The sequence below is a fragment of the Scyliorhinus torazame genome, chromosome 3 (assembly GCF_047496885.1).
Source record: "Scyliorhinus torazame isolate Kashiwa2021f chromosome 3, sScyTor2.1, whole genome shotgun sequence".
Classification (NCBI taxonomy): domain Eukaryota; kingdom Metazoa; phylum Chordata; class Chondrichthyes; order Carcharhiniformes; family Scyliorhinidae; genus Scyliorhinus; species Scyliorhinus torazame.
The window spans coordinates 355,374,797-355,951,512 of record NC_092709.1 but is presented as its reverse complement, the minus strand read 5'-3'; the positions used below and the strand labels follow the sequence as shown (position 1 = coordinate 355,951,512).

The following is a 576,716-nucleotide window of genomic DNA, read 5'->3' as shown; positions in this document are numbered from 1 at the left end:
CACCCCCACACCACCCTCACACCGTCCCACCCCCTCAACAGCACTCCCACCCCCACACCACCCTCACACCGTCCCACCCCCTCAACAGCTCTCCCACCCCCACACCGTCCCAGCCCCTCAACAGCACTCTCACCCCCTCACCAACCTCACACCGTCCCACCTCCTCAACAGCACTCCCCCCCCCCACACCACCCTCACACCGTCCCACCACCTCAACAGCACTCCCACCCCCACACCACCCTCACACCGTCCCACACCCTCAACAGCACTCCCACCCCCTCACCACCCTCACACCGTCCCCCCCCTCAACAGCACTCTCACCCCCACACCACCCTCACACCGTCCCACCTCCTCAACAGCACTCCCCCCCCCCACACCACCCTCACACCGTCCCACCCCCTCAACAGCACTCCCACCCCCACACCACACTCACACCGTCCCACCCCCTCAACAGCACTCCCACCCCCACACCACCCTCACACCGTCCCACCCCCTCAACAGCACTCCCACCCCCACACCACCCTCACACCGTCCCACCCCCTCAACAGCACTCCCACCCCCACACCACCCTCACACTGTGCCCCCCTCAACAGCACTCCCACCCCCGCACCACCCTCACACCGTCCCACCCCCTCAACAGCCTCTCACCCCCGCACCACCCTCACTCCGTCCCACCCCCTCACCAGCACTCCCACCCCCGCACCACCCTCACACCGTCCCACCCCCTCAACAGCACTCCCACCCCCACACCACCCTCACACCGTCCCACCCCCTCACCAGCACTCCCACCCCCGCACCACCCTCACACCGTCCCACCCCCTCAACAGCACTCCCACCCCCACACCACCCTCACACCGTCCCACCCCCTCAACAGCAGTCCCACCCCCACACCGTCCCACCCCCTCAACAGCACTCCCACCCCCGCACCACCCCCACACCGTCCCACCCCCTCAACAGCCTCTCACCCCCGCACCACCCTCACTCCGTCCCACCCCCTCACCAGCACTCCCACCCCCGCACCACCCTCACACCGTCCCACCCCCTCAACAGCACTCCCACCCCCACACCACCCTCACACCGTCCCACCCCCTCACCAGCACTCCCACCCCCACACCACGCTTACACCGTCCCACCCCGTCAACAGCCTCTAACCCCCGCACCACCCTCACACCGTCCCACCCCCTCAACAGCACTCCCACCCCCACACCACCCTCACACCGTCCCACCCCCTCAACAGCAGTCCCACCCCCACACCGTCCCACCCCCTCAACAGCACTCCCACCCCCGCACCACCCCCACACCGTCCCACCCCCTCAACAGCCTCTCACCCCCGCACCACCCTCACTCCGTCCCACCCCCTCACCAGCACTCCCACCCCCGCACCACCCTCACACCGTCCCACCCCCTCAACAGCACTCCCACCCCCACACCACCCTCACACCGTCCCACCCCCTCACCAGCACTCCCACCCCCACACCACGCTTACACCGTCCCACCCCGTCAACAGCCTCTAACCCCCGCACCACCCTCACACCGTCCCACCCCCTCAACAGCACTCCCACCCCCACACCACCCTCATACCGTCCCACCCCCTCAACAGCCTCTCACCCCCACTCCACCCTCACACCGTCCCACCCCCTCAACAGTCTCTCACCCCCACACCACCCTCACACCGTCCCACCCCCTCACCAGCACTCCCACCCCAGCACCACCCTCCCACCGTACAACCCCTCAACTGCACTCCCACCCCCACACCACCCTCACACCGTCCCACCCCCTCAACAGCACTCTCACCCCCACACCACCCTCACACCGTCCCACCCCTCAACAGGACTCCCACACCCGCACCACCCTCACACCGTCCCACCCTCTCAACAGCACTCCCACCCCCACACCACCCTCACACCGTCCCACACCACTCCCACCCCCACACCATCCTCACACCGTCCCACCCCCTCAACAGCACTCCCACCCCCACACCACCCTCACACCGTGTCAAACACCCCCTCAACAGCACTCCCACCCCCACACCACCCTCACACCGTCCCACCCCCTCAACAGCACTCCCACCCCCACACCACCCTCACACCGTCCCACCCCCTCAACAGCACTCCCACCCCCTAACCACCCTCACACCGTCCCACCCCCTCAACAGCTCTCCCACCCCCACACACCCTCACACCGTCCCACCCCCTCAACAGCACTCCCACACCCACACCACCCTCACAACGTCCCACCCCCTCAACAGCACTCCCACCCCCACATCACCCTCACACTGTGCCCCCCTCAACAGCACTCCCACCCCCGCACCACCCTCACACCATCCCACCCCCTCAACAGCCTCTCACCCCCGCACCACCCTCACTCCGTCCCACCCCCTCACCAGCACTCCCATCCCCGCACCCCCCTCACACCGTCCCACCCCCTCAACAGCACTCCCACCCCCACACCACCCTCACACCGTCCCACCCCCTCACCAGCACTCCCACCCCCGCACCACCCTCACATCGTCCCACCCCCTCAACAGCACTCCCACCCCCACACCACCCTCACACCGTCCCACCCCCTCAACAGCAGTCCCACCCCCACACCGTCCCACCCCCTCAACAGCACTCCCACCCCCGCACCACCCCCACACCGTCCCACCCCCTCAACAGCCTCTCACCCCCGCACCACCCTCACTCCGTCCCACCCCCCTCACCAGCACTCCCACCCCCGCACCACCCTCACACCGTCCCACCCCCTCAACAGCACTCCCACCCCCACACCACCCTCACACCGTCCCACCCCCTCACCAGCACTCCCACCCCCACACCACCCTCACACCGTCCCACCCCCTCAACAGCCTCTAACCCCCGCACCACCCTCACACCGTCCCACCCCCTCAACAGTCTCTCACCCCCACACCACCCTCACACCGCCCGCCCCTCAACAGCGCTCCCACCCCCACACCACCGTCACACCGTCCCACCCCCTCAACAGCACTCCCACCCCCACACCACCCTCACACCGTCCCACCCCCTCAACAGTCTCTCACCCCCACACCACCCTCACACCGTCCCACCCCCTCACCAGCACTCCCACCCCAGCACCACCCTCCCACCGTACAACCCCTCAACTGCACTCCCACCCCCACACCACCCTCACACCGTCCCACCCCCTCAACAGCACTCCTACCTCCGCACCACCCTCACACCGTCCCACCCCTCAACAGGACTCCCACACCCGCACCACCCTCACACCGTCCCACCCTCTCAACAGCACTCCCACCCCCACACCACCCTCACACCGTCCCACACCACTCCCACCCCCACACCATCCTCACACCGTCCCACCCCCTCAACAGCACTCCCACCCCCACACCACCCTCACACCGTCCCACACCACTCCCACCCCCACACCATCCTCACAACGTCCCACCCCCTCAACAGCACTCCCACCCCCACACCACCCTCACACCGTGTCAAACACCCCCTCAACAGCACTCCCACCCCCACACCACCCTCACACCGTCCCACCCCCTCAACAGCACTCCCACCCCCACACCACCCTCACACCGTCCCCACCCCCTCAACTGCACTCCCACCCCCACACCACCCTCTCACCGTCCCCACCCCCTCAACAGCACTCGCACCCCCCGCACCACCCTCACACCGTCCCACTCCCTCAACAGCACTCCCACCCCCACACCACCCTCACACCGTCCCACCCCCTCAACAGCACTCCCCACCCCCGCACCACCTTCACACCGTCCCACCCCCTCAACAGCACTCCCACCCCCGCACCACCCTCACACCGTCCCACCCCCTCACAGCCTCTCACCCCCGCACCACCCTCACTCTGTCCCACCCCCCTCACCAGCACTCCCACCCCCCGCAGCACCCTCACACCGTCCCACCACCTCAACAGCACTCCCCACCCCCACACCACCCTCACACCGTCCCACCCCCTCACCAGCACTCCCACCCCCGCACCACACCCTCACACCGTCCCACCCCCCTCAACAGCAGTCCCACCCCCACACCACCCTCACACCGTCCCACCCCCTCAACAGCAGTCCCACCCCCACACCGTCCCACCCCCTCAACAGCACACCCACCCCCCGCACCACCCCCACACCGTCCCACCCCCTCAACAGCCTCTCACCCCCGCACCACCCTCACTCCGTCCCACCCCCTCACCAGCACTCCCACCCCCGCACCACCCTCACAACCGTCCCACCCCCTCAACAGCACTCCCACCCCCACACCACCCTCACACCGTCCCACCCCCTCACCAGCACTCCCACCCCCACACCACGCTCACACCGTCCCACCCCTCAACTGCACTCCCACCCCCACACCACCCTCGCACCGTCCCACCCCCTCAACAGCCTCTCACCCCCACACCACCCTCACACCGTCCCACCCCCTCAACAGCACTCCCACCCCCGCACCACCCTCACAACGTGTCAAACACCCCCTCAACAGCACTCCCACCCCCGCACCACCCTCTCACCGTCCCACCCCCTCAACAGCACTCCCACCCCCGCACCCCACCCCCGCACCACCCTCTCACCGTCCCACCCCCTCAACAGCTCTCCCCACCCCCACACCACCCTCACACCGTCCCACCCCCTCAACAGCACTCCCACCCTCACACCACCCTCACACCGTCCCACCCCCTCAACAGCACTCCCACCCCCACACCACCCTCACACCGTCCTACCCCCTCAACAGCACTCCCACCCCCGCCCACCACCTTCACACCGTCCCACTCCCTCAACAGCACTCCCACCCCCACACCACCCTCACACCGTCCCACCCCCTCAACAGCACTCCCACCCTCACACCACCCTCACACCGTCCCACCCCCTCAACAGCACTCCCCACCCCCACACCACCCTCACACCGTCCTACCCCCTCAACAGCACTCCCACCCCCCGCACCACCTTCACACCGTCCCACCCCCTCAACAGCACTCCCACCCCCGCACCACCTTCACACCGTCCCACCCCCTCAACAGCTCTCCCACCCCCGCACCTCCCTCACACCGTCCCCCCCCCCCTCAGCAGCACTCCCACCCCCACACAACCCTCACACCGTCCCAGCCCCTCACCAGCACTCCCACCCCCGCACCACCCTCACACCGTCCCCCCCCTCAACAGCACTCTCACCCCCACACCACCCTCACACCGTCCCACCCCCCTCAACAGCACTCCCACCCCCACACCACCCTCACACCGTCCCACCCCCTCAACAGCTCTCCCACCCCCACACCGTCCCACCCCCTCAACAGCACTCTCACCCCCTCACCAACCTCACACCGTCCCACCTCCTCAACAGCACTCCCCCCCCCCCACACCACCCTCACACCGTCCCACCCCCTCAACAGCACTCCCACCCCCTCACCACCCTCACACCGTCCCCCCCCTCAACAGCACTCTCACCCCCACACCACCCTCACACCGTCCCACCTCCTCAACAGCACTCCCGCCCCCACACCACCCTCACACCGTTCCACCCCCCTCAACAGCACTCCCACCCCCACACCACACTCACACCGTCCCACCCCCTCAACAGCACTCCCCACCCCCACACCACCCTCACACCGTCCCACCTCCTCAACAGCACTCCCGCCCCCACACCACCCTCACACCGTTCCACCCCCCTCAACAGCACTCCCACCCCCGCACCACCCTCACTCCGTCCCACCCCCCTCACCAGCACTCCCACCCCCGCACCACCCTCACACCGTCCCACCCCCTCAACAGCACTCCCACCCCCACACCACCCTCACACCGTCCCACCCCCTCAACAGCACTCCCACCCCCACACCACACTCACACCGTCCCACCCCCTCAACAGCACTCCCACCCCCACACCACCCTCACACCGTCCCACCCCCTCAACAGCACTCCCACCCCCACACCACCCTCACACCGTCCCACCCCCTCAAAAGCACTCCCACCCCCACACCACACTCACACCGTCCCACCCCCTCAACAGCACTCCCACCCCCGCACCACCCTCACACCGTCCCACACCACTCCCACCCCCAAACCATCCTCACACCGTCCCACCCCCTCAACAGCACTACCACCCCCACACCACCCTCACACCGTCCCACACCACTCCCACCCCCACACCACCCTCACACCGTCCCACCCCCTCAACAGCACTCCCACCCCCACACCACCCTCACACCGTGTCAAACACCCCCTCAAAAGCACTCCCACCCCCACACCACCCTCACACCGTCCCACCCCCTCAACAGCACTCCCACCCCCACACCACCCTCACACCGTCCCACCCCCTCAACTGCACTCCCACCCCCACACCACCCTCGCACCGTCCCACCCCTCAACAGCCTCTCACCCCCCACACCACCCTCACACCGTCCCACCCACTCAACAGCACTCCCACCCACGCACCACCCTCACAACGTGTCAAACACCCCCTCAACAGCACTCCCACCCCCGCACCACCCTCTCACCGTCCCACCCCCTCAACAGCACTCCCACCCCCGCACCACCCTCTCACCGTCCCACCCCCTCAACAGCTCTCCCACCCCCACACCACCCTCACACCGTCCCCACCCCCTCAACAGCACTCCCACCCCCGCACCACCTTCACACCGTCCCACTCCCTCAACAGCACTCCCACCCCCACACCACCCTCACACCGTCCCACCCCCTCAACAGCACGCCCACCCCCGCACCACCTTCACACCGTCCACCTCCTCAACAGCTCTCCCACCCCCCGCACCTCCCTCACACCGTCCCCCCCCTCAGCAGCTCTCCCACCCCCCACACGACCCTCACACCGTCCCACCCCCTCACCAGCACTCCCACCCCCGCACCACCCTCACACCGTCCCCCCCCCTCAACAGCACTCTCACCCCCACACCACCCTCACACCGTCCCACCCCCTCAACAGCACTCACACCCCCCACACCACCCTCACACCGTCCCACCCCCTCAACAGCTCTCCCACCCCCACACCGTCCCACCCCCTCAACAGCACTCTCACCCCCTCACCAACCTCACACCGTCCCACCTCCTCAACAGCACTCCCCCCCCCCACACCACCCTCACACCGTCCCACCCCCTCAACAGCACTCCCACCCCCACACCACCCTCACACCGTCCCACACCCTCAACAGCACTCCCACCCCCTCACCACCCTCACACCGTCCCCCCCCTCAACAGCACTCTCACCCCCACACCACCCTCACACCGTCCCACCTCCTCAACAGCACTCCCCCTCCCACACCACCCTCACACCGTCCCACCCCCTCAACAGCACTCCCACCCCCACACCACCCTCACCACCGTCCCACCCCCTCAACAGCACTCCCACCCCCACACCACACTCACACCGTCCCACCCCCTCAACAGCACTCCCACCCCCACACCACTCTCACACACGTCCCACCCCCTCAACAGCACTCCCACCCCCACACCACCCTCACACCGTCCCACCCCCTCAACAGCACTCCCACCCCCACACCACCCTCACACTGTGCCCCCCTCAACAGCACTCCCACCCCCGCACCACCTCACACCGTCCCACCCCCTCAACAGCCTCTCACCCCCGCACCACCCTCACTCCGTCCCACCCCCTCACCAGCACTCCCACCCCCCGCACCACCCTCACACCGTCCCACCCCCTCAACAGCACTCCCACCCCCACACCACCCTCACACCGTCCCACCCCCTCACCAGCACTCCCACCCCCCGCACCACCCTCACACCGTCCCACCCCCTCAACAGCACTCCCACCCCCACACCACCCTCACACCGTCCCACCCCCTCAACAGCAGTCCCACCCCCACACCCGTCCACCCCCTCAACAGCACTCCCACCCCCGCACCACCCCCACCACCGTCCCACCCCCTCAACAGCCTCTCACCCCCCGCACCACCCTCACTCCGTCCCACCCCCTCACCAGCACTCCCACCCCCCGCACCACCCTCACACCGTCCCACCCCCTCAACAGCACTCCCACCCCCACACCACCCTCACACCGTCCCACCCCCTCACCAGCACTCCCACCCCCACACCACCCTCACACCGTCCCACCCCCTCAACAGCCTCTAACCCCCGCACCACCCTCACACCGTCCCACCCCCTCAACAGTCTCTCACCCCCACACCACCCTCACACCGCCCGCCCCTCAACAGCGCTCCCACCCCCACACCACCGTCACACCGTCCCACCCCCTCAACAGCACTCCCACCCCCACACCACCCTCACACCGTCCCACCCCCTCAACAGTCTCTCACCCCCACACCACCCTCACACCGTCCCACCCCCTCACCAGCACTCCCACCCCAGCACCACCCTCCCACCGTACAACCCCTCAACTGCACTCCCACCCCCACACCACCCTCACACCGTCCCACCCCCTCAACAGCACTCCTACCTCCGCACCACCCTCACACCGTCCCACCCCTCAACAGGACTCCCACACCCGCACCACCCTCACACCGTCCCACCCTCTCAACAGCACTCCCACCCCCACACCACCCTCACACCGTCCCACACCACTCCCACCCCCACACCATCCTCACACCGTCCCACCCCCTCAACAGCACTCCCACCCCCACACCACCCTCACACCGTCCCACACCACTCCCACCCCCACACCATCCTCACAACGTCCCACCCCCTCAACAGCACTCCCACCCCCCACACCACCCTCACACCGTGTCAAACACCCCCTCAACAGCACTCCCACCCCCACACCACCCTCACACCGTCCCACCCCCTCAACAGCACTCCCACCCCCACACCACCCTCACACCGTCCCACCCCCTCAACTGCACTCCCACCCCCACACCACCCTCTCACCGTCCCACCCCCTCAACAGCACTCGCACCCCCGCACCACCCTCACACCGTCCCACTCCCTCAACAGCACTCCCACCCCCACACCACCCTCACACCGTCCCACCCCCTCAACAGCACTCCCACCCCCGCACCACCTTCACACCGTCCCACCCCCTCAACAGCACTCCCACCCCCGCACCACCCTCACACCGTCCCACCCCCTCAAAAGCCTCTCACCCCCGCACCACCCTCACTCTGTCCCACCCCCTCACCAGCACTCCCACCCCCCGCAGCACCCTCACACCGTCCCACCACCTCAACAGCACTCCCACCCCCACACCACCCTCACACCGTCCCACCCCCTCACCAGCACTCCCACCCCCGCACCACCCTCACACCGTCCCACCCCCTCAACAGCAGTCCCACCCCCACACCACCCTCACACCGTCCCACCCCCTCAACAGCAGTCCCACCCCCACACCGTCCCACCCCCTCAACAGCACACCCACCCCCGCACCACCCCCACACCGTCCCACCCCCTCAACAGCCTCTCACCCCCGCACCACCCTCACTCCGTCCCACCCCCTCACCAGCACTCCCACCCCCGCACCACCCTCACACCGTCCCACCCCCTCAACAGCACTCCCACCCCCACACCACCCTCACACCGTCCCACCCCCTCACCAGCACTCCCACCCCCACACCACGCTCACACCGTCCCAACCCCTCAACTGCACTCCCACCCCCACACCACCCTCGCACCGTCCCACCCCCTCAACAGCCTCTCACCCCCACACCACCCTCACACCGTCCCACCCCCTCAACAGCACTCCCACCCCCGCACCACCCTCACAACGTGTCAAACACCCCCTCAACAGCACTCCCACCCCCGCACCACCCTCTCACCGTCCCACCCCCTCAACAGCACTCCCACCCCCGCACCACCCTCTCACCGTCCCACCCCCTCAACAGCTCTCCCACCCCCACACCACCCTCACACCGTCCCACCCCCTCAACAGCACTCCCACCCTCACACCACCCTCACACCGTCCCACCCCCTCAACAGCACTCCCACCCCCACACCACCCTCACACCGTCCTACCCCCTCAACAGCACTCCCACCCCCGCACCACCTTCACACCGTCCCACTCCCTCAACAGCACTCCCACCCCCACACCACCCTCACACCGTCCCACCCCCTCAACAGCACTCCCACCCTCACACCACCCTCACACCGTCCCACCCCCTCAACAGCTCTCCCACCCCCACACCACCCTCACACCGTCCTACCCCCTCAACAGCACTCCCACCCCCGCACCACCTTCACACCGTCCCACCCCCTCAACAGCACTCCCACCCCCGCACCACCTTCACACCGTCCCACCCCCTCAACAGCTCTCCCACCCCCGCACCTCCCTCACACCGTCCCCCCCCCCCTCAGCAGCACTCCCACCCCCACACAACCCTCACACCGTCCCAGCCCCTCACCAGCACTCCCACCCCCGCACCACCCTCACACCGTCCCCCCCCTCAACAGCACTCTCACCCCCACACCACCCTCACACCGTCCCACCCCCTCAACAGCTCTCCCACCCCCACACCGTCCCACCCCCTCAACAGCACTCTCACCCCCCTCACCAACCTCACACCGTCCCACCTCCTCAACAGCACTCCCCCCCCCCACACCACCCTCACACCGTCCCACCCCCTCAACAGCACTCCCACCCCCTCACCACCCTCACACCGTCCCCCCCCTCAACAGCACTCTCACCCCCACACCACCCTCACACCGTCCCACCTCCTCAACAGCACTCCCGCCCCCACACCACCCTCACACCGTTCCACCCCCTCAACAGCACTCCCACCCCCCACACCACACTCACACCGTCCCACCCGCTCAACAGCCTCTCACCCCCGCACCACCCTCACTCCGTCCCACCCCCTCACCAGCACTCCCACCCCCGCACCACCCTCACACCGTCCCACCCCCTCAACAGCACTCCCACCCCCACACCACCCTCACACCGTCCCACCCCCTCAACAGCACTCCCACCCCCACACCACACTCACACCGTCCCACCCCCTCAACAGCACTCCCACCCCCACACCACCCTCACACCGTCCCACCCCCTCAACAGCACTCCCACCCCCACACCACCCTCACACCGTCCCACCCCCTCAAAAGCACTCCCACCCCCACACCACACTCACACCGTCCCACCCCCTCAACAGCACTCCCACCCCCGCACCACCCTCACACCGTCCCACACCACTCCCACCCCCAAACCATCCTCACACCGTCCCACCCCCTCAACAGCACTACCACCCCCACACCACCCTCACACCGTCCCACACCACTCCCACCCCCACACCACCCTCACACCGTCCCACCCCCTCAACAGCACTCCCACCCCCACACCACCCTCACACCGTGTCAAACACCCCCTCAAAAGCACTCCCACCCCCACACCACCCTCACACCGTCCCACCCCCTCAACAGCACTCCCACCCCCACACCACCCTCACACCGTCCCACCCCCTCAACTGCACTCCCACCCCCACACCACCCTCGCACCGTCCCACCCCCTCAACAGCCTCTCACCCCCACACCACCCTCACACCGTCCCACCCACTCAACAGCACTCCCACCCACGCACCACCCTCACAACGTGTCAAACACCCCCTCAACAGCACTCCCACCCCCGCACCACCCTCTCACCGTCCCACCCCCTCAACAGCACTCCCACCCCCGCACCACCCTCTCACCGTCCCACCCCCTCAACAGCTCTCCCACCCCCACACCACCCTCACACCGTCCCACCCCCTCAACAGCACTCCCACCCCCGCACCACCTTCACACCGTCCCACTCCCTCAACAGCACTCCCACCCCCACACCACCCTCACACCGTCCCACCCCCTCAACAGCACGCCCACCCCCGCACCACCTTCACACCGTCCCACCTCCTCAACAGCTCTCCCACCCCCGCACCTCCCTCACACCGTCCCCCCCCTCAGCAGCTCTCCCACCCCCACACGACCCTCACACCGTCCCACCCCCTCACCAGCACTCCCACCCCCGCACCACCCTCACACCGTCCCCCCCCTCAACAGCACTCTCACCCCCACACCACCCTCACACCGTCCCACCCCCTCAACAGCACTCACACCCCCACACCACCCTCACACCGTCCCACCCCCTCAACAGCTCTCCCACCCCCACACCGTCCCACCCCCTCAACAGCACTCTCACCCCCTCACCAACCTCACACCGTCCCACCTCCTCAACAGCACTCCCCCCCCCCACACCACCCTCACACCGTCCCACCCCCTCAACAGCACTCCCACCCCCACACCACCCTCACACCGTCCCACACCCTCAACAGCACTCCCACCCCCTCACCACCCTCACACCGTCCCCCCCCTCAACAGCACACTCACCCCCACACCACCCTCACACCGTCCCATCTCCTCAACAGCACTCCCCCTCCCACACCACCCTCACACCGTCCCACCCCCTCAACAGCACTCCCACCCCCACACCACCCTCACACCGTCCCACCCCCTCAACAGCACTCCCACCCCCACACCACACTCACACCGTCCCACCCCCTCAACAGCGCTCCCACCCCCACACCACTCTCACACCGTCCCACCCCCTCAACAGCACTCCCACCCCCACACCACCCTCACACCGTCCCACCCCCTCAACAGCACTCCCACCCCCACACCACCCTCACACTGTGCCCCCCTCAACAGCACTCCCACCCCCGCACCACCTTCACACCGTCCCACCCCCTCAACAGCCTCTCACCCCCGCACCACCCTCACTCCGTCCCACCCCCTCACCAGCACTCCCACCCCCGCACCACCCTCACACCGTCCCACCCCCTCAACAGCACTCCCACCCCCACACCACCCTCACACCGTCCCACCCCCTCACCAGCACTCCCACCCCCGCACCACCCTCACACCGTCCCACCCCCTCAACAGCACTCCCACCCCCACACCACCCTCACACCGTCCCACCCCCTCAACAGCAGTCCCACCCCCACACCGTCCCACCCCCTCAACAGCACTCCCACCCCCGCACCACCCCCACACCGTCCCACCCCCTCAACAGCCTCTCACCCCCGCACCACCCTCACTCCGTCCCACCCCCTCACCAGCACTCCCACCCCCGCACCACCCTCACACCGTCCCACCCCCTCAACAGCACTCCCACCCCCACACCACCCTCACACCGTCCCACCCCCTCACCAGCACTCCCACCCCCACACCACGCTCACACCGTCCAACCCCGTCAACAGCCTCTAACCCTCGCACCACCCTCACACCGTCCCACCCCCTCAACTGCACTCCCACCCCCACACCACCCTCACACCGTGTCAAACACCCCCTCAACAGCACTCCCACCCCCACACCACCCTCACACCGTCCCACCCCCTCAACAGCACTCCCACCCCCACACCACTCTCACACCGTCCCACCCCCTCAACAGCCTCTCACCCCCACACCACCCTCACACCGTCCCACCCCCTCAACAGTCTCTCACCCCCACACCACCCTCACACCGTCCCACCCCCTCACCAGCACTCCCACCCCAGCACCACCCTCCCACCGTACAACCCCTCAACTGCACTCCCACCCCCACACCACCCTCACACCGTCCCACCCCCTCAACAGCACTCCTACCTCCGCACCACCCTCACACCGTCCCACCCCTCAACAGGACTCCCACACCCGCACCACCCTCACACCGTCCCACCCTCTCAACAGCACTCCCACCCCCACACCACCCTCACACCGTCCCACACCACTCCCACCCCAACACCATCCTCACACCGTCCCACCCCCTCAACAGCACTCCCACCACCACACCACCCTCACACCGTGTCAAACACCCCCTCAACAGCACTCCCACCCCCACACCACCCTCACACCGTCCCACCCCCTCAACAGCACTCCCACCCCCACACCACCCTCACACCGTCCCACCCCCTCAACTGCACTCCCACCCCCACACCACCCTCACACCGTCCCACCCCCTCAACAGCACTCCCACCCCCTAACCACCCTCACACCGTCCCACCCCCTCAACAGCACTACCACCCCCACACCACCCTCACACCGTCCCACACCACTCCCACCCCCACACCACCCTCACACCGTCCCACCCCCTCAACAGCACTCCCACCCCCACACCACCCTCACACCGTGTCAAACACCCCCTCAAAAGCACTCCCACCCCCACACCACCCTCACACCGTCCCACCCCCTCAACAGCACTCCCACCCCCACACCACCCTCACACCGTCCCACCCCCTCAACTGCACTCCCACCCCCACACCACCCTCGCACCGTCCCACCCCCTCAACAGCCTCTCACCCCCACACCACCCTCACACCGTCCCACCCACTCAACAGCACTCCCACCCACGCACCACCCTCACAACGTGTCAAACACCCCCTCAACAGCACTCCCACCCCCGCACCACCCTCTCACCGTCCCACCCCCTCAACAGCACTCCCACCCCCGCACCACCCTCTCACCGTCCCACCCCCTCAACAGCTCTCCCACCCCCACACCACCCTCACACCGTCCCACCCCCTCAACAGCACTCCCACCCCCGCACCACCTTCACACCGTCCCACTCCCTCAACAGCACTCCCACCCCCACACCACCCTCACACCGTCCCACCCCCTCAACAGCACGCCCACCCCCGCACCACCTTCACACCGTCCCACCTCCTCAACAGCTCTCCCACCCCCGCACCTCCCTCACACCGTCCCCCCCCTCAGCAGCTCTCCCACCCCCACACGACCCTCACACCGTCCCACCCCCTCACCAGCACTCCCACCCCCGCACCACCCTCACACCGTCCCCCCCCTCAACAGCACTCTCACCCCCACACCACCCTCACACCGTCCCACCCCCTCAACAGCACTCACACCCCCCACACCACCCTCACACCGTCCCACCCCCTCAACAGCTCTCCCACCCCCACACCGTCCCACCCCCTCAACAGCACTCTCACCCCCTCACCAACCTCACACCGTCCCACCTCCTCAACAGCACTCCCCCCCCCCACACCACCCTCACACCGTCCCACCCCCTCAACAGCACTCCCACCCCCACACCACCCTCACACCGTCCCACACCCTCAACAGCACTCCCACCCCCTCACCACCCTCACACCGTCCCCCCCCTCAACAGCACTCTCACCCCCACACCACCCTCACACCGTCCCACCTCCTCAACAGCACTCCCCCTCCCACACCACCCTCACACCGTCCCACCCCCTCAACAGCACTCCCACCCCCACACCACCCTCACACCGTCCCACCCCCTCAACAGCACTCCCACCCCCACACCACACTCACACCGTCCCACCCCCTCAACAGCACTCCCACCCCCACACCACTCTCACACCGTCCCACCCCCTCAACAGCACTCCCACCCCCACACCACCCTCACACCGTCCCACCCCCTCAACAGCACTCCCACCCCCACACCACCCTCACACTGTGCCCCCCTCAACAGCACTCCCACCCCCGCACCACCTTCACACCGTCCCACCCCCTCAACAGCCTCTCACCCCCGCACCACCCTCACTCCGTCCCACCCCCTCACCAGCACTCCCACCCCCGCACCACCCTCACACCGTCCCACCCCCTCAACAGCACTCCCACCCCCACACCACCCTCACACCGTCCCACCCCCTCACCAGCACTCCCACCCCCGCACCACCCTCACACCGTCCCACCCCCTCAACAGCACTCCCACCCCCACACCACCCTCACACCGTCCCACCCCCTCAACAGCAGTCCCACCCCCACACCGTCCCACCCCCTCAACAGCACTCCCACCCCCGCACCACCCCCACACCGTCCCACCCCCTCAACAGCCTCTCACCCCCGCACCACCCTCACTCCGTCCCACCCCCTCACCAGCACTCCCACCCCCGCACCACCCTCACACCGTCCCACCCCCTCAACAGCACTCCCACCCCCACACCACCCTCACACCGTCCCACCCCCTCACCAGCACTCCCACCCCCACACCACGCTCACACCGTCCAACCCCGTCAACAGCCTCTAACCCTCGCACCACCCTCACACCGTCCCACCCCCTCAACTGCACTCCCACCCCCACACCACCCTCACACCGTGTCAAACACCCCCTCAACAGCACTCCCACCCCCACACCACCCTCACACCGTCCCACCCCCTCAACAGCACTCCCACCCCCACACCACTCTCACACCGTCCCACCCCCTCAACAGCCTCTCACCCCCACACCACCCTCACACCGTCCCACCCCCTCAACAGTCTCTCACCCCCACACCACCCTCACACCGTCCCACCCCCTCACCAGCACTCCCACCCCAGCACCACCCTCCCACCGTACAACCCCTCAACTGCACTCCCACCCCCACACCACCCTCACACCGTCCCACCCCCTCAACAGCACTCCTACCTCCGCACCACCCTCACACCGTCCCACCCCTCAACAGGACTCCCACACCCGCACCACCCTCACACCGTCCCACCCTCTCAACAGCACTCCCACCCCACACCACCCTCACACCGTCCCACACCACTCCCACCCCAACACCATCCTCACACCGTCCCACCCCCTCAACAGCACTCCCACCACCACACCACCCTCACACCGTGTCAAACACCCCCTCAACAGCACTCCCACCCCCACACCACCCTCACACCGTCCCACCCCCTCAACAGCACTCCCACCCCCACACCACCCTCACACCGTCCCACCCCCTCAACTGCACTCCCACCCCCACACCACCCTCACACCGTCCCACCCCCTCAACAGCACTCCCACCCCCTAACCACCCTCACACCGTCCCACCCCCTCAACAGCTCTCCCACCCCCACACACCCTCACACCGTCCCACCCCCTCAACAGCACTCCCACCCCCACACCACCCTCACACCGTCCCACCCCCTCAACAGCACTCCCACCCCCACACGACCCTCACACTGTGCCCCCCTCAACAGCACTCCCACCCCCGCACCACCCTCACACCATCCCACCCCCTCAACAGCCTCTCACCCCCGCACCACCCTCACTCCGTCCCACCTCCTCAACAGCACTCCCACCCCCACACCACCCTCACACCGTCCCACCCCCTCACCAGCACTCCCACACCCGCACCACCCTCACACCGTCCCACCCCCTCAACAGCACTCCCACCCCCACACCACCCTCACACCGTCCCACCCACTCAACAGCAGTCCCACCCCCACACCGTCCCACCCCCTCAACAGCACTCCCACCCCCGCACCACCCCCACACCGTCCCACCCCCTCAACAGCCTCTCACCCCCGCACCACCCTCACTCCGTCCCACCCCCTCACCAGCACTCCCACCCCCGCATCACCCTCACACCGTCCCACCCCCTCAACAGCACTCCCACCCCCACACCACCCTCACACCGTCCCACCCCCTCACCAGCACTCCCACCCCCACACCACGCTCACACCGTCCCACCCCCTCAACAGCCTCTAACCCCCGCACCACCCTCACACCGTCCCACCCCCTCAACAGTCTCTCACCCCCACACCACCCTCACACCGCCCGCCCCTCAACAGCGCTCCCACCCCCACACCACCGTCACACCGTCCCACCCCCTCAACAGCACTCCCACCCCCACACCACCCTCACACCGTCCCACCCCCTCAACAGTCTCTCACCCCCACACCACCCTCACACCGTCCCACCCCCTCACCAGCACTCCCACCCCAGCACCACCCTCCCACCGTACAACCCCTCAACTGCACTCCCACCCCCACACCACCCTCACACCGTCCCACACCTCAACAGGACTCCCACACCCGCACCACCCTCACACCGTCCCACCCTCTCAACAGCACTCCCACCCCCACACCACCCTCACACCGTCCCACACCACTCCCACCCCCACACCATCCTCACACCGTCCCACCCCCTCAAGAGCACTCCCACCCCCACACCATCCTCACACCGTCCCACCCCCTCAACAGCACTCCCACCCCCACACCACCCTCACACCGTGTCAAACACCCCCTCAACAGCACTCCCACCCCCACACCACCCTCACACCGTCCCACCCCCTCAACAGCACTCACACCCCCACACCACCCTCACACCGTCCCACCCCCTCACCAGCACTCCCACCCCCGCACCACCCTCACACCGTCCCACCCCCTCAACAGCACTCCCACCCCCACACCACCCTCACACCGTCCCACCCCCTCAACAGCACTCCCACCCCCACACCACACTCACACCGTCCCACCCCCTCAACAGCACTCCCACCCCCACACCACCCTCACACCGTCCCACCCCCTCAACAGCACTCCCACCCCCACACCACCCTCACACCGTCCCACCCCCTCAACAGCACTCCCACCCCCACACCACCCTCACACTGTGCCCCCCTCAACAGCACTCCCACCCCCGCACCACCCTCACACCGTCCCACCCCCTCAACAGCCTCTCACCCCCGCACCACCCTCACTCCGTCCCACCCCCTCACCAGCACTCCCACCCCCGCACCACCCTCACACCGTCCCACCCCCTCAACAGCACTCCCACCCCCACACCACCCTCACACCGTCCCACCCCCTCACCAGCCCTCCCACCCCCGCACCACCCTCACACCGTCCCACCCCCTCAACAGCACTCCCACCCCCACACCACCCTCACACCGTCCCACCCCCTCAACAGCAGTCCCACCCCCACACCGTCCCACCCCCTCAACAGCACTCCCACCCCCGCACCACCCCCACACCGTCCCACCCCCTCAACAGCCTCTCACCCCCGCACCACCCTCACTCCGTCCCACCCCCTCACCAGCACTCCCACCCCCGCACCACCCTCACACCGTCCCACCCCCTCACCAGCACTCCCACCCCCACAACACGCTCACACCGTCCCACCCCGTCAACAGCCTCTAACCCCCGCACCACCCTCACACCGTCCCACCCCCTCAACTGCACTCCCACCCCCACACCACCCTCACACCGTGTCAAACACCCCCTCAACAGCACTCCCACCCCCACACCACCCTCAAACCGTCCCACCCCCTCAACAGCACTCCCACCCCCACACCACTCTCACACCGTCCCACCCCCTCAACAGCCTCTCACCCCCACACCACCCTCACACCGTCCCACCCCCTCAACAGTCTCTCACCCCCACACCACCCTCACACCGTCCCACCCCCTCACCAGCACTCCCACCCCAGCACCACCCTCCCACCGTACAACCCCTCAACTGCACTCCCACCCCCACACCACCCTCACACCGTCCCACCCCCTCAACAGCACTCCTACCTCCGCACCACCCTCACACCGTCCCACCCCTCAACAGGACTCCCACACCCGCACCACCCTCACACCGTCCCACCCTCTCAACAGCACTCCCACCCCCACGCCACCCTCACACCGTCCCACACCACTCCCACCCCCACACCATCCTCACACCATCCCACCCCCTCAACAGCACTCCCACCACCACACCACCCTCACACCGTGTCAAACACCCCCTCAACAGCACTACCACCCCCACACCACCCTCACACCGTCCCACCCCCTCAACAGCACTCCCACCCCCACACCACCCTCACACCGTCCCACCCCCTCAACTGCACTCCCACCCCCACACCACCCTCACACCGTCCCACCCCCTCAACAGCACTCCCACCCCCTAACCACCCTCACACCGTCCCACCCCCTCAACAGCTCTCCCACCCCCACACACCCTCACACCGTCCCACCCCCTCAACAGCACTCCCACCCCCACACCACCCTCACACCGTCCCACCCCCTCAACAGCACTCCCACCCCCACACCACCCTCACACTGTGCCCCCCTCAACAGCACTCCCACCCCCGCACCACCCTCACACCATCCCACCCCCTCAACAGCCTCTCACCCCCGCACCACCCTCACTCCGTCCCACCCCCTCACCAGCACTCCCACCCCCGCACCACCCTCACACCGTCCCACCTCCTCAACAGCACTCCCACCCCCACACCACCCTCACACCGTCCCACCCCCTCACCAGCACTCCCACCCCCGCACCACCCTCACACCGTCCCACCCCCTCAACAGCACTCCCACCCCCACACCACCCTCACACCGTCCCACCCCCTCAACAGCAGTCCCACCCCCACACCGTCCCACCCCCTCAACAGCACTCCCACCCCCGCACCACCCCCACACCGTCCCACCCCCTCAACAGCCTCTCACCCCCGCACCACCCTCACTCCGTCCCACCCCCTCACCAGCACTCCCACCCCCGCACCACCCTCACACCGTCCCACCCCCTCAACAGCACTCCCACCCCCACACCACCCTCACACCGTCCCACCCCCTCATCAGCACTCCCACCCCCACACCACGCTCACACCGTCCCACCCCCTCAACAGCCTCTAACCCCCGCACCACCCTCACACCGTCCCACCCCCTCAACAGTCTCTCACCCCCACACCACCCTCACACCGTCCCACCCCCTCAACAGCACTCCCACCCCCACACCACCCTCACACTGTGCCCCCCTCAACAGCACTCCCACCCCCGCACCACCCTCACACCATCCCACCCCCTCAACAGCCTCTCACCCCCGCACCACCCTCACTCCGTCCCACCCCCTCACCAGCACTCCCACCCCCGCACCACCCTCACACCGTCCCACCTCCTCAACAGCACTCCCACCCCCACACCACCCTCACACCGTCCCACCCCCTCAACAGCACTCACACCCCCGCACCACCGTCAAACCGTCCCACCCCCTCAACAGCACACCCACCCCCACACCACCCTCACACCGTCCCACCCCCTCAACAGCACTCCCACCCCCACACCACCCTCACACTGTGCCCCCCTCAACAGCACTCCCACCCCCGCACCACCCTCACACCATCCCACCCCCTCAACAGCCTCTCACCCCCGCACCACCCTCACTCCGTCCCACCCCCTCACCAGCACTCCCACCCCCGCATCACCCTCACACCGTCCCACCCCCTCAACAGCACTCCCACCCCCACACCACCCTCACACCGTCCCACCCCCTCACCAGCACTCCCACCCCCACACCACGCTCACACCGTCCCACCCCCTCAACAGCCTCTAACCCCCGCACCACCCTCACACCGTCCCACCCCCTCAACAGTCTCTCACCCCCACACCACCCTCACACCGCCCGCCCCTCAACAGCGCTCCCACCCCCACACCACCGTCACACCGTCCCACCCCCTCAACAGCACTCCCACCCCCACACCACCCTCACACCGTCCCACCCCCTCAACAGTCTCTCACCCCCACACCACCCTCACACCGTCCCACCCCCTCACCAGCACTCCCACCCCAGCACCACCCTCCCACCGTACAACCCCTCAACTGCACTCCCACCCCCACACCACCCTCACACCGTCCCACACCTCAACAGGACTCCCACACCCGCACCACCCTCACACCGTCCCACCCTCTCAACAGCACTCCCACCCCCACACCACCCTCACACCGTCCCACACCACTCCCACCCCCACACCATCCTCACACCGTCCCACCCACTCAAGAGCACTCCCACCCCCACACCATCCTCACACCGTCCCACCCCCTCAACAGCACTCCCACCCCCACACCACCCTCACACCGTGTCAAACACCCCCTCAACAGCACTCCCACCCCCACACCACCCTCACACCGTCCCACCCCCTCAACAGCACTCACACCCCCACACCACCCTCACACCGTCCCACCCCCTCACCAGCACTCCCACCCCCGCACCACCCTCACACCGTCCCACCCCCTCAACAGCACTCCCACCCCCACACCACCCTCACACCGTCCCACCCCCTCAACAGCACTCCCACCCCCACACCACACTCACACCGTCCCACCCCCTCAACAGCACTCCCACCCCCACACCACCCTCACACCGTCCCACCCCCTCAACAGCACTCCCACCCCCACACCACCCTCACACCGTCCCACCCCCTCAACAGCACTCCCACCCCCACACCACCCTCACACTGTGCCCCCCTCAACAGCACTCCCACCCCCGCACCACCCTCACACCGTCCCACCCCCTCAACAGCCTCTCACCCCCGCACCACCCTCACTCCGTCCCACCCCCTCACCAGCACTCCCACCCCCGCACCACCCTCACACCGTCCCACCCCCTCAACAGCACTCCCACCCCCACACCACCCTCACACCGTCCCACCCCCTCACCAGCCCTCCCACCCCCGCACCACCCTCACACCGTCCCACCCCCTCAACAGCACTCCCACCCCCACACCACCCTCACACCGTCCCACCCCCTCAACAGCAGTCCCACCCCCACACCGTCCCACCCCCTCAACAGCACTCCCACCCCCGCACCACCCCCCACACCGTCCCACCCCCTCAACAGCCTCTCACCCCCGCACCACCCTCACTCCGTCCCACCCCCTCACCAGCACTCCCACCCCCGCACCACCCTCACACCGTCCCACCCCCTCACCAGCACTCCCACCCCCACAACACGCTCACACCGTCCCACCCCGTCAACAGCCTCTAACCCCCGCACCACCCTCACACCGTCCCACCCCCTCAACTGCACTCCCACCCCCACACCACCCTCACACCGTGTCAAACACCCCCTCAACAGCACTCCCACCCCCACACCACCCTCAAACCGTCCCACCCCCTCAACAGCACTCCCACCCCCACACCACTCTCACACCGTCCCACCCCCTCAACAGCCTCTCACCCCCACACCACCCTCACACCGTCCCACCCCCTCAACAGTCTCTCACCCCCACACCACCCTCACACCGTCCCACCCCCTCACCAGCACTCCCACCCCAGCACCACCCTCCCACCGTACAACCCCTCAACTGCACTCCCACCCCCACACCACCCTCACACCGTCCCACCCCCTCAACAGCACTCCTACCTCCGCACCACCCTCACACCGTCCCACCCCTCAACAGGACTCCCACACCCGCACCACCCTCACACCGTCCCACCCTCTCAACAGCACTCCCACCCCCACGCCACCCTCACACCGTCCCACACCACTCCCACCCCCACACCATCCTCACACCATCCCACCCCCTCAACAGCACTCCCACCACCACACCACCCTCACACCGTGTCAAACACCCCCTCAACAGCACTACCACCCCCACACCACCCTCACACCGTCCCACCCCCTCAACAGCACTCCCACCCCCACACCACCCTCACACCGTCCCACCCCCTCAACTGCACTCCCACCCCCACACCACCCTCACACCGTCCCACCCCCTCAACAGCACTCCCACCCCCTAACCACCCTCACACCGTCCCACCCCCTCAACAGCTCTCCCACCCCCACACACCCTCACACCGTCCCACCCCCTCAACAGCACTCCCACCCCCACACCACCCTCACACCGTCCCACCCCCTCAACAGCACTCCCACCCCCACACCACCCTCACACTGTGCCCCCCTCAACAGCACTCCCACCCCCGCACCACCCTCACACCATCCCACCCCCTCAACAGCCTCTCACCCCCGCACCACCCTCACTCCGTCCCACCCCCTCACCAGCACTCCCACCCCCGCACCACCCTCACACCGTCCCACCTCCTCAACAGCACTCCCACCCCCACACCACCCTCACACCGTCCCACCCCCTCACCAGCACTCCCACCCCCGCACCACCCTCACACCGTCCCACCCCCTCAACAGCACTCCCACCCCCACACCACCCTCACACCGTCCCACCCCCTCAACAGCAGTCCCACCCCCACACCGTCCCACCCCCTCAACAGCACTCCCACCCCCGCACCACCCCCACACCGTCCCACCCCCTCAACAGCCTCTCACCCCCGCACCACCCTCACTCCGTCCCACCCCCTCACCAGCACTCCCACCCCCGCACCACCCTCACACCGTCCCACCCCCTCAACAGCACTCCCACCCCCACACCACCCTCACACCGTCCCACCCCCTCATCAGCACTCCCACCCCCACACCACGCTCACACCGTCCCACCCCCTCAACAGCCTCTAACCCCCGCACCACCCTCACACCGTCCCACCCCCTCAACAGTCTCTCACCCCCACACCACCCTCACACCGCCCGCCCCTCAACAGCGCTCCCACCCCCACACCACGCTCACACCGTCCCACCCCCTCAACAGCCTCTAACCCCCGCACCACCCTCACACCGTCCCACCCCCTCAACAGTCTCTCACCCCCACACCACCCTCACACCGCCCGCCCCTCAACAGCGCTCCCACCCCCACACAACCCTCACACCGTCCCACCCCCTCAACAGTCTCTCACCCCCACACCACCCTCACACCGTCCCACCCCCTCACCAGCACTCCCACCCCAGCACCACCCTCCCACCGTACAACCCCTCAACTGCACTCCCACCCCCACACCACCCTCACACCGTCCCACCCCCTCAACAGCACTCCTACCTCCGCACCACCCTCACACCGTCCCACCCCTCAACAGGACTCCCACACCCGCACCACCCTCACACCGTCCCACCCTCTCAACACCACTCCCACCCCCACACCACCCTCACACCGTCCCACACCACTCCCACCCCCACACCATCCTCACACCGTCCCACCCCCTCAACAGCACTTCCACCCCCACACCACCCTCACACCGTGTCAAACACCCCCTCAACAGCACTCCCACCCCCACACCACCCTCACACCGTCCCACCCCCTCAACAGCACTCCCACCCCCACACCACCCTCACACCGTCCCACCCCCTCAACTGCACTCCCACCCCCACACCACCCTCGCACCGTCCCACCCCCTCAACAGCACACCCACCCCCGCACCACCCTCTCACCGTCCCACCCCCTCAACAGCACTCGCACCCCCGCACCACCCTCACACCGTCCCACCCCCTCAACAGCACTCCCACCCCCTAACCACCCTCACACCGTCCCACCCCCTCAACAGCTCTCCCACCCCCACACCACCCTCACACCGTCCCACTCCCTCAACAGCACTCCCACCCCCACACCACCCTCACACCGTCCCACCCCCTCAACAGCACTCCCACCCCCGCACCACCTTCACACCGTCCCACCCCCTCAACAGCACTCCCACCCCCGCACCACCCTCACACCGTCCCACCCCCTCAACAGCCTCTCACCCCCGCACCACCCTCACTCTGTCCCACCCCCTCACCAGCACTCCCACCCCCGCACCACCCTCACACCGTCCCACCACCTCAACAGCACTCCCACCCCCACACCACCCTCACACCGTCCCACCCCCTCACCAGCACTCCCACCCCCGCACCACCCTCACACCGTCCCACCCCCTCAACAGCAGTCCCACCCCCACACCACCCTCACACCGTCCCACCCCCTCAACAGCAGTCCCACCCCCACACCGTCCCACCCCCTCAACAGCACTCCCACCCCCGCACCACCCCCACACCGTCCCACCCCCTCAACAGCCTCTCACCCCCGCACCACCCTCACTCCGTCCCACCCCCTCACCAGCACTCCCACCCCCGCACCACTCTCACACCGTCCCACCCCCTCAACAGCACTCCCACCCCCACACCACCCTCACACCGTCCCACCCCCTCACCAGCACTCCCACCCCCACACCACGCTCACACCGTCCCACCCCCTCAACAGCCTCTAACCCCCGCACCACCCTCACACCGTCCCACCCCCTCAACAGCGCTCCCACCCCCACACCACCGTCACACCGTCCCACCCCCTCAACAGCACTCCCACCCCCACACCACTCTCACACCGTTCCACCCCCTCAACAGCCTCTCACCCCCACACCACCCTCACACCGTCCCACCCCCTCAACAGTCTCTCACCCCCACACCACCCTCACACCGTCCCACCCCCTCACCAGCACTCCCACCCCAGCACCACCCTCCCACCGTACAACCCCTCAACTGCACTCCCACCCCCACACCACCCTCACACCGTCCCACCCCCTCAACAGCACTCCTACCTCCGCACCACCCTCACACCGTCCCACCCCTCAACAGGACTCCCACACCCGCACCACCCTCACACCGTCCCACCCTCTCAACAGCACTCCCACCCCCACACCACCCTCACACCGTCCCACACCACTCCCACCCCCACACCACCCTCACACCGTCCCACCCCCTCAACAGCACTCCCACCCCCACACCACCCTCACACCGTGTCAAACACCCCCTCAACAGCACTCCCACCCCCACACCACCCTCACACCGTCCCACCCCCTCAACAGCACTCCCACCCCCACACCACCCTCACACCGTCCCACCCCCTCAACTGCACTCCCACCCCCACACCACCCTCGCACCGTCCCACCCCCTCAACAGCACTCGCACCCCCGCACCACCCCCACACCGTCCCACCCCCTCAACAGCACTCCCACCCCCTAACCACCCTCACACCGTCCCACCCCCTCAACAGCTCTCCCACCTCCACACCACCCTCACACCGTCCCACCCCCTCAACAGCACTCCCACCCCCGCACCACCCTCACACCGTCCCACCCCCTCAACAGCTCTCCCACCCCCGCACCACCCTCACACCGTCCCACCCCCTCAACAGCTCTCCCACCCCCGCACCACCCTCACACCGTCCCACCCCCTCAACAGCACTCCCACCCCAACACCACCCTCACACCATCCCACCCCCTCAACAGCCTCTCACCCCCGCACCACCCTCACTCCGTCCCACCCCCTCACCAGCACTCCCACCCCCGCACCACCCTCACACCGTCCCACCCCCTCAACAGCACTCCCAACCCCGCACCACCCTGACACCGTCCCACCCCCTCAACAGCACTCCCACCCCCACACCACCCTCACACCGTCCCACCCCCTCAACAGCAGTCCCACCCCCACACCGTCCCACCCCCTCAACAGCACTCCCACCCCCGCACCACCCCCACACCGTCCCACCCCCTCAACAGCCTCTCACCCCCGCACCACCCTCACTCCGTCCCACCCCCTCACCAACACTCCCACCCCCGCACCACCCTCACACCGTCCCACCCCCTCAACAGCACTCCCACCCCCACACCACCCTCACACCGTCCCACCCCCTCACCAGCACTCCCACCCCCACACCACGCTCACACCGTCCCACCCCCTCAACAGCACTCCCACACCCACACCACCCTCACACCGTCCCACCCCCTCAACAGTCTCTCACCCCCACACCACCCTCACACCGTCCCACCCCCTCACCAGCACTCCCACCCCAGCACCACCCTCCCACCGTACAACCCCTCAACTGCACTCCCACCCCCACACCACCCTCACACCGTCCCACCCCCTCAACAGCACTCCTACCTCCGCACCACCCTCACACCGTCCCACCCCTCAACAGGACTCCCACACCCGCACCACCCTCACACTGTCCCACCCTCTCAACAGCACTCCCACCCCCACACCACCCTCACACCGTCCCACACCACTCCCACCCCCACACCATCCTCACACCGTCCCACCCCCTCAACAGCACTCCCACCCCCACACCACCCTCACACCGTCCCACACCACTCCCACCCCCACACCATCCTCACACCGTCCCACCCCCTCAACAGCACTCCCACCCCCACACCACCCTCACACCGTGTCAAACACCCCCTCAACAGCACTCCCACCCCTACACCACCCTCACACCGTCCCACCCCCTCAACAGCACTCCCACCCCCACACCACCCTCACACCGTCCCACCCCCTCAACTGCACTCCCACCCCCACACCACCCTCGCACCGTCCCACCCCCTCAACAGCACACCCACCCCCGCGCCACCCTCTCACCGTCCCACCCCCTCAACAGCACTCCCACCCCCGCACCACCCTCACACCGTCCCACCCCCTCAACAGCACTCCCACCCCCACACCACCCTCACACCGTCCCACCCCCTCAACAGCACTCCCACCCCCACACCACCCTCACACCGTCCCACCCCCTCAACTGCACTCCCACCCCCACACCACCCTCGCACCGTCCCACCCCCTCAACAGCACACCCACCCCCGCGCCACCCTCTCACCGTCCCACCCCCTCAACAGCACTCCCACTCCCGCACCACCCTCACACCGTCCCACCCCCTCAACAGCACTCCCACCTCCACACCACCCTCGCACCGTCCCACCCTCTCAACAGCACACCCACCCCCGCGCCACCCTCTCACCGTCCCACCCCCTCAACAGCACTCCCACCCCCGCACCACCCTCACACCGTCCCACCCCCTCAACAGCACTCCCACCCCCACACCACCCTCACACCGTCCCACCCCCTCAACAGCACACCCACCCCCGCGCCACCCTCTCACCGTCCCACCCCCTCAACAGCACTCCCACCCCCACACCACGCTCACACCGTCCCACCCCCTCAACAGCCTCTAACCCCCGCACCACCCTCACACCGTCCCACCCCCTCAACAGTCTCTCACCCCCACACCACCCTCACACCGCCCGCCCCTCAACAGCGCTCCCACCCCCACACAACCGTCACACCGTCCCACCCCCTCAACAGCACTCCCACCCCCACACCACCCTCACACCGTCCCACCCCCTCAACAGTCTCTCACCCCCACACCACCCTCACACCGTCCCACCCCCTCAACAGCGCTCCCACCCCCACACCACCGTCACACCGTCCCACCCCCTCAACAGCACTCCCACCCCCACACCACCCTGACACCGTCCCACCCCCTCAACAGCCTCTCACCCCCACACCACCCTCACACCGTCCCACCCCCTCAACAGTCTCTCACCCCCACACCACCCTCACACCGTCCCACCCCCTCACCAGCACTCCCACCCCAGCACCACCCTCCCACCGTACAACCCCTCAACTGCACTCCCACCCCCACACCACCCTCACACCGTCCCACCCCCTCAACAGCACTCCTACCTCCGCACCACCCTCACACCGTCCCACCCTCTCAACAGCACTCCCACCCCCACACCACCCTCACACCGTCCCACCCCCTCAACAGCACTCCCACCCCCACACCACCCTCACACCGTGTCAAACACCCCCTCAACAGCACTCCCACCCCCACACCACCCTCACACCGTCCCACCCCCTCAACAGCACTCCCACCCCCACACCACCCTCACACCGTCCCACCCCCTCAACTGCACTCCCACCCCCACACCACCCTCGCACCGTCCCACCCCCTCAACAGCACTCGCACCCCCGCACCACCCTCACACCGTCCCACCCCCTCAACAGCACTCCCACCCCCTAACCACCCTCACACCGTCCCACCCCCTCAACAGCTCTCCCACCTCCACACCACCCTCACACCGTCCCACCCCCTCAACAGCACTCCCACCCCCGCACCACCCTCACACCGTCCCACCCCCTCAACAGCTCTCCCACCCCCGCACCACCCTCACACCGTCCCACCCCCTCAACAGCTCTCCCACCCCCGCACCACCCTCACACCGTCCCACCCCCTCAACAGCACTCCCACCCCAACACCACCCTCACACCATCCCACCCCCTCAACAGCCTCTCACCCCCGCACCACCCTCACTCCGTCCCACCCCCTCACCAGCACTCCCACCCCCGCACCACCCTCACACCGTCCCACCCCCTCAACAGCACTCCCAACCCCGCACCACCCTGACACCGTCCCACCCCCTCAACAGCACTCCCACCCCCACACCACCCTCACACCGTCCCACCCCCTCAACAGCAGTCCCACCCCCACACCGTCCCACCCCCTCAACAGCACTCCCACCCCCGCACCACCCCCACACCGTCCCACCCCCTCAACAGCCTCTCACCCCCGCAACACCCTCACTCCGTCCCACCCCCTCACCAGCACTCCCACCCCCGCACCACCCTCACACCGTCCCACCCCCTCAACAGCACTCCCACCCCCACACCACCCTCACACCGTCCCACCCCCTCACCAGCACTCCCACCCCCACACCACGCTCACACCGTCCCACCCCCTCAACAGCACTCCCACACCCACACCACCCTCACACCGTCCCACCCCCTCAACAGTCTCTCACCCCCACACCACCCTCACACCGTCCCACCCCCTCACCAGCACTCCCACCCCAGCACCACCCTCCCACCGTACAACCCCTCAACTGCACTCCCACCCCCACACCACCCTCACACCGTCCCACCCCCTCAACAGCACTCCTACCTCCGCACCACCCTCACACCGTCCCACCCCTCAACAGGACTCCCACACCCGCACCACCCTCACACCGTCCCACCCTCTCAACAGCACTCCCACCCCCACACCACCCTCACACCGTCCCACACCACTCCCACCCCCACACCATCCTCACACCGTCCCACCCCCTCAACAGCACTCCCACCCCCACACCACCCTCACACCGTCCCACACCACTCCCACCCCCACACCATCCTCACACCGTCCCACCCCCTCAACAGCACTCCCACCCCCACACCACCCTCACACCGTGTCAAACACCCCCTCAACAGCACTCCCACCCCTACACCACCCTCACACCGTCCCACCCCCTCAACAGCACTCCCACCCCCACACCACCCTCACACCGTCCCACCCCCTCAACTGCACTCCCACCCCCACACCACCCTCGCACCGTCCCACCCCCTCAACAGCACACCCACCCCCGCGCCACCCTCTCACCGTCCCACCCCCTCAACAGCACTCCCACCCCCGCACCACCCTCACACCGTCCCACCCCCTCAACAGCACTCCCACCCCCACACCACCCTCACACCGTCCCACCCCCTCAACAGCACTCCCACCCCCACACCACCCTCACACCGTCCCACCCCCTCAACTGCACTCCCACCCCCACACCACCCTCGCACCGTCCCACCCCCTCAACAGCACACCCACCCCCGCGCCACCCTCTCACCGTCCCACCCCCTCAACAGCACTCCCACTCCCGCACCACCCTCACACCGTCCCACCCCCTCAACAGCACTCCCACCCCCACACCACCCTCGCACCGTCCCACCCCCTCAACAGCACACCCACCCCCGCGCCACCCTCTCACCGTCCCACCCCCTCAACAGCACTCCCACCCCCGCACCACCCTCACACCGTCCCACCCCCTCAACAGCACTCCCACCCCCACACCACCCTCACACCGTCCCACCCCCTCAACAGCACACCCACCCCCGCGCCACCCTCTCACCGTCCCACCCCCTCAACAGCACTCCCACCCCCACACCACGCTCACACCGTCCCACCCCCTCAACAGCCTCTAACCCCCGCACCACCCTCACACCGTCCCACCCCCTCAACAGTCTCTCACCCCCACACCACCCTCACACCGCCCGCCCCTCAACAGCGCTCCCACCCCCACACAACCGTCACACCGTCCCACCCCCTCAACAGCACTCCCACCCCCACACCACCCTCACACCGTCCCACCCCCTCAACAGTCTCTCACCCCCACACCACCCTCACACCGTCCCACCCCCTCACCAGCACTCCCACCCCAGCACCACCCTCCCACCGTACAACCCCTCAACTGCACTCCCACCCCCACACCACCCTCACACCGTCCCACCCCCTCAACAGCACTCCTACCTCCGCACCACCCTCACACCGTCCCACCCCTCAACAGGACTCCCACACCCGCACCACCCTCACACCGTCCCACCCTCTCAACAGCACTCCCACCCCCACAACACCCTCACACCGTCCCACACCACTCCCAACACACACCATCCTCACACCGTCCCACCCCCTCAACAGCACTCCCACCCCCACACCACCCTCACACCGTCCCACACCACTCCCACCCCCACACCATCCTCACACCGTCCCACCCCCTCAACAGCACTCCCACCCCCACACCACCCTCACACCGTGTCAAACACCCCCTCAACATCACTCCCACCCCCACACCACCCTCACACCGTCCCACCCCCTCAACAGCACTCCCACCCCCACACCACCCTCACACCGTCCCACCCCCTCAACTGCACTCCCACCCCCACACCACCCTCGCACCGTCCCACCCCCTCAACAGCACACCCACCCCCGCACCACCCTCTCACCGTCCCACCCCCTCAACAGCACTCGCACCCCCGCACCACCCTCACACCGTCCCACCCCCTCAACAGCACTCCTACCCCCTAACCACCCTCACACCGTCCCACCCCCTCAACAGCTCTCCCACCCCCACACCACCCTCACACCGTCCCACTCCCTCAACAGCACTCCCACCCCCACACCACCCTCACACCGTCCCACCCCTCAACAGCACTCCCACCCCCGCACCACCTTCACACCGTCCCACCCCCTCAACAGCACTCCCACCACCGCACCACCCTCACACCGTCCCACCCCCTCAACAGCCTCTCACCCCCGCACCACCCTCACTCTGTCCCACCCCCTCACCAGCACTCCCACCCCCGCACCACCCTCACACCGTCCCACCACCTCAACAGCACTCCCACCCCCACACCACCCTCACACCGTCCCACCCCCTCACCAGCACTCCCACCCCCGCACCACCCTCACACCGTCCCACCCCCTCAACAGCAGTCCCACCCCCACACCACCCTCACACCGTCCCACCCCCTCAACAGCAGTCCCACCCCCACACCGTCCCACCCCCTCAACAGCACTCCCACCCCCGCACCACCCCCACACCGTCCCACCCCCTCAACAGCCTCTCACCCCCGCACCACCCTCACTCCGTCCCACCCCCTCACCAGCACTCCCACCCCCGCACCACTCTCACACCGTCCCACCCCCTCAACAGCACTCCCACCCCCACACCACCCTCACACCGTCCCACCCCCTCACCAGCACTCCCACCCCCACACCACGCTCACACCGTCCCACCCCCTCAACAGCCTCTAACCCCCGCACCACCCTCACACCGTCCCACCCCCTCAACAGCGCTCCCACCCCCACACCACCGTCACACCGTCCCACCCCCTCAACAGCACTCCCACCCCCACACCACCCTCACACCGTCCCACCCCCTCAACAGCCTCTCACCCCCACACCACCCTCACACCGTCCCACCCCCTCAACAGTCTCTCACCCCCACACCACCCTCACAACGTCCCACCCCCTCACCAGCACTCCCACCCCAGCACCACCCTCCCACCGTACAACCCCTCAACTGCACTCCCACCCCCACACCACCCTCACACCGTCCCACCCCCTCAACAGCACTCCTACCTCCGCACCACCCTCACACCGTCCCACCCCTCAACAGGACTCCCACACCCGCACCACCCTCACACCGTCCCACCCTCTCAACAGCACTCCCACCCCCACACCACCCTCACACCGTCCCACACCACTCCCACCCCCACACCACCCTCACACCGTCCCACCCCCTCAACAGCACTCCCACCCCCACACCACCCTCACACCGTGTCAAACACCCCCTCAACAGCACTCCCACCCCCACACCACCCTCACACCGTCCCACCCCCTCAACAGCACTCCCACCCCCACACCACCCTCACACCGTCCCACCCCCTCAACTGCACTCCCACCCCCACACCACCCTCGCACCGTCCCACCCCCTCAACAGCACTCGCACCCCCGCACCACCCTCACACCGTCCCACCCCCTCAACAGCACTCCCACCCCCTAACCACCCTCACACCGTCCCACCCCCTCAACAGCTCTCCCACCTCCACACCACCCTCACACCGTCCCACCCCCTCAACAGCACTCCCACCCCCGCACCACCCTCACACAGTCCCACCCCCTCAACAGCTCTCCCACCCCCGCACCACCCTCACACCGTCCCACCCCCTCAACAGCTCTCCCACCCCCGCACCACCCTCACACCGTCCCACCCCCTCAACAGCACTCCCACCCCAACACCACCCTCACACCATCCCACCCCCTCAACAGCCTCTCACCCCCGCACCACCCTCACTCCGTCCCACCCCCTCACCAGCACTCCCACCCCCGCACCACCCTCACACCGTCCCACCCCCTCAACAGCCTCTCACCCCCGCACCACCCTCACACCGTCCCACCCCCTCAACAGCACTCCCACCCCCACACCACCCTCACACCGTCCCACCCCCTCACCAGCACTCCCACCCCCACACCACCCTGACACCGTCCCACCCCCTCAACAGCACTCCCACCCCCACACCACCCTCACACCGTCCCACCCCCTCAACAGCAGTCCCACCCCCACACCGTCCCACCCCCTCAACAGCACTCCCACCCCCGCACCACCCCCACACCGTCCCACCCCCTCAACAGCCTCTCACCCCCGCACCACCCTCACTCCGTCCCACCCCCTCACCAGCACTCCCACCCCCGCACCACCCTCACACCGTCCCACCCCTTCAACAGCACTCCCACCCCCACACCACCCTCACACCGTCCCACCCCCTCACCAGCACTCCCACCCCCACACCACGCTCACACCGTCCCACCCCCTCAACAGCACTCCCACACCCACACCACCCTCACACCGTCCCACCCCCTCAACAGTCTCTCACCCCCACACCACCCTCACACCGTCCCACCCCCTCACCAGCACTCCCACCCCAGCACCACCCTCCCACCGTACAACCCCTCAACTGCACTCCCACCCCCACACCACCCTCACACCGTCCCACCCCCTCAACAGCACTCCTACCTCCGCACCACCCTCACACCGTCCCACCCCTCAACAGGACTCCCACACCCGCACCACCCTCACACCGTCCCACCCTCTCAACAGCACTCCCACCCCCACACCACCCTCACACCGTCCCACACCACTCCCACCCCCACACCATCCTCACACCGTCCCACCCCCTCAACAGCACTCCCACCCCCACACCACCCTCACACCGTCCCACACCACTCCCACCCCGACACCATCCTCACACCGTCCCACCCCCTCAACAGCACTCCCACCCCCACACCACCCTCACACCGTGTCAAACACCCCCTCAACAGCACTCCCACCCCTACACCACCCTCACACCGTCCCACCCCCTCAACAGCACTCCCACCCCCACACCACCCTCACACCGTCCCACCCCCTCAACTGCACTCCCACCCCCACACCACCCTCGCACCGTCCCACCCCCTCAACAGCACACCCACCCCCGCGCCACCCTCTCACCGTCCCACCCCCTCAACAGCACTCGCACCCCCGCACCACCCTCACACCGTCCCACCCCCTCAACAGCACTCCCACCCCCTAACCACCCTCACACCGTCCCACCCCCTCAACAGCTCTCCCAGCCCCACACCACCCTCACACCGTCCCACCCCCTCAACAGCACTCCCACCCCCACACCACCCTCACACCGTCCCACCCCCTCAACAGCACTCCCACCCCCGCACCACCTTCACACCGTCCCACCCCCTCAACAGCACTCCCACCCCCACACCACCCTCACACCGTCCTACCCCCTCAACAGCACTCCCACCCCCGCACCACCTTCACACCGTCCCACCCCCTCAACAGCTCTCCCACCCCCGCACCTCCCTCACACCGTCCCACCCCCTCAACAGCACTCGCACCCCCGCACCACCTTCACACCGTCCCACCCCCTCAACAGCTCTCCCACCCCCGCACCTCCCTCACACCGTCCCACCCCCTCAACAGCACTCCCACCCCCGCACCACCTTCACACCGTCCCACCCCCTCAACAGCACTCCCACCCCCACACCACACACCGTCCTACCCCCTCAACAGCACTCCCACCCCCCGCACCACCTTCACACCGTCCCACCCCCTCAACAGCTCTCCCACCCCCACACCACCCTCACACCGTCCCCCCCCTCAAAAGCACTCTCACCCCCACACCACCCTCACACCGTCCCACCGTCTCAACAGCACTCCCACCCCCACACCACCCTCACACCGTCCCACCCCCTCAACAGCTCTCCCACCCCCACACCGTCCCACCCCCTCAACAGCACTCCCACCCCCACACCACCCTCACACCGTCCCACCCCCTCAACAGCACTCCCACCAACACACCTCCCTCACACCGTCCCACCCCCTCAACAGCACTCCCACCCCCACACCACCCTCAGACCGTCCCACCCCCTCAACAGCACTCCCACCCCCACACCACCCTCACACCGTCCCACCCTCTCAACAGCACTCCCACCCCCACACCACGCTCACACCGTGCCACCCCCTCAACAGCCTCTCACCCCCGCACCACCCTCACTCCGTCCCACCCCCTCACCAGCACTCCCACCCCCGCCCCACCCTCACACCGTCCCACCCCCTAAACAGCACTCTCACCCCCGCACCACCCTCACTCCGTCCCACCCCCTCAACAGCACTCCCACCCCCACACCACCCTCACACCGTCCCACCCCCTCAACAGCACTCCCACCCCCACACCACCCTCACACCGTCCCACCCCCTCAACAGCACTCCCACCCCCACACCACCCTCACACTGTGCCCCCCTCAACAGCACTCCCACCCCCGCACCACCCTCACTCCGTCCCACCCCCTCACCAGTACTCCCACCCCCGCACCACCCTCACACCGTCCCACCCCCTCAACAGCACTCCCACCCCCACACCACCCTCACACCGTCCCACCCCCTCACCAGCACTCCCACCCCCGCACCACCCTCACACCGTCCCACCCCCTCAACAGCACTCCCACCCCCACACCACCCTCACACCGTCCCACACCCTCAACAGCCTCTAACCCCCGCACCACCCTCACTCCGTCCCACCCCCTCACCAGCACTCCCACCCCGCACCACCCTCACACCGTCCCACCCCCTCTCAGCACTCCCACCCCCGCACCACCCTCACACCGTCCCACCCCCTCAACAGCCTCTAACCCCCGCACCACCCTCACTCCGTCCCACCCCCTCACCAGCACCCACCCCCACAGCACGCTCACACCGTCCCACCCCCTCAACAGCCTCTAACCCCCGCACCACCCTCACACCGTCCCACCCCCTCAACAGTCTTTCACCCCCACACCACCCTCACACCGTCCGCCCCTCAACAGCGCTCCCACCCCCACACCACCCTCACACCGTCCCACCCCCTCAACAGCACTCCCACCCCCACACCACCCTCACACCGTCCCACCCCCTCAACAGCTCTCCCACCCCCGCACCTCCCTCACACCGTCCCACCCCCTCAACAGCACTCCCACCCCCGCACCACCTTCTCACCGTCCCACCCCCTCAACAGCTCTCCCACCCCCGCACCTCCCCCACACAGTCCCACCCCCTCAACAGCCTCTCACCCCCGCACCACCCTCACTCCGTCCCACCCCCTCACCAGCACTCCCACCCCCGCACCACTCTCACACCGTCCCACCCCCTCAACAGCACTCCCACCCCCACACCACCCTCACACCGTCCCACCCCCTCACCAGCACTCCCACCCCCACACCACGCTCACACCGTCCCACCCCCTCAACAGTCTCTAACCCCCGCACCACCCTCACACCGTCCCACCCCCTCAACAGCGCTCCCACCCCCACACCACCGTCACACCGTCCCACCCCCTCAACAGCACTCCCACCCCCACACCACCCTCACACCGTCCCACCCCCTCAACAGCCTCTCACCCCCACACCACCCTCACACCGTCCCACCCCCTCAACAGTCTCTCACCCCCACACCACCCTCACACCGTCCCACCCCCTCACCAGCACTCCCACCCCAGCACCACCCTCCCACCGTACAACCCCTCAACTGCACTCCCACCCCCACACCACCCTCACACCGTCCCACCCCCTCAACAGCTCTCCTACCTCCGCACCACCCTCACACCGTCCCACCCCTCAACAGGACTCCCACACCCGCACCACCCTCACACCGTCCCACCCTCTCAACAGCACTCCCACCCCCACACCACCCTCACACCGTCCCACACCACTCCCACCCCCACACCACCCTCACACCGTCCCACCCCCTCAACAGCACTCCCACCCCCACACCACCCTCACACCGTCCCACCCCCTCAACAGCACTCCCACCCCCACACCACCCTCACACCGTCCCACCCCCTCAACTGCACTCCCACCCCCACACCACCCTCGCACCGTCCCACCCCCTCAACAGCACTCGCACCCCCGCACCACCCTCACACCGTCCCACCCCCTCAACAGCACTCCCACCCCCTAACCACCCTCACACCGTCCCACCCCCTCAACAGCTCTCCCACCTCCACACCACCCTCACACCGTCCCACCCCCTCAACAGCACTCCCACCCCCGCACCACCCTCACACCGTCCCACCCCCTCAACAGCTCTCCCACCCCCGCACCACCCTCACACCGTCCCACACCCTCAACAGCTCTCCCACCCCCGCACCACCCTCACACCGTCCCACCCCCTCAACAGCACTCCCACCCCAACACCACCCTCACACCATCCCACCCCCTCAACAGCCTCTCACCCCCGCACCACCCTCACTCCGTCCCACCCCCTCACCAGCACTCCCACCCCCGCACCACCCTCACACCGTCCCACCCCCTCAACAGCACTCCCACCCCCACACCACCCTCACACCGTCCCACCCCCTCACCAGCACTCCCACCCCCGCACCACCCTGACACCGTCCCACCCCCTCAACAGCACTCCCACCCCCACACCACCCTCACACCGTCCCACCCCCTCAACAGCAGTCCCACCCCCACACCGTCCCACCCCCTCAACAGCACTCCCACCCCCGCACCACCCCCACACCGTCCCACCCCCTCAACAGCCTCTCACCCCCGCACCACCCTCACTCCGTCCCACCCCCTCACCAGCACTCCCACCCCCGCACCACCCTCACACCGTCCCACCCCCTCAACAGCACTCCCACCCCCACACCACCCTCACACCGTCCCACCCCCTCACCAGCACTCCCACCCCCACACCACGCTCACACCGTCCCACCCCCTCAACAGCACTCCCACACCCACACCACCCTCACACCGTCCCACCCCCTCAACAGTCTCTCACCCCCACACCACCCTCACACCGTCCCACCCCCTCACCAGCACTCCCACCCCAGCACCACCCTCCCACCGTACAACCCCTCAACTGCACTCCCACCCCCACACCACCCTCACACCGTCCCACCCCCTCAACAGCACTCCTACCTCCGCACCACCCTCACACCGTCCCACCCCTCAACAGGACTCCCACACCCGCACCACCCTCACACCGTCCCACCCTCTCAACAGCACTCCCACCCCCACACCACCCTCACACCGTCCCACACCACTCCCACCCCCACACCATCCTCACACCGTCCCACCCCCTCAACAGCACTCCCACCCCCACACCACCCTCACACCGTCCCACACCACTCCCACCCCCACACCATCCTCACACCGTCCCACCCCCTCAACAGCACTCCCACCCCCACACCACCCTCACACCGTGTCAAACACCCCCTCAACAGCACTCCCACCCCTACACCACCCTCACACCGTCCCACCCCCTCAACAGCACTCCCACCCCCACACCACCCTCACACCGTCCCACCCCCTCAACTGCACTCCCACCCCCACACCACCCTCGCACCGTCCCACCCCCTCAACAGCACACCCACCCCCGCGCCACCCTCTCACCGTCCCACCCCCTCAACAGCACTCGCACCCCCGCACCACCCTCACACCGTCCCACCCCCTCAACAGCACTCCCACCCCCTAACCACCCTCACACCGTCCCACCCCCTCAACAGCTCTCCCACCCCCACACCACCCTCACACCGTCCCACCCCCTCAACAGCACTCCCACCCCCACACCACCCTCACACCGTCCCACCCCCTCAACAGCACTCCCACCCCTGCACCACCTTCACACCGTCCCACCCCCTCAACAGCACTCCCACCCCCACACCACCCTCACACCGTCCCACCCCCTCAACAGCACTCCCACCCCCGCACCACCTTCACACCGTCCCACCCCCTCAACAGCTCTCCCACCCCCGCACCTCCCTCACACCCTCCCACCCCCTCAACAGCACTCGCACCCCCGCACCACCTTCACACCGTCCCACCCCCTCAACAGCTCTCCCACCCCCGCACCTCCCTCACACCGTCCCACCCCCTCAACAGCACTCCCACCCCCGCACCACCTTCACACCGTCCCACCCCCTCAACAGCACTCCCACCCCCACACCACACACCGTCCTACCCCCTCAACAGCATTCCCACCCCCGCACCACCTTCACACCGTCCCACCCCCTCAACAGCTCTCCCACCCCCACACCACCCTCACACCGTCCCCCCCCCTCAACAGCACTCTCACCCCCACACCACCCTCACACCGTCCCACCGTCTCAACAGCACTCCCACCCCCACACCACCCTCACACCGTCCCACCCCCTCAACAGCTCTCCCACCCCTACACCGTCCCACCCCCTCAACAGCACTCCCACCCCCACACCACCCTCACACCGTCCCACCCCCTCAACAGCACTCCCACCAACACACCTCCCTCACACCGTCCCACCCCCTCAACAGCACTCCCACCCCCACACCACCCTCAGACCGTCCCACCCCCTCAACAGCACTCCCACCCCCACACCACCCTCACACCGTCCCTCCCTCTCAACAGCACTCCCACCCCCACACCACGCTCACACCGTGCCACCCCCTCAACAGCCTCTCACCCCCGCACCACCCTCACTCCGTCCCACCCCCTCACCAGCACTAACACCCCCGCCCCACCCTCACACCGTCCCACCCCCTAAACAGCACTCTCACCCCCGCACCACCCTCACTCCGTCCCACCCCCTCAACAGCACTCCCACCCCCACACCACCCTCACACCGTCCCACCCCCTCAACAGCACTCCCACCCCCACACCACCCTCACACCGTCCCACCCCCTCAACAGCACTCCCACCCCCACACCACCCTCACACTGTGCCCCCCTCAACAGCACTCCCACCCCCGCACCACCCTCACTCCGTCCCACCCCCTCACCAGCACTCCCACCCCCGCACCACCCTCACTCCGTCCCACCCCCTCACCAGCACTCCCACCCCCGCACCACCCTCACACCGTCCCACCCCCTCAACAGCACTCCCACCCCCACACCACCGTCACACCGTCCCACCCCCTCACCAGCACTCCCACCCCCGCACCACCCTCACACCGTCCCACCCCCTCAACATCACTCCCACCCCCACACCACCCTCACACCGTCCCACACCCTCAACAGCCTCTAACCCCCGCACCACCCTCACTCCGTCCCACCCCCTCACCAGCACTCCCACCCCGCACCACCCTCACACCGTCCCACCCCCTCTCAGCACTCCCACCCCCGCACCACCCTCACACCGTCCCACCCCCTCAACAGCCTCTAACCCCCGCACCACCCTCACTCCGTCCCACCCCCTCACCAGCACCCACCCCCACAGCACGCTCACACCGTCCCACCCCCTCAACAGCCTCTAACCCCCGCACCACCCTCACACCGTCCCACCCCCTCAACAGTCTTTCACCCCCACACCACCCTCACACCGTCCGCCCCTCAACAGCGCTCCCACCCCCACACCACCCTCACACCGTCCCACCCCCTCAACAGCACTCCCACCCCCGCACCACCCTCACACCGTCCCACCCCCTCAACAGCACTCCCACCCCCACACCACCCTCACACCGTCCCACCCCCTCAACAGCACTCCTACCCCCGCACCACCCTCACACCGTCCCACCCCCTCAACAGCACTCCCACCCCCACACCGTCCCACCCCCTCAACAGCACTCCCACCCCCACACCACCCTCACACCGTCCCACCCCCTCAACAGCACTCCCACCCCCACACCGTCCCACCCCCTCAACAGCACTCCCACCCCCACACCACCCTCACACCGTCCCACCCCCTCAACAGCACTCCCACCCTCACACCACCCTCACACCGTCCCACCCCCTCAACAGCTCGCCCACCCCCACACCACCCTCACACCGTCCCACCCCCTCAATAGCACTCCCACCCCCACACCACCCTCACACCGTCCCACCCCCTCAACAGCACTCCCACCCCCACACCACCCTCACACCGTCCCACCCCCTCAACAGCACTCTCACCCCCGCACCACCCTCACACCGTCCCACCCCCCCAACAGCACTCCGAGCCCCCACACCACCCTCACACCGTCCCACCCCCTCAACAGCTCTCCCACCCCCACACCACCCTCACTCCGTCCCACCCCCTCAACAGCACTCCCACCCTCACACTACCTTCACACCGTCCCACCCCCTCAACAGCACTCCCACCCCCACACCACCCTCACACCGTCCCACCCCTCAACAGCTCTCCCACCCCCACACCACCCTCACACCGTCCCACCCCCTCACCAGCACTCCCACCCCCACACCACGCTCACACCGTCCCACCCCCTCAACAGCACTCTCACCCCCACACCATCCTCACACCGTCCCACCCCCTCAACAGCTCTCCCACCCCCACACCACCCTCACACCGTCCCACCCCCTCAACTGCACTCCCACCCCCGCACCACCCTCACACCGTCCCACCCCCTCAACAGCACTCCCACCCCCACATCTCCCACACACCGTCCCACCCCCTCAACAGCACTCCCACCCCCACATCACCCACACACCGTCCCACCCCCTCAACAGCACTCCCACCCCCACATCTCCCACACACCGTCTCACCCCCTCAACAGCACTCCCACCCCCACACGACCCTCACACCGTCCCACCCCCTCAACAGCACTCCCACCCCCACACCACCCTCACACCGTCCCACCCCCTCAACAGCACTCCCACCCCCGCACCACCCTCACACCGTCCCACCCCTTCAACAGCACTCCCACCCTCACACTACCCTCACACCGTCCCACCCCCTCAACAGCACTCCCACCCCCACACCACCCTCACACCGTCCCACCCCCTCAACAGCTCTCCCACCCCCTCACCAACCTCACACCGTCCCCCCCTCAACAGCACTCCCACCCCCACACCACCCTCACACCGTCCCATCCCCTCAACAGCAGTCCCACCCCCACACCACCCTCACACCGTCCCACCCCCTCAACAGCCTCTCACCCCCGCACCACCCTCACACCGTCCCATCCCCTCACCAGCACTCCCACCCCCGCACCACCCTCACTCCGTCCAAACCCCTCACCAGCACTCCCACCCCCGCAGCACCCTCACACCGTCCCACCCCCTCAACAGCACTCCCACCCCCACACCACCCTCACACCGTCCCACCCCCTCAACAGCACTCCCACCCGCACACCGTCCCCCCCTCAACAGCACTCCCACCCCCGCACCACCCTCACACCGTCCCACCCCCTCAACAGCACTCCCACCCCCGCACCACCATCACACCGTCCCCCTCTCAACAGCATTCCCACCCCCACACCACCCTCACACCGTCCCACCCCCTCACCAGCACTCCCACCCCGGCACCACCCTCACACCGTCCCACCCCCTCAACAGCACTCCCACCCCCGCACCACCCTCACACCGTCCCACCCCCTCAACAGCTCTCCCACCCCCACACCACCCTCACACCGTCCCACCCCCTCAACAGCACTCCCACCCCCACACCACCCTCACACCGTGTCAAACACTCCCTCAACAGCACTCCCACCCCCACAGCACCCTCACACCTTCCCACCCCCTCAACAGCACTCCCACCCCCGCACCACCCTCACACCGTCCCACCCCCTCAACAGCACTCCCACCCCCGCACCACCCTCACACCGTCCCACCCCCTCAACAGCACTCCTACCCCCGCACCACCCTCACACCGTCCCACCGCCTCAACAGCACTCCCACCCCCACACCGTCCCACCCCCTCAACAGCACTCCCACCCCCACACCACCCTCACACCGTCCCACCCCCTCAACAGCACTCCCACCCCCACACCGTCCCACCCCCTCAACAGCACTCCCACCCCCACACCACCCTCACACCGTCCCACCCCCTCAACAGCACTCCCACCCTCACACCACCCTCACACCGTCCCACCCCCTCAACAGCTCGCCCACCCCCACACCACCCTCACACCGTCCCACCCCCTCAATAGCACTCCCACCCCCACACCACCCTCACACCGTCCCACCCCCTCAACAGCACGCCCACCCCCACACCACCCTCACACCGTCCCACCCCCTCAACAGCACTCTCACCCCCGCACCACCCTCACACCGTCCCACCACCTCAACAGCACTCCGAGCCCCCACACCACCCTCACACCGTCCCACCCCCTCAACAGCTCTCCCACCCCCACACCACCCTCACTCCGTCCCACCCCCTCAACAGCACTCCCACCCTCACACTACCCTCACACCGTCCCACCCCCTCAACAGCACTCCCACCCCCACACCACCCTCACACCGTCTCACCCCCTCAACAGCTCTCCCACCCCCACACCACCCTCACACCGTCCCACGCCCTCACCAGCACTCCCACCCCCACACCACGCTCACACCGTCCCACCCCCTCAACAGCACTCTCACCCCCACACCATCCTCACACCGTCCCACCCCCTCAACAGCTCTCCCACCCCCACACCACCCTCACACCGTCCCACCCCCTCAACAGCACTCCCACCCCCGCACCACTCTCACACCGTCCCACCCCCTCAACAGCACTCCCACCCCCACATCTCCCACACACCGTCCCACCCCCTCAACAGCACTCCCACCCCCACATCACCCACACACCGTCCCACCCCCTCAACAGCACTCCCACCCCCACATCTCCCACACACCGTCCCACCCCCTCAACAGCACTCCCACCCCCACACGACCCTCACACCGTCCCACCCCCTCAACAGCACTCCCACCCCCACACCACCCTCACACCGTCCCACCCCCTCAACAGCACTCCCACCCCCGCACCACCCTCACACCGTCCCACCCCTTCAACAGCACTCCCACCCTCACACCGTCCCACCCTCTCAACAGCACTCCCACCCCCACACCACCCTCACGCCGTCCCACCCCCTCAACAGCACTCCCACCCCCGCACCACCCTCACACCGTCCCACCCCCTCAACAGCACTCCCACCCGCACACCACCCGCACACCGTCCCACCCCCTCAACAGCCTCTCAGCCCCGCACCACCCTCACACCGTCCCACCCCCTCAACAGCCTCTCACCCCCGCACCACCCTCACACCGTCCCCCCCTTAACAGCACTCCCACCCCCACACCACCCTCACACCGTCCCACCCCCTCAACAGCACTCCCACCCCCACACCACCCTCACACCGTCTCACCCCCTCAACAGCTCTCCCACCCCCACACCACCCTCACACCGTCCCACGCCCTCACCAGCACTCCCACCCCCACACCACGCTCACACCGTCCCACCCCCTCAACAGCACTCTCACCCCCACACCATCCTCACACCGTCCCACCCCCTCAACAGCTCTCCCACCCCCACACCACCCTCACACCGTCCCACCCCCTCAACAGCACTCCCACCCCCGCACCACCCTCACACCGTCCCACCCCCTCAACAGCACTCCCACCCCCACATCTCCCACACACCGTCCCACCCCCTCAACAGCACTCCCACCCCCACATCACCCACACACCGTCCCACCCCCTCAACAGCACTCCCACCCCCACATCTCCCACACACCGTCCCACCCCCTCAACAGCACTCCCACCCCCACACGACCCTCACACCGTCCCACCCCCTCAACAGCACTCCCACCCCCACACCACCCTCACACCGTCCCACCCCCTCAACAGCACTCCCACCCCCGCACCACCCTCACGCCGTCCCACCCCCTCAACAGCACTCCCACCCCCGCACCACCCTCACACCGTCCCACCCCCTCAACAGCACTCCCACCCGCACACCACCCGCACACCGTCCCACCCCCTCAACAGCCTCTCAGCCCCGCACCACCCTCACACCGTCCCACCCCCTCAACAGCCTCTCACCCCCGCACCACCCTCACGCCGTCCCACCCCCTCAACAGCACTCCCACCCCCGCACCACCCTCACACCGTCCCACCCCCTCAACAGCACTCCCACCCGCACACCACCCGCACACCGTCCCACCCCCTCAACAGCCTCTCAGCCCCGCACCACCCTCACACCGTCCCACCCTCTCAACAGCACTCCCACCCCCACACCACCCTCACGCCGTCCCACCCCCTCAACAGCACTCCCACCCCCGCACCACCCTCACGCCGTCCCACCCCCTCAACAGCACTCCCACCCGCACACCACCCGCACACCGTCCCACCCCCTCAACAGCCTCTCAGCCCCGCACCACCCTCACACCGTCCCACCCCCTCAACAGCCTCTCACCCCCGCACCACCCTCACACCGTCCCCCCCTTAACAGCACTCCCACCCCCACACCACCCTCACACCGTCCCACCCCCTCAACAGCACTCCCACCCCGGCACCACCCTCACACCGTCCCACCCCTTCAACAGCACTCCCACCCCCACACCACCCTCACACCATCCCACCCTCTCAACAGCACTCCCACCCCCACACCACCCTCACACCGTCCCACCCTCTCAACAGCACTCTCACCCCCACACCATCCTCACACCGTCCCACCCCCTCAACAGCTCTCCCACCCCCACACCACCCTCACACCGTCCCACCCCCTCAACAGCACTCCCACCCCCGCACCACCCTCACACCGTCCCACCCCCTCAACAGCACTCCCACCCCCACATCTCCCACACACCGTCCCACCCCCTCAACAGCACTCCCACCCCCACATCACCCACACACCGTCCCACCCCCTCAACAGCACTCCCACCCCCGCACCACCCTCACACCGTCCCTCCCCCTCAACAGCACTCCCACCCCCACACCACCCTCACACCGTCCCACCCCCTCAACAGCACTCCCACCCCCACACCACCCTCACACCGTGTCAAACACTCCCTCAACAGCACTCCCACCCCCACACCACCCTCACACCGTCCCACCCCCTCAACAGCACTCCCACCCCCACACCACCCTCACACCGTCCCACCCCCTCAACAGCCTCTCACCCCCGCACCACCCTCACACCGTCCCATCCCCTCACCAGCACTCCCACCCCCGCACCACCCTCACTCCGTCCAACCCCCTCACCAGCACTCCCACCCCCGCAGCACCCTCACACCGTCCCACCCCCTCAACAGCACTCCCACCCCCACACCACCCTCACACCGTCCCACCCCCTCAACAGCACTCCCACCCGCACATCGTCCCCCCTCAAAAGCACTCCCAACCCCGCACCACCCTCACACCGTCCCACCCCCTCAACAGCACTCCCACCCCCGCACCACCATCACACCGTCCCCCTCTCAACAGCATTCCCACCCCCACACCACCCTCACACCGTCCCACCCCCTCACCAGCACTCCCACCCCGGTACCACCCTCACACCGTCCCACCCCCTCAACAGCACCACCACCCCTGCACCACCCTCACACCATCCCACCCCCTCAACAGCACTCCCACCCCCACACCACCCTCACACCGTCCCACCCCCTCAACAGCACTCCCACCCCCACACCACCCTCACACCGTGTCAAACACTCCCTCAACAGCACTCCCACCCCCACAGCACCCTCACACCGTCCCACCCCCTCAACAGCACTCCCACCCCCGCACCACCCTCACACCGTCCCACCCCCTCAACAGCACTCCCACCCCCGCACCACCCTCACACCGTCCCACCCCCTCAACAGCACTCCTACCCCCGCACCACCCTCACACCGTCCCACCCCCTCAACAGCACTCCCACCCCCACACCGTCCCACCCCCTCAACAGCACTCCCACCCCCACACCACCCTCACACCGTACCACCCCCTCAACAGCACTCCCTCCCCCACACCGTCCCACCCCCTCAACAGCACTCCCACCCCCACACCACCCGCACACCGTCCCACCCCCTCAACAGCACTCCCACCCTCACACCACCCTCACACCGTCCCACCCCCTCAACAGCTCGCCCACCCCCACACCACCCTCACACCGTCCCACCCCCTCAATAGCACTCCCACCCCCACACCACCCTCACACCGTCCCACCCCCTCAACAGCACTCCCACCCCCACACCACCCTCACACCGTCCCACCCCCTCAACAGCACTCTCACCCCCGCACCACCCTCACACCGTCCCACCCCCTCAACAGCACTCCGAGCCCCCACACCACCCTCACACCGTCCCACCCCCTCAACAGCTCTCCCACCCCCACACCACCCTCACTCCGTCCCACCCCCTCAACAGCACTCCCACCCTCACACTACCTTCACACCGTCCCACCCCCTCAACAGCACTCCCACCCCCACACCACCCTCACACCGTCCCACCCCCTCAACAGCTCTCCCACCCCCACACCACCCTCACACCGTCCCACCCCCTCACCAGCACTCCCACCCCCACACCACGCTCACACCGTCCCACCCCCTCAACAGCACTCTCACCCCCACACCATCCTCACACCGTCCCACCCCCTCAACAGCTCTCCCACCCCCACACCACCCTCACACCGTCCCACCCCCTCAACTGCACTCCCACCCCCGCACCACCCTCACACCGTCCCACCCCCTCAACAGCACTCCCACCCCCACATCTCCCACACACCGTCCCACCCCCTCAACAGCACTCCCACCCCCACATCACCCACACACCGTCCCACCCCCTCAACAGCACTCCCACCCCCACATCTCCCACACACCGTCTCACCCCCTCAACAGCACTCCCACCCCCACACGACCCTCACACCGTCCCACCCCCTCAACAGCACTCCCACCCCCACACCACCCTCACACCGTCCCACCCCCTCAACAGCACTCCCACCCCCGCACCACCCTCACACCGTCCCACCCCTTCAACAGCACTCCCACCCTCACACTACCCTCACACCGTCCCACCCCCTCAACAGCACTCCCACCCCCACACCACCCTCACACCGTCCCACCCCCTCAACAGCTCTCCCACCCCCTCACCAACCTCACACCGTCCCCCCCTCAACAGCACTCCCACCCCCACACCACCCTCACACCGTCCCATCCCCTCAACAGCAGTCCCACCCCCACACCACCCTCACACCGTCCCACCCCCTCAACAGCCTCTCACCCCCGCACCACCCTCACACCATCCCATCCCCTCACCAGCACTCCCACCCCCGCACCACCCTCACTCCGTCCAACCCCCTCACCAGCACTCCCACCCCCGCAGCACCCTCACACCGTCCCACCCCCTCAACAGCACTCCCACCCCCACACCACCCTCACACCGTCCCACCCCCTCAACAGCACTCCCACCCGCACACCGTCCCCCCCTCAACAGCACTCCCACCCCCGCACCACCCTCACACCGTCCCACCCCCTCAACAGCACTCCCACCCCCGCACCACCATCACACCGTCCCCCTCTCAACAGCATTCCCACCCCCACACCACCCTCACACCGTCCCACCCCCTCACCAGCACTCCCACCCCGGCACCACCCTCACACCGTCCCACCCCCTCAACAGCACTCCCACCCCCGCACCACCCTCACACCGTCCCACCCCCTCAACAGCTCTCCCACCCCCACACCACCCTCACACCGTCCCACCCCCTCAACAGCACTCCCACCCCCACACCACCCTCACACCGTGTCAAACACTCCCTCAACAGCACTCCCACCCCCACAGCACCCTCACACCTTCCCACCCCCTCAACAGCACTCCCACCCCCGCACCACCCTCACACCGTCCCACCCCCTCAACAGCACTCCCACCCCCGCACCGCCCTCACACCGTCCCACCCCCTCAACAGCACTCCTACCCCCGCACCACCCTCACACCGTCCCACCGCCTCAACAGCACTCCCACCCCCACACCGTCCCACCCCCTCAACAGCACTCCCACCCCCACACCACCCTCACACCGTCCCACCCCCTCAACAGCACTCCCACCCCCACACCGTCCCACCCCCTCAACAGCACTCCCACCCCCACACCACCCTCACACCGTCCCACCCCCTCAACAGCACTCCCACCCTCACACCACCCTCACACCGTCCCACCCCCTCAACAGCTCGCCCACCCCCACACCACCCTCACACCGTCCCACCCCCTCAATAGCACTCCCACCCCCACACCACCCTCACACCGTCCCACCCCCTCAACAGCACTCCCACCCCCACACCACCCTCACACCGTCCCACCCCCTCAACAGCACTCTCACCCCCGCACCACCCTCACACCGTCCCACCACCTCAACAGCACTCCGAGCCCCCACACCACCCTCACACCGTCCCACCCCCTCAACAGCTCTCCCACCCCCACACCACCCTCACTCCGTCCCACCCCCTCAACAGCACTCCCACCCTCACACTACCCTCACACCGTCCCACCCCCTCAACAGCACTCCCACCCCCACACCACCCTCACACCGTCTCACCCCCTCAACAGCTCTCCCACCCCCACACCACCCTCACACCGTCCCACGCCCTCACCAGCACTCCCACCCCCACACCACGCTCACACCGTCCCACCCCCTCAACAGCACTCTCACCCCCACACCATCCTCACACCGTCCCACCCCCTCAACAGCTCTCCCACCCCCACACCACCCTCACACCGTCCCACCCCCTCAACAGCACTCCCACCCCCGCACCACCCTCACACCGTCCCACCCCCTCAACAGCACTCCCACCCCCACATCTCCCACACACCGTCCCACCCCCTCAACAGCACTCCCACCCCCACATCACCCACACACCGTCCCACCCCCTCAACAGCACTCCCACCCCCACATCTCCCACACACCGTCCCACCCCCTCAACAGCACTCCCACCCCCACACGACCCTCACACCGTCCCACCCCCTCAACAGCACTCCCACCCCCACACCACCCTCACACCGTCCCACCCCCTCAACAGCACTCCCACCCCCGCACCACCCTCACACCGTCCCACCCCCTCAACAGCACTCTCACCCCCGCACCACCCTCACACCGTCCCACCCACTCAACAGCACTCCCACCCCCACACCACCCTCACACCGTCCCACCCTCTCAACAGCACTCCCACCCCCACACCACCCTCACGCCGTCCCACCCCCTCAACAGCTCTCCCACCCTCACACCACCCGCACACCGTCCCACCCCCTCAACAGCCTCTCAGCCCCGCACCACCCTCACACCGTCCCACCCCCTCAACAGCCTCTCACCCCCGCACCACCCTCACACCGTCCCCCCCTTAACAGCACTCCCACCCCCACAACACCCTCACACCGTCCCACCCCCTCAACAGCACTCCCACCCCGGCACCACCCTCACACCGTCCCACCCCTTCAACAGCACTCCCACCCCCACACCACCCTCACACCATCCCACCCTCTCAACAGCACTCCCACCCCCACACCACCCTCACACCGTCCCACCCTCTCAACAGCACTCCCACCCCCACACCACCCTCACACCGTCCCACCCTCTCAACAGCACTCTCACCCCCACACCATCCTCACACCGTCCCACCCCCTCAACAGCTCTCCCACCCCCACACCACCCTCACACCGTCCCACCCCCTCAACAGCACTCCCACCCCCGCACCACCCTCACACCGTACCACCCCCTCAACAGCACTCCCACCCCCACATCTCCCACACACCGTCCCACCCCCTCAACAGCACTCCCACCCCCACATCACCCACACACCGTCCCACCCCCTCAACAGCACTCCCACCCCCGCACCACCCTCACACCGTCCCTCCCCCTCAACAGCACTCCCACCCCCACACCACCCTCACACCGTCCCACCCCCTCAACAGCACTCCCACCCCCACACCACCCTCACACCGTGTCAAACACTCCCTCAACAGCACTCCCACCCCCACACCACCCTCACACCGTCCCACCCCCTCAACAGCACTCCCACCCCCACACCACCCTCACACCGTGTCAAACACTCCCTCAACAGCACTCCCACCCCCACACCACCCTCACACCGTCCCACCCCCTCAACAGCACTCCCACCCCCGCACCACCCTCACACCGTCCCTCCCCCTCAACAGCACTCCCACCCCCACACCACCCTCACACCGTGTCAAACACTCCCTCAACAGCACTCCCACCCCCACACCACCCCCACACCGTCCCTCCCCCTCAACAGCACTCCTACCCCCGCACCACCCTCACACCGTCCCACCCACTCAACAGCACTCCCACCCCCACACCGTCCCACCCCCTCAACAGCACTCCCACCCCCACACCACCCTCACACCGTCCCACCCCCTCAACAGCACTCCCACCCCCACACCGTCCCTCCCCCTCAACAGCACTCCCACCCCCACACCACCCTCACACCGTCCCACCCCCTCAACAGCTCGCCCACCCCCACACCACCCTCACACCGTCCCACCCCCTCAACAGCACTCCCACCCCCACACCACCCTCACACCGTCCCACCCCCTCAACAGCACTCTCACCCCCGCACCACCCTCACACCGTCCCACCCCCTCAACAGCTCTCCCACCCCCACACCACCCTCACACCGTCCCACCCCCTCAACAGCACTCTCACCCCTGCACCACCCTCACACCGTCCCACCCCCTCAACAGCTCTCCCACCCCCACACCACCCTCACTCCGTCCCACCCCCTCAACAGCACTCCCACCCTCACACCACCCTCACACCGTCCCACCCCCTCAACAGCACTCCCACCCCCACACCACCCTCACACCGTCCCACCCCCTCAACAGCACTCCCACCCCCACACCAACCTCACACCGTCCCACCCCCTCAACAGCAGTCCGACCCCCGCACCACCCTCACACCGTCCCACCCCCTCAACAGCACTCCCACCCCCACACCAACCTCACACCGTCCCACCCCCTCAACAGCAGTCCGACCCCCGCACCACCATCACACCGTCCCACCCCCTCAACAGCACTCCCACCCCCACATCTCCCACACACCGTCCCACCCCCACAACAGCACTCCCACCCCCACATCACCCACACACCGTCCCACCCCCTCAACAGCACTCTCACCCCCACACCATCCTCACACCGTCCCACCCCCTCAACAGCTCTCCCACCCCCACACCACCCTCACACCGTCCCACCCCCTCAACAGCACTCCCACCCCCGCACCACCCTCACACCGTCCCACCCCCTCAACAGCACTCCCACCCCCACATCTCCCACACACCGTCCCACCCCCTCAACAGCACTCCCACCCCCACATCACCCACACACCGTCCCACCCCCTCAACAGCACTCCCACCCCCACATCTCCCACACACCGTCCCACCCCCTCAACAGCACTCCCACCCCCACACGACCCTCACACCGTCCCACCCCCTCAACAGCACTCCCACCCCCACACCACCCTCACACCGTCCCACCCCCTCAACAGCACTCCCACCCCCACACCACCCTCACACCGTCCCACCCCCTCAACAGCACTCCCACCCCCACACCACCCTCACACCGTCCCACCCCCTCAACAGCTCTCCCACCCCCACACCACCCTCACACCGTCCCACCCCCTCAACAGCACTCCCACCCCCACACCACCCTCACACCGTCCCACCCCTTCAACAGCACTCCCACCCTCACACCGTCCCACCCTCTCAACAGCACTCCCACCCCCACACCACCCTCACGCCGTCCCCCCCCTCAACAGCACTCCCACCCTCACACCGTCCCACCCCCTCAACAGCACTCCCACCCCCGCACCACCCTCACACCGTCCCACCCCCTCAACAGCACTCCCACCCCCACACCACCCGCACACCATCCCACCCCCTCAACAGCCTCTCAGCCCCGCACCACCCTCACACCGTCCCACCCCCTCAACAGCCTCTCACCCCCGCACCACCCTCACACCGTCCCCCCCTCAACAGCACTCCCACCCCCACACCACCCTCACACCGTCCCCCCCTCAACAGCACTCCCTCCCCCGCACCACCCTCACACCGTCCCACCCCCTCAACAGCACTCCCACCCCGGCACCACCCTCACACCGTCCCACCCCCTCAACAGGACCCCCACCCCCGCAACACCCTCACACCATCCCACGCCCTCAACAGCACTCCCATCCCCACACCACCCTCACACCGTCCCACCCCCTCAACAGCTCTCCCACCCCCGCACCACTCTCACACCGTGACAAACAGCCCCTCAACAGCACTCCCACCCCCACATCTCCCACACACCGTCCCACCCCCTCAACAGCACTCCCACCCCCACATCACCCACACACCGTCCCACCCCCTCAACAGCACTCCCACCCCCACATCTCCCACACACCGTCCCACCCCCTCAACAGCACTCCCACCCCCACACGACCCTCACACCGTCCCACCCCCTCAACAGCACTCCCACCCCCACACCACCCTCACACCGTCCCACCCCCTCAACAGCACTCCCACCCCCGCACCACCCTCACACCGTCCCACCCCCTCAACAGCACTCTCACCCCCGCACCACCCTCACACCGTCCCACCCACTCAACAGCACTCCCACCCCCACACCACCCTCACACCGTCCCACCCTCTCAACAGCACTCCCACCCCCACACCACCCTCACGCCGTCCCACCCCCTCAACAGCTCTCCCACCCTCACACCACCCGCACACCGTCCCACCCCCTCAACAGCCTCTCAGCCCCGCACCACCCTCACACCGTCCCACCCCCTCAACAGCCTCTCACCCCCGCACCACCCTCACACCGTCCCCCCCCTTAACAGCACTCCCACCCCCACACCACCCTCACACCGTCCCACCCCCTCAACAGCACTCCCACCCCGGCACCACCCTCACACCGTCCCACCCCTTCAACAGCACTCCCACCCCCACACCACCCTCACACCATCCCACCCTCTCAACAGCACTCCCACCCCCACACCACCCTCACACCGTCCCACCCTCTCAACAGCACTCCCACCCCCACACCACCCTCACACCGTCCCACCCTCTCAACAGCACTCTCACCCCCACACCATCCTCACACCGTCCCACCCCCTCAACAGCTCTCCCACCCCCACACCACCCTCACACCGTCCCACCCCCTCAACAGCACTCCCACCCCCGCACCACCCTCACACCGTACCACCCCCTCAACAGCACTCCCACCCCCACATCTCCCACACACCGTCCCACCCCCTCAACAGCACTCCCACCCCCACATCACCCACACACCGTCCCACCCCCTCAACAGCACTCCCACCCCCGCACCACCCTCACACCGTCCCTCCCCCTCAACAGCACTCCCACCCCCACACCACCCTCACACCGTCCCACCCCCTCAACAGCACTCCCACCCCCACACCACCCTCACACCGTGTCAAACACTCCCTCAACAGCACTCCCACCCCCACACCACCCTCACACCGTCCCACCCCCTCAACAGCACTCCCACCCCCACACCACCCTCACACCGTGTCAAACACTCCCTCAACAGCACTCCCACCCCCACACCACCCTCACACCGTCCCACCCCCTCAACAGCACTCCCACCCCCGCACCACCCTCACACCGTCCCTCCCCCTCAACAGCACTCCCACCCCCACACCACCCTCACACCGTGTCAAACACTCCCTCAACAGCACTCCCACCCCCACACCACCCCCACACCGTCCCTCCCCCTCAACAGCACTCCTACCCCCGCACCACCCTCACACCGTCCCACCCACTCAACAGCACTCCCACCCCCACACCGTCCCACCCCCTCAACAGCACTCCCACCCCCACACCACCCTCACACCGTCCCACCCCCTCAACAGCACTCCCACCCCCACACCGTCCCTCCCCCTCAACAGCACTCCCACCCCCACACCACCCTCACACCGTCCCACCCCCTCAACAGCTCGCCCACCCCCACACCACCCTCACACCGTCCCACCCCCTCAACAGCACTCCCACCCCCACACCACCCTCACACCGTCCCACCCCCTCAACAGCACTCTCACCCCCGCACCACCCTCACACCGTCCCACCCCCTCAACAGCTCTCCCACCCCCACACCACCTTCACACCGTCCCACCCCCTCAACAGCACTCTCACCCCTGCACCACCCTCACACCGTCCCACCCCCTCAACAGCTCTCCCACCCCCACACCACCCTCACTCCGTCCCACCCCCTCAACAGCACTCCCACCCTCACACCACCCTCACACCGTCCCACCCCCTCAACAGCACTCCCACCCCCACACCACCCTCACACCGTCCCACCCCCTCAACAGCACTCCCACCCCCACACCAACCTCACACCGTCCCACCCCCTCAACAGCAGTCCGACCCCCGCACCACCCTCACACCGTCCCACCCCCTCAACAGCACTCCCACCCCCACACCAACCTCACACCGTCCCACCCCCTCAACAGCAGTCCGACCCCCGCACCACCATCACACCGTCCCACCCCCTCAACAGCACTCCCACCCCCACATCTCCCACACACCGTCCCACCCCCACAACAGCACTCCCACCCCCACATCACCCACACACCGTCCCACCCCCTCAACAGCACTCTCACCCCCACACCATCCTCACACCGTCCCACCCCCTCAACAGCTCTCCCACCCCCACACCACCCTCACACCGTCCCACCCCCTCAACAGCACTCCCACCCCCGCACCACCCTCACACCGTCCCACCCCCTCAACAGCACTCCCACCCCCACATCTCCCACACACCGTCCCACCCCCTCAACAGCACTCCCACCCCCACATCACCCACACACCGTCCCACCCCCTCAACAGCACTCCCACCCCCACATCTCCCACACACCGTCCCACCCCCTCAACAGCACTCCCACCCCCACACGACCCTCACACCGTCCCACCCCCTCAACAGCACTCCCACCCCCACACCACCCTCACACCGTCCCACCCCCTCAACAGCACTCCCACCCCCACACCACCCTCACACCGTCCCACCCCCTCAACAGCACTCCCACCCCCACACCACCCTCACACCGTCCCACCCCCTCAACAGCTCTCCCACCCCCACACCACCCTCACACCGTCCCACCCCCTCAACAGCACTCCCACCCCCACACCACCCTCACACCGTCCCACCCCTTCAACAGCACTCCCACCCTCACACCGTCCCACCCTCTCAACAGCACTCCCACCCCCACACCACCCTCACGCCGTCCCCCCCCTCAACAGCACTCCCACCCTCACACCGTCCCACCCCCTCAACAGCACTCCCACCCCCGCACCACCCTCACACCGTCCCACCCCCTCAACAGCACTCCCACCCCCACACCACCCGCACACCATCCCACCCCCTCAACAGCCTCTCAGCCCCGCACCACCCTCACACCGTCCCACCCCCTCAACAGCCTCTCACCCCCGCACCACCCTCACACCGTCCCCCCCTCAACAGCACTCCCACCCCCACACCACCCTCACACCGTCCCCCCCTCAACAGCACTCCCTCCCCCGCACCACCCTCACACCGTCCCACCCCCTCAACAGCACTCCCACCCCGGCACCACCCTCACACCGTCCCACCCCCTCAACAGGACCCCCACCCCCGCAACACCCTCACACCATCCCACGCCCTCAACAGCACTCCCATCCCCACACCACCCTCACACCGTCCCACCCCCTCAACAGCTCTCCCACCCCCGCACCACTCTCACACCGTGACAAACAGCCCCTCAACAGCACTCCCACCCCCACACCACCCTCACACTGTCCCACCCCCTCAACAGCACTCCCACCCCCACACCACCCTCACACCGTGTCAAACACTCCCTCAACAGCACTCCCACCCCCACACCACCCTCACACCGTCCCTCCCCCTCAACTGCACTCTCACCCCCGCACCACCCTCACACCGTCCCACCCCCTCAACAGCACTCCCACCCCCACACCACCCTCACACCGTCCCACCCCCTCAACAGAACTCACACCCCCACACCACCCTCACACCGTCCCACCCCCTCAACAGCACACCCACCCCCGCACCACCCTCACACCGTGACAAACACCCCCTCAACAGCACTCCCACCCCCGCACCACCCTCACACCGTGACAAACACCCCCACAACAGCACTCCCACCCCCGCACCACCCTCACACCGTCCCTCCCCCTCAACAGCACACCCACCCCCGCACCACCCTCACACCGTCCCACCCCCTCAACAGCACTCCCACCCCCACACCACCCTCACACCGTCCCACCCCCTCAACAGCACTCCCATCCCCCGCACCACCCTCACACCGTCCCACCCTCTCAACAGCACTCCCACCCCCGCACCACCCTCACACCGTGACAAACAGCCCCTCAACAGCACTCCCACCCCCACAACACCCTCACACCGTCCCACCCCCTCAACAGCACTCCCACCCCCTCACCAACCTCACACCGTCCCACCCCCTCAAAAGCACTCCCACCCTCACACCGTCCCACCCCCTCAACAGCACTCCCACCCCCACACCACCCTCACACCGTCCCACCCCCTCAGCAGCACTCCCACCCTCACACCGTCCCACCCTCTCAACAGCACTCCCACCCCCACACGACCCTCACGCCGTCCCCCCCCTCAACAGCACTCCCAACCCCACACCACCATCACACCGTCCCACCCCCTCAACAGCACTCTCACCCCCACACCACCCTCACACCGTTCCCCCCCCTCAACAGCACTCCCACCCCCACACCACCCTCACGCCGTCCCCCCCCTCAACAGCACTCCCACCCCCACACCAACCTCACACCGTCCCACCCCCTCAACAGCACTCCCACCCCCACACCACCCTCACACCGTCCCACCCCCTCAACAGCACACCCACCCCTACACCACCCTCACACCGTCCCACCCCCTCAACAGCACTCCCACCCCCACACCACCCCCACACCGTCCCACCCCCTCAACAGCACTCCCACCCCCACACCACCCTCACACCGTCCCACCCCCTCAACAGCACTCCCACCCCCGCACCACCGTCACACCGTCCCACCCCCTCAACAGCACACCCACCCCTACACCACCCTCACACCGTCCCACCCCCTCAACAGCACTCCCACCCCCACACCACCCTCACACCGTCCCACCCCCTCAACAGCAATCCCACCCCCACACCACCCTCACACCGTCCCACCCCCTCAACAGCAATCCCACCCCCACACCACCCTCACGCCGTCCCCCCCCTCAACAGCACTCCCACCCCACACCACCCTCACACCGTCCCACCCCCTCAACAGCAATCCCACCCCCACACCACCCTCACGCCGTCCCCCCCCTCAACAGCACTCCCACCCCACACCACCCTCACACCGTCCCACCCCCTCAACAGCACTCTCACCCCCACACCACCCTCACACCGTCCCACCCCCTCAACAGCAATCCCACCCCCACACCACCCTCACACCGTCCCACCCCCTCAACAGCAATCCCACCCCCACACCACGCTCACGCCGTCCCCCCCCTCAACAGCAATCCCACCCCCACACCACCCTCACGCCGTCCCCCCCCTCAACAGCACTCCCACCCCCACACCACCCTCACACCGTCCCACCCCCTCAACAGCACTCCCACCCCCACACCACCCTCACACCGTCCCACCCCCTCAACAGCACTCCCACCCCCGCACCACCCTCACTCCGTCCCACACCCTCAACAGCACTCTCACCCCCGCACCACCCTCACACCGTCCCACCCCCTCAACAGCACTCCCACCCCCACACCACCCTCACACCGTCTCACCCCCTCAACAGCACTCCCACCCTCACACCGTCCCACCCCCTCAACAGCACTCCCACCCCCACACCACCCTCACACCGTGTCACCCCCTCAACAGCACACCCACCCCCGCACCACCCTCACACCGTCTCACCCCCTCAACAGCACTCCCACCCCCGCACCACCCCCGCACCGTCCCACCCCCTCAACAGCACACCCTCCCCCGCACCACCCTCACACCGTCCCACCCCCTCAACAGCACTCCCACCCCCACACCACCCTCACACCGTCCCACCCTCTCAACAGCACTCCCACCCCCACACCACCCTCACACCGTCCCACCCCCTCAACAGCACTCCCACCCCCACACCACCCTCACACCGTCCCACCCCCTCAACAGCACTCTCACCCCCACACCACCCTCACACCGTCCCACCCCCTCAACAGCACTCCCACCCCCACACGACCGTCCCACCGTCCCACCCCCTCAACAGCACTCCCACCCCCACACCACCCTCACACCGTCCCACACCCTCAACAGCACTCCCACCCCCACACGACCCTCCCACCATCCCACCCCCTCAACAGCATTCTCACCCACGCACCACCCTCACACCGTCCCACCCCCTCAACAGCCTCTCACCCCCACACCGCCCTCACACCGTCCCACCCCCTCAACAGTCTCTCACCCCCACACCACCCTCACACCGTCCCACCCCCTCACCAGCGCTCCCACCCCCACACCACCCTCACACCGTACAACCCATCAACTGCACTCCCACCCCCGCACCACTCTCACACCGTCCCACCCCCTCAACAGCACTCCCACCCCCACACCCCCCTCACACCGTGTCAAACACCCCCTCAACAGTACTCCCACCCCCACACCCCCCTCACACCGTGTCAAACACCCCCTCAACAGCACTCCCACCCCCGCACCACCCTCACACCGTGACAAACACCCCCTCAACAGTACTCCCACCCCCACACCACCCTCACACCGTGCCCCCCTCAACAGCACTCCCACCCCCGCACCACCCTCACACCGTCCCCCCCTCAACAGCACTCCCACCCCCACACCACCCTCACCCCGTGCCCCCCTCAACAGCACTCCCACCCCCGCACCAAGCTCACACCGTCCCCCCCTCAACAGCACTCCCACCCCCACACCACCCTCACACCGTCCCACACCCTCAACAGCACTCCCACCCCCACACGACCCTCCCACCGTCCCACCCCCTCAACAGCATTCTCACCCCCGCACCACCCTCACACCGTCCCACCCCCTCAACAGCCTTTCACCCCCACACCGCCCTCACACCGTCCCACCCCCTCAACAGTCTCTCACCCCCACACCACCCTCACACCGTCCCACCCCCTCACCAGCGCTCCCACCCCCACACCACCCTCACACCGTACAACCCATCAACTGCACTCCCACCCCCGCACCACTCTCACACCGTCCCACCCCCTCAACAGCACTCCCACCCCCACACCACCCTCACACCGTGTCAAACACCCCCTCAACAGTACTCCCACCCCCACACCCCCCTCACAACGTGTCAAACACCCCCTCAACAGTACTCCCACCCCCACACCACCCTCACACCGTGCCCCCCTCAACAGCACTCCCTCCCCCGCACCACCCTCACACCGTCCCCCCCTCAACAGCACTCCCACCCCCGCACCACCCTCACATCTTCCCACCCCATCAACAGCACTCCGACCCCCCACACCACCCTCACCCCGTGCCCCCCTCAACAGCACTCCCACCCCCGCACCAACCTCACACCGTCCCCCCCTCAACAGCACTCCCACTCCCACACCACCCTCACACCGTCCCACCCCTTCAACAGCAGTCCCACCCCCACACCACCCTCACACCGTCCCATCCCCTCAACAGCCTCTCACCCCCGCACCACCCTCACACCGTCCCATCCCCTCAACAGCACTCCCACCCCCGCACCACCCTCACACCGTCCCACCCCCTCAACAGCACTCCCACCCCCGCACCACCCTCACACCGTCCCACCCCCTCAACAGCACTCCCACCCCCGCACCACCCTCACACCGTCCCACCCCCTCAACAGCACTCCCACCCCCGCACCACCCTCACACCGTCCCACCCCCTCAACAGCACTCCCACCCCCGCACCACCCTCACACCGTCCCACCCCCTCAACAGCACTCCCACCCCCACACCACCCTCACAGCGTCCCACCCCCTCAACAGCCTCTCACCCCCGCACCACCCTCACACCGTCCCACCCCCTCAACAGCACTCCCACCCCCGCACCACCCTCACACCGTCCCACCCCCTCAACAGCATTCCCACCCCCACACCACCCTCACACCGTCCCACCCCCTCACCAGCACTCCCACCCCGGCACCACCCTCACACCGTCCCACCCCCTCAACAGCACTCCCACCCCCGCACCACCATCACACCGTCCCACCACCTCAACAGCACTCCCACCCCCACACCACCCTCACACCGTCCCACCCCCTCAACAGCACTCCCACCCCCACACCGTCCCACCCCCTCAACAGCACTCCCACCCCCACACCACCCTCACACCGTCCCACCCCCTCAACAGCACTCCCACCCCCACACCGTCCCACCCCCTCAACAGCACTCCCACCCCCACACCACCCTCACACCGTCCCACCCCCTCAATAGCACTCCCACCCCCGCACCACCCTCACACCGTCCCACCCCCTCAACAGCACTCCCACCCCCACACCACCCTCACACCGTCCCACCCCCTCAACAGCACTCTCACCCCCGCACCACCCTCACACCGTCCCACCCCCTCAACAGCACTCCCACCCCCACACCACCCTCACACCGTCCCACCCCCTCAACAGCACTCCCACCCCCACACCACCCTCACACCGTCCCACCCCCTCAACAGCACTCCGACCCCCGCACCACCCTCACTCCGTCCCACCCCCTCAACAGCACTCCCACCCCCCACCACCCTCACACCGTCCCACCCCCTCAACAGCACTCCCACCCCCACACCACCCTCACACCGTCCCACCCCCTCAACAGCACTCCCACCCCCGCACCACCCTCACACCGTCCCACCCCCTCAACAGCACTCCCACCCCCACATCTCCCACACACCGTCCCACCCCCTCAACAGCACTCCCACCCCCACATCACCCACACACCGTCCCACCCCCTCAATAGCACTCCCACCCCCACAGCTCCCACACACCGTCCCACCCCCTCAACAGCACTCCCACCCCCACACGACCCTCACACCGTCCCACCCCCTCAACAGCACTCCCACCCCCACACCACCCTCACACCGTCCCACCCCCTCAACAGCACTCCCACCCCCGCACCACCCTCACACCGTCCCACCCCTTCAACAGCACTCCCACCCTCACACCGTCCCACCCATTCAACAGCACTCCCACCCCCACACCACCCTCACGCCGTCCCACCCCCTCAACAGCACTCCCACCCCCGCACCACCCTCACACCGTCCCACCCCCTCAACAGCACTCCCACCCGCACACCACCCGCACACCGTCCCACCCCCTCAACAGCCTCTCAGCCCCGCACCACCCTGACGCCGTCCCACCCCCTCAACAGCCTCTCACCCCCGCACCACCCTCACACCGTCCCCCCCTCAACAGCACTCCCACCCACACACCACCCTCACACCGTCCCACGCCCTCAACAGCACTCCCACCCCCGCACCACCCTCACACCGTCCCACCCCCTCAACAGCACTCCCACCCCCACACCACCCTCACACCGTCCCACCCCCTCAACAGCACTCCCACCCCCGCACCACCCTCACACCGTCCCACCCCCTCAACAGCACTCCCACCCCCACATCACCCACACACCGTGTCAAACACTCCCTCAACAGCACTCCCACCCCCACACCACCCTCACACCGTCCCACCCCCCTCAACAGCACTCCCACCCCCGCACCACCCTCACACCGTGTCAAACACTCCCTCAACAGCACTCCCACCCCCACACCACCCTCACACCGTCCCACCCCCTCAACAGCACTCCCACCCCCGCACCACCCTCACACCGTCCCACCCCCTCAACAGCACTCCCACCCCCGCACCACCCTCACACCGTCCCACCCCCTCAACAGCACTCCTACCCCCGCACCACCCTCACACCGTCCCACCCACTCAACAGCACTCCCACCCCCACACCGTCCCACCCCCTCAACAGCACTCCCACCCCCACACCACCTTCACACCGTCCCACCCCCTCAACAGCACTCCCACCCCCACACCGTCCCTCCCCCTCAACAGCACTCCCACCCCCACACCACCCTCACACCGTCCCAGCCCCTCAACAGCACTCCCACCCTCACACCACCCTCACACCGTCCCACCCCCTCAACAGCTCGCCCACCCCCACACCACCCTCACACCGTCCCACCCCCTCAACAGCACTCCCACCCCCACACCACCCTCACACCGTCCCACCCCCTCAACAGCACTCTCACCCCCGCACCACCCTCACACCGTCCCACCCCCTCAACTGCTCTCCCACCCCCACACCACCCTCACACCGTCCCACCCCCTCAACAGCACTCTCACCCCCGCACCACCCTCACACCGTCCCACCCCCTCAACAGCTCTCCCACCCCCACACCACCCTCACTCCGTCCCACCCCCTCAACAGCACTCCCACCCTCACACCACCCTCACACCGTCCCACCCCCTCAACAGCACTCCCACCCCCACACCACCCTCACACCGTCCCACCCCCTCAACAGCACTCCCACCCCCACACCACCCTCACACCGTCCCACCCCCTCAACAGCAGTCCGACCCCCGCACCACCCTCACACCGTCCCACCCCCTCAACAGCACTCCCACCCCCGCACCACCCTCACACCGTCCCACCCCCTCAACAGCACTCCCACCCCCACATCTCCCACACACCGTCCCACCCCCACAACAGCACTCCCACCCCCACATCACCCACACACCGTCCCACCCCCTCAACAGCACTCCCACCCCCACACCACCCTCACACCGTCCCACCCCCTCAACAGCAGTCCGACCCCCGCACCACCCTCACACCGTCCCACCCCCTCAACAGCACTACCACCCCCGCACCACCCTCACACCGTCCCACCCCCTCAACAGCACTCCCACCCCCACATCTCCCACACACCGTCCCACCCCCACAACAGCACTCCCACCCCCACACCATCCTCACACCGTCCCACCCCCTCAACAGCTCTCCCACCCCCACACCACCCTCACACCGTCCCACCCCCTCAACAGCACTCCCACCCCCGCACCACCCTCACACCGTCCCACCCCCTCAACAGCACTCCCACCCCCATATCTCCCACACACCGTCCCACCCCCTCAACAGCACTCCCACATCACCCACACACCGTCCCACCCCTTCAACAGCACTCCCACCCTCACACCGTCCCACCCCCTCAACAGCACTCCCACCCCCACACCACCCTCACACCGTCCCACCCCCTCAACAGCTCTCCCACCCCCACACCACCCTCACACCGTCCCACCCCCTCAACAGCACTCCCACCCCCGCACCACCCTCACACCGTCCCACCCCCTCAACAGCACTCCCACCCCCGCACCACCCTCACACCGTCCCACCCCCTCAACAGCACTCCCACCCTCACACCGTCCCACCCCCTCAACAGCACTCCCACCCCCGCACCACCCGCACACCGTCCCACCCCCTCAACAGCCTCTCACCCCCGCACCACCCTCACACCGTCCCCCCCTCAACTGCACTCCCACCCCCACACCACCCTCACACCGTCCCCCCCTCAACAGCACTCCCACCCCGGCACCACCCACACACCTTCCCACCCCCTCAACAGCACCCCCACCCCCGCACCACCCTCACACCATCCCACCCCCTCAACAGCCTCTCACCCCCGCACCACCCTCACACCGTCCCTCCCCCTCAACAGCACTCCCACCCCCACACCACCCTCACACCGTCCCACCCCCTCAACAGCACTCCCACCCCCACACCACCCTCACACCGTCCCTCCCCCTCAGCAGCACTCCCACCCCCACACCACCCTCACACCGTCCCTCCCCCTCAACAGCACTCCCACCCCCACACCACACTCACACCGTCCCACCCCCTCAACAGCACTCCCACCCCCACACCACCCTCACACCGTCCCTCCCCCTCAACAGCACTCCCACCCCCGCACCACCCTCACACCGTGACAAACACCCCCTCAACAGCACTCCCACCCCCGCATCACCCTCACACCGTCCCTCCCCCTCAACAGCACACCCACCCCCACACCACCCTCACACCGTCCCACCCCCTCAACAGCACTCCCACCCCCACACCACCCTCACACCGTCCCACCCCCTCAACAGCACTCCCACCCCCACACCACCCTCACACCGTCCCACCCCCTCAACAGCACTCCCACCCCCACACCACCCTCACACCGTCCCACCCCCTCAACAGCACTCCCACCCCCACACCACCCTCACACCGTCCCACCCCCTCAACAGCACTCCCACCCCCACAACACCCTCACACCGTCCCACCCCCTCAACAGCACTCCCACCCCCGCACCACCCTCACACCGTCCCACCCCCTCAGCAGCACTCCCACCCTCACACCGTCCCACACCCTCAACAGCACTCCCACCCCCACACCACCCTCACACCGTCCCACCCCCTCAGCAGCACTCCCACCCTCACACCGTCCCACCCCCTCAACTGCAATCCCACCCCCACACCACCCTCACACCGTCCCACCCCCTCAGCAGCACTCCCACCCTCACGCCCCCCCCCTCAACAGCACTCCCACCCCCACACCACCCTCACACCGTCCCACCCCCTCAGCAGCACTCCCACCCTCACACCGTCCCACCCTCTCAACAGCACTCCCACCCCCACACGACCCTCACGCCCCCCCCCCCTCAACAGCACTCCCACCCCCACACCACCCTCACACCGTCCCACCCCCTCAACAGCACTCCCACCCCCGCACCACCCTCACACCGTCCCACCCCCTCAACAGCACTCCCACCCCCACACCACCCTCACACCGTCCCAACCCCTCAACAGCACTCCTACCCCCGCACCACCCTCACACCGTCCCACCCCCTCAACAGCACTCCCACCCCCGCACCACCCTCACACCGTCCCACCCCCTCAACAGCACTCCCACCCCCACACCACCCTCACACCGTCCCAACCCCTCAACAGCACTCCCACCCCCACACCACCCTCACACCGTCCCACCCCCTCAACAGCACTCCCACCCCCAAACCACCCTCACACCGTCCCCCCCCTCAACAGCACTCCCACCCCCAAACCACCCTCACACCGTCCCACCCCCTCAACAGCACTCCCACCCCCAAACCACCCTCACACCGTCCCCCCCCTCAACAGCACTCCCACCCCCACACCACCCTCACACCGTCCCACCCCCTCAACAGCACTCCCACCCCCAAACCACCCTCACACCGTCCCCCCCCTCAACAGCACTCCCACCCCCACACCACCCTCACACCGTCCCACCCCCTCAACAGCACTCACACCCCCGCACCACCGTCAAACCGTCCCACCCCCTCAACAGCACACCCACCCCCACACCACCCTCACACCGTCCCACCCCCTCAACAGCACTCCCACCCCCACACCACCCTCACACCGTCCCACCCCCTCAACAGCAATCCCACCCCCACACCACCCTCACACCGTCCCACCACCTCAACAGCAATCCCACCCCCACACCACCCTCACACCGTCCCACCCCCTCAACAGCAATCCCACCCCCACACCACCCTCACGCCGCCCCCCCCCTCAACAGCACTCCCACCCCCACACCACCCTCACACCGTCCCACCCCCTCAACAGCACTCTCACCCCCACACCACCCTCACACCGTCCCACCCCCTCAACAGCAATCCCACCCCCACACCACCCTCACACCGTCCCACCCCCTCAACAGCAATCCCACCCCCACACCACCCTCACGCCGTCCCCCCCTCAACAGCAATCCCACCCCCACACCACCCTCACGCCGTCCCCCCCCTCAACAGCACTCCCACCCCCACACCACCCTCACACCGTCCCACCCCCTCAACAGCACTCCCACCCCCACACCACCCTCACACCGTCCCACCCCCTCAACAGCACTCCCACCCCCACACCACCCTCACACCGTCCCACCCCCTCAACAGCACTCCCACCCCCACACCACCCTCACGCCGTCCCCCCCCTCAACAGCACTCCCACCCCCACACCACCCTCACACCGTCCCACCCCCTCAACAGCACTCCCACCCCCACACCACCCTCACGGCGTCCCCCCCCTCAACAGCACTCCCACCCCCACACCACCCTCACACCATCCCACCCCCTCAACATCACTCCCACCCCCGCACCACCCTCACACCGTCTAACCCCCTCAACAGCACTCCCACCCTCACACCGTCCCACCCCCTCAACAGCACTCCCACCCCCACACCACCCTCACACCGTGTCACCCCCTCAACAGCACACCCACCCCCGCACCACCCTCACACCGTCTCACCCCCTCAACAGCACTCCCAGCCCCCCACCACCCCCGCACCGTCCCACCCCCTCAACAGCACACCCTCCCCCACACTACCCTCGCACCGTCCCACCCCTTCAACAGCACACCCACCCCCGCACCACCCTCACACCGTCCCACCCCCTCAACAGCACTCCCACCCCCGCACCACCCTCACACCGTCCCACCCCCTCAACAGCACTCCCACCCCCACACCACCCTCACACCGTCCCACCCCCTCAACAGCACTCTCACCCCCACACCACCCTCACACCGTCCCACCCCCTCAACAGCACTCGCACCCCCACACCACCCTCACACCGTCCCACCCCCTCAACAGCACTGCCACCCCCACACGACCCTCCCACCGTCCCACCCCCTCAACAGCACTCTCACCCCCGCACCACCCTCAAACTGTCCCCCCCCTCAACAGCACTCCCACCCCCACACCACCCTCACACCGTCCCACCCCCTCAACAGCACTCCCACCCCCACACCACCCTCACACCGTCCCACCCCCTCAACAGCACTCCCACCCCCACACCACCCTCACACTGTCCCCCCCCTCAACAGCACTCCCACCCCCACACCACCCTCACACCGTCCCACCCCCTCAACAGCACTCCCACCCCCACACCACCCTCACACCGCCCCCCCCCTCAACAGCACTTCCACCCCCACACCACTCTCACACCGTCCCACCCCCTCAACAGCACTCCCACCCCCACACCACCCTCACACCGTCCCACCCCCTCAACAGCACTCCCACCCCCACACCACCCTCACACCGTCCCACCCCCTCAACAGCACTCCCACCCCCACACCACCCTCACACCGTCCCACCCCCTCAACAGCACTCCCACCCCCACACCACCCTCACACCGTCCCACCCCCTCAACAGCACTCCCACCCCCACAACACCCTCACACCGTCCCACCCCCTCAACAGCACTCCCACCCCCGCACCACCCTCACACCGTCCCACCCCCTCAGCAGCACTCCCACCCTCACACCGTCCCACACCCTCAACAGCACTCCCACCCCCACACCACCCTCACACCGTCCCACCCCCTCAGCAGCACTCCCACCCTCACACCGTCCCACCCCCTCAACTGCAATCCCACCCCCACACCACCCTCACACCGTCCCACCCCCTCAGCAGCACTCCCACCCTCACGCCCCCCCCCTCAACAGCACTCCCACCCCCACACCACCCTCACACCGTCCCACCCCCTCAGCAGCACTCCCACCCTCACACCGTCCCACCCTCTCAACAGCACTCCCACCCCCACACGACCCTCACGCCCCCCCCCCCTCAACAGCACTCCCACCCCCACACCACCCTCACACCGTCCCACCCCCTCAACAGCACTCCCACCCCCGCACCACCCTCACACCGTCCCACCCCCTCAACAGCACTCCCACCCCCACACCACCCTCACACCGTCCCAACCCCTCAACAGCACTCCTACCCCCGCACCACCCTCACACCGTCCCACCCCCTCAACAGCACTCCCACCCCCGCACCACCCTCACACCGTCCCACCCCCTCAACAGCACTCCCACCCCCACACCACCCTCACACCGTCCCAACCCCTCAACAGCACTCCCACCCCCACACCACCCTCACACCGTCCCACCCCCTCAACAGCACTCCCACCCCCAAACCACCCTCACACCGTCCCCCCCCTCAACAGCACTCCCACCCCCAAACCACCCTCACACCGTCCCACCCCCTCAACAGCACTCCCACCCCCAAACCACCCTCACACCGTCCCCCCCCTCAACAGCACTCCCACCCCCACACCACCCTCACACCGTCCCACCCCCTCAACAGCACTCCCACCCCCAAACCACCCTCACACCGTCCCCCCCCTCAACAGCACTCCCACCCCCACACCACCCTCACACCGTCCCACCCCCTCAACAGCACTCACACCCCCGCACCACCGTCAAACCGTCCCACCCCCTCAACAGCACACCCACCCCCACACCACCCTCACACCGTCCCACCCCCTCAACAGCACTCCCACCCCCACACCACCCTCACACCGTCCCACCCCCTCAACAGCAATCCCACCCCCACACCACCCTCACACCGTCCCACCACCTCAACAGCAATCCCACCCCCACACCACCCTCACACCGTCCCACCCCCTCAACAGCAATCCCACCCCCACACCACCCTCACGCCGCCCCCCCCCTCAACAGCACTCCCACCCCCACACCACCCTCACACCGTCCCACCCCCTCAACAGCACTCTCACCCCCACACCACCCTCACACCGTCCCACCCCCTCAACAGCAATCCCACCCCCACACCACCCTCACACCGTCCCACCCCCTCAACAGCAATCCCACCCCCACACCACCCTCACGCCGTCCCCCCCTCAACAGCAATCCCACCCCCACACCACCCTCACGCCGTCCCCCCCCTCAACAGCACTCCCACCCCCACACCACCCTCACACCGTCCCACCCCCTCAACAGCACTCCCACCCCCACACCACCCTCACACCGTCCCACCCCCTCAACAGCACTCCCACCCCCACACCACCCTCACACCGTCCCACCCCCTCAACAGCACTCCCACCCCCACACCACCCTCACGCCGTCCCCCCCCTCAACAGCACTCCCACCCCCACACCACCCTCACACCGTCCCACCCCCTCAACAGCACTCCCACCCCCACACCACCCTCACGGCGTCCCCCCCCTCAACAGCACTCCCACCCCCACACCACCCTCACACCATCCCACCCCCTCAACATCACTCCCACCCCCGCACCACCCTCACACCGTCTAACCCCCTCAACAGCACTCCCACCCTCACACCGTCCCACCCCCTCAACAGCACTCCCACCCCCACACCACCCTCACACCGTGTCACCCCCTCAACAGCACACCCACCCCCGCACCACCCTCACACCGTCTCACCCCCTCAACAGCACTCCCAGCCCCCCACCACCCCCGCACCGTCCCACCCCCTCAACAGCACACCCTCCCCCACACTACCCTCGCACCGTCCCACCCCTTCAACAGCACACCCACCCCCGCACCACCCTCACACCGTCCCACCCCCTCAACAGCACTCCCACCCCCGCACCACCCTCACACCGTCCCACCCCCTCAACAGCACTCCCACCCCCACACCACCCTCACACCGTCCCACCCCCTCAACAGCACTCTCACCCCCACACCACCCTCACACCGTCCCACCCCCTCAACAGCACTCGCACCCCCACACCACCCTCACACCGTCCCACCCCCTCAACAGCACTGCCACCCCCACACGACCCTCCCACCGTCCCACCCCCTCAACAGCACTCTCACCCCCGCACCACCCTCAAACTGTCCCCCCCCTCAACAGCACTCCCACCCCCACACCACCCTCACACCGTCCCACCCCCTCAACAGCACTCCCACCCCCACACCACCCTCACACCGTCCCACCCCCTCAACAGCACTCCCACCCCCACACCACCCTCACACTGTCCCCCCCCTCAACAGCACTCCCACCCCCACACCACCCTCACACCGTCCCACCCCCTCAACAGCACTCCCACCCCCACACCACCCTCACACCGCCCCCCCCCTCAACAGCACTTCCACCCCCACACCACTCTCACACCGTCCCACCCCCTCAACAGCACTCTCACCCCCACACCACCCTCACACCGTCCCACCCCCTCAACAGCACTCCCACCCCCACACCACCCTCACACCGTCCCACCCCCTCAACAGCACTCACACCCCCACACCACCCTCACACCGTCCCACCCCCTCAACAGCACTCTCACCCCCACACCACCCTCACACCGTCCCACCCCCTCAACAGCACTCCCACCCCCACACGACCCTCCCACCGTCCCACCCCCTCAACAGCACTCTCACCCCCGCACCACCCTCACACTGTCCCCCCCCTCAACAGCACTCCCACCCCCACACCACCCTCACACCGTCCCACCCCCTCAACATCACTCCCACCCCCACACCACCCTCACACCGTCCCCCCCTCAACAGCACTCCCACCCCCACACCACCCTCACACCGTCCCACCCCCTCAACAACACTCCCACCCCCACACCACCCTCACACCGTCCCCCCCTCAACAGCACTCCCACCCCCACACCACCCTCACACTGTCCCCCCCCTCAACAGCACTCCCACCCCCACACCACCCTCACACCGTCCCACCCCCTCAACAGCACTCCCACCCCCACACCACCCTCACACCGTCCCACCCTCTCAACAGCACTCCCACCCCCACACCACCCTCACACCGTCCCCCCCTCAACAGCACTCCCACCCCCACACCACCCTCACACCGTCCCACCCCCTCAACAGCACTCCCACCCCCACACCACCCTCACACCGTCCCACCCTCTCAACAGCACTCCCACCCCCACACCACCCTCACACCGTCCCACCCCCTCAACAGCACTCCCACCCCCACACCACCCTCACACCGCCCCACCCAGGACAGGGCTGTCACTCACAGGCAGCCAGGTGTCAGAGTCACCTGGAGATTGCGGCGCCGCTCCTCAGCGTGGCCCCGTCACAGCTGGGAATGTCGACAGCATTGCCCAGGCGATGGCCGGCATGGCACAAACGCAGAGGGACATGGTGCAATCTCTGGGTTATGTGACACAGTCCGAGGTGCAGGTGGACCACTCCCTATGCTCCCTGGCCCCAAGCATACAGACCCTGTGATGAGTGTCGCATGCAGGACTGGCAGCGCCAGGTGGCGAGGGAGACTCCGGGCATTTCTCCGCTTGCACCCCCGTCCCATGGAGTAGCCCGATGACCATTGGGCACCCCGAGGGAGTGATGGGGCCCATGCCGGTGACTCCCACAGAGGAGGTGCCGGCACTCCCCACCCACCCCCACTGCTCCCTGGCGCAACTGGTGGGCAGCAGGCAGAACAGGGCGGCACCAACCAGGCCCGGTCGCCCCAGAAGACAGCCGTCAAAGCGGACCCCCCCCACCCCCCGGTCAGCGGGCGGGAAACACAGCAGGCCACCTCCGCTCCTGAAGTACCATCTGGCGATCCACCAAGACGTAGCGTTAGGGCCTGTAAGGCCAGTAGATAGCAGGTATGTTGACAGGCTGCAGGGCACAATTCAGTGATTGGGGCTAGGGCACAGACCTGTATGTTTTCACATTGTACCCCTGTTCACAATGTTACAGCCGGCCTTGGTGCTGTGTCCGATGGATGCGAGGGCTGGGCTGGCCGCAGAGGGGCGTGGATGGGGTGGGGGGAATAGTGGACATTATGGTGGTCGTGGCTCAGGGACGGCACTTCAGCCAGCGCTCACCGCTCCGGCGTCCCACCCCCGTCCCACCGCCCCCACCCCAGGGATTCAAGGGCACCGTGAGATGGGATGGCCAGCCCGAATGCAGAGTTCACCCAGCTGGCCGGTGGAAAGTGCCATCGTGGGCAGGAGTCATATGATGCGGAGCACTGGAGCTCATCACAGAGCAGGCTGTCATCATTCTCTATCCCGTAGACAGTCCCGTGATACTGCCAACCCAAGGCCCACACCCCATAATGCAGCAGGTATGTATCAGGAGGGAGTGGCAGGTCGGTGGCGGTGTGGGGGGTGGGATGCTTTGTCCGCCCCTCCACACAGTCGGTCAACCTGGAGGCGATCAGGGTATCCCCTGTGTGTTGGACCTGGCGCACACGATGAGGGGCCTTCCGTGCCTGCCTGGGCCCCATGTCCTGCCCATTTTCCCCTTCCCCCACACCCTCCTCGTCGGACAAGGACTGGCGTTCATCCTCTGCTGAGCGATGTGTTGGGGGATGCAGCACGATGCGGGTGACCCTCCCTGCCCCATACCGGAGTGCCCCCCCAGAGAGCACTGCCTTAAAGGGTGGTCGAGACTGACTCCCCTCAACTCATTGCAAAGGTGTCTGGATCGGCACTTCAGGTTTCACAACCTGCAGGACTATGGACCAATGCTGGAAAGTGGGATACAGATGGGTGGTTCGTTTTTCAGCTGACACTGGCACGGTGGCCAAGTGGACATTACGTTCTATGATTTCTTTGATTCGACTCATCCAGAGGCCCTTAAAAGGACTCCTGGAATTTAATTTTTAAAAGAGCCTAATATAGAGCCAGGAGTTTTCCTCTACAACCACGGCCTACTGGAGTTTGCCCCTTCTCATTGCTTCCTCCTTCCCACCAGTGGCCTGGACTCGTGCCCAGGCAGTTAATTGCTCTCTCGCCCCCTCAAACGTGCAAGCTGTCTCTGGGGCGATGACTGGTGTCCGCAGCTCCTTGGTTATGTACTAATCAGACCAGCAGGACTTCCGGTGGTGGCCATGGAGTGAGTGGTTGCATATTTGGTCGCTCTCGCTTGTGGTGACCTTTTGCATCTTTTTCCCCGATTTATGGTGGATTTGATTGTCAAAGCAGGAAGTAGAGGAGTAGGGGTAGGAGTAGGAGTGAAGTAGAGGAGAAGGGTTTCCCACCAGTGTGTGGATTCGTGGACCAGAGTGGGGTCTGAAAAGGAGAGATTGTTGGCCAAATATGGCGGATAGTCAGGAACCGAAAACTGCCGGCCCAGTGGTCAATGGAGCAGCTGGTGGACTTTCTTCTGGAGAGATTCGCTCAGCAAAGAATGGAATACCTGGATCCGATTAAGACAGGGATTGATCATGAGGAGTAGACTGGAAACCCAGGGCCAGGCGATCCAGAAGGTGGAAGAGGCCGGTCAAGAGGACCCACGTCTTCCGCGCGTTTGAAGAGCTTAAAGGCGGACATGGCAATGTTACAGGAGACACACCCGAGGGTAGTGGATCAGACTAGGCTGAGCGAGGGGTGGGTTGGCAGGTATTTTGGGGCTCGACTACAACTAGGGAATAGCAATTTTGATCAATAAGCGGGTGTTATTTGAGGTCGAGAGCATAGTGGCAGACTCGGGGGGTACGTGCGTTATGGTGAGTGGGAAGTTGGAGGGGATGCCGGTGGTATTAGTGAATATTTATGCATCAAACTGGGACGACGCGGAGTTTATGAGGCGGGTGTTGGGGACGATCCCGGACCTGGACTCACCTAGGCTGATCATGGGGAGGGGGACTTTAATACGGTTATAGATCCGAGGATGGATCGATCAAGTTCAAGGACAGGGAGGGTGCCAGCCGCGGCGAAGGAGCTAGAGGGGTTTATGGAGCAGATAGGAGGGGCAGTTCCACGGAGGTTTGGACGGCCAAGAGCGAAGGAGTTTTCTTTTTTCTCCCATGTACCCCCGGATCGATTTTTTCCGTTTTGGACAGGGCTTTGCTGGCGGGGGTGGTAGATGCCGGGTATTCGGCAATTGTTGCGTCGGGCCATGCCCCACACTGGGTGAATTTACGGGTGAGAAAGGAAGGGGAACCAGCGTCCGCATGGATGTAGGACTGTTAGCGGATGGGGAGGCGTGCGGGTGGGTGAGGGAGGCCATCCAGAATTATTTGGAGATAAATGACACCGGGGAGATTTCGGCAGCAACAGTACGGGAGGCACTGAAGGCAGTAGTTAGGGGGAGCTGATTTCGATACGGGCTCATAGGGAGAAGGTGGAGCGGGCAGAGGTGGATAGGCTGGTTAGGGAGATACTCCAGGTGGATAGAAGATACTAGGACGCCTCGGAGGCGGGGCTGTTGAAGGAGCAGCAGAAGCTGCAGATGGAGTTTGGTCTGATATCCGCAGAGAAGGTGGTGGGGCATTTGAGGAAGGCGAGATTGGCGGTGTCTGAGTATGTGGAGAAGGCCAGTAGGATGTCAGCGCACCAGCTCAGGAAGCGGGAGGCGGCCAGGTAGACAGGAAGAGTGAAGGATAGAGGTGGAAACACGGTCTTGGCACCAGTGGGGGTGAACAGGATGTTCAAGGAGTTTTACAGTCGGCTGTATGAGTCGGAGCCCCCAGCTGGGGTGGTGGGGGGTGAGGCAATTCTTGGAAGGTTTGGAGTTTCCGAAGGTGGAGGAAGAGTTGGTGGAGGGGCTGGGAGCCCCGATCGGGATTGGGGAAGTAGTGAAGGGATTGGAGCCAATCGGGCAAGGCCCCGGGACCCGACGGATAATCAGTGAAATTTTATAAGAAGCTTTCTGGGGTGCTGGGTCCGCTGCTGGTGAGGGCATTTAATGATGCTAGGGAGTGGGGCGTTCTTCCCCCAACAATGCCACAGGCCTACATTTCATTGATCCTGAAGCGGGAGAAGGACCAGAACAATGAGGATCAGACAGACCAATCTCCCGACTAAATGTAGACGCCAAATTGCTGGCCATGATTTTGGCCTTGAGAATAGAGGATTGTGTTCCGGGGTGATAGAGGAGGACCAGACAGGATTTGTCAAAGGAAGGCAGTTAACAGCGAACATTAGAAGTCTCTTGAATGTCATCATGATGGCCTCCGAGGGGAGGGAGGTGGAGGTGGTGTTCGCTATGGACGCGGAGAAGGCCTTCGACCGGGTGGAGTGGAAATATTTGTGGGAGTTCCTGGGGCTGCTTGGGTTTGGCAGGGTTTTGTAGACTGGGTCCGGTTGCTGTGTCAGGCGCCGGTGACAATTGTGTGGACCAAACAGACTGAGCTTGGACTATTTTAGACTAAGCCGGGGGATGAGGCAAGGATGTCCACACTCCCCACTGTTGTTTGCCTTGGCTATGGAGCCATTGGCGATGACGCTGAGAGCATCAAAGGATTGGAAGGGGCTAGTCCAGGGGGGTTGGAATACAGGGTCTCGTTGTATGCGGACGATCTACCTACTCCTGTATATTTCTGACCCGTTAGGGGGATGGGAGAGATTATGCAGATCTTAGGGGAATTTTGCCGGCTCTAAGGCGATGTGACCATCAATTCACACGAGACGGAGAGTTGAAGTGAACAGTGGTTTTAATCAGCTAGAACTGTGCCTGCCTGCGACTGCTCAGTACTGAGTGCCGCCTACAGGCTGCAGCTCTATATACCTCCCCGAGGGGGCGGAGCCACAGGCAGAGCCCACAAGGGCACCAACATAATACAATAATGTAATGTAATACAATGGTGGACCATAGGTGGAGCCCACAAGGGCATCAACATAATACAATGTAATGTAACGTAATACAATGGTGAATGGTAGCAGTAATACATTCACCACATTCACCCCCTGTTAAAAATTGAAGTCCAGCGGGGGTGAAGTGGGCTCACAGATTGAGTCTGTCCGGCGCCTTGATCGTTTGCTGTGATCGCCTGAGCTCTGGTTTCGCAGCGGGCACGGGTGTTGAACTCGTTGCTACGGGCACGGGTGTTGGGCTCGTCGATGCAGGCACGGGTGTTGAACTTGCCGCTGCGGGCACAGGTGTTGGGCTCGTCGATGCAGGCACGGGTGTTGAACTTGTCGCTGCGGGCACAGGTGTTGGGCTCGTCGATGCAGGCACGGGTGTTGAACTTGTCGCTGCGGGCACAGGTGTTGGGCTCGTCGATGCAGGCACGGGTGTTGAACTTGTCGCTGCGGGCACGGGTGTTGACTCCGGGAGCGTGTCTTCTGGAGCTTCATCCCTGTAGGTCGGCGATGGGGGGAGGGGGTGTAGGAGTGGGGGTGTAGGCCATGTAGGGGCGGTGTTCGGTGTAGGGTGGTGATGGTCGCAGGGGAACCGGTGGGTGCCAGGACCCGGAGGGAGACTGTATCTTGTCGGCCGTCGCGGTGCGCCACCGTAGGCGTACTGGGGGTTGGCGTGAAGGAGCTGGACCCTCTCGACCAGGGATTCGGACTTATGGCTCCTCACGTGTTTTCGGAGGAGGACGTTCGGAGGTGGCATCCCTTTATTGACTTCTTTGGGGAAACCAAAATTGTTAGCAGATACGATAGGAGGGGGGAGGATCAGGGGATGGGGGGCGTGCAGTTTACTTCAGGTGGGATCAGTGAGAGGAGGTGGAGGGACTGGGGAATTGTGTATATAAGCAAGGTTGGTGGGGTATGGTTGTTGGCTGGGAGGGGATGTTTTGTACTGAATTATGTTTACATTTGTTTTTGTATTTTCAAGTATAAAATCATAAATGCCTCAATAACATTTTTTTTTAATAATGAGACCAGCAGGCCGATGTTCCCTGTTCCTGCATTTGGCCTCCACAGGCATATGTAGAATCACACCTAAGTTCAGATGCAGTTCTCCTTTAAGACCATGGGTGGGATTCTCCAGTCGGCGACAGCAAAATCGCGTTCGGTGATCAGCCGGAGAACCCCCGTTTACGCTGGAATCGGGGGCGGCGCCGTTTTTTCCGATTCTCCGCCCCCTCGGCACAGTCGGGTACGCCACAGGCCGTCTGGACGGCCTCAGGGCGTCACCTGAGGCCCTCCCCTGATGCTCCGCCCCCGGTGGGCCAAGTCCCCGACGGCGTCGCTCGCGTGTGCTCACACCATTCGGGGACCTCGCGTGGCGGCTGCGGACTGTGTCCAGTGCCGCCAAAGTCGGGGGGGGGGGGGGGGAGCTAGCAGGGGGGGGGGGGCTTCGGCAGGGGCTGGGGGGACTGGTGGGGGGGTGGCGAGGGGGGTTACAGGGTGGTACTGTCTGGCAGGGCGGGTCTGCATGCGCCCGCCGTGCGCATGCCCGCCCACGGACCCAGCCATTCTGCAGCCGCTTTTGACGCGGGAGCCGGGAGTTGTACCCGGCGCGGCTGCTAGCCCCTCGTCGATCCTGGAATCGGTGAGGGTTTGGTGCCGATTTTGGTAAAACGCCACAGTGTCGACGCCGGCACTTAGCCGCAAAATTGGAGAATCCAGCCCCATGAATTTTCCTCGTGGTTTTTACGCATTTATATCGTGGTAAAGATTAGTTTCTGTTATTTCAATGTCAAGTGATGACACTGTAAAAATGAGTGAAATATTTATTTTTTCAATCCTACCAGGGATCAAATTGGATTAGAAAAGATAACCCAGTCTGTGCAGGACTTTGTCAAAAGGTTTCCTGGGTGGAAAAGTCGGATAGACGGACGTATCCGTGAACTACAGGAGATTGCAAAGTCCATTGACACGTTTCACAGAGGCTCAACAATTGCAAATGTCACAGCATCTTCTGTGAGTGCTGGAGGAGGCGTGCTAGCTGTAGTAGGAATAATTGCTGCACCTTTCACAGCAGGTACGTCCTTGGTGCTCACTGTTGCAGGAGCGACCATGGGTGCAGCTGGTGCTGCTACTAATTTGACAGCTGACATCAGTGAATATGCTACACGGTCAGCGAGACAGAAAAAAGTAGATGAGATAATCGAACAAAATACAAGTGACATGAAAGAAATGTCACAATGTTTGAAAAATGCATTGAGTGAACTCGAACGCTTGGATCAATGTAATGATGTTGAGGTAACAGAATTGGATTATAGTGAAGGGCATTTGTCTAAGGTTTTAGGTGCAGGGTCTAAGATTCCAGCTGCACAGTCCATCATTAACAAAACCGTTGGTGTGAAAAATGCAGTGGTGGCGAAACAAATGATAAAGAAATGTCCCGAGATAAAAGAACTAGCCAAGAAACTGACGGCATTGAGTCGTAAAGTTCGAAATACAAAGTATGCAACACAAACGAAATCTGTGACACAAATGCTGAGCGGAACTCCTCTGGCAGTGTCTAAAACCACTCGAGTTGCGACAGGAGTTCTCTCAGCAGCCTTTGTTGTATGGGATATCTATAGTATAACAACGAGTTCCATTGATCTGCACAAAGGATGTAAAACTGAAGTTGCTAAAAAGATAGAAGATAAAGCTCATGAGATAGAGAATGCATTATCTGCGTACGAGGATATGTATCAGGAATTTAAAACGATTTTGAAGGGAGACTGAGTCGGGGCCAGATTTCACAAAGGTACAACTGCAGCAGCCAAGGATTTTCCCGACGTCATGCTGCAGGCTCCATTCCAGCAGTGGCTAGGAGTTGGAGAGGGAGCTGTTGCCAAAGCACTCAGGTTAAAAGGCTCCCCTGTCTGATTTAGGTTTAAATTTATTGTCACATAGAGGTACAGAGAAAAGTACTGTTCTGTGTACAGTCCAGGCAGATCGTTCCATACATGAAAAACATAGGATATACGATAAATACACAATGTAAATACATAGACATCAAATCTCCTGTGCCACCAGGGCCGCCAACATCCTTGGCCACTGCCACACAAACACCAAGGACACCTCCCTATCCATCCCCCGGCCGCACTTCAGAAAATTGGATCATAAGACGGTGCTCCTTCTCCCCTATACAAGCGGAAAGTTAAACGGGAGAATCTGGTTGAGAAGGTCTGCAGAGCTGATCCGAGGCAACAGAAGAGCTCCTAGGTGACTGCTTGGAGTCAATGGACTGGTCCATATTCAAGTACTCAGTGACCAACCTAAACGAGTGTGCCACCACCGTCACAGACTTCATCAGCAAATGTGCAGAAGACTGCGCGCCAAAGAAGGCAGTACGTGCGTTCCCCAACCGGAAACCATGGATTAATCGGGAGGTTCACTCGGAAGGCCAGGTCTGAGGCGTTGAAGTCAGGCGACCCTGATCTGTACAAGAAATCCAGGTCCGATCTCCACAAAGCCATCAGGGATGCCAAGAGACAGTGCCAGACTAAACTAGAGTCACAGACCAACGACATCGATTCTTGTCAGTTGTGGTAAGGCTTAAACAACATAACACTGCCAGAGAAGAATCAGGCAACGTGCCTCAACAACTACCGTCACCGGCCTTGACTTCGATCATTACAAAGTGCTTCGAGAGGTTGGTCATGAGACACATCAACTCCATACTCCCAGAATGCCTTGATCCACTGCAATTCGCATTCTTTCCACAACCGGTCCACAGCAGACGCCATTTCTCTGCCCTACACTCATCCCTGGAGCATCTCGACAAGGACTCCTACGTCAGAGTCGTATTCATTGACGACAGCTCCGCCTTCAACACCAATAATCCCAGCCAAGCTCATATCCAAACCCACGCAGACACGGGGAGGATGTGCAGACTCCGCACAGACAGTGACCCAAGCCGGGAATCGAACCTGGGACCCTGGAGCTGTGCAGCAACTGTGCTAACCACTGTGCTACCGTGCCGCCCTTGTTTGGAATGATCGACCTGGACTGTACGGAGAACATCACTTTTCACTGTACCTCGGTAGATCTGACAATAAATCAAATCAAAGCACACAGAATATAGTGATGTGCTGGATCAGTTGACCTCTATTAACAAAGATTTTGACTGCTAACTGTTTGACTGTTAGCAGAACGAGGGGCATAGCCTCAAAATAAGGGGAAGTAGATTTAGGACTGAGTTTAGGAGGAACTTCTTCCCCCAAAGGGTTGTGAATCTATGGAATTCCTTGCCCAGTGAAGCAGTAGAGGCTCCTTCATTAAATGTTTTTAAGATAAAGATAGATAGTTTTTTGAAGAATAAAAGGATTAAGGGTTATGGTGTTCGGGCCGGAAAGTGGAGCTGAGTCCACAAAAGATCAGCCATGATCTCATTGAATAGCGGAGCAGGCTCGAGGGGCCAGATGGCCGACTCCTGCTCCTAGTTCTTATGTTCTTAACTATCCTAACACTGCAATCCAATATAATTCGGCCTTGATGGATAGATTTTAGTTTAGCTTGACCATTCTCAGAACATTTTTACATTGTATCCACTGTGAAAGGGTTAAAAGTCATACAGGTTTAAATAAAACCTAACAGGCTCACAGACTGCTTCCCGTAACAGCCTCACTGAACAGGCGCCGGAATGTGGCGACTAGGGGCTTTTCACAGCAACTTCATTTGAAGCCTACTTGTGACAATAAGCGATTTTCATTTCATTTTCATTTTTCATTCACGAGTTGGTAAATTGCCACAGACAGAAACAAGTGATGAGAAACTAATTGCTTCAGCTCAGAGTCAACAGATACGAATCCAAGGACCTTTATGGGATGATAGGTAGCCTATCATCTGAATATAATACGAGTAGTTCATCATAATCGGCATGTGTATTATAAGTCATATGTTTTACTGTTGTAGTTCTAGCATCTGGCCAGCAGGTCCCGGGACCCAGATGTTGTAGTTCTAGCATCTGGCCAGCAGGTCCCGGGACCCAGATGTTGTAGTTCTAGCATCTGGCCAGCAGGTCCCGGGACCCAGATGTTGTAGTTCTAGCATCTGGCCAGCAGGTCCCGGGACCCAGATGTTGTAGTTCTAGCATCTGGCCAGCAGGTCCCGGGACCCAGATGTTGTAGTTCTAGCATCTGGCCAGCAGGTCCCGGGACCCAGATGTTGTAGTTCTAGCATCTGGCCAGCAGGTCCCGGGACCCAGATGCATCATGAGCCGGATTCTCCGAGACATCCCGCCAAAATCACGAAACGTGATCGGTCAGAGAATCGGCTCCGACGCCGAAATCAGGTTTGACGCTGGTTTCGCACCGATTTGGAATTCTCTGGAACACCCAACTCGCCGATATCGCGGCGCCAGCCGTGCGGCCCGGAAGTACAGTACGCATCTCATTATCCTCCCCTCCCCCACCACCGAACACACGCCCCTCCCACACCACGGAACACACGCCCCTCCCACACCACCGAACACACTCCCCTCCCACACCACCGAACACACTCCCCTCCCACACCACCGAACACACTCCCCTCCCTCACCACCGAACACACTCTCCTCCCTCACCACCGAACACACTCCCCTCCCACACCACCGAACACACTCCCCTCCCCCACCACCGAACACACTCCCCTCCCACACCACCGAACACACTCCCCTCCCACACCACCGAACACACTCCCCTCCCACACCACCGAACACACGCCCCTCCCACACCACCGAACACCCTCCCCTCCCTCACCACCGAACACACTCCCCTCCCACACCACCGAACACACTCCCCTCCCACACCACCGAACACACTCCCCTCCCTCACCACCGAACACACGCCCCTCCCACACCACCGAACACACTCCCCTCCCTCACCACCGAACACACTTCACTCCCACACCACCGAACACACTCCCCTCCCTCACCACCGAACACACTCCCCTCCCACACCACCGAACACACTCCCCTCCCACACCACCGAACACACTCCCCTCCCTCACCACCGAACACAGTCCCCTCCCACACCACCGAACACACTTCCCTCCCACACCACCGAACACACTCCCCTCCCTCACCACCAAACACACGCCCCTCCCACACCACCGAACACACTCCCCTCCCACACCACCGAACACACTCCCCTCCCACACCACCGAACACACTCCCCTCCCGCACCACCGAACACACTCCCCTCCCACACCACCGAACACACTCCCCTCCCACACCACAGAACACAAGCCCCTCCCTCACCACCGAACACACTCCCCTCCCACACCACAGAACACACGCCCCTCCCACACCACCGAACACACTCCCTCCCTCACCACCGAACACACTCCCCTCCCACACCACCGAACACCCCCACCCCCCACACCACCGAACACCCTCCCCTCCCACACCACCAAACACACTCCCCTCCCACACCACGGAACACACTCCCCTCCCTCACCACCGAACACCCCCACCTCCCACACCACCGAACACCCCCACCTCCCACACCACCGAACACACTCCCCTCCCTCACCACCGAACACACTTCCCTCCCACACCACGGAACACACTCCCCTCCCTCACCACCGAACACCCCCACCTCCCTCACCACCGAACACACTCCCCTCCTACACCACCGAACACACTCCCCTCCCTCACCACCGAACACACTTCCCTCCCACACCACAGAACACACGCCCCTCCCACACCACCGAACACACTCCCTCCCTCACCACCGAACACACTCCCCTCCCACACCACCGAACACCCCCACCTCCCACACCACCGAACACCCTCCCCTCCCACACCACCGAACACCCCCACCTCCCACACCACCGAACACACTCCCCTCCCACACCACGGAACACACTCCCCTCCCTCACCACCGAACACACTCCCCTCCCACACCACGGAACACACTCCCCTCCCACACCACCGAACACACTCCCCTCCCACACCACCGAACACACTCCCCTCCCTCACCACCGAACACCCCCACCTCCCACACCACCGAACACACGCCCCTCCCACACCACCGAACACACGCCCCTCCCACACCACCGAACACACTCCCCTCCCACACCACCGAACACACTCCCCTCCCACACCACCGAACACACTCCCCTCCCACACCACCGAACACACTCCCCTCCCGCACCACCGAACACACTCCCCTCCCACACCACCGAACACACTCCCCTCCCACACCACAGAACACAAGCCCCTCCCTCACCACCGAACACACTCCCCTCCCACACCACAGAACACACGCCCCTCCCACACCACCGAACACACTCCCTCCCTCACCACCGAACACACTCCCCTCCCACACCACCGAACACCCCCACCTCCCACACCACCGAACACCCTCCCCTCCCACACCACCAAACACACTCCCCTCCCACACCACGGAACACACTCCCCTCCCTCACCACCGAACACCCCCACCTCCCACACCACCGAACACACGCCCCTCCCACACCACCGAACACACTCCCCTCCCACACCACCGAACACACTCCCCTCCCTCACCACCGAACACCCCCACCTCCCACACCACCGAACACACTCCCCTCCCTCACCACCGAACACACTTCCCTCCCACACCACGGAACACACTCCCCTCCCTCACCACCGAACACCCCCACCTCCCTCACCACCGAACACACTCCCCTCCTACACCACCGAACACACTCCCCTCCCTCACCACCGAACACACTTCCCTCCCACACCACGGAACACACTCCCCTCCCTCACCACCGAACACCCCCACCTCCCTCACCACCGAACACACGCCCCTCCCACACCACCGAACACACTCCCTCCCTCACCACCGAACACACTCCCCTCCCACACCACCGAACACCCCCACCTCCCACACCACCGAACACCCTCCCCTCCCACACCACCAAACACACTCCCCTCCCACACCACCGAACACACTCCCCTCCCTCACCACCGAACACACTCCCCTCCCACACCACGGAACACACTCCCCTCCCTCACCACCGAACACACTCCCCTCCCACACCACGGAACACACTCCCCTCCCACACCACCGAACACACTCCCCTCCCACACCACCGAACACACTCCCCTCCCTCACCACCGAACACCCCCACCTCCCACACCACCGAACACACGCCCCTCCCACACCACCGAACACACTCCCCTCCCACACCACCGAACACACTCCCCTCCCTCACCACCGAACACCCCCACCTCCCACACCATCGAACACACGCCCCTCCCACACCACCGAACACACTCCCCTCCCTCACCACCGAACACCCCCACCTACCACACCACCGAACACACGCCCCTCCCTCACCACCGAACACACGCCCCTCCCACACCACCGAACACACTCCCCTCCCTCACCACCGAACACACTTCCCTCCCACACCACCGAACACACTCCCCTCCCACACCACCGAACACACTCCACTCCCACACCACCGAACACACTCCCCTCCCTCACCACCGAACACCCCCACCTCCCACACCACCGAACACACTCGCCTCCCACACCACCGAACACACTCCCCTCCCTCACCACCGAACACCCCCACCTCCCACACCACCGAACACACTCCCCTCCCACACCACCGAACACACTCCGCTCCCTCACCACCGAACACCCCCACCTCCCACACCACCGAACACACGCCCCTCCCTCACCACCGAACACACACCCCTCCCACACCACCGAACACACTCCCCTCCCTCACCACCGAACACACTCCCCTCCCTCACCACCGAACACACGCCCGTCCTATGCCACGGAACACCCCCCCCCCCACACCACGGAACACACTCCCCTCCCACACCACCGAACACACTCCCCTCCCACACCACCGAACACACTCCCCTCCCACACCACCGAACACACTCCCCTCCCACACCACCGAACACCCTCCCCTCCCACACCGCCGAACACCCTCCCCTCCCACACCGCCGAACACCCCCACCTCCCACACCACCGAACACCCTCCCCTCCCACACCACCGAACACACTCCCCTCCCACACCACCGAACACACTCCCCTCCCACACCACCGAACACCCCCACCTCCCACACCACCGAACACCCTCCCCTCCCACACCACCGAACACACTCCCCTCCCACACCACCGATCACACTCCTCTCCCACACCACAGAACACACTCCCCTCCCACACCACCGAACACACTCCCCTCCCTCACCACCGAACACCCTCACCTCCAACACCACCGAACACACTCCCCTCCCACACCACAGAACACACTCCTCTCCCACACCACCGAACACACTCCCCTCCCTCACCACCGAACACCCTCCCCTCCCACACCACAGAACACACGCCCCTCCCACACCACCGAACACCCTCCCCTCCCACACCACCGAACACCCTCCCCTCCCACACCACAGAACACACGCCCCTCCCACACCACCGAACACACTCCTCTCCCACACCACCGAACACCCTCCCCTCCCACACCACCGAACACACTCCCCTCCCACACCACCGAACACCCTCCCCTCCCACACCACTGAACACACGCCCCTCCCACACCACCGAACACACTCCCTCCCTCACCACCGAACACACTCCCCTCCCACACCACCGAACACCCCCACCTCCCACACCACCTCCCACACTCCCCTCCCACACCACCGAACACACTCCCCTCCCTCACCACCGAACACACTCCCCTCCCACACCACCGAACACACTCCCCTCCCACACCACCGAACACACTCCCCTCCCACACCACCGAACACCCTCCCCTCCCTCACCACCGAACACACTCCCCTCCCACACCACCGAACACCCCCACCTCCCACACCACCTCCCACACTCCCCTCCCACACCACCGAACACACTCCCCTCCCTCACCACCGAACACACTCCCCTCCCACACCACCGAACACACTCCCCTCCCTCACCACCGAACACACTCCCCTCCCACACCACCGAACACGCTCCCCTCCCTCACCACGGAACACACTCCCCTCCCTCACCACCGAACACACTCCCCTCCCACACCACCGAACACCCTCCCCTCCCTCACCACGGAACACACTCCCCTCCCACACCACCGAACATCCTCCCCTCCCTCACCACCGAACACACTCACCTCCCACACCACCAAACATCCTCCCCTCCCTCACCACCGAACACACTCCCCTCCCACACCACCGAACACACTCCCCTCCCTCACCACCGAACACCCTCCCCTCCCTCACCACCGAACACACTCCCCTCCCACACCACCGAACACCCTCCCCTCCCTCACCACGGAACACACTCCCCTCCCTCACCACCGAACATCCTCCCCTCCCTCACCACCGAACACACTCACCTCCCACACCACCGAACACACTCCCCTCCCTCACCACCGAACACACTCCCCTCCCACACCACCGAACACACTCCCCTCCCTCACCACCGAACACCCTCCCCTCCCTCACCACCGAACACACTCCCCTCCCACACCACCGAACACACTCCCCTCCCACACCACCAAACACCCTCCCGTCCCACACCACCGAACACCCTCCCCTCCCACACCACCGAACACACTCCCCTCCCTCACCACCGAACACACTTCCCTCCCTCACCACGGAACACACTCACCTCCCACACCACCAAACATCCTCCCCTCCCACACCACCGAACATCCTCCCCTCCCTCACCACCGAACACACTCACCTCCCACACCACCGAACACACTCCCCTCCCTCACCACCGAACACACTCCCCTCCCACACCACCGAACACACTCCCCTCCCTCACCACCGAACACCCTCCCCTCCCTCACCACCGAACACACTCCCCTCCCACACCACCGAACACACTCCCCTCCCACACCACCAAACACCCTCCCCTCCCACACCACCGAACACACTCCCCTCCCCCAGCACGGAACTCACTCCCCCCCTCACCACCGAACACACTCCCCTCCCACACCACCGAACACACTCCCCTCCCACACCACCAAACACCCTCCCGTCCCACACCACCGAACACCCTCCCCTCCCACACCACCGAACACAGTCCCCTCCCTCACCACCGAACACACTTCCCTCCCTCACCACGGAACACACTCCCCTCCCTCACCACCGAACACACTCCTCTCCCTCACCACGGAACACACTCCCCTCCCACACCACCGAACACCCCCACCTCCCACACCACCGAACACCCTCCCCTCCCACACCACCGAACACCCTCCCACACCACCGAACACACTCCCCTCCCACACCACCAAACCACCCGCATGCACACCCCCTCCGTTTTATATGTAACACTGGGTTGGCATTGACAGTGGGTCTGGTCCATGGGATGGAGGATGATGGCAACACACTGTGCGATGTGCTCCGAGCTCCAAATCGTTAGACAATGTCTGATTCATGGCCACAGTCGTACCCCCAGCTGGGTGATCCCTGCATGCAAGCTTGTGGCCAATCCATCACATGGCCCAGTCGAGCAGCTGGGGACGGAGTATGGGCACGGTCAGGGAAGGGGGTGCTGCACGGTCCACCCACTGGGCCTCAGTCGTCCACCAGCCCTCACCCCCAGGGGCGCACTGAGGAGGTTGTGTAGTTTCTTCCTGCACTAGCCTGCAGTCCAGCCCACCGTGCTGACGGTGCTGCCGGCAGCTGCCACCTCTGCCCAGGTGAACGATGGCGCTTGCTGACCTCCGTCCCGGCCTGGGGTACAGAACCAGCCTCCACGGAGTCCAGGAGAGTCTCCAGTTCGGCGTCCCGGAATCGCGGCGTTGCTCTCCTCACGGCCAGCTTCCCTGCGACGCTTGTTTGTGGGAGGGGGAGAATCCATCATGTGCAGCCGTGGCGTCAGTCACGGGACCAGCGAATCAGCCGCCAGTCCGTTCATATCGTGATGCGTTTCCTGATCCGCTCGTGCTAGCCCCTGGGAGCAGTTGAATCGCTGCAGCGGGGGACCCGATGATGTTGTGGTGAAACTCCACCATTTTAGGCTCAGGAACGGAGAATCCAGCCCCATGGGTTCCATCAGAAGGTGCGTGTAAGGAGTTGAGAGCTGTTGCATATTAGAGCAGCTCTGTAGTATCTTAGTGTAAGTTAGTGCTAAACATTGATTTCCAACTGAATTCAGCTTCGACTTTTAGTTATTCGTTAGTGTAGTGTTGGTAATAAATAACTTTGTTTATAAAACAAAGTCGAATGTTCTTTGTTCACATGGCAGTATCAAGATTCCACATCAGCCCAATCAAAGAACATTCCACCTTTATATATTAATTCTAGAGAGGCTGGAGTCACGCAGCTCACACACAAGAATTCAATTCATCCTTACGCAGCTGCCGCCCATCTCTGTCTTCCAGAGCACTGGACAATGGGCTGGGAGTATAGGTACCACAGCACAGGCAGATCTTTACCTAACTCATGTCGAACAGATAAGTAGAGACAAATATGTGCTTGGCGATATTATAATAATCTGTTCGTGATTTGATTACGATTGGTAATTATACTCATATGTAATACATTATGTAATCCGAATTGTTAGTTGTGAATGATCATAGATAACTTAAATAAATGTATTCTTTTGATTGGCCTATGTTAATTACTTGGGAAATACACAAAGGTACAATTACTATGCATTTTCTATGACCGGGGAGCTGGCAAGCCACCTAGTGGATGCTCAGCTCCCCTGCTATAGCTGGAATAAAGTTCTTGAACTGAAACCCTAAGTGTCGTCTGGTCTCTCATGAAATGAAAATAAATGAACGAAAAATGAAAATCGCTTATTATCACAAGTAGGCATCAAATGAAGTTACTGTGAAAAGCCCCTAGTCGCCACATTCCGGCGCCTGTTCGGGGAGACTGGTACGGGAATTGAACCCGCGCTGCTGGCCTGCCTTGGTCTGCTTTAAAAGCCAGTTATTTAGCCCACTGTGCTAAACCAGCCCCTGAGCGTGAGGGGAAGTACACCATAGTCAAATAGCTGTACAATATTCCCCACTACATACTGCAACAACCAACAAGGTCAAGGATGTCATTTTGATACTAACACTAATCTAAAAAGCCATTCTGTATTTTGTATCAGCCACACGTATTACTCTGAATTGCTGTATTGAGATGGTCACCAGTCAAGCAGATGATGAAGTTGGTTATGATTAAGTTATAATTAATGAACCAATGAAGTAAGGGGAGGCAGTGACATCGTCACTGGACCAGTGATCCAGAGACCCAATGCTCTGGGAACCCGGGTTCAAATTCAATAAACATTTGGAATTAAAAGTCTAAATATGACCCATGACCATTTCACTGATATCCTTTAGGGAAGGAAATCTGCCGTTCTTATCTGGTCTGGCCAACATACAACTCCAGACCCACAGCAATGTGGTTGACTCTTAAATGCCCTTTGAAATGGCTTTGCAAGCCACTCAGCCCAAGGGCAATTAGGGATGGCATTTGCCCTCGCCTGAGGTGTGGTGATCCTCAGGTTAAATCACCACCAGTCAGCTCTCCCCCTCAAAGGGGAAAGCAGCCCATGATCATCCGGGACTATGGTGACTTTATTTTTACATCACGCTATATTTTCTTTTAAATGAATACTTAAATTCATGAGGCTGTATTTAAAGATTCATTTCCCGCAGTACTGAGATCTCATGTGGACGAGCAAAGGGTTAAAACTACTGGACAAGCAGCAGAAATGGCAGACGATATTAAATTAGTTCACAAAACAAAGTATGATTTTCAACATCGATTTCAACCTGTGAAGGATAGAAACTGGGGAAATGAGAAATTCACAGGTAGTCAAGGCAAAGGAGGTTGAGTTGGTGATTTAAATAAAAAGTATTAAAATATTTTGATAACAAACAAAATCATGCAAAACAGCTAACTGAAGCTACACAAGAGCAAGACTAACAAGCAAAAACACCTATTAACCGCAAAAAAAATAAACTAAACCCCCTAACACCTGACGGCAACTAGCTCCTTAAAATAGGAAATGATTGGCTGCCATCTTCGGTAGAGCCCTTCTACCCACCCCCTAATGGTGTACTTAACCTTCTCCAAATGTAAAAGGGACATGAGGTCACCCAACCAAGCAGAGGCACTGGGTGGAGTGGGCGCTCTCCCCCCAAGCAGAACTCCTCTCCAGGCAAATTCCAACTGCCTGGATCCAGTCTTTTCAGATTGGTGGTTTTTCACGCAAGGCATTTCCCTCCTTTCCCTTGGCACAACCCTCTTCCTTGTTGATGAGGATTTTGTCTTTGACAGGCTCTGAGGAATGTCTATTCAGACATATCTGGCCATATCCTCTCAGTGGGGTCAGCTCTGCTGAGTGAGGTGAGGATGAAATGGGAGGATGAATTGGGTCCCATTCTGGATGGTGAGATATGGAGTGCGGCCCTTCACAGGGTCAACTTCACATCTTCGGTTAAGTCTGATACAATTCAAGATGGCACACCTGACTAAAGCGAGGATGAGCGGAATTTCTCTGGGGTGGAGGACAGGTGCGAGCGTTGCTCTGGGGGGCCGGCTAACCACACTCATATATTCTGGTCTTGTCCCAAGTTGGTACTGTTTTGCACCTCTTTCGTCATGTCGGAAATACTCAATGTTGATTTGGAGCCATGTCCCCTGGTGGCCATTTTTGGGACAGGGGTGAAGGCAGTTAAATTTCTTGCCAGCTCCTTAAAACTGACAAACGTTTCCTCCACGAAAAGGTCTCCAAACCTCTCCAGACCCTTCCCCGTCCATGACTTAAACGTCAAGTCCAAACCCGTAGGCAGAAAAAGGTGGTTGGTGCAGATGGGGCTCATTGAAGACGGGGAACAGAGATTGAAATGCTGCCTGAACTGCTTTCAAATTCTCAGGATGGACGTTAAGACTCCAAGGAGTCTTTGCCTTTCTCTCGAGTGAGATTTTCCACCACTGGATTCATGGAAAGCCGCACTGGAGAGAAAGGCAATGATGTAGTAACCATTGCACGAAGGCTGGAAACAGTGCAGGAGATCGCGTCCATTTGTCCCCATATAGAACCGGGCTCACTGGACCACAACAATATCTTCTGAATATTGGCTGCCCATTAGCAAGACAATAAATTGGGTGCAGCCAAGCCCCTGATTGTCACTTTGGAGCAAAGACCCACTGATCCTTGGAGTCTTACCGTCCAAATAGAGCAGGACGTTATTTCATTGACTTTGACGATAAAGAACTTGGGGAGAAAAGTGGGGAGACATTGAAAAAGAAATAAAAAATCTCAGGAGTGCGCTCATTTTGATCATCTGAACCCTGCCCACCAAGGAGAGGGGAGGTAATCCCAGTTTTGCAAGACTGACTTGACACCATTAACCAGATTAGTGTAATTTAATTCATGAAGTGAGGCCCAATTGTGGGCCATCTGGATTCCCACACAACGAAAGCTAGTCTCCGCAACGGGAAAGGTGTAGACCCCAGTTGGGCTCTCCTCCCCAAGGGGCTGACTGGGAAACATTCACTGTTGTCCAAGTTTAACTTGCCAGCAGAGAAGAAGCCAAAAATACTGAGCAGCTTCATGGGTTACGGGGGTAGGGTGGAGGTTTGGGCTTAGGTAGGGTGCTCTTTCCAAGGGCATGTCTGACTCAATGGGTCGAATGGCCTCCACCTGCACTGTAGGGGTTCTATGATTCTATCAAGTTCAACTCCTCCCTAATTTATCCACCTCCACTTAGCAGAGGACCTCGGTGCTATATAGCAAGTGGTTCTATTGCCAAAGCAAACAGGAGTGGAGACAATGGACACAACCGTCTCATGCCCCCATTCAATGGGACACAGCCAGCGTTCGGAGCATTTGTACGACTATCAGCAGTGGGGGCCCTATACAGTAATCGAATCCAGGAGTCCAAAACCAAACTTCCCAAGAATCGCAAACATATCCCCACTCTATCAAACGCCTTTTCGGAATCTGGGGAAAGAATCGCCTCCAGTTTGGGCTCCGAGGAGGGGGAAAAGGACAACTTTCAGCAGGCGACGTATAAAGGCAGCACGGTAGCACAGTGGTTAGCACTGTGGCTTCACAGCACCAGGGTCCCAGGTTCGATTCCCGCTTGGGTCACTGTCTGTGCGGAGTCTGCACGTTCTCCCCGTGTCTGCGTGGGTTTCCTCTGGGCGCTCCGGTTTCCTCCCACAAGTCCCGAAAGACGTGCTGTTAGGTGAATTGGACATTCTGAATTCTCACTCTGTGTACCCGAACAGGCGCCGGAATGTGGCGACTCGGGGCTTTTCACAGGAACTTCATTGCAATGTAAGCATACTTGTGACAATAAAAGATTATTATTATATTGGCTGACAATTGTCGACCCTTAACGAAGCCGGCTGATCCTCCGAGATGACCACTGGGTGGCAGGTCTCCAGCCACAGTGCCATCACCTTGGCAACTAACTTAACATCCATATTTAAGAGTGATATAGTTCAATACAACCCACACTTTGTTTGGTTCTTTGTCCTTCTTAAGAAATAAGGAGATAGAGGTATGTGTGCGGGTAGAGGGCAACGAACCCCGGGTTGAGTAATCATTAAACATGTCCAGAATTAAAGGCACCAACTGCTCCCCAAACTTCTTAATGGGGAAGCCATCCGGGCCAGGGGCTTTCCCAGTCTGCATCAACTCAATGCATTGCAGAGCTTCCTCTGGGTCCAACGGGGATTCCAACTCGCTCCTCTTCCCCCTCCACAGCTGGGATGGATAAGTTATCCAAAAGGTCAGTCATGACCGATCCCTGAGCCAGAGACTCTGATCTATAAAGACCCCGATAGCACGATTCAAAAGCCACATTAACCTGAAGAGGGGCGGAAACCAGGCTGCCACTCGAGTTACGTGCCTGTACCATCTCCCGGGAAACCGCCTGTCGCTGGTGGGCTAAGAGGCGACTGGCTGTCTCTCCATATTCACAAAACACACCCTTCAAACACCGCAGCTGGTCCCCTGCTCAGCGTCACAGTAATCCAAATTGTGTTTGCAGTTTTTCCTACTTGTCAACAACTCTGGGGCAGGGGCAAGTGAACACTGGTGGTCCTCCTCAAGAATGAAGTCCACCAGCCTCTGCCGCTCCACCCTCGCTGTCTTCACCATGTACACTTTGTAGGAGATAACCTCCCCCTTGAGGACCACCTGATGGGCTTCCCACAGCGTGGAAAGTGAGATTGACTCACTTGTATTAAACTTTATATATTCCCCAATGGCAGTGGACATGCGTTCACAAAATTTATTGTCCGCTAATAATGTTGTGTCCAACCTCCATGGTGGGCGTTGGGAGGTACGTGACACGAGTGCCAAATCGACAAAATGTGGGGCATGGTCCCAAATCACAATCACTGAGTAACCAGCCCCTCCTCTGAAGGCAGGAGAGTCCAATTCACCACAAAGAAATCGATCCTCGCGTATACCTGATGCACATGTGATTAAAAATGAAAATTCTTTATCACCTGGGCGCAAAAGGTGCCAAGGATCCACCCCCCAACCCTCTATCAGTTCCATGAAAAACAACAAAGCTCTGCCCACCCCTGATGGAGTCAGAGATTTGGGCTTGGACCGATCCAGAACACAGTTTAAGTCCCCACTGTAAGCTGATGCAAATCTAAATCGAGGAGGGAGACCAGCAGATCATTAATAAAATTCATATTGTCCCTTTTGGAGCATAGATATTAACCAGGTCCACCAGAAGGCAACACAGAGCCGACAGACAATGACGTGGCTGCCATTGGGGTCAGCAAAGACCTTAGCAGCAGAAAACTGAACCCTTTTGTTAATTAATATTGCCATGCCTGGGCCCTACCACCAAAGCCCGAATGAAAGTCTTATCCCACCTGCCCCTTCTGCAGCCTTGTCTGGTTCCTGACTCACAAAAGAGTCTCTTGCAAAAGCACCACGTCGGAATTTAAAGTCCGAATACTCTCGACCTTTTTACTGGGCCATTCAACCCCCTAAAGTTCCAGGTGATCAAATGAATCCCCCCCCCCCCCCCCCCCTTCGCCCCCTCAACCCCGAGTCAGCCATTCCTACCAAGACACAACAGATACAGCAACCAGGCCCAGCCAGGAATGGCCGGCAAACCAAATCACAAGGCTAGTCAAAGGAAAATCTGTAGCCACCGTGAGCAAACTACCCCCACCCCCTAACCACCCCCCCCCCCCTCCCCAACCTCTCCCTCACCCTCGGGTACCACCACACCCAAATTCACCTACAGATAGCAGTAAGGTGAGCATAAACAACTAAAATCTACTTCGAACAAACCAAAACAAAACTGGAACTCTAAGCTCATTGTCTAAAAAACTACAATACTGAGCCACAGGCAACACTTCAACACCGCACCTGTTACCTACCTCTTCGGTTAGCTCACCTTCAGGGAGCAGCAGACCTGCGAGGGACACTCTTCTCGGAACAGAGGCTGGAGGGAACGCGAGACCTGGGGCCTTTCTGCTGGTTAAGCAGCGCGCTGGGGTGGAGAATAAAATCAACAGTGGCATCGCAGGAAGGCGCTAAGCTGATTGGTTTGGGAGTGATATTAAGCACTGTGTCTAAATAGATGAAAACTTAAACTGATGAAGATATTAGTTAGGGAACCAAGTTTGGAGGATAAAGGAGAAGGTAATCTGAAAGCGGACTCAGGAAATCAAAAGATCTGATTGGTGAGTACTTTTATATATTTTATAATAACAAGGAGCAGAGAAGAAGGGTCCTAATTAATATTTGTTTATGCTAGTTACTATTATTTGATAGTAAAAGGATAAATTTAATTTAAAAGATAAGACATGGGAGTAGAGCTCCAAGCCGTGGGCTGCTCTTCTTGCTCTACGTGGGAGACCAGGAACTTTTCCAATTCCCGGGAACAGACTCCAGCTGCAGATCCTGGAAGCCAGAGTTCCAGAGCTGGAGTGGCAGCTGGGGACACTATGGAGCATCCGCGAGGCGGAGAGTATCGTAGACATCACAAATAGAGAGGTGGTCACACCGCAGGCTCAGACGCCACAGGCAGGAAGGGAATGGGTGACCACTAGACAGAGCAAGAGAGCTGGGCAGGCAGGCATCTGTAGCCGTTCCCCTGCAAAATAGATATCCCGCTTTGGATACGGTTGAGGGGAATGACCTCTCAGGGGAAAACAGCAACAGCCAAACTCGCACCATGGTTAGTTCTGCAACAGAGGGGAGGAGCAAAACATGTGGGAATGCAATAGTTAAAGGGGATTCAATTGTAAGGGGAATAGACAGGCGTTTCTGTGACCGTAAACGAGATCCCAGGATGGTATGCTAGCTCCCTGGTGCCAGGGTCAAGGATGACTCGGAGCAGGTACAGGACATTCTGGAGGGGGAGGGTGAACAGCCAGTGGACGTGGTACACATCGGTACACATCGGTACCAACAATATAGGCAAAAAAGTGGGATGAGGTTCTGAAAGCTGAATATAGGAAGTTAGGAAGGAATTTAAGAAATCGGACCTCAAAGGTAGTGATCTCAGGATTACTACCAGTGCCACGAGCTAGTCAGAGGACAAATAGCAGGATAAGAACATAAGAACTAGGAACAGGAGTAGGCCATCTGGCCCCTCGAGCCTGATCCGCCATTCAATGAGATCATGGCTGATCTTTGTGGACTCAGCTCCACTCTCCGGCCTGTACACCATATCCCCGAATCCCTTTATTCTTTAGAAAGGCATCTATCTTTTTCTTAAAAACGTTTAAAGAAGGAGCCTCAACTGCTTCACTGGGCAAGGAATTCCAGAGATTCACAAATCTTTGGGTGAAGAAATTCCCCCTACACTCCGTCCTAAATCTACCTCCCCTTATTTTGAGGCTATGCCCCCTAGTTCTGCTTTTCCCGACCAGTGGAAACAACATGCCCGCATCTATCCTATCTATTCCCTTCATAATTTTATATGTCTCAATAACATCCCCCCGCATCCTTCTAAAAGGATATAGCGGATGAAAATGTTGCTGAAGAGATGGTGTGAGATTCTTGGAGCATCGGGACCGGTTCTGGGGGAGGTGGGACCTGTATAAACTGGACGGGTTACACTTGGGCAGGACCGGGACTGATGTCCTTGGAGGGGTACTTGCTAGAGCGGCTGTGGAGGGTTTAAACTAAAATGGCAGGGGGATGGGAACCTATGTAAGGATTCAGAGCAGGGGAATCAAGAACAAGAGAAAAAGACAGCAAGGAGAATATGAAAAGTGATAAGCAGAGGAGCCAGGATCAGATAACGACACTGTAATAAATAGTAAGGAGCAGTCAAGGAATGTTAAAAGGATTAGGCTTAAAGTTTTGTACCTGAATGCTCGGAGCATTGAAGATAATATGGATGAATTAGTTGTGCAGATAGATGTAAAGGGATATGATACAGTTGGTGTTACGGAGACAAGGCTCAAAGGTGACCAAGGATGGGAAATAAACATTGAGGCTATTCAGTTTTTATGAAGGACAGACAGAAAGGAAAAGGTGGTGGAGTTGTTTTGTTGATTAAAGAAGATATTGGTACAATATTGAGGGAAAATATTAGCACAGACAATGTGGAATCTGTCTAGGGCGAGTTAAGAAACACAAACGGCAAAAAAGCATTCAAAGGAATGGTATATAGACCGCCAAACTGCAGCGGTAATGTTGGGAATAGCATTAGCAGGAAATCAGAGATCCATGTGATAAAGGAACATCTGTGATTATGGATGACTTTAATCTGCATATAGATTGGGTGGGTCAAATTCCCCCAACAAGGGAACAGGCCACCTTGGACTGGGTGTTGTGCAATGAGAAAGGATTAGTTGGCAACCTAAAATGAAAGAGGAAATGCTGGTAAATCTCAGCAGGTCTGGCAGCATCTGTCGGGAGAGAAAAGAGCTAACGTTTCGAGTCCGATGACTCTTTGTCAAAGCTAACCTGGTTGGCAACCTAGTTGTGAGAGAACCCTTGGGGATGAGTGACCATAATATGGTAGAATTCTTTATCACGCTGGATAGTGAGGTAGTTGATTCTGAGACCAGTGTCCTGAATCTCAATAAAGGTAACTATGATGGTATGAGGCATGAGCTGGCTATGACGGACTGGGAAACATTACTGAAAGGAAGGACACTGGACAGGCAATGGCAGCATTCAAGGAACAAATTTGATTTGATTTGATTTATTATTGTCACATGTATTAGTATACAGTGAAAAGTATTGTTTCTTGCATGCTGTACAGACAATGCATACCGTACATAGGGAAGGAAGGAGAGACTGCAGAATATAATGTTACAGTCATAGCAAGGTGTAGAGAAAAGATCAACTTAATACGAGGTAGGTCCATTCACAAGTCTGATGACAGTAGGGAAGAAGCTGTTCTTGAGTCGGTTGGTACGTGACCTCAAACTTTGGTATCTTTTTCCTGACGGAAGAAGGCCGCTGGTTTCGGGGGGGGTGGGAGAATCGCGTGCGGGGGGTCGGGGCAGCATGGCGTGATTCACGCGGCGCCCCGGCGATTCTCCCACCCGCCGTGGGGGGTGAGAATCCCGTCCAGTAGTCCGGGGTGCGTGGGGTCCTTAATTATGCTGGCTGCCTTTCCGAGGCAGCGGGGATTATAGACAGAGTCGATGGACGGGAGGCTGGTTTACGGGATGGACTGGGCTACATTCACAACCTTTTGTAGTTTCCTGCGGTCTTGGGCAGAGCAGGCTCCATACCAAGCTGTGATACAACCAGAAAGAATGCTTTCTATGGTGCATCTGTAGAAGTTGGTGAGAGTCGTAGCTGACATGTCAAATTTCCTGTCTTCTGAGAAAGTAGAGTCGTTGGTGGGCTTTCTTAACTATAGTGTCGGCATAGGGGGGCCAGGACAGGCTGTTGGTGATCTGGACACCTAAAAACTTGAAGCTCTCGACCCTTTCTACTTCGTTCCCATTGATGTCGACAGGGGCATGTTCTCCACTACCCTTCCTGAAGTCGATGACAATCTCCTTCATTTTGTTGACATTGAGGGAGAGATTATTATCGTTGCACCAGTTAACCAGATTCTCTATGTCATTCCTGTACTCTGTCTCGTCATTGTTTGAAAGCCAATGAATAGGTGAACTCCAACAGTTGTTAATTCCTATTTGGCGCAAGAGTAGAAAGGGAACTGTGGCCAAACCATGACTTACAAGGGAAATTGGAGATAATATTAGATTCAAAGAAGAGGCTATAAGTATGTTTGTATGAGTGGGGAGGAGGGTGGGGAGGGAACAATAGGTGGGAGACTATCCGGCGCTAGGGATGGGGGCCACCAAGCTAGCTGGACGGGCTAGCTCACGGAAACGCAGTGGGGGTGTGTGCATATATTTGGTTTATTAAAGGAGTTGGGTTACAGAGTGTTGTTACTAGGGGGGGGGGGGGAGAGGGGGTAAATGATTTGCTGATGAGGGAGGGGCTAAGGGACAAAAAGGAGGTTGGGGGCAGAGGCTGACTGGAGGCGGACCGGTGGAGGCGCGGAGCATGGGCTGGAGGCGGGCCCAAAAAAGGGGATGGCTGATCGGCGAAGGGGTGGGGGCAATGAGCCCCCTGATGCACGATCAATGACCACTAAAGCGAGGTTGTAGTCCAACTGAAGGCTTTAATAAGCTAGATGTTTCCCCCAGCAGCACAGGTACAGAATGAAGGCTGCTGGGGCGGCACAGATTCTTATACCCCGCCTAGCAGGGCAGAGCTACCATACAGCTTGACCAATAGGAAGCATACAATTTCTACCAATGGTGTTCCAGCATTACCAGGTACCGTAATACCTCTACACAGACTACCACATTCACTCCCTGTTAAAAAAGGAGTCTGGCAGGGGTGGTGGCCTGATACTACAAACATGGCAACGTGGTAGAATTAATTATGGAGGTACTGTAATACTCCGTACAACATTTTGTAACTATTTACAATTCTAGTAACTATTTACAATTTATGATTTAAATTTAAAATGAAGCAATCAGTCGATCGGGGGCCCTGGTCGTCCTCTGTGATCGTCTGAGCTTCGGTGGTGACTCCGGTGGAGGCTCGGGCGTCTGTGACTCCGGGAGCGTGTCCTCGATCTCTGTGACAGCTTCAACACCCCTTGACGGCGCTGGTGGGGAAAACGGTTGACCTGGGAAGGGAGCGTCTGCGGGGTGCGTCGGCGGGTGGGGGGGCCTAGACGGGGCCGGCGGAAGGATCGATCCTCCTGTAAGGTGCCCAGGTGGAGGGGAGGGTAGGACTGGTGGCTGGGGTGTGCGTGGGGCTCTGGCAGGCGCCAGGCCTCGTAGGGAGACCGTATCTTGTCGGCAGTCAGGGTACTGGGGGTTAGCGTGGAGAAGATGGACCCTCTCAACCAACGGGTCTGACTTGTGCGCCCGCACGTGTTTTCGGAGCAGGATGGGTCCGGGAGCTGCCAGCCAGGTCGGGAGCGAGGTCCAAGAGGAGGACTTCCTGGGGAAGACAAGGAGACGTTCATGAGGTGTCTGGTTCGTTGTGGTACAAAGTAGTGACCGGATGGCGTGGAGGGCCTCTGGGAGGACTTCCTGCCAGCGGGAGACTGGGAGATTCCTGGACCGTAGGGCCAGTTGGACGGTCTTCCAGACCATTCCGTTCTCCCTCTCTACCTGTCCATTACCCCGGGGGTTGTAACTGGTCGTCCTGCTCGAGGTGATGCCCTTGCTGAGCAGGAATTGACGCAGTTCGTCGCTCATCAAGGAGGACCCCTGTGGTAGTAAGCATTAGGGGTCATGTGGGACTGTGAAGCCGTGATGTCATTGGCTGACAGATCCCGGGTCTTGGTTGGCTGTTGACCTCTAGCTCCGCCCTGAAGGCGGAGTATAAGAACCAGGAGTTCTTCCCCGCAGGCCAGTCTGCTACTGAACTGCGGGGAACAAGTCACGCTTAATAAAGCCTCATCGACTTCATCTCTATTCGTCTCTCGTGAGTCTTTGTGCGCTACAATTTATTAAGCGTGCTTAAAAGAACTATGGAGCTCAGGATCATCCCGGAATGCCTGAGGATCAGCCCCAACGCAGTGAACTCAGCAGCAGTTTTCAAACACTGGCAGACTTGTTTCGGGGCCTACCTCAGAACGGCCCCCGGCCGGGTCACAGAAGACCAGAAACTACAGGTCCTGCACTCGAGGGTAAGCCCGGAAATTTTCCCTCTCATCGAAGACGCAGAGGATTTCCAGACGGCGTTCGCAGCACTAAAAAGCATCTATGTTCGCCCAGTGAACCAGATCTACGCACGCTACCAACTCGCAACGAGACGGCAAAGTCCCGGAGAATCGATAGATGAATTCTACGCCGCGCTACTAATTTTGGGACGGGCCTGCAGCTGCCCGCCGGTAAACGCGATGGAACACACGGACATGTTGATGCGTGATGCTTTTGTGGCTGGTATGAACTCTTCCCAAATCCGCCAAAGACTTTTAGAAAAAGAGTCGCTAGGACTCTCAGAGGCACGGGCCATTGCAGCTTCCCTAGATGTGGCCTCGCAAAACGCCCGCGCCTACGGCCCCGACCGCGCGGCAGCCCCTTGGGCTCCGTGGACCCCCGTCGCGACAAACCCCCCTCCCCCCCACCCCACAGGCTTGCGCGGTTCAGACGCCAAGTCGTCCCGGGGGAGCCCGCTGCTATTTCTGCGGCCAGGCGAAACACCCCCGGCAGCGCTGCCCGGCCCGTGCAGCGATTTGTAAGAGCTGCGGGAAAAAGGGCCATTTCGTGGCTGTGTGCCGGTCCCGGGAGGTCGCCGCTGTCCCCGGCGAACAAGGATTCCTGCGCGCTTCTAACGCTCCCCAACCCCCCCAGCGCCCCATGTACGACCCGCAGGCGCAACCAGTTTGGGTCCCGGCCACCGCTGTCCAGCGCCCCATGTACGACCCGCAGGTGCAACCAGTTTGGGTCCCGGCCACCGCTGTCCCCAGAGAACAAGGCGATCTGCGTGTTTCTGATGCTCCCCAACCCCCCCAGCGCCCCATGTGCGACCCGCAGGTGCCGCCATTTTGGGACCCGGCCACCACGAGGGGAGGAGGGGCGCCGCCATCTTGGGACCCCCCCAGACCTGTGCGACGCATGGGGACGGCCATTTTGTCCACCCCGCTGCCATCTTGTGACCCCCCAGCCATGTGCGATGCATGGGGGCGGCCATTTTGTTCACCCCCGCCGCCATCTTGGACGGCAACAACGGACCCCAGTGTCGACGGCTCCACGGGGTTCGAGGAAGACGCTCAAGCACTACGATCACGTCTGGCCTCAATGACGCTGGACCAAGCACGGCCCCGGACGCTCCAGACGACGACAACAACGATGCTGATAAACGGGCACGAGACACCATGCCTGGTCGACTCCGGGAGCACAGAAAGCTTCATCCACCCCGACACGGTAAGACGCTGTTTTTTGACCATCCGTCCCAGTGCGCAAAAGATTTCCCTAGCTGCAGGATCCCACTCCGTACAGATTAAAGGCTTCTGCATAGTGACCCTAACGGTGCAAGGGAGGGAGTTTAAAAACGACAGGCTCTACGTCCTTCCCCAACTCTGCGCGCCCACATTACTGGGATTAGATTTCCAGTGCAACCTGCAGAGCCTAACGTTTCAATTCAGCGGCCCAATACCCCCACTCACTATCTGCGGCCTCGCAACCCTCAAGGTTGAGCCCCCATCCTTGTTTGCAAACCTCACCCCGGATTGCAAACCCGTCGCCACAAGGAGCAGACGGTACAGCGCCCAGGACCGGACATTCATTCGGACCGAAGTCCAGCGGCTACTGAAGGAAGGCATAATCCAGGCCAGCAACAGTCCCTGGAGAGCCCATGTGGTAGTAGTAAAGACAGGGGAGAAGCAAAGGATGGTCATAGACTATAGCCAGACCATCAACAGGTACACACAGCTAGATGCGTACCCTCTCCCCTGCATATCCGACATGGTCAATCGGATTGCCCAATATAAGGTCTTCTCAACCGTGGACCTCAAGTCCGCCTACCATCAGCTCCCCATCCGCCCAAGTGACCGCAAGTACACAGCCTTCGAGGCAGACGGGCGATTATACCACTTCCTAAGGGTCCCATTTGGCGTCACAAACAGGGTCTCGGTCTTCCAACGAGAGATGGACCGAATGGTTGATCAACACGGGTTGCAGGCCACGTTCCCATACCTCGACAATGTAACCGTGGGCCACGATCAGCAGGACCACGACGCCAACCTCCAAAAATTCCTCCAGACCGCTAAAGCCTTGAACCTCACATACAACGAGGACAAGTGCGTGTTTAGCACAAACCGGCTAGCCATCTTGGGATATGTAGTGCCAATGGGATAATAGGCCCCGACCCCGAACGTATGCGCGCCCTCATGGAATTTCCCCTCCCCCACTGCTCCAAAGCCCTAAAACGTTGCCTGGGGTTCTTTTCATATTACGCCCAGTGGGTCCCCCAGTACGCAGACAAGGCCCGCCCCCTAATACAGACCACGACCTTCCCTCTGTCGACAGAGGCTTGCCAGGCCTTCAGCCGCATCAAAGCGGATATCGCAAAGGCCACGATGCGCGCCATCGACGAGTCCCTCCCCTTCCAGGTCGAGAGCGACGCCTCCGATGTAGCTCTAGCGGCCACCCTTAACCAAGCGGGCAGGCCCGTGGCCTTTTTCTCCCGAACCCTCCACGCTTCAGAAATCCGCCACTCCTCAGTGGAAAAGGAAGCCCAAGCCATAGTGGAAGCTGTGCGACATTGGAGGCATTACCTGGCCGGCAGGAGATTCACTCTCCTCACGGACCAACGGTCGGTAGCCTTCATGTTCGATAATGCACAACGGGGCAAAATTAAGAACGACAAGATCTTAAGGTGGAGGATCGAGCTCTCCACCTTCAACTATGAGATCATGTACCGTCCCGGAAAGCTGAACGAGCCGTCCGATGCCCTATCCCGCGGCACATGTGCCAACGCACAAATTAACCGCCTCCAAACCCTCCACGAGGACCTCTGCCACCCGGGGGTCACTCGGTTCTACCACTTTATAAAGTCCCGCAACCTCCCCTACTCTGTGGAGGAGGTCCGTACAGTCACAAGGAACTGCCACATCTGCGCAGAGTGCAAGCCGCACTTTTTCAGGCCGGATGGTGCGCACCTGATCAAGGCTTCCCGTCCCTTTGAACGCCTTAGTCTGGATTTCAAAGGGCCCCTCCCCTCCACCGACCGCAATATATACTTCCTGAACGTGGTGGACGAGAACTCCCGTTTCCCCTTCGCCATCCCCTGCTCCGACATGACAGCGGCCACAGTCATTAAAGCCCTTAACACCATATTCACACTGTTCGGTTGCCCCGCATACGTCCACAGCGACAGGGGGTCCTCTTTCATGAGTGATGAGCTGCGCCAGTTCCTGCTCAGCAACGGGATAGCCTCGAGCAGGACGACCAGCTACAACCCCCGGGGGAACGGGCAAGTAGAGAGGGAGAACGGCACGGTCTGAAAGACCGTCCTACTGGCCCTACGGTCCAGGGACCTCCCAGTTTCACGGTGGCAGGAGGTCCTCCCGGACGCTCTCCACTCCATCCGGTCGCTACTGTGTACTAGCACTAACCAAACGCCTCATGAGCGCCTCCTTGTCTTCCCCAGGAAGTCCTCCTCTGGAACGTCGCTGCCGACCTGGCTGGCGGTCCCAGGACCCATCCTGCTCCAAAAACATGTGCGGGCGCACAAGTCGGACCCGTTGGTCGAGAGGGTTCGCCTCCTCCACGCGAACCCGCAGTACGCTTACGTGGAGTACCACGACGGCCGACAGGACACGGTCTCCCTGCGAGATCTGGCGCCCGTCGGCAACACGCACACCCCCCCGACACCAATCACCCCCTCCCTGCCACCGGCGCACCCCGCGAGCGCCCCCTTCCCGGGAGGATCGGTCCTCCTCCCAGGTCCGACCAGAAGTGAAGCTGAAGCAGAAACCGTAAAGCTCCCGGAGGCGACAACACTGGAACAAGCACCACCACCGGTGCCGAGACGATCGACGAGGGCGACCAGACCGCCCGACCGACTCGTGGCATCGATGTAACACTACAATGTTGTGGACTTTAACGAGAACTCTTTCCTTTTCCCCCTTTTACAGTAAATAGTTCAAAACAAAAAAAAACCTCTGTACATGCTGTGATGACATGCAAAAGTTTTCCTCCCAGGACCAGCCTTGTAAACCCTTACCACCATACGAAGCACCACCCCGCCGGGTTCATTTTTAACAAGGGGTGAATGTGGTAGTATGCATTAGGGGTCATGTGGGACTGTGAAGCCGTGATGTCATTGGCTGACAGATCCCGGGTCCTGGTTGGCTGTTGACCTCTAGCTCCGCCCTGAAGGCGGAGTATAAGAACCAGCCAGTCTGCTACTGAACTGCGGGGAACAAGTCACACTTAATAAAGCCTCATCGACTTCATCTCTATTCGTCTCTCGTGAGTCTTTGTGCGCTACAACCCCCTATCACTATGTATGTAAGCGGGGAACCCGAACAGTGCAAAGATGCTATGGAGGGCCTTGATGATGGTGGTTGCGGTCAGGTCGGGGCAGGGGATGGCGAATGGGAACCGGGAGTACTCTTCAATCACGTTCAGGAAGTACGTGTTGCGGTTGGTGGAGGGGAGGGGGGCCTTTGAAGTCCATACTGAGGCGTTCAAAGGGACGGGAAGCCTTTATCAGGTGCGCTTTCTCTGGTCGGTAGAAGTGCGGTTTGCACTCCGCACAGATTCAGCAGTCCCTGGTGGCTGTCCTGACCTCCTCGATGGAGTCGGGCAGGTTGCGGGTCTTGGTAAAGTGGAAAAAGCGAGTGACCCCCGGGTGGCAGAGGTCCTCGTGGAGGGCTCGGAGGCGGTCCACTTGTGCGGTGGCACATGTGCCGCGGGACAGGGCATCAGGAGGCTCATTTAGTTTCCCGGGACGATACAAGATCTCGTAATTATAGGTGGAGAGTTCGATCCTCCACCGCAAGATCTTGTCGTTTTTTTATCTTGCCCCGCTGTGCATTATCGAACATAAAGGCAACCGACCGTTGGTCAGTGAGGAGCGTGAATCTCCTGCCGGCCAGGTAATGCCTCCAATGTCGCACAGCTTCTACTGTGATGTGGAGATGCCGGCGTTGGACTGGGATGAGCACAGGTGAATGAAGAGGTCTGTTCCAGAAACACATATATAGACAGATTCAAAGATGCCAGACAATGCTTGGAATGCGAGCATTAGCAGGTGATTAAATCTTTACAGATCCAGAGATGGGGTAACCTCAGGTTAATATGTTTCTGGAACAGACCTCTTCATTCACCTGAGGAAGGAAAAACTGGGGCTCAACATTTATGCTTAAACAGCTATCTTTTACCTATACTAGTTGTATTTGAAATACTTGGCTTCTACACCATGCTCCGCACTGGGTTGACCTGCAGGTTAGTAAAGACAGTAACCAGCGCCCACACTGGAGGTTCGATGTAGGACTTTTGGCTGACGAAGGGGTGTGCGAGCGGCTAAGGAAATGTATTCCGAACTACCTGCAGGTCAACGACACGGGGGAAATTTCAGCAGCGATAGTCTGGGAAGCACTGAAGGCGGTGGTCAGAGAAGAGCTGATCTCGATCCGGGCCCATAGGGAGAAGCTGGACAGGGCAGAGACGGACCGACTGGTAAAGGAGATTCTACAGATCAATAGGAGGTATGCGGAGACCCCAGAGGCAGGGCTTTTAAGGGGACGGCGGAGGCTATAGGTGGAGTTCGGCTTGTTAACCTGTGGTAAACCACTGTGTTCTGATATTGGAGGTTGTACGGTAGAACCTGCACTACAGGTTCACCTGGGCCCCTGCATGCTAGCTCCGCCCAGGAGGCGGGGTATAAATATGCGTGGCCTCCAGCTCGCAGCCATTTCGCCAGCTGCTGTAGGAGGCCACACTTCAGATACTAATAAAGCCTCAGTTTGGATTCAACTTCGTCTCCAGTCAAATTGATCGTGCCTCAATTTATTAGTATCTGATTCAGAAGATGGACTTCCGGATTAAACCAGATCGCCTGCAGCTGGATCCACACGCAAGCGACGCCAGAAAGGACTTCCAGCACTGGCGAGCTTGTTTTGAAGCGTATGTCAACGCGGCGCCGACCCCTGTTCCAGAGGCTCAGAAGATTCAAATCTTGTACTTCAGACTCAACTCTGAAATCTTCCCGCTGATCCAGGATGCGCCCAATTACGCTGATGCCATGGCTCGACTCAAAGAAAATTATGAGCAGAAGACGAACAAGCTCTCCGCCAGGCACGCGCTCGCAACGCGTACTCAACTACCTGGTGAGTTAATCGAGGACTTCTGGAGGGCCCTGATCCCACTAGTTCGGGACTGTGACTGCCAGGACGTTACAGCTAAGGAGCACTCAGATCTCCTTGTGAGGGACGTTCTTGTAACTGGGATTGGGTCTGATGTTATCAGGCAGCGGCTCCTAGAAGGGGCCACGCGCGACCTCGCAGAGACTAAAACACTAGCGCTTTCCATGACGGACGCCCTGCGCAATGTCCAGTCCTACGCCCCCAACAGCGCGGCCCACTCCTCCTACGCTTCATGGGCCCCACAGGCAGCCGCCCCAACGGGGGGGCTACCCACCCAGTACGCCTGCGCTACGCGCCAGCCAGTGATCTCCGGGGGGCCCCAATGCTATTTTTGCAGCCAGTAAAAACACCCCCGCCAACGCTGCCCGGCCCGCGCTGCCCTTTGTAAGGCCTGCGGGAAGAAGGGCCACTTCGCAGCGGGTGTGCCAGGCCCGCGGTCGCCCCCCCCCGCCCCCCCCCCCCCGGCCACGGACAATGGGCGCCGCTATCCTCCCCTCCTCCCCAGGCCATGTGCGACCAATGGGTGCCGCCATCTTCTTCCCCGCACAACACATGCGTTTCATGGGCTCCGCAATCTTTCTCCACCCCCGCAATGTGCGTTCCATGGACGCCGCCATTTTGTAATCCCAGGACCTCCGGGCGCCGCCATCTTGTTAACCCCGCAGCACATGGAGACCAACGGTGTTTCAGGACCCCAACTCAACAGCCGACTCACTACCCGACGATCAACCCCGACTCGCCTCCATGGCAATCGACCAGTCTCGACCACGCACTCTGACCAACGCATCCACCAGCGTGAAAGTCACCGGCCATGTGACCTCCTGCCAACTGGACTCCGGGAGCACCAAGAGCTTTATACACCCAAATACAGTAAGGCGCTGCTCCCTTAAGGTACACCCTACCAATCAAAGTATCTCCCTGATCTCCGGATCCCATCATGTAGTGATCCGGGGCTACTGCACGGTCACGCTCACAGTCCAAGGCGTAGAGTTCCACGGTTTTCGCCTCTATGTCCTCCCTAACCTCTGCGCTGCACTTATCCTCGGCCTGGACTTCCAGTGCAATCTCCAGAGCCTGACCCTTAAATTCGGCGGACCCTTACCACTCCTCACTGTGTGCGGCCTCGTGACTCTAAAGTCGATCCTCCTTCCCTCTTTGCCAATCTAACTCCAGATTGCAAACACATCGCCACCAGGAGCAGACGGTACAGCACCCAGGATAAGGCCTTCATCAGGTCCGAGGTCCAGCGGTTGCTTCGGGAAGGCATCATCGGGGCCAGAAACAGCCCCTGGAGAGCTCAAGTGGTAGTGGTTAAATCTGGGGAGAAAAACCGAATGGTTGTGGACTACAGCCAGACCATCAACAGGTACACGCAGCTCGACGCCTACCCCCTCCCACGCATATCTGACATGGTTAACCAGATTGCACTGTACCGGGTCTTCTCAACGGTGGACTTGAAATCCGCTTACCACCAGCTCCCCATCCGTAAATCGGACCGGCCACACACCGCCTTCGAGGCAGATGGCCAGCTATATCACTTCCTTAGGGTCCCCTTCGGCGTCACCAATGGGGTTTTGGTCTTCCAAAGGGAGATGGACCGACTGGTCGACCGGTACGGTTTGCGGGCCACGTTTCCGTACCTAGACAATGTGACCATCTGCGGCCATGACCAGCAGGACCACGACGCCAACCTCGCTAAATTTCTCCGCACCGCCACTCTCCTCAACCTCACCTATAACAAGGAGGAGTGTGTGTTCCGTACAAACAGCTTAGCCATCCCTGGCTACGTGGTCCAGAACGGAGCTCTGGGGCCCGATCCTGACTGCATGCACCCCCTGATGGAGATTCCCCTCCCCCACTGCCCCAAGGCCCTCAAACGCTGCCTGGGGTTCTTCTCGTATTACGCTCAGTGGGTGCCAAACTATGTGGACAAGGTCCGCCCACTCATACAGTCCACTCATTTCCCCCTGACGCAGAGGCCCAACAGGCCTTCGCCCGGATCAGAGCTGATATTGCCAAAGCGGAATGCACGTTGTAGACAAAACACTTCCTTTCCAAGTAAAAACCGACGCATCGAACGTCGCCCTAGCCGCCACCCTCAACCAGGCAGGCAGGCCCGTGGCATTCTTTTCCCGCACCATCCATGCCTCCGAAATTCGGCACTGATCCGTCGTAAAGGAGGCCCAGGCTATCGTTGAAGCTGTGCGGCATTGGAGGCATTACCTGGCCAGCAGGAGATTCACCCTCCTCTCTGACCAACGGTCGGCAGCCTTCATGTTCAACAACACGCAGCGGGACAAGATCAAAAATGACAAAATCTTGCGGTGGAGAATCGAGCTCTCCACCTATAACTACGAGATTAAGTATCGCCCTGGCAAACTCAACGAGCCCCCAGACGCCCTATCCCGAGGTACATGTGCCAGCGCACAGGTAGACCGACTCCGGGCCCTGTACGACAGCCTTTGTCACCCAGGGGTCACTCGGTTGTACCACTTCATTAAGGCACAAAATTTGCCTTACTCCGTCGAGGAAGTAAGGACGATCACCAAGGACTGCCAGGTCTGTGCGGAGTGCAGGCCGCACTTCTACCGGCCGGACCGCACGCACCTGGTGAAGGCCTCCCGCCCCTTTGAACGCCTCAGCGTGGATTTCAAAGGCCCCCTCCCCTCCTCCGATCGACACACATATTTCCTCAGTGTGATCGATGAATACTCCCGGTTTCCCTTCGACATCCCATGCCCCGACATGACGGCTGCCACCGTCAGAAAAGCTCTTAATTCTATCTTCACTCTGTTCGGCTTCCCCGCCTACATCCACAGTGACAAGGAATCCTCATCCATGAGTGATGAGCTACGCCAGTTCCTGCTCAGCAGGGGTATCGCCTCCAGCAGAACGACCAGCTATAACCCCCGGGGAAACAGACAGGTAGAAAGGGAGAATGGGGCGGGATGGAGGGCCGTCCAGCTGGCCCTGCGGTCCAGAAATCTCCCGGCCTCCCGCTGGCAAGAGGTCCTCCCTGATGGTGATGTCTAGCACGAGGGGACATACCTTTAAATTGAGGGGAAATAGATATAAGACAGATGTCAGAGGTAGGTTCTTGACTCAGAGAGTAGTCAGGGCGTGGAATGCCCTGCCTGCAACAGTAGTGGACTCGCCAACACTCAGGACATTCAAATGGTCATTGGATAGACATATGGACAATAAGGGAATAGTGTAGATGGGCTTTAGAGTGGTTTCACAGGTCGGCGCAACACCGAGGGCAGAAGGGCCTGTACTGAACTGTAATGTTCTATGTTCTATGATGCACTACATTCCATTCGCTCATTACTCTGCACTGCTACTAACAGTACACCGCATGAACGTCTTTTTGCCTTCCCCAGGAAGTCCACATCCGGAGTATCGCTCCCAACTTGGCTCACAGCTCCGGGAACCGTGCTTCTCCGTAAACATGCGCGGCTCCACAAGGCGGATCCATTGGTGGAAAGGTGCACCTGCTCCACGCAAACCCACAGTACGCCCACGTGGCGTTCCCCAACGGCCGCCAGGATACGGTCTCCGTCAGGGACCTGGCACCAGCAGGTTCCGCCCCCACACCACCCTCCCCTCCCCCGCCGCCCCCATCACCCCCCCCTAGGACTGTCCGTCCTCCCCCTGCCCACCCCTGTTGATGAAGAGGATTTCGGCACGTTCCCGGAGTCATTTTCGACCACGACAGCACCAATACCGCCGTCACCACTTCGTCGATCCCAGAGGACGATCAAGGCGCCGGAACGGCTGAACCTCTGACCGGCCCACCGGATGACCAGAGACATTTTTTTACTGCTCTGTAAATATTAAAAATTTCTAATTGTATATAGTTATCGACCACCCCCGCCGGACTCAATTTTAACAGGGGGTGAATGTGGTGAACCACTGTGTTCTGATATTAGAGGTAGTACGGTAGAACCTGCACTACAGGTTCACCTGGGGCCCCTGCATGCTAGCTCCGCCCAGGAGCCGGGTTATAAATATGCGTGGCCTCCAGCTCACAGCCATTTCGTCAGCTGCTGTGGGAGGCCACACATCTGATAATAATAAAGCCTCAGTTTGGATTCAACTTCGTCTCCAGCCCAATTGATCGTGCCTCATAACCACAGGGAGGGCGGTGGAGCAGCTGCGAAAGGCGATCTATGAGTATGGAGAGAAGGCCAGCAGAATGATTGCACAGCAGCTTAGAAAGAGGGAGGCAGCCAGGGAGACAGGGAAAGTACATGACAGGGATCGTAACCTGGTTGGAGATTCAGCAGGGGTGAATAAGGCATTTAGGAATTTCTACAGTAGGCTGTACAGGTCGGAACCCCGTACGGGCCAGAGGGGATGAGGCACTTCTTGGGGGGGCTGAATTTCCCAAAGGTGGATGGGGAGCTGGTAGAAGGGCTGGGGCTCACGATCGGGTCGGAAGAAATAGTGGTGAGTCTGAAGGCCGTACTGTTGCCCCGGGGCCGGACGGGTACCCAGTGGAGTTTTATAAAACGTTCTCTGGGATATTGGGGCCGGTGTTGTTGAGGATGTTCAATGAGGCAAGGGAAAGAGGGGTGCTGCCCCCGACAATGTCACAGGCCACGATTTCGCTGATTCTGAAGCGGGACAAGAACCCGGAGCTGTGTGGGTCCTACAGGCCGATATCCCTGTTGAATGTGGATGCTAAATTGCTGGCCAAAATTTTGTCCTCCAGGATTGACGATTGCGTTCCGGGCGTTATTGGGGAGGACCAGACAGGGTTTGTTAAGGGTAGGCAGTTGGTGGCCAATGTAAGAAGTTTGTTAAACGTGATCATGATGCCCCGGAAGGTAGGGAGGTGGAGGTAGTGATTGCAATGGATGCAGAAAAGGCTTTTGATCGGGTAGAATGGGATTATCTGAGAGTACTGAGAATGTTAGGATTTGGGGGGGGCTTTATTGACTGGGTCAGGTTGCTGTATCAGGCTCCTGTGGCAAGTGTATGGACGAATAAGACAACATCGGACTATTTTAGACTGCACCGGGGGACGAGACAGGGATGCCCCCTCTCCCCACTGTTGTTCGCGCTAGTTATGGAGCCGTTGGCAATTGCTCTGAGAGCCTCAAGGGGCTGGTCTGGGGGTGGGGGGTGGGGTGGGGGGGGGGGGGGGGGGGTGGGGGTGAGCACAGAGTCTCGCTCTATGCAGCCGACCTGCATCTGTATGTATCGGACCCGATAGAGGGGACAGAAGAAATCATGAGGATTCTAGGGGAATTTGGCCGGTTTTCAGGGTATAAGCTGATTATGAGATGTTTGCGGTCCAGGCGAGGGGACAGGAGAGGCGATTGTGGGGGGGCTGCCGTTTAGATTAGTAGGGGAAAGCTTTAGGTACCTAGGCATCCAAGTGGCGCGGGAATGGGACCGGCTGCATAAATTAAATCTGGCCCGACTAGTAGACCAAATGAAGGACGATTTTCGGAGATGGGACGCGCTTCCGTTGTCACTGGGAGGGTGCAGACGGTGAAGATGACGGTTCTCTCGAGATTCCTGTTTGTATTTCAGTGTCTCTCCATCTTTATTCCGCGGTCCTTTTTTAAACGGATCAACAAAGTGATCACTGGCTTCGTTTGGACGGGCAAGATCCCGTGGGTAAGGAAGGTAATGCTTCAGCGGAGTCGGGGAGAGGGCAGGCTGGCGCTGCCAAATTTTAGTAACTATTACTGGGTGGCGAATATAGCCATGATCAGGAAGTGGGTGGTGGGGGAGGGGTCGGCATGGGAGCGTATGGAGGAGGCTTCATGCAAGGGCACCAGTTTGGGGGTGTTGGTAACTGCGCCTCTGCCGTTCCCGTTGACACGGTACTCCACCAGCCCCGTGGTGGTGGCGGCTCAGAGAGTCTGTGGCAATGGAGGAGACATGTGAGAGCAGAGGGAACATCGGTCTGGTCCCCAAACTGTAATAATCACTGGTTTTTCCCGGGATCCGGATATGGCGGAGAGCAGGGATTGAGAGGATGGGGGAAAAGTTTACAGAGGGGATCTTTCCGAGTATGAGGGCGCTGGATGAGAAGTTAGGGTTGGCGAGGGGAAACAAATTCAGGTATCTTCAGGTGCGGGACTTCCTACGTAAACAGGTGTCAACCTTCCCGCTCCTACCGCTAAGGAGGATTCAGGACAGGGTAGTTTCCAGAGGGTGGGTAGGAGAAGGGAGCGTCTCTGACATTTACAAGGAACTTATGGGGTCAGAGGAGACGCAGAACGAGGAGCTGAAGCACAAGTGGGAGGAGGAGCTGGGAGGAGAGATAGAGGATGGTCTATGGACGGACGCGTTGAGTAGAGTCAACACGTCCGCAACATGTGCCAGGCTCAGCCTGATACAATTTAAGGTCGTTCACTGGGCTCACATGACAGTGGCCCGGATGAGCAGATTCTTTGGGGTGGAAGACAGGTGTGCAAAATGTGCGGGAGGACCAGCGAACCATGTCCACATGTTCTGGACATGTCCGAAGCTTAGGGGATTTTGACAGGGGTTTGCAGATGTCATGTCCACGGTGTTAAAAACAAGGGTGGCGCTGAGTCCAGAGGTGGCGATTTTCGGGGTGTCGTAAGACCCGGGAATCCAGGAGGAGAAAGAGGCAGACGTTCTAGCCTTTGCTTCCCTGGTAGCCCCGAGACGGATACTATTAGCTTGGAGGGACTCAAAGCCCCCGAAGTCGGAGACCTGGCTATCGGACATGGCTAGCTTTCTCTGTTTGGAGAAAATCAAGTTTGTCTTGAGAGGGTCACTGTTAGTGTTCGCCCGGAGGTGGCAGCCATTCGTCGACTTCTTAGCGGGAAATTAATCGTCAGCAGAAGGGAAGGGGGTGGGGTTAGTTTAGCTTAGAGAAGGGGGTTAATAAAGGTGGGACCTGTAAGGGAGGGAGACGGCTTTTGCACTATGTTTATAGTTTCATGTACATTGTTTGTTTTGTTGTTGTGAAAATACCAAAAATACCTCAATAAAATATTTATTAAATAAAAAGAAGAGGCTACAAGTTAGCAAGAAAAAGCAATAGACCTGGGGATTGAGAACAGTTTAAAATTCAGCAGAGGCAGACCAAGGGATTGATTAAGAATAGGAAAATACAATTTGAAAGTAAACTAGCGGGGAACATAGAAACTGACTGTAAAAGTTTCCATGGGTGTGTAAAGAGAAAAAGATTCATAAAAACTAATATAGGCCCCTTACAGTCAGAAACAGGAGAATTCTTTTTTGTTAATAATTCTACAGAACCCAATTCTTTTTTTTTCAAATTCAGGGGCAATTTAGCGCGGCCAATCCACCTACCCTACACATTTTTTTGGGTTGTGGGGGTGAGATCCACTCAGACACGGGGAGAATGTGCAAACTCCACACGGACAGTGACCCGGGGCCGGGATCGAACACGGGACCTCGGCGCCGTGAGGCAACAGTGCTAACCACTGCACCACCGTGCTGCCCACAAAACAAGGGAATTCATAACAGGGAACAAAGAAATGGCTGAGGAACTAAATTTGTACTTTGCTTCTGCCTTCACAAAGGGAGACAGGAATAATGTACCGGGAGTTCTGACAAACACAAGTTTCAGCGAGGAGCTGAAAAAAATTCGTGAAATTAAACTGAAAATCACTTATTGTCACAAGTAGGCTTCAATGAAGTTACTGTGAAAAGCCCCTAGCCGCCACATTCCGGCGCCTGTTTGGGGAGGCTGGTACGGGAATTGACTCGTGCTGCTGGCCTGCCTTGGTCTGCTTTAAAAGCCAGCTATTTAGCCCAGCGTGCTAAACCAGCCCCAAGTATTAGTATTAGTAAAGAAATGGTTTTAAGGAAATTACTGGGATTGAATGCAGATAAATCTCCAGGGCCTGATAATCTTCATCCCAGAATACTTAAGGAATTGGCCCGAGAAATAGTAGATGCATTGGTGGGCATTTTCCAAAGTTCTTTGGATTCTGGAATGGTTCCTACAGATTGGAGGGTAGCGAATGCAACCCCACTATTCAAAAAAGGAGGTAGAGAGAAAACAGGGAACTACAGACCAGTGAGCCTTATGTCGGTAGTAGGGAAATTGCCGGAGTCCATTATCAACGGTTGCATAGCACAGTATTTGGAAAGCAGCGGTGTAAACAGACAAAGTCAGCATGGATTTATAAAGGGGAAATCATGCTATTGGAATTCTTTGAAGATGTAACCAGTAGAGTTGACCAGGGAGACCTCATAGATGTGGGTTATTTAGACTTTCAGAAAGCTTTCGACAAGGTCTCACATAGCAGATTACGATGCAAAGTTAAAGCACATGGGATTACGGGTAGTGTCTTGAGAGGGAGAGAAAGCCGGTTAGCAGACAGGAAGCAAACCGTTGGAATAAATGGGCCTTTTACCGATTGGCAGGCAGTGACTAGTGGGGTAGGCAGGGACCCCAACGGGTTCACATTATCTTTCAATGATTTGAACAAAGGAACTAAATTTGCAGATGATACAAAGTTGGGTGGGAGGGTGAGCTGTGAGGAGGATGCAGAGATGCTTCAGCGGGAGTTGGACAGGCTGAGTGAGTGGGTGCATACATGGCAGATGCAATATAATGTGGATAAATGTGAGGTTATCCGCTTTGGTAGCTAAAATAGGAAGGCAGATTATTATTTGAATGGGTGTAAATTGAGAGAGATGGATACTCAGCGAGACCTTGGTATCCTCGTGCATCGGTCGCTGAAAATAAGCGTGCAGGTACAGCAGGCAGTAAAGAAGGCAAATTGGCCTTCATAGTGAGAGGATTGGAGTATAGGAATAGAGATGTTTTACTGCAATTGTATCGGGTATTGGTGAGGCCACACCTGGAGTATTGTGTTCAGTTTTGGTGTCCCTATCTGAGGAAGGATGTTCTTGCTATGGAGGGAGTGCAGTGAAGGTTTACCAGGATGATTCTAACAGGATCTACAGGGTAGATTCAGAAAGAATGTTCTCGATGGTGGGGGGGGTCTAGAACCAGGGGTCATAGTTTGAGGATAAGGGGTAAACCTTTTAGGACTGAGGTGAGGAGAAATTTCTTCTGCCAGGGAGCGGTGAATCTGTGGAATTCTCTACCACAGAAAGTAGTTGAGGCCAAAACGTATAATTACAAGAAGGAATTAGATACAGCTCTTGGGCTAAAGGAATTGAGGGATATGGGGGCAAGGCAGGATCAGGGTATTGAACGTGACAATCAGCCATGATCATAATGAATGGTGGAGCAGGTTCGAAGGACCGAATGGCCTCCTCCTGCTTCTATTTTCTATGGATGTTTCTATGTAATGTGGCAGGACTACAGCTCTTATAGACCTGGTCTATTGGTTGTGGGATCACATTGTTATGTCTAAAATGAGCTGCTTCCAATGTCTTTATTACTGGTTTTATCACTTTCTCGGGGACTCTATAGTCAGGGGCACAGGTAGACATTTCTGTGGACTTGAAAGAGACTTCAGGATGCTATGTTGCCTCCCTGGTGCCAGGGCTCAGGATGTCTCTGAATGGGCAGCGGGCAATGTGAAGGGAGAGGGCAAGCAGCCAGAGGTTGTGGTACATATTGGTACAAACAATATAGGCAGGAAGAGTGACGAGGTCCTGCAGCAGGAATTGAGGGAGTTAGGTTGAAAGTTAAAAAGCATGGCCCCTAGGGTTGTAATCTCAGGATTACTCCCTGTGCCACGTGCCAGTGGGGCTAGAAATAGGACCATAGTGCAGCTAAACACGTGGTAAACTGGTGGTGTAGGAGGGAGGGTTTCAGATATCTGGACCACTGGGATCTCTTCTGGGGCAAGTGGGACCTGTACAAGGAGGACGGGTGGCACCTAAACTGGAAAGGCATGAATATCCTGGCCGCGAGGTTTGCTAGTGTCACACGGGAGGGTTTAAACTATTATGGGTGGGGGATGGGAACCGGAGCAATAGGTCAGAAGGTGAAATAACTGAAGGGGAACTAGGGAATAGGGCCAGTATGGCTCTGAGGAAGAGCAGACAGAGAGATGTTGCTGAAAACAGTGGGACTGGTGGCCTGTAGTGCATTTGTTTCAATGCAAGAAGTATAACAGGTAAGTAGATGAATTTAGAGCTTGGATTAGTACTTGGAACTATGATGTTGTTACCATAACAGAGACCTAGTTGAGGGAAGGACAGGATTGGCAGCTAAACGTTCCAGGATTTGGATGTTTCAGGCGGGATAGAGGGGATGTAAAAGGGGTGGGGGTGTTGCGCTCCTGGTTAAGGAGAATATGACAGCTGTACTATGGGAGGACACCTCAGAGGGTTCATACAGTGAGGCAATATGGGTAGAGCTCAGGAATAGGAAGGGTGCAGTCACAATGTTGGGGGTTTACTACAGGCCTCTCAAAAGCCAGCGGGAGATAGAGGAGCAGATAGGTAGACAGATTTTGGAAAGGTGTAAAAGCAACAGGGTTGTTGTGATGAAAGACTTTAACTTTCCCAATATTGACTGGGACTCACTTAGTGCCAGGGGCTTGTACAGGGCAGAGTTTGTAAGGAGCAGCCAGGATTCTTGAAACAATATTCTTGAAACAATATGTAGATAGTCCAACAAGGAATTGATTGATTCATTGTCACATGCTCCGAAGTACAATGTAAAGTATGTTTCTGCGGCCAAGGGAACGTACACGGTGTGTACACAGTAGACAAAAGGAACAATCAACAAAGTACATCGACAAACAGTCATTGGTTACAGTGCGGAACAAGGGGCCAAACAAAGCAAATACATGAGCAAGAGCAGCATAGGGCGTCATGAATAGTGTTCTTACAGGGATCAGTCTGGGGGAGAGTTGTTGAGGAGTCAAGTAACTGTGGGGAAGAAGCTATTCCTATGTCTGGACAGCACGGTAGCACAGTGATTAGCACTGTTGCTTCACAGCTCCAGGGTCCCAGGTTCGACTCCCGGCTTGGGGATCAGAGGTGAGCTGGCAAGATGGATATGTAACTGGCTCGGTCATAGAAGACAGAGGGGAGTAGTGGAAGAGTGCTTTCCTGAATGGAGGGCTGTAACTAGTGGTGTTCCGCAGGGATTAGTGCTGGGACGTTTCTAATATATATAAATGATTTGGAGGACAACGCAAAGGTTGGTGGAATTGCGGATAGCGATGAAGACTGTTAGAGGATACAGCAGGATATAGATTGGTTAGAGACTTGAGCGGAGAGATGGCAGATGGAGCTTTCCATGATAATGCATTTTGGAAGGTCTAATACACGTGGGAAATATACGGTAAATGGCAGGACCCTTAAGAGCATTGACAGGCAGAGGGATCTGGGTGTACTGGTCCACAGGTGGTCAAGGAGGTTTACGGCATGCTTACCTTCATTGGCCGGGGCATTGAGTATAAGAATTGGCAAGTCATGTTGCAGCTGTATAGAACCTTAGTTAGGCCACACTTGGAGTATAGTGTTCAATTCTGGTCGCCACACTACCAGAAGGATGTGGAGGCTTTAGAGAGGGTGCAGAAGAGATTTACCAGGATGTTGCCTGGTATGGAGGGCATTAGCTATGAAGAGAGGTTGGAGAAACTTGGTTTGTTCTCACTGGAACGACGGAGGTTGAGGGGCGACCTGATAGACGTCTACAAGATTATGAGGGGCACAGACAGAGTGGATCGTCAGAAGCTTTTTCCCAGGATGGAAGAGTCAATTACTAGGGGACATAGGTTTAAGGTGCGGGGTGCAAAGTTTAGAAGAGATGTGCGAGGCAAGTTTTTTATACAGAGGGTGGTGGGTGCTTGGAACTCGTTACCGGAGGAGGTGGTGGAAACAGGTATGATAGTGACGATTGAGGGGCGTCTTGACGTGAATAGGATGGGAATAGAGGGATACGGACCCTGGAAGTATAGAATGTTTTGGGTTAGACGGGCAGCATGGTCGGTGCAGGCTTGGAGGGCCGAAGGGCCTGTTCCTGTGTTTCTTTTTTCTTTGTTTATCATTCAATTTGGATATTACGACAATAGCACAGCAGACTAATTTGGCTGTCATGAAACATTTATTAAACAGGTAAATAGAACCATTGCACAAATGAAAAAAGTAAAAGTTCTGACTGCTGCGTTAAAAGCTTACAATGTGGAAAATCCACAGGCTTACTGTCCATCTCCTGCTCTAACTCTAAAGCCTAAAATCATTTAGGCAAAAGCTTAAAATCATTTAAGGGCACCGTGGATAGATGGGTTAACACCTATTGATGTCTCTCATCTATAATTAGCTTATGCCAGGACCATCCTTGAGTTATTTTCTTGAAATGAAATGAAAATCGCTTATTGTCACAAGTAGGCTTCAATGAAGTTACTGTGAAAAGCCCCTAGTCGCCACATTCCGGCACCTGTTCGGGGAGGCTGGTACGGGAATTGAACCGTGCTGCTGGCCTGCCTTGGTCTGCTTTAAAAGCCCAGCTCCTTAGCCCTGTGCTAAACCAGACCCTCGTCCTTTGGGGGAATGGAGAGGGGGGGGGAGGGTGTCAACTTTCTCGAAGCTTTGAGATGGCTTTTATTTGTGAGGTTAGCACCTTCAGTGTGAGGGATCCTTATGTGACTGTAAATTGGAATAACTGAACCTGGATTCAGTTCCTCTCGGTGGCAGCGCCTTTCCCATTCTTGTCAGATACTAAATTGTTGAAATTAACTCGCAGTCGGAAAATGTGCCCAATTACCCCATTGTGATAACTGATCAAAATCAATATGCCTCAAAACCCCCAACCCTTTCGCACATTGACATCGATGTTCGACAGGGGGTTCAACCAATCCCTTGCGATCACTTCAGCGGGACGGTCTCAGGAAGCGGCTGATTCGCAAAAGTTACAACCACAGTGGTAGAGCCCTTCCCCCCACCCCCCCCCCCCCCCACCCCCCCCCCCACCCCCCCACCCCCACCCCCACACCCCCGGTCTGTGGAATTACAGGCCCAGTCATTCAATCGATCTCTAACATGACCTTCAGAAATTCATTGATGTCTTCGTAGGCGGTTAATTCATCTTCCATCTTCACAGCCGTAACCCGTATGTTCATCGCAACTTCAGTCTTGCTCCCCTTGCTAAGATCGATGGAATTCTTTGTTATGCCGTAGATATTTGTCACCATGAGGATGGCTGAAAGAATCCCTGAGATAACTTTGAAGGCCGTATATAGCAGGGGAGCCGATCCAGGGAAAAGCTGTTGAAGGATTTCCGTTTTCTGGCCCGCCGCGGTTGCTTGCCTGGCTTTTCTCGACACTGGAACGGACCTCGGTTCTCCTGCATCTCCGCCGCCTGCCTGCCTGCAATTAGTCGCCCCACAGGCTCCATTCAGATAGTCGGAAAGTCCTTCACTAGACTTATATTTCATGATTTCTGCCCGTAGCTTATGGCTCCACGATTCAATTGCACCACAAATCCCGAGTAAATACGTCGACATACGTTTACAATATTCGTTGTATTGATTTACGATTTCATCGACTCTCTTCTGCTTTTGCGACTGTCGGACAGATTCAGTGACACCAGCGGTCAAGTTGGTGGTGGCACCAGTTGCACTCAGACCAGCTCCGAGAGCACTGAGGCCCAACGATGTGCCTGATGTAAAAGGACTGGCAATGATTCCTGAAATGGACAGAATGCCCCCCAAAACCCCTGCTGAAGCCCCTGTGACACTTGCAATGGTGGCTCCCCTGTGATACTCGTCTATGCTGTCTGCAATCTCTTGCAGTTCCTTCACGTATCCTTGCGTCTGGTCCCTCCAATGTGGGAATTGTTTCACAAACGATTGGCAATCCGCGGCCCTCTGTTCCAGTTCAGTTTTCAGCTCTTGCCTGTTAAAATTGGAAACATTGCTTCAAGCCATTGCAGTTACTGAAATAGCAAAAACTGCTCTTCATGAACAATAATAATAACAATCTTTATTATTGTCACAGGTAGGCTTACATTAACACTGCATGAAGTTACTGTGAAAAGCCCCTAGTCGCCACACTCCGGCGCCTGTTCACAGAGTGAGAATTCAGAATGTCCAATTCACCCAACAGCACGTCTTTTGGGGCTTGTGGGAGGAAACCGGAGCACCCGGAGGAAACCCACGCAGGCATGGGGAGAACGTGCAGACTCCGCACAGACAGTGACCCAAGCCGGGATCCTGACGCTGTGATGAACAGTGCTAACCACTGTGCTGCCGTGCCATCCAATGGTACAGAAAGAACAACAGCCCTCTTTGTTAGCACTGGGGTTGAATGAATGGATAGAAATTGAAGAGGAACAAGGAATGGTATTAGCCGAGAGAATTAGGTGATAATAGGGCAATGGGGCTTTGATGCCTCTGATTTCAAACGTTTTGTACAAAGTCTATGTGGGGTTTAGTGGTAATGTCACTGGACTCGTAATCCAGAGGTCGATAATAATAATAATCTTTATTAGTGTCACAAGTAGGCTTACATTAACACTGCAATGACGTTACTGTGAAAATCCCCTCATCGCCACATTCCGGCGCCTGTTCGGGTACACAGAGGGAGAATTCAGAATGTCCAATTCACCCAACAAGCACGTCTTTCGGGACTTGTGGGAGGAAACCGGAGCACCCGGAGGAAACCCACGCAGCCACGGGGACGCGACCCAGGTCGAGACTAACATTCTGCCACCATGAGTACAAATCTGGTGCCCACAATGGGAAACTCCGCCAGCTGCCAGGACGGAGAATCCCGCTGCCGGCGCGGGGGCCGCGCCACACTGGACAATGGGTGCGGTGGGACGGAGAATCCTGCCCCATGGGGGTCACAAGCAGAGAACATGCAGAGTAGGATCATTAAGAATTCCATGGAGGCAGGGGTGAGGATGGTGCTTTTTGCCTCTAATACCTGTAATGGTTTGTGTTAACGGTCAATAATTCATTTAACCAACTTATAATTTAAACTAGAGCAAGTAACTGGATAAGAGGCTAATAACTATACGTTAATGCATTGACTAATTAACTGGAGGGCCAGTCAGCTGTGGTATGCTGCAATCCCAGTTTCAGGAGAACATTGTGATCCCAGGCAACCACATCCGCAGTGATTGCAACTCAGAGAACTTCAGCCCAAACCTACTAAAGCTGGAGCCCAAAGTACCAACATTGTGGAGATCATGGAGGGGGAGAGATCCCTGGGTGCTTTGTGACCCCTTATGTGAGAAAGTAGTACAGACCTGCTAATGATCAGGAGGGTTCGACTAGGCGAGGCCAGTAAGGAAACCCCAGGCCTAATGCTGGAGGAGTCTGCCCCTTTCCCCTTTTCCAACAGGTACAACGTTCTTTTGGTCTTGCTGGTCTAAGTCAGCAAGGTGAACGAATAAACTGACAGTGGCACCATGGGACAGAACGTTATCCAAGTGGGAAGTATTGTGGAGAATTGTGTTCAGTTTTGGTCTCCTTACCTGAGAAAGGACATGTTGGCACTGGAGGGAGTGCAGAGGAGATTCACTAGGTTGATCCCAGAGTTGAGGGGATTAGATTATGACGAGAGGTTGAGTAGACTGGGACTGTACTCGTTGGAATTTAGAAGGATGCGGGGGGATCTTATTGAAACATATAACATTATGAAGGGAATCGATAGGATAGATGTGGGCAGGTTGTTTCCACTGGCGGGTGAAAGCAGAACTAGGGGGCATAGCCTCAAAATAAGGGGAAGTAGATTTAGGACGGAGTTTAGGAGGAACTTCTTCACCCAAAGGGTTGTGAATCTCTGGAATTCCTTGCCCAGTGAAGCAGTTGAGGCTCCTTCTTTAAACGTTTTTAAGAAAAAGATAGATACCTTTCGAAAGAATAAAGGGATTCGGTGATATGGTGTACGGGCCGGAGAGTGGAGCTGAGTCCACAAAGATCAGCCATGATCTCATTAAATGGCGGAGCAGGCTCGAGGGGCCAGATGGCCGACTCCTGCTCCTAGTTCTTATGTTCTTATGAAGTGAACTGGAATTTGTTTATGAAATTAATTTACGGGATACGGGCGGTCGCTGGTCAGGCCAGCATTTATTGCCCATCCCTAGTTGCCCTTGAGAAGGTGGTGGTGAGCGGCCTTCTTGAACCACTGCATTCCTTGAGGTGTAGGTACACCCACTGTGCTGTCAGGGAGGGACTTCCAGCTAGTAATGTGGTAGCAATCGGGACAATATTCTCGGAGGGGAGGAACTGTTCTCTGTAGCTACAATCGGGAGTTTCGGAGATTGTGCTGCCTGCCCAGTATCAAGGTTAAGGACACCCCCTTATGGCAGAGGAAGGGGAGGAGCCAGTTGTTGCGTTCCGTGTTAGAACCAATGGCATTGGTGGAGCAAGTAATGATGAGTTGAGGGAGGTTCTCAATATATTCCTTTCACGGGATGTGGGAGTTGCTGGGTAGGTCAGCAATCACTAATTGCCCTTGAAAAACCCTTGGTGAGAAACCTTATTAAACTGCTCCAGTGCATGTGATGTGGATAACAGCATCAGCGCTGCTCGGGAGGGAGTTTCAGGAATTTGTCCAGGCAAAGTGAAGGAACATTAAATCATTCAAAGTCAGGAAGGTTTGTGGGTAGCAGGGGACCTTGCAGATATAATACCATAATAATAAGCTTTATTAGTGCCACGAGTAGGCTTACATTAACACTGCAGTGAAGTTACTGTGAAAAGCCCCTCGTCGCCACATTCCGGCGCCTGTTCGGGTACACAGAGGGAGAATTCCGAATGTCCAATTCACCTAACAGCACGTCTTTCGGGATTTGTGGGAGGAAACCGGAGCAAACCCACGCAGACACAGGGAGAGCGTGCAGACTCCTCACAGGCAGTGACCCAAGCCGGGGACCCTGGCTCTGTGAGGCAACAGTGCTAACCACTGTACTACCGTGCTGCCCTTGGTGCTTGAGCAGATCGAGTCCAAATTAATAAGAACAGCATCCTGGCAAATTGTGCAACCAGGAAAGTGATCGTAATATAATACACAGTGAGGTTGAGAGTGATAAACCCAAGCCCAAACGTCTACATTCCCATTCTGAACACATCATTTGTCCCTGTTACTGCAACTATTAACTCTCCCCTTGTCGTTTCAACTGAGATCTTCTGTCAGCTGGTCTCTCCTCCCCCCCCCTCCCCCCCACCCCCCCCTCCTCCCATTCTCCCCCCCCTCCTCCCACTCTTCCCCCCCTCCCCCCCTCCCCTCCACCCCCCCTCCTCCCACTCTCCCCCCCTCCTCCCACTCTTCCTCCCCCCCCACCCTCCCCCCCTCCCCCCATCACACACTTTCCCTTTTGTTCTTCCCTTTCACTTGCTCAAAGGCGACCATATTTAATAATAATAATATTAATTGCTTATTGTCACAAATAGGCTTCAATGAAGTTACTGTGAAAAGCCCCTAGTCACCACATTCCGGCACCTGTTCGGGGAGACTGGAACGGGTCCAATCTTCCTCCAGATCTGAAGAAAAGGCCTTGACCAGAAACCTGCATGGATGCTGCCAGGCAAATTCTGTATTTCCAACAGTTTTACTCCAAAATTATAGTATTGAACATGGATGAAAAAAAGAGACCTATTATCAAAGCTTTCCATCTTGCACTCATCAGGACAATGATACAAGATCAACCAACCAGAAAGTGTTCGGATACCAGGGGCGGGATTCTCCGACCCCCCCGCCGGGTCAGAGAATCGCCGGGGGCTGGCGTGAATCCTGCCCCCGCTGGTTGCCGAATTCTCCGGCACCGGATATTCGGCGGGGGCGAGAATCGCGCAGCGCCGGTTGGCGGGACCCCCCCCCGGCGATTCTCCGGCCCGCGCTGGACCAAAGTCCCGCCGCTGTCAACCGACGCCAGCCAGTGTGGATTGAACCATCTTTGGGACGGCGGCGCGGGCAGGCTCCGGGGTCCTGGGGGGGGCGCGGGGCGATCTGGCCCCGGGGGGTGCCCCCACGGTGGCCTGGCCCGCGATCGGGGCCTACCGATCCGCAGGCGGGCCTGTGCCGTGGGGGCACTCTTTTCCTTCCGCCTTCGTCATGGTCTCCACCATGGCGGAGGCGGAAGAGACCCCCTCCACTGTGCATGCGCGGGGATGCCGTGAGTGGCCGCTGACGCTCCCGCGCATGCGCTGCCCGGCAATGTCAGTCTCGCGCCAGCTGGCGGGGCACCAAAGGCCTTTCCCACCAGCTGGCGGGGCAGAAATCAGTCCGGCGCGGGCCTAGCCCCTCAAGGTGAGGGCTCGGCCGCTCAAGATGCGGAGACTTCCGCACCTTTGGGGCGGCGCGATGCCGGACTGATTCGCGCCGTTTTTGGCGCCGGTCGGCGGACATCGCGCCCCAGATATCAGACGGGTTTCTCTGGCCTCCCAGGTGTGTGTCACAGCAATGGGAGGCAGCACGCTGTTCGCTGGCGGCAGGATTGGCTGCTCCCGCCTCTATCAATGGGAATTGCAATTGAAGCCACCCCACACCGCGGGGAATATCCTACCACCAGCGAACATCTGTATTTATGGGTGTTATGGACAATTAGATTAAATTGTTTAATTTGTGCGCTGAGGAAAGTGAAACCTTTGTTTAGTTTCATTTGAGAAGATCTCTTTAATGGAGTCTCTCGGCCCTTTCTGTGTGTATGCATTTTTAATGAGGCTTTATGACCCTTGAAGCGAAGAGGGCGAGTAGATGAGGGAAGTTAAAATAAACACAAAGTAGAAAAAGAACTGCTGTTGTCTGGCAACGGGATCAGAGAAAGGAGCCACACAGAGACAGGGACATACGAATTAGGAGCAGGAGAAGGCCACTCAGCCCCTCGAGCCTGCTCCCCCATTCAATAAGACCATGGCTGATCTGATTGTGACCTCAACCCCAAATTCCTGGTGACCCCCGGTAACCTTTCACCCCCCTTGTTAATCAAGAGTCGATCCAGCTCTGCAGTAAAACTATTCAAAGATTCTGCTTCTGCTGCCTTTTGTTGAAGTGTTCCAGAGACTCCTGACCCTCTGAGAGAGACAGATTCTCCACATCTCTGTCTTAAATGAACAACCCCTTATTTTTAAACAGTGACCCCTGGTTCTAGATTCTCCCACCAGAGGAAACATCCTCTCCACATCCACCCTGTCAATACCCATCAGGGTCTGAAAAGTTTTAATCAAGCTGCCTCTTATTCTTCTAAACTCCAGTGGATACAAACCTAACCACTCCAACCTTTCCTCATGCTTCTTAATTGTTTCCAACGCATTTCTTTGGATAAGGAGAGCAGCACTGTACACAATACTCCAGATGTGCAATGTCCTGCACAACTAAAATATAACCTCCCTACTTCCCCTCACAATAAGGGATTACATTCCCTTAACTTGCTGTACTTGTATGCTAGCCTTTTGTGATTCATGCACTCAGACACCCAGATCCCTCTGCATTTCAGAGCTCTGCAGTCTCTCACCGTTTAAATAATAGCTTATTTTTTATTCTTCCTGCCAAAATGGACAATTTCACATTTGCCCACATTATACTCCATCTACCAGATTTGTGCCCACCCACGTAACATACTCTATGACTCTATCTACGTCCCTTTCTAGCCTCCTTATGTCCTCTTCATAACTTGCGTTCCTACCTATCTTTATGCCATTAGCAAATTTAGCAATCATACCTTCATCCACTACATTAATATAAATAACTGGATAAAAGCAAATTACTGTGGATATTGGAATCTGAAACGAAAGGGAAAATGCTGGAAAATCCCAGCAAGTCTGGATTACAACATTAATATAAATTGTAAGAAGTACAGACCCCAGCACTAATCCCTGCGGCACCCCACTCGTCACATCCTGCTATCCAGAAAAAAAACATTTCTGCCACGGGAGAGATAATAATAATAATCTCTTATTGTCACAAGTGGGCTTCAATGAAGTTACTGTGAAAAGCCCCTAGTCGCCACATTCCGGCGCCTGTTCGGGGAGGCCGGTACGGGAATTGAACCCGCGCTGCTGGCCTTGTTCTGCATTACAAGCCAGCTATTTAGCCCAAGAAAAGCAGTTTTAGTTTCATTTGGTGGATATACCATTGAGCAAAGTCAGAAAGGTCCAAGGCTCTCTCTCTAGTTGAAAATTATACCAGACTGCTGGAGAACTTAGTTTAAGGAACTTGCCTGTATTGCTCGAAAGTCATCGTGAATTTGGAGTGAGTTTTCTGGATCTCAAGGGAGACACCAATTGTGGAAGGACTTCTAGTGAATGTCCAGAGACACCTCTTTACAACTGGACGAGCTCTACCCTTGGTGTGGGAGTAGTGCTACCCCTTCACTAGAGTCTTGGGTAAGGGTATTGCTGGGATAAACGGGATGGTGTGTGTGCGCGAATGTTTTCTTTCTTGATGTCCATAAGATCATAAGACATAGGAGCAGAATTAGGCCACTCGGCCCATCGAGTCTGCTCCGCCGTTCAATCAGGTCTGTAACTGTGTTGAAAAAAAGAAGATCGATCAAAGTCCGGTTCCATTCTGGGACCTGACTTATCCAATGATAACATCAGCTTAGTTAATAACAGAATGAAACAAATGCATGAGAGGAGATTGCTGATTGGTTGGCAAGGGTAGCAAGGTAGCACAGTGATTAGCACAGTTGCTCACAGCTCCAGGGTCCCAGGTTCGATTCCTGGCTTGGGTCACTGTCTGTGCGGAGTCTGCACGTTCTCCCCGTGTGTGCGTGGGTTTCCTCCGGGTGCTCCGGTTTCCTCCCACAGTCCAAAGATGTGCAGGTTAGGTGGATTGGCCGTGATAAATTGCCCTTAGTGTCCAAAAAGGTTAGGTGGCGTTACTGGGTTATGGGATAGGGTGGAGGCATGGGCTTAAGTAGGGTGCTCTTTCCAAGGGCTGGTGCAGACTCGATGGGCCGAATGGCCTCGTTCTGCATTGTAAATTGTATTCTATGACTCTGATAGAGGTAATGCAATGGTGAATGCAGCAGAGAACAGTTAACTGCTAAACTTTTGTTTCAAATTCAAATCAGACAGGTTGAGCCTGGTCAAGGCGTTGCCATGGGAATGAACCACAGAATGGTTCCCCAAGATTTTGGGGGACTGCCACACCATGGTTCATCCCCGCACCCCCCCGCCCCCCCCCCCCCACCCCCCCGGGCAGTATTTGGACAATCAGAGTTGATTTTCCTGGATTTAATTCTTGGCAGTTAACTGATCTCTGCTGCATTCACCATGACAACGCCTCAACCATTTTGGAGTCTCCTTGCCAACCAACCAGCATTCTCTTCTTGGGCATTATAAATTGTTGTTCCCATTACTGTTGATTTATCTTGTCTAGTTATCTTGATGAGTGCAAGACTTTGATACTATGTCTCCTTTCAGTAATACTCAAGTTCTGTCATACCATGACGATAGTATTAAACTTAATACCAATCACATAGGTTTCAGGAACAAGTTGGCCATGGTGGATTGGAAGATTGAACTAAAAGGTAGTTTAACAAAAAATTTAGAGTACCCAATTATTTTTTCCCAATTCCCCGGGTTCGATCCCGGCTCTGGGTCACTGTCCGTGTGGAGTTTGCACATTCTCCCCGTGTTTGCGTGGGTTTCGCCCCCACAACCCCAAAGATGTGCAGGGTCGGTGGATTGGCCGCGCTAAATTGCCCCTTCATTGGAAAAAATTAATTGGGTAGTCTAAAAAATTTTTTTTAAAAAGAGGCTTCAAATATTGCTAGAATGCGTCAGCCTGAGGATTGGGAGATTTTTAGATACTAGCAAAGGATGGACAGAAGGTTGATAAATGAAGAGAGTAAACTAGCCAGAAGAACGAAAACAGACTGTGTCTGCACGTACTCTCCAAACGAGCGCCATGGCTTTGTGAAATTCCGCTGCCTTTCCCCGTACCCCTGCACATTGCTTCGACACAAGTAACCTTTGAATGCCCTCCTGGATGCCTCGATTGAACTAAAGCGAAGGTTAAGTTCCTTAAGGGCCGAGATATTAATTAACCAGTTGGGTTTTTAATAACAATCCAACAGTATCGTGGTCACTTTGACTGATATCTATTTATTATATAGCCAGATTCCTTTTAACACGAATTAAGATTTGAAAACTGCTGTGACAGGGATGAACTCATGTTTAACTGCATTATTAATGCAGGCCTCTGGATTAGTCGTTTAGTAATACAACCGCTATGTCTCTGAACCTTAGTTTTATATATCCATTAGATGGATTAGTCGTTTAGTAATACAACCGCTATGTCTCTGAACCTTAGTTTTATATATCCATTAGATGTCATTAAACTAACTCACCAGACTGGTGATGCTAAGGCAAAGGCAACAAAATGCTCTCTGTTTTCATCCCTCGGTGGCCTCCTAGCAACATTGACCCCACCCCCCTCTCTGACCTCGCTTGAGATTGGGTTCAACCAGCTTCAGGGTAAAAGGCAAGACTGTTGGTATTGGATCTTTTCCATTTGTGGTAGTCACCACTGTTGTATTGTATATACCGCATACGAGAGGTATTACGGTAAGGCCCCTGTACTACAGGTACGGGGGTAGATCCCTGCCTGCTGGCTCCGCCCAGTAGGCGGAGTATAAATGTGTGTGCTCCCCGAGCTGCAGCCTCGATTACACTCTACTCTTGTCTCGTCGTAATTGATAGTGCATCAATTTATTACGCAGAGATTTTACAACGATGGACCTCCGCATCAAGCCTGATCGCCTGCAGCTGCACCCTCAAGCAGACCACGCCACGTCGGCCTTCGCACATTGGCTAGCTTGCTTTGAAGCCTAATCAGATCTGCGACAGAACCACCGTCAGAGGCACAGAAGCTCCAGATCCTGTGTACGCGGCTGAACTCCAATATCTTTACCCTCATCCGGGACGCGCCGACCTCCGCTGAGGCCATGGCACTACTGAAAGAGAACTACTCCCAGCAGACCAACAAGCTCCACGCCAGGCACCTCCTGTCCACGCGGCATCAACTCCCCGGTGAGTCTGTGGAAGAATTCCGGCGTGCCCTGCACACCCTGGCGAGGGACTGCGGTTGCCAGGCCGTTTCAGCCGTTGAACATTCCGAACTCCTAATCAGGGACGCTTTCGTTACGGGCATTGGGTCAGCCTACATCCGCCAGCGCCTCTTAGAAGGGGCTACCCTCGACCTCGCGGCGACCAATAAACTAGCGCTCTCGCTCACAGTCGCCTCACGCAATGTACAGGTGTATGCCCCCGACCGCACGGCCCACCCCTCCTGGGCATCGTGGATCCCGCCAGCAAACACCCCATAGTGGACCCATCAGCGACCTCCCCCAGCCAACCCCAGGCCTCCGCCGCGTGGCTGCCAACCAACCCCGGGGGATACGAGTGCTACTTCTGCGGACAGCGGTGCCCGGCGCGGAGCGCGCTCTGCAAGGTCTGCGGGAAGAAAGGACATTTCGCTGCTGTGTGCCAGGCCCGCTCGATCGCCGCTATTGTCCCTGCACCCCCCATGTGCGACCCGTGGGCGCCGCCATCTTGCCTGCCTCAGGACACGTGCGACCCGTGGCCACCGCCATCTTGCCTGCCTCAGGACACGTGCGACCCGTGGCCACCGCCATCTTGCCTGCCTCAGGACACGTGCGACCCGTGGCCACCGCCATCTTGCCTGCCTCAGGACACGTGTGGCTCGTGGGCGTCGCCATCTTGCCCGCCTCAGGACACGTGTGGCACGTGGGCGCCGCCATCTTGCCTGCCCCAGAACACGTGCGGCCCGTGGGCGCCGCCACCTTGCCTGCCTCAGAACACGTGTGGACCGTGGGCGCCGCCATCTTGCCTGCCTCAGAACACGTGCGGCCCGTGGGCGCCGCCATCTTGCCTGCCTCAGAACACGTGTGGAACGTGGGCGCCGCCATCTTGCCTGCCTCAGAACACGTGTGGACCGTGGGAGCCGCCATCTTGCCTGCCTCAGAACACGTGCGGCCCGTGGGCGCCGCCACCTTGCCTGCCTCAGAACACGTGTGGACCGTGGGCGCCGCCATCTTCCCTGCCTCAGAACACGTGCGACCCGTGGGCGCCGCCATCTTGCCTGCCTCAGAACACGTGTGGACCGTGGGCGCCGCCACCTTGCCTGCCCAGGACACGTGTGGCCCGCGGGCGCCGCCATCTTGCCTGCCTCAGAACACGTGTGGCCCGTGGGCGCCGCCACCTTGCCTGCCTCAGGACACGTGCGGCCCGTGGGCGCCGCCATCTTGCCTGCCTCAGAACACGTGCGGCCCGTGGGCGCCGCCACCTTGCCTGCCTCAGAACACGTGCGGCCCGTGGGCGCCGCCACCTTGCCTGCCTCAGAACACGTGTGGACCGTGGGCGCCGCCATCTTGCCTGCCTCAGAACACGTGCGGCCCGTGGGCGCCGCCATCTTGCCTGCCTCAGAACACGTGTGGACCGTGGGCGCCGCCATCTTGCCTGCCTCAGAACACGTGAGGCCCGTGGGCGCCGCCACCTTGCCTGCCTCAGAACACGTGTGGACCGTGGGCGTCGCCATCTTGCCTGCCTCAGAACACGTGCGGCCCATGGGCGCCGCCATCTTGCCTGCCTCAGAACACGTGTGGACCGTGGGCGCCGCCATCTTGCCTGCCTCAGAACACGTTCGGCCCCTGGGCGCCGCCATCTTGCCTGCCTCAGAACACGTGTGGACCGTGGGCGCCGCCATCTTGCCTGCCTCAGAACACGTGCGGCCCGTGGGCGCCGCCACCTTGCCTGCCTCAGAACACGTGTGGCCCGTGGGCGCCGCCACCTTGCCTGCCTCAGGACACGTGTGGCCCGTGGGCGCCGCCATCTTGCCTGCCCCAGAACACGTGTGGCCCGTGGGCGCCGCCACCTTGCCTGCCTCAGAACACGTGTGGCCCGTGGGCGCCACCATCTTGCCTGCCTCAGAACACGTGCGGCCCGTGGGCGCCGCCACCTTGCCTGCCCCAGGACACGTGTGGCCCATGGGCACCGCCACCTTGCCTGCCTCAGAACACGTGCGGCCCGTGGGCGCCGCCACCTTGCCTGCCTCAGAACACGTGCGGTCCGTGGGCGCCGCCACCTTGCCTGCCTCAGAACACGTGCGGCCCGTGGGCGCCGCCACCTTGCCTGCCCCAGGACACGTGTGGCCCGTGGGCGCCGCCACCTTGCCTGCCCCAGGACACGTGTGGCCCGTGGGCGCCGCCACCTTGCCTGCCTCAGGACACGTGTGGCCCGTGGGCGCCGCCACCTTGCCTGCCTCACAACACGTGCGGCCCGTGGGCGCCGCCACCTTGCCAGCCTCAGGACATGTGTGGCCCGTGGGCGCCGCCACCTTGCCTGCCTCAGGACACGTGTGGCCCGTGGGCGCCGCCACCTTGCCTGCCTCAGAACACGTGTGGACCGTGGGCGTCGCCATCTTGCCTGCCTCACAACACGTGTGGCCCGTGGGCGCCACCACCTTCCCTGCCTCAGAACACGTGTGACCCGTGGGCGCCGCCATCTTGCCTGCCTCAGAACACGTGTGGACCGTGGGCGCCGCCACCTTGCCTGCCTCAGAACACGTGTGGCCCGTGGGCGCCGCCACCTTGCCTGCCTCAGAACACGTGTGGCCCGTGGGCGCCGCCACCTTGCCTGCCTCAGAACACGTGTGGCCCGTGGGCGCCGCCACCTTGCCTGCCTCAGAACACGTGCGGCCCGTGGGCGCCGCCACCTTGCCTGCCTCAGAACACGTGCAGCCCGTGGGCGCCGCCACCTTGCCTGCCCCAGAACACCTGCGGCCCGTGGGCGCCGCCACCTTGCCTGCCCCAGGACACGTGTGGCCCGTGGGCGCCGCCACCTTGCCTGCCTCAGAACACGTGCGGCCCGTGGGCGCTTCCACCTTGCCTGCCTCAGAACACGTGCGGCCCGTGGGCGCCGCCACCTTGCCTGCCCCAGGACACGTGTGGCCCGTGGGCGCCGCCACCTTGCCTGCCTCAGAACACGTGTGGTCTGTGGGCGCCGCCACCTTGCCTGCCTCAGAACACATGCGGCCCGTGGGCGCCGCCACCTTGCCTGCCCCAGGACACGTGTGGCCCGTGGGCGCCGCCACCTTGCCTGCCTCAGAACGCGTGCGGCCCGTGGGCGCCGCCACCTTGCCTGCCCCAGAACACGTGCAGTCTGTGGGCGCCGCCACCTTGCCTGCCTCAGAACGCGTGCGGCCCGTGGGCGCCGCCATCTTGCCTGCCTCAGGACACGTGCGGCCGGGGGGCGCCGCCACCTTGCCTGCCTCAGAACACGTGTGGCCCGTGGGCGCCGCCACCTTGCCTGCCTCAGAACACGTGTGGCCCGTGGGCGCCGCCACCTTGCCTGCCTCAGAACGCGTGCGGCCCGTGAGCGCCGCCACCTTGCCTGCCTCAGAACACGTGCGGCCCGTGGGCGCCGCCACCTTGCCTGCCTCAGAACACGTGTGGACCGTGGGCGCCGCCATCTTGCCTGCCTCAGAACACGTGCGGCCCGTGGGCGCCGCCATCTTGCCTGCCTCAGAACACGTGTGGACCGTGGGCGCCGCCATCTTGCCTGCCTCAGAACACGTGTGGCCCGTGGGCGCCGCCACCTTGCCTGCCTCAGAACACGTGTGGACCGTGGGCGTCGCCATCTTGCCTGCCTCAGAACACGTGCGGCCCATGGGCGCCGCCATCTTGCCTGCCTCAGAACACGTGTGGACCGTGGGCGCCGCCATCTTGCCTGCCTCAGAACACGTGCGGCCCGTGGGCGCCGCCATCTTGCCTGCCTCAGAACACGTGCGGCCCGTGGGCGCCGCCATCTTGCCTGCCTCAGAACACGTGTGGACCGTGGGCGCCGCCATCTTGCCTGCCTCAGAACACGTGCGGCCCGTGGGCGCCGCCACCTTGCCTGCCTCAGAACACGTGTGGACCGTGGGTGCCGCCATCTTGCCTGCCTCAGAACACGTGCGACCCGTGGGCGCCGCCATCTTGCCTGCCTCAGAACACGTGTGACCGTGGGCGCCGCCATCTTGCCTGCCCCAGGACACGTGCGGCCCGTGGGCGCCGCCATCTTGCCTGCCTCAGAACACGTGCGGCCCGTGGGCGCCGCCATCTTGCCTGCCCCAGGACATGTGTGCCCCGTGGGCGCCGCCATCATCCCTGCCCCAGGACACGTGCGGCCCGTGGGCGCCGCCATCTTGCCTGCCTCAGAACACGTGCGGCCCGTGGGCGCCGCCATCATGCCTGCCCCAGGACACGTGTGGCCCGTGGGCGCCGCCACCTTGCCTGCCCCAGGACACGTGTGGCCCGTGGGCGCCGCCACCTTGCCTGCCTCAGAACACGTGCGGCCCCTGGGCGCCGCCATCTTGCCTGCCTCAGAACACGTGCGGCCCCAGGGCGCCGCCATCTTGCCTGCCTCAGAACACGTGTGGCCCGTGGGCGCCGCCACCTTGCCTGCCATAGAACACGTGCGGCCCGTGGGCGCCGCCACCTTGCCTGCCCCAGGACACGTGTGGCCCGTGGGCGCCGCCATCTTGCCTGCCCCAGGACACGTGTGGCCCGCGGGCGCCGCCACCTTGCCTGCCATAGAACATGTGCGGCCCGTGGGCGCCGCCACCTTGCCTGCCCCAGGACACGTGTGGCCCGTGGGCGCCGCCATCTTGCCTGCCCAGGACACGTGCGGCACGTGGGCGCCGCCATCTTGCCTGCCTCAGAACACGTGTGGCCCGTGGGCGCCACCATCTTGCCTGCCTCAGGACACGTGCGGCCCGTGGGCACCGCCACCTTGCCTGCCTCAGAACACGTGCGGCCCGTGGGCGCCGCCACCTTGCCTGCCTCAGGACACGTGCGGTCCGTGGGCGCCGCCACCTTGCCTGCCCCAGGACACGTGCGGTCCGTGGCCGCCGCCACCTTGCCTGCCCCAGGACACGTGTGGCCCGTGGGCGCCGCCACCTTGCCTGCCTCAGGACACGTGTGGCCCGTGGGCGCCGCCACCTTGCCTGCCCCAGGACACGTGTGGCCCGTGGGCGCCGCCACCTTGCCTGCCCCAGGACACGTGTGGCCCGTGGGCGCCGCCACCTTGCCTGCCCCAGGACACGTGTGGCCCGTGGGCGCCGCCATCTTGCCTGCCTCAGAACACGTGCGGCCCGCGGGCGCCGCCACCTTGCCTGCCTCAGAACACGTGTGGCCCGTGGGCGCCGCCACCTTGCCTGCCTCAGGACACGTGTGGCCCGTGGGCGCCGCCATCTTGCCTGCCTCAGAACACGTGTGGCCCGTGGGCGCCGCCACCTTGCCTGCCTCACAACACGTGCGGCCCGTGGGCGCCGCCACCTTGCCTGCCTCAGAACACGTGTGGCCCGTGGGCGCCGCCATCTTGCCTGCCTCAGGACCCCAGCTCATCGGGCTGCTCATCGCCTGCCACCGCCGCCGACCAGCCGCATCTCGCCTCCATCGCGATCGACCAGTCCCGACCGCGTCGACGACAGTGAAGTTCGACGGGCACAAGATATCCTACCTTCTGGACTCCGGGAGCACTGAGAGCTTCATCCACCCCGATACGGTAAGGCGCTGCTCCCTCACGGTACACCCCATTAACCAGAAATTCTCCCTGGCCTCCGGATCCCATTCCGTGGTGATCCGGGGGTACTGCACCGCCACCCTCACCATCCAGGGTGTAGAGTTCAGCGGCTTCTGCCTCTACGTCCTCCCCGACCTCTGCGCTGCCTTGCTACTCGGCCTGGACTTCCAGTGCAACCTCCAGAGCCTAACCCTGAAATTTGGCGGGACCGTACCACCCCTTACTGTCTGCGGTCTCACGACCCTGAAGGTCAACCCACCTTTTCTGTTTGCAAACCTCACCCCGGATTGCAAACCCGTCGCCACCAGGAGCAGATGGTACAGCGCCCAGGACAGGACCTTCATCAGGTCCGAGGTCCAGCGTTGCTTCAGGAGGGAGTCATCGAGGCCAGAAACAGCCCCTGGAGAGCCCAAGTGGTAGTTGTGAAAACTAGGGAGAAAAACAGGATGGTCGTTGACTACAGTCGGACCATCAATCGGTACACGCAGCTCGACGCGTACCCCCTCCCACGCATATCTGATATGGTCAATCAGATTGCGCAGTACTGGGTCTCCTCGACAGTGGACCTAAAATCTGCCTACCACCAGCTCCCCATTCGTAAGGCGGACCGACAGTACACGGCATTCGAAGCAGACGGCCGCCTTTACTATTTCCTTAGGGTTCCCTTTGGCGTCACTAACGGGGTCTCGGTCTTCCAGCGGGAGATGGACCGAATGGTTGATCGGTACGGACTGCGGGCCATCTTCCCGTACCTGGATAACGTCACCATCTGCGGCCACGACCAGCAGGACCACGACGCTAACCGTTCCAAATTCCTCCACACCGCCACACTCTTCAACCTAACCTACAACAAGGAGAAGTGTGTGTTCAGCACGAACCGATTAGCCATCCTCGGCTATGTGGTTCAGACCGGAGTTCTAAGGCCCGACACCGATCGCATGAAACACCCCCTTCCCCACTGCCCCAAGGCCCTCAAATGATACCTGGGCTTCTTCTCGTACTAAGCCCAGTGGGTCCCTAACTATGCGGACAAGGCCCGCCCACTCATTCACTCCACAGTTTCCCCCCTGACGGCCAAGGCTCACCAGGCCTTCAACCGTATCAAGGCCGACATCGCCAAGGCCGCGATGCACGCGGTCGACGAGACGCTCCCCTTCCAAGTTGAGAGCGATGCATCAGACGCGCTCTAGCCGCCACCCTCAACCAGGCTGGCAGACCCGTGGCATTCTTTTCCCGCACCCTCCATGACTCCGAAATTTGGCACACCTCCGTCGAAAAGGAGGCCCAGGCTATCGTTGAAGCTATGCGGCATTGAAGGCATTACCTGGCCGGCACAAGATTCACTCTCCTCACTGACCAACGGTCAGTTGCCTTCATGTTCAACCACACACAGCGGGGTAAGATCAAAAATGAATGAAAATCTGCGACTAACGACACTCCCCATGAACGTCTCCTTGCCTGCCCCAGGAAGTCCACCTCCGGGGTTTTGCTCCCAACGTGGCTGGCAGCTCTAGGACCTGTCCCCCTCCGCAAGCACGTGCGGCTACACAAGGCGGACGCATTGATTGAGAGGGTACAGCTACTTCACGCGCGAACCCACAGTACGCCTACGTAGCGTATCCCGACGGCCGCCAAGACACAGTCTCCCTCAGGGACCTGGCACCAGCTGGGTCCCCCCCCCCCTTTCTGCCCCGGCGCCACCCTCCCTCCCCCCAGCGCACCCCACTACAGCCCCCGCTCCAGGACGATCCGTCCTCCCCTTGGTCCCACCCGGGATTGAAGACGAGGTCGACACGCTCTCGGAGTCACCGACGACCAAACCGACACCGAAATCGCCACCAGAACTGCAGCGCTCGCAGCGACGGGTCAAGGCGCCCGGTCGTCTGAATTTGTAAACGTTTCCTTAAAATGTTAACCATGATGTGGAGATGCCAGCGTTGGACTGGGGTGAGCACAGTACGAAGTCTTACAACACCAGGTTAAAGTCCAACAGGTTTGTTTCGATGTCACTAGCTTTCGGAGCGCTGCTCCTTCCTCAGGTGAATGAAGAGGTCTGTTCCAGAAACACATATATAGACAAATTCAAAGATGCCAAACAATGCTTGGAATGCGACCATTAGCAGGTGATTAAATCTTTACAGATCCAGAGATGGGGTAACCCCAGGTTAAAGAGGTGTGAATTGTATCAAGCCAGGACAGTTGGTAGGATTTCGCAGGCCAGATGGTGGGGGATGAATGTAATGCGACATGAATCCCAGGTCCCGGTTGAGGCCGCACTCATGTGTGCGGAACTTGGCTATAAGTTTCTGCTCGGCGATTCTGCGTTGTCGCGAGTCCTGAAGGCCGCCTTGGAGAACGCTTACCCGGAGATCAGAAGCTGAATGCCCTTGACTGCTGAAGTGTTCCCCGACTGGAAGGGAACATTCCTGCCTGGTGATTGTTGCGCGATGTCCGTTCATTCGTTGTCGCAGCGTCTGCATGGTCTCGCCAATGTACCACGCTTCGGGACATCCTTTCCTGCAGTGTATGAGGTAGACAGCGTTGGCCGAGTCGCACGAGTACGTACCGCGTACCTGGTGGGTGGTGTTCTCACGTGTAATACTGGTATCCATGTCGATGATCTGGCACGTCTTGCAGAGATTGCCATGACAGGGTTGTGTGGTGTCGTGGTCACTGTTCTGAAGACTGGGTAGTTTGCTGCAAACAATGGTTCGTTTGAGGTTGCGCGGTTGTTTGAAGGCAAGTAGTGGGGGTGTGGGGATGACCTTGGCAAGATGTTCATCGTCATCAATGACGTGTTGAAGGCTGTGAAGAAGATGACGTAGTTTCTCCGCTCCGGGGAAGTACTGGACGACGAAGGGTATTCTGTCGGTTGTGTTCCATGTTTGTCTTCTGAGGAGGTCGGTGCGGTTTTTCGCTGTGGCGCGTTGGAACTGTCGATCGATGAGTCGAGTGCCATATCCCGTTCGTACGAGGGCATCTTTCAACGTCTGTAGATGTCTGTTACGCTCCTCCTCGTCTGAGCAGATCCTGTGTATACGGAGCGCTTGTCCATAGGGGATGGCTTCTTTAATGTGTTTAGGGTGGAAGCTGGAGAAGTGGAGCATCATGAGGTTATCCGTGGGTTTGCGGTAAAGCGAAGTGCTGAGGTGACCGTCCTTGATGGAGACGAGTGTGTCCAAGAATGCAACTGATTTTGGAGAGTAGTCCATGGTGAGTCTGATGGTTGGATGGAACTTATTAATGTCATCGTGTAGTCGTTTCAGTGATTCTTCGCCGTGGGTCCAAAGGAAAAAAATGTCATCGATGTATCTGGTGTATAATGTCGGTTGAAGGTCCTTTGCGGTGAGTAGGTCCTGTTCAAACTTGTGCATGAAGATGTTGGCGTATTGAGGTGCGAATTTGGTCCCCATGGCTGTTCCGTGCGTCTGGATGAAGAACTTGTTGTCGAAGGTGAAGACGTTGTGATCCAGAATGAAGCGGATGAGTTGCAGAATTGCGTCTGGAGATTGGCAGTTGTCGGTGTTGAGTACTGAGGCTGTTGCAGCAATGCCGTCGTCATGGGGGATGCTGGTGTAGAGTGCCGAGACGTCCATTGTGACGAGGAATGTTCCTGGTTCAACTGCTCCATGGGTGCTGAGTTTCTGTAGGAAGTCCGTCGTGTCACGACAGAAGCTGGGTGTACCTTGTACGATGGGTTTCAAGATGCCCTCGATGTAGCCAGAGAGAGTCGCACACAGGGTCCCATTGCCTGAAACGATAGGGCGGCCTGGTGTGTTGGCCTTATGTATTTTTGGGAGGCAGTAGAGATCTCCAATGCGGGGAGTACGTGGGATGAGAGCACGTAGGGTGCTCTGAATATCTGGATCCAAGGTCTTGATCAGTCTGTTAAGTTGGCGGATGTGTTCCTTGGTCGGATCTGCGGGTAACTGTCTGTAGTGTAACAGACATCTGGAGCGTAACAGACATCTACAGACGTTGAAAGATGCCCTCGTACGAACGGGATATGGCACTCGACTCATCGATCGACAGTTCCAACGCGCCACAGCGAAAAACCGCACCGACCTCCTCAGAAGACAAACATGGGACACAACCGACAGAATACCCTTCGTCGTCCAGTACTTCGCCGGAGCGGAGAAACTACGTCATCTTCTTCACAGCCTTCAACACGTCATTGATGACGATGAACATCTTGCCAAGGTCATCCCCACACCCCCACTACTTGCCTTCAAACAACCACGCAACCTCAAACGAACCATTGTTTGCAGCAAACTACCCAGTCTTCAGAACAGTGACCACGACACCACACAACCCTGCCATGGCAATCTCTGCAAGACATGCCAGATCATCGACATGGATACCACCATTACACGTGAGAACACCACCCACCAGGTACGCGGTACGTACTCGTGCGACTCGGCCAACGTTGTCTACCTCATACGCTGCAGGAAAGGATGTCCCGAAGCGTGGTACATTGGCGAGACCATGCAGACGCTGCAACAACGAATGAACGGACATCGCGCAACAATCACCAGGCAGGAATGTTCCCTTCCAGTCGGGGAACACTTCAGCAGTCAAGGGCATTCAGCCTCTGATCTCCGGGTAAGCGTTCTCCAAGGCGGCCTTCAGGACGCGCAACAACGCAGAATCGCCGAGCAGAAACTTATAGCCAAGTTCCGCACACATGAGTGCTGCCTCAACCGGGACCTGGGATTCATGTCGCATTACATTCATCCCCCACCATCTGGCCTGCGAAATCCTACCAACTGTCCTGGCTTGATACAATTCACACCTCTTTAACCTGGGGTTACCCCATCTCTGGATCTGTAAAGATTTAATCCCCTGCTAATGCTCGCATTCCAAGCATTGTTTGGCATCTTTGAATTTGTCTATATATGTGTTTCTGGAACATACCTCTTCATTCACCTGAGGAAGGAGCAGCGCTCCGAAAGCTAGTGACATCGAAACAAACCTGTTGGACTTTAACCTGGTGTTAAAATGTTAAACACCTGACTGTAAATAGTTTTCCACCACCCCCGCTGGACTCTTTTTTAACAGGGGATGAATGTGGTAGTCAGCACTGTTGTATTGTATGTACCGCATACGAGGGGTATTACGGTAAGGCCCCTGTACTATAGGTACGAGGGTAGATCCCTGCCTGCTGGCTCCGCCCAGTAGGCGGAGTATAAATGTGTGTGCTCTCTGAGCTGCAGCCATTTCGGCAGCAGCTGTAGGAGGCCACACATCTCTGTGTAATAAAGCCTCGATTACTCTCTACTCTCGTCTCGTCGTAATTGATAGTGCATCAGCATTGTTCAAAATTGACTAAATTAACCCTCACCAAGTTGTGTTACAAATGGTCAGTGGCGATGTACTGTCCTCCCTGAGCTGCAGGCAAAGAGTGAATCTATTGTCTGGGTTAACTTGGAGGCAGGAGCGAGTTTAGAAAGAATGGCTTGGGTAGCATGCTAATTGAGGCAGAATGTTTTACTCAAAATTTGGATCACTCAGCAGCTACTATATAAATATGTCAGTACCTACCATAGCTCATCTGGAATGGGCTCACCAACTGTGAAAGGAATCAGATAAATATTAACACATCTTAACAATATCACATCCCCCCCCGCCGAGCTCCCTATTAATAGGATATACTAGCCTTTCCATGGAGCTCGCGACAGAATTACGGCATTAATCTGCTGGAACAGACTAGCAGCTACAGAGACAGTGCCCAAAATATGTTCGATCACAGATCATAGAATTTACAGTGCAGAAGGAGGCCATTCGGCCCATCGAGTCTGCACCAGCTCTTGGAAAGAGCACCCTACTTAAGTCCCACACCTCCACCCTATCCCCGTAACCCAGCAACCCCATCTAACCTAAGGGCAATTTGTCATGGCCAATCCACCTAACCTGCACATCTTTGGACTGTGGGAGGAAACCGGAGCACCCGGAGGAAACCCACGCACACACGGGGAACCTTGGTTTCTTGGACCCGGAATCCTGTTTATTTTACGGGCCCAGACAACTTGCTGGTACTGACGTTGAGATCAGTCAGTTCAAAAAAGACTTGCATTTATGTCGCGTTTTCACAACTACTTGCCGTCTCAAAGCACTTTATAGCCAATTAAATACTTTTTGAAAAGTAGTAACCGTTGTTAAGTGCAGGAAACACAGCAGATATTTCTCGCCCAGCCAACTCCCACACGCAGTAATGTGATATTGACCAGGAAAAATATCGGCCAGGACACCAGGGGTGACACCAAAATAAAAGTCAAATACTGCTGATGCTGGAGACCTGACACAAAAACAGAAACTGCTGGGAAAACTCAGCAGGTCTGGCAGCATCTGTGGAGAGGGAAACAGAGTTAACGTTATTTAACTCTGTTTCCCTCTCTACAGATGCTGCCTGACCTGCTGAGCTTTCCCAGCAGTTTCTGATTTTACACCAGGGATAACTTCCCTGGCTCGCCCAGTGCCAGGGGATTTTTCAGATCCACCTGAGCAGGGAGGTAGGCCTCAATTTAACAGCTCACCCAAATGGGACAGCGCCCCGGAAGTGCAGCACTCCCTCGGTACTGCAGTGTGAACCTTAATTTTTGTGCTTGAACCCAGAACCTTGGACGGGATTCTCCGACCCCCCCCCCCCGCCGGGTCGGAGAATCGCCGGGGGCTGGCGTGAATCCCGCCCCCGTCCGTTGCCGAGTTCTCCGGCACCGGATATTCGGCGGGGGCGGGAATCGCGCCGGTTGGCGCCCCTCCCCCCCCCGGCGATTCTCCGGCCCGTGATGGGCCGAAGTCCCGCCGCTGTCAACCCACGCCAGCTGGCGTGGATTGAACCATCTTTGGGACGGCGGCGCGGGCGGGCTCCGGGGTCCTGGGGGGGGGCGCGGGGCGATCTGGCCCCGGGGGGTGCCCCCACGGTGGCCCAGCCCGCAATCGGGGCCCACCGATCCGCGGGCGGGCCTGTGTCGTGGGGGCACTCTTTTCCTTCCGCCTTCGCCACGGTCTCCACCATGGCGGAGGCGGAAGAGACTCCCTCCACTGCGCATGCGCGGGGATGCCGTGAGCGGCCGCTGACGCTCCCGCGCATGCGCCGCCCAGCAAAGTCAGTTTTGCGCCAGCTGGCGGGGCACCAAAGGCCTTTCCCGCCAGCTGGCGGGGTGAAAATCAGTCCGGCGCGGGCCTAGCCCCTCAAGGTGAGGGCTCGGCTGCTCAAGAGACTTCCGCACCTTTGGGGCGGCGCGATGCCGGACTGATTGGCAACGTTTTTGGCGCCGGTCGGCGGACATCGCGCCGATATCGGAGAAGCCCGCCCCGTATGACTCAAAGGGGAGTGTGTTACTTGTGCTGAAATATCTATGCTGACCTGAGGTATTACTGTCTTTTCAATGAGACACAAACCCGAGACCCTGTCTGCTCTTCCAAGTGCGCCTGAAAGACCCATTGGCACTTTTTAAAATTGCAAAATGAAATAAAGGTAATAATTTTGAAGGGGGTTCAGGAACAGAGGGACCTCCATATATGCGGACAAATTGCTGAAGGTGGCAAGATAGATCGGAAATAACAGTTAATAAGGTGTAAAGCAACCTGAGCTTTCTAAATCGAGAAATACAAAACGGGGTTAAGTTGAACCTTTTTATAAAGCACTGTTTCAGCCTCATTGAGTTCAGTTCCCCGCACCACACTTCCAGAAGGACGTGAATTGGAAAGAATGCTGGAAAGGTTTACGAGGTGTGAAAGACTCCTGTCACGAGGAGAAACTAGCAAAGCCGTGGCTGCTGCCTTGAGAGAACGTACGGAGGAGCTAAAAGTCATGAGGGACCTGCCCGAGGTGGATTGGGAGGAACTGTTCCCATTGGCGGCTGCATTGAGGAGCAGAGGTCCCAGAGTTAGGGTGATGGACGGAAGAAGCAAAGGGAGCGTGGCAACCAGTGTTTGGGACCTCGAATGCGCTCCATGAGGTGAAAAGAGATTGGAACTCCATGGCTTTCGAAAGGAATTGGCCGGTTAGCTGAAGCAGGGCTGTGGGGAAAAGGTGGGAGAGTGGGACGAGCTGAGCGGCTCTGTCTGAGGGACGCCAATCGCGTGACTGACCACAAAGGAGATTCACGTCGGCCAAATGGGCTGCATGACCTCCTTCGTGCTGTCAGCATTTTATGTTTCTGAGGCCAGGGAGTTATCCCTAGTGTCCAGGCCAACATGTCACAGGCAGCTGGGATCGAGGATGACTTGTTTCTGCTCCGACAAGTCCAGTGCTCAGTTTGCAGACTCCATGCGGGCCAGGTGGTGCTTGGCGGGTAGGTAGACGGGTTGTTTGGAGGTTTGTGCGCGGTCTCTGACACCTCGTCTCTCTCTCTCTCTGTTTTCCTGACAAGGCCTCTCGATAACCCTGACGTCTTCCTGAATGAACCCTCGTTTTGCTCAGCAATGGCTCCCACCGGCGACATTGCCATCCGTGCTGAGACCACTAACGTTTAGCGATTTGAATTCCCACTGACCCACTTAAAGGAATTGCGCGACAGGATTTCAGGCTTTAAGGCTTTTACTGCAACAAACAAACTAAAGATTACTTGGTGAGGAACTAATACTCGGTAGAACAGGTATTCCTTATTAGTTTCAGAAATCCCCAGGCCGTATTTACATGTTACTCTGCGCTCTTTGCAGACTCTGGGTTTTACAGGAACCAGTCAAAAGGCAGGATTTGCTTGTCGTGGTTCCCACACAGTGAGCTCCCCACCTACCTCGGCGTCGGGGTGAGGCCCTGGGAATTCTGTTTTATTCATTCGTGACATGTGGGAGTCACTGGCTAGGCCAGTATTTATTGCCCATCCCTAGTTGCCCTTCGGAAGGTGGCGGTGAGCTGCCTTCTTGAGCCGCTGCAGTCCCTGTGGTGTAGGTACACCCACTGTGCTGTTAGGGAGGGAGTTTCAGGATGTTGCCCCAGCGACAGTGAAGGAACGGCAATATATTTCCAAGTCAGGGTGGTGAGTGACTTGGAGGGGAACCTCCAGGTGGTGACATTAATTAGTAGCAGGACAGGAAACCCGTCCACAGGCATGACAGGATGTGGTGGAGCCCGCCATCACTCTCCCTCCAGATTAAATGTCCTCCTCTACCCCCCCCCCCCCCACCCCAACCCCCAGCACCAAATTCGACACAGGCATAAGATCCCATGCCCCGTCTCTTTCTCTGGAACTCAGTCACTCTCCCAAAGTCAGTGAGTCAGTAACTCTGCACAAAACCAAGCCAGCTCCTCCTGCCTTAGTGTTCAGTTCTGAATATTGGCGCCAAGGTTTCAATATGACTTTACGCGAGTCTCCATCCACTCCCCATGGCAACAGATCCCATCTCTAAAGAGGGGACGGTCTCGTGCTCCATTTTCCCTTGAATTTAGAGAGTTTCAAACAGAACGGGCGAGACCTTCTGGCTGCTCCCGCCGGCAGGATCCTCTGTTCCCACCCAGGGCACACCCTCGACACGGGCTTTCCGGTGACCGGCGATGGCAATCTCATCGACAGTGGTGGGGCCAGAAGATCCCGCTGCCGAGAAACACGAGTAGGCCAGAGAATCTCGCCCAACGTATTAGAAAACCTCACACTTCTAACAGCAAGGATATTTGTCCACTTCTGGGATGCTTTGAGACCACCCCAAAAGTGTTTCCGTTGTTCTCCTACGTGTGTTAATCTACGTGTCGATTGGTCAAACCAGGTCGGTCAAGGTAGTCTTGAGGAAAAGTTTATAGAATGTATCTGCGATAGTTTCCTAGAACAGTATGTAATGGAACCTACGTGGGAACAAGCGGTCCTAGATCTGGTCCTGTGTAATGAGACAGGAATAATTAATGGTCTCATAGTTAGGGATCCTCTCGGAAGGAGCGATCACAATATGATGGATTTTAAAATACAGATGGAGGGTGAGAAGGGAAAGTCCAATGTCAGTATCTTGTGCTTAAACAAAGAAGGCTACAATGGGATGAGGGAGGAGTTGGCAAGGGAAGATTGGGAGCAAAGACTTTATGGTGGGACAATTGAGGAACAGTGGAGGACTTTTGAAGTGATTTTTCACAGGTGAGGACCTAAAAACGATCATTCTCGCTAAGGAGGTAGTGTTGGGCAAGCTAATGGGTCTATGGTAGACAAGTCTCCTGGCCCTGATGGAATGCATCCCAGAGTACTAAAAGAGTGGGGGGAAATAGCAAATGCGCTCGTGGTAATTTACCAAAATTCGCTGGACTCGGAGGTGGTTCCAGCAGATTGGAAAACAGCAAATGTGGACATCACTGTTTAAAAAAGGAGGTTGACAAAAGGCAGTTAACTATAGGTTGGTTAGATTAACTTCTGTAGTGGGGAAATTGCTTGAATTTATCATCAAGAAGAAAATAGCGAAACATCTGGATAGAAATTGTCCCATTGGGTAGACACAGCATGGGTTCATGAAAGGCTAATTTATTGGAATTCTTTGAGGACATTGTGAGCAGACTGGACAACAGCGTACCGGTATATATAGAGATGCACACAGAACCACTGGTGACTTACCGAGAATGATGCTTTATTGATTAAAATGTGGAAAGGTGACTTCCGGTCGCGGCGATGACCAGCTAAGCCGCACGTTTCGGCGGCTCCAGCTGAGACGGACCTTCGGGCTCTTTTAAGAGCCCCAACGGGTAATATTTTTGCGATGAAACCCGGTGTGGGGTGAAGCAACAGGGAGTCCCCCCCCCCCCCCCCCCCCCCTGTGGGAAAGAAAGAGATCGGCGGCGACGGCCAGATCACGGAGGATCCTCGAGGGCAGCGGCAGAGGAAAGAAAGGAACAAGGTGGCGTCGGAGGGAGCCCAGGCGACATGGGGACCCGACCAGGGTGAATTTTTAAGACGGTGTGTGGAGCTGCTTAAAAAGGAGGTGCTGGCCCCGATGCTACAGGCAATCGAGGGGCTTAAAGAGACACAAAAGGCCCAGGAGATAGAGCTCCGTGTGATGGAGCAGAAGGTAACGGACAACGAGGACGAGATCCTGGGCCTAGTGGTCAAAATGGAGACGCACGAGGCGCTCCATAAGAAGTGCACCGAAAGGACTGAAGTCCTGGAAAACAGATCACGGAGAAAGAACCTCCGGATCCTGGGTCTCCCCGAGGGAGTGGAAGGAGCGGACGGCGGGGCTTACGCGAGCACGATGCTACGCTCGCTAATGGGAGCTGAGGCCCCCTCGGGCCCCTTGGAAGTGGAAGGGGCCCATCGGGTCCCTGCGAGGAGACCAAAGGCTGGAGAACCACCTAGGGCGATGGTCGTGCGATTTCATCGCTTCAACGACAGAGAGGTGGTTCTGAGATGGGCCAAGAAGGTACGAAGTAGCAGATGGGAGAATGCGGTGATACGAGTGTACCAGGATTGGAGTGCGGAGGTGGCGAGAAGGAGGGCGAGTTTCAATCGAGCCAAGGAGGTGCTGCATAAGAAGAAAGTGAAGTTTTGGGATGTTGCAGCCGGCGCGATTGTGGGTCACGCACCAGGATAGACATTACTATTTTGAAACGTCGGAAGAAGCATGGACCTTCATTCAAAAAGAGAAACTGGACCAGAACTGAGGGACTGATGTTGGAGGGGAAACGACAATGCTGATGTATAGAGGTGTAAATTGGGGAGGGGGGGACACTAAGAAATGTGGGCGCCGGTGGGGGGGACAAAGAGACACAGGCGGGGGATGGGAATGGGGCTGTAGGGGGAGCTGCGCCATGGGGGGGCGGGATGGTTCTAGAAAGCACGGGGTTCCTTTTTCTTTTCCCAGGCCAGAGAGATGATGGCGGGAAGATAGGCACAAGGAGGATGGGAGTTCCTCACACGGGGGGTCAAGGAGAGAGCGGGAGAAGCCGGGGTCAGTTGAAGTCAGCTGACTTTCGGAAGCAATATGGGGGGAGTAACCATGCTAGATGGGGATCTAGTGGGGGGGAGGGGGGAGGGAGGGAGGGCGAGGGGGACAACTGGGTTGCTGCTGCTGAGATCGAAAGTGAGCTGGTAAGAGAAAAGGTGGCCGAGGCGGGAATACGCCGCCTGGGGGATGGGTGGGTGCGCGGGACCGGGACGTGGGACTGGCCCAGTGAGGGTGATGGCTAGTCGACAGGGGAGGGGGGCGGGCAGCCCCCCAGTCCGGCTGATCATGTGGAACGTGAGAGGCGTAAATGGACCGATTAAGAGGGCCCGAGTGTTCGCGCACTTAAAAGAACTGAAGGCAGACGTGGCCATGCTTCAAGAGATGCATCTGAAGGTGGCAGATCAGGTTAGGTTAAGGAAAGGATGGGTGGGACAGGTGTTCCACTCAGGGCTGGACGCAAAGAATAGAGGGGTGGCCATACTGGTGGGGAAACGGGTGTCGTTCGAAGTTAGGAACATTGTAGCAGACAGCGGGGGCAGATATGTGATAGTGAGTGGCAGACTGCAGGGAATGGAGGTCGTGCTGGTCAACGTATATGCCCCGAACTGGGATGATGCGGGATTTATGAAGCGGATGCTGGGACGTATCCCGGACCTGGAGGTAGGAAATTTGATAATGGGGGGGACTTCAACACCGTGCTGGACCCAGGGTTAGACAGATCTAGATCCAGGACGGAAGAAGGCCGGCAGCGGCCAAGGTGCTCAGGGGGTTTATGGACCAAATGGGGGGAGTGGATCCGTGGAGATTTGCTAGGCCGCTGGCCAAAGAGTTCTCCTTTTTCTCCCATGTCCATAAGGTATACTCCCGGATAGATTTCTTCGTTTTGGGAAGGTCACTGATTTCGAGGGTGGAAGGAACGGAGTACTCGGCCAGAGCTGTTTCAGACCATGCCCCACATTGGGTGGATCTGGAACTAGGAGAGGAGAGGGAACAGCGTCCACTCTGGCGACTGGATGTGGGATTATTGGCGGATGAGGGAGTCTGCGGAAGGGTGCGGGATGTATTGAAAGGTACCTGGAGGCCAATGATGATGGGGAGGTCCGAGTGGGGGTAGTATGGGAAGCGCTGAAGGTGGTGGTCAGGGAGAGTTGATCTCCATCAGGGCTCACAAGGGGAAAACAGAGGCCAAAGAGAGGGAAAGATTACTGGGGGAGATTTTGAGTGTGGCTAAAAAATATGTGGAGGCCCCGAACGAAGGACTATATAAGAAGAGGCGACGACTCCAGACGGAGTTCGACCTGCTGACTACAGGGAGGGAAGAGGCACAGTGGAGGAAGGCACAGGGGATGAGATATGAATATGGGGAAAAGGCGAGTCGCCTGTTGGCCTACCAGCTTCGTAAGAGGACAGCGGCGAGGGAAATAGGGGGAGTTAGGGATGAAACGGGAACCATGCTGCGGAGAGCAGGGAAGGTAAATGAGGTGTTCAAGACCTTTTATCAGAGGTTATATAGGTCCCAACCCCCGGAGGGAAAAGAGGGGATGCAGCAGTTTCTGGACCAACTCAGGTTCCCGAGGGTGGAGGAGCAGGAGGTGGCAGGCCTGGGGGCACCAATTGGGGTGAACAAGGTGACCAAAGGGCTGGGGAACATGCAGGCAGGGAAGGCCCCGGGACCTGACGGGTTCTCGGTGGAATTTTACAGGAAATACATGGACTTGTTAAAGGCCCCGCTGCTGGTAAGAACCTTTAACGAGGCCAGAGAAGGGGGGACCCTACCCCCAACAATGTCGGAGGCGACGATATCACTAATCCTGAAGCGAGATAAAGACCCGCTGCAATGCGGGTCATGTAGGCCTATCTCGCTCCTGAATGTGGACGCCAAGTTGTTGGCAAAAGTGCTGACAACGAGGATGGAGGATTGTGTCCCGGGGGTGGTGCACGAAGATCAGACAGGGTTCGTAAAGGGGAGACAATTGAATGTCAACGTGCGACGGCTATTGGGGGTGATAATGATGCCCCCAGCAGAGGGGGAGGCAGAGATAGTGGCGGCAATGGATGCAGAGAAGGCATTTGATAGGGTAGAGTGGGAGTATCTATGGGAGGTGCTGAGGAGGTTCGGGTTCGGGGACGGGTTTGTCAGCTGGGTTAAACTCCTCTATGGGGCCCCAATGGCAAGTGTAGTCACAGGTCGGCAAAGATTGGAGTATTTTCGACTACATTGGGGAACAAGACAGGGGTGCCCTCTGTCCCCATTACTGTTCGCGCTGGCAATTGAACCACTGGCCATAGCGCTGAGAGACACCAGGAAATGGAGAGGGGTGGTTAGAGGGGGAGAGTAACACCGAGTGTCACTCTACTCAGATGACCTACTGCTGTATGTGACGGATCCAGTGGGGGGGATGACAGAGGTTATGCAGATATTGAGGGAGTTTGGAGATTTCTCAGGATATAGGCTTAACATGGGAAAGAGTGAGCTTTTCGTAATGCACCCTGGGGACCAGAGTAGAGGGATAGATGGCCTACCGCTAAGGAGAGTGGAAAGAAACTTCCGATACCTGGGGATTCAGATAGCCAGGAGCTGGGGAACCTTACACAGACTCAATCTGACTCGGCTGGTGGAACAAATGGAAGAGGATTTCAAAAGGTGGGATATGCAGCCGCTGTCACTGGCGGGCAGAGTGCAGGCGATTAAGATGATGGTCCTCCCGAGGTTCTTATTTGTGTTTCAATGTCTCCCTATATTGATCACTAAGGCCTTTTTCAGGAAAATAGATAGGAGCATCATGAGCTTCGTGTGGGCCCCGAGGGTAAGGAGGGGGTTCCTGCAACGTAGCAGGGACAGAGGGGGACTGGCGTTGCCGAATTTGGGCGACTATTACTGGGCCGCCAATGTGGCGATGATCGAGGGAGAGGGGGCGGAGTGGAAAAGGCTGGAGATGGCGTCCTGTAAAGGAGCGAGCTTAAAAGCGCTGGTGACGGCGCCACTACCGCTCTCCCCGAAAAGGTTTACCACGAACCCAGTGGTGGCGGCAACACTAAGTATCTGGGGGCAATGGAGGCGACAGAGGGGTGTGTTGGGAACCTCGGTGTGGTCCCCAATCAGGAACAACCATAGGTTTGCCCCAGGGAGGTTGGACGGAGGGTTCCAGAGCTGGCACCGGGCAGGAATTAGGAGAGTGGGAGACTTATTTATAGATGGGACGTTTGCGAGCTTGGGAGCGCTAGAGGAAAAGTATGAGCTGCCTCCGGGGAACATCTTTAGGTATATGCAGCTGAGGGCGTTTACGAGACAGCAGGTGAGGGAATTTCCGCTGCTCCCGACACAGGGGATCCAGGATAGAGTGCTTTCGGGGGGGTGGGTCGGGGAGGGCAAAGTGTCCGAAATATACCGGGAGATGAGAGAAGAGGGGGAGGAACTAATAGAAGAGCTGAAAGGAAAATGGGAAGAAGAGCTCGGGGAGGAGATTGAGGAGGGTTTGTGGGCTGATGCCCTAAGTAGGGTAAATTCCTCTTCCTCGTGTGCCAGGCTTAGCCTGATCCAATTTAAGGTGCTACATAGAGCACATATAACGGGAGCGAGGTTGAGCAGGTTCTTCGGAGTGGAGGACAGGTGCGGGAGGTGCGGGGGAAGCCCGGCGAACCACACACATATGTTTTGGTCGTGTCCGGCACTGGAGGGAAGTGACGGGAGTGATCTCGAAGGTGGTGAAGGTCCGGGTCAGGCCAAGCTGGGGGGTTAGCTATATTTGGGGTAGCGGATGAGCCGGGAGTGCAGGAGGCGAAAGAGGCCGATATTGTGGCCTTTGCATCCCTGATAGCCCGGAGAAGGATTTCACTCATGTGGAAGGAAGCGAAACCCCCCGGCATGGAGGCCTGGATAAATGATATGGCGGGGTTCATAAAACTGGAGCGGATGAAGTTTGCGCTGAGAGGATCGGCTCAGGGGTTCACCAGGCGGTGGCAACCGTTCCTCGACTATCCAGCGGAACGTTAGGGGGAAAATAGATAGCCAGCAGCAGCAGCCCGGGGGGGGGGGGGGGGGGGGGGGGAGGGGGCGGGGGGTAAATTGTTTGTGTTCTAGATGGGGTGAAGGGGCAGGGGGGAGCACTATTTCGTGTTATTTTGTTAGTTCACTATTTTATTTAAACAATGTTATCTATCAGTTATCATGTTACCGTTTTTGTTGATTTGTAAGGGGGAAAAATTGTGTTTGAAAACTTTAATAAAATATATATATTTTTTTAAATGTGGAAAGATAACAAACAGAATACTATACAGACTAACTTACTATCTGAGTTTCGTGAACTCTCACAGAACTATCCTTAGTGCGACTGTCCTGTTGTACACCTTACTACCAACTGCCGAGAGTCTGATGTCACATGACAGCTGTCTGACGCCACCAGCTGGTTGGAGGTCGCACTACTAACTATATGCAATATTATTCACAGGCATATCACCACAGATGCCGCACAAAAGGCTGCTGCATAAGATAAAGGCGCATGGCGTTACAAGTAATGTATTAGCATGGGTGGAGGGCTGGTTAACTGGCAGGGAGCAAAGAGTGGGGATAAATGAATGTTTTTCTGGTTGCCGATCAGTGGCTAAAGTAAAATATTGGGGTTTCTGTCCAGTAGGGGCTGGTTTAGCACAGTGGGATAAACGGCTGTCTTGTAATGCAGAACAAGGCCAGCAGCGCGGGGTTCAATTCCCGTACCGGCCTCCCCGAACAGGCGCCGGAATGTGGCAACTCGGGGCTTTTCACAGTAACTTAATTGAAGCCTACTTGTGGCAATGAGCGATTATTATTATTAATAATGGGGTGTCTCAGGGATCAATTTTGGGACTGCAATTGTTTACAATTTACATAGATGACCTGGATTGGGGACGAAGTGAAATGTGTCAAAGTTTGTGTATGGCACAAAGATGAGTGGTAGAGCCAGGTTTGCAGAGGACACTGAAAGTCTGCAGAGGGATAGAGACAGTTTAAGTGAGTGGGAAAGGGCCTGGCAGATGGAGTACAATGTTGGTAAATGTGAGGTCATCTATTTTGGTCGGAATAACAGCAAAATGGACTATTATTTAAATGGCAGAAAATGGCAGCATGCTGCTGTGCAGAGGGACCTGGGTGTCCTTGTGCATGAATCGCAAAAAGTTGGTTTGCAGGTGCAGCGGGTAATTAAGAAGGCAAATGGGATTTTGTCCTTCATTGCTCGAGGGATGGAGTTTAAAAGCAGGGAGGTTATGTTGCAGCTGTATAGGGTGCTGGTGGGGCCACACCAGGAGTACTGTGTACAGTTTTGGTCGCCTTACTTAAGGAAGGATGTACTGGCACTGGAGTGGGTGCAGAGGAGATTCACTAGGTTGATTGCGGAGTTGAGAGGATTAGCTTATGAGGAGAGACTAAGTAGACTGGAACTATACTCATTTGAATTTTGAAGAATGAGAAGGGATCTTATAGAAACATATAGAATTATGAAGGGAACAGTTAAGATAGAAGCAGGCAGGTTGCTTCCACTGGGGGGTGAAACTAGAACTAGGGGACATAGCCTTAAAATAAGGGGGAGCAGATTTAGGACTGAGATTGACTGCTGCAATCATGTTTTAAAAGATTCTTAGGTTGAAAGAGAACAAAGCTTTTAGGAGCCAGAGGTGCAATTAGCCATAGTACAAGGTTTGGGCTAATGCAATTTTGTTTTGACTAAGGGGATTCCCTGGGGAGTTAATTAATTTTCAGTTTGGTGAGATGATGTCATTGTTGGGTGGAGCTAAGGCATCAGGCTTTTTGAGAAATAATTTTCAGTTCCGTTCTGTCCTGGACGAGGTCAGGTTTTGCTCTCCGCAGATCAGTTAAAGAGAGATTAACAGTTTTCAAAGCAGTGCAGACTTGTCTGAGGACAAGGGGAGCTGAAAGAAGCCAATTGAAACAGCTTTTGAAGATACAGCCAGAATTTGTGACAGAAGTCAGATGTTTTCCTCAAAGCAGTGTCAAGAGATCTCTCTTTCGCAAAGAATATCTCTGTAAAGCAAGTATTCCTCTGTGCCGTTGGCATTTAAGGTGGATTGGGAGCTGAGATGGTTTACTTTTTTGTTTGTTTAAGTGTGAACACAGATAGCAGTTGAGGGTATTGTATTCACTGTATTAAGTAGTATTGTTTTAGCGGTAATTGTAATTAATTTTTGGATGTGATGTTAAAGATATTTAATACTGAGTTAGTAATAAAGTTTGTTTTAATATACCATATCCCTATTTCTTCCTGCAATCACTCCTGGAGCAAGATATCCTTTCCCCACAGTCTTACACAATTAAAATAAAATATTGGGGTTTCTGCCCAGAACACCAGTCACCCATGGGGTCTGGTTTGGGATCGTATTCGGGTGCATTGTGGCAGCACCTACCATCTCTGTGGTGCCACTGCTGAGTAATGCAAGCTGCTGGTCTCTGATTGGCCAACAGCTCTTGACATGTGAGATGTCTACCCTATTTCCCTTGATCCCGGGGAAGGTCCATCACTGTCAGTTAAATGCTGTTGATCTAAAAGCAGGGAGTTCGTCCCAGTGCTCTGGCCAATATTTGTCCTTCAATCAACGTCACAAAAATTGATTGTCATCGCATTTCTATTTGCTTCAAGCAAATTGGCTGCCAAGTGTCCTGTTTGGGCTACAGTGGTGTTTGTGACTGTTGCCCTTTGCTGGTTGGTTTTCTGGCTCGATGAGGTTTCTCTTGCTCCAGAAGTGACTTTGAGATGGTCAGCATTTAGATTTTTCTTAAAACTATCTGTTTGGAATTAATTGCATCCAAGACGTCCTGATAAGTACATTGTTCTCGAGACAGTCTGGTGTGTGCCTTGCTCCCTTGGCGTCTGTTGGTCATCTGACCCTGATGTCATGCATACATCATCAACATTGATCTAATTAGCATAAATGTTAACCCTTTACTTTACATCTCCCATTCTCCCTTAATATAATCTCAAAACTGTTACATTATTTTGTTAAGCTAGTTACACTAGCAAAGTAAGCAAAGCCGCCATAATCCCAGATGACCACAGGCTGCTTTTCCCTTTGAGCGGGAGAGCTGACTATTGGTGGTTTAACTTGATGGTCACCACACCTCAGGCGAGGGGCAAGGTTGTAAAGGTTGTAAATTCATGAATAACTTCAGCCGGTACAGGAATTGAACCCACGCTGCTGGCCTCGCTCTGTGTCACACACTAGCTGTCCATCCAAGTGACCGCCTGTTAACCTGATGGACGGTTTACATTTTCCATCCAACACAACCCTGCCCCCCCCCCACCAAGTCACCTTCTGTCAACTGCCAGCAGTGTTCTCAGCTCTCATTAGGATGTGTGTGTTCTGCTATTGTGTATGTGTTCCTCTATTGTGTATGTGTTCCTCTATTGTGTATGTGTTCCTCTATTGGGCATGTGTTCCTTTATTGGGTATGTGTTCCTCTATTGTGTATGTGTTCCTCTATTGGGTATGTGTTTCTCTATTGGGTATGTGTTCCGATATCATGTATGTGTTCTGCTATATCTTGTGTATATGTTCCACTATTGTGTATGTGTTCCGCTATTGTGTATGTGTTCCGCTATTGTGTATGTGCTCCTCTATTGTGTATGTGTTCTGCTATTGTGTATGTGTTCCGCTAGTGTGTATGTGTTCTGCTATTGTGTATGTGTTCCTCTATTGTGTATGTGTTCTGTGTTTGTGTATGTGTTCTGCTATTGTGTGTGTGTTCTGCTATTGTGTGTGTGTTCTGCTATTGTGTATGTGTTCCGCTATTGTGTATGTGTTCCGCTATTGTGGATGTGCTCCTCTATTGTGCTGTGTTCTGCTATTGTGTATGTGTTCCTCTATTGTGTATGTGGTCTGCTATTGTGTATGTGTTCCTCTATTGTGTATTTGTTCCGCGATTGTGTATGTGTTCCGCTATTGTGTATGTGCTCCCCTATTGTGCATGTGTTCTGCTATTGTGTATGTGTTCCTCTATTGTGTATGTGGTCTGCTATTGTGTATGTGTTCCTCTATTGTGTATTTGTTCCGCGATTGTGTATGTGATCTGCTATTGTGTATGTGTTCCTCTATTGGGTATGTGTTCTGCTTTGTATATCTGTTCCTCTATTGTGTATGTGTTCCGCTATTGTGTATGTGTTCCTCTATTGTGTATGTGTTCTGCTATTGTATATCTGTTCCTCTATTGTGTATGTGTTCCGCTATTGTGTATGTATTCCGCTATTGTGTATGTGTTCGGCTATTGTGCATGTGTTCCTCTATTGTGTATGTGTTCCGCTATTGTGCATGTGTTCCGCTATTGTGTATGTGTTCCGCTATTGTGTGTGTGTTCTGCTATTGTGTATATGTTCTGCTATTGTGTATGTGTTCCGCTATTGTGTATGTGTTCCGCTATTGTGTCTGTGTTCCTCTATTGTGTATGTGTTCCGCTATTATGTATATGTTCCACTATTGTGTATGTGTTCCGCTATTGTGTGTGTGTTCCGCTATTGTTTGTGTGTTTCTCTATAGTGTATGTGTTCCGCTATTGTGTATGTGTTCCGCTATTGTGAAAGTGAAAGTGAAAATCGCTTATTGTCACAAGTAGGCTTCAAATGAAGTTACTGTGAAAAGCCCCTAGTCACCACATTCTGGCGCCTGTTCGGGGAGGCTGATACGTGTGTGTGTTCCGCTATTGTTTGTGTGTTCCTCTATTGTGTATGTGTTCCACTATTTATTGTGTATGTGTTCCACTATTGTATATGTGCTCCTCTATTGTGTATGTGTTCTGCTATTGTATATCTGTTCCTCTATTGTGTATGTGTTCCGCTATTGTGTATGTGTTCCTCTATTGTGTATGTGTTCTGCTATTGTATATCTGTTCCTCTATTGTGTATGTGTTCCGCTATTGTGTGTGTGTTCTGCTATCTTGTATGTGTTCCACTATTGTGTATGTGTTCCGCTATTGTGTATGTGTTCTGCTATTGTGCATGTGTTCCTCGATTGTTTATGTGTTCCGCTATTGTGTATGTGTTCCGCTATTGTGTGTGTGTTCTGCTATTGTGTTTGTGTTCTGCTATTGTGTATGTGTTCTGCTATTGCGTATATGTTCCGCTATTGTGTGTGTGTTCCTCTATTGTGTATGTGTTCTGCTATTGCGTGTGAGTTCTGCTATTGTGTATGTGTTCCTCTATTCTGTATGTGATCCGCTATTATGTATGTGTTCCATTATTGTGTATGTGTTCCGCTATTGTGTGTGTGTGCTCCGCTATTGCGTATGTGTTCCGCTATTGTGTGTGTGTTCTGCTATCTTGTATGTGTTCCACTATTGTGTGTGTGTTCCGCTATTGATATGTGTTCTGCTATTGTGCATGTGTTCCTCGATTGTTTATGTGTTCCGCTATTGTGTTTGTGTTCCGCTATTGTGTATGCGTTCTGCTATTGTGTGTGTGTTCTGCTATTGTGTTTGTGTTCTGCTATTCTGTATGTGTTCTGCTATTGCGTATGTGTTCCGCTATTGTGTATGTGTTCCGCTATTGTGTATGTGTTCCGCTATTGTGTGTGTGTTCCGCTATTGTCTGTGTGTTCCTCTATTGTGTGTGTGTTCCTCTATTGTGTATGTGTTCCGCTATTGTGTGTATGTTCCTCTATTGTGTATGTGTTCCTCTATTGTGTGTGTGTTCCTCTATTGTGTATGTGTTTCTCTATAGTGTGTGTGTTCCGCTATTGTGTATGTGTTCCGCTATTGTTTATGTGTTCCGCTTTTGTGTTTGTGTTCCTCTATTGTGTGTGTGTTTCTTTATAGTGTGTGTGTTCCGCTATTGTGTATGTGTTCTGCTATTGTGTATGTGTTTCTCTATTGTGTGTGTGTTCCTCTATTGTGTATGTGTTCTGCTATTGTGTATGTGTTTCTCTATTGTGTGTGTGTTCCTCTATTGTTTATGTGTTCCGCTTTTGTGTGTGTGTTCCGCTATTGTGTGTGTGTTCCTCTATTGTGTATGTGTTCTGCTATTGTGTATGTGTTTCTCTATTGTGTGTGTGTTCCTCTATTGTTTATGTGTTCCGCTATTGTGTGTGTGTTCCGCTATTGTGTGTGTGTTCCGCTATTGTGTGTGTGTTCCTCTATTGTGTGTGTGTTCCGCTATTGTGTATGTGTTTCTCTATTGTGGGTGTGTTCCTCTATTGTTTATGTGTTCTGCTATTGTGTATGTGTTTCTCTATTGTGTATGTGTTCCTCTATTGTTTATGTGTTCCGCTTTTGTGTATGTGTTTCTCTATTGTGTATGTGTTCCGCTATTGTGTATGTGTTTCTCTATTGTGGGTGTGTTCCTCTATTGTGTATGTGTTCCGCTATTGTGTATGTGTTTCTCTATTGTGGGTGTGTTCCTCTATTGTTTATGTGTTCTGCTATTGTGTATGTGTTTCTCTATTGTGTATGTGTTCCTCTATTGTTTATGTGTTCCGCTTTTGTGTGTGTGTTCCTCTATTGTGTGTGTGTTCTGCTATTGTGTATGTGTTTCTCTATTGTGGGTGTGTTCCTCTATTTTGTATGTGTTCTGCTGTTGCCTCAGTGGAAGGTAAACACATTGGTGGAACTTCTCATGACAGCTGCCGATTGGGCTGTGACTCTTACAATGATCTAAATGTAAAAGCAGTGAAGATCAATCAATAAAAACTGATTTAAGAGTGAAATCTTCAGGACTTGAACAATCTCAACCCCTTGACAATGAAGTCACAAACCAGCATCCTCTCTGTAATCTTCTGTATTGCCCTCTGGGGAAGGTGAAAGCTCAATGTTTAGGAAATGAAGCACTTTCAGCTTCTATGAAGAATAGCTGAATAGCTGCTGTGGCGATTTGGATTGGATTGGGTTTGTTTATTGTCACGTGTACCGAGGTACAGTGAAAAGTATTGTTCTGCGAGCAGCTCAAACAGACCATTTAGTATGAAACAGATCATTGAGCACATGAAAAGAAAAGAAAAGAAAAAGAAAACACATAATAGGGCAACACAAGGTCCACAATGTAAATACATAGACACCAGCATCGGGTGAAGCATTGAGGAGTGTAGTATTAATCAGGTCAGTCCATAAGAGGGTCATTTAGGAGTCTGGTAACAGTGGGGAAGAAGCTGTTTTTGAGTCTGTTCGTGCGTGTTCTCAGACTTTTATATCTCCTGCCCGAGGGAAGAAGTTGGAAGAGTGAGTAAGCCGGGTGGGAGGGATCTTTGATTATGCTGCCCGCTTTCCCCAGGCAGCGGGAGGTGTAGATGGAGTCAATGGATGGGAGGCAGGTTCGTGTGATGGACTGGGCGGTGTTCACGACTCTCTGAAGTTTCTTGCGGTCCTGGGCCGAGCAGTTGCCATACCAGGCTGTGATGCAGCCCGATAGGATGCTTTCTATGGTGCATCTGTAAAAGTTGGTAAGAGTCAATGTGGACATGCCGAATTTCCTTAGTTTCCTGAGGAAGTATAGGCGCTGTTGTGCTTTCTTGGTGGTAGCGTCGACGTGGGTGGACCAGGACAGATTTTTGGATATGTGTACCCCTAGGAATATGAAGCTGTTAACCATCTCCACCTCATGAGACATGAACGAATTTGGTAGACAAAAAGAAGAACAAAGAACATCCTAACGGAGCTGCAGGATACGGGGTATGGAAGTCTTTGGACTGTGGGAGGAAACCGGAGCACCCGGAGGAAACCCACGCAGACGTGGGGAGAACGTGCAGACTCCGCACAGACAGTGACCCAAGCTGGAAATCGAACCTGGGACCCTGGAGCTGTGAAGCAACAGTGCTAACCACTAAGCTACCGTGCTGCCCTGGGTGTTATTAATATAACAAGGGGTCCTTGAATGCTTATCTGTTGCTGCAGCAACTAGTTTCATTCTGTGGGAATTCTATCGCAAGCAGCAGCCCGTGATAATCCTTCAGGTTTCTTTCAAATTTATCTGATTTTTAACCCTTTAATCTCCCGTTCAGCTCCCCCCTTTTGGCCTTTGGCTTACCTAAACAGGCCAATTTTATGTTGGAATTTCCTCTCCCCTGACGTCTTCCTTCTGAACAGCAGGCGCGACAGACAACAGTTCAGTTCCATAATATAGAAGTCGATAAACGTCTGCCACATCCGGGCAAACCCTAACATCGATCCCCTCAGGGCGAACTTAGACTTCTCGAGCCGGAGAAATCCAGCCTTGTGACTGACCCACACCCCCGACTTCGGGGGCTCCGAGTCCCTCCATGCCAATAAAATCCGTCTCCAGGCTACCAGGGAGGCAAAGGTCAAAACATCAGCCTCTCTCACCCCCTGGACCCCCGGGTCTTCAGATCGCCACCTCCGGATTCCTGCCAGAAGCGTCAGACATATGGACATGATTCGCGGGGCCCTCCTGCACATCGCCCATACCTGTCCGCCACCCCTTCGAAGAGCCCACTCATCCACGCCACAGTCATGTGCGCCGGTGGTCATCACATATTGGTGCCCACACTGACCCACACAGTCCCAGGTGCTGCCGCCACTGTCCCCACACCCTCAGGGCTGTCACTACTACCGGACTTGTGGAGTACCGAGCCGGCGAGAACGGCAGAGGTGCCATTAAAACAGTGCCCCCAAACACGTGTCTCTACATGAGGCTGCCTCCATCCGCTCCCATACCGACCCCTCCCCGTCTGTCCACGTCCTGACCATCGCTATGTTTGCCGCCGAGTAATAATTTATAAAGTTGGGGAGAGCCAGCCCCCACCCCCGACCCCCGTACCCACCCGCACCCCACTCCACCGGCACCTTCCTTACCCGCGGGGTTTCACCCACCCACACAAACCCTGAAATCACCACATTCACCTTCTTGAAAAACGCCCAGGGATAAAAATTGGAAGGCTCTGGAAGACAAACAAAAACCTCGGGAAAACCGTCATCTTCACCATCTGCACCCTCCCCGCCAATGAGAACGGGAGTGCATCCCCCCTTCTAAAGTCCCCCTTCACCTGCTCCACTAACCAAGCCAGATTCAGCTTGTGTAGCTGCTCGCTCCCATTCCCGCGCCACCGGAATGCCCAAATACCGAAAACTCCCTCCCACCACCGTGAACGGCATCCCCCCCCCCCCCCCCAATCTCCTCTCCTGCCCCCTCGCCTGGATCGGAAAGACCTTGCTTTTGCCCATATTCAGTTTATACCCCGAAAACCGGCCAGATTCCCCGAGGATCCCAATAATCCTTCCAATCCCCCCCAGTGGGTCCGAAATGTACAAAAGCAGATTGTCCGCGTAAAGCGAGACGTTGTGCACCCCCCCCCCCCCCACCCCGTACTATCCTCTGTCCTTCAACACCCTCAGCGCCATTGCCAGTGACTCTATAGCCAAGGCAAACAGTGAGGAGAGTGGACATCCCTGCCTCGTCCCCCGGTGCAGCCTAAAGTTGTCCAAGCTCACCTGTTTCGTCCGCACACTCGCCACCGGTGCCCAATACAGCAACGGACCCAGTCCACAAAACCCTGCCCAAACCCAAAGTGCCCCAGGACCTCCCACAAATAGTCCCACTCCACCCGATCGAAGTCCTTCACCGCATCCATGGCGACCACCACCTCCCTCGGCGGGCATCATTATGACATTTAGCAACCTTCTGATATTCACCGCCAGATGCCTCCCTTTCACAAACGCCATCTGGCCCTCCCCTATCACACCTGCACTCAATTCAGTCCTCAATTCTCGAGGCCAAGATCCTGGCCAATAACACCTCTTCCAGCAGCCCAATCGGGGTCTCCAGACCCTCCACCAGCTCCTCTCCCACCCTCAGGAACTCCAACCCCTCTAAAGACCACCTCACCCCCTCCACCCCGGTTGGGGGTTCTGACTCATAGAGCCTACTCCCTAAACTCCCCGTTCACCCCCACTGGGTCCAAGAATGTGTTCCTCTCTTTGTCCTTCACTTTCCCCATCTCTCTCGCTGCCTCCTGCTCCCTCAACTGGTGCGCCAGCATCCTGCTCATCTTCTCTTTTTTTTAAATTTATTTTATTACAATAATGTATTAAAACAGGTTACAGCGAATAAACCCCCCGGGAAACAAATGTAAAAACTTCCCCCGCATATCTCCACTGAACCTACCCCCCTCACCTTGAATTTGTGCCCCCTTGTAATTGTCATTTGCGCCCTGGGAAAAAGCCTCCAACTGTTCGCCCTGTCTATATCCCTCAGAATTTTATAAACTTCGATCAGTTCGCCCCTCAGCCTCCGTCTCTCTCGGGAGAACAATCCCAGTTTATTCAATCAACTACCAGCATTAAGTGCAGTGTATCCCACCTTTTAAGATCCTTCCTAGCCTTCTCCACCAGCTTCGTTAAGTTCCACTTATGGAGCCCCGTCCATTCCCTCGCTACCTGAATCCCCAAATACCTAAAACTATTCCTCACTACCTTAGTGGCATCCCCCCTTAATTAGCCCGCTGTGCCAGCTCATTCACCAGGAATACCTCACTTTTTCCTACATTCAGCTTGTACCCTGAGAATGCTCCAAACCTCCCCAACACGCCCATAATCCTTCCCATACTCTCCAGCGGATCCGAAACATGCAACAAGAGGTTATCGGCATAGAGCGACACCCGATGTTCCCTCTGTCCCCTCATAATCCCCCGCCACTCTGCCGATCCCCTGAGAGCCATCGCCAACGGCTCTATGGCCAGCGCAGACAGCAACGGTGACAGCGGGCACCCCTACTTCGTACCCGTGTAAGTCAAAGCTTCGTGAGCTCATATCATTTGTCCTCGCCCTTTGTGCCACATTCAGCAACCGTACCCATGCCACAAATCTCGGCCCAAACCCAAATCTTCCCAAAACCTCGAACAAGTGCTGTCATTCCATCCAATCAAATGCCTGCTCCGCGCCACGGACACCACCACCTCCGGTACCAGAGCCCCCGACCCCCCACTCACAATCACACATCTCCCACCTAGATCCCTCCGCTCCTTCGCGCTCACAAATCCCATTTCTTTGCTCATTAAAATAGCCACAACCCTCGATTTCGAATCAAACCCAGAGTGAAAAACCTGCCGGACCCACCCCTTCTTTAACCTAACCTGGTCCTTCACACGGAGGTGTGTCCCCTGCAGAAAGACCACCCCCGCTTACAAGCTCCTGAGGTGCATGGACACCCGCGACCTTCTAACCGGCCCATTCAGTCCCCGGACATTCCACGTTACCAGCCTTACCGGCTTTCACCTCCAATCCCCTCTACCCTCCGTCATCTTCCCCACTTAACCCCCGCCCCCTTAATTCCACCCTGTACCTAGCCCACCCCAGATGGCCCCCTTCTTCGCCCCTGACCATGTGAACTCACCCCCTGCCACGTCGCAACAACCCCCCCCCCTTCCCCCGCCCCCCCTGCCCCCGCCCCATAACCGGCCGATGCGAGTCCAGATCAGGTATCCTCCCCAACACCTGCCTGATAAACCCTACAACGTTCCAGTTCGGAGCATAAATATTCACCGGCATCCGTTCCAATTTCCCTCTCACCATAACATACCTCCCCGCCGAGTCCGCCACTATACCCCCCACTTCGAATGCCACCCGCTTATTGATCAAAATCGCCTCCCCCCTCGTTAGTGAATCGAACCCCGGATGAAATACCTGTCCTCCTCACCCTTTCCTCAGCCTAGTCTCAGGTGTGTCTCCTGCATCATTGCCACACCCGCCTTCAAGTTATTCAAATGCGTCAACACGCGGGCCCTCTTGACTGGCCCATTCAACCCTCGCACGTTCCACCTGATCAGCTTGCCGGGGGCCCCCCCCCACCACCCCCTCGCCGATCAACCATAGCCCCTCCCGGACCAGCCTCCAGCCCGCGTCCCGCACATCCTCAGGGCCGCCCTCGGGCAGCCATCGTCATCGACCCTCCCCATGTCACCTTTTACAAAGCCTGTCAGCAGTTCCCCCCCTCCCCCCACCACAAAATAACAACCCCAACCCCCATCAACACACTAACCACCTGCTCACTCCCCACTGCGCTTCCGTGAACTAGCCCGCCCAGCTAGCCGAGTAACCCCCGCCCATGGTGCCTGCCATCCAACCACCCCCCTCCACCCACCGATTCCCCCCTCCCCCGGGGGCTCAGCCACCCTCCCATGTGGAAACTATTTTTCCTTTCTTAAAATAAATTTAAAGTACCCAATTATTGTTTTTTTTCCAATTAGGGGGCAATTTGGCGTGGCCAATCCACCTACCCTGTTTGGGTTGCGGGGGTGAAACCCGCGCAAACACATGGAGAATGTGCAAACTCCACACAGACAGTGACCCAGGGCCCGGATCCGACCCCCCCCCCCCCCGAGTTCCCGGCCTGTATAGGTCACCCACAGGCGTGCCGGGTACATCATTCCAAATTTCACCCGCCTTGACCTTATTAAAGCTCGCTCTCCTCTTGGCCAGCTCCGCACCCAGGTCCTGACACACGCGAAGTTCATTGCCCTCCCAGGGGCAGCGCCTCGTCTGCCTGGCACCTGGCACGCCTCAAAATCCGCTCTTTATCCAGAAATCGGTGCAGACGCACCACCATCGCCCTCGGCGGCTCGTTCACCTGTGGCTTCCGGTCCACTTCCAAGGGTCAATCAAATGCCCCCTCGCCCAGCAGCTTCACAAACACCCGCGCAACATACGCTCCGGCATCCGCTCCCTCACCGCCCTGCGGCAAGCCCACGATCCTTAAACTCTGCCTGCACGATCAATTCTCCAGGTCCTCCTGCAGCCACCTCTGTTGAACTCCCATCAACCCCATCTCCGCTGCCCTCGAGGTAAGCTGTTCCTCATGTGCCCACCGTGTCCTCCACCTTCTGGGTTGCCTGGCTCTGGGCCTTGAGCCTCGTCTCCAGGCCTTGATCGAGTCCACCCACCCTGGCCAGGTCCTCCAAGTTCTCCTTCCTCTGCTGGGCGAACTTCTCGTTCAAGAAGCCCTCCACCTGCTCCGTTGGCCACTGATTGGGTATGAGTGGTCCCTGGCCCTCCGCCATCTTCACCAGTGTCGCAGGCACCACACGAACTTTCACCGCCTGTTCCTTTCTTTTTCGACCACTTCTGGTCCACGAATCCATGCACCGGTGGGACACTCTCTCCTCCACCCCTCCTGCACCTTTGCCAATCACACAATCCACCTGTCAGCCGGTGAAAAGATCCGAAATGTCTACCACGAGCGGGAGCCACCAAAGTACAACCACTCACACCATGGCCGCCACCGGAAGTGCTAAAACTTGGGAATTTGAAGCAGGGTGGGAATTTGGTGCAGGGCGGGAAGAGGTACTTTTTGCTTTTTCTCCTTGCTTTATAACTTTTAAATCTTCAGAGAGCTGTCTTGCCTGCTGCAGCGGAGGCTACAAGGGAGAGAGTTGATTGGTAAGTAATGGGTAAGGTCGGTAAGTCTTCACAATCTTTGTACTGGTAGTTTGAAAATGTGGTTTATAATCTGTAAGGGCTACTGCTCTCAGATCGAGGTAATAAGGAGAGATATAAAAAAAGTTATAAAGGAAAAATTACAATTTAAAACCTAATTAAATAAAATAGAGATTGAGGGTCAAGTGATGTACTCTTCCTGCATGATGTGGGAGCAAGCGGACCCCATTGTGGTTCCCAGTGAGCACTAGTAAGTGTTGTAGTAAGTGTTGGTTGCTTGAAGAGCTCCGGCTCAGAGTTGATGAGCTGGATTCCGAGCTTTGGACACTGTGACACATCCGGAAGGGGGAGAGGTACCTGGGCACTGTGTTCCAGGAGGCAGTCACACCCCTTTGATTAAATATCTTAAATTCAGCCAGTGGTCAGGGACAGGAGGGCGTGGCTGCATGTGAGGTAGGTAGAGGGATCCGGAGGTAGGGTTGCCGGAACCTCAGCCCTTGTCCTTGTCCAACAGGTTTGAGATTCTTGCTCCCCGTGTGGACGGGAATGAGGACTGCAGGGAGGATGGGCAAACTGACCACAGCACCGTGGTACAGGGAGCCGTTCAAGTGGGGGAGGGAAAAGAAATGTAGTCGGAATTGAGGATAGTAGAGTTAGGGGCCTTGACACTGTTGCCTGTGACCAGGTTCGAGAATCCCGGAGGTTGTGTTGCCAGCCTGGTACCAGGGTTCAGGATATATCATCTGGGCTGCAAAGGAACTTGGAATGGGAGGGTAAAGATCCAGTTGGTGTGGTCCACGTAGGTACCAACAACGTAGGTACAACAGGAACAGAGGTTCTGCCAAGGGGGTATGAACAGTTGGAGCTAAATTAAAAAGCAGAACCAAAAAGGTAATAATCTCTGGATTACTACCTGAGCCACGAGCTAATTGGCACAGGGTCAGTAAGATTAAGGGGGTAAATGCATGGCTCAAAGTTTGGTGTGGGAGGAATGGGTTTGAATTCATGGGTCATTGGCAGCAGTACTGGGGAAGGAGGGAGCTGTTCTGCTGGGACGGTCTTCACCTGAATCAAGCTGGGACCAGAGTCCTGGCGAATCGCAAAACTAAGGCTGTAGATAGGGTGTTCAACTAAATAGTGGGGGGGAGGGAGGATTCAGTTGTATGGAGAATTAGAAAATCAAGGTTAAAGGAGAAGGTAGAAGGGCAGGTTAGTGATGAGGACTTTAAACGAGTTAAAGGGGCCGAGTGCTCAGGAGAGGTTGGTAAAGTTTCGAGAACACATAATAGAGCAGAGAGTATAGAAGGTGGCAGGAATCTAACTTCAGGTACAGTAAAAAAGAGGACAAATATGAGAAGGGGTCGGGCAATGCAGGATTGAGGGTGTTGTACCTAAATGCGCGCAGTATACGGAACAAGGTAACTGAGCTTGTTGCGCACATTGAAATTGGCCGGTACGATGTTGTGGGCATCACAGAGATTTGATCAGGGCTAGGATCTAAATATCTGAGGATATGTGTCCTATCGAAAAGTCAGCGAGATAGGCAGAGGGGGCGGGGTTGCATTGTTAATAAGGAATGAAATTAAATCACTAGCAAAAAGTAATATAGGACCAGAAGGCTTGGATCTCAGTGGGTAGAGTTGAGGAATCGCAAAGGAAAAAAGACCCTGATGGGAGTTATGTACAGGCCGCCCCGCAGTAGTCAGGATGGGGGGCAGAGGGCAGCACAGTGGCGCAGTGGGTTAGCCCTGTTGCCGCACGGCGGCGAGGTCCCAGGTTCGATCCCGGCTCTGGGTCACTGTCCGTGTGGAGACCCCTTCTCCCTGTGTCTGCGTGGGTTTCGCCCCCGCAACCCAAAGATGTGCAGGGTAGGTGGATTGGCTACGCTAAATTGCCCCTTAATTGGAAAAAGTGAATTGGGTAGTCTAAATTAATTTTAAAAAGGATGGGGGGCAGAAAATAAATCAGGAGATAGAAAAGGCAGATAAGAAAGAACAAAGAACAATACAGCACTGGAACAGGCCCCTCAGCCCTCCACGGCTGTACCGGTCACATATCCTATCGAGACCAACCGCCTGTCTCCTCCTATACCCGGTCTGTTCATGTGCCTATCCAGATAAGTCTTAAAGGTCGCTAACGTATCTGCCTCAACCTCCTCACTTGGCAGCGCATTCCAGGCAACCACCACCCTTTATGTAAAAACTTCCCCCGCACATCTCCACTGAACCTACCCCCCTCACCTTGAATTTGTGCCCCCTTGTAATTGTCATTTGCGCCCTGGGAAAAAGCCTCCAACTGTTCGCCCTGTCTATATCCCTCAGAATTTCATAAACTTCTATCAGGTCGCCCCTCAGCCTCCGTCTCTCTCGGGAGAACAATCCCAGTTTATTCAATCTCTCGTCATAGCTCATACCCTCCATACCAGGCAACATCCTGGTAAACCTTTTCTGTACTCTCTCCAAAGCCTCCACGTCCTTCTGGCAGTGCGGTGACCAGAATTGGACACAGTATTCCAAATGTGGCCGAACCAACGTTCTGTATAATTGTCACATAATATTCGAGCTTTTATATTCGATACCCCGTCCTATGAAGGCAAGCATGCCATCTGCTTTCTTTACCACCATTTCCACCTGTGCTGCCACTTTTAAGGATCTGTGGACCTGCGCACCCAGATCTCTCTGTGTCTCTCTGCTCCTGATGGTTCTGCCATTTATTTTATAGCTCCCATCTGAATTGGATCGACCAAAATGCATCACCTCGCATTTGTCTGGGTTAAATTCCATCTGCCATTTCTCTGCCCAATTTTGCAGCCTATCTATATCCTGTTGTATTCTCTGACAATCTTCATCACTATCCGCAACTCCTGCAATCTTAGTATCATCCACAAACTTGCTAATCAGACCCGCTACGTTTCCTTCCAAGCCATTTATATATATTACAAAGAGCAGAGGTCCCAGAACTGATCCCTGCGGAACACCACTAGTTACAGACCTCCATTTGGAAAAACACCCTTCCACTGCTACCCTCTGTCTTCTATGGCCCAGCCAGTTCTGGATCCATCCAGCTAGTTCACCCCTGACCCCATGTGACCTAATCTCTAGCACCAGCCTGCCATGAGGGACCTTGTCAAATGCTTTACTAAAGTCCGTGTAGACAACATCCACAGCCCTTCCCTCATCAATCATTTTTGTCACCTCCTCAAAAAACTCAATTAAATTAGTGAGACATGACCTCCCTCGTACAAAACCATCCTGCCTGTCGCTAATAAGACCATTCACTTCCAAATGCGCATAGATCCTATCTCTGAGAACCTTTTCCAACAATTTCACTATCACTGACGTCAAGCTCACTGGCTTATAATTACCCGGATTATCCTTGCAATCTTTCTTAAATAACGGTGCAACATTGGCTATCCTCCAATCCTCTGGGATCTCACCTGTGGCCAATGAGGACACAAAGGTTTCTGTCAGAGGCCCAGTGATTTCATCTCTTGTCTCCCTCAGTAATCTGGGAGATGCCATCTGGCCCTGGGGATTTGTCTATCTTAATGCTTTTTAACACACCTAATACTTCCTCCCTCGTAATAACAACCTGATCTAAAGTGTTTACACATCCCTCTGAAACACCACCAATCAACGTGTCCCTCTCCTTTGTGAATACCAATGCAAAATGCTCATAAAGGACCTTTCTCTGGTTCAACACATTATTTCCCTCCGTTGTCCTTGAGTGGACCAACTCTTTCTCTAGCTACCCTCTTGTTCCTAATATACGTATAAAATGCCTTGAGCTTCTCCTTAATCCTGTCTGCCAAGGACATTTTGTGACCCCTTTTTGTCCTCCTAACTCCCTGCTTGAGCTCTTTTCGACTTTCCTTGTATTCCTCAAGTGCTTCATCTGTTTTTAGTTGCCTGTACCTCACATATGCATCTTTTTTCTTTTTGACAAGAATCTCAATTTCCCTGGTTATCCATGGTTCCCGAATCCTGCCTTTCCTGGCCTTCCTTTTTAACGGCACATGCCTGTCCTGCATTCCCATCAACTGCTCCTTAAACGACTCCCACATGCCAAATGTGGATTTACCCTCGAACAGCCTATCCCGAACAACAGCCTCCAAATCCTGCCTAATCTGGTTGTAGTTAGCCTTCCCCCAATTTAGCACCTTAACCCGAGGACAACACTTGTCCTTTTCCATGAGTATCCGAAAGCTTATGGAATTGTGGTCACTGCTCGCCACATGTTCTCCCACTGCAACTTTGATAACCTGGCCGGCTCGTTCTCTAGTACTAGGTCCAATATCCCCCCCCCCCCCCCTCTAGTCGGACTATCCACATATTGTTCCAAAAAACCTTCTTGGACACACTTAACAAATTCCTCAGCATCCAGACCCCTAGCCCTAAGGGATTTCCAGTCAATATGAGGAAAATTAAAGTCTCCCATTACAACAACCCTATTATTTCTGCATCTATCCAGAATCTGCTTACATATTTGTTCTTCAACCTCCTGTGGGCTGTTGGGAGGGCTGTAGTACACCCCCATCATAGTGACTAAGGGCAGCACGGTAGCAATGTGGATAGCACAATTGCTTCACAGCTCCAGGGTCCCAGGTTCGATTCCGGCTTGGGTCACTGTCTGTGTGGAGTCTGCACATCCTCCCCGTGTGTGCGTGGGTTTCCTCCGGGTGCTCCGGTTTCCTCCCACAGTCCAAAGATGTGCAGGTTAGGTGGATTGGCCATGATAAATTGCCCTTAGTGTCCAAAATTGCCCTTAGTGTTGGGTGGGGTTATTGGGTTATGGGGATAGGGTGGAGGTGTGGACCTTGGGTAGGGTGCTCTTTCCAAGAGCCGGTGTAGACTCGATGGGCCGAATGGCCTCCTTCTGCATTGTAAATTCTATGATAATCTATGATAATCTATGACTGCCCCCTTCCTGTTTCTGAGTTCTACCAACAGTGCCTCGTTACTTGATTCTTCCATGGTGTCCTCCCTCTGTACAGCTGTAATATGTTCTCTAACCAGTTTTGCAACTGCCCCACCTCTGTCACCTTCCTCCCTGTCTCACCTAAAACACCTCTATCCTGGAATATTTAGCTGCCAGCCCTGTCCCTTTTTTAACCAAGTCTCCATTACAGCAACTACATCCGTCCATGAATCAAGGCTTAGGTTCATCTTTCTTACCTGTTATACTCCGTGCATTGAAGCAGATACACTCCAGACCTCCAGGCCCACTGAGCTCAACCTCCCCCAGCCTACCCTTCCTCTGAGCCAGCCTGACCCTGGTACCATGCTCATCCCCAGTCTCTACACTTGCTGGCTTACTGTCCTGATTCCCACCCCCCTGCCAATATTACAATAATCATGGGGGACTTCAATGTGCAGGTGGACTGAGAAAATCAGGTGGGTCGTGGATCCCAAGGAAAGGAATTTGTGGAATGTCTAAGAGATGGTTTTTTGGAGCAGCTTGTGACAGAGCCTACTAGGGAACAGGCAATTCTGGATTTGGGGATGTGTAATGATGCAGACCTGATTAGGGAATTTAAGGTAAAGGAACCCTTTGGAGATGTTATGTTCTGTGTTATGGCCATAGTACAGATGCACACAAAACACCTAGCTCTTTGACTAGTAAGATGATTTATTAACAAGATTAACGGTGCGGTTGCGGCTATGCCTAGGTAGGTCGCACGTTCGGCAGCTCCCGCCAAGAACGGACTTTTGGGCTCTTTTGAGGAGCCCCAGCGGCACCTGTACGACGGTTCCCAGTGTGGGAAGGTGATAGTAAGGTTCCCCCAGCACTGTATGGAGTGGACCAGGAGTGGAGCGATCAAAAAAGTGGTTTTGGAGCAGGGCAGAGAGTGGGGTAGGAAAAGCAAGACGCCGGCGGGTGGAGATCAAGCAGCGTGGGCGCAGTGGTCGCGGGAGCAGCAAGAGTTCCTTAAAAACTGCTTTGCAGAGCTGAGAGCAGAAATGCTGGCGCCAATGAAGGCGTCGATCGAAACGCTGGTGGAGACCCAGAAGGCCCAAGGGGCGGCGATTCAAGAGGTGTGGCAGAAGGCCTCTGGGAACGAGGACGAGATTTTGGGCCTGGCGGTGAAGGTGGAGGCGCACGAGGCGCTGCACAAGAAGTGGCAGGAGACGTTTGAGGACCTGGACAACAGGTCGAGGAGGAAGAACCTTCGGATTCTGGGTCTCCCTGAAGGAGTGGAGGGGTCCGCGCTGGGGCATATGTAGCTACAATGCTCAACATGCTGATGGGCGCGGGAGCGTTCCCGAGGCCCCTGGAGCTGGATGGGGCTCATTGAGTCCTGGCAAGGAGGCCTAAAGCCAATGAGCCGCCAAGGGCTGTAGTGGTGAGATTCCACCGCTTTATGGACAGAGAGTGTGTCCTGAGATGGGCGAAGAAAGAACGGAGCAGCAGGTGGGAGAATACGGAGATCTGTGTCTACCAGGACTGGAGTGCGGAGGTGGCCAAGAAGAGGCCTGGTTTTAATCGGGCCAAGGCGGTTCTCCATCGGAAGGGGGTGAAGTTCGGGATGCTGCAGCCAGCGCGATTGTGGGTCACGTTTCAGGACCGTCACCACTATTGTGAGACGCCAGATGAGGCATGGAACTTTATCCAGACTGAAAAGCTGGACTCGAACTGAGGGTTTGTTGTAGGGGGGTGTTTACTGTATTTTGGGGGTGTTCTTCTTCTGGTTTCAGGTTGGGAAGAGGGTAAAGGGGAAGGGCACGTGGCTGGCCTAAAAAAGGGGATGGCTTGTCGACGGGGGCGGGGGGGAGGGGGGGGGGTGTAGCCCCCTGATCCGGCTGATAACTTGGAATGTGAGGGGCCTGAACGGGCCGGTCAGGAGGGCCCGGGTGTTCGCGCACTTAAAGGGACTGAAGGCAGACGTGGTCATGCTCCAGGAGACACATCTGAAGGTGGCAGATCAGGTTCGGCTGAGAAAGGGATGGGTAGGGCAGGTCTTTCATTCAGGGCTGGATGCAAAGAATCGAGGGGTTGCAATACTGGTGGGGAAGCGGGTGTCGTTCGAGGCACTGAATATTGTAGTGGATAATGGAGGTCGATATGTGATGGTGAGCGGTAGGTTGCAGGGGACGCGGGTGGTACTGGTGAATTTTTATATCCCGAATTGGGACGATGCCGGATTTATGAAACGTATGTTGGGGCGGATCCCGGATCTAGAGGCAGGGAGCTTGATAATGAGGGGGGGACTTCAACACGGTGCTGGACCCAGCACTGGACCGTTCTAGGTCCAGGACGGGTAAGAGGCCGGCTGCGGCCAGGGTGCTCAGGGGGTTTATGGACCAGGTGGGGGGAGTGGATCCATGGAGGTTTGCCAGGCCGGTGGCCAGAGAATTTTCTTTTTTCTCCCACATCCATAAAGCCTATTCCCGGATAGATTTCTTTATAATGAGTAGGGCACTGATCCCGAAAGTGGAGGGAACGGAATATTCGGCCATAACTATCTCGGACCACGCCCCGCATTGGTGGAGCTGGAGTTGGGGAGGAGAGGGACCAGCGCCCGCTGTGGCGCCTCGATGTGGGACTGTTGGCAGATGAGGAGGTGTGCGGGCGGATCCGGGGGTGTATTCAAAGATACATGGAGGCCAACGACAATGGGGAGGTGCAGGCGGGGGTAGTCTGGGAGGCTCTGAAGGTGGTGGTTAGGGGAGAGCTAATTTCCATTAGGGCCCATAGAAAGAAGAGAGAGAGGAGGGAGAGGGAGAGATCGGTGGGGGAGATATGAAGGGTGGACAGGAGCTATGCAGATGAGATCGGTGGGGGAGATATGAAGGGTGGACAGGAGCTATGCAGATGAGATCGGTGGGGGAGATATGAAGGGTGGACAGGAGCTATGCAGATGAGATCGGTGGGGGAGATATGAAGGGTGGACAGGAGCTATGCAGATGCCCCCGAGGAGGGGCTGCTTCGGGAGCGACAAACCTCCAAATGAAATTTGATCTATTGACCACGGGAAAAGCAGAGGCGCAGTGGAGGAAAATGCAGGGGGCAGTATATGAGTATGGGGAGAAGGCGAGCCGGATGCTGGCACATCAGCTTCGTAAGAGGGAGGCAGCGAGGGAGATTGGTGGAATTAGAGATAGAGGGAGGAGTGCGGTGAGAATAAACGAGGTATTTAGGGACTTCGATGGGGATCTGTACAGGTCTGAGCCACCAGAGGTGGGGGGAGGGGATGCGGTGATTCTTGGACCAACTGAAGTTCTCGAGGGTGGAGGAGGAGCAGGTGGCTGGTTTTGGGGCGCCGATTGGGCTGGAGGAGCTGGTTAAAGGATTGGGGAGCATGCAGGCGGGGAAGGCCCCGGGACCGGACGGGTTCCCGGTTGAATTTTACAGAAAGTATGTGGACCTGCTGGGCCCGTTGCTGGTGAGAACTTTTAATGAGGCGAGGGAGGAGGGGACCCTGCCCCCGACAATGTCCCGGGTGCTGATCACGTTGATTTTGAAGCGGGATAAGGATCCTTTGCAATGTGGATCGTTGATGCGACCATCAACTCACTCGAAGACACGTGGAGAAGTAAATCGTGGTTTTAATCAGCTTAGAACTGAGCCTGCCTGCGACCGGTACAACACTGAAGGCGGCCCCGCAGGTCAGCAGCTCTTATACTTCCTGTAAAGGGGGTGGAGCCATGGGCGGAGCCCGTACATGCCCCGACATATCCCCTGTGGGTGAAGCCACACAATGGCCCATAGGTAGAGCCCACAGGGTTAATAACATAACACAGTGCACTGGTGAATTATCAGTAATTATACATTCACCACAATCGTATAGGCCGGTTTTGTTCCTCAATGTTGACGCAAAGTTGTTGCCGAAGGTTCTGGCTACGAGGATTGAGGACTGTGTCCCGGGGGTGATCCACGAGGACCAGACGGGGTTTGTGAAGGGCAGGCAGTTAAACACGAATGTGCGGAGGCTCTTAAATGTGATCATGATGCCCTCGGTGGAGGGGGAAGCGGAGGTAGTGGCGGCTATGGATGCGGAGAAGGCCTTTGATCGGGTGGAGTGGGAGTATCTCTGGAAAGTGCTTGGGAGGTTTGGGTTCGGGGAAGGGTTCATAAGATGGGTCAGGCTGCTGTATAGGGCCCCAGTGGCGAGTGTGGCTACGAACCGGCGGAGGTCGGAGTACTTTGGGCTGTGCCGCGCGACGAGGCAGGGGTGCCCCTTATCGCCCTTGTTGTTCGCACTGCCAATTGAGCCGCTGGCCATGGCACTGAGGGAGTCCAGGAACTGGAGGGGATTGGTCCGGGGGGGGAAGGAACACCGGGTGTAGTTATATGCTGATGACCTGTTGATATTTGTCGCAGACCCAGTGGAGAGGATGGCGGAGGTTATGCGGATCCTTAGGGAGTTTGGGGGCTTCTCGGGCTATCAGCACAATGTGGGGAAGAGTGAGCTCTTTGTAGTGCATGCGGGGGACCAGGGAAGGGGGATAGACGAGCTACCGCTGAAGAGGGCGGAGAGGAGCTTCCGATACCTGGGGATCCAGGTAGCTAGGAGCTGGGGAGCCCTGCACAAGCTCAATTTGACACGGTTGGTGGAACAGATGGAGGAAGACTTCAAGAGATGGGATATGCTGCCACTCCCCCTGGCGGGTAGGGTGCAGTCGGTCAAGATGACGATTCCTGTTTGTGTTCCAGTGCCTGCCCAGCCTAATCCCCAAGGCTTTTTGTAAACGGGTAAGCAGGAGTATTATGGGATTCGTATGGATGAATAAGACCCCGAGGGTGAAGAGGGTGTTTTTGGAGCGTAGCAGGGACAGGGGGTGGGGGGGGGGGGGGGGGGGGGGGGCTGCCGCTGCCGAATCTATGTGGCTATTATTGGGCAGCTAATGTGGCAATGATCCGTAAGTGGGTAATGGAGGGAGAGGGGGCGGCGTGGAAGAGGCTAGAGGTGGCGTCTTGTGGGTACGAATCTGGGGGCGCTGGTGACGGCACCGTTGCCGTTTCCGCCAACAAGGTACACGACGAGTCCGGTGGTGGCGGCGACTCTGAAGACCTGGCGGCAGTGGAGGCGACATAGGGACGAGGTGGGAGCCTCGGTCTGGTCCCCGATACGAGAGAACCACAGGTTCGCTCCGGGTAGGATGGATGGGGGGTTTCTGAGCTGGCATCGGGCAGGGATTAAAAGAATGGGGGGCCTATTCATCGATGGGAGGTTTGCGAGCCTCGGGGCGCTGGAGGAGAAGTTTGGGTTACCTCCCGGGAATGCTTTTAGGTACATGCAAGTGAGGGCGTTTGTGAGACGGCAGGTGAGGGAATTTCCGCTGCTCCCAGACGAAGGATTCAGGACAGGGTGATTTCGGGTGTATGGGTTGGAGAAGGCAAGGTCTCGGCGATTTATCAGGAGCTGCAGGAGACGGAGGGGGCCTCGGTGGAGGAGTTAAAGGGTAAGTGGAAGGAGGAGCTGGGGGAGGGGCTGGATGAAGATCTGTGGGCTGATGCCCTGAGTAGGGTTAATTCTTTCTCCACTTGCGCCAGGCTCAGCCTAATACAGTTCAAAGTTGTCCATAGGGCGCATATGACAGGGGCGAGGATGAGTAGGTTTTTTGGGGTGGAGGACAGATGTGGGAGGTGCTCGGGGAGCCCGGCAAATCACGGCCATATGGTCTGGTCGTGCCCGGCGCTGGATGGGTTTTGGAGGGGTTTTGCGAGGACTATGTTCAAGGCGGTGAACACCCGGGTCAAGCCGAGCTGGGGATTAGCATTATTTGGGGTATCGGACGAGCCGGGAGTGCAGGAGGCGAAAGAGGCCGTGGTTCTGGTCTTTTCGTCCCTGCTAGCCCGGCGGAGGATTCTACTAATGTGGAGGGATGCAAAAGCCCCCAAGCGTGGAAGCTTGGATCAATGACATGGCAGGGTTCATCAAGCTGGAGAGGATAAAGTTTGCCTTGCGAGGGTCTGTGCAGGGGTTCCTCAGGCGGTGGAAACCGTTCCTAGACTTTCTCGCGGAACGTTAGGTGGAGCCCGGGGGGGGGGGGGGGGCGTTTGGATTTTCAGTTTTGTTTAGGTTAGAGTGGGCCGTTCTCCTTACTGGCGTGTTTATTTGTTAAATGGGGGTTGTTGTATTTTGTTGGAAATCTCATGTATAATTTTTGCTTGTTTTGTGCTTTATTCTATTTTTTCTGGTTGGAGTGTTTTGTTGAAAATCACTGAAAATTTGAATAAATATTTTTTTTTTTTTAAAGATTAACATGTGGAAAGATAACTAACGAATTGTGATACAGGTTGAATGAATTCAGTGAATTCTCCTGGAGCTAATTCTATGTGTGACTAGCCTCATGTACGTCTTACTGCCAACTGGTGGGTACCTCAAGTCACATGATAGATCTCTATTGCCACCAGCTGATTGGAGGTGGCATCGCTAACTATACACAGAACTGTGCACAGGCATATCACCACAGGGAGCAGTGACCACAATATGGTAAAACTTACCCTGCAGTTTGAGAGGGAGAAGCTAGAATCAGATGTAATGGTGTTACGATTGAATAAAGGTAACTACAATGACATGAGGGAGGAGATGGCCAGATTTGATTGGAGGGGAGCCTAGCAGGGAAGACAGTGGAACAGCAAAGGCAAGGGTTTTTGGGAGTTATTCGGGAGGCACAACACAAATTCATCCCAAAGAGCAGGAAACATGCTAAGGGGAGGAACGAGGCATCCATGGCTGACGAGGGAAGTCAAGGTCAGCATAAAAGCAAAAGAAAAGGCATACAAAGTGGCGAGAATTAGTGGAAAGCCAGAGGATTGGGAAGCATTTAAAAGCGAGCAGAGGACAACTAAAAAAGCAATAAGGGGGGAAAAGATGAAGTATGAGTGCAAGCTAGCTAGTAATATAAAGGAAGATAGGAAGAGTTTTTTAATATACAAAAGGTAAGAGAGAGGCAAGAATAGACATTGGCCCACTGGAAAATGAGGCTGGAGAGGTAATAATAGGAAACAAAGAAATGGCAGACAAACTAAATAGTTACTTTGCATCAGTCTTCATGGTGGAAGGCACCAGTGGGATGCCAGAGCTCCAGGAGAACCAGGGGGCAGAGGTGAGTGCAGTGACCATCACTAAGGAGAAGGTTCTGGGGAAACTGAAAGGTCTGAAGGTGGATAAGTCACCTGGACCGGATGGACTACAACCCAGGGTCCTAAAAGAGATAACTGAGGAGATTGTGGAGGCATTAGTGGTGATCTTTCGGGAATCACTGGAGGCAGGAAGGGCCCCAGAGGACTGGAAAGTGGCTAATGTAACACCGCTGTTTAAGAAGGGAGAGAGGCAGAAAACAGGAAATTATAGGCCGGGTAGCCTGACTTCGGTCATTGGTAAGATTTTAGAGTCAGATGAGATTGCGAGGTACTTGGAAGTGCATGGCAAAATAGGACTGAGTCAGCACGGCTTCATCAAAGGGAGGTCGTGTCTGACAAATCTGTCAGAGTCTTTGAGGACATGACAAATAAGTTAGACAAAGGAGAACCAGTGGACTTGATCTAATTAGATTTCCAGAAGGCCTTTGACAAGGTGCCGCACAGGAGACTGTTAAATAAGTTAAGAGCCCATGGTGTTAAGGGTAAGATCCTGGCATGGATAGAGGATTGGCTGACTGGCAGGAGCCAGAGAGTGGGGATAAAGGGGTCTTTTTCAGGATGACAGACGGTGACTAGTGGTGTGCCTCAGGGGTCTGTGCTGGGACCACAACTTTTCACAATATACATTAACGATCTGCAGTATTAATGTGGTTAGGCCAGTTCAGTTTCTGACCAATGGTAACACCCAAGGGCAGCACGGTGGCGCAGTGGTTAGCACTGGGACCACAGCGCTGAGGACCCGGGTTCGAATCCCAGCCCTGGGTCACTGTCCGTGCGGAGTTTGAACATTCCCCCCCCCCCCCCGTGTCTGCGGGGGTCTCACCCCCACAACCCAAAGATGTGCTGGTTAGGCGGATTGGTCATGCTAAATTGCCCCTTAATTGGAAAAAAACAATTGGGTAGTCTAAATTTATTTTTATTTAAATGGTAACCCCCAGGATGTTGATTGTGGGGGACTCAGCGATGGGGGTAATGCCATTGAATGTCAAGGGGCGGTGGTTAGATCCTCTCTTGTAGGAGATGGTCATTGCCTGGCACTTGTGTGGCGTGAATGTAACTTGCCCCTTGTCAGCCCGAGCCTGGATATTGTCCAGGTCTTGCTGCATTTGGACAGGGACTGCTTCATTATCTGAGGAGTCGCGAATGGGGCTGAACATTATGCCAAAACACGGAGTATCTTTAAGATAGAGATGGATAGGTTCTTGCTTAATAAGGGGATCAGGGGTTATGGGGAGAAGGCAGGAGAATGGGGATGAGAAAAATATCAGCCATGATTGAATGGCGGAGCAGACTCGATGGGCCGAATGGCCTAATTCTGCTCCTATGTCTCAAGGTCTTATGGGAGTATAGGTACCATAGCTCAGGCATACACTAACTTATGTATGACTTGAAGTAGAGACTAATCCATGCTTGGCGATATTATAATTAATTTGTACATGCCTTAATTATGATTGGTAATTATATTAATTTAAGAGGCATCTTGGCGAATACATGAATAGGATGGGAATAGAGGGAAGTGCTGAAGGTTTTAGTTTAAACAGGCATCATGATTGGTTCAGCCTTGGAGGGCCGAAGGGCCTGTTCCTGTGCTGCACAGTTCTTTGTTCATGTGAAATGCATTGCGTAATCCTAATTATTAGTTGTGAATGGTCATAGATAATTTCTAAACAAATGTATTCTTGTGATTGGTGTATGTTTATTACTTGGGAAATACACAAAGATATAATTATTGTGTTTTCTGTGATCAGGGAGCTGGCCCGCCACCTAGTGGCTACTTGCCTCCCCTGCGATAGCTGGAATAAAGTTTGTGAATTGAAATTCCAAGTGTTGTCTGGTTAGTTGGGGAGTGAGGGATACTGTCGGTGTGAAGCTCCCGCAGCATCTGTGGTGGGGAAATTGCTGGAGTCTATAATCAGGGTAACTGGACAGCTCAAAATTTTGATCGATCAGGGAGAGCCAGCATAGATTCACGAAGGGAAGGTCAGGCCTGACTAATCTTACTGAATTTTCTGAAGAGCGGACTAAGGTAGTGGGCAGGGGAATGTCTATGGATGTTATTTATATGGACTAACAAAAGGCATTTGGTAAACTCCCATATAACAGACTGTTGAGGTGGAATCATGGATAAATACTCTAATAATAATCTTTATTGTCACAAGTAGGCTTACAGTAACACTGCAATGAAGTTACTGGACTTGTGGGAGGAAACCGGAGCACCCGGAGGAAGCCCAAGCCCATGGGGAGAACGTGCAGACTCCACACAGACAGTGACCCAGCGGGGAATCGAACCTGGGACCCTGGGGCTGTGAAGCAACTGTGCTAACCACTGTGCCGCCCACATTGGCAGGGGGTGACTAGTGAACCACAGGGATCTGTGTTAGGGCCTCCGTTATTCACATGATTCATTAATGACTTGGGTGATGACATAGAAAGCCATACATCCAAATTTGCTGATGATACAAAGTTAGGTGGCATTGTAGGCAGTCCAGGTGACAGCATAAAATTGCCAGGAGGTATTGACAGACTAGGTAAATGGGCAAAAGGAAATTACTGCAGGTGCTGGAATCTGAAACGAAAGAGGAAATGCTGGAAAATCTCAGCGGGTCTGGCAGCATCTGTAGGGAGAGAAAAGAGCGAACGTTTCGAGTCCAATGACTCTTTGTCAAAGCTAACAGACAGAGAAAGTGGGAAATATTTATTCTGTGGAGTGAGAATGAAAGATGAGTCAAAGTCACAGAAACCCAGGGAAACGGGGTGCGAATTGCCACAGAAACCAAGGGGAAAGAGAGCTAATGGCAGTCCCCAGATAGGTCAAAAGGTGTGAGAGGTCAAACAGCAGGGTAACTAACATCAGAGGCTAAACTGTGACAGATGGAGATGTAGGGGGAGGGGAAGGGGGAAGCAAAGGGGAGAAGGGGTAAGGACAGGGGGGGGTTAAATATATATAAAGAAAGACAAGAGAGAAAGAAATGGTAAAAAAACAGTTGAAATGAAATGGGATGAAAACAAAGGGGTCGAGGTGGGGTAGAGCCGATCATCTGAAGTTGTTGAATTCGACGTTGAGACCGGAAGGCTGTAGTGTGCTTAACCGGAAGATGAGATGTTGTTGCTCCAGTTTGCGTTGAGCTTCACTGGAACATTGCAGCAGGCCAAGAACAGACATGTGGGCCTGGGAGCAGGGTCTTTTGTTAAAATGGCAAGCAACAGGAAGGTCAGGGTCCTGAATGCGCACAGACCGAAGATGCTCAGCAAAGCAATCACCCAGTCTGCGTTTGGTCTCTCCGATATAGAGACCACATTGGGAGCAGCGAATGCAGTAGACCAAATTGGAAGAGATGCAAGTGAAACGCTGCTTAACCTGGAATGAGTGTTTTGGGCCTGGGATGTTAAGCATGGAAGAGGTAAAGGGGCAGGTGTTACACCTTCTGCGATTGCATGGGAAGGTGCCATGGGTGATGGGAGAGGTACTGGGTATGGTGGAGAAGTGGACTAGATTATCTCGGAGGGAATGGTCTCTGCAGAATGCTGACAGAGTGAGTGATGGGAAGATGTGTTTGGTGGTGGCATCACGCTGGAGTTGGCGAAAATGGCGGAGGATTATGCTTTGCATACGGAGGCTGGTGGGATGAAATGTGAGGACGAGGGGGACTCTATCCTTGTTCTGGGAGGGAGGGGAGGGGGCGAGGATAGTGGCGCGGGAGAGGACCGCACACTGTTGAGGGTCCTGTCAACAAAAATCACAGTTGAGGAAGAAGGAACACATTTTCACTGCACCATTTTGGAAAGTGGCATCTCTGCAACAAATGCGACGGAGGCGAAGGAGTTGAGAGAAAGGGACGGAGTCCTTGTAGGGTGCGAATAGCTGTAGTCCAGATAGCTGTGGGAGTCAGTGGGCTTGTAGTGGATATTAATGGATAGTCTATTGCCGGAAATGGAGCCAGAAAGATCAAGGAAGGGAAGGGAAGTGTCTGAAATGGACCAGGTGAAAGTGATGGAGGGCTGGAAACTGGAAGCGAAGTTGATGAATTTTTCCAGGTCCGGGCGAGAGCATGAAGCAGCACCAAAATAGTCATCAATGTATTGGTAAAGGAGTTGTGGAAGGGGGCCCGGATAGGCCTGGAACAAGGAATGTTCCACATACCTCATAAAAAGGCAAGCGTAGCTAGGACCCATGCGGGTACCCATTGCTACACCTTTGATTTGGAGAAAGTGGGATGAGTTAAAGGAGAAGTTGTTGAGGGATAGAACGAGTTCAGCCAGGCAGAGGAGAGTGGTGGTGTTTGGGAATTGTCCGGGCCTCTTTTCGAGAAAGAAGCGAAGAGCTCTCAGGCCTTCCTGGTGTGGGATGGAGGTGTAGCGGGATTGCACATCCATGGTGAATAGAATGAAATTAGGGCCCGCGGACTGGGAGCTGTAAATATGACGCACCAGAGGAATCCCGGGTGTAGGTGGGGAGGGAATGGACCAGAGGAGTGAGGGTGGAGTCAAGATAAGAGGAAATAAGTTCGGTGGGGCAGGAGCATGCTGACACAATGGGCCTGCCGGACAGTCCTTTGTGTGGATTTTGGGAAGTCGGTAAAAGCGGGCTGTCTGGGGTTGGGAGACTGAGGTTGGAAGCCGTAGGGGGAAGGCATCCGGAGGAAATGAGGTCACTAACGCTGTTGGAGATAATGGCCTGATGTTCAGTGGTCTGGTCATGGTCCAGGGGGAGGTAAGAGGAAGTATCTGCGAGGTAGACGTCAGTGCGTCAGACGACAACAGCACCCACTTTGTCGGCAGGTTTGACGACCAAGTCGGGGTTAGGCCTGACCGAGTGAAGAGCAGAAAGTTCGGGAGGAGAGAGGTTGGAATGGATGAAAGGGGCAGAAAAATTAAGACGGCCAATGTCCCGTCGACAGTTCTCAATGAAAAGATCAAGGGCAGGTAATTGTCCCGGACTACTGCGTGTCCTTGATAAGTATGTACCTGTCACGCAGGGAGGAAGTGGTCGAGCGAGGGAACCGTGGTTTACTAAAGCAGTTGAAACACTTGTCAAGAGGAAGAAGGAGGCTTATGTAAAGATGAGACATGAAGGTTCAGTTAGGGCGCTCGAGAGTTACAAGTTAGCTAGGAAGGACCTAAAGTGGGAGCTAAGAAGAGCCAGGAGGGGACATGAGAAGTCTTTGGCAGGTAGGATCAAGGATAACCCTAAAGCTTTCTATAGATATGTCAGGAATAAACGAATGACTAGAGTAAGAGTAGGGCCAGTCAAGGACATAGTGGGAAGTTGTGCTTGGAGTCCGAGGGGATAGGAGAGGTGCTAAATGAATATTTTTCGTCAGTATTCACACAGGAAAAAGACAATGTTGTCGAGGAGAATACTGAGATTCAGGCTACTAGACTAGAAGGGCTTGAGGTTCATAAGGAGGAGCTGTTAGCAATTCTGGAAAGTGTGAAAATAGATAGGTCTCCTGGGCCGGATGGGATTTATCCTAGGATTCTCTGGGAAGCTAGGAAGGAGATTGCTGAGCCTTTTGCTTTGATCTTTAAGTCAACTTTGTCTACAGGAATAGTGCCAGAAGACTGGAGGATAGCAAATGTTGTCCCCTTGTTCAAGAAGGGGAGTAGAGACAACTCCGGTAACTATAGACCAGTGAGCCTTACTTCTGTTGTGGGCAAAATCTTGGAAAGGTTTATAAGATATAGGATGTATAATCATCTGGAAAGGAATAATTTGATTAGAGATAGTCAACATGGTTTTGTGAAGGGTAGGTTGTGCCTCACAAACCTTATTGAGTTCTTTGAGAAGGTGACCAAACAGGTGGATGAGGGTAAAGCAGTTGATGTGGTGTATATAGATTTCAGTAAAGCGTTTGATAAGGTTCCCCACGGTAGGCTACTGCAGAATATACGGAGGCATGGGATTCAGGGTGATTTAGCAGTTTGGATCAGAAATTGGCTAGCTGGAAGAAAAGAAGGGTGGTGGTTGATGGGAAATGTTCAGACTGGAGTCCAGCTACTAGTGGTGTACCACAAGGATCTGTTTTGGGGCCACTGCTGTTTGTCATGGTTATGAATGACCTGGAGGAGGGCGTAGAAGGATGGGTGAGTAAATTTGCAGATGACACTAAAGTCGGTGGAGTTGTGGACAGTGCGGAAGGATGTTACAAGTTACAGAGGGACATAGATAAGCTGCAGCGCTGGGCTGAGAGGTGGCAAATGGAGTTTAATGCAGAAACGTGTGAGGTGATTCATTTTGGAAGGAATAACAGGAAGACAGAGTACTGGGCTAATGGTCAGATTCTTGACAGTGTGGATGAGCAGAGAGATCTCGGTGTCCATGTACATAGATCCCTGAAAGTTGCCACCCAGGTTGAGAGTGTTGTTAAGAAGGCGTATGGTGTGTTAGCTTTTATTGGTAGAGGGATTGGGTTTCGGAGCCATGAGGTCATGTTGCAGCTGTACAAAACTCTGGTGCGGCCGCATTTGGAGCATTGCGTGCAATTCTGGTCGCCGCATTATAGGAAGGATGTGGAAGCATTGGAAAGGGTGCAGAGGAGATTTACCAGAATGTTGCCTGGTATGGAGGGAAGATCTTATGAGGAAAGGCTGAGGGACTTGAGGCTGTTTTCATTGGAGAGAAGAAGGTTAAGAGGTGACTTAATTGAGGCATACAAGATGACCAGAGGATTGGATGGGGTGGATAGTGAGAGCCTTTTTCCTCGGATGGTGATGTCTAGCACGAGGGGACATAGCTTTAAATTGAGGGGAGATAGATATAAGACAGATGTCAGAGGTAGGTTCTTTACTCAGAGAGTAGTAAGGGCGTGGAATGCTCTGCCTGCAACAGTAGTGGACTCGCCAACACTAAGGACATTCAAATGGTCATTGGTTAGACATATGGGCGATAAGGGAATAGTGTAGATGGGCTTTAGAGTGGTTTCACAGGTCGGTGCAACATCGAGGGCCGAAGGGCCTGTACTGCGCTGTAATGTTCTATGTTATATGGTCTCATTAAATGGTAAGACAGGCTTGAGGGGCTGAATGGCCTACTCCTGTTTCAATGTTCTCATTCTCTTCCTCCAGGTGCTCCGGTTTCCTCCCACAGTCGAAAGATGTGCAAGTTAGGTGGATTGGTCACGCTAAATTGCCCCATAGTGTCCAAAGGTTAGGTGGGGCTGCTGGGTTACGGGGATAGGGTGGAGGTGTGGGCTCAGGTAGGGTGCTCTTTCAGGGGCCGGTGCAGACTCGATGGGCCGAATGCCCTCCTTCTGCACTGTAAATTCAAGGATTAATCCGACCCTCAGCCATTTCTCTATCCAAACAGAACATTTATACAATACAATGATCTTTATTTTTTTGCAATACTTCTCCAATGTTTCATCTCATCAAATTCCTTCAGGAAATCCAAATAAACAACATCGGGAAGTTTCCTCTTATTTACTCACACCGGGCCCCACAAAAATAAACAATGGAAAAAAATGAACAAAATTGGCCATTTACAATCTTTCCCCTCGGTGGGCCAAATGACATCCATTCTGTGCCTTAATGACTATGACCCTAAATCCAAATTGACTGTTTCGAAGCAGAACGTGCCTTTTTAAGCTCTCTTTTGTAAGACAGGCTTTTGAATGTCACCCACAACAGAGACTGGCTGTGCCAGGATTTCCTGGCTGTCCCCATTCACGAATAAGAGTGCCACAGTTGAATTGTGCAATGAATAATCCTCACATCAGCGTGTACTTTAATATCCTGGGATGGATACCATCTTGGCCAGGAGCTTTCTTTCACATTATCTTTCAAAAACTCAAAGCTAAACTGTATTAGAAAGTTAACGAGACTAAAGATCACCGGACTCCGATCGGAGGCAGCCCGAATTATGCCAGATCAGACTGGGGGAGAGACTGCCGCAGCTCGGTGTGACTGCTCGCTCCCTGTCGATGGAGAGACTGCCGCAGCTCGGTGTGACTGCTCCCTCCCTGTCGATGGAGAGACTGCCCCAGCTCGGTGTGACTGCTCCCTCCCTGTCGATGCTGCCCCAGCTCGGTGTGACTGCTCCCTCCCTGTCGATGCTGCCCCAGCTCGGTGTGACTGCTCGCTCCCTGTCGATGCTGCTCCAGCTCGGTGTGACTGCTCCCTCCCTGTCGATGCTGCCCCAGCTCGGTGTGACTGCTCGCTCCCTGTCGATGCTGCCCCAGCTCGGTGTGACTGCTCGCTCCCTGTCGATGCTGCCCCAGCTCAGTGTGACTGCTCCCTCCCTGTCGATGGAGAGACTGCCCCAGCTCGGTGTGACTGCTCCCTCCCTGTCGATGCTGCCCCAGCTCAGTGTGACTCCTCCCTCCCTGTCGATGCTGCCCCAGCTCGGTGTGACTGCTCGCTCCCTGTCGATGCTGCCCCAGCTCAGTGTGACTGCTCCCTCCCTGTCGATGGAGAGACTGCCCCAGCTCGGTGTGACTGCTCCCTCCCTGTCGATGCTGCCCCAGCTCAGTGTGACTCCTCCCTCCCTGTCGATGCTGTCCCAGCTCGGTGTGACTGCTCCCTCCCTGTCGATGCTGCCCCAGCTCGGTGTGACTGCTCGCTCCCTGTCGATGGAGAGACTGCCTCAGCTCAGTGTGACTGCTCCCTCCCTGTCGATGCTGCCCCAGCTCGGTGTGACTGCTCCCTCCCTGTCGATGCTGCCCCAGCTCGGTGTGACTGCTCCCTCCCTGTCGATGCTGCCCCAGCTCGGTGTGACTGCTCCCTCCCTGTCGATGCTGCCCCAGCTCGGTGTGACTGCTCCCTCCCTGTCGATGCTGCCCCAGCTCAGTGTGACTGCTCCCTCCCTGTCGATGCTGCCCCAGCTCGGTGTGACTGCTCCCTCCCTGTCGATGCTGCCCCAGCTCGGTGTGACTGCTCCCTCCCTGTCGATGCTGCCCCAGCTCGGTGTGACTGCTCCCTCCCTGTCGATGCTGCCCCAGCTCGGTGTGACTGCTCCCTCCCTGTCGATGCTGCCCCAGCTCGGTGTGACTGCTCCCTCCCTGTCGATGCTGCCCCAGCTCGGTGTGACTGCTCGCTCCCTGTCGATGCTGCCCCAGCTCGGTGTGACTGCTCCCTCCCTGTCGATGCTGCCCCAGCTCGGTGTGACTGCTCCCTCCCTGTCGATGCTGCCCCAGCTCGGTGTGACTGCTCCCTCCCTGTCGATGCTGCCCCAGCTCGGTGTGACTGCTCCCTCCCTGTCGATGCTGCCCCAGCTCGGTGTGACTGCTCGCTCCCTGTCGATGCTGCCCCAGCTCGGTGTGACTGCTCCCTCCCTGTCGATGCTGCCCCAGCTCGGTGTGACTGCTCGCTCCCTGTCGATGCTGTCCCAGCTCGGTGTGACTGCTCGCTCCCTGTCGATGGAGAGACTGCCCCAGCTCGGTGTGACTGCTCCCTCCCTGTCGATGCTGCCCCAGCTCAGTGTGACTGCTCCCTCCCTGTCGATGCTGCCCCAGCTCGGTGTGACTGCTCCCTCCCTGTCGATGCTGCCCCAGCTCAGTGTGACTGCTCCCTCCCTGTCGATGCTGCCCCAGCTCAGTGTGACTGCTCCCTCCCTGTCGATGCTGCCCCAGCTCGGTGTGACTGCTCCCTCCCTGTCGATGCTGCCCCAGCTCGGTGTGAATGCTCGCTCCCTGTCGATGCTGCCCCAGCTCGGTGTGACTGCTCCCTCCCTGTCGATGCTGCCCCAGCTCAGTGTGACTGCTCCCTCCCAGTCGATGGAGACACTGCCCCAGCTCGGTGTGACTGCTCCCTCCCTGTCGATGCTGCCCCAGCTCGGTGTGACTGCTCCCTCCCTGTCGATGGAGAGACTGCCCCAGCTCGGTGTGACTGCTCCCTCCCTGTCGATGCTGCCCCAGCTCGGTGTGACTGCTCCCTCCCTGTCGATGCTGCCCCAGCTCGGTGTGACTGCTCGCTCCCTGTCGATGGAGAGATTGCCCCAGCTCGGTGTGACTGCTCCCTCCCTGTCGATGCTGCCCCAGCTCGGTGTGACTGCTCCCTCCCTGTCGATGGAGAGACTGCCCCAGCTCGGTGTGACTGCTCGCTCCCTGTCGATGCTGCCCCAGCTCGGTGTGACTGCTCCCTCCCTGTCGATGCTGCCCCAGCTCGGTGTGACTGCTCCCTCCCTGTCGATGCTGCCCCAGCTCGGTGTGACTGCTCCCTCCCTGTCGATGCTGCCCCAGCTCGGTGTGACTGCTCCCTCCCTGTCGATGCTGCCCCAGCTCGGTGTGACTGCTCGCTCCCTGTCGATGGAGAGACTGCCCCAGCTCAGTGTGACTGCTCCCTCCCTGTCGATGCTGCCCCAGCTCGGTGTGACTGCTCCCTCCCTGTCGATGCTGCCCCAGCTCGGTGTGACTGCTCCCTCCCTGTCGATGCTGCCCCAGCTCGGTGTGACTGCTCCCTCCCTGTCGATGCTGCCCCAGCTCGGTGTGACTGCTCGCTCCCTGTCGATGCTGCCCCAGCTCAGTGTGACTGCTCCCTCCCTGTCGATGCTGCCCCAGCTCGGTATGACTGCTCCCTCCCTGTCGATGCTGCCCCAGCTCGGTGTGACTGCTCGCTCCCTGTCGATGGAGAGACTGCCCCAGATCAGTGTGACTGCTCCCTCCCTGTCGATGCTGCCCCAGCTCGGTGTGACTGCTCCCTCCCTGTCGATGCTGCCCCAGCTCGGTGTGACTGCTCCCTCCCTGTCGATGCTGCCCCAGCTCGGTGTGACTGCTCGCTCCCTGTCGATGCTGCCCCAGCTCAGTGTGACTGCTCCCTCCCTGTCGATGCTGCCCCAGCTCGGTATGACTGCTCCCTCCCTGTCGATGCTGCCCCAGCTCGGTGTGACTGCTCCCTCCCTGTCGATGCTGCCCCAGCTCGGTGTGACTGCTCGCTCCCTGTCGATGCTGCCCCAGCTCGGTGTGACTGCTCCCTCCCTGTCGATGCTGCCCCAGCTCGGTGTGACTGCTCCCTCCCTGTCGATGCTGCCCCAGCTCGGTGTGAATGCTCCCTCCCTGTCGATGCTGCCCCAGCTCGGTGTGACTGCTCCCTCCCTGTCGATGGAGAGACTGCCCCAGCTCGGTGTGACTGCTCCCTCCCTGTCGATGCTGCCCCAGCTCGGTGTGACTGCTCGCTCCCTGTCGATGCTGCCCCAGCTCGGTGTGACTGCTCCCTCCCTGTCGATGCTGCCCCAGCTCGGTGTGACTGCTCCCTCCCTGTCGATGGAGAGACTGCCCCAGCTCAGTGTGACTGCTCCCTCCCTGTCGATGCTGCCCCAGCTCAGTGTGACTGCTCGCTCCCTGTCGATGCTGCCCCAGCTCCGTGTGACTGCTCCCTCCCTGTCGATGGAGAGACTGCCCCAGCTCAGTGTGACTGCTCCCTCCCTGTCGATGCTGCCCCAGCTCAGTGTGACTGCTCGCTCCCTGTCGATGCTGCCCCAGCTCAGTGTGACTGCTCCCTCCCTGTCGATGCTGCCCCAGCTCAGTGTGACTGCTCCCTCCCTGTCGATGCTGCCCCAGCTCAGTGTGACTGCTCCCTCCCTGTCGATGCTGCCCCAGCTCGGTGTCACTGCTTCCTCCCTGTCGATGCTGCCCCAGCTCGGTGTGACTGCTCCCTCCCTGTCGATGCTGCCCCAGCTCGGTGTGACTGCTCCCTCCCTGTCGATGGAGAGACTGCCCCAGCTCGGTGTGACTGCTCGCTCCCTGTCGATGCTGCCCCAGCTCAGTGTGACTGCTCCCTCCCTGTCGATGCTGCCCCAGCTCGGTGTGACTGCTCGCTCCCTGTCGATGGAGAGACTGCCCCAGCACGGTGTGACTGCTCGCTCCCTGTCGATGCTGCCCCAGCTCAGTGTGACTGCTCCCTCCCTGTCGATGCTGCCCCAGCTCAGTGTGACTGCTCCCTCCCTGTCGATGCTGCCCCAGCTCAGTGTGACTGCTCCCTCCCTGTCGATGCTGCCCCAGCTCGGTGTGACTGCTCCCTCCCTGTCGATGCTGCCCCAGCTCGGTGTGACTGCTCCCTCCCTGTCGATGCTGCCCCAGCTCGGTGTGACTGCTCGCTTCCTGTCGATGCAGCCCCAGCTCGGTGTGACTGCTCCCTCCCTGTCGATGCTGCCCCAGCTCAGTGTGACTGCTCCCTCCCTGTCGATGGAGAGACTGCCCCAGCTCGGTGTGACTGCTCCCTCCCTGTCGATGCTGCCCCAGCTCAGTGTGACTGCTCCCTCCCTGTCGATGCTGCCCCAGCTCGGTGTGACTGCTCGCTCCCTGTCGATGCTGCCCCAGCTCAGTGTGACTGCTCCCTCCCTGTCGATGCTGCCCCAGCTCGGTGTGACTGCTCGCTCCCTGTCGATGGAGAGACTGCCCCAGCTCGGTGTGACTGCTGCCTCCCTGTCGATGCTGCCCCAGCTCAGTGTGACTGCTCCCTCCCTGTCGATGCTGCCCCAGCTCGGTGTGACTGCTCCCTCCCTGTCGATGCTGCCCCAGCTCGGTGTGACTCCTCCCTCCCTGTCGATGGAGAGAGTGCCCCAGCTCGGTGTAACTGCTCGCTCCCTGTCGATGCTGCCCCAGCTCAGTGTGACTCCTCCCTCCCTGTCGATGCTGCCCCAGCTCAGTGTGACTGCTCCCTCCCTGTCGATGCTGCCCCAGCTCGGTGTGACTGCTCCCTCCCTGTCGATGGAGAGACTGCCCCAGCTCGGTGTGACTGCTCCCTCCCTGTCGATGCTGCCCCAGTTCGGTGTGACTGCTCGCTCATTGTCGATGCTGCCCCAGCTCGGTGTGACTGCTCCCTCCCTGTCGATGCTGCCCCAGCTCGGTGTGACTGCTCCCTCCCTGTCGATGCTGCCCCAGTTCGGTGTGACTGCTCGCTCCCTGTCGATGCTGCCCCAGCTCAGTGTGACTGCTCGCTCCCTGTCGATGCTGCCCCAGCTCGGTGTGACTGCTCGCTCCCTGTCGATGCTGCCCCAGCTCGGTGTGACTGCTCCCTCCCTGTCGATGCTGCCCCAGCTCGGTGTGACTGCTCGCTCCCTGTCGATGGAGAGACTGCCCCAGCTCGGTGTGACTGCTCCCTCCCTGTCGATGCTGCCCCAGCTCGGTGTGACTGCTCCCTCCCTGTCGATGCTGCCCCAGCTCAGTGTGACTGCTCCCTCCCTGTCGATGCTGCCCCAGCTCGGTGTGACTGCTCGCTCCCTGTCGATGGTACCCCAGCTCGGTGTGACTGCTCCCTCCCTGTCGATGCTGCCCCAGCTCGGTGTGACTGCTCCCTCCCTGTCGATGCTGCCCCAGCTCGGTGTGACTGCTCCCTCCCTGTCGATGCTGCCCAGCTCGGTGTGACTGCTCCCTCCCTGTCGATGCTGCCCCAGCTCAGTGTGACTGCTCCCTCCCTGTCGATGCTGCCCCAGCTCGGTGTGACTGCTCGCTCCCTGTCGATGCTGCCCCAGCTCGGTGTGACTGCTCCCTCCCTGTCGATGCTGCCCCAGCTCGGTGTGACTGCTCCCTCCCTGTCGATGGAGAGACTGCCCCAGCTCGGTGTGACTGCTCCCTCACTGTCGATGCTGCCCCAGCTCAGTGTGACTGCTCCCTCCCTGTCGATGCTGCCCCAGCTCGGTGTGACTGCTCCCTCCCTGTCGATGCTGCCCCAGCTTGGTGTGTCTGCTCGCTCCCTGTCGATGCTGCCCCAGCTCGGTGTGACTGCTCCCTCCCTGTCGATGGAGAGAGTGCCCCAGCTCGGTGTGACTGCTCCCTCCCTGTCGATGCTGCCCCAGCTCGGTGTGACTGCTCGCTCCCTGTCGATGCTGCCCCAGGTCGCTGTGACTGCTCGCTCCCTGTCGATGCTGCCCCAGCTCGGTGTGACTGCTCCCTCCCTGTCGATGGAGAGACTGCCCCAGCTCAGTGTGACTGCTCCCTCCCTGTCGATGCTGCCCCAGCTCGGTGTGACTGCTCCCTCCCTGTCGATGGAGAGACTGCCCCAGCTCGGTGTGACTGCTCCCTCCCTGTCGATGCTGCCCCAGCTCGGTGTGACTGCTCCCTCCCTGTCGATGGAGAGATTGCCCCAGCTCGGTGTGACTGCTCCCTCCCTGTCGATGCTGCCCCAGCTCGGTGTGACTGCTCCCTCCCTGTCGATGCTGCCCCAGCTCAGTGTGACTGCTCGCTCCCTGTCGAGGCTGCCCCAGCTCGGTGTGACTGCTCCCTCCCTGTCGATGCTGCCCCAGCTCGATGTGACTGCTCCCTCCCTGTCGATGCCGCCCCAGCTCGGTGTGACTGCTCCCTCCCTGTCGATGCTGCCCCAGCTCGGTGTGACTGCTCCCTCCCTGTCGATGCTGTCCCTGCTCGGTGTGACTGCTCCCTCCCTGTCGATGGAGAGATTGCCCCAGCTCGGTGTGACTGCTCGCTCCCTGTCGATGCTGCCCCAGCTCGGTGTGACTGCTCGCTCCCTGTCGATGCTGCCCCAGCTCGGTGTGACTGCTCCCTTCCTGTGGATGCTGCCCCAGCTCCGTGTGACTGCTCGCTCCCTGTCGATGCTGCCCCAGCTCGGTGTGACTGCTCCCTCCCTGTCGATGCTGCCCCAGCTCGGTGTGACTGCTCCCTCCCTGTCGATGCTGCCCCAGCTCGGTGTGACTGCTCCCTCCCTGTCGATGCTGCCCCAGCTCGGTGTGACTGCTCGCTCCCTGTCGATGCTGCCCCAGCTCAGTGTGACTGCTCCCTCCCTGTCGATGCTGCCCCAGCTCGGTGTGACTGCTCCCTCCCTGTCGATGCTGCCCCAGCTCGGTGTGACTTCTCCCTCCCTGTCGATGCTGCCCCAGCTCGGTGTGACTGCTCCCTCCCTGTCGATGCTGCCCCAGTTCGGTGTGACTGCTCGCTCCCTGTCGATGCGGCCCCAGCTCAGTGTGACTGCTCGCTCCCTGTCGATGCTGCCCCAGCTCGGTGTGACTGCTCCCTCCCTGTCGATGCTGCCCCAGCTCAGTGTGACTGCTCGCTCCCTGTCGATGCTGCCCCAGTTCGGTGTGACTGCTCCCTCCCTGTCGATGGAGAGACTGCCCCAGCTCGGTGTGACTGCTCCCTCCCTGTCGATGCTGCCCCAGCTCGGTGTGACTGCTCCCTCCCTGTCGATGGAGAGACTGCCACAGCTCGGTGTGACTGCTCCCTCCCTGTCGATGCTGCCCCAGCTCAGTGTGACTCCTCCCTCCCTGTCGATGCTGCCCCAGCTCAGTGTGACTGCTCCCTCCCTGTCGATGCTGCCCCAGCTCGGTGTGACTGCTCGCTCCCTGTCGATGCTGCCCCAGCTCGGTGTGACTGCTCCCTCCCTGTCGATGCTGCCCCAGCTCAGTGTGACTGCTCCCTCCCTGTCGATGCTGCCCCAGCTCGGTGTGACTGCTCCCTCCGTGTCGATGCTGCCCCAGCTCGGTGTGACTGCTCGCTCCCTGTCGATGCTGCCCCAGCTCGGTGTGACTGCTCCCTCCCTGTCGATGGAGAGACTGCCCCAGCTCGGTGTGACTGCTCCCGCCCTGTCGATGCTGCCCCAGCTCAGTGTGACTCCTCCCTCCCTGTCGATGCTGCCCCAGCTCAGTGTGACTGCTCCCTCCCTGTCGATGCTGCCCCAGCTCGGTGTGACTGCTCCCTCCCTGTCGATGCTGCCCCAGCTCGGTGTGACTGCTCCCTCCCTGTCGATGCTGCCCCAGCTCAGTGTGACTGCTCCCTCCCTGTCGATGCTGCCCCAGCTCGGTGTGACTGCTCCCTCCGTGTCGATGCTGCCCCAGCTCGGTGTGACTGCTCGCTCCCTGTCGATGCTGCCCCAGCTCGGTGTGACTGCTCCCTCCCTGTCGATGGAGAGACTGCCCCAGCTCGGTGTGACTGCTCCCTCCCTGTCGATGCTGCCCCAGCTCAGTGTGACTGCTCGCTCCCTGTCGATGCTGCCCCAGCTCAGTGTGACTGCTCCCTCCCTGTCGATGCTGCCCCAGCTCAGTGTGACTGCTCGCTCCCTGTCGATGCTGCCCCAGCTCAGTGTGACTGCTCCCTCCCTGTCGATGCTGCCCCAGCTCAGTGTGACTGCTCCCTCCCTGTCGATGCTGCCCCAGCTCAGTGTGACTGCTCCCTCCCTGTCGATGCTGCCCCAGCTCGGTGTGACTGCTCGCTCCCTGTCGATGCTGCCCCAGCTCAGTGTGACTGCTCGCTCCCTGTCGATGGAGAGACTGCCCCAGCTCGGTGTGACTGCTCGCTCCCTGTCGATGCTGCCCCAGCTCGGTGTGACTGCTCGCTCCCTGTCGATGGAGAGATTGCCCCAGCTCGGTGTGACTGCTCCCTCCCTGTCGATGCTGCCCCAGCTCGGTGTGACTGCTCCCTCCCTGTCGATGCTGCCTCAGCTCGGTGTGACTGCTCCCTCCCTGTCGATGCTGCCCCAGCTCGGTGTGACTGCTCCCTTCCTGTCGATGCTGCCCCAGCTCGGTGTGACTGCTCGCTCCCTGTCGATGGAGAGATTGCCCCAGCTCGGTGTGACTGCTCCCTCCCTGTCGATGCTGCCCCAGCTCAGTGTGACTGCTCCCTCCCTGTCGATGCTGCCCCAGCTCGGTGTGACTGCTCGCTCCCTGTCGATGGAGAGATTGCGCAAGATCGGTGTGACTGCTCCCTCCCTGTCGATGCTGCCCCAGCTCGGTGTGACTGCTCCCTCCCTGTCGATGCTGCCCCAGCTCAGTGTGACTGCTCCCTCCCTGTCGATGGAGAGACTGCCCCAGCTCAGTGTGACTGCTCCCTCCCTGTCGATGCTGCCCCAGCTCGGTGTGACTGCTCCCTCCCTGTCGATGCTGCCCCAGCTCGGTGTGACTGCTCCCTCCCTGTCGATGGAGAGACTGCCCCAGCTCGGTGTGACTGCTCGCTCCCTGTCGATGCTGCCGCAGCTCGGTGTGACTGCTCCCTCCCTGTCGATGCTGCCGCAGCTCGGTGTGGCTGCTCCCTCCCTGTCGATGCTGCCCCAGTTCGGTGTGACTGCTCGCTCCCTGTCGATGCTGCCCCAGCTCGGTGTGACTGCTCCCTCCCTGTCGATGCTGCCCCAGCTCGGTGTGACTGCTCCCTCCCTGTCGATGCTGCCCCAGTTCGGTGTGACTGCTCCCACCCTGTCGATGCTGCCCCAGCTCAGTGTGACTCCTCCCTCCCTGTCGATGCTGCCCCAGCTCGGTGTGACTGCTCCCTCCCTGTCGATGCTGCCCCAGCTCGGTGTGACTGCTCCCTCCCTGTCGATGCTGCCCCAGCTCGGTGTGACTGCTCCCTCCCTGTCGATGGAGAGACTGCCCCAGCTCGGTGTGACTGCTCCCTCCCTGTCGATGCTGCCCCAGCTCAGTGTGACTGCTCCCTCCCTGTCGATGCTGCACCAGCTCAGTGTGACTGCTCCCTCCCTGTCGATGGAGAGACTGCCCCAGCTCGGTGTGACTGCTCGCTCCCTGTCGATGCTGCCCCAGCTCGGTGTGACTGCTCCCTCCCTGTCGATGCTGCCCCAGCTCAGTGTGACTGCTCCCTCCCTGTCGATGCTGCCCCAGCTCGGTGTGACTGCTCCCTCCCTGTCGATGCTGCCCCAGCTCGGTGTGACTGCTCCCTCCCTGTCGATGCTGCCCCAGCTCAGTGTGACTGCTCGCTCCCTGTCGATGCTGCCCCAGCTCAGTGTGACTGCTCCCTCCCTGTCGATACTGCCCCAGCTCGGTGTGACTGCTCCCTCCCTGTCGATGCTGCCCCAGCTCGGTGTGACTGCTCCCTCCCTGTCGATGCTGCCCCAGCTCGGTGTGACTGCTCGCTCCCTGTCGATGCTGCCCCAGCTCGGTGTGACTGCTCCCTCCCTGTCGATGCTGCCCCAGCTCGGTGTGACTGCTCCCTCCCTGTCGATGGAGAGACTGCCCCAGCTCGGTGTGACTGCTCCCTCCCTGTCGATGCTGCCCCAGCTCGGTGTGACTGCTCCCTCCCTGTCGATGCTGCCCCAGCTCGGTGTGACTGCTCCCTCCCTGTCGATGCTGCCCCAGCTCAGTGTGACTGCTCCCTCCCTGTCGATGGAGAGACTGCCCCAGCTCAGTGTGACTGCTCCCTCCCTGTCGATGGAGAGACTGCCCCAGCTCGGTGTGACTGCTCCCTCCCTGTCGATGCTGCCCCAGCTCGGTGTGACTGCTCCCTCCCTGTCGATGGAGAGACTGCCCCAGCTCAGTGTGACTGCTCCCTCCCTGTCGATGCTGCCCCAGCTCGGTGTGACTGCTCCCTCCCTGTCGATGCTGCCCCAGCTCAGTGTGACTGCTCGCTCCCTGTCGATGCTGCCCCAGCTCAGTGTGACTGCTCCCTCCCTGTCGATGCTGCCCCAGCTCGGTGTGACTGCTCCCTCCCTGTCGATGCTGCCCCAGCTCGGTGTGACTGCTCCCTCCCTGTCGATGCTGCCCCAGCTCAGTGTGACTGCTCGCTCCCTGTCGATGCTGCCCCAGCTCGGTGTGACTGCTCCCTCCCTGTCGATGGAGAGACTGCCCCAGATCAGTGTGACTGCTCCCTCCCTGTCGATGCTGCCCCAGCTCGGTGTGACTGCTCCCTCCCTGTCGATGGAGAGATTGCCCCAGCTCGATGTGACTGCTCCCTCCCTGTCGATGCTGCCCCAGCTCGGTGTGACTGCTCCCTCCCTGTCGATGCTGCCCCAGCTCGGTGTGACTGCTCCCTCCCTGTCGATGCTGCCCCAGCTCGGTGTGACTGCTCCCTCCCTGTCGATGCTGCCCCAGCTCGGTGTGACTGCTCCCTCCCTGTCGATGGAGAGACTGCCCCAGCTCGGTGTGACTGCTCCCTCCATGTCGATGCTGCCCCAGCTCGGTGTGACTGCTCCCTCCCTGTCGATGCTGCCCCAGCTCGGTGTGACTGCTCCCTCCCTGTCGATGCTGCCCCAGCTCGGTGTGACTGCTCCCTCCCTGTCGATGCTGCCCCAGCTCGGTGTGACTGCTCCCTCCCTGTCGATGCTGCCCCAGCTCGGTGTGACTGCTCCCTCCCTGTCGATGGAGAGATTGCCCCAGCTCGATGTGACTGCTCGCTCCCTGTCGATGCTGCCCCAGCTCAGTGTGACTGCTCCCTCCCTGTCGATGCTGTCCCAGCTCGGTGTGACTGCTCCTTCCCTGTCGATGCTGCCCCAGCTCGGTGTGACTGCTCGCTCCCTGTCGATGGAGAGACTGCCCCAGCTCGGTGTGACTGCTCCCTCCCTGTCGATGCTGCCCCAGCTCAGTGTGACTGCTCCCTCCCTGTCGATGCTGCCCCAGCTCAGTGTGACTGCTCCCTCCCTGTCGATGCTGCCCCAGTTCGGTGTGACTGCTCCCTCCCTGTCGATGCTGCCCCAGCTCGGTGTGACTGCTCCCTCCCTGTCGATGCTGCCCCAGCTCGGTGTGACTGCTCCCTCCCTGTCGATGCTGCCCCAGCTCGGTGTGACTGCCCCTCCCTGTCGATGGAGAGACTGCCCCAGCTCGGTGTGACTGCTCCCTCCCTGTCGATGCTGCCCCAGCTCAGTGTGACTGCTCGCTCCCTGTCGATGCTGCCCCAGCTCGGTGTGACTGCTCGCTCCCTGTCGATGGAGAGACTGCCCCAGCTCGGTGTGACTGCTCCCTCCCTGTCGATGCTGCCCCAGCTCGGTGTGACTGCTCCCTCCCTGTCGATGCTGCCCCAGCTCGGTGTGACTGCTCCCTCCCTGTCGATGCTGCCCCAGCTCAGTGTGACTCCTCCCTCCCTGTCGATGCTGCCCCAGCTCAGTGTGACTGCTCCCTCCCTGTCGATGCTGCCCCAGCTCAGTGTGACTGCTCCCTCCCTGTCGATGCTGCCCCAGCTCAGTGTGACTCCTCCCTCCCTGTCGATGCTGCCCCAGCTCAGTGTGACTGCTCCCTCCCTGTCGATGCTGCCCCAGCTCGGTGTGACTGCTCCCTCCCTGTCGATGCTGCCCCAGCTCGGTGTGACTGCTCCCTCCCTGTCGATGCTGCCCCAGCTCAGTGTGACTGCTCCCTCCCTGTCGATGCTGCCCCAGCTCAGTGTGACTCCTCCCTCCCTGTCGATGCTGCCCCAGCTCGGTGTGACTGCTCCCTCCCTGTCGATGCTGCCCCAGCTCGGTGTGACTGCTCCCTCCCTGTCGATGCTGCCCCAGCTCGGTGTGACTGCTCCCTCCCTGTCGATGCTGCCCCAGCTCGGTATGACTGCTCCCTCCCTGTCGATGGAGAGACTGCCCCAGCTCGGTGTGACTGCTCCCTCCCTGTCGATGCTGCCCCAGCTCAGTGTGACTGCTCGCTCCCTGTCGATGCTGCCCCAGCTCGGTGTGACTGCTCCCTCCCTGTCGATGCTGCCCCAGCTCGGTGTGACTGCTCCCTCCCTGTCGATGGAGAGACTGCCCCAGCTCAGTGTGACTGCTCCCTCCCTGTCGATGCTGCCCCAGCTCGGTGTGACTGCTCCCTCCCTGTCGATGCTGCCCCAGCTCAGTGTGACTGCTCCCTCCCTGTCGATGCTGCCCCAGCTCGGTGTGACTGCTCCCTCCCTGTCAATGCTGCCCCAGCTCAGTGTGACTGCTCCCTCCCTGTCGATGCTGCCCCAGCTCGGTGTGACTGCTCGCTCCCTGTCGATGGAGAGACTGCCCCAGCTCGGTGTGACTGCTCCCTCCCTGTCGATGCTGCCCCAGCTCGGTGTGACTGCTCCCTCCCTGTCGATGCTGCCCCAGCTCGGTGTGACTGCTCCCTCCCTGTCGATGGAGAGACTGCCCCAGCTCAGTGTGACTGCTCCCTCCCTGTCGATGCTGCCCCAGCTCGGTGTGACTGCTCCCTCCCTGTCGATGCTGCCCCAGCTCGGTGTGACTGCTCTCTCCCTGTCGATGGAGAGACTGCCCCAGCTCAGTGTGACTGCTCCCTCCCTGTCGATGCTGCCCCAGCTCAGTGTGACTGCTCCCTCCCTGTCGATGCTGCCCCAGCTCGGTGTGACTGCTCCCTCCCTGTCGATGCTGCCCCAGCTCAGTGTGACTGCTCCCTCCCTGTCGATGGAGAGACTGCCCCAGCTCGGTGTGACTGCTCGCTCCCTGTCGATGCTGCCCCAGCTCGGTGTGACTGCTCCCTCCCTGTCGATGCTGCCCCAGCTCGGTATTACTGCTCCCTCTCTGTCGATGGTGCCCCAGCTCAGTGTGACTGCTCCCTCCCTGTCGATGCTGCCCCAGCTTGGTGTGACTGCTCCCTCCCTGTCGATGCTGCCCCAGCTCGGTGTGACTGCTCGCTCCCTGTCGATGGTGCCCCAGCTCAGTGTGACTGCTCGCTCCCTGTCGATGCTGCCCCAGCTCGGTGTGACTGCTCCCTCCCTGTCGATGCTGCCCCAGCTCAGTGTGACTGCTCGCTCCCTGTCGATGGAGAGACTGCCCCAGCTCGGTGTGACTGCTCCCTCCCTGTCGATGCTGCCCCAGCTCGGTGTGACTGCTCCCTCCCTGTCGATGCTGCCCCAGCTCAGTGTGACTGCTCGCTCCCTGTCGATGGAGAGACTGCCCCAGCTCGGTGTGACTGCTCCCTCCCTGTCGATGCTGCCCCAGCTCGGTGTGACTGCTCGCTCCCTGTCGATGCTGCCTCAGCTCGGTGTGACTGCTCGCTCCCTGTCGATGCTGCCCCAGCTCGGTGTGACTGCTCGCTCCCTGTCGATGCTGCCCCAGCTCGGTGTGACTCCTCCCTCCCTGTCGATGCTGCCGCAGCTCGGTGTGACTGCTCGCTCCCTGTCGATGGAGAGATTGCCCCAGCTCGGTGTGACTGCTCGCTCCCTGTCGATGCTGCCCCAGCTCGGTGTGACCGCTCGCTCCCTGTCGATGGAGAGATTGCCCCAGCTCGGTGTGACTGCTCCCTCCCTGTCGATGCTGCCCCAGCTCGGTGTGACTGCTCCCTTCCTGTCGATGCTGCCCCAGCTCGGTGTGAATGCTCCCTCCCTGTCGATGCTGCCCCAGCTCGGTGTGACTGCTCGCTCCCTGTCGATGCTGCCCCAGCTCGGTGTGACTGCTCCCTCCCTGTCGATGGTGCCCCAGCTCGGTATGACTGCTCCCTCCCTGTCGATGGTGCCCCAGCTCAGTGTGACTGCTCCCTCCCTGTCGATGCTGCCCCAGCTCGGTGTGACTGCTCCCTCCCTGTCGATGCTGCCCCAGCTCGGTGTGACTGCTCCCTCCCTGTCGATGGTGCCCCAGCTCAGTGTGACTGCTCCCTCCCTGTCGATGCTGCCCCAGCTCGGTGTGACTGCTCGCTCCCTGTCGATGCTGCCCCAGCTCGGTGTGACTGCTCCCTCCCTGTCGCTGCTGCCCCAGCTCGGTGTGACTGCTCCCTCCCTGTCGATGCTGCCCCAGCTCAGTGTGACTGCTCGCTCCCTGTCGATGCTGCCCCAGCTCGGTGTGACTGCTCCCTCCCTGTCGATGCTGCCCCAGCTCGGTGTGACTGCTCCCTCCCTGTCGATGCTGCCCCAGCTCGGTGTGACTGCTCGCTCCCTGTCGATGCTGCCTCAGCTCGGTGTGACTGCTCGCTCCCTGTCGATGCTGCCCCAGCTCGGTGTGACTGCTCGCTCCCTGTCGATGGAGAGATTGCCCCAGCTCGGTGTGACTGCTCGCTCCCTGTCGATGCTGCCCCAGCTCGGTGTGACTGCTCGCTCCCTGTCGATGGAGAGATTGCCCCAGCTCGGTGTGACTGCTCCCTTCCTGTCGATGCTGCCCCAGCTCGGTGTGACTGCTCCCTCCCTGTCGATGCTGCCCCAGCTCGGTGTGACTGCTCGCTCCCTGTCGATGCTGCCCCAGCTCGGTGTGACTGCTCCCTCCCTGTCGATGGAGAGACTGCCCCAGCTCGGTGTGACTGCTCCCTCCCTGTCGAAGCTGCCCCAGCTCAGTGTGACTGCTCCCTCCCTGTCGATGCTGCCCCAGCTCGGTGTGACTGCTCCCTCCCTGTCGATGGAGAGACTGCCCCAGCTCGGTGTGACTGCTCCCTCCCTGTCGATGCTGCCCCAGCTCAGTGTGACTGCTCCCTCCCTGTCGATGCTGCCCCAGCTCGGTGTGACTGCTCCCTCCCTGTCGATGCTGCCCCAGCTCAGTGTGACTGCTCCCTCCCTGTCGATGCTGCCCCAGCTCGGTGTGACTGCTCCCTCCCTGTCGATGCTGCCCCAGCTCGGTGTGACTGCTCCCTCCCTGTCGATGCTGCCCCAGCTCGGTGTGACTGCTCGCTCCCTGTCGATGCTGCCCCAGCTCGGTGTGACTGCTCCCTCCCTGTCGATGCTGCCCCAGCTCAGTGTGACTGCTCCCTCCCTGTCGATGCTGCCCCAGCTCGGTGTGACTGCTCCCTCCCTGTCGATGGAGAGACTGCCCCAGCTCGGTGTGACTGCTCCCTCCCTGTCGATGCTGCCCCAGCTCGGTGTGACTGCTCCCTCCCTGTCGATGCTGCCCCAGCTCGGTGTGACTGCTCCCTCCCTGTCGATGGAGAGACTGCCCCAGCTCGGTGTGACTGCTCGCTCCCTGTCGATGCTGCCCCAGCTCGGTGTGACTGCTCCCTCCCTGTCGATGCTGCCCCAGCTCAGTGTGACTGCTCCCTCCCTGTCGATGCTGCCCCAGCTCGGTGTGACTGCTCCCTCCCTGTCGATGCTGCCCCAGCTCGGTGTGACTGCTCCCTCCCTGTCGATGCTGCCCCAGCTCAGTGTGACTGCTCGCTCCCTGTCGATGCTGCCCCAGCTCAGTGTGACTGCTCCCTCCCTGTCGATGCTGCCCCAGCTCGGTGTGACTGCTCCCTCCCTGTCGATGCTGCCCCAGCTCGGTGTGACTGCTCCCTCCCTGTCGATGCTGCCCCAGCTCGGTGTGACTGCTCGCTCCCTGTCGATGCTGCCCCAGCTCGGTGTGACTGCTCCCTCCCTGTCGATGCTGCCCCAGCTCGGTGTGACTGCTCCCTCCCTGTCGATGGAGAGACTGCCCCAGCTCGGTGTGACTGCTCCCTCCATGTCGATGCTGCCCCAGCTCGGTGTGACTGCTCCCTCCCTGTCGATGCTGCCCCAGCTCGGTGTGACTGCTCCCTCCCTGTCGATGCTGCCCCAGCTCAGTGTGACTGCTCCCTCCCTGTCGATGGAGAGACTGCCCCAGCTCAGTGTGACTGCTCCCTCCCTGTCGATGGAGAGACTGCCCCAGCTCGGTGTGACTGCTCCCTCCCTGTCGATGCTGCCCCAGCTCGGTGTGACTGCTCCCTCCCTGTCGATGGAGAGACTGCCCCAGCTCAGTGTGACTGCTCCCTCCCTGTCGATGCTGCCCCAGCTCGGTGTGACTGCTCCCTCCCTGTCGATGCTGCCCCAGCTCAGTGTGACTGCTCGCTCCCTGTCGATGCTGCCCCAGCTCAGTGTGACTGCTCCCTCCCTGTCGATGCTGCCCCAGCTCGGTGTGACTGCTCCCTCCCTGTCGATGCTGCCCCAGCTCGGTGTGACTGCTCCCTCCCTGTCGATGCTGCCCCAGCTCAGTGTGACTGCTCGCTCCCTGTCGATGCTGCCCCAGCTCGGTGTGACTGCTCCCTCCCTGTCGATGGAGAGACTGCCCCAGATCAGTGTGACTGCTCCCTCCCTGTCGATGCTGCCCCAGCTCGGTGTGACTGCTCCCTCCCTGTCGATGGAGAGATTGCCCCAGCTCGATGTGACTGCTCCCTCCCTGTCGATGCTGCCCCAGCTCGGTGTGACTGCTCCCTCCCTGTCGATGCTGCCCCAGCTCGGTGTGACTGCTCCCTCCCTGTCGATGCTGCCCCAGCTCGGTGTGACTGCTCCCTCCCTGTCGATGCTGCCCCAGCTCGGTGTGACTGCTCCCTCCCTGTCGATGGAGAGACTGCCCCAGCTCGGTGTGACTGCTCCCTCCATGTCGATGCTGCCCCAGCTCGGTGTGACTGCTCCCTCCCTGTCGATGCTGCCCCAGCTCGGTGTGACTGCTCCCTCCCTGTCGATGCTGCCCCAGCTCGGTGTGACTGCTCCCTCCCTGTCGATGCTGCCCCAGCTCGGTGTGACTGCTCCCTCCCTGTCGATGCTGCCCCAGCTCGGTGTGACTGCTCCCTCCCTGTCGATGGAGAGATTGCCCCAGCTCGATGTGACTGCTCGCTCCCTGTCGATGCTGCCCCAGCTCAGTGTGACTGCTCCCTCCCTGTCGATGCTGTCCCAGCTCGGTGTGACTGCTCCTTCCCTGTCGATGCTGCCCCAGCTCGGTGTGACTGCTCGCTCCCTGTCGATGGAGAGACTGCCCCAGCTCGGTGTGACTGCTCCCTCCCTGTCGATGCTGCCCCAGCTCAGTGTGACTGCTCCCTCCCTGTCGATGCTGCCCCAGCTCAGTGTGACTGCTCCCTCCCTGTCGATGCTGCCCCAGTTCGGTGTGACTGCTCCCTCCCTGTCGATGCTGCCCCAGCTCGGTGTGACTGCTCCCTCCCTGTCGATGCTGCCCCAGCTCGGTGTGACTGCTCCCTCCCTGTCGATGCTGCCCCAGCTCGGTGTGACTGCCCCTCCCTGTCGATGGAGAGACTGCCCCAGCTCGGTGTGACTGCTCCCTCCCTGTCGATGCTGCCCCAGCTCAGTGTGACTGCTCGCTCCCTGTCGATGCTGCCCCAGCTCGGTGTGACTGCTCGCTCCCTGTCGATGGAGAGACTGCCCCAGCTCGGTGTGACTGCTCCCTCCCTGTCGATGCTGCCCCAGCTCGGTGTGACTGCTCCCTCCCTGTCGATGCTGCCCCAGCTCGGTGTGACTGCTCCCTCCCTGTCGATGCTGCCCCAGCTCAGTGTGACTCCTCCCTCCCTGTCGATGCTGCCCCAGCTCAGTGTGACTGCTCCCTCCCTGTCGATGCTGCCCCAGCTCAGTGTGACTGCTCCCTCCCTGTCGATGCTGCCCCAGCTCAGTGTGACTCCTCCCTCCCTGTCGATGCTGCCCCAGCTCAGTGTGACTGCTCCCTCCCTGTCGATGCTGCCCCAGCTCGGTGTGACTGCTCCCTCCCTGTCGATGCTGCCCCAGCTCGGTGTGACTGCTCCCTCCCTGTCGATGCTGCCCCAGCTCAGTGTGACTGCTCCCTCCCTGTCGATGCTGCCCCAGCTCAGTGTGACTCCTCCCTCCCTGTCGATGCTGCCCCAGCTCGGTGTGACTGCTCCCTCCCTGTCGATGCTGACCCAGCTCGGTGTGACTGCTCCCTCCCTGTCGATGCTGCCCCAGCTCGGTGTGACTGCTCCCTCCCTGTCGATGCTGCCCCAGCTCGGTATGACTGCTCCCTCCCTGTCGATGGAGAGACTGCCCCAGCTCGGTGTGACTGCTCCCTCCCTGTCGATGCTGCCCCAGCTCAGTGTGACTGCTCGCTCCCTGTCGATGCTGCCCCAGCTCGGTGTGACTGCTCCCTCCCTGTCGATGCTGCCCCAGCTCGGTGTGACTGCTCCCTCCCTGTCGATGGAGAGACTGCCCCAGCTCAGTGTGACTGCTCCCTCCCTGTCGATGCTGCCCCAGCTCGGTGTGACTGCTCCCTCCCTGTCGATGCTGCCCCAGCTCAGTGTGACTGCTCCCTCCCTGTCGATGCTGCCCCAGCTCGGTGTGACTGCTCCCTCCCTGTCAATGCTGCCCCAGCTCAGTGTGACTGCTCCCTCCCTGTCGATGCTGCCCCAGCTCGGTGTGACTGCTCGCTCCCTGTCGATGGAGAGACTGCCCCAGCTCGGTGTGACTGCTCCCTCCCTGTCGATGCTGCCCCAGCTCGGTGTGACTGCTCCCTCCCTGTCGATGCTGCCCCAGCTCGGTGTGACTGCTCCCTCCCTGTCGATGGAGAGACTGCCCCAGCTCAGTGTGACTGCTCCCTCCCTGTCGATGCTGCCCCAGCTCGGTGTGACTGCTCCCTCCCTGTCGATGCTGCCCCAGCTCGGTGTGACTGCTCTCTCCCTGTCGATGGAGAGACTGCCCCAGCTCAGTGTGACTGCTCCCTCCCTGTCGATGCTGCCCCAGCTCAGTGTGACTGCTCCCTCCCTGTCGATGCTGCCCCAGCTCGGTGTGACTGCTCCCTCCCTGTCGATGCTGCCCCAGCTCAGTGTGACTGCTCCCTCCCTGTCGATGGAGAGACTGCCCCAGCTCGGTGTGACTGCTCGCTCCCTGTCGATGCTGCCCCAGCTCGGTGTGACTGCTCCCTCCCTGTCGATGCTGCCCCAGCTCGGTATTACTGCTCCCTCTCTGTCGATGGTGCCCCAGCTCAGTGTGACTGCTCCCTCCCTGTCGATGCTGCCCCAGCTTGGTGTGACTGCTCCCTCCCTGTCGATGCTGCCCCAGCTCGGTGTGACTGCTCGCTCCCTGTCGATGGTGCCCCAGCTCAGTGTGACTGCTCGCTCCCTGTCGATGCTGCCCCAGCTCGGTGTGACTGCTCCCTCCCTGTCGATGCTGCCCCAGCTCAGTGTGACTGCTCGCTCCCTGTCGATGGAGAGACTGCCCCAGCTCGGTGTGACTGCTCCCTCCCTGTCGATGCTGCCCCAGCTCGGTGTGACTGCTCCCTCCCTGTCGATGCTGCCCCAGCTCAGTGTGACTGCTCGCTCCCTGTCGATGGAGAGACTGCCCCAGCTCGGTGTGACTGCTCCCTCCCTGTCGATGCTGCCCCAGCTCGGTGTGACTGCTCGCTCCCTGTCGATGCTGCCTCAGCTCGGTGTGACTGCTCGCTCCCTGTCGATGCTGCCCCAGCTCGGTGTGACTGCTCGCTCCCTGTCGATGCTGCCCCAGCTCGGTGTGACTCCTCCCTCCCTGTCGATGCTGCCGCAGCTCGGTGTGACTGCTCGCTCCCTGTCGATGGAGAGATTGCCCCAGCTCGGTGTGACTGCTCGCTCCCTGTCGATGCTGCCCCAGCTCGGTGTGACCGCTCGCTCCCTGTCGATGGAGAGATTGCCCCAGCTCGGTGTGACTGCTCCCTCCCTGTCGATGCTGCCCCAGCTCGGTGTGACTGCTCCCTTCCTGTCGATGCTGCCCCAGCTCGGTGTGAATGCTCCCTCCCTGTCGATGCTGCCCCAGCTCGGTGTGACTGCTCGCTCCCTGTCGATGCTGCCCCAGCTCGGTGTGACTGCTCCCTCCCTGTCGATGGTGCCCCAGCTCGGTATGACTGCTCCCTCCCTGTCGATGGTGCCCCAGCTCAGTGTGACTGCTCCCTCCCTGTCGATGCTGCCCAAGCTCGGTGTGACTGCTCCCTCCCTGTCGATGCTGCCCCAGCTCGGTGTGACTGCTCCCTCCCTGTCGATGGTGCCCCAGCTCAGTGTGACTGCTCCCTCCCTGTCGATGCTGCCCCAGCTCGGTGTGACTGCTCGCTCCCTGTCGATGCTGCCCCAGCTCGGTGTGACTGCTCCCTCCCTGTCGCTGCTGCCCCAGCTCGGTGTGACTGCTCCCTCCCTGTCGATGCTGCCCCAGCTCAGTGTGACTGCTCGCTCCCTGTCGATGCTGCCCCAGCTCGGTGTGACTGCTCCCTCCCTGTCGATGCTGCCCCAGCTCGGTGTGACTGCTCCCTCCCTGTCGATGCTGCCCCAGCTCGGTGTGACTGCTCGCTCCCTGTCGATGCTGCCTCAGCTCGGTGTGACTGCTCGCTCCCTGTCGATGCTGCCCCAGCTCGGTGTGACTGCTCGCTCCCTGTCGATGGAGAGATTGCCCCAGCTCGGTGTGACTGCTCGCTCCCTGTCGATGCTGCCCCAGCTCGGTGTGACTGCTCGCTCCCTGTCGATGGAGAGATTGCCCCAGCTCGGTGTGACTGCTCCCTTCCTGTCGATGCTGCCCCAGCTCGGTGTGACTGCTCCCTCCCTGTCGATGCTGCCCCAGCTCGGTGTGACTGCTCGCTCCCTGTCGATGCTGCCCCAGCTCGGTGTGACTGCTCCCTCCCTGTCGATGGAGAGACTGCCCCAGCTCGGTGTGACTGCTCCCTCCCTGTCGAAGCTGCCCCAGCTCAGTGTGACTGCTCCCTCCCTGTCGATGCTGCCCCAGCTCGGTGTGACTGCTCCCTCCCTGTCGATGGAGAGACTGCCCCAGCTCGGTGTGACTGCTCCCTCCCTGTCGATGCTGCCCCAGCTCAGTGTGACTGCTCCCTCCCTGTCGATGCTGCCCCAGCTCGGTGTGACTGCTCCCTCCCTGTCGATGCTGCCCCAGCTCAGTGTGACTGCTCCCTCCCTGTCGATGCTGCCCCAGCTCGGTGTGACTGCTCCCTCCCTGTCGATGCTGCCCCAGCTCGGTGTGACTGCTCCCTCCCTGTCGATGCTGCCCCAGCTCGGTGTGACTGCTCGCTCCCTGTCGATGCTGCCCCAGCTCGGTGTGACTGCTCCCTCCCTGTCGATGCTGCCCCAGCTCAGTGTGACTGCTCCCTCCCTGTCGATGCTGCCCCAGCTCGGTGTGACTGCTCCCTCCCTGTCGATGGAGAGACTGCCCCAGCTCGGTGTGACTGCTCCCTCCCTGTCGATGCTGCCCCAGCTCGGTGTGACTGCTCCCTCCCTGTCGATGCTGCCCCAGCTCGGTGTGACTGCTCGCTCCCTGTCGATGCTGCCCCAGCTCGGTGTGACTGCTCCCTCCCTGTCGATGCTGCCCCAGCTCGGTGTGACTGCTCGCTCCCTGTCGATGCTGCCCCAGCTCGGTGTGACTGCTCCCTCCCTGTCGAAGCTGCCCCAGCTCAGTGTGACTGCTCCCTCCCTGTCGATGCTGCCCCAGCTCGGTGTGACTGCTCCCTCTCTGTCGATGGAGAGACTGCCCCAGCTCGGTGTGACTGCTCCCTCCCTGTCGATGCTGCCCCAGCTCGGTGTGACTGCTCCCTCCCTGTCGATGCTGCCCCAGCTCAGTGTGACTGCTCCCTCCCTGTCGATGCTGCCCCAGCTCGGTGTGACTGCTCCCTCCCTGTCGATGCTGCGCCCGCTCGGTGTGACTGCTCCCTCCCTGTCGATGCTGCCCCAGCTCAGTGTGACTGCTCGCTCCCTGTCGATGCTGCCCCAGCTCGGTGTGACTGCTCCCTCCCTGTCGATGCTGCCCCAGCTCGGTGCGACTGCTCCCTCCCTGTCGATGCTGCCCCAGCTCAGTGTGACTGCTACCTCCCTGTCGATGGAGAGATTGCCCCAGCTCGGTGTGACTGCTCCCTCCCTGTCGATGCTGCCCCAGCTCGGTGTGACTGCTCCCTCCCTGTCGATGGAGAGACTGCCCCAGCTCGGTGTGACTGCACCCTCCCTGTCGATGCTGCCCCAGCTCGGTGTGACTGCTCCCTCCCTGTCGATGCTGCCCCAGCTCAGTGTGACTGCTCCCTCCCTGTCGATGGAGAGACTGCCCCAGCTCAGTGTGACTGCTCCCTCCCTGTCGATGCTGCCCCAGCTCGGTGTGACTGCTCCCTCCCTGTCGATGCTGCCCCAGCTCAGTGTGACTGCTCGCTCCCTGTCGATGCTGCCCCAGCTCAGTGTGACTGCTCCCTCCCTGTCGATGCTGCCCCAGCTCGGTGTGACTGCTCCCTCCCTGTCGATGCTGCCCCAGCTCGGTGTGACTGCTCCCTCCCTGTCGATGCTGCCCCAGCTCGGTGTGACTGCTCCCTCCCTGTCGATGCTGCCCCAGCTCGGTGTGACTGCTCGCTCCCTGTCGATGGAGAGACTGCCCCAGCTCAGTGTGACTGCTCGCTCCCTGTCGATGCTGCCCCAGCTCGGTGTGACTGCTCCCTCCCTGTCGATGCTGCCCCAGCTCGGTGTGACTGCTCCCTCCCTGTCGATGGAGAGATTGCCCCAGCTCGATGTGACTGCTCCCTCCCTGTCGATGCTGCCCCAGCTCGGTGTGACTGCTCCCTCCCTGTCGATGCTGCCCCAGCTCGGTGTGACTGCTCCCTCCCTGTCGATGCTGCCCCAGCTCGGTGTGACTGCTCCCTCCCTGTCGATGCTGCCCCAGCTCGGTGTGACTGCTCCCTCCCTGTCGATGCTGCCCCAGCTCGGTGTGACTGCTCCCTCCCTGTCGATGCTGCCCCAGCTCAGTGTGACTGCTCGCTCCCTGTCGATGCTGCCCCAGCTCGGTGTGACTGCTCCCTCCCTGTCGATGCTGCCCCAGCTCGGTGTGACTGCTCCCTCCCTGTCGATGGAGAGACTGCCCCAGCTCGGTGTGACTGCTCCCTCCCAGTCGATGCTGCCCCAGCTCGGTGTGACTGCTCCCTCCCTGTCGATGCTGCCCCAGTTCGGTGTGACTGCTCCCTCCCTGTCGACGCTGCCCCAGCTCAGTGTGACTGCTCCCTCCCTGTCGATGGAGAGACTGCCCCAGCTCGGTGTGACTGCTCGCTCCCTGTCGATGCTTCCCCAGCTCGGTGTGACTGCTCGCTCCCTGTCGATGGAGAGACTGCCCCAGCTCGGTGTGACTGCTCGCTCCCTGTCGATGCTGCCCCAGCTCGGTGTGACTGCTCGCTCCCTGTCGATGGAGAGACTGCCCCAGCTCGGTGTGACTGCTCCCTCCCTGTCGATGCTGCCCCAGCTCAGTGTGACTACTCCCTCCCTGTCGATGCTGCCCCAGCTCAGTGTGACTGCTCCCTCCCTGTCGATGCTGCCCCAGCTCGGTGTGACTGCTCCCTCCCTGTCGATGCTGCCCCAGCTCGGTGTGACTGCTCCCTCCCTGTCGATGCTGCCCCAGCTCAGTGTGACTGCTCCCTCCCTGTCGATGGAGAGACTGCCCCAGCTCGGTGTGACTGCTCCCTCCCTGTCGATGCTGCCCCAGCTCAGTGTGACTCCTCCCTCCCTGTCGATGCTGCCCCAGCTCAGTGTGACTGCTCCCTCCCTGTCGATGCTGCCCCAGCTCAGTGTGACTGCTCCCTCCCTATCGATGCTGCCCCAGCTCGGAGTGACTGCTCCCTCCCTGTCGATGGAGAGATTGCCCCAGCTCGGTGTGACTGCTCCCTCCCTGTCGATGCTGCCCCAGCTCAGTGTGACTGCTCCCTCCCTGTCGATGCTGCCCCAGCTCAGTGTGACTGCTCCCTCCCTGTCGATGCTGCCCCAGCTCGGTGTGACTGCTCCCTCCCTGTCGATGCTGCCCCAGCTCGGTGTGACTGCTCGCTCCCTGTCGATGGAGAGACTGCCCCAGCTCAGTGTGACTGCTCCCTCCCTGTCGATGCTGCCCCAGCTCAGTGTGACTCCTCCCTCCCTGTCGATGCTGCCCCAGCTCGGTGTGACTGCTCCCTCCCTGTCGATGCTGCCCCAGCTCAGTGTGACTGCTCGCTCCCTGTCGATGCTGCCCCAGCTCGGTGTGACTGCTCCCTCCCTGTCGATGCTGCCCCAGCTCAGTGTGACTGCTCCCTCCCTGTCGATGCTGCCCCAGCTCGGTGTGACTGCTCCCTCCCTGTCGATGCTGCCCCAGATCGGTGTGACTGCTCCCTCCCTGTCGATGCTGCCCCAGCTCGGTGTGACTGCTCCCTCCCTGTCGATGCTGCCCCAGCTCGGTGTGACTGCTCGCTCCCTGTCGATGCTGCCCCAGCTCGGTGTGACTGCTCCCTCCCTGTCGATGCTGCCCCAGCTCGGTGTGACTGCTCCCTCCCTGTCGATGGAGAGACTGCCCCATCTCGGTGTGACTGCTCCCTCCCTGTCGATGCTGCCCCAGCTCGGTGTGACTGCTCCCTCCCTGTCGATGCTGCCCCAGCTCGGTGTGACTGCTCCCTCCCTGTCGATGGAGAGACTGCCCCAGCTCGGTGTGACTGCTCCCTCCCTGTCGATGCTGCCCCAGCTCAATGTGACTGCTCCCTCCCTGTCGATGCTGCCCCAGCTCGGTGTGACTGCTCGCTCCCTGTCGATGCTGCCCCAGCTCAGTGTGACTGCTCCCTCCCTGTCGATGCTGCCCCAGCTCGGTGTGACTGCTCCCTCCCTGTCGATGCTGCCCCAGCTCAGTGTGACTGCTCCCTCCCTGTCGATGCTGCCCCAGCTCGGTGTGACTGCTCCCTCCCTGTCGATGCTGCCCCAGCTCAGTGTGACTGCTCCCTCCCTGTCGATGCTGCCCCAGCTCGGTGAGACTGCTCCCTCCCTGTCGATGGAGAGATTGCCCCAGCTCAGTGTGACTGCTCCCTCCCTGTCGATGCTGCCCCAGCTCGGTGTGACTGCTCCCTCCCTGTCGATGCTGCCCCAGCTCGGTGTGACTGCTCCCTCCCTGTCGATGCTGCCCCAGCTCGGTGTGACTGCTCCCTCCCTGTCGATGGTGCCCCAGCTCAGTGTGACTGCTCCCTCCCTGTCGATGCTGCCCCAGCTCGGTGTGACTGCTCCCTCCCTGTCGATGGTGCCCCAGCTCAGTGTGACTGCTCGCTCCCTGTCGATGCTGCCCCAGCTCGGTGTGACTGCTCCCTCCCTGTCGATGCTGCCCCAGCTCAGTGTGACTGCTCGCTCCCTGTCGATGGAGAGACTGCCCCAGCTCGGTGTGACTGCTCCCTCCCTGTCGATGCTGCCCCAGCTCGGTGTGACTGCTCCCTCCCTGTCGATGCTGCCCCAGCTCAGTGTGACTGCTCGCTCCCTGTCGATGGAGAGACTGCCCCAGCTCGATGTGACTGCTCCCTCCCTGTCGATGCTGCCCCAGCTCGGTGTGACTGCTCCCTCCCTGTCGATGCTGCCCCAGCTCGGTGTGACTGCTCCCTCCCTGTCGATGGAGAGATTGCCCCAGCTCGGTGTGACTGCTCGCTCCCTGTCGATGCTGCCCCAGCTCGGTGTGACTGCTCCCTCCCTGTCGATGCTGCCCCAGCTCAGTGTGACTGCTCGCTCCCTGTCGATGCTGCCGCAGCTCGGTGTGACTGCTCGCTCCCTGTCGATGGAGAGATTGCCCCAGCTCGGTGTGACTGCTCCCTTCCTGTCGATGCTGCCCCAGCTCGGTGTGACTGCTCCCTCCCTGTCGATGCTGCCCCAGCTCGGTGTGACTGCTCGCTCCCTGTCGATGCTGCCCCAGCTCGGTGTGACTGCTCGCTCCCTGTCGATGCTGCCCCAGCTCGGTGTGACTGCTCCCTCCCTGTCGATGCTGCCCCAGCTCGGTATGACTGCTCCCGCCCTGTCGATGCTGCCCCAGCTCGGTGTGACTGCTCCCTCCCTGTCGATGGAGAGATTGCCCCAGCTCGATGTGACTGCTCCCTCCCTGTCGATGCTGCCCCAGCTCGGTGTGACTGCTCCCTCCCTGTCGATGCTGCCCCAGCTCGGTGTGACTGCTCCCTCCCTGTCGATGCTGCCCCAGCTCGGTGTGACTGCTCGCTCCCTGTCGATGCTGCCCCAGCTCGGTGTGACTGCTCCCTCCCTGTCGATGCTGCCCCAGCTCGGTGTGACTGCTCGCTCCCTGTCGATGCTGCCCCAGCTCGGTGTGACTGCTCCCTCCCTGTCGAAGCTGCCCCAGCTCAGTGTGACTGCTCCCTCCCTGTCGATGCTGCCCCAGCTCGGTGTGACTGCTCCCTCTCTGTCGATGGAGAGACTGCCCCAGCTCGGTGTGACTGCTCCCTCCCTGTCGATGCTGCCCCAGCTCGGTGTGACTGCTCCCTCCCTGTCGATGCTGCCCCAGCTCAGTGTGACTGCTCCCTCCCTGTCGATGCTGCCCCAGCTCGGTGTGACTGCTCCCTCCCTGTCGATGCTGCGCCCGCTCGGTGTGACTGCTCCCTCCCTGTCGATGCTGCCCCAGCTCAGTGTGACTGCTCGCTCCCTGTCGATGCTGCCCCAGCTCGGTGTGACTGCTCCCTCCCTGTCGATGCTGCCCCAGCTCGGTGTGACTGCTCCCTCCCTGTCGATGGAGAGACTGCCCCAGCTCGGTGTGACTGCACCCTCCCTGTCGATGCTGCCCCAGCTCGGTGTGACTGCTCCCTCCCTGTCGATGCTGCCCCAGCTCAGTGTGACTGCTCCCTCCCTGTCGATGGAGAGACTGCCCCAGCTCAGTGTGACTGCTCCCTCCCTGTCGATGCTGCCCCAGCTCGGTGTGACTGCTCCCTCCCTGTCGATGCTGCCCCAGCTCAGTGTGACTGCTCGCTCCCTGTCGATGCTGCCCCAGCTCAGTGTGACTGCTCCCTCCCTGTCGATGCTGCCCCAGCTCGGTGTGACTGCTCCCTCCCTGTCGATGCTGCCCCAGCTCGGTGTGACTGCTCCCTCCCTGTCGATGCTGCCCCAGCTCGGTGTGACTGCTCCCTCCCTGTCGATGCTGCCCCAGCTCGGTGTGACTGCTCGCTCCCTGTCGATGGAGAGACTGCCCCAGCTCAGTGTGACTGCTCGCTCCCTGTCGATGCTGCCCCAGCTCGGTGTGACTGCTCCCTCCCTGTCGATGCTGCCCCAGCTCGGTGTGACTGCTCCCTCCCTGTCGATGGAGAGATTGCCCCAGCTCGATGTGACTGCTCCCTCCCTGTCGATGCTGCCCCAGCTCGGTGTGACTGCTCCCTCCCTGTCGATGCTGCCCCAGCTCGGTGTGACTGCTCCCTCCCTGTCGATGCTGCCCCAGCTCGGTGTGACTGCTCCCTCCCTGTCGATGCTGCCCCAGCTCGGTGTGACTGCTCCCTCCCTGTCGATGCTGCCCCAGCTCGGTGTGACTGCTCCCTCCCTGTCGATGCTGCCCCAGCTCAGTGTGACTGCTCGCTCCCTGTCGATGCTGCCCCAGCTCGGTGTGACTGCTCCCTCCCTGTCGATGCTGCCCCAGCTCGGTGTGACTGCTCCCTCCCTGTCGATGGAGAGACTGCCCCAGCTCGGTGTGACTGCTCCCTCCCAGTCGATGCTGCCCCAGCTCGGTGTGACTGCTCCCTCCCTGTCGATGCTGCCCCAGTTCGGTGTGACTGCTCCCTCCCTGTCGACGCTGCCCCAGCTCAGTGTGACTGCTCCCTCCCTGTCGATGGAGAGACTGCCCCAGCTCGGTGTGACTGCTCGCTCCCTGTCGATGCTGCCCCAGCTCGGTGTGACTGCTCGCTCCCTGTCGATGGAGAGACTGCCCCAGCTCGGTGTGACTGCTCGCTCCCTGTCGATGCTGCCCCAGCTCGGTGTGACTGCTCGCTCCCTGTCGATGGAGAGACTGCCCCAGCTCGGTGTGACTGCTCCCTCCCTGTCGATGCTGCCCCAGCTCAGTGTGACTGCTCCCTCCCTGTCGATGCTGCCCCAGCTCAGTGTGACTGCTCCCTCCCTGTCGATGCTGCCCCAGCTCGGTGTGACTGCTCCCTCCCTGTCGATGCTGCCCCAGCTCGGTGTGACTGCTCCCTCCCTGTCGATGCTGCCCCAGCTCAGTGTGACTGCTCCCTCCCTGTCGATGGAGAGACTGCCCCAGCTCGGTGTGACTGCTCCCTCCCTGTCGATGCTGCCCCAGCTCAGTGTGACTCCTCCCTCCCTGTCGATGCTGCCCCAGCTCAGTGTGACTGCTCCCTCCCTGTCGATGCTGCCCCAGCTCAGTGTGACTGCTCCCTCCCTATCGATGCTGCCCCAGCTCGGAGTGACTGCTCCCTCCCTGTCGATGGAGAGATTGCCCCAGCTCGGTGTGACTGCTCCCTCCCTGTCGATGCTGCCCCAGCTCAGTGTGACTGCTCCCTCCCTGTCGATGCTGCCCCAGCTCAGTGTGACTGCTCCCTCCCTGTCGATGCTGCCCCAGCTCGGTGTGACTGCTCCCTCCCTGTCGATGCTGCCCCAGCTCGGTGTGACTGCTCGCTCCCTGTCGATGGAGAGACTGCCCCAGCTCAGTGTGACTGCTCCCTCCCTGTCGATGCTGCCCCAGCTCAGTGTGACTCCTCCCTCCCTGTCGATGCTGCCCCAGCTCGGTGTGACTGCTCCCTCCCTGTCGATGCTGCCCCAGCTCAGTGTGACTGCTCGCTCCCTGTCGATGCTGCCCCAGCTCGGTGTGACTGCTCCCTCCCTGTCGATGCTGCCCCAGCTCAGTGTGACTGCTCCCTCCCTGTCGATGCTGCCCCAGCTCGGTGTGACTGCTCCCTCCCTGTCGATGCTGCCCCAGATCGGTGTGACTGCTCCCTCCCTGTCGATGCTGCCCCAGCTCGGTGTGACTGCTCCCTCCCTGTCGATGCTGCCCCAGCTCGGTGTGACTGCTCGCTCCCTGTCGATGCTGCCCCAGCTCGGTGTGACTGCTCCCTCCCTGTCGATGCTGCCCCAGCTCGGTGTGACTGCTCCCTCCCTGTCGATGGAGAGACTGCCCCATCTCGGTGTGACTGCTCCCTCCCTGTCGATGCTGCCCCAGCTCGGTGTGACTGCTCCCTCCCTGTCGATGCTGCCCCAGCTCGGTGTGACTGCTCCCTCCCTGTCGATGGAGAGACTGCCCCAGCTCGGTGTGACTGCTCCCTCCCTGTCGATGCTGCCCCAGCTCAATGTGACTGCTCCCTCCCTGTCGATGCTGCCCCAGCTCCGTGTGACTGCTCGCTCCCTGTCGATGCTGCCCCAGCTCAGTGTGACTGCTCCCTCCCTGTCGATGCTGCCCCAGCTCGGTGTGACTGCTCCCTCCCTGTCGATGCTGCCCCAGCTCAGTGTGACTGCTCCCTCCCTGTCGATGCTGCCCCAGCTCGGTGTGACTGCTCCCTCCCTGTCGATGCTGCCCCAGCTCAGTGTGACTGCTCCCTCCCTGTCGATGCTGCCCCAGCTCGGTGAGACTGCTCCCTCCCTGTCGATGGAGAGATTGCCCCAGCTCAGTGTGACTGCTCCCTCCCTGTCGATGCTGCCCCAGCTCGGTGTGACTGCTCCCTCCCTGTCGATGCTGCCCCAGCTCGGTGTGACTGCTCCCTCCCTGTCGATGCTGCCCCAGCTCGGTGTGACTGCTCCCTCCCTGTCGATGGTGCCCCAGCTCAGTGTGACTGCTCCCTCCCTGTCGATGCTGCCCCAGCTCGGTGTGACTGCTCCCTCCCTGTCGATGGTGCCCCAGCTCAGTGTGACTGCTCGCTCCCTGTCGATGCTGCCCCAGCTCGGTGTGACTGCTCCCTCCCTGTCGATGCTGCCCCAGCTCAGTGTGACTGCTCGCTCCCTGTCGATGGAGAGACTGCCCCAGCTCGGTGTGACTGCTCCCTCCCTGTCGATGCTGCCCCAGCTCGGTGTGACTGCTCCCTCCCTGTCGATGCTGCCCCAGCTCAGTGTGACTGCTCGCTCCCTGTCGATGGAGAGACTGCCCCAGCTCGATGTGACTGCTCCCTCCCTGTCGATGCTGCCCCAGCTCGGTGTGACTGCTCCCTCCCTGTCGATGCTGCCCCAGCTCGGTGTGACTGCTCCCTCCCTGTCGATGGAGAGATTGCCCCAGCTCGGTGTGACTGCTCGCTCCCTGTCGATGCTGCCCCAGCTCGGTGTGACTGCTCCCTCCCTGTCGATGCTGCCCCAGCTCAGTGTGACTGCTCGCTCCCTGTCGATGCTGCCCCAGCTCAGTGTGACTGCTCGCTCCCTGTCGATGGAGAGACTGCCCCAGCTCGGTGTGACTGCTCCCTCCCTGTCGATGCTGCCCCAGCTCGGTGTGACTGCTCCCTCCCTGTCGATGCTGCCCCAGCTCGGTGTGACTGCTCCCTCCCTGTCGATGCTGCCCCAGCTCGGTGTGACTGCTCCCTCCCTGTCGATGCTGCCCCAGCTCAGTGTGACTGCTCGCTCCCTGTCGATGGAGAGACTGCCCCAGCTCGATGTGACTGCTCCCTCCCTGTCGATGCTGCCCCAGCTCGGTGTGACTGCTCCCTCCCTGTCGATGCTGCCCCAGCTCGGTGTGACTGCTCCCTCCCTGTCGATGGAGAGATTGCCCCAGCTCGGTGTGACTGCTCGCTCCCTGTCGATGCTGCCCCAGCTCGGTGTGACTGCTCCCTCCCTGTCGATGCTGCCCCAGCTCAGTGTGACTGCTCGCTCCCTGTCGATGCTGCCGCAGCTCGGTGTGACTGCTCGCTCCCTGTCGATGGAGAGATTGCCCCAGCTCGGTGTGACTGCTCCCTTCCTGTCGATGCTGCCCCAGCTCGGTGTGACTGCTCCCTCCCTGTCGATGCTGCCCCAGCTCGGTGTGACTGCTCGCTCCCTGTCGATGCTGCCCCAGCTCGGTGTGACTGCTCCCTCCCTGTCGATGCTGCCCCAGCTCGGTGTGACTGCTCGCTCCCTGTCGATGCTGCCCCAGCTCGGTGTGACTGCTCGCTCCCTGTCGATGCTGCCCCAGCTCGGTGTGACTGCTCCCTCCCTGTCGATGCTGCCCCAGCTCGGTGTGACTGCTCCCTCCCTGTCGATGGAGAGATTGCCCCAGCTCGATGTGACTGCTCCCTCCCTGTCGATGCTGCCCCAGCTCGGTGTGACTGCTCCCTCCCTGTCGATGCTGCCCCAGCTCGGTGTGACTGCTCCCTCCCTGTCGATGCTGCCCCAGCTCGGTGTGACTGCTCGCTCCCTGTCGATGCTGCCCCAGCTCGGTGTGACTGCTCCCTCCCTGTCGATGCTGCCCCAGCTCGGTGTGACTGCTCGCTCCCTGTCGATGCTGCCCCAGCTCGGTGTGACTGCTCCCTCCCTGTCGAAGCTGCCCCAGCTCAGTGTGACTGCTCCCTCCCTGTCGATGCTGCCCCAGCTCGGTGTGACTGCTCCCTCTCTGTCGATGGAGAGACTGCCCCAGCTCGGTGTGACTGCTCCCTCCCTGTCGATGCTGCCCCAGCTCGGTGTGACTGCTCCCTCCCTGTCGATGCTGCCCCAGCTCAGTGTGACTGCTCCCTCCCTGTCGATGCTGCCCCAGCTCGGTGTGACTGCTCCCTCCCTGTCGATGCTGCGCCCGCTCGGTGTGACTGCTCCCTCCCTGTCGATGCTGCCCCAGCTCAGTGTGACTGCTCGCTCCCTGTCGATGCTGCCCCAGCTCGGTGTGACTGCTCCCTCCCTGTCGATGCTGCCCCAGCTCGGTGTGACTGCTCCCTCCCTGTCGATGGAGAGACTGCCCCAGCTCGGTGTGACTGCACCCTCCCTGTCGATGCTGCCCCAGCTCGGTGTGACTGCTCCCTCCCTGTCGATGCTGCCCCAGCTCAGTGTGACTGCTCCCTCCCTGTCGATGGAGAGACTGCCCCAGCTCAGTGTGACTGCTCCCTCCCTGTCGATGCTGCCCCAGCTCGGTGTGACTGCTCCCTCCCTGTCGATGCTGCCCCAGCTCAGTGTGACTGCTCGCTCCCTGTCGATGCTGCCCCAGCTCAGTGTGACTGCTCCCTCCCTGTCGATGCTGCCCCAGCTCGGTGTGACTGCTCCCTCCCTGTCGATGCTGCCCCAGCTCGGTGTGACTGCTCCCTCCCTGTCGATGCTGCCCCAGCTCGGTGTGACTGCTCCCTCCCTGTCGATGCTGCCCCAGCTCGGTGTGACTGCTCGCTCCCTGTCGATGGAGAGACTGCCCCAGCTCAGTGTGACTGCTCGCTCCCTGTCGATGCTGCCCCAGCTCGGTGTGACTGCTCCCTCCCTGTCGATGCTGCCCCAGCTCGGTGTGACTGCTCCCTCCCTGTCGATGGAGAGATTGCCCCAGCTCGATGTGACTGCTCCCTCCCTGTCGATGCTGCCCCAGCTCGGTGTGACTGCTCCCTCCCTGTCGATGCTGCCCCAGCTCGGTGTGACTGCTCCCTCCCTGTCGATGCTGCCCCAGCTCGGTGTGACTGCTCCCTCCCTGTCGATGCTGCCCCAGCTCGGTGTGACTGCTCCCTCCCTGTCGATGCTGCCCCAGCTCGGTGTGACTGCTCCCTCCCTGTCGATGCTGCCCCAGCTCAGTGTGACTGCTCGCTCCCTGTCGATGCTGCCCCAGCTCGGTGTGACTGCTCCCTCCCTGTCGATGCTGCCCCAGCTCGGTGTGACTGCTCCCTCCCTGTCGATGGAGAGACTGCCCCAGCTCGGTGTGACTGCTCCCTCCCAGTCGATGCTGCCCCAGCTCGGTGTGACTGCTCCCTCCCTGTCGATGCTGCCCCAGTTCGGTGTGACTGCTCCCTCCCTGTCGACGCTGCCCCAGCTCAGTGTGACTGCTCCCTCCCTGTCGATGGAGAGACTGCCCCAGCTCGGTGTGACTGCTCGCTCCCTGTCGATGCTGCCCCAGCTCGGTGTGACTGCTCGCTCCCTGTCGATGGAGAGACTGCCCCAGCTCGGTGTGACTGCTCGCTCCCTGTCGATGCTGCCCCAGCTCGGTGTGACTGCTCGCTCCCTGTCGATGGAGAGACTGCCCCAGCTCGGTGTGACTGCTCCCTCCCTGTCGATGCTGCCCCAGCTCAGTGTGACTGCTCCCTCCCTGTCGATGCTGCCCCAGCTCAGTGTGACTGCTCCCTCCCTGTCGATGCTGCCCCAGCTCGGTGTGACTGCTCCCTCCCTGTCGATGCTGCCCCAGCTCGGTGTGACTGCTCCCTCCCTGTCGATGCTGCCCCAGCTCAGTGTGACTGCTCCCTCCCTGTCGATGGAGAGACTGCCCCAGCTCGGTGTGACTGCTCCCTCCCTGTCGATGCTGCCCCAGCTCAGTGTGACTCCTCCCTCCCTGTCGATGCTGCCCCAGCTCAGTGTGACTGCTCCCTCCCTGTCGATGCTGCCCCAGCTCAGTGTGACTGCTCCCTCCCTATCGATGCTGCCCCAGCTCGGAGTGACTGCTCCCTCCCTGTCGATGGAGAGATTGCCCCAGCTCGGTGTGACTGCTCCCTCCCTGTCGATGCTGCCCCAGCTCAGTGTGACTGCTCCCTCCCTGTCGATGCTGCCCCAGCTCAGTGTGACTGCTCCCTCCCTGTCGATGCTGCCCCAGCTCGGTGTGACTGCTCCCTCCCTGTCGATGCTGCCCCAGCTCGGTGTGACTGCTCGCTCCCTGTCGATGGAGAGACTGCCCCAGCTCAGTGTGACTGCTCCCTCCCTGTCGATGCTGCCCCAGCTCAGTGTGACTCCTCCCTCCCTGTCGATGCTGCCCCAGCTCGGTGTGACTGCTCCCTCCCTGTCGATGCTGCCCCAGCTCAGTGTGACTGCTCGCTCCCTGTCGATGCTGCCCCAGCTCGGTGTGACTGCTCCCTCCCTGTCGATGCTGCCCCAGCTCAGTGTGACTGCTCCCTCCCTGTCGATGCTGCCCCAGCTCGGTGTGACTGCTCCCTCCCTGTCGATGCTGCCCCAGATCGGTGTGACTGCTCCCTCCCTGTCGATGCTGCCCCAGCTCGGTGTGACTGCTCCCTCCCTGTCGATGCTGCCCCAGCTCGGTGTGACTGCTCGCTCCCTGTCGATGCTGCCCCAGCTCGGTGTGACTGCTCCCTCCCTGTCGATGCTGCCCCAGCTCGGTGTGACTGCTCCCTCCCTGTCGATGGAGAGACTGCCCCATCTCGGTGTGACTGCTCCCTCCCTGTCGATGCTGCCCCAGCTCGGTGTGACTGCTCCCTCCCTGTCGATGCTGCCCCAGCTCGGTGTGACTGCTCCCTCCCTGTCGATGGAGAGACTGCCCCAGCTCGGTGTGACTGCTCCCTCCCTGTCGATGCTGCCCCAGCTCAATGTGACTGCTCCCTCCCTGTCGATGCTGCCCCAGCTCCGTGTGACTGCTCGCTCCCTGTCGATGCTGCCCCAGCTCAGTGTGACTGCTCCCTCCCTGTCGATGCTGCCCCAGCTCGGTGTGACTGCTCCCTCCCTGTCGATGCTGCCCCAGCTCAGTGTGACTGCTCCCTCCCTGTCGATGCTGCCCCAGCTCGGTGTGACTGCTCCCTCCCTGTCGATGCTGCCCCAGCTCAGTGTGACTGCTCCCTCCCTGTCGATGCTGCCCCAGCTCGGTGAGACTGCTCCCTCCCTGTCGATGGAGAGATTGCCCCAGCTCAGTGTGACTGCTCCCTCCCTGTCGATGCTGCCCCAGCTCGGTGTGACTGCTCCCTCCCTGTCGATGCTGCCCCAGCTCGGTGTGACTGCTCCCTCCCTGTCGATGCTGCCCCAGCTCGGTGTGACTGCTCCCTCCCTGTCGATGGTGCCCCAGCTCAGTGTGACTGCTCCCTCCCTGTCGATGCTGCCCCAGCTCGGTGTGACTGCTCCCTCCCTGTCGATGGTGCCCCAGCTCAGTGTGACTGCTCGCTCCCTGTCGATGCTGCCCCAGCTCGGTGTGACTGCTCCCTCCCTGTCGATGCTGCCCCAGCTCAGTGTGACTGCTCGCTCCCTGTCGATGGAGAGACTGCCCCAGCTCGGTGTGACTGCTCCCTCCCTGTCGATGCTGCCCCAGCTCGGTGTGACTGCTCCCTCCCTGTCGATGCTGCCCCAGCTCAGTGTGACTGCTCGCTCCCTGTCGATGGAGAGACTGCCCCAGCTCGATGTGACTGCTCCCTCCCTGTCGATGCTGCCCCAGCTCGGTGTGACTGCTCCCTCCCTGTCGATGCTGCCCCAGCTCGGTGTGACTGCTCCCTCCCTGTCGATGGAGAGATTGCCCCAGCTCGGTGTGACTGCTCGCTCCCTGTCGATGCTGCCCCAGCTCGGTGTGACTGCTCCCTCCCTGTCGATGCTGCCCCAGCTCAGTGTGACTGCTCGCTCCCTGTCGATGCTGCCGCAGCTCGGTGTGACTGCTCGCTCCCTGTCGATGGAGAGATTGCCCCAGCTCGGTGTGACTGCTCCCTTCCTGTCGATGCTGCCCCAGCTCGGTGTGACTGCTCCCTCCCTGTCGATGCTGCCCCAGCTCGGTGTGACTGCTCGCTCCCTGTCGATGCTGCCCCAGCTCGGTGTGACTGCTCGCTCCCTGTCGATGCTGCCCCAGCTCGGTGTGACTGCTCCCTCCCTGTCGATGCTGCCCCAGCTCGGTATGACTGCTCCCGCCCTGTCGATGCTGCCCCAGCTCGTTGTGACTGCTCCCTCCCTGTCGATGGAGAGATTGCCCCAGCTCGATGTGACTGCTCCCTCCCTGTCGATGCTGCCCCAGCTCGGTGTGACTGCTCCCTCCCTGTCGATGCTGCCCCAGCTCGGTGTGACTGCTCCCTCCCTGTCGATGCTGCCCCAGCTCGGTGTGACTGCTCGCTCCCTGTCGATGCTGCCCCAGCTCAGTGTGACTGCTCGCTCCCTGTCGATGCTGCCCCAGCTCGGTGTGACTGCTCCCTCCCTGTCGATGCTGCCCCAGCTCGGTGTGACTGCTCCCTCCCTGTCGATGCTGCCCCAGCTCAGTGTGACTGCTCGCTCCCTGTCGATGCTGCCCCAGCTCGGTGTGACTGCTCGCTCCCTGTCGATGCTGCCCCAGCTCAGTGTGACTGCTCCCTCCCTATCGATGCTGTCCCAGCTCGGTGTGACTGCTCCCTCCCTGTCGATGGAGAGACTGCCCCAGCTCGGTGTGACTGCTCCCTCCCTGTCGATGCTGCCCCAGCTCGGTGTGACTGCTCCCTCCCTGTCGATGCTGCCCCAGCTCGGTATGACTGCTCCCTCCCTGTCGATGCTGCCCCAGCTCGATGTGACTGCTCCCTCCCTGTCGATGCTGCCCCAGCTCGGTGTGACTGCTCCCTCCCTGTCGATGCTGCCCCAGCTCGGTGTGACTGCTCCCTCCCTGTCGATGCTGCCCCAGCTCAGTGTGACTGCTCCCTCCCTGTCGATGCTGCCCCAGCTCGGTGTGACTGCTCCCTCCCTGTCGATGGAGAGACTGCCCCAGCTCGGTGTGACTGCTCCCTCCCTGTCGATGCTGCCCCAGCTCAGTGTGACTGCTCGCTCCCTGTCGATGCTGCCCCAGCTCGGTGTGACTGCTCCCTCCCTGTCGATGCTGCCCCAGCTCGGTGTGACTGCTCCCTCCCTGTCGATGGAGAGACTGCCCCAGCTCGGTGTGACTGCTCCCTCCCTGTCGATGCTGCCCCAGCTCGGTGTGACTGCTCCCTCCCTGTCGATGCTGCCCCAGCTCGGTGTGACTGCTCCCTCCCTGTCGATGCTGCCCCAGCTCGGTGTGACTGCTCCCTCCCTGTCGATGCTGCCCCAGCTCGGTGTGACTGCTCGCTCCCTGTCGATGCTGCCCCAGCTCAGTGTGACTGCTCCCTCCCTGTCGATGGAGAGACTGCCCCAGCTCGGTGTGACTGCTCCCTCCCTGTCGATGCTGCCCCAGCTCAGTGTGACTGCTCCCTCCCTGTCGATGCTGCCCCAGCTCGGTGTGACTGCTCCGTCCCTGTCGATGCTGCCCCAGCTCGGTGTGACTGCTCCCTCCCTGTCGATGGAGAGAGTGCCCCAGCTCGGTGTGACTGCTCGCTCCCTGTCGATGGAGAGAGTGCCCCAGCTCGGTGTGACTGCTCCCTCCCTGTCGATGGAGAGAGTGCCCCAGCTCGGTGTGACTGCTCGCTCCCTGTCGATGCTGCCCCAGCTCGGTGTGACTGCTCCCTCCCTGTCGATGCTGCCCCAGCTCGGTGTGACTGCTCCCTCCCTGTCGATGGAGAGATTGCCCCAGCTCGGTGTGACTGCTCCCTCCCTGTCGATGGAGAGATTGCCCCAGCTCGATATAACTGCTCCCTCCCTGTCGATGCTGCCCCAGCTCGGTGTGACTGCTCGCTCCCTGTCGATGCTGCCCCAGCTCGGTGTGACTGCTCCCTCCCTGTCGATGCTGCCCCAGCTCGGTGTGACTGCTCGCTCCCTGTCGATGCTGCCCCAGCTCGGTGTGACTGCTCGCTCCCTGTCGATGCTGCCCCAGCTCGGTGTGACTGCTCCCTCCCTGTCGAAGCTGCCCCAGCTCAGTGTGACTGCTCCCTCCCTGTCGATGCTGCCCCAGCTCGGTGTGACTGCTCCCTCCCTGTCGATGGAGAGACTGCCCCAGCTCGGTGTGACTGCTCCCTCCCTGTCGATGCTGCCCCAGCTCGGTGTGACTGCTCCCTCCCTGTCGATGCTGCCCCAGCTCGGTGTGACTGCTCGCTCCCTGTCGATGCTGCCCCAGCTCGGTGTGACTGCTCCCTCCCTGTCGAAGCTGCCCCAGCTCAGTGTGACTGCTCCCTCCCTGTCGATGCTGCCCCAGCTCGGTGTGACTGCTCCCTCCCTGTCGATGGAGAGACTGCCCCAGCTCGGTGTGACTGCTCCCTCCCTGTCGATGCTGCCCCAGCTCGGTGTGACTGCTCCCTCCCTGTCGATGCTGCCCCAGCTCGGTGTGACTGCTCCCTCCCTGTCGATGCTGCCCCAGCTCGGTGTGACTGCTCCCTCCCTGTCGATGCTGCCCCAGCTCGGTGTGACTGCTCCCTCCCTGTCGATGCTGCCCCAGCTCAGTGTGACTGCTCGCTCCCTGTCGATGCTGCCCCAGCTCGGTGTGACTGCTCCCTCCCTGTCGATGCTGCCCCAGCTCGGTGTGACTGCTCCCTCCCTGTCGATGCTGCCCCAGCTCAGTGTGACTGCTCCCTCCCTGTCGATGGAGAGATTGCCCCAGCTCGGTGTGACTGCTCCCTCCCTGTCGATGCTGCCCCAGCTCGGTGTGACTGCTCCCTCCCTGTCGATGGAGAGACTGCCCCAGCTCGGTGTGACTGCTCCCTCCCTGTCGATGCTGCCCCAGCTCGGTGTGACTGCTCCCTCCCTGTCGATGCTGCCCCAGCTCAGTGTGACTGCTCCCTCCCTGTCGATGGAGAGACTGCCCCAGCTCAGTGTGACTGCTCCCTCCCTGTCGATGCTGCCCCAGCTCGGTGTGACTGCTCCCTCCCTGTCGATGCTGCCCCAGCTCAGTGTGACTGCTCGCTCCCTGTCGATGCTGCCCCAGCTCAGTGTGACTGCTCCCTCCCTGTCGATGCTGCCCCAGCTCGGTGTGACTGCTCCCTCCCTGTCGATGCTGCCCCAGCTCGGTGTGACTGCTCCCTCCCTGTCGATGCTGCCCCAGCTCGGTGTGACTGCTCCCTCCCTGTCGATGCTGCCCCAGCTCGGTGTGACTGCTCGCTCCCTGTCGATGGAGAGACTGCCCCAGCTCAGTGTGACTGCTCGCTCCCTGTCGATGCTGCCCCAGCTCGGTGTGACTGCTCCCTCCCTGTCGATGCTGCCCCAGCTCGGTGTGACTGCTCCCTCCCTGTCGATGGAGAGATTGCCCCAGCTCGATGTGACTGCTCCCTCCCTGTCGATGCTGCCCCAGCTCGGTGTGACTGCTCGCTCCCTGTCGATGCTGCCCCAGCTCGGTGTGACTGCTCCCTCCCTGTCGATGCTGCCCCAGCTCGGTGTGACTGCTCCCTCCCTGTCGATGCTGCCCCAGCTCGGTGTGACTGCTCCCTCCCTGTCGATGCTGCCCCAGCTCAGTGTGACTGCTCGCTCCCTGTCGATGCTGCCCCAGCTCGGTGTGACTGCTCCCTCCCTGTCGATGCTGCCCCAGCTCGGTGTGACTGCTCCCTCCCTGTCGATGGAGAGACTGCCCCAGCTCGGTGTGACTGCTCCCTCCCTGTCGATGCTGCCCCAGCTCGGTGTGACTGCTCCCTCCCTGTCGATGCTGCCCCAGTTCGGTGTGACTGCTCCCTCCCTGTCGATGCTGCCCCAGCTCGGTGTGACTGCTCGCTCCCTGTCGATGCTGCCCCAGTTCGGTGTGACTGCTCCCTCCCTGTCGATGGAGAGACTGCCCCAGCTCGGTGTGACTGCTCCCTCCCTGTCGATGCTGTCGCAGCTCGGTGTGACTGCTCGCTCCCTGTCGATGCTGCCCCAGCTCGGTGTGACTGCTCGCTCCCTGTCGATGGAGAGACTGCCCCAGCTCGGTGTGACTGCTCCCTCCCTGTCGATGGAGAGACTGCCCCAGCTCGGTGTGACTGCTCGCTCCCTGTCGATGCTGCCCCAGCTCGGTGTGACTGCTCGCTCCCTGTCAATGGAGAGACTGCCCCAGCTCAGTGTGACTGCTCCCTCCCTGTCGATGCTGCCCCAGCTCGGTGTGACTGCTCCCTCCCTGTCGATGCTGCCCCAGCTCAGTGTGACTGCTCGCTCCCTGTCGATGCTGCCCCAGCTCGGTGTGACTGCTCCCTCCCTGTCGATGCTGCCCCAACTCAGTGTGACTGCTCCCTCCCTGTCGATGCTGCCCCAGCTCAGTGTGACTGCTCCCTCCCTGTCGATGCTGCCCCAGCTCGGTGTGACTGCTCCCTCCCTGTCGATGCTGCCCCAGCTCGGTGTGACTGCTCCCTCCCTGTCGATGCTGCCCCAGCTCAGTGTGACTGCTCCCTCCCTGTCGATGGAGAGACTGCCCCAGCTCGGTGTGACTGCTCCCTCCCTGTCGATGCTGCCCCAGCTCAGTGTGACTCCTCCCTCCCTGTCGATGCTGCCCCAGCTCAGTGTGACTGCTCCCTCCCTGTCGATGCTGCCCCAGCTCAGTGTGACTGCTCCCTCCCTATCGATGCTGCCCCAGCTCGGAGTGACTGCTCCCTCCCTGTCGATGGAGAGATTGCCCCAGCTCGGTGTGACTGCTCCCTCCCTGTCGATGCTGCCCCAGCTCAGTGTGACTGCTCCCTCCCTGTCGATGCTGCCCCAGCTCAGTGTGACTGCTCCCTCCCTCTCGATGCTGCCCCAGCTCGGTGTGACTGCTCCCTCCCTGTCGATGCTGCCCCAGCTCGGTGTGACTGCTCCCTCCCTGTCGATGCTGCCCCAGCTCGGTGTGACTGCTCCCTCCCTGTCGATGCTGCCCCAGCTCGGTGTGACTGCTCCCTCCCTGTCGATGCTGCCCCAGCTCGGTGTGACTGCTCCCTCCCTGTCGATGGAGAGACTGCCCCAGCTCGGTGTGACTGCTCCCTCCCTGTCGATGGAGAGACTGCCCCAGCTCGGTGTGACTGCTCCCTCCCTGTCGATGCTGCCCCAGCTCAATGTGACTGCTCCCTCCCTGTCGATGCTGCCCCAGCTCAGTGTGACTGCTCGCTCCCTGTCGATGCTGCCCCAGCTCGGTGTGACTGCTCCCTCCCTGTCGATGCTGCCCCAGCTCGGTGTGACTGCTCGCTCCCTGTCGATGCTGCCCCAGCTCAGTGTGACTGCTCCCTCCCTGTCGATGCTGCCCCAGCTCGTTGTGACTGCTCCCTCCCTGTCGATGCTGCCCCAGCTCAGTGTGACTGCTCCCTCCCTGTCGATGCTGCCCCAGCTCGGTGTGACTGCTCCCTCCCTGTCGATGCTGCCCCAGCTCAGAGTGACTGCTCCCTCCCTGTCGATGCTGCCCCAGCTCGGTGAGACTGCTCCCTCCCTGTCGATGGAGAGATTGCCCCAGCTCAGTGTGACTGCTCCCTCCCTGTCGATGCTGCCCCAGCTCGGTGTGACTGCTCCCTCCCTGTCGATGCTGCCCCAGCTCGGTGTGACTGCTCCCTCCCTGTCGATGCTGCCCCAGCTCGGTGTGACTGCTCCCTCCCTGTCGATGGTGCCCCAGCTCAGTGTGACTGCTCCCTCCCTGTCGATGCTGCCCCAGCTCGGTGTGACTGCTCCCTCCCTGTCGATGGTGCCCCAGCTCAGTGTGACTGCTCGCTCCCTGTCGATGCTGCCCCAGCTCGGTGTGACTGCTCCCTCCCTGTCGATGCTGCCCCAGCTCAGTGTGACTACTCGCTCCCTGTCGATGGAGAGACTGCCCCAGCTCGGTGTGACTGCTCCCTCCCTGTCGATGCTGCCCCAGCTCGGTGTGACTGCTCCCTCCCTGTCGATGCTGCCCCAGCTCAGTGTGACTGCTCGCTCCCTGTCGATGGAGAGACTGCCCCAGCTCGGTGTGACTGCTCCCTCCCTGTCGATGCTGCCCCAGCTCGGTGTGACTGCTCCCTCCCTGTCGATGGAGAGATTGCCCCAGCTCGGTGTGACTGCTCGCTCCCTGTCGATGCTGCCCCAGCTCAGTGTGACTGCTCCCTCCCTGTCGATGCTGCCCCAGCTCGGTGTGACTGCTCGCTCCCTGTCGATGGAGAGATTGCCCCAGCTCGGTGTGACTGCTCCCTTCCTGTCGATGCTGCCCCAGCTCGGTGTGACTGCTCCCTCCCTGTCGATGCTGCCCCAGCTCGGTGTGACTGCTCGCTCCCTGTCGATGCTGCCCCAGCTCGGTGTGACTGCTCCCTCCCTGTCGATGCTGCCCCAGCTCGGTATGACTGCTCCCTCCCTGTCGATGCTGCCCCAGCTCGTTGTGACTGCTCCCTCCCTGTTGATGGAGAGATTGCCCCAGCTCGATGTGACTGCTCCCTCCCTGTCGATGCTGCCCCAGCTCGGTGTGACTGCTCCCTCCCTGTCGATGCTGCCCCAGCTCGGTGTGACTGCTCCCTCCCTGTCGATGCTGCCCCAGCTCGGTGTGACTGCTCGCTCCCTGTCGATGCTGCCCCAGCTCAGTGTGACTGCTCGCTCCCTGTCGATGCTGCCCCAGCTCGGTGTGACTGCTCCCTCCCTGTCGATGCTGCCCCAGCTCGGTGTGACTGCTCCCTCCCTGTCGATGCTGCCCCAGCTCAGTGTGACTGCTCGCTCCCTGTCGATGCTGCCCCAGCTCGGTGTGACTGCTCGCTCCCTGTCGATGCTGCCCCAGCTCAGTGTGACTGCTCCCTCCCTATCGATGCTGTCCCAGCTCGGTGTGACTGCTCCCTCCCTGTCGATGGAGAGACTGCCCCAGCTCGGTGTGACTGCTCCCTCCCTGTCGATGCTGCCCCAGCTCGGTGTGACTGCTCCCTCCCTGTCGATGCTGCCCCAGCTCGGTATGACTGCTCCCTCCCTGTCGATGCTGCCCCAGCTCGGTGTGACTGCTCCCTCCCTGTCGATGCTGCCCCAGCTCGGTGTGACTGCTCCATCCCTGTCGATGGAGAGACTGCCCCAGCTCGGTGTGACTGCTCCCTCCCTGTCGATGCTGCCCCAGCTCGGTGTGACTGCTCCCTCCCTGTCGATGCTGCCCCAGCTCGGTGTGACTGCTCCCTCCCTGTCGATGCTGCCCCAGCTCGGTGTGACTGCCCCCTCCCTGTCGATGCTGCCCCAGCTCGGTGTGACTGCTCCCTCCCTGTCGATGCTGCCCCAGCTCAGTGTGACTCCTCCCTCCCTGTCGATGCTGCCCCAGCTCAGTGTGACTCCTCCCTCCCTGTCGATGCTGCCCCAGCTCGGTGTGACTGCTCGCACCCTGTCGATGCTGCCCCAGCTCAGTGTTACTCCTCCCTCCCTGTCGATGCTGCCCCAGCTCGGTGTGACTGCTCGCTCCCTGTCGATGGAGAGACTGCCCCAGCTCGGTGTGACTGCTCGCTCCCTGTCGATGCTGCCCCAGCTCGGTGTGACTGCTCCCTCCCTGTCGATGCTGCCCCAGCTCGGTGTGACTGCTCCCTCCCTGTCGATGCTGCCCCAGCTCAGTGTCACTCCTCCCTCCCTGTCGATGCTGTCCCAGCTCAGTGTGACTGCTCCCTCCCTGTCGATGCTGCCCCAGCTCGGTGTGACTGCTCGCTCCCTGTCGATGCTGCCCCAGCTCGGTGTGACTGCTCGCTCCCTGTCGATGGAGAGACTGCCCCAGCTCAGTGTGACTGCTCCCTCCCTGTCGATGCTGCCCCAGCTCGGTGTGACTGCTCCCTCCCTGTCGATGCTGCCCCAGTTCGGTGTGACTGCTCCCTCCCTGTCGATGCTGCCCCAGCTCGGTGTGACTGCTCCCTCCCTGTCGATGGAGAGACTGCCCCAGCTCGGTGTGACTGCTCCCTCCCTGTCGATGCTGCCCCAGCTCAGTGTGACTGCTCCCTCCCTGTCGATGCTGCCCCAGCTCAGTGTGACTCCTCCCTCCCTGTCGATGCTGCCCCAGCTCAGTGTGACTCCTCCCTCCCTGTCGATGCTGCCCCAGCTCGGTGTGACTGCTCGCTCCTTGTCGATGCTGCCCCAGCTCAGTGTGACTGCTCCCTCCCTGTCGATGCTGCCCCAGCTCAATGTGACTGCTCCCTCCCTGTCGATGCTGCCCCAGCTCGGTGTGACTGCTCCCTCCCTGTCGATGCTGCCCCAGCTCGGTGTGACTGCTCCCTCCCTGTCGATGCTGCCCCAGCTCGGTGTGACTGCTCCCTCCCTGTCGATGCTGCCCCAGCTCAGTGTGACTGCTCGCTCCCTGTTGATGCTGCCCCAGCTCGGTGTGACTGCTCACTCCCTGTCGATGGAGAGACTGCCCCAGCTCGGTGTGACTGCTCCCTCCCTGTCGATGCTGCCCCAGCTCGGTGTGACTGCTCGCTCCCTGTCGATGCTGCCCCAGCTCGGTGTGACTGCTCGCTCCCTGTCGATGCTGCCCCAGCTCGGTGTGACTGCTCACTCCCTGTCGATGGAGAGACTGCCCCAGCTCGGTGTGACTGCTCCCTCCCTGTCGATGCTGCCCCAGCTCGGTGTGACTGCTCCCTCCCTGTCGATGCTGCCCCAGCTCAGTGTGACTGCTCGCTCCCTGTCGATGGAGAGACTGCCCCAGCTCGGTGTGACTGCTCCCTCCCTGTCGATGCTGCCCCAGCTCAGTGTGACTGCTCGCTCCCTGTCGATGCTGCCCCAGCTCGGTGTGACTGCTCCCTCCCTGTCGATGCTGCCCCAGCTCAGTGTGACTGCTCCCTCCCTGTCGATGCTGCCCCAGCTCGGTGTGACTGCTCCCTCCCTGTCGATGCTGCCCCAGCTCGGTGTGACTGCTCCCTCCCTGTCGATGCTGCCCCAGCTCAGTGTGACTGCTCGCTCCCTGTCGATGCTGCCCCAGCTCGGTGTGACTGCTCCCTCCCTGTCGATGCTGCCCCAGCTCAGTGTGACTGCTCCCTCCCTGTCGATGCTGCCCCAGCTCGGTGTGACTGCTCCCTCCCTGTCGATGCTGCCCCAGCTCGGTGTGACTGCTCCCTCCCTGTCGATGCTGCCCCAGCTCGGTGTGACTGCTCCCTCCCTGTCGATGCTGCCCCAGCTCAGTGTGACTGCTCCCTCCCTGTCGATGCTGCCCCAGCTCGGTGTGACTGCTCCCTCCCTGTCGATGCTGCCCCAGCTCAGTGTGACTGCTCCCTCCCTGTCGATGCTGCCCCAGCTCAGTGTGACTGCTCCCTCCCTGTCGATGGAGAGACTGCCCCAGCTCGGTGTGACTGCTCCCTCCCTGTCGATGCTGCCCCAGCTCGGTGTGACTGCTCGCTCCCTGTCGATGCTGCCCCAGCTCGGTGTGACTGCTCCCTCCCTGTCCATGCTGCCCCAGCTCGGTGTGACTGCTCCCTCCCTGTCGATGCTGCCCCAGCTCGGTGTGACTGCTCCCTCCCTGTCGATGCTGCCCCAGCTCGGTGTGACTGCTCGCTCCCTGTCGATGCTGCCCCAGCTCGGTATGAATGCTCCCTCCCTGTCGATGCTGCCCCAGCTCGGTGTGACTGCTCCCTCCCTGTCGATGCTGCCCCAGCTCGGTGTGACTGCTCGCTCCCTGTCGATGCTGCCCCAGCTCAGTGTGACTGCTCCCTCCCTGTCGATGGAGAGACTGCCCCAGCTCGGTGTGACTGCTCCCTCCCTGTCGATGCTGCCCCAGCTCGGTGTGACTGCTCCCTCCCTGTCGATGGAGAGACTGCCCCAGCTCGGTGTGACTGCTCCCTCCCTGTCGATGCTGCCCCAGCTCAGTGTGACTGCTCGCTCCCTGTCGATGCTGCCCCAGCTCGGTGTGACTGCTCGCTCCCTGTCGATGCTGCCCCAGCTCGGTGTGACTGCTCCCTCCCTGTCGATGCTGCCCCAGCTCAGTGTGACTGCTCGCTCCCTGTCGATGCTGCCCCAGCTCGGTGTGACTGCTCCCTCCCTGTCGATGCTGCCCCAGCTCAGTGTGACTGCTCGCTCCCTGTCGATGCTGCCCCAGCTCGGTGTGACTGCTCCCTCCCTGTCGATGCTGCCCCAGCTCGGTGTGACTGCTCCCTCCCTGTCGATGCTGCCCCAGCTCGGTGTGACTGCTCGCTCCCTGTCGATGCTGCCCCAGCTCGGTGTGACTGCTCCCTCCCTGTCGATGCTGCCCCTGCTCGGTGTGACTGCTCCCTCCCTGTCGATGGAGAGACTGCCCCAGCTCGGTGTGACTGCTCCCTCCCTGTCGATGCTGCCCCAGCTCGGTGTGACTGCTCCCTCCCTGTCGATGCTGCCCCAGCTCGGTTTGACTGCTCCCTCCCTGTCGATGCTGCCCCAGCTCGGTGTGACTGCTCCCTCCCTGTCGATGGAGAGACTGCCCCAGCTCGGTGTGACTGCTCCCTCCCTGTCGATGGAGAGACTGCCCCAGCTCAGTGTGACTGCTCGCTCCCTGTCGATGCTTCCCCAGCTCGGTGTGACTGCTCCCTCCCTGTCGATGGAGAGACTGCCCCAGCTCGGTGTGACTGCTCCCTCCCTGTCGATGCTGCCCCAGCTCGGTGTGACTGCTCCCTCCCTGTCGATGCTGCCCCAGCTCAGTGTGACTGCTCCCTCCCTGTCGATGCTGCCTCAGCTCAGTGTGACTGCTCCCTCCCTGTCGATGCTGCCCCAGCTCGGTGTGACTGCTCCCTCCCTGTCGATGCTGCCCCAGCTCAGTGTGACTGCTCCCTCCCTGTCGATGCTGCCCCAGCTCGGTGTGACTGCTCCATCCCTGTCGATGCTGCCCCAGCTCGGTGTGACTGCTCCCTCCCTGTCGATGGAGAGATTGCCCCAGCTCGATGTGACTGCTCCCTCCCTGTCGATGCTGCCCCAGCTCGGTGTGACTGCTCCCTCCTTATCGATGCTGCCCCAGCTCGGTGTGACTGCTCGCTCCCTGTCGATGCTGCCCCAGCTCAGTGTGACTGCTCCCTCCCTGTCGATGCTGCCCCAGCTCGGTGTGACTGCTCGCTCCCTGTCGATGCTGCCGCAGCTCGGTGTGACTGCTCCCTCCCTGTCGATGCTGCCCCAGCTCGGTGTGACTGCTCGCTCCCTGTCGATGCTGCCCCAGCTCGGTGTGACTGCTCCCTCCCTGTCGATGGAGAGACTGCCCCAGCTCAGTGTGACTGCTCCCTCCCTGTCGATGCTGCCCCAGCTCGGTGTGACTGCTCCCTCCCTGTCGATGCTGCCCCAGCTCGGTATGACTGCTCCCTCCCTGTCGATGCTGCCCCAGCTCGATATGACTGCTCCCTCCCTGTCGATGCTGTATCAGCTCGGTGTGACTGCTCCCTCCCTGTCGATGCTGCCCCAGCTCGGTGTGACTGCTCCCTCCCTGTCGATGGAGAGACTGCCCCAGCTCGGTGTGACTGCTCCCTCCCTGTCGATGCTGCCCCAGCTCGGTGTGACTGCTCCCTCCCTGTCGATGCTGCCCCAGCTCGGTGTGACTGCTCCCTCCCTGTCGATGGAGAGACTGCCCCAGCTCGATGTGACTGCTCCCTCCCTGTCGATGCTGCCCCAGCTCGGTGTGACTGCTCCCTCCCTGTCGATGCTGCCCCAGCTCGGTGTGACTGCTCCCTCCCTGTCGATGGAGAGACTGCCGCAGCTCGGTGTGACTGCTCGCTCCCTGTCGATGCTGCCCCAGCTCGGTGTGACTGCTCCCTCCCTGTCGATGCTGCCCCAGCTCGGTGTGACTGCTCCCTCCCTGTCGATGCTGCCCCAGCTCGGTGTGACTGCTCCCTCCCTGTCGATGCTGCCCCAGCTCGGTGTGACTGCTCCCTCCCTGTCGATGCTGCCCCAGCTCGGTGTGACTGCTCCCTCCCTGTCGATGGAGAGACTGCCCCAACTCGGTGTGACTGCTCCCTCCCTGTCGATGCTTCCCCAGCTCGGTGTGACTGCTCCCTCCCTGTCGATGGAGAGACTGCCCCAGCTCGGTGTGACTGCTCCATCCCTGTCGATGCTGCCCCAGCTCGGTGTGACTGCTCCCTCCCTGCCGATGCTGCCCCAGCTCAGTGTGACTGCTCCCTCCCTGTCGATGCTGCCTCAGCTCAGTGTGACTGCTCCCTCCCTGTCGATGCTGCCCCAGCTCGGTGTGACTGCTCCCTCCCTGTCGATGCTGTCCCAGCTCAGTGTGACTGCTCCCTCCCTGTCGATGCTGCCCCAGCTCGGTGTGACTGCTCCATCCCTGTCGATGCTGCCCCAGCTCGGTGTGACTGCTCCCTCCCTGTCGATGGAGAGATTGCCCCAGCTCGATGTGACTGCTCCCTCCCTGTCGATGCTGCCCCAGCTCGGTGTGACTGCTCCCTCCTTATCGATGCTGCCCCAGCTCGGTGTGACTGCTCGCTCCCTGTCGATGCTGCCCCAGCTCAGTGTGACTGCTCCCTCCCTGTCGATGCTGCCCCAGCTCGGTGTGACTGCTCGCTCCCTGTCGATGCTGCCGCAGCTCGGTGTGACTGCTCCCTCCCTGTCGATGCTGCCCCAGCTCGGTGTGACTGCTCGCTCCCTGTCGATGCTGCCCCAGCTCGGTGTGACTGCTCCCTCCCTGTCGATGGAGAGACTGCCCCAGCTCAGTGTGACTGCTCCCTCCCTGTCGATGCTGCCCCAGCTCGGTGTGACTGCTCCCTCCCTGTCGATGCTGCCCCAGCTCGGTATGACTGCTCCCTCCCTGTCGATGCTGCCCCAGCTCGATATGACTGCTCCCTCCCTGTCGATGCTGCATCAGCTCGGTGTGACTGCTCCCTCCCTGTCGATGCTGCCCCAGCTCGGTGTGACTGCTCCCTCCCTGTCGATGGAGAGACTGCCCCAGCTCGGTGTGACTGCTCCCTCCCTGTCGATGCTGCCCCAGCTCGGTGTGACTGCTCCCTCCCTGTCGATGCTGCCCCAGCTCGGTGTGACTGCTCCCTCCCTGTCGATGGAGAGACTGCCCCAGCTCGATGTGACTGCTCCCTCCCTGTCGATGCTGCCCCAGCTCGGTGTGACTGCTCCCTCCCTGTCGATGCTGCCCCAGCTCGGTGTGACTGCTCCCTCCCTGTCGATGGAGAGACTGCCGCAGCTCGGTGTGACTGCTCGCTCCCTGTCGATGCTGCCCCAGCTCGGTGTGACTGCTCCCTCCCTGTCGATGCTGCCCCAGCTCGGTGTGACTGCTCCCTCCCTGTCGATGCTGCCCCAGCTCGGTGTGACTGCTCCCTCCCTGTCGATGCTGCCCCAGCTCGGTGTGACTGCTCCCTCCCTGTCGATGCTGCCCCAGCTCGGTGTGACTGCTCCCTCCCTGTCGATGGAGAGACTGCCCCAACTCGGTGTGACTGCTCCCTCCCTGTCGATGCTGCCCCAGCTCGGTGTGACTGCTCCCTCCCTGTCGATGCTGCCCCAGCTCGGTGTGACTGCTCCCTCCCTGTCGATGGAGAGACTGCCGCAGCTCGGTGTGACTGCTCGCTCCCTGTCGATGCTGCCCCAGCTCGGTGTGACTGCTCCCTCCCTGTCGATGCTGCCCCACCTCGGTGTGACTGCTCCCTCCCTGTCGATGCTGCCCCAGCTCGGTGTGACTGCTCCCTCCCTGTCGATGCTGCCCCAGCTCGGTGTGACTGCTCCCTCCCTGTCGATGCTGCCCCAGCTCGGTGTGACTGCTCGCTCCCTGTCGATGCTGCCCCAGCTCGGTGTGACTGCTCGCTCCCTGTCGATGCTGCCCCAGCTCAGTGTGACTGCTCCCTCCCTGTCGATGGAGAGACTGCCCCAGCTCGGTGAGACTGCTCCCTCCCTGTCGATGCTGCCCCAGCTCAGTGTGACTGCTCCCTCCCTGTCGATGCTGCCCCAGCTCAGTGTGACTGCTCCCTCCCTGTCGATGGAGAGAGTGCCCCAGCTCGGTGTGACTGCTCGCTCCCTGTCGATGGAGAGAGTGCCCCAACTCGGTGTGACTGCTCCCTCCCTGTCGATGGAGAGAGTGCCCCAGCTCGGTGTGACTGCTCGCTCCCTGTCGATGCTGCCCCAGCTCGGTGTGACTGCTCCCTCCCTGTCGATGCTGCCCCAGCTCGGTGTGACTGCTCGCTCCCTGTCGATGCTGCCCCAGCTCGGTGTGACTGCTCCCTCCCTGTCGATGCTGTCCCAGCTCAGTGTGACTGCTCCCTCCCTGTCGATGGTGCCGCAGCTCAGTGTGACTGCTCGCTCCCTGTCGATGCTGCCCCAGCTCAGTGTGACTCCTCCCTCCCTGTCGATGCTGCCCCAGCTCAGTGTGACTGCTCCCTCCCTGTCGATGGTGCCGCAGCTCAGTGTGACTGCTCGCTCCCTGTCGATGCTGCCCCAGCTCGGTGTGACTGCTCCCTCCCTGTCGATGGAGAGACTGCCCCAGCTCGGTGTGACTGCTCCCTCCCTGTCGATGCTGCCCCAGCTCGGTGTGACTGCTCCCTCACTGTCGATGCTGCCCCAGCTCGGTGTGACTGCTCGCTCCCTGTCGATGCTGCCCCAGCTCGGTGTGACTGCTCGCTCCCTGTCAATGGAGAGACTGCCCCAGCTCAGTGTGAGTGCTCCCTCCCTGTCGATGCTGCCCCAGCTCGGTGTGACTGCTCCCTCCCTGTCGATGCTGCCCCAGCTCAGTGTGACTCCTCCCTCCCTGTCGATGCTGCCCCAGGTCGGTGTGACTGCTCCCTCCCTGTCGATGCTGCCCCAGCTCGGTGTGACTGCTCCCTCCCTGTCGATGGTGCCCCAGCTCGGTGTGACTGCTCCCTCCCTGTCGATGCTGCCCCAGCTCGGTGTGACTGCTCCCTCCCTGTCGATGGTGCCCCTGCTCGGTGTGACTGCTCCCTCCCTGTCGATGCTGCCCCAGCTCGGTGTGACTGCTCCCTCCCTGTCGATGGTGGCCCAGCTCAGTGTGACTGCTCGCTCCCTGTCGATGCTGCCCCAGCTCGGTGTGACTGCTCCCTCCCTGTCGATGCTGCCCCAGCTCGGTGTGACTGCTCCCTCCCTGTCGATGCTGCCCCAGCTCGGTGTGACTGCTCCCTCCCTGTCGATGCTGCCCCAGCTCGGTGTGACTGCTCCCTCCCTGTCGATGGAGAGATTGCCCCAGCTCGGTGTGACTGCTCGCTCCCTGTCGATGCTGCCCCAGCTCGGTGTGACTGCTCGCTCCCTGTCGATGGAGAGATTGCCCCAGCTCGGTGTGACTGCTCCCTTCCTGTCGATGCTGCCCCAGCTCGGTGTGACTGCTCGCTCCCTGTCGATGCTGCCCCAGCTCGGTGTGACTGCTCCCTCCCTGTCGATGCTGCCCCAGCTCGGTGTGACTGCTCCCTCCCTGTCGATGCTGCCCCAGCTCGGTGTGACTGCTCCCTCTCTGTCGATGCTGCCCCAGCTCGGTGTGACTGCTCCCTCCCTGTCGATGCTGCCCCAGCTCGGTGTGACTGCTCCCTCCCTGTCGATGGAGAGACTGCCTCAGCTCGGTGTGACTGCTCCCTCCCTGTCGATGCTGCCCCAGCTCGGTGTGACTGCTCGCTCCCTGTCGATGGAGAGACTGCCCCAGCTCGGTGTGACTGCTCCCTCCCTGTCGATGCTGCCCCAGCTCAGTGTGACTGCTCGCTCCCTGTCGATGCTGCCCCAGCTCGGTGTGACTGCTCCCTCCCTGTCGATGCTGCCCCAGCTCAGTGTGACTGCTCCCTCCCTGTCGATGCTGCCCCAGCTCGGTGTGACTGCTCCCTCCCTGTCGATGGAGAGACTGCCCCAGCTCGGTGTGACTGCTCCCTCCCTGTCGATGCTGCCCCAGCTCAGTGTGACTCCTCCCTCCCTGTCAATGCTGCCCCAGCTCGGTGTGACTGCTCCCTCCCTGTCGATGCTGCCCCAGCTCGGTGTGACTGCTCCCTCCCTGTCGATGCTGCCCCAGCTCGGTGTGACTGCTCCCTCCCTGTCGATGCTGCCCCAGCTCGGTGTGACTGCTCGCTCCCTGTCGATGCTGCCCCAGCTCGGTGTGACTGCTCCCTCCCTGTCGATGCTGCCCCAGCTCGGTGTGACTGCTCCCTACCTGTCGATGCTGCCCCAGCTCGGTGTGACTGCTCCCTCCCTGTCGATGCTGCCCCAGCTCGGTGTGACTGCTCGCTCCCTGTCGATGCTGCCCCAGCTCGGTGTGACTGCTCCCTCCCTGTCCATGCTGCCCCAGCTCGGTGTGACTGCTCCCTCCCTGTCGATGCTGCCCCAGCTCGGTGTGACTGCTCGCTCCCTGTCGATGCTGCCCCAGCTCGGTATGACTGCTCCCTCCCTGTCGATGCTGCCCCAGCTCGGTGTGACTGCTCCCTCCCTGTCGATGCTGCCCCAGCTCGGTGTGACTGCTCGCTCCCTGTCGATGCTGCCCCAGCTCAGTGTGACTGCTCCCTCCCTGTCGATGGAGAGACTGCCCCAGCTCGGTGTGACTGCTCCCTCCCTGTCGATGCTGCCCCAGCTCAGTGTGACTGCTCCCTCCCTGTCGATGCTGCCCCAGCTCGGTGTGACTGCTCCCTCCCTGTCGATGCTGCCCCAGCTCAGTGTGACTGCTCGCTCCCTGTCGATGCTGCCCCAGCTCGGTGTGACTGCTCCCTCCCTGTCGATGCTGCCCCAGCTCAGTGTGACTGCTCGCTCCCTGTCGATGCTGCCCCAGCTCGGTGTGACTGCTCCCTCCCTGTCGATGCTGCCCCAGCTCGGTGTGACTGCTCCCTCCCTGTCGATGCTGCCCCAGCTCGGTGTGACTGCTCGCTCCCTGTCGATGCTGTCCCAGCTCGGTGTGACTGCTCGCTCCCTGTCGATGGAGAGACTGCCCCAGCTCGGTGTGACTGCTCCCTCCCTGTCGATGCTGCCCCAGCTCGGTGTGACTGCTCCCTCCCTGTCGATGCTGCCCCAGCTCGGTGTGACTGCTCCCTCCCTGTCGATGCTGCCCCAGCTCGGTGTGACTGCTCCCTCCCTGTCGATGCTGCCCCAGCTCGGTGTGACTGCTCCCTCCCTGTCGATGGAGAGACTGCCTCAGCTCGGTGTGACTGCTCCCTCCCTGTCGATGCTGCCCCAGCTCAGTGTGACTGCTCGCTCCCTGTCGATGCTGCCCCAGCTCGGTGTGACTGCTCCCTCCCTGTCGATGCTGCCCCAGCTCAGTGTGACTGCTCGCTCCCTGTCGATGCTGCCCCAGCTCGGTGTGACTGCTCCCTCCCTGTCGATGGAGAGACTGCCCCAGCTCGGTCTGACTGCTCCCTCCCTGTCGATGCTGCCCCAGCTCAGTGTGACTCCTCCCTCCCTGTCAATGCTGCCCCAGCTCGGTGTGACTGCTCCCTCCCTGTCGATGCTGCCCCAGCTCGGTGTGACTGCTCCCTCCCTGTCGATGCTGCCCCAGCTCGGTGTGACTGCTCCCTCCCTGTCGATGCTGCCCCAGCTCGGTGTGACTGCTCGCTCCCTGTCGATGCTGCCCCAGCTCGGTGTGACTGCTCCCTCCCTGTCGATGCTGCCCCAGCTCGGTGTGACTGCTCCCTACCTGTCGATGCTGCCCCAGCTCGGTGTGACTGCTCCCTCCCTGTCGATGCTGCCCCAGCTCGGTGTGACTGCTCGCTCCCTGTCGATGCTGCCCCAGCTCGGTGTGACTGCTCCCTCCCTGTCCATGCTGCCCCAGCTCGGTGTGACTGCTCCCTCCCTGTCGATGCTGCCCCAGCTCGGTGTGACTGCTCGCTCCCTGTCGATGCTGCCCCAGCTCGGTATGACTGCTCCCTCCCTGTCGATGCTGCCCCAGCTCGGTGTGACTGCTCCCTCCCTGTCGATGCTGCCCCAGCTCGGTGTGACTGCTCGCTCCCTGTCGATGCTGCCCCAGCTCAGTGTGACTGCTCCCTCCCTGTCGATGGAGAGACTGCCCCAGCTCGGTGTGACTGCTCCCTCCCTGTCGATGCTGCCCCAGCTCAGTGTGACTGCTCCCTCCCTGTCGATGCTGCCCCAGCTCGGTGTGACTGCTCCCTCCCTGTCGATGCTGCCCCAGCTCAGTGTGACTGCTCGCTCCCTGTCGATGCTGCCCCAGCTCGGTGTGACTGCTCCCTCCCTGTCGATGCTGCCCCAGCTCAGTGTGACTGCTCGCTCCCTGTCGATGCTGCCCCAGCTCGGTGTGACTGCTCCCTCCCTGTCGATGCTGCCCCAGCTCGGTGTGACTGCTCCCTCCCTGTCGATGCTGCCCCAGCTCGGTGTGACTGCTCGCTCCCTGTCGATGCTGTCCCAGCTCGGTGTGACTGCTCGCTCCCTGTCGATGGAGAGACTGCCCCAGCTCGGTGTGACTGCTCCCTCCCTGTCGATGCTGCCCCAGCTCGGTGTGACTGCTCCCTCCCTGTCGATGCTGCCCCAGCTCAGTGTGACTGCTCCCTCCCTGTCGATGCTGCCCCAGCTCGGTGTGACTGCTCCCTCCCTGTCGATGCTGCCCCAGCTCGGTGTGACTGCTCCCTCCCTGTCGATGCTGCCCCAGCTCGGTGTGACTGCTCCCTCCCTGTCGATGCTGCCCCAGCTCGGTGTGACTGCTCCCTCCCTGTCGATGCTGCCCCAGCTCGGTGTGACTGCTCCCTCCCTGTCGATGGAGAGACTGCCTCAGCTCGGTGTGACTGCTCCCTCCCTGTCGATGCTGCCCCAGCTCAGTGTGACTGCTCGCTCCCTGTCGATGCTGCCCCAGCTCGGTGTGACTGCTCCCTCCCTGTCGATGCTGCCCCAGCTCAGTGTGACTGCTCCCTCCCAGTCGATGCTGCCCCAGCTCGGTGTGACTGCTCCCTCCCTGTCGATGGAGAGACTGCCCCAGCTCGGTGTGACTGCTCCCTCCCTGTCGATGCTGCCCCAGCTCAGTGTGCCTCCTCCCTCCCTGTCAATGCTGCCCCAGCTCGGTGTGACTGCTCCCTCCCTGTCGATGCTGCCCCAGCTCGGTGTGACTGCTCCCTCCCTGTCGATGCTGCCCCAGCTCGGTGTGACTGCTCCCTCCCTGTCGATGCTGCCCCAGCTCGGTGTGACTGCTCGCTCCCTGTCGATGCTGCCCCAGCTCGGTGTGACTGCTCCCTCCCTGTCGATGCTGCCCCAGCTCGGTGTGACTGCTCCCTACCTGTCGATGCTGCCCCAGCTCGGTGTGGCTGCTCCCTCCCTGTCGATGCTGCCCCAGCTCGGTGTGACTGCTCGCTCCCTGTCGATGCTGCCCCAGCTCGGTGTGACTGCTCCCTCCCTGTCCATGCTGCCCCAGCTCGGTGTGACTGCTCCCTCCCTGTCGATGCTGCCCCAGCTCGGTGTGACTGCTCCCTCCCTGTCGATGCTGCCCCAGCTCGGTGTGACTGCTCGCTCCCTGTCGATGCTGCCCCAGCTCGGTATGACTGCTCCCTCCCTGTCGATGCTGCCCCAGCTCGGTGTGACTGCTCCCTCCCTGTCGATGCTGCCCCAGCTCGGTGTGACTGCTCGCTCCCTGTCGATGCTGCCCCAGCTCAGTGTGACTGCTCCCTCCCTGTCGATGGAGAGACTGCCCCAGCTCGGTGTGACTGCTCCCTCCCTGTCGATGCTGCCCCAGCTCAGTGTGACTGCTCCCTCCCTGTCGATGCTGCCCCAGCTCGGTGTGACTGCTCCCTCCCTGTCGATGCTGCCCCAGCTCAGTGTGACTGCTCGCTCCCTGTCGATGGTGCCCCAGCTCAGTGTGACTGCTCCCTCCCTGTCGATGCTGCCCCAGCTCAGTGTGACTGCTCGCTCCCTGTCGATGCTGCCCCAGCTCGGTGTGACTGCTCCCTCCCTGTCGATGCTGCCCCAGCTCGGTGTGACTGCTCCCTCCCTGTCGATGCTGCCCCAGCTCGGTGTGACTGCTCGCTCCCTGTCGATGCTGTCCCAGCTCGGTGTGACTGCTCGCTCCCTGTCGATGGAGAGACTGCCCCAGCTCGGTGTGACTGCTCCCTCCCTGTCGATGCTGCCCCAGCTCGGTGTGACTGCTCCCTCCCTGTCGATGCTGCCCCAGCTCGGTGTGACTGCTCCCTCCCTGTCGATGCTGCCCCAGCTCGGTGTGACTGCTCCCTCCCTGTCGATGCTGCCCCAGCTCGGTGTGACTGCTCCCTCCCTGTCGATGCTGCCCCAGCTCGGTGTGACTGCTCCCTCCCTGTCGATGGAGAGACTGCCCCAGCTCGGTGTGACTGCTCCCTCCCTGTCGATGGAGAGACTTCCCCAGCTCAGTGTGACTGCTCCCTCCCTGTCGATGCTGCCCCAGCTCGGTGTGACTGCTCCCTCCCTGTCGATGCTGCCCCAGCTCGGTGTGACTGCTCGCTCCCTGTCGATGGAGAGACTGCCCCAGCTCGGTGTGACTGCTCCCTCCCTGTCGATGCTGCCCCAGCTCGGTGTGACTGCTCCCTCCCTGTCGATGCTGCCCCAGCTCAGTGTGACTGCTCCCTCCCTGTCGATGCTGCCCCAGCTCAGTGTGACTGCTCCCTCCCTGTCGATGCTGCCCCAGCACGTTGTGACTGCTCCCTCCCTGTCGATGCTGCCCCATCTCAGTGTGACTGCTCCCTCCCTGTCGATGCTGCCCCAGCTCGGTGTGACTGCTCCATCCCTGTCGATGCTGCCCCAGCTCGGTGTGACTGCTCCCTCCCTGTCGATGGAGAGATTGCCCCAGCTCGATGTGACTGCTCCCTCCCTGTCGATGCTGCCCCAGCTCGGTGTGACTGCTCCCTCCCTGTCGATGCTGCCCCAGCTCGGTGTGACTGCTCCCTCCCTATCGATGCTGCCCCAGCTCGGTGTGACTGCTCGCTCCCTGTCGATGCTGCCCCAGCTCACTGTGACTGCTCCCTCCCTGTCGATGCTGCCCCAGCTCGGTGTGACTGCTCGCTCCCTGTCGATGCTGCCGCAGCTCGGTGTGACTGCTCCCTCCCTGTCGATGCTGCCCCAGCTCGGTGTGACTGCTCGCTCCCTGTCGATGCTGCCCCAGCTCGGTGTGACTGCTCCCTCCCTGTCGATGGAGAGACTGCCCCAGCTCAGTGTGACTGCTCCCTCCCTGTCGATGCTGCCCCAGCTCGGTGTGACTGCTCCCTCCCTGTCGATGCTGCCCCAGCTCGGTATGACTGCTCCCTCCCTGTCGATGCTGCCCCAGCTCGATATGACTGCTCCCTCCCTGTCGATGCTGCCCCAGCTCGGTGTGACTGCTCCCTCCCTGTCGATGCTGCCCCAGCTCGGTGTGACTGCTCCCTCCCTGTCGATGGAGAGACTGCCCCAGCTCGGTGTGACTGCTCCCTCCCTGTCGATGCTGCCCCAGCTCGGTGTGACTGCTCCCTCCCTGTCGATGCTGCCCCAGGTCGGTGTGACTGCTCCCTCCCTGTCGATGGAGAGACTGCCCCAGCTCGGTGTGACTGCTCCCTCCCTGTCGATGCTGCCCCAGCTCGGTGTGACTGCTCCCTCCCTGTCGATGCTGCCCCAGCTCGGTGTGACTGCTCCCTCCCTGTCGATGCTGCCCCAGCTCGGTGTGACTGCTCCCTCCCTGTCGATGGAGAGACTGCCGCAGCTCGGTGTGACTGCTCGCTCCCTGTCGATGCTGCCCCAGCTCGGTGTGACTGCTCCCTCCCTGTCGATGCTGCCCCAGCTCGGTGTGACTGCTCCCTCCCTGTCGATGCTGCCCCAGCTCGGTGTGACTGCTCCCTCCCTGTCGATGCTGCCCCAGCTCGGTGTGACTGCTCCCTCCCTGTCGATGCTGCCCCAGCTCGGTGTGACTGCTCGCTCCCTGTCGATGCTGCCCCAGCTCGGTGTGACTGCTCGCTCCCTGTCGATGCTGCCCCAGCTCAGTGTGACTGCTCCCTCCCTGTCGATGGAGAGACTGCCCCAGCTCGGTGTGACTGCTCCCTCCCTGTCGATGCTGCCCCAGCTCAGTGTGACTGCTCCCTCCCTGTCGATGCTGCCCCAGCTCAGTGTGACTGCTCCCTCCCTGTCGATGGAGAGAGTGCCCCAGCTCGGTGTGACTGCTCGCTCCCTGTCGATGGAGAGAGTGCCCCAGCTCGGTGTGACTGCTCCCTCCCTGTCGATGGAGAGAGTGCCCCAGCTCGGTGTGACTGCTCCCTCCCTGTCGATGCTGCCCCAGCTCGGTGTGACTGCTCGCTCCCTGTCGATGCTGCCCCAGCTCGGTGTGACTGCTCCCTCCCTGTCGATGCTGTCCCAGCTCAGTGTGACTGCTCCCTCCCTGTCGATGGTGCCGCAGCTCAGTGTGACTGCTCGCTCCCTGTCGATGCTGCCCCAGCTCAGTGTGACTCCTCCCTCCCTGTCGATGCTGTCCCAGCTCAGTGTGACTGCTCCCTCCCTGTCGATGCTGCCCCAGCTCAGTGTGACTGCTCCCTCCCTGTCGATGCTGCCCCAGCTCGGTGTGACTGCTCCCTCCCTGTCGATGGAGAGACTGCCCCAGCTCGGTGTGACTGCTCCCTCCCTGTCGATGCTGCCCCAGCTCGGTGTGACTGCTCCCTCACTGTCGATGCTGCCCCAGCTCGGTGTGACTGCTCGCTCCCTGTCGATGCTGCCCCAGCTCGGTATGACTGCTCCCTCCCTGTCGATGCTGCCCCAGCTCAGTGTGACTCCTCCCTCCCTGTCGATGCTGCCCCAGGTCGGTGTGACTGCTCCCTCCCTGTCGATGCTGCCCCAGCTCAGTGTGACTGCTCCCTCCCTGTCGATGCTGCCCCAGCTCGGTGTGACTGCTCCCTCCCTGTCGATGCTGCCCCAGCTCAGTGTGACTCCTCCCTCCCTGTCGATGCTGCCCCAGGTCGGTGTGACTGCTCCCTCCCTGTCGATGCTGCCCCAGCTCGGTGTGACTGCTCCCTCCCTGTCGATGCTGCCCCAGCTCGGTGTGACTGCTCCCTCCCTGTCGATGGTGCCCCAGCTCAGTGTGACTGCTCCCTCCCTGTCGATGCTGCCCCAGCTCGGTGTGACTGCTCCCTCCCTGTCGATGCTGCCCCAGCTCGGTGTGACTGCTCCCTCCCTGTCGATGGTGCCCCAGCTCAGTGTGACTGCTCGCTCCCTGTCGATGCTGCCCCAGCTCGGTGTGACTGCTCCCTCCCTGTCGATGCTGCCCCAGCTCAGTGTGACTGCTCGCTCCCTGTCGATGGAGGGACTGCCCCAGCTCGGTGTGACTGCTCCCTCCCTGTCGATGCTGCCCCAGCTCGGTGTGACTGCTCCCTCCCTGTCGATGCTGCCCCAGCTCAGTGTGACTGCTCGCTCCCTGTCGATGGAGAGACTGCCCCAGCTCGGTGTGACTGCTCCCTCCCTGTCGATGCTGCCCCAGCTCGGTGTGACTGCTCCCTCCCTGTCGATGCTGCCCCAGCTCGGTGTGACTGCTCCCTCCCTGTCGATGGAGAGATTGCCCCAGCTCGGTGTGACTGCTCGCTCCCTGTCGATGCTGCCCCAGCTCGGTGTGACTGCTCGCTCCCTGTCGATGGAGAGATTGCCCCAGCTCGGTGTGACTGCTCCCTTCCTGTCGATGCTGCCCCAGCTCGATGTGACTGCTCGCTCCCTGTCGATGCTGCCCCAGCTCGGTGTGACTGCTCCCTCCCTGTCGATGCTGCCCCAGCTCGGTATGACTGCTCCCTCCCTGTCGATGCTGCCCCAGCTCGGTGTGACTGCTCCCTCCCTGTCGATGCTGCCCCAGCTCAGTGTGACTGCTCGCTCCCTGTCGATGCTGCCCCAGCTCGGTGTGACTGCTCCCTCCCTGTCGATGCTGCCCCAGCTCAGTGTGACAGCTCGCTCCCTGTCGATGGAGAGATTGCCCCAGCTCGGCGTGACTGCTCCCTCCCTGTCGATGCTGCCCCAGCTCAGTGTGACTGCTCGCTCCCTGTCGATGCTGCCCCAGCTCGGTGTGACTGCTCCCTCCCTGTCGATGCTGGCCCAGCTCGGTGTGACTGCTCCCTCCCTGTCGATGCTGCCCCAGCTCAGTGTGACTGCTCCCTCCCTGTCGATGCTGCCCCAGCTCGGTGTGACTGCTCGCTCCCTGTCGATGCTGCCCCAGCTCGGTGTGACTGCTCGCTCCCTGTCGATGCTGCCCCAGCTCAGTGTGACTGCTCCCTCCCTATCGATGCTGTCCCAGCTCGGTGTGACTGCTCCCTCCCTGTCGATGGAGAGACTGCCCCAGCTCGGTGTGACTGCTCCCTCCCTGTCGATGCTGCCCCAGCTCGGTGTGACTGCTCCCTCCCTGTCGATGCTGCCCCAGCTCGGTATGACTGCTCCCTCCCTGTCGATGCTGCCCCAGCTCGATGTGACTGCTCCCTCCCTGTCGATGCTGCCCCAGCTCGGTGTGACTGCTCCCTCCCTGTCGATGCTGCCCCAGCTCGGTGTGACTGCTCGCTCCCTGTCGATGCTGCCCCAGCTCGATGTGACTGCTCCCTCCCTGTCGATGCTGCCCCAGCTCGGTGTGACTGCTCCCTCCCTGTCGATGCTGCCCCAGCTCGGTGTGACTGCTCCCTCCCTGTCGATGCTGCCCCAGCTCGGTGTGACTGCTCCCTCCCTGTCGATGCTGCCCCAGCTCGGTGTGACTGCTCCCTCCCTGTCGATGGAGAGACTGCCACAGCTCGGTGTGACTGCTCCCTCCCTGTCGATGAAGAGACTGCCCCAGCTCGGTGTGACTGCTCCCTCCCTGTCGATGCTGCCCCAGCTCGGTGTGACTGCTCCCTCCCTGTCGATGCTGCCCCAGCTCGGTGTGACTGCTCCCTCCCTGTCGATGCTGCCCCAGCTCGGTGTGACTGCTCCCTCCCTGTCGATGCTGCCCCAGCTCGGTGTGACTGCTCCCTCCCTGTCGATGCTGCCCCAGCTCGGTGTGACTGCTCCCTCCCTGTCGATGCTGCCCCAGCTCGGTGTGACTGCTCGCTCCCTGTCGATGCTGCCCCAGCTCGGTGTGACTGCTCCCTCCCTGTCGATGCTGCCCCAGATCGGTGTGACTGCTCCCTCCCTGTCGATGCTGCCCCAGCTCGGTGTGACTGCTCCCTCCCTGTCGATGCTGCCCCAGCTCAGTGTGACTGCTCCCTCCCTGTCGATGCTGCCCCAGCTCGGTGTGACTGCTCCGTCCCTGTCGATGCTGCCCCAGCTCGGTGTGACTGCTCCCTCCCTGTCGATGGAGAGAGTGCCCCAGCTCGGTGTGACTGCTCGCTCCCTGTCGATGGAGAGAGTGCCCCAGCTCGGTGTGACTGCTCCCTCCCTGTCGATGGAGAGTGTGCCCCAGCTCGGTGTGACTGCTCGCTCCCTGTCGATGCTGCCCCAGCTCGGTGTGACTGCTCCCTCCCTGTCGATGCTGCCCCAGCTCGGTGTGACTGCTCCCTCCCTGTCGATGGAGAGATTGCCCCAGCTCGGTGTGACTGCTCCCTCCCTGTCGATGGAGAGATTGCCCCAGCTCGATATGACTGCTCCCTCCCTGTCGATGGAGAGATTGCCCCAGCTCGATATGACTGCTCCCTCCCTGTCGATGGAGAGATTGCCCCAGCTCGATATGACTGCTCCCTCCCTGTCGATGCTGTCCCAGCTCGGTGTGACTGCTCGCTCCCTGTCGATGCTGCCCCAGCTCGGTGTGACTGCTCGCTCCCTGTCGATGCTGCCCCAGCTCGGTGTGACTGCTCACTCCCTGTCGATGGAGAGACTGCCCCAGCTCGGTGTGACTGCTCCCTCCCTGTCGATGCTGCCCCAGCTCGGTGTGACTGCTCCCTCCCTGTCGATGCTGCCCCAGCTCGGTGTGACTGCTCCCTCCCTGTCGATGGAGAGACTGCCCCAGCTCGGTGTGACTGCTCCCTCCCTGTCGATGCTGCCCCAGCTCGGTGTGACTGCTCCCTCCCTGTCGATGCTGCCCCAGCTCAGTGTGACTCCTCCCTCCCTGTCGATGCTGTCCCAGCTCGGTGTGACTGCTCGCTCCCTGTCGATGCTGCCCCAGCTCGGTGTGACTGCTCCCTCCCTGTCGATGGAGAGACTGCCCCAGCTCGGTGTGACTGCTCCCTCCCTGTCGATGGAGAGACTGCCCCAGCTCGGTGTGACTGCTCCCTCCCTGTCGATGCTGCCCCAGCTCGGTGTGACTGCTCCCTCCCTGTCGATGGAGAGACTGCCCCAGCTCGGTGTGACTGCTCCCTCCCTGTCGATGCTGCCCCAGCTCGGTGTGACTGCTCGCTCCCTGTCGATGGAGAGACTGCCCCAGCTCGGTGTGACTGCTCCCTCCCTGTCGATGCTGCCCCAGCTCGGTGTGACTGCTCCCTCCCTGTCGATGCTGCCCCAGCTCGGTGTGACTGCTCACTCCCTGTCGATGCTGCCCCAGCTCAGTGTGACTGCTACCTCCCTGTCGATGCTGCCCCAGCTCAGTGTGACTGCTCACTCCCTGTCGATGCTGCCCCAGCTCAGTGTGACTGCTCGCTCCCTGTCGATGCTGCCCCAGCTCGGTGTGACTGCTCCCTCCCTGTCGATGGAGTGATTGCCCCAGCTCGGTGTGACTGCTCCCTCCCTGTCGATGCTGCCCCAGCTCGGTGTGACTGCTCCCTCCCTGTCGATGGAGAGACTGCCCCAGCTCGGTGTGACTGCTCCCTCCCTGCCGATGCTGCCCCAGCTCGGTGTGACTGCTCCCTCCCTGTCGATGGAGAGATTGCCCCAGCTCGGTGTGACTGCTCCCTCCCTGTCGATGCTGCCCCAGCTCAGTGTGACTGCTCCCTCCCTGTCGATGCTGCCCCAGCTCGGTGTGACTGCTCCCTCCCTGCCGATGCTGCCCCAGCTCGGTGTGACTGCTCCCTCCCTGTCGATGGAGAGACTGCCCCAGCTCGGTGTGACTCCTCCCTCCCTGTCGATGCTGCCCCAGCTCGGTGTGACTGCTCGCACCCTGTCGATGCTGCCCCAGCTCAGTGTGACTCCTCCCTCCCTGTCGATGCTGCCCCAGCTCGGTGTGACTGCTCGCTCCCTGTCGATGCTGCCCCAGCTCGGTGTGACTGCTCCCTCCCTGTCGATGCTGCCCCAGCTCGGTGTGACTGCTCCCTCCCTGTCGATGGAGAGACTGCCCCAGCTCAGTGTGACTCCTCCCTCCCTGTCGATGCTGCCCCAGCTCGGTGTGACTGCTCGCTCCCTGTCGATGCTGCCCCAGCTCGGTGTGACTGCTCCCTCCCTGTCGATGCTGCCCCAGCTCAGTGTGACTCCTCCCTCCCTGTCGATGCTGTCCCAGCTCGGTGTGACTGCTCGCTCCCTGTCGATGGAGAGACTGCCCCAGCTCGGTGTGACTGCTCCCTCCCTGTCGATGCTGCCCCAGCTCGGTGTGACTGCTCCCTCCCTGTCGATGCTGCCCCAGCTCAGTGTGACTGCTCGCTCCCTGTCGATGCTGCCCCAGCTCAGTGTGACTGCTCCCTCCCTGTCGATGCTGCCCCAGCTCAGTGTGACTGCTCCCTCCCTGTCGATGCTGCCCCAGCTCGGTGTGACTGCTCGCTCCCTGTCGATGCTGCCCCAGCTCGGTGTGACTGCTCCCTCCCTGTCGATGCTGCCCCAGCTCGGTGTGACTGCTCCCTCCCTGTCGATGGAGAGACTGCCCCAGCTCGGTGTGACTGCTCCCTCCCTGTCGATGCTGCCCCAGCTCAGTGTGACTGCTCCCTCCCTGTCGATGCTGCCCCAGCTCGGTGTGACTGCTCCCTCCCTGTCGATGCTGCCCCAGCTCGGTGTGACTGCTCCCTCCCTGTCGATGCTGCCCCAGCTCGGTGTGACTGCTCCCTCCCTGTCGATGCTGCCCCAGCTCGGTGTGACTGCTCCCTCCCTGCCGATGGAGAGACTGCCCCAGCTCGGTGTGACTGCTCCCTCCCTGTCGATGGAGAGATTGCCCCAGCTCGGTGTGACTGCTCCCTCCCTGTCGATGCTGCCCCAGCTCAGTGTGACTGCTCCCTCCCTGTCGATGCTGCCCCAGCTCAGTGTGACTCCTCCCTCCCTGTCGATGCTGCCCCAGCTCGGTGTGACTGCTCGCTCCTTGTCGATGCTGCCCCAGCTCAGTGTGACTGCTCCCTCCCTGTCGATGCTGCCCCAGCTCAGTGTGACTGCTCCCTCCCTGTCGATGCTGCCCCAGCTCAGTGTGACTGCTCCCTCCCTGTCGATGCTGCCCCAGCTCGGTGTGACTGCTCCCTCCCTGTCGATGCTGCCCCAGCTCAGTGTGACTGCTCGCTCCCTGTCGATGCTGCCCCAGCTCGGTGTGACTGCTCGCTCCCTGTCGATGGAGAGAGTGCCCCAGCTCGGTGTGACTGCTCCCTCCCTGTCGATGCTGCCCCAGCTCGGTGTGACTGCTCGCTCCCTGTCGATGCTGCCCCAGCTCGGTGTGACTGCTCTCTCCCTGTCGATGCTGCCCCAGCTCGGTGTGACTGCTCCCTCCCTGTCGATGCTGCCCCAGCTCGGTGTGACTGCTCCCTCCCTGTCGATGCTGCCCCAGCTCAGTGTGACTGCTCGCTCCCTGTCGATGGAGAGACTGCCCCAGCTCGGTGTGACTGCTCCCTCCCTGTCGATGCTGCCCCAGCTCAGTGTGACTGCTCGCTCCCTGTCGATGCTGCCCCAGCTCGGTGTGACTGCTCCCTCCCTGTCGATGCTGCCCCAGCTCAGTGTGACTGCTCCCTCCCTGTCGATGCTGCCCCAGCTCGGTGTGACTGCTCCCTCCCTGTCGATGCTGCCCCAGCTCGGTGTGACTGCTCCCTCCCTGTCGATGCTGCCCCAGCTCGGTGTGACTGCTCCCTCCCTGTCGATGCTGCCCCAGCTCGGTGTGACTGCTCCCTCCCTGTCGATGCTGCCCCAGCTCAGTGTGACTGCTCGCTCCCTGTCGATGCTGCCCCAGCTCAGTGTGACTGCTCCCTCCCTGTCGATGCTGCCCCAGCTCAGTGTGACTGCTCCCTCCCTGTCGATGCTGCCCCAGCTCGGTGTGACTGCTCCCTCCCTGTCGATGGAGAGACTGCCCCAGCTCGGTGTGACTGCTCCCTCCCTGTCGATGGAGAGACTGCCCCAGCTCAGTGTGACTCCTCCCTCCCTGTCGATGCTGCCCCAGCTCGGTGTGACTGCTCGCTCCCTGTCGATGCTGCCCCAGCTCGGTGTGACTGCTCCCTCCCTGTCGATGCTGCCCCAGCTCAGTGTGACTCCTCCCTCCCTGTCGATGCTGTCCCAGCTCGGTGTGACTGCTCGCTCCCTGTCGATGGAGAGACTGCCCCAGCTCGGTGTGACTGCTCCCTCCCTGTCGATGCTGCCCCAGCTCGGTGTGACTGCTCCCTCCCTGTCGATGCTGCCCCAGCTCAGTGTGACTGCTCGCTCCCTGTCGATGCTGCCCCAGCTCAGTGTGACTGCTCCCTCCCTGTCGATGCTGCCCCAGCTCAGTGTGACTGCTCCCTCCCTGTCGATGCTGCCCCAGCTCGGTGTGACTGCTCGCTCCCTGTCGATGCTGCCCCAGCTCGGTGTGACTGCTCCCTCCCTGTCGATGCTGCCCCAGCTCGGTGTGACTGCTCCCTCCCTGTCGATGGAGAGACTGCCCCAGCTCGGTGTGACTGCTCCCTCCCTGTCGATGCTGCCCCAGCTCAGTGTGACTGCTCCCTCCCTGTCGATGCTGCCCCAGCTCGGTGTGACTGCTCCCTCCCTGTCGATGCTGCCCCAGCTCGGTGTGACTGCTCCCTCCCTGTCGATGCTGCCCCAGCTCGGTGTGACTGCTCCCTCCCTGTCGATGCTGCCCCAGCTCGGTGTGACTGCTCCCTCCCTGCCGATGGAGAGACTGCCCCAGCTCGGTGTGACTGCTCCCTCCCTGTCGATGGAGAGATTGCCCCAGCTCGGTGTGACTGCTCCCTCCCTGTCGATGCTGCCCCAGCTCAGTGTGACTGCTCCCTCCCTGTCGATGCTGCCCCAGCTCAGTGTGACTCCTCCCTCCCTGTCGATGCTGCCCCAGCTCGGTGTGACTGCTCGCTCCTTGTCGATGCTGCCCCAGCTCAGTGTGACTGCTCCCTCCCTGTCGATGCTGCCCCAGCTCAGTGTGACTGCTCCCTCCCTGTCGATGCTGCCCCAGCTCAGTGTGACTGCTCCCTCCCTGTCGATGCTGCCCCAGCTCGGTGTGACTGCTCCCTCCCTGTCGATGCTGCCCCAGCTCAGTGTGACTGCTCGCTCCCTGTCGATGCTGCCCCAGCTCGGTGTGACTGCTCGCTCCCTGTCGATGGAGAGAGTGCCCCAGCTCGGTGTGACTGCTCCCTCCCTGTCGATGCTGCCCCAGCTCGGTGTGACTGCTCGCTCCCTGTCGATGCTGCCCCAGCTCGGTGTGACTGCTCTCTCCCTGTCGATGCTGCCCCAGCTCGGTGTGACTGCTCCCTCCCTGTCGATGCTGCCCCAGCTCGGTGTGACTGCTCCCTCCCTGTCGATGCTGCCCCAGCTCAGTGTGACTGCTCGCTCCCTGTCGATGGAGAGACTGCCCCAGCTCGGTGTGACTGCTCCCTCCCTGTCGATGCTGCCCCAGCTCAGTGTGACTGCTCGCTCCCTGTCGATGCTGCCCCAGCTCGGTGTGACTGCTCCCTCCCTGTCGATGCTGCCCCAGCTCAGTGTGACTGCTCCCTCCCTGTCGATGCTGCCCCAGCTCGGTGTGACTGCTCCCTCCCTGTCGATGCTGCCCCAGCTCGGTGTGACTGCTCCCTCCCTGTCGATGCTGCCCCAGCTCGGTGTGACTGCTCCCTCCCTGTCGATGCTGCCCCAGCTCGGTGTGACTGCTCCCTCCCTGTCGATGCTGCCCCAGCTCAGTGTGACTGCTCGCTCCCTGTCGATGCTGCCCCAGCTCAGTGTGACTGCTCCCTCCCTGTCGATGCTGCCCCAGCTCAGTGTGACTGCTCCCTCCCTGTCGATGCTGCCCCAGCTCGGTGTGACTGCTCCCTCCCTGTCGATGGAGAGACTGCCCCAGCTCGGTGTGACTGCTCCCTCCCTGTCGATGCTGCCCCAGCTCAGTGTGACTCCTCCCTCCCTGTCGATGCTGCCCCAGCTCGGTGTGACTGCTCCCTCCCTGTCGATGCTGCCCCAGCTCGGTGTGACTGCTCCCTCCCTGTCGATGCTGCCCCAGCTCGGTGTGACTGCTCCCTCCCTGTCGATGCTGCCCCAGCTCGGTGTGACTGCTCGCTCCCTGTCGATGCTGCCCCAGCTCGGTGTGACTGCTCCCTCCCTGTCGATGCAGCCCCAGCTCGGTGTGACTGCTCCATCCCTGTCGATGCTGCCCCAGCTCGGTGTGACTGCTCGCTCCCTGTCGATGCTGCCCCAGCTCGGTGTGACTGCTCCCTCCCTGTCCATGCTGCCCCAGCTCGGTGTGACTGCTCCCTCCCTGTCGATGCTGCCCCAGCTCGGTGTGACTGCTCCCTCCCTGTCGATGCTGCCCCAGCTCGGTGTGACTGCTCGCTCCCTGTCGATGCTGCCCCAGCTCAGTGTGACTGCTCCCTCCCTGTCGATGGAGAGACTGCCCCAGCTCGGTGTGACTGCTCCCTCCCTGTCGATGCTGCCCCAGCTCGGTGTGACTGCTCGCTCCCTGTCGATGCTGCCCCAGCTCGGTGTGACTGCTCCCTCCCTGTCGATGCTGCCCCAGCTCAGTGTGACTGCTCGCTCCCTGTCGATGCTGCCCCAGCTCGGTGTGACTGCTCCCTCCCTGTCGATGCTGCCCCAGCTCGGTGTGACTGCTCCCTCCCTGTCGATGCTGCCCCAGCTCGGTGTGACTGCTCCCTCCCTGTCGATGCTGCCCCAGCTCGGTGTGACTGCTCGCTCCCTGTCGATGGAGAGACTGCCCCAGCTCGGTGTGTCTGCTCCCTTCCTGTCGATGCAGCCCCAGCTCGGTGTGACTGCTCCCTCCCTGTCGATGGAGAGACTGCCCCAGCTCAGTGTGACTGCTCGCTCCCTGTCGATGCTGCTCCAGCTCGGTGTGACTGCTCGCTCCCTGTCGATGCTGCCCCAGCTCGGTGTCACTGCTCCCTCCCTGTCGATGCTGCCCCAGCTCGGTGTGACTGCTCCCTCCCTGTCGATGGAGAGACTGCCCCAGCTCAGTGTGACTGCTCCCTCCCTGTCGATGCAGCCCCAGCTCGGTGTGACTGCTCCCTCCCTGTCGATGGAGAGACTGCCCCAGCTCGGTCTGACTGCTCCCTCCCTGTCGATGCTGCCCCAGCTCGGTGTGACTGCTCCCTCCCTGTCGATGCTGCCCCAGCTCAGTGTGACTCCTCCCTCCCTGTCGATGCTGCCGCAGCTCGGTGTGACTGCTCCCTCCCTGTCGATGCTGCCCCAGCTCGGTGTGACTGCTCGCACCCTGTCGATGCTGCCCCAGCTCAGTGTGACTCCTCCCTCCCTGTCGATGCTGCCCCAGCTCGGTGTGACTGCTCCCTCCCTGTCGATGGAGAGACTGCCCCAGCTCGGTGTGACTGCTCGCTCCCTGTCGATGCTGCCCCAGCTCGGTGTAACTGCTCGCTCCCTGTCGATGCTGCCCCAGCTCGGTGTGACTGCTCCCTCCCTGTCGATGCTGCCCCAGCTCGGTGTGACTGCTCCCTCCCTGTCGATGCTGCCCCAGCTCAGTGTGACTCCTCCCTCCCTGTCGATTCTGTCCCAGCTTGGTGTGACTGCTCGCTCCCTGTCGATGGAGAGACTGCCCCAGCTCGGTGTGACTGCTCCCTCCCTGTCGATGCTGCCCCAGCTCGGTGTGACTGCTCCCTCCCTGTCGATGCTGCCCCAGCTCAGTGTGACTGCTCGCTCCCTGTCGATGCTGCCCCAGCTCAGTGTGACTGCTCCCTCCCTGTCGATGCTGCCCCAGCTCAGTGTGACTGCTCCCTCCCTGTCGATGCTGCCCCAGCTCGGTGTGACTGCTCCCTCCCTGTCGATGCTGCCCCAGCTCGGTGTGACTGCTCGCTCCCTGTCGATGCTGCCCCAGCTCGGTGTGACTGCTCCCTCCCTGTCGATGCTGCCCCAGCTCGGTGTGACTGCTCCCTCCCTGTCGATGGAGAGACTGCCCCAGCTCGGTGTGACTGCTCCCTCCCTGTCGATGCTGCCCCAGCTCAGTGTGACTGCTCCCTCCCTGTCGATGCTGCCCCAGCTCGGTGTGACTGCTCCCTCCCTGTCGATGCTGCCCCAGCTCGGTGTGACTGCTCCCTCCCTGTCGATGTTGCCCCAGCTCGGTGTGACTGCTCCCTCCCTGTCGATGCTGCCCCAGCTCGGTGTGACTGCTCCCTCCCTGTCGATGGAGAGACTGCCCCAGCTCGGTGTGACTGCTCCCTCCCTGTCGATGGAGAGATTGCCCCAGCTCGGTGTGACTGCTCCCTCCCTGTCGATGCTGCCCCAGCTCAGTGTGACTGCTCCCTCCCTGTCGATGCTGCCCCAGCTCAGTGTGACTCCTCCCTCCCTGTCGATGCTGCCCCAGCTCAGTGTGACTCCTCCCTCCCTGTCGATGCTGCCCCAGCTCGGTGTGACTGCTCGCTCCTTGTCGATGCTGCCCCAGCTCAGTGTGACTGCTCCCTCCCTGTCGATGCTGCCCCAGCTCAGTGTGACTGCTCCCTCCCTGTCGATGCTGCCCCAGCTCAGTGTGACTGCTCCCTCCCTGTCGATGCTGCCCCAGCTCGGTGTGACTGCTCCCTCCCTGTCGATGCTGCCCCAGCTCAGTGTGACTGCTCGCTCCCTGTCGATGCTGCCCCAGCTCGGTGTGACTGCTCGCTCCCTGTCGATGGAGAGAGTGCCCCAGCTCGGTGTGACTGCTCCCTCCCTGTCGATGCTGCCCCAGCTCGGTGTGACTGCTCGCTCCCTGTCGATGCTGCCCCAGCTCGGTGTGACTGCTCCCTCCCTGTCGATGCTGCCCCAGCTCGGTGTGACTGCTCCCTCCCTGTCGATGCTGCCCCAGCTCGGTGTGACTGCTCCCTCCCTGTCGATGCTGCCCCAGCTCAGTGTGACTGCTCGCTCCCTGTCGATGGAGAGACTGCCCCAGCTCGGTGTGACTGCTCCCTCCCTGTCGATGCTGCCCCAGCTCAGTGTGACTGCTCGCTCCCTGTCGATGCTGCCCCAGCTCGGTGTGACTGCTCCCTCCCTGTCGATGCTGCCCCAGCTCAGTGTGACTGCTCCCTCCCTGTCGATGCTGCCCCAGCTCGGTGTGACTGCTCCCTCCCTGTCGATGCTGCCCCAGCTCGGTGTGACTGCTCCCTCCCTGTCGATGCTGCCCCAGCTCGGTGTGACTGCTCCCTCCCTGTCGATGCTGCCCCAGCTCGGTGTGACTGCTCCCTCCCTGTCGATGCTGCCCCAGCTCAGTGTGACTGCTCGCTCCCTGTCGATGCTGCCCCAGCTCAGTGTGACTGCTCCCTCCCTGTCGATGCTGCCCCAGCTCAGTGTGACTGCTCCCTCCCTGTCGATGCTGCCCCAGCTCGGTGTGACTGCTCCCTCCCTGTCGATGGAGAGACTGCCCCAGCTCGGTGTGACTGCTCCCTCCCTGTCGATGCTGCCCCAGCTCAGTGTGACTCCTCCCTCCCTGTCGATGCTGCCCCAGCTCGGTGTGACTGCTCCCTCCCTGTCGATGCTGCCCCAGCTCGGTGTGACTGCTCCCTCCCTGTCGATGCTGCCCCAGCTCGGTGTGACTGCTCCCTCCCTGTCGATGCTGCCCCAGCTCGGTGTGACTGCTCCCTCCCTGTCGATGCTGCCCCAGCTCGGTGTGACTGCTCGCTCCCTGTCGATGCTGCCCCAGCTCGGTGTGACTGCTCCCTCCCTGTCGATGCAGCCCCAGCTCGGTGTGACTGCTCCCTCCCTGTCGATGCTGCCCCAGCTCGGTGTGACTGCTCGCTCCCTGTCGATGCTGCCCCAGCTCGGTGTGACTGCTCCCTCCCTGTCCATGCTGCCCCAGCTCGGTGTGACTGCTCCCTCCCTGTCGATGCTGCCCCAGCTCGGTGTGACTGCTCCCTCCCTGTCGATGCTGCCCCAGCTCGGTGTGACTGCTCGCTCCCTGTCGATGCTGCCCCAGCTCGGTATGACTGCTCCCTCCCTGTCGATGCTGCCCCAGCTCGGTGTGACTGCTCCCTCCCTGTCGATGCTGCCCCAGCTCGGTGTGACTGCTCGCTCCCTGTCGATGCTGCCCCAGCTCAGTGTGACTGCTCCCTCCCTGTCGATGGAGAGACTGCCCCAGCTCGGTGTGACTGCTCCCTCCCTGTCGATGCTGCCCCAGCTCGGTGTGACTGCTCGCTCCCTGTCGATGCTGCCCCAGCTCGGTGTCACTGCTCCCTCCCTGTCGATGCTGCCCCAGCTCAGTGTGACTGCTCGCTCCCTGTCGATGCTGCCCCAGCTCGGTGTGACTGCTCCCTCCCTGTCGATGCTGCCCCAGCTCGGTGTGACTGCTCCCTCCCTGTCGATGCTGCCCCAGCTCGGTGTGACTGCTCGCTCCCTGTCGATGGAGAGACTGCCCCAGCTCGGTGTGACTGCTCCCTCCCTGTCGATGCAGCCCCAGCTCGGTGTGACTGCTCCCTCCCTGTCGATGGAGAGACTGCCCCAGCTCAGTGTGACTGCTCGCTCCCTGTCGATGCTGCTCCAGCTCGGTGTGACTGCTCGCTCCCTGTCGATGCTGCCCCAGCTCGGTGTGACTGCTCCCTCCCTGTCGATGGAGAGACTGCCCCAGCTCAGTGTGACTGCTCCCTCCCTGTCGATGCTGCCCCAGCTCGGTGTGACTGCTCGCTCCCTGTCGATGCTGTCCCAGCTCGGTGTGACTGCTCCCTCCCTGTCGATGGAGAGACTGCCCCAGCTCGGTCTGACTGCTCCCTCCCTGTCGATGCTGCCCCAGCTCGGTGTGACTGCTCCCTCCCTGTCGATGCTGCCCCAGCTCAGTGTGACTGCTCCCTCCCTGTCGATGCTGCCCCAGCTCAGTGTGACTGCTACCTCCCTGTCGATGCTGCCCCAGCTCGGTGTGACTGCTCCCTCCCTGTCGATGCTGCCCCAGCTCAGTGTGACTGCTCCCTCCCTGTCGATGCTGCCCCAGCTCGGTGTGACTGCTCCATCCCTGTCGATGCTGCCCCAGCTCGGTGTGACTGCTCCCTCCATGTCGATGCTGCCCCAGCTCGGTGTGACTGCTCCCTCCCTGTCGATGGAGAGATTGCCCCAGCTCGATGTGACTGCTCCCTCCCTGTCGATGCTGCCCCAGCTCGGTGTGACTGCTCCCTCCCTGTCGATGCTGCCCCAGCTCGGTGTGACTGCTCCCTCCCTGTCGATGCTGCCCCAGCTCGGTGTGACTGCTCGCTCCCTGTCGATGCTGCCCCAGCTCAGTGTGACTGCTCCCTCCCTGTCGATGCTGCCCCAGCTCGGTGTGACTGCTCGCTCCCTGTCGATGCTGCCGCAGCTCGGTGTGACTGCTCCCTCCCTGTCGATGCTGCCCCAGCTCGGTGTGACTGCTCGCTCCCTGTCGATGCTGCCCCAGCTCGGTGTGACTGCTCCCTCCCTGTCGATGGAGAGACTGCCCCAGCTCAGTGTGACTGCTCCCTCCCTGTCGATGCTGCCCCAGCTCGGTGTGACTGCTCCCTCCCTGTCGATGCTGCCCCAGCTCGGTATGACTGCTCCCTCCCTGTCGATGCTGCCCCAGCTCGATGTGACTGCTCCCTCCCTGTCGATGCTGCCCCAGCTCGGTGTGACTGCTCCCTCCCTGTCGATGCTGCCCCAGCTCGGTGTGACTGCTCGCTCCCTGTCGATGCTGCCCTAGCTCGGTGTGACTGCTCCCTCCCTGTCGATGGAGAGACTGCCCCAGCTCAGTGTGACTGCTCCCTCCCTGTCGATGCTGCCCCAGCTCGGTGTGACTGCTCCCTCCCTGTCGATGCTGCCCCAGCTCGGTATGACTGCTCCCTCCCTGTCGATGCTGCCCCAGCTCGATGTGACTGCTCCCTCCCTGTCGATGCTGCCCCAGCTCGGTGTGACTGCTCCCTCCCTGTCGATGCTGCCCCAGCTCGGTGTGACTGCTCCCTCCCTGTCGATGCTGCCCCAGCTCGGTGTGACTGCTCCCTCCCTGTCGATGCTGCCCCAGCTCGGTGTGACTGCTCCCTCCCTGTCGATGCTGCCCCAGCTCGGTGTGACTGCTCCCTCCCTGTCGATGCTGCCCCAGCTCGGTGTGACTGCTCCCTCCCTGTCGATGCTGCCCCAGCTCGGTGTGACTGCTCGCTCCCTGTCGATGCTGCCCCAGCTCAGTGTGACTGCTCCCTCCCTGTCGATGGAGAGACTGCCCCAGCTCAGTGTGACTGCTCGCTCCCTGTCGATGCTGCCCCAGCTCGGTGTGACTGCTCCCTCCCTGTCGATGCTGCCCCAGCTCGGTGTGACTGCTCCCTCCCTGTCGATGCTGCCCCAGCTCAGTGTGACTGCTCCCTCCCTGTCGATGCTGCCCCAGCTCAGTGTGACTGCTCCCTCCCTGTCGATGGAGAGAGTGCCCCAGCTCGGTGTGACTGCTCGCTCCCTGTCGATGGAGAGAGTGCCCCAGCTCGGTGTGACTGCTCCCTCCCTGTCGATGGAGAGAGTGCCCCAGCTCGGTGTGACTGCTCCCTCCCTGTCGATGCTGCCCCAGCTCGGTGTGACTGCTCCCTCCCTGTCGATGCTGCCCCAGCTCGGTGTGACTGCTCGCTCCCTGTCGATGCTGCCCCAGCTCGGTGTGACTGCTCCCTCCCTGTCGATGCTGTCCCAGCTCGGTGTGACTGCTCGCTCCCTGTCGTTGCTGCCGCAGCTCAGTGTGACTGCTCGCTCCCTGTCGATGCTGCCCCAGCTCAGTGTGACTCCTCCCTCCCTGTCGATGCTGTCCCAGCTCAGTGTGACTGCTCCCTCCCTGTCGATGGTGCCGCAGCTCAGTGTGACTGCTCGCTCCCTGTCGATGCTGCCCCAGCTCGGTGTGACTGCTCCCTCCCTGTCGATGGAGAGACTGCCCCAGCTCGGTGTGACTGCTCCCTCCCTGTCGATGCTGCCCCAGCTCGGTGTGACTGCTCCCTCCCTGTCGATGCTGCCCCAGCTCGGTGTGACTGCTCCCTCCCTGTCGATGCTGCCCCAGCTCGGTGTGACTGCTCGCTCCCTGTCGATGCTGCCCCAGCTCGGTGTGACTGCTCCCTCCCTGTCGATGCTGCCCCAGCTCGGTGTGACTGCTCGCTCCCTGTCTTTGGAGAGACTGCCCCAGCTCGGTGTGACTGCTCCCTCCCTGTCGATGCGTCCCCAGCTCAGTGTGACTCCTCCCTCCCTGTCGATGCTGCCCCAGCTCAGTGTGACTGCTCCCTCCCTGTCGATGCTGCCCCAGCTCAGTGTGACTGCTCCCTCCCTGTCGATGCTGCCCCAGCTCGGTGTGACTGCTCCCTCCATGTCGATGGAGAGACTGCCCCAGCTCAGTGTGACTGCTCCCTCCCTGTCGATGCTGCCCCAGCTCGGTGTGACTGCTCCCTCCCTGTCGATGCTGCCCCAGCTCGGTGTGACTGCTCCCTCCCTGTCGATGCTGCCCCAGCTCAGTGTGACTGCTCCCTCCCTGTCGATGCTGCCCCAGCTCGGTGTGACTGTTCCCTCCCTGTCGATACTGCCCCAGCTCGGTGTGACTGCTCCCTCCCTGTCGATGCTGCCCCAGCTCAGTGTGACTGCTCCCTCCCTGTCGATGCTGCCCCAGCTCGGTGTGACTGCTCCCTCCCTGTCGATGCTGCCCCAGCTCAGTGTGACTCCTCCCTCCCTGTCGATGCTGCCCCAGCTCAGTGTGACTGCTCCCTCCCTGTCGATGCTGCCCCAGCTCGGTGTGACTGCTCCCTCCCTGTCGATGCTGCCCCAGCTCAGTGTGACTCCTCCCTCCGTGTCGATGCTGCCCCAGCTCAGTGTGACTCCTCCCTCCCTGTCGATGCTGCCCCAGCTCGGTGTGACTGCTCGCTCCCTGTCGATGCTGCCCCAGCTCGGTGTGACTGCTCCCTCCCTGTCGATGCTGCCCCAGCTCAGTGTGACTGCTCCCTCCCTGTCGATGGAGAGATTGCCCCAGCTCGGTGTGACTGCTCCCTCCCTGTCGATGCTGCCCCAGCTCAGTGTGACTGCTCCCTCCCTGTCGATGCTGCCCCAGCTCAGTGTGACTCCTCCCTCCCTGTCGATGCTGCCCCAGCTCAGTGTGACTCCTCCCTCCCTGTCGATGCTGCCCCAGCTCGATGTGACTGCTCCCTCCCTGTCGATGGAGAGACTGCCCCAGCTCGGTGTGACTGCTCCCTCCCTGTCGATGCTGCCCCAGCTCAGTGTGACTGCTCCCTCCCTGTCGATGGAGAGATTGCCCCAGCTCAGTGTGACTCCTCCCTCCCTGTCGATGCTGCCCCAGCTCGGTGTGACTGCTCCCTCCCTGTCGATGCTGCCCCAGCCCGGTGTGACTGCTCCCTCCCTGTCGATGCTGCCCCAGCTCGGTGTGACTGCTCCCTCCCTGTCGATGCTGCCCCAGCTCGGTGTGACTGCTCGCTCCCTGTCGATGGAGAGACTGCCCCAGCTCGGTGTGACTGCTCCCTCCCTGTCGATGCTGCCCCAGCTCGGTGTGACTGCTCGCTCCCTGTCGATGGAGAGACTGCCCCAGCTCGGTGTGACTGCTCCCTCCCTGTCGATGCTGCCCCAGCTCGGTGTGACTGCTCCCTCCCTCTCGATGCTGCCCCAGCTCGGTGTGACTGCTCGCTCCCTGTCGATGCTGCCCCAGCTCGGTGTGACTGCTCCATCCCTGTCGATGCTGCCCCAGCTCAGTGTGACTGCTCGCTCCCTGTCGATGCTGCCCCAGCTCGGTGTGACTGCTCCCTCCCTGTCGATGCTGCCCCAGCTCGGTGTGACTGCTCCCTCCCTGTCGATGGTGCCTCAGCTCGGTGTGACTGCTCCCTCCCTGTCGATGCTGCCCCAGCTCAGTGTGACTGCTCCCTCCCTGTCGATGCTGCCCCAGCTCGGTGTGACTGCTCCCTCCCTGTCGATGCTGCCCCAGCTCGGTGTGACTGCTCGCTCCCTGTCGATGCTGCCCCAGCTCGGTGTGACTGCTCCCTCCCTGTCGATGGTGCCCCAGCTCAATGTGACTGCTCGCTCCCTGTCGATGCTGCCCCAGCTCGGTGTGACTGCTCCCTCCCTGTCGATGCTGCCCCAGCTCGGTGTGACTGCTCGCTCCCTGTCGATGCAGAGACTGCCCCAGCTCGGTGTGACTGCTCCCTCCCTCTCGATGCTGCCCCAGCTCAGTGTGACTGCTCCCTCCCTGTCGATGCTGCCCCAGCTCGGTGTGACTGCTCGCTCCCTGTCGATGCTGCCCCAGCTCGGTGTGACTGCTCCCTCCCTGTCGATGGTGCCCCAGCTCAGTGTGACTGCTCGCTCCCTGTCGGTGCTGCCCCAGCTCGGTGTGACTGCTCCCTCCCTGTCGATGCTGCCCCAGCTCGGTGTGACTGCTCCCTCCCTCTCGATGCTGCCCCAGCTCAGTGTGACTGCTCCCTCCCTGTCGATGCTGCCCCAGCTCGGTGTGACTGCTCGCTCCCTGTCGATGCTGCCCCAGCTCGGTGTGACTGCTCGCTCCCTGTCGATGCTGCCCCAGCTCAGTGTGACTGCTCGCTCCCTGTCGATGCTGCCCCAGCTCAGTGTGACTGCTCCCTCCCTGTCGATGCTGCCCCAGCTCGGTGTGACTGCTCGCTCCCTGTCGATGGAGAGACTGCCCCAGCTCAGTGTGACTGCTCCCTCCCTGTCGATGCTGCCCCAGCTCGGTGTGACTGCTCCCTCCCTGTCGATGCTGCCCCAGCTCGGTGTGACTGCTCCCTCCCTGTCGATGCTGCCCCAGCTCGGTGTGACTGCTCCCTCCCTGTCGATGCTGCCCCAGCTCGGTGTGACTGCTCCCTCCCTGTCGATGCTGCCCCAGCTCGGTGTGACTGCTCCCTCCCTGTCGATGCTGCCCCAGCTCAGTGTGACTGCTCGCTCCCTGTCAATGGAGAGACTGCCCCAGCTCAGTGTGACTGCTCGCTCCCTGTCAATGGAGAGACTGCCCCAGCTCAGTGTGACTGCTCGCTCCCTGTCGATGGAGAGACTGCCCAGCTCGGTGTGACTGCTCCCTCCCTGTCGATGGAGAGACTGCCCCAGCTCGGTGTGACTGCTCCCTCCCTGTCGATTCCGCCCCAGCTCAGTGTGACTCCTCCCTCCCTGTCGATGCTGCCCCAGCTCAGTGTGACTCCTCCCTCCCTGTCGATGCTGCCCCAGCTCGGTGTGACTGCTCCCTCCCTGTCGATGCTGCCCCAGTTCGGTGTGACTGCTCCCTCCCTGTCGATGCTGCCCCAGCTCGGTGTGACTGCTCCCTCCCTGTCGATGCTGCCCCAGCTCAGTGTGACTGCTCGCTCCCTGTCGATGCTGCCCCAGCTCAGTGTGACTCCTCCCTCCCTGTCGATGCTGCCCCAGCTCAGTGTGACTGCTCGCTCCCTGTCGATGCTGCCCCAGCTCAGTGTGACTCCTCCCTCCCTGTCGATGCTGCCCCAGCTCAGTGTGACTCCTCCCTCCCTGTCGATGCTGCCCCAGCTCAGTGTGACTGCTCCCTCCCTGTCGATGCTGCCCCAGCTCGGTGTGACTGCTCCCTCCCTGTCGATGCTGCCCCAGCTCAGTGTGACTGCTCGCTCCCTGTCGATGCTGCCCCAGCTCAGTGTGACTCCTCCCTCCCTGTCGATGCTGCCCCAGCTCAGTGTGACTGCTCGCTCCCTGTCGATGCTGCCCCAGCTCGGTGTGACTCCTCCCTCCCTGTCGATGCTGCCCCAGCTCGGTGTGACTGCTCCCTCCCTGTCGATGGAGAGACTGCCCCAGCTCGGTGTGACTGCTCCCTCCCTGTCGATGCTGCCCCAGCTCGGTGTGACTGCTCCCTCCCTGTCGATGGAGAGACTGCCCCAGCTCGGTGTGACTGCTCCCTCCCTGTCGATGCTGCCCCAGCTCGGTGTGACTGCTCGCTCCCTGTCGATGGATAGATTGCCCCAGCTCGGCGTGACTGTTCCCTTCCTGTCGATGCTGCCCCAGCTCGGTGTGACTGCTCCCTCCCTGTCGATGCTGCCCCAGCTCGGTGTGACTGCTCGCTCCCTGTCGATGCTGCCCCAGCTCGGTGTGACTGCTCGCTCCCTGTCGATGCTGCCCCAGCTCGGTGTGATTGCTCCCTCCCTGTCGATGCTGCCCCAGCTCGGTGTGACTGCTCCCTCCCTGTCGATGCTGCCCCAGCTCGGTGTGACTGCTCGCTCCCTGTCGATGCTGCCCCAGCTCGGTGTGACTGCTCGCTCCCTGTCGATGCTGCCCCAGCTCGGTGTGACTGCTCCCTCCCTGTCGATGCTGCCCCAGCTCGGTGTGACTGCTCCATCCCTGTCGATGCTGCCCCAGCTCGGTGTGACTGCTCCCTCCCTGTCGATGGAGAGACTGCCCCAGCTCGGTGTGACTGCTCCCTCCCTGTCGATGCTGCCCCAGCTCGGTGTGACTGCTCCCTCCCTGTCGATGGTTTCACGATGTCTCCAGATGCCCAGCAGGTGCAGGCGAAACAGATGTTGGAAATGAAAAGGAAACGTGTTGGGCGTCACTCATATTTTTGAAATGAAAGGTAATCAAGTTTTAACTTACTTTCTGATTCATCATTGCCCATTTCTGTCGTGTTTAGCTGAATGGAATCTCTGTCCTGGGACCAAGCCGGGCCCTGTGACATTCTCACTGTTAAAGCAATAGAAATGAACAACAAATCAAAGATATATCCCCTGCAAGAGATTCCTGCTTCACCTCATCAGCTTTTTCCTGTTCGTCAACCAGAGATTTACGAGGGGAAGTGTTGGGGCTGATTTTGCACAAAGTATATCCCTTGCAAAACCTGGGGAAATACATTGGACGGGCCACGTAAGTTGCAGCTGAAGCTTCCATTGCGTATCTTGGGCGGGATTCTCCCTTCTGTGGACTAAGTGCAAACGGCCGCCGGAAAACGGGCGAGAATCACTCAGCACTTTTTCCTAAAGTCCGGGGTGATTCTCCGTTTTCAAGGGGGCTAGCTGGGCCCTGGAGCGCGTCCCGCAGATCCGACTGCCGCCGGGGCCTTGCAGATACACCCGCACAGCCGCGCGTGCGCACGGCGGCCCACCTCGCGCCGGCCCCCTCACAGCACGGCGGTGCCCTACAGGCTCCCGGTGCGGAGGAACATAGGCCCCCCCCCCCCCACCGGAATGAGCACGCCCGCCAATCGGTTGCCCCTGATCGCGGGCCTGGCCACCGTGAAGGCCCCCCCCACCCCGGAGTCGGACCCCCCCCCCCCGATCAGGATGGCCCCCCGCATCCAGAACGCCCAGGTACCGCCGGGTGGGACCAGATATGAACCACGCCGGTGGACCGTCGAGCGCGGGGAATCGCCGCGGGGGCCGGTTCCCATCGCGAGCCGGCGTGGGAGCCTATTTTGGGTAATTCTCCGCGCCGAGCGCGATGTTGGCGTGGTGGGTCAGAGAATCCTGGTACTAGTTTTTTAACAGCAATGCAAAAAGTGAGAATGGCTTTTTGTTGCCATGAGGTGTAGTAAGGCTCTAAATGTCACCGTGGATGTCCAAGTGGATGAGTTGCTGGTACGGGGCCCAAGCAAGCTGAGGCCACAGGAAGACCTTCCTTGTCATGATATTCAAACACACACATCATGATGGACACACTAACAGGCAAATCAGAGTACACAACACCACAACCAATCACAGACAAGAACACCAACCACATAAAAAGCACGAGCACGACACCTGGACGTCAGTAGGTCTGGGGAGAAGGGAACAGAAAGAGCTGATGAAACACCACAAGCAGGGAGCCCCCCACGTGCAGAGTGCAAAGACCAAGTTGTAAATAGTGAGTTTAAATAAAGAAGTGTTGTACCATATGCAACTGTGTTGGCTCATCTGTGTGTCAGAACACCCAACACCACATGGTACAGGAGTGGATCGATACCTGCCTACTAACCTGCCATTCTGGACATGGACCACACCGGCAAACCGCAGCCGATGCAAGTCACGGGGAACCTAGGCACCAACTGGAAGCTCTACAGGCAGCGATTTGACCTGTACATCCGTGCCACCGAAAAACAGAATGCCTCGGATGATTCGAAGATTGCAATGCTCCTCTTCTACGCAGGCCCCCACCCGAACGATGTCTTTAATTCACTGGTGTTCGAAGAAGGCGAAAACCAGGCCAAATATGACACGGTCATCCTCAAACTGGACCAGCACTTTCAAACTGAAGTAAACGAAACTTTTGAAAGATACATCTTTCAGCAACGCCTGCAAGGTAAGGAGGAGCTTTTTCAACCCTTTTTGACGCACCTCCGGATTCTAGCGCAGTCCTGCGGTTACGGCACCACTACAGAGTCCATGATCAGGGACCAGATTGTTTTTGGCGTTGCCTCTAGTGGCCTACGCCAGCAGCTTCTTAAAATAAAGAGCCTCACCTTAGCGTCTGCTGTGGAAGCCTGTGTCCTCCATGAAAATGCTACCTGCCGTTTTGCCCGATTTCAGGCATCCGAGTTGGCACGGAGGGGGTCCCCAGCCGTCGAATCGGCAAGCCAGGCCGCCCACGACGTTGAACGCATCCAGGCCGTCGATTTCTTCCCGCCCCACGGCCCGGACGACAGCGGCCGCTTCCCGCGCTTTTCGCGGTCTCCCGCGCAGGTGCGCGCCAAAAATAACGGCCACAACGAGGGACGCACTGCGCAGGCGCGCCCACCGCAAGATCGCACTGCGCATGCGCAGTGGCGCAACGAACGCCGTGACGTCATGACGTGCAGAAATTGTGGAGGTCTACACTTAAAAGGGCAATGTCCTGCAAAATACCGACAGTGCAACAGATGTGCCATGATAGGCCACTACGCAGCCCGCTGTCGTGCGGCTCAACCCATGGATCCGGCGCATCCTCGACAACCTCGCACACGAGTCAGGACCGTCCAGCCCACGCATCAAGACTTCCAATTAAGTGATGCAGATGACCAGGATGACTTCCGAGTTGCCGTCATTGATGTCAACAAGGTCAATGCCATCAATCCAGACGATGAGTGGTGTGCCACCCTGACGGTCAACCGATCGCGCGTCGCCTTCCGTCTGGACACCGGCGCATCCGCCAACCTGATTGCTTACTCTGCAGTCCAGGCCATGAAGGTCAAACCACCCATCACACCATCCCGGCTTAAGATGGTTGACTATAACGGGAACGTTATCCCGTCCATAGGATCTTGCCAGCTACAGGTGACTCACAAGAGGTACACGGCCACACTCCCCTTCGAAGTTGTGGGCTCATCAAAGGACTCGTTACTGGGCGCACAAGCGTGTAAGGTCCTTCACCTGGTACAGCGCATCATGTCTCTCTCTCCAGATGAGATATCCGACTTCCCGGATGCTGAGTTCCACGCGAATCTCCATTCCCTCCTCGCTCACAACCAGGAGGTTTTTGAAGGCATGGGGACATTGCCACACACGTACAAGATTCGACTCAGACCGGACGCCATCCCTGTCGTTCACGCACCTCGCAGGGTTCCTGCGCCTCTCAAAGACCGCCTCAAGGCACAACTGCAGATTCTTCAGGACCAAGGGGTCCTATCCAAGGTCACGGAGCCCACGCCATGGGTCAGCTCCATGGTCTGTGTAAAGAAGCCCTCTGGCGAGCTCCGTATATGTATAGATCCAAAAGATCTGAACAACAACATCATGCGGGAACACTATCCCATCCCGAAACGAGAAGACCTCACCAGCGAGATGGCGCGAGCCAACATATTCACTAAATTGGATGCGTCCAAAGGATTCTGGCAGATCAAACTGGACCCGGCCAGCCGAAGACTATGCACATTCAACACCCCTTTTGGCAGATTCTGCTACAACCGGATGCCATTCGGCATCATTTCGGCATCTGAAGTATTCCACCGCATTATGGAACAGATGATGGAAGGCATCGAAGGGGTACGTGTATATGTGGACGATATCATCATTTGGTCCACCACTCCGCAGGAACACATGCATCGTTTGCGACGTGTCTTCACCCGCATACGGCAAAATGGCCTGCGTCTCAACCGTGCGAAGTGTGCTTTCGGCCAGACGGAGCTGAAATTCCTCGGGGACCACATCTCAAGGTCCGGGGTCCGTCCCGATGCAGACAAGGTTAGCGCCATCACAGCCATGCCACGACCGGCTGACAAGAAGGCTGTCTTAAGATTCCTCGGCATGGTCAACTTCCTTGGGAAGTTCATTCCCAACCTGGCTTCTCATACAACAAACATGCGCCATCTCGTAAAAAAATCGACGGAATTCAACTGGCACCAGTCGCATCAGCGGGAATGGGAGGAGCTCAAGCACAAACTGGTCACGGCACCAGTGCTGGCCTTCTTTGACACGACTCGCCCTACAAAGATCTCAACAGACGCCAGCCAATCTGGTATTGGAGCGGTACTCCTCCAAAAAGACAGCACGTCATCATGGGCCCCGGTTGCGTATGCCTCACGAGCCATGACCCCTACCGAACAGCGCTACGCGCAAATCGAAAAAGAATGCCTGGGCTTGTTAACTGGACTGGACAAGTTCCACGACTATGTGTATGGCCTGCCACGATTCACGGTCGAAACTGACCACCGCCCCCTGGTCAACATCATTAACAAAGACCTGAACGACATGACTCCTCGCCTCCAGCGCATCTTACTCAAACTCAGGAGGTACGATTTTGAACTGATCTACACTCCGGGGAAGGAACTCATCGTGGCGGACACTCTTTCCCGAGCAGTGAGCACACCACCAGATGCAGAGGGGTTCGTGCGTCAAATTGAGGCACACGTGACTCTGACAGCAGCAAATATGCCAGCTGATGATCCTAGTCTGGCCCACATACGCGCAGAGACGGCGACTGACCCTCTGCTGCAGCGAGTGATGCGCCACATGACGGAAGGGTGGCTAAAAGGGCAGTGCCCCCAGTTTTATAATGTGCGAGATGATCTCACCAATATAGACGGGGTCCTTATGAAATCGCATAGGATCGTCATTCCACACAGTGTGCGCCAGATGATTCTTCGTCAACTACACGAAGGCCACTTGGGCGTCGAAAAATGCAGACGAAGGGCCCGGGAGGCGGTATATTGGCCGGGTATTAATGAAGACATAGCCAACATGGTGCTCAACTGCACAACCTGTCAGAGGTTTCAGCCAGCGCAACCTCCGGAAACACTTCTACCACACGAGATGGTGACGTCCCCCTGGGCGAAGGTGGGTGTTGACCTATTTCACGCGCTCGGCAGAGATTACATTGTTATTATAGACTACTTCTCAAACTACCCGGAAGTCATGCCTCTCCATGATCTGACGTCGTCCGCAGTCATTGGGGCCTGCAAGGAAACGTTTGCTCGCCATGGCATTCCAAGGACTGTCATGTCAGACAATGGACCTTGTTTTGCCAGCCGTGAATGGTCGTCCTTTGCCGCAGCATATGGTTTCACTCATGTGACATCCAGCCCTCTGCATCCACAATCGAACGGGAAGGCTGAAAAGGGTGTCCACATCGCAAAGCGGCTCCTGTGCAAGGCGGCTGATGCCGGATCGGACTTTAACCTTGCCTTGCTGGCCTATCGATCGGCCCCGTTATCCACGGGCCTCTCGCCAGCGCAGCTACTAATGGGTCGCTCCCTCAGGACGACGGTACCTTCCGTCCTGGCACCGACAACAGACCATGAGGCGGTTCTTCGGAACATGCAACTGCAGCGTGATCGCCAGAAAGGGCGGTACGACACACGAGCGACGGACCTGCCCCCCCTGTCCTCCGGAGACAAAGTACGCGTCCATCAACCGTATGGTGGCTGGTCAGTACCGGCCGAAGTCCTCCGACAAGTGGCTCCCCGCTCGTTCCTGGTTCGCATGCCGGATGGTTCCGTGCGTCGCCGCAATCGGCGCGCCCTTCGCCGACTTCCACGCTCACAGCCACACAACACGCCAGATCCTCAACAGGCTTCCGAGGATGACTTTGTGGAGCTGCCGCACATCACGCCCTTTCCATCGCCACCCATGGCCATGCCTGCACAGCAGCCGGTGGTTCTTGATCCACCCTTAAGGCGGTCAACCCGAATTCGTCGCAAACCCATTAGAATGGACTTATAATACAGTTCATATGCTTAATAAGTTGGACAATTTTACATGATAACCTGTTGTTGTTTATCGTTCCAGATGTCGTCTGACTGGGCAACTGATCAAAATTTTTTTTTCTTCTTCTCTCGTTCGCATTTCTGTTATGTTATGGTACAACTGGATTCATGTGACGCACTCGACATCGCCCCATGTACATAGTTCCGTCATAGACACATGCTGCACACGACACACACACACTCTTAGATGCACTCACGTCACGATCATATTTATTACCACGTAGGCACATATCTTTGTAAAAAGGGGGGATGTCATGATATTCAAACACACACATCATGATGGACACACTAACAGGCAAATCAGAGTACACAACACCACAACCAATCACAGACAAGAACACCAACCACATAAAAAGCACGAGCACGACACCTGGACGTCAGTAGGTCTGGGGAGAAGGGAACAGAAAGAGCTGATGAAACACCACAAGCAGGGAGCCCCCCACGTGCAGAGTGCAAAGACCAAGTTGTAAATAGTGAGTTTAAATAAAGAAGTGTTGTACCATATGCAACTGTGTTGGCTCATCTGTGTGTCAGAACACCCAACACCACATTCCTTACTGGATATTGTTGCTCTGTGGGGTGGAGTACTGTTTGTGCTCACAGTATTGCTGCTTCCTGATTCTCTCCGATTCAATTGGCCCATCCTTTCTCCAGCTCACTCCAAGGGCCTCACCACCTTTCTTTCAGTCTGACTCACCTCCCCCCAAGCCTCCTTTGAAACAACCATTTTGTCCAAACATTTGATCAGGTTTCCCAATGCTGCCTTCCTGGGCAGGGCATTGTTCGATTATGCCTCAATGAAATGCCTTGCTCCTTCCACAGGAACTTGGGAATTACTGTAAAAGCAAAGCCACCATAGTCTGCTTTCCCCTTTGAGGGGGAGACTGGGGGGTGATTTGCCCTGAGGGTCACCACACCGCAGGCAAGGGGCAAGGTTGAGAAGGCGGGCCCTCCATGAGTAACCGAAGCCAGTATGGGAATTGAACCTGTACTGCTGGCCTCATTCTGCATCACAAACCAACCGTCCAGCCAACTGAGCTATGCTGACGCCGATAGACTCCACAATGACTGAAGAAGGAATATTAATCCAAGTCGTTAATTGGGAATCTGACAGGATCAGCTGCAACGCTGTTTTTGCAATCTGCTCTATTTTACTTTTATTTATTCTTGGGATGTGGGCCGGAATTCTCTTTTCCCGCCGGCCTTGCACCCCAGCCCGTGAGTTTCCCGGTGGTGTGGGGCAGCTTCAAAGGGACATCCCATTGACAAGTGGCGGGAGCAGAGAACCCCACCGCCAGCGAACGTTGCGCCGGCTGGAATCACGCGGCTGGGAGGGGGGGGGGGGGGGGCGGGAAAATCCAACCCGTGGCCTTCGCTGAGCCTTCACTGCCCATCCCGAATTCCTCTTGGGAAGGTGATGGTGAGCCGCCTTCTTGAGCCGCTGCAGTCTCTGACGTGTAGGCACACCCACAGTGCTGTTAGGGAGGGAGTTTCAAGTCACTGAAACACTGTGTCCCAAAATCATCTCTGAGAGAAAGCCCGTACGTATTTGAATGAATCAATTCTTTCAGCTGCCAGCGTCTGCAGCTGTTCCAGAGGTTGACAACCCACTCACCACCCGTCTGCAAACCATTTCTCCAGGTTCAACCATTCATTTTTCTGGGTGACCTACCAACTTCGGGGGAGATTATATTTCCTGACTCCAATGTTCCGTGTTGCTCCTTATACCCCGTGCCATTTTTAAATTCACTCTCGGAATATGGGCATTGCTGCTTGTATTGCCCATTCTACAGGACTGAGGAGTTACAGATTGGCCTCCACTCAAAATAACTTTGGCCATGCGTAGATCCAGATGTTCTGGTTATGGTTTATAAAGTAATAATGGGACGGACAGTGTCCATGTGGGCAGATGTTTCAACTGGATATGTATGGGGAATCGGGGATCATTCTTCCTATTTTGTAAACGGTGCAGCTAAGTTGGAAATTAGGCGGTTCTGCTTTCCGTAGAGAAATATTGGAGCTGCGGAACATTCATTGTTCCCGGAAAAAGCTACCAGCCAACTGCTCAGAACTGGGTGAAACGTGGAACGGACAAGCTACTCAGCAAAATTATTTTAAATAAAAACAGAACATGTTGGAAATATTCAGCAGGTCGGGCAGCATCTGTGGAGAGAGTTAACGAGCGGGATCCTGCACCGCGCGCTGCCACAAATGTGAACCCGTGATCAGGCGAGAATCGGGCGTCCGGACAAGATCGAGGTTCGCCCCCCCCCCGGGGCTGAATCGGACGCCGTGCTCCGGTCCCTCGCTGGTGCCGGTAACGAGGTGTGCGCTCCTCGCCGGTGGGGCGTGCATCAGCGGGTTTGACCCATTGTGCTCCGGGCCTCCGCGGTGCTCCGCCCCACTCAGGTGGAAGTGACCAGGTGCTGCCACTCCTCAGAGCACCCATCAGAGGCGCAGGGGAAGCAGGGGAAAGTAGAGCTCACCCCAAACAAAGGACATACTGCTGGTGGGATAACACACGGCCTAGCCAATGAGGACACCCACAGTGTACCCCGGACAGCGGCCGCCGACAGGGGTTGCAACAGCCCCAGTATCCCTGTTGACAGGGACGGGTGGTGACGATAGAGGCTCCCCACATCACAGGCCAGTGCCACTCACTGATGGGGATAGGGGTGTGGAAGGAAATATATTGGGGGAAACGGGGTGGGGGTGGGATTGTGGGGGGCACATGGGGACGATGGAGCTGAAGCACAACCCAGGGTCACTATGTAGCCTCCTGGATTTGGATGGACAAGGGACTACTCTACTTGCTGACATGTCTTCTCTTTCTCCCCCACAGAGATTGAATTTCGGAGTACAGCCAGTGATGCTCTACCTACCCGGCCACAGCTGGCGTTACGGGCGCACAGAGCCTGGAGGCACAGAGAGGACCCTGCACAAGAGGAGTCTGCCCCAGAAGAGCAGGGGCCAGTCGGTGAAGCTGGAGAGCTGGTCCCTGGGCACGTTTACCCCGGTCAGTGTCTGCCCTCGGAGGAGCTGCCGGAAACCGTGTGCTGCCAAAGACTTCAGCTAACCAGGGAGACCGTGCATCATCTGTGCCAGATGGTAGGGGATTTGGAGGAGGGCACCCGCTCCCAGTGGCCGTCAAGGTGACCGTCACCCTGAACCTTTTTGCCTCGGGGTCTTCCCAGGGGCCGACCTATCTGGGATCTCTCAGACAGCCGCGCACGTGTTCCTCCTCACTGAGGTGGATCCCTGTTTGCACGGGCAGAGGACTAGATAAACTTCAGTCTGGGCCAGGCCCACCAGGATGCCCGGGCACCAGGATTTGCCGCAATCACTGGCATGCCCCAGGTCTAGGGGTGATAGACGGAATAACTGTCCTCCTCCGAGCACCAGCTCATTAGGGGATGTCCTGCAGGTGTGTAGTTGGTGAATGACCGGCAGCTGCCAAGCACAGCTGCGCCCAATACCCGGTCACGGTGCACATGGCAAACGTCCTGCTGCACTCGGCAGTTCCCGGCACCTTCGAGGCTTTACTTCGGGTGAGGGGTTGGCTCTTGGGTGACAAGGGTTACCCGTTGGGGGTTCATGGCTAATGACGCCTGTCCGGAGGCCCCAGACGGATATGCAGACCCGTTATAATGATGGCCATGCAGCAACCAGGAGCATCATTGAATGGTCTTCAAAATGAGCTTCCGGTGCCTGGACTGCTCTGGTGGGGGGGCTCTGATATAGCCCCAGGAGGGTCTCGAACATCCTGCTGGCCTGCTACATCCTGCACAACAACAACCAGTGGAGGAGGACATGCTGGAGGAGGAGGAAGAACGTCAGGCCTCATCTGACGAGGAGGATGAGGAGTATGGCCAGGAATAACACGTGACAAACCCATCACCGCCTGATTGTCCAACTAGGGGGCCCGGCCACCTGCAGCCCCTCCCACAGCTCCATCCCCTCCCACAGCTCCATCCCCCCCCCCACAGCTCCATCCCCTCCCTCAGCTCCATCCCCCCCCCACAGCTCCATCCCCTCCCACAGCTCCATCCCCTCCCACAGCCCCATCCCCTCCCACAGCCCCATCCCCCCCACTGCTCCATCCCCCCCCCACAGCCCCATCCCCCCCACAGCTCCATCCCCTCCCACAGCCCCATCCCCTCCCACAGCCACATCCCCTCCCACAGCCACATCCCCTCCCACAGCCCCATCCCCTCCCACAGCTCCATCCCCTCCCACAGCCCCATCCCCTCCCACAGCCCCATCCCCTCCCACAGCCACATCCCCTCCCACAGCCACATCCCCTCCCACAGCCCCATCCCCTCCCACAGCCACATCCCCTCCCACAGCTCCATCCCCTCCCTCAGCTCCATCCCCTCCCACAGCCCCATCCCCTCCCACAGCTCCATCCCCTCCCACAGCCCCCTCCCCTCCCACAGCTCCATCCCCCCCCCCCCACAGCCCCATCCCCTCCCACAGCTCCATCCCCTCCCACAGCCCCATCCCCTCCCACAGCTCCATCCCCTCCCACAGCTCCATCCCCTCCCACAGCCCCATCCCCTCCCACAGCCCCATCCCCTCCCACACCCCCTCCCACAGCCCCATCCCCTCCCACAGCCACATCCCCTCTCACAGCCCCATCCCCCCTCCCCCCCCCCCACAGCCCCATCTCCTCTGTAAGGTTTTCGGGCAATTCGGCCCTTTTTGGACTGCCCAGGAATAAAACCCAGAGACTGTAAACTGGACACTTTTCAGCCAAAGGAACGTAACCAAATTTCCCAGCAGGCTTGGCCCGCTGAGCTGAGTAGGGGCATAGGTATTTACAAACCGCCCCCCCCCCCCCAGGAGCTACAAGGAAGAAGGAGCCAGACAACTAGATAAGATTAAAACACAGACAAAGGGGCACGGTAATACAAAGGGGCCTGCCTGCAAGCAGGACAATGGGATGGTCATAGCCCCATGCAGATGTAAATGACTTGGCCTCCACCAGAGCAGAATCCAATCAACACCCCATCAACATAGCAAGGTGAGAATAGCAGCCATCTCCGGAGCAGATGGAAGACTTTGAAAATCTTCACAAGGGAGCTCAACCTTGTTATCTCAAAAAGCAGACTGGAGGCGGACCTAGGGGAGGTACTCCCATCTTGACAGGTCTGACCGGCTCAAAGGGGGCGGGACCAGCGGGAACTTTAAACCTTACCAATTCAATGCAAAAGGGGCTGGCCGAACACAGGAAAAAGCCAGGTAAAACAATATAAAAGGGGCTGTGTTTCGATTGAGGGTCGGTTGGCTTGACCTCTCCACCTTCGACATGACCTCCTGCAGCCTGTGACCGTAAGTACCCTGCAGCAGCTTGCAAAACTCCCTCGACTTTGATAGTGGTTGAGGCTTTGGGGCAGGGGGCTTGATTTGTGTTTTGTGCCATTGCTAAAATTGTGTAACAATAACATTTTACGTTGTGTCCGTTATAGTACTTCCTGAATAGACTTAGTTTGTGTTAGAGCTTAAGATTTTATTATAATTTCGTCTGTTTGATGATTTTGACCTGGGTTTTGCAATAAACCTCGATTTGCTGATAATTGGAGTCGTTTAAATTCTTCAATCTCTCACCAGCGATCTCTGTCCAAGTCATTGTTAAGATATTCCTCACCTTAATCCCGGGGTCGAGAATCTAGGGTCATCTTGAATGATTCACTCAGGACAGGCTGCTGGTTAGGTAATAAACAGCAGTGTCCTATTCTCTCTCTTGGGAAAGCTACTCCAGCGAAGTAGGAACCGGGTGGGTGTTGCACCACCGGCAAGAGAGAGAATCACCTGGGCATTGGTGGGGGTCTGGATATCTGTGTGATATAAGACTCAGGCTTCCGGTTAGGGATAAACGGCAGGCTTGATTCAGTGCTCTCTCCCGCGGAGGTGTCCCAGTGCGGCATCCCCTGGCCTCTGAAGTCTCTCTCCAGCTGGCACTGAAACTTCAGAGACCAGGGGATGCCGCACTGGGACACCTCCGCGGGAGAGAGCACTGAATCAAGCCTGCCGTTTATCCCTAACCGGAAGCCTGAGGCTTATATCACACAGATATCCAGACCCCCACCAATGCCCAGGTGATTCTCTCTCTTGCCGGTGGTCCAACACCCACCCGGTTCCTACTTCACTGGAGTAGCTTTCCCAAGAGAGAGGACACTGCTGTTTATTACCTAACCAGCAGCCTGTCCTGAGTGAATCGTTCAAGATGACCCTAGATTCTCGAACCCGGGATTAAGGTGAGGAATATCTTAACAATGACTTGGACAGAGATCGCTGGTGAGAGATTGAAGAATTTAAACGACTCCAATTATCAGCAAATCGAGGTTTATTGCAAAACCCAGGTCAAAATCATCAAACAGACAAAATTATAATAAAATCTTAAGCTCTAACACAAACTAAGTCTATTCAGGAAGTACTATAATGGACACAACGTAAAATGTTATTGTTACACAATTTTAGCAATGGTACAAAACACAAATCAAGTCCCCTGCCCCAAAGCCTCAACCACTATCAAGGTCAAGGGAGTTTCGCAAGCTGCTGCAGGGTACTTACGGTCACAGGCTGCAGAGGTCAAGTCAAAGGTGGAGAGGTCGAGCCAAGAGACCCTCAATCGAAACACAGCCCCTTTTATATTGTTTTACCTGGCTTTTTCCTGTGTTCGGCCAGCCCCTTTTGCATTGAATCCATAAGGTTTAAAGTTCCCGCTGGTCCTGCCCCCTTTGAGCCTGTCAGACCTGTCAAGATAGGAGTACCTCCCCTAGGTCCGCCTCCAGTCTGCTTTTTGAGATAACGAGGTTAAGCTCTCTTGTGAAGATTTTCAAAGTCTTCCATCTGCTCCGGAGATCGCTGCTATTCTCACCTCGCTATGTTGATGGGGTGTTGATTGGATTCTGCTCTGGTGGATGCCAAGTCATTTACATCTGCATGGGGCTATGACCATCCCATTGTCCTGCTTGCAGGCAGGCCCCTTTGTATTACCGTGCCCCTTTGTCTGTGTTTTAATCTTATCTAGTTGTCTGGCTCCTTCTTCCTTGTAACTTCCGGGGGGGGGGGGGGGGCGGGTTTGTGAATACCTATGCCCCTACTCGGCTCAGCGGGCCAGGCCTGCTGGGAAATTTGGTTCCGTTCCTTTGGCTGAAAAGTGTCCAGTTTACAGTCTCTGGGTTTTATTCCTGGGCAGTCCAAAAAGGGCCGAATTGCCCGAAAATCTTACACCTCCAACAGCCCCATCCCCCGCCCCCCCCACAGCCCCATCCCCTCCCACAGCTCCATCCCCTCCCACAGCTCCATCCCCTCCCACAGCTCCATCCCCTCCCACAGCTCCATCCCCTCCCACACCCCATCCCCTCCCACAGCCCCATCCCCTGCCCACTGCTCCATCCCCCCCCCACAGCCCCATCCCCCCCCACAGCCCCATCCCCTCCCACAGCTCCATCCCCTCCCACAGCTCAATCCCCTCCCATAGCTCAATCCCCTCCCACAGCTCAATCCCCTCCCATAGCTCAATCCCCTCCCACAGCCCCATCCCCCGCCCACTGCTCCATCCCCCCCCACAGCCCCATCCCCCCCCACAGCTCCATCCCCTCCCACACCCCATCCCCTCCCACAGCCCCATCCCCCGCCCACTGCTCCACCCCCCCCCCACAGCCCCATCCCCCCCCCCCACAGCTCCATCTCCTCCCACAGCTCCATCCCCTCCCACAGCTTCATCACCTCCCACAGCCCCATCCCCCCCCACAGCCCCATCCCCCCGCCCTCACAGCCCCATCCCCTCCCACAGCTCCATCCCCTCCTACAGGTCCACACCCTCCCACAGCTCCATCCACCCCCACACCTCATCCCCCCCCCACAGCCCCATCCCCAACACAGCCCCATCCCCTCCCACAGCTCCATCCCTCCCACAGGTCCATCCCCCACACACAGCCCCATCCCCTCCCACAGCCCCATCCCCTCCCACAGCCCCATCCCCCCCCACAGCTCCATCCCCTCCCACAGCCCCACGCCCCACGCCCCCGCCAAGCTCCATCCCCTCCCACAGCCCCATCACCTCCCACAGCCCCAGCCCCTCCCACAGCCCTATCCCCCACACACAGCTCCATCCCCTCCCACAGGTCCATCCCCTCCCACAGGTCCATCCCCTCCCACACCCACATCCCCTCCCACAGCCCCATCCCCTCCCACAGCCCCATCCCCTCCCAAAGCTCCATCCCCTCCCACAGCCCCATCCCCTCCCACAGCTCCATCCCCTCCCACAGCCCCATCCCCTCCCACAGACCAATCCCCTCCCACAGACCCATCCCCCCCAAATCTCCATCGCCTCCCACAGCTCCATCCCCTCCCACAGCCCCATCCCCTCCCACAGCCCCATCCCCTCCCACAGCCACATCCCCTCCCACAGCCCCATCCCCTCCCACAGCCCCATCCCCCCCCCACAGCTCCATCCCCTCCCACAGCCCCATACACTCCCCACAGCTTCATCCCCTCCCACAGCCCAACCCCCCCACAGCTCCATCCCCTCCCACAGCCCCATACACTCCCCACAGCTTCATCCCCTCCCACAGCCCAACCCCCCCACAGCTCCATCCCCTCCCACAGCCACATCCCCTCCCCCAGCCACACCCCCTCCCAAAGCTCCATCCCCTCCCACAGCCACATCCTCTCCCACAGCCACATCCCCTCCCAAAGCTCCGTCCCCTCCCACAGCCACATCCCCTCCCACAGCCACATCCCCTCCCACAGCCCCATCCCCTCCCACAACCACATCCCCTCCCACAGCCCCATCCCCTCCCGCAGCCACATCCCCTCCCACAGCTCCACCCCCCCCCACAGCCCCATCCCCCCCCACAGCCCCATCCCCCCCCCACAGCTCCATCCCCTCCCACAGCCCCTTCCCCTCCCACAGCCCCATCCCCCCCACAGCCCCATCCCCCCCCACAGCCCCATCCCCCCCCCACAGCTCCATCCCCTCCCACAGCCCCATCCCCTCCCACAGCCCCATCCCCCCCCACAGCCCCATCCCCTCCCACAGCCCCATCCCCCACCCACAGCTGAATCCCCTCCCACAGCCCCACCCCCTCCCACAGCCCCATCCCCCACACACAGCTCCATCCCCTCCCACAGCCCCATCCCCTCCCACAGCCCCATCCCCTCCCAAAGCTCCATCCCCTCCCACAGCACCATCCCCCCCCACAGCCACATCCCCTCCCACAGCCACATCCCCTCCCAAAGCTCCATCACCTCCCACAGCCCCATCCCCTCCCACAGCCACATCCCCTCCCACAGCCACATCCCCTCCCAAAGCTCCATCCCCTCCCACAGCTCCACCCCCCCCCACAGCCCCATCCCCTCCCACAGCCCCATCCCCTCCCACAGCCCCATCCCCTCCCACAGCCACATCCCCCCCCACAGCTCCATCCCCTCCCAAAGCTCCATCCCCTCCCACAGCCACATCCCCTCCCACAGCCACATCCCCTCCCAAAGCTCCATCCCCTCCCACAGCCCCATCCCCTCCCACAGCCACATCCCCTCCCACAGCCAAATCCCCTCCCACAGCTCCATCCCCTCCCACAGCCACATCCCCTCCCACAGCCCCATCCCCCCCACAGCTCCATCCCCTCCCACAGCCACATCCCCTCACACAGCCCCATCCCCTCCCAAAGCTCCATCCCCTCCCACAGCCACATCCCCTCACACAGCTCCATCCCCTGCCAAAGCTCCATCCCCTCCCACAGCCACATCCCCCCCCCCCACAGCCCCATCCCCTCCCACAGCTCCATCCCCTCCCACAGCTCCATCCCCTCCCACAGCCCCATCCCCTGCCACAGCCCCATCCCCTCCCACAGCCACATCCCCTCCCACAGCCCCATCCCCTCCCACAGCCCCATCCCCTCCCACAGCCACATCCCCTCCCACAGCCACATCCCCTCCCACAGCCACATCCCCTCCCAAAGCTCCATCCCCTCCCACAGCTCCATCCCCTCCCACAGCCCCATCCCCTCCCAAATCTCCATCCCCTCCCACAGCACCATCCCCTCCCGCAGCTCCATCCCCTCCCACAGCCCTATCCCCTCCCACAGCCCTATCCCCCCCCACAGCCCCATCCCCTCCCACAGCCCCATCCCTCCCACAACCCCATCCCCCCCACAGCTCCATCCCCTCCCACAGCCCCATCCCCTCCCATAGCCCCATCCCCTCCCACAGGTCCATCCCCTCCCACAGCCCCATCCCCTCCCACAGCCCCATCCCCTCCCACAGCCCCATCCCCTCCCAAAGCTCCATCCCCTCCCACAGTCCCATCCCCTCCCACAGCCACATCCCCTCCCACAGCCACATCCCCTCCCACAGTCCCATCCCCTCCCACAGCCACATCCCCTCCCACAGCCCCATCCCCCCCACAGCTCCATCCCCTCCCACAGCCACATCCCCTCACACAGCCCCATCCCCTCCCAAAGCTCCATCCCCTGCCAAAGCTCCATCCCCTCCCTCAGCCCCATCCCCTCCCACAGCCCCATCCCCTCCCACAGCCCCATCCCCTCCCAAAGCTCCATCCCCTCCCACAGCCCCATCCCCTCCCACAGCTCCACCCCCCCCCCCCACAGCTCCATCCCCTCCCACAGGTCCATCCCCTCCCACCCCCACATCCCCTCCCACAGCCCCATCCCCTCTCAAAGCTCCATCCCCCCCCACAGCTCCATCCCCTCCCACAGCCCCATCCCCCCCACAGCCCCATCTCCCCCCACAGCCCCATCCCCCCCCACAGCTCCATCCCCTCCCACAGCCCCATCCCCCCCACAGCTCCATCCCCTCCCACAGCCCCACCCCCCCCCCCCACAGCCCAATCTCCCCCACAACCCCATCCCCTCCCAAAGCCCCATCCCCCCCACAGCTCCATCCCCTCCCACAGCCACATCCCCTCCCACAGCCCCATCCCCCACACACAGCTCCATCCCCTCCCATAGCCCCATCCCCTCCCACAGCCCCATCCCCTCCCACAGCCCCATCCCCTCCCAAAGCTCCATCCCCTCCCACAGCTACATCCCCCCACAGGTCCATCCCCTCCCACAGCCCCATCCCCTCCCACAGCCACATCCCCTCCCAAAGCTCCATCCCCTGCCAAAGCTCCATCCCCTCCCATAGCCCCATCCCCTCCCACAGCCCCATCCCCTCCCACAGCCCCATCCCCTCCCACAGCTCCATCCCCTCCCACAGCTCCATCCCCTCCCACAGCCCCATCCCCTCCCAGAGCCACATCCCCCCCCACAGCCCCATCCCCTCCCACAGCTCCATCCCCTCCCACAGCCCCATCCCCTCCCACAGCTCCATCCCCTCCCACAGCCCCATCCCCTCCCGCAGCTCCATCCCCTCCCACAGCCTCATCCCCTCCCACAGCCCCATACACTCCCCACAGCCCCATCCCCTCCCACAGCCCCATACACTCCCCACAGCCACATCCCCTCCCACAGCCCCATCCCCTCCCACAGTCCCATCCCCTCCCACAGCCACATCCCCTCCCACAGCCCCATCCCCCCCACAGCTCCATCCCCTCCCACAGTCCCATCCCCTCCCACAGCCACATCCCCTCCCACAGCCCCATCCCCCCCACAGCTCCATCCCCTCCCACAGCCCCATCCCCTCCCACAGCTCCATCCCCTCCCACAGCTCCATCCCCTCCCACAGCCCCATCCCCTCCCGCAGCTCCATCCCCTCCCACAGCCCCATCCCCCCCACAGCCCCATCCCCCCCACAGCTCCATCCCCTCCCACAGCTCCATCCTCTCCGACAGCCACATCCCCTCCCACAGCCCCATCCCCCCCACAGCCCCATCCCCTCCCACAGCCCCATCCCCTCCCACAGCCACATCCCCCCCACAGCCCTACCCCCCCCCCCCCCGCAGCTCCATCCCCTCCCACAGACACATCGGCTCCCACAGCCACATCCCCTCCCACAGCCCCATCCCCTCCCACAGCCCCATCCCCCCCCCACAGCCACATCCCCTCCCACAGCTCCATTCCCTCCCCCAGCCCCATCCCCTCCCACAGCCACATCCCCTCCCACAGCCCCATCCCCTCCCACAGCCCCACCCCCCCACAGCTCCATCCCCTCCCAAAGCCCCATCCCCTCCCACAGCCCCATCCCCTCCCACAGCCCCACCCCCCACAGCTCCATCCCCTCCCAAAGCCCCATCCCCTCCCACAGCCACATCCCCCCCCACAGCCACATCCCCTCCCACAGCTCCATTCCCTCCCCCAGCCCCATCCCCTCCCACAGCCACATCCCCTCCCACATCCCCATCCCCTCCCACAGCCCCACCCCCCCACAGCTCCATCCCCTCCCACAGCCACATCCCCTCCCACAGCCACATCCCCTCCCACAGCCCCATCACCTCCCAAAGCTCCATCCCCTCCCACAGCCCCATCCCCTCCCACAGCCACATCCCCTCCCACAGCCCCATCACCTCCCAAAGCTCCATCCCCTCCCACAGCCCCATCCCCTCCCACAGCCACATCCCCTCCCACAGCTCCATTCCCTCCCCCAGCTCCATCCCCTCCCAAAGCCCCATCCCCTCCCACAGCCACATCCCCTCCCACAGCCCCATCCCCTCCCACAGCTCCATCCCCTCCCACAGCCCCATCCCCTCCCACAGCCACATCCCCTCCCACAGCCCCACCCCCTCCCACAGCCACATCCCCTCCCACAGCCCCATCCCCTCCCACAGCTCCATCCCCTCCCACAGCCCCATCCCCTCCCACAGCCCCATTCCCCCCCCACAGCCCCATCCCCTCCCACAGCCACATCCCCTCCCACAGCCCCATCCCCTCCCACAGCTCCATCCCCTCCCACAGCCCCATCCCCTCCCACAGCCCCATCCCCTCCCACAGCTCCATCCCCTCCCACAGCCCCATCCCCTCCCACAGCCCCATCCCCTCCCACAGCCACATCCCCTCCCACAGCCCCATCCCCTCCCACAGCTCCATCCCCTCCCACAGCCCCATCCCCTCCCACAGCCACATCCCCTCCCACAGCCACATCCCCTCCCACAGCCCCCTCCCACAGCCCCATCCCCTCCCACAGCCCCATCCCCTCCCACAGCCCCATCCCCTCCCACAGGTCCATCCCCTCCCACTGCCCCATCCCCTCCCACAGCCCCATCCCCTCCCACAGCCCCATCCCCTCCCACAGGTCCATCCCCTCCCACAGCCCCACCCCCTCCCACAGCCACATCCCCTCCCACAGCCCCATCCCCCCCACAGGTCCATCCCCTCCCACAGCCCCATCCCCTCCCACAGGTCCATGCCCTCCCACAGCCCCACCCCCTCCCACAGCCACATCCCCTGCCACAGCTCCATCCCCCCCACAGCCCCATCCCCTCCCAGAGCCCCATCCCCTCCCACAGCTCTCCCCCCCCTCACAGCCTCATCCCCTCCCACAGCTCCATCCCCTCCCGCAGCCCCATCCCCCCCACAGCCCCATCCCCTCCCACAGCTCCATCCCCTCCCACAGCCCCATCCCCTCCCACAGCCCCATCCCCTCCCACAGCCACAACCCCTCCCACAGCCCCATCCCCCTCCCACAGCTCCATCCCCCCCCGCAGCACCATCCCCTCCCACAGCCCCATCCCCCTCCCAGCTCCATCCCCTCCCACAGCCCCATCCCCTCCCACAGCCACATCCCCTCCCACAGCCCCATCCCCTCCCACAGCCCCACCCCCCCCCCCACAGCCCCATCCCCCCCCACAGCCCCATCCCCTCCCACAGCCCCATCCCCTCCCACAGCCCCATCCCCTCCCACAGCCTCATCCCCTCCCACAGCCCCACCCCCTCCCACAGCCCCATCCCCTCCCACAGCCACATCCCCTCCCACAGCCCCATCCCCTTCCACAGCCCCATCCCCTCCCACAGCCACATCCCCTCCCACAGCCCCACCCCCTCCCACAGCCCCATCCCCTCCCACAGCCCCACCCCCTCCCACAGCCCCATCCCCTCCCACAGCCCCATCCCCTCCCACAGCCACATCCCCTCCAACAGCCCCACCCCCTCCCACAGCCCCATCCCCTCCCACAGCCACATCCCCTCCCACAGCCCCATCCCCCCCCACAGCCCCATCCTCTCCCACAGACCCATCCCCTCCCACAGCCCCAACCCCTCCCACAGCCCCATCCCCCCTCCCACAGCCCCATCCCCTCCCACAGCCCCACCCCCTCCCACAGCCGCACCCCCACCCACAGCTCCATTCCCCCCCACAGCCCCACCCCCTCCCACAGCCACATCCCCTCCCACAGCCCCACCCCCCCCCACAGCCCCACCCCCTCCCACAGCTCCATCCCCTCCCACAGCCCCACGCCCTCCCACAGCTCCATCCCCCCCCACAGCCCCACCCCCACACACAGCTCCATCCCCTCCCACAGCTCCATCCCCTCCCACAGCCCCACCCCCTCCCACAGCTCCATCTCCCCCACAGCCCCATCCCCTCCCACAGCGCCCCCCCCCCCCCACAGCTCCATCCCCTCCCATAGCCACATCCCCCACACACAGCTCCATCCCCTCCCACATGTCCATCCCCTCCCACAGCCACATACCCTCCCACAGCCCCATCCCCTCCCACAGCTCCATCCCCTCCCACAGCCCCATCCCCTCCCACAGGTCCATCCCCTCCCACAGCCCCATCCCCCACACACAGCTCCATCCCCTCCCACAGCTCCATCCACTCCCACAGCCCCATTCCCCCCCCCCCCACACAGCTCCATCCCCTCCCACAGCTCAACCCCCCCCACCCCACAGCCCCATCCCCCCCCTCTGCCCCATCCCCCCCCACTGCCCCATCCCCTCCCACAGCCCCATCCCCCCCCACAGCTCCATCCACTCCCACAGCTCCACCCCCCCAAAGCCCCCCCCACAGCTCCATCCCCTCCCACAGCCCCATCCCCTCCCACAGCCCCATCCCCTCCCACAGCTCCATCCCCTCCCACAGCCCCATCCCCTCCCACAGCCCCATCCCCTCCCACAGCCACAACCCCTCCCACAGCCCCATCCCCCCTCCGACAGCTCCATCCCCTCCCACAGCTCCATCCCCCCCCCCCCGCAGCTCCATCCCCTCCCACAGCTCCATCCCCTCCCACAGCCCCATCCCCCCCCAGCTCCATCCCCTCCCACAGCCCCATCCCCTCCCACAGCCACATCCCCTCCCACAGCCCCATCCCCTCCCACAGCCCCATCCCCCCCCACAGCCCCATCCCCTCCCACAGCCCCATCCCCTCCCACAGCCCCATCCCCTCCCACAGCCACATCCCCTCCCACAGCCCCACCCCCTCCCACAGCCCCATCCCCTCCCACAGCCACATCCCCTCCCACAGCCCCATCCCCTCCCACAGCCCCATCCCCTCCCACAGCCACATCCCCTCCCACAGCCCCACCCCCTCCCACAGCCCCATCCCCTCCCACAGCCACATCCCCTCCCACAGCCCCATCCCCTCCCACAGCCCCATCCCCTACCACAGCCACATCCCCTCCCACAGCCCCACCCCACCCCCCACAGCCCCATCCTCTCCCACAGCCCCATCCCCTCCCACAGCCCCAACCCCTCCCACAGCCCCATCCCCCCTCCCACAGCCCCATCCCCTCCCACAGCCCCACCCCCTCCCACAGCCGCACCCCCTCCCACAGCTCCATTCCCCCCCCACAGCCCCACCCCCTCCCACAGGCACATCCCCTCCCACAGCCCCATCCCCCCCACAGCCCCACCCCCTCCCACAGCTCCATCCCCTCCCACAGCCCCACGCCCTCCCACAGCTCCATCCCCCCCCCCCACAGCCCCAGCCCCACACACAGCTCCATCCCCTCCCACAGCTCCATCCCCTCCCACAGCCCCACCCCCTCCCACAGCCCCATCCCCTCCCACAGCCCCCACCCCCCTCAGCTCCATCCCCTCCCATAGCCCCATCCCCTCCCACAGGTCCATCCCCTCCCACAGCCCCATCCCCCACACACAGCTCCATCCCCTCCCACAGCCCCATCCCCCCCCTCCACAGCCCCATCCCACCCCACTGCCCCATCCCCTCCCACAGCCCCATCCCCCCCCACAGCTCCATCCACTCCCACAGCTCCACCCCCCCAAAGCCCCCCCCACAGCCCCATCCCCTCCCACAGCCCCATCCCCTCCCACAGCCCCATCCCCTCCCACAGCTCCATCCCCTCCCACCACAGCTCCACCCCCCCACCAGAGCTCCATCCACTCCCACTGCCCCATCCCCTCCCACAGCTCCATCCCCTCCCACAGCCCCTCCCACAGCTCCATCCCCTCCCACAGCCCCATCCCCCCCCCCCACAGCCTCATCCCCTCCCACAGCCCCCTCCCACAGCCCCATCCCCTCCCACAGCCCCATTCCCCCCCACAGCCCCATCCCCTCCCACAGCGACATCCCCTCCCACAGCCCCATCCCCTCCCACAGCTCCATCCCCTCCCACAGCCCCATCCCCTCCCACAGCCCCATCCCCTCCCACAGCTCCATCCCCTCCCACAGTCCCATCCCCTCCCACAGCCCCATCCCCTCCCACAGCCACATCCCCTCCCACAGCCCCATCCCCTCCCACAGCTCCATCCCCTCCCACAGCCCCATCCCCTCCCACAGCCACATCCCCTCCCACAGCCACATCCCCTCCCACAGCCCCCTCCCACAGCCCCATCCCCTCCCACAGCCCCATCCCCTCCCACAGCCCCATCCCCTCCCACAGCCCCATCCCCTCCCACAGGTCCATCCCCTCCCACAGCCCCATCCCCTCCCACAGCCCCATCCCCTCCCACAGGTCCATCCCCTCCCACAGCCCCACCCCCTCCCACAGCCACATCCCCTCCCACAGCCCCATCCCCCCCACAGGTCCATCCCCTCCCACAGCCCCATCCCCTCCCACAGGTCCATTCCCTCCCACAGCCCCACCCCCTCCCACAGCCACATCCCCTCCCACAGCTCCATCCCCCCCACAGCCCCATCCCCTCCCAGAGCCCCATCCCCTCCCACAGCTCTCCCCCCCCCACAGCCTCATCCCCTCCCACAGCTCCATCCCCTCCCGCAGCCCCATCCCCTCCCACAGCCACATCCCCTCCCACAGCTCCATCCCCTCCCACAGCCCCATCCCCTCCCACAGCCCCATCCCCTCCCACAGCCACAACCCCTCCCACAGCCCCATCCCCCTCCCACAGCTCCATCCCCGCCCGCAGCTCCATCCCCTCCCACAGCCCCATCCCCCCCCCCAGCTCCATCCCCTCCCACAGCCCCATCCCCTCCCACAGCCACATCCCCTCCCACAGCCCCATCCCCTCCCACAGCCCCCCCCCACAGCCCCATCCCCCCCACAGCCCCATCCCCTCCCACAGCCCCATCCCCTCCCACAGCCCCATCCCCTCCCACAGCCTCATCCCCTCCCACAGCCCCACCCCCTCCCACAGCCCCATCCCCTCCCACAGCCACATCCCCTCCCACAGCCCCACCCCCTCCCACAGCCCCATCCCCTCCCACAGCCCCACCCCCTCCCACAGCCCCATCCCCTCCCACAGCCACATCCCCTCCCACAGCCCCATCCCCTCCCACAGCCACATCCCCTCCCACAGCCCCACCCCCTGCCACAGCCCCATCCCCTGCCACAGCCACATCCCCTCCCACAGCCCCATCCCCCCCCACAGCCCCATCCTCTCCCACAGCCCCATCCCCTCCCACAGCCCCAACCCCTCCCACAGCCCCATCCCCTCCCACAGCCCCATCCCCTCCCACAGCCACAACCCCTCCCACAGCCCCATCCCCCTCCCACAGCTCCATCCCCCCCCCCGCAGCTCCATCCCCTCCCACAGCCCCATCCCCCCCCCAGCTCCATCCCCTCCCACAGCCCCATCCCCTCCCACAGCCACATCCCCTCCCACAGCCCCATCCCCTCCCACAGCCCCATCCCCCCCCACAGCCCCATCCCCCCCCACAGCCCCATCCCCTCCCACAGCCCCATCCCCTCCCACAGCCCCATCCCCTCCCACAGCCACATCCCCTCCCACAGCCACACCCCCTCCCACAGCCCCATCCCCTCCCACAGCAACATCCCCTCCCACAGCCCCATCCTCTCCCACAGCCCCATCCCCTCCCACAGCCACATCCCCTCCCACAGCCCCACCCCCTCCCACAGCCCCATCCCCTCCCACAGCCCCACCCCCTCCCACAGCCCCATCCCCTCCCACAGCCACATCCCCTCCCACAGCCCCACGCCCTCCCACAGCTCCATCCCCCCCCACAGCCCCACCCCCACACACAGCTCCATCCCCTCCCACAGCTCCATCCCCTCCCACAGCCCCACCCCTCCCACAGCTCCATCTCCCCCACAGCCCCATCCCCTCCCACAGCCCCCCCCCCCACAGCTCCATCCCCTCCCATAGCCACATCCCCCACTTACAGCTCCATCCCCTCCCACATGTCCATCCCCTCCCACAGCCACATATCCTCCCACAGCCCCATCCCCTCCCACAGCTCCATCCCCTCCCACAGTCCCATCCCCTCCCACAGGTCCATCCCCTCCCACAGCCCCATCCCCCACACACAGCTCCATCCCCTCCCACAGCTCCATCCACTCCCACAGCCCCATCCCCCCCCCACAGCTCCATCCCCTCCCACAGCTCAACCCCCCCCCCACAGCCCCATCCCCCCCCACTGCCCCATCCCCTCCCACAGCCCACCCCCCCCCCACAGCTCCATCCACTCCCACAGCTCCACCCCCCCAAAGCCCCCCCCACAGCCCCATCCACTCCCACTGCCCCATCCCCTCCCACAGCCCCCTCCCACAGCTCCATCCCCTCCCACAGCCCCCTCGCACAGCTCCATCCCCTCCCACAGCCCCATCCCCCCCCACAGCCTCATCCCCTCCCACAGCCCCCTCCCACAGCCCCATCCCCTCCCACAGCCCCATTCCCCCCCACAGCCCCATCCCCTCCCACAGCCCCATCCCCTCCCACAGCCACATCCCCTCCCACAGCCCCATCCCCTCCCACAGCTCCATCCCCTCCCACAGCTCCATCCCCTCCCACAGCCCCATCCCCTCCCAAAGCTCCATCCCCTCCCACAGCCCCATCCCCTCCCACAGCCCCATCCCCTCCCACAGCCACATCCCCTCCCACAGCCCCATCCCCTCCCACAGCTCCATCCCCTCCCACAGCCCCATCCCCTCCCACAGCCCCATCCCCTCCCACAGCCACATCCCCTCCCACAGCCCCATCCCCTCCCACAGCCACATCCCCTCCCACAGCCACATCCCACCGCCCCACCCCCTCCGACAGCCCCATCCCCTCCCACAGCCCCATCCCCTCCCACAGCCCCATCCCCTCCCACAGCTCCACCCCCCCACCAGAGCTCCATCCACTCCCACTGCCCCATCCCCTCCCACAGCCCCCTCCCACAGCTCCATCCCCTCCCACAGCCCCCTCCCACAGCTCCATCCCCTCCCACAGCCCCATCCCCCCCCACAGCCTCATCCCCTCCCACAGCCCCCTCCCACAGCCCCATCCCCTCCCACAGCCCCATTCCCCCCCCCACAGCCCCATCCCCTCCCACAGCTCCATCCCCTCCCACAGCCCCATCCCCTCCCACAGCCCCATCCCCTCCCACAGCTCCATCCCCTCCCAAAGCCCCATCCCCTCCCACAGCCCCATCCCCTCCCACAGCCACATCCCCTCCCACAGCCCCATCCCCTCCCACAGCTCCATCCCCTCCCACAGCCACATCCCCTCCCACAGCCCCATCCCCTCCCACAGCTCCATCCCCTCCCACAGCCCATCCCCTCCCACAGCCCATCCCCTCCCACAGCCCCATCCCCTCCCACAGCTCCATCCCCTCCCACAGGCCCATCCCCTCCCACAGCCCCATCCCCTCCCACAGCCACATCCCCTCCCACAGCCACATCCCCTCCCACAGCCCCCTCCCACAGACCCATCCCCTCCCACAGCCCCATCCCCTCCCACAGCCCCATCCCCTCCCACAGCCCCATCCCCTCCCACAGCTCCATCCCCTCCCACAGCCACATCCCCTCCCACAGCCCCATCCCCTCCCACAGCTCCATCCCCTCCCACAGCCCATCCCCTCCCACAGCCCATCCCCTCCCACAGCCCCATCCCCTCCCACAGCTCCATCCCCTCCCACAGCCCCATCCCCTCCCACAGCCCCATCCCCTCCCACAGCCACATCCCCTCCCACAGCCACATCCCCTCCCACAGCCCCCTCCCACAGACCCATCCCCTCCCACAGCCCCATCCACTCCCACAGCCCCATCCCCTCCCACAGCCCCATCCCCTCCCACAGCTCCATCCCCTCCCACAGGTCCATCCCCTCCCACTGCCCCATCCCCTCCCACAGCCCCATCCCCTCCCACAGCCCCATCCCCTCCCACAGGTCCACCCCCTCCCACAGCCACATCCCCTCCCACAGCCCCATCCCCCCCACAGGTCCATCCCCTCCCACAGCCCCATCCCCTCCCACAGCCCCATCCCCTCCCACAGCCCCATCCCCTCCCACAGGTCCATCCCCTCCCACAGCCCCACCCCCTCCCACAGCCACATCCCCTGCCACAGCTCCATCCCCCCCACAGCCCCATCCCCTCCCAGAGCCCCATCCCCTCCCACAGCTCTCCCCCCCCCACAGCCTCATCCCCTCCCACAGCTCCATCCCCTCCCGCAGCCCCATCCCCTCCCACAGCCCCATCCCCTCCCACAGCTCCATCCCCTCCCGCAGCCCCATCCCCTCCCACAGCCCCATCCCCCTCCCACAGCTCCATCCCCCCCCGCAGCTCCATCCCCTCCCACAGCTCAACCCCCACCCACCCCACAGCCCCATCCCCCCCACTGCCCCATCCCCTCCCACAGCCCCATCCCCCCCCACAGCTCCATCCCCCCCCACAGCCTCATCCCCTCCCACAGCCCCACCCCCTCCCACAGCTCCATCCCCCCCCCCCACAGCCTCATCCCCTCCCACAGCTCCACCCCCTCCCACAGCTCCATCCCCCCCCACAGCCCCACCCCCTCCTACAACTCCATCCCCCCCGTCCCACCCAGAGCCCCATCCCCTCCCACTGCTCTCCCCCCCCACAGCCACATCCCCTCCCACAGCCCCATCCCCTCCCACAGCCCCATCCCCTCCCACAGCCCCATCCCCTCCCACAGCCCCACCCCCTCCCACAGCCCCACCCCCTCCCACAGCTCCATCTCCCCCACAGCCCCATCCCCTCCCACAGCCCCCCCCCCTCAGCTCCATCACCCCCCCCACAGCCCCATCCCCCCCCACAGCTCCATCCCCTCCCACAGCTCAACCCCCCCCACCCCACTGCCCCATCCCCTCCCACAGCCCCATCCCCCCCCCACAGCTCCATCCACTCCCACAGCTCCACCCCCCCAAAGCCCCCCCCACAGCCCCATCCCCTCCCACAGCCCCATCCCCTCCCACAGCCCCATCCCCTCCCACAGCTCCATCCCCTCCCACAGCCCCATCCCCTCCCACAGCCCCATCCCCTCCCACAGCCCCATCCCCTCCCACAGCTCCATCCCCTCCCACAGCTCCACCCCCCCACCACAGCTCCACCCCCCCACCAGAGCTCCATCCACTCCCACTGCCCCATCCCCTCCCACAACACCCTCCCACAGCTCCATCCCCTCCCACAGCCCCCTCCCACAGCTCCATCCCCTCCCACAGCCCCATCCCCCCCCCACAGCCTCATCCCCTCCCACAGCCCCCTCCCACAGCCCCATCCCCTCCCACAGCCCCATTCCCCCCCCCACAGCCCCATCCCCTCCCACAGCTCCATCCCCTCCCACAGCCCCATCCCCTCCCACAGCCCCATCCCCTCCCACAGCTCCATCCCCTCCCAAAGCCCCATCCCCTCCCACAGCCCCATCCCCTCCCACAGCCACATCCCCTCCCACAGCCCCATCCCCTCCAACAGCTCCATCCCCTCCCACAGCCCCATCCCCTCCCACAGCCCCATTCCCCCCCCACAACCCCATCCCCTCCCACAGCCACATCCCCTCCCACAGCCCCATCCCCTCCCACAGCTCCATCCCCTCCCACAGCCCCATCCCCTCCCACAGCCCCATCCCCTCCCACAGCTCCATCCCCTCCCACAGCCCCATCCCCTCCCACAGCCCCATCCCCTCCCACAGCCACATCCCCTCCCACAGCCCCATCCCCTCCCACAGCTCCATCCCCTCCCACAGCCCCATCCCCTCCCACAGCCCCATCCCCTCCCACAGCCACATCCCCTCCCACAGCCACATCCCCTCCCACAGCCCCCTCCCACAGACCCATCCCCTCCCACAGCCCCATCCCCTCCCACAGCCCCATCCCCTCCCACAGCCCCATCCCCTCCCACAGCTCCATCCCCTCCCACAGGTCCATCCCCTCCCACTGCCCCATCCCCTCCCACAGCCCCATCCCCTCCCACAGCCCCATCCCCTCCCACAGGTCCATCCCCTCCCACAGCCCCACCCCCTCCCACAGCCACATCCCCTCCCACAGCCCCATTCCCCCCCACAGGTCCATCCCCTCCCACAGCCCCATCCCCTCCCACAGGTCCATGCCCTCCCACAGCCCCACCCCCTCCCACAGCCACATCCCCTGCCACAGCTCCATCCCCCCCACAGCCCCATCCCCTCCCAGAGCCCCATCCCCTCCCACAGCTCTCCCCCCCCTCACAGCCTCATCCCCTCCCACAGCTCCATCCCCTCCCGCAGCCCCATCCCCCCCACAGCCCCATCCCCTCCCACAGCTCCATCCCCTCCCACAGCCCCATCCCCTCCCACAGCCCCATCCCCTCCCACAGCCACAACCCCTCCCACAGCCCCATCCCCCTCCCACAGCTCCATCCCCCCCCGCAGCACCATCCCCTCCCACAGCCCCATCCCCCTCCCAGCTCCATCCCCTCCCACAGCCCCATCCCCTCCCACAGCCACATCCCCTCCCACAGCCCCATCCCCTCCCACAGCCCCACCCCCCCCACAGCCCCATCCCCCCCCACAGCCCCATCCCCTCCCACAGCCCCATCCCCTCCCACAGCCCCATCCCCTCCCACAGCCTCATCCCCTCCCACAGCCCCACCCCCTCCCACAGCCCCATCCCCTCCCACAGCCACATCCCCTCCCACAGCCCCATCCCCTTCCACAGCCCCATCCCCTCCCACAGCCACATCCCCTCCCACAGCCCCACCCCCTCCCACAGCCCCATCCCCTCCCACAGCCCCACCCCCTCCCACAGCCCCATCCCCTCCCACAGCCACATCCCCTCCCACAGCCCCATCCCCTCCCACAGCCCCATCCCCTCCCACAGCCACATCCCCTCCCACAGCCCCACCCCCTCCCACAGCCCCATCCCCTCCCACAGCCACATCCCCTCCCACAGCCCCATCCCCCCCCACAGCCCCATCCTCTCCCACAGACCCATCCCCTCCCACAGCCCCAACCCCTCCCACAGCCCCATCCCCCCTCCCACAGCCCCATCCCCTCCCACAGCCCCACCCCCTCCCACAGCCGCACCCCCTCCCACAGCTCCATTCCCCCCCACAGCCCCACCCCCTCCCACAGCCACATCCCCTCCCACAGCCCCATCCCCCCCCACAGCCCCACCCCCTCCCACAGCTCCATCCCCTCCCACAGCCCCACGCCCTCCCACAGCTCCATCCCCCCCCACAGCCCCACCCCCACACACAGCTCCATCCCCTCCCACAGCTCCATCCCCTCCCACAGCCCCACCCCCTCCCACAGCTCCATCTCCCCCACAGCCCCATCCCCTCCCACAGCCCCCCCCCCCCACAGCTCCATCCCCTCCCATAGCCACATCCCCCACACACAGCTCCATCCCCTCCCACATGTCCATCCCCTCCCACAGCTACATACCCTCCCACAGCCCCATCCCCTCCCACAGCTCCATCCCCTCCCACAGCCCCATCCCCTCCCACAGGTCCATCCCCTCCCACAGCCCCATCCCCCACACACAGCTCCATCCCCTCCCACAGCTCCATCCACTCCCACAGCCCCATTCCCCCCCCCCACACAGCTCCATCCCCTCCCACAGCTCAACCCCCCCCACCCCACAGCCCCATCCCCCCCCTCTGCCCCATCCCCCCCCACTGCCCCATCCCCTCCCACAGCCCCATCCCCCCCCCACAGCTCCATCCACTCCCACAGCTCCACCCCCCCAAAGCCCCCCCCACAGCTCCATCCCCTCCCACAGCCCCATCCCCTCCCACAGCCCCATCCCCTCCCACAGCTCCATCCCCTCCCACAGCCCCATCCCCTCCCACAGCCCCATCCCCTCCCACAGCCACAACCCCTCCCACAGCCCCATCCCCCCTCCCACAGCTCCATCCCCTCCCACAGCTCCATCCCCCCCCCGCAGCTCCATCCCCTCCCACAGCTCCATCCCCTCCCACAGCCCCATCCCCCCCCAGCTCCATCCCCTCCCACAGCCCCATCCCCTCCCACAGCCACATCCCCTCCCACAGCCCCATCCCCTCCCACAGCCCCATCCCCCCCCACAGCCCCATCCCCTCCCACAGCCCCATCCCCTCCCACAGCCCCATCCCCTCCCACAGCCACATCCCCTCCCACAGCCCCACCCCCTCCCACAGCCCCATCCCCTCCCACAGCCCCATCCCCTCCCACAGCCCCATCCCCTCCCACAGCCACATCCCCTCCCACAGCCCCACCCCCTCCCACAGCCCCATCCCCTCCCACAGCCACATCCCCTCCCACAGCCCCATCCCCTCCCACAGCCCCATCCCCTACCACAGCCACATCCCCTCCCACAGCCCCACCCCCCCCCACAGCCCCATCCTCTCCCACAGCCCCATCCCCTCCCACAGCCCCAACCCCTCCCACAGCCCCATCCCCCCTCCCACAGCCCCATCCCCTCCCACAGCCGCACCCCCTCCCACAGCCGCACCCCCTCCCACAGCTCCATTCCCCCCCCACAGCCCCACCCCCTCCCACAGTCACATCCCCTCCCACAGCCCCATCCCCCCCACAGCCCCACCCCCTCCAACAGCTCCATCCCCTCCCACAGCCCCACGCCCTCCCACAGCTCCATCCCCCCCCCCCCCACAGCCCCAGCCCCACACACAGCTCCATCCCCTCCCACAGCTCCATCCCCTCCCACAGCCCCACCCCCTCCCACAGCCCCATCCCCTCCCACAGCCCCCCCCCCTCAGCTCCATCCCCTCCCATAGCCCCATCCCCTCCCACAGGTCCATCCCCTCCCACAGCCCCATCCCCCACACACAGCTCCATCCCCTCCCACAGCCCCATCCCCCCCCCCACAGCCCCATCCCACCCCACTGCCCCATCCCCTCCCACAGCCCCATCCCCCCCCACAGCTCCATCGACTCCCACAGCTCCACCCCCCCAAAGCCCCCCCCACAGCCCCATCCCCTCCCACAGCCCCATCCCCTCCCACAGCCCCATCCACTCCCACTGCCCCATCCCCTCCCACAGCCCCATCCCCCCCCCCACAGCCTCATCCCCTCCCACAGCCCCCTCCCACAGCCCCATCCCCTCCCACAGCGCCATTCCCCCCCACAGCCCCATCCCCTCCCACAGCGACATCCCCTCCCACAGCCCCATCCCCTCCCACAGCTCCATCCCCTCCCACAGCCCCATCCCCTCCCACAGCCCATCCCCTCCCACAGCTCCATCCCCTCCCACAGTCCCATCCCCTCCCACAGCCCCATCCCCTCCCACAGCCACATCCCCTCCCACAGCCCCATCCCCTCCCACAGCTCCATCCCCTCCCACAGCCCCATCCCCTCCCACAGCCCCATCCCCTCCCACAGCCACATCCCCTCCCACAGCCACATCCCCTCCCACAGCCCCCTCCCACAGCCCCATCCCCTCCCACAGCCCCATCCCCTCCCACAGCCCCATCCCCTCCCACAGGTCCATCCCCTCCCACAGCCCCATCCCCTCCCACAGCCCCATCCCCTCCCACAGGTCCATCCCCTCCCACAGCCCCACCCCCTCCCACAGCCACATCCCCTCCCACAGCCCCATCCCCCCCACAGGTCCATCCCCTCCCACAGCCCCATCCCCTCCCACAGGTCCATTCCCTCCCACAGCCCCACCCCCTCCCACAGCCACATCCCCTCCCACAGCTCCATCCCCCCCACAGCCCCATCCCCTCCCAGAGCCCCATCCCCTCCCACAGCTCCCCCCCCCCCACAGCCTCATCCCCTCCCACAGCTCCATCCCCTCCCGCAGCCCCATCCCCTCCCACAGCCACATCCCCTCCCACAGCTCCATCCCCTCCCACAGCCCCATCCCCTCCCACAGCCCCATCCCCTCCCACAGCCACAACCCCTCCCACAGCCCCATCCCCCTCCCACAGCTCCATCCCCCCCCGCAGCTCCATCCCCTCCCACAGCCCCATCCCCCCCCCCAGCTCCATCCCCTCCCACAGCCCCATCCCCTCCCACAGCCACATCCCCTCCCACAGCCCCATCCCCTCCCACAGCCCCCCCCCCCCACAGCCCCATCCCCCCCCACAGCCCCATCCCCTCCCACAGCCCCATCCCCTCCCACAGCCCCATCCCCTCCCACAGCCTCATCCCCTCCCACAGCCCCACCCCCTCCCACAGCCCCATCCCCTCCCACAGCCACATCCCCTCCCACAGCCCCATCCCCTTCCACAGCCCCATCCCCTCCCACAGCCACATCCCCTCCCACAGCCCCACCCCCTCCCACAGCCCCATCCCCTCCCACAGCCCCACCCCCTCCCACAGCCCCATCCCCTCCCACAGCCACATCCCCTCCCACAGCCCCATCCCCTCCCACAGCCACATCCCCTCCCACAGCCCCACCCCCTGCCACAGCCCCATCCCCTGCCACAGCCACATCCCCTCCCACAGCCCCATCCCCCCCCACAGCCCCATCCTCTCCCACAGCCCCATCCCCTCCCACAGCCCCAACCCCTCCCACAGCCCCATCCCCTCCCACAGCCCCATCCCCTCCCACAGCCACAACCCCTCTCACAGCCCCATCCCCCTCCCACAGCTCCATCCCCCCCCGCAGCTCCATCCCCTCCCACAGCCCCATCCCCCCCCCAGCTCCATCCCCTCTCACAGCCCCATCCCCTCCCACAGCCACATCCCCTCCCACAGCCCCATCCCCTCCCACAGCCCCATCCCCCCCCACAGCCCCATCCCCCCCCACAGCCCCATCCACTCCCACAGCCCCATCCCCTCCCACAGCCCCATCCCCTCCCACAGCCACATCCCCTCCCACAGCCCCACCCCCTCCCACAGCCCCATCCCCTCCCACAGCAACATCCCCTCCCACAGCCCCATCCTCTCCCACAGCCCCATCCCCTCCCACAGCCACATCCCCTCCCACAGCCCCACCCCCTCCCACAGCCCCATCCCCTCCCACAGCCCCACCCCCTCCCACAGCCCCATCCCCTCCCACAGCCACATCCCCTCCCACAGCCCCACGCCCTCCCACAGCTCCATCCCCCCCCACAGCCCCACCCCCACACACAGCTCCATCCCCTCCCACAGCTCCATCCCCTCCCACAGCCCCACCCCCTCCCACAGCTCCATCTCCCCCACATCCCCATCCCCTCCCACAGCCCCCCCCCCCCCACAGCTCCATCCCCTCCCATAGCCACATCCCCCACACACAGCTCCATCCCCTCCCACATGTCCATCTCCTCCCACAGCCACATATCCTCCCACAGCCCCATCCCCTCCCACAGCTCCATCCCCTCCCACAGTCCCATCCCCTCCCACAGGTCCATCCCCTCCCACAGCCCCATCTCCCACACACAGCTCCATCCCCTCCCACAGCTCCATCCACTCCCACAGCCCCATCCCCCCCCCACAGCTCCATCCCCTCCCACAGCTCAACCGCCCCCCCCACAGCCCCATCCCCCCCCACTGCCCCATCCCCTCCCACAGCCCACCCCCCCCCACAGCTCCATCCACTCCCACAGCTCCACCCCCCCAAAGCCCCCCCCACAGCCCCATCCACTCCCACTGCCCCATCCCCTCCCACAGCCCCCTCCCACAGCTCCATCCCCTCCCACAGCCCCCTCGCACAGCTCCATCCCCTCCCACAGCCCCATCCCCCCCCACAGCCTCATCCCCTCCCACAGCCCCCTCCCACAGCCCCAGCCCCTCCCACAGCCCCATTCCCCCCCACAGCCCCATCCCCTCCCACAGCCCCATCCCCTCCCACAGCCACATCCCCTCCCACAGCCCCATCCCCTCCCACAGCTCCATCCCCTCCCACAGCCCCATCCCCTCCCACAGCCCCATCCCCTCCCAAAGCTCCATCCCCTCCCACAGCCCCATCCCCTCCCACAGCCCCATCCCCTCCCACAGCCACATCCCCTCCCACAGCCCCATCCCCTCCCACAGCTCCATCCCCTCCCACAGCCCCATCCCCTCCCACAGCCCCATCCCCTCCCACAGCCACATCCCCTCCCACAGCCCCATCCCCTCCCACAGCCACATCCCCTCCCACAGCCACATCCCCTCCCACAGCCCCCTCCCACAGCCCCACCCCCTCCCACAGCCCCATCCCCTCCCACAGCCCCATCCCCTCCCACAGCCCCATCCCCTCCCACAGCTCCATCCCCTCCCACAGGTCCATCCCCTCCCACTGCCCCATCCCCTTCCACAGCCCCATCCCCTCCCACAGCCCCATCCCCTCCCACAGGTCCATCCCCTCCCACAGCCCCACCCCCTCCCACAGCCACATCCCCTCCCACAGCCCCATCCCCCCCACAGGTCCATCCCCTCCCACAGCCCCATCCCCTCCCACAGGTCCATCCCCTCCCACAGCCCCACCCCCTCCCACAGCCACATCCCCTCCCACAGCTCCATCCCCCCCACAGCCCCATCCCCTCCCACAGCCCCATCCCCTCCCACAGCTCTCCCCCCCCACAGCCTCATCCCCTCCCACAGCCCCATCCCCTCCCACAGCTCCATCCCCTCCCACAGCCCCATCCCCTCCCACAGCTCCATCCCCTGCCACAGCCCCATCCCCCCCCCAGCTCCATCCCCTCCCACAGCCCCATCCCCTCCCACAGCCACATCCGCTCCCACAGCCCCATCCCCTCCCACAGTCCCATCCCCCCCCACAGCCCCATCCCCCCCCACAGCACCAATCCCCTCCCACAGCCCCATCCCCTCCCACAGCCACATCCCCTCCCACAGCCCCACCCCCTCCCACAGCCCCATCCCCTCCCACAGCCACATCCCCTCCCACAGCCCCATCCCCTCCCACAGCCCCATCCCCTCCCACAGCCACATCCCCTCCCACAGCCCCACCCCCTCCCACAGCCCCATCCCCTCCCACAGCCCCACCCCCTCCCACAGCCCCATCCCCTCCCACAGCCACATCCCCTCCCACAGCCCCATCCCCCCCCACTGCCCCATCCCCTCCCACAGCCCATCCCCCCCCACAGCTCCATCCACTCCCACAGATCCACACCCCAAAGCCCCCCCCACAGCCCCATCCCCTCCCACAGCCCCATCCCCTCCCACAGCCCCATCCCCTCCCACTGCCACATCCCCTCCCACAGCCCCCTCCCACAGCTCCATCCCCTCCCACAGCCCCCTCGCACAGCTCCATCCCCTCCCACAGCCCCATCCCCCCCCACAGCCTCATCCCCTCCCACAGCCCCCTCCCACAGCCCCTTCCCCTCCCACAGCCCCATTCCCCCCCACAGCCCCATCCCCTCCCACAGCCCCATCCCCTCCCACAGCCACATCCGCTCCCACAGCCCCATCCCCTCCCACAGCTCCATCCCCTCCCACAGCCCCATCCCCTCCCACAGCCCCATCCCCTCCCAAAGCTCCATCCCCTCCCACAGCCCCATCCCCTCCCACAGCCCCATCCCCTCCCACAGCCACATCCCCTCCCACAGCCCCATCCCCTCCCACAGCTCCATCCCCTCCCACAGCCCCATCCCCTCCCACAGCCCCATCCCCTCCCACAGCCACATCCCCTCCCACAGCCCCATCCCCTCCCACAGCCACATCCCCTCCCACAGCCACATCCCCTCCCACAGCCCCCTCCCACAGCCCCATCCCCTCCCACAGCCCCATCCCCTCCCACAGCCCCATCCCCTCCCACAGCTCCATCCCCTCCCACAGGTCCATCCCCTCCCACTGCCCCATCCCCTTCCACAGCCCCATCCCCTACCACAGCCCCATCCCCTCCCACAGGTCCATCCCCTCCCACAGCCCCACCCCCTCCCACAGCCACATCCCCTCCCACAGCCCCATCCCCCCCACAGGTCCATCCCCTCCCACAGCCCCATCCCCTCCCACAGGTCCATCCCCTCCCACAGCCCCACCCCCTCCCACAGCCACATCCCCTCCCACAGCTCCATCCCCCCCACAGCCCCATCCCCTCCCACAGCCCCATCCCCTCCCACAGCTCTCCCCCCCCACAGCCTCATCCCCTCCCACAGCCCCATCCCCTCCCACAGCTCCATCCCCTCCCACAGCCCCATCCCCTCCCACAGCTCCATCCCCTCCCACAGCCCCATCCCCCCCCCCAGCTCCATCCCCTCCCACAGCCCCATCCCCTCCCACAGCCACATCCGCTCCCACAGCCCCATCCCCTCCCACAGTCCCATCCCCCCCCACAGCCCCATCCCCCCCCACAGCACCAATCCCCTCCCACAGCCCCATCCCCTCCCACAGCCACATCCCCTCCCACAGCCCCACCCCACCCACAGCCCCATCCCCTCCCACAGCCACATCCCCTCCCACAGCCCCATCCCCTCCCACAGCCCCATCCCCTCCCACAGCCACATCCCCTCCCACAGCCCCACCCCCTCCCACAGCCCCATCCCCTCCCACAGCCCCACCCCCTCCCACAGCCCCATCCCCTCCCACAGCCACATCCCCTCCCACAGCCCCATCCCCCCCCACTGCCCCATCCCCTCCCACAGCCCATCCCCCCCCACAGCTCCATCCACTCCCACAGATCCACACCCCAAAGCCCCCCCCACAGCCCCATCCCCTCCCACAGCCCCATCCCCTCCCACAGCCCCATCCCCTCCCACAGCCCCATCCCCTCCCACAGCCCCACCCCCTCCCACAGCTCCATCCCCTCCCACAGCTCCACCCCCCCACCACAGCTCCACCCCCCCACCACAGCTCCATCCCCTCCCACAGCCCCATCACTTCCCACAGCCCCATCCCCTCCCACAGCCCCCTCCCACAGCTCCATCCCCTCCCACAGCCCCCTCGCACAGCTCCATCCCCTCCCACAGCCCCATCCCCCCCCCACAGCCTCATCCCCTCCCACAGCCCCCTCCCACAGCCCCATCCCCTCCCACAGCCCCATTCCCCCCCACAGCCCCATCCCCTCCCACAGCCCCATCCCCTCCCACAGCCACATCCCCTCCCACAGCCCCATCCCCTCCCACAGCTCCATCCCCTCCCACAGCCCCATCCCCTCCCAAAGCTCCATCCCCTCCCACAGCCCCATCCCCTCCCACAGCCACATCCCCTCCCACAGCCCCATCCCCTCCCACAGCTCCATCCCCTCCCACAGCCCCATCCCCTCCCACAGCCCCATCCCCTCCCACAGCCACATCCCCTCCCACAGCCACATCCCCTCCCACAGCCCCCTCCCACAGCCCCATCCCCTCCCACAGCCCCATCCCCCCCCACAGCCCCATCCCCTCCCACAGCCCCATCCCCTCCCACAGCTCCATCCCCTCCCACAGGTCCATCCCCTCCCACTGCCCCATCCCCTCCCACAGCCCCATCCCCTCCCACAGCCCCATCCCCTCCCACAGGTCCATCCCCTCCCACAGCCCCACCCCCTCCCACAGCCACATCCCCTCCCACAGCCCCATCCCCCCCACAGGTCCATCCCCTCCCACAGCCCCATCCCCTCCCACAGGTCCATCCCCTCCCACAGCCCCATTCCCTCCCACAGCCACATCCCCTCCCACAGCTCCATCCCCCCCACAGCCCCATCCCCTCCCACAGGTCCATCCCCTCCCACAGGTCCATCCCCTCCCACAGCCCCACCCCCTCCCACAGCCACATCCCCTCCCACAGCCACATCCCCTCCCACAGCTCGTTCCCCCCCACAGCCCCATCCCCTCCCACAGCCACATCCCCTCCCACAGCCCCACCCCCTCCCACAGCCCCATCCCCTCCCACAGCCCCACCCCCTCCCACAGCCCCATCCCCTCCCACAGCCACATCCCCTCCCACAGCCCCATCCCCTCCCACAGCCCCATCCCCTCCCACAGCTCCATCCCCTCCCACAGTCACATCCCCTCCCACAGCCCCATCCCCTCCCACAGCCCCATCCCCTCCCACAGCTCCATCCCCTCCCACAGCCACATTCCCTCCCACAGCCCCATCCCCTCCCACAGCCCCATCCCCTCCCACAGCCCCATCCCCTCCCACAGCTCCATCCCCTCCCACAGCTCCACCCCCCCACCACAGCTCCACCCCCCCACCACAGCCCCATCCCCTCCCACTGCCCCATCCCCTCCCACAGCCCCCTCCCACAGCTCCATCCCCTCCCACAGCCCCCTCCCACAGCTCCATCCCCTCCCACAGCCCCATCCCCCCCCCCCCACAGCCTCATCCGCTCCCACAGCCCCATCCCCTCCCACAGCCCCATTCCCCCCCACAGCCCCATCCCCTCCCACAGCCCCATCCCCTCCCACAGCCCCATCCCCTCCCACAGCCCCATCCCCTCCCACAGCTCCATCCCCTCCCACAGCCCCATCCCCTCCCACAGCCCCATCCCCTCCCACAGCCCCATCCCCTCCCACAGCCACATCCCCTCCCACAGCCCCATCCCCTCCCACAGCTCCATCCCCTCCCACAGCCCCATCCACTCCCACAGCCCCATCCCCTCCCACAGCCACATCCCCTCCCACAGCCACATCCCCTCCCACAGACCCCTCCCACAGCCCCATCCCCTCCCACAGCCCCATCCCCTCCCACAGCCCCATCCCCTACCACAGCTCCATCCCCTCCCACAGCCCCATCCCCTCCCACAGCCCCATCCCCTCCCACAGCTCCATCCCCTCCCACAGCCCCATCCCCTCCCACAGCCCCATCCCCTCCCACAGCCACATCCCCTCCCACAGCTCCATCCCCTCCCACAGCCCCATCCCCTCCCACTGCCCCATGCCCTCCCACAGCCCCATCCCCTCCCACAGCCCCATCCACTCCCACAGGTCCATCCCCTCCCACATCCCCACCCCCTCCCACAGCCACATCCCCTCCCACAGCCCCATCCCCCCCACAGGTCCATCCCCTCCCACAGCCCCATCCCCTCCCACAGGTCCATCCCCTCCCACAGCCCCACCCCCTCCCACAGCCACATCCCCTCCCACAGCTCCATCCCCCCCACAGCCCCATCCCCTCCCAGAGCCCCCATCCCCTCCCACAGCTCTCCCCCCCCCCCACAGCCTCATCCCCTCCCACAGCCCCATCCCCTCCTACAGCCCCATCCCCTCCCACAGCTCCATCCCCTCCCACAGCCCCATCCCCTCCCACAGCCCCATCCCCTCCCACAGCCACAACCCCTCCCACAGCCCGATCCCCCCTCCCACAGCTCCATCCCCCCCCCCGCAGCTCCATCCCCTCCCACAGCCCCATCCCCCCCCCCCAGCTCCATCCCCTCCCACAGCCCCATCCCCTCCCACAGCCACATCCCCTCCCACAGCCCCATCCCCTCCCACAGCCCCATCCCCCCCCACAGCCCCATCCCCCCCCACAGCCCCATCCCCTCCCACAGCCCCATCCCCTCCCACAGCCCCATCCCCCCCCACAGCCCCATCCCCTCCCACAGCCCCATCCCCTCCCAAAGCCACATCCCCTCCCACAGCCCCACCACCTCCCACAGCCCCATCCCCTCCCACAGCCACATCCCCTCCCACAGCCCCATCCCCTCCCACAGCCCCATCCCCTCCCACAGCCACATCCCCTCCCACAGCCCCACCCCCTCCCACAGCCCCATCCCCTCCCACAGCCCCATCCCCTCCCACAGCCACATCCCCTCCCACAGCCCCATCCCCTCCCACAGCCCCATCCCCTCCCACAGCCACATCCCCTCCCACAGCCCCACCCCCTCCCACAGCCCCATCCCCTCCCACAGCCACATCCCCTCCCACAGCCCCATCCCCCCCCACAGCCCCATCCTCTCCCACAGACCCATCCCCTCCCACAGCCCCAACCCCTCTCACAGCCCCATCCCCCCTCCCATAGCCCCATCTTCTCCCACAGCCCCACCCCCTCCCACAGCCGCACCCCCTCCCACAGCTCCATTCCCCCCCCACAGCCCCACCCCCTCCCACAGCCACATCCCCTCCCACAGCCCCATCCCCTCCCACAGCTCCATCCCCTCCCACAGCCCCACGCCCTCCCACAGCTCCATCCCCCCCACAGCCCCACCCCCACACACAGCTCCATCCCCTCCCACAGCTCCATCCACTCCCACAGCCCCACCCCCTCCCACAGCTCCATCTCCCCCACAGCCCCATCCCCTCCCACAGCCCCCCCCACAGCTCCATCCCCTCCCACAGCCCCATCCCCTCCCACAGCCCCGCCCCCTCCCACAGCCCCATCCCCTCCCACAGCCACATCCCCTCCCACAGCCCCATCCCCTCCCACAGCCCCATCCCCTCCCACAGCCACATCCCCTCCCACAGCCCCACCCCCTCCCACAGCCCATCCCCTCCCACAGCCACATCCCCTACCTCAGCCCCACCCCCCCCCCACAGCCCCATCCTCTCCCACAGACCCATCCCCTCCCACAGCCCCAACCCCTCCCACAGGCCCATCCCCCCTCCCACAGCCCCATCCCCTCCCACAGACCCACCCCCTCCCACAGCCGCACCCCCTCCCAGAGCTCCATTCCCCCCCCACAGCCCCACCCCCTCCCACAGCCACATCCCCTCCCACAGCCCCATCCCCCCCCACAGCCCCACCCCCTCCCACAGCTCCATCCCCTCCCACAGCCCCACGCCCTCCCACAGCTCCATCCCCCCCCACAGCCCCACCCCCACACACAGCTCCATCCCCTCCCACAGCTCCATCCCCTCCCACAGCCCCACCCCCTCCCACAGCTCCATCTCCCCCACAGCCCCATCCCCTCCCACAGCCCCCCCCCACAGCTCCATCCCCTCCCATAGCCACATCCCCCACACACAGCTCCATCCCCTCCCACATGTCCATCCCCTCCCACATGTCCATCCCCTCCCACAGCCACATACCCTCCCACAGCCCCATCCCCTCCCACAGCTCCATCCCCTCCCACAGCCCCATCCCCTCCCACAGCCACATACCCTCCCACAGCCCCATCCCCTCCCACAGCTCCATCCCCTCCCACAGCCACATACCCTCCCACAGCCCCATCCCCTCCCACAGCTCCATCCCCTCCCACAGCCACATACCCTCCCACAGCCCCATCCCCTCCCACAGCTCCATCCCCTCCCACAGCCACATACCCTCCCACAGCCCCATCCCCTCCCACAGCTCCATCCCCTCCCACAGCCCCATCCCCTCCCACAGCCCCATCCCCTCCCACAGCCCCATCCACTCCCACAGCCCCATCCCCCCCACCCCACAGCCCCATCCCCCCCCACAGCCCCATCCCCCCCCACTGCCCCATCCCCTCCCACAGCCCATTCCCCCCCCCACAGCTCCATCCACTCCCACAGCTCCACCCCCCCAAAGCCCCCACCACAGCCCCATCCCCTCCCACAGCCCCATCCCCTCCCACAGCCCCATCCCCTCCCACAGCTCCATCCCCTCCCACAGCCCCATCCCCTCCCACAGCCCCATCCCCTCCCACGGCTCCATCCCCTCCCACAGCTCCACCCCCCCACCACAGCTCCACCCCCCCACCACAGCTCCATCCCCTCCCACAGCCCACTCCCACAGCTCCATCCCCTCCCACAGCCCCCTCCCACAGCTCCATCCCCTCCCACAGCCCCATCCCCCCCCCCACAGCCTCATCCCCTCCCACAGCCCCCTCCCACAGCCCCATCCCCTCCCACAGCCCCATTCCCCCCCACAGCCCCATCCCCTCCCACAGCCCCATCCCCTCCCACAGCCACATCCCCTCCCACAGCCCCATCCCCTCCCACAGCCCCATCCCCTCCACAGCCCCATCCCCTACCACAGCCCCATTTCCCCCCACAGCCCCTTCCCCTCCCACAGCCCCATCCCCTCCCACAGCCACATCCCCTCCCACAGCCCCATCCCCTCCCACAGCCCCATCCCCTCCCACAGCCCCATCCCCTCCCACAGCTCCATCCCCTCCCACAGCCCCATCCCCTCCCACAGCCCCATCCCCTCCCACAGCCACATCCCCTCCCTCAGCCACATCCCCTCCCACAGCCCCCTCCCACAGCCCCATCCCCTCCCACAGCCCCATCCCCTCCCACAGCTCCATCCCCCCCCCCCTCCCACCCACAGCCCCATCCCCTCCCACAGCTCCATCCCCTCCCACAGGTCCATCCCCTCCCACTGCCCCACCCCCTCCCACAGCCCCACCCCCTCCCACAGCCACATCCCCTCCCACAGCCCCATCCCCCCCCACAGCCCCACCCCCACACACAGCTCCATCTCCCCCACAGCCCCATCCCCCCCACAGCTCCATCCCCTCCCATAGCCACATCCCCCCCACACAGCTCCATCCCCTCCCACATGTCCATCCCCTCCCACAGCCACATACCCTCCCACAGCCCCATCCCCTCCCACATGTCCATCCCCTCCCACAGCCACATACCCTCCCACAGCCCCATCCCCTCCCACAGCTCCATCCCCTCCCACAGCCCCATCCCCTCCCACAGCCCCATCCCCTCCCACAGCCACATCCCCTCCCACAGCCACATCCCCTCCCACAGCCCCCTCCCACAGCCCCATCCCCTCCCACAGCCCCATCCCCTCCCACAGCCCCATCCCCTCCCACAGCCCCATCCCCTCCCACAGCTCCATCCCCTCCCACAGGTCCATCCCCTCCCACTGCCCCATCCCCTCCCACAGCCCCATCCCCTCCCACAGCCCCATCCCCTCCCACAGGTCCATCCCCTCCCACAGCCCCACCCCCTCCCACAGCCACATCCCCTCCCACAGCCCCATCCCCCCCACAGGTCCATCCCCTCCCACAGCCCCATCCCCTGCCACAGGTCCATCCCCTCCCACAGCCCCATTCCCTCCCACAGCCACATCCCCTCCCACAGCTCCATCCCCCCCACAGCCCCATCCCCTCCCACAGGTCCATCCCCTCCCACAGGTCCATCCCCTCCCACAGCCCCACCCCCTCCCACAGCCACATCCCCTCCCACAGCCACATCCCCTCCCACAGCTCGTTCCCCCCCACAGCCCCATCCCCTCCCACAGCCACATCCCCTCCCACAGCCCCACCCCCTCCCACAGCCCCATCCCCTCCCACAGCCCCACCCCCTCCCACAGCCCCATCCCCTCCCACAGCCACATCCCCTCCCACAGCCCCATCCCCTCCCACAGCCCCATCCCCTCCCACAGCCCCATCCCCTCCCACAGCTCCATCCCCTCCCACAGTCACATCCCCTCCCACAGCCCCATCCCCTCCCACAGCCCCATCCCCTCCCACAGCTCCATCCCCTCCCACAGCCACATCCCCTCCCACAGCCCCATCCCCTCCCACAGCCCCATCCCCTCCCACAGCTCCATCCCCTCCCACAGCTCCACCCCCCCACCACAGCTCCACCCCCCCACCACAGCCCCATCCCCTCCCACTGCCCCATCCCCTCCCACAGCCCCCTCCCACAGCTCCATCCCCTCCCACAGCCCCCTCCCACAGCTCCATCCCCTCCCATAGCCCCATCCCCCCCCCCCCACAGCCTCATCCGCTCCCACAGCCCCATCCCCTCCCACAGCCCCATTCCCCCCCACAGCCCCATCCCCTCCCACAGCCCCATCCCCTCCCACAGCCCCATCCCCTCCCACAGCCCCATCCCCTCCCACAGCTCCATCCCCTCCCACAGCCCCATCCCCTCCCACAGCCCCATCCCCTCCCACAGCCACATCCCCTCCCACAGCCCCATCCCCTCCCACAGCTCCATCCCCTCCCACAGCCCCATCCCCTCCCACAGCCCCATCCCCTCCCACAGCCACATCCCCTCCCACAGCCACATCCCCTCCCACAGCCCCATCCCCTCCCACAGCCCCATCCCCTCCCACAGCCCCATCCCCTACCACAGCTCCATCCCCTCCCACAGCCCCATCCCCTCCCACAGCCCCATCCCCTCCCACAGCTCCATCCCCTCCCACAGCCCCATCCCCTCCCACAGCCCCATCCCCTCCCACAGCCACATCCCCTCCCACAGCCCCATCCCCTCCCACAGCTCCATCCCCTCCCACAGCCCCATCCCCTCCCACTGCCCCATGCCCTCCCACAGCCCCATCCCCTCCCACAGCCTCATCCACTCCCACAGGTCCATCCCCTCCCACATCCCCACCCCCTCCCACAGCCACATCCCCTCCCACAGCCCCATCCCCCCCACAGGTCCATCCCCTCCCACAGCCCCATCCCCTCCCACAGGTCCATCCCCTCCCACAGCCCCACCCCCTCCCACAGCCACATCCCCTCCCACAGCCCCATCCCCCCCACAGGTCCATCCCCCCCCACAGCCTCATCCCCTCCCACAGCCCCATCCCCTCCTACAGCCCCATCCCCTCCCACAGCTCCATCCCCTCCCACAGCCCCATCCCCTCCCACAGCCCCATCCCCTCCCACAGCCACAACCCCTCCCACAGCCCGATCCCCCCTCCCACAGCTCCACCCCCCCCCCCCGCAGCTCCATCCCCTCCCACAGCCCCATCCCCCCCCCCCAGCTCCATCCCCTCCCACAGCCCCATCCCCTCCCACAGCCACATCCCCTCCCACAGCCCCATCCCCTCCCACAGCCCCATCCCCCCCACAGCCCCATCCCCCCCCACAGCCCCATCCCCTCCCACAGCCCCATCCCCTCCCACAGCCACATCCCCTCCCAAAGCCACATCCCCTCCCACAGCCCCACCACCTCCCACAGCCCCATCCCCTCCCACAGCCACATCCCCTCCCACAGCCCCATCCCCTCCCACAGCCCCATCCCCTCCCACAGCCACATCCCCTCCCACAGCCCCACCCCCTCCCACAGCCCCATCCCCTCCCACAGCCCCATCCCCTCCCACAGCCACATCCCCTCCCACAGCCCCATCCCCTCCCACAGCCCCATCCCCTCCCACAGCCACATCCCCTCCCACAGCCCCACCCCCTCCCACAGCCCCATCCCCTCCCACAGCCACATCCCCTCCCACAGCCCCATCCCCCCCCCACAGCCCCATCCTCTCCCACAGACCCATCCCCTCCCACAGCCCCAACCCCTCTCACAGCCCCATCCCCCCTCCCATAGCCCCATCCTCTCCCACAGCCCCACCCCCTCCCACAGCCGCACCCCCTCCCACAGCTCCATTCCCCCCCCACAGCCCCACCCCCTCCCACAGCCACATCCCCTCCCACAGCCCCATCCCCCCCCACAGCCCCACCCCCTCCCACAGCTCCATCCCCTCCCACAGCCCAACGCCCTCCCACAGCTCCATCCCCCCCACAGCCCCACCCCCACACACAGCTCCATCCCCTCCCACAGCTCCATCCCCTCCCACAGCCCCCACCCCCTCCCACAGCTCCATCTCCCCCACAGCCCCATCCCCTCCCACAGCCCCCCCCCACAGCTCCATCCCCTCCCACAGCCCCATCCCCTCCCACAGCCCCGCCCCCTCCCACAGCCCCATCCCCTCCCACAGCCACATCCCCTCCCACAGCCCCATCCCCTCCCACAGCCCCATCCCCTCCCACAGCCACATCCCCTCCCACAGCCCCACCCCCTCCCACAGCCCATCCCCTCCCACAGCCACATCCCCTACCACAGCCCCACCCCCCCCCCCCCACAGCCCCATCCTCTCCCACAGACCCATCCCCTCCCACAGCCCCAACCCCTCCCACAGGCCCATCCCCCCTCCCACAGCCCCATCCCCTCCCACAGACCCACCCCCTCCCACAGCCGCACCCCCTCCCAGAGCTCCATTCCCCCCCCACAGCCCCACCCCCTCCCACAGCCACATCCCCTCCCACAGCCCCATCCCCCCCCACAGCCCCACCCCCTCCCACAGCTCCATCCCCTCCCACAGCCCCACGCCCTCCCACAGCTCCATCCCCCCCCACAGCCCCACCCCCACACACAGCTCCATCCCCTCCCACAGCTCCATCCCCTCCCACAGCCCCACCCCCTCCCACAGCTCCATCTCCCCCACAGCCCCATCCCCTCCCACAGCCCCCCCCCACAGCTCCATCCCCTCCCATAGCCACATCCCCCACACACAGCTCCATCCCCTCCCACATGTCCATCCCCTCCCACATATCCATCCCCTCCCACATGTCCATCCCCTCCCACAGCCACATACCCTCCCACAGCCCCATCCCCTCCCACAGCTCCATCCCCTCCCACAGCCCCATCCCCTCCCACAGCCACATACCCTCCCACAGCCCCATCCCCTCCCACAGCTCCATCCCGTTCCACAGCCACATACCCTCCCACAGCCCCATCCCCTCCCACAGCTCCATCCCCTCCCACAGCCACATACCCTCCCACAGCCCCATCCCCTCCCACAGCTCCATCCCCTCCCACAGCCCCATCCCCTCCCACAGCCCCATCCCCTCCCACAGCCCCATCCACTCCCACAGCCCCATCCCCCCCACCCCACAGCCCCATCCCCCCCCCCCACAGCCCCATCCCCCCCCACTGCCCCATCCCCTCCCACAGCCCATTCCCCCCCCCCACAGCTCCATCCACTCCCACAGCTCCACCCCCCCAAAGCCCCCACCACAGCCCCATCCCCTCCCACAGCCCCATCCCCTCCCACAGCCCCATCCCCTCCCACAGCTCCATCCCCTCCCACAGCCCCATCCCCTCCCACAGCCCCATCCCCTCCCATGGCTCCATCCCCTCCCACAGCTCCACCCCCCCACCACAGCTCCACCCCCCCACCACAGCTCCATCCCCTCCCACAGCCCACTCCCACAGCTCCATCCCCTCCCACAGCCCCCTCCCACAGCTCCATCCCCTCCCACAGCCCCATCCCCCCCCCCACAGCCTCATCCCCTCCCACAGCCCCCTCCCACAGCCCCATCCCCTCCCACAGCCCCATTCCCCCCCACAGCCCCATCCCCTCCCACAGCCCCATCCCCTCCCACAGCCACATCCCCTCCCACAGCCCCATCCCCTCCCACAGCCCCATCCCCTCCACAGCCCCATCCCCTCCCACAGCCCCATCCCCTCCCACAGCTCCATCCCCTCCCACAGCCCCATCCCCTCCCACAGCCCCATCCCCTCCCACAGCCACATCCCCTCCCTCAGCCACATCCCCTCCCACAGCCCCCTCCCACAGCCCCATCCCCTCCCACAGCCCCATCCCCTCCCACAGCTCCATCCCCCCCCCCCTCCCACCCACAGCCCCATCCCCTCCCACAGCTCCATCCCCTCCCACAGGTCCATCCCCTCCCACTGCCCCACCCCCTCCCACAGCCCCACCCCCTCCCACAGCCACATCCCCTCCCACAGCCCCATCCCCCCCCACAGCCCCACCCCCACACACAGCTCCATCTCCCCCACAGCCCCATCCCCCCCACAGCTCCATCCCCTCCCATAGCCACATCCCCCCCACACAGCTCCATCCCCTCCCACATGTCCATCCCCTCCCACAGCCACATACCCTCCCACAGCCCCATCCCCTCCCACAGCTCCATCCCCTCCCACAGCCCCATCCCCTCCCACAGCCCCATCCCCTCCCACATGTCCATCCCCTCCCACAGCCCCATCCCCTCCCACAGCTCCATCCCCTCCCACAGCTCCATCCACTCCCACAGCCCCATCCCCCCCCCACAGCTCCATCCCCTCCCACAGCTCAACCCCCCCCACCCCACAGCCCCACCCCCCCCCCCACAGCCCCATCCCCCCCCACTGCCCCATCCCCTCCCACAGCCCCATCCCCCCCCCACAGCTCCATCCACTCCCACAGCTCCACCCCCCCAAAGCCCCCACCACAGCCCCATCCCCTCCCACAGCCCCATCCCCTCCCACAGCTCCATCCCCTCCACAGCCCCATCCCCTCCCACAGCCCCATCCCCTCCCACAGCTCCATCCCCTCCCACAGCCCCATCCCCTCCCACAGCCCCATCCCCTCCCACAGCTCCATCCCCTCCCACAGCTCCACCCCCCCACCACAGCTCCACCCCCCCACCACAGCTCCATCCCCTCCCACTGCCCCATCCCCTCCCACAGCCCCCTCCCACAGCTCCATCCCCTCCCACAGCCCCCTCCCACAGCTCCATCCCCTCCCACAGCCCCATCCCCCCCCCACAGCCTCATCCCCTCCCACAGCCCCCTCCCACAGCCCCATCCCCTCCCACAGCCCCATTCCCCCCCACAGCCCCATCCCCTCGCACAGCCCCATCCCCTCCCACAGCCACATCCCCTCCCACAGCCCCATCCCCTCCCACAGCTCCATCCCCTCCCACAGCCCCCTCCCACAGCTCCATCCCCTCCCACAGCCCCATCCCCCCCCCACAGCCTCATCCCCTCCCACAGCCCCCTCCCACAGCCCCATCCCCTCCCACAGCCCCATTCCCCCCCACAGCCCCATCCCCTCGCACAGCCCCATCCCCTCCCACAGCCACATCCCCTCCCACAGCCCCATCCCCTCCCACAGCCCCATCCCCTCCACAGCCCCATCCCCTCGCACAGCCCCATCCCCTCCCACAGCCACATCCCCTCCCACAGCCCCATCCCCTCCCACAGCCCCATCCCCTCCACAGCCCCATCCCCTCCCACAGCCACATCCCCTCCCACAGCCCCATCCCCTCCCAGAGCTCCATCCCCTCCCACAGCCCCATCCCCTCCCACAGCCCCATCCCCTCCCACAGCCACATCCCCTCCCACAGCCACATCCCCTCCCACAGCCCCCTCCCACAGCCCCATCCCCTCCCACAGCCCCATCCCCTCCCACAGCCCCATCCCCTCCCACAGCCCCACCCCCTCCCACAGCCACAGCCCCTCCCACAGCCCCATCCCCCCCACAGGTCCATCCCCTCCCACAGCCCCATCCCCTCCCACAGGTCCATCCCCTCCCACAGCCCCACCCCCTCCCACAGCCACATCCCCTCCCACAGCTCCATCCCCCCCACAGCCCCATCCCCTCCCAGAGCCCCATCCCCTCCCACAGCTCTCCCCCCCCACAGCCCCATCCCCTCCCACAGCTCCATCCCCTCCCACAGCCCCATCCCCTCCCACAGCCCCATCCCCTCCCACAGCCACAACCCCTCCCACAGCCCCATCCCCCCTCCCACAGCTCCATCCCCTCCCACAGCCCCATCCCCCCCCCCAGCTCCATCCCCTCCCACAGCCCCATCCCCTCCCACAGCCACATCCCCTCCCACAGCCCCATCCCCTCCCACAGCCCTATACCCCCCCACAGCCCCATCCCCCCCACAGCCCCATCCCCTCCCACAGCCCCATCCCCTCCCACAGCCCCATCCCCTCCCACAGCCTCATCCCCTCCCACAGCCCCATCCCCTCCCACAGCCCCATCCCCTCCCACAGCCACATCCCCTACCACAGCCCCATCCCCTCCCACAGCCCCATCCCCTCCCACAGCCACATCCCCTCCCACAGCCCCACCCACTCCCACAGCCCCATCCCCTCCCACAGCCCCACCCCCTCCCACAGCCCCATCCCCTCCCACAGCCACATCCCCTCCCACAGCCCCATCCTCTCCCACAGCCCCATCCCCTCCCACAGCCCCAACCCCTCCCACAGCCCCATCCCCCCTCCCACAGCCCCATCCCCTCCCACAGCCCCACCCCCTCCCACAGCTCCATTCCCCCCCACAGCCCTACCCCCTCCCACAGCCACATCCCCTCCCACAGCCCCATCCCCCCCCACAGCCCCACCCCCTCCCACAGCTCCATCCCCTCCCACAGCCCCACGCCCTCCCACAGCTCCATCCCCCCCACAGCTCCACCCCCACACACAGCTCCATCCCCTCCCACAGCTCCATCCCCTCCCACAGCCCCACCCCCTCCCACAGCTCCATCTCCCCCACAGCCCCAACCCCTCCCACAGCCCCCCCCCCCCCCACAGCTCCATCCCCTCCCATAGCCACATCCCCCACACACAGCTCCATCCCCTCCCACATGTCCATCCCCTCCCACAGCCACATACCCTCCCACAGCCCCATCCCCTCCCACAGCTCCATCCCCTCCCACAGCCCCATCCCCTCCCACAGGTCCATCCCCTCCCACAGCCCCATCCCCCACACACAGCTCCATCCCCTCCCACAGCTCCATCCACTCCCACAGCCCCATCCCCCCCCCCCACAGCTCCATCCCCTCCCACAGCTCCATCCCCTCCCACAGCCCCATCCCCCCCCACTGCCCCATCCCCCCCCACTGCCCCATCCCCCCCACAGCTCCATCCACTCCCACAGCTCCACCCCCCCAAAGCCCCCCCCACAGCCCCATCCCCCCCCACTGCCCCATCCCCTCCCACAGCCCCATCCCCCCCCCCACAGCTCCATCCACTCCCACAGCTCCACCCCCCCAAAGCCCCCCCCACAGCCCCATCCCCTCCCACAGCCCCATCCCCTCCCACAGCTCCATCCCCTCCCACAGCCCCATCCCCTCCCACAGCCCCATCCCCTCCCACAGCTCCATCCCCTCCCACAGCCCCATCCCCTCCCACATCCCCATCCCCTCCCACAGCTCCATCCCCTCTCACAGCTCCACCCCCCCACCACAGCTCCACCCCCCCACCACAGCTCCATCCCCTCCCACTGCCCCATCCCCTCCCACAGCCCCCTCCCACAGCTCCATCCCCTCCCACAGCCCCCTCCCACAGCTCCATCCCCTCCCACAGCCCCATCCCCCCCCCCCCCCCACAGCCTCATCCCCTCCCACAGCCCCCTCCCACAGCTCCATCCCCTCCCACAGCCACATCCCCTCCCACAGCCCCATCCCCTCCCACAGCCACATCCCCTCCCACAGCCCCATCCCCTCCCACAGCCCCATCCCCTCCCACAGCCACATCACCTCCCACAGCCCCATCCCCTCCCACAGCTCCATCCCCTCCCACAGCCCCATCCCCTCCCACAGCCCCATCCCCTCCCACAGCCACATCCCCTCCCACAGCAACATCCCCTCCCAAAGCTCCATCCCCTCCCACAGCCACATTCCCTCCCACAGCCCCATCCCCTCCCACAGCCACATCCCCTCCCACAGCAACATCCCCTCCCAAAGCTCCATCCCCTCCCACAGCCACATCACCTCCCACAGCCCCATCCCCTCCCACAGCTCCATCCCCTCCCACAGCCCCATCCCCTCCCACAGCCCCATCCCCTCCCACAGCCACATCCCCTCCCACAGCCACATCCCCTCCCACAGCCCCATCCCCTCCCACAGCCCCATCCCCCCCCACAGCCCCATCCTCTCCCACAGACCCATCCCCTCCCACAGCCCCAACCCCTCTCACAGCCCAATCCCCCCTCCCATAGCCCCATCCTCTCCCACAGCCCCACCCCCTCCCACAGCCGCACCCCCTCCCACAGCTCCATTCCCCCCCCACAGCCCCACCCCCTCCCACAGCCACATCCCCTCCCACAGCCCCATCCCCCCCCACAGCCCCACCCCCTCCCACAGCTCCATCCCCTCCCACAGCCCCACGCCCTCCCACAGCTCCATCCCCCCCACAGCCCCACCCCCACACACAGCTCCATCCCCTCCCACAGCTCCATCCCCTCCCACAGCCCCACCCCCTCCCACAGCTCCATCTCCCCCACAGCCCCATCCCCTCCCACAGCCCCCCCCCCACAGCTCCATCCCCTCCCACAGCCCCATCCCCTCCCACAGCCCCGCCCCCTCCCACAGCCCCATCCCCTCCCACAGCCACATCCCCTCCCACAGCCCCATCCCCTCCCACAGCCCCATCCCCTCCCACAGCCACATCCCCTCCCACAGCCCCACCCCCTCCCACAGCCCATCCCCTCCCACAGCCACATCCCCTACCACAGCCCCACCCCACCCCCCACAGCCCCATCCTCTCCCACAGACCCATCCCCTCCCACAGCCCCAACCCCTCCCACAGGCCCATCCCCCCTCCCACAGCCCCATCCCCTCCCACAGACCCACCCCCTCCCACAGCCGCACCCGCTCCCAGAGCTCCATTCCCCCCCCACAGCCCCACCCCCTCCCACAGCCGCATCCCCTCCCACAGCCCCATCCCCCCCCACAGCCCCACCCCCTCCCACAGCTCCATCCCCTCCCACAGCCCCACACCCTCCCACAGCTCCATCCCCCCCCCGCAGCCCCACCCCCACACACAGCTCCATCCCCTCCCACAGCTCCATCCCCTCCCACAGCCCCACCCCCTCCCACAGCTCCATCTCCCCCACAGCCCCATCCCCTCCCACAGCCCCCCCCCCACAGCTCCATCCCCTCCCATAGCCACATCCCCCACACACAGCTCCATCCCCTCCCACATGTCCATCCCCTCCCACATGTCCATCCCCTCCCACAGCCACATACCCTCCCACAGCCCCATCCCCTCCCACAGCTCCATCCCCTCCCACAGCCCCATCCCCTCCCACAGCCACATACCCTCCCACAGCCCCATCCCCTCCCACAGCTCCATCCCCTCCCACAGCCACATACCCTCCCACAGCCCCATCCCCTCCCACAGCTCCATCCCCTCCCACAGCCACATACCCTCCCACAGCCCCATCCACTCCCACAGCTCCATCCCCTCCCACAGCCACATACCCTCCCACAGCCCCATCCCCTCCCACAGCTCCATCCCCTCCCACAGCCCCATCCCCTCCCACAGCCCCATCCCCTCCCACAGCCCCATCCACTCCCACAGCCCCATCCCCCCCACCCCACAGCCCCATCCCCCCCCCCACAGCCCCATCCCCCCCCACTGCCCCATCCCCTCCCACAGCCCATTCCCCCCCCCACAGCTCCATCCACTCCCACAGCTCCACCCCCCCAAAGCCCCCACCACAGCCCCATCCCCTCCCACAGCCCCATCCCCTCCCACAGCCCCATCCCCTCCCACAGCTCCATCCCCTCCCACAGCCCCATCCCCTCCCACAGCCCCATCCCCTCCCACGGCTCCATCCCCTCCCACAGCTCCACCCCCCCACCACAGCTCCACCCCCCCACCACAGCTCCATCCCCTCCCACAGCCCACTCCCACAGCTCCATCCCCTCCCACAGCCCCCTCCCACAGCTCCATCCCCTCCCACAGCCCCATCCCCCCCCCCCCCACAGCCTCATCCCCTCCCACAGCCCCCTCCCACAGCCCCATCCCCTCCCACAGCCCCATTCCCCCCCACAGCCCCATCCCCTCCCACAGCCCCATCCCCTCCCACAGCCACATCCCCTCCCACAGCCCCATCCCCTCCCACAGCCCCATCCCCTCCACAGCCCCATCCCCTACCACAGCCCCATTTCCCCCCACAGCCCCATCCCCTCCCACAGCCCCATCCCCTCCCACAGCCACATCCCCTCCCACAGCCCCATCCCCTCCCACAGCCACATCCCCTCCCACAGCCCCATCCCCTCCCACAGCTCCATCCCCTCCCACAGCCCCATCCCCTCCCACAGCCCCATCCCCTCCCACAGCCACATCCCCTCCCTCAGCCACATCCCCTCCCACAGCCCCCTCCCACAGCCCCATCCCCTCCCACAGCCCCATCCCCTCCCACAGCTCCATCCCCCCCCCCCCTCCCACCCACAGCCCCATCCCCTCCCACAGCTCCATCCCCTCCCACAGGTCCATCCCCTCCCACTGCCCCACCCCCTCCCACAGCCCCACCCCCTCCCACAGCCACATCCCCTCCCACAGCCCCATCCCCCCCCACAGCCCCACCCCCACACACAGCTCCACCTCCCCCACAGCCCCATCCCCCCCACAGCTCCATCCCCTCCCATAGCCACATCCCCCCCACACAGCTCCATCCCCTCCCACATGTCCATCCCCTCCCACAGCCACATACCCTCCCACAGCCCCATCCCCTCCCACAGCTCCATCCCCTCCCACAGCCCCATCCCCTCCCACAGCCCCATCCCCTCCCACATGTCCATCCCCTCCCACAGCCCCATCCCCTCCCACAGCTCCATCCCCTCCCACAGCTCCATCCACTCCCACAGCCCCATCCCCCCCCACAGCTCCATCCCCTCCCACAGCTCAACCCCCCCCACCCCACAGCCCCACCCCCCCCCCACAGCCCCATCCCCCCCCACTGCCCCATCCCCTCCCACAGCCCCATCCCCCCCCCACAGCTCCATCCACTCCCACAGCTCCACCCCCCCAAAGCCCCCACCACAGCCCCATCCCCTCCCACAGCCCCATCCCCTCCCACAGCTCCATCCCCTCCCACAGCCCCATCCCCTCCCACAGCCCCATCCCCTCCCACAGCTCCATCCCCTCCCACAGCCCCATCCCCTCCCACAGCCCCATCCCCTCCCACAGCTCCATCCCCTCCCACAGCTCCACCCCCCCACCACAGCTCCACCCCCCCACCACAGCTCCATCCCCTCCCACTGCCCCATCCCCTCCCACAGCCCCCTCCCACAGCTCCATCCCCTCCCACAGCCCCCTCCCACAGCTCCATCCCCTCCCACAGCCCCATCCCCCCCCCACAGCCTCATCCCCTCCCACAGCCCCCTCCCACAGCCCCATCCCCTCCCACAGCCCCATTCCCCCCCACAGCCCCATCCCCTCGCACAGCCCCATCCCCTCCCACAGCCACATCCCCTCCCACAGCCCCATCCCCTCCCACAGCCCCATCCCCTCCACAGCCCCATCCCCTCGCACAGCCCCATCCCCTCCCACAGCCACATCCCCTCCCACAGCCCCATCCCCTCCCACAGCCCCATCCCCTCCACAGCCCCATCCCCTCCCACAGCCACATCCCCTCCCACAGCCCCATCCCCTCCCACAGCTCCATCCCCTCCCACAGCCCCATCCCCTCCCACAGCCCCATCCCCTCCCACAGCCACATCCCCTCCCACAGCCACATCCCCTCCCACAGCCCCCTCCCACAGCCCCATCCCCTCCCACAGCCCCATCCCCTCCCACAGCCCCACCCCCTCCCACAGCCACAGCCCCTCCCACAGCCCCATCCCCCCCACAGGTCCATCCCCTCCCACAGCCCCATCCCCTCCCACAGGTCCATCCCCTCCCACAGCCCCACCCCCTCCCACAGCCACATCCCCTCCCACAGCTCCATCCCCCCCACAGCCCCATCCCCTCCCAATGGCCCATCCCCTCCCACAGCTCTCCCCCCCTCACAGCCCCATCCCCTCCCACAGCTCCATCCCCTCCCACAGCCCCATCCCCTCCCACAGCCCCATCCCCTCCCACAGCCACAACCCCTCCCACAGCCCCATCCCCCCTCCCACAGCTCCATCCCCTCCCACAGCCCCATCCCCCCCCCAGCTCCATCCCCTCCCACAGCCCCATCCCCTCCCACAGCCACATCCCCTCCCACAGCCCCATCCCCTCCCACAGCCCTATCCCCCCCCCCACAGCCCCATCCCCCCCACAGCCCCATCCCCTCCCACAGCCCCATCCCCTCCCACAGCCCCATCCCCTCCCACAGCCACATCCCCTCCCACAGCCCCATCCCCTCCCACAGCCCCATCCCCTCCCACAGCCACATCCCCTACCACAGCCCCATCCCCTCCCACAGCCCCATCCCCTCCCACAGCCACATCCCCTCCCACAGCCCCACCCCCTCCCACAGCCCCATCCCCTCCCACAGCCCCACCCCCTCCCACAGCCCCATCCCCTCCCACAGCCACATCCCCTCCCACAGCCCCATCCTCTCCCACAGCCCCATCCCCTCCCACAGCCCCAACCCCTCCCACAGCCCCATCCCCCCTCCCACAGCCCCATCCCCTCCCACAGCCCCACCCCCTCCCACAGCTCCATTCCCCCCCACAGCCCCACCCCCTCCCACAGCCACATCCCCTCCCACAGCCCCATCCCCCCCCACAGCCCCACCCCCTCCCACAGCTCCATCCCCTCCCACAGCCCCACGCCCTCCCACAGCTCCATCCCCCCCACAGCTCCACCCCCACACACAGCTCCATCCCCTCCCACAGCTCCATCCCCTCCCACAGCCCCACCCCCTCCCACAGCTCCATCTCCCCCACAGCCCCATCCCCTCCCACAGCCCCCCCCCCCCACAGCTCCATCCCCTCCCATAGCCACATCCCCCACACACAGCTCCATCCCCTCCCACATGTCCATCCCCTCCCACAGCCACATACCCTCCCACAGCCCCATCCCCTCCCACAGCTCCATCCCCTCCCACAGCCCCATCCCCTCCCACAGGTCCATCCCCTCCCACAGCCCCATCCCCCACACACAGCTCCATCCCCTCCCACAGCTCCATCCACTCCCACAGCCCCATCCCCCCCCCCACAGCTCCATCCCCTCCCACAGCTCCATCCCCTCCCACAGCCCCATCCCCCCCCACTGCCCCATCCACCCCCACTGCCCCATCCCCCCCACAGCTCCATCCACTCCCACACCTCCACCCCCCCAAAGCCCCCCCCACAGCCCCATCCCCCCCCACTGCCCCATCCCCTCCCACAGCCCCATCCCCACCCCACAGCTCCATCCACTCCCACAGCTCCACCCCCCCAAAGCCCCCCCACAGCCCCATCCCCTCCCACAGCCCCATCCCCTCCCACAGCTCCATCCCCTCCCACAGCCCCATCCCCTCCCACAGCCCCATCCCTCCCACAGCTCCATCCCCTCCCACAGCCCCATCCCCTCCCACATCCCCATCCCCTCCCACAGCTCCATCCCCTCTCACAGCTCCACCCCCCCCACCACAGCTCCACCCCCCCACCACAGCTCCATCCCCTCCCACTGCCCCATCCCCTCCCACAGCCCCCTCCCACAGCTCCATCCCCTCCCACAGCCCCCTCCCACAGCTCCATCCCCTCCCACAGCCCCATCCCCCCCCCCCACAGCCTCATCCCCTCCCACAGCCCCCTCCCACAGCTCCATCCCCTCCCACAGCCACATCCCCTCCCACAGCCCCATCCCCTCCCACAGCCACATCCCCTCCCACAGCCCCATCCCCTCCCACAGCCCCATCCCCTCCCACAGCCACATCACCTCCCACAGCCCCATCCCCTCCCACAGCTCCATCCCCTCCCACAGCCCCATCCCCTCCCACAGCCCCATCCCCTCCCACAGCCACATCCCCTCCCACAGCAACATCCCCTCCCAAAGCTCCATCCCCTCCCACAGCCACATTCCCTCCCACAGCCCCATCCCCTCCCACAGCCACATCCCCTCCCACAGCAACATCCCCTCCCAAAGCTCCATCCCCTCCCACAGCCACATCACCTCCCACAGCCCCATCCCCTCCCACAGCTCCATCCCCTCCCACAGCCCCATCCCCTCCCACAGCCCCATCCCCTCCCACAGCCACATCCCCTCCCACAGCCACATCCCCTCCCACAGCCCCATCCCCTCCCACAGCCACATCCCCTCCCACAGCAACATCCCCTCCCAAAGCTCCATCCCCTCCCACAGCCCCATCCCCTCCCACCGCCCCATCCCCTCCCACAGCCACATCCCCTCCCACAGCCACATCCCCTCCCACAGCCCCATCCCCTCCCACAGCTCCATCCCCTCCCACAGCCCCATCCCCTCCCACAGCCCCATCCCCTCCCACAGCCACATCCCCTCCCACAGCCACATCCCCTCCCACAGCCCCATCCCCTCCCACAGCCACATCCCCTCCCACAGCCCCATCCCCTCCCACAGCCCCATCCCCTCCCACAGCCACATCACCTCCCACAGCCCCATCCCCTCCCACAGCCCCATCCCCTCCCACAGCCCCATCCCCCCCACAGCCCCATCCCCTACCACAGCCCCATCCCCCCCACAGCTCCATCCCCTCCCACAGCCACATCCCCTCCCACAGCCCCATCCCCTCCCACAGCCCCATCCCCTCCCACAGCCACATCACCTCCCACAGCCCCATCCCCTCCCACAGCCCCATCCCCTCCCACAGCTCCACCCCCTCCCACAGCCACATCCCCTCCCACAGCCACATCCCCTCCCACAGCCACATCCCCTCCCACAGCCCCATCCCCTCCCACAGCCCCATCCCCCCCACAGCCCCATCCCCTACCACAGCCCCATCCCCCCCACAGCTCCATCCCCTCCCACAGCCACATCCCCTCCCACAGCCACATCCCCTCCCACAGCCCCATCCCCTCCCACAGCCACATCCCCTCCCACAGCCCCATCCCCTCCCACAGCCACATCACCTCCCACAGCTCCACCCCCTCCCACAGCCACATCCCCTCCCAAAGCTCCATCCCCTCCCACAGCCACATCCCCTCCCACAGCCCCACCCCCCCCCCCCCCCCCCCGCAGCCCCATCCCCTCCCACAGCTCCACCCCCTCCCACAGCCCCATCCCCTCCCACAGCCACATCCCCTCCCAAAGCTCCACCCCCTCCCACAGCTCCATCCCCACCCACAGCCCCATCCCCTCCCACATCCCCTCCCACAGCCCCATCCCCTCCCACAGCCCCATCCCCTCCCACATCCCCTCCCACAGCTCCATCCCCACCCACAGCCCCATCCCCTCCCACAGCTCCATCCCCCCCCCCTCCCTCCCACAGCCCCATCCCCTCCCACAGCTCCATCCCCTCCCACATCCCCTCCCACAGGTCCATCCCCTCCCACATCCCCTCCCACAGCCCCATCCCCTCACACAGCCCCATCCCCTCCCACAGCCCCACCCCCTCCCACAGCTCCATCCCCCCCCAGCCCCCTCCACACCCACAGCTCAATCCACTCCCACAGCCCCCTCAAACAGCTCTCCCCCCCCACAGCTCCATCCCCTCCCACAGCCCCCTCCCACAGCCCCATTCCCCCCCACAGCCCCATCCCCTCCCACAGCCCCATCCCCTCCCACAGCTCCATCCCCTCCCACCGCCCCATCCCCTCCCACAGCTCAATCCCCTCCCACAGCTCCATCCCCCCACAGCCCCACCCCCTCCCACAGCTCCATCCCCCCCCACAGCCCCATCCCCTCCCACAGCTCCACCCCCTCCCACAGCTCCATCCCCCCACAGCCCCACCCCCTCCCACAGCCCCATCCCCTCCCACAGCTCCATCCCCTCCCACAGCCCCACCCCTCCCACAGCCCCACCCCCTCCCACAGCCCCATCCCCTCCCACAGCCCCACCCCCTCCCACAGCCACATCCCCTCCCACAGCTCCATCCCCTCCCGCAGCCCCATCCCCTCCCACAGCCCCACGCCCTCCCACAGCCACATCCCCTCCCACAGCTCCATCCCCTCCCACAGCCCCATCCCCTCCCACAGCCACATCCCCTCCCACAGCCACATCCCCTCCCAAAGCTCCATCCCCCCCCCCCACAGCCCCACCCCCTCCCACAGCTCCATCTCCCCCACAGCCCCATCCCCTCCTACAGCCCCCCCCCACAGCTCCATCCCCTCCCATAGCCACATCCCCCACACACAACTCCATCCCCTCCCACATGTCCATCCCCTCCCACAGCCACATACCCTCCCACAGCCCCATCCCCTCCCACAGCTCCATCCCCTCCCACAGCCCCATCCCCTCCCACAGGTCCATCCCCTCCCACAGCCCCATCCCCCACACACAGCTCCATCCCCTCCCACAGCTCCATCCACTCCCACAGCCCCATCCCCCCCCCCACAGCTCCATCCCCTCCCACAGCTCAACCCCCCCACCCCACAGCCCCATCCCCCCCCACAGCCCTATCCCCCCCCACTGCCCCATCCCCTCCCACAGCCCGATCCCCCCCCCACAGCTCCATCCACTCCCACAGCTCCACCCCCACAAACCCCCCCCCCAGCCCCATCCCCTCCCACAGCCACATCCCCTCCCACAGCTCCATCCCCTCCCACAGCCCCATCCCCTCCCACAGCCCCATCCCCTCCCACAGCTCCATCCCCTCCCACAGCCCCATCCCCTCCCACAGCCCCATCCCCTCCCACAGCTCCATCCCCTCCCACAGCTCCACCCCCCCACCACAGCTCCACCCCCCCACCACAGCTCCATCCCCTCCCACTGCCCCATCCCCTCCCACAGCCCCCTCCCACAGCTCCATCCCGTCCCACAGCCCCCTCCCACAGCTCCATCCCCTCCCACAGCCCCATCCCCCCCACAGCCTCATCCCCTCCCACAGCCCCCTCCCACAGCCCCATCCCCTCCCACAGCCCCATTCCCCCCCACAGCCCCGTCCCCTCCCACAGCCCCATCCCCTCCCACAGCCACATCCCCTCCCACAGCCCCATCCCCTCCCACAGCCACATCCCCTCCCACAGCCCCATCCCCTCCCACAGCCCCATCCCCTCCCACAGCCACATCCCCTCCCACAGCCCCATCCCCTCCCACAGCTCCATCCCCTCCCACAGCCCCATCCCCTCCCACAGCCCCATCCCCTCCCACAGCCACATCCCCTCCCACAGCCACATCCCCTCCCACAGCCCCCTCCCACAGCCCCATCCCCTCCCAAAGCCCCATCCCCTCCCACAGCTCCATCCCCCCCCCCTCCCACCCACAGCCCCATCCCCTCCCACAGCTCCATCCCCTCCCACAGGTCCATCCCCTCCCACAGGTCCATCCCCTCCCACAGCCCCACCCCCACCCACAGCCACAGCCCCTCCCACAGCCCCATCCCCCCCACAGGCCCATCCCCTCCCACAGCCCCATCCCCTCCCACAGGTCCATCCCCTCCCACAGCCCCACCCCTCCCACAGCCACATCCCCTCCCACAGCTCCATCCCCCACAGCCCCATCCCCTCCCAGAGCCCCACCCCCTCCCACAGCCGCACCCCCTCCCACAGCTCCATTCCCCCCCACAGCCCCACCACCTCCCACAGCCACATCCCCTCCCACAGCCCCATCCCCCCCCCCACAGCCCCACCCCCTCCCACAGCTCCATCCCCTCCCACTGCCCCACGCCCTCCCACAGCTCCATCCCCCCCCCACAGCCCCACCCCCACACACAGCTCCATCCCCTCCCACAGCTCCATCCCCACCCACAGCCCCACCCCCTCCCACAGCTCCATCTCCCCCACAGCCCCATCCCCTCCCACAGCCCCCCCCCACAGCTCCATCCCCTCCCATAGCCACATCCCCCACACACAGCTCCATCCCCTCCCACATGTCCATCCCCTCCCACAGCCACATACCCTCCCACAGCCCCATCCCCTCCCACAGCTCCATCCCCTCCCACAGCCCCACCCCCTCCCACAGCCCCATCCCCTCCCACAGCCACATCCCCTCCCACAGCCCCATCCCCTCCCACATCCCCTCCCACAGCCCCATCCCCTCCCACAGCCCCACCCCCTCCCACAGCCCGATCCCCTCCCACAGCCCCACCCCCTCCCACAGCCCCATCCCCTCCCACAGCCACATCCCCTCCCACAGCAGCATCCCCTCCCACAGCCCCATCCCCTCCCACAGCCACATCCCCTCCCACAGCCCCACCCCCTCCCACAGCCCCATCCCCTCCCACAGCCACATCCCCTCCCACAGCCCCATCCCCCCCCACAGCCCCATCCTCTCCCACAGCCCCATCCCCTCCCACAGCCCCAACCCCTCCCACAGCCCCATCCCCCCTCCCACAGCCCCATCCCCTCCTTAGCCCCACCCCCTCCCACAGCCGCACCCCCTCCCACAGCTCCATTCCCCCCCCACAGCCCCACCCCCTCCCACAGCCACATCCCCTTCCACAGCTCCATCCCCCCCCACAGCCCCATCCCCTCCCACAGCTCCATCCACTCCCACAGCCCCCTCCCACAGCTCTCCCCCCCCCCACAGCTCCATCACCTCCCACAGCCCCCTCCCACAGCCCCATTCCCCCCCACAGCCCCATCCCTCCCACAGCCCTATCCCCTCCCACAGCTCCATCCCCTCCCACAGCCCCATCCCCTCCCACAGCTCCACCCCCTCCCACAGCTCCATCCCCCCACAGCCCCACCCCCTCCCACAGCTCCATCCCCCCCCCCCACAGCCCCATCCCCTCCCACAGCCCCATCCCCTCCCACAGCTCCATCCCCTCCCACAGCCCCATCCCCTCCCACAGCCCCACCCCCTCCCACAGCCCCATCCCCTCCCACAGCCACATCCCCTCCCACAGCTCCATCCCCTCCCGCAGCCCCATCCCCTCCCACAGCCCCACCCCCTCCCACAGCCACATCCCCTCCCACAGCAGCATCCCCTCCCACAGCCCCATCCCCTCCCACAGCCACATCCCCTCCCACAGCCCCACCCCCTCCCACAGCCCCATCCCCTCCCACAGCCACATCCCCTCCCACAGCCCCATCCCCCCCCACAGCCCCATCCTCTCCCACAGCCCCATCCCCTCCCACAGCCCCAACCCCTCCCACAGCCCCATCCCCTCCTTAGCCCCACCCCCTCCCACAGCCGCACCCCCTCCCACAGCTCCATTCCCCCCCCCACAGCCCCACCCCCTCCCACAGCCACATCCCCTTCCACAGCTCCATCCCCCCCCCCCACAGTCCCATCCCCTCCCACAGCTCCATCCACTCCCACAGCCCCCTCCCACAGCTCTCCCCCCCCCCCCACAGCTCCATCACCTCCCACAGCCCCCTCCCACAGCCCCATTCCCCCCCACAGCCCCATCCCTCCCACAGCCCTATCCCCTCCCACAGCTCCATCCCCTCCCACAGCTCCATCCCCTCCCGCAGCCCCATCCCCTCCCACAGCCCCACCCCCTCCCACAGCCACATCCCCTCCCACAGCTCCATCCCCTCCCACAGCCCCATCCCCTCCCACAGCCACAACCCCTCCCACAGCCACATCCCCTCCCAAAGCTCCATCCCCTCCCCCCCCCCACAGCCCCACCCCCTCCCACAGCCCCACCCCCTCCCACAGCCCCATCCACTCCCACAGCCACATCCCCTCCCACAGCCCCATCCCCTCCCACAGCCCCACCCCTCCCACAGCTCCATTCCCCCCCCCACAGCCCCATCCCCTCCCACAGCTCCATCCGTTCCCACAGACCCACCCCCTCCCACAGCTCCATCCCCTCCCACAGCCCCACCCCCTCCCACAGCCCCACCCCCTCCCACAGCCCCATCCCCTCCCACAGCCCCACCCCCTCCCACAGCCCCATCCCCTCCCACAGCCCCACCCCCTCCCACAGCTGCATCTCCTCCCACAGCCCCATCCCCTCCCACAGCCCATCCCCCCCACAGCCCCATCCCCTCCCACAGCCCCATCCCCTCCCACAGCCCCACCCCCTCCCACAGCCCATCCCCTCCCACAGCCCCATCCCCTCCCACAGCTCCATCCCCTCCCACAGCCCATTCCCTCCCACAGCTCCATCCCCTCCCACAGCCCCACCCCCCCCACAGCCCCATCCCCTCCCACAGCCCCATCCCCTCCCACAGCCCCATCCCCTCCCACAGCCCCACCCCCTCCCACAGCCCATCCCCTCCCACAGCCCATCCCCTCCCACAGCCCATCCCCCCCACAGCCCCATCCCCTCCCACAGCCCCATCCCCCCACAGCCCCATCCCCTCCCACAGCCCCACCCCCTCCCACAGCCCCATCCCCTCCCACAGCCCCATCCCCCCCAACAGGTGCATCCCCTCCCACAGCCCCACCCCCTCCCACAGCCCATCCCCTCCCACAGATTCATCCCCTCCCACAGCCCCACCCCCTCCCACAGCCCCATCCCCTCCCACAGCTCCATCCCCTCCCACAGCCCCATCCCCCCCAACAGCTGCATCCCCTCCCACAGCCACATCCCCTCCCACAGCCCCATCCCCTCCCACAGCCCCATCCCCTCCCACAGCCCCATCCCCTCCCACAGCCCCATCCCCCCCAACAGCTGCATCCCCTCCCACAGCCACATCTCCTCCCAAAGCTCCATCCCCCCCCCCCCCCCACAGCCACATCCCCTCCCACAGCCTCATCCCCTCCCACAGCCCCATCCCCCACACACAGCTCCATCCCCTCCCACAGGTCCATCCCCTCCCACAGCCACATCCGCTCCCACAGCACCATCCCCTCCCACAGCTCCATCCCCTCCCACAGCCCCATCCCCTCCCACAGGTCCATCCCCTCCCACAGCCCCATCCCCTCCCACAGCCCCATCCCCTCCCACAGGTCCATCCCCTCCCACAGCCCCATCCCCCACACACAGCTCCATCCCCTCCCACAGCCACATACCCTCCCACAGCCCCATCCCCTCCCACAGCTCCATCCCCTCCCACAGCCCCACCCCCTCCCACAGCCCCATCCCCTCCCACAGCCACATCCCCTCCCACAGCCCCATCCCCTCCCACATCCCCTCCCACAGCCCCATCCCCTCCCACAGCCCCACCCCCTCCCACAGCCCGATCCCCTCCCACAGCCCCACCCCCTCCCACAGCCCCATCCCCTCCCACAGCCACATCCCCTCCCACAGCAGCATCCCCTCCCACAGCCCCATCCCCTCCCACAGCCACATCCCCTCCCACAGCCCCACCCCCTCCCACAACCACATCCCTTCCCACAGCCCCATCCCCCCCCACAGCCCCATCCTCTCCCACAGCCCCATCCCCTCCCACAGCCCCAACCCCTCCCACAGCCCCATCCCCCCTCCCACAGCCCCATCCCCTCCCACAGCCCCACCCCCTCCCACAGCCGCACCCCCTCCCACAGCTCTATCCCCTCCCACAGCCCCACGCCCTCCCACAGCTCCATCCCCCCCCCACAGCCCCACCCCCACACACAGCTCCATCCCCTCCCACAGCTCCATCCACTCCCACAGCCCCCTCCCACAGCTCTCCCCCCCCCCACAGCTCCATCCCCTCCCACAGCCCCCTCCCACAGCCCCATTCCCCCCCACAGCCCCATCCCTCCCACAGCCCTATCCCCTCCCACAGCTCCATCCCCTCCCACAGCTCCACCCCCTCCCACAGCTCCATCCCCCCACAGCCCTACCCCCTCCCACAGCTCCATCCCCCCCCCACAGCCCCATCCCCTCCCACAGCCCCATCCCCTCCCACAGCCCCATCCCCTCCCACAGCTCCATCCCCTCCCACAGCCCCATCCCCTCCCACAGCCCCACCCCCTCCCACAGCCCCATCCCCTCCCACAGCCCCACCCCCTCCCACAGCCACATCCCCTCCCACAGCTCCATCCCCTCCCGCAGCCCCATCCCCTCCCACAGCCCCACCCCTCCCACAGCCACATCCCCTCCCACAGCTCCATCCCCTCCCACAGCCCCATCCCCTCCCACAGCCACAACCCCTCCCACAGCCACATCCCCTCCCAAAGCTCCATCCCCTCCCCCCCCCACAGCCCCACCCCCTCCCACAGCCCCACCCCCTCCCACAGCCCCATCCACTCCCACAGCCACATCCCCTCCCACAGCCCCATCCCCTCCCACAGCCCCACCCCCTCCCACAGCTCCATCCCCTCCCACAGCCCCATCCGTTCCCACAGACCCACCCCCTCCCACAGCTCCATCCCCTCCCACAGCCCCACCCCCTCCCACAGCCCCACCCCCTCCCACAGCCCCATCCCCTCCCACAGCCCCACCCCCTCCCACAGCCCCATCCCCTCCCACAGCTCCATCCGTTCCCACAGACCCACCCCCTCCCACAGCTGCATCTCCTCCCACAGCCACATCCCCTCCCACAGCCCCACCCCCTCCCACAGCCCATCCCCTCCCACAGCCCATCCCCCCCACAGCCCCATCCCCTCCCACAGCCCCATCCCCTCCCACAGCCCCACCCCCTCCCACAGCCCATCCCCTCCCACAGCCCCATCCCCTCCCACAGCTCCATCCCCTCCCACAGCCCATTCCCTCCCACAGCTCCATCCCCTCCCACAGCCCCCCCCCCCCCCCACAGCCCCATCCCCTCCCACAGCTCCATCCCCTCCCACAGCCCCATCCCCCCCAACAGCTGCATCCCCTCCCACAGCCACATCCCCTCCCACAGCCCCATCCTCTCCCACAGCCAAATCTCCTCCCAAAGCTCCATCCCCCCCCCCCCCACAGCCACATCCCCTCCCACAGCCCCATCCCCTCCCACAGCCCCATCCCCCACACACAGCTCCATCCCCTCCCACAGGTCCATCCCCTCCCACAGCCACATCCCCTCCCACAGCACCATCCCCTCCCACAGCCCCATCCCCTCCCACAGCCCCATCCCCCACACACAGCTCCATCCCCTCCCACAGGTCCATCCCCTCCCACAGCCACATCCCCTCCCACAACTCCACCCCCCCACCCCGTAGCCCCATCCCCCCCCCACAGCCCCATCCCCCCCCACTGCCCCATCCCCTCCCAAAGCCCCATCCTCCCCCCATAGCTCCATCCACACCCACAGCCCCATCCCCTCCCACAGCTCCACCCCCCCCCACAGCCCCATCCCCCCCCCCCCCCCCCGCAGCCCCATCATCCCCCCCACAGCCCCATCCCCTCCCACAGCCCCATCCCCTCCCACAGCCCCATCCCCTCCCACAGCTCCACCCCCCCCCCACAGCCCCATCCCCCCCCCCCGCAGCCCCATCACCCCCCCCCCCCCACAGCCCCATCCCCTCCCACAGCCCCATCCCCCCCCACAGGTCCATCCCCTCCCACAGCTCCACGACCTCCCACAGCCCCACCCCCTCCCACAGCCACATCCCCTCCCACAGCCACATCCCCTCCCACAGGTCCATCCCCTCCCACAGCTCCATCCCCTCCCACAGCCCCATCCCCTCCCACAGCCCCATCCCCTCCCACAGCCCCATCCCCTCCCACAGCCCCATTCCCTCCCACAGCTCCATCCCCTCCCACAGCTCCATCCCCTCCCACAGCCCCATCCCCTCCCACAGCCCCATCCCCTCCCACAGCCCCATCCCCTCCCACAGCCCCATCCCCTCCCACAGCCCCACCCCCTCCCACAGCTCCATCCCCTCCCACAGCCACATCCCCTCCCACAGCTCCACGACCTCCCACAGCTCCATCCCCTCCCACAGCCCCATCACCCCCCCCACAGCCCCATCCCCTCCCACAGCCCCATCCCCTCCCACAGCCCCTTCCCCTCCCACAGCCCCATCCCCTCCCACAGCTCCATCTCCTCCCACAGCTCTATCCCCCCCCCCACAGCTCCATCCCCTCCCACAGCTCCATCCCCTCCCACAGCCCCATCCGCTCCCACAGCTCCATCCCCCCCCACAGCCCCATCACCCCCCCCACAGCCCCATCCCCTCCCACAGCTCCATCCCCTCCCACAGCTCCATCCCCTCCCACAGCCCCATCCCCTCCCACAGCCCCATCCCCTCCCACAGCCCCATCCCCTCCCACAGCCCCATCCCCTCCCACAGCCCCATCCCCTCCCACAGCTCCACCCCCTCCCACAGCTCCATCCCCTCCCACAGCTCCACCCCCCCCATCTCCATCCCCTCCCACAGCCCCATCCCCTCCCACAGCCCCATCCCCTCCCACAGCCCCATCCGCTCCCACAGCTCCATCCCCCCCCACAGCTCCATCTCCTCCCACAGCTCCATCCCCCCCCCACAGCCCCATCCCCTCCCACAGCCCCATCCCCTCCCACAGCCCCATCCCCTCCCACAGCTCCATCCCCTCCCACAGCCCCATCCGCTCCCACAGCTCCATCCCCTCCCACAGCTCAATCCCCTCCCACAGCTCAATCCCCTCCCACAGCCCCATCCCCTCCCACAGCTCCATCCCCTCCCACAGCCCCATCCCCTCCCACAGCCCCATCCCCTCCCACAGCTCCATCCCCTCCCACAGCTCCATCCCCTCCCACAGCTCCATCCCCTCCCACAGCCCCATCCCATCACACAGCTCCATCCCCCCCCCCACAGCTCCATCCCCTCCCACAGCCCCATCCCCTCCGACAGCTCCATCCCCCCCCCCCCCCCCCACAGCTCCATACTCTCCCTCACCCCCTTAAAGTGGTGTCCCCTCCTCCAGAGTCGCTCACAACCTCCCTTAACCTTTTACTCCGCCCCACCCCCACCCCCAGCCCCCCCTCCAAAGGTCCTACCAACATCACCTGGGGGCCCTGGGCAGGCAGTATCAGTTGGTCTTGTCCACGGGGTGGAGATTCGCTGTGAGATGCTCTCTGATGCTCCTCATCACCTGGCAAAATCTGACTCCTCTCTTCAGGATCACAATCCACTGTCCGCCCCGGGGGCCCTGCATGTGTGATGGACCTTCACGGGTTCACATATCATTTGGGGGGTTATGGAGATGGTGAGCAGTGATGGGTAAGCTGCCTGACAAAACGGCCTCACACATCTGGCCCCATTTCCTGCCACCTCTGAGGGTGACCCCAGGTGGAACTTCCAATTGTCCAGGGGGCGCTGCCTGTACCATCCTTCACCATCCACATCCCTATCCGACAGACCCTCTACACCCGTCCCAGCCCATCCCTCACACCCTTCAGACAGAGGATTGAGGCAGGATAGAATGTTGGGGGAAAGGTGTTTTATATTGTTTAATATTGTTTCCAGACTCCTAAACGTCCCTCTTATGGACTGACCTGATTAATACTACCCTCCTGTATGCTTCACCCGATGCCGGTGTCTCGGTATTTACATTGTGAACCTTCGTTGCCCTATTATGTATTTTCTTTTCATGTACCAATGATCTATTTGAGCTGCTCGCAAAAAAACTTTTCTCTGTACCTCGGTACACGTGACAACAGTAATAATAACCTTTTATTTCCACAAGTATGAAGTTACTGTGAAAAGCCCCTAGTCGCCACATTCCGGCGCCTGTTCGGGGAGGCTGGTACGGGAATTGACCCCGCGCTGCTGGCCTTGTTCTGCATCACAAACCAGCTGTCTAGCCCACTGAGCTAAACCAGCCCTTAAATCCAATCCAGCATTGACTATGTACATTCTTGTGCTCTGACCCCTACTTCTAACCGATGTGCTGCACCTGTGTTAACCTAACTGGTGTCTAACTTGCTTATTTTATGTGGCCTGCGGGTCCTTCTGGGTGTGACCTCAGACAGCGCATCAAACGTGGAGGGGACCTGCTGCGCATCTGACCCTCTGACCTGAGGAGCCTTTGGAGGGACTAGACCTGGATAGGCCGAGTTTTGGGAATCATGGTGCCATCTGTTGTGCCCGCTGCCCATGAGATGTCAGGTGGGGGGATTCAGAGGCGGGGAGGCGTTCCAGAACCTCCCCTCCAGGAGGCACCGGCACGGGCCCCATCATGTATATGTAATGTCCCTCTGGCACTGTGCAATGTCCCTCTGGCACTGTGCAATGTCCTCTGGCACTGTGCAATGTCCGTCTGACACTGTGCAACGTCCCTCGGGCACTGTGCAATGTCCTCTGGCACTGTGCAATGTCCGTCTGACACTGTGCAACGTCCCTCTGGCACTGTGCAATGTCCCTCTGGCACTGTGCAATGTCCGTCTGACACTGTGCAACGTCCCTCTGGCACTGTGCAACGTCCCTCTGGCACTGTGCAATGTCCCTCTGGCACTGTGCAATGTCCTCTGGCACTGTGCAATGTCCCTCTGGCACTGTGCAATGTCCCTTTGGCACTGTGCAATGTTCGTCTGGCACTCTGCAATGTCCTCTGGCACTGTGCAATGTCCCTCTGGCACTGTGCAACGTCCCTCGGGCACTGTGTAATGTCCCTCTGGCACTGCGCAAAGTCCCGCTCGAACTGTGCAATGTCCCTCTGGCACTGTGCAACGTCCCTCGGGCACTGTGTGATGTCCCTCTGGCACTGTGCAATGTCCCGCTCAAACTGTGCAATGTCCCTCTGGCACAGTGCAATGTCCCTCTGGCACTGTGCAACGTCCCTCGGGCACTGTGTAATGTCCCTCTGGCACTGTGCAATGTCCCGCTCGAACTGTGCAATGTCCCTCTGGCACTGTGCAATGTCCCTCTGGCACTGTGCAATGTCCCTCTGGCACTGTGCAATGTCCCTCTGGCACTGTGCAATGTCCCTCTGGCACTGTGCAATGTCCTCTGGCACTGTGCAATTTCCCTCTGGCACTGTGCAATGTCCCTATGGCACACTGCAATGTCCTTCTGGCACTGTGTAATGTCCCTCTGGCACTGTGCAATGTCCTTCTGGGGCTTGCAATATCCCTCTGGCACAGTGTAATGTCCATCTGGCACTGTGCAATGACCTTCTGGCACTGTGCAATGTCCCTCTGGGGCTGTGCAATGTCTTTCTGGGACTGTGCAATGTTCCTCTGGGACTGTGCAATGTCCTTCTGACACAGTGCAGTGTCCGTCTGGCACTGGGCAATGTCGCTCTGGCACTGTGTAATGTCCCTCTGGCACTGTGCAATGTCCCTTTGGCACTGTGCAATGTTCGTCTGGCACTCTGCAATGTCCTCTGGCACTGTGCAATGTCCCTCTGGCACTGTGCAACGTCCCTCGGGCACTGTGTAATGTCCCTCTGGCACTGCGCAAAGTCCCGCTCGAACTGTGCAATGTCCCTCTGGCACTGTGCAACGTCCCTCGGGCACTGTGTAATGTCCCTCTGGCACTGTGCAATGTCCCGCTCAAACTGTGCAATGTCCCTCTGGCACTGTGCAATGTCCCTCTGGCACTGTGCAACGTCCCCCGGGCACTGTGTAATGTCCCTCTGGCACTGTGCAATGTCCCGCTCGAACTGTGCAATGTCCCTCTGGCACTGTGCAATGTCCCTCTGGCACTGTGCAATGTCTTCTGGCACTGTGCAATTTCCCTCTGGCACTGTGCAATGTCCTCTGGCACTGTGCAATGTCCCTCTGGCACTGTGCAATGTCCTCTGGCACTGTGCAATTTCCCTCTGGCACTGTGCAATGTCCCTATGGCACACTGCAATGTCCTTCTGGCACTGTGTAATGTCCCTCTGGCACTGTGCAATGTCCTTCTGGGGCTTGCACTATCCCTCTGACACAGTGTAATGTCCATCTGGCACTGTGCAATGACCTTCTGGCACTGTGCAATGTCCCTCTGGGGCTGTGCAATGTCTTTCTGGGACTGTGCAATGTCCCTCTGGGACTGTGCAATGTCCTTCTGACACAGTGCAGTGTCCGTCTGGCACTGGGCAATGTCGCCCTGGCACTGTGCAATGTCCCTCTGGCATTGTGCAATGTCCCTCTGGGACTGTGCAATGTCCTTCTGACACAGTGCAATGACCCTCTGGCACTGTGCCATGTCCCTCTGGCACTGGGCAATGTCCCTCTGGCACTGTGCAATGTCCTTCTGACACAGTGCAATGTCCCTCTGGCACTGTGAAATGGCCCTCTGGCACTGTGCAATATCCCTCTGGGACTGTGCAATGTCTCTCTCTGGGACTGTGCAATTTCTCTCTGGCATGGTTGCAATGTCCGTTTGTGACAGTGCATGTGCCTCTTGCACTGTGCGTTATCCATCTGGCACTGTGCAATGTCCCTCTGGCATTGTGCAATGTCCTTTTGGGACTGAGCAATGTCCCTCTGGGGCTGTGCAATGTCCCTCTGGCACTGTGCAATGCCCCTCTGGCACTGTGCAATGTCCCACTGGCACTGTGAAATGACCCTCAGGCACTCAGCAATGTCCCTCTGACACTGTGCAATGTCCCTCTGGCATTGTGCAATATCCCTCTGGGACTGTGTATTGTCCCTCTGGTACTGTGCAATATCCCTCTGACACTGTGCAATGTCTCTCTGGGGCTTCCAATATCCCTCTGGCACTGTGCAATGTCCCTCTGGCACTGTGTATTGTCCCTCTGTCACTGTGCAATGTCCCTCTGGCACTGTGCAAAGTCTCTCAGGCACTGTGCAATGTCCCTCTGGGGCTTCCAATATCACTCTGGCACTGTGCAATGTCCCTCTGGCAGTGTATTGTCCCTCTGGCACTGTGCAATGTCCCTCTGGCACTGTGCAAAGTCTCTCTGGCACTGTGCAATGTCCCTCTGGCTTAGTGCAAAGTCCCTCTGGCACTGGGTAATGTCCCTCTGGCACCGTGCAATGTCCCGCTGGGGCTGTACAATGTCCCTATGGCACTTTGCAATGTCCCTCTGGGGCTTGCAATATCACTCTGGCACTGTGCAATGTCATTCTGGCACTGTGCACTGTCCTTCTGACACTGTGCAATGTCCCTCTGTGGCTTGCAATATCTCTCTGGCTCATTGTCCCTCTGTCACTCTGGCACTGTGCAATGTCCCTCTGGCACTGTGCCATGTCATTCTGGCACTGTGCAATGTCCCTCTGGCACTGTGCAATGTCCATCTGGCACAGTGCAATGTCATTCTGACACTGGGCAATATCCCTCTGGCACTGTGCAATGTCCCTCTGGGACCATGTAATGTCCGTCTGGCACTGCACAATGTCCCTCTCGAACTGTGCAATGTCCCTCTGGCACTGTGCAACGTCCCTCTCGGACTGTGCAATGTCCCTCCGGCACTGTCCTCTGGCACTGTGCAATTTCCCTCTGGCACTGTGTAATATCACTCTGGCACAGTGCAATGTCCTTCTGGGGCTTGCAATATCCATCTGGCACAATGCAGTGCCCTTCCGGCACTGTGCAATGTCATTCTGGGACTGTGCAATGTCCCTCTGGGACTGTGTATTGTCCCTCTGGCACTGTGCAATATCCCTGTGACACTGTGCAATGTCCTTCTGGGGCTTCCAATATCCCTCTGGCACTGTGCAATGTCCCTCTGGCACTGTGTATTGTCCCTCTGGCACTGTGCAATGTCCCTCTGGCACTGTGCAACGTCCCTCTCGGACTGTGCAATGTCCCTCCGGAACTGTCCTCTGGCACTGTGCAATTTCCCTCTGGCACTGCGCAATGTCCCTCTGACACTGTGCAGTGTCCCCCTGGCACCGTGCAATGTCCCTCTGGGGCTGTGCAATGTCCCTCTGGCACTGTGCAATGTCCCTCTGGGGCTTGCAATATCTCTCTGGCACTGTGCAATGTCATTCTGGCACTGTGCAATGTCCCTCTCGAGCTGTGCAATCTCCCTCTGGCACTGTGCAATGTCCCGCTGGCACTGTGCAATGCCCTCTGGCACTGTGCAATGCCCTCTGGCACTGTGCAATGTCATTCTGGCACTGTGCAATTTCCCGCTGACACTGTGCAATGCCCTCTGGCACTGTGCAATGTCTCTCTCGAGCGGTGCAATCTCCCTCTGGGACTGTGCAATGCCCTTCTAACACAGTGCAATGTCCCTCTGACATTGTGCAATGTCCCTCTGGCACTGTGCAATGACCCTCTGGACCAGTGCAATGTCCCTCTGGCATTGTGCAATGTCCCTCTGGCACTGTGCAATGTCCTCTGGCACTGTGCAATTTCCGTCTGGCACTGTGCAATGTCCCTATGGCACACTGCAACATCCCTCTGGGACTGTGTAATGTCCCTCTGGCACTGGGCAATGTCATTCTGGCACTGTGTAATGTCCCTCTGGCACTGTGCAATGTCCTTCTGGGGCTTGCAATATCCCTCTGGCACAATGCAGTGTCCCTCTGGCACTGTGCAATGTCATTGTGACACTGCACAATGTCCCTCTGTGACTGTGTATTGTCCCTCTGGCACTCTGCAATATCCCTCTGACACTGTGCAATGTCCTACTGGGGCTTCCAATATCCCTCTGGCACTGAGCAATGTCTCTCTGGCACTGTGCAATGTCCCTCTGGCACTGTGTATTGCCCCACTGGCACTGTGCAAAGTCACTCTTGCACTGTGCAATGTCCCTCTGGCACTGTGCAAAGTCCCTCTGGCACTGCGCAATGTCCCTCTGACACTGTGCAGTGTCCCCCTGGCACCGTGCAATGTCCCTCTGGGGCTGTGCAATGTCCCTCTAGCACAGTGCAATGTCCCTCTGGGGCTTGCAATATCTCTCTGGCACTGTGCCATGTCATTCTGGCACTGTGCAATGTCTCTCACGAGCTGTGCAATCTCCCCCTGGCACAGTGCAATGTCCCTCTGGCTCTGTGCAATGCCCTCTGGCACTGTCCTCTGGCACTGTGCAATTTCCCTCTGGCACTATGTAATATCCCTCTGACACTGTGAAATGTCCTTCTGGGGCTTCCAATATCCCTCTGGCACTGTGCAATGTCCCGCTGGCACTGTGTATTGTCCCTCTGGCAATGTGCAATGTCCCTCTGGCACTGTGCAAAGTATCTCTTGCACTGTGCAATGTCCCTCTGGCACTGTGCAATGTTCCACTCGAGCTGTGCAATCTCCCTCTGGCACTATGCAATGTCCCGCTGGCACTGTGCAATGCCCTCTGGCACTGTGCAATGCCCTCTGGCACTGTGCAATGTCATTCTGGCACTGTGCAATTTCCCTCTGGCACTGTGCAATGCCCTCTGGCACTGTGCAATGTCTCTCTCGAGCGGTGCAATCTCCCTCTGGGACTGTGCAATGCCCTTCTAACACAGTGCAATGTCCCTCTGACACTGTGCAATGTCCCTCTGGCACTGTGCAATGACCCTCTGGCCCTGTGCAATGTCCCTCTGGCACTGTGCAATGTCCCTCTGGCACTGTGCAATGTCCTCTGGCACTGTGCAATTTCCATCTGGCACTGTGCAATGTCCCTATGGCACACTGCAACGTCCCTCTGGGACTGTGTAATGTCCCTCTGGCACTGGGCAATGTCATTCTGGCACTGTGTAATGTCCCTCTGGCACTGTGCAATGTCCTTCTGGGGCTTGCAATATCCCTCTGGCACAATGCAGTGTCCCTCTGGCACTGTGCAATGTCATTCTGGCGCTGTGCTATGTCCCTCTGGGGCTGTGTAATGACCTTCTGGCACTGTGCAATGTCCCTCTGGCACTGTGCAATGTCCTTCTGGGGCTTGCAATATCCCTCTGCACAATGCAGTGCCCTTCTGGCACTGTGCAATGTCATTCTGACACTGTACAATGTCCCTCTGTGACTGTGTATTGTCCCTCTGGCACTGTGCAATATCCCTCTGACACTGTGCAATGTCTCTCTGGCACTGTGCAATGTCCCTCTGGCACTGTGTATTGTCCCTCTGGCACTGTGCAAAGTCCCTCTTGCACTGCGCAATGTCCCTCTGACACTGTGCAGTGTCCCCCTGGCACCGTGCAATGTCCTTCTGGGGCTTGCAATATCCCTCTGGCACAATGCAGTGTCCATCTGGAACTGTGCAATGTCCCTCTGGCACTGTGTAATGTCCATCTGGGGCTGTGCAATGTCTTTATGGGACTGTGCAATGTCCCTCTGGGACTGTGCAATGTCCTTCTAACACAGTGCAATGTCCGTCTGGCACTGGGCAATGTCGCTCTGGCACTGTGCAATGTCCCTCTGGCATTGTGCAATGTCCCTCTGGGACTGTGCAATGTCCTTCTGACACAGTGCAATGACCCTCTGGCACTGTGCAATGTCCCTCTGGCACTGGGCAATGTCCCTCTGGCACTGTGCAATGTCCTTCTGACACAGTGCAATGTCCCTCTGGCACTGTGCATTATCCCTCTGGGACTGTGCAATGTCTCTCTCTGGGACTGTGCAATCTACCTCTGGCATGGTTGCAATGTCCGTTTGTGACAGTGCATGTGCCTCTTGCACTGTGCGTTATTCATTTGGCATTGTGCAATGTCCCTCTGGCATTGTGCAATGTCCTTTTGGGACTGAGCAATGTCCCTCTGGGGCTGTGCAATGTCCCTCTGGCACTGTGCAATGCCCCTCTGGCACTGTGCAATGTCCCACTGGCACTGTGCAATGTCCCTCTGGCACAGTGCAATGTCATTCTGGCACTGTGCACTGTCCTTCTGACACTGTGCCATGTCCCTTTGGCACAGTGCAATGTCCCTCTGGCACTGTGCAATGTCCCTCTGGGGCTTGCAATATCTCTCTGGCACTGCAATGTCATTCCGGCACTGTGCAATGGCCCTCTCGAGCTGTGCAATCTCCCTCTCGCACTGTGCAATACCCTCTGGCACTGTTCAATGCCCCTCTGACACTGTGCAATGTCCTTCTGGGGCTTCCAGTATCCCTCTGGCACTGTGCAATGTTCCTCTGGCACTGTGTATTGTCCCTCTGGCACTGTGCAATGTCCCTCTGGCACGGTGCAAAGTCCCTCTTGCACTGTGCCATGTCCCTTTGGCACAGTGCAATGTCCCTCTGGCACTGTGCAATGTCCCTCTGGGACCGTGTAATGTCCGTGTGGCACTGCACAATGTCCCTCTCGAACTGTGCAATGTCCCTCTCGGACAGTGCAATGTCCCTCTGGCACTGTCCCCTGGCACTGCTATTTCCCTCTGGTATTATGTAATGTCCCTCTGGCACAGTGCAAGGTCCCTCTGACATGGTGCAACGCCCCTCGGGCACTGCACAATGTCACTCGGGCACTGCAATGTTGCTTTGGCACTGTGCAATGTCCCTCTGGGGCTGTGTAATGTCCTTCTGGAACTGTGCAATGTCCCTCTGGCACTGTGCAATGTCCTTCTGGCACTGTGCAATGTCCTTCTGGGGCTTGCAATATCCCTCTGGCACTATGCAGTATCCTTCTGGCACTGTGAAATGTCCCTCTGGGGCTGTGAAATGTCCTTCTGGCACTGTGTAATGTCCCTCTGGCACTGTGCAATGTCATTCTGGCCCTGTGCAATGTCCCTCTGGGGCTCTGTAATGTCCTTCTGGCACTGTGCAATGTCCCTCTGGCACATTGCAATGTCCTTCTGGAGCTTGCAATACCCCTCTGGCACTATGCAGTGTCCTTCTGGCACTGTGCAATGTCCCTCTGGGGCTGTGTAATGTCCTTCTGGCACTGTGCAATTTCCCTCTGGCACTGTGCAATGCCCTCTGGCACTGTGCAATGTCATTCTGGCACAGTGCAATGTCCCTCTGGCACTGTGCAATGTCCATCTAGCACAGTGCAATGTCATTCTGGCACTGTGCAATGTCCCCCTGGCACTGTGCAATGTCTCTCTCGAGCGGTGCAATCTCCCTCTGGGACTGTGCAATGCCCTTCTAACACAGTGCAATGTCCCTCTGGCACTGTGCAATGTCCCACTGGCACTGTGCAATGTCCCTCTGGCACAGTGCAATGTCATTCTGGCACTGTGCACTGTCCTTCTGACACTGTGCCATGTCCCTTTGGCACAGTGCAATGTCCCTCTGGCACTGTGCAATGTCCCTCTGGGGCTTGCAATATCTCTCTGGCACTGCAATATCATTCCGGCACTGTGCAATGGCCCTCTCGAGCTGTGCAATCTCCCTCTCGCACTGTGCAATGTCCCTCTGGCACTGTGCAATACCCTCTGGCACTGTTCAATGCCCCTCTGACACTGTGCAATGTCCTTCTGGGGCTTCCAGTATCCCTCTGGCACTGTGCAATGTTCCTCTGGCACTGTGTATTGTCCCTCTGGCACTGTGCAATGTCCCTCTGGCACTGTGCAATGTTCCTCTGGCACTGTGCCATGTCCCTTTGGCACAGTGTTCTGGCACTGTGCACTGTCCTTCTGACACTGTGCCATGTCCCTTTGGCACAGTGCAATGTCCCTCTGGCACTGTGCAATGTCCCTCTGGGGCTTGCAATATCTCTCTGGCACTGCAATATCATTCCGGCACTGTGCAATGGCCCTCTCGAGCTGTGCAATCTCCCTCTCGCACTGTGCAATGTCCCTCTGGCACTGTGCAATACCCTCTGGCACTGTTCAATGCCCCATTGACACTGTGCAATGTCCTTCTGGGGCTTCCAGTATCCCTCTGGCACTGTGCAATGTTCCTCTGGCACTGTGTATTGTCCCTCTGGCACTGTGCAATGTCCCTCTGGCACTGTGAAATGTCCCTCTGGGGCTGTGTAATGTCCTTCTGGCACTGTGTAATGTCCCTCTGGCACTGTGCAATGTCATTCTGGCCCTGTGCAATGTCCCTCTGGGGCTGTGTAATGTCCTTCTGGCACTGTGCAATGTCCCTCTGGCACAGTGCAATGTCCTTCTGGAGCTTGCAATACCCCTCTGGCACTATGCAGTGTCCTTCTGGCACTGTGCAATGTCCCTCTGGGGCTGTGTAATGTCCTTCTGGCACTGTGCAATTTCCCTCTGGCACTGTGCAATGCCCTCTGGCACTGTGCAATGTCATTCTGGCACAGTGCAATGTCCCTCTGGCACTGTGCAATGTCCATCTAGCACAGTGCAATGTCATTCTGGCACTGTGCAATGTCCCCCTGGCACTGTGCAATGTCTCTCTCGAGCGGTGCAATCTCCCTCTGGGACTGTGCAATGCCCTTCTAACACAGTGCAATGTCCCTCTGACACTGTGCAATGTCCCTCTGGCACTGTGCAATGTCCCTCTGGCCCTATGCGATGTCCCTCTGGCACTGTGCAATGTCCCTCTGGCACTGTGCAATGTCCTCTGGCACTGTGCAATTTCCCTCTGGCACTGTGCAATGTCCCTATGGCACACTGCAACGTCCCTCTGGGACTGTGTAATGTCCCTCTGGCACTGGGCAATGTCATTCTGGCACTGTGCAATGTCCTTCTGGCAGTGTGTAATGTCCCTCTGGCACTGTGCAATGTCCTTCTGGGGCTTGCAATATCCGTCTGGCACAATGCAGTGTCCCTCTGGCACTGTGCAATGTCATTCTGGCACTGTTGAATGTCCCTCTGACACTGTGCAATGTCCTTCTGGGGCTTGCAATATCCCACTGGCACAATGCAGTGCCCTTCTGGCACTGTGCAATGACCTTCTGGCACTGTGCAATGTCGCTCTGGCACTGTGCAATGTCCCTCTGGCATTGTGCAATGTCCCTCTGGGACTGTGCAATGTCCTTCTGACACTGCACAATGTCCCTCTGTGACTGTGTATTGTCCCTCTGGCACTGTGCAATATCCCTCTGACACTGTGCAATGTCCTACTGGGGCTTCCAATATCCCTCTGGCACTGAGCAATGTCTCTCTGGCACTGTGCAATGTCCCTCTGGCACTGTGTATTGCCCCACTGGCACTGTGCAAAGTCACTCTTGCACTGTGCAATGTCCCTCTGGCACTGTGCAAAGTCCCTCTGGCACTGCGCAATGTCCCTCTGACACTGTGCAGTGTCCCCCTGGCACCGTGCAATGTCCCTCTGGGGCTGTGCAATGTCCCTCTAGCACAGTGCAATGTCCCTCTGGGGCTTGCAATATCTCTCTGGCACTGTGCCATGTCATTCTGGCACTGTGCAATGTCCCTCACGAGCTGTGCAATCTCCCCCTGGCACAGTGCAATGTCCCTCTGGCACTGTGCAATGCCCTCTGGCACTGTCCTCTGGCACTGTGCAATTTCCCTCTGGCACTATGTAATATCCCTCTGACACTGTGAAATGTCCTTCTGGGGCTTCCAATATCCCTCTGGAACTGTGCAATGTCCCGCTGGCACTGTGTATTGTCCCTCTGGCAATGTGCAATGTCCCTCTGGCACTGTGCAAAGTATCTCTTGCACTGTGCAATGTCCCTCTGGCACTGTGCAATGTCCCACTCGAGCTGTGAAATCTCCCTCTGGCACTATGCAATGTCCCGCTGGCACTGTGCAATGCCCTCTGGCACTGTGCAATGCCCTCTGGCACTGTGCAATGTCATTCTGGCACTGTGCAATTTCCCTCTGGCACTGTGCAATGCCCTCTGGCACTGTGCAATGTCTCTCTCGAGTGGTGCAATCTCCCTCTGGGACTGTGCAATGCCCTTCTAACACAGTGCAATGTCCCTCTGACACTGTGCAATGTCCCTCTGGCACTGTGCAATGACCCTCTGGCCCTGTGCAATGTCCCTCTGGCACTGTGCAATGTCCCTCTGGCACTGTGCAATGTCCTCTGGCACTGTGCAATTTCCATCTGGCACTGTGCAATGTCCCTATGGCACACTGCAACGTCCCTCTGGGACTGTGTAATGTCCCTCTGGCACTGGGCAATGTCATTCTGGCACTGTGTAATGTCCCTCTGGCACTGTGCAATGTCCTTCTGGGGCTTGCAATATCCCTCTGGCACAATGCAGTGTCCCTCTGGCACTGTGCAATGTCATTCTGGCGCTGTGCAATGTCCCTCTGGGGCTGTGTAATGACCTTCTGGCACTGTGCAATGTCCCTCTGGCACTGAGCAATGTCCTTTTGGGGCTTGCAATATCCGTCTGCACAATGCAGTGCTCTTCTGGCACTGTGCAATGTCATTCTGACACTGTACAATGTCCCTCTGTGACTGTGTATTGTCCCTCTGGCACTGTGCAATATCCCTCTGACACTGTGCAATGTCTCTCTGGCACTGTGCAATGTCCCTCTGGCACTGTGTATTGTCCCTCTGGCACTGTGCAAAGTCCCTCTTGCACTGCGCAATGTCCCTCTGACACTGTGCAGTGTCTCCCTGGCTCCGTGCAATGTCCTTCTGGGGCTTGCAATATCCCTCTGGCACAATGCAGTGTCCATCTGGCACTGTGCAATGTCCCTCTGGCACTGTGTAATGTCCATCTGGCACTGTGCAATGACCTTCTTGCACTGTGCAATGTCCCTCTGGGGCTGTGCAATGTCTTTATGGGACTGTGCAATGTCCCTCTGGGACTGTGCAATGTCCTTCTAACACAGTGCAATGTCCGTCTGGCACTGGGCAATGTCGCTCTGGCACTGTGCAATGTCCCTCTGGCATTGTGCAATGTCCCTCTGGGACTGTGCAATGTCCTTCTGACACAGTGCAATGACCCTCTGGCACTGTGCAATGTCCCTCTGGCACTGGGCAATGTCCCTCTGGCACTGTGCAATGTCCTTCTGACACAGTGCAATGTCCCTCTGGCACTGTGCAATATCCCTCTGGGACTGTGCAATGTCTCTCTCTGGGACTGTGCAATCTCCCTCTGGCATGGTTGCAATGTCCGTTTGTGACAGTGCATGTGCCTCTTGCACTGTGCGTTCTTCATTTGGCATTGTGCAATGTCCCTCTGGCATTGTGCAATGTCCTTTTGGGACTGAGCAATGTCCCTCTGGGGCTGTGCAATGTCCCTCTGGCACTGTGCAATGCCCCTCTGGCACTGTGCAATGTCCCACTGGCACTGTGCAATGTCCCTCTGGCACAGTGCAATGTCATTCTGGCACTGTGCACTGTCCTTCTGACACAGTGCAATGTCCCTTTGGCACAGTGCAATGTCCCTCTGGCACTGTGCAATGTCCCTCTGGGGCTTGCAATATCTCTCTGGCACTGCAATGTCATTCCGGCACTGTGCAATGGCCCTCTCGAGCTGTGCAATCTCCCTCTCGCACTGTGCAATGTCCCTCTGGCACTGTGCAATACCCTCTGGCACTGTTCAATGCCCCTCTGACACTGTGCAATGTCCTTCTGGGGCTTCCAGTATCCCTCTGGCACTGTGCAATGTTCCTCTGGCACTGTGTATTGTCCCTCTGGCACTGTGCAATGTCCCTCTGGCACGGTGCAAAGTCCCTCTTGCACTGTGCCATGTCCCTTTGGCACAGTGCAATGTCCCTCTGGCACTGTGCAATGTCCCTCTGGGACCGTGTAATGTCCGTGTGGCACTGCACAATGTCCCTCTCGAACTGTGCAATGTCCCTCTCGGACTGTGCAATGTCCCTCTGGCACTGTCCCCTGGCACTGCAATTTCCCTCTGGTACTGTGTAATGTCCCTCTGGCACAGTGCAAGGTCCCTCTGACATGGTGCAACGCCCCTCGGGCACTGCACAATGTCACTCGGGCACTGCAATGTTGCTTTGGCACTGTGCAATGTCCCTCTGGGGCTGTGTAATGTCCTTCTGGAACTGTGCAATGTCCCTCTGGCACTGTGCAATGTCCTTCTGGGGCTTGCAATATCCCTCTGGCACTATGCAGTGTCCTTCTGGCACTGTGAAATGTCCCTCTGGGGCTGTGTAATGTCCTTCTGGCACTGTGTAATGTCCCTCTGGCACTGTGCAAAGTCATTCTGGCCCTGTGCAATGTCGCTCTGGGGCTGTGTAATGTCCTTCTGGCACTGTGCAATGTCCCTCTGGCACAGTGCAATGCCCTTCTGGAGCTTGCAATACCCCTCTGGCACTATGCAGTGTCCTTCTGGCACTGTGCAATGTCCCTCTGGGGCTGTGTAATGTCCTTCTGGCACTGTGCAATTTCCCTCTGGCACTGTGCAATGCCCTCTGGCACTGTGCAATGTCATTCTGGCACAGTGCAATGTCCCTCTGGCACTGTGCAATGTCCATCTAGCACAGTGCAATGTCATTCTGGCACTGTGCAATGTCCCCCTGGCACTGTGCAATGTCTCTCTCGAGCGGTGCAATCTCCCTCTGGGACTGTGCAATGCCCTTCTAACACAGTGCAATGTCCATCTGACACTGTGCAATGTCCCTCTGGCACTGTGCAATTACCCTCTGGCCCTGTGCGATGTCCCTTTGGCACTGTGCAATGTCCCTCTGGCACTGTGCAATGTCATCTGGCACTGTGCAATTTCCATCTGGCACTGTGCAATGTCCCTATGGCACACTGCAACGTCCCTCTGGGACTGTGTAATGTCCCTCTGGCACTGGGCAATGTCATTCTGGCACTGTGCAATGTCCATCTGGGGCTGTGCAATGTCCTTCTGGCACCGTGTAATGTCCCTCTGGCACTGTGCAATGTCCTTCTGGGGCTTGCAATATCCGTCTGGCACAATGCAGTGTCCCTCTGGCACTGTGCAATGTCATTCTGGCACTGTTGAATGTCCCTCTGACACTGTGCAATGTCCTTCTGGGGCTTGCAATATCCCACTGGCACAATGCAGTGCCCTTCTGGCACTGTGCAATGTAATTCTGACACTGTGCAATGTCTCTCTGTGACTGTGTATTGTCCTTCTGGCACTGTGCAATATCCCACTGACACTGTGCAATGTCCTTCTGGGGCTTCCAATATCCCTCTGGCACTGTGCAATGTTCCTCTGGCACTGTGTATTGTCCCTCTGGGACTGTGCAATGTCCCTCTGGCACGGTGCAAAGTCTCTCTTTCACTGTGCAAAGTCCCTCTGGCACTGCGCAATGTCCCTCTGACACCGTGCAGTGTCCCCCTGGCACCGTGCAATGTCCCTCTGGGGCTGTGCAATGTCCCTCTGGCACTGTGCAATGTCATTCTGGCACTGTGCAATGTCCCTCTCGAGCTGTGCAATCTCCCCCTGGCACAGTGCAATGTCCCTCTGGCACTGTGCAATGTCCTCTGGCACTGTGCAATTTCCGTCTGGCACTGTGCAATGTCCCTGTGGCACACTGCAACGTCCCTCTGGGACTGTGTAATGTCCCTCTGGCACTGGGCAATGTCATTCTGGCACTGTGTAATGTCCCTCTGGCACTGTGCAATGTCCTTCTGGGGCTTGCAATATCCCTCTGGCACAATGCAGTGTCCCTCTGGCACTGTGCAATGTCATTCTGGCGCTGTGCAATGTCCCTCTGGGGCTGTGTAATGACCTTCTGGCACTGTGCAATGTCCCTCTGGCACTGTGCAATGTCCTTTTGGGGCTTGCAATATCCGTCTGCACAATGCAGTGCTCTTCTGGCACTGTGCAATGTCATTCTGACACTGTACAATGTCCCTCTGTGACTGTGTATTGTCCCTCTGGCACTGTGCAATATCCCTCTGACACTGTGCAATGTCTCTCTGGCACTGTGCAATGTCCCTCTGGCACTGTGTATTGTCCCTCTGGCACTGTGCAAAGTCCCTCTTGCACTGCGCAATGTCCCTCTGACACTGTGCAGTGTCCCCCTGGCTCCGTGCAATGTCCTTCTGGGGCTTGCAATATCCCTCTGGCACAATGCAGTGTCCATCTGGCACTGTGCAATGTCCCTCTGGCACTGTGTAATGTCCATCTGGCACTGTGCAATGACCTTCTTGCACTGTGCAATGTCCCTCTGGGGCTGTGCAATGTCTTTATGGGACTGTGCAATGTCCCTCTGGGACTGTGCAAGTCCTTCTAACACAGTGCAATGTCCGTCTGGCACTGGGCAATGTCGCTCTGGCACTGTGCAATGTCCCTCTGGCATTGTGCAATGTCCCTCTGGGACTGTGCAATGTCCTTCTGACACAGTGCAATGACCCTCTGGCACTGTGCAATGTCCCTCTGGCACTGGGCAATGTCCCTCTGGCACTGTGCAATGTCCTTCTGACACAGTGCAATGTCCCTCTGGCACTGTGCAATATCCCTCTGGGACTGTGCAATGTCTCTCTCTGGGACTGTGCAATCTCCCTCTGGCATGGTTGCAATGTCCGTTTGTGACAGTGCATGTGCCTCTTGCACTGTGCGTTCTTCATTTGGCATTGTGCAATGTCCCTCTGGCATTGTGCAATGTCCTTTTGGGACTGAGCAATGTCCCTCTGGGGCTGTGCAATGTCCCTCTGGCACTGTGCAATGCCCCTCTGGCACTGTGCAATGTCCCACTGGCACTGTGCAATGTCCCTCTGGCACAGTGCAATGTCATTCTGGCACTGTGCCCTGTCCTTCTGACACTGTGCCATGTCCCTTTGGCACAGTGCAATGTCCCTCTGGCACTGTGCAATGTCCCTCTGGGGCTTGCAATATCTCTCTGGCACTGCAATGTCATTCCGGCACTGTGCAATGGCCCTCTCGAGCTGTGCAATCTCCCTCTCGCACTGTGCAATGTCCCTCTGGCACTGTGCAATACCCTCTGGCACTGTTCAATGCCCCTCTGACACTGTGCAATGTCCTTCTGGGGCTTCCAGTATCCCTCTGGCACTGTGCAAAGTCCCTTTGGCACTGCGCAATGTCCCTCTGACACCTTGCAGTGTCCCCCTGGCACCGTGCAATGTCCCTCTGGGGCTGTGCAATGTCCCTCTGGCACTGTGCAATGTCATTCTGGCACTGTGCAATGTCCCTCTCGAGCTGTGCAATCTCCCCCTGGCACAGTGCAATGTCCCTCTGGCACTGTGCAATGCCCTCTGGCACTGTGCAATGTCATTCTGGCACTGTGCAATTTCCCTCTGGCACTGTGAAATGCCCTCTGGCACTGTGCAATGTCATTCTGGCACAGTGCAATGTCCCTCTTGCACTGTGCAATATCCATCTGGCACAGTGCAATGTCATTCTGGCACTGTGCAATGTCCCTCTGCCACTGTGCAATGTCATTCTGGCACTGTTCAATGTCCCTCTGGCACTGTGCAATCTCCCTCTGGCACTGTGGAATGTCCCTCTGGGACCGTGTAATGTCCGTGTGGCACTGCGCAATTTCCCTCACGAACTGTGCAATGTCCCTCTCGGACTGTGCAATGTCCCTCTGGCACTGTCCCCTGGCACTGCAATTTCCCTCTGGCACAGTGCAATGTCCCTCTGACATGGTGCAACGTCCCTCGGGCACTGCACAATGTCACTCGGGCACTGCAATGTCGCTTTGGCACTGTGCAATGTCCCTCTGGGACTGTGTAATGTCCCTCTGGCACTGTGCAATGTCATTCTGGCACTGTGCAATGTCCCTCTGGGGCTGTGTAATGTCCTTCTGGCACTGTGCAATGTCCCTCTGGCACTGTGCAATGTCCCTCTGGCACTGTGCAATGTCCTTCTTGGGCTTGCAATATCCCTCTGGCACTATGCAGTGTCCTTCTGGCACTGTGTAATGTCCCTCTGGCATTGTGCAATATCCCTCTGGGACTGCGTATAGTCCCTCTGGTACTGTGCAATATTCCTCTGACACTGTGCAATGTCCCTCTGGGGCTTCCAATATCCTCTGGCACTGTGCAATGTCCCTCTGGCACTGTGTATTGTCCCTCTGGCACTGTGCAATGTCCCTCTGGCACTGTGAAATGTCCCTCTGGCACTGTGCAAAGTCCCTCTGGCACTGGGTAATGTCCCTCTGGCAGCATGCAATGTCCCTCTGGCACCATGCAATGTCCCTCTGGCACTGTGCAATGTCTCTCTCGGACTGTGCAATGTCCCTCTGGCACTGTTCTCTGGCACTGTGCAATGTCCCTCTGGCCCTGTGCAATGTCCCTCTGGCACAGTGCAATGTCCCTCTGACACTGTGCAACGTCCCTTGGGCACTGCGCAATGTCACTTGGGCACTGCAATGTCCCTCTGGCACTGTGCAATGTCCCTCTGGGACTGTGTAATGTCCCTCTGGCACTGTGCAATGTCATTCTGGCACTGTGCAATGTCCCTCTGGGGCTGCGTAATGTCCTTCTAGCACTGTGCAATGTTCCTCTGGCACTGTGCAATGTCCCTCTGGGGCTTGCAATATCCCTCTGGCACTATGCAGTTTCATTCTGGCACATTGCAATGTCCCTCTAGGGCTGTGCAATGTCCCTCTGGCACTGTGTAATGTCCCTCTGGCACTGTGCAATGTCATTCTGGCACTGTGCAATGTCCCTCTGGGGCTGTGTAATGTCCTTCTGGCACTGTGTAATGTCCCCCTGGCACTGTGCAATCTCATTCTGGCACTGTGCAATGTCCCTCTGGGGCTGTGTAATGTCCTTCTGGCACTGTGCAATGTCCCTCTGGCACTGTGCAATGTCCTTCTGGGCCTTGCAATACCCCTCTGGCACTATGCAGTGTCCTTCTGGCACTGTGCAATGTCCCTCTGGGGCTGTGTAATGTCCTTCTGGCACTGTGCAATTTCCCTCTGGCACTGTGCAATGCCCACTGGCACTGTGCAATGTCATTCTGGTACAGTGCAATGTCCCTCGGGCACTGTGCAATGTCCATCTGGCACAGTGCAATGTCATTCTGGCACTGTGCAATGTCCCTCTGGCACTGTGCAATGTCTCTCTCGAGCAGTGCAATCTCCCTCTGGGACTGTGCAATGCCCTTCTAACACAGTGCAATGTCCCTCTGACACTGTACAGTGTCCCTCTGGCACTGTGCAATGTCCCTCTGGCCCTGTGCAATGTCCCTCTGGCACTGTGCAGTGTCCCTCTGGCACTGTGCAATGTCCTCTGGCACTGTGCAATTTCCCTCTGGCACTGTGCAAAGTCCCTATGGCACACTGCAACGTCCCTCTGGGACTGTGTAATGTCCCTCTGGCACTGGGCAATGTCATTCTGGCACTGTGCAATGTCCATCTGGGGCTGTGCAATGTCCTTCTGGCAGTGTGTAATGTCCCTCTGGCACTGTGCAATGTCCTTCTGGGGCTTGCAATATCCGTCTGGCACAATGCAGTGTCCCTCTCGCACTGTGCAATGTCATTCTGACACTGTGCAATGTCTCTCTGTGACTGTGTATTGTCCCTCTGGCACTGTGCAATATCCCTCTGACACTGTGCAATGTCCTTCTGGAGCTTCCAATATCCCTCTGGCACTGTGCAATGTCCCTCTCGCACTGTGTATTGTCCCTCTGGCACTGTGTAATGTCCCTCTGGCACTGTGCAAGGTCCCTCTTGCACTGTGCAATGTCCCTCTGGCAATGTGCAAAGTCCCTCTTGCACTGCGCAATGTCCCTCTGACACCGTGCAGTGTCCCCCTGGCACCGTGCAATGTCCCTCTGGGGCTGTGCAATGCCCCTCTGGCACTGTGCAATGTCCGTCTGGGGCTTGCAATATCTCTCTGGCACTGTGCAATGTCATTCTGGCACTGTGCAATGTCCCTCTCGAACTGTGCAATCTCCCCCTGGCACAGTGCAATCTCCCTCTGGCACTGTGCAATGCCCTCTGGCACTGTGCAATGTCATTCTGGCACTGTGCAATTTCCCTCAGGCACTGTGCAATGCCCTCTGGCACTGTGCAATGTCATTCTGGCACAGTGCAATGTCCCTCTGGCACTGTGCAATATCCATCTGGCACAGTGCAATGTCATTCTGGCACTGTGCATTGTCCCTCTGGCACTCTGCAATGTCTCTCTCGAGCGGTGCAATCTCCCTCTGGGACTGTGCAATGCCCTTCTGACACAGTGCAATGTCCCTCAGACACTGTGCAATGTCCCTCTGGTCCTGTGCAATGTCCCTCTGGCACTGTGCAATGTCCCTCTGGCCCTGTGCAATGTCCCTCTGGCACTGTGGAATGCCCTTGTGGCACTGTGCAATGTCCTCTGGCACTGTGTAATTTCCCTCTGGCACTGTGCAATGTCCCTATGGCACTGGGCAATGTCATTCTGGCACTGTGCAATGTCCATCTGGGGCTGTGCAATGTCCTTCTGGCGCTGTGTAATGTCCCTCTGGCACTGTGCAATGTCCTTCTGGGGCTTGCAATATCCCTCTGGCACAATGCAGTGTCCATCTGGCACTGTGCAATGTCCCTCTGGCACTGTGTAATGTCCATCTGGCACTGTGCAATGACCTTCTTGCACTGTGCAATGTCACTCTGGGGCTGTGCAATGTCTTTATGGTACTGTGCAATGTCCCTCTGGGACTGTGCAATGTCCTTCTAACACAGTGCAATGTCCGTCTGGCACTGGGCAATGTCGCTCTGGCATTGTGCAATGTCCCTCTGGGACTGTGCAATGTCCTTCTGACACAGTGCAATGACCCTCTGGCACTGTGCAATGTCCCTCTGGCACTGGGCAATGTCCCTCTGGCACTGTGCAATGTCCTTCTGACACAGTGCAATGTCCCTCTGGCACTGTGAAATGGCCCTCTGGCACCTTGCAATATCCCTCTGGGACTGTGCAATGTCTCTCTCTGGGACTGTGCAATCTCCCTCTGGCATGGTTGCAATGTCCGTTTGTGACAGTGCATGTGCCTCTTGCACTGTGCGTTCTCCATTTTGCATTGTGCAATGTCCCTCTGGCATTGTGCAATGTCCTTTTGGGACTGAGCAATGACCCTCGGGGGCTGTGCAATGTCCCTCTGGCGCTGTGCAATGCCCCTCTGGCACTGTGCAATGTCCCACTGGCACTGTTAAGTGACCCTCAGGACTCAGCAATGTCCCTCTGACACTGTGCAATGTCCCTCTGGCACCTTGCAATATCCCTCTGGGACTGTGCAATGTCTCTCTCTGGGACTGTGCAATCTCCCTCTGGCATGGTTGCAATGTCCGTTTGTGACAGTGCATGTGCCTCTTGCACTGTGCGTTATCCATTTTGCATTGTGCAATGTCCCTCTGGCATTGTGCAATGTCCCTCTGGCATTGTGCAATGTCCTTTTGGGACTGCGCAATGACCCTCTGGGGCTGTGCAATGTCCCTCTGGCGCTGTGCAATGCCCCTCTGGCACTGTGCAATGTCCCACTGGCACTGTGAAATGACCCCCAGTCACTCAGCAATGTCCCTCTGACACTGTGCAATGTCCCTCTGGCACTGTGCAATGTCCCTCTGGGGCTTCCAATATCCCTCTGGCACTGTGCAATGTCCCTCTGGCACTGTGTATTGTCCCTCTAGCACTGTGCAATGTCCCTCTGGGGCTTCCAATATCCCTCTGGCACTGTGCAATATCCCTCTGGCACTGTGCAACGTCTCTCTGGCACTGTGTATTGTCCCTCTGGCACTGGGTAATGTCCCTCTGGCACCATGCAATGTCCCTCTGACACTGTGCAATGTCCCTCTCGGACTGTGCAATGTCCCTCTGGCACTGTTCTCTGGCACTGTGCAATTTCCCTCCGGCACTGTGTAATGTCCCTCTGGCACAGTGCAATGTCCCTCTGTCACTGTGCAACGTCCCTCGGGCACTGCAATGTCCCTCTGGCACTGTGCAATTTCCCTCTGGCACTGTGAAATGCCCTCTGGCACTGTGCAATGTCATTCTGGCACAGTGCAATGTCCCTCTTGCACTGTGCAATATCCATCTGGCACAGTGCAATGTCATTCTGGCACTGTGCAATGTCCCTCTGCCACTGTGCAATGTCATTCTGGCACTGTTCAATGTCCCTCTGGCACTGTGCAATCTCCCTCTGGCACTGTGGAATGTCCCTCTGGGACCGTGTAATGTCCGTGTGGCACTGCGCAATTTCCCTCACGAACTGTGCAATGTCCCTCTCGGACTGTGCAATGTCCCTCTGGCACTGTCCCCTGGCACTGCAATTTCCCTCTGGCACAGTGCAATGTCCCTCTGACATGGTGCAACGTCCCTCGGGCACTGCACAATGTCACTCGGGCACTGCAATGTCGCTTTGGCACTGTGCAATGTCCCTCTGGGACTGTGTAATGTCCCTCTGGCACTGTGCAATGTCATTCTGGCACTGTGCAATGTCCCTCTGGGGCTGTGTAATGTCCTTCTGGCACTGTGCAATGTCCCTCTGGCACTGTGCAATGTCCCTCTGGCACTGTGCAATGTCCTTCTTGGGCTTGCAATATCCCTCTGGCACTATGCAGTGTCCTTCTGGCACTGTGTAATGTCCCTCTGGCATTGTGCAATATCCCTCTGGGACTGCGTATAGTCCCTCTGGTACTGTGCAATATTCCTCTGACACTGTGCAATGTCCCTCTGGGGCTTCCAATATCCTCTGGCACTGTGCAATGTCCCTCTGGCACTGTGTATTGTCCCTCTGGCACTGTGCAATGTCCCTCTGGCACTGTGCAAAGTCCCTCTGGCACTGGGTAATGTCCCTCTGGCAGCATGCAATGTCCCTCTGGCACCATGCAATGTCCCTCTGGCACTGTGCAATGTCTCTCTCGGACTGTGCAATGTCCCTCTGGCACTGTTCTCTGGCACTGTGCAATGTCCCTCTGGCCCTGTGCAATGTCCCTCTGGCACAGTGCAATGTCCCTCTGACACTGTGCAACGTCCCTTGGGCACTGCGCAATGTCACTTGGGCACTGCAATGTCCCTCTGGCACTGTGCAATGTCCCTCTGGGACTGTGTAATGTCCCTCTGGCACTGTGCAATGTCATTCTGGCACTGTGCAATGTCCCTCTGGGGCTGCGTAATGTCCTTCTAGCACTGTGCAATGTTCCTCTGGCACTGTGCAATGTCCCTCTGGGGCTTGCAATATCCCTCTGGCACTATGCAGTTTCATTCTGGCACATTGCAATGTCCCTCTAGGGCTGTGCAATGTCCCTCTGGCACTGTGTAATGTCCCTCTGGCACTGTGCAATGTCATTCTGGCACTGTGCAATGTCCCTCTGGGGCTGTGTAATGTCCTTCTGGCACTGTGTAATGTCCCCCTGGCACTGTGCAATCTCATTCTGGCACTGTGCAATGTCCCTCTGGGGCTGTGTAATGTCCTTCTGGCACTGTGCAATGTCCCTCTGGCACTGTGCAATGTCCTTCTGGGGCTTGCAATACCCCTCTGGCACTATGCAGTGTCCTTCTGGCACTGTGCAATGTCCCTCTGGGGCTGTGTAATGTCCTTCTGGCACTGTGCAATTTCCCTCTGGCACTGTGCAATGCCCACTGGCACTGTGCAATGTCATTCTGGTACAGTGCAATGTCCCTCGGGCACTGTGCAATGTCCATCTGGCACAGTGCAATGTCATTCTGGCACTGTGCAATGTCCCTCTGGCACTGTGCAATGTCTCTCTCGAGCAGTGCAATCTCCCTCTGGGACTGTGCAATGCCCTTCTAACACAGTGCAATGTCCCTCTGACACTGTACAGTGTCCCTCTGGCACTGTGCAATGTCCCTCTGGCCCTGTGCAATGTCCCTCTGGCACTGTGCAGTGTCCCTCTGGCACTGTGCAATGTCCTCTGGCACTGTGCAATTTCCCTCTGGCACTGTGCAAAGTCCCTATGGCACACTGCAACGTCCCTCTGGGACTGTGTAATGTCCCTCTGGCACTGGGCAATGTCATTCTGGCACTGTGCAATGTCCATCTGGGGCTGTGCAATGTCCTTCTGGCAGTGTGTAATGTCCCTCTGGCACTGTGCAATGTCCTTCTGGGGCTTGCAATATCCGTCTGGCACAATGCAGTGTCCCTCTCGCACTGTGCAAGTCATTCTGACACTGTGCAATGTCTCTCTGTGACTGTGTATTGTCCCTCTGGCACTGTGCAATATCCCTCTGACACTGTGCAATGTCCTTCTGGAGCTTCCAATATCCCTCTGGCACTGTGCAATGTCCCTCTCGCACTGTGTATTGTCCCTCTGGCACTGTGTAATGTCCCTCTGGCACTGTGCAAGGTCCCTCTTGCACTGTGCAATGTCCCTCTGGCAATGTGCAAAGTCCCTCTTGCACTGCGCAATGTCCCTCTGACACCGTGCAGTGTCCCCCTGGCACCGTGCAATGTCCCTCTGGGGCTGTGCAATGCCCCTCTGGCACTGTGCAATGTCCGTCTGGGGCTTGCAATATCTCTCTGGCACTGTGCAATGTCATTCTGGCACTGTGCAATGTCCCTCTCGAACTGTGCAATCTCCCCCTGGCACAGTGCAATCTCCCTCTGGCACTGTGCAATGCCCTCTGGCACTGTGCAATGTCATTCTGGCACTGTGCAATTTCCCTCAGGCACTGTGCAATGCCCTCTGGCACTGTGCAATGTCATTCTGGCACAGTGCAATGTCCCTCTGGCACTGTGCAATATCCATCTGGCACAGTGCAATGTCATTCTGGCACTGTGCATTGTCCCTCTGGCACTCTGCAATGTCTCTCTCGAGCGGTGCAATCTCCCTCTGGGACTGTGCAATGCCCTTCTGACACAGTGCAATGTCCCTCAGACACTGTGCAATGTCCCTCTGCCACTGTGCAAAGTCCCTCTGGCCCTGTGCAATGTCCCTCTGGCCCTGTGCAATGTCCCTCTGGCACTGTGGAATGCCCTTGTGGCACTGTGCAATGTCCTCTGGCACTGTGTAATTTCCCTCTGGCACTGTGCAATGTCCCTATGGCACTGGGCAATGTCATTCTGGCGCTGTGCAATGTCCCTCTGGCACTGTGCAATGTCCTTCTGGGGCTTGCAATATCCCTCTGGCACAATGCAGTGTCCATCTGGCACTGTGCAATGTCCCTCTGGCACTGTGTAATGTCCATCTGGCACTGTGCAATGACCTTCTTGCACTGTGCAATGTCACTCTGGGGCTGTGCAATGTCTTTATGGTACTGTGCAATGTCCCTCTGGGACTGTGCAATGTCCTTCTAACACAGTGCAATGTCCGTCTGGCACTGGGCAATGTCGCTCTGGCATTGTGCAATGTCCCTCTGGGACTGTGCAATGTCCTTCTGACACAGTGCAATGACCCTCTGGCACTGTGCAATGTCCCTCTGGCACTGGGCAATGTCCCTCTGGCACTGTGCAATGTCCTTCTGACACAGTGCAATGTCCCTCTGGCACTGTGAAATGGCCCTCTGGCACCTTGCAATATCCCTCTGGGACTGTGCAATGTCTCTCTCTGGGACTGTGCAATCTCCCTCTGGCATGGTTGCAATGTCCGTTTGTGACAGTGCATGTGCCTCTTGCACTGTGCGTTCTCCATTTTGCATTGTGCAATGTCCCTCTGGCATTGTGCAATGTCCTTTTGGGACTGAGCAATGACCCTCGGGGGCTGTGCAATGTCCCTCTGGCGCTGTGCAATGCCCCTCTGGCACTGTGCAATGTCCCACTGGCACTGTTAAGTGACCCTCAGGACTCAGCAATGTCCCTCTGACACTGTGCAATGTCCCTCTGGCACCTTGCAATATCCCTCTGGGACTGTGCAATGTCTCTCTCTGGGACTGTGCAATCTCCCTCTGGCATGGTTGCAATGTCCGTTTGTGACAGTGCATGTGCCTCTTGCACTGTGCGTTATCCATTTTGCATTGTGCAATGTCCCTCTGGCATTGTGCAATGTCCCTCTGGCATTGTGCAATGTCCTTTTGGGACTGCGCAATGACCCTCTGGGGCTGTGCAATGTCCCTCTGGCGCTGTGCAATGCCCCTCTGGCACTGTGCAATGTCCCACTGGCACTGTGAAATGACCCCCAGTCACTCAGCAATGTCCCTCTGACACTGTGCAATGTCCCTCTGGCACTGTGCAATGTCCCTCTGGGGCTTCCAATATCCCTCTGGCACTGTGCAATGTCCCTCTGGCACTGTGTATTGTCCCTCTGGCACTGTGCAATGTCCCTCTGGGGCTTCCAATATCCCTCTGGCACTGTGCAATATCCCTCTGGCACTGTGCAACGTCTCTCTGGCACTGTGTATTGTCCCTCTGGCACTGGGTAATGTCCCTCTGGCACCATGCAATGTCCCTCTGACACTGTGCAATGTCCCTCTCGGACTGTGCAATGTCCCTCTGGCACTGTTCTCTGGCACTGTGCAATTTCCCTCCGGCACTGTGTAATGTCCCTCTGGCACAGTGCAATGTCCCTCTGTCACTGTGCAACGTCCCTCGGGCACTGCAATGTCCCTCTGGCACTGTGCAATGTCCATCTGGGACTGTGTAATGTCCCTCTGGCACTGTGCAATGTAATTCTGGCACTGTGCAATGTCCCTCTGGGGCTGCGTAATGTCCTTCTAGCACTGTGCAATGTTCCTCTGGCACTGTGCAATGTCCGTCTGGGGCTTGCAATATCCCTCTGGCACTATGCAGTTTCCTTCTGGCACTTTGCAATGTCCCTCCAAGGCTGAGCAATGTCCCTCTTGCACTGTGTAATGTCCCTCTGGCACTGTGCAATGTCCCTCTGGCACTGTGCAATGTCCCTCTGGGGCTGTGCAGTGTCCTTCTGGGACTGTGCAATGTCACTGTGGGACTGTGCATTTCCCTTCTGACACAGTGCAATGTCCCTCCGGCACTGTGCAAAGTCCCTCGGGCACAGTGCAATGTCCCTCTGGCACAGTGCAATGTCCCTCTGGCATTGTGCAATATCCCTCTGGAACTGTGTATTGTCCCTCTGGCACTGTGCAATATTCCTCTGACACTGTGCAATGTCACTCTGGGGCTTCCAATATCCCTCTGGCACTGTGCAATGTCCCTCTGGCACTGTGTATTGTCCCTCTGACATTGGCCAATGTCCCTCTGGCACTGTGCAATGTCCCTCTGGCACTGTGTAAAGTCCCTCTGGCACTGCGCAATGTCCCTCTGGCACTGGGAAATGCCATCTGGCACTGTGCAATGTCATTCTGGCACTGTGCAATGTCCCTCTGGCACTGTTCAATGTCCATCTGGCACATGGCAATGTCATTATGGCACTGTGCAATGTCCCTCTGGCACTGTAAAATGTCCCTCTTGAGCTGTGTAATCTCCCTCTGGGGCTGTGCAATGTCCCTCTGGCACTCTGCAATGTCCTTCTAGCACTGTACAATGTCCCTCTGGCAGTGTGCAATGTCCCTCTGGCACTGCAATGTCATTCCGGCACTGTGAAATGGCCCTCTCGAGCTGTGCAATCTCCCTCTCGCACTGTGCAATGTCCCTCTGGCACTGTGCAATGCCCTCTGGCACTGTTCAATGCCCCTCTGGCACGGTGCAATGTCCCTCTGGCACAGTGCAATGTCATTCTGGCACTGTGCACTGTCCTTCTGACACTGTGCAATGTCCCTCTCGAGCCGTACAATCTCCCTCTGGCACTGTGCAATGCCCTCTGGCACTGTGCAATGTCATTCTGGTACTGTTCAATGTCCCTCTGGCACTGTGCAATGTCCCTCTGGCACTGTGCAATGTCCCTTTGGCACAGTGCAATGTCCCTCTGGCACTGGGCAATGTCCTTCTGGGACCGTGTAATGTCCGTGAGGCACTGCGCAATGTCCCTCTCGAACTGTGCAATGTCCCTCTCGGACTGTGCAATGTCCCTCTGGCACTGTCCCCTTGCACTGCAATTTCCCTCTGGTACTGTGTAATGTCCCTCTGGCACAATGCAAGGTCCCTCTGACATGGTGCAACGCCCCTCGGGCACTGCACAATGTCACTCGGGCACTGCAATGTCGCTTTGGCACTGTGCAATGTCCCTCTGGGACTGTGTAATGTCCCTCTGGCACTGTGCAATGTCATTCTGGCACTGTGCAATGTCCCTCTGGGGCTGTGTAATGTCCTTCTGGCACTGTGCAATGTCATTCTGGCACTGTGCAATGTCCCTCTGGGGCTGTGTAATGTCCTTCTGGCACTGTGCAATGTACCTCTGGCACTGTACAACGTCCCTCTTGAGCTGTGTAATCTCCCTCTGGAGCTGTGCAATGTCCCTCTGGGGCTTGCAAAATCTCTCTGGCACTGCAATGTCATTCCGGCACTGTGCAATGGCCCTCTCGAGCTGTGCAGTCTCCCTCTCGCACTGTGCAATGTCCCTCTGGCACTGTGCAATGCCCTCTGGCACTGTTCAATGCCCCTCTGGCACTGTGCAATGTCCCTCTGGCACAGTGCAATGTCATTCTGACACTGTGCCATGTCCCTCTCGAGCCGTACAATCTCCCTCTGGCACTGTGCAATGCCCTCTGGCACTGTGCAATGTCATTCTGACACTGTTCAATGTCCCTCTGGCACTGTGCAATGTCCCTCTGGCACAGTGCAATGTCATTCTGGCACTGTGCAATGTCCCTTTGGTACAGTGCAATTTTCCTCTGGCACTGTGCAATGTCCCTCTGGGACCGTGTAATGTCCGTGTGGCACTGCGCAATGTCCCTCTCGAACTGTGCAATGTGCCTCTCGGACTGTGCAATGTCCCTCTGGCACTGTCCCCTGGCACTGCAATTTCCCTCTGGTACTGTGTAATGTCCCTCTGGCACAGTGCAAGGTCCCTCTGACATGGTGCAACGCCCCTCTGGCACTGCACAATGTCACTCGGGCACTGCAATGTCGCTTTGGCACTGTGCAATGTCCCTCTGGGACTGTGTAATGTCCCTCTGGCACTGTGCAATGTCATTCTGGCACTGTGCAATGTCCCTCTGGGGCTGTGTAATCTCCTTCTGGCACTGTGCAATGTCCCTCTGGCACTGTGCAATGTCCTTCTGGGGCTTGCAATATCCCTCTGGCACTATGCAGTGTCCTTCTGGCACTGTGCAATGTCCTTCTGGGGCTGTGTAATGTCCTTCTGGCACTGCGTAATGTCCCCCTGGCACTGTGCAATGTCATTCTGGCACTGTGCAATGTCCCTCTGGGGCTGTGTAATGTCCTTCTGGCACTGTGCAATGTCCCTCTGGCACTGTGCAATGTCCTTCTGGGGCTTGCAATACCCCTCTGGCACTATGCAGTGTCCTTCTGGCACTGTGCAATGTCCCTCTGGGGCTGTGTAATGTCCTTCTGGCACTGTGCAATTTCCCTCTGGCACTGTGCAATGCCCACTGGCACTGTGCAATGTCATTCTGGCACAGTGCAATGTCCCTCTGGCACTGTGCAATGTCCATCTGGCACAGTGCAATGTCATTCTGGCACTGTGCAATGTCCCTCTGGCACTGTGCAATGTCTCTCTCGAGCGGTGCAATCTCCCTCTGGGACTGTGCAATGCCCTTCTAACACAGTGCAATGTCCCTCTGGCACTGTGCAATGTCCCTCTGGCCCTGTGCAATGTCCCTCTGGCACTGTGCAAAGTCCCTCTGGCACACTGCAACTTCCCTCTGGGACTGTGTAATGTCCCTCTGGCACTGGGCAATGTCATTCTGGCACTGTGCAATGTCCATCTGGGGCTGTGCAATGTCCTTCTGGCAGTGTGTAATGTCCCTCTGGCACTGTGCAATGTCCTGCTGGGGCTTGCAATATCCGTCTGGCACAATGCAGTGTCCCTCTCGCACTGTGCAATGTCCCTCTGGCACTGTGCAATGTCCTTCTGGGGCTTGCAATATCCCAATGGCACAATGCAGTGCCCTTCTGGCACTGTGCAATGTCATTCTGACACTGTGCAATGTCTCTCTGTGACTGTGTATTGTCCCTCTGGCACTGTGCAATATCCCTCTGACACTGTGCAATGTCCTTCTGGAGCTTCCAATATCCCTCTGGCACTGTGCAATGTCCCTCTCGCACTGTGTATTGTCCCTCTGGCACTGTGTAATGTCCCTCTGGCACTGTGCAAGGTCCCTCTTGCACTGTGCAATGTCCCTCTGGCAATGTGCAAAGTCCCTCTTGCACTGCGCAATGTCCCTCTGACACCGTGCAGTGTCCCCCTGGCACCGTGCAATGTCCCTCTGGGGCTGTGCAATGCCCCTCTGGCACTGTGCAATGTCCGTCTGGGGCTTGCAATATCTCTCTGGCACTGTGCAATGTCATTCTGGCACTGTGCAATGTCCCTCTCGAGCTGTGCAATCTCCCCCTGGCACAGTGCAATCTCCCTCTGGCACTGTGCAATGCCCTCTGGCACTGTGCAATGTCATTCTGGCACTGTGCAATTTCCCTCAGGCACTGTGCAATGCCCTCTGGCACTGTGCAATGTCATTCTGGCACAGTGCAATGTCCCTCTGGCACTGTGCAATATCCATCTGGCACAGTGCAATGTCATTCTGGCACTGTGCATTGTCCCTCTGGCACTCTGCAATGTCTCTCTCGAGCGGTGCAATCTCCCTCTGGGACTGTGCAATGCCATTCTGACACAGTGCAATGTCCCTCAGACACTGTGCAATGTCCCTCTGCCACTGTGCAAAGTCCCTCTGGCCCTGTGCAATGTCCCTCTGGCCCTGTGCAATGTCCCTCTGGCACTGTGGAATGCCCTTGTGGCACTGTGCAATGTCCTCTGGCACTGTGTAATTTCCCTCTGGCACTGTGCAATGTCCCTATGGCACTGGGCAATGTCATTCTGGCACTGTGCAATGTCCATCTGGGGCTGTGCAATGTCCTTCTGGCACTGTGTAATGTCCCTCTGGCACTGTGCAATGTCCTTCTGGGGCTTGCAATATCCCTCTGGCACAATGCAGTGTCCATCTGGCACTGTGCAATGTCCCTCTGGCACTGTGTAATGTCCATCTGGCACTGTGCAATGACCTTCTTGCACTGTGCAATGTCACTCTGGGGCTGTGCAATGTCTTTATGGTACTGTGCAATGTCCCTCTGGGACTGTGCAATGTCCTTCTAACACAGTGCAATGTCCGTCTGGCACTGGGCAATGTCGCTCTGGCATTGTGCAATGTCCCTCTGGGACTGTGCAATGTCCTTCTGACACAGTGCAATGACCCTCTGGCACTGTGCAATGTCCCTCTGGCACTGGGCAATGTCCCTCTGGCACTGTGCAATGTCCTTCTGACACAGTGCAATGTCCCTCTGGCACTGTGAAATGGCCCTCTGGCACCTTGCAATATCCCTCTGGGACTGTGCAATGTCTCTCTCTGGGACTGTGCAATCTCCCTCTGGCATGGTTGCAATGTCCGTTTGTGACAGTGCATGTGCCTCTTGCACTGTGCGTTCTCCATTTTGCATTGTGCAATGTCCCTCTGGCATTGTGCAATGTCCTTTTGGGACTGAGCAATGACCCTCGGGGGCTGTGCAATGTCCCTCTGGCGCTGTGCAATGCCCCTCTGGCACTGTGCAATGTCCCACTGGCACTGTTAAGTGACCCTCAGGCACTCAGCAATGTCCCTCTGACACTGTGCAATGTCCCTCTGGCACCTTGCAATATCCCTCTGGGACTGTGCAATGTCTCTCTCTGGGACTGTGCAATCTCCCTCTGGCATGGTTGCAATGTCCGTTTGTGACAGTGCATGTGCCTCTTGCACTGTGCGTTCTCCATTTTGCATTGTGCAATGTCCCTCTGGCATTGTGCAATGTCCTTTTGGGACTGAGCAATGACCCTCGGGGGCTGTGCAATGTCCCTCTGGCGCTGTGCAATGCCCCTCTGGCACTGTGCAATGTCCCACTGGCACTGTTAAGTGACCCTCAGGCACTCAGCAATGTCCCTCTGACACTGTGCAATGTCCCTCTGGCACCTTGCAATATCCCTCTGGGACTGTGCAATGTCTCTCTCTGGGACTGTGCAATCTCCCTCTGGCATGGTTGCAATGTCCGTTTGTGACAGTGCATGTGCCTCTTGCACTGTGCGTTATCCATTTTGCATTGTGCAATGTTCCTCTGGCATTGTGCAATGTCCCTCTGGCATTGTGCAATGTCCTTTTGGGACTGCGCAATGACCCTCTGGGGCTGTGCAATGTCCCTCTGGCGCTGTGCAATGCCCCTCTGGCACTGTGCAATGTCCCACTGGCACTGTGAAATGACCCCCAGGCACTCAGCAATGTCCCTCTGACACTGTGCAATGTCCCTCTGGCACTGTGCAATGTCCCTCTGGGGCTTCCAATATCCCTCTGGCACTGTGCAATGTCCCTCTGGCACTGTGTATTGTCCCTCTGGCACTGTGCAATGTCCCTCTGGGGCTTCCAATATCCCTCTGGCACTGTGCAATATCCCTCTGGCACTGTGCAACGTCTCTCTGGCACTGTGCATTGTCCCTCTGGCACTGTGCAATGTCCCTCTGGCACTGGGTAATGTCCCTCTGGCACCATGCAATGTCCCTCTGACACTGTGCAATGTCCCTCTCGGACTGTGCAATGTCCCTCTGGCACTGTTCTCTGGCACTGTGCAATTTCCCTCCGGCACTGTGTAATGTCCCTCTGGCACAGTGCAATGTCCCTCTGTCACTGTGCAACGTCCCTCGGGCACTGCAATGTCCCTCTGGCACTGTGCAATGTCCATCTGGGACTGTGTAATGTCCCTCTGGCACTGTGCAATGTAATTCTGGCACTGTGCAATGTCCCTCTGGGGCTGCGTAATGTCCTTCTAGCACTGTGCAATGTTCCTCTGGCACTGTGCAATGTCCGTCTGGGGCTTGCAATATCCCTCTGGCACTATGCAGTTTCCTTCTGGCACTTTGCAATGTCCCTCCAAGGCTGAGCAATGTCCCTCTTGCACTGTGTAATGTCCCTCTGGCACTGTGCAATGTCCCTCTGGCACTGTGCAATGTCCCTCTGGGGCTGTGCAGTGTCCTTCTGGGACTGTGCAATGTCACTGTGGGGCTGTGCATTTCCCTTCTGACACAGTGCAATGTCCCTCCGGCACTGTGCAAAGTCCCTCGGGCACAGTGCAATGTCCCTCTGGCACAGTGCAATGTCCCTCTGGCATTGTGCAATATCCCTCTGGAACTGTGTATTGTCCCTCTGGCACTGTGCAATATTCCTCTGACACTGTGCAATGTCACTCTGGGGCTTCCAATATCCCTCTGGCACTGTGCAATGTCCCTCTGGCACTGTGTATTGTCCCTCTGACATTGGCCAATGTCCCTCTGGCACTGTGCAATGTGCCTCTGGCACTGTGTAATGTCCCTCTGGCACTGCGCAATGTCCCTCTGGCACTGGGAAATGCCATCTGGCACTGTGCAATGTCATTCTGGCACTGTGCAATGTCCCTCTGGCACTGTTCAATGTCCATCTGGCACATGGCAATGTCATTATGGCACTGTGCAATGTCCCTCTGGCACTGTAAAATGTCCCTCTTGAGCTGTGTAATCTCCCTCTGGGGCTGTGCAATGTCCCTCTGGCACTCTGCAATGTCCTTCTAGCACTGTACAATGTCCCTCTGGCAGTGTGCAATGTCCCTCTGGCACTGCAATGTCATTCCGGCACTGTGAAATGGCCCTCTCGAGCTGTGCAATCTCCCTCTCGCACTGTGCAATGTCCCTCTGGCACTGTGCAATGCCCTCTGGCACTGTTCAATGCCCCTCTGGCACGGTGCAATGTCCCTCTGGCACAGTGCAATGTCATTCTGGCACTGTGCACTGTCCTTCTGACACTGTGCAATGTCCCTCTCGAGCCGTACAATCTCCCTCTGGCACTGTGCAATGCCCTCTGGCACTGTGCAATGTCATTCTGGTACTGTTCAATGTCCCTCTGGCACTGTGCAATGTCCCTCTGGCACTGTGCAATGTCCCTTTGGCACAGTGCAATGTCCCTCTGGCACTGGGCAATGTCCTTCTGGGACCGTGTAATGTCCGTGAGGCACTGCGCAATGTCCCTCTCGAACTGTGCAATGTCCCTCTCGGACTGTGCAATGTCCCTCTGGCACTGTCCCCTTGCACTGCAATTTCCCTCTGGTACTGTGTAATGTCCCTCTGGCACAATGCAAGGTCCCTCTGACATGGTGCAACGCCCCTCGGGCACTGCACAATGTCACTCGGGCACTGCAATGTCGCTTTGGCACTGTGCAATGTCCCTCTGGGACTGTGTAATGTCCCTCTGGCACTGTGCAATGTCATTCTGGCACTGTGCAATGTCCCTCTGGGGCTGTGTAATGTCCTTCTGGCACTGTGCAATGTCATTCTGGCACTGTGCAATGTCCCTCTGGGGCTGTGTAATGTCCTTCTGGCACTGTGCAATGTACCTCTGGCACTGTACAACGTCCCTCTTGAGCTGTGTAATCTCCCTCTGGAGCTGTGCAATGTCCCTCTGGGGCTTGCAAAATCTCTCTGGCACTGCAATGTCATTCCGGCACTGTGCAATGGCCCTCTCGAGGTGTGCAGTCTCCCTCTCGCACTGTGCAACGTCCCTCTGGCACTGTGCAATGCCCTCTGGCACTGTTCAATGCCCCTCTGGCACTGTGCAATGTCCCTCTGGCACAGTGCAATGTCATTCTGACACTGTGCCATGTCCCTCTCGAGCCGTACAATCTCCCTCTGGCACTGTGCAATGCCCTCTGGCACTGTGCAATGTCATTCTGGCACTGTTCAATGTCCCTCTGGCACTGTGCAATGTCCCTCTGGCACAGTGCAATGTCATTCTGGCACTGTGCAATGTCCCTTTGGTACAGTGCAATTTTCCTCTGGCACTGTGCAATGTCCCTCTGGGACCGTGTAATGTCCGTGTGGCACTGCGCAATGTCCCTCTCGAACTGTGCAATGTGCCTCTCGGACTGTGCAATGTCCCTCTGGCACTGTCCCCTGGCACTGCAATTTCCCTCTGGTACTGTGTAATGTCCCTCTGGCACAGTGCAAGGTCCCTCTGACATGGTGCAACGCCCCTCTGGCACTGCACAATGTCACTCGGGCACTGCAATGTCGCTTTGGCACTGTGCAATGTCCCTCTGGGACTGTGTAATGTCCCTCTGGCACTGTGCAATGTCATTCTGGCACTGTGCAATGTCCCTCTGGGGCTGTGTAATCTCCTTCTGGCACTGTGCAATGTCCCTCTGGCACTGTGCAATGTCCTTCTGGGGCTTGCAATATCCCTCTGGCACTATGCAGTGTCCTTCTGGCACTGTGCAATGTCCTTCTGGGGCTGTGTAATGTCCTTCTGGCACTGCGTAATGTCCCCCTGGCACTGTGCAATGTCATTCTGGCACTGTGCAATGTCCCTCTGGGGCTGTGTAATGTCCTTCTGGCACTGTGCAATGTCCCTCTGGCACTGTGCAATGTCCTTCTGGGGCTTGCAATACCCCTCTGGCACTATGCAGTGTCCTTCTGGCACTGTGCAATGTCCCTCTGGGGCTGTGTAATGTCCTTCTGGCACTGTGCAATTTCCCTCTGGCACTGTGCAATGCCCACTGGCACTGTGCAATGTCATTCTGGCACAGTGCAATGTCCCTCTGGCACTGTGCAATGTCCATCTGGCACAGTGCAATGTCATTCTGGCACTGTGCAATGTCCCTCTGGCACTGTGCAATGTCTCTCTCGAGCGGTGCAATCTCCCTCTGGGACTGTGCAATGCCCTTCTAACACAGTGCAATGTCCCTCTGGCACTGTGCAATGTCCCTCTGGCCCTGTGCAATGTCCCTCTGGCACTGTGCAAAGTCCCTCTGGCACATGCAACTTCCCTCTGGGACTGTGTAATGTCCCTCTGGCACTGGGCAATGTCATTCTGGCACTGTGCAATGTCCATCTGGGGCTGTGCAATGTCCTTCTGGCAGTGTGTAATGTCCCTCTGGCACTGTGCAATGTCCTTCTGGGGCTTGCAATATCCGTCTGGCACAATGAAGTGTCCCTCTCGCACTGTGCAATGTCCCTCTGGCACTGTGCAATGTCCTTCTGGGGCTTGCAATATCCCACTGGCACAATGCAGTGCCCTTCTGGCACTGTGCAATGTCATTCTGACACTGTGCAATGTCTCTCTGTGACTGTGTATTGTCCCTCTGGCACTGTGCAATATCCCTCTGACACTGTGCAATGTCCTTCTGGAGCTTCCAATATCCCTCTGGCACTGTGCAATGTCCCTCTCGCACTGTGTATTGTCCCTCTGGCACTGTGTAATGTCCCTCTGGCACTGTGCAAGGTCCCTCTTGCACTGTGCAATGTCCCTCTGCCAATGTGCAAAGTCCCTCTTGCACTGCGCAATGTCCCTCTGACACCGTGCAGTGTCCCCCTGGCACCGTGCAATGTCCCTCTGGGGCTGTGCAATGCCCCTCTGGCACTGTGCAATGTCCGTCTGGGGCTTGCAATATCTCTCTGGCACTGTGCAATGTCATTCTGGCACTGTGCAATGTCCCTCTCGAGCTGTGCAATCTCCCCCTGGCACAGTGCAATCTCCCTCTGGCACTGTGCAATGCCCTCTGGCACTGTGCAATGTCATTCTGGCACTGTGCAATTTCCCTCAGGCACTGTGCAATGCCCTCTGGCACTGTGCAATGTCATTCTGGCACAGTGCAATGTCCCTCTGGCACTGTGCAATATCCATCTGGCACAGTGCAATGTCATTCTGGCACTGTGCATTGTCCCTCTGGCACTCTGCAATGTCTCTCTCGAGCGGTGCAATCTCCCTCTGGGACTGTGCAATGCCCTTCTGACACAGTGCAATGTCCCTCAGACACTGTGCAATGTCCCTCTGCCACTGTGCAAAGTCCCTCTGGCCCTGTGCAATGTCCCTCTGGCCCTGTGCAATGTCCCTCTGGCACTGTGGAATGCCCTTGTGGCACTGTGCAATGTCCTCTGGCACTGTGTAATTTCCCTCTGGCACTGTGCAATGTCCCTATGGCACTGGGCAATGTCATTCTGGCACTGTGCAATGTCCATCTGGGGCTGTGCAATGTCCTTCTGGCACTGTGTAATGTCCCTCTGGCACTGTGCAATGTCCTTCTGGGGCTTGCAATATCCCTCTGGCACAATGCAGTGTCCATCTGGCACTGTGCAATGTCCCTCTGGCACTGTGTAATGTCCATCTGGCACTGTGCAATGACCTTCTTGCACTGTGCAATGTCACTCTGGGGCTGTGCAATGTCTTTATGGTACTGTGCAATGTCCCTCTGGCACAGTGCAATGTCATTCTGACACTGTGCCATGTCCCTCTCGAGCCGTACAATCTCCCTCTGGCACTGTGCAATGCCCTCTGGCACTGTGCAATGTCATTCTGGCACTGTTCAATGTCCCTCTGGCACTGTGCAATGTCCCTCTGGCACAGTGCAATGTCATTCTGGCACTGTGCAATGTCCCTTTGGTACAGTGCAATTTTCCTCTGGCACTGTGCAATGTCCCTCTGGGACCGTGTAATGTCCGTGTGGCACTGCGCAATGTCCCTCTCGAACTGTGCAATGTGCCTCTCGGACTGTGCAATGTCCCTCTGGCTCTGTCCCCTGGCACTGCAATTTCCCTCTGGTACTGTGTAATGTCCCTCTGGCACAGTGCAAGGTCCCTCTGACATGGTGCAACGCCCCTCTGGCACTGCACAATGTCACTCGGGCACTGCAATGTCGCTTTGGCACTGTGCAATGTCCCTCTGGGACTGTGTAATGTCCCTCTGGCACTGTGCAATGTCATTCTGGCACTGTGCAATGTCCCTCTGGGGCTGTGTAATCTCCTTCTGGCACTGTGCAATGTCCCTCTGGCACTGTGCAATGTCCTTCTGGGGCTTGCAATATCCCTCTGGCACTATGCAGTGTCCTTCTGGCACTGTGCAATGTCCTTCTGGGGCTGTGTAATGTCCTTCTGGCACTGCGTAATGTCCCCCTGGCACTGTGCAATGTCATTCTGGCACTGTGCAATGTCCCTCTGGGGCTGTGTAATGTCCTTCTGGCACTGTGCAATGTCCCTCTGGCACTGTGCAATGTCCTTCTGGGGCTTGCAATACCCCTCTGGCACTATGCAGTGTCCTTCTGGCACTGTGCAATGTCCCTCTGGGGCTGTGTAATGTCCTTCTGGCACTGTGCAATTTCCCTCTGGCACTGTGCAATGCCCACTGGCACTGTGCAATGTCATTCTGGCACAGTGCAATGTCCCTCTGGCACTGTGCAATGTCCATCTGGCACAGTGCAATGTCATTCTGGCACTGTGCAATGTCCCTCTGGCACTGTGCAATGTCTCTCTCGAGCGGTGCAATCTCCCTCTGGGACTGTGCAATGCCCTTCTAACACAGTGCAATGTCCCTCTGGCACTGTGCAATGTCCCTCTGGCCCTGTGCAATGTCCCTCTGGCACTGTGCAAAGTCCCTCTGGCACACTGCAACTTCCCTCTGGGACTGTGTAATGTCCCTCTGGCACTGGGCAATGTCATTCTGGCACTGTGCAATGTCCATCTGGGGCTGTGCAATGTCCTTCTGGCAGTGTGTAATGTCCCTCTGGCACTGTGCAATGTCCTTCTGGGGCTTGCAATATCCGTCTGGCACAATGCAGTGTCCCTCTCGCACTGTGCAATGTCATTCTGGCACTGTGCAATGTCCCTCTGGCACTGTGCAATGTCCTTCTGGGGCTTGCAATATCCCACTGGCACAATGCAGTGCCCTTCTGGCACTGTGCAATGTCATTCTGACACTGTGCAATGTCTCTCTGTGACTGTGTATTGTCCCTCTGGCACTGTGCAATATCCCTCTGGCACTGTGCAATGTCCCTCTCGCACTGTGTATTGTCCCTCTGGCACTGTGTAATGTCCCTCTGGCACTGTGCAAGGTCCCTCTTGCACTGTGCAATGTCCCTCTGGCAATGTGCAAAGTCCCTCTTGCACTGCGCAATGTCCCTCTGACACCGTGCAGTGTCCCCCTGGCACCGTGCAATGTCCCTCTGGGGCTGTGCAATGCCCCTCTGGCACTGTGCAATGTCCGTCTGGGGCTTGCAATATCTCTCTGGCACTGTGCAATGTCATTCTGGCACTGTGCAATGTCCCTCTCGAGCTGTGCAATCTCCCCCTGGCACAGTGCAATCTCCCTCTGGCACTGTGCAATGCCCTCTGGCACTGTGCAATGTCATTCTGGCACTGTGCAATTTCCCTCAGGCACTGTGCAATGCCCTCTGGCACTGTGCAATGTCATTCTGGCACAGTGCAATGTCCCTCTGGCACTGTGCAATATCCATCTGGCACAGTGCAATGTCATTCTGGCACTGTGCATTGTCCCTCTGGCACTCTGCAATGTCTCTCTCGAGCGGTGCAATCTCCCTCTGGGACTGTGCAATGCCCTTCTGACACAGTGCAATGTCCCTCAGACACTGTGCAATGTCCCTCTGCCACTGTGCAAAGTCCCTCTGGCCCTGTGCAATGTCCCTCTGGCCCTGTGCAATGTCCCTCTGGCACTGTGGAATGCCCTTGTGGCACTGTGCAATGTCCTCTGGCACTGTGTAATTTCCCTCTGGCACTGTGCAATGTCCCTATGGCACTGGGCAATGTCATTCTGGCACTGTGCAATGTCCATCTGGGGCTGTGCAATGTCCTTCTGGCACTGTGTAATGTCCCTCTGGCACTGTGCAATGTCCTTCTGGGGCTTGCAATATCCCTCTGGCACAATGCAGTGTCCATCTGGCACTGTGCAATGTCCCTCTGGCACTGTGTAATGTCCATCTGGCACTGTGCAATGACCTTCTTGCACTGTGCAATGTCACTCTGGGGCTGTGCAATGTCTTTATGGTACTGTGCAATGTCCCTCTGGGACTGTGCAATGTCCTTCTAACACAGTGCAATGTCCTTCTGGCACTGGGCAATGTCGCTCTGGCATTGTGCAATGTCCCTCTGGGACTGTGCAATGTCCTTCTGACACAGTGCAATGACCCTCTGGCACTGTGCAATGTCCCTCTGGCACTGGGCAATGTCCCTCTGGCACTGTGCAATGTCCTTCTGACACAGTGCAATGTCCCTCTGGCACTGTGAAATGGCCCTCTGGCACCTTGCAATATCCCTCTGGGACTGTGCAATGTCTCTCTCTGGGACTGTGCAATCTCCCTCTGGCATGGTTGCAATGTCCGTTTGTGACAGTGCATGTGCCTCTTGCACTGTGCGTTCTCCATTTTGCATTGTGCAATGTCCCTCTGGCATTGTGCAATGTCCTTTTGGGACTGAGCAATGACCCTCGGGGGCTGTGCAATGTCCCTCTGGCGCTGTGCAATGCCCCTCTGGCACTGTGCAATGTCCCACTGGCACTGTTAAGTGACCCTCAGGCACTCAGCAATGTCCCTCTGACACTGTGCAATGTCCCTCTGGCACCTTGCAATATCCCTCTGGGACTGTGCATTGTCTCTCTCTGGGACTGTGCAATCTCCCTCTGGCATGGTTGCAATGTCCGTTTGTGACAGTGCATGTGCCTCTTGCACTGTGCGTTCTCCATTTTGCATTGTGCAATGTCACTCTGGGACTGTGCATTGCCCTTCTGACGCAGTGCAATGTCTCACTGGCACTGTGAAATGACCCTCAGGCACTCAGCAATGTCCCTCTGACACTGTGCAATGTCCCTCTGGCATTGTGCAATATCCCTCTGGGACTGTGTATTGTCCCTCTGGGACTGTGCATTATTCCTCTGACACTGTGCAATGTCCCTCTGGGGCTTCCAATATCCCTCTGGCACTGTGCAATGTCCCTCTGGCACTGTGTATTGTACCTCTGGCACTGTGCAATGTCCCTCTGGCACTGTGCAAAGTCCCTCTGGCACTGTGCAATGTCCCTCTGGCACTGTGCAATGTCCCTCTCGGACTGTGCAATGTCCCTCTGGCACTGTTCTCTAGCACTGTGCAATTTCCCTCTGGCACTGTGTAATGTCCCTCTGACACTGTGCAACGTCCCTCGGGCACTGCGCAATGTCACTCGGGCACTGCAATGTCCCTCTGACACTGTGCAATGTCCCTCGGGCACTGTGTAATGTCCCTCTGGCACTGTGCAACGTCCTTCGGGCACTGTGTAATATCCCTCTGGCACTGTGCAATGTCATTCTGGCACTGTGCAATGTCCCTCTGGGGCTGTGTAATGTCCTTCTGTCACTGTGCAATGTCCCTCTGGCACTGTGCAATGTCCTTCTGGGGCTTGCAATATCCCTCTGGCACTATGCAGTGTCCTTCTGGCACTTTGCAATGTCCTTCTGGGACTGTGCAATGTCACTCTGGGACTGTGCATTGCCCTTCTGACGCAGTGCAATGACCCACTGGCACTGTGAAATGACCCTCAGGCACTCAGCAATGTCCCTCTGACACTGTGCAATGTCCCTCTGGCATTGTGCAATATCCCTCTGGGACTGTGTATTGTCCCTCTGGTACTGTGCAATATTCCTCTGACACTGTGCAATGTCTCTCTGGGGCTTCCAATATCCCTCTGGCACTGTGCAATGTCCCTCTGGCACTGTGTATTGTCCCTCTGTCACTGTGCAATGTCCCTCTGGCACTGTGCAATGTCCCTCTGGCAGTGTATTGTCCCTCTGGCACTGTGCAATGCCCCTCTGGCACTGTGCAAAGTCTCTCTGGCACTGTGCAATGTCCCTCTGGCTCTGTGCAAAGTCCCTCTGGCACTGGGTAAAGTCCCTCTTGCACCGTGCAATGTCCCTCTGGGGCTGTGCAATGCCCCTCTGGCACTCTGCAATGTCCCTCTGGCACTGTACAATGTCCCTATGGCACTTTGCAATGCCCCTCTGGGGCTTGCAATATCTCTCTGGCACTGTGCAATGTCATTCTGGCACTGTGCAATGTCCTTCTGACACTGCGCAATGTCCCTCTGTGGCTTGCGATATCTCTCTGGCTCTGTGCAATGTCATTCTGGCACTGTGCAAATTCCCTCACGAGCTGTGCATTGTCCCTCTGGCACTGTGCAATGTCCTTCTGGCACTGTGCCATGTCCTTCTGGCACTGTGCATTGTCCCTCTGGCACTGTGCAATGTCCAACTGGCACAGTGCAATGTCATTCTGGCACTGGGCAATGTCCCTTTGGCACTGTGCAATGTCCGTCTGGGACCATGTAATGTCCGTCTGGCACTGCACAATGTCCCTCTCGAACTGTGCAATGTCCCTCTGGCACTGTGCAACGTCCCCCTCGGACTGTGCAATGTCCCTCCGGCACTGTCCTCTGGCACTGTGCAATTTCCCTCTGGCACTGTGTAATATCACTCTGGCACAGTGCAATGTCCCTCTGGGGCTGTGTAATGACCTTCTGGCACTGTGCAATGTCCCTCTGGCACTGTGCAATGTCCTTCTGGGGCTTGCAATATCCCTCTGGCACTGTGCAATGTCCCTCTGGCACTGTGTATTGTCCCTCTGGCACTGTGCAATGTCCCTCTGGCACTGTGCAATGTCCCTCTCGAACTCTACAAGGTCCCTCTGGCACTGTGCAATATCCCTCTGACACTGTGCAATGTCCTTCTGGAGCTTCCAATATCCCTCTGGCACTGTGCAATGTCCCTCTGGCACTGTGTATTGTCCCTCTGGCACTGTGCAATGTCCCTCTGGCACTGTGCAAAGTCCCTCTTGCACTGTGCAATGTCCCTCTCCAACTGTACAAGGTCCCTCTGGCACTGTCCTCTGGCACTGTGCAATTTCCCTCTGGCACTGTGTAATATCCCTCTGACACTGTGCAATGTCCTTCTGGGGCTTCTAATATCCCTCTGGCACTGTGCAATGTCCCTCTGGCACTGTGTATTGTCCCTCTGGGACTGTGCAATGTCCCTCTGGCACTGTGCAAAGTCCCTCTTGCACTGTGCAATGTCCCTCTGGCACTGTGCAAAGTCCCTCTGGCACTGCGCAATGTCCCTCTGATACTGTGCCGTGTCCCCCTGGCACCGTGGAATGTCCCTCTGGGGCTTGCAATATCTCTCTGGCACTGTGCAATGTCATTCTGGCACTGTGCAATGTCCCTCTCGAGCTGTGCAATCTCCCTCTGGCACTGTGAAATGTCCCTCTGGCACTGTGCAATGCCCTCCGGCACTGTGCAATGCCCTCTGGCACTGTGCAATGTCATTCTGGCACTGTGCAATTTCCCTCTGGCACTGTACAATGCCCTCTGGCACTGTGCGATGTCATTCTGGCACAGTGCAATGTCCCTCTGGCACTGTGCAATGTCTCTCTCGAGCGGTGCAATCTCACTATGGGACTGTGCAATGCCCTTCTAACACAGTGCAATGTCCCTCTGACACTGTGCAATGTCCCTCTGGTCCTGTGCAATGTCCCTCTGGCACTGTGCAATGTCCCTCTGGCACTGTGCAATGTCCCTCTGGCACTGTGCAATTTCCCACTGGCACTGTGCAATGTCCCTACGGCACACTGCAACGTCCCTCTGGGACTGTGTAATGTCCCTCTGGCACTGGGCAATGTCATTCTGGCACTGTGCAATGTCCATCTGGGGCTGTGAAATGTCCTTCTGGCTATGTGTAATGTCCCTCTGGCACTGTGCAATGTTCTTCTGGGGCTTGCAATATCCCTCTGGCACAATGCAGTGTCCCCCTGGCACTGTGCAAAGTCATTCTGGCACTGTGCAATGTCCCTCTGGCACTGTGCAATGTCCTTCTGGGGCTTGCAATATCCCTCTGGCACAATGCAGTGCCCATCTGGCACTGTGTAATGTCATTCTGACACTGTGCAATGTCCCTCTGGGACTGTGTATTGTCCCTCTGGCACTGTGCAATATCCCTCTGACACTGTGCAATGTCCTTCTGGGACTTCCAATATCCTTCTGGCACTGTGCAATGTCCCTCTGGCACTGTGCATTGTCCCTCTGGCACTGTGCAATGCCCCTCTGGAACTGTGCAAAGTCCCTCTTGCACTGTGCAATGTCCCTCTGGCCCTGTGCAATGCCATCTGGCACTGTGCAATGTCATTCTGGCACAGTGCAATGTCCCTCTCGAGCTGTGCAATCTCCCCCTGGCACAGTGCAATGTCCCTCTGGCACTGTGCAATGCCCTCTGGCACTGTGCAATGTCATTCTGGCACTGTGCAATTTCCCTCTGGCACTGTGCAATGCCCTCTCGCACTGTGCAATGTCATTCTGGCACAGTGCAATGTCTCTCTGGCACTGTGCAATATCCATCTGGCACAGTGCAATGTCATTCTGGCACAGTGCAATGTCCCTCTGGCACTGTGCAATGTCTCTCCCGAGCGGTGCAGTCTCCCTCTGGGTCTGTGCAATGCCCTTCTGACACAGTGCAATGTCCTTCTGGCACTGTGCAATGTCCCTCTGGCCCTGTGCAATGTCCCTCTGGCCCTGTGCAATGTCCCTCTGGCACTGTGCAATGTCCCTCTGGCACTGTGCAATGTCCTCTGGCACTGTGTAATTTCCCTCTGGCACTGTGCAATGTCCCTATGGCACTGAGCAATGTCATTCTGGCACTGTGCAATGTCCATCTGGGGCTGTGCAATGTCCTTCTGGCACTGTGTAATGTCCCTCTGGCACTATGCAGTGTCCTTCTGGCACTTTGCAATGTCCTTCTGGGACTGTGCAATGTCACTCTGGGACTGTGCATTGCCCTTCTGACGCAGTGCAATGTCCCACTGGCACTGTGAAATGACCCTCAGGCACTCAGCAATGTCCCTCTGACACTGTGCAATGTCCCTCTGGCATTGTGCAATATCCCTCTGGGACTGTGTATTGTCCCTCTGGTACTGTGCAATATTCCTCTGACACTGTGCAATGTCTCTCTGGGGCTTCCAATATCCCTCTGGCACTGTGCAATGTCCCTCTGGCACTGTGTATTGTCCCTCTGTCACTGTGCAATGTCCCTCTGGCACTGTGCAATGTCCCTCTGGCAGTGTATTGTCCCTCTGGCACTGTGCAATGCCCCTCTGGCACTGTGCAAAGTCTCTCTGGCACTGTGCAATGTCCCTCTGGCTCTGTGCAAAGTCCCTCTGGCACTGGGTAAAGTCCCTCTTGCACCGTGCAATGTCCCTCTGGGGCTGTGCAATGCCCCTCTGGCACTCTGCAATGTCCCTCTGGCACTGTACAATGTCCCTATGGCACTTTGCAATGCCCCTCTGGGGCTTGCAATATCTCTCTGGCACTGTGCAATGTCATTCTGGCACTGTGCAATGTCCTTCTGACACTGCGCAATGTCCCTCTGTGGCTTGCGATATCTCTCTGGCTCTGTGCAATGTCATTCTGGCACTGTGCAAATTCCCTCACGAGCTGTGCATTGTCCCTCTGGCACTGTGCAATGTCCTTCTGGCACTGTGCCATGTCCTTCTGGCACTGTGCATTGTCCCTCTGGCACTGTGCAATGTCCAACTGGCACAGTGCAATGTCATTCTGGCACTGGGCAATGTCCCTTTGGCACTGTGCAATGTCCGTCTGGGACCATGTAATGTCCGTCTGGCACTGCACAATGTCCCTCTCGAACTGTGCAATGTCCCTCTGGCACTGTGCAACGTCCCCCTCGGACTGTGCAATGTCCCTCCGGCACTGTCCTCTGGCACTGTGCAATTTCCCTCTGGCACTGTGTAATATCACTCTGGCACAGTGCAATGTCCCTCTGGGGCTGTGTAATGACCTTCTGGCACTGTGCAATGTCCCTCTGGCACTGTGCAATGTCCTTCTGGGGCTTGCAATATCCCTCTGGCACTGTGCAATGTCCCTCTGGCACTGTGTATTGTCCCTCTGGCACTGTGCAATGTCCCTCTGGCACTGTGCAATGTCCCTCTCGAACTCTACAAGGTCCCTCTGGCACTGTGCAATATCCCTCTGACACTGTGCAATGTCCTTCTGGAGCTTCCAATATCCCTCTGGCACTGTGCAATGTCCCTCTGGCACTGTGTATTGTCCCTCTGGCACTGTGCAATGTCCCTCTGGCACTGTGCAAAGTCCCTCTTGCACTGTGCAATGTCCCTCTCGAACTGTACAAGGTCCCTCTGGCACTGTCCTCTGGCACTGTGCAATTTCCCTCTGGCACTGTGTAATATCCCTCTGACACTGTGCAATGTCCTTCTGGGGCTTCTAATATCCCTCTGGCACTGTGCAATGTCCCTCTGGCACTGTGTATTGTCCCTCTGGGACTGTGCAATGTCCCTCTGGCACTGTGCAAAGTCCCTCTTGCACTGTGCAATGTCCCTCTGGCACTGTGCAAAGTCCCTCTGGCACTGCGCAATGTCCCTCTGATACTGTGCAGTGTCCCCCTGGCACCGTGGAATGTCCCTCTGGGGCTTGCAATATCTCTCTGGCACTGTGCAATGTCATTCTGGCACTGTGCAATGTCCCTCTCGAGCTGTGCAATCTCCCTCTGGCACTGTGAAATGTCCCTCTGGCACTGTGCAATGCCCTCCGGTACTGTGCAATGCCCTCTGGCACTGTGCAATGTCATTCTGGCACTGTGCAATTTCCCTCTGGCACTGTACAATGCCCTCTGGCACTGTGCGATGTCATTCTGGCACAGTGCAATGTCCCTCTGGCACTGTGCAATGTCTCTCTCGAGCGGTGCAATCTCACTATGGGACTGTGCAATGCCCTTCTAACACAGTGCAATGTCCCTCTGACACTGTGCAATGTCCCTCTGGTCCTGTGCAATGTCCCTCTGGCACTGTGCAATGTCCCTCTGGCACTGTGCAATGTCCCTCTGGCACTGTGCAATTTCCCACTGGCACTGTGCAATGTCCCTATGGCACACTGCAACGTCCCTCTGGGACTGTGTAATGTCCCTCTGGCACTGGGCAATGTCATTCTGGCACTGTGCAATGTCCATCTGGGGCTGTGAAATGTCCTTCTGGCAATGTGTAATGTCCCTCTGGCACTGTGCAATGTCCTTCTGGGGCTTGCAATATCCCTCTGGCACAATGCAGTGCCCCCCTGGCACTGTGCAAAGTCATTCTGGCGCTGTGCAATGTCCCTCTGGGGCTGTGTAATGACCTTCTGGCACTGTGCAATGTCCCTCTGGCACTGTGCAATGTCCTTCTGGGGCTTGCAATATCCCTCTGGCACAATGCAGTGCCCATCTGGCACTGTGCAATGTCATTCTGACACTGTGCAATGTCCCTCTGGGACTGTGTATTGTCCCTCTGGCACTGTGCAATATCCCTCTGACACTGTGCAATGTCCTTCTGGGACTTCCAATATCCTTCTGGCACTGTGCAATGTCCCTCTGGCACTGTGCATTGTCCCTCTGGCACTGTGCAATGCCCCTCTGGAACTGTGCAAAGTCCCTCTTGCACTGTGCAATGTCCCTCTGGCCCTGTGCAATGCCATCTGGCACTGTGCAATGTCATTCTGGCACAGTGCAATGTCCCTCTCGAGCTGTGCAATCTCCCCCTGGCACAGTGCAATGTCCCTCTGGCACTGTGCAATGCCCTCTGGCACTGTGCAATGTCATTCTGGCACTGTGCAATTTCCCTCTGGCACTGTGCAATGCCCTCTCGCACTGTGCAATGTCATTCTGGCACAGTGCAATGTCTCTCTGGCACTGTGCAATATCCATCTGGCACAGTGCAATGTCATTCTGGCACAGTGCAATGTCCCTCTGGCACTGTGCAATGTCTCTCCCGAGCGGTGCAGTCTCCCTCTGGGTCTGTGCAATGCCCTTCTGACACAGTGCAATGTCCTTCTGGCACTGTGCAATGTCCCTCTGGCCCTGAGCAATGTCCCTCTGGCCCTGTGCAATGTCCCTCTGGCACTGTGCAATGTCCCTCTGGCACTGTGCAATGTCCTCTGGCACTGTGTAATTTCCCTCTGGCACTGTGCAATGTCCCTATGGCACTGAGCAATGTCATTCTGGCACTGTGCAATGTCCATCTGGGGCTGTGCAATGTCCTTCTGGCACTGTGTAATGTCCCTCTGGCACTGTGCAATGTCCTTCTGGGGCTTGCAATATCCCTCTGGCACAATGCAGTGTCAATCTGGCACTGTGCAATATCCCTCTGGCACTGTGCAATGTCCCTCTGGGACTGTGCAATGTCCTTCTGACACAGTGCAATGACCCTCTGGCACTGTGCAATGTCCCTCTGGCACTGTGCAATGTCCTTCTGACACAGTGCAATGTCCCTCTGGCACTGTGAAATGGCCCTCTGGCACTGTGCAATATCCCTCTGGGACTGAGCAATGTCTCTCTCTGGGACTGTGCAATCTCCCTCTGGCATGGTTGCAATGTCCGTTTGTGACAGTGCATGTGCCTCTTGCACTGTGCGTTCTCCATTTGGCATTGTGCAATGTCCCTCTGGCATTGTGCAATGTCCTTTTGGGACTGAGCAATGTCCCTCTGGGGCTGTGCAATGCCCCTCTGGCACTGTGCAATGCCCCTCTGGCACTGTGCAATGTCCCACTGGCACTGTGAAATGACCCTCAGGCACTCAGCAATGTACCTCTGACACTGTGCAATGTCCCTCTGGCATTGTGCAATATCCCTCTGGGACTGTGTATTGTCCCTCTGGTACTGTGCAATATTCCTCTGACACTGTGCAATGTCCCTCTGGGGCTTCCAATATCCCACTGGCACTGTGCAAAGTCCCACTGGCACTGTGTATTGTTCCTCTGGCACTGTGCAAAGACCCTCTGGCACTGTGCAATGTCCCTCTGGCACTGTGCAATGTCCCTCTGGCACTGTGCAGAGTCCCTCTGGCACTGGGTAATGTCCCTCTGGCACCATGCAATATCCCTCTGGCACTGTGCAATGTCCCTCTCGGACTGTGCAATGCCCCTCTGGCACTGTTCTCTGGCACTGCAATTTCCCCCTGGCACTGTGTAATGTCCCTCTGGCACAGTACAATGTCCCTCTGACACTGTGCAACGTCCCTCGGGCACTGCGCAATGTCACTCGGGAACTGCAATGTCCCTCTGGCACTGTGCAATGTCCCTCTGGGACTGTGTAATATCCCTCTGGCACTGCAATGTCATTCTGGCACTGTGCAATGTCCCTCTGGGGCTGCGTAATGTCCTTCTAGCACTGTGCAATGTTCCTCTGGCACTGTGCAATGTCCGTCTGGGGCTTGCAATATCCCTCTGGCACTATGCAGTTTCCTTCTGGCACTTTGCAATGTCATTCTGGCACTGTGCAATGTCCCTCTGGGGCTGTGTAATGTCCTTCTGGCACTGTGCAATGTCCCTCTGGCACTGTGCAATGTCCTTCTGGGGCTTGCAATATCCCTCTGGCACAATGCAGTGTCAATCTGGCACTGTGCAATATCCCTCTGGCACTGTGTAATGTCCATCTGGCACTGTGCAATGACCTTCTTGCACTGTGCAATGTCCCTCTGGGGCTGAGCAATGTCTATATGGGACTGTGCAATGTCCTTCTAACACAGAGCAATGTCCGCCTGGCACTGGGCAATGTCGCTCTGGCACTGTGCAATGTCCCTCTGGCATTGTGCAATGTCCCTCTGGGACTGTGCAATGTCCTTCTGACACAGTGCAATGACCCTCTGGCACTGTGCAATGTCCCTCTGGCACTGTGCAATGTCCTTCTGACACAGTGCAATGTCCCTCTGGCACTGTGAAATGGCCCTCTGGCACTGTGCAATATCCCTCTGGGACTGAGCAATGTCTCTCTCTGGGACTGTGCAATCTCCCTCTGGCATGGTTGCAATGTCCGTTTGTGACAGTGCATGTGCCTCTTGCACTGTGCGTTCTCCATTTGGCATTGTGCAATGTCCCTCTGGCATTGTGCAATGTCCTTTTGGGACTGAGCAATGTCCCTCTGGGGCTGTGCAATGCCCCTCTGGCACTGTGCAATGCCCCTCTGGCACTGTGCAATGTCCCACTGGCACTGTGAATTGACCCTCAGGCACTCAGCAATGTACCTCTGACACTGTGCAATGTCCCTCTGGCATTGTGCAATATCCCTCTGGGACTGTGTATTGTCCCTCTGGTACTGTGCAATATTCCTCTGACACTGTGCAATGTCCCTCTGGGGCTTCCAATATCCCACTGGCACTGTGCAAAGTCCCACTGGCACTGTGTATTGTTCCTCTGGCACTGTGCAAAGACCCTCTGGCACTGTGCAATGTCCCTCTGGCACTGTGCAATGTCCCTCTGGCACTGTGCAGAGTCCCTCTGGCACTGGGTAATGTCCCTCTGGCACCATGCAATATCCCTCTGGCACTGTGCAATGTCCCTCTCGGACTGTGCAATGCCCCTCTGGCACTGTTCTCTGGCACTGCAATTTCCCCCTGGCACTGTGTAATGTCCCTCTGGCACAGTACAATGTCCCTCTGACACTGTGCAACGTCCCTCGGGCACTGCGCAATGTCACTCGGGAACTGCAATGTCCCTCTGGCACTGTGCAATGTCCCTCTGGGACTGTGTAATATCCCTCTGGCACTGCAATGTCATTCTGGCACTGTGCAATGTCCCTCTGGGGCTGCGTAATGTCCTTCTAGCACTGTGCAATGTTCCTCTGGCACTGTGCAATGTCCGTCTGGGGCTTGCAATATCCCTCTGGCACTATGCAGTTTCCTTCTGGCACTTTGCAATGTCATTCTGGCACTGTGCAATGTCCCTCTGGCACTGTGCAATGTCTCTCTCGAGCGGTGCAATCTCCCTCTGGGACTGTGCAATGACTTCTAACACAGTGCAATGTCCCTCTGACTCTGTGCAATGTCCCTCTGGTCCTGTGCAATGTCCCTCTGCCACTGTGCAATATCACTCTGGCACTGTGCAATGTCCCTCTGGCACTGTGCAATTTCCCACTGGCACTGTGCAATGTCCCTATGGCACACGGCAACGTCCCTCTGGGACTGTGTAATGTCCCTCTGGCATGGGCAATGTCATTCTGGCACTGTTCAATGTCCATCTGGGGCTGTGCAATGTCCTTCTGGCACTGTGTAATGTCCCTCTGGCACTGTGCAATGTCCTTCTGGGGCTTGCAATATCCCTCTGGCACAATGCAGTGTCCCCCTGGCACTGTGCAATGTCATTCTGGCGCTGTGCAATGTCCCTCTGGGGCTGTGTAATGACCTTCTGGCACTGTGCAATGTCCCTCTGGCACTGTGCAATGTCCTTCTGGGGCTTGCAATATCCCTCTGGCACAATGCAGTGCCCTTCTGGCACTGTGCAATGTCATTCAGACACTGTGCAATGTCCCTCTGGGTCTGTGTATTGTCCTTCTGGCACTGTGCAATATCCCTCTGACACTGTGCAATGTCCTTCCGGGGCTTCTAATATCCTTCTGGCACTGTGCAATGTCCCTCTGGCACTGTGTATTGTCCCTCTGGCACTGTGCAATGTCCCTCTGGCACTGTGCAAAGTCCCTCTTGCACTGTGCAATGTCCCTCTGGCACTGTGCAAAGTCCCTCTGGCACTGCGCAATGTCCCTCTGACACTGTGCAGTGTCCCCCTAGCACCGTGCAATGTCCATCTGGGGCTGTGCAATGTCCCTCTGACACTGTGCAATGTCCCTCTGGGGCTTGCAATATCTCTCTGGCACTGTGCAATGTCATTCTGGCACTGTGCAATGTCCCTCTCGAGCTGTGCAATCTCCCCCTGGCACAGTGCAATGCCCTCTGGCACTCTGCAATGTTATTCTGGCACAGTGCAATGTCCCTCTGGCACTGTGCAATATCCATCTGGCACAGTGCAATGTCCCTCTGGCACTGTGCAATGTCTCTCCCGAGCGGTGCAGTCTCCCTCTGGGACTGTGCAATGCCCTTCTGACACAGTGCAATGTCCCTCAGACACTGTGCAATGTCCCTCTGGCACTGTGCAATGTCCCTCTGGCCCTGTGCAATGGCCCTCTGGCCCTGTGCAATGTCCCTCTGGCACTGTGCAATGTCCCTCTGGCACTGTGCAGTGTCCTCTGGCACTGTGCAATTTCCCTCTGGCACTGTGCAATGTCCCTATGGCACTGAGCAATGTCATTCTGGCACTGTGCAATGCCCATCTGGGGCTGTGCAATGTCCTTCTGACACTGTGTAATGTCCCTCTGGCACTGTGCAATGTCCTTCTGGGGCTTGCAATATCCCTCTGGCACAATGCAGTGTCCATCTGGCACTGTTCAATGTCCCTCTGGCACTGTGTAATGTCCATCTGGCACTGTGGAATGACCTTCTTGCACTGTGCAATGTCCCTCTGGGGCTGTGCAATGTCTTTATAGGACTGTGCAATGTCCTTCTAACACAGAGCAATGTCCGTCTGGCACTGGGCAACGTCGCTCTGGCACTGTGCAATGTCCCTCTGGCATTGTGCAATGTCCCTCTGGGACTGTGCAATGTCCTTCTGACACAGTGCAATGACCCTCTGGCACTGTGCAATGTCCCTCTGGCACTGGGCAATGTCCCTCTAGCACTGTGCAATGTCCATCTGACACAGTGCAATGTCCCTCCGGCACTGTGCAAAGTCCCTCGGGCACTGTGCAATATCCCTCTGGGACTGAGCAATGTCTCTCTCTGGGACTGTGCAATCTCCCTCTGGCATGGTTGCAATGTCCGTTTGTGACAGTGCATGTGCCTCTTGCACTGTGCGTTCTCCATTTGGCATTGTGCAATGTCCCTCTGGCATTGTGCAATGTCCGTTTGGGAATGAGCAAAGTCCCTCTGGGGCTGTGCAATGCCCCTCTGGCACTGTGCAATGCCGCTCTGGTACTGTGCAATGACCCACTGGCACTGTGAAATTACCCTCAGGCACTCAGCAATGTCCCTCTGACACTGTGCAATGTCCCTCTGGCATTGTGCAATATCCCTCTGGGACTGTATTTGTCCCTCTGGTACTGTGCAATATTCCTCTGACACTGTGCAATGTCCCTCTGGGGCTTCCAATATCCCTCTGGCACTGTGCAAAGTCCCACTGGCACTGTGTATTGTCCCTCTGGCACTGTGCAATGTCCCTCTGGTACTGTGCAAAGACCCTCTGGCACTGTGCAATGTCCCTCTGGCAATGTGCAAAGTCCCTCTGGCACTGGGTAATGTCCCTCTGGCACCATGCAATATCCCTCTGGCACTGTGCAATGTCCCTCTCGGACTGTGCAATGTCCCTCTGGCACTGTGCAATTTCTCCCTGGCACTGTGTAATGTCCCTCTGGCACTGTGGAATGTCCCTCTGACACTGTGCAACGTCCCTCGGGCACTGCGCAATGTCACTCGGGAACTGCAATATCCCTCTGGCACTGTGCAATGTCCCTCTGGGACTGTGTAATGTCCCTCTGGCACTGCAATGTCCCTCTGGCACTGCAATGTCATTCTGGCACTGTGCAATGTCCCTCTGGGGCTGCGTAATGTCCTTCTAGCACTGTGCAATGTTCCTCTGGCACTGTGCAATGTCCGTCTGGGGCTTGCAATATCCCTCTGGCACTATGCAGTTTCCTTCTGGCAGTTTGCAATGTCCCTCTAGGGCTGTGCAATGTCCCTCTGGCACTGTGTAATGTCCCTCTGGAACTGTGTAAAGTCCCTCGGGCACAGTGCAATGTCCCTCTGGCACAGTGCAATGTCCCTCTGGCATTGAGCAATATCCCTCTGGAACTGTATTGTCCCTCTGGCACTGTGCATTGTCCCTCTGGGGCTTCCAATATCCCTCTGGCACTGTGCAATGTCCATCTGGCACTGTGTATTGTACCTCTGGCATTGTGCAATGTCCCTCTGGCACTGTGCAAAGTCCCTCTGGCACTGTGCTATGTGCTCTGGCACTCTGTAAAGTCCCTCTGGCACTGCGCAATGTCCCTCTGGCACTGTGCAGTGTCCCTCTGGCACTGGAAAATGCCATCTGGCACTGTGCAATGTCATTCTGGCACTGTGCAATGTCCCTCTGGCACTGTTCAATGTCCATCTGGCACAGTGCAATGTCATTCTGGCACTGTGCAATGTCCCTCTGGCACTGTGCAATGTCCCTCTTGAGCTGTGTAATCTCCCTCTGGGGCTGTGCAATGTCCTTCTGGCACTCTGCAATGTCCTTCTAGCACTGTACAATGTCCCTCTGGCAGTGTGCAATGTCCCTCTGGGGCTTGCAATATCTCTCTGGCACTGCAATGTCATTCCGGCACTGTGCAATGGCCCTCTCGAGCTGCGCAAACTCCCTCTCGCACTGTGCAATGTCCCTCTGGCACTGTGCAATGTCATTCTGGCACTGTTCAAAGTCTCTCTGGCACTGTGCAATGTCCCTTTGGCACAGTGCAATGTCCCTCTGGCACTGTGCAATGTCCCTCTGGGACCGTGTAATGTCCGTGTGGCACTGCGCAATGTCCCTCTCGAACTGTGCAATGTCCCTCTCGGACTGTGCAATGTCCCTCTGGCACTGTCCCCTGGCACTGCAATTTCCCTCTGGTACTGTGTAATGTCCCTCTGGCACAGTGCAATGTCCCTCTGACATGGTGCAACGTCCCTCGGGCACTGCACAATGTCACTCGGGCACTGCAATGTCGCTTTGGCACTGTGCAATGTCCCTCTGGGGCTGTGTAATGTCCTTCTGGCACAGTGCAATGTCCCTCTGGCACTGAGCAATGTCCAACTGGGGCTTCCAATATCCCTCTGGCACTATGCTGTGTCCTTCTGGCACTGTGCAATGTCCCTCTGGGGCTGTGTAATGTCCTTCTGGCACTGTATAATGTCCCTCTGGCACTGTGCAATGCCATTCTCGCACTGTGCAATGTCCCTCTGGGGCTGTGTAATGTCCTTCTGGCACTGTGCAATGTCCATCTGGCACTGTGCAATGTCCTTTTGGGGCTTGCAATATCCCTCTGGCACTATGCAGTGTCCTTCTGGCACTGTGCAATGTCCCTCTGGGGCTCTGTAATGTCCCTCTGGCACTGTGTAATGTCGCTCTGGCACTGTGCAATGTCCTTCTGGGGCTTGCAATATCCCTCTGGCACAATGCAGTGTCCTTCTGGCATTTTGCAATGTCCTTCTGGGACTGTGCAATGTCACTCTGGGAGTGTGCATTGCCCTTCTGACACAGTGCAATGTCGCACTGGCACTGTGAAATGACCCTCAGGCGCTCAGCAATGTCTCTCTGACACTGTGCAATGTCCCTCTGGCATTGTGCAATATCCCTTTCGGACTGTGTAATGTTCCTCTGGTACTGTGCAATATTCCTCTGACACTATGAAATGTCCCTCTGGGGCTTCCAATATCCCTCTGGCACTGTGCAATGTCCCTCTGGCACTGTGTATTGTCCCTCTGGCACTGTGCAATGTCCCTCTGGCACTGTGCAAAGTCCCTCTGGCACTGTGCAATGTCCCTCTGGCACTGTGCACAGTCCCTCTGGCACTGGGTAATGTCCCTCTGGCACCATGCAATGTCACTCTGGTACTGTGCAATGTCCCTCTCGGGCTGTGCAATGTCCATCTGGCACTGTTCTCTGGCACGGTGCAATTTCCCTCTGGCACTGAGTAATGTCCTTCTGGCACAGTGCAATGTCCCTCTGACACTGTGTAACGTCCCTCGGGCACTGCGCAATGTCACTCTGGCACTGTGCACTGTCCCTCTGGGACTGTGTATTGTCCCTCTGGCACTGTGCAATGTCATTCTGGCACTGCGCAATGTCCCTCTGGGGCTGCGTAATGTCCTTCTAGCACTGTGCAAAGTTCCTCTGGCACTGTGCAATGTCCTTCTGGGGCTTGCAATATCCCTCTAGCACTATGCAGTTTCCTTCTGGCACTATGCAATGTACCTCTAGGGCTGTGCAATGTCCCTCTTGCACTGTGTAATGTCCCTCTGGCACTGTGCAAAGTCCCTCTGGCACTGTGCAATGTCCCTCTGGGGCTGTGCATTTTCCTTCTGGGACTGTGCAATGTCACTCTGGGACTGTGCATTGCCCTTCTGACACAGTGCAATGTCCCTCCGGCACTGTACAAAGTCCCTCGGGCACAGTGCAATGTCCCTCTGGCACAGTGCAATGTCCCTCTGGCATTGTGCAATATCCCTCTGGAACTGTGTATTGTCCCTCTGGCACTGTGCAATGTCCGTCTGGGGCTTGCAATATCCCTCTGGCACTATGCAGTTTCCATCTGGCACTTTGCAATGTCCCTCTAGGGCTGTGCAATGTCCCTCTGGCACTGTGTAATGTCACTCTGGGACTGTGCATTGCCCTTCTGACACAGTGCAATGTCCCTCCGGCACTGTGCAAAGTCCCTCGGGCACAGTGCAATGTCCCTCTGGCACAGTGAAATGTCCCTCTGGCATTGTGCAATTTCCCTCTGGAACTGTGTATTGTTCCTCTGGCACTGTGCAATATCCCTCTGACACTGTGCAATGTCCCTCTGGGGCTTCCAATATCCCTCTGGCACTGCGCAATGACGCTCTGGCACTGTGTATTGTCCCTCTGGCATTGTGCAATGTCCCTCTGGCACTGTGCAAAGTCCCTCTGGCACTGTGTAAAGTCTCTCTGGCTCTGCGCAAAGTCCCTCTGGCACTGCTCAATGTCCCTCTGGCACTGCGCAGTGTCCCTCTGGCACTGGGAAATGCCATCTGGCACTGTGCAATGTCATTCTGGCACTGTGCAATGTCCCTCTGGCACTGTTCAATGTCCATCTGGCACAGTGCAATGTCATTCTGGCACTGTGCAATGTCCCTCTGGCACTGTGCAATGTCCCTCTTGAGCTGTGTAATCTCCCTCTGGGGCTGTGCAATGTCCCTCAGGCACTCTGCAATGCCTTCTAGCACTGTACAATGTCCCTCTGGCAGTGTGCAATGTCCCTCTGGGGCTTGCAATATCTCTCTGGCACTGCAATGTTATTCCGGCAGTGTGCAATGGCCCTCTCGAGCTCTGCAATCTCCCTCTCGCACTGTGCAATGTCCCTCTGGCACTGTGCAATGCCCTCTGGCACTGTTAAATGCCCCTCTGGCACTGTGCAGTGTCCCTTTGGCACTGGGAAATGCCATCTGGCACTGTGCAATGTCATGCTGGCACAGTGCAATGTCCCTCTGGCACTGTTCAATGTCCATCTGGCACTCTGCAATGTCCTTCTAGCACTGCACAATGTCCCTCTGGCAGTGTGCAATGTCCCTCTGGGGCTTGCAATATCTCTCTGGCACTGCAATGTCATTCCGGCACTGTGCAATGGCCCTCTCGAGCTGCGCAAACTCCATCTCGCACTGTGCAATGTCCCTCTGGCACTGTGCAATGTCATTCTGGCACTGTTTAATGTCCCTCTGGCACTGTGCAATGTCCCTCTGGCACAGTGCAATGTCATTCTGGCTGTGCAATGTCCCTTTGGCACAGTGCAATGTCCCTCTGGCACTGTGCAATGTCCCTCTGGGACCGTGTAATGTCAGTGTGGCACTGTGCAATGTCCCTCTCGAACTGCGCAATGTCCCTCTCGGACTGTGCAATGTCCCTCTGGCACTGTCCCCTGGCACTGCAATTTCCCTCTGGTACTGAGTAATGTCGCTCTGGCACAGTGCAATCTCCCTCTGACATGGTGCAACGTCCCTCGGGCACTGCACAATGTCACTTGGGCACTGCAATGTTGCTTTGGCACTGTGCAATGTCCCTCTGGGACTGTGTAATGTCCCTCTGGCACTGTGCAATGTCATTCTGGCACTGTGCAATGTCCCTCTGCGGCTGTGTAATGTTCTTCTGGCACAGTGCAATGTCCCTCTGGCACTGTGCAATGTCCCTCTGGGGCTGTGTAATGTCCTTCTGGCACAGTGCAATGTCCCTCTGGCACTGTGCAATGTCCTACTGGGGTTGCAATATCCCTCTGGCACTATGCAGTGTCCTTCTGGCACTGTGCAATGTCCCTCTGGGGCTGTGTAATGTCCTTCTGGCACTGTGTAATGTCCCTCTGGCACTGTGCAATGTCATTCTGGCACTGTGCAATGTCCCTCTGGGGCTGTGTAATGTCCTTCTGGCACTGTGCAATGTCCCTCTGGCACTGTGCAATGTCCCTCTGGGACCGTGTAATGTCCGTGTGGCACTGCGCAATGTTCCTCTCAGACTGTGCAATGTGTCTTTCTGGCACTGTGCAATGTCCCTCTGGGGCTGTGTAATGTCACTCTGGGACTGTGCATTGCCCTTCTGACACAGTGCAATGTCCCTCTGGCACAGTGCAATGGCATTCTGGCACTGTGCAAGTCCCTCTGGCACTGTGCAATGTCCCTCTTGAGCTGTGTAATCTCCCTCTGGGGCTGTGCAATGTCCCTCTGGCACTCTGCAATATCCCTCTGGAACTGTGTATTGTCCTTCTGCCACTGTGCAATATCACTCTGACACTGTGCATTGTCCCTCTGGGGCTTCCAATATCCCTCTGGCACTGTGCAATGTCCCTCTGGCACTGTGTAAAGTCCCTCTGGCACTGTGCAATGTCATTCTGGCACTGTGCAATGTCCCTCTGGCACTGTCCAATGTCCATCTGGCACAGTGCAATGTCATTCTGGCACTGTGCAATGTCCCTCTGGCACTGTGCAATGTCCCTCTTGAGCTGTGTAATCTCCCTCTGGGGCTGTGCAATGTCCTTCTGGCACTGTGCAATATCACTCTGACACTGTGCATTGTCCCTCTGGGGCTTCCAATATCCCTCTGGCACTGTGCAATGTCCCTCTGGCACTGTGTATTGTCCCTCTGGCATTGTGCAATGTCCCTCTTGAGCTGTGTAATCTCCCTCTGGGGCTGTGCAATGTCCCTCAGGCATTCTGCAATGCCTTCTAGCACTGTACAATGTCCCTCTGGCAGTGTGCAATGTCCCTCTGGGGCTTGCAATATCTCTCTGGCACTGCAATGTCATTCCGGCACTGTGCAATGGCCCTCTCGAGTTCTGCAATCTCCCTCTCGCACTGTGCAATGTCCCTCTGGCACTGTGCAATGCCCTCTGGCACTGTTAAATGCCCCTCTGGCACTGTGCAATGTCCCTCTGGCACAGTGCAATTTCATTCTGGCACTGTGCACTGTCCTTCTGACACTGTGCAATGTCCCTCTCGAGCCGTACAATCTCCCTCTGGCACTGTGCAATGCCCTCTGGCACTGTGCAATGCCATTCTGGCACTGTTCAATGTCCCTCTGGCACTGTGCAATGTCCCTCTGGCACAGTGCAATGTCATTCTGGCACTGTGCAATGTCCCTTTTGCACAGTGCAATGTCCCTCTGGCACTGTGCAATGTCCCTCTGGGACCGTGTAATGTCCGTGTGGCACTGCGCAATGTTCCTCTCAGACTGTGCAATGTGTCCTTCTGGCACTGTGCAATGTCCCTCTGGGGCTGTGTAATGTCACTCTGGGACTGTGCATTGCCCTTCTGACACAGTGCAATGTCCCGCTGGCACAGTGCAATGGCATTCTGGCACTGTGCAAGTCCCTCTGGCACTGTGCAATGTCCCTCTTGAGCTGTATAATCTCCCTCTGGGGCTGTGCAATGTCCCTCTGGCACTCTGCAATATCCCTCTGGAACTGTGTATTGTCCTTCCGTCACTGTGCAATATCACTCTGACACTGTGCATTGTCCCTCTGGGGCTTCCAATATCCCTCTGGCACTGTGCAAAGTCCCTCTGGCACTGTCTAAAGTCCCTCTGGCACTGCGCAATGTCTCTCTGGCACTGTGCAGTGTCCCTTTGGCACTGGGAAATGCCATCTGGCACTGTGCAATGTCATTCTGGCACTGTGCAATGTCCCTCTGGCACTGTTCAATGTCCATCTGGCACAGTGCAATGTCATTCTGGCACTGAGCAATGTCCCTCTGGCACTGTGCAATGTCCCTCTTGAGCTGTGTAATCTCCCTCTGGGGCTGTGCAATGTCCTTCTGGCACTGTGCAATGTCCCTCTGGCACTGTGTATTGTCCCTCTGGCATTGTGCAATGTCCCTCTGGCACTGTGCAAAGTCCCTCTGGCACTGTGCAATGTCCCTCTGGCACTGTGCAATGTCCCTCTGGCACTGTGTAAAGTCCCTCTGGCACTGCGCAATGTCCCTCTGCCACTGTGCAGTGTCCCTTTGGCACTGGGAAATGCCATCTGGCACTGTGCAATGTCATTCTGGCACTGTGCAATGTCCCTCTGGCACTGTTCAATGTCCACCTGGCACTCTGCAATGTCCTTCTAGCACTGTACAATGTCCCTCTGGCAGTGTGCAATGTCCCTCTGGGGCTTGCAATATCTCTCTGGCACTGCAATGTCATTCCGGCACTGTGCAATGGCCCTCTCGAGCTGCGCAAACTCCCTCTCGCACTGTGCAATGTCCCTCTGGCACTGTGCAATGTCATTCTGGCACTGTTCAATGTCCCTCTGGCACTGTGCAATGTCCCTCTGGCACAGTGCAATGTCATTCTGGCTGTGCAATGTCCCTTTGGCACAGTGCAATGTCCCTCTGGCACTGTGCAATGTCCCTCTGGGACCGTGTAATGTCAGTGTGGCACTGTGCAATGTCCCTCTCGAACTGTGCAATGTCCCTCTCGGACTGTGCAATGTCCCTCTGGCACTGTCCCCTGGCACTGCAATTTCCCACTGGTACTGAGTAATGTCGCTCTGGCACAGTGCAATGTCCCTCTGACATGGTGCAACGTCCCTCGGGCACTGCACAATGTCACTTGGGCACTGCAATGTTGCTTTGGCACTGTGCAATGTCCCTCTGGGACTGTGTAATGTCCCTCTGGCACTGTGCAATGTCATTCTGGCACTGTGCAATGTCCCTCTGGGGCTGTGTAATGTTCTTCTGGCACAGTGCAATGTCCCTCTGGCACTGTGCAATGTCCCTCTGGGGCTGTGTAATGTCCTTCTGGCACAGTGCAATGTCCCTCTGGCACTGTGCAATGTCCTACTGCGGCTTGCAATATCCCTCTGGCACTATGCAGTGTCCTTCTGGCACTGTGCAATGTCCCTCTGGGGCTGTGTAATGTCCTTCTGGCACTGTGTAATGTCCCTCTGGCACTGTGCAATGTCATTCTGGCACTGTGCAATGTCCCTCTGGGGCTGTGTAATGTCCTTCTGGCACTGTGCAATGTCCCTCTGGCACTGTGCAATGTCCCTCTGGGACCGTGTAATGTCCGTGTGGCACTGCGCAATGTTCCTCTCAGACTGTGCAATGTGTCCTTCTGGCACTGTGCAATGTCCCTCTGGGGCTGTGTAATGTCACTCTGGGACTGTGCATTGCCCTTCTGACACAGTGCAATGTCCCTCTGGCACAGTGCAATGGCATTCTGGCACTGTGCAAGTCCCTCTGGCACTGTGCAATGTCCCTCTTGAGCTGTGTAATCTCCCTCTGGGGCTGTGCAATGTCCCTCTGGCACTCTGCAATATCCCTCTGGAACTGTGTATTGTCCTTCTGCCACTGTGCAATATCACTCTGACACTGTGCATTGTCCCTCTGGGGCTTCCAATATCCCTCTGGCACTGTGCAATGTCCCTCTGGCACTGTGTAAAGTCCCTCTGGCACTGCGCAATGTCCCTCTGGCACTGTGCAGTGTCCCTTTGGCACTGGGAAATGCCATCTGGCACTGTGCAATGTCATTCTGGCACTGTGCAATGTCCCTCTGGCACTGTTCAATGTCCATCTGGCACAGTGCAATGTCATTCTGGCACTGTGCAATGTCCCTCTGGCACTGTGCAATGTCCCTCTTGAGCTGTGTAATCTCCCTCTGGGGCTGTGCACTGTCCTTCTGGCACTGTGCAATATCACTCTGACACTGTGCATTGTCCCTCTGGGGCTTCCAATATCCCTCTGGCACTGTGCAATGTCCCTCTGGCACTGTGTATTGTCCCTCTGGCATTGTGCAATGTCCCTCTGGCACTGTGCAAAGTCCCTCTGGCACTGTGCAATGTCCCTCTGGCACTGTGTAAAGTCCCTCTGGCACTGCGCAATGTCCCTCTGGCACTGTGCAGTGTCCCTTTGGCACTGGGAAATGCCATCTGGCACTGTGCAATGTCATTCTGGCACTGTGCAATGTCCCTCTGGCACTGTTCAATGTCCATCTGGCACTCTGCAATGTCCTTCTAGCACTGTACAATGTCCCTCTGGCAGTGTGTAATGTCCCTCTGGGGCTTGCAATATCTCTCTGGCACTGCAATGTCATTCCGGCACTGTGCAATGGCCCCCTCGAGCTGCGCAAACTCCCTCTCGCACTGTGCAATGTCCCTCTGGCACTGTGCAATGTCATTTTGGCACTGTTCAATGTCCCTCTGGCACTGTGCAATGTCCCTCTGGCACAGTGCAATGTCATTCTGGCTGTGCAATGTCCCTTTGGCACAGTGCAATGTCCCTCTGGCACTGTGCAATGTCCCTCTGGGACCGTGTAATATCAGTGTGGCACTGTGCAATGTCCCTCTCGAACTGTGCAATGTCCCCCTCGGACTGTGCAATGTCCCTCTGGCGCTGTCCCCTGGCACTGCAATTTCCCTCTGGTACTGAGTAATGTCCCTCTGGCACAGTGCAATGTCCCTCTGACATGGTGCAACGTCCCTCGGGCACTGCACAATGTCACTTGGGCACTGCAATGTTGCTTTGGCACTGTGCAATGTCCCTCTGGGGCTGTGTAATGTCCTTCTGGCACAGTGCAATGTCCCTCTGGCACTGTGCAATGTCCTACAAGGGCTTGCAATATCCCTCTGGCACTATGCAGTGTCCTTCTGGCACTGTGCAATGTCCCTCTGGGGCTGTGTAATGGCCTTCTGGCACTGTGTAATGTCCCTCTGGCACTGTGCAATGTCATTCTGGCACTGTGCAATGTCCCTCTGGGGCTGTGTAATGTCCTTCTGGCACTGTGCAATGTCCCTCTGACATGGTGCAACGTCCCTCGGGCACTGCACAATGTCACTTGGGCACTGCAATGTTGCTTTGGCACTGTGCAATGTCCCTCTGGGGCTGTGTAATGTCCTTCTGGCACAGTGCAATGTCCCTCTGGCACTGTGCAATGTCCTACAAGGGCTTGCAATATCCCTCTGGCACTATGCAGTGTCCTTCTGGCACTGTGCAATGTCCCTCTGGGGCTGTGTAATGGCCTTCTGGCACTGTGTAATGTCCCTCTGGCACTGTGCAATGTCATTCTGGCACTGTGCAATGTCCCTCTGGGGCTGTGTAATGTCCTTCTGGCACTGTGCAATGTCCATCTGGCACTGTGCAATGTCCTTCTGGGGCTTGCAATATCCCGCTGGCACTATGCAGTGTCCTTCTGGCACTGTGCAATGTCCCTCTGGGGCTGTGTAATGTCCCTCTGGCACTGTGTAATGTCGCTGTAGCACTGTGCTATATCGTTCTGGGGCTTGCAATATCCCTCTGGCACTATGCAGTGTCCTTCTGACACTTTGCAATGTCCTTCTGGGACTGTGCAATGTCACTCTGGGACTGTGCATTGCCCTTCTGACACAGTGCAATGTCCCACTGGCACTGTTAAATGACCCTCAGGCGCTCAGCCATGTCCCTCTGACACTGTGCAATGTCCCTCTGGCATTGTGCAATATCCTTCTGGGACTGTGTATTGTCCCTCTGGTACTGTGCAATATTCCTCTGACACTGTGCAACGTCCCTCTGGGGCTTCCAATATCCCTCTGGCACTGTGCAATGTCCCTCTGGCACTGTGCAATGTCCCTCTGGCACTGTGCAAAGTCCCTCTGGCACTGTGCAAAGTCCCTCTGACACTGTGCAAAGTCCCCCTTGCACTGGGTAATGTCCCTCTGGCACCATGCAATGTCCCTCTGGCACTGTGCAATGTCCCTCTCGGACTGTGCAATGTCCCTCTGGCACTGTTCTCTGGCACTGTGCAAATTCCCTCTGGCACTGTGTCATGTCCCTCTGACACTGTGCAACGTCCCTCGGGCACTGCGCAATGTCACTCCGGCACTGCAATGTCCCTCTGGCACTGTGCAATGTCCCTCTGGGACTGTGTATTGTCCCTCTGGCACTGTGCAATGTCATTCTGGCACTGCGCAATGTCCCTCTGGGGCTGCGTAATGTCCTTCTAGCACTGTGCAATGTTCCTCTGGCACTGTGCAATGTCCGTCTGGGGCTTGCAATATCCCTCTGGCACTATGCAGTTTCCTTCTGGCACTTTGAAATGTCCCTCTAGGGCTGTGCAATGTCCCTCTGGCACTGTGTAATGTCCCTCTGGCACTGTGCAATGTCCCTCTAGCACTGTGCAATGTCCATCTGGGGCTGTGCAGTGTCCTTCTGGGACTGTGCAATGTCACTCTGGATCTGTGCATTGCCCTTCTGACACAGTGCAATGTCCCTCCGGCACTGTGCAAAGTCCCTCGGGCACAGTGCAATGTCCCTCTGGCACACTGCAATGTCCCTCTGGCATTGTGCAATATCCCTCTGGAACTGTTTATTGTCCCTCTGGTACTGTGCAATGTCCGTCTGGGGCTTGCAATATCCCTCTGGCACTGTGCAATGTCCCTCTGGCACTGTGCAAAGTCCCTCTGGCACTGTGCAATGTCCCTCTGGCACTGTGAAAAGTCCCCCTGGCACTGGGTAATGTCCCTCTGGCACCATGCAATGTCCCTCTGGCACTGTGCAATGTCCCTCTCGGACTGTGCAATGTCCCTCTGGCACTGTTCTCTGGCACTGTGCAATTTCCCTCTGGCACTGTGTAATGTCCCTCTGACACTGTGCAACGTCCCTCGGGCACTGCGCAATGTCACTCGGGCACTGCAATGTCCCTCTGGCACTGTACAATGTCCCTCTGGGACTGTGTATTGTCCCTCTGGCACTGTGCAATGTCATTCTGGCACTGCGCAATGTCCCTCTGGGGCTGCGTAATGTCCTTCTAGCACTGTGCAATGTTCCTCTGGCACTGTGCAATGTCCGTCTGGGGCTTGCAATATCCCTCTGGCAGTATGCAGTTTCCTTCTGGCACTTTGCAATGTCCCTCTAGGGCTGTGCAATGTCCCTCTGGCACTGTGTAATGTCCCTCTGGCACTGTGAAATGTCCCTCTAGCACTGTGCAATGTCCCTCTGGGGCTGTGCAGTGTCCTTCTGGGACTGTGCAATGTCACTCTGGATCTGTGCATTGCCCTTCTGACACAGTGCAATGTCCCTCCGGCACTGTGCAAAGTCCCTCGGGCACAGTGCAATGTCCCTCTGGCACAGTGCAATGTCCCTCTGGCATTGTGCAATATCCCTCTGGAACTGTGTATTGTCCCTCTGGCACTGTGCAATGTCCATCTGGGGCTTGCAATATCCCTCTGGCACTATGCAGTTTCCATCAGGCACTTTGCAATGTCCCTCTAGGGCTGTGCAATGTCCCTCTGGCAATGTGTAATGTCCCTCTGGCACTGTGCAATGTCCCTCTGGCACTGTGCAATGTCCCTCTGGGGCTGTGCAGTGTCCTTCTGGGACTGTGCAATGTCACTCTGGGACTGTGCATTGCCCTTCTGACACAGTGCAATGTCCTTCCGGCACTGTCCAAAGTCCCTCGGGCACAGTGCTATGTCCCTCTGGCACAGTGCAATGTCCCTCTGGCATTGTGCAATATCCCTCTGGAACTGTGTATTGTCCCTCTGGCACTGTGCAATATCCCTCTGACACTGTGCAATGTCCCTCTGGGGCTTCCAATATACCTCTCGCACTGTGCAATGTCCCTCTGGCACTGTGTATTGTCCCTCTGGCATTGTGCAATGTCCCTCAGGTACTGTGCAAAGTCCCTCTGGCACTGTGTAAAGTCCCTCTGGCACTGCGCAAAGTCCCTCTGGCACTGCGCAATGTCCCTCTGGCACTGTGTAGTATCCCTCTGGCACTGGGAAATGCCATCTGGCACTGTGCAATGTCATTCTGGCACTGTGCAATGTCCCTCTGGCACTGTGCAATGTCCCTCTTGAGCTGTGTATCTCCCTCTGGGGCTGTGCAATGTCCCTCTGGCACTCTGCAATGTCCTTCTAGCACTGTACAATGTCCCTCTGTCAGCGTGCAATGTCCCTCTGGGGCTTGCAATATCTCTCTGGCACTGCAATATCATTCCGGCACAGTGCAATGGCCCTCTCGAGCTGTGCAATCTCCCTCTCGCACTGTGCAATGCCCTCTGGCACTGTTAAATGCCCCTCTGGCACTGTGCAATGTCCCTCTGGCACAGTGTAATGTCAGTCTGGCACTGTGCACTGTCCTTCTGACACTGTGCAATGTCCCTCTCGAGCCGTACAATCTCCCTCTGGCACTGTGCAATGCCCTCTGGCACTGTGCAATGTCATTCTCGCACTGTTCAATGTCCCTCTGGCACTGTGCAATGTCCCTCTGGCACAGTGCAATGTCATTCTGGCACTGTGCAATATCCCTTTGGCACAGTGCAATGTCCCTCTGGCACTGTGCAAATTCCCTCTGGGACCGTGTAATGTCCGTGTGGCACTGCACAATGTTCCTCTCAGACTGTGCAATGTCCCTCTGGCACTGTCCCCTGGCACTGCAATTTCCCTCTGGTACTGTGTAATGTCCCTCTGGCACAGTGCAATGTCCCTCTGGGGCTGCGTAATGTCCTTCTAGCACTGTGCAATGTTCCTCTGGCACTGTGCAATGTCCGTCTGGGGCTTGCAATATCCCTCTGGCAGTATGCAGTTTCCTTCTGGCACTTTGCAATGTCCCTCTAGGGCTGTGCAATGTCCCTCTGGCACTGTGTAATGTCCCTCTGGCACTGTGCAATGTCCCTCTAGCACTGTGCAATGTCCCTCTGGGGCTGTGCAGTGTCCTTCTGGGACTGTGCAATGTCACTCTGGATCTGTGCATTGCCCTTCTGACACAGTGCAATGTCCCTCCGGCACTGTGCAAAGTCCCTCGGGCACAGTGCAATGTCCCTCTGGCACAGTGCAATGTCCCTCTGGCATTGTGCAATATCCCTCTGGAACTGTGTATTGTCCCTCTGGCACTGTGCAATGTCCATCTGGGGCTTGCAATATCCCTCTGGCACTATGCAGTTTCCATCAGGCACTTTGCAATGTCCCTCTAGGGCTGTGCAATGTCCCTCTGGCAATGTGTAATGTCCCTCTGGCACTGTGCAATGTCCCTCTGGCACTGTGCAATGTCCCTCTGGGGCTGTGCAGTGTCCTTCTGGGACTGTGCAATGTCACTCTGGGACTGTGCATTGCCCTTCTGACACAGTGCAATGTCCTTCCGGCACTGTCCAAAGTCCCTCGGGCACAGTGCAATGTCCCTCTGGCACAGTGCAATGTCCCTCTGGCATTGTGCAATATCCCTCTGGAACTGTGTATTGTCCCTCTGGCACTGTGCAATATCCCTCTGACACTGTGCAATGTACCTATGGGGCTTCCAATATACCTCTCGCACTGTGCAAAGTCCCTCTGGCACTGTGCATTGTCCCTCTGGCATTGTGCAATGTCCCTCAGGCACTGTGCAAAGTCCCTCTGGCACTGTGTAAAGTCCCTCTGGCACTGCGCAAAGTCCCTCTGGCACTGTGTAGTATCCCTCTGGCACTGGGAAATGCCATCTGGCACTGTGCAATGTCATTCTGGCACTGTGCAATGTCCCTCTGGCACTGTGCAATGTCCCTCTTGAGCTGTGTATCTCCCTCTGGGGCTGTGCAATGTCCCTCTGGCACTCTGCAATGTCCTTCTAGCACTGTACAATGTCCCTCTGTCAGCGTGCAATGTCCCTCTGGGGCTTGCAATATCTCTCTGGCACTGCAATATCATTCCGGCACAGTGCAATGGCCCTCTCGAGCTGTGCAATCTCCCTCTCGCACTGTGCAATGCCCTCTGGCACTGTTAAATGCCCCTCTGGCACTGTGCAATGTCCCTCTGGCACAGTGTAATGTCAGTCTGGCACTGTGCACTGTCCTTCTGACACTGTGCAATGTCCCTCTCGAGCCGTACAATCTCCCTCTGGCACTGTGCAATGCCCTCTGGCACTGTGCAATGTCATTCTGGCACTGTTCAATGTCCCTCTGGCACTGTGCAATGTCCCTCTGGCACAGTGCAATGTCATTCTGGCACTGTGCAATATCCCTTTGGCACAGTGCAATGTCCCTCTGGCACTGTGCAATGTCCCTCTGGGACCGTGTAATGTCCGTGTGGCACTGCACAATGTTCCTCTCAGACTGTGCAATGTCCCTCTGGCACTGTCCCCTGGCACTGCAATTTCCCTCTGGTACTGTGTAATGTCCCTCTGGCACAGTGCAATGTCCCTCTGACATGGTGCAACGTCCCTCGGGCACTGCACAATGTCACTCGGGCACTGCAATGTCGCTTTGGCACTGTGCAATGTCCCTCTGGGACTGTGTAATGTCCCTCTGGCATTGTGCAATGTCATTCTGGCACTGTGCAATGTCCCTCTGGGGCTGTGTAATGTCCTTCTGTCACTGTGCAGTGTCCCTCTGGCACTGTGCAATGTCCTTCTGGGGCTTGCAATATCCCTCTGGCACTATGCAGTGTCCTTCTGGCACTGTGCAATGTCCCTCTGGGGCTGTGTAATGTCCTTCTGGCACTGTGAAATGTCCCTCTGGCACTGTGCAATGTCATTCTGGCACTGTGCAATGTCCCTCTGGGGCTGTGTAATGTCCTTCTGGCACTGTGTAATGTCCCTCTGGCACTGTGCAATGTCCTTCTGGGGCTTGCAATATCCGTCTGGCACTATGCAGTGTCCTTCTGGCACTGTGCAATGTCCCTCGGGGGCTGTGTAATGTCACTCTGGGACTGTGCATTGCCCTTCTGACACAGTGCAATGTCCCTCTGGCACAGTGCAATGTCATTCTGGCACTGTGCAATGTCCCTCTTGAGCTGTGTAATCTCCCTCTGGGGCTGTGCAATGTCCCTCTGGCACTCTGCAATATCCCTCTGGAACTGTGTATTGCCCCTCTGGCACTGTGCAATATCCCTCTGACACTGTGCATTGTCCCTCTGGGGCTTCCAATATCCCTCTGGCACTGTGCAATGTCCCTCTGGCACTGTGTATTGTCCCTCTGGCATTGTGCAATGTCGCTCTGGCACTGTGCAATGTCCCTCTGGCACTGTGTAAAGTCCCTCTGGCACTGCGCAGTGTCCCTCTGGCACTGTGCAGTGTCCCTCTGGCACTGGGAAATGCCATCTGGCACTGTGCAATGTCATTCTGGCACTGTGCAATGTCCCTCTGGCACTGTTCAATGTCCATCTGGCACAGTGCAATGTCATTCTGGCACGGTGCAATGTCCCTCTGGCACTGTGCAATGTCCCTCTTGAGATGTGTAATCTCCCTCTGGGGCTGTGCAATGTCCCTCTGGCACTCTGCAATGTCCTTCTAGCACTGTACAATGTCCCTCTGGCAGTGTGCAATGTCCCTCTGGGGCTTGCAATATCTCTCTGGCACTGCAATGTCATTCCGGCACTGTGCAATGGCCCTCTCGAGCTGTGCAATCTCCCTCTCGCACTGTGCAATGTCCCTCTGGCACTGTGCAATTTCATTCTGGCACAGTGCAATGTCATTCTGGCACTGTGCAATGTCCCTTTGGCACAGTGCAATGTCCCTCTGGCACTGTGCAATGTCCCTCTGGGACCGTGTAATGTCCGTGCGGCACTGCGCAATGTCCCTCTCGAACTGTGCAATGTCCCTCTCGGACTGTGCAATGTCCCTCTGGCACTGTCCCCTGGCACTGCAATTTCACTCTGGTACTGTGTAATGTCCCTCTGACACTGTGCAATGTCCCTCTGGCATTGTGCAATATCCCTCTGGGACTGCAATGTCTCGCTGGCACTGTGCAATGTCCCTCTGGGACTGTGTATTGTCCCTCTGGCACTGTGCAATGTCATTCTGGCACTGCGCAATGTCCCTCTGGGGCTGCGTAATGTCCTTCTAGCACTGTGCAATGTTCCTCTGGCACTGTGCAATGTCCGTCTGGGGCTTGCAATATCCCTCTGGCAGTATGCAGTTTCCTTCTGGCACTTTGCAATGTCCCTCTAGGGCTGTGCCATGTCCCTCTGGCACTGTGTTCTGTCCTTCTGGCACTGTGCAATGTCCCTCTGGCACTGTGCAATGTCCCTCTGGCACTGTGCAATGTCCCTCTGGGGTTGTGCAGTGTCCTTCTGGGACTGTGCAATGTCACTCTGGGACTGTGCATTGCCCTTCTGACACAGTGCAATGTCCCTCCGGCACTGTGCAAAGTCCCTCGGGCACAGTGCAATGTCCCTCTGGCAATGTCCAATATCCCTCTGGAACTGTGTATTGTCCCTCTGGCACTGTGCAATGTCCCTCTTGAGCTGTGTAATCTCCCTCTGGGGCTGTGCAATGTCCCTCTGGCACTCTGCAATATCCCTCTGGAACTGTGTATTGTCCTTCTGCCACTGTGCAATATCACTCTGACACTGTGCATTGTCCCTCTGGGGCTTCCAATATCCCTCTGGCACTGTGCAATGTCCCTCTGGCACTGTGTAAAGTCCCTCTGGCACTGTGCAATGTCATTCTGGCACTGTGCAATGTCCCTCTGGCACTGTGCAATGTCCCTCTTGAGCTGTGTATCTCCCTCTGGGGCTGTGCAATGTCCCTCTGGCACTCTGCAATGTCCTTCCAGCACTGTACAATGTCCCTCTGTCAGCGTGCAATGTCCCTCTGGGGCTTGCAATATCTCTCTGGCACTGCAATATCATTCCGGCACAGTGCAATGGCCCTCTCGAGCTGTGCAATCTCCCTCTCGCACTGTGCAATGCCCTCTGGCACTGTTAAATGCCCCTCTGGCACTGTGCAATGTCCCTCTGGCACAGTGTAATGTCAGTCTGGCACTGTGCACTGTCCTTCTGACACTGTGCAATGTCCCTCTCGAGCCGTACAATCTCCCTCTGGCACTGTGCAATGCCCTCTGGCACTGTGCAATGTCATTCTGGCACTGTTCAATGTCCCTCTGGCACTGTGCAATGTCCCTCTGGCACAGTGCAATGTCATTCTGGCACTGTGCAATATCCCTTTGGCACAGTGCAATGTCCCTCTGGCACTGTGCAATGTCCCTCTGGGACCGTGTAATGTCCGTGTGGCACTGCACAATGTTCCTCTCAGACTGTGCAATGTCCCTCTGGCACTGTCCCCTGGCACTGCAATTTCCCTCTGGTACTGTGTAATGTCCCTCTGGCACAGTGCAATGTCCCTCTGACATGGTGCAACGTCCCTCGGGCACTGCACAATGTCACTCGGGCACTGCAATGTCGCTTTGGCACTGTGCAATGTCCCTCTGGGACTGTGTAATGTCCCTCTGGCATTGTGCAATGTCATTCTGGCACTGTGCAATGTCCCTCTGGGGCTGTGTAATGTCCTTCTGTCACTGTGCTGTGTCCCTCTGGCACTGTGCAATGTCCTTCTGGGGCTTGCAATATCCCTCTGGCACTATGCAGTGTCCTTCTGGCACTGTGCAATGTCCCTCTGGGGCTGTGTAATGTCCTTCTGGCACTGTGAAATGTCCCTCTGGCACTGTGCAATGTCATTCTGGCACTGTGCAATGTCCCTCTGGGGCTGTGTAATGTCCTTCTGGCACTGTGTAATGTCCCTCTGGCACTGTGCAATGTCCTTCTGGGGCTTGCAATATCCGTCTGGCACTATGCAGTGTCCTTCTGGCACTGTGCAATGTCCCTCGGGGGCTGTGTAATGTCACTCTGGGACTGTGCATTGCCCTTCTGACACAGTGCAATGTCCCTCTGGCACAGTGCAATGTCATTCTGGCACTGTGCAATGTCCCTCTTGAGCTGTGTAATCTCCCTCTGGGGCTGTGCAATGTCCCTCTGGCACTCTGCAATATCCCTCTGGAACTGTGTATTGCCCCTCTGGCACTGTGCAATATCCCTCTGACACTGTGCAGTGTCCCTCTGGGGCTTCCAATATCCCTCTGGCACTGTGCAATGTCCCTCTGGCACTGTGTATTGTCCCTCTGGCATTGTGCAATGTCGCTCTGGCACTGTGCAATGTCCCTCTGGCACTGTGTAAAGTCCCTCTGGCACTGCGCAGTGTCCCTCTGGCACTGTGCAGTGTCCCTCTGGCACTGGGAAATGCCATCTGGCACTGTGCAATGTCATTCTGGCACTGTGCAATGTCCCTCTGGCACTGTTCAATGTCCATCTGGCACAGTGCAATGTCATTCTGGCACGGTGCAATGTCCCTCTGGCACTGTGCAATGTCCCTCTTGAGATGTGTAATCTCCCTCTGGGGCTGTGCAATGTCCCTCTGGCACTCTGCAATGTCCTTCTAGCACTGTACAATGTCCCTCTGGCAGTGTGCAATGTCCCTCTGGGGCTTGCAATATCTCTCTGGCACTGCAATGTCATTCCGGCACTGTGCAATGGCCCTCTCGAGCTGTGCAATCTCCCTCTCGCACTGTGCAATGTCCCTCTGGCACTGTGCAATTTCATTCTGGCACAGTGCAATGTCATTCTGGCACTGTGCAATGTCCCTTTGGCACAGTGCAATGTCCCTCTGGCACTGTGCAATGTCCCTCTGGGACCGTGTAATGTCCGTGCGGCACTGCGCAATGTCCCTCTCGAACTGTGCAATGTCCCTCTCGGACTGTGCAATGTCCCTCTGGCACTGTCCCCTGGCACTGCAATTTCACTCTGGTACTGTGTAATGTCCCTCTGACACTGTGCAATGTCCCTCTGGCATTGTGCAATATCCCTCTGGGACTGCAATGTCTCGCTGGCACTGTGCAATGTCCCTCTGGGACTGTGTATTGTCCCTCTGGCACTGTGCAATGTCATTCTGGCACTGCGCAATGTCCCTCTGGGGCTGCGTAATGTCCTTCTAGCACTGTGCAATGTTCCTCTGGCACTGTGCAATGTCCGTCTGGGGCTTGCAATATCCCTCTGGCAGTATGCAGTTTCCTTCTGGCACTTTGCAATGTCCCTCTAGGGCTGTGCCATGTCCCTCTGGCACTGTGTTCTGTCCTTCTGGCACTGTGCAATGTCCCTCTGGCACTGTGCAATGTCCCTCTGGCACTGTGCAATGTCCCTCTGGGGTTGTGCAGTGTCCTTCTGGGACTGTGCAATGTCACTCTGGGACTGTGCATTGCCCTTCTGACACAGTGCAATGTCCCTCCGGCACTGTGCAAAGTCCCTCGGGCACAGTGCAATGTCCCTCTGGCAATGTCCAATATCCCTCTGGAACTGTGTATTGTCCCTCTGGCACTGTGCAATGTCCCTCTTGAGCTGTGTAATCTCCCTCTGGGGCTGTGCAATGTCCCTCTGGCACTCTGCAATATCCCTCTGGAACTGTGTATTGTCCTTCTGCCACTGTGCAATATCACTCTGACACTGTGCATTGTCCCTCTGGGGCTTCCAATATCCCTCTGGCACTGTGCAATGTCCCTCTGGCACTGTGTAAAGTCCCTCTGGCACTGTGCAATGTCATTCTGGCACTGTGCGATGTCCCTCTGGCACTGTCCAATGTCCATCTGGCACAGTGCAATGTCATTCTGGCACTGTGCAATGTCCCTCTGGCACTGTGCAATGTCCCTCTTGAGCTGTGTAATCTCCCTCTGGGGCTGTGCAATGTCCTTCTGGCACTGTGCAATATCACTCTGACACTGTGCATTGTCCCTCTGGGGCTTCCAATATCCCTCTGGCACTGTGCAATGTCCCTCTGGCACTGTGTATTGTCCCTCTGGCATTGTGCAATGTCCCTCTTGAGCTGTGTAATCTCCCTCTGGGGCTGTGCAATGTCCCTCAGGCATTCTGCAATGCCTTCTAGCACTGTACAATGTCCCTCTGGCAGTGTGCAATGTCCCTCTGGGGCTTGCAATATCTCTCTGGCACTGCAATGTCATTCCGGCACTGTGCAATGGCCCTCTCGAGTTCTGCAATCTCCCTCTCGCACTGTGCAATGTCCCTCTGGCACTGTGCAATGCCCTCTGGCACTGTTAAATGCCCCTCTGGCACTGTGCAATGTCCCTCTGGCACAGTGCAATTTCATTCTGGCACTGTGCACTGTCCTTCTGACACTGTGCAATGTCCCTCTCGAGCCGTACAATCTCCCTCTGGCACTGTGCAATGCCCTCTGGCACTGTGCAATGCCATTCTGGCACTGTTCAATGTCCCTCTGGCACTGTGCAATGTCCCTCTGGCACAGTGCAATGTCATTCTGGCACTGTGCAATGTCCCTTTGGCACAGTGCAATGTCCCTCTGGCACTGTGCAATGTCCCTCTGGGACCGTGTAATGTCCGTGTGGCACTGCGCAATGTTCCTCTCAGACTGTGCAATGTGTCCTTCTGGCACTGTGCAATGTCCCTCTGGGGCTGTGTAATGTCACTCTGGGACTGTGCATTGCCCTTCTGACACAGTGCAATGTCCCGCTGGCACAGTGCAATGGCATTCTGGCACTGTGCAAGTCCCTCTGGCACTGTGCAATGTCCCTCTTGAGCTGTATAATCTCCCTCTGGGGCTGTGCAATGTCCCTCTGGAACTCTGCAATATCCCTCTGGAACTGTGTATTGTCCTTCCGTCACTGTGCAATATCACTCTGACACTGTGCATTGTCCCTCTGGGGCTTCCAATATCCCTCTGGCACTGTGCAAAGTCCCTCTGGCACTGTCTAAAGTCCCTCTGGCACTGCGCAATGTCTCTCTGGCACTGTGCAGTGTCCCTTTGGCACTGGGAAATGCCATCTGGCACTGTGCAATGTCATTCTGGCACTGTGCAATGTCCCTCTGGCACTGTTCAATGTCCATCTGGCACAGTGCAATGTCATTCTGGCACTGAGCAATGTCCCTCTGGCACTGTGCAATGTCCCTCTTGAGCTGTGTAATCTCCCTCTGGGGCTGTGCAATGTCCCTCTGGCACTGTGTATTGTCCCTCTGGCATTGTGCAATGTCCCTCTGGCACTGTGCAAAGTCCCTCTGGCACTGTGCAATGTCCCTCTGGCACTGTGCAATGTCCCTCTGGCACTGTGCAATGCCCTCTGGCACTGTTAAATGCCCCTCTGGCACTGTGCAGTGTCCCTTTGGCACTGGGAAATGCCATCTGGCACTGTGCAATGTCATGCTGGCACTGTGCAATGTCCCTCTGGCACTGTTCAATGTCCATCTGGCACTCTGCAATGTCCTTCTAGCACTGCACAATGTCCCTCTGGCAGTGTGCAATGTCCCTCTGGGGCTTGCAATATCTCTCTGGCACTGCAATGTCATTCCGGCACTGTGCAATGGCCCTCTCGAGCTGCGCAAACTCCCTCTCGCACTGTGCAATGTCCCTCTGGCACTGTGCAATGTCATTCTGGCACTGTGCAATGTCCCTCTGGCACTGTGCAATGTCCCTCTGGCTGTGCAATGTCCCTTTGGCACAGTGCAATGTCCCTCTGGCACTGTGCAATGTCCCTCTGGGACCGTGTAATGTCAGTGTGGCACTGTGCAATGTCCCTCTCGAACTGTGCAATGTCCCTCTCGGACTGTGCAATGTCCCTCTGGCACTGTCCCCTGGCACTGCAATTTCCCACTGGTACTGAGTAATGTCGCTCTGGCACAGTGCAATGTCCCTCTGACATGGTGCAACGTCCCTCGGGCACTGCACAATGTCACTTGGGCACTGCAATGTTGCTTTGGCACTGTGCAATGTCCCTCTGGGACTGTGTAATGTCCCTCTGGCACTGTGCAATGTCATTCTGGCACTGTGCAATGTCCCTCTGGGGCTGTGTAATGTTCTTCTGGCACAGTGCAATGTCCCTCTGGCACTGTGCAATGTCCCTCTGGGGCTGTGTAATGTACTTCTGGCACAGTGCAATGTCCCTCTGGCACTGTGCAATGTCCTACTGCGGCTTGCAATATCCCTCTGGCACTATGCAGTGTCCTTCTGGCACTGTGCAATGTCCCTCTGGGGCTGTGTAATGTCCTTCTGGCACTGTGTAATGTCCCTCTGGCACTGTGCAATGTCATTCTGGCACTGTGCAATGTCCCTCTGGGGCTGTGTAATGTCCTTCTGGCACTGTGCAATGTCCCTCTGGCACTGTGCAATGTCCCTCTGGGACCGTGTAATGTCCGTGTGGCACTGCGCAATGTTCCTCTCAGACTGTGCAATGTGTCCTTCTGGCACTGTGCAATGTCCCTCTGGGGCTGTGTAATGTCACTCTGGGACTGTGCATTGCCCTTCTGACACAGTGCAATGTCCCTCTGGCACAGTGCAATGGCATTCTGGCACTGTGCAAGTCCCTCTGGCACTGTGCAATGTCCCTCTTGAGCTGTGTAATCTCCCTCTGGGGCTGTGCAATGTCCCTCTGGCACTCTGCAATATCCCTCTGGAACTGTGTATTGTCCTTCTGCCACTGTGCAATATCACTCTGACACTGTGCATTGTCCCTCTGGGGCTTCCAATATCCCTCTGGCACTGTGCAATGTCCCTCTGCCACTGTGTAAAGTCCCTCTGGCACTGCGCAATGTCCCTCTGGCACTGTGCAGTGTCCCTTTGGCACTGGGAAATGCCATCTGGCACTGTGCAATGTCATTCTGGCACTGTGCAATGTCCCTCTGGCACTGTTCAATGTCCATCTGGCACAGTGCAATGTCATTCTGGCACTGTGCAATGTCCCTCTGGCACTGTGCAATGTCCCTCTTGAGCTGTGTAATCTCCCTCTGGGGCTGTGCACTGTCCTTCTGGCACTGTGCAATATCACTCTGACACTGTGCATTGTCCCTCTGGGGCTTCCAATATCCCTCTGGCACTGTGCAATGTCCCTCTGGCACTGTGTATTGTCCCTCTGGCATTGTGCAATGTCCCTCTGGCACTGTGCAAAGTCCCTCTGGCACTGTGCAATGTCCCTCTGGCACTGTGTAAAGTCCCTCTGGCACTGCGCAATGTCCCTCTGGCACTGTGCAGTGTCCCTTTGGCACTGGGAAATGCCATCTGGCACTGTGCAATGTCATTCTGGCACTGTGCAATGTCCCTCTGGCACTGTTCAATGTCCATCTGGCACTCTGCAATGTCCTTCTAGCACTGTACATGTCCCTCTGGCAGTGTGTAATGTCCCTCTGGGGCTTGCAATATCTCTCTGGCACTGAAATGTCATTCCGGCACTGTGCAATGGCCCTCTCGAGCTGCGCAAACTCCCTCTCGCACTGTGCAATGTCCCTCTGGCACTGTGCAATGTCATTTTGGCACTGTTCAATGTCCCTCTGGCACTGTGCAATGTCCCTCTGGCACAGTGCAATGTCATTCTGGCTGTGCAATGTCCCTTTGGCACAGTGCAATGTCCCTCTGGCACTGTGCAATGTCCCTCTGGGACCGTGTAATATCAGTGTGGCACTGTGCAATGTCCCTCTCGAACTGTGCAATGTCCCTCTCGGACTGTGCAATGTCCCTCTGGCGCTGTCCCCTGGCACTGCAATTTCCCTCTGGTACTGAGTAATGTCCCTCTGGCACAGTGCAATGTCCCTCTGACATGGTGCAACGTCCCTCGGGCACTGCACAATGTCACTTGGGCACTGCAATGTTGCTTTGGCACTGTGCAATGTCCCTCTGGGGCTGTGTAATGTCCTTCTGGCACAGTGCAATGTCCCTCTGGCACTGTGCAATGTCCTACAAGGGCTTGCAATATCCCTCTGGCACTATGCAGTGTCCTTCTGGCACTGTGCAATGTCCCTCTGGGGCTGTGTAATGGCCTTCTGGCACTGTGTAATGTCCCTCTGGCACTGTGCAATGTCATTCTGGCACTGTGCAATGTCCCTCTGGGGCTGTGTAATGTCCTTCTGGCACTGTGCAATGTCCATCTGGCACTGTGCAATGTCCTTCTGGGGCTTGCAATATCCCGCTGGCACTATGCAGTGTCCTTCTGGCACTGTGCAATGTCCCTCTGGGGCTGTGTAATGTCCCTCTGGCACTGTGTAATGTCGCTGTAGCACTGTGCTATATCGTTCTGGGGCTTGCAATATCCCTCTGGCACTATGCAGTGTCCTTCTGACACTTTGCAATGTCCTTCTGGGACTGTGCAATGTCACTCTGGGACTGTGCATTGCCCTTCTGACACAGTGCAATGTCCCACTGGCACTGTTAAATGACCCTCAGGCGCTCAGCCATGTCCCTCTGACACTGTGCAATGTCCCTCTGGCATTGTGCAATATCCTTCTGGGACTGTGTATTGTCCCTCTGGTACTGTGCAATATTCCTCTGACACTGTGCAACGTCCCTCTGGGGCTTCCAATATCCCTCTGGCACTGTGCAATGTCCCTCTGGCACTGTGCAATGTCCCTCTGGCACTGTGCAAAGTCCCTCTGGCACTGTGCAAAGTCCCTCTGACACTGTGCAAAGTCCCCCTTGCACTGGGTAATGTCCCTCTGGCACCATGCAATGTCCCTCTGGCACTGTGCAATGTCCCTCTCGGACTGTGCAATGTCCCTCTGGCACTGTTCTCTGGCACTGTGCAATTTCCCTCTGGCACTGTGTCATGTCCCTCTGACACTGTGCAACGTCCCTCGGGCACTGCGCAATGTCACTCCGGCACTGCAATGTCCCTCTGGCACTGTGCAATGTCCCTCTGGGACTGTGTATTGTCCCTCTGGCACTGTGCAATGTCATTCTGGCACTGCGCAATGTCCCTCTGGGGCTGCGTAATGTCCTTCTAGCACTGTGCAATGTTCCTCTGGCACTGTGCAATGTCCGTCTGGGGCTTGCAATATCCCTCTGGCACTATGCAGTTTCCTTCTGGCACTTTGCAATGTCCCTCTAGGGCTGTGCAATGTCCCTCTGGCACTGTGTAATGTCCCTCTGGCACTGTGCAATGTCCCTCTAGCACTGTGCAATGTCCATCTGGGGCTGTGCAGTGTCCTTCTGGGACTGTGCAATGTCACTCTGGATCTGTGCATTGCCCTTCTGACACAGTGCAATGTCCCTCCGGCACTGTGCAAAGTCCCTCGGGCACAGTGCAATGTCCCTCTGGCACACTGCAATGTCCCTCTGGCATTGTGCAATATCCCTCTGGAACTGTGTATTGTCCCTCTGGTACTGTGCAATGTCCGTCTGGGGCTTGCAATATCCCTCTGGCACTGTGCAATGTCCCTCTGGCACTGTGCAAAGTCCCTCTGGCACTGTGCAATGTCCCTCTGGCACTGTGAAAAGTCCCCCTGGCACTGGGTAATGTCCCTCTGGCACCATGCAATGTCCCTCTGGCACTGTGCAATGTCCCTCTCGGACTGTGCAATGTCCCTCTGGCACTGTTCTCTGGCACTGTGCAATTTCCCTCTGGCACTGTGTAATGTCCCTCTGACACTGTGCAACGTCCCTCGGGCACTGCGCAATGTCACTCGGGCACTGCAATGTCCCTCTGGCACTGTGCAATGTCCCTCTGGGACTGTGTATTGTCCCTCTGGCACTGTGCAATGTCATTCTGGCACTGCGCAATGTCCCTCTGGGGCTGCGTAATGTCCTTCTAGCACTGTGCAATGTTCCTCTGGCACTGTGCAATGTCCGTCTGGGGCTTGCAATATCCCTCTGGCAGTATGCAGTTTCCTTCTGGCACTTTGCAATGTCCCTCTAGGGCTGTGCAATGTCCCTCTGGCACTGTGTAATGTCCCTCTGGCACTGTGCAATGTCCCTCTAGCACTGTGCAATGTCCCTCTGGGGCTGTGCAGTGTCCTTCTGGGACTGTGCAATGTCACTCTGGATCTGTGCATTGCCCTTCTGACACAGTGCAATGTCCCTCCGGCACTGTGCAAAGTCCCTCGGGCACAGTGCAATGTCCCTCTGGCACAGTGCAATGTCCCTCTGGCATTGTGCAATATCCCTCTGGAACTGTGTATTGTCCCTCTGGCACTGTGCAATGTCCATCTGGGGCTTGCAATATCCCTCTGGCACTATGCAGTTTCCATCAGGCACTTTGCAATGTCCCTCTAGGGCTGTGCAATGTCCCTCTGGCAATGTGTAATGTCCCTCTGGCACTGTGCAATGTCCCTCTGGCACTGTGCAATGTCCCTCTGGGGCTGTGCAGTGTCCTTCTGGGACTGTGCAATGTCACTCTGGGACTGTGCATTGCCCTTCTGACACAGTGCAATGTCCTTCCGGCACTGTCCAAAGTCCCTCGGGCACAGTGCAATGTCCCTCTGGCACTGTGCAAAGTCCCTCTGGCACTGTGCAATGTCCCTCTGGCACTGTGCAAAGTCCCTCTGGCACTGTGCAATGTCCCTCTGGCACTGTGCAATGTCCCTCTGGCACTGTGCAATGCCCTCTGGCACTGTTAAATGCCCCTCTGGCACTGTGCAGTGTCCCTTTGGCACTGGGAAATGCCATCTGGCACTGTGCAATGTCATGCTGGCACTGTGCAATGTCCCTCTGGCACTGTTCAATGTCCATCTGGCACTCTGCAATGTCCTTCTAGCACTGCACAAAGACCCTCTGGCAGTGTGCAATGTCCCTCTGGGGCTTGCAATATCTCTCTGGCACTGCAATGTCATTCCGGCACTGTGCAATGGCCCTCTCGAGCTGCGCAAACTCCCTCTCGCACTGTGCAATGTCCCTCTGGCACTGTGCAATGTCATTCTGGCACTGTTCAATGTCCCTCTGGCACTGTGCAATGTCCCTCTGGCACAGTGCAATGTCATTCTGGCTGTGCAATGTCCCTTTGGCACAGTGCAATGTCCCTCTGGCACTGTGCAATGTCCCTCTGGGACCGTGTAATGTCAGTGTGGCACTGTGCAATGTCCCTCTCGAACTGTGCAATGTCCCTCTCGGACTGTGCAATGTCCCTCTGGCACTGTCCCCTGGCACTGCAATTTCCCACTGGTACTGAGTAATGTCGCTCTGGCACAGTGCAATGTCCCTCTGACATGGTGCAACGTCCCTCGGGCACTGCACAATGTCACTTGGGCACTGCAATGTTGCTTTGGCACTGTGCAATGTCCCTCTGGGACTGTGTAATGTCCCTCTGGCACTGTGCAATGTCATTCTGGCACTGTGCAATGTCCCTCTGGGGCTGTGTAATGTTCTTCTGGCACAGTGCAATGTCCCTCTGGCACTGTGCAATGTCCCTCTGGGGCTGTGTAATGTACTTCTGGCACAGTGCAATGTCCCTCTGGCACTGTGCAATGTCCTACTGCGGCTTGCAATATCCCTCTGGCACTATGCAGTGTCCTTCTGGCACTGTGCAATGTCCCTCTGGGGCTGTGTAATGTCCTTCTGGCACTGTGTAATGTCCCTCTGGCACTGTGCAATGTCATTCTGGCACTGTGCAATGTCCCTCTGGGGCTGTGTAATGTCCTTCTGGCACTGTGCAATGTCCCTCTGGCACTGTGCAATGTCCCTCTGGGACCGTGTAATGTCCGTGTGGCACTGCGCAATGTTCCTCTCAGACTGTGCAATGTGTCCTTCTGGCACTGTGCAATGTCCCTCTGGGGCTGTGTAATGTCACTCTGGGACTGTGCATTGCCCTTCTGACACAGTGCAATGTCCCTCTGGCACAGTGCAATGGCATTCTGGCACTGTGCAAGTCCCTCTGGCACTGTGCAATGTCCCTCTTGAGCTGTGTAATCTCCCTCTGGGGCTGTGCAATGTCCCTCTGGCACTCTGCAATATCCCTCTGGAACTGTGTATTGTCCTTCTGCCACTGTGCAATATCACTCTGACACTGTGCATTGTCCCTCTGGGGCTTCCAATATCCCTCTGGCACTGTGCAATGTCCCTCTGCCACTGTGTAAAGTCCCTCTGGCACTGCGCAATGTCCCTCTGGCACTGTGCAGTGTCCCTTTGGCACTGGGAAATGCCATCTGGCACTGTGCAATGTCATTCTGGCACTGTGCAATGTCCCTCTGGCACTGTTCAATGTCCATCTGGCACAGTGCAATGTCATTCTGGCACTGTGCAATGTCCCTCTGGCACTGTGCAATGTCCCTCTTGAGCTGTGTAATCTCCCTCTGGGGCTGTGCACTGTCCTTCTGGCACTGTGCAATATCACTCTGACACTGTGCATTGTCCCTCTGGGGCTTCCAATATCCCTCTGGCACTGTGCAATGTCCCTCTGGCACTGTGTATTGTCCCTCTGGCATTGTGCAATGTCCCTCTGGCACTGTGCAAAGTCCCTCTGGCACTGTGCAATGTCCCTCTGGCACTGTGTAAAGTCCCTCTGGCACTGCGCAATGTCCCTCTGGCACTGTGCAGTGTCCCTTTGGCACTGGGAAATGCCATCTGGCACTGTGCAATGTCATTCTGGCACTGTGCAATGTCCCTCTGGCACTGTTCAATGTCCATCTGGCACTCTGCAATGTCCTTCTAGCACTGTACATGTCCCTCTGGCAGTGTGTAATGTCCCTCTGGGGCTTGCAATATCTCTCTGGCACTGAAATGTCATTCCGGCACTGTGCAATGGCCCTCTCGAGCTGCGCAAACTCCCTCTCGCACTGTGCAATGTCCCTCTGGCACTGTGCAATGTCATTTTGGCACTGTTCAATGTCCCTCTGGCACTGTGCAATGTCCCTCTGGCACAGTGCAATGTCATTCTGGCTGTGCAATGTCCCTTTGGCACAGTGCAATGTCCCTCTGGCACTGTGCAATGTCCCTCTGGGACCGTGTAATATCAGTGTGGCACTGTGCAATGTCCCTCTCGAACTGTGCAATGTCCCTCTCGGACTGTGCAATGTCCCTCTGGCGCTGTCCCCTGGCACTGCAATTTCCCTCTGGTACTGAGTAATGTCCCTCTGGCACAGTGCAATGTCCCTCTGACATGGTGCAACGTCCCTCGGGCACTGCACAATGTCACTTGGGCACTGCAATGTTGCTTTGGCACTGTGCAATGTCCCTCTGGGGCTGTGTAATGTCCTTCTGGCACAGTGCAATGTCCCTCTGGCACTGTGCAATGTCCTACAAGGGCTTGCAATATCCCTCTGGCACTATGCAGTGTCCTTCTGGCACTGTGCAATGTCCCTCTGGGGCTGTGTAATGGCCTTCTGGCACTGTGTAATGTCCCTCTGGCACTGTGCAATGTCATTCTGGCACTGTGCAATGTCCCTCTGGGGCTGTGTAATGTCCTTCTGGCACTGTGCAATGTCCATCTGGCACTGTGCAATGTCCTTCTGGGGCTTGCAATATCCCGCTGGCACTATGCAGTGTCCTTCTGGCACTGTGCAATGTCCCTCTGGGGCTGTGTAATGTCCCTCTGGCACTGTGTAATGTCGCTGTAGCACTGTGCTATATCGTTCTGGGGCTTGCAATATCCCTCTGGCACTATGCAGTGTCCTTCTGACACTTTGCAATGTCCTTCTGGGACTGTGCAATGTCACTCTGGGACTGTGCATTGCCCTTCTGACACAGTGCAATGTCCCACTGGCACTGTTAAATGACCCTCAGGCGCTCAGCCATGTACCTCTGACACTGTGCAATGTCCCTCTGGCATTGTGCAATATCCTTCTGGGACTGTGTATTGTCCCTCTGGTACTGTGCAATATTCCTCTGACACTGTGCAACGTCCCTCTGGGGCTTCCAATATCCCTCTGGCACTGTGCAATGTCCCTCTGGCACTGTGCAATGTCCCTCTGGCACTGTGCAAAGTCCCTCTGGCACTGTGCAAAGTCCCTCTGACACTGTGCAAAGTCCCCCTTGCACTGGGTAATGTCCCTCTGGCACCATGCAATGTCCCTCTGGCACTGTGCAATGTCCCTCTCGGACTGTGCAATGTCCCTCTGGCACTGTTCTCTGGCACTGTGCAATTTCCCTCTGGCACTGTGTCATGTCCCTCTGACACTGTGCAACGTCCCTCGGGCACTGCGCAATGTCACTCCGGCACTGCAATGTCCCTCTGGCACTGTGCAATGTCCCTCTGGGACTGTGTATTGTCCCTCTGGCACTGTGCAATGTCATTCTGGCACTGCGCAATGTCCCTCTGGGGCTGCGTAATGTCCTTCTAGCACTGTGCAATGTTCCTCTGGCACTGTGCAATGTCCGTCTGGGGCTTGCAATATCCCTCTGGCACTATGCAGTTTCCTTCTGGCACTTTGCAATGTCCCTCTAGGGCTGTGCAATGTCCCTCTGGCACTGTGTAATGTCCCTCTGGCACTGTGCAATGTCCCTCTAGCACTGTGCAATGTCCATCTGGGGCTGTGCAGTGTCCTTCTGGGACTGTGCAATGTCACTCTGGATCTGTGCATTGCCCTTCTGACACAGTGCAATGTCCCTCCGGCACTGTGCAAAGTCCCTCGGGCACAGTGCAATGTCCCTCTGGCACACTGCAATGTCCCTCTGGCATTGTGCAATATCCCTCTGGAACTGTGTATTGTCCCTCTGGTACTGTGCAATGTCCGTCTGGGGCTTGCAATATCCCTCTGGCACTGTGCAATGTCCCTCTGGCACTGTGCAAAGTCCCTCTGGCACTGTGCAATGTCCCTCTGGCACTGTGAAAAGTCCCCCTGGCACTGGGTAATGTCCCTCTGGCACCATGCAATGTCCCTCTGGCACTGTGCAATGTCCCTCTCGGACTGTGCAATGTCCCTCTGGCACTGTTCTCTGGCACTGTGCAATTTCCCTCTGGCACTGTGTAATGTCCCTCTGACACTGTGCAACGTCCCTCGGGCACTGCGCAATGTCACTCGGGCACTGCAATGTCCGTCTGGCACTGTGCAATGTCCCTCTGGGACTGTGTATTGTCCCTCTGGCACTGTGCAATGTCATTCTGGCACTGCGCAATGTCCCTCTGGGGCTGCGTAATGTCCTTCTAGCACTGTGCAATGTTCCTCTGGCACTGTGCAATGTCCGTCTGGGGCTTGCAATATCCCTCTGGCAGTATGCAGTTTCCTTCTGGCACTTTGCAATGTCCCTCTAGGGCTGTGCAATGTCCCTCTGGCACTGTGTAATGTCCCTCTGGCACTGTGCAATGTCCCTCTAGCACTGTGCAATGTCCCTCTGGGGCTGTGCAGTGTCCTTCTGGGACTGTGCAATGTCACTCTGGATCTGTGCATTGCCCTTCTGACACAGTGCAATGTCCCTCCGGCACTGTGCAAAGTCCCTCGGGCACAGTGCAATGTCCCTCTGGCACAGTGCAATGTCCCTCTGGCATTGTGCAATATCCCTCTGGAACTGTGTATTGTCCCTCTGGCACTGTGCAATGTCCATCTGGGGCTTGCAATATCCCTCTGGCACTATGCAGTTTCCATCAGGCACTTTGCAATGTCCCTCTAGGGCTGTGCAATGTCCCTCTGGCAATGTGTAATGTCCCTCTGGCACTGTGCAATGTCCCTCTGGCACTGTGCAATGTCCCTCTGGGGCTGTGCAGTGTCCTTCTGGGACTGTGCAATGTCACTCTGGGACTGTGCATTGCCCTTCTGACACAGTGCAATGTCCTTCCGGCACTGTCCAAAGTCCCTCGGGCACAGTGCAATGTCCCTCTGGCACAGTGCAATGTCCCTCTGGCATTGTGCAATATCCCTCTGGAACTGTGTATTGTCCCTCTGGCACTGTGCAATATCCCTCTGACACTGTGCAATGTCCCTCTGGGGCTTCCAATATACCTCTCGCACTGTGCAATGTCCCTCTGGCACTGTGTATTGTCCCTCTGGCATTGTGCAATGTCCCTCAGGGACTGTGCAAAGTCCCTCTGGCACTGTGTAAAGTCCCTCTGGCACTGCGCAAAGTCCCTCTGGCACTGCGCAATGTCCCTCTGGCACTGTGTAGTATCCCTCTGGCACTGGGAAATGCCATCTGGCACTGTGCAATGTCATTCTGGCACTGTGCAATGTCCCTCTGGCACTGTGCAATGTCCCTCTTGAGCTGTGTATCTCCCTCTGGGGCTGTGCAATGTCCTTCTAGCACTGTACAATGTCCCTCTGTCAGCGTGCAATGTCCCTCTGGGGCTTGCAATATCTCTCTGGCACTGCAATATCATTCCGGCACAGTGCAATGGCCCTCTCGAGCTGTGCAATCTCCCTCTCGCACTGTGCAATGCCCTCTGGCACTGTTAAATGCCCCTCTGGCACTGTGCAATGTCCCTCTGGCACAGTGTAATGTCAGTCTGGCACTGTGCACTGTCCTTCTGACACTGTGCAATGTCCCTCTCGAGCCGTACAATCTCCCTCTGGCACTGTGCAATGCCCTCTGGCACTGTGCAATGTCATTCTGGCACTGTTCAATGTCCCTCTGGCACTGTGCAATGTCCCTTTGGCACAGTGCAATGTCATTCTGGCACTGTGCCATATCCCTTTGGCACAGTGCAATGTCCCTCTGGCACTGTGCAATGTCCCTCTGGGACCGTGTAATGTCCGTGTGGCACTGCACAATGTTCCTCTCAGACTGTGCAATGTCCCTCTGGCACTGTCCCCTGGCACTGCAATTTCCCTCTGGTACTGTGTAATGTCCCTCTGGCACAGTGCAATGTCCCTCTGACATGGTGCAACGTCCCTCGGGCACTGCACAATGTCACTCGGGCACTGCAATGTCGCTTTGGCACTGTGCAATGTCCCTCTGGGACTGTGTAATGTCCCTCTGGCACTGTGCAATGTCATTCTGGCACTGTGCAATGTCCCTCTGGGGCTGTGTAATGTCCTTCTGTCACTGTGCAGTGTCCCTCTGGCACTGTGCAATGTCCTTCTGGGGCTTGCAATATTCCTCTGGCACTATGCAGTGTCCTTCTGGCACTGTGCAATGTCCCTCTGGGGCTGTGTAATGTCCTTCTGGCACTGTGAAATGTCCCTCTGGCACTGTGCAGTGTCATTCTGGCACTGTGCAATGTCCCTCTGGGGCTGTGTAATGTCCTTCTGGCACTGTGTAATGTCCCTCTGGCACTGTGCAATGTCCTTCTGGGGCTTGCAATATCCGTCTGGCACTATGCAGTGTCCTTCTAGCACTGTGCAATGTCCCTCGGGGGCTGTGTAATGTCACTCTGGGACTGTGCATTGCCCTTCTGACACAGTGCAATGTCCCTCTGGCACAGTGCAATGTCATTCTGGCACTGTGCAATGTCCCTCTTGAGCTGTGTAATCTCCCTCTGGGGCTGTGCAATGTCCCTCTGGCACTCTGCAATATCCCTCTGGAACTGTGTATTGTCCATCTGGCACTGTGCAATATCCCTCTGACACTGTGCATTGTCCCTCTGGGGCTTCCAATATCCCTCTGGCACTGTGCAATGTCCCTCTGGCACTGTGTATTGTCCCTCTGGCATTGTGCAATGTCGCTCTGGCACTGTGCAATGTCCCTCTGGCACTGTGTAAAGTCCCTCTGGCACTGCGCAGTGTCCCTCTGGCACTGTGCAGTGTCCCTCTGGCACTGGGAAATGCCATCTGGCACTGTGCAATGTCATTCTGGCACTGTGCAATGTCCCTCTGGCACTGTTCAATGTCCATCTGGCACAGTGCAATGTCATTCTAGCACTGTGCAATGTCCCTCTGGCACTGTGCAATGTCCCTCTTGAGATGTGTAATCTCCCTCTGGGGCTGTGCAATGTCCCTCTGGCACTCTGCAATGTCCTTCTAGCACTGTACAATGTCCCTCTGGCAGTGTGCAATGTCCCTCTGGGGCTTGCAATATCTCTCTGGCACTGCAATGTCATTCCGGCACTGTGCAATGGCCCTCTCGAGCTGTGCAATCTCCCTCTCGCACTGTGCAATGTCCCTCTGGCACAGTGCAATGTCCCTCTGGGACCGTGTAATGTCCGTGCGGCAGTGCGCAATGTCCCTCTCGAACTGTGCAATGTCCCTCTCGGACTGTGCAATGTCCCTCTGGCACTGTCCCCTGGCACTGCAATTTCACTCTGGTACTGTGTAATGTCCCTCTGACACTGTGCAATGTCCCTCTGGCATTGTGCAATATCCCTCTGGGACTGCAATGTCTCGCTGGCACTGTGCAATGTCCCTCTGGGACTGTGTATTGTCCCTCTGGCACTGTGCAATGTCATTCTGGCACTGCGCAATGTCCCTCTGGGGCTGCGTAATGTCCTTCTAGCACTGTGCAATGTTCCTCTGGCACTGTGCAATGTCCGTCTGGGGCTTGCAATATCCCTCTGGCAGTATGCAGTTTCCTTCTGGCACTTTGCAATGTCCCTCTAGGGCTGTGCCATGTCCCTCTGGCACTGTGTTCTGTCCTTCTGGCACTGTGCAATGTCCCTCTGGCACTGTGCAATGTCCCTCTGGCACTGTGCAATGTCCCTCTGGGGTTGTGCAGTGTCCTTCTGGGACTGTGCAATGTCACTCTGGGACTGTGCATTGCCCTTCTGACACAGTGCAATGTCCCTCCGGCACTGTGCAAAGTCCCTCGGGCACAGTGCAATGTCCCTCTGGCAATGTGCAATATCCCTCTGGAACTGTGTATTGTCCCTCTGGCACTCTGCAATGTCCGTCTGGGGCTTGCAATATCCCTCTGGCACTATGCAGTTTCCATCTGGCACTTTGCAATGTCCCTCTAGGGCTGTGCAATGACCCTCTGGCACTGTGTAATGTCCCTCTGGCACTGTGCAATGTCCCTCTGGGGCTGTACAGTGTCCTTCTGGCACAGTGCAATGTCACTCTGGGACTGTGCATTGCCCTTCTGACACAGTGCAATGTCCCTCCGGCACTGTGCAAAGTCCCTCGGGCACAGTGCAATGTCCCCCTGGCACAGTGCAATGTCCCTCTGGCATTGTGCAATATCCCTCTGGAACTGTGTATTGTCCGTCTGGCACTGTGCAATATCCCTCTGACACTGTGCAATGTCCCTCTGGGACTTCCAATATCCCTCTGGCACTGTGCAATGTCCCTCTGGCACTGTGTATTGTCCCTCTGGCATTGTGCAATGTCCCTCTGGCACTGTGCAATGTCCCTCTGGGACCGTGTAATGTCCGTGTGGCACTGCGCAATGTTCCTCTCAGACTGTGCAATGTCCCTCTGGCACTGTCCCCTGGCACTTCAATTTCCCTCCGGTACTGTGTAATGTCCCTCTGGCACAGTGCAATGTCCCTCTGACATGGTGCAACGTCCCTCGGGCACTGCACAATGGCACTCGGGCACTGCAATGTCGCTTTGCAACTGTGCAATGTCCCTCTGGGACTGTGTAATGTCCCTCTGGCACTGTGCAATGTCATTCGGGCACTGTGCAATGGCCCTCTGGGGCTGTGTAATGTCCTTCTGTCACTGTGCAATGTCCCTCTGGCACTGTGCAATGTCCTTCTGGGGCTTGCAATATCCCTCTGGCACTATGCAGTGTCCTTCTGGCACTGTGCAATGTCCCTCTGGGGCTGTGTAATGTCCTTCTGGCACTGTGAAATGTCCCTCTGGCACTGTGCAATGTCATTCTGGCACTGTGCAATGTCCCTCTGGGGCTGTGTAATGTCCTTCTGGCACTGTGCAATGTCCCTCGGGCACTGTGCAATGTCCTTCTGCGGCTTGCAATATCCCTCTGGCACTATGCAGTGTCCTTCTGGCACTGTGCAATGTCCCTCTGGCACAGTGCAATGTCATTCTGGCACTGTGCAATGTCCCTCTGGCACTGTGCAATGTCCCTCTTGAGCTGTGTAATCTCCCTCTGGGGCTGTGCAATGTCCCTCTGGCACTCTGCAATGTCCCTCTGGAACTGTGTATTGTCCCTCTGGCACTGTGCAATATCCCTCTGACACTGTGCATTGTCCCTCTGGGGCTTCCAATATCCCTCTGGCACTGTGCAATGTCCCTCTGGCACTGTGCATTGTCCCTCTGGCATTGTGCAATGTCGCTCTGGCACTGTGCAAAGTCCCTCTGGCACTGTGCAATGTCCCTCTGGCACTGTGTAAAGTCCCTCTGGCACTGCGCAATGTCCCTCTGGCACTGTGCAGTGTCCCTCTGGCACTGGGAAATGCCATCTGGCACTGTGCAATGTCATTCTGGCACTGTGCAATGTCCCTCTGGCACTGTTCAATGTCCATCTGGCACAGTGCAATGTCATTCTGGCACTGTGCAATGTCCCTCTGGCACTGTGCAATGTCCCTCTTGAGCTGTGTAATCTCCCTCTGGGGCTGTGCAATGTCCCTCTGGCACTCTGCAATGTCCTTCTAGCACTGTACAATGTCCCTCTGGCAGTGTGCAATGTCCCTCTGGGGCTTGCAATATCTCTCTGGCACTGCAATGTCATTCCGGCACTGTGCAATGGCCCTCTCGAGCTGTGCAATCTCCCTCTGGCACTGTGCAATTTCATTCTGGCACTGTTCAATGTCCCTCTGGCACTGTGCAATGTCCCTCTGGCACAGTGCAATGTCATTCTGGCACTGTGCAATGTCCCTTTGGCACAGTGCAATGTCACTCTGACACTGTGCAATGTCCCTCTGGGACCGTGCAATGTCCGTGTGGCACTGCGCAATGTCCCTCTCGAACTGTGTAATGTCCCTCTAGGACTGTGCAATGTCCCTCTGGCACTGTCCCCTGGCACTGCAATTTCCCTCTGGTACTGTGTAATGTCCCTCTGGCACAGTGCAATGTCCCTCTGACATGGTGCAACGTCCCTCGGGCACTGCACAATGTCACTCGGGCACTGCAATGTCGCTTTGGCACTGTGCAATGTCCCTCTGGGACTGTGTAATGTCCCTCTGGCACTGTGCAATGTCATTCTGGCACTGTGCAATGTCCCTCTGGGGCTGTGTAATGTCCTTCTGGCACAGTGCAATGTCCCTCTGGCACTGTGCAATGTCCCTCTGGGACTGTGTAATGTCCCTCTGGCACTGTGCAATGTCATTCTGGCACTGTGCAATGTCCCTCTGGGGCTGTGTAATGTCCTTCTGGCACGGTGTAATGTCCCTCTGGCACTGTGCAATGTCATTCTGGCACTGTGCAATGTCCATCTGGCACTGTGCAATGTCCTTCTGGGGCTTGCAATATCCCTCTGGCACTATGCAGTGTCCTTCTGGCACTTTGCACTGTCCTTCTGGGACTGTGCAATGTCACTCTGGGACTGTGCATTTCCCTTCTGACACAGTGCAATGTCCCACTGGCACTGTGCAATGTCCCTCTGGCATTGTGCAATATCCCTCTGGGACTGTGTATTGTCCCTCTGGTACTGTACAATATTCCTCTGACACTGTGCAATGTCCCTCTGGGGCTTCCAATATCCCTCTGGCACTGTGCAATGTCCCTCTGGCACTGTGTATTGTCCCTCTGGCACTGTGCAATGTCCCTCTGGCACTGTGCAAAGTCCCTCTGGCACTGTGCAATGTCCCTCTGGCACTGTGCAAAGTCCCCCAGGCACTGGGTAATGTCCCTCTGGCACCATGCAATGTCCCTCTGGCACTGTGCAATGTCCCTCTGACACTGTGCAATGTCCCTCTGGCATTGTGCAATATCCCTCTGGGACTGTGTATTGTCCCTCTGGTACTGTGCAATATTCCTCTGACACTGTGCAATGTCCCTCTGGGGCTTCCAATATCCCTCTGGCACTGTGCAATGTCCCTCTGGCACTGTGTATTGTCCCTCTGGCACTGTGCAATGTCCCTCTGGCACTGTGCAAATTCCCCCTGGCACTGGGTAATATCCCTCTGGCACCATGCAATGTCCCTCTGGCACTGTGCAATGTCCCTCTCGGACTGTGCAATGCCCCTCTGGCACTGTTCTCTGGCACTGTGCAATTTCCCTCTGGCACTGTGTAATGTCCCTCTGGCACAGTGCAATGTCCCTCTTCCACTGTGCAACGTACCTTGGGCACTGCACAATGTCACTCGAGCACTGCAATGTCTCGCTGGCACTGTGCAATGTCCCTCTGGGACTCTGTATTGTCCCTCTGGCACTGTGCAATGCCATTCTGGCACTGCGCAATGTCCCTCTGGGGCTGCGTAATGTCCTTCTAGCACTGTGCAATGTTCCTCTGGCACTGTGCAATGTCCGTCTGGGGCTTGAAATATCCCTCTGGAACTATGCAGTTTCCTTCTGGCACTTTGCAATGTCCCTCTAGGGCTGTGCCATGTCCCTCTGGCACTGTGTAATGTCCCTCTGGCACTGTGCAATGTCCCTCTGGCACTGTGCAATGTCCCTCTGGGGCTGTGCAGTGTCCTTCTGGGACTGTGCAATGTCACTCTGGGACTGTGCATTGCCCTTCTGACACAGTGCAATGTCCCTCCGGCACTGTGCAAAGTCCCTCGGGCACAGTGCAATGTCCCTCTGGCAATGTGCAATATCCCTCTGGAACTGTGTATTGTCCCTCTGGCACTCTGCAATGTCCGTCTTGGGCTTGCAATATCCCTCTGGCACTATGCAGTTTCCATCTGGCACTTTGCAATGTCCCTCTAGGGCTGTGCAATGTCCCTCTGGCACTGTGTAATGTCCCTCTGGCACTGTGCAATGTCCCTCTGGCACTGTGCAATGTCCCTCTGGGGCTGTGCAGTGTCCTTCTGGCACATTGCAATGTCACTCTGGGACTGTGCATTGCCCTTCTGACACAGTGCAATGTCCCTCCGGCACTGTGCAAAGTCCCTCGGGCACAGTGCAATGTCCCTCTGGCACAGTGCAATGTCCCTCTGGCATTGTGCAATATCCCTCTGGAACTGTGTATTGTCCCTCTGGCACTGTGCAATATCCCTCTGACACTGTGCACTGTCCATCTGGGGCTTCCAATATCCCTCTGGCACTGTGCAATGTCCCTCTGGCACTGTGTATTGTCCCTCTGGCATTGTGCAATGTCCCTCTGGCACTGTGCAAAGTCCCTCTGGCACTGTGTAAAGTCCCTCTGGCACTGCGCATAGTCCCTCTGGCACTGCGCAATGTCCCTCTGGCACTGTGCAATGTCCCTCTGGCACTGTGCAATGTAGCTCTGGCACTGTACAATATCCCTCTGGCACTGTGCAATATCCCTCTGGGACTGTGTGTTGTCCCTCTGGGACAGTCCACTGTTTCTCCGGCACTGTGCAATGTCCCTCTGGCACTATGCAAAGCCCCTCATGCACTGCGCCATGTCCATTTGGCACTGTGCAATGTCCTTCTGGCACTGTTCAATGTCCCTTTGGGACTGTGCAATGTTTCTCTGGCACTGTGCAATGACCCTCTGGCACTCTGCAATGTCCTCTGGCACTGTGCAATATCCTTCTGGCACTGTGTAAAGTCCCTTTGGGGTTTGCAATATCCCTCGGGCACTGTGCAAATGTCCCTCTCGGACAGTCCAAGTCCCTCTGGCAATGTGCAATGTCCCTCTGGCACTGTGAAATGTCCTCTGGCACTGTGCAATGTCCCCGTGACATGGTGCAGTGTCCCCCTGGCACTGTGCAGTGTCCCTCTGGCACTATGCAGTGTCCCTTTGGCACTGTGCAATGTCCCTCTGCTACTGTGCAATGTCCCTCTGGCACAGTGCAATGTCATTGTGGCACTGTGCAATATCCCTCTGGGGATGTGCAATGTCCCTCTGGCACTGCGCAATAACCCTCTGGCACTGTGCAATGTCCCTCTGGCGCTGTGCAATGTCTCTCTGGCACAGTGCAATGTCCCACTGTCACTGTGCAATATCCCTATGGCACTGTGCAATGTCCCTCTGACACTGTGCAATGTCCCTCTGGCACTGTGCAATGTCCCTTTGGGACTGCAATGGCCCTCTGGGCCTATGCAATGTCCCTTTTGGACAGTGCAACATCCCTCTGGCACTTTGCAGTGTCCTCTGGCATGGTGCAATGTCTCTCTGGCACTGTGCCATGCCACTTTGGGACTGTGCAATGTCCGTCTCGCACTGTGCAATGTCCCTCTGGCACTGTGCAATGTCCCTCTGGCACTGTGCAATGTCCCTCTGGAACTATGCAATGTCCCTCTGGCACTGTGAAATGTCCCTGGGGGACTGTGCAATGTCCCTCTGGCACTGTGCAATGTCCCTTTGGGACTGTGCAATGTCCCTCTGACACTGTGCAATGTCCCTCTGGCACAGTGCAATGTCCCCCTGGGACTGTGCAATGTTGCTCTGGCCCTGTGCAATGTTCCTCTGGGACTGCAATGTCCCTCTGTACCTGTGCAATGTCCCTTTTGGACTGTGCAATATCCCTCTGGCACTTTGCAGTGTCCTCTGTCACTGTGCAATGTCCCTTTGGGACTGTGCAGTGTCCCTCTGGCACTATGCAATGTCCCTCTGGCACTGTGCAATTTCCCTCTGTAACTCTACAATGTCCCTCTGGCACTATGCAATGTCCCTCTGGCACTGTGCAATTTCCCTCTGTAACTGTGCAATGTCCCCCTGGCACTATGCAATGTCCCTCTGGCACTGTGCAATTTCCCTATGGAACTGTACAATGTCTCTCTGGCACAGTGCAATGTCCCTCTGGCACTGTGCAATTTCCCTATGGAACTGTACAATGTCTCTCTGGCACAGTGCAATGTCCCTCTGGCACTGAGCAATTTCCCTATGGAACTGTACAATGTCTCTCTGGCACAGTGCAATGTCCCTCTGGCACTGTGCAATTTCCCTCTGTAACTGTACAATGTCTGTCTGGGACTGTGCACGGTTTTGGGCCGGACTTCATTAACTGGGTTCTGTTGCTGTACCAGGTACTGTCAGTGTGCGGATGAACCTGGTGAGCTCGGACTATTTTAGATTGCACCGGGGGGTGGGGGGGCGAGGCATGGATGCCCCCTCTCCCCACTGTTGTTTGCCTTGGCTATAGAGTCATTGGCAATGGCACTGAGAGTGTCAAAGGGCTGGAAGGGGCTAGTCCGGGGGTTGGGGGGATGGAACACAGGGACTCGGGGGGGGGGGGTCTCGCTAAATGCACACGATCTACTCCTATATATTTCCGACCCGTTAGGGGGGATGGGGAGGTTATGCGTATCTTAGGGGAATTTGGCCGGTTCGCAGGGTACAAATTGAAATTGGTTAAGGGCGAGGTGTTTGTGATCCAGGCAAGGGGGCAGGAGAGGAGACTGGGGCAGCTGCCGTTTACAGTGGTGGGAGTGAGTTTCTGTTATTTGGGTATCCAGGTGGCACGGAGATGGGAGCAATTACATAAATTAAACCTGGGCCGATTAGTGGAACAAATGACGGAGTACTTCCGGAGGTGGGACATGCTCCCCTTGTCACTGGCGGGGAGGGTGGGACATGCTCCCCTTGTCACTGGCGGGGAGGGTACAGACCGTAAAGGTGACGGTTCTCCCAAGATTTTTCAGTGTCTCCCTATTTTTATTCCAAAGACCTTTATTAAGCGGGTGAACAGGGTAATATCTGGGTGTGTGTGGGCGGGTAAAGCCCCTCGAGTAAAGAGTGTTGCTGGAGCAGAGCCGAGGGGAGGGAGAGCTGGCACTGCCGAACTTTAGGGACTTCTACTGGGTGGCGAATGTAGCCATGATTAGGAAGTGGGTAGTGGGGGAGGGGTCGGTGTGGGAGTGGGTGGAGGGGGCATAATGCAAGGGCACATGTTTGGGTGCCCACAGCAGCGCGGCATTCCACTGGGCGCCTGGTGCTGGCCTCCATTTTCGGTGATTCTCCGTCCAATCGCGGTTCGCGATTCCGGGCTGCATGGACGGAGAATCCTGCCTTTAGTCTTTCAAACGGGGAATCCCATCCAACACGTGTTTTGGTCAAGATTCTTGCAGCGAGACTGGAACAGGAGAGAACCAGGCAGGTTTTAAACAAATCGGAGAAAGGAGGGGAGGTGGGGAGAACAAAGCGGGACGTTGCGATCGGGTGGAAATCAAGCAGGAGAAATTAAACGACGAAAGGGTTAGATAGCGCATCGGACAAATGAGGAAAATGAAGATGGGTCTGCAAAAAAAAGCATAATCTTCACAAATCTATGTTTTATTTCAGATTTCTATCATTCACCGTATATCTTGCTGCCCGCAGATTTAATGAGCATTGACAATCGAGCTCCAAATTAAGTAATAAGATCGGTGCTTAGACCGGGAGTGCCAAGACAGAGCAATGAAATGAAGTATCATTGTCAACAATCAGGCACATTGTAACACTAAACGTCCAGGAGCTTGGGCGCGATTCTCCGACCCTCCACCGGGTTCCCGCCACTCCATCACGCCAGAACCCCCGCCCTGCCGGGTAGGGGAGAATCCCGCCCCTTCTGTTCAACCTTATTTTATAGTCATGAGGAATGAGCGGGTGAGCGATAAGACTTGCCCTGCTGGCCGATGAGTAGTCCCGTTCCACCTTTGAACCATATTTTTTCCAAGACGGGATCAGGGGTCACCAGAGCTAGCCACTTGCATGCACTGAATCGCCAATCAGGCTCCATTACAAGTTGCACCGCAGGGACTCACCAAGGCTCCTTTGACGGTACCTTTCACACCCGCGACCAACCCAACTAGGAGGGCGAAAGCCAGCACGAAGGAAGCTGCTGGCTGTTGAGAAAAGCCAAATAGATCGTCCTGTTGTCCCCGCCCAGTCTGATTTCAGGCGATTCCAGATTTGTAGTTTCCCAGTCTCGAAGCTGTCAGGACAACTAAGGGAGGGTAACAATAAAACGCTGTACTTACCTGTCCAGTTACAAAGACTTGAAGATGCTAAACGTGACCTGCACTCGAAACTGACTACCTAATGTTGACGGCTCCCGGCCACCTCTTGGCAGCCCGTGCGATCAAACCTTGGCACACAGTGAGAAGTTTAAATAAATTTGCTGTTCCTATAATCGGACGTGCTCCGCTAATCAGTGAGAACACGACATTCTTACTGGAAGGTCAAGTCACGGCCTCCATTCAAACAGGAATAAACAAATTGCAAGAGTGACGTTCGATTCAATAACAAATAGAAATTAAAATACATTTTAAACAGAGCTGCACAAATGAGCAGGCACACTCGGGGAGGAGAAAAAATATTGATCGCCTCATATTCATTGTGGATTCAAATCTTTATCCGTGTCACAAGTAGGCTTATATTAACACTGGAATGAAGTTACTGTGAAAAGCCCCTAGTCGCCACATTCCGGCGCCTGTTCGGGTACACAGGGGGAGAATTCAGAATGTCCAATTCACCTAACCTGCACATCTTTGGACTGTGGGAGGAAACCGGAGCACCCGGAGGAACCCCACACACACACGGGGAGAACGTGCAGACTCCGCACTGGCAGTGACCCAGCGGGGAATCGAACCTGGGACCCTGCTTCTGTGAAGCAACAGCGCTAACCTTTGAGCTACCGGACTCAATACCCACCTCAATGTACAACGAGGTGAATTCTTTCATCAGGCATTCACTGTAACTAGCTTAGTTGGCAGGGAACATGAGTCAAGGCTACGGTCTTATACCCTGCCCTTGGCCCGTGTTGTCTTTGACTGTGACGCCCCACAGACAGTGTACCAGTGCTACAACTGGTGCAGTGACCAAACCTAAACACAGTCACTCCAGATGAGGTCAAACCATGGCTCTCAATAATTAAAGCATGACTCCACCCCATTCATACTCCAGCCCTCATGTGTCAAGGCCCGATCCCAGTCCCGGGTCGCTGTCCGTGTGGAGTTTGCACATTCTCCCTGTGTCTGCGTGGGTTTCGCCCCCACAACCCAAAGGATGTGCAGGCTAGGTGGATTGGCCACGCTAAATTGCCCCTAATGGAAAAAAAGAATTGGGTACTGTAAGTTTATATTAAAAAATGTTTTAATGAGTCCAGGCCACCATATGACGTCAGACTTGCGCGGCTGCTGAAAATTGGTGGGGGTGGCTGGGGGGTTATATGGAGGTGGTTGTTTCAAACATTCCCCAGCTTGGTCCAATGTTTCAGTTAGTGGTTGAAAGAAAACTATGTAAATTATTCTCTATTAACTGTGTGACCTAGCCAAGAATACAGCTATCTCGGAGTAGGCTATTTATTAACAGCATTATTCAGGGTACATTCAGAAAGAATGTTCCCGATGGTGGGGGAGTCCAGAACTAGGGGTCACAGTTTGAGGATAAGGGTGAGGAGTGAGGTGAGGAGAAATGTCTTCACCCAGAGAGCGGTGAATCTGCGGAATTCACTCCCACAGAAAGTGGCTGGGGCCAAAATGTTGTGTTAATTTCAAGAAGGAATTAGATACAGCTCTTGGGGCTAAAGGCATCAAGGGATATGCGGGGGGGGGGGGGGGGGGCAGGATCAGGGTATTGACCTTGATGATTAGCCATGATCATAATGAATGGCGGAGCGGGCTAGAAGGGCCGAATGGCCTCCTCCTGCTCCTATTTTCTATGTTTCTATGTATCAATTATTCTAAACTACTTTTTATTGACTTTCACTAGATCATGCATTGATTCCTGATCAATATTCGTTGGTGTGTCGTTCCCAGGTGTGGCTTGGTTCTGAAGATTTACATGAAGATTTACAACTACCCATCATCACCAAGGGTGTGGGTTATAGAGTGCAGTTGATGGTACAGTTTTACACTTCATGCACTCAGTAGCTTTCCCTGTATTCCGGTGTACATTACATATCCCCATAGTATTACTGTTTAATCTCAGCCTTCAACCCTGGGAACTAAAGTTAACCGCTCCTTACAGCATAGATTGAAAACTCAGGGTAAACTGTGAGGGAATTATGAGTATCTTTAAACTTCAATTTTAAAATGCTCATGCACGTGTTCAAACCCCTAACACTTCCTATTTCTGTAATCTGCCCCAACCTCACAATCCTCTGAGATATATTCCCTGCCCCTATTCTGGCCTCGTCCGCATCCGCAGTTTTCAACGCTCCACTATGCTGGTCTTGGTGGCATACCTACAGCTGGGTGCTAAAATCCCAAACTTCCTAAAGCTCTCTCCCCCCTCCCTCCCTCCCCCCCCCCCCCTTTTAAAACATTGCTTAAAACTTCACCAAAGACACATCCCAAACTCCTTTAGTGGCTCGATGGTCAGATTTTGTTTGAGAATGTGAGGCTACGTGGGGCATTTTACAATGTCCAAGGTTAAACATAAATACAAGGGGATGCTGTTCTTTTCTAAAGTCTCCAGTCTCTTTCAGCCTGTTGGTATCATTTTTTCTCAGTGTCTCGGCATTCCCCTCCCAGTTTTTTTTACTGCTCTTATTGTTAGTTCCAAGAGACCATTGTGTTCTTGCAGAATCTGTAAGACTTTATGTCCCTTAATTTGATATTCTTTTTGAATTAGTGACATTTAAACGGAGGAAACTGACAGCAGAAGAGATCACAGCTGCTTGAAAACGAAACCTTCTTGCTTCCCTATCCAGCCATTGTGTACAAAGGACCCCTGGTCGAAGCCAAACCTTTGTAATTATTCATTCTTGTGATGTGGGTGTCGCCAGTGCTTACAATTGCGGAAAATTAAGATTAACAAAAGGAAATTGGGATAAAATAAAAACAGGGAGTTGATACTGGCAACTGTCTGAAGAGATTTTGAGGCCTATCAGTGAGAAAGGCAAGTGTTTACCTTTGTGACTAGAGGAAATCAATAGGGTATAGAAGAGGGAATTTCAATGTGGAGAGATAAGGAGATTGACTCGTATCTGCTAAAAGCCAACTCCACAGGGTGGGTAACATCAAAGGGAAAGGATGATATATCCATAGTGTTATGGGTCAGGGTTTAGAGAGCCCCAAAGTGTATCATGGTGTTCACCTGACCCACAACTTTTACTAGGTTGTGGTATGGGGAGCACACGGCCCACTCTACAGGTGTGGTGCAGCAGAAATCGAAAAGTATTTTTTAAAGCAAAACAATGTTTATTCTATGAACTCAAGTTAACCTTTTTAAAACATACAGTGAACATCTTAGCAACGATCAATTCAAATACAACCCCCAAAGAATACAACACTCAGTAATCCTTAAGCTTTCCTTTTAACATCCAGAAGACACAAAAAGAACTTTCAACAGAAGCACATCAGGTTTAAATTCACTACGGAGAACGTTATCACTCTGAATTCACCAAATGATCAAGAGATAGGCTTTACATGACAGAGCGTACAACATTACACATTCTTTGGCTGGCTGCAGCTCCAACACTAAAACGAAATCAAAAAAACAGACAAGCTTTTCTCAAAGTGAAACCAAAAGCTGACAGACAGCCCAGCTCCACCAACACTCTGACACCACTGCAATAACATGAGCAGACAAACATTTATTAAAGTGACATCCTCATGACACCTCCCCCCAAGAAAATAAAACCCATCAACTTCAAGATGGTTTCATTTTTCACCTTTCCACTTTCCTTTAAGAAATGCACACAGTAAATATACTTTTTTGTTTCAAAAAACAACACCCGCAAACAGGTATAATAAATAATATAGTCCATTTTTTTTGTTCTTCGTCCTCCAACTGGAATCCTTCTTGATTGACAGTCTCTTTGGACGAGAAGGTATCTGCACGATCCGTCCATTTTTCTATGCCTCGGCATTTCTCTTTAAAGTCAGATACTTTAGCTCAATCTGATCACAGAGTCCCTTGTAATTCTCCAACACAGGAGCATTGGTTATCACAGCTTTCAGGCCGTCAAATGCCTGTTGAAACTCCGCTGTCCACTGAAATTTTCAATGTTTCTTCAGCAAGTCTATCAGTGGAGCAACTACGCTACAAATGGTTTGCACAAATGTTCGATCAAATCCACTCATGCCAAGAAATGGCATTATTTCCCTTTGTGGTGAGGGTATTGTAAATTCCCCAATAACTTTTGGTTTCGACATCCCGTGGGACCATTTGACCCTGTCCTGTATGGCCAAGGAAAGTGACTTGGGCTTTTCCAAATTCACTTTTGGCTAGGTTTACCACCAGACCCTCCTCCTGATGTCGATCGAATAACTCCATCAGATGTTTTAAATGTTCTGTCCATGTCTGACTGAAAATTACCAGATCGTCGATGTGTACCGCACAATTGGGTAATCCTGAAACAACTTTGTTAGTTAACCGTTGAAATGTGGCTGGGGCATTTTTCATGCCAAATGGCATAACTTTGAATTGGTATATACCACCTGGAGTCACAAAAGCTGAAATCTCCTTCGCCCTTTTGGATAAAGGTACCTGCCAGTAACCTTTAAGTAAATCCAGTTTGGAAATAAAAGCTGATTGTCCCACTTTCTCAATGCAATCCTCCAAACGTGGGATAGGATAAGAGTCCGTTCTTGTAACTGGATTAACCTTTCTATAGTCCACACACAACCATTGGGTACCATCTGGTTTTGGTACCATCACTATGGGTGAGCTCCATTGGCTGCAACCCACTTCAATTATGCCATTTTTAAGCGTACTCTCAATCTCTTTGTTAGTCTGTGCCAATTTTAAAGGGTTAAGTCTATATGGTTGTTGTTTGATTGGAACAGCATTTCCCACATCTACATCATGTATAGTCATTTTAGTACTTCCCAATTTATCTCTACAAACTTGCCCATGTGATATCAATAACCCTTTCAGGTCAGTTCGTTTTTCCTCTGGAAATTAAATTAACAATTTATCCCAATTTTTAAGAACATCCTCATTTTCCAATTTAAGTTGAGGTATGTCAAATTCCAAGTCATCTGGATTTGGTTCGTTACTTTGAGTTTTCCTTATTCCCAAATGACCTCCCACTGGTACCTCATGTGCAACTCGCAACACCTCCTTTCTATACCCTACCGGCAATACTACTTGATGAACTTCTGCCCACTTTTCATCCGCCTGCATATGTAAAGGTCTCTATTTTCTCATCAAGACATCACTTTTACGGTAATAACACTCTGGTATACACTCAGATTCCTCTTCCGTATGTGGTTTCTTATACATCCGTTTTATTTCTACATCTTTCTGTTGTAACTCCGCCAATTTTCCTGAACTAAAAATATCCGCCTCATCCTCCACCTGTTCTTGTTCTTTTCCAACCATCTGATCAAAAATCGTTTCTGATAATTGCACTTCAACTTAATCTTCACGCTTTGATTTCTCCTCTTGGCTTAACCTGCGACTTTTCGACCTTGTTACGACACAATCCGGAAAAATCCCAGGATATTCGTCCTTCAACACTTCAGTTGTCTGATTTTCCCACTAGCTTATCAACCACCGTAGGCATCACTCCCACCTGCGATCCAGCTATATCATTACCCAAGATAAACTGTATTCCTGGACAAGATAGTTTCTCTACTACTCCTACTACCACTTCACCACTCTTCACTGGACTTTCCAACCTTACCTTATATAATGGAACACTACACCTCTCACCCTGAATTCCACATATTACCACCTTTTCTGGCAATATTCTTCCCAAACAACATAACTCCTCATCTCTTACCATTAAAGATTGACTAGCTCCCGTATCTCTTAAAATTGTGACTTCTTTACCTGCTCCTCCTGATACACATGAGTAAACTTTACCCACACAAGTAAATTCTTTAAAGACATCTGACACCTTCTTATCAATTACCTCTTGGTTAGGTTGTACAATCTTTTGCACCTCCTTCGCTTCACTTGGGCTTTCTTTTACCACTTTAACAAACCCCACTGTCTTATCCTGTTTTACCACATCAGCCTTCCCAGTGCGTTTCTTCAACCACCAACACTGTGACTTTACATGGCCTAGTTTATTCCAGTGAAAACATTTGAAACCTTTCATTTCTTTTCCACCCTCCTGGATCTCTTTTCTAATCTGAGGTACACGCTCCTTATTATCTCCCATCAGATCACCTTTACCTTTACCACTTGAGTATTTCTCACGTCCCCTGTTTCGAACCCTCACCGGCTGCAACTGCTGTCGGAAACCAAACTTTGATTTATGAACTAATTCATAATCATCTGCCATTTCTGCTGCTAATCTCACAATTTTAACTCTCTGCTCTTCCACATGAGTTCTCACTACGTCAGGAATTGAATTTTTAAACTCCTCCAAAGGTATAATTTCTCTGAGAGCTTCATACGTTTGGTCTATTTTCAAAACCCTTACCCACCTATCAAAATTACTCTGTTTGATCCTTTCAAACTCCATGTATGTTTGACCAAATTCTTTCCTTAAATTTATGGACCTTTGTCTGTAGGCTTCAAGCACTAGCGCATATGCACCCAAGATGGAATTTTTCACCTCCTCATACGTACCAGCTACCTCCTCCGGTAGTGATGCAAACACTTCACTAGCCCTACCTAACAGATTTGATTGAATCAGTAATACCCACATGTCCCGTGGCCATTTCATTTGTTTAGCCACCTTCTCAAATGAAATGAAAAGTGCTTCTACCTCCTTCTCATCAAACCTTGGCAACGCTTGGACCTATTTAAATAGATCCCCACCAAGCCTTCGACTATGACACTCTTTCTCTTTATCCTCATCACTATCCTCAAACTGTACAGTTCCCTTTAAATCCGCCAGTCTTAACTGACTGTCATGTTTCATGGACATTTTACGAAGTTCAAACACTCTCTCTCTTTCTTTTTCCTCTCTCTCTTTTTCTTTTTCCTCTCTACCTGTTTCGTATTCAAGCTGCTTTAATTCTTTCTCATGTTCCATTTGTTTAATTTGTAACTGAACTTCTGCCATTTCTAATGAGTCAAACTCTATCTCAGGCAATTTTAAATGCTTGGCCACGGGCATAATTACCTCATCTTTTCACATTTTGTCAGGTAATGTTAACTGCAATGTTTTTGCCAAATCTAACAGTCTGCTTTTAGTCCCTGTCCGTAAGGTACTGCGTGTGACCGTCTCCACCCCCAAAAATTTCAGAGCCTCTGAAAAAGCTATTATCCACAACACGCTCCCTACTTAAACTGGAATACCACGCCTGAAAAGCAACCACAATATGCTCACCCCTCACTGTCTTTAAGTTCACTAAGCCAATCCAATAGATAGACTTTTATCCCCCTCGAGCCCCCAATTTGTTATGGGGCAGGGTTTAGAGAACCCCAAAGTGTATCATGGAGTTCACCTGACCCACAACTTTTAATAGATTGTGGTATGGGGAGCACACGGCCCACTCGACAGGTGTGGTACAGCAGAAATCGAAAAGTATTTTTTAAAGCAAAACAATGTTTATTCTATGAACTCACGTTAACCTTTTTAAAACATACAGTGAACATCTTAGCAACCATCAATTCAAATACAACCCCCAAAGAATACAACACTAAGTAATCCTTAAGCTTTCCTTTTAACATCCATAAGATATAAAACAACCTTTAAACAGAAGCACATCAGGTTTAAATTCACTACAGAGAACAGCTATCACTCTGAATTCACCAAATGATCAAGAGATAGTCTTTACATGACAGAGAGAACAACATGACACATTCTTTGGCTGACTGCAGCTCCAACACCAAAACGAAATCAAAAAAGTACAGATACACCAAAGCCTTTCTCAAAGTGAAACTAAAAGCTGACAGACAGCCCAGCTCCACCCACACTCTGACATCACTGCAGTAACATGAGCAGAAAAAACATTTCTTAAAGTGACATTCTCATGACAATAGCACAATGACTGAGGAAAGAGGCACAGACACAGCTGCCATCGAAGCCGCACCCAGCTGCACAAACGAAGAAGCGAATTCCGCCTTCACTGAAACCCGTCTTCCCAAACTTGGCCACATTAATACTGTGGCTGCCAGGACAGGTCAAAGGCCAGGAATCCTATGGTGGGTAACTCATGTGCTGACCCCACAAAGCCTGTCCACCATCTACAAGGCACAAGTCAGGAGTGTGATGGAATACTCTCCACTTGCCTGGATGTGAACAACACTCAAGCTCAACACCATCCAGGACAAAGCAGCCCCGCTTGATTGCTCCGCCTTCCACAAATATAGGGTCCCAGGTTCGATTCCCGGCTTGGGTCACTGTCTGTGCGGAGACTGCACGTTCTCCCCGTGTCTGCGTGGGTTTCCTCCGGGTGCTCCGGTTTCCTCCCACTGTCCAAAGCTGTGCGGGTTAGGTGGATTGGCCATGATAAATTGCCCTTAAGTTTCCCAAAGAAAGATTGGGTGGGGTTATTGGGTTACAGGGAGAGGGTGGAGGTGTGGGCCTGGGTAGGGTGCTCTTTCCAAGGGCTGGTGCAGACTTGATGGGCCGAATGGCCTCCTTCTGCACTGTAAATTCTATGAAATTTCTATTCTATGAAATCTGCTGCTCTTGTCCTCCTAGATGGTAGTGGTTGTGAGTCTGGAAGGTGTTGTCTAAGGAACCTTGGTGACTTCCTGCAGTGCATCTTGTAGGTGGTACACACGGCTGGCACTGTTTGTCGGTGGTGGAGGATTTGAATGTACGTGGAAAGGAGAGCGATCAAGCGAGCTGCTTTGTCCTGGATACAAAGAACAAAGAAAATTACAGCACAGGAACAGGCCCTTCTGCCCTCCCAGCCTGCGCCGATCCAGATCCTTTATCTAAACCTGTCTTCTATTTTCCAAGGATCTACTTCCCTCTGGTCCCCGCCCGTTCATATATCTGTCTAGATGCATCTTAAATTATGCTATCGTGCCCGCCTCTACCACCTCCGCTGGCAAAGCGTTCCAGGCACCCACCACCCTCTGCGTAAAAAACTTTCCACCAACATCTCCCTTAAACTTTCCCCCTCTCACCTTGAAATCGTGACCCCTTGTAATTGACACCCCCACTCTTGGAAAACGCTTGTTGCTATCCACCCGGTCCATACCTCTCATAATTTTGTAGACCTCAATCATGTCCCCCCTCAACCTCCGTCTTTCCAACGAAAACAATCCTAATCTACTCAACCTTTCTTCATAGCTAGCACCTTCCATACCAGGCAATATCCTGGTGAACCTCCTCTGCGCCCTCTCTAAAGCATCCACATCCTTCTGGTAATGTGGCGACCAGAACTGCACGCAGTATTCCAAATGTGGCCTAACCAAAGTCCTATACAACTGTAACATGACGTGCCGACTCTTGTACTCAATACCCCATCCGATGAAGGCAAGCATGCTGTATGCCTTCTTGACCACTCTATCGACCTGCGTTGCCACCTTCAAGGTACAATAGACCTGAACTCCCCGATCTCTCTGTACATCAATGTTCCCCAGGACTCCTCCATTGACCGTATAGTCCGCTCTTGAATTAGATCTTCCAAAATGCATCACCTCGCATTGGCCTGGATTGAACTCCATCTGCCATTTCTCTCCAATCTATCTATATTTTGCTGTATTCTCTGACAGTCCTCCTCGCTATCTGCAATTCCACCAATCTTAGTATCATCTGCAAACTTGCTAATCAGACCACCTATGTATATCATTTATGTATATCACAAATAACAGAGCACGGATCCCTGTAGAACACCACTAGTCACTTTTCTCCATTTTGAGACACTCCCTTCCACCACTACTCTCTGTCTCCTGTTGCCCAGCCAGTTCTTTATCCATCTAGCTAGTACACCCTGAACCCCATACGACTTCACTTTTTCTATCAACCTGCCGTGGGAAACTTTATCAAATGCCTTATTTAAGTCCATGTATATGACATCTACAGCCCTTCCCTCATGAATTAACTTTGTCACTTCCTCAAAGAATTCTATTAGGTTTGTAAGACATGACCTTCCCTGCACAAAACCATGCTGCCTATCACTGATAAGTCTATTTTCTTCCAAATGTGAATAGATCCTATCCCTCAGTATCTTCTCCAACAGTTTGCCTACCACTGACGTCAAGCTCACAGGTTTATAATTCCCTGGATTATCCCTGCTACCCTTCTTAAACAAAGGGACAACATTAGCAATTCTCCAGTCCTCCGGGACCTCACCCGTGCTCAAGGATGCTGCAAAGATATCTGTTAAGGCCCCAGCTATTTTGTCCCTCGCTTCCCTCAGTAACCTGGGATAGATCCCATCCGGACCTGGGGACTTGTCCACCTTAATGCCTTTTAGAATACACAAAACCTCCCCCTTCCTTATGCCGACTTGACCTAGAGTATTTAAACATCCATCCCTAGCCTCAACATCCGTCATGTCCCTCTCCTTGGTGAATACCAATGCAAAGTACTCATTAAGAATCTCACCCATTTCCTCTGACTCCATGCATAAATTCCCTCTTTTGTCTTTGAGTGGGCCAATCCTTTCTCTAGTTACCCTCTTGCTCCTTATATACGAAAAAAAGGTTTTGGGATTTTCCTTAACCCTGTTAGCCAAAGATATTTCATGACCCCTTTTAACCCTCTTTATTGTGCATTTGAGATTTGTCCTACTTTCCCAATATTCCTACTTTCCCAATATTCCTCCAAAGCTTCATCAGTTTTAAGTCGCCTAGATCTTATGTATGCTTCCTTTTTCATCTTAGCTAGTCTCACAATTCCACCCGTCATCCATGGTTCCCTAATCTTGCCATTTCTATCCCTCATTTTCACAGGGACATGTCTGTCCTGCATTCTAATCAACCTTTCCTTAAAAGACTCCCACATTTCAAATGTGGATTTACCCTTAAACAACTGCTCCCAATTCACATTCCCCAGCTCCTGCCGAATTTTGTTATACTTGGCCTTTCCCCAATTTAGCACTCTTCCTTTAGGACCACTCTCGTCTTTGCCCATGAGTATTCTAAAATTTACGGAATTGTGATCGCTATTCCCAAAGTAATCACCGACTGAAACTTCAACCACTGGCCGGGATCATTCCCCAATACCAGGTCCAGTATGGCCCCTTCTCGAGTTGGACTATTTACATACTGCTCTAAAAAACTCTCCTGGATGCTCCTTACAAATTCTGCTCCAAGTATGCCTCCAACACTACATGAGTCCCATTCAATGTTGGGGAAGTTAAAATCTCCCATCATGACCACCCTATTGCTCCTACATTTTTCTATAATCTGTCTACATATTTCAACCTCTACTTCACGCTCGCTTTTGGGAGGCCTGTAGTAAAGTCCCAACAATGTTACTGCACCCTTCCTATTTCTTAGCTCTACCCATATTGCCTCAGTGCTCGAATCCTCCATCGTGCCCTCCTTAATCACAGCTGTGATATCATCTCTGACCAGTAATCCAACTCCTCCACCCCTTTTACCTCCCTCTCTACCACTCATGAAGCATCTATACCCTGAGATATTTAGTTGCCAGTCTTGCCCTTCCCTCAACTGGTATTCCCTCAGTAATACCAATAATATCATATTCCCAGGTACTAATCCAAACCCTAAATTCATCTGCCTTACCTGCAACACTTCTCACATTGAAACAAATGCACCTCAGACCACCTGTCCCTTTGCGTTCATCATCTCTTCCCTGTCTACTCTTCCCCTTAGTCACATTGAGTTTATTATCGAGTACCTTACTGGCTTTAGTTGCTGCCACTTTACTGACCTCTAACTTCCTAATCTGGTCCCCATCCCCCTGCCACATTAGTTTAAAACCTCCCCAACAGTGTTAGCAAAAGCACCCCCTAGGACATTGGTTCCAGTCCTGCCCAGGTGTAGACCATCCGATTTGTAATGGTCCCACCGCCCCCAGAACTGGTTCCAATGTCCTAAAAATCTGAACCCCTCCCTTCTGCACCATCTCTCAAGCCACGTATTCATTCTGACTATTCTTGAATTTCTACTCTGACTGTCTCGTGGCACTGGTAGCAATCCTGAGATAGGACCTTTGCGGTCCTACTTTTTAACTTATCTCCTAACTCCCTAAATTCTGATTGTAGGACTTCATCCCGTTTTTTACCTATATCGTTGGTGCCTATATGCACCACGACAACTGGCTGTCCACCCTCCCCCTTCAGTATGTCCTGCAGCCGATCTGAGACATCCCAGACCCGTGCACCCGGGAGGCAACATTCCATTCGGGAGTCTCGTTTCCGACCACAGAAACGCCCGTCTACTCCCCTTACGATTGAATCCCCTATGACTACAGCCCTGCCAGTCTTTTTCCCGCCCTTCTGTGCAGCAGAGCCAGCCACAGTGCCATGAGCCTGGCTACTACTGCCTTCCCCTGGTGAGTCCTCTGTCCCAACAGTATCCAAAACAGTATACCTGTTTTGGAGGGAGATGACCGCAGGAGACACCCGCACTGCCTTCCTGCTCTTTCTCTGCCTTTTGGTCGCCCATTCCCTGTCTCCCTCACCAACCCTAATCTGCGGTGTGACCAACTCACTGAACGTGCTATCTACGACCTCCTCAGCATCGCGGATGCTCCAAAGTGAGTCTATCCGCAGCTCCAGAGCCATCATGCGGTCTAACAGGAGCTGCAGCTGGACACACTTCCCGCACATGAAGGAGTCAGGGGCATCGGCCGTGTCCCTGAACTCCCACATTGAGCACGAGGAGCATAACACGGGTCTGGGATCTCCTGCCATTTTTACACTTTACCTTAACTGATTACAAATATAATATCAAATAATGAATAAGTGAAATGAATAAAGATTTTACTTACCAATCACAATACTTACCAACACACGAAGAGTTAAATTTCTCCCAGCTACTGCTAATTGGGGCACTTTTCTTACCAGCCAATCAGGTCACTGCTTTGCTGTGATGTCACTCTTCAAGGTAAGTTTTTGAAAGAGGAAAACGTACCTTCCCGACAGACCCCTGGCCACTGCTCCCGCCGAAAATCTGAAGGCTGCTTCTCCGGCAGCTGTGTCCCCGCCGCTCTCCTCGCGCTCTTTTATCCTGTGTCCCCGCCGCTCTCCTCGCGCTCTTTTATCCTGTGTCCCCGACGCTCTCCTCGTGCTCTTTTATCCTGTGTCCCCACCGCTCTCCTCGCGCTCTTTTATCCTGTGTCCCCACCGCTCTCCTCGGGCTCTTTTATCCTGTGTCCCCGCGGCTCTCCTCGGGCTCTTTTATCCTGTGTCCCTGCCGCTCTCCTCGTGCTCTTTTATCCTGTGTCCCCGCCGCTCTCCTCGCGCTCTTTTATCCTGTGTCCCCACCGCTCTCCTCGCGCTCTTTTATCCTGTGTCCCCGCCGCTCTCCTCGCGCTCTTTTATCCTGTGTCCCTGGCTCTCTCCTCGCGCACTTTTATCCTGTGTCCCCACCGCTCTCCTCGTGCTCTTTTATCCTGTGTCCCCCACCGCTCTCCTCGCGCTCTTTTATCCTGTGACCCGCCGCTCTCCTCGCGCTCTTTCACCAAGTCTCCGCCGCTCTCCTCGCGCTCTTTCACTGAGTCTCCCCCGCTCTCCTTGCGCTCTTTTATCCTGTGTCCCCGCCGCTCTCCTCGCGCTCTTTCACCGAGTCTCCACGGCTCTCCTCGCGCTCTTTCACTGTGTCCCCGCCGCTCTCCTCGCGCTCTTTTATCCTGTGTCCCCGCCGCTCTCCTCGCGCTCTTTCACTGAGTCTCCGCGGCTCTCCTCGCGATCTTTCGCTGTGTCCCCGCCGCTCTCCTCGCGCTCTTTCACTGTGTCCCCGCCGCTCTCCTTGCGCTCTTTCACTGTGTCCCCGCTGCTCTCCTCGCGCTCTTTCACTGTGTCCCCGCCGCACTCCTCGCGCTCTTTCTCTGTGTCCCCGCTGCTCTCCTCGCGCTCTTTCACTGTGTCCCCGCTGCTCTCCTCACGCTCTTTCACTGTGTCCCCGCCGCTCTCCTCGCGCTCTTTCATTGAGTCTCCACGGCTCTCCTCGCGCTCTTTCACTGAGTCTCCGCTGCTCTCCTCGCGCTCTTTCACCGAGTCTCCGCCGCTCTCCTCGCGCTCTTTCACTGAGTCTCCGCCGCTCTCCTTGCGCTATTTCACTGTGTCCCCGCCGGTCTCCTCGCGCTCTTTCGCTGAGTCTCCGCGGCTCTCCTTGCGCTCTTTCACTGTGTCCCCGCCGCTCTCCTCGCACTCTTTCACTGTGTCAGCGCCGCTCTCCTCGCGCTCTTTCACTGAGTCCCCGCCGCTCTCCTCGCGCTCTATCACTGTGTCCCCGCCGCTCTCCTCGCGCTCTTTCACTCTGTCCCCGCCGCTCGCCTCACGCTCTTTCATTGAGTCTCCGCCACTCTCCTTGCGCTCTTTCACTGAGTCCCCGCCGCTCTCCTCGCGCTCATTCACTAAGTCTCCGCCGCTCTCCTCGCGCTCTTTCATCCTGTGTCTCCACCGCTCTCCTCGCGCTCTTTCACTGAGTCTCTGCCGCTCTCCTCGCGCTCTTTCACTGTGTCCCCGCCGCTCTCCTCGCGCTCTTTTATCCTGTGTCCCCGCCGCTCTCCTCGCCCTCTTTTATCCTGTGTCCCCGCCGCTCCCCTCGCGCTCTTTCACCGAGTCTCCGCTGCTCTTCTCGCGCTCTTTCACATTGTCCCCGCCGCTCTCCTCGCGCTCTTTTATCCTGTGTCCCCGCCGCTCTCCTCGCGCTCTTTCACTGAGCCTCCGCCGCTCTCCTCGCGCTCTTTCACTGAGTCTCCGCCGCTCTCCTCGCGCTCTTTCACTGAGTCTCCACCGCTCTCCTCGCGCTCTTTCACTGAGTCTCCGTCGCTCTCCTCGCGCTCTTTCACTGAGTCTCCGCGGCTCTCCTCGCGCTCTTTCACTGTGTCCCCGCCGCTCTCGTCGCGCTCTTTCACTGTGTCCCTGCCGCTCTCCTCGCGCTCTTTCACTGAGTCTCCGCGGCTCTCCTCGCGCTCTTTCACTGTGTCCCCGCGGCTCTCCTCGCGCTCTTTCACTGTGTCCCCGCCCTCTCCTCGCGCTCTTTCACTGTGTCCCCGCCGCTCTCCTTGCGCTCTTTCACTGAGTCTCCGCCGCTCTCCTTGCGCTCTTTCACTGAGTCTCCACTGCTCTCCTCGCGCTCTTTTATCCTGTGTCCCCGCCGCTCTCCTCGCGCTCTTTCACTCTGTCCCCGCCGCTCTCCTCACGCTCTTTCACTGAGTCTCCGCCGCTCTCCTTGCGCTCTTTCACTGAGTCCCCGCCGCTCTCCCCGCGCTCTTTCACTAAGTCTCCGCCGCTCTCCTCGCACTCTTTTATCCTGTGTCTCCGCCGCTCTCCTCGCGCTCTTTTACTGAGTCTCTGCCGCTCTCCTCGCGCTCTTTCACTGTGTCCCCGCCGCTCTCCTCGCGCTCTTTTATCCTGTGTCCCCGCCGCTCTCCTCGTGCTCTTTCACCGAGTCTCCGCTGCTCTCCTCGCGCTCTTTCACATTGTCCCCGCCGCTCTCCTCGCGCTCTTTCACTGAGTCTCCGTGGCTCTCCTCGCGCTCTTTCACTGTGTCAGCGCCGCTCTCCTCGCGCTCTTTCACTGAGTCCCCGCCGCTCTCCTCGCGCTCTTTCACTGTGTCCCCGCCGCTCTCCTCGCGCTCTTTCACTCTGTCCCCGCCGCTCTCCTCACGCTCTTTCACTGAGTCTCCGCCGCTCTCCTTGCGCTCTTTCACTGAGTCCCCGCCGCTCTCCTCGCGCTCTTTCACTAAGTCTCCGCCGCTCTCCTCGCGCTCTTTCATCCTGTGTCTCCGCCGCTCTCCTCGCGCTCTTTCACTGAGTCTCTGCCGCTCTCCTCGCGCTCTTTCACTGTGTCCCCGCCGCTCTCCTCGCGCTCTTTTATCCTGTGTCCCCGCCGCTCTCCTCGCCCTCTTTTATCCTGTGTCCCCGCCGCTCTCCTCGCGCTCTTTTATCCTGTGTCCCCGCCGCTCTCCTCGCCCTCTTTTATCCTGTGTCCCCGCCGCTCTCCTCGCGCTCTTTCACCGAGTCTCCGCTGCTCTCCTCGCGCTCTTTCACATTGTCCCCGCCGTCTCCTTGCGCTCTTTTATCCTGTGTCCCCGCCGCTCTCCTCGCGCTCTTTCACTGAGTCTCCGCCGCTCTCCTCGCGCTCTTTCACTGAGTCTCCGCCGCTCTCCTCGCGCTCTTTCGCTGAGTCTCCGCCGCTCTCCTCGCGCTCTTTCACTGAGTCTCCGTCGCTCTCCTCGCGCTCTTTCACTGAGTCTCCGCGGCTCTCCTCGCGCTCTTTCACTGTGTCCCCGCCGCTCTCGTCGCGCTCTTTCACTGTGTCCCTGCCGCTCTCCTCGCGCTCTTTCACTGAGTCTCCGCGGCTCTCCTCGCGCTCTTTTACTGTGTCCCCGCGGCTCTCCTCGCGCTCTTTCACTGTGTCCCCGCCGCTCTCCTTGCGCTCTTTCACTGAGTCTCCGCCGCTCTCCTTGCGCTCTTTCACTGAGTCTCCACTGCTCTCCTCGCGCTCTTTTATCCTGTGTCCCCGCCGCTCTCCTCGCGCTCTTACCCTGTGTCCCCGTCGCTCTCCTCGCGCTCTTTTATCCTGTGTCCCCGCCGCTCTCCTCGCGCTCTTTCACTCTGTCCCCGCCGCTTTCCTCACGCTCTTTCACTGAGTCTCCGCCGCTCTCCTTGCGCTCTTTCACTGAGTCCCCGCCGCTCTCCTCGCGCTCTTTCACTAAGTCTCCGCCGCTCTCCTCGCGCTCTTTTATCCTGTGTCTCCGCCGCTCTCCTCGCGCTCTTTCACTGAGTCTCTGCCGCTCTCCTCGCGCTCTTTCACCGAGTCTCCGCTGCTCTCCTCGCGCTCTTTCACATTGTCCCCGCCGCTCTCCTCGCGCTCTTTTATCCTGTGTCCCCGCCGCTCTCCTCGCGCTCTTTCACTGAGTCTCCGACGCTCTCCTCGCGCTCTTTCACTGAGTCTCCGCCGCTCTCCTCGCGCTCTTTCACTGAGTCTCCGCCGCTCTCCTCGCGCTCTTTCACTGAGTCTCCATCGCTCTCCTCGCGCTCTTTCTCTGAGTCTCCGCGGCTCTCCTTGCGCTCTTTCACTGTGTCCCCGCCGCTCTCGTCGCGCTCTTTCACTGTGTCCCTGCCGCTCTCCTCGCGCTCTTTCACTGAGTCTCCGCGGCTCTCCTCGCGCTCTTTCACTGTGTCCCCGCGGCTCTCCTCGCGCTCTTTCACTGTGTCCCCGCCCTCTCCTCGCGCTTTCACTGTGTCCCCGCCGCTCACCTTGCGCTCTTTCACTGAGTCTCCACTGCTCTCCTCGCGCTCTTTTATCCTGTGTCCCCGCCGCTCTCCTCGCGCTCTTTCACCGAGTCTCCGCCGCTCTCCTCGCGCTCTTTCACTGTGTCCCCGCCGCTCTCCTTGCACTCTTTTATCCTGTGTCCCCGTCGCTCTCCTCACGCTCTTTTATCCTGTGTCCCCGTCGCGCTCCTCGCGCTGTTTTATCCTGTGTCCCCGCCGCTCTCCTTGCGCTCTTTCACTGAGTCTCCGCTGCTCTCCTCGCGCTCTTTCACTGAGTCCCTGCCGCTCTCCTCGCGCTCTTTCACTGTGTCCCCACCGCTCTCCTCGCGCTCTTTTATCCTGTGTCCCCGCCGCTCTCCTCGCCCTCTTTTATCCTGTGTCCCCGCCGCTCGCCTTGCGCTCTTTCACTGAGTCTCCGCCGCTCTCCTCGCGCTCTTTCACTGAGTCTCCGCCGCTCTCCTCGCGCTCTTTCACTGAGTCTCCGCCGCTCTCCTTGCGCTCTTTCACTGAGTCTCCACTGCTCTCCTCGCGCTCTTTTATCCTGTGTCCCCGCCGCTCTCCTCGCGCTCTTTCACCGAGTCTCCGCCGCTCTCCTCGCGCTCTTTCACTGTGTCCCCGCCGCTCTCCTCGCGCTCTTTTATCCTGTGTCCCCGCCGCTCTCCTCGCGCTCTTTCACTGTGTCCCCGCCGCTCTCCTCGCACTCTTTTATCCTGTGTCCCCGTCGCTCTCCTCACGCTCTTTTATCCTGTGTCCCCGTCGCGCTCCTCGCGCTGTTTTATCCTGTGTCCCCGCCGCTCTCCTTGCGCTCTTTCACTGAGTCTCCGCTGCTCTCCTCGCGCTCTTTCACTGTGTCCCCGTCGCGCTCCTCGCGCTGTTTTATCCTGTGTCCCCGCCGCTCTCCTTGCGCTCTTTCACTGAGTCCCTGCCGCTCTCCTCGCGCTCTTTCACAGTGTCCCCGCCGCTCTCCTCGCGCTCTTTTATCCTGTGTCCCCGCCGCTCTCCTCGCCCTCTTTTATCCTGTGTCCCCGCCGCTCGCCTTGCGCTCTTTCACTGAGTCTCCGCCGCTCTCCTCGCGCTCTTTCACTGAATCTCCGCCGCTCTCCTCGCGCTCTTTTATCCTGTGTCCCCGCCACTCTCCTCGCGCTCTTTCACCGAGTCTCCGCCACTCTCCTCGCACTCTTTTATTGTGTCCCCGCCGCTCTCCTCGCGCTCTTTCACTGAGTCTCCGCCGCTCTCCTTGCGCTCTTTCACTGAGTCCCCGCCGCTCTCCTCGCGTTCTTTCACCAGAATTAAGGGGCAATTTAGCGTGGCCAATCCACCTACCCTGCACATAAAACAAAGAAAAGTACAGCACAGGAACAGGCCCTTCGGCCCTCCAAGCCTGCGCCGACCATGCTGCCCGACTAAACTAAAATCTTCTACACTTCCAGGGTCCATATCCCTCTATTCCTATCCTATTCATGTATTTGTCAAGGTGCCCCTTAAATATCACGATCGCCCCTGCTTCCACCACCTCCTCCGGTAGCGAGTTCCAGGCACCCACTACCCTCTGCGTAAAAAACTTGCCTCGTACATCTTCTCTAAACCTTGCCCCTCGCACCTTAAACCTATGCCCCTTAGTAATTGACCCCTCTACCCCGGGGAAAAGCCTCTGACTATCCACTCTGTCTATGCCCCTCATAATTTTGTAGACCTCTATCAGGTCGCCCCTCAACCTCCGTCATTCCAGTGAGAATAAACCGAGTTTATTCAACCTACCCACATAGCTTATGCCCTCCATACCAGGCAACATTCTGGTAAATCTCTTCTGCACCCTCTCTAAAGCCTCCACACCCTTCTGATAGTGTGGCGACCAGAATTGAACACTATGCTCCAAGTGTGGCCTAACTAAGGTTCTATACAGCTGCAACATGACTTGCCAATTCTTATACTCAATGCCCCAGCCAATGAAGGCAAGCATGCCGTATGCCTTCTTGACTACCTTCTCCACCTGTGTTGCCCCTTTCAGTGACCTTGTGGACCTGTACACCTGGATCTCTCTGACTTTCAATACTCTTGAGGGTTCTACCATTCACTGTATATTCCCTACCTGCATTAGACCTTCCAAAATGCATTACCTCACATTTGTCCGGATTAAACTCCATCTGCCATCTCTCCGCCCAAGTCTCCAAACAATCTAAATCCTGCTGTATCCCCTGACAGTCCTCATCGCTATCCGCAATGCCACAAACCTTTGTGTCGTCTGCAAACTTACTAATCAGACCAGTTACATTTTCTTCCAAATCATTTATACTTCAAGAAGACCACCATCATACCGGTACCAAAGAAGAACCAGGCAACGTGCCTCAATGACTACCGTCCAGTGGCCCTGACTTCAGTCGTAATGAAGTGCTTCGAGAGGTTGATCATGAAGCGCATCACCTCCATACTCCCAGATCGCCTTGATCCACTGCAATTCGCAGACCGCTGCAACCGGTCCACATCAGACACCATTTCCCTGGCTCTACATTCATCCCTAGAGCATCTCGAAAACAAGGACTCCTACATCAGACTCCTGTTTATTGACTACAGCTCCGCCTTCAACACCATAATCCCAGCCAAGCTCATATCAAAGCTCCAAAACCTAGGACTTGGCTCCCCACTCTGCAACTGGATCCTCGCTTTTCTGACCAACAGACCACAATCAGTAAGAATGAACAACAACACCTCCTCCACAATAGTCCTCAACACCAGGGCCCCGCAAGGCTGCGTACTTAGCCCCCTACTCTACTCCCTGGACACACACGACTGTGTGGCAAAACTTGGTTCCAACTCCATCTACAAGTTTGCTGACGATACGACCATAGTGGGCCAGATCTCGAATAACGACGAGTCCGAATACAGGTGGGAGATAGAGAACCTAGTGGAGTGGTGTAGCGACAACAATCTCTCTCTCAATGCCAGCAAAACTAAAGAGCTGGTCATTGACTTCAGGAAGCAAAGTACTGTACACACCCCTGTCAGCATCAACGGGGCCGAGGTGGAGATGGTTAGCAGTTTCAAATTCCTAGGTTGTGCACATCTCCAAAAATCTGTCCTGGTCCACCCACGTCGATGCTACCACCAAGAAAGCACAACAGCGCCTATACTTCCTCAGGAAACTAAGGAAATTCGGCATGTCCACATTAACCCTTACCAACTTTTACAGATGCACCACAGAATGCATCCTATCGGGCTGCATCACAGCCTGGTATGGCAACTTCCCGGCCCAGGACCGCAAGAAACTTCAGAGAGTCGTGAACACCGCCCAGTCCATCACACGAACCTGCCTCCCATCCATTGACTCCATCTACACCTCCCGCTGCCTGGGGAAAGTGGGCAGCATAATCAAAGATCCCTCCCACCCGGCTTACTCACTCTTCCAACTTCTTCCATCAGGCAGGAGATACAGAAGTCTGAGAACACGCACGAACAGACTCAAAAACAGCTTCTTCCCCACTGTCACCAGACTCCTAAATGACCCTCTTATGGACTGATTTCATTAATACTACACCCTGCATGCTTCATCCGATGCCAGTGCTTATGTAGTTACATTGTACATGTTGTGTTGCCCTATTATGTATTTTCTTTTCTTCCCTTTTCTTCCCATGTACTTAATGATCTGTTGAGCTGCTCGCAGAAAAATACTTTTCACCTCGGTACACGTGACAATAAACAAATCCAATCCAATCCAATCCAACATACTACGAACAGCAACGGTCCCAGCACTGATCCCTGCGGAACACCACTAGTCACAGCCCTCCAATCAGTAAAGCATCCTTCCATTGCTACTCTCTGTCTTCTATGACCTAGCCAGTTCTGTATCCACCTTGCCAGCTCACCCCTGATCCCGTGTGACTTCACCTTTTGTACCAGTCTGCCATGAGGGACCTTGTCAAAGGCCTTACTGAAGTCCATATAGACAACATCCACTGCCCTACCTGCATCAATTATCTTTATGACCTCCTCGAAAAACTCTATCAAGTTAGACACGACCTCACCTTCACAAAACCGTGCTGCCTCTCGTTGATACGTCCATTTGCTTGCAAATGGGAGTAGATCCTGTCTCGAAGAATTCTCTCCAGTAATTTCCCCACCACTGACGTAAGGCTCACCGGCCTGTAGTTCCCTGGATTATCCATGCCACGCTTCTTAAACAAAGGAACAACATTGGCTATTCTCCAGTCCTCCGGGACATCACCTGAAGACAGTGAGGATCCAAAGATTTTTGTCTTTGGGTTGTGCAGGCGAAACCCACACGAACACGAGGAGAATGTGCAAACTCCACACGGACAGTGACCCAGAGCCGGGATCGAACCTGGGACCTCGGCGCCGTGAGGCAGCAGTGCTATCCACTGCGCCATCACTGATAGGGGCACTGCTGCATCTCGGGAGCTATCAGCACTCTGATTGGCTGGCAGCTCCTGGAGGCGGGGCTTAGGAGCAGGGAGTGTGCTGTCCTGCTCCACTATTCAATAAGATCACGACTGATCTGATTGTGGCCTCAACTCTACATTCCTGCCTACCTCCTTTGACTTCTTTCTTAGTCAAGAGGTTACCGACCTCTGACTGAAAAATATTTGAGAGTCTGCCTTCACCACTCCCTTGGGAAGCGAGTGCCAAAGATTCACTTATTGCTTGTTGCTTCCTCAGTGAACTCCAGCAAATTAGTCAAATGTGATTTGCCTTTCACAAAACCATGTTGACTCTGCCTGATCACATTGAGATTTTCTAAGTGCCCTCCTTTTTAATAGAGTCCAGGGTGATTTTGGGGGCCCCTGAATATTTGGGGTCAAAAGTCTCACCTTGAGCCAATTAACAGTCTGATAGCCGGAAATTCTACTCGGAGCTTCCTGACCACAGATATGGATTTTAGGCGGGGAAGGAATCGAGGCAACCATCTCCACGTTTAATATCCAGCCTGTGTAACTTGGTGATGCTTCTCCGATGTCTGTACAAAGCAAATGATCCTTCTAAAACAGGATTTGAGGTGTTTCATATGTTTTTCACATCTCGGGCCAGGGGTGAGCTTTCAACGGTGAACAAACTTTGCCAGCTACTGGTTACATTTACTTTCTCTGGGACATTGCGCTGGAACTTTGGGAGTGAAATTCAGTTAGTTGTGTAGCATGTCCCACTTTCGGCATAGCCCTTGCAGTGCTAATGGGGTGCAGTGGCATGAAGTCATTGATGCAAACACTGATGTAGTAGTCAGTGCATATGCAGATGGTGTCTTCCTTGTTCACCGTTGAAGCGTTAGAAAACAAGGTGGACACTAATCTGTAGTTATTTAAGTTACCGCTCAAAGTTTCAGCGGTGGTGTTTTAGAGGAAGCTGGAGGACTTCTCCGACCATATAAAGGCAGAAAATAACAAGGGGCTTTGCATTGGCATCGAGTGATTTGGAACATACCAATTTGGACCTGTTTAAAATTTAGGAATGCTGGCATCTTTCGTCCATTTAACGTTTGTATTGCAAATCCCCAATTTATTCGGGTCCCTCTCTGTGAGCTCAGCTACAAGATACAGTCAAATGATGGAGGCAACCGGGTGTGGCGAATCAAAGTAGAATTTATTGAGCAAGAATGGTAAATATACTTAACAAAAGATAATGAAGACAGCATGGATTAACCCTCGGAGGCATTGGACCCTCGCAGTACTATCAGCGCAGTCAAAAGTCTTCCTTTTCCATCTGGTTTGAGCGGTGTCTTCAGGAGAGATGTCACCATAGTTGTGGATGGTGTGACTGTGCCAACAACGCCTTGAATCATTTGGTATTTATTGTCATTCTGAAAGTCCCTGGGCCATATTTGGACCTGGCTTGTGTTAACCCCTTCAGTAGTGACATGGCTCAGGTCAAGGTGTTTTCACACACTTGGGGATTGAAAGCTCTCCGTGCCAGGGTTAAGATGTGTCTCAGGGTAAAGCAAGGAAATTAAGCAAACAAGTTGTTTTAAATGGCTTACTGTGGCTTGGTATGAAATTAAAGCCACCCTATTACCCGAGGGCCATAGGCTGCTCTCCCCGTCTTGAGAGACAGGGAGCTGGCTGGTGGTGATTTAACCGGAGGGTCACCACACCTCAGGCAAGGTGGAGAAGGTTGGGTCTTCATGGGTAACCTCAGCCGGTACGGGAATGGAACCTGTGCTCTTGTTGTTGATCCGCATCATGAACCAGCCGTCCAGCCAGCTGAGCTAAACCGACCCCCATTCTACTGATAGTATGTAAGTGATTAATATGTTAGTCAACTATTCTGTTTAAAAGGTAAATGTGTTGTATGTTGGTACGAGCCTTTATCGCTATGGGGAGGGATTCATGCTGAGATGTCAGAGGCTGAGTGTGTCTTCAAGACAAATGGCAAGGTAACTTTTATCAGCCAGGCAGTCCTTCACACAGGATTAACAGTCTTGAGTTTGGCAACTGCACATTACCTCTCTCTCAGCAGACAAGGACTTAGGCTCGTCTATTTAAGGTGTATTTAATATGAGATGGCAAAATGTTAGCTCTAATTAAGACAAAACCTTAAAATTAGTAGGTCATTGAAATATTACATACTTGTTCTGAAACATGAACAGAATATACAGAGGAGGGGGTGAAGAGGGGACCCTCTGGATGAGGATCTCTTTTAATATCCCTTTCCACAAAGGGCCTTCTGGGCACACTACTCCTATGTCCCAATAAGTCATGATGTGGAGATGCCGGCGTTGGACTGGGGTGGTAACAGGAAGAAGTCTTACAACACCAGGTTAAAGTCCAACAGATTTGTTTCGAATCACTAGCTTTCGGAGCGCTGCTCCATCATCATGAAGAGGTGGGCTCCACAACCACACATATAGACAAAGTCAATGATGCAAGGCAATACTTTTAATGCGAGTCTTTGCAGGTAATTAAGCCTTTACAGGTCCAGACGGTGCGACTGGAGAGAGGGATAGTCACAGGTTAAAGAGGTGTGAATTGTCTCAAGCCAGGACAGTTGGTAGGATTTCGCAAGCCGAGGCCAGATGGTGGGGGATGAATGTAATGAGGCATGAATCCAAGGTCCCGGTTGAGGCCATACTCATGTGTGCGGAACCTGGCTATAAGTTCCTGCTCAGCGAAAATGTGTTGTCGCGCGTCCTGAAGGCTGCCTTGGACGTTTACCCGATGATCAGAGGCTGAATGCCCTTGACGGCTGAAGTGTTCCCCGACTGGAAGGGAACATTCCTGCCTGGCGATTGTCGTGCAATGTCCGTTCATCCGTTGTCGCAGCGTCTGCATGGTCTCGCCAATGTACCCCACTTCGGGACATCCTTTCCTGCAGCGTATGAGGTAGACAACGTTGGCCGGGTTGCACGAGTATGTACCGCGTACCTGGTGGGTGGTGTTCTCACGTGTAATGGTGGTACCCATGTCGATGATCTGGCACGTCTTGCAGAGATTGCCATGGCAGGGTTGTGTGGTGTCATGGTCACTGTTCTGAAGGCTGGGTAGTTTGCTGCAAACAATGGTTTGAGGTTGCGCGGTTGTTTGAAGACAAGTAGTGGGGGTGTGGGGATGACCTTGGCAAGATGTCCATCTTCATCGATGACGTGTTGAAGGCTGTGAAGAAGATGACGTAGTTTCTCCGCTCCGGGGAAGTACTGGACGACGAAGGGTACTCTGTCGGTTGTGTCCCGTGTTTGTCTTCTGAGGATGTCGGTGCGGTTTTTTGCTGTGGCGCGTTGGAACTGTCGATCGATGAGTCGAGTGCCATATCCCGTTCTTACGAGGGCATCTATAAGCGTCTGTAGATGTCTGTTACGTTCCTCCTCATCTGAGCAGATCCTGTGTGTACAGAGGGCTTGTCCATAGGGGATGGCTTCTTTAATGTGTTTAGGGTGGAAGCTGGAGAATAATAATAATATAATAATCGTTTATTGTCACAAGTAGGCTTCAATGAATGTACTGTGAAAAGCTCCTAGTTATTGTGAAAAGAACTGGAGCATTGTGAGATTATCCGTGGGTTTGCGGGAAAGCGAAGTGCTGAGGTGACCGTCCTTGATGGAGATGAGTGTGTCCAAGAATGCAACTGATTGTGGAGAGTAGTCCATGGTGAGTCTGATGGTTGGATGGAACTTATTGATGTCATCATGTAGTTGTTTCAGTGATTCTTCGTCGTGGGTCCAAAGGAGAAAAATGTCATTGATGTATCTGGTGTATAACGTTGGTTGAAGGTCCTGTGCGGTAAGGAGGTCTTATTCAAAGTTGTGCATGAAGGTGTTGGCATATTGGGGTGCGAATTTGGTCCCCATGGCTGTTCCGTGTGTCTGGATGAAGAACTTGTTGTCGAAGGTGAAGACGTTGTGATCCAGGATGAGTTGTAGAATTGTGTCTGGAGATTGACAGTTGTCGCTGTTGAGTACTGAGGCTGCGGCAGCAATGCCGTCGTCAATTGGAGTTCTCCCAGTGAGCCAGAGAACACAGCCAGGGTGAGGCTCAGCGAATAGTGAGTTTGGGAATTTTTAGCTAGGTGAGAATTCGAAGCTGGGTGGGGAGGAGGTGCTTTTTATCCCTGATAAGTGACTGGTAAGTAGTTTTTCTTTTCATTCATCTATTTTTTTTTGATTTTTTGTTTTGTTTTGTTTTTTAGCATTGTAGTTGTATAAGTTACCTAAGGTTTAAGACATGACAGGAGATCCCAGACCCGTGTAATGCTCCTCGTGTGTGATGTGGGAGCTCAGGGACACGTTCACTGACCCTGGCTCTTTCACGTGCAAGAAGTGTGTCCAGTTGCAGCTCCTGTTAGACCGCTTGACGACGTCGTGGATAGCACGTTTAGCGAGTTGGTCACAACGCGGGTGAAGATTACTGAGGGAGATAGAAAATGGGTGACCAAAAGACAGAGCAAGAGTAGGAACGCAGTGCAGATGACCCCTGCGGTCATCTCTCTGCAAAACAGATGTACCGCTTTGGATACTGTTGAGGGAGATGGCTCACCAGAGGAAGGCAGCAGCAGCCAGGTTGATGGCACCGTGGCTGGCTCTGCTGCGCAGGAGGGCAGGAAGAAGAATGGCAGGGCTATAGTGATAGGGGGCTCAATCGAAAGGGGAATAGACAGGCGGTTCTGCGGACGCAATCGAGACTCCAGGATAGATCCTGTCTCGAAGAATTCTCTCTTCGCAGTAGTCCGTTCTGTTCAGTATGGGACAGGAATAGTTACCTCAGGAGACTACACTTCATAAAGGAGATTGTACCATCTCTTTCAAGTTGCAAACATACATAGATAGGTTAAGTGAGTGGGAAAACATGCATTATAATGTGGACGAATGTGAATTGTCCACTCTAGTGGGAAGAATCGGAAAGCAGCATATTGTTTACATGGAGAGGGATTGCTGAACCTTGTGATGTAGAAGGATTCTGGATGTTCTGGTACATGTGTCACAAAGAGTTGCTTTGCAGGTACAGCAAGTGATTAGGGAAGGCAAGTGGAATGTCCAAAGAAGGCAGTCCAAAGATGTGCAGGTTAGGGTGGATTGGCCATGATAAATTGCCCTTAGTGACCAAAATTGCCCTTAGTGTTGGGTGGGGTTGCTGGGTTGTGGGGATAGGGTGGAGGTGTTGACCTTGGGTAGGGTGCTCTTTCCAAGAGCCGGTGCAGACTCGATGGGCCGAATGGCCTCCTTCTGCACTGTAAATTCTATGAATGTTGGCATCCAGATCCTGAGGAGTGAGGGCAGAGTAGATAGGGAGAAACTGTTCCCATTGGAGGAAAGGTCACTCCCCTCTGCTTCTCCAGCCCAAACTCGGTCAGGTCCAAGCTTCTTAACTGTTGATAACCGCAAAATACTGAGGATGCTGGAATCTGAAACAAAAGCAGAACATGTTGGAAAATGCCAACAGGCCTGGCAGCATCTGTGGAGAGAGAACAAAGCTAACGATTCGAGTCTGGGTGACTCTTCGTCAGAGCTCAACTGTTGGCCTCCAACCCTGTTCTGCTTCAGGCTGTCTCTCTTTTTTACTCCTTTTGACATGGTTCTGAAGAAGGTGGGTGGGGCCAAGTAGAGTGTGTGAAACCTGGAAGATGTGGATCCCCCACATACTGTGGAATTTTAACTGAGAGTGTGTGTGTGTGTCTTCCAGGTGGGTGGAGGCAGTTGGAGGAAGCCACACCCAGACGAAAAGAGTGAAGGCCAGGCGGAGAACCGTCTTCGGGGGTTTGGGTGGGAGTGGTTCGGGGGAGGGCACCTTAAACAGCGCACCCGAGAGGGGGGGGGGGGGGGGGGCGGGAGGTGAGTGTCCGATTCCAGAGTGGGTGGGAGATGCTGAGAGCTGTTGTCCTGTGAGATTGAACTCATCGGGGGGGAAAGGGGGGACAATCAGAGGATTCAGATGGTGAGTTTGGGCCCCCACGGTTCCCCCCATTCCTGACGAGATATTCCTTCAAACAATCGCTTAATGGCTTCAAAAATCCCTTGAAAAACTTTCAGTTTCTCCTCAATCCCTTCTGCCTTCTTCCGCACCTGCTGAGCCAACTCGGTTGTGCTGCCCTTGCGCAGGTCCAAGGACTCTGTCACCAGAGAGTATATGTCCCATGCTACAAAGGCCGTGGATAGTGTTGCAGTGGCTACTCGGGCACCTGGAGACATCACGATTGACGTGCCAAACAACATTTTCTTGACATAACCTACACTCTCCACAACATTACCACCCTGGATACTCCCGAGGAGCGCTGATACCTCAGTGGCCAGCCGCTGCAGCATGGACATCTCTGCCAGCGTCTTCCTGGCCAGCAGTGTGCTCACCAACTTGTAGCTGTTATGCCCGACCGAGAGGGGGCGGAGGCCCAGCCGCTTTGCCAGCCCAGCGGCCATTTCCTCCTGGCTCAGTTTAGTCAAGGACTCAATGGCGCCAAAGGCCTTTTCGAAAGACGCCATCAGACCTTGGCAGCTGCTGTTGTACCGCTCAAGAACCTCATCCACTTTTTTCTCATGACCCCTGTTTGCGTACACTTCCGTGACACTGGCAGCAGCGGTGGTGAGCCCACCTGCCAGAATCGCTCCGGTGAAAAGTAAGGAAATGCCCCCTGTGAAGGGCGCAGCGAGCATTCCTGCCATTGCTACAGTCCCTCCCACTGCACTGGTGCCGCTGCCTACAATGGTCGCAATGCTGGCATGTCGGCGACATGTATCAATGTCATCAGCAACCGTCTGCAGTTCGATGATGTTTTGCTTGATCTGTTTTTCCATAATAGGGAAGAGGATGAGAAAGCATTCCATATTTTTGTAGTTGTCCTGCACTTTCAGCAAAGCCTGTTCATATTTCGCCCGATTCCTGTTGGGAGTTACAAACAAGGCACAGAACGTTTGTGAAAAAGTCTCAGAACCAGCCTTACACCTCCCTCTACATTTACCCACCAAAACAGCCAAAGTACACACCAAGCCCAGTGGTAGAGGACACACTGAAACCGTGGGCCCAATTAAGGCAGCACATCGAGCTGACTAGGATGCCCCCCTGAGGCACAATCAATTTGGCTGGAGGCGAAGTTGAATCCAAACTGAGGCTTTATTAGTATCTGAAGTGTGGCCTCCCACAGCAGCTGACAAAATGGCTGCGAGCTGGAGGCCACGCATATTTATAACCCGGCCCCTGGGCGGAGCTAGCATGCAGGGGCCCAGGTGAACCTGGAGTGCAGGTTCTACCGTACAACCCTTAATATAGGAACACAGTGGTTCACCACATTCACCCCCTGTTAAAATTGAGTCCGGCTGGTGGGGTGGATAACTATATACAATTCGCAATCTTTAATATTTACAGAACAGTGAAAAAAAAATGTCTCTGGTCACCCGGTGGGCCGGTCAGAGGTTCAGCCGTTCCGGCGCCTTGATCGTCCTCTGGGATCGACGAAGTGGAGCCGGCGATGTTGGTGCTGTCGTGGTCGAAGTTGACTCCGGGAGCGTGCCAAAATCCTCTTCATCAACAGGGGTGGGCAGGGGAGGACGGACAGTCCTAGGGGGGGGTGATGGGGGCGGCGGGGGAGGGGAGGGTGGTGTGGGTGTGGAACCTGCTGGTGCCAGGTCCCTGACGGAGACCGTATCCTGGCGGCCGTCGGGGAACGCCACGTGGGCGTACTGTGGGTTTGCATGGAGCAGGTGCACCTTTCCACCAACGGATCCGCCTTGTGGAGCCGCGCATGTTTACGGAGAAGCACGGTTCCCGGAGCTGTGAGCCAAGTTGGGAGCGATACTCCGGATGTGGACTTCATGGGGAAGGCAAAAAGACGTTCATGCGGTGTACTGTTAGTAGCAGTGCAGAGTAATGAGCGAATGGAACGTAGTGCATCAGGGAGGACCTCTTGCCAGCGGGAGGCCAGGAGATTTCTGGACCGCATGTCCAGCTGGACGGCCCTCCATACCGTCCCATTCTCCCCTTCTACCTGTCCATTTCCCCGGGGGTTGTAGCTCGTCGTTCTGCTGGAGGCGATACCCCTGCTGAGCAGGAACTGACGTAGCTCATCGCTCATGGATGAGGATCCCCTGTCACTGTGGATGTAGGCGGGGAAGCCGAACAGAGTGAAGATAGAATTAAGAGCTTTTCTGACGGTGGCAGCCGTCATGTCGGGGCATGGGATGGCGAAGGGAAAACGGGAGTAATCATCGATCACACTGAGGAAATACGTGTGTCGATCGGAGGAGGGGAGGGGGTCTTTGAAATCCACGCTGAGGCGTTCAAAGGGGCGGGAGGCCTTCACCAGGCGCGCACGGTCCGGCCGGTAGAAGTGCGGCCTGCACTCCGCACAGACCTGGCAGTCCTTGGTGATCGTCCTTACTTCCTCGACGGAGTAAGGCAAATTTTGTGCCTTAATGAAGTGGTACAACCGAGTGACCCCTGGGTGACAAAAGCTGTCGTGCAGGGTCCGGAGTCGGTCTACCTGTGCGCTGGCACATGTACCTCGGGATAGGGCGTCTGGGGGCTCGTTGAGTTTGACAGGGCGATACTTAATCTCGTAGTTATAGGTGGAGAGCTCGATTCTCCACCACAAAATTTTGTCATTTTTGATCTTGCCCCGCTGTGTGTTGTTGAACATGAAGGCTACTGACCGTTGGTCAGTGAGGAGAGTGAATCTCCTGCCGGCCAGGTAATGCCTCCAATGTCGCACAGCCTCAACGATAGCCTGGGCCTCCTTTTCGACGGATCAGTGCCGAATTTCGGAGGCATGGAGGGTGCGGGAAAAGAATGCCACGGGCCTGCCTGCCTGGTTGAGGTGGCGGCAAGGGCGACGTCCGATGCATCGCTTTTTACTTGGAAAGGAAGTGATTTGTCCACAGCGTGCATTGTGGCCTTGGCAATATCAGCTCTGGTCCGGGCGAAGGTCTGTTGGGCCTCTGCCGTCAGGGGGAAGTGAGTGGACTGTATGAGTGGGCGAGCCTTGTCTGCGTAGTTTGGGACCCACTGAGCGTAATACGAGAAGAACCCCAGGCAGCGTTTGAGGGCCTTGGGGCAGTGGGGGAGGGGGGAGCTCCATGAGGGGGCGCATGCGGTCGGGATCGGGCCCCAGAACTCCGTTCTGGACCACGTAGCCGAGGATGGCTAAGCGGTTTGTGCCGAACACACACTTCTCCTTGTTATACGTGAGGTTGAGGAGAGTGGCGGTGCGGAGAAATTTAGCGAGGTTGGCGTCGCGGTCCTGCTGATCATGGCCTCAAATGGTCACATTGTCTAGGTACGGAAACGTGGCCCGCAAGCCGTACCGGTCGACTTTTCGGTTCATCTCCCTTTGGAAGACCAAAACCCCATTGGTGACGCCGAAGGGGACCCTAAGGAAGTGATATAGCCAGCCATCTGCCTCGAAGGCGGTGTGTGGCCGGTCCGATTTACGGATGGGGAGCTGGTGGTAAGCGGATTTCAGGTCCACCGTTGAGAAGACCCGGTACTGTGCAATCTGGTTAACCATGTCAGATATGCGTGGGAGGGGGTACGCATCGAGCTGCGTGTACCTGTTGATGGACTGGCTGTAGTCCACGTCCATTCGATTTTTCTCCCCAGACTTAACCACTACCACTTGAGCTCTCCAGGGGCTGTTGCTGGCCTCGATGATTCCCTCCTGAAGCAACTGCTGGACCTCGGACCTGATGAAGGCCTTATCCTGTGTGCTGTACCATCTGCTCCTGGTGGCGATGGGTTTGCAATCTGGAGTTAGATTAGCAAAGAGGGAAGGAGGATTGACCTTTAGGGTCGCGAGGCCGCACACAGTGAGGGGTGGTAAGGGTCCGCCGAATTTAATGGTCAGGCTCTGGAGGTTGCACTGAAAATCCAGGCCAAGGATAAGTGCAGCGCAGAGGTTAGGGAGGACGTAGAGGTGAAAGCCGTGGAGCTCTACGCCTTGGACTGTGAGCGTGACCCTACAGTACCCCTGGATCGCTACGCGATGGGATCCGGAGGCCAGGGAGATACTTTGATTGGTAGTGTGTACCTTAAAGGAGCAGAGCCTTACGTATTTGGATGTACAAAGCTCCCGGTGCTCCCGGAGTCCAGTAGGCAGGAGGTCACGTGGCCGTTGACTTTCACGCTGGTGGATGCGTTGGTCAGAGTGTGTGGTCGGGACTGGTCGATTACCATGGAGGCGAGTCGTGGTTGATCATCGGGTAGTGAGGCGGCCGCAGTGTCGGGGTCCTGGAACGCCGTTGGTCTCCGCATGCTGCGGGGTGGACAAGATGGCGGCGCCCGGAGATCCTGGGGGTCGCAAAATGGCGGCGCCCATGGAACGCACGTGTTGTGCGGGGGAGAAGATGGCGGCGCCCGTTGCTCACACATGGCCTGGGGAGGAGGGGAGGATAGCGGCGCCCATTGTCCGTGGCCGGGGGGGGACGGGGGGGGGGGCGACCGCGGGCCTGGCACACCGCTGCGTAGTGGCCCTTCCCGCAGGCCTTACAAAGGGCAGCGCGGGCCGGGCAGCGTTGGCGGGGGTGTCTTTGTTGGCCGCAAAAATAGCATCGGGGCCCCCCGGAGATCACCGGCTGGCGCGTAGCGCAGGCGTACTGGGTGGGTAGCCCCCCCGCTGGGGCGGCTGCCTGTGGGGCCCATGAAGCGTAGGAGGAATGGGCCGCGCGGTTGGGGGCGTAGGACTGGATATTGCGCAGGGAGACCGTCATGGAAAGCGCTAGTGTTTTAGTCTCTGCGAGGTCGCGCGTGGCCCCTTCTAGGAGCCGCTGCCTGATAACATCGGACCCAATCCCAGTTACAAAGCATCCCCCGTAAGGAGATCTGAGTGCTCCTTAGCTGTAACGTCCTGGCAGTCACAGTCCCGAACTAGTGGGATCAGGGCCCTCCAGAAGTCCTCGATTGACTCACCAGGTAGTTGAGTACGCGTTGCGAGTGCGTGCCTGGCGAAGAGCGTGTTCGTCTTCTGCTCGTAACTCTCTTTGAGTCGAGTCATAGCGTCAGCGTAATTGATCGCATCCTGGATCAGCGGGAAGATTTCAGAGTTGAGTCTGGAGTACAAGATTTGAATCTTCTGAGCCTCTGGAACAGGGGTTGGTGCCGTGGTGATATACGCTTCAAAACAAGCTCGCCAGTGCTGGAAGTCCTTTCTGGCGTCGCTTGCGTGTGGATCCAGCTGCAGGCGATCTGGTTTAATCCGGAGGTCCATCTTCTGAATCAGAGACTAATAAATCGAGGCACGATCAATTTGGCTGGAGACCAAGTTGAATCCAAACTGAGGCTTTATTAGTGTCTGAAGTGTGGCCTCCCACAGCAGCTGGCGAAATGGCTGCGAGCTGGAGGCCACGCATATTTATACCCCGCCTCCTGGGCGGAGCTAGCATGCAGGGGCCCAGGTGAAGCTGGAGTACAGGTTCCACCGTACAACCCTTAATATAGGAACACAGTGGTTTACCCCACCCTCCATGGCCCCCATCGGCGGCGATCACAAATTCCCCCCAGCAATGCTCGACGCCACATTCAGGAAATGGAACCGGGCCGGGGGCTCACTGACTGTTAGGGACTTTTACGTAGGGCACAGACCAGCGACACTGGACGATCTGACGGAGGAGTGGGAACTGCCGACAGGACCTGATAAGGAGCAGACAGTAAAGAAGGGGGGGGCTATGTGGGAAAATATACGGACAGCTACTGGACAGAGCCCGGACTCCACTGGGCGAGACCAGACAAAAATGGGAGGATGAACTGGGGACAGAGGTAGGATGGGGACTCTGGAGCGAAGCACTGAGTAGGGTGAGCTCCACCTCCTCCTGCGCAAGGCTAAGCCTAATCCAGCTCAAAGTGGTGCACAGAGCGCACCTGACCAGAACCCGAATGAGCAGGTTCTTCCCGGAGGTGGAGGACAAATGCTGGCGGTGCTAGAGGGGCCCGGCCAACCACACCCACATGTTCTGGGCTTGCCCCAAGCTTGCTGGGTTCTGGGCAGCCTTCTCCGAGGCAATGTCCAAGATTGTGGGGGTGAGGGTGAAGCCATGCCCGATAGTGGCAATCTCCGGGGTATCGGAGCAGCCAGAGTTACACATGGGGAAGGGGGCCAACGCCCCCGCTTTCGCTTCCCTAATCGCCTGCCGGAGAATCCTGCTCGGCTGGCGATCGGCAGCACCACCCACAGCTGCAGACTGGCTCGCTGACCTCTCGGAATTTCTCCCCCTGGAGAAGATTAGGTGCGCCACCCGAGGGTCGGGGGAAGTCTTCCTAAACGCATGGGGGCAGTTCGTCGGCCTGTTCCTGAATCTGTTCGAGGCCAGCAACAACAAATAAGATGGGGAAACGGGAAAGCTAGAAAGAAAAGGAAGAGGAAAAAGAAAAAAATAAAGACTGGTGGTGAACCGTAGGAGCGTGCAACCCGGGGGGGGGGGGGGGGGGGGAGAGGGGGGGGTGGGAGTGGACAAAAGGCTGGAGGGACACAAAAGGGACAACGTGGGAGGGAGGGGGGACACAGACAAAGTTGACGGGGGAAGAAAAGAAAGGGGGGGAGGAAGGCGAGAGGAAGGGGGAAACATCCCCCCCCCCCAAAAAAAAAACGACCAGGGGGGACACAAGGGAGGGGGGTCGGGAGGGACCACACGCCCAGCCAGAGGGCGTCAGAATGTAAATAGGAAAAATTAAAGTAAGGACCAGACAAACCTTTCTGTATAATACAGTAAATAAACACGGCCAACAATGTATATAACTGTTTATAAATTTTGCAAATGCCAATAAAAAGATTTTTTTAAAAACAGCTAAAGTAGGTATAGCATGGGAGCCAAGATTGTGATAAATGTAAGTAGTTGTTGTATTTTATATTTTTTTCAATTACAATTATTGCCTGGGTTAAGTTGCATACAGACAGTATGACTGCTAGAGCTGTGATTAAGATGTCATAAAAGTGAGAAAAGCATTGATTTGCAAGTGAATTGATCTGCTAATAGATCTTGAGAGCCATTTACTTGTTTACATATAGCTTGCTAATGGAATATTGCTTAAGGTTGAAGGACCCCTGGGTGTATATAATTTATGAGGGGTATTGTGTTTGGTCCTGGCTGAACAAATCAAGGGACATCCTGTAAGAAGAGACAAAAGTATGCCTTATGCTTTAGGTACAGATTTTGGGGGTCTGGAGTCACAGCAATGTGGTTGACTCTTAAATGCCCTCAGGGATATGCAATAAATGCTGGCCCAGCCAGCGGTGCCCACATCCCATAAACCAATAAAAAAAATGATGTAGTTAATGGGAGGAGCCAGGTCTGTCTGAAAACTCTAGAACTCTCACCTGAACAGAGGTGTTCAGTTTGGTCCCAAAGACTCTGCACAAAGAAAAACAAGTGGAAACCTGGTTGTTACTTATGAGTGATATTTGAAATATATTGGTTTGCTTAATTGGAATGTAGTGGCAGGTTTAGGAAGAACGTTAAGGTGTTTTTCTTTTACTTAAGATCTTAACTTAAGATTACTTAAGTTCAGGCGAGAGAGGCTGATGTTTTGGCCTTTGCGTCCCTAGGAAGCCAAGCCCCCGGGTGTGGAGACCTGGATAAACGACATGGCAGGGTTTATAAAGTTAGAACGGATCAAGTTCGTAATAAGGGGTTCGGCTCAAGGGTTCACCAGGCGGTGGCAACCGTTCGTCGACTACCTCACAGAAAGATAGAGGGAATGGAAAAAAGAAGACAACAGCAGCAACCCAGGGGGGAGGGGGGGGGGGGGTGGGGGGAGGAACCGGACGGACTCTCAGGGATGTCATTGTATAGACATTTGTTATAGGTAATGTATATTGGACTGTTGGATTGTATCTTTGGAGAGTATCTATTTTTGACAAGGCAGTTGCCATTTAGTTTTGTTTTTTGTTTCTGTTTATATATTATTTATTTATTTGTTTAAAACTGGCCACTGTTATTTATATTGCTTTATTGTTGTTTAAAAGAAGCACTATGTACTGTTATGTTGGGCCAAAAAATCTTGAATAAAATATATATTTTTTAAAAGATTACTTAAGATCCGGATGCTCCGGTGTCCTCCCACAGTCCAAAGATGTGCAGGTTAGGTGGATTGGCCATGATAAATTGTCCTTAGTGTCCAAAAAAGATTGGGTGGGGTTCCTGGGTTACGGGAATAGGGTGGAGGTGTGGGCTTGGGTAGGGTGCTCTTTGTAAGGGCTGGTGCAGACTCGATGGGTCGAATGGCCTCCTTCTGCACTGTAAATTCTATGATTCTACGATTCTACGATCTGTTATAACTGTTACCTGTAAAGCTATTTTACCTGTAAAGGGCTAAATAGCGGGCTTTTAAAGCAGACCACGGCAGGCCAGCAGCACGGTTCAATTCCCGTACTAGCCTCCCCGAACAGGTGCCGGAATGTGGCAACTAGGGGCTTTTCACAGTAACTTCATTTGAAGCCTACTTGTGACAATAAGCGATTTTCATTTTCATTTATTTCTTTGATGTTCATGTGGTTAATGATGTGTTGAAATTAAAGTTTTTTTAAAACATAAAATATACCTATTGGTCACTGTTATCGCTCTTGCCATGCAGTAACATTTCCCCACAGTTTTACCAATTAAAAATAGCTGGGTTTTTCTCCCAGATCCTAACAAAATTGAGGCTTTTTGCCAGGATTTTAAAAGTATAATTCCTTGTTGGATGTGGGTTATTGAATTTAAAGACATGAGTGTGAGGGGCTGCTGTTTTCCAGTGTTGAGGGGCTGCTGATTTCCGGTGTTGAGGAGCTGCTGTTTTCCAGTGTTGCGGGGCTGCTGATTTCCGGTGTTGAGGAGCTGCTGTTTTCCAGTGTTGAGGGGCTGCTGATTTCCGGTGTTGAGGAGCTGCTGTTTTCCAGTGTTGAGGGGCTGCTGATTTCCGGTGTTGAGGGGCTGCTGATTTCCGGTGTTGAGGGGCTGCTGTTTTCCGGTGTTGAGGGGCTGCTGTTTTCCGGTGTTGAGGAGCTGCTGTTTTCCGGTGTTGAGGAGCTGCTGATTTCCGGTGTTGAGGGGCTGCTGTTTTCCGGTGTTGAGGAGCTGCTGTTTTCCGGTGTTGATACTCTGTCAGTTTTTAATAGGAAATGATTTGCAAAATGGCTCTTTCAGTGGCCAAGAGTTTCCTGGGATTGTTGAGCAAGTGTGCTGGGACCACAACTTTTCACAATATGCATTAAGGAAGAAGGAACTGAAGGCGCTGTTGCTAAGTTTGCAGATGATACAAAGATCTGTCGAGGGACAGGTAGTATTGAGGAAGCAAGGGGGCTGCAGAAGGACTTGGACAGGCTAGAAGAGTGGGCAATGAAGTGGCAGATAATGGAATACAATGTGGAAAGGTGAGGGGTTAGGCACTTTGGAAGGAGGAATGGAGGCACAGACTATTTTCCAAATGGGGAAATGCTTAGGAAATCAGATCCTTGTTCACGATTCTCTTTAAGTTAATGTGCAGGCTCATTCGGCAGTTAGGAAGGCAAATGCAATGTTAGCATTCATGTCGAGAGGGCTAGAATACAAGACCAGGGATGTACTTCTGATGCCGTATAAGGCTCTGGTCAGACCCCATTTGGAGAATTGTGAGTAGTTTTGGGCCCGGTATCTAAGGAAGGATGTGCTGGCCTTGGAAAGGGTCCAGAGGAGGTTCACAAGAATGATTCCTGGAATGAAGAGCTTGTCGTATGAGGAACGGTTGAGGACTCTGGGTCTGTACTCGTTGGAGTTTAGAAGGATGAGGGAGGATCTTATTGAAACTTACAGGATACTGCGAGGCCTGGATAGAGTGGACGTGGAGAGGGTGTTTCCAATTGTAGGAAAAACTAGAAGCAGAGGACACCATCTCAGACTAAAGGGACGATCCTTTAAAACAGAGATGAGGAGGAATTTCTTCAGCCAGAGGGTGGTGAATCTGTGGAACTCTTTGCCGCAGAAGGCTGTGGAGGCCAATTCACTGAGTGCCTTTCAGACAGAGATAGATAGGTTTTTGATCAATAAGGGGATCAGGGGTTATGGGGAGAAGGCAGGAAAATGGGGATGAGAAAAATATCAGCCATGATTGAATGGCGGAGCAGACTCGATGGGCCGAGTGGCCTAATTCTGCTCCTATGTCTTATTGTCCTTTGCAGTTGAATTTACCTGCGGGCGTGAGGAGCGTAGAGGTAATTAATGTGACAGCTCAGCATTTAAATCTGTAAGAGATGCCAAATACGCAACCTGAGTTGTGGCAAGAATCATTGGAATTAGCTCAGATCCAGCAAATTTAACAATTAGAACAGACTGAAACATTGAGACAGCTGGAATGAGAAGCGAAGGAAAAAGAGATGAGTCGTTCCCCTGAGTAACAAGTATACCGCTTTGGATACTTGTGGGGGGGGGACTTACCAGGGGTAAGCCATGGGGTACGGGCCTCTGGCACGGAGTCTGTCCCTGTTGCTCAGAAAGGAAAGGGGGAGAGGAGCAGAGCATTAGTAATTGGGGACTCGATAGTCAGGGGCACAGATAGGAGATTTTGTGGGAGCGAGAGAGACTCACGTTTGGTATGTTGCCTCCCAGGTGCAAGGGTACGTGATGTCTCGGATCATGTTTTCCGGGTCCTTAAGCGGGAGGGGAAGCAGCCCCAAGTCGTGGTCCACATTGGCACTAACGACATAGGTAGGAAAGGGGACAAGGATGTCAGGCAGGCTTTCAGGGAGCTAGGATGGAAGCTCAGAACGAGAACAAACAGAGTTGTTATCTCTGGGTTGTTGCCCGTGCCACGTGATAGTGAGATGAGGAATAGGGAGAGAGAGCATTTAAACACGTGGCTACAGGGATGGTGCAGGCGGGAGGGATTCAGATTTCTGGATAACTGGGGCTCTTTCTGGGGAAGGTGGGACCTCTACAGACAGGATGGTCTACATCTGAACATGAGGGGCACAAATATCCTGGGGGGGAGATTTGTTAAGTGCTCTTTGGGGGAGTTTAAACTAATGCAGCAGGGGCATGGGAACCTGGATTGTAGTTTTAGGGTACGAGAGATTGAGAGTATAGAGGTCAGGAGCACAGATTTGACTTCGCAGGAGGGGGCCAGTGTTCAGGTAGGTGGTTTGAAGTGTGTCTACTTCAATGCCAGGAGTATACGAAATAAGGTAGGGGAACTGGCAGCATGGGTTGGTACCTGGGACTTCGATGTTGTGGCCATTTCGGAGACATGGATAGAGCAGGGACAGGAATGGTTGTTGCAGGTTCCGGGGTTTAGGTGTTTTAGTAAGCTCAGAGAAGACTTCCGGGTGCGGCGATGACCAGCTGAGTCGCATGTTTCGGCAGCTCCCTGTGAAACGGACTTTTGGGCTCTTGATAGGAGCCCCAACGGCAATTTTAACGGCTGAAAACACCGTGCGGTAAACCAGAAGGGTGTTCCCCCTGGACACGGATGGAAAAAGGAGAGGAAAGTGGCCGGATTGCAGCGGATCCTTTGGAACAACGGCAAGGAAGGCAAGCAGAAACCAAGATGGCGTCGGAAGGTGGCAGTTTCATATGGGGCCCTGAACAACAAGAGTTTTTGAAACGCTGCGTGGAGGAGATAAAAAAGGAAATGAAGAAAGAGTTGTTGGCCCCGATATTACAGGCGATTGAAGGGCTGAAAGAGGAACAAAAGACCCAGGAGCAGGAGCTTTGGGTCGTGAAGGCGAAAGCAGCAGAGAATGAAAACGACATACAGGGCCTGGTGGTGAAGTCGGAGATACAGGAGGCACACCAGAAACGATGTGTGGAGAGGTTGGAGGCACTGGAAAATAACGCAAGGAGGAACAACTTGAGGATTCTTGGCCTTCCTGAAGGTGTGGAGGGGGCGGACGTCGGGGCATATGTGAGCACGATGCTGCACTCGTTAATGGGAGTGGAGGCCCCGACGGGTCCGTTGGAGGTGGAGGGAGCATACCGAGTTATGGTGCGAGGACCGAGAGCAGGAGAAGCTCCCAGAGCCATAGTGGTGAGATTTCTCCGTTTTAAGGATAGAGAAATGGTCCTTAGATGTGCGAAGAAAACTCGGTGTAGTAAATGGGAGAACGCGGTGATCCGCGTCTATCAAGATTGGAGTGCGGAGGTGGCGAGAAGGAGGGCGAGCTTTAATCGGGCCAAAGCGGTACTTCACAAAAAAAAGATAAAGTTTGGAATGCTGCAACCGGCAAGACTGTGGGTCACATATCAAGGGAGGCACCACTACTTTGAGACGGCGGATGAAGCGTGGACTTTTATTGTAGAAGAAAAATTGGAATGATTGGACTACGAAAATGAACGTTTGGACAAAGTGGTGGGACGAGTGGGGGGGGGGGGGGGGGGGGGCGAAGAGGGATTGTATGATTAATCCTGCGGTATGGTAACTTTTCTTTCTCCCACAGGTGGTGATGGGGGGAGGTGGGGAGGGAGAGGAGATGGGGCGTTGGCCATGGGAGGCGGGGCCGAGGGAGAGGCGCGGGCTTGGCTCCCGCGCTATGATAATTATGGCGGGAATAGAGAAGCAGGAAGGAGGGGGCGCCGCACGGGGCGAGCCGTGATCACGGGGGGAAGCCGAGGTCAGCCAGAGTTTGCTGACTTCTGGGAGCAACATGGGGGGAGTAATTACGCTAGCGGGGGGTCTAGCGGCGGGGGGGGGGAGGGGGGAATTACTGGGTTGCTGCTGCTGGGGAAAGGGGGGAGTGGGTGCGGGAAAGGATGGGCGGGGGGGCACCGTCTGGGAGAAATACAGCCGCGTGGGAACTGGGCGAGAAGCTGGAAAAAGATGATGGCTAACCGGCAAGGGGGGGTGGTGGGAAGCCCCCCAACTCGGCTGATCACGTGGAACGTGAGGGGGCTTAACGGGCCGATAAAGAGGGCACGAGTACTCGCACACCTTAAGAAACTTAAAGCAGATGTGGTCATGTTACAGGAAACGCACCTGAAACTGATAGATCAGGTTAGGTTGCGCAAAGGATGGGTAGGGCAGGTGTTCCATTCGGGGCTGGATGCGAAAAACAGGGGGGTGGCTATATTAGTGGGGAAGCGGGTAATGTTCGAGGCAAAGACTATAGTGGCGGATAACGGGGGCAGATACGTGATGGTGAGTGGCAAATTACAGGGAGAGATGGTGGTGTTGGTAAACGTGTATGCCCCGAATTGGGACGATGCCAATTTTATGAGGCGGATGCTAGGACGCATCCCAGACCTAGAGACCGGAAAGCTGATAATGGGGGGAGACTTTAACACGGTGTTGGAACCAAGGCTGGATAGGTCGAAGTCCAGGACTGGTAGGAGGCCGGCAGCAGCCAAGGTGCTTAAGGATTTTATGGAGCAGATGGGAGGGGTGGACCCGTGGAGATTCAGTAGACCTAGGAGTAAGGAGTTCTCGTTTTTCTCCTATGTCCATAAAGTCTATTCACGCATAGACTTTTTTGTGTTGGGTAGGGCATTGATCCCGAGGGTGAGGGGAACGGAATATACGGCTATAGCCATTTCGGATCATGCCCCACACTGGGTAGACTTGGAGATAGGGGAGGAAACAAGAGGGCGTCCACCCTGGAGAATGGATATGGGACTAATGGCGGATGAAGGGGTGTGCTTAAGGGTGAGGGGATGCATTGAAAAGTACTTGGAACTCAATGACAATGGGGAGGTTCAGGTGGGAGTGGTCTGGGAGGCATTGAAGGCGGTGGTTAGGGGGGAGCTGATATCAATAAGGACACATAAAGGGAAGCAGGAGAGTAAGGAACGGGAGCGGTTGTTGCAAGAACTTTTGAGGGTGGACAGACAGTATGCGGAAGCACCGGAGGAGGGACTGTATAGGGAAAGGCAAAGGCTGCATGTGGAATTTGACTTGCTGACCACAGGCACTGCAGAGGCACAATGGAGGAAGGCGCAGGGTGTACAGTATGAATATGGAGAGAAGGCGAGCAGATTGCTGGCACACCAATTGAGGAAAAGGGGAGCAGCGAGGGAAATAGGGGGGGTGAGAGACGAAGATGGAGAGACGGAGCGGGGAGCGGAGAGAGTGAATGAAGTGTTTAAGACATTTTATAAAAAATTGTATGAAGCTCAACCCCCGGATGGGAGGGAGAAAATGATGGAGTTTTTGGATCGGCTGGAAATTCCCAAGGTGGAAGAGCAGGAAAGGATGGGATTGGGAGCACAGATCACGGTAGAAGAAGTGGTGAAAGGAATTAGGAACATGCAGACGGGAAAGGCCCCGGGACCGGACGGATTCCCAGTTGAATTTTACAGAAAATATTTGGACTTGCTCGCCCCGCTACTGACGAGGACCTTCAACGAGGCAAAGGAAAGGGGACAACTGCCCCCGACTATGTCAGAAGCAACGATATCGCTTCTTTTAAAGAAGGAAAAGGATCCGCTACAATGCGGGTCCTACAGACCAATCTCCCTCCTCAATGTAGATGCCAAGGTCTTGGCCAAGGTAATGGCAATGAGAATAGAGGAATGTGTCCCGGGGGTGGTTCATGAGGACCAAACTGGGTTTGTGAAGGGGAGACAGCTGAACACGAACATACGGAGGTTGTTAGGGGTAATGATGATGGCCCCACCAGAGGGTGAAACGGAGATAGTAGTGGCGATGGATGCCGAGAAAGCATTTGATAGAGTGGAGTGGGATTATCTGTGGGAGGTGTTGAGGAGATTTGGGTTCGGAGAGGGGTATGTTAGATGGGTGCAGCTGTTGTATAGGGCCCCAGTGGCAAGTGTGGTCACGAATGGACGGGGATCGGCATATTTTCGGCTCCATAGAGGGACAAGGCAGGGATGTCCTCTGTCCCCATTACTGTTTGCACTGGCGATTGAGCCCCTGGCGATAGCGCTGAGAGGTTCCAAGGGATGGAGGGGAATACTTAGGGGAGGAGAAGAACACCGGGTATCTTTATATGCGGATGATCTGCTACTATATGTGGCGGATCCAGCGGAGGGGATGCCAGAAATAATGCGGATACTTGGGGAGTTTGGGGATTTTTCAGGGTATAAATTGAACATGGGAAAGAGTGAGCTGTTTGTGGTGCATCCAGGGGAGCAGAGTAGAGAAATAGAAGACCTACCGTTGAGGAAGGTAACAAGAGACTTTCGTTACCTGGGGATCCAGATAGCTAAGAATTGGGGCACATTGCACAGGCTAAATTTGACGCGGTTGGTGGAACAGATGGAGGAAGATTTCAAGAGATGGGATATGGTAGCATTGTCAATGGCAGGGAGGGTGCAGGCGGTTAAGATGGTGGTCCTCCCGAGATTCCTTTTTGTGTTTCAGTGTCTCCCGGTGGTGATCACGAAGGCTTTTTTCAAAAGGATAGAAAAGAGTATCATGGGTTTTGTTTGGGCCGGGAAGACTCCGAGAGTGTGGAAGGGATTCTTACAGCGTAGTAGCGATAGAGGGGGGCTGGCACTACCGAGCCTAAGTGAGTATTATTGGGCCGCTAATATTTCAATGGTGAGTAAGTGGATGGGAGAGGAGGAAGGAGCGGCGTGGAAGAGATTAGAGAGGGCGTCCTGTAGGGGGACCAGCCTGCAGGCTATGGTGACAGCCCCATTGCCGTTCTCACCAAGGAACTATACCACGAGTCCGGTGGTGGTAGCTACACTGAAGATTTGGGGACAGTGGAGACGACATAGGGGAAAGACCGGAGCACTGGGGGGGTCCCCGATAAGAAACAACCATAGGTTTGCCCCGGGGGGAATGGATGGGGGATATGGAATGTGGCAAAGAGCAGGTATAACGCAATTGAAAGATCTATTTGTGGATGGGAAGTTTGCGAGTCTGGGAGCGCTGACCGAGAAATATGGGTTGCCCCAAGGGAATGCATTCAGGTACATGCAATTGAGGGCTTTTGCGAGGCAGCAGGTGAGGGAATTCCCGCAGCTCCCGACACAAGAGGTGCAGGACAGAGTCATCTCAAAGAAATGGGTGGGGGACGGTAAGGTGTCGGATATATATAGGGAAATGAGAGACGAAGGGGAGACTATGATGGACGAACTAAAAGGGAAATGGGAAGAAGAGCTGGGGGAGGAGATCGAGGAGGGGCTGTGGGCAGATGCCCTAAACAGGGTAAACTCGTCGTCCTCGTGTGCCAGGCTAAGCCTGATTCAGTTTAAGGTATTACACAGGGCACATATGACTGGAATACGGCTCAGTAAATTTTTTGGGGTGGAGGATAGGTGTGCGAGGTGCTCGAGAAGCCCAGCGAATCATACCCATATGTTTTGGTCATGCCCGGCACTACAGGGGTTTTGGATGGGGGTGACAAAGGTGCTTTCGAAAGTAGTAGGAGTCCGGGTCGAACCAAGCTGGGGGTTGGCTATATTTGGGGTTGCACAAGAGCCGGGAGTGCAGGAGGCGAAAGAGGCCGATGTTTTGGCCTTTGCGTCCCTAGTAGCCCGGCGCAGAATATTGCTAATGTGGAAAGAAGCCAAGCCCCCGGGGGTGGAGACCTGGATAAATGATATGGCGGGGTTCATAAAGTTAGAGCGGATTAAGTTCGTCCTAAGGGGGTCGGCTCAAGGGTTTACTAGGCGGTGGCAACCGTTCGTCGAATATCTTGCGGAAAGATAGATAGGGGAGAACAAAGAAGGCAGCAGCAGCGGCCCAGGACTTGGGGGGGGGGGGAGGGATGGGGGGGGATGGGGGGGGGTGTGGCCTGAGACAAGGCAGTTGCCAATTAGGGCTAGTTTTTATTTTTTGTTATTTAATATTTATTTATTTGTTGTTGTTTTGTTTAAATTTAAAAAAGGTCATTATTATCTGTATTGTTACAATGTTGTGTAAAGGATGCACAATGTACTGTGTTGGTTGACCAAAAATTTTCAATAAAATATTATTTAAAAAAAAAAAAAAAAAGTAAGCTCAGAGAAGGAGGCAAAAGAGGGGGAGGTGTGGCGCTGCTAGTCAAGAGCAGTATTACGGTGGTGGAGAGGATGCTAGATGGGGACTCTTCTTCCGAGGTAGTATGGGCTGAGGTCAGAAACAGGAAAGGAGAGGTCACCCTGTTGGGAGTTTTCTATCGGCCTCCAAATAGTTCAAGGGATGTAGAGGAAAGGATGGCATGGATGATTCTGGATAAGAGCGAAAGTAACAGGGTAGTTATTATGGGAGACTTTAACTTTCCAAATATTGACTGGAAAAGATATAGTTCGAGTACATTAGATGGGTCGTTTTTTGTACAATGTGTGCAGGAGGGTTTCCTGACACAATATGTTGACAGGCCAACAAGAGGCGAGGCCACATTGGATTTGGTTTGGGGTAATGAACCAGGCCAGGTGTTAGATTTGGAGGTAGGTGAGCACTTTGGGGCAGTGACCACAATTCGGTGACGTTTACGTTAGTGATGGAAAGGGATAAGTATATCCCGCAGGGCAAGAGTTATAGCTGGGGAAGGGCAATTATGATGCCATTAGACGTGACTTGGGGGGGATAAGGTGGAGAAGTAGGCTGCAGGTGTTGGGCACACTGGATATGTGGAGCTTGCTCAAGGAACAGCTACTGCGTGTTCTTGATAAGTACGTACCGGTCAGGCAAGGAGGAAGGCGTCGAGCGAGGGAACCGTGGTTTACCAAAGAAGTGGAATCTCTGGTTAAGAGGAAGAAGGAGGCCTATGTGAAGATGAGGTGTGAAGTTTCAGTTGGGGCGCTTGATAGTTACAAGGTAGCGAGGAAGAATCTAAAGAGAGAGCTAAGACGAGCAAGGAGGGGACATGAGAAGTATTTGGCAGGTAGGATCAAGGAACACCCAAAAGCTTTCTATAGGTATGTCAGGAATAAAAGAATGATTAGGGTAAGAGTAGGGCCAGTCAAGGACAGGGATGGGAAGTTGTGTGTGGAGTCTGAAGAGATAGGCAAGATACTAATGAATATTTTTCGTCAGTATTCACTCAGGAAAAGAGAATGTTGTGGAGGAGAATGCTGAGACCCAGGCTATTAGAATAGATGGCATTGAGGTACGTAGGGAAGAGGTGTTGGCAATTCTGGACAGGCTGAAAATAGATAAGTCCCCGGGGCCTGATGGGATTTATCCTAGGTTTCTCTGGGAGGCCAGGGAAGAGATTGCTGAGCCTTTGGCTTTGATTTTTATGTCATCATTGGCTACAGGAATAGTGCCAGAGGACTGGAGGATAGCAAATGTGGTCCTTTTGTTCAAGAAGGGGAGTAGAGACAACCCCGGCAACTATAGACCGGTGAGCCTCACGTCTGTTGTGGGTAAAGTCTTGGAGGGGATTATAAGAGACAAGATTTATAATCATCTAGATAGGAATAATATGATTAGGGATAGTCAGCATGGCTTTGTGAAGGGTAGGTCATGCCTCACAAACCTTATCGAGTTCTTTGAGAAGGTGACTGAACAGGTAGACGAGGGTAGAGCAGTTGATGTGGTGTATATGGAATTCAGCAAAGCGTTGATAAGGTTCCCCACGGTAGGCTATTGCAGAAAATACGGAGGCTGGGGATTGAGGGTGATTTAGAGATGTGGATCAGAAATTGGCTAGCTGAAAGAAGTCAGAGGGTGGTGGTTGATGGGAAATGTTCAGAATGGAGTTCAGTTACGAGTGGCGTACCACAAGGATCTGTTCTGGGGCCGTTGCTGTTTGTCATTTTTATAAATGACCTAGAGGAGGGCGCAGAAGGGTGGGTGAGTAAATTTGCAGACGACACTTAAGTCGGTGGTGTTGTCGACAGTGCGGAAGGATGTAACAGGTTACAGAGGGATATAGATAAGCTGCAGAGCTGGGCTGAGAGGTGGCAAATGGAGTTTAATGTAGAGAAGTGTGAGGTGATTCACTTTGGAAGGAATAACAGGAATGCGGAATATTTGGCTAATGGTAAAGTTCTTGGAAGTGTGGATGAGCAGAGGGATCTCGGTGTCCATGTACATAGATCCCTGAAAGTTGCCACCCAGGTTGATAGGGTTGTGAAGAAGGCCTATGGAGTGTTGGCCTTTATTGGTAGAGGGATTGAGTTCCGGAGTCAGGAGGTCATGTTGCAGCTGTACAAAACTCTGGTACGGCCGCATTTGGAGTATTGCGTACAGTTCTGGTCACCTCATTATAGGAAGGAAGTGGAAGCTTTGGAGCGGGTGCAGAGGAGATTTACCAGGATGTTGCCTGGTATGGAGGGAAAATCTTATGAGGAAAGGCTGATGGACTTGAGGTTGTTTTCGTTAGAGAGAAGAAGGTTAAGAGGAGACTTAATAGAGACATACAAAATGATCAGGGGGTTAGATAGGGTGGACAGTGAGAGCCTTCTCCCGCGGATGGAAATGGCTAGCACGAGGGGACATAGCCTTAAACTGAGTGGTAATAGATATAGGACAGAGGTCAGAGGTAGGTTCTTTACGCAAAGAGTGGTGAGGCCGTGGAATGCACTACCGGCAACAGTAGTGAACTCGCCAACATTGAGGGCATTTAAAAGTTTATTGGATAAGCATATGGATGATAATGGCATAGTGTAGGTTAGATGGCTTTTGTTTTTTGACTTCCCATATCGGTGCAACATCGTGGGCCGAAGGGCCTGTACTGCGTTTTATCGTTCTATGTTCTATGTTCTAGAGGCAATGGCGGAAGCAAAGGAAAGACAGAGAGGGGCAATTGCAAGAGAAGTGTAAAGAGAGGGAATTTAGAGCTGAAAGAGAGAGTTGGAAAGGCATACAGAATATCAGCTTAAAAAGTTGGAGTTGAAGGCAGTTATTGAGGAAAGTACAGGGGAAAGAGCAACGCTTTTCAGTCCATATCCGAGTGGGGACGTTTAAATATATTCAAGCACTGCCTACCTTTGATCAGAAAGACGTAGAACCCTTTTTTTATAATCTCATTTGAGAAAGTAGCTAAACAATTGAAGTGGCCAAAAACCATGTGGGTATTATTGGATGGGGTACACCCTCACACTGTACCCCATCCATCTCCCCACCCTCACACTGTACCCCATCCATCTCCCCACCCTCACACTGTACCCCATCCATCTCCCCACCCTCACACTGTACCCCATCCATCTCCCCACCCTCACACTGTACCCCATCCATCTCCCCACCCTCACACTGTACCCCATCCATCTCCCCACCCTCACACTGTACCCCATCCATCTCCCCACCCTCACACTGTACCCTATCCATCTCCCCACCCTCACACTGTACCCCATCCATCTCCCCACCCTCACACTGTACCCCATCCATCTCCCACCCTCACACTGTACCCCATCCGTCTCCCCACCCTCACACTGTACCCCATCCATCTCCCCACCCTCACACTGTACCCCATCCATCACCACACCCTCACACTGTACTCCATCAATCTCCCCACCCTCACACTGTACCCCATCCAACACCCCACCCTCACACTGTACCCCATCCATCTCTCCACCCTCACACTGTACCCCATCCATCACCCCACGCTCACACTGTACCCCATCCATCTCCCCACCCTCACACTGTACCCCATCCATCTCCCCACCCTCACACTGTACCCCATCCATCTCCCCACCCTCACACTGTACCCTATCCATCTCCCCACCCTCACGCTGTACCCTATCCAACTCCCCATCCTCACACTGTACCCCATCCATCTCCCCACCCTCACACTGTACCCCATCCATCTCCCCACCCTCACACTGTACCCCATCCATCTCCCCACCCTCACACTGTACCCCATCCATCTCCCCACCCTCACACTGTACCTCATCCATCTCCCCACCCTCACACTGTACCCCATCCATCTCCCCACCCTCACACTGGACCCCATCCATCTCCCCACCCTCACACTGTGCCCCATCCATCTCCCCACCCTCACACTGTACCCCATCCATCTCCCCACCCTCACACTGTACCCCATCCATCTCCCCACCCTCACACTGTACCCCATCCATCTCCCCACCCTCACACTGTACCCCATCCATCACCACACCCTCACACTGTACCCCATCCATTTCCCCACCCTCACACTGTACCCTATCCAACTCCCCACCCTCACACTGTACCCCATCCATCTCCCCACCCTCACACTGTACCCCATCGATCTCCCCACCCTCACACTGTACCCCATCCATCTCCCCACCCTCACACTGTACCCCATCCATCTCCCCACCCTCACACTGTACCCCATCCATCTCCCCACCCTCACACTGTACCCCATCCATCTCCCCACCCTCACACTGTACCCCATCCATCTCCCCACCCTCACACTGTACCCCATCCATCTCCCCACCCTCACACTGTACCCCATCCATCTCCCCACCCTCACACTGTACCCCATCCATCTCCCACCCTCACACTGTACCCCATCCAACTCCCCACCCTCACACTGTACCCCATCCATCTCCCCAGCCTCACACTGTACCCCATCCATCTCCCCACCCTCACACTGTACCCCATCCATCACCCCACCCTCACACTGTACCCCATCCATCTCCCCACCCTCACACTGTACCCCATCCAACACCCCACCCTCACACTGGACCCCATCCATCACCCCACCCTCACACTGTACCCCATCCATCTCCCCACCCTCACACTGTACCCCATCCATCTCCCCATCCTCACACTGGACCCCATCCATCTCCCCACCCTCACACTGTACCCCATCCATCTCCCCACCCTCACACTGTACCCCATCCATCTCCCCACCCTCACACTGTACCCCATCCATCTCCCCACCCTCACACTGTACCCCATTCATCTCCCCACCCTCACACTGTACCCCATCCATCTCCCCACCCTCACACTGTACCCCATCCATCTCCCCACCCTCACACTGTACCCCATCCAACTCCCCACCCTCACAGTGTACCCTATCCATCACCCCACGCTCACACTGTACCCCATCCATCTCCCACCCTCACACTGTACCCCATCCATCTCCCCACCCTCACACTGTACCCCATCCATCACCCCACCCTCACACTGTACCCCATCCATCTCCCCACCCTCACACTGTACCCCATCCATCTCCCCACCCTCACACTGTACCCCATCCATCTCCCCACCCTCACACTGTACCCCATCCATCTCCCCACCCTCACACTGTACCCCATCCATCTCCCCACCCTCACACTGTACCCCATCCATCTCCCCACCCTCACACTGTACCCCATCCATCTCCCCACCCTCACACTGTACCCCATTCATCTCCCCACCCTCACACTGTACCCCATCCATCTCCCCACCCTCACTGTACCCCATTCATCTCCCCACCCTCACACTGTACTCCATCAATCTCCCCACCCTCACACTGTACCCCATCCATCTCCCCACCCTCACACTGTACCCTATCCATCTCCCCACCCTCACGCTGTACCCTATCCAACTCCCCATCCTCACACTGTACCCCATCCATCTCCCCACCCTCACACTGTACCCCATCCATCTCCCCACCCTCACACTGTACTCCATCAATCTCCCCACCCTCACACTGTACCCCATCCATCTCCCCACCCTCACACTGTACCCCATCCATCTCCCCACCCTCACACTGTACCCCATTCATCTCCCCACCCTCACACTGTACCCCATCCATCTCCCCACCCTCACACTGTACCCCATCCAACTCCCCACCCTCACACTGTACACCATCCATCTCCCCACCCTCACACTGTACCCCATCCATCTCCCCACCCTCACACTGTACCCCATCTATCTCCCCACCCTCACACTGTACCCCATCCATCTCCCCACCCTCACACTGTACCCCATCCAACTCCCCACCCTCACACTGTACCCTATCCATCACCCCACCCTCACACTGTACCCCATCCATCACCCCACCCTCACACTGTACCCCATCCGTCTCCCCACCCTCACACTGTACCCCATTCATCTCCCCACCCTCACACTGTACCCCATCCATCTCCCCACCCTCACACTGTACCCCATCAAACACCCCACCCTCACACTGTACCACATCCATCTCCCCACCCTCATACTTTACCCCATCCACCTCCCCACCCTCACACTGTACCTCATCCAACACCCCACCCTCACACTGTACCCCATCCAACTCTCCACCATCACACTGTACCCCATCCAACTCCCCACCCTCACACTGTACCCCATCCATCTCCCACCCTCACACTGTACCCCATCTCCCCACCCTCACACTGTACCCCATCCAACTCCCCACCCTCACACTGTACCCCATCCATCTCCCCACCCTCACACTGTACCCTATCCAACTCCCCACCCTCACACTGTCCCCCATCCACCTCCCCACCCTCACACTGTACCTCATCCAACACCCCACCCTCACACTGTACCCCATCCAACTCCCCACCCTCACACTGTACCCCATCCAACTCCCCACCCTCACACTGTACCCCATACATCTCCCCACCCTCACACTGTACCCCATCCAACTCCCCATCCTCACACTGTGCCCCATCCATGTCCCCACCCTCACACTGTACCCCATCCATCTCCCCACCCTCACACTGTACCCCATTCATCTCCCGACCCTCACACTGTACCCCATCCATCTCCCCACCCTCACACTGTGCCCCATCCATCACCCCACCCTCACACTGTACCCCATCCATCTCCCCACCCTCACACTGTACCCCATCCAACTCCCCATCTTCACACTGTACCCCATCCATCTCCCCACCCTCACACTGTACCCCATCCATCTCCCCACCCTCACACTGTACCCCATCCAACTCCCCATCTTCACACTGTACCCCATCCATCTCCCCACCCTCACACTGTACCCCATCCAACTCCCCATCTTCACACTGTACCCCATCCAACTCCCCACCCTCACACTGTACCCCATCCATCTCCCCACCCTCACACTGTACCCCATCCAACTCCCCACCCTCACACTGTACCCCATCCATCTCCCCACCCTCACACTGTACCCCATCCAACTCCCCATCTTCACACTGTACCCCATCCAACTCCCCACCCTCACACTGTACCCCATCCAACTCCCCACCATCACACTGTACCCCATCCAACTCCCCACCCTCACACTGTACCCCATCCATCTCCCCACCCTCACACTGTACCCCATCCATCTCCCCACCCTCACACTGTGCCCCATCCATCTCCCCACCCTCACACTGTACCCCATCCATCTCCCCACCCTCACACTGTACCCCATCCATCTCCCCACCCTCACACTGTACCCCATCTCCCCACCCTCACACTGTACCCCATCCATCTCCCCACCCTCACACTGTACCCCATCCATCTCCCCACCCTCACACTGGACCCCATCCATCTCCCCACCCTCACACTGTACCACATCCATCTCCCCACCCTCACACTGTACCCCATCCAACTCCCCACCCTCACACTGTACCCCATCCAACTCCCCACCCTCATTCTGTACCCCATCCATCTCCCCACCCTCACACTGTACCCCATCCATCTCCCCACCCTCACACTCTACCCCATCCATCTCCCCACCCTCACACTGTACCCCATCCAAATCCACACCCTCACACTGTACCCCATCCAACTCCCCACCCTCACACTGTACCCCATCCAACACCCCACCCTCACACTGTACCCCATCCAACACCCCATCATGTATGACCAGTGATATTCAGGGTACAGTGAGAAGGAAGAGAGAGGCTTTTATTAACTCCAAGGGGAGCAAATCAACAGAGGCAATAGTGGAGTACACAAAGTGCAGGATGGAGCTTAAGGAAGCAGTTAGGAGGGCAAAGAGGGGACATGAGAATCTCTGGCTGGTAAAAGCAGGGAACATCCCAAGAGATTCTCTCAGTATATCACTGGAAGAGGGTAACCAGGGAAAGGGTAAGGCCCATGAGGGCACAAAGGGGCAATCTGTGGGTGGAGGCAGAGGAGATTGGTCGGGTGTTGAAAGAATATTTCACACCTGTCCTCACCCAAGAGAACGAGGAGGCAGATGTGGAACTCGGAGAGAGAGACTGTGAGGTTATTGAGCAAGTTGTCTTAGGGAGTGACAAGGTATTGGAGGTATTGGCAGGCTTAAAGGTGGATAAATCTCCAGGTGAATTGTGTCCCCGGTTGCTCTGGTAGGTGAGGGAGGAAATTGCAGGGGCTCTGATCCAAATTTTTAATTCTTCTCTGGCCACTCTCTTCATAACTTCAATGTTCCATCCCAGGCAACATCCTGGTCTGCACCCCCTCCAGTGCAATCACATCCTTCCGACAGTGAGGCAACCAGAATTGCACACAGTATTCCAGCTGTGGCCTCACCAATGTTCGATACAACTCCAACGTGACCGCCCTGCTTTTGTAATCTATGCCCTGATTGATAAAAGCGAGTGTCCCATATGCCTTTTTCACCTCCCTGTTAACCTGCCCTTCTGCCTTCAGACATCTATTTACAAACACGCCAAGGTCCCTTTGTTCCTCAGAACTTCCCAGTGTGGTGCCTTTCATTGAATATTTCCTTGTCAAATTGCTCCTTCCAAAGTGTAACACCTCGCACTTTTCAGGATTACATCCATCCGCCACTTTTTTGCCCATTCGACCATCCCGTCTGTATCTTCCTGAGACCCAAGTGCTCATCCTCACTGTTAACCACTCGGCTAATCTTTGTGTCATCCACAAACTTACTGATCCCACCCCCCAGATAGTCATCTGAGCCATTGATATAAATGACGAGTGACAGGGGCCCCAGCACAGGTCCCTGTGGTTCGTCACAGGACACTGGCTCCCAGACACTAAAGCAGCCGTCTGTCATCACCCTCTGTCTCCTCCAGCTCAGCTTAGAATCCACCTCACCAAGCTCCCCTGTATCCCATGTCCATGGGCCTTCTTTATAAGTCTCCCATGGGCAGCACAGTGGTGCAGTGGTTAGCACTGCTGCCTCATGGCGCCGAGGTCCCAGGTTCGATTCCCGGCTTGGGTCACTGTCTGTGCGGAGTCTGCACATCCTCCCCGTGTCTGCGTGGGTTTCCTCCGGGTGCTCCGGTTTCCTCCCACAGTCCAAAGACGTGCAGGTTAGGTGGATTGGCTGTGCTAAATTGCCCTTGGTGTCCAAAAGAGGTTGGGCGGGGGGTTACTGGGTTACGGGATAAAGTGGAGGCGTGGGCTAGAGTAGGGTGCTCTTTCCAAGAGCCGGCGCAGACTCGATGGGCCGAATGTCCTCCTTCTGCACTGTAAGTTCTATGATTCTATGATATGATTATGAGGGGTATGGATAGAGTGGATAGGGAGCAGCTGTTCTCCTTAGTTGAAGGGTCAGTGACGAGGGGACACAAGTTCAAGGTGAGGGGCGGGAGGTTCAGACGGGGGTTGAGGAAAAACATTTTTACCCAGAGGGTGGTGACGATCTGGAACGCTCTGCCTGGGAGGGTGGTAGGGGCGGGTTGCCCCACATTCTTTACAAAATACCTGGATGAGCACTTGGCACGTCACAACATTCCAGGCTATGGGCCAAGTGTTGGCAAATGGGATTAGGATTGACAGGTCAGGTGTTTTTCATGTGTTGGTGCAGACTCGAGGGGCCGAAGGGCCTCTTCTGCACTGTAGTATTCTGTCATTCTGTGAAGTTAGAGTGAGGAAAAAAGTAAAAAGATATGTGTTAATGCCCGGGGTATAGTGGATCAGGTTGGGGGTTACAGGCACTGATAACATTGTGTAAATATGTTGTGGTGATAACAGGGACTTGGCTCAGGGAAGGGCAGGACTGAGTGCTGAATATTCCTGGCTACAAGGTGATCAGCAAAGATCAGAAAGGAGGAGTTGGTGGTATGGGTTAGGAAGAGCATTGCGGTGCTGGAGAAAGAGGATGTCCCGGAGGATTCAAAGATAGAATCAAATTGACTGGAGCTGAGGAACAAAACGGGTGCAATTACAATGCTTGGTGTACTTCATAGCCCACCAACTAGTGAGAAGGATGTAGAAGAGCAAATCTGTAGGAGGATTACAGATACAAACATTGGAGAATAGTTTATAATCTGGACTTTAATTAGTCAAATGCAGACTGAGACATTAGCAGTGTAAAGGACAGAGGTAAACATTCCTGGATTGTGTTCAGGAAAATTTTCTACAGCAGTTTGCGTCCAGTCCAACCAGTAAGGATGCACTATTGGAGCTGGTTCTTGGAAATGAGGTGGACCAAGTTGATAAAGTGTCAGTGGGGAACCATTTAGGAAATAGTGATCACTATATCGTCAGATTTAGGATGATGGTAGAAAAGGATATGGTCGTTCCAATAATTAACTGGGGCAGAGCCAGCTTCAATGAGGCAAGAACGAAGCTGGGCTGGATAGACTGGAACGAGCAGCTAGCGGGAAAATCTGTAGCTGAACAATGGGCTACCTTCAAAAAGGAAATGAGTCAGCGCATTCGAGGTATATTCCCTCAAAAGGGAGAGGCAGGGCAAACAAACCCAGAGCCCCCTGAATTAAAAAGGAGACAAAATTAAGATAAGCAAGAAAAAGTGTGCTGATGGCAGGTGCCAGGTAGAAAATACTGTCGAGAACCAAGAGGAATGGTTCAGAGGGGAGGCGGAAAAACACATGAGAGATGCCAAGAGAGTTGTTGAGAAAAGACAGGTGACCAACATAAAGGAAATCCCCAAAATGTTCTGTAGGTAAAAGGAGGAGTAGGGCTGATTAGGGAACTTGCACATCCATAGAATTCCTACAGTGCTGAATGAGTCTGTACCGGCCCTCTGAAAGAACCTCGGCCCACTCCCCTGCCCCATCCCTGTAACCCAAACATTGAGCTTGACCTGCACATCGCTGGATGGAAGCTGGGGGCATGGCTGAGGTACGAAATGAATACTTTGCATCCGCCTTAACCGGCTCTCTAAGTCATGACGCTGGCCGTAACCTTCCAAACTTCTTTCAGAACAAAGAGAAGTACAGCACAGGAACAGGCCCTTCGGCCCTCCAAGCCTGTGCCGACCATGGTGCTCTAACTAAAAATAAACCTTCTGCCCTTACTCGGTCCGTATCCCTCTATTTCCTCCCTATTCATGGACCCATCCAGATGCCTCTTAAATGTTGCTAATGTGCCTGTTTCTACCACATCCTCTGGCAGCGCGTTCCAGGCACCCACCACTCTCTGCGTGAAAAACCTATCCCACACATCTCTCTTAAACTTTCCCCCTCTCACCTTGAACCTGTGCCCCCTTGTAATTGACACTTCCACCCTGGGAAAAAGCCTCTGACTACCCACCCTGTCTATGCCTCTCATAATTTTGTAGACCCCTATCAGGTCTCCCCTCAGCCTCCGTCTTTCCAGTGAAAACAATCCTAGTTTAGAACATAAGAACATAAGAACTAGGAGCAGGAGTCGGCCATCTGGCCCCTCGAGCCTGCTCCGCCATTTAATGAGATCATGGCTGATCTTTGTGGACTCAGCTCCACTCTCCGGCCCGTACACCATATCCCCGAATCCCTTTATTCTTTAGAAAGGCATCTATCTTTTTCTTTAAAACGTTTAAAGAAGGAGCCTCAACTGCTTCACTGGGCAAGGAATTCCAGAGATTCACAACCCTTTGGGTGAAGAAGTTCCTCCTACACTCCGTCCTAAATCTACTTCCCCTTATTTTGAGGCTATGCCCCCTAGTTCTGCTTTCACCCGCCAGTGGAAACAACCTGCCCGCATCTATCCTATTCCCTTCATAATGTTATATGTCTCAATAAGATCCCCCCCCTCAGCCTTCTAAACTCCAATGAGTACAGTCCCAGTCTACTCAACCTCTCGTCATAATCTAATCCCCTCAACTCTGGGGTCAACCTAGTGAATCTCCTCTGCACTCCCTCCAGTGCCAATATGTCCTTTCTCAGGTAAGGAGACCAAAACTGAACACAATACTCCAGATGCGGCCTCACCAACACCCTAAACAATTGCAGCATAACCTCCCTAGTCTTGAACTCCATCCCTCTAGCAATGAAAGACAAAACTCGATTAGCCTTCTTAATCACCTGTTGCACCTGCACACCAACTTTTTGCGACTCGTGCACCAGCACACCCAGGTCCCTCTGCACAGCAGCATGTTTTAACATCTTACCGTTTAAATAATAATCCATTCTGCTGTTATTCCTCCCAAAATGGATAGCCTCACACTTGGCAACATTGAATTCCATCTGCCAGACCCTAGCCCATTCACCTAACCTATCCAAATCCTTCTGCAGACTTCCGGTATCCTCTGCCCTTTTTGCTTTACCACTCACCTTAGTGTCGTCTGCAAACTTTGACACATTGCACTTGGTCCCCAACTCCAAATCGTCTATGTAAATTGTGAACAACCGCGGGCCCAACACTGATCCTTGAGGGACCCCACTAGTTACAGGTTGCCAACCAGAGAAACACCCATTAATCCCCACTCTCTGCTTTCTGTTAGTTAACCAATCCTCTACCCATGCTACCACTTTACCCACGATGTCATGCATCTTTAGTTTATGCAGCAACCTTTTGTGTGTTTATTCAACCTCTCCTCATAGCCAACACCCTCGAGGCCAGGCAACATCCTGGTGATCCTTCTTTGCAATCTCTGATTCTGATGATGTGGTGACCAGAACTGCACGCAATACTCCAAATGCGGCCTAACCAAAGTTTTATACAGCTGCAACACGATTTCCCAACCCCTGTACTCAGGGGAGGTGCTAGAGGACCTGGAGAACTTCATGTATTGTGTCCATGTTTCAAAAAGGATAAGTCCAGCAATTGCGGACCAGTCAGTTTAACCTCAGTGGGGGGCAACCTTCTAGAAACAGTTATTCAGGATAGAATTAGGAGTCACATGGAAAAATGCAGGAAGATTAGGAAGAGCCATCATGGATTTCTAAACAGGAAAACTAACTTGCTGGAGTTTTTTGAAAGGGTCGATGAGGGTAATGCTGTTGAAGTGGTGTACACGGACTTACAGAAGGCATTCCATACAGTGCCACACAACAGACTGGTGAGAAAAGTCATGGAATAAAAGGGACAGTAGCAACGTGGATACAAAATTGGCTGAATAAGAGGAAGCACAGAGTGATGGTCAATGGATATTTTTCAGGCTGGAGGAAGCTTTGTCGTGGTGTGTGGACATCGCTGGTTAGACGAGAAATTGTTGTCCATTTCTGTTTTCCCTCCGCCACCTTCTAGAACCACTACAGGCCACGTGATGTAAGTTAGTGCCTCAGCCTTCATGCCTGGTCTTGTGGTCAAATAACAGAGGTCATTCTAGGGGCTGTGGGGTCTATTCAGTGAGAAAGGAAAATGAGAAACCAGGTTGGGCGGAGAGAGAAAGATATAAAGAGAACAGAGTGAAGACGAATTGATTTATTCCTAATTTGGAAAAAGTTCATTGGATTTTGTTAATTGTCCCCTGGACCGAGGTGCAGTGAAAAGTATTTTTCTGCGAGCATTTTGAAAATGTCCATACGTACCACAACACAACAGCGCCAACCTCTTCACCTGTTAAAGAAATTAGAGATGGAGGTTATTTGTATTACAATGTTGAGGACAAAGCACTGAATTGAGACTTAGAGTGGAATATTATCCCAAAAATGACAAAGTGCCGGTTCCGGTGTGACAAAATGGTGCGAGGGGACTTCTCACTACTTTCTGACCCTCTCAACAAAGGTTTTATTCGTCACATGAATCATGGCCGCCCAGTGTTTCGCTCACTGGGAAACCTAATCCCTGCAATCACTGGGAAGCTGACCAATGCTTCCACAGCACTTGTTCCAGATCCACAGGATGTGTTGGCAGCCTGGAAGCCTGCTCCAGGATTTTCGGAAGGAGCCATGACCAGCAGAGGCAGGACGTCCTGCATGCCCACTCCAGAAGGTGTCCCACCAGCAAGGTGACCACCCCCCCCTAGGGAATGTCAGTTCCCTCCAGAAGAGGGCGGAACTGCAGTGTTGGAACAAACCTTCTTCGTGTGGCCAGCCACCTCCAGTCTCTCGCTGCACCCCCTCAGCCACCGCCAAGGTGGTCTCTCACCCAGCCATCGCGTGGGTTTCCCACCTGTCACGAGGCCCTCTTCCCAACCCCAGACCCCGTGATGCCCCCAGACTCCTTACATTCCCGCTCCCCCCTCAGTCCCATGCGTGCTACTCTTCAACCATCAGAATTGGCAGGATTCCCGCCTACAATCTCCCCACCTGAGTCTCCGGAGGACAAAATCTAGCACAATACGCGTGGGGGGGGGGACCAGTTACCCAGAGAGATGAGAGAGCTCCGCTCCCTCGCCTCGTATGAAGAAAGAGCCCTTGAGCAGGCTGGGGAGGAGCAAGACCGCGTCTGTGCTGATGGCAAAGTGGGGGCAGCGAGCAAAAGGTGAGACCCCGAAGGACGCACAGTCATTCCTCAAGTTTCACGGGAGTAAACATCTCACATCACTTATCCTCCATGATGTACTAACGCCATCTCCCTTCCCTTGTCGAGCAACCGGAGGAGCAGCCCAGACCATCCTTGTTACCCCTGGATACCACAGACCCAAGCAGCTCCGGGTGATTTATCGGATATGACCATAAAAGAGTCAGCCAACAGCACGGTAGCACAGTGGTTAGCACAATTGCTTCACAGCTCCAGGGTCCCAGGTTCGATTCCCGCTTGGGTCACTGTCTGTGCGGAGTCTGCACATCCTCCCCGTGTGTGCGTGGGTTTCCTCCGGGTGCTCCGGTTTCCTCCCACAGTCCAAAGATGTGCAGGTTAGGTGGATTGGCCATGATAAATTGCCCTTAGTGTCCAAAATTGCCCTTAGTGTTGGGTGGGGTTACTGGGTTATGGGGATAGGGTGGAGGTGTTGACCTTGGGTGGGGTGCTCTTTCCAAGAGCCGGTGCAGACTCGATGGGCCGAATGGCCTCCTTCTGCACTGTAAATTCTATGATTCTATGAACAGTCAGCCGCACCTTCCATCAGTGCAGATACTCACACCTCGGAGGGATTAAATAGTAAGCAGGCTTCTGGGTCACTCACTGGTGAGCTCAGCACGCCTGCTGATCAACAGCAGGGGGAGGCCGGGACTTCCCAGGCATCTGGCACTCGGAAGGATGCCGGACACGCGAATGCTGCCGAGCTCCCGGCCAATGAAATGCCCCTGGGTGCGGTCGCCCCAGGGTGGCTGGAACTACAAAGGCAGAGGTGCAGGCATCTGGAAAGGATGGCAGCATCCCACCCGGACCCTCTGCCTAAGCAGGTGCTGCCGTCACTCCGACGCAACGAGGCCCACACTGCGAGGGTGGCATCCGCAGTGGAGACCTTGGCGCAGGTGATAGCGCTGCTGAGTGGGAGCGGGTGAATCCATCAGGTCAGCGCTGGGGGTGCCTGTGCGGTTCTAGGCAGGGATCCCATGAGAGGTCAGGCTGAATGGGCAGAGTGAGGGACTCTGACAAGAGGCGGTCCCCTGCTGCCTGAGGCCCGAAGCCCCTCTCACTGGGGCAGGATGGCTGCAGTGAGAATGAACCCCCGGAGAGGATGAGATGGTTATGGAGGTGTGACTGTCAGGGATCAGTGTCAGGGTGGATGACTGATCCAGCTATCTGGCTCGTTCAGTCCACAGGTTCTGTAAGCTGGGGGAAATTAAGGTGTCCCCGAAGGATGAAGTTGGCATGGCAATTGCACTCTTCTTGTAGCCCCGCCTGCCACAAGGGAAAGGCTGATCAGCTCCCTGACCCTTCCTTGATGAGTCAATTGTGCCAATTAAGTCAGCACTGCAGTGACAGCTGGTGGAGGTTCTGAGCGACTCATTCCAGCACAGGAAGGAGGCCGCGGAGGACCTGGCTAAGGTGGTGGAGCCGCTCAGAGCGGCGATTGAGAATGTGGGGCAGAGGCCGGAGGCTCAGCGATTCAGGAGGTGGAGGAGGCGGTGGGGGGGAAGCACGAGGAGCGAATGGCCTCGTTAGAGATGGGCATGGGAATGGGCTCCGGCAGCCACAAGAGGCAGAGGGAGAGGGTGGAGGAACTGGAGAATCGCTCCAGAAGACAGAATTTGAGGAACGTCGGGATGCCCGAGGGCATCGAGGGAGTGGAGGGCGCCAAGCAGGCGGCGAGGATGCTGCGAGGTAGGGGCCTTTGGCCGGGCCCTCGAGGTGACTCGGGTGCGCAGGGCACTGAGGAAGACGGCAGGTGGGCGAGCCGCCAATGGCGGTGAAGCTTTCTGGGACAAAGAAAAGGTTTGGCAATGGGAGAGGCAGATCAGGAGGTGCACCGGGGAAGGGAGTGAGCTGCGGGTCTCCAGGACCTGGGTGCAGAGTAATGGCTCCAGGACCTGGGTGCAGAGTAATGGCTGCCCTCTTCAAGAAGGGAGCGAAGTTTGGGGTCTTGTACCCGGTGGCCCACCTGTGAGTGACTCACCAAAAACAGGAGTGTTATTTTGACTGGCCAGAGGAGGCGGCGGACTGGGACCACGGACGGGGAGGAGTGTGAGGACACGGAACTTCGGAGAGGAGCTTTGTGTTTATGGCAGTGTTTGGGATGGGTAGTTTGGGGTGGGTCGTGCAGGGTGGGTCGTGCAGGGTGGGTCGTGCAGGGTGGGTCGTGCAGGGTGGGTAGTTCGGGGTGGGTAGTTCGAAGTGGGTAGTTCGGGGTGGGTCGTGCAGGGTGGATCGTGCAGGGTGGGTCGTGCAGGGTGGGTCGTGCGGGGTGGGTCGTGCAGGGTGGGTAGTTTGGGGTGGGTAGGTTGGGGTGGGTTACGAGGGGGGAGCAGCGATGGTGAATGTGCTTTTTGTTATTCTTTGATTGCTTGTAGTGGGTGGGAGGAGCAGTGGATGGAGGGGGGATGGGGACGTTAGAGGCCTTGGATGGGGGCCAGCATGCTGGCTGGGTGGGCTAGTGAACGGAAATGAAGTGGGGGGTCGTCAGGAGGTAGGAGTGGGGGAGGGGCTGGTCCTGTGTTTGGGGTTGGAGGGGGGAGGGGCTGGTTCTGTGTTTTTGGTGTGGAGGGGGGGAGGGGCTGGTTCTGTGTTTGGGGTTGGAGGCTGGGAGGTGCTGGTTCTGTGTTTGGGGTTGGAGGGGGAGAGGGGCTGGTTCTGTGTTTGGGGTTGGAGGGGGGATGGGGCTGGTTCTGTGTTTGGGGTTGGAGGAGGGGGGGCTGGTTCTGTGTTTGGGGTTGGAGGAGGGGGAGGGGCTGGTTCTGTGTTTAGGGTTGGAGGGGGGGGGGAGGGGCTGGTTCTGTGTTTGGGGTTGGAGGGGGGAGGGGCTGGTTCTGTGTTTGGGGTTGGAGGGGGGATGGGGCTGGTTCTGTGTTTGAGGTTGGAGGGGGGAGGGGCTGGTTCTGTGTTTGGGGTTGGAGGGGGGATGGGGCTGGTTCCGTGTTTGGAGTTGGAGGGGGAATGGGTCTGGTTCTGTGTTTGGGGTTGGAGGAGGGGGGGCTGGTTCTGTGTTTGGGGTTGGAGGGGGGATGGGGCTGGTTCTGTCTTTGGGGTTGGAGGGGGGGAGGGGCTGGTTCTGTGTTTGAGGTTGGAGGGGGGAGGGGCTGGTTCTGTGTTTGGGGTTGGAGGGGGGATGGGGCTGGTTCTGTGTTTGGAGTTGGAGGGGGAATGGGTCTGGTTCTGTGTTTGGGGTTGGAGGAGGGGGGGCTGGTTCTGTGTTTGGGGTTGGAGGGGGGATGGGGCTGGTTCTGTGTTTGGGGTTGGAGGAGGGGGGGCTGGTTCTGTGTTTGGGGCTGGAGGGGGGATGGGGTTGGTTCTGTGTTTGGGGTTGGAGGAGGGGGGCTGGTTCTGTGTTTGGGGCTGGAGGAGGGGGGGCTGGTTCTGTGTTTGGGGTTGGAGGGGGGATGGGGCTGGTTCTGTGTTTGGGGTTGGAGGGGGGGGCTGGTTCTGTGTTTGAGGTTGGAGGGGGGATGGGGCTGGTTCTGTGTTTGGGGTTGGAGGAGGGGGGGCTGGTTCTGTGTTTGGGGTTGGAGGGGGGGAGGGGCTGGTTCCGTGTTTGAGGTTGGAGGAGGGGGGGCTGGTTCTGTGTTTGGGGTTGGAGGAGGGGGGGGCTGGTTCTGTGTTTGGGGTTGGAGGAGGGGGGGCTGGTTCTGTGTTTGGGGTTGGAGGAGGGGGGGCTGGTTCTGTGTTTGGGGTTGGAGGGGGAGGGGCTGGTTCTGTGTTTGGGGTTGGAGGGGGGATGGGGCTGGTTCTGTGTTTGGGGTTGGAGGAGGAGGGGCTGGTTCTGTGTTTGGGGTTGGAGGGGGGAGGGGCTGGTTCTGTGTTTGGGGTTGGAGGAGGGGGGGCTGGTTCTGTGTTTGGGGTTGGAGGAGGGGGGGCTGGTTCTGTGTTTGGGGTTGGAGGAGGAGGGGCTGGTTCTGTGTTTGGGGTTGGGGGGGAGGGGCTGGTTCTGTGTTTGGGGTTGGAGAGGGGGGGCTGGTTCTGTGTTTGGCGTTGGAGGGGGGAGGGGCTGGTTGTGTTTGGGGTTGGAGGAGGGGGGGCTGGTTCTGTGTTTGGGGTTGGAGGAGGAGGGGCTGGTTCTGTGTTTGGGGTTGGAAAGGGGGGGCTGGTTCTTTGTTTGGGGTTGGAGGAGGGGGGGCTGGTTCTGTGTTTGGGGTTGGAGAGGGGGGGCTGGTTCCGTGTTTGGGGTTGGAGGGGGGGCTGGTTCTGATGTTTGGGGTTGGAGGAGGAGGGGCTGGTTCTGTGTTTGGGGTTGGAGAGGGGGGGCTGGTTCTGATGTTTGGGGTTGGAGGAGGGGGGGCTGGTTCTGTGTTTGGGGTTGGAGAGGGGGGGCTGGTTCTGTGTTTGGGGTTGGAGGAGGGGGGGCTGGTTCTGTGTTTGGGGTTGGAGAGGGGGGGCTGGTTCTGATGTTTGGGGTTGGAGGAGGAGGGGGGCTGGTTCTGTGTTTGGGGTTGGAGGTGGGGGGGCTGGTTCTGTGTTTGGGGTTGGGGAGGGGGGGCTGGTTCTGTGTTTGGGGTTGGAGGAGGGGGGGGGCTGGTTCTGTGTTTGGGGTTGGAGAGGGGGGGCTGGTTCTGATGTTTGGGGTTGGAGGAGGGGGGGGGCTGGTTCTGTGTTTGGGGTTGGAGAGGGGGGGCTGGTTCTGTGTTTGGGGTTGGGGAGGGGGGGCTGGTTCTGTGTTTGGGGTTGGAGGAGGGGGGGGCTGGTTCTGTGTTTGGGGTTGGAGAGGGGGGGCTGGTTCTGTGTTTGGGGTTGGAGGGGGAGGGGCTGGTTCTGTGTTTGGGGTTGGAGGAGGGGGGGCTGGTTCTGTGTTTGGGGTTGGGGAGGGGGGGCTGGTTCTGTGTTTGGGGTTGGAGGAGGGGGGGGCTGGTTCTGTGTTTGGGGTTGGAGAGGGGGGGCTGGTTCTGATGTTTGGGGTTGGAGGAGGGGGGGCTGGTTCTGTGTTTGGGGTTGGAGAGGGGGGCTGGTTCTGTGTTTGGGGTTGGAGGAGGGGGGGCTGGTTCTGTGTTTGGGGTTGGGGAGGGGGGGCTGGATCTGTGTTTGGGGTTGGAGGAGGGGGGGCTGGTTCTGTGTTTGGGGTTGGAGAGGGGGGGCTGGTTCTGATGTTTGGGGTTGGAGGAGGGGGGGCTGGTTCTGTGTTTGGGGTTGGAGGAGGGGGGGCTGGTTCTGTGTTTGGGGTTGGAGGGGGGGGGGCTGGTTCTGTGTTTGGGGTTGGAGAGGGGGGGCTGGTTCTGTGTTTGGGGTTGGAGAGGGGGGACTGGTTCTGTGTTTGGGGTTGGAGAGGGGGGGGCTGGTTCTGTGTTTGGGGTTGGAGAGGGGGGGCTGGTTCTGTGTTTGGGGTTGGAGGAGGGGGGGCTGGTTCTGTGTTTGGGGTTGGAGGAGGGGGGGGCTGGTTCTGTGTTTGGGGTTGGAGAGGGGGGGGCTGGTTCTGTGTTTGGGGTTGGAGGAGGGGGGGCTGGTTCTGTGTTTGGGGTTGGAGGGGGAGGGGCTGGTTCTGTGTTTGGGGTTGGAGGAGGGGGGGCTGGTTCTGTGTTTGGGGTTGGAGGAGGGGGGGGGGCTGGTTCTGTGTTTGGGGTTGGAGAGGGGGGGCTGGTTCTGTGTTTGGGGTTGGAGAGGGGGGGGGCTGGTTCTGTGTTTGGGGTTGGGGGGGGGCTGGTTCTGTGTTTGGGGTTGGAGAGGGGGGGCTGGTTCTGTGTTTGGGGTTGGAGGAGGGGGGGCTGGTTCTGTGTTTGGGGTTGGAGGAGGGGGGGGGCTGGTTCTGTGTTTGGGGTTGGAGAGGGGGGGGGCTGGTTCTGTGTTTGGGGTTGGAGGAGGGGGGGCTGGTTCTGTGTTTGGGGTTGGAGGGGGAGGGGCTGGTTCTGTGTTTGGGGTTGGAGGAGGGGGGGCTGGTTCTGTGTTTGGGGTTGGAGAGGAGGGGCTGGTTCTGTGTTTGGGGTTGGAGAGGGGGGGGCTGGTTCTGATGTTTGGGGTTGGAGAGGGGGGGCTGGTTCTGTGTTTGGGGTTGGAGGAGGGGGGGGCTGGTTCTGTGTTTGGGGTTGGAGGAGGGGGGCTGGTTCTGTGTTTGGGGTTGGAGGGGGAGGGGCTGGTTCTGTGTTTGGGGTTGGAGGAGGGGGGGCTGGTTCTGTGTTTGGGGTTGGAGAGGAGGGGCTGGTTCTGTGTTTGGGGTTGGAGAGGGGGGGGCTGGTTCTGATGTTTGGGGTTGGAGAGGGGGGACTGGTTCTGTGTTTGGGGTTGGAGGAGGAGGGGCTGGTTCTGTGTTTGGGGTTGGAGGAGGAGGGGCTGGTTCTGTGTTTGGGGTTGGAGAGGGGGGGGGCTGGTTCTGTGTTTGGGGTTGGAGGAGGGGGGGCTGGTTCTGTGTTTGGGGTTGGAGAGGGGGGGCTGGTTCTGTGTTTGGGGTTGGAGAGGAGGGGCTGGTTCCGTGTTTGGGGTTGGAGAGGGGGGGGCTGGTTCCGTGTTTGGGGTTGGAGAGGGGGGGGCTGGTTCCGTGTTTGGGGTTGGAGAGGGGGGGGCTGGTTCTGTGTTTGGGGTTGGAGGAGGGGGGATGGGGCTGGTTCTGTGTTTGGGGTTGGAGGGGGGGGGCTGGTTCTGTGTTTGGGGTTGGGGGGGGGGGCTGGTTCTGTGTTTGGGGTTGGAGAGGGGGGGGCTGGTTCCGTGTTTGGGGTTGGAGAGGGGGGGCTGGTTCTGTGTTTGGGGTTGGAGGAGGGGGGGGGCTGGTTCTGTGTTTGGGGTTGGAGAGGGGGGGGGCTGGTTCTGTGTTTGGGGTTGGAGAGGGGGGGGCTGGTTCTGTGTTTGGGGTTGGAGAGGGGGGGGGCTGGTTCTGTGTTTGGGGTTGGAGAGGGGGGGGCTGGTTCTGTGTTTGGGGTTGGAGAGGGGGGGGTTGCTGAAATGGGTGCGATTGGTGCGGTACAGTTAGTAAGGGAGCGATGGCGGTGGGCATCTCGGGGAGGCCTGGAGGGGCGTTTGACGCGGGCCGGGGACTGGCTCAAGAAGGGGTGTGGCTGATCGGCAGGGGAGGGGGAGGGGAGCCCTCTGACCAGACGGGTCACATGGAACGTGCAAGGGTTGAACGGGCCAATTAAACGGCCGCGTGTGTTCACGCACCTGAAGGCGGACGCTTTTACGGGAGACAGGTGAAGGTGGCGGATCAGATGGAGGAGGGGATGGGTGGGGCAGGTATTCCACTCGGGGCTGGATGTGAAGACGAGGGGAGTGGCGATGTTGAACAATAAGAGGGTGGCGTTTGAGATGGGGAGTATTGTGGCCAATCGGGGGGTAGATATGTGGAAGTCAGTGGGAAGTTGGAGGAGATGCCGGTAGTTCAGGTAAACGTTTATGTCCCGAATTGGGATGATGTGGATTTTATGAGGCAGGTGTTGGGGAAGATTCCGGATTTGTAAATACACTGGTTGATTATGGCGGGGTGACTTTAATACGGTCCAGTCCAAGTCCAAAGTCGTCAAGGGTGTTGGCAATGGTTAGGGAGCTGAGGGGGTTTATGGAGCGCATGGGGCGGGCAGGCCCATGGAGGTTTGGGAGGCCGAGGGCGAAGGAATTTTCATGTTTCTCCCATGTGCAAGGATGGATAGGGAAGGGGTGAATGGAGTATTTGAGGCCTTCTATCGGAGGCTCGATGAGTCGGGGCACCCAACGGAGGAGGAGGTGGGGCTGAGGCAGTTCCTGGATGGGTTGGAGTTTCCCAAGGTGGTGGAGGGGTGGGTTCAGGGCCTGAAGGCCCCGAATGGGCTGCGGGAGGTGATAGGGGTGACGCAGACGGGGAAGGCCCTGGGACCAGAAGGGTTCCCAGTGGAGTTTGATAAAAGGTTTGGGGCGGAGCTGTGGCCACTGCTGGTGAGAATGTATCATGAGGCGCAGGAGAATGGGGAACTGCCCCTACGTTATCGCAGACGTCTATCTCCCTGATTCTAAAAAAGGATACGGACCCGTTGCAGTGTGGGTCATAACGCCCGATATCATTATTGAATTACCAAGCTTTTTTTTAAAAATTCTTTTTATTGGCATATCTCATATTTATAAACAGTTGTATACACACATCACATTTTTCTCGCCTGCGCTAATTTCCTTTATTATACAGAGTTTTAGTTTGTCCTTCGTTTAACTGACCCTACGTGCCTTTCATTGGCCTCTGGATCGGTGCATGGTTCCTCCCCGTTCCACCCCGTTCACCCCCCCTCCCCCGGTCCGGGGTTGCGCAGTCTTTTGGTAACTCATCTATCTTGGTGTTTTAGTAATTTAAAAAATTCTTATTAGGTTACTCCTCGTTGTTGGCCTTGAACAGGTTTTGGAACAGGCCGACAAACTGCCCCCCAGTATCCAGGAAGCCTTTGACGAATGTGATATAAAATAGTTACTTTAGAGATACTAGTTAATGTAATGTAGAAATAAGCCACTTTGATTCTGGCAGTTAGGGACAAAGGGATTTGAGACCGCATGGAAAAAGCAGGAAGAGGTGTGTCTATGAGAGTGATGCTGCATTGATAGGGGCCAGAGAAAGGGATTGGAAGTGAGCCAATCAGAATAGATCAAACAGGTCAGGAGGGATATAGGCTGACCTATGGGCGTCGAGTATGTGAAACTTGATACCATTTGAATTGATTTGCAGAGATCCCTTTGTTTCTTTGTTCATTCGCTTTCTGGGATATAGGAAACTGGATGTCTCTTATGTTTCTATGAAATGAATCGAGCTTGCAAGCTAAATAAATAACTTCTTTTTACGTGCGAATCCATCTCAACTTTTATTGAGGCCAGACTGACAGAGAAAGAAATTTGGGAATCAACACCTTCCCCTGACCCTCGGGTGGCGTACTTAATCTTCTCCAGGGGGAGAAATTCCGAGAGGTTAGCGAGCCAGTCTGCAGCTGTGGGTGGTGCTGCCGACCGCCTGCCGAGCAGGATTCTCCGGCGTGCGATTAGGGAAGCGAAAGCGAGGGCGTTGGCCCCCTTCCCCATGTGTAGCTCTGGCTGCTCCGATACCCCGAAGATTGCCACTATTGGGCATGGCTTCACCCTCACCCCCACAACCCTGGACATTGCCTCGGAGAAGGCTGCCCAGAGCCCAGCAAGCTTGGGACAAGCCCAGAACATGTGGGTGTGGTTGGCCGGGCCCCTCTGGCACCGCTCACATCTGTTTCTTTGTTCATTCGCTTTCTGGGATATAGGAAACTGGATGTCTCTTATGTTTCTATGAAATGAATCAAGCTTGCAAGCTAAATAAATAACTTCTTTTTACGTGCGAATCCATCTCAACTTTTATTGAGGCCAGACTGACAGAGAAAGAAATTTGGGAATCAACATTTGGTGCCGAAAACCGGGATTTCTCAGGGCGGTCCTGATCCAACTGCGAAATCAGAATTAGACTGATTATGAACAGGAGGATGGGGAACAAAGGGCCCTCAATGTAGAACTGGAAAACGACCGCGCATTGATTGTTCCCCTCTTCTTATCGTCTGATTAGTCTGGTCACTCGCGGTTGGCACAGAAAGACCGCCTCGACGAAATCACAGGTCAGTCTGGGGATTAGCAATTTAATTGATGGGATTTCATATTATTGTTTCGGCTTGGGTTAGGGTTTTGGGTTGATGGGACATCTCAAATGATGATTCAATTCCAAGTATAAGGGTTCAGAGGCTGATGTGACTTCAGTAATGAAGGTTCAGTCTATTATATGGGTTCAGGGGCTGATGGGACTTCAGTAATGAAGGTTCAGTCTATTATATGGGTTCAGGGGCTGATGTGACTTCAGTAGATGAAGGTTCAGTCCAGTATAACTGTTTTTAAATCTGAAGATGGTTCAACTCTATGTGTGACTGTTTTAAATATATAGTTGATTAAGCTAAAATTGTCTCCTTGGACTGTATTGGCGAAAAACGCAGTTCCGAGGTCTAGTTGAGATTGTGGGGAATGCTGCATATTGGTTGAAGCAGAAGTCTCTCAAAGGGTTAACAGCAGCAGGCAAAGTTGAAAACAGACAGTGCTTCTCACTCAGGCTTTGAGATAACAGCAGCAGCCTGTAGTGTAATCGGATACCTTTCCTTTGAGTCAGTGAACACCAGCAAAGTTACGTTTTGAATTAATTAAAGGAAACCAGTGGGTTTCTCCACCTCTTTGATAAAAGTTATTATTTTCGAAAGCAATTGATTGAAATTGCCAGAATCTTAAGTTTTACTTACTTGAAATAAGGTTTATCTCACTTTATCTGGAGATTAATAGAAACTTAAAGAAGATCATGGACACCATTTTAAAAAGTGTCAATCTGGAGATGATAGTTGATTTTGCTAATACTTATGTGTATGTAAAAGAAAAAAAAACTTGTTAAAAGAAAAATTGTTAAGATAAAGAAATAATTAAGTTGTAAATGTTATACAAGTTTGTGTTAAGCAAATTGTAAATTTAGTTCTGAGTTGAGATCAGAGCTAAGCTTGCAAGTTGCAGTAATTCAATTTGAATTTTCAAACATTTTTAAGTTTAAAAAAAAAGAGCAAATAGAGAAAAGAAGGACACAGATCTTGAATGCGTTGAATAGCACATTTCAAAGGCCCATAAATCTTTCTGTTATCTTAGACCTAAAACCTAGGAAGACTGAAGAGCCAGAGGAATTTCTGGAGCGTTTTAATGAAATCTACCGGGGGCAGTCAGGCGATTTGCTGTATCAAAATGGTCAGAATTCCCCTCAATACTGTGCTATGTTAATGCATTGCCTACCACCTTCTGTGGTTACTGCTGTGAAATGTAATAACATGAATTGGACAGAGAACGACCCTTCCCAGATGGCAAGGGCAGTCAGATTTTACTGGAAGGAGGGTGTAGGCCAAGAAGGAGGCTCAGTTACAAAGGTTAAGACTGAGTATGTAATGAAAAAGGATGATCTGCGACCCCAACAAGCGGCAGAAATGGTAGTTTACCAGCAGGAGCCCCAATATAGTGACTTTGGGTGGGTGGATCAGCGAAGAGGAGGATGAGACAACAGTGCTATATTTCTATCACCCCCCAGTGGTGGACGTTAGACGTTGAACAGTCACTGCATCACGTTACCCTGGCCTATGACAGAACTGGACGAAACAGGGAGTTGGAGGACAAATACCGGCCATTACTTGAGACCGAATGGCCAGTCAAGGTTCCAGCCACAGTCACGGGAAAAGAAGGTACAGCCGATTTTGTTACAATATCACCACATTTATGGCCACAGTCAGCTTCGGTAAGCCCTCATATTACACGTCAGGTCCATGACCAGTACCATGCCAGGGATATGGGGCGAATGGTCAGCATCTTACCGCAGCTCGTCAGAATAGGTATGAGATATACCTTTTGAACAATCCACGTCTGACATTTAAATACTGTACCACTATCAATCCAGCCTGTTTTCTTAGCGGTCCCCCTGTCCATGAGGACGCGCCTGGTCAAGAATGTTTAGCCTTGATTCAGGAAACTACCACAATAAGGGGCGATTTGAGTGACATTTCGTCAGAACAACCTGACATGATTATGTGTGGTCAAATATCCCACCGGGGTTTAGTTAATGACCTACTGCAGGCCCTCCTTATGCCAGCGCAGATTTCCATCATTAAATGCGCTGCCCACACGAATGGTACAACCCCAGTTGACGTTGGTAATGAACGAGCAGATCGTGCAGCGCGAACAGCCGCGCAAATTCAGCAAGTGATGGTGCCTAAGATGTTAAGTCAGACTAAACGATCTACTATGAATATGTCTGCTTCTGACAAGCCAATGCCAACCATCCAAGACGTCATAAGGTTACAGGAGGACGCTCCTGAGAGTGATAAACAAATGTGGAAACGGTTAGGTTGTACATATGATTCTGTTTCCTCTTTATGGACCACGCCTGCACATCAGACTTGTATGTCTGATGCGCTGGCTTTATGGGTCACTGAATGTGTACACTTTGCAACTCATTGTGGGGCTCGAGGGACTAGTGATTTGTTGCTGGACACTTGGTGGCACCCTAAAATGCAGGGGTTGGCCCAAAGTATCAGTAATCGGTGTTTGATTTGTCAGCAATATAACACCGGAAAAGGTATCCCTTGTGGGAAGGGGCAAACCCCGTTGCCCAGTGGTCCCTTTGAGACGCTCCAAATGGATTACATTGAGTTGGAAAGGTGTCAATGTTACAAATATGTTTTGGTCATTGTGGATGTGTTCAGCAGATGGGTCGAGGCGTATCCGACTATCGATAATAAAGCTGCTACTGTGGTTAAAGTCTTGATGAGGGAAATCATTCCCCGGTACGGTATACCAGCTCAGTTAAGTTCTGATAAAGGGCCTAATTTTATTGGACAAATTAACAAGGAGTTTTGCTCCCAGTTGGGCAAACGCCAGCAGTTACACTGTGCTTACAGACCGCAGGCGGCCGGGTTGGATGAGAGACACAATCAGACCCTCAAAACTAAATTGGCTAAATTAAGAGCAGACACGGGACTGCCATGGCTTAAGTTGCTCCCCGTTGCCCTCTTCCAGCTGCGGGTTACACCTGCGGGACCGGCCCGGCTCTCTCCCGCCGAGATTCTTTATGGCAGGCCTCTTAGAACTCCCTGTTGCCTGCATGTTCCCAGACTGGTTCAGTTTCACCATATGACTGAAGAGATGACCACCTATGTTCTAGCCCTCACGCAAGTGCTCAAGGAACTCCATGGCCAGGTCCGCGCGGCTCACCAGCCATTGCCCCCAGTACCTAGCTCACTTTCAGTCCAGCCCGGTAGTTATGTCATGGTCAAAAATTGGACTAGGAAGGGGTCGGAGCCGCGATGGGACGGGCCCTTCCAAGTTCTCCTTACCACCCCCACAGCAGTTGAAGTGGAGGGGCGAAGTGCTTGGGTCCACATACATCACTGTAAATTGAGTCCATCTCCACTACTGTAAAAGGTCGGATACTAACCTGCCTCCCTTCTCCAGTGCTATTTTACAGGTGTGGAGCATGATGGAGTGGCTACGCATCGTCTGTCTGATATTTGGCCTCACTTCGCTTGGCGTGTTATTGGCGATGGACATGGAAAAGGGGAATATTATGTATCTGTGTAGCCCCAACCAATCTACAAGGATACATCACCTATGCAAAGGTGATGTTCTTTGCTGCCCCCATATACGAGGACATGGTATCGACTCATGGAAGGTCATCAAAGTTAAGGAGAATGCAGGAGTCATGAAGCAGTTGCACCGGTCCCGGCGATGGGAAGGGAACATTATATGGACATTGCCTTGTTTTTGGAATACATGTAAATTTGATTTTGGATGTGTTAAGAGTGGTACAATAAAGGTAAAATCAGGCTGTCAGAAGAGTGTAGGAAGAGGCTATGAGAAAGAGAAAGGGACTAGAGAGAGGACGGGGCGTATGAGAAGGGAAGTACAGCTAGAACGTAGGTTACCGGGAGATACACTTAAGTTAATTAAAGGCCAAACTGAGGAAAACCTGGGTAGTATGAATCTCTTCTACCAGATTTACCACCGCTTGTATGGCCAGGGACGGGTTGTCTGCTACCCGAACCCCGCAGCGGTGTCTAGGTTATTTTCTGTTTCACCGCTTTGGGGCACTCCCCAAACGGTGGTTCATTGTCAGCATTCCGAGCCACCGCCCGAGCAAGTCACTCTTCCTTACGATCCGGGTTCAGCACCACCGGCTATTTGCCTTCCCCTTCCTCGGGATAATTCCCATTCACAGTATGATAGGCTGCAACGGTGGAGGGCGTACATACCTAGCCACTTCACTCCCAATAGGGATTCCCGGTCGTACGAGAATTGCTTCAGCAGTGAAGGATATGGCTGTTTGCTGGTAGAGGTGGACACAAATATAACATGTCTGTTTCCCACCTGTACGGACAGGAGGTGCCATATCACCCAGGCGTCTGGCCAATGCGTTTGTTACAACACCACTTGCGTTCCATTGAACGCCGGCCTCCAGCTCCTCTGTGGCTGGGCGAATGTCTCTCATATCACTGTTGGGACTAGGGCTTTCCGCATTGCTGGGCGGCCCGAATGGCATTTCAAAGTTGGATAAACTGGGAGGTGTGGGGGGTTCCTTGGCTGTCAGTGATCGGAATTATTTTATTTGCGGCCTTACCATCTTGGGAAATGAAACCTTGGGAGCCCTCGGGGCAATAACCAAGGAGTTGTCTCAGCTACGGTTGTTTGCAATGCAGAACCGGTATGCTCTTGACTATCTTCTGGCCCGTGAGGGTGGGGTATGCGCCATAGTACAGGGCAAGTGTATCATGGGAGTTCAGGACTTGACCGCTAACATCACTAAATTTATGTATCGCATACGGGATCACTTGGACGGGATGCAGGATCCTGGCTCTTGGGGTAACTGGGTATTTGGAGGATGGAAGGACTGGTTGATGAATATGGCCATGTATCTAGTGGTAGCTATCGGCTGCATCTTTGTGGGCCTGGCCATCCTTAAATGTGTGATGGGTAGAATGCGGGGTGCACTGGATCAGATCACCGCCCCAATCACCGAAAAAAAAAATTTAACTGTTAAAATCCATGAGGGTGAGGCAGATGAAGGGGGGCTAAGACAGGAATTGGAAATGCAGCGACGGATCTTTTAGATGAGGAACCGTAGCTATGGATTGGATAGTTCGGTTATCATGGAATGATAAAAGGAGGGAATGACGAATGTGATATAAAATAGTTACTTTAGAGATACTAGTTAATGTAATGTAGAAATAAGCCACTTTGATTCTGGCAGTTAGGGACAAAGGGATTTGAGACCGCATGGAAAAAGCAGGAAGAGGTGTGTCTATGAGAGTGATGCTGCATTGATAGGGGCCAGAGAAAGGGATTGGAGGTGAGCCAATCAGAATAGATCAAACAGGTCAGGAGGGATATAGGCTGACCTATGGGCGTCGAGTATGTGAAACTTGATACCATTTGAATTGATTTGCAGAGATCCCTTTGTTTCTTTGTTCATTCGCTTTCTGGGATATAGGAAACTGGATGTCTCTTATGTTTCTGTGAAATGAACCAAGCTTGCAAGCTAAATAAATAACTTCTTTTTACGTGCGAATCCATCTCAACTTTTATTGAGGCCAGACTGACAGAGAAAGAAATTTGGGAATCAACACCTTCCTCTGACCCTCGGATGGCGTACTTAATCTTCTCCGGGTGGAGAAATTCCGAGAGGTCAGCGAGCCAGTCTGCAGCTGTGGGTGGTGCTGCTGATCGCCAGCCGAGCAGGATTCTCCAGCGTGCGATTAGGGAAGCGAAAGCGAGGTCGTTGGCCCCCTTCCCCATGTGTAACTCTGGCTGCTCCGATACCCCGGAGATTGCCACAATCGGGCATGGCTTCACCCTCACCCCCACAACCCTGGACATTGCCTCGGAGAAGGCTGTCCAGAACCCAGCAAGCTTGGGACAAGCCCAGAACATGTGGGTGTGGTTGGCCGGGCCCCTCTGGCACCGGTCACATCTGTCCTCCACCTCCGGGAAGAACCTGCTCATACGGGTTCTGGTCAGGCGGGCTCTGTGCACCACTTTCAGCTGCATTAGGCTTAGCCTTGCGCAGGAGGAGGTGGAGTTTACCCTGCTCAGTGCTTCGCTCCAGAGTCCCCATCCTACCTCTGTCCCCAGTTCATCCTCCCATTTTTGTCTGGTCTTGTCCAGTGGAGTCTGGGCTCTGTCCAGTAGCTGTCCGTATATTTTCCCACATAGCCCCCCCTTCTCGTTGCTTGTGCCTATCAGGTCCTCTAGTAGCGTGCTTTCTGGGGCCTCGGGGTACCCCATTGTCTCTTTGCGGAGGAAGTGTTTTATTTGGAGGTGTCTCATTTCCTGTCCTTTTGCTAGCCTCCACTTTCTCGTCAGACCGTCCAGTGTCGCCAGTCTGCGCCCTACGTAGAAGTCCCCGACCGTCCATGTGCCCCCGTCCCATCTCCATCTTTTGAAGGTGGTATCTAGCATGGCTGGGGGAATCTGGGATTGCCGCAGATGGGGGCCATGGGGGACATTTTGGTTATCCTGAAGTGTTGTCTGAGCTGGGCCCACGTTCTCAGCGTGGCCGCTACCACTGGGCTCGTTGTGTACCTTGTTCAGGGGGATGGGAGTGCTGCTGTGGCCAGGGCCCGGAGGGTCGTTCCTTTACAGGATGCCTCCTCCATTTGTACCCAATCTGTGTCAGGTTCTTGTCCCCATCCCCTCACTCTTTCTGCCGTTGCTGCCCAGTGGTAGTATTGTAGGTTCGGTAAGGCCAAGCCCCCTTTGATTTTCCCTCTTTGCAGTGTCGGTTTGTGAATTCTCGGGTTCTCTAGGCCCATACAAACGCCATGATTAGACTGTCTATGTTTTGGAAAAAGGCCTTGGGGATGAGGATCGGAATGGATCTAAACAGGAAGAGGTACCTTGGCAGTACGTTCATCTTGACCCTCTGCACTCTTCCCGCCAGGGAGAGTGGGAGTGAGCCCCACCGTTGAAGATCTTTTCTTACTTCCTCCACCAGGCTGGTCATGTTCCACTTGTGGATCTGGGTCCAGTCTCTGGCTATCTGGATTCCCAGGTAACGGAATCTGTTCTGGGCTGTTTTGAACGGGAGCCCCTCCAGCTCTCTCCCTCCCCCATTTGGGTTCACTGGGAATGTCTCGCTTTTGCCCAGGTTATGTTTGTAGCCCGAGAAGGTTCCAAACTCTTTCAGTATTTGCAGTATTGCCTTCAGTCCCTCCTGTGGCTTCGAGACACAGAGGAGCAGGTCATCTGCACAGACTGAGACTCTGTGCTCTCTGTCTCCTCTCCGGATTCCCTTCCTGCTTTTCGCGTCCCGCAGGGCTATCGCCAGGGGTTCGATCGCTAGCGCGAACAAGAGTGGGGACAGGGTGCAGCCCTGCCTTGTTCCTCTCTGCAGCTGGAAGTATTCAGAGCTGGTGGTGTTAGTTCGGACGCTCGCTTTGGGAGCGTTGTACAGGAGCCTCACCCAGGCGGCGAATCCCGCTCCAGGAGCCTCACCCAGGCGGTGAAACCCGCTCCAGGAGCCTCACCCAGGCGGCGAATCCCGCTCCAGGAGCCTCACCCAGGCGGTGAAACCCGCTCCTAGCCCAAACCGCTCCAGTACCTCGAGGAGGTAATTCCATTCGACTCTGTCGAAGGCCTTTTCTGCGTCCAGGGAGACGATCACCTCTGGTGTTCTCTCCCCGGGGGGGGGGGTCATTATTACGTTCAGCAGCCGCCTGATGTTCGCTGTGAGCTGCCTACCCTTGACAAGGCCGGTTTGGTCCTCTGCGACCACCTCTGGTACGCAGCCCTCCAGCCTTTTGGCCAGGACCTTTGCGAGTATTTTCGCATCCACGTTCAGCAGTGAAATGGGTCTGTATGATCCGCATTCCGTCAGGTCTTTATCTTTTTTGGGTATCAGTGAGATTGTGGCCTGCGTTAGCGTTGGGGGCAGGGTGCCCCTTGCCGGTGAGTCCACGAACATGACCCTTAGGTGTGGGGCCAGGGCTGGTGCAATTTTTTTGCAGAAGTCCGCCGGGAACCCATCGGGTCCCGGTGCCTTCCCCGCCTGCATGGAGCTGATGCTCTCCATGATTTCTCCCAGGTCTATTGGTGCTTCCAGCTCCCCCGCCTGTCTTCCCCCACAACTGGTGGTTCCAGTCCGTCTAGGAACAGTTTCATCCCCACGCCCCCGTTGGGGGGCTCGGAGGTGTACAGACCCCGGTAGAAGGTCTCAAATGCACGATGACCTCCTTTGGTTCTGTTACCAGTCTGCCTTTGCTATCCTTTACCTGCGCTATTTCCCTCGTGGCTGCCCGCTTTCTCAGCTGGTGAGCCAATAGACGGCCAGCCTGGTCTCCATGTTCGTAGAAGGTCCCCCGTGTCTGTCGGAGTTGGTACACTGCTTTCCTAGTGGATAGAAGGTTAAAGTCCATTTGCAGCTTTTTCCTCTCCACCAGCAGCCCTACGGTCGGGTCCTCGGACACCCTCTCTTCCCTATCTCTGCTTGCCTTGTAGGCTGTGATCTCTCCTCTAATCCCGGCCTTCAGCGCTTCCCAGAACGTGGAGGGTGAGACCTCCCCGTTTTGGTTGTTACTCACGTAGACGCCTATGGACCGCGATGTTTTTTGACAGAAGGCCTTGTCAGCCAGGATGTCCGTGTCCAGCCTCCATGTGGGGCGCTGGGCACGGCCTGTCTCCAACCTCACATCCATGTAGTGTGGAGCGTGGTCAGAGATAACGATCGCGGAGCACTGCATTCCCGTGATCCCTGGAAGCACCGATTTCCCCACTGCAAAGAAGTCGATACGGGTGTATACCTTGTGCACTTGTGAGAAGTATGAAAATTCCTTCTCTCCCGGGTGCAGGAACCTCCATGGGTCCACCGCCCCCATCTGCTCCATAAATGCTCCTAGTTCCCTAGCCATGCCAGTCTTTTTCCCTGCTCTGGGGTTTGATCGGTTGGTCAGTGGGTCCTGTACACAGTTGAAGTTGCCCCCCATGATCAGTCGGTGTGTGTCAAGGTCGGGGATTTCTGCCATGGTCTTCTTTATGAATTCTGAGTCGTCCCAGTTGGGAGCGTACACATTTACCAGTATGACCGGTGCCCCTTCCAGGACACCGCTGACCATGACGTACCGTCCCCCTGGGTCCGTAACTATCTTGGTTTCCGTAAACCTGGTCCTCTTACTAATTAATATTGCTACCCCCCTAGCCCTCGTCCCGTAGCATGAGTGGTATGTCTGTCCCACCCAGCCCTTTCTTACCAGCCGTCGGTCCTTCTCCCTCAGGTGCGTCTCTTGTAGGTAGATTATATCTGCTTTCAGGCTTCTTAGGTGGGTGAAGACTCTGGATCTTTTGACCGGGCCGTTGAGTCCCCTTACATTCCAGGTAACAATCCTGGTGGGGTTTTTGACCCCCCCCCCCGGTCCTGCGGGGTCACCCATACTTACCTGGTGGATGTGCCCCTGCCCTCCGGGGTTTCCCTTCGTTAGGGGGCCGTACAAAATGGCCGCGGTCACCGCTCACACCATGAGGTCGGGCCCCAGGGCTCCGGGGTTTCCTTTTGTCCAGGGGGCACCCACCATGGCCGCCAGCTGTGTGTACGCCACGTGGCTGCGTCCCTGCACTCCAGGGTCTCCCTTCGTCCTGAAGCCCTCCCGAGTGGCTGTTTGTGGCACCGTCTTGGTTCCTCGCCCTGCTCCATGCCTGCCGAGGCCTGTGTTCGTGCTGCTTATCTACCTCACCCTTCCCTTTGCTTCTCTTTTGTTCTGCGCTCTCCCCCCGACTCCTCTCCCCCCCCTTAGTCCCTGTTCCTCTGGCCCCCCTCTGTGTTCTTCCCCCCCCCCCCCCCCCTTCTGCCCTGCCCCCCCTTCTCTTTGTGCCAGGCGCTCCCTCTCCCCTGAGAAGCGCACCGCGGCCCTCCTTTCTTCCTGCCCTCCCGTGTTAGCCCTCCTGGCTAGCACGGTGGCCCCCCCCTCCCAGCACTTGCCCTGTTCTGGTCCTGTTTTACCTTCCTTTTGCTAGCCCTTGTCTCAACAAACAAAGACAAAGAAATGTACAGCACAGGAACAGGCCCTTCGGCCCTCCAAGCCCGTGCCGACCATACTGCCCGACTAAACTACAATCTTCTACACTTCCTGGGTCCGTATCCTTCTATTCCCATCCTATTCAAAAGCCCTCCTGTCTGCCTTTCTCACCCTCGTTCACCTTGCTTCGCTCCCCCCCGTTGCATTGAGAGGTGGACCGAGCCCGGGAACGAGTCAGCACAGTCCCGCACAGTGCACCAAACACGCGTGTACAGTCCGTGATCGTGTTGTCTCTGTTTGCGGTCTGCCCGCTGCTCTTTGATCCGATTCTTCCTGTCTTTTCCATCCCCGTCGCTTTCATGATGGCCGTTGTGGCTGTCCCTCCCCGAGTTTGTTTGCTCTAACGAACTCTTCCGCTGCCGCTGGAGTGTTAAAAAACAGCTCCTTCCCCTCGAATGTTACCCAGAGTTTGGCCGGGAATAACATCCCAAATTTCACATTACCTTTGTAGAGTGCTGATTTGGCCCCTGTTGAATTCAGCCCTTCTTTTGGCCAGGTCCGCCCCAATGTCCTGGTCCACCCTGATGGTCTTCCCTTCCCACGTGCTCGCTTTTGTCTGCCGGGCCCACTTTATTTTCCTGGTCCTCCACTTTCCCTCTTAGGCTCCCCGGGGTCGTTCCCAGCCTTTTCACCTCGGTTTCCTGAGTTACCATCCTGTCGCTCAGGTCCGAGGCGGCCGTCTCCAACTCCTGAATCGTTTTCTCCTGCACCTCCACCTTGCTTTCCAGGCCGTTGATGGTTCGCTGCATTTTTCCTGTTGTCTCCGCCAGCATCTCCTTCACCGTTGTGTGCAGCTCCGTCCTGAGTGCCTCCCTCATGGCGTTTATCTCCGTTTTTATCTCCTCCTTTATGGCGTTTATTTCCGTTTACAGCACGCTTCTCCATTCCTCCCCCTGTGCGGGGGGGGGGGGATGGTCGCCACGTCCTGTTCCTGCTCCGCTGCTCGGCTTTTCCGCTTCCTGATTCGCCTGAACCTCCGCCTCGCCCCGTGGGGTCGTCTGCCTGCGCGGCCGCAGCTCCTGCTTTTTTCCTTCGCCTTCGCTGCTGTTCCTCCTTACACCTCGCCGTCCCCTCAATTTATTATTTGGAGCCATATTTCTGTCTGGGCCTTCCTTTTAAAAACAATTTTTTTTTAATAAAAAGGGATTTTTTTTTAAAAAAAAGTTTTTTTTCCCCTTTAAAAAAGTTTTTCTTTTTTTTTTTTAATTTGCAGGAGAGGAACAACGAAGGTTGAATTAAAAAATTCTTATTTTGTCCTTGTGATCCTCTCCGTGCTGCAACTTTCAGGCCGTTTCTGAGCGATCCCCACTCCTCCTCCTCGTGCAGTTCACCGGGACCAGTCACTCCTTTTTTTTCCTCTCCCTCTCCAGCTCCGTTGATCGGAGCTTTGGCGCCTGGGCAGGGCCGAATTCGCGGGGCCTTAGCAATTTTTTTTGTTGTTGAAAATTCCCCGGGAAACCCCCCCCCAAAAAAGCCGTGATTTTGCGGCTGTGCGGGAGCGTCTTTGCTGCGGCCGCTCTGTTCGCGATCGCCGCCGGAAGTCCGAATTGCCAAGCTTTTGGCGAAGATGTTTGTAGTGCGGATTGAGGGCTGTGCGCTGGTGTTGATCGGGGGGATCAGACGGGTTTTGTGAAAGGAAGGCAGTTGTCGGCGAATGTGTGGAGGTTACTGAATGTGATTATGGTGCCCTTGGGTGGGACAGGAGGTAGAGGCAGCGGTGGCGATGAACGCGGAGAAGGCCTTTGATCGGGTGGAGTGGGCATATCTGTTTGAGGTGATGGGACGGTTCAGTTTGGACAGGCGTTTGTGGTTTGGGTTCGGCTGCTGTATAAACTGCCAGCGGCAAGTGTGTAGATGAACCGAGTGAGTTTGCGATACTTTGGGCTTTGCCATGGGACGAGCAGGGGTGACCGCTCTTCCCAATGTAATTTTTCAGGAAAGTCAATGGGTTGTGTGGGCAGGGAAGGACCCGAGGGTGCGGTGGGCTTTTTTTGGAATGGGGGCGATGGTGAGTGGGGGGTGGGGGTGGGGGGGGGGGGTGGGCGGGGAGGGCGGGGGGGAGGAGAGAGTGTTGCTGCTGGCATTGCCAAATTTAAGAAATGATCACTGGGCAGCTAACGTTGCGAGGGCGAGGAAATAGACCGTGGAGAAGAGGGCGGTTTGGGGACGGGCAGAGGTGGCATCGTGTAGCGGGAACTAGCTTGAGAGATTTGTGGTTGGCGCCTCTGCCGTTCTCGCCGGCCTAGTATCCCGTTAGCCCGGGGTGGTATCAGCTTTGAGGGCGTGGGGGCAGCGGAGACAGCACTTGGGGTTGAAGGGCATGTCGTCGTGGGCACCTCTTTGTGATAACGGTAAGATGGTGCATGAGGTTCCGGGAGTGGGGGCAGGTGGGAATTGAGTACTTCAGAGACTTCTTTATGGGGGTACATTGGCGGGGCCCGAGGAGCTGGAGGAATTGTTTGAGCTGCCCAAGGGGAACGGGTTAAGGTAGCTGCAGGTTTGGGATTTTGTGAGGAGGGAGGGTCCATCGTTCCCGGGGCTGCTGCCTCTGGTGCTGCAGGAGCAGCGCCTGTCGGGGGACGAAATGGGGGGGGGGGGGGGGGGGGGGGGTGTCGGATATTTATAAGGAGCTGATGGAGAGGGAGGGCGCCCTGGTGGAGGATGTTAAGCAGAAATGGGAGGAGGAGCTGGGAGAGGAGCTGGGATCCGGGACATGGGCTGAGGCTTTGGGGAGTGTCGACGCGTCCTCATCATGTGCGAGGTTAAGCCTCATCCAATTTGAAGTGGTGCGTCGGGCACACATGACGGTGGCGAGGATGGGCAACTTTGCGGGGGTGGAGGATAGAGGGCGGGGCGGAGGGCCACAGATCTGTTTTGGGGGTGTCCAACCCTGACGGGGTTCTGGCAGGGGCCCTGCGATGTCATGTGCGAGGTTCTGGGTGTGGGGGTGGCCCCGGGGTTCGGAGGTGGCAATAGTTGGTGTCGCGGGAGACCGGGGAGTGCAGAGGGGGAAGAGAGGCCGATGTGTTGGGCCTTTGTCTCCCTGATAGCCTGGAGACGGATTTTGTGATGTTAGCGGGACTCGGGGCCACTGAAGGCAGGGGCGCGGGGGGAGCGACCTGGCACAATTCCTGCGGTGGGAGGAGGTCAAGCTTGCTCTGCGGGGTCGGGAGAAGGGTTCACCCAGAGGTGGAAACCTTTCATTGATTTCTTCAAGGAGGATTGAAGGGTGGGAGGAGGAGAGGGTTAAGGGGGTTCAAATGGGGGAGGTGAGACGCGGCAGGGGATCGATGTTGGGGGACTGAGGCACGATCAATTTGGCTGGATACGAAGTTGAATTCAAACTGAGGCTTTATTAGTATCTGAAGTGTGGCCTCCTACAGCAGCTGGCGAAATGGCTGCGAGCTGGAGGCCACGCATATTTATACCCCGCCTCCTGGGCGGAGCTAGCATGCAGGGGCCCAGGTGAACCTGTAGTGCAGGTTCTGCCGTACAACCCTTAATATAGGAACACAGTGGTTTACCACAGGGACTGGAGGCTTGTTTATTGGGATGTGTTATTTGTGTTTGTATATATTTGGTATAATTTTGTTAAAAAGCCTCGAATAAAAATATTTTGTAAAAAGAGCAACCTGCTGACCACAGACTCATATCCCAGTGTGCAACACACACACACACAAACATCCACACACACACACACAAACACAAACACACACACACAAACACAAACACACACACACAAACATCCACACACACACACAAACATCCACACACACACACACACACACACAAACATCCACACACACACACACAAACATCCACACACACACACACACACACAAACATCCAAACACACACACAAACACACACACACACACACAAACATCCACACACACACGCACACACACATCCACACACACACACACACAAACATCCACACACACACACACAAACACACACACACAAACATCCACACACACACACACAAACATCCACACACACACACACACACACACACACAAACATCCACACACACACACACAAACATCCACACACACACACACACACACAAACATCCACACACACACACACAAACACACACACACACAAACACACACACACACAAACATCCACACACACACAAACATCCACACACACACACAAACATCCACACACACACACATCCACACACACACACAAACATACACACACACACACACAAACACACACACACACAGTCCTGGGAGTGTTTGATGGGGACAGTGTAGAGGGAGCTTTACTCTGTATCTAACCCCGTGCTGTCCCTGTCCTGGGAGCGTTTAATGGGGACAGTGTAGAGGGAGCTTTACTCTGTATCTAACCCCGTGCTGTACCTGTCCTGGGGGTGTTTGATGGGGACAGTGTAGAGGGAGCTTTACTCTGTATCTAACCCCGTGCTGTACCTGTCCTGGGGGTGTTTGATGGGGACAGTTTAGAGGGAGCTTCACTCTGTAACTAGCCCCGTGCTGTACCTGTCCTGGGAGTGTTTGATGGGACAGTGTAGAGAGGGAGCTTTACTCTGTATCTAACCCCGTGCTGTGAGTGTTTGATGGGGACAGTGTAGAGGGAGCTTTACTCTGTAGCTAGCCCCGTGCGGTACCTGTCCTGGGAATGTTTGATGGGGACAGTGTAGAGGGAGCTTTACTCTGTATCTAACCCCGTGCTGTACCTGTCCTGGGAGTGTTTGATGGGGACAGTGTAGAGGGAGCTTTACTCTGTATCTAACCCCGTGCTGTACCTGCCCTGGGAGTGTTTGGTGGGGACAGTGTAGAGGGAGCTTTACTCTGTATCTAACCCCATGCTGTACCTGTCCTGGGGGTGTTTGATGGGGACAGTTTAGAGGGAGCTTCACTCTGTAACTAGCCCCGTGCTGTACCTGTCCTGGGAGTGTTTGATGGGACAGTGTAGAGAGGGAGCTTTACTCTGTATCTAACCCCGTGCTGTGAGTGTTTGATGGGGACAGTGTAGAGGGAGCTTTACTCTGTAGCTAGCCCCGTGCGGTACCTGTCCTGGGAGTGTTTGATGGGACAGTGTAGAGAGAGCTTTACTCTGTATCTAACCCCATGCTGTACCTGTCCTGGGAGTGTTTGATGGGGACAGTACAGAGGGAGCTTTACTCTGTATCTAACCCCGTGCTGTAACTGTCCTGGGAGTGTTTGATGGGGACAGTGTAGAGGGAGCTTTACTCTGCATCTAACCCCATGTTGTACCTGTCCTGGGAGTGTTTGATGGGGACAGTGTAGAGGGAGCTTTACTCTGCATCTAACCCCGTGCTGTACCTGTCCTGGGAGTGTCCCATTCTTTACCACGGACATCGATCTGGAAGCGGAGTTGAGATGAGGTTGTTTTGTGCTGCGAATTTGATGACATTTCTGTTGGTGTAAACAAAGTGAAATAAATACAGCAGCAAGATAATCTATTATTTTCTAAAATAAACTAGAAAGGATAGAGGACCTGGTGAACTGGGCCTCATGTATGTAAATGTTGTGTTAATAAATGTCTCTGCACCTTGCCTTGGACTGCCTGTGCCTTTATTAAACTGGCGATGAGGGTAAAACTGGAGCTGTTGATGTGCCAGCTGTCTGGCTGAGCTACATCTCTGAAAATGGTTTTGAACTGAGGTATGGAGTTTGTTGAGTTACGTTGCTGATGTTTTGCCGTTTGGATGTTTTGGACTCTGGTGTGGATGTCTGGAATTGGTGCACAGTGTGCCTGGGGTACATTTGGGAGCCAGCAGTGACTTGGGAAATGAGTGCTTTGCTGAGGTTTTGTCGCCAGCCTGTGTTGTGTGTACTTTTGGAGAGGTATCTGGATGTGGTGTCATTGGTCTGATTTGTAATAATAACCTTTATTATTGTCACAAGTAAGCTTACAGTAACACTGCAATGAAGTTACTGTGAAAATCCCCTAGTCGCCACACTCCAGCGCCTGTTTGGGTACACAGAGGGAGAATTCAGAATGTCCAATTCACCTAACAGCACGTCTTTCTGGACTTTGTGGGAGGAAACCGGAGCACCCGGAGGAAACCCACCCAGACACGGGGAGAACGTGCAGACTCCGCACAGACAGTGACCCAAGCCGGGTTTAATTTTTTATTTTGTCGACTCCTCCACATTGTTCCTCTTCATGGGTTTTGGACTTTTGCGGGGGGGGGGGGGAGGGGGGGGGGGCGGGGGGAGTAGTTCAAAACCTGCGCATGGCACATCCAATTGAGGATGATTGTTTCCCTGTGCTCATTGGGACTGCAAGCAAGGGGGTGAGATAGTTTACTAGCACTGGGATGGAAGGTCAGCTAATGTGAGGCTGACTAGAAAGAATTCAGAACCCTGTAAGCTGGAGCCAGGCCACTTGTGTATAATGTTGAGCTAATAACACCTTATTATTAAGGTGCTTATATACACCTTGACCTGTGTGGTGAACTGCATCACTGTAAATACACAAAGGGTTAATGTAAATACACTTCGACTAGATAGACACTAGAGGGAGCACCAGAGACATGACATACAGACAGTCAACCAATAGGTCAGTAAGATAGGACACGACCAATGGGCAGTCACAATACACACAGAGGTGACACTATCACGGGAGGGCATTACACCAACCCATATTACACCAACACATGCTCAGTCTCTTTCCAGTGGAGACTCTCAGTGAGTACAGACAGTTGATTGAACATCACACCCACCACGTGGATTGTGGCAGACTGGTTAGTCAGTCTGAGTAGCTGTAGCAGGATTAACAGGAGAGTCGAATCCAAGTAGGAGGATTGTTAACTGTTCAATAAATGTGATAAAGCTATCTCCAAGTCTGAACCTTCCTTTGTCAGAGTGCACATCAAGGAAGCAGCTTCTGCTACGTCAAGAGCATAACAAAACACCTTGGACTCCTTGTGCCTTTAGCAAAGAGTTAAAATGGTGACTGGGCACAGGAATGGAGTGGTGTTGAGCTGGAGGAAGTTTACTATCGAGCAGGGAGAAGGGGGGACAAGCATCATAGAATTTACAGGGCAGATGGAGGCCATTCGGCCCATCGAGTCTGCACTGGCCCTTCAGAATGTCCCATTCACCTAACAAGCACGTCTTTCATGACTTTGTGGGAGGAAACCGGAGCACCCGGAGGAAACCCACGCACACACGGGGAGAACGTGCAGACTCCGCACAGACAGTGACCCAAGCCGGGCATCGAACCTGGGACCCTGGAGCTGTGAAGCAACAGTGCTAACCACTGTGCTACCGTGCTGCCCAACAATTGCATACTAATTCAGTACATTGCAGGACTGCGTGGTCTGGCTACTCCCTGGATACGTTCACTGAAAACGTCGGGGAGCTTTGGAGTGCTTTCAGTGTCACTTTGTGGTTGCTATAAGTGACCGGAAAGAGTATAATTTTCTTTCGTTATGTTTTTGTGGAATCAGTTGCTTTGCTAATCCACAATTAGTTCCTGTTATAGAGTGGGATGACCATACATCTTATTATTTAAACCCATTGCTGATGTCATCTGTAATTGCTGTGATGTCATTAGTTGCTGATACCTGTGTATATTCTATTCAGCTACTGTTGCTTCATTGTTTATCTCGGTGCTCCTGTTTGAGACCATTTTATACTTGGTCATTTTTATATATTAAAGATTAAAGAAGATTGATTTTAACTTTAAGATTAATGTGTTTCGATTACCGTTCTGTGGTCAGTAGAGCGACACGGTGGCACAATGGAAAGAACACCCCACTTAAGCCCACACCTCCACCCCAGCCCCGTAACCCAGTAACCCCACCTAACCTTCTTGGACGCTTGAGGGCAATTCATCACGGCCAACCCCCCTGACCTGTACATCTGAGAGAGGAAACCGGAGCGCCCGGAGGAAACCCACCCAGACACGGGGAGGAGGTGCAGACTCCGCACAGACAGGGGCCCAAGCCGGGAATCGAACCCGGGACCCTGGAGCTGTGAAGCAACTGTGCTAACCACTGTGCGGCTGTGCCGCGGTGGGAGACTAACTGCTGCTGGGACAGAGGGAGAGATACTGGGAACTGGTGGGGGGCACAGATACTGGCTTCTTGTGGGTGGAGTAGGGAGGAATACTAGCGGGTGGGGAAGAGAGGGATATTGGCTGCTGGTGGTGGGAGAGATAGAATCATAGAAACCCTACTGTTCAGAAAGAGACCATTCGGCCCATCGACACCGCACCGGCCCTCCGAAGGATCACCCAACTCCTGCAACCGCACTCTTGAGGGGCAATTTATCATGGCCAATCCACCTGACCTTCACATCTTTGGACTGTGGGAGGAAACCCACGCAGACACGGCGAGAATGTCACCTGAAACCAGAATTGAACCCGGGTGCCTGGCACTGTTGAGGCAGCAGTGCCAGGCACTGTGATACTTGCTCCCCCACCAGTAACTGGCTGCGTGTGTGGTGAGTGAGAGAGTTTGCATTGTTAACGCGTGTGGGACTGCGTGAATAAGGATGTATGTGCGTGTGAGGAAGAGAGAGGTGAGTGTCATAATATACACCAGTATATCATGGTGCAGACACACACTGATGGACACACAGTGGGACCAATCAACACACAGAACACCGCAGCCAATCACCAGTTAGAGCACACGCACTATAAAGACAGGGGGCATCAGAGTTCCCGCTCATTCGAGCTGCAGCTAGCTAGGAGGACAGAGCTCACAGCCTGCAACACAGACCTTCACCATGTGCTGAGTGCATCGACTGGTTAGGACAAGGCAAAGGTCTTTAGTTAAAGCTAGTATCGCTAGGTGAATGAAAGTTTGGAGCGCTACGTGTTCCAACAGCGTTTGCAGGGTAAGGCTGAACCTTTCCAATCCTTTCTCACGCACCTCCGCATCCTTGCGCAGTCTTGCAGCTATGGGCCCACCTCCAACTCCATGATATGCGACCAGATCGTTTTCGGTGTTCAGTCTGACCCCCTACGTCAGCAGCTCCTCAAAGTAAAGCAGCTCACCCTAGCGACCGCCATTGAGACCCGTGTCTTACACGAAAACGACACAAGTCGGTATTCCCAAATCCAAGCGGCTGAAACGGCGCGGCAAGGTCCCCACGAAGCGGAACGGGTCCAAGTAATTGAGCAACTCCAGGGCCTCAGCCTGGATGAGGGCAGCCATTTCGCGCGCTTTTCACGGACTCCCGCGTTTGTGCACACCAAATGAGGGGATGACGACGTCAAAGAACGTAATGCGCAGGTGCGCACCATGCACGACTGCACCGCGCATGCGCGGTGGCGCAGCAAACGTGCTGACGCTACGACGTGCGGCAACTGTGGCCCCGCCCATTTAAAACGGCAATGCCCTGCCAAATCCCGACAATGCCTATGATGTGGTAGACTTAGCCACTATGCTGCCTGCTGCCGAGCTGCTCAGCCTGCCAATTCATATCGCTTCAGCCAGCCTCGCAGGAATGTCCGGGCAATTCAACCCACGGTCACCGAGTCCGATGCGGCCCTCCCACACAGCAGTGACACCGAGGACCCGAAGGCGCCTTTTTGAGTCGGTGTCGTGACAAAAAACAGGCTGTCCCCGAAGCAAAGACACCAGCCGCTGTCGGTATACAGCATCGATCCAGACGATGAGTGGTGTGCCACCCTGACGGTCAACCGGTCCCAAATACGATTCCGCCTGGACACTGGTGCCTCCGCCAATCTCATTGCGCGGTCTGACTTCCAAAGCCTTTGTGTCAAACCAGCCATCCTTCCATCAGCCTGCCAGCTATTGGATTGCTGCTAGCGGCTCGGTCCAATTTGAAGTGACGCACAGGTCACGCAAAGCCATCCTTCCTTTTGAAATTGTGGGCTCCTCGAAAGCCTCCCTGCTTGGCGCGCAGGCATGCAAGCTGTTGAACCTAGTTCAGAGAGTTCACTCTCTCTCTCCTGATGACATGTCTGCCTTTCAGGACACCGACTTCAGGGCGCAGCTCGACGCCATCATCGAAGGCATGGGCAAGCTCCCATATACCTACAAGATCTTATTGAAACAGAATGCCACGCCTGTGGTGCACGCACCTCGCAGGGTCCCAGCACCCCTCAAGGACCGCCTCAAGCAGCAGCTGCAGGACCTCCAGGACCAAGGAGTGATCTCCAGAGTCACGGAACCAACCGACTGGGCCAGTTCCATGGTATGTGTAAAAAAGCCTTCCGGCGAATTGAGAATTTGCATTGATCCCAAGGATCTGAATCGCAATCGCAATATCACGAGGGAGCATTATCCAATTCCCAAGCGCGAAGAGATCACATACGAGATGGCTCGCGCCAAGCTCTTCACCAAACTCGACGCCTCAAAAGGATTCTGGCAAATCCTGCTCGACAAATCCAGCAGGAAACTCTGCACATTTAACACCTACTTTGGCAGATATTGTTACAACAGGATGCCGTTTGGTATCATATCTGCTTCAGAAGTGTTCCATAGGACCATGGAACAAATGATGGAAGGCATTGAAGGTGTTCACGTCTATGTCAACGACAATCATTTGGTCCACCACCCCGCAGGAGCATGTCAGTCGCCTCCAGCGCGTGTTCAAACGCATACGTGAGCAGGGCCTACGCCTCAACAGGGCCAAATGCTCTTTTGGTCAGACGGAACTCAAATTCCTCGGGGACCATATCTCCCAGTTGGGTGTGCGGCCGGATGCAGACAAGGTGGCTGCTATCACAGCCGTGAAAATGCCAGAGGATAAGAAGGCGGTCCTCCGATTTCTGGGCATGGTCAACTTTTTAGGGAAGTTCATCCCTAACCTCGCCTCTCATACCACGGCTCTCAGGAGCCTGGTCAGGAAGACGACAGACTTCCAATGGCTCCCTGCCCACGAGCGCGAATGGAGAGAACTCAAAACCAAACTCACCACGGCCCCGGTCTTAGCTTTCTTTGATCCAGCAAAAGAGACCAAAATTTCAACCGATGCCAGCCAATCCGGCATTGGGGCAGTGCTCCTGCAACGCGATGAGGCCTCATCATGGGCTCCCGTTGCATATGCGTCACGCGCCATGACCCCCACGGAACAGCGCTCTGCGCAGATAGAAAAGGAGTGCCTGGGCCTTCTGACCGGTGTGGTTAAGTTTCACGATTATGTCTACGGACTTCCTCAATTCACCGTCGAGACCGACCATCGCCCGCTGGTCAATATAATACAGAAAGACTTGAACGACATGACGCCTCGCCTCCAGCGTATTCTTCTCAAGCTCCGGCGATACGACTTGCAGCTGGTATACCCCCCAGGCAAAGACCTCATCATTGCTGACGCTCTCTCCAGGTCAGTCAACACTCCGTGTGACCCAGCGGGATTCGTCTGCCAGGTTGACGCCCACGTGGCCTTCGTGATCTCCAATCTACCTGCCACGGATGAACGCCTTGTCCAAATTCGCCGCGAGACGGCGGCTGACCCCTTGCTACAGCGTGTCATGCGCCACCGAACAGACGGGTGGCTCAAGGGCCAACGCCCTCAGTTCTATAATGTCAGAGATGATCTAGCGGTAGTAGACGGGGTTCTTCTGAAACTGGACCGCATTGTCATCCCGCATAGCATGCGCCAGCTCGTCCTGGAACAGCTACACGAGGGCCATCTTGGCGTGGAAAAGTGCCGCCGACGGGCCCGAGAGGCAGTGTACTGGCCCGGCATTAATGAGGACATAGCCAACACAGTGCTCAACTGCCCCACTGGTCAGCGCTTCCAGCCGGCCCAACCACGTGAGACCCTGCAACCCCATGAGTTGGTCACGTCACCATGGACCAAGGTGGGCATCGACCTGTTCCACGCGCTGGGCAGAGACTATGTCTTGATCATGGACTACTTTTCAAATTACCCGGAGGTGATACGATTGCACGACATCACATCGTCTGCAGTCATCCGTGCCTGTAAGGACACCTTTGCTCGTCACGGCATCCCACTCACGGTGATGTCGGACAATGGCCCCTGCTTCGCAAGCCAGGAATGGTCCAACTTTGCCAGGCGGTACAATTTTGCCCATGTGACATCCAGTCCCCTGTACCCCCAATCCAACGGCAAAGCGGAGAAGGGCGTCCACATAGTCAAACGGCTCCTCTGGAAGGCTGCCGATGCTGGGTCCGATTTCTACCTCGCCTTGCTGGCCTATTGCTCTGCCCCACTGTCCACTGGCCTGTCGCCAGCCAAGCTGCTCATGGGTCGCACCCTGAGGATGATGGTGCCGTCCATTCATGTCCCAGACCTCGACCACGTCCCGGTCCTTCGCCGGATGCAGCTGTCTCGTGCACAGCACAAGGCGGCTCATGACTCCCATGCAGCTGATCTCCCTGCTCTGGCTCCAGATGACAATATCCGTGGCCATCTTCCGGGTGGTGGCTGGTCTGCAGCCGCTGTTGTCCTTCGGCAGGTGGCTCCCCGCTCGTTCCTGGTTCGTCTACCGGATGGCTCCATTCTGCGCCGCAATCGACGTGCCCTTCGTCTCGTTCCGCGCTCGCTACGTGATCCTCCACTGTCGCCTCGCCCTCCTGCTGACCCTGCCATGGACTAAGCAGAGATCCCGGTCACTCTGCATCCTCCTCACTCTGACGCAGTCCAGCCCGCTCCTCAGCCGGCGGCTCCCGGCCCACCCTTGAGGCGATCAACCAGAATTCGTCGCCCACCTCAGAGACTTAATTTGTGAACTTTGTGGACTTATGGACTTTCTGATTTGTTCTGTTCTTCTGTTTAATCAATTACATGGTTTGTATATCGGGTTCATCTCGTTATTCTTGTGACACACTGTTTTTCTGCACCAGGCACCTTCCCATGTAAATAGTTTAGTTCTCATGTACATAGTCCTGTAGATATTTCGCACACACGTAGTCAGGGACATTCACCATACACTATTTATTGCCACACAGGTACATTTTTTTTATAAAAGTGGGGGGGGATGTCATAATATACACCAGTATATCATGGTGCAGACACACACTCATGGACAGAGAGTGGGACCAATCAACACACACAACACCGCAGCCAATCACCAGTGAGAGCACACGCACTATAAAGACAGGGGGCATCAGAGTTCTCGCTCATCCGAGCTGCAGCTAGCTAGGAGGACAGAGCTCACAGCCTGCAACACAGGCATTCACCATGTGCTGTGTGCATCGACTGGTTAGGACAAGGCAAAGGTCTTTAGTTAAAGCTAGTATCGTGTTAACCCACAGTCAGAGTATGTTAAACAGTTAATGATTCAATAAAATAGTGTTGCACTGTTTCAAGTGTTTGTGACCTGTATGTGTTCCTCGGACCCAGAACACTCAACACGAGGGGGCCTGGCTCATTCCCAGTATCAGGGTTACACTCACCCCCACCCCCCAACACACCAATACACTCACACACCTCCAATATACCAACCCCACTCACTCCCCCCAATACCCCAACACACTCACCCCCCAATACACCAACACACTCACGCCCCCCAAATACACCAACACATTCCCTCCCCCAATACCCCAACACACTCGCCCCCCCAAATACACCAACACACTCCCTCCCCCAAATACACCAACACACTCACGCCCCCCAAATACACCAACACACTCCCTCCCCCAATACCCCAACACACTCGCCCCCCCAAATACACCAACACACTCCCTCCCCCAAATACACCAACACACTCAACCCCCCCAATACACCAACACACTCCCTCCCCCAAATACACTAACACACTCACCCCCCCAATACACCAACACACTCCCTCCCCCAAATACACCAACACACTCACCCCCCCCCAAATACACCAACACACTCCCTCCCCCAATACCCCAACACACTCGCCCCCCCAAATACACCAACACACTCCCTCCCCCAAATACACCAACACACTCACCCCCCCCAAATACACCAACACACTCCCTCCCCCAAATACACCAACACACTCACCCCCCCCAATACACCAACACACTCCCTCCCCCAAATACACCAACACACTCACCCCCCCCCAAATACACCAACACACTCCCTCCCCCAATACCCCAACACACTCACCCCCCAATACACCAACACACTCACCCACAATACACCAACACACTCGGCCCCAAAATACCGCAACACACTCGCCTCCCAATACCCCAACAAACACGCCCCACAGTACCCCAACAAACTCACCCCCCAATACACCAACACACTTACCACCCCCAAATACACCAACCCACTCCCTCCCCCAATACCCCAGCACACTCGCCCCCCAATACACTCGCCTTCCAATACCCCAACAAACATGCTCCCCAATACCCCAACACACTCGCCCCCCAATACCCCAACACACACGGCCCCACAATACCCCAACACACCCGCCTCCCAATACCCCAACAAACTCGCTTCCCAATACACCAACACACTCCCGCCCCCAATACCCCAACACACTCGCTCCCCAAGACACCAACACACTCGGCCCCACAATATCCCAACACACTTGCCTCCCAATACCCCAACAAACTCGCCCCGCAATACCCCAACACACTCGCACCCCAATACACCAACACACTCGCCCCCCAATACCCCAACACACTCGCCCCCCCAATACCCTAACACACTCGCCCCCCCAATACACCAACGCACTCCCTCCCCCAATACCCCAACACACTCAACCCCCAATACCCCAACACATTCGCCCCCCAATACCTCAACACACTCGGCCCCCAATACCCCAACACACTCGCACCCCAATACCCCAACACATTCGCCCCCCAATACACCAACACACTCACCCACAATACACCAACACACTCACCCACAATACCCCAACACACTCACCCCCCAATGCACCATCACACTCGGCCCCACTATACCACAACACACTCGCCTCCCAATACCCCAACAAACTCGCCCCCCAATACCCCAACACACTCGTACCCCAATACCACAAAACACTCGCCCCCCAATACCCCAACACACTCGCCCTCTAATACACCAACACACTCGGCCCCACAATACCCCAACACACTCGCCCCCCAATACCCCAACAAACTCACCCCAACAATACCCCAACACACTCGCCTCCCAATACCCCAACACACTCACCCCCCAATACCCCAACAAACTCGCCCCCCAATACCCCAACACACACACCCCCCAATACCCCAACACACTCATCCCCCAATACCCCAACACACTCGCCCCCCCACTACCCCAACACACACACGCCCCAATACCCCAACACACTCGCCCCCCAATACACCAACACACTCAAACCCAATACACCAACACACTCGCCCCCCAATACCCCAACAAACTCGCCCCCCAATACCCCAACACACACCCCCCCAATACACCAACACACTCGTCCCCACAATACCCCAATACACTCGCCTCCCAATTCCCCAACAAACTCGCCCCCAATACCCCAACACACTCGCACCCCTATACCCCAACACACCCGCCCCCCAATACCCCAACACACTCGCCCCCCAATACATCAACACACTCGGCCCCACAATACCCCAACACACTCGCCTCCCAATACCCCAACAAACTCGACCCCGAATACCCCAACACACACGCGCCCCAATACCCCAACACACTCGCACCCCAATACCCCAATACACTCGACCACAATACCGCAAAACACTCGACCCCCAATACACCAACACACTCGGCCCCACAATACCCCAACACACTCGCCCCCCAATACCCCAACAAACTCGCCCCAACAATATCCCAACAAACGCGCCCCCAATACCCCAACACACAGTCCCCCGAATACCCCAACACACTCGCCCCCCAATACCCCAACACACTCGCCCCCCCAATACCCCAACACCCACACCCCCCAATACCCCAACACACTCGCCCCCCAATACACCAACACACTCACCCCCAATACACCAACACACTCGCCCCCCCAATACGCCAACAAACCCGCCCTCCAATACCCCAACACACACACACCCCAATACCCCAACACACTTGCCCCCCAATACCCCAACACACTCGTCCCCACAATACCCCAACACACTCGCCCCCCAATACCCCAACACACTCGTCCCCACAATTCCCCAACACACTCGTCCCCACAATACCCCAACACACTCGCCCCCCCCAATACCCGAACACTCACCCCCCAATACCCCAACATTCACCCCCAATACACCAACACACTCAGCCTCCCCCAATACACCAACACACTCACCCCCCCAATACACCAACACACTCACACCCCCCAATAAACCAACACACTCACCCCCCAATACATCAACACACTCACCGCCCAATACACCAACACACTCACCCTCCCCAATACACCAACACACTCACCCCCCCAATACACCAACACACTCACCCCCCCAATACACCAACACACTCAGCCGCCAATACACCAACACACATAACCCCCCCAATACCCCAACACACTCACCCCTGTACACCAACACATTCACGCCCCCCAATACACCAACACACTCACCCCTCCAGTACCCCAACACACTCACCCCCAATTCACCAACACACTCACCCCCCAATACACCAACACACTCACCCCCCCAATACACCAACACACACAACCCCCCCCAATTACCCCAACACACTCGCCCCCACAATACCCCAACACACTCACCCCCCCCAAATACAGCAACACACTCGCCCCCCAATACACCAACACACTCACCACCCCCAAATACCCCAACACACTCACCCCCCAATGCACCAACACACTCGGCCCCACAATACCCCAACACACTCGCCTCCCAATACCCCAACAAACTCGCCCCCTAATACACCAACACACTCGCCCCCCAATACCCCAACACACTCGCCCCCCCAATACCCCAACAAACTCGCCCCCAATACCCCAACACACTCGCCCCCCAATACCCGAACACACTCGCATCCCAATACCCCAACACACTCGCCTCCCAATACACCAACACACTCACCCACAATACACCAACACACTCACCCCCCAATACCCCAACACACTCGCACCCCAATACCCCAACATACTCGCCCCCCAAAACACCAACACACTCACTCACAATACACCAACACGCTCGCCCCCCAATACCCCAACAAACTCGCCCCCCAATACCCCAACACACACACCCCCAATTCCCCAATACACTCACCTCCCAATACCCCAACAAAGTCACCCCCCAATACCCCAACACACTCGCACACCAATACCCCAACACACCCGCCCCCCAATACCCCAACACACTCGCCCCCAATACACCAACACACTCGGCCCCACAATACCCCAACACAATCGCCTCCCAATACCCCAACAAACTCGCCCCCCAATACCCCAACACACTTGCACCCCAATACCCCAACACACTTGCACCCCAATACCCCAACACACTCGCCCCCCAATACCCCAAAACACTCGCCCCCCAATACACCAACACACTCGGCACCATAATACCCCAACACACTCGCCCCCCAATACCCCAACAAATCACCCCAACAATACCCCAACACACTTGCCCCCCAATACCCCAACAAACTCGCCACCAACACACACACTCCAATACCCCAACACACTCGCCCCCCAATACCCCAACACACTTGCCCACCAGTACCCCAACACACACCCCCCCCAATACCCCAACACACTCGTCCCCCAATACCCCAACACACACACACCCCAATACCCCAACACACTCGTCCCCCAATACCCCAACACACTCGTCCCTACAGTACCCCAACACACTCGCCCCCCCAATACCCCAACACACTCGTCCCCACAATACTCCAACACACTCGTCCCCACAATACCCCAACACACTCGCCCCCCCAATACCCCAACACTCACCCCCCAATACCCCAACATTCACCCCCAATACACCAACACACTCACCCTCCCCCAATACACCAACACACGCACCCCCCAGTACACCAACACACTCACCCCCCCAATAAACCAACACACTCACCCCCCCAATACACCAACACACTCACCGCCCATTACACCAACACACTCACCCTCCCCAATACACCAACACACTCACCACCCCAATACACCAACACACTCACCCCCCCAATACACCAACACACTCAGCCGCCAATATACCAACACACATAACCCGCCCAATACCCCAACACACTCAGCCCCCAATACACAAACACATTCACGCCCCCCAATACACCAACACACTCACCCCTCCAATACCCCAACACCCTAACCCCCAATTTACCAACACACTCACCCCCCAATACACCAACACACTCACCCCCCCAATACACCAACACACACAACCCCCCCAATTACCCAAACTCACTCAGCCCCCCAACACACCAACACACAACCCCCCCATACCCCAACACACTCACCCCCCAATACACCAACACACTCACCCCCCAATACACCAACACACTCACGCCCCCAATACCCCAACACACTCACCCCTGCAAGACCACAACACACTCACCCCCCCAATAGCCCAACACACTCCCTCCCCCAATCCACCAACACACTCACCCCCCCAATACCCCAACACACTCGTCCCCACAATACACCAACACACTCACCCCCCCCAATACACCAACACACTCGCCCCCCCAATACCCCAACACTCACCCCCCAATACCCCAAGACACACCCCCAATACAGCAACACACTCACCCTCCCCCAATACAACAACACACGCACCCCCCCAATACACCAACACACTCACCCCCCGAAATAAACCAACACACTCACCCCCCCAATACACCAACACACTCACCGCCCAATACACCAACACACTCACCCTCCCCAATAGACCAACACACTCACACCCAAAATACACCAACACACTCACCCCCCCAATACACCACCACACTCACCCCACAATACACCAACACATTCATGCCCCCAATACACCAACACACTCACCCCCCAATAAACCAACACACTCACCCCCCAATACAGCAACACACTCACCCCCCCAATACACCAACACACACAACCCCCCCCAATTACCCCAACACCCCCCAATACACCAACACACACAACCCCCCCATACCCCAACACACTCACCGCCCAATAAATCAACACACTCACCGCCCAATACCCCAACACACTCACCCCCCCCAATACCCCAACACACTCACCCCCCCCAATACACCAACACACACCCCCCCAAATAAACCAACACACTCACCCCCCCAATACACCAACACACTCACCCCACCAATACACCAACACACTCAGCCGCCAATACACCAAGACACATAACCCCCCCAATACCCCAACACACTCACCCCCCAATACAACAACACACTCACCCCCCAATACACCAACACACTCACCACCAATTCACCAACACACTCACCCCCCAATACACCAACACATTCACCCCCAAATACACCAACACATTCACGCCCCCAATACCCCAACACAGTCACCCCCCAATACACCAACACACTCACCCCTCCAATAACCCAACACACTCACCCCCAATTCACCAACACACTCACCCCCCAATACACCGACACACTACACCAATACACGAACACACACAACCCCCCCAATTACCCCAACAGCCCCCCAATACACCAACACACTCACCCCCCCAATACCCCAACACACGTCCTACCCCAATACACCAACACACTCACCCCCCCAATACCCCAACACACTCACCCCCCAATACACCAACACACTCACCCCCCTATACACCAACAAACTCACCCCCCCAATACCCCAACACACTCACCGCCCAATAAATCAACACACTCACCGCCCAATACCCCAACACACTCACCCCCCCCAATACCCCAACACACTCACCCCCCCCAACACACCAACACACACCCCCCCAAATAAACCAACACACTCACCCCCCCAATACACCAACACACTCACCCCACCAATACACCAACACACTCAGCCGCCAATACACCAACACACTCACCCCCCAATACACCAACACACTCACCCCACAATACACCAACACATTCATGCCCCCAATACACCAACACACTCACCCCCCAATAAACCAACACACTCACCCCCCAATACAGCAACACACTCACCCCCCCAATACACCAACACACACAACCCCCCCCAATTACCCCAACACCCCCCAATACACCAACACACACAACCCCCCCATACCCCAACACACTCACCGCCCAATAAATCAACACACTCACCGCCCAATACCCCAACACACTCACCCCCCCCCAATACCCCAACACACTCACCCCCCCCAATACACCAACACACACCCCCCCAAATAAACCAACACACTCACCCCCCCAATACACCAACACACTCACCCCACCAATACACCAACACACTCAGCCGCCAATACACCAAGACACATAACCCCCCCAATACCCCAACACACTCACCCCCCAATACAACAACACACTCACCCCCCAATACACCAACACACTCACCACCAATTCACCAACACACTCACCCCCCAATACACCAACACATTCACCCCCAAATACACCAACACATTCACGCCCCCAATACACCAACACACTCACCCCCCCAATACCCCAACACACACACACCCCCAATACACCAACACACTCACCCCAATACACCAACACACTCACCCCCCCAATACCCCAACACACACACACCCCCAATACACCAACACACTCACCCCCCAATAGACCAACACACTCACCCCCCCAATACCCCAACACACTCACACCCCCAATACCCCAACACACACACACCCCCAATACCCCAACACACTCCCTCCCCCAATACACAAACACACTCACCCCCCCAATTGACCAACACACTCACCGCCCCAATACACCAACAGACTCACCCCCCCACTACACCAACAAACTCACCCCCCCAATACCCCAACACACTCACCCCCCAATACCCCAATACCCTGACACCCAATACCCCAACGCACTCACCCCCCCAATACACTAACACACTCACCCCCCCAATACCCCAACACACTCACCCCGCCAATACCCCAACGCACTCACCCACCCAATACACCAACACACTCACCACCCAATACACCAACACACTCACCCCCCAATACACCAACACACTCACCCCACCAATACACCAACACACTCAGCCGCCAATACACCAAGACACATAACCCCCCCAATACCCCAACACACTCACCCCCCAATACAACAACACACTCACCCCCCAATACACCAACACACTCACCACCAATTCACCAACACACTCACCCCCCAATACACCAACACATTCACCCCCAAATACACCAACACATTCACGCCCCCAATACACCAACACACTCACCCCCCCAATACCCCAACACACACACACCCCCAATACACCAACACACTCACCCCAATACACCAACACACTCACCCCCCCAATACCCCAACACACACACACCCCCAATACACCAACACACTCACCCCCCAATAGACCAACACACTCACCCCCCCAATACCCCAAGACACTCACACCCCCAATACCCCAACACACACACACCCCCAATACCCCAACACACTCCCTCCCCCAATACACAAACACACTCACCCCCCCAATTGACCAACACACTCACCGCCCCAATACACCAACAGACTCACCCCCCCACTACACCAACAAACTCACCCCCCCAATACCCCAACACACTCACCCCCCAATACCCCAATACCCTGACACCCAATACCCCAACGCACTCACCCCCCCAATACACTAACACACTCACCCCCCCAATACCCCAACACACTCACCCCGCCAATACCCCAACGCACTCACCCACCCAATACACCAACACACTCACCACCCAATACACCAACACACTCACCACCCAATACACCAACACACTCACCCCCCCAATACACCAACACACTCACCCCCCAATACACACACACACTCACCCCCCAATACACCAACGCACTCACCCCCCAATACACCAACACACTCACCCCCCCAATACTCCAACACACTCACCCCCCCAATACCCCAACACACTCACCCCCCCAATACCCCAACACACTCACCCCCCAATACACCAACAGACTCACCCCCCCAATACACCAACACACTCACCCCCCCAATAGACCAACACACTCACCGCCCCAATACACCAACAGACTCACCCCCCCAATACACCAACAAACTCACCCCCCCAATACCCCAACACACTCACCCCCCAATACCCCAATACCCTGACACCCAATACCCCAACGCACTCACCCCCCCAATACACTAACACACTCACCCCCCCAATACCCCAACACACTCACCCCGCCAATACCCCAACGCACTCACCCACCCAAAACACCAACACACTCACCACCCAATACACCAACACACTCACCCCCAATACACCAACACACTCACCCACAAAATACACCAACACACTCACCCCCCCAATACACCAACACACTCACCCCCCAATACACCAACACACTCACCCCCCAATACACCAACGCACTCACCCCCCAATACACCAACACACTCACCCCCCCCAATACTCCAACACACTCACCCCCCAATACACCAACGCACTCACCCCCCAATACACCAACACACTCACCACCCCCCCAATACCCCAACACACTAAACCCCCCAATACCCCAACACACTCAGCTGCCAATACACCAACACACTCACCCCCCCCAATTCCCCAACACACACACACCCCCAATACACCAACACACTGACCCCCCAATACACCAACACACTCACTCCCCTATACACCAACACACTCACCCCCCAATACACCAACGCACTCACCCCCCAATACACCAGCAGACTCACCCCCCAATACCCCAACACACTCACCCCCCCAATACCCCAACAGACTCACCCCCCCAATACCCCAACACACTCACCCCCCCAATACCCCAACACACACACAGCCCCAATACACCAACACACTCACCCCCCAAAAGCCCAACACACTCACCCCCCTATACACCAACACCCTAACCCCCCCCAATACACCAACGCACTCACCCCCCAAAACACAAACGCACTCACCCCCCATACACCAACAGACTCACCCCCACAATACACCAATGCACTCACCCCCAATACACCAACGAACTCACCCCCCCAATACACCAACACACTCATGCCCCCAATACACCAACGCACTCACCCCCCAATACCCCAACACACTCACCCCCCCTATACACCAACACACTCACCCCCCAATACACCAACGCACTCACCCCCCAATACATCAACACACTCACCCCCCAATACACCAACACACTCACCACCCAATACACCAACACACTCACCCCCAATACACCAACACACTCACCCCCAAAATACACCAACACACTCACCCCCCAATACACCAACGCACTCACCCCCCAATACACCAACGCACTCATCCCCCAATACACCAACACACTCACCCCCCTATACACCAACACACTCACCCCCAAATACACCAACGCACTCACCCCCCAATGCACCAACACACTCACTCCCCTATACATCAACACACTCACCCCCCCAATACCCCAACACACTCACCCACGCAATACACCAACACACTCACCACCCAATACACCAACACACTCACCCCCAATACACCAACACACTCACCCCCAAAATACACCAACACACTCACCCCCCAATACACCAACGCACTCACCCCCCAATACACCAACGCACTCACCCCCCAATACACCAACACACTCACCCCCCTATACACCAACACACTCACCCCCCAATACACCAACGCACTCACCCCCCAATACCCCAACACACTCACTCCCCTATACACCAACACACTCACCCCCCAATACACCAATGCACTCACCCCCCAATACACCAGCAGACTCACCCCCCAATACCCCAACACACTCACCCCCCAATACACCAACGCACTCACCCCCCAATACACCAACACACTCACCCCCCCCAATACTCCAACACACTCACCCCCCCAATACCCCAACACACTCACCCCCCCAATACCCCAACACACTCAGCCGCTAATACACCAACACACTCACCCCCCAATACACACACACACTCACCCCCCAAGACACCAACGCACTCACCCCCCAATACACCAACACACTCACCCCCCCCAATACTCCAACACACTCACCCCCCCAATACCCCAACACACTCACCCCCCCAATACCCCAACACACTCAGCCGCTAATACACCAACACACTCACCCCCCCAATAGACCAACACACTCACCGCCCCAATACACCAACAGACTCACCCCCCCAATACACCAACAAACTCACCCCCCCAATACACCAACACACTCACCCCCCAATACCCCAATACCCTGACACCCAATACCCCAACGCACTCACCCCCCCAATACACTAACACACTCACCCCCCAATACCCCAACACACTCACCCCGCCAATACCCCAACGCACTCACCCACCCAAAACACCAACACACTCACCACCCAATACACCAACACACTCACCCCCAATACACCAACACACTCACCCCCAAAATACACCAACACACTCACCCCCCCAATACACCAACACACTCACCCCCCAATACACCAACACACTCACCCCCCAATACACCAACGCACTCACCCCCCAATACACCAACACACTCACCCCCCCCAATACTCCAACACACTCACCCCCCAATACACCAACGCACTCACCCCCCAATACACCAACACACTCACCACCCCCCCAATACCCCAACACACTAAACCCCCCAATACCCCAACACACTCAGCTGCCAATACACCAACACACTCACCCCCCCCAATTCCCCAACACACACACACCCCCAATACACCAACACACTGACCCCCCAATACACCAACACACTCACTCCCCTATACACCAACACACTCACCCCCCAATACACCAACGCACTCACCCCCCAATACACCAGCAGACTCACCCCCCAATACCCCAACACACTCACCCCCCCAATACCGCAACAGACTCACCCCCCCAATACCCCAACACACTCACCCCCCCAATACCCCAACACACACACAGCCCCAATACACCAACACACTCACCCCCCAAAAGCCCAACACACTCACCCCCCTATACACCAACACCCTAACCCCCCCCAATACACCAACGCACTCACCCCCCAAAACACAAACGCACTCACCCCCCATACACCAACAGACTCACCCCCACAATACACCAATGCACTCACCCCCAATACACCAACGAACTCACCCCCCCAATACACCAACACACTCATGCCCCCAATACACCAACGCACTCACCCCCCAATACCCCAACACACTCACCCCCCCTATACACCAACACACTCACACCCCAATACACCAACGCACTCACCCCCCAATACATCAACACACTCACCCCCCAATACACCAACACACTCACCACCCAATACACCAACACACTCACCCCCAATACACCAACACACTCACCCCCAAAATACACCAACACACTCACTCCCCAATACACCAACGCACTCACCCCCCAATACACCAACGCACTCATCCCCCAATACACCAACACACTCACCCCCCTATACACCAACACACTCACCCCCAAATACACCAACGCACTCACCCCCCAATGCACCAACACACTCACTCCCCTATACACCAACACACTCACCCCCCCAATACCCCAACACACTCACCCACCCAATACACCAACACACTCACCACCCAATACACCAACACACTCACCCCCAATACACCAACACACTCACCCCCAAAATACACCAACACACTCACCCCCCAATACACCAACGCACTCACCCCCCAATACACCAACACACTCACCCCCCCCAATACTCCAACACACTCACCCCCCCAATACCCCAACACACTCACCCCCCCAATACCCCAACACACTCAGCCGCTAATACACCAACACACTCACCCCCCCAATAGACCAACACACTCACCGCCCCAATACACCAACAGACTCACCCCCCCAATACACCAACAAACTCACCCCCCCAATACACCAACACACTCACCCCCCAATACCCCAATACCCTGACACCCAATACCCCAACGCACTCACCCCCCCAATACACTAACACACTCACCCCCCAATACCCCAACACACTCACCCCGCCAATACCCCAACGCACTCACCCACCCAAAACACCAACACACTCACCACCCAATACACCAACACACTCACCCCCAATACACCAACACACTCACCCCCAAAATACACCAACACACTCACCCCCCCAATACACCAACACACTCACCCCCCAATACACCAACACACTCACCCCCCAATACACCAACGCACTCACCCCCCAATACACCAACACACTCACCCCCCCCAATACTCCAACACACTCACCCCCCAATACACCAACGCACTCACCCCCCAATACACCAACACACTCACCACCCCCCCAATACCCCAACACACTAAACCCCCCAATACCCCAACACACTCAGCTGCCAATACACCAACACACTCACCCCCCCCAATTCCCCAACACACACACACCCCCAATACACCAACACACTGACCCCCCAATACACCAACACACTCACTCCCCTATACACCAACACACTCACCCCCCAATACACCAACGCACTCACCCCCCAATACACCAGCAGACTCACCCCCCAATACCCCAACACACTCACCCCCCCAATACCGCAACAGACTCACCCCCCCAATACCCCAACACACTCACCCCCCCAATACCCCAACACACACACAGCCCCAATACACCAACACACTCACCCCCCAAAAGCCCAACACACTCACCCCCCTATACACCAACACCCTAACCCCCCCCAATACACCAACGCACTCACCCCCCAAAACACAAACGCACTCACCCCCCATACACCAACAGACTCACCCCCACAATACACCAATGCACTCACCCCCAATACACCAACGAACTCACCCCCCCAATACACCAACACACTCATGCCCCCAATACACCAACGCACTCACCCCCCAATACCCCAACACACTCACCCCCCCTATACACCAACACACTCACACCCCAATACACCAACGCACTCACCCCCCAATACATCAACACACTCACCCCCCAATACACCAACACACTCACCACCCAATACACCAACACACTCACCCCCAATACACCAACACACTCACCCCCAAAATACACCAACACACTCACCCCCCAATACACCAACGCACTCACCCCCCAATACACCAACGCACTCATCCCCCAATACACCAACACACTCACCCCCCTATACACCAACACACTCACCCCCAAATACACCAACGCACTCACCCCCCAATGCACCAACACACTCACTCCCCTATACACCAACACACTCACCCCCCCAATACCCCAACACACTCACCCACCCAATACACCAACACACTCACCACCCAATACACCAACACACTCACCCCCAATACACCAACACACTCACCCCCAAAATACACCAACACACTCACCCCCCAATACACCAACGCACTCACCCCCCAATACACCAACGCACTCACCCCCCAATACACCAACACACTCACCCCCCTATACACCAACACACTCACCCCCCAATACACCAACGCACTCACCCCCCAATACCCCAACACACTCACTCCCCTATACACCAACACACTCACCCCCCAATACACCAACGCACTCACCCCCCAATACACCAGCAGACTCACCCCCCAATACCCCAACACACTCACCCCCCCAATACCCCAACAGAGTCACCCCCCCAATACCCCAACACACTCACCCCCCCAATACCCCAACACACACACAGCCCCAATACACCAACACACTCACCCCACAAAAGCCCAACACACTCACCCCCCTATACACCAACACTCTAACCCCCCCCAATACACCAACGCACTCACCCCCCAAAACACAAACGCACTCACCCCCCATACACCAACAGACTCACCCCCACAATACACCAATGCACTCACCCCCAATACACCAACGAACTCACCCCCCCAATACACCAACACACTCACCCCCCCCAATACACCAACGCACTCACCCCCCAATACCCCAACACACTCACCACGCCTATACACCAACACACTCAGCCGCCAATACACCAACACGCACACTCCCAATACACCAACACACTCACCCCCCCCAATACCGCAACACAATCACCCCCCAATATCCCAACACTCACACCCCCCAATACACCAACACACTCACCCCCCCAATACACCAACACACTCGCCCTCCCAATAAACCAACACACTCACCCTCCCCCAATACACCAACACACTCAGCCCCCCAATACACCAACACACTCGCCCCCCCAATAATCCAACACACTCACCCTCCCCAATACACCAACACACTCACCCCCCCAATACACCAACACACTCGCCCCAATACACCAACACACTCACCGCCCAATACACCAACACACTCACTCTCCCCAATACACCAACACACTCACCCCCCCCAATCCACCAACACACTCACCCCCCAATACCCCAATACCCTGACACCCAATACCCCAACGCACTCACCCCCCCAATACACTAACACACTCACCCCCCAATACCCCAACACACTCACCCCGCCAATACCCCAACGCACTCACCCACCCAAAACACCAACACACTCACCACCCAATACACCAACACACTCACCCCCAATACACCAACACACTCACCCCCAAAATACACCAACACACTCACCCCCCCAATACACCAACACACTCACCCCCCAATACACCAACACACTCACCCCCCAATACACCAACGCACTCACCCCCCAATACACCAACACACTCACCCCCCCCCAATACTCCAACACACTCACCCCCCAATACACCAACGCACTCACCCCCCAATACACCAACACACTCACCACCCCACCAATACCCCAACACACTAAACCCCCCAATACCCCAACACACTCAGCTGCCAATACACCAACACACTCACCCCCCCCAATTCCCCAACACACACACACCCCCAATACACCAACACACTGACCCCCCAATACACCAACACACTCACTCCCCAATACACCAACGCACTCACCCCCCAATACACCAACACACTCACCACCCCCCCAATACCCCAACACACTAAACCCCCCAATACACCAACGCACTCACCCCCCAATACACCAACACACTGACCCCCCAATACACCAACACACTGACCCCCCAATACACCAACGCACTCACCCCCCAATACACCAACGCACTAAACCCCCCAATACACCAACGCACTCACCCCCCAATACACCAACACACTAAACCCCCCAATACACCAACGCACTCACCCCCCAATACACCAACACACTGACCCCCCAATACACCAACACACTGACCCCCCAATACACCAACGCACTCACCCCCCAATACACCAACACACTCACCACCCCCCCAATACCCCAACACACTAAACCCCCCAATACCCCAACACACTCAGCTGCCAATACACCAACACACTCACCCCCCCCAATTCCCCAACACACACACACACCCAATACACCAACACACTGACCCCCCAATACACCAACACACTCACCCCCCAATACACCAACGCACTCACCCCCCAATACACCAGCAGACTCACCCCCCAATACCCCAACACACTCACCCCCCCAATACCCCAACAGACTCACCCCCCCAATACCCCAACACACTCACCCCCCCAATACCCCAACACACACACAGCCCCAATACACCAACACACTCACCCCCCAAAAGCCCAACACACTCACCCCCCTATACACCAACACCCTAACCCCCCCCAATACACCAACGCACTCACCCCCCAAAACACAAACGCACTCACCCCCCATACACCAACAGACTCACCCCCACAATACACCAATGCACTCACCCCCAATACACCAACGAACTCACCCCCCCAATACACCAACACACTCATGCCCCCAATACACCAACGCACTCACCCCCCAATACCCCAACACACTCACCCCCCCTATACACCAACACACTCACCCCCCAATACACCAACGCACTCACCCCCCAATACATCAACACACTCACCCCCCAATACACCAACACACTCACCACCCAATACACCAACACACTCACCCCCAATACACCAACACACTCACCCCCAAAATACACCAACACACTCACCCCCCAATACACCAACGCACTCACCCCCCAATACACCAACGCACTCATCCCCCAATACACCAACACACTCACCCCCCTATACACCAACACACTCACCCCCAAATACACCAACGCACTCACCCCCCAATGCACCAACACACTCACTCCCCTATACACCAACACACTCACCCCCCCAATACCCCAACACACTCACCCACCCAATACACCAACACACTCACCACCCAATACACCAACACACTCACCCCCAATACACCAACACACTCACCCCCAAAATACACCAACACACTCACCCCCCAATACACCAACGCACTCACCCCCCAATACACCAACGCACTCACCCCCCAATACACCAACACACTCACCCCCCTATACACCAACACACTCACCCCCCAATACACCAACGCACTCACCCCCCAATACCCCAACACACTCACTCCCCTATACACCAACACACTCACCCCCCAATACACCAACGCACTCACCCCCCAATACACCAGCAGACTCACCCCCCAATACCCCAACACACTCACCCCCCCAATACCCCAACAGAGTCACCCCCCCAATACCCCAACACACTCACCCCCCCAATACCCCAACACACACACAGCCCCAATACACCAACACACTCACCCCCCAAAAGCCCAACACACTCACCCCCCTATACACCAACACTCTAACCCCCCCCAATACACCAACGCACTCACCCCCCAAAACACAAACGCACTCACCCCCCATACACCAACAGACTCACCCCCACAATACACCAATGCACTCACCCCCAATACACCAACGAACTCACCCCCCCAATACACCAACACACTCACCCCCCCAATACACCAACGCACTCACCCCCCAATACCCCAACACACTCACCCCGCCTATACACCAACACACTCAGCCGCCAATACACCAACACGCACACTCCCAATACACCAACACACTCACCCCCCCCAATACCGCAACACAATCACCCCCCAATATCCCAACACTCACACCCCCCAATACACCAACACACTCACCCCCCCAATACACCAACACACTCGCCCTCCCAATAAACCAACACACTAACCCTCCCCCAATACACCAACACACTCAGCCCCCCAATACACCAACACACTCGCCCCCCCAATAATCCAACACACTCACCCTCCCCAATACACCAACACACTCACCCCCCCAATACACCAACACACTCGCCCCAATACACCAACACACTCACCGCCCAATACACCAACACACTCACTCTCCCCAATACACCAACACACTCACCCCCCCAATCCACCAACACACTCACCCCCCCAATACACCAACACACTCAGCCGCCAATACACCAACACACATAACCCCCCCAATACCCCAACACACTCGCCACCCAATACACCAACACATTCACGACCCCCAATACACCAACACACTCACCCCTCCAATACCCCAACACCCTCACCCCCAATTCACCAACACACTCACCCCCCAATACACCAACACACTCACCCCCAAAATACACCAACACACTCACCCCCCAATACACCAACGCACTCACCCCCCAATACACCAACGCACTCACCCCCCAATACACCAACACACTCACCCCCCTATACACCAACACACTCACCCCCCAATACACCAACGCACTCACCCCCCAATACACCAACACACTCACTCCCCTATACACCAACACACTCACCCCCAATACCCCAACACACTCACCCACCCAATGCACCAACACACTCACCACCCAATACACCAACACACTCACCCCCATATACACCAACACACTCACCCCCCAATACACCAACGCACTCACCCCCCAATATCCCAACACACTCACTTCCCTATACACCAACACACTCACCCCCCAATACACCAACGCACTCACCCCCCAATACACCAACACACTCACCCCCCCAATACCCCAACACACTCACCCCCCCAATACCCCAACACACTCACCCCCCCAATACCCCAACACACTCACCCCCCCAATACCCCAACACACACACAGCCCCAATACACCAACACACTCACCCCCCAAAAGCCAAACATACTCACCCCCCTATGCACCAACACCCTAACCCCCCCAATACACCAAAGCACTCACCCCCCAAAACACAAACGCACTCACCCCCCATACACCAACAGACTCACCCCCACAATACACCAACGCACTCACCCCCCAATACACCAACGAACTCACCCCCCCAATACACCAACACACTCACCCCCCCAATACACCAACGCACTCACCCCCCAATACCCCAACACACTCACCCCCCCTATACACCAACACACTCAGCCGCCAATACACCAACACGCACACCCCCAATACACCAACGCACTCACCACCCCTATACACCAACACACTCACCCCCCCAATACCGCAACACACTCACCCCCCAATACCCCAACACTCACACCCCCCAATACACCAACACACTCACCCCCCCAATACACCAATATACTCACGCCCCCAATACCCCAATACACTCACCCCCCCAATACCCTAACACACTCCCCCTCCCCCAATACACCAACACACTCACCCCCCCAATACACCAACACACACAACCCCCAATACACCAACACACACAACCCCCCCATACCCCAACACACTCACCCCCCAATACACCAACACACTCAACCCTAATACACCATCACACTCACCCCGCAATACACCAACGCACTCACCCCCCCCAATACCCCAACACACTCACCCTCCCCCAATACACCAACACACTCACTCCCCCCAATAACCCAACACACTCGTCCCCACAATACTCCAACACACTCGTCCCCACAATACCCCAACACACTCGCCCCCCCAATACCCCAACACTCACCCCCCAATACCCCAACACTCACCCCCAATACAGCAACACACTCACCCTCCCCCAATACACCAACACACTCACCCCCCCAATACACCAACACACTCACCCCCCCCCAATTAACCAACACACTCACCCCCCCAATACACCAACACACTCACCCTCCCCAATACATCAACACACTCACACCCCCAATACACCAACACACTCACCCCCCCAATACCCCAACGCACTCACCCCCCAATACCCCAACACACTCACCCCCCCTATACACGAACACACTCACCCCCCCCAATACACCAACACACTCACCCCCAATTCACCAACACACTCACCCACCAATACACCAAGACACTCACCCCCCCAGTACACCAACACACACAACCCCCCCATACCCCAACACACTCACCCCCCAATACACCAACACACTCACCCCCCAATACACCAATACACTCACGCCCCCAATACCCCAATACACTCACCCCCCCAATACCCTAACACACTCACCCTCCCCCAATACACCAATACACTCACCCCCTCAATACACCAAACACCCCCCCCAATAAACCAACACACTCACCCCCCAATACACCAACACACTCACCCCCCCAATACATCAACACACTCAGCCGCCAATACACCAACACACATAACCCCCCCAATACCCCAACATACTCACCCCCCAATACACCAACACACTCACCCCTCCAATACCCCAACACACTCATCCACAATTCACCAACACACTCACCCCCCAATACAGCAACACACTCACCCCCCCAATACACCAACACACACAATCCCCCCCAATTACCCCAACACACTCACCCCCCAATACAGCAACACACTCACCCCCCCAATACACCAACACACACAATCCCCCCCAATTACCCCAACACCCCCCCAATACACCAACACACACAACCCCCCCATACCCCAACACACTCACCCCCCAATACACCAACACACTCACACCCCAATACACCAACACACTCACGCCCCCAATACCCCAACACACTCACACCCTGAATATCCCAACACACACCCCCCAATACCCCAACACACTCCCTCCCCAATACACCACAACACTCATCCCCCCAATAGACCAACACACTCACCGCCCCAATCCACCAACAGACTCACCCCCCCAATACACCAACAAACTCACCCCCCTAATATCCCAACACACTCACCCCCCAATACCCCAAAACACTCACCCCCAATACCCTGACACCCAATACCCCTACGCACTCACACCCCAATACACTAACACACTCACCCCCCCAATACCCCAACACACTCACCCCGCCAATACCCCAACGCACTCACCCCCCCAATACACTAACACACTCACCCCCGCAATACCCCAACACACTCACCCACCCAATACACCAACACACTCACCACCCAATACACCAACACACTCACCCCCAATACACCAACACACTCACCCCCAAAATACACCAACACAATCACCCCCCAATACACCAACACACTCACCCTCCAATACACCAACGCACTCACCCCCCAATACACCAACACACTCACCCCCCCAATACCCCAACACACTCACCCCCACAATACCCCAACACACTCAGCCGCTAATACACCAACACACTCACCCCCCCAATACCCCAACACACACACACCCCCAATACACCAACACACTCACCCCCCCAATACACCAACACACTCACCCCCCCAATACCCCAACACACACACACCCCCAATACACCAACACACTCAGCCTCCCAATACACCAACACACTCACCCCCCAATACACCAACACACTCACCCCCCCAATACCCCAACACACTCACACCCCCAATACCCCAACACACACACACCCCCAATACCCCAACACACTCCCTCCCCCAATACACAAACACACTCACCCCCCCAATAGACCAACACACTCACCGCACCAATACACCAACAGACTCACCCCCCAATACACCAACAAACTCACCCCCCCAATACCCCAACACACTCACCCCCCAATACCCCAATACCCTGACACCCAATACCCCAACGCACTCACCCCCCCAATACACTAACACACTCACCCCCCCAATACCCCAACACACTCACCCCGCCAATACCCCAACGCACTCACCCACCCAATACACCAACACACTCACCACCCAATACACCAACACACTCAACCCCAATACACCAACACACTCACCCCCAAAATACACCAACACACTCACCCCCCCAATACACCAACACACTCAGCCGCCAATACACCAACACACTCACCCCCCAATACACCAACACACTCACCCCTCCAATACCCCAACACACTCATCCACAATTCACCAACACACTCACCCCCCAATACAGCAACACACTCACCCCCCCCAATACACCAACACACACAATCCCCCCCAATTACCCCAACACACTCACCCCCCAATACAGCAACACACTCACCCCCCCAATACACCAACACACACAATCCCCCCCAATTACCCCAACACCCCCCCAATACACCAACACACACAACCCCCCCCATACCCCAACACACTCACCCCCCAATACACCAACACACTCACCCCCAATACACCAACACACTCACGCCCCCAATACCCCAACACACTCACACCCTGAATATCCCAACACACACCCCCCAATACCCCAACACACTCCCTCCCCAATACACCAACACACTCATCCCCCCAATAGACCAACACACTCACCGCCCCAATCCACCAACAGACTCACCTCCCCAATACACCAACAAACTCACCCCCCTAATACCCCAACACACTCACCCCCCAATACCCCAAAACACTCACCCCCAATACCCCAATACCCTGACACCCAATACCCCAACGCACTCACCCCCCAATACACTAACACACTCACCCCCCCAATACCCCAACACACTCACCCCGCCAATACCCCAACGCACTCACCCCCCCAATACACTAACACACTCACCCCCGCAATACCCCAACACACTCACCCACCCAATACACCAACACACTCACCCCCAAAATACACCAACACAATCACCCCCCAATACACCAACACACTCACCCACCCAATACACCAACACACTCACCCCCAATACACCAACACACTCACCCACCCAATACACCAACACACTCACCACCCAATACACCAACACACTCACCCCCAATACACCAACACACTCACCCCCAAAATACACCAACACAATCACCCCCCAATACACCAACACACTCACCCACCCAATACACCAACACACTCACCCCCAATACACCAACACACTCACCCACCCAATACACCAACACACTCACCACCCAATACACCAACACACTCACCCCCAATACACCAACACACTCACCCCCAAAATACACCAACACAATCACCCCCCAATACACCAACACACTCACCCTCCAATACACCAACGCACTCACCCCCCAATACACCAACACACTCACCCCCCCAATACCCCAACACACTCACCCCCCCAATACCCCAACACACTCAGCCGCTAATACACCAACACACTCACCCCCCCAATACCCCAACACACACACACCCCCAATACACCAACGCACTCACCCCCCCAATACACCAACACACTCACCCCCCCAATACCCCAACACACACACACCCCCAATACACCAACACACTCACCCCCCCCAATACCCCAACACACTCACACCCCCAATACCCCAACACACACAAACCCCCAATACCCCAACACACTCCCTCCCCCAATACACAAACACACTCACCCCCCCAATAGACCAACACACTCACCGCCCCAATACACCAACAGACTCACCCCCCCAATACACCAACAAACTCACCCCACCAATACCCCAACACACTCACCCCCCAATACCCCAATACCCTGACACCCAATACCCCAACGCACTCACCCCCCCAATACACTAACACACTCACCCCCCCAATACCCCAACACACTCACCCCGCCAATACCCCAACGCACTCACCCACCCAATACACCAACACACTCACCACCCAATACACCAACACACTCAACCCCAATACACCAACACACTCACCCCCAAAATACACCAACAAACTCACCCCCCCAATACACCAACACACTCACCCCCCAATACACACACACACTCACCCCCCAATACACCAACGCACTCACCCCCCAATACACCAACACACTCACCCCCCCCAATACTCCAACACACTCACCCCCCCAATACCCCAACACACTCACCCCCCCAATACCCCAACACACTCAGCCGCTAATACACCAACACACTCACCCCCCCAATAGACCAACACACTCACCGCCCCAATACACCAACAGACTCACCCCCCCAATACACCAACAAACTCACCCCCCAATACCCCAACACACTCACCCCCCAATACCCCAATACCCTGACACCCAATACCCCAACGCACTCACCCCCCCAATACACTAACACACTCACCCCCCCAATACCCCAACACACTCACCCCGCCAATACCCCAACGCACTCACCCACCCAAAACACCAACACACTCACCACCCAATACACCAACACACTCACCCCCAATACACCAACACACTCACCCCCAAAATACACCAACACACTCCCCCCAATACACCAACACACTCACCCCCCAATACACCAACACACTCAGCCCCCAATACACCAATGCACTCACCCCCCCAATACTCCAACACACTCACCCCCCAATACACCAACGCACTCACCCCCCAATACACCAACACACTCACCACCCCCCCAATACCCCAACACACTAAACCCCCCAATACCCCAACACGCTCAGCTGCCAATACACCAACACACTCACCCCCCCCAATTCCCCAACACACACACACCCCCAATACACCAACACACTGACCCCCCAATACACCAACACACTCACTCCCCTATACACCAACACACTCACCCCCCAATACACCAACGCACTCACCCCCCAATACACCAGCAGACTCACCCCCCAATACCCCAACACACTCACACCCTGAATATCCCAACACACACCCCCCAATACCCCAACACACTCCCTCCCCAATACACCAACACACTCATCCCCCCAATAGACCAACACACTCACCGCCCCAATCCACCAACAGACTCACCCCCCCAATACACCAACACACTCACCCCCCAATACCCCAACACACTCACCCCCCAATACCCCAAAACACTCACCCCCAATACCCCAATACCCTGACACCCAATACCCCAACGCACTCACCCCCCCAATACACTAACACACTCACCCCCCCAATACCCCAACACACTCACCCCGCCAATACCCCAACGCACTCACCCCCCCAATACACTAACAGACTCACCCCCGCAATACCCCAACACACTCACCCACCCAATACACCAACACACTCACCCCCAATACACCAACACACTCACCCCCAAAATACACCAACACAATCACCCCCCAATACACCAACACACTCACCCTCCAATACACCAACGCACTCACCCCCCAATACACAAACACACTCACCCCCCCAATACCCCAACACACTCACTCCCCCAATACCCCAACACACTCAGCCGCTAATACACCAACACACTCACCCCCCCAATACCCCAACACACACACACCCCCAATACACCAACACATTCACCCCCCCAATACACCAACACACTCACCCCCCCCAATTGACCAACACACTCACCGCCCCAATACACCAACAGACTCACCCCCCCAATACACCAACAAACTCACCCCCCCAATACCCCAACACACTAACCCCCCAATACCCCAATACCCTGACACCCAATACCCCAACGCACTCACCCCCCCAATACACTAACACACTCACCCCCCCAATACCCCAACACACTCACCCCGCCAATACCCCAACGCACTCACCCACCCAATACACCAACACACTCACCACCCAATACACCAACACACTCACCCCCAATACACCAACACACTCACCCCCAAAATACACCAACACACTCACCCCCCCAATACACCAACACACTCACCCCCCAATACACCAACACACTCACCCCCCAATACACCAACGCACTCACCCCCCAATACACCAACACACTCACCCCCCCAATACTCCAACACACTCACCCCCCAATACACCAACGCACTCACCCCCCAATACACCAACACACTCACCACCCCCCCAATACCCCATCACACTAAACCCCCCAATACCCCAACACACTCAGCTGCCAATACACCAACACACTCACCCCCAATACACCAACACACTCACCCCCCAATACACCAACGCACTAACCCCCCAATACCCCAACACACTCACTCCCCTATACACCAACACACTCACCCCCCAATACCCCAACACACTCACCCCCCCAATACCCCAACAGACTCACCCCCCCAATACCCCAACACACTCACCCCCCCCAATACCCCAACACACACACAGCCCCAATACACCAACACACTCACCCCCCAAAAGCCCAACACACTCACCCCCCTATACACCAACACCCTAACCCCCCCCAATACACCAACGCACTCACCCCCCAAAACACAAACGCACTCACCCCCCATACACCAACAAACTCACCCCCACAATACACCAATGCACTCACCCCCCAATACACCAACGAACTCACCCCCCCAATGCACCAACACACTCACCCCCCCAATACACCAACGCACTCACCCCCCAATACCCCAACACACTCACCCCCCCTATACACCAACACACTCAGCCGCCAATACCCCAACACACTCACCCCCCCTATACACCAACACACTCACCCCCCAATACCCCAACACACTCACCCCCCCAATACACCAACACGCACACTCCCAATACACCAACGCACTCACCCCCCCTATACACCAACACACTCACCCCCCCAATACCGCAACACAATCACCCCCCAATATCCCAACACTCACACCCCCCAATACACCAACGCACTCACCACCCAATACCCCAACACACTCACCCCCCTATACACCAACGCACTCACCCCCCAATACCCCAACACACTCACCCCCCCAATACACCAACACGCACACTCCCAATACACCAACGCACTCACCCCCCCATACACCAACACACTCAACCCCCAATACCGCAACACAATCACCCCCCAATATCCCAACACTCACACCCCCCAATACACCAACACACTCACCCCCCCAATACACCAACACACTCGCCCCCCCAATAAACCAACACACTCACCCTCCCCCAATACACCAACACACTCAGCCCCCCAATACACCAACACACTCGCCCCCCCAATAATCCAACACACTCATCCTCCCCCAATACACCAACACACTCACCCCCCCCCAATACACCAACACACTCGCCCCAATACACCAACACACTCACCGCCCAATACACCAACACACTCACTCTCCCCAATACACCAACACACTCACCCCCCCCAATACACCAACACACTCACCCCCCCAATACACCAACACACTCAGCCGCCAATACACCAACACACATAACCCCCCCAATACCCCAACACACTCGCCCCCCAATACACCAACACATTCACGACCCCCAATACACCAACACACTCACCCCTCCAATACCCCAACACCCTCACCCCCAATTCACCAACACACTCACCCCCCAATACACCAACACACTCACCCCCCCAATACACCAACACACACAACCCCCCCCAATTACCCCAACGCACTCACCCCCCCAATACACCAACACACAACCCCCCCATACCTCAACACACTCAACCCCAATACACCAACACACTCACCCCGCAATACACCAACACACTCACCCCCCCCAATACACCAACACACTCACTCCCCCCAATAACCCAACACACTCGTCCCCACAATACTCCAACACACTCGTTCCCACAATACCCCAACACACTCGCCCCCCTAATACCCCAACACTCACCCCCCAATACCCCAACACTCACCCCAATACAGCAACACACTCACCCTCCCCCAATACACCAACACACTCACCCCCCCAATACACCAACACACTCACCCCCCCAATTAACCAACACACTCACCCCCCCAATACACCAACACACTCACCCTCCCCAATACACCAACACACTCACACCCCCAATACACCAACACACTCACCCCCCCAATACCCCAACGCACTCACCCCCCAATACCCCAACACACTCACCCCCCTATACACCAACACACTCACCCCCCCAATACACCAACACACTCACCCCCCCAATACACCAACACACACAACCCTCCCATACCCCAACACACTCACCCCTCAATACACCAACACACTCACCCCCCAATACACCAATTCACTCACGCCCCCAATACCCCAATACACTCACCCCCCCAATACCCTAACGCACTCACCCTCCCCCAATACACCAATACACTCACCCCCTCAATACACCAAACACCCCCCCCAATAAACCAACACACTCACCCCCCAATACACCAACACACTCACCCCCCCAATACCCCAACATACTCACCCCCCAATACACCAACACATTCACGCCCCCCAATACACCAACACACTCACCCCTCCAATACCCCAACACACTCATCCACAATTCACCAACACACTCACCCCCCAATACAGCAACACACTCACCCCCCCAATACACCAACACACACAACCCCACCCCAATTACCCCAACACCCCCCCCAATACACCAACACACACAACCCCCCCATACCCCAACACACTCAACCCCCAATACACCAACACACTCACCCCCCAATACACCAACACACTCACGCCCCCAATACCCCAACACACTCACACCCTGAATACCCCAACACACACCCCCCAATACCCCAACACACTCCCTCCCCAATACACCAACACAATCACCCCCCCAATAGACCAACACACACACCGCCCCAATCCACCAACAGACTCACCCCCCCAATACACCAACAAACTCACCCCCCCAATACCCCAACACACTCACCCCCCAATACCCCAAAACACTCACCCCCCAATACCCCAATACCCTGACACCCAATACCCCAACGCACTCACCCCCCCAATACACTAACACACTCACCCCCCCAATACCCCAACACACTCACCCCGCCAATACCCCAACGCACTCACCCCCCCAATACACTAACACACTCACCCCCGCAATACCCCAACACACGCACCCACCCAATACACCAACACACTCACCCCCAATACACCAACACACTCACCCCCAAAATACACCAACACAATCACCCCCCAATACACCAACACACTCACCCCCCAATACACCAACACACTCACCCCCCCAATACCCCAACACACTCACCCCCCCAATACCCCAACACACTCAGCCGCTAATACACCAACACACTCACCCCCCCAATACACCAACACACTCACCACCCCAATACCCCAACACACACACACCCCCAATACACCAACACACTCAGCCTCCCAATACACCAACACACTCACCCCCAATACACCAACACACTCACCCCCCCAATACCCCAACACACTCACACCCCCAATACCCCAACACACACACACCCCCAATACCCCAACACACTCCCTCCCCCAATACACCAACACACTCACCCCCCCAATAGACCAACACACTCACCGCCCCAACACACCAACAGACCACCCCCCAATACACCAACAAACTCACCCCCCCAATACCCCAACACACTCAACCCCCAATACCCCAACACACTCACCCCCCCAATACACTAACACACTCACCACCCCAATACCCCAACACACTCACCCCGCCAATACCCCAACGCACTCACCGACCCAATACACCAACACACTCACCACCCAATACACCAACACACTCACCCCCAATACACCAACACACTCACCCCCAAAATACACCAACACACTCACCCCCCCAATACACCAACACACTCACCCCCCAATACACCAATACACTCACGCCCCCAATACCCCAATACACTCACCCCCCCAATACCCTAACACACTCACCCTCCCCCAATACACCAATACACTCACCCCCTCAATACACCAAACACCCCCCCCAATAAACCAACACACTCACCCACCAATACACCAACACACTCACCCCCCCAATACCCCAACATACTCACCCCCCAATACACCAACACATTCACGCCCCCCAATACACCAACACACTCACCCCTCCAATACCCCAACACACTCATCCACAATTCACCAACACACTCACCCCCCAATACAGCAACACACTCATCCCCCCAATACACCAACACACACAACCCCCCCCAATTACCCCAACACCCCCCCCAATACACCAACACACACAACCCCCCCATACCCCAACACACTCAACCCCCAATGCACCAACACACTCACCCCCCAATATACCAACACACTCACGCCCCCAATACCCCAACACACTCACACCCTGAATACCCCAACACACACCCCCCAATACCCCAACACACTCCCTCCCCAATACACCAACACAATCACCCCCCCCAATAGACCAACACACTCACCGCCCCAATCCACCAACAGACTCACCCCCCCAATACACCAACAAACTCACCCCCCCAATACCCCAACACACTCACCCCCCAATACCCCAAAACACTCACCCCCCAATACCCCAATACCCTGACACCCAATACCCCAACGCACTCACCCCCCCAATACACTAACACACTCACCCCCCCAATACCCCAACACACTCACCCCGCCAATACCCCAACGCACTCACCCCCCCAAATACACTAACACACTCACCCCCGCAATACCCCAACACACGCACCCACCCAATACACCAACACACTCACCCCCAATACACCAACACACTCACCCCCAAAATACACCAACACAATCACCCCCCAATACACCAACACACTCACCCTCCAATACACCAACGCACTCACCCCCCAATACACCAACACACTCACCCCCCCAATACCCCAACACACTCACCCCCCCAATACCCCAACACACTCAGCCGCTAATACACCAACACACTCACCCCCCCAATACACCAACACACTCACCACCCCAATACCCCAACACACACACACCCCCAATACACCAACACACTCAGCCTCCCAATACACCAACACACTCACCCCCCAATACACCAACACACTCACCCCCCCAATACCCCAACACACTCACACCCCCAATACCCCAACACACACACACCCCCAATACCCCAACACACTCCCTCCCCCAATACACCAACACACTCACCCCCCCAATAGACCAACACACTCACCGCCCCAACACACCAACAGACCACCCCCCAATACACCAACAAACTCACCCCCCCAATACCCCAACACACTCAACCCCCAATACCCCAATACCCTGACACCCAATACCCCAACGCACTCACCCCCCCAATACACTAACACACTCACCACCCCAATACCCCAACACACTCACCCCGCCAATACCCCAACGCACTCACCCACCCAATACACCAACACACTCACCACCCAATACACCAACACACTCACCCCCAATACACCAACACACTCACCCCCAAAATACACCAACACACTCACCCCCCCAATACACCAACACACTCACCCCCCAATACACCAACACACTCACCCCCCAATACACCAACGCACTCACCCCCCAATACACCAACACACTCACCCCCCCCAATACTCCAACACACTCACCCCCCCAATACACCAACACACTCACCCCCCAATACACCAACGCACTCACCCCCCAATACACCAACACACTCACCACATCCCCAATACCCCAACACACTCAACCCCCCAATACCCCAACACACTCAGCCGCCAATGCACCAACACACTCACCCCCCCCAATACCCCAACACACACACACCCCCAATACACCAACACACTGACCCCCCAATACACCAACACACTCACCCCCCAATACACCAACACACTCACCCCCACAATACACCAACACACTCACCCCCCCAATGCACCAACACACACACCCTCCCAATACACCAACACACTCACACCCCCAATACATCAACGCACTCACCCCCCAAAACACCAAAGCACTCACCCCCCAATACACCAACACACACACCCCCACAATACACCAACGCACTCACCCCCCAATACACCAACGAACTCACCCCCCAATACACCAACACACTCACCCCCCCAATACACCAACGCACTCACCCCCCAATACCCCAACACACTCACCCCCCCTATACACCAACACACTCACCCCCCCCCAATACACCAACGCACTCACCCCCCAAAACACCAACGCACTCACCCCCCAAAACACCAACACACTCACCCCCACAATACACCAACACACTCACCCCTCCAATACACAAACACACTCACCCCCCCAATACACCAACACACTCACCCCCCCAATACACCAACACACTCACCCGCCCAATACCCCAAAACACTCACCCACGCTGTACACCAACACACTCGCCCCCACTATACCCCAACACACTCACCCCCCCAATACACCAACACACTCACCCCCCCTATACACCAATACACTCACCCCCCCAATACACCAACACACTCACCCCCCAATACCGCAACACGCTCACCCCCCCAATACCCCAACACTTGCCCCCCAATACCCCAACACACAGCCCCAATACACCAACACACTCACACCCCAAAACACCAACACACTCCTCCCCAATACACCAACACACTCACCCCCCAATATCCCAACACACTCCCCCCCAATACACCAACACACTCACTCCCCCCCAATACCCCAACACACCCACACCCCAATACACCAACACACCCACCCCCCCAATACACCAACACACTCACCCCCAATACCGCAACACGCTCACCCCCCCAATACCCCAACACTTGCCCCCCAATACCCCAACACACACAGCCTCAATACACCAACACACTCACTCCCCCCAATACTCCAACACACTCACCCCCCCAATACGCCAACACACTCACCCCCCAATACACCAACACACTCACCCCCCCAATACCCCAACACTCACGCCCCAATACCCCAATACCCCAACACTTGCCCCCCAATACCCCAACACACACACCCCTAATACACCAACACACTCACTCCCCCCAATACTCCAACACACTCACCCCCCCAATACGCCAACACACTCACCCCCCCAATACACCAACACACTCACCCCCAATACACCAACACAATCACCCCCCCAATACACCAACACACTCCCTCCCCCAATACACCAACACACTGACCCTCCCCAAAACACCAACACACTCCCCCCCAATACACCAACACACTCACCCTCCCCCAATACCCGAACACACTCACCCCCAATACACCAACACTCTCCCTCCCCAATACACCAACACACTCATCACCCCTATAGACCAACACACTCAACCCCCCAATAGACCAACACACTCAACCCCCAATACACCAACACACTCACCCCCCCAATACACCAACACATTCCCTCCCCAATACACCAACACACTCACCCCCAATACACCAACACACTCACTCCCCCAATACACCAACACACTCACCCCCCCAATACACCAACACACTCGCCCCCCCAATAAACCAACACACTCACCCTCCCCCAATACACCAACACACTCAGCCCCCCAATACACCAACACACTCGCCCCCCCAATAATCCAACACACTCACCCTCCCCCAATACACCAACACACTCACCCCCCCAATACACCAACACACTCGCCCCAATACACCAACACACTCAACGCCCAATACACCAACACACTCACTCTCCCCAATACACCAACACACTCACCCCCCCCAATACACCAACACACTCACCCCCCCAATACACCAACACACTCAGCCCCAATTCACCAACACACTCACCCCCCAATACACCAACACACTCACCCCCCCAATACACCAACACACACAACCCCCCCCCACAATTACCCCAACACACTCACCCCCCCCAATACACCAACACACACAACCCCCCCATACCCCAACACACTCAACCCCAATACAGCAACACACTCACCCCGCAATACACCAACACACTCACCCCCCCCAATACCCCAACACACTCACCCTCCCAATACCCCAACACACTCCCTCCCCCAATACACCAACACACTCACTCCACCCAATAACCCAACACACTCGTCCCCACAATACTCCAACACACTCGTCCCCACAATACCCCAACACACTCGCCCCCCCAATACCCCAACACTCACCCCCCAATACCCCAACACTCACCCCCAATACAGCAACACACTCACCCTCCCCCAATACACCAACACACTCACCCCCCTAATACACCAACACACTCACCCCCCCCAATTAACCAACACACTCACCCCCCCAATACACCAACACACTCACCCTCCCCAATACACCAACACACTCACACCCCCAATACACCAACACACTCACCCCCCCAATACCCCAACGCAATCACCCCCCAATACCCCAACACACTCACCCCCCCTATACACCAACACACTCACCCCCCAATACCGCAACACGCTCACCCCCCCAATACCCCAACACTTGCCCCCCAATACCCCAACACACAGCCCCAATACACCAACACACTCACACCCCAAAACACCAACACACTCCTCCCCAATACACCAACACACTCACCCCCCAATATCCCAACACACTCCCCCCCAATACACCAACACACTCACTCCCCCCAATACCCCAACACACCCACCCCCCAATACACCAACACACCCACCCCCCCAATACACCAACACACTCACCCCCCAATACCGCAACACGCTTACCCCCCCAATACCCCAACACTTGCCCCCCAATACCCCAACACACACAGCCCCAATACACCAACACACTCACTCCCCCCAATACTCCAACACACTCACCCCCCCAATACGCCAACACACTCACCCCCCCAATACCCCAACACTCACGCCCCAATACCCCAATACCCCAACACTTGCCCCCCAATACCCCAACACACACACCCCTAATACACCAACACACTCACTCCCCCCAATACTCCAACACACTCACCCCCCCAATACGCCAACACACTCACCCCCCCAATACACCAACACACTCACCCCCCAATACACCAACACAATCACCCCCCCAATACACCAACACACTCCCTCCCCCAATACACCAACACACTGACCCTCCCCAAAACACCAACACACTCCCCCCCAATACACCAACACACTCACCCTCCCCCAATACCCGAACACACTCACCCCCAATACACCAACACTCTCCCTCCCCAATACACCAACACACTCATCACCCCTATAGACCACCACACTCAACCCCCCAATAGACCAACACACTCAACCCCCAATACACCAACACACTCACCCCCCCCAATACCACAACACATTCCCTCCCCAATACACCCACACACTCACCCCCAATACACCAACACACTCACTCCCCCAATACACCAACACACTCACCCCCCCCAATACACCAACACACTCGCCCCCCCAATAAACCAACACACTCACCCTCCCCCAATACACCAACACACTCAGCCCCCCAATACACCAACACACTCGCCCCCCCAATAATCCAACACACTCACCCTCCGCCAATACACCAACACACTCACCCCCCCAATACACCAACACACTCGCCCCAATACACCAACACACTCACCGCCCAATAAACCAACACACTCACTCTCCCCAATACACCAACACACTCACCCCCCCCAATACACCAACACACTCACCCCCCCAATACACCAACACACTCAGCCCCAATTCACCAACACACTCACCCCCCAATACACCAACACACTCACCCCCCCAATACACCAACACACACAACCGCCCCCCAATTACCCCAACACACTCACCCCCCCCCAATACACCAACACACACAACCCCCCCATACCCCAACACACTCAACCCCAATACAGCAACACACTCACCCCGCAATACACCAACACACTCACCCCCCCCAATACCCCAACACACTCACCCTCCCAATACCCCAACACACTCCCTCCCCCAATACACCAACACACTCACTCCACCCAATAACCCAACACACTCGTCCCCACAATACTCCAACACACTCGTCCCCACAATACCCCAACACACTCGCCCCCCCAATACCCCAACACTCACCCCCCAATACCCCAACACTCACCCCCAATACAGCAACACACTCACCCTCCCCCAATACACCAACACACTCAACCCCCTAATACACCAACACACTCACCCCCCCAATTAACCAACACACTCACCCCCCCAATACAACAACACACTCACCCTCCCCAATACACCAACACTCTCACACCCCCAATACACCAACACACTCACCCCCCCAATACCCCAACGCAATCACCCCCAAATACCCCAACACACTCACCCCCCCTATACACCAACACACTCACCCCCCCAATACACCAACACACTCACCCCCAATTCACCAACACACTCACCCACCAATACACCAACACACTCACCCCCCCAATACACCAACACACACAACCCCCCCAATTACTCCAACCCCCCCAATACACCAACACACACAACCCCCCCATACCCCAACACACTCACCCCCCAATACACCAACACACTCACCCCAATACACCAACACACTCACCGCCCAATAAACCAACACACTCACTCTCCCCAATACACCAACACACTCACCCCCCCCCAATACACCAACACACTCACCCCCCCAATACACCAACACACTCAGCCCCAATTCACCAACACACTCACCCCCCAATACACCAACACACTCACCCCCCCAATACACCAACACACACAACCCCCCCCCAATTACCCCAACACACTCACCCCCCCCAATACACCAACACGCACAACCCCCCCATACCCCAACACACTCAACCCCAATACAGCAACACACTCACCCCGCAATACACCAACACACTCACCCCCCCCCAATACCCCAACACACTCACCCTCCCAATACCCCAACACACTCCCTCCCCCAATACACCAACACACTCACTCCACCCAATAACCCAACACACTCGTCCCCACAATACTCCAACACACTCGTCCCCACAATACCCCAACACACTCGCCCCCCCAATACCCCAACACTCACCCCCCAGTACCCCAACACTCACCCCCAATACAGCAACACACTCACCCTCCCCCAATACACCAACACACTCAACCCCCTAATACACCAACACACTCACCCCCCCAATTAACCAACACACTCACCCCCCCAATACAACAACACACTCACCCTCCCCAATACACCAACACACTCACCCCCCCAATACCCCAACGCAATCACCCCCCAATACCCCAACACACTCACCCCCCCTATACACCAACACACTCACCCCCCCAATACACCAACACACTCACCCCCAATTCACCAACACACTCACCCACCAATACACCAACACACTCACCCCCCCAATACACCAACACACACAACCCCCCCAATTACTCCAACCCCCCCAATACACCAACACACACAACCCCCCCATACCCCAACACACTCACCCCCCAATACACCAACACACTCACCCCCCAATACACCAATACACTCACGCCCCCAATACCCCAATACACTCACCCCCCCAATACCCTAACACACTCACCCTCCCCCAATACACCAATACACTCACCCCCCCAATTCACCAAGACCCCCCCCCCCAATAAACCAACACACTCAGCCGCCAATACACCAACACACATAACCCCCCCAATACCCCAACACACTCACCCCCCAATACACCAACACATTCACGCCCCCCCAATACACCAACACACTCACCCCTCCAATACCCCAACACACTCATCCACAATTCACCAACACACTCACCCCCCAATACAGCAACACACTCACCCCCCCAATACACCAACACACACAACTCCCCCCCAATTACCCCAACACCCCCCAATACACAAACACACACAACCCCCCCATACCCCAACACACTCACCCCCCAATGCACCAACACACTCACCCCCCAATACACCAACACACTCACGCCCCCAATACCCCAACACACTCACACCCCGAATACCCCAACACACACCCCCCAATACCCCAACACACTCCCTCCCCAATACACCAACACACTCACCCCCCCAATAGACCAACACACTCACCGCCCCAATCCACCAACAGACTCACCCCCCCAATACACCAACAAACTCACCCCCCCAATACCCCAACACACTCACCCCCCAATACCCCAAAACACTCACCCCCCAATACCCCAATACCCTGACACCCAATACCCCAACGCACTCACCCCCCCAATACACTAACACACTCACTCCCCCAATACCCCAACACACTCACCCACCCAAAACACCAACACACTCACCACCCAATACACCAACACACTCACCCCCAATACACCAACACACTCACCCCCAAAATACACCAACACAATCACCCCCCCAATACACCAACACACTCACCCTCCAATACACCAACGCACTCACCCCCCAATACACCAACACACTCACCCCCCCAATACCCCAACACACTCACCCCCCCAATACCCCAACACACTCAGCCGCTAATACACCAACACACTCACCCCCCCAATACCCCAACTCACACACACCCCCAATACACCAACACCCTCACCCCCCCAATACACCAACACACTCACCCCCCCAATACCCCAACACACACACCCCCCCAATACACCAACACACTCAGCCTCCCAATACACCAACACACTCACCCCCCAATACACCAACACACTCACCCCCCCAATACCCCAACACACTCACACCCCCAATACCCCAACACACACACACCCCCAATACCCCAACACACTCCCTCCCCCAATACACCAACACACTCACCCCCCCAATAGACCAACACACTCACCGCCCCAATACACCAACAGACTCACCCCCCCAAAACACCATCAAACTCACCCCCCCAATACCCCAACGCACTCACCCCGCCAATACCCCAACGCACTCACCCACCCAATACACCAACACACTCACCACCCAATACACCAACACACTCACCCCCAATACACCAACACACTCACCCCCAAAATACACCAACACACTCACCCCCCAATACACCAACACACTCACCCCCCAATACACCAACACACTCACCCCCCAATACACCAACGCACTCACCCCCCAATACACCACCACACTCACCCCCCCCCAATACACCAACACACTCACCCCCCCAATACACCAACACACTCACCCCCCAATACAACAACGCACTCACCCCCCAATACACCAACACACTCACCCCCCCCCAATACCCCAACACACTCAGCCGCCAATACACCAACACACTCACCCCCCAATACACCAACACACTCACCCCCCAATACACCAACACACTCACCCCCACAATACACCAACACACTCACCCCCCCAATGCACCAACACACTCACCCCCCCAATACACCAACACACTCACACCCCCAATACACCAACGCACTCACCCCCCAAAACACCAAAGCACTCACCCCCCAATACACCAACACACTCACCCCCACAATACACCAACGCACTCACCCCCCAATACACCAACGAACTCACCCCCCAATACACCAACACACTCACCCCCCCAATACACCAACGCACTCACCCCCCAATACCCCAACACACTCACCCCCCCTATACACCAACACACTCACCCCCCCAATACACCAACGCACTCACCCCCCAAAACACCAACGCACTCACCCCCCAAAACACCAACACACTCACCCCCACAATACACCAACGCACTCACCCCCCAATACACCAACGAACTCACCCCCCCAATACACCAACACACTCACCCCCCCCAATACACCAACGCACTCACCCCCCAATTCCCCAACACACTCACCCCCCCCTATACACCAACACACTCACCCCCCCAATACACCAACACACTCACCCCCAATACACAAACACACTCACCCCCCCAATACACCAACACACTCACCCCCCCAATACACCAACACACTCATCCGCCCAATACCCCAAAACACTCACCCCCCCAATAACGCAACACACTCACCCCCCCAATACCCCAACACACACCCCCACTACACCAACGCACTCACCCCCCCTATACACCAATACACTCACCCCCCCAATACACCAACACACTCACCCCCCAATACCGCAACACGCTCACCCCCCCAATACCCCAACACTTGCCCCCCAATTCCCCAACACACACAGCCCCAATACACCAACACACTCACACCCCCCAATACTCCAACACACTCACCCCCCCCAATACGCCAACACACTCACCCCCCAATACACCAACACACTCACGCCCCAATACCCCAACACTTGCCCCCCAATACCCCAACACACACACCCCCAATACACCAACACACTCACTCCCCCCAATACTCCAACACACTCACCCCCCCAATACGCCAACACACTCACCCCCCCAATACACCAACACACTCACCCCCCAATACACCAACACAATCAGCCCCCCAATACACCAACACACTCCCTCCCCCAATACACCAACACACTTACCCTCCCCAATACACCAACACACTCCCCCCCAATACACCAACACACTCACCCTCCCCCAATACCCGAACACACTCACCCCCAATACACCAACACTCTCCCTCCCCAATACACCAACACACTCATCACCCCAATAGACCAACACACTCAACCCCCCAATAGACCAACACACTCAACCCCCCAATACACCAACACACTCACCCCCCCAATACCACAACACATTCCCTCCCCCAATACACCAACACACTCATCCCCAATACACCAACACACTCACTCCCCCAATACACCAACACACTCACTCCCCCCCAATACCCCAACACACTCGCCCCCCCAATACACCAACACACTCACCCCCCCAATACACCAACACACTCACCCCCCCAATACACCAACACACACAACTCCCCCCCAATTACCCCAACACCCCCCAATACACCAACACACACAACCCCCCCATACCCCAACACACTCACCCCCCCAATGCACCAACACACTCACCCCCCAATACACCAACACACTCACGCCCCCAATACCCCAACACACTCACACCCCGAATACCCCAACACACACCCCCCAATACCCCAACACATTCCCTCCCCAATACACCAACACACTCACCGCCCCAATCCACCAACAGACTCACCCCCCCAATACACCAACAAACTCACCCCCCCAATACCCCAACACACTCACCCCCCACTACCCCAAAACACTCACCCCCCAATACCCCAATACCCTGACACCCAATACCCCAACGCACTCACCCCCCCAATACACTAACACACTCACCCCCCCAATACCCCAACACACTCACCCCGCCAATACCCCAACGCACCCACCCCCCAATACACTAACACACTCACCCCCGCAATACCCCAACACACTCACCCACCCAATACACCAACACACTCACCACCCAATACACCAACACACTCACCCCCAATACACCAACACACTCACCCCCAAAATACACCAACACAATCACCCCCCAATACACCAACACACTCACCCTCCAATACACCAACGCACTCACCCCCCAATACACCAACACACTCACCCCCCCAATACCCCAACACACTCACCCCCCCAATACCCCAACACACTCAGCCGCTAATACACCAACACACTCACCCCCCCAATACCCCTACACACACACACCCCCAATACACCAACACCCTCACCCCCCCAATACACCAACACACTCACCCCCCGAATACCCCAACACACACACACCCCCAATACACCAACAGACTCAGCCTCCCAATACACCAACACACTCACCCCCCAATACACCAACACACTCACCCCCCCAATACCCCAACACACTCACACCCCCAATACCCCAACACACACACACCCCCAATACCCCAACACACTCACCCCCAATACCGAAACACACTCACTCCCCCAATACCCCAACACACTCTCCCCGCCCACAATACCCCAACAGACCCACTCCCCCCCAATACCCCAACACACTCACCCCCCCAATACACCAACACACTCAACCCCTAATACACCAACACACTCCCTCCCCCAATACACCAACACACTCACTCCCCAATACACCAACTCACTCACCTCCCCCAATACACCAACACACTCCCTCCCCCAATACACCAACACACTCACCCCCCCAATACACCAACACACTCACCCCCCCCAATACACCAACACACTCTCCCCCCAATACCCCAACACACTCACCCCCCCAATACACCAACACACTCACCCCCCCAATACACCAACGCACGCCCTCCCCCAATACACCAACACACTCACCCCCCCAAATACACCAACACACTCCCTCCCCAATACACCAACACACGCCCTCCCCAATACACCAACACACTCACCCCCCCAATACACCAACACACTCCCTCACCCAATACACCAACACACTCACTCCTCAAATACACCAACACACTCCCTCACCCAATACACCAACACACTCACCCCCCAATACACCAACACACTCACCCCCTCAATACACCAATACACACCCTCCCCCAATACACCAACACCCTCACCCCCCCAATACACCAACACACTCACCCCCAATACACCAACACACTCACTCCCCCAATACACCAACACACTCACTCCCCCCAATACCCCAACACACTCACCCCCCCAATACCCCCAATTTACGTTGCACACCAACATGTCTGGACAACTTGGCTGCGATCCTCAACATTTACTGATCGTGCCCTGGAGCGAGGAGAGACTCCCCGCAGTGTGAACGATACAATCCTGCCTGCAACCCTTCTCCAGCCCTTTGACAGCCAATCTGGAATTACAGTCTCAGCAACTCCTGTCTGCCCCATTGCCCTGCTCAGAACAGAGATGGGCTTTATCTTCTCCAAGATCTCAGCCTTGTTTTGTGAAAGAGCAGGGCGGAATAAATCACCCCCCCCCCCCCCCACACCCCCACCCCACCCTGTGAACCCCCGCTAGTGTGTTCTTACTGTATTCCTCGCGAGTTTCTCTGTCTCCCCCGTTCACAAACACAATGGTCCGGTGAGTGGTGAATCTTTTCCGCTTTCTGTCAGTGACCCTCTCCGTTTCCAGACTCGAAACTGAAACAGCCAAAGAAAATTGCGTTTGCGGAAATTACACAGCGAGAAATATCCCCCCACCCCCCCCCCCCCCCCCCCCAGCTTCGTGCAATTCAAACTGAATCCCCTAGGATAATTCCCAATGAATTATACCTTGCACCTTTCAGTCCAAACTAGGACCGATTGTATAAATCACACTGCACACTTTCTAATGATGTGTGTGTGTGTGGGGGGGGGGGGGGGGTGAATAGGGAGCATTTGGAGGGGGACATTGAACGCCCTCAACACTTGCATCATAGTCATTCTTCATTTTTGTATTTCTGTTACAAATCCCTGTGTAAATGTGTCGCCACCGTGAAAACAAAACAAACATCTGAAGTAAAAGGATTAAAATGTTTCTAAAATACATTTCCATGTTTAACAGGCTAGACAGCCATGATGTGGAGATGCTGGGGCGGGCACAGTAAGAGGTCTTACACCAGGTTAAAGTCCAACAGGTTTGTTTGAAATCACTAGCTTTCGGAGCGCTGCTCCAGGATTCACCTGAGGAAGGGGCAGTGCTTCGAAAGCTAGTGTTTCAAACAGACCTATTAGGTTCGACAGCATCATTGGAGCCAGTCGGAAAACAAGAGTCAAGGTTCATGGACCTTCCACCACAGCACCTGGATCGATTCAGCGATGTTGAGGGGAGCCACGTGGCATACTAGCGATCCCAGTGAGAAACAGCGCGGGTAGAATACAATAGCAGGGGTGCGGAGGGTCAGGATTCACACTTGGGAGGCTGACAAGCTACAATTACACACTGCACTCCCCACACACTCATCCCAGCTCCACTCCCCACACACTCATCCCAGCTCCACTCCCCACACACTCATCCCAACTCCACTCCCCACACACTCATCCCAACTCCACTCCCCACACACACTCATCCCAGCTCCACTCCGCACACACTCATCCCAGCTCCATAACCCACACACTCATCCCAGCTCCACTCCCCACACACTCATCCCAGCTCCACTCCCCACACACTCATCCCATCTCCAATCCCCACACACTCATCCCAGCTCCAATCCCCACACACTCATCCCAGCTCCACTCCCCACACACTCATCCCAGCTCCACTCCCCACACACTCATCCCAGCTCCACTCCCCACACACTCATCCCAGCTCCACTCCCCACACACTCATCCCAGCTCCACTCCGCACACACTCATCCCAGCTCCACTCCCCACACACTCATCCCAGCTCCACTCCCCACACACTCATCCCAGCTCCACTCCCCACACACTCATCCCAGCTCCAATCCCCACACACTCATCCCAGCTCCAGTCCCCACACACTCATCCCAGCTCCACTCCGCACACACTCATCCCAGCTCCACTCCCCACACACTCATCCCAGCTCCACTCCCCACACACTCATCCCAGCTCCACTCCGCACACACTCATCCCAGCTCCTCTCCCCACACACACTCATCCCAGCTCCACTCCCCACACACTCATCCCAGCTCCACTCCCCACACACTCATCCCAGCTCCACTCCCCACACACTCATCCCAGCTCCACTCCCCACACACTCATCCCAGCTCCACTCCCCACACACTCATCCCAGCTCCACTCCCCACACACTCATCCCAGCTCCACTCCCCACATACTCATCCCAGCTCCACTCCCCACACACTCATCCCAGCTCCACTCCCCACACACTCATCCCAGCTCCACTCCCCACACACTCATCCCAGCTCCACTCCCCACACACTCATCCCAGCTCCACTCCCCACACACTCATCCCAGCTCCACTCCCCACACGCTCATCCCAGCTCCACTCCCCACACACTCATCCCAGCTCCACTCCCCACACACTCACCCCAGCTCCACTCCCCACACACTCATCCCAGCTCCACTCCCCACACACTCATCCCAGCTCCACTCCCCACACACTCATCCCAGCTCCACTCCCCACACACTCATCCCAGCTCCACTCCCCACACACTCACCCCAGCTCCACTCCCCACACACTCATCCCAGCTCCACTCCCCACACACTCATCCCAGCTCCACTCCCCACACACTCATCCCAGCTCCATAACCCACACACTCATCCCAACTCCACTCCCCACACACTCATCCCAGCTCCACTCCCCACACACTCACCCCAGGTCCACTCCCCACACACTCATCCCAGCTCCACTCCCCACACACTCATCCCAGCTCCACTCCCCACACACTCATCCCAGCTCCACTCCCCACACACTCATCCCAGCTCCATAACCCACACACTCATCCCAACTCCACTCCCCACACACTCATCCCAGCTCCACTCCCCACACACTCACCCCAGGTCCACTCCCCACACACTCATCCCAGCTCCACTCCCCACACACTCATCCCAGCTCCACTCCCCACACACTCATCCCAGCTCCACTCCCCACACACTCATCCCAGCTCCACTCCCCACACACTCATCCCAGCTCCACTCCCCACACACTCATCCCAGCTCCACTCCCCACACACTCATCCCAGCTCCACTCCCCACACACTCATCCCAGCTCCACTCCCCACACACTCATCCCAGCTCCACTCCCCACACACTCATCCCAGCTCCACTCCCCACACACTCATCCCAGCTCCACTCCCCACACACTCATCCCAGCTCCATAACCCACACACACTCATCCCAGCTCCACTCCCCACACACTCATCCCAGCTCCACTCCCCACACACTCATCCCAGCTCCACTCCCCACACACTCATCCCAACTCCACTCCCCACACACTCATCCCAGCTCCACTACCCACACACTCATCCCAGCTCCACTACCCACACTCCCCATGCCAGCTCCACTCCCCATGCCAGCTCCACTCCCCATGCCAGCTCCACTCCCCATACCAGCACCACTCCCCACACACTCATCCCAGCTCCACTACCCACACTCCCCATGCTAGCTCGACGCCCCATTCCAGCTCCACTCCCCATGCCAGCTCAACTCCCCACACACACTCATCCCAGCTCCACTCCCCATGCCAGCTAGACTCCCCATGCCAGCTCCACTCCCCATGCCAGCTCCACTAGCCACACTCCCCATGCCAGCTCCACTCCTCATGCCAGCTCCACTCCCCATGCCAGCTCCACTTCCCATGCCAACCCCACTCCCCATGCCAGCTCCACTCCCCATGCCAGCTCCACTCCACATCCCAGCTCCACTACCCACACTCCCCATGCCAGCTCCACGTCCCATTCCAGCTCCACTCCCCATGCCAGCTCAACTCCCCACACACATTCATCCCAACTCCACTAACCACACTCCCCATGCCAGCTCCACTCCCCATGCCAGCTTCACTACCCACACTCCCCATGCCAGCTCTACTCCCCATGCCGGCTCCACTACCCACACTCCCCATGCCCACTCCACCCCCATGCCAGCTCCACTCCCCATCCCAGCTCCACTCCCCACACTCCCCATGCCAGCTCCACTCCCCATGCCAGCTCAACTCCTCATGCCAGCTCCACTCCCCATGCCAGCTCCACTCCTCATGCCAGCTCTACTCCGCATGCCAGCTCCACTCCACAAACTCTCCATGCCCACTCCACCCCATGCCAGCTCCACTCCCCACACTCCCCATGCCAGCTCTACTCCCCATGCCAGCTCCACTCCCCACACACCCCATGCCAGCTCCATTCCCCATGCCAGCTCCACTCCCCACACACCCCATGCCAGCTCCACTTCCCATGCCAACTCCACTCCCCATGCCAGCTCCACTCCCCATGGCAGCTCCACTCCCCATCCCAGCTCCACTCCCCATGCAAGCTCCACTCCACATCCCAGCTCCACTACCCACACCCCATGCCAGCTCCACTCCCCATGCCAGCTCCACTCCCCACACACATTCATCCCAACTCCACTACCCACACTCCCCATGCCAGCTCCACTCCACATCCCAGCTCCACTACCCACACTCCCCATGCCAGCTCCACTCCTAATGCCAGCTCCACACCCCATGCCAGCTCCAACCCCCATGCCAGCTCCACTCCCCACACACATTCATCCCAACTCCACTACCCACACTCCCCATGCCAGCTCCATTCCCCATGCCAGCTCCACTACCCACACTCCCCATGCCAGCTCTACTCCCCATGCCGGCTCCACTACCCACACTCCCCATGGCCACTCCACCCCCATGCCAGCTCCACTCCCCATGCCAGCTCCACTCCTCATGCCAGCTCCACTCCCCATGCCAGCTCCACTCCTCATGCCAGCTCCACTCCGCATGCCAGCTCCACTACACAAACTCCCCATGCCCACTCCACCCCCATGCCAGCTCCACTCCCCATGCCAGCTCCACTCCCCACACTCCCCATGCCAGTTGTACTCCCCATGCCAGCTCCACTCCCCACACACCCCATGCCAGCTCCATTACACATGCCAGCTCCACTCCCCATGCCAGCTCCACTACCCGCACTCCCCATGCCAGCTCTACTCCCCATGCCAGCTCCACTACCCACACTTTGCATGCCGGCTTCACTCCCCATGCCAGATCCACGGCCCATGCCAGCTCCACTCCCCATGCCAGCTCCACTCCCCACATTCCCCATGCCAGCTCCACTCCCCACACTCCCCATGCCAGCTCCACTCCCCATGCCAGCTCCACTCCCCATGCCAGCTCCACTCCCCACACACTCATCCCAGCTCCACTACCCACACACCCCATGCCAGCTCCACTCCCCATGCCAGCTCCACTCCCCAAACACACTCATCCCAGCACCACTACCCACACTCCCCATGCCAGCTCCACTCCCCATGCCAGCTCCAATGCCCACATACTCATCCCAGCTCCTCTACCCACACACCCATGCCAGCTCCAATCCCCACACACACTCATCCCAGCTCCACTTCCCACACTCCCCATGCCAGCTCCACTCCCCATGCCAGCTCCACTCCTCATCCCAGCTCCACTCCCCATGCCATCTCCACTCCCCATGCCAGCTCCACTCCTCATCCCAGCACCACTCCCGATGCCAGCTCCACTCCCCATGCCCGCTCCACCCCCATGCCAGCTCCACTCCCCATACACACTCATTCCAGCTACACTATCCACACTCCCCATGCCAGCTCTACTCCCCATGCCAGCACTACTCCCCATGCCAGCTCCACTCCCCATGCCAGCTCCACTACCAATACTCCCCATGCCAGCTCTACTCCCGATGCCAGCTCCACTACCCACACTCCCCATGCCGGCTCTACACCCCATGCCAGATCCACTCCCCATGCCAGCTCCACTCCCCATGCCAGCTCCACTACCCACACTCCCCATGCCGGCTCTACTCCCCATGCCAGATCCACTCCCCATGCCAGCTCCACTCCCCATGCCAGCTCCACTCCTTACGCCAGCTCCACTCCCCATCCCAGCTCCACTCCTTACATAGAACATAGAACATAGAACAATACAGCGCAGTACAGGCCCTTCGGCCCACGATGTTGCACCGAAACAAAAGCCATCTAACCTACACTATGCCATTATCATCCATATGTTTATCCAATAAACTTTTAAATGCCCTCAATGTTGGCGAGTTCACTACTGTAGCAGGTAGGGCATTCCACGGCCTCACTACTCTTTGCGTAAAGAACCTACCTCTGACCTCTGTCCTATATCTATTACCCCTCAGTTTAAAGTTATGTCCCCTCGTGCCAGCCATATCCATCCGCGGGAGAAGGCTCTCACTGTCCACCCTATCCAACCCCCTGATCATTTTGTATGCCTCTATTAAGTCTCCTCTTAACCTTCTTCTCTCCAACGAAAACAACCTCAAGTCCGTCAGCCTTTCCTCATAAGATTTTCCCTCCATACCAGGCAACATCCTGGTAAATCTCCTCTGCACCCGCTCCAAAGCCTCCACGTCCTTCCTATAATGCGGTGACCAGAACTGTACGCAATACTCCAAATGCGGCCGGACCAGAGTTCTGTACAGCTGCAACATGACCTCTCGACTCCGGAACTCAATCCCTCTACCAATAAAGGCCAACATTCCATAGGCCTTCTTCACAACCCTATCAACCTGGGTGGCAACTTTCAGGGATCTATGTACATGGACACCTAGATCCCTCTGCTCAGCCACACTTTCAAGAACTTTACCATTAGCCAAATATTTCGCATTCCTGTTATTCCTTCCAAAGTGAATCACCTCACACTTCTCTACATTAAATTCCATTTGCCACCTCTCAGCCCAGCTCTGCAGCTTATCTATATCCCTCTGTAACCTGCTACATCCTTCCACACTATCGACAACACCACCGACTTTAGTATCATCTGCAAATTTACTCACCCACCCTTCTGTGCCTTCCTCTAGGTCATTGATAAAAATGACAAACAGCAACGGCCCCAGAACAGATCCTTGTGGTACTCCACTTGTGACTGTACTCCATTCTGAACATTTCCCATCAACCACCACCCTCTGTCTTCTTTCAGCTAGCCAATTTCTGATCCACATCTCTAAATCACCCTCAATCCCCAGCCTCCGTATTTTTTGCAATAGCCTACCGTGGGGAACCTTATCAAACGCTTTGCTGAAATCCATATACACCACATCAACTGCTCTACCCTCGTCTACCTGTTCAGTCACCTTCTCAAAGAACTCAATAAGGTTTGTGAGGCATGACCTACCCTTCACAAAGCCATGCTGACTATCCCTGATCATATCATTCCTATCTAGATGATTATAAATCTTGTCCCTTATAATCCCCTCCAAGACTTTACCCACTACAGACGTGAGGCTCACCGGTCTATAGTTGCCGGGGTTGTCTCTGCTCCCCTTTTTGAACAAAGGGACCACATTTGCTGTCCTCCAGTCCTCTGGCACTATTCCTGTAGCCAATGATGACATAAAAATCAAAGCCAAAGGTCCAGCAATCTCTTCCCTGGCCTCCCAGAGAATCCTAGGATAAATCCCATCAGGTCCCGGGGACTTATCTATTTTCAGCCTGTCCAGAATTGCCAACACCTCTTCCCTACGTACCTCAATGCCATCTATTCTATTAGCCTGGGACTCAGCATTCTCCTCCACAACATTATCTTTTTCCTGAGTGAATACTGACGAAAAATATTCATTTAGTATCTCGCCTATCTCTTCAGACTCCACACACAATTTCCCATCCCTGTCCTTGACTGGTCCTACTCTTTCCCTAGTCATTCGCTTATTCCTGACATACCTATAGAAAGCTTTTGGGTTTTCCTTGATCCTTCCTGCCAAATACTTCTCATGTCCCCTCCTTGCTCGTCTTAGCTCTCTCTTTAGATCCCTCCTCGCTACCTTGTAACTATCCATCGCCCCAACCGAAACTTCACACTTCATCTTCACATAGGCCTCCTTCTTCCTCTTAACAAGAGATTCCACTTCCCTGGTAAACCACGGTTCCCTCGCTCGACGCCTTCCTCCCTGTCTGACCGGTACATACTTATCAAGAACACGCAGTAGCTGATCCTTGAACAAGCCCCACTTATCCAGTGTGCCCAACACTTGCAGCCTACTTCTCCACCTTATCCCCCCCAAGTCACGTCTAATGGCATCATAATTGCCCTTCCCCCAGCTATAACTCTTGCCCTGCGGTGTATACTTATCCCTTTCCATCATTAACGTAAACGTCACCGAATTGTGGTCACTGTCCCCAAAGTGCTCTCCTACCTCCAAATCCAACACCTGGCCTGGTTCATTACCCAAAACCAAATCCAACGTGGCCTCGCCTCTTGTTGGCCTGTCAACATATTGTTTCAGGAAACCCTCCTGCACACACTGTACAAAAAACGACCCATCTATTGTACTCGAACTATATCTTTTCCATTCAATATTTGGAAAGTTAAAGTCTCCCATAATAACTACCCTGTTACTTTCGCTCATATCCAGAATCATCTTCGCCATCCTTTCCTCTACATCCCTAGAACTATTAGGAGGCCTATAAAAAACTCCCAACAGGGTGACCTCTCCTTTCCTGTTTCTAACTTCAGCCAATACTACCTCGGAAGAAGAGTCCCCATCTAGCATCCTCTCCGCCACCGTAATACTGCTCTTGACTAGCAGCGCCACACCTCCCCCTCTTTTGCCTCCTTCTCTGAGCTTACTAAAACACCTAAACCCCGGAACCTGCAACATCCATTCCTGTCCCTGCTCTATCCATGTCTCCGAAATGGCCACAACATCGAAGTCCCAGGTACCAACCCACGCTGCCAGTTCCCCTACCTTGTTTCGTATACTCCTGGCATTGAAGTAGACACACTTCAAACCACCTACCTGAACGCTGGCCCCCTCCTGCGACGTCAAATCTGTGCTCCTGACCTCTATACTCTCATTCTCCCTTACCCTAAAACTACAATCCAGGTTCCCATGCCCCTGCTGCATTAGTTTAAACCCCCCCAAAGAGCACTAACAAATCTCCCCCCCAGGATATTTGTGCCCCTCAGGTTCAGATGTAGACCATCCTGTCTGTAGAGGTCCCACCTTCCCCAGAAAGAGCCCCAGTTATCCAAAAATCTGAAACCCTCCCGCCTGCACCATCCCTGTAGCCACGTGTTTAAATGCTCTCTCTCCCTATTCCTCATCTCACTATCACGTGGCACGGGCAACAACCCAGAGATAACAACTCTGTTTGTTCTAGTTCTGAGCTTCCATCCTAGCTCCCTGAAAGCCTGCCTGACATCCTTGTCCCCTTTCCTACCTATGTCGTTAGTGCCAATGTGGACCACGACTTGGGGCTGCTCCCCCTCCCCGCTAAGGACCCGGAAAACACAATCCGAGACATCACGTACCCTTGCACCTGGGAGGCAACATACCAAACGTGAGTCTCTCACGCTCCCACAAAATCTCCTATCTGTGCCCCTGACTATAGAGTCCCCAATTACTAATGCTCTGCTCCTCTCCCCCCTTCCCTTCTGAGCAACAGGGACAGACTCCGTGCCAGAGGCCCGTACCCCATGGCTTACCCCTGGTAAGTCCCCCCCCCCACAAGTATCCAAAGCGGTATACTTGTTTCTCAGGGGAACGACCGCAGGGGATCCCTGCACTGACTGTTTTTTCCCAGTCCCTCTTACAGTTACCCACCTATCTCCAATCTTTGGTGTAACTAATTCCCTGAAGCTGCTATCTATGACCCCTTCTGCCTCCCGAATGATCCGAAGTTCTTCCAACTCCAGCTCCAGTTCCCTAACTCGGTCTTGGAGGAGCTGGAGATGGCAGCACTTCCTGCAGGTAAAATCAGCAGGGACACTAACTGCATCCCTCACCTCAAACATCCTGCAGGAGGAACATTGCACTCCCTTCCCTGCCATTCCTCTAACTTTCTACCAAGATCTGGCTAACAACTAAATTAAATTTTTATAAAAAATAATAATATAATAAAAATATGGTACTTACCTCAGACCAATGGGTTTTATTATTAGGTTAGAGGAGGAGGGCGGGTGGGAGACACTACACGTGTAGTGTCTCGGGTTTCCTCTCCACCAGAATTTATTGGTGAGGGTCTTCCCAGACGTCCGCGGGTCGACTTCCTGATCCCGCCTAAAAAACTAATTTAAAGAAAAGAGAAAAAGTCTCAGCTCCTGCTGAAACTGACTCACCACTCACCAGCTGCTCTCACGCCGCCGAAATCGACTGGCCTGCCCCTGCAAAGAGAAGTGCTTTTAAAGGTTGACTTACCCCCCAGCAACCTCCTTCCGCAATGCTCCCGCTGAAACTGACTCACCAGCTGCTCTCACGCCGCCGAAATCGACTGGCCTGCCCCTGCAAAGAGAAGTGCTTTTAAAGGTTGACTTACCTCCCAGCACCCTCCTTCCGCAATGCTCCCGCTGAAACTGACTAACCAGCTGCTCTCACGCCACCGAAATCGACCCCTTATGCCAGCACTACTCCCCATGGCCGCTCCACTCCACATTCCAGCTCCACTCCCCATGGCAGCTCCACTCCCCAACCCAGCTCCACTCCTTACGCCAGCTCCACTCCCCATCCCAGCTCCACTCCTTATGCCAGCTCCACTCCCCATGCCAGCTCCACTCCCCATGCCAGCTCCACTACCCACACTCCCCATGCCAGCTCCACTCCCCATGCCAGCTGCACTCCCCATGCAAGCTCCACTCCCCATGCCAGCTCCACTCCCCACACACTCATCCCAGCTCCACTACCCACACACCCCATGCCAGCTCCACTACCCACACTCCCCATGCCAGCTCAACTCCCCATGCCAGCTCGACTCCCCACACACTCATCCCAGCTCCACTACCCACACTCCCCATGCCAGCTCCACTCCCCATGCCAGCTCCACTCCCCATGCCAGCTCCACTCCCCATGCCAGCTCCAATCCCCATGCCAGCTCCACTCCCCATGCCAGCTCCACTCCCCACACACTCATCCCAGCTCCACTCCCCACATACTCATCCCAGCTCCACTCCCCACACACTCATCCCAGCTCCACTCCCCACATACTCATCCCAGCTCCACTCCCCACATACTCATCCCAGCTCCACTCCCCACACACTCATCCCAGCTCCACTCCCCACACACTCATCCCAGCTCCACTCCCCACACACTCATCCCAGCTCCACTCCGCACACACTCATCCCAGCTCCACTCCCCACACACTCATCCCAGCTCCACTCCCCACACACTCATCCCAGCTCCACTCCGCACACACTCATCCCAGCTCCTCTCCCCACACACACTCATCCCAGCTCCACTCCCCACACACTCATCCCAGCTCCACTCCCCACACACTCATCCCAGCTCCACTCCCCACACACTCATCCCAGCTCCACTCCCCACACACTCATCCCAGCTCCACTCCGCACACACTCATCCCAGCTCCATAACCCACACACTCATCCCAGCTCCACTCCCCACACACTCATCCCAGCTCCACTCCCCACATACTCATCCCAGCTCCACTCCCCACACACTCATCCCAGCTCCACTCCCCACACACTCATCCCAGCTCGACTCCCCACACACTCATCCCAGCTCCACTCCCCACACACTCATCCCAGCTCCACTCCCCACACACTCATCCCAGCTCCACTCCCCACACGCTCATCCCAGCTCCACTCCCCACACACTCATCCCAGCTCCACTCCCCACACACTCATCCCAGCTCCACTCCCCACACACTCATCCCAGCTCCACTCCGCACACACTCATCCCAGCTCCACTCCCCACACACTCATCCCAGCTCCACTCCCCACACACTCATCCCAGCTCCACTCCCCACACACTCATCCCAACTCCACTCCCCACACACTCATCCCAACTCCACTCCCCACACACACTCATCCCAGCTCCACTCCGCACACACTCATCCCAGCTCCATAACCCACACACTCATCCCAGCTCCACTCCCCACACACTCATCCCAGCTCCACTCCCCACACACTCATCCCATCTCCAATCCGCACACACTCATCCCAGCTCCAATCCCCACACACTCATCCCAGCTCCACTCCCCACACACTCATCCCAGCTCCACTCCCCACACACTCATCCCAGCTCCACTCCCCACACACTCATCCCAGCTCCACTCCCCACACACTCATCCCAGCTCCACTCCGCACACACTCATCCCAGCTCCACTCCCCACACACTCATCCCAGCTCCACTCCCCACACACTCATCCCAGCTCCACTCCCCACACACTCATCCCAGCTCCAATCCCCACACACTCATCCCAGCTCCAGTCCCCACACACTCATCCCAGCTCCACTCCGCACACACTCATCCCAGCTCCACTCCCCACACACTCATCCCAGCTCCACTCCCCACACACTCATCCCAGCTCCACTCCGCACACACTCATCCCAGCTCCTCTCCCCACACACACTCATCCCAGCTCCACTCCCCACACACTCATCCCAGCTCCACTCCCCACACACTCATCCCAGCTCCACTCCCCACACACTCATCCCAGCTCCACTCCCCACACACTCATCCCAGCTCCACTCCCCACACACTCATCCCAGCTCCACTCCCCACACACTCATCCCAGCTCCACTCCCCACATACTCATCCCAGCTCCACTCCCCACACACTCATCCCAGCTCCACTCCCCACACACTCATCCCAGCTCCACTCCCCACACACTCATCCCAGCTCCACTCCCCACACACTCATCCCAGCTCCACTCCCCACACACTCATCCCAGCTCCACTCCCCACACGCTCATCCCAGCTCCACTCCCCACACACTCATCCCAGCTCCACTCCCCACACACTCATCACAGCTCCACTCCCCACACACTCATCCCAGCTCCACTCCCCACACACTCATCCCAGCTCCACTCCCCACACACTCATCCCAGCTCCACTCCGCACACACTCATCCCAGCTCCACTCCCCACACACTCATCCCAACTCCACTCCCCACACACTCATCCCAACTCCACTCCCCACACACACTCATCCCAGCTCCACTCCGCACACACTCATCCCAGCTCCATAACCCACACACTCATCCCAGCTCCACTCCCCACACACTCATCCCAGCTCCACTCCCCACACACTCATCCCAGCTCCACTCCCCACACACTCATCCCAGCTCCACTCCCCACACACTCATCCCAGCTCCACTCCGCACACACTCATCCCAGCTCCACTCCCCACACACTCATCCCAGCTCCACTCCCCACACACTCATCCCAGCTCCACTCCCCACACACTCATCCCAGCTCCACTCCCCACACACTCATCCCAGCTCCACTCCCCACACACTCATCCCAACTCCACTCCCCACACACTCATCCCAACTCCACTCCCCACACACACTCATCCCAGCTCCACTCCGCACACACTCATCCCAGCTCCATAACCCACACACTCATCCCAGCTCCACTCCCCACACACTCATCCCAGCTCCACTCCCCACACACTCATCCCAGCTCCACTCCCCACACACTCATCCCAGCTCCAATTCCCACACACTCATCCCAGCTCCAGTCCCCACACACTCATCCCAGCTCCACTCCCCACACACTCATCCCAGCTCCAGTCCCCACACACTCATCCCAGCTCCACACCCCACACACTCATCCCAGCTCCATAACCCACACACTCATCCCAGCTCCACTACCCACACTCCCCATGCCAGGCTACCCCCCATGCCAGCTCCACTCCCCATTCCAGCTCCACTCCCCATGCCAGCTCCACTCCCCATGCCAGCTCCACTCCCCACACACTCATCCCAGCTCCAGTCCCCACATACTCATCCCAGCTCCACTACCCACACTCCCCATGCCAGCTCCACTCCCCATGCCAGCTCCACTCCCCATGCCAGCTCCACTCCCCACACACTCATCCCAGCTCCACTACCCACACTCCCCATGCCAGCTCCACTCCCCATACCAGCACCACTCCCCACACACTCATCCCAGCTCCACTACCCACACTCCCCATGCCAGCTCCACGCCCCATTCCAGCTCCACTCCCCATGCCAGCTCAACTCCCCACACACACTCATCCCAGCTCCACTCCCCATGCCAGCTCGACTCCCCATGCCAGCTCCACTCCCCATGCCAGCTCCACTAGCCACACTCCCCATGCCAGCTCCACTCCTCATGCCAGCTCCACTCCCCGTGCCAGCTCCACTTCCCATGCCAACTCCACTCCCCATGCCAGCTCCACTCCCCATGGCAGCTCCACTCCTCATCCCAGCTCCACTCCCCATGCCAGCTCCACTCCACATCCCCGCTCCACTACCCACACTCCCCATGCCAGCTCCACGCCCCATTCCAGCTCCACTCCCCATGCCAGCTCAACTCCCCACACACACTCATCCCAGCTCCACTCCACATCCCAGCTCCACTACCCACACCCCATGCCAGCTCCACTCCCCATGCCAGCTCCACTCCCCACACACATTCATCCCAACTCCACTAACCACACTCCCCATGCCAGCTCCACTCCCCATGCCAGCTCCACTACCCACACTCCCCATGCCAGCTCTACTCCCCATGCCGGCTCCACTACCCACACTCCCCATGCCCACTCCACCCCCATGCCAGCTCCACTCCCCATCCCAGCTCCACTCCCCACACTCCCCATGCCAGCTCTACTCCCCATGCCAGCTCCACTCCCCACACATCCCATGCCAGCTCCATTCCCCATGCCAGCTCCACTCCCCACACACCCCATGCCAGCTCCACTTCCCATTCCAACTCCACTCCCCATGCCAGCTCCACTCCCCATGGCAGCTCCACTCCCACCCCAGCTCCACTCCCCATGCCAGCTCCACTCCCCATGCCAGCTCCACTCCCCACACACATTCATCCCAACTCCACTACCCACACTCCCCATGCCAGCTCCACTCCACATCCCAGCTCCACTACCCACACTCCCCATGCCAGCTCCACTCCTCATGCCAGCTCCACACCCCATGCCAGCTCCAAACCCCATGCCAGCTCCACTCCCCACACACATTCATCCCAACTCCACTACCCACACTCCCCATGCCAGCTCCATTCCCCATGCCAGCTCCACTACCCACACTCCCCATGCCAGCTCTACTCCCCATGCCGGCTCCACTACCCACACTCCCCATGCCCACTCCACCCCCATGCCAGCTCCACTCCCCATCCGAGCTCCACTCCCCACACTCCCCATGCCAGCTCCACTCCCCATGCCAGCTCCACTCCTCATGCCAGCTCCACACCCCATGCCAGCTCCACTCCTCATGCCAGCTCTACTCCGCATGCCAGCTCCACTACACAAACTCCCCATGCCAACTCCACCCCCATGCCAGCTCCACTCCCCATGCCAGCTCCACTCCCCACACTCCCCATGCCAGTTTTACTCCCCATGCCAGCTCCACTCCCCACACGCCCCATGCCAGCTCCATTCCACATGCCAGCTCCACTCCCCATGCCAGCTCCACTACCCACACTCCCCATGCAAGCTCTACTCCCCATGCCAGCTCCACTACCCACACTCCGCATGCCGGCTTCACTCCCCATGCCAGATCCACGCCCCATGCCAGCTCCACTTCCCATGCCAGCTCCACTCCCCACATTCCCCATGCCAGCTCCACTCCCCACACTCCCCATGCCAGCTCCACTCCCCATGCCAGCTCCACTCCCCATGCCAGCTCCACTCCCCACACACTCATCCCAGCTCCACTACCCACACACCCCATGCCAGCTCCACTCCCCATGCCAGATCCACTCCCCAAACACACTCATCCCAGCTCCACTACCCACACTCCCCATGCCAGCTCCACTCCCCATGCCAGCTCCAATGCCCACATACTCATCCCAGCTCCTCTACCAACACACCCATGCCAGCTCCAATCCCCACACACACTCATCCCAGCTCCACTTCCCACACTCCCCATGCCAGCTCCACTCCCCATGCCAGCTCCACTCCTCATCCCAGCTCCACTCCCCATGCCAACTCCACTCCCCATGCCAGCTCCACTCCTCATCCCAGCACCACTCCCGATGCCAGCTCCACTCCCCATGCCCGCTCCACCCCATGGCAGCTCCACTCCCCATGCCAGCTCCACTCCCCACACTCACTCATGCCAGCTCCACTACCCACACTCCCCATGCCAGCTCCACTCCCCACACACACTCATGCCAGCTCCACTACCCACACTCCCCATGCCAGCACTACTCCCCATGCCAGCTCCACTCCTCATGCCAGCTCCACTTCCCATGCCGGCTCCACTTCCCATGCCAGCTCCAGTCCCCATGCCAGCTCCACTCCTCACACTCCCCATGCCAGCTCCACTACCAACACTCCCCATGCCAGCTCTACTCCCCATGCCATCTCCACTACCCACACTCCCCATGCCGGCTCCACTCCCCATGCCAGCTCCACTCCCCATGCCAGCTCCACTCCTCACACTCCCCATGCCAGCTCCACTCCCCATGCCAGCTACACTCCCCATGCCAGATCCACTACCCACACACACTCAGCACAGCTCCACTACCCACACTCCCCATGCCGGCTCCACTCCCCATGCCAGCTCCACTCCCCATGCCAGCTCCACTCCTCACACTCCCCATGCCAGCTCCACTCCCCATGCCAGCTCCACTCCCCATGCCGGCTCCACTCCCCATGCCAGCTCCACTCCCCATGCCAGCTCCACTCCTCACACTCCCCATGCCAGCTCCACTCCCCATGCCAGCTCCACTCCCCATGCCAGCTCCACTCCCCATGCCAGCTCCACTCGCCATGCCAGCTCCACTACCCACACTCTCCATGCCAGCTCCACTCCCCATGCCAGCTCCACCCCATGCCAGCTCCACCCCCCACACACACTCATCCCAACTACACTACCCACACTCCCCAAGCCAACTCCACTCCCCATGCCAGCTACTCTACCCACACTCACCATGCCAGCTCTA

At 58.4% G+C, this 576,716-nt stretch overlaps 2 protein-coding genes across 2 annotated transcripts; both read right to left on the bottom strand.

Moving 5' to 3' along the window:
- Positions 1–120,118: 120,118 nt before the first annotated feature.
- LOC140409644 (apolipoprotein L2-like) lies at positions 120,119–426,374 on the bottom strand. The gene is made up of 4 exons (XM_072497980.1): positions 426,298–426,374; positions 262,909–262,995; positions 141,203–141,230; positions 120,119–121,016 (listed from the first exon to the last, which is right to left on the bottom strand). Exons 2-4 carry the CDS (start codon positions 262,988–262,990, stop codon positions 120,146–120,148), a joined length of 981 nt encoding a protein of 326 aa, XP_072354081.1. The 5' UTR covers positions 262,991–262,995; positions 426,298–426,374; the 3' UTR covers positions 120,119–120,145.
- Positions 426,375–449,058: 22,684 nt separating this feature from the next.
- LOC140409354 (apolipoprotein L3-like) lies at positions 449,059–560,401 on the bottom strand. The gene is made up of 4 exons (XM_072497785.1): positions 560,262–560,401; positions 509,985–510,077; positions 484,207–484,234; positions 449,059–454,792 (listed from the first exon to the last, which is right to left on the bottom strand). Exons 2-4 carry the CDS (start codon positions 510,073–510,075, stop codon positions 453,847–453,849), a joined length of 1,065 nt encoding a protein of 354 aa, XP_072353886.1. The 5' UTR covers positions 510,076–510,077; positions 560,262–560,401; the 3' UTR covers positions 449,059–453,846.
- Between the last annotated feature and the right edge of the window lie 16,315 nt (positions 560,402–576,716).

Bases quoted from the DNA above. Each gene is read 5' to 3' on its own strand.
- LOC140409644 (XM_072497980.1), bottom strand. From the start codon at position 262,990: ATGTCACAGGGCCCGGCTTGGTCCCAGGACAGAGATTCCATTCAGCTA. The intron at 141,231-262,908 runs GTAAGTTAAAAC...TTCCTTTCACAG, and splicing joins GGGCAATGATGAATCAGAAA to TTGGTGAGCCCATTCCAGAT. The intron at 121,017-141,202 runs GTAGGTACTGAC...CAATTTTAACAG, and splicing joins CCCATTCCAGATGAGCTATG to GCAAGAGCTGAAAACTGAAC.
- LOC140409354 (XM_072497785.1), bottom strand. From the start codon at position 510,075: ATGTCATCAAATTCGCAGCACAAAACAACCTCATCTCAACTCCGCTTC. The intron at 484,235-509,984 runs GTACAGCACGGG...TTTCTTTAACAG, and splicing joins ATGGGACACTCCCAGGACAG to GTGAAGAGGTTGGCGCTGTT. The intron at 454,793-484,206 runs GTACGTATGGAC...AACTCCCAACAG, and splicing joins GTTGGCGCTGTTGTGTTGTG to GAATCGGGCGAAATATGAAC.